This window comes from Pagrus pagrus (genome assembly GCF_965226575.1).
Source record: "Pagrus pagrus genome assembly, chromosome: 22".
Lineage (NCBI taxonomy): Eukaryota > Metazoa > Chordata > Actinopteri > Spariformes > Sparidae > Pagrus > Pagrus pagrus.
In genome coordinates, this window is record NC_140204.1 from 21620078 (window position 1) to 22040814 (window position 420737).

General features: G+C 41.6%; 10 protein-coding genes and 1 long non-coding RNA gene across 21 annotated transcripts; 4 read left to right on the plus strand and 7 right to left on the minus strand.

The window, feature by feature from the left end:
• The first annotated feature begins 3183 nt into the window (after nucleotides 1–3183).
• paqr9 (progestin and adipoQ receptor family member 9) lies at nucleotides 3184–8468 on the plus strand. The gene has a single exon (XM_084344897.1). The coding sequence runs from the start codon at nucleotides 4080–4082 to the stop codon at nucleotides 5238–5240; it is 1161 nt and encodes a 386-aa protein (XP_084201023.1). The 5' UTR covers nucleotides 3184–4079; the 3' UTR covers nucleotides 5241–8468.
• A 2349-nt stretch (nucleotides 8469–10817) lies between these two features.
• On the minus strand, nucleotides 10818–27160 carry aco1 (aconitase 1, soluble). The gene is made up of 21 exons (XM_084344574.1): nucleotides 27065–27160; nucleotides 25211–25343; nucleotides 24957–25125; nucleotides 23877–24014; nucleotides 23653–23722; nucleotides 23378–23561; nucleotides 20850–20989; nucleotides 20544–20715; nucleotides 20080–20180; nucleotides 19787–19903; nucleotides 19257–19416; nucleotides 19040–19175; nucleotides 16941–17025; nucleotides 16416–16572; nucleotides 15098–15222; nucleotides 14902–15006; nucleotides 13926–14068; nucleotides 13617–13764; nucleotides 13363–13485; nucleotides 12463–12648; nucleotides 10818–12376 (listed from the first exon to the last, which is right to left on the minus strand). The coding sequence occupies exons 2-21, from the start codon at nucleotides 25317–25319 to the stop codon at nucleotides 12260–12262; spliced, it is 2685 nt and encodes an 894-aa protein (XP_084200700.1). The 5' UTR covers nucleotides 25320–25343; nucleotides 27065–27160; the 3' UTR covers nucleotides 10818–12259.
• A 120072-nt stretch (nucleotides 27161–147232) lies between these two features.
• LOC311252105 (ankyrin-2-like) lies at nucleotides 147233–236325 on the plus strand. 4 transcript variants are annotated; one of them, XM_084344944.1, is made up of 51 exons: nucleotides 147233–147446; nucleotides 157724–157825; nucleotides 165647–165745; nucleotides 167101–167199; nucleotides 167365–167463; nucleotides 168445–168630; nucleotides 171548–171571; nucleotides 174810–174908; nucleotides 176098–176196; nucleotides 176730–176828; nucleotides 177526–177723; nucleotides 177922–178020; nucleotides 178664–178762; nucleotides 178925–179023; nucleotides 179123–179320; nucleotides 182179–182277; nucleotides 182729–182827; nucleotides 183923–184120; nucleotides 184553–184651; nucleotides 184767–184865; nucleotides 185171–185269; nucleotides 185385–185483; nucleotides 185878–185950; nucleotides 186148–186201; nucleotides 188619–188760; nucleotides 189792–189876; nucleotides 190377–190480; nucleotides 190919–190957; nucleotides 192589–192813; nucleotides 195269–195367; nucleotides 197445–197599; nucleotides 197698–197909; nucleotides 198648–198852; nucleotides 198959–199055; nucleotides 199179–199407; nucleotides 199548–199673; nucleotides 199786–199908; nucleotides 200499–200531; nucleotides 200848–200869; nucleotides 204317–205900; nucleotides 206897–208918; nucleotides 209457–209534; nucleotides 209670–209801; nucleotides 209887–210057; nucleotides 210213–210447; nucleotides 213261–213321; nucleotides 229578–229661; nucleotides 229757–229921; nucleotides 230456–230644; nucleotides 230936–231027; nucleotides 232963–236325. In XM_084344944.1, the coding sequence occupies exons 1-51, from the start codon at nucleotides 147306–147308 to the stop codon at nucleotides 233195–233197; spliced, it is 9603 nt and encodes a 3200-aa protein (XP_084201070.1). In that variant the 5' UTR covers nucleotides 147233–147305; the 3' UTR covers nucleotides 233198–236325. The 4 variants fall into 4 exon arrangements, with proteins under 4 accessions (XP_084201070.1, XP_084201067.1, XP_084201068.1 ...); XM_084344941.1 differs by lacking the exons at nucleotides 147233–147446; nucleotides 157724–157825; nucleotides 165647–165745; ... (41 more) ...; nucleotides 210213–210447; nucleotides 213261–213321 and adding exons at nucleotides 213360–225798; nucleotides 226154–227128; nucleotides 228852–228944; XM_084344942.1 differs by lacking the exons at nucleotides 147233–147446; nucleotides 157724–157825; nucleotides 165647–165745; ... (42 more) ...; nucleotides 213261–213321; nucleotides 230936–231027 and adding exons at nucleotides 213360–225798; nucleotides 226154–227128; nucleotides 228852–228944 and having other exon boundaries at nucleotides 232963–233107.
• Nucleotides 236326–237466: 1141 nt separating this feature from the next.
• Nucleotides 237467–237849, minus strand: LOC311251472. The gene is made up of 2 exons (XR_014621412.1): nucleotides 237785–237849; nucleotides 237467–237558 (listed from the first exon to the last, which is right to left on the minus strand). It is a non-coding gene; the product is annotated as an uncharacterized lncRNA (long non-coding RNA).
• A 1036-nt stretch (nucleotides 237850–238885) lies between these two features.
• LOC311251692 (uncharacterized protein) lies at nucleotides 238886–267238 on the minus strand. 6 transcript variants are annotated; one of them, XR_014621448.1, is made up of 5 exons: nucleotides 266384–267230; nucleotides 265757–265903; nucleotides 265064–265402; nucleotides 239853–241812; nucleotides 238886–239062 (listed from the first exon to the last, which is right to left on the minus strand). XR_014621448.1 is itself a non-coding variant. In XM_084344285.1 (4 exons), the coding sequence occupies exons 2-4, from the start codon at nucleotides 265777–265779 to the stop codon at nucleotides 241649–241651; spliced, it is 408 nt and encodes a 135-aa protein (XP_084200411.1). In that variant the 5' UTR covers nucleotides 265780–265903; nucleotides 266384–267238; the 3' UTR covers nucleotides 239720–241648. The 6 variants fall into 6 exon arrangements, 2 of the variants coding, with proteins under 2 accessions (XP_084200411.1, XP_084200410.1); XR_014621450.1 differs by lacking the exon at nucleotides 238886–239062 and having other exon boundaries at nucleotides 239720–239962; nucleotides 240065–241812; nucleotides 266384–267229; XR_014621449.1 differs by lacking the exon at nucleotides 238886–239062 and having other exon boundaries at nucleotides 239720–241812; nucleotides 266384–267231.
• LOC311251743 (E3 ubiquitin-protein ligase TRIM39-like) lies at nucleotides 252834–256567 on the minus strand. Its single transcript, XM_084344377.1, has one exon. It carries the CDS (start codon nucleotides 254468–254470, stop codon nucleotides 253067–253069), a length of 1404 nt encoding a protein of 467 aa, XP_084200503.1. The 5' UTR covers nucleotides 254471–256567; the 3' UTR covers nucleotides 252834–253066.
• A 2857-nt stretch (nucleotides 267239–270095) lies between the features above and the next one.
• Nucleotides 270096–286654, minus strand: cUnh4orf54 (chromosome Un C4orf54 homolog). The gene is made up of 2 exons (XM_084344286.1): nucleotides 281999–286654; nucleotides 270096–274022 (listed from the first exon to the last, which is right to left on the minus strand). The coding sequence occupies exon 1, from the start codon at nucleotides 286576–286578 to the stop codon at nucleotides 282019–282021; it is 4560 nt and encodes a 1519-aa protein (XP_084200412.1). The 5' UTR covers nucleotides 286579–286654; the 3' UTR covers nucleotides 270096–274022; nucleotides 281999–282018.
• LOC311251571 (E3 ubiquitin-protein ligase TRIM39-like) lies at nucleotides 274698–277716 on the minus strand. The gene has a single exon (XM_084344058.1). The coding sequence runs from the start codon at nucleotides 277063–277065 to the stop codon at nucleotides 275662–275664; it is 1404 nt and encodes a 467-aa protein (XP_084200184.1). The 5' UTR covers nucleotides 277066–277716; the 3' UTR covers nucleotides 274698–275661.
• A 10231-nt stretch (nucleotides 286655–296885) lies between the features above and the next one.
• Nucleotides 296886–304048, plus strand: hacd4 (3-hydroxyacyl-CoA dehydratase 4). 2 transcript variants are annotated; one of them, XM_084343738.1, is made up of 7 exons: nucleotides 296886–297118; nucleotides 298100–298206; nucleotides 298702–298829; nucleotides 298958–299067; nucleotides 301052–301158; nucleotides 301785–301916; nucleotides 303909–304048. In XM_084343738.1, exons 1-7 carry the CDS (start codon nucleotides 297057–297059, stop codon nucleotides 303986–303988), a joined length of 726 nt encoding a protein of 241 aa, XP_084199864.1. In that variant the 5' UTR covers nucleotides 296886–297056; the 3' UTR covers nucleotides 303989–304048. The 2 variants fall into 2 exon arrangements, with proteins under 2 accessions (XP_084199864.1, XP_084199865.1); XM_084343739.1 differs by having other exon boundaries at nucleotides 296886–297114.
• On the minus strand, nucleotides 303671–356024 carry focad (focadhesin). The gene is made up of 44 exons (XM_084343737.1): nucleotides 355902–356024; nucleotides 349514–349585; nucleotides 346365–346439; nucleotides 345871–346025; nucleotides 344380–344478; nucleotides 337985–338086; nucleotides 337408–337633; nucleotides 336869–337078; nucleotides 336639–336726; nucleotides 334188–334381; nucleotides 332832–333092; nucleotides 329299–329403; nucleotides 328918–329019; nucleotides 328666–328793; nucleotides 328079–328205; nucleotides 327859–327993; nucleotides 326463–326513; nucleotides 325848–325931; nucleotides 324644–324782; nucleotides 324161–324349; nucleotides 323315–323436; nucleotides 323138–323230; nucleotides 321764–321852; nucleotides 320052–320093; nucleotides 319787–319895; nucleotides 319540–319656; nucleotides 317597–317835; nucleotides 317416–317505; nucleotides 316181–316328; nucleotides 315949–316068; nucleotides 315538–315660; nucleotides 315125–315202; nucleotides 314022–314093; nucleotides 313406–313508; nucleotides 313207–313287; nucleotides 312938–313066; nucleotides 312737–312852; nucleotides 311951–312211; nucleotides 311721–311810; nucleotides 310559–310736; nucleotides 309346–309443; nucleotides 307596–307847; nucleotides 307414–307489; nucleotides 303671–304913 (listed from the first exon to the last, which is right to left on the minus strand). The coding sequence occupies exons 2-44, from the start codon at nucleotides 349565–349567 to the stop codon at nucleotides 304840–304842; spliced, it is 5424 nt and encodes a 1807-aa protein (XP_084199863.1). The 5' UTR covers nucleotides 349568–349585; nucleotides 355902–356024; the 3' UTR covers nucleotides 303671–304839.
• A 1925-nt stretch (nucleotides 356025–357949) lies between these two features.
• On the plus strand, nucleotides 357950–414357 carry mllt3 (MLLT3 super elongation complex subunit). 2 transcript variants are annotated; one of them, XM_084345005.1, is made up of 14 exons: nucleotides 357950–358040; nucleotides 358837–359017; nucleotides 380571–380653; nucleotides 380772–380915; nucleotides 383432–383470; nucleotides 384482–384610; nucleotides 388098–388676; nucleotides 398026–398095; nucleotides 401852–401905; nucleotides 404276–404414; nucleotides 405358–405454; nucleotides 405596–405673; nucleotides 406768–406839; nucleotides 411651–414357. In XM_084345005.1, the coding sequence occupies exons 1-14, from the start codon at nucleotides 358029–358031 to the stop codon at nucleotides 411780–411782; spliced, it is 1809 nt and encodes a 602-aa protein (XP_084201131.1). In that variant the 5' UTR covers nucleotides 357950–358028; the 3' UTR covers nucleotides 411783–414357. The 2 variants fall into 2 exon arrangements, with proteins under 2 accessions (XP_084201131.1, XP_084201132.1); XM_084345006.1 differs by lacking the exon at nucleotides 401852–401905.
• The last annotated feature ends 6380 nt before the right edge of the window (nucleotides 414358–420737 follow it).

The following is a 420737-nucleotide window of genomic DNA, read 5'->3' on the forward strand; positions in this document are numbered from 1 at the left end:
TCGCCCAGAGACACTGCTGCAAGCTTGCTCATCCAGCCAAAGAGGACAGTATGTTTTCTGGGGAAAGTACAACCTGCAGTCCGCTGCATCACCACCTCCGCTGGCTGTTTGTGATACAAACCAGCCGTCACAAAAACACCGACACAACCAGAGAATATTTGATTAGCATGAGTGCATATCTGATATCTCCAAAACTCTCAACTCACACCAAAATGGATTAGTAGCACTCCAGGTAAGAGGGAAAATGTGTTTTTTTGGGTGTGTATTGTCCCTTCAAGGTGGAACCAAAGAAGCGCCTGAGAGGTTTTCGTGGTTCGAATAGAAAGACATTAATGGATCCTTCAGAGAACCAAATGGTGAACCAGAACGTTCATAAAGTCAGTAGCTAGATTTAAAATGAATGTCCTTCAGATAGTTCTGCTGAACATAATATTTCTGTTCATCATGTCAGTCTTTCTGAAGGCTCCGTGGTGTAAATCTACCCAGCATCGTATGACCATTAAGTCATGATATCCAGCCACAGGCGTGGCTCCACACCCATTAAATCCTGAGTGCCTGTCAATCACCAATTAAAGAGCCATGTTGTAGCTCTCTCCCAGTCTGCTCACACTCCAGTGTGGCCTGTTTCTCATTCCTCAAGGGAATTTGGAAAGTAGCGACTCCACCCCCGCCACCTCCACCCCATCCTGCCAAAATTGCTGGTTCAAAGACTTCCTGACATCTGGCAACAACAGTCTCTGCTGGAGGGTGAATGGGAGGATGGATGGGCTTGACTGATTTGCAGGACATGATAGAGGGAGTGACTCTTTGTTTCCTCGGTGTGTGATGTTGTAAAGAGCAGCCATACAGAGACTTCAGAATAAGTCTTGTTTGTACACCCAACATACGGAAAGCTACATGGCTACATGTGACTATAAATGGCTTGAAATTATAACTACAATAACACTTCTGATCACCTGATTTTTTCCTGGATGTGATGTAATGTACACAAGTCAACAAAATATATAACAAAGGTCTAGTCATTTTTAGACATTTTAATGCAGAAATCACAGTATATATCTGTAAAAGACCTACACATGACCCTTACCCGTCCCCTATGGGAAAACCATGTAAAGTTTGGCTAGCAGGCCTGTCTGCTGTCAAGAAGATTCTTGCTGGAAGCCTCCTCATGTTATTTCCAGTACATCCAGTATATAGTTTTTTGGACATTTCTTACCTGGAGCTATCATCAGCAAAAATAAATGATGCACGAACAGATTTACTGTCAAAAACAGGTATTCCCTGTCTGTGTATGTACGGTGATGTTGCTGGTGGAGGGGGTGGGGAAGGTTTCGGGGGATGGGCTGGGTTAAACTCTAAAATGTGCTTAGCAAACTGTTATTTTTAATGTAATGTGCTGATTGTGCAATAAAAAAAATAATGATGAAAAAACAAACCTAAACATTAAAAGCCTAATTCAACTTCTCAGAACTTGGCTATGCTAAGACTGGAGATTCTCTTTAAAGTTTTGGAGAAAAAAATCAGAAGTCAAAGTCAGAATTTTAATATTAACATTATTAATGAAGTAGTAATACTAACTCAGAAATAGGTATTTTCCATATCTGAATAAACAAGCAGTTATCAGAGTAGACCACTTCTTTACAGTACAGAGAACTAACACAGGAAACTCTTTAACATGCAGTGAGATCACACTGTATAATAATAGCGCCTGTCAACAGCCTGCAGGGCTGTGAGGTAACACAACAGGACAGTGACTGTCATATACTTCTGCTTGTATGTTGCTGCTGTCGCATCATGAACACTGTGTGTGATGAGGCAGTTTACACTGGAAACAGACGAGGAGAGGAGGGAGGGGGGCGCAGAGAGGTGCTCTGGCAGGATTACTCAACAGGACGGAGCGTGCATTTTAAACAGATAAGAGAAAGACCGTTAGCACGGCACGGCACGGCACGGCACGGCTTTACTCCTGACGTTCTGCAACATTCACTTGGTTTCTTCATTGAGCGTCACTAACACAGACCTGCAAAGACGGAAAGGAGACAGAAGAGTGTCAGATCTGAGTGATCTGCATCTGCGTCAAACTGCCGCGAGGCACGCTAGAACGGGACCGGAAATTAAGTGAATTCGCCTTCAAAATAAAAGTGTCCGGTTTTCTTTCTTTCTTTCTTTCTTTCTTTCTTTCTTTCTTTCTTTCTTTCTTTCTTTCTTCTCAAAGTCCAGTTTCCAGCACAGTAATTTTCCAAGCCTTTCAGTGCAACAATTCAGAATGCAAGAAAAACAACACATGTTTGGCCATTACTCTAATGTTAGCTGCTACCTATATATATTACACATTGCTGCTTTTTTGCATTTGTGTTTACAAAAGATTGACCAAACGTGGTTAGATTACCCCTTTAGTTTGACTGTATATTCTAAAAAGCTAATAACACACAAATGGCTACACAAAGGTCATTTGTGGCATGTTAAAAATGTATCAGACAAATTTACCATATGTTAGAAATGTCCTCAAATATGTTTGCATATGTGACTTTATGTGTCGTCCTAGTTGCTCCTACATCTGACTCCATTTCTCTGTTTTGTCTTTCACAATTAACATTTTTACAATCATCTTGTTGTGTATATTTTTATCAAAATTTTTCAACATTGTGTTTTCCCTTTTTATTATAGTAAATAGTAGGCCTAATCATATTGTATTTTTTTCTTGCATTTGATGATTACATAAATTAATACTCATAATGGCTTCAAGGTACATCCTACTTTGACAAAACTGTAGAGAATTATATTGCCATGCCAGTAGATAGTACTATATACAATATACAAAAAACAATAAAATACTATATTCAATAAAATGCTTGAGTATTTATAAAATAAGATAAAATAAAATACTGAGGTAAATAAAATAAAATGCTGATGTATCGAGGAGTAAAGGTAAGTGGAACATAAGCTGCAGGAAGATAAGGTCCAGTTTTATTTTTTCATTTTATTTTTTTATTAAAGCAACTTTATTTGATTGGTAAGGGTTTGGTGAAAATGACAAACATCAATCACATCCATTTGGCTACTAGCAAACGTTGAAGCAGCAGTTTAGTTTGAAACTCTCAACCGGAAATCCAGCTATAAAGGCGCGTGTAACTTGACGCTACCTGTCACGGCGCAGTCCTCTGAGCGCAGTGTGTCGTTGAAATGCCGGCTGGCCCAGCAGCACAGGACACAAGACTGACGGCTCGGCAGCAGCGGACACTATGTGCTGTAGTACCCGGTCAGAAAATGGCGTTTTTCATCGTGACCTTGTGTTAAAGGACTAAAGGACAACGTTTTTCTTCAGAAGCCCGGGGATTTATTCTCCTCCGCAGAGCCCCGCATTGTAACGGAATGGGAAGCGGATGAATTGAAAGTGGGACGTGGACACGGGCTGATGGACCGGGGACAACAGGAGCAGCAGCCTGATATAGTGCTCAACGCCAGGATGACCTAAATAGCTGAGAGCTTAATGGACGCTGTGCTGTATGGATACAGGAGACATGACGTCCTGTTAGACCTTGTTACATTGTAATAAGTGACCTTCGTGTTGATGTGCTGCTGCAGTACTGTGTGTAACAAGACACGTGAATGTGCATATGACTGAACAAAGAGGAACATCCCTGCAGCCGGTGTCTAATGCAGAATAAGGGAACAGGAGACACTGTATGGAAGGCATTGTGTTCTGGATGTGTTGCTGACCGCTTGGGTCAGGAGGAAACCAAAAGGAAAATCGAACCCTGCAGGGGGCCCGAGGCTTCAGGGTCCTGCACTCTGTCAGTGCACTGACCGGCCAGCAGCTCTGCTCTGTGGATTAGTACACAGCTCACGAGGCGGAGTGGAGCCCGGGTTCAAAGGTCCACGGAAGAGCAGGGCTGAAAGGTCTTTTCAAAGTGAACCAGCCCGCAGATGCCTTATCTACTCATAAGCATAAGATTGTCTGATTATAATCACCAATTTTACTCTGACCAGCAATAAAGTCAACAGCCAAGCAATAAAAACTGAAGAGTCGGATCTAAAAAGACTTCCTGGGCTGTCCAGCAACATAAACTGCGGCCGTCATGCTTCTGGACTGTGGCCAGCCGTTACCTCTTCTGAGGCACACAGACGTGCCGCCTCGGGTCATAGAGAACTTCATCCTGACTGGCTACCGCTTCCCGAATTACAGCCTGAGGGAGTGCTTACTGTCGGCGTTCAGGCCCACTAATGAAACAGGAAACTTCTGGACACACTTCCTCCCAGTTTTCATCTTTTCCTACTATTTTGTGGAGGTGTTTGGTTGGGAAGGTGCTCCACATGGTGACGCCCCGTTCTTCTATCCGCTGTGGAACTACTATATCGGCGTGTTCTGTCTGCTGATGGCGAGCAGCATGGCCCACCTGCTCAACTCCATGTCTCTGGTGGTAAGAGAAGTCTGCTTCTTTGTGGATTACGGCACTATCAGCTCCTACACTGTGGGCTCATCGTTAGCTTACTACTACTACATCCATCCTCGGGCAGGGATTGTGGAGACTGGAGGGCACAACGGCTCCCATATGGACCCGAATAATGAACCCTCAGGGGCTCCTACATCGTCCTATGCAATTCCAGAGTTCAGTGTGTTCTTTGAGACCTTCTACATCCCGTCCGCATGTTTTGTGGCAATCATTTGCGTCTTGTCTTGCTGTAATACTCGCCAGAGGTGGAGGAAGCATCGATACGTAATCCGAACCTTTGTTTTCCTCCTCCCGTTCCTCGTCTCTTCCACGCCAGTCTTCTACCGCCTCCTCACCAGATCGCCTTACTCCACCACCTCCCCCTCCTTCGTTGCTTCCACTTCCACCTCCATCTTCTTCTATCGCCACTGCCTCTGGCTTCTGGTGTCTGCCGTCTTCAACATCAGCAAGTTCCCTGAGCGGCTAGCCCCGGGTCGCTTCGACATCTGGGGGCACAGTCACCAGTGGTTCCATTGCTGCACCTTTTTGTCCATCCTCGACGAACTCCACATGATCAAGGCTGAGGTGAGGGCGATCCTGCTCAGCCCGACTCTGCTGCTGCCCCCCGCCACCATGGCCCGCCTACCTGGACCTACCATAGCTTCCACCTATGGGGTGATGCTCCTCCTCCAGACCACCATCATCTCCATCATCGTGTGGTTCTCCTGGTGTGCCAACTGTATCTACGGACCCCAGAGAGACCAGCTAGTGAAGGAACACCCCAAGAAACACCTGAAATGCCACTGATCACAAAAATACTTTCTTAATCGTCCTGACTGTGAAGGAAGATTTGCACATGCACACAGAGCCAAGTCACTAAGAGAAGCGCACAATTCGAACAATATTTCCCTTCCGATTTCAAGTCCGTCGTATGTTCCAGCCCCGTTGGGAGCATTTTACAAGCTTTCAGAGGGGAAAATTGGGGACAAGGAGAGATGAGAGGATTATATTCTGAGCTCACCACAGGGTGGCTGTCTGGTTGAGTGGATATTGAAAGACCTTGCCAGTTCTCTCCCCAGAGCTGCTCCAGCATGTTCCAACAGGATGTCTGATGATAATAACTACCTCGAGGGACTGTACACTTCAGGACAGAGGAAAGATGTTGGTAACCAGGAGAACACACGTTCCATATAACATTTGGGTAATGTGGTTTAAATGTCAGCGTGACCATATGTGTCATCTGTTGTCGAGTACTTCCTCCTGTTGCACTTCCCCTTCCTCCGACTGGATCTTTTGAAATGTCTGTGCTGCGGCCGCAGTCGAGCCCATTGTTTCACATTGAACAAATCCTATTTTCTGACCTTTGTTAAACATACCTTCACTCACTCGCGCCTCATTTCCTCTCTCTTTCCAAGTGACCCTTGCAGCAGGAAGTGCGGTGGCCTTGGCGACGCAACAGAAATAACTGAGAGCTCATATCAGTGTTTCCGCAGAGCACTTTCAGGGGGCTGCTCAAACTCGCCCTGTCATTAAGAAGCCATGCTCGCTTTTTAACTGCAAAGGACTAAAACATCTCCGAAGCACATAACCATGTCCTGCTGAACTGTTCTGTTGGGTTAATGTATTCATAGTGCGTGAATACATCTGCTGTGTATGATTTTCATTACACTGATGACTAGTTCCTCATAGATTATGTTCACACTGCTTAGAGTGCTTAAGTTCAGATTAAATGTGGTGTAAATCGTTTTTTTAATAAGTATGAAAAGTGTTCTGGATTTGTGTGGAGCGCACAGAAGTGGTACACACTGATGGCTCATGTTAGTAATATTTTATCATTCAAAAAATAATATGGCAGCCACAGCTCCAGTTTGAAGGCTGGCGCTGTGAACATGGATGAGATGAGGACGATGAAACCAGAGGCTGATGTACACGTCATGTGATGTACAGATGCACGTCATGTGATGTACAGCAGCCCCTCCAAGCAAAAGCCATAGTTTGTAAAAGTGGTAGATGGAATAACGGCAATATTGTAGTTGTACTACACATCAGGAACTCCCTGGACAGATTTGCACTTGACAGATAGATCAACTTAGTAGTTTTCTTAGCCGGTTGTATTTTCAGTATAACTTCAATGATTCCAGTTAGGAGGCCCCGAAGTGCCCAAAAAAAGATTTTTATTTTAATCTTCAGCACATAAGATATGTAAGGACAAAAAATATATAACATGTCATTTTTCAGGACTTTCTTTCAAACGGCATTAAACGTTTGTAAGGAGCTTCTGTGTTTTCACAGATCATAGGATATTTATCATTTCAACAGATGCCAACGTCTGTGATTGGAAATAATAATATATGAGAGGCACAAACTGGGATTAGAGTTAACCATGTGGATTAGATGCAAACATTTCTGGAGAAACTACCATGTCTATATTCAACTTCTAATTGCATGAAGCCTTATTGTTGGCAGTTATCTCTGCACAAATGTTAGCTGTGTCAAAACGCCCGTGTAGACATCTGCTGTCCTGTCTGTCTTGGTGTTTTTTTATTTATAGAACTCTACTCAATGACCCAAAGCCGACAGGCCCCATTTTGTTGCGTAAAGCTGTGGACCTGGGCCGGGTTTGGTTTTGGTTATTTTTAATTCAATTTTATGAAATTCTCTTTTTCTCTCTATGACGGTGCCAATTGTTTACGTCCATGTTCGTCGTGCTTTTCGTATAGATAAACAAATCCCAGAGAGAAGAGGCAAAGAAAGAGTATAGTGGCATCATATATATTTTTTTGAAAAAAAAATCATAAAATAAGTCTGGCCGACATCTACATCTGGCCGACCGAACTGAACCTTATGGTGCGCTGAATCTGGACGCAGGCCCCTCTTTGTAGCCAATGAGTCGCATTAGTCTGGTCAGTGACGTATAAAAAATAATGCAAAAGTTTTGCCCTTAAGGGTTGTGCAAAACATTCTAATATTCCGACTGAAAAATGACAAATACTCAAGTGAATGTAAGGTATTATGTGGTCCACAACATTTATAGATTTGTTTAATTTGACAAAAACAGCGCTCATTTTGAGTTCTCTTTAATAAACTAAAAAACAATGTCTGAGAGGAACTGGGTCTGACACTGACTGAACTCCAGACGAGGGAAGAGGAAATAAGAATATATCATTTTTAAAGAATTCCTCTGCTCAGTGTTAATTTGCACACTGAAGATGGACCATGACGTGTGTGTGTGTGTGTGTGTGTGTTTTCTCCGTGTTTTCATGTTATCTGTCATGCTGTTGGTTGGTTCGTCCTGTGGAGCGGTCCATCACATCTCCAACTGTGAGCTGCTTCTCATACAGCACATTTAACTGTTGGTAATATGTTGGTTAATGTTTATGATCACCACTGTATTCTATTCATATCTGCACATTTACTTATATTTCGAGGCATTCACTTGCACAAGACAAGATTGATCCGAGCTGTATGTTATGTTAGATAGATATGTGACGGAGTACATGTAGAGAGGTTGTGATAATCATGCTGTTATGGTGCACTTTAAAGCTTTTTCTAAAGCTCCTCAAAATGTTCCTTTAAGGCTCAGCCCTGCAGTACTGTATTATTTCAGGTTCAGGTAGCGCTTTCTAATCAAACATCAGAGTCCTTAGATAACGATGTTGAAGCGATGTTTCTACCTCACTGGAGCATTTGTGTCACTCGTCACTGAGAAGAACCATCGTTGAGACCGACCTCGTCCTTTCCCCCTCGTAGAAGGTGGATGCCACACTTGAATCAATGTAAAAGCAGTGTTCAGTATGTGAATGTTAGACTTACAGACTACTGTATCTTACCTAGTGATGCACTCAGGGGTGACTGAAGAAGGATGCTAATATATTATTTACACATTAAATTATGAATTACTGGAGGTGGAGGGTGATCATAGAATCTGCCTGTTAATGTTGAAATAGTGAAAACCCTCCATTATGTTGATTAATGTATCAAATACTAATATGGGTGATTTGAGTTTTATTGAATAAATTATGCAAAGAATTGTGATCACTGTGGCGAGTCATTTATTCTGTGGTGTAGAGGTTCATCATCAGTGTCAGCTGGGTGTGGCTGGATGAGACACCTGGTGTGTTGTCAGTGATGCTGGCAGCATTGGTTACTGTCCACTTGACTCCGCTGTGAGCTGACACACATATATTCACGATATCCCGAGGAGGAATCTGAAAGACTTTCATGATCTCAATTTTCATCTAGCACCACCAGAGGGTCCAAACTTGGACAGACAACAACAACATTTCACAATAAAAATAGAAATAAAAACATGCTAGATAATCATTATTAATCAAACATTACGCCATTACATGCTAAATTTTACATTCTAAGAATTAACATGACGCCCAATCAGGGACATAGATACCATTGAGAACTGAGGTTCCAGATCTTTGGATAATTTGTTGGCATTTTTGCTCAAACAATCACTGGTTAATGTTACTGTGGCTATGTCTAACATTCCCTTAGTTTGAATTATTTACTGGAGATCAGCCGCCAACAACAGACTAGATTTCACATGAGCTGTAGGCTGACCTGCATCATGTGTCACTGCTGAGGGCTACAGCGGCACAAGTTATTAATATTATTGGAATAGCATAGTTAGGGTTGTTTCCCCCCAGCGACTTAACTCTGCATTGGTTTTTCTTAAGCAACCCTGTCTGCTAACAAACACTCAATATGCTGGCTGGATGAATAATCTGTTATTAGTCAGGAAATGCTTCCAGCTCTAAATTCTGCCTAAAATCACAACAAATGTTAATGTCTCTTTGTAAACAGACTAATAGAAATCAGATGTGTCAAATAGAAGTGTTAGTAGGTGTGTTTCTGAACTTTGGACAGAGTCAGGCTAGTGGTTCCCCTCTACTTCTAGTCTTTATGCGAAGCTAGGCTAACCACATCCTGACCTCTGACTTAATGTTCAAACATGAGACTGATATTCATCTCGTCATTGTTGAAAGGACAGAAAATAAGATTTTGTTTCAGAAGTTTAACCAAGTGAAGCATCAGATTTCCTGAAGCAGCTGCTGGTTTGTTGTCTGTAGTGTAGCGAGCAGCAGCTGCTCACAGCTGCTAGCGCTGCTAGAGACTTTCAGACTTTAAAGGTTAGGGGAACTTTTAGTCTGTGGCTGTCTAAGGTTTGAATAATTCAAATGTTTTCAAATGAGTTCTGTCCATTTGCAGAGTTCAGGCCTTTGTGCACTTGTGTGTGAGTACGTGCACATGCTGTAGGTGTGCTGGACCTTGTGGGGAACACGTGCAGCTGGCTTTTATGTAAAAACTGCACTCCTTCCCCACACCAGCTTTTTTCATCCCTGTGTCGCTTCCCACTGTGACGGCTGGTGCAACATAAAATTGAAAAATCCTCCTCAAGTACAGTACTGTTACTGACCCGTCATGTCTCAAAGAGCGGAGGCTGCTGGGTTATTAGTAATGAATGAGGAGGGCAGGAGGAGGACGAAGATGAAACGCATGATGCATTTGAGTTGGACATGGTGTTTAGTGTGTCTGACATAAAACAATGATGACATTTCATATGTTCCCTCTCATTAAACCTCCTGAGTGCATCGTCCAGTTGGTAAAATGAAGACGAGACAGAAACTGTTCCCACTCAGTGTGCAGATACATCACAGACAACATCAGGCTCTCACTTCTCCTCCCCACGTCGACTGTTTCAAACACTGCAGCCTGCTGCAGACAGAGCAGCTTAAAAACAACCATATCCTCCAAACTTTCGACAGTTCTTTTCAAGTCATCCAGTGACAGCCTGCAGACTATTTATGGACTGTAAAAGCTTGTGGGGACTGTTTCAAGGTGCATATTCTCCAGTGTATTAAAACAAAGCTTTCCAATATAGTCCTGTGACTGTGTTGGTGTTTGAAGTTTAGAGCTCTGCAGAGACACGGCAGATGAAGACGAGCTTCAAGCTTTGTTAAAGGTGCAGTCTGTAATAGGTTTAGTTGAAAAAGGGGTTAGAAAAATGAACTAAAATGAACAGAATGTAAAAAAAGAACGTTGATGTCATGCTCACCAGCTAGCCCTGGCCTCTGCTTTCATGTAATACCACCCCCAGCTTCCAGTCCAGACCGCTAGCTGCGTGGCTAACTGAGCTAACTACACACTTGTGGTTACTATGGTGATATCTTGTCCCTATTCATTTGGGGTATGAAGTCAGGAGGTGGCCAGTTCTTACATAATGCATCTTTAAGGTGCAGCTGATGTTTCATAATGGTTCATAAAACACTTCATTGTAACTATGAACTAAAGTTTAATTATCTATTATTTTACCATTCATTTATGATGGTTACTACAAAGTGTTACAGAACAATGAATTAATGACAAGAAAACTATTCCAAAAGGAAAAATCACATTTTATTCTACTTTTCAGTAGTTTGTGGCGTAATGTAATGTATTCAGGCATGTAATGAGTAAGGAACATGGAACAATTCAACACAAACTGGATTTTGTCAGTCTCAGAATCAAAATGACGAGTGTTGCAGGGTAAAAGAGCAAAAACATTAAGACATTAAGACATAAGATATCACATGTTCAGTCATTAAGGCAGTCAATGACATTAACCTGACACACTGACAAAAGCAGATTTAGGATAAAGGTTGGAATGTCTGAAGAACCAGCAGGAGGGAGGGAGGGAGGGGAGAAACACTGCAGAGAGGATTTCAATGAACCAAAGTGACACCTGAGGGGGGAAGTCTGATGAAATCAGTGCTGCCATGTTAGAGAAACATTACTGTAATACAGTCTTTTAATCACAGTAATATTCTACTCTCTCAGTCAGGTCACACTACATTTCTTTCTTCATGATGAAGAGGTTCATCACATCCAATTATCATGATCACCAACACCTCACCTTTGGGTCTTTTTCTGGAGCTTTCAGTCATACCCTCACCACTTACATGTTCAAAGATTCATTTTCATTCTGAGCATTTCAAGGACTCCTTGTCCATGTTGTGATTAAGAGTTTAATTCTGGTTTATTACACCGTGGGTCATTTCTAGCAAGGGATGTGCATTGTTAGTATATTACTGACACCTCCACTCTTAATGCTTTGTTATGTTTCACATGGAGGGCAGGTATTAGCTCTGTGTGGCTATGTTAAACTGTGTTAAGCTGTGGATGAAGATGGAACCTGTGGTTTTCTTGTGAACAAAGTTTCTGTTCTGCATTACTGCATTACAGCGAGACACACTGACCGCATCCTTCAGCTCTAACAAACATAATGCATTTACTTCCTCATAAAACAAGTGTCAAACCTGCATCGTTCACAAGTTACTCCTTCCCTGATTGTTGGCACACTGCTGCATATCTTGGCACATTACTGCCACCTGTTGTTCAGTGGAATAGTGTAAAAAAACTGCCTGTTGCCATGACTCTGCCATAGCTGTTGTACCAAAGCATATCAAAGACACACAGTTTTAAACCCAGCTGTAGATACAGTAACACATTAAAACTGGACCCAAGATGTAATAAACTGGAGGAATCATTTGCCTTGGTTCAGAAGTAAAGTGCTGCTGATGAATGAAGTAATCCTGTGACCATAAATCATCTCAATATTAATATCTCATATATATCATCTGCTATGGAATTAAAAGAAGTAGCAGCATTGTCAGAAATGACAGTATTGTGATATATGTTGTGGCTCTTGGCATCAAACTTAGACACTGACTGGGTTCTTATTGGACGGTATTCTTTGTTAGCTCACTACGGTGACACCATGTGGGACTGCAGCTGACACTCAGAAACACCACTCTCTCTCCTCCTGTGCTGCGCTGTTAGTTTTCGGACATCTTGCGGATCATGTAGTTGAGGATGCCTCCGTGGTGGAAATATGCCAGCTCCACGTCAGTGTCGAATCTCATCCGCACCTGGAATGTTTTCCCTGTGTCGAGCTGTGAGGGCAGACAGAGACAACATCAGGGTTTAGATTACCTCAGCAGCGGAGCGATGGCTCATGTTCTACAAGAACGTAACAGACCTTCACGTCCACCGTCATCCTGGGCGTGAGCTGCTCGGGGACGATGATGGTGTAGCGCTCTTGGCCGGTCAGTCCCAGGCTGTCAGCGGTGTCTCCGGGGAGATACTCCAGAGGGATCACTCCCATCCCGACCAGGTTACTGCGGTGGATCCGCTCGTAGCTCTCTGCTATCACTGCCTTAATGCCCTGAAGACACACAACAATTCTTCAACTTCAACACTCGGCTCTTTCCAGCAAGACAACTTGTCACATGACCAAAGTTTCACACAGTGACAACTCAGCTATCCTCAGTACAACTGTATTTACTCTCATTTACAAAAGGTGCTTTGACTTCTTGATGGTTGAGGAAACTAAATTCACTGTCAGCAGAAAGTCTTGCTTGTTATTCTGGTCTCAGTGTTCATGTTACTCCCTTGGTAATGACTTGTCTTGTGAATAAGCACATACAGTCTCAGTATGTGAACAAACAGGCCTTCTATTTTATATCATGCCAAACAGAACATTTTATATCAACCCATTTGTTAAATGTCACTCATCTCTTTAACCATGAAGTACAGAAGATGCCTTGTATTTCAATTTTTCGTATTTTAAAACAAAAATCAAATGCACTTTTGCTCTGATTACAGCGTTCTTCTGTGGAGTACTTGTAGCTCTGTGCTGTATCGTATTGTGACTGTCTCCTCCTCCCTGTACGGGGTAGTATCATGTGTCTGTGACTTGTTTTTGTTCTTTTTATGTCCCATTTTGCACCCACTGTCAATCTACTTCCCTCTGGAATCATACATTTATTCAATCAGTTGAGCAAACTGTATCTGCTGACGAGGAAAATGTGATGTGTGATGGAAGTGCAGCTTGACATCCTTCACACAATAGAGAAACGTTTTCTTTAGTGATGCTCACCAGCAGGAAGGGGCCCTTTGCTGCCCAGTCTCTGGAGCTGCCTGAGCCGTACTCCTTCCCTGCTAGAACCACCAGAGGGACTCCAGACTGCTGGTATCGGTCTGCTGCGTCGAACACATCCAGCTGGACAAAAAGGGAAAAATTACGGGGTGAGACAAAGACGAGTGAGGCAAAAGCATTTAGTTGAGATCAGAGTGACTTCAGTCAGACAGCACAGCTTCTGCAGAGTTAGCAAGTGACAGAGAGGTGCTGACCGTGTCTCCTGTTGGCAGGTGGATGGTTTGTGGAGCCTGCTTGTTGAGGAACTTGTTAAACAGACGGATGTTGGCAAACGTCCCTCTGGCCATGACAGCATCGTTACCTCGGCGTGAGCCATATGAATTGTAGTCACGAGGAGTCAGACTGTCAAAACACAGTTAGTTTCAAGAGTGACTGCTTGTTGCCTGTCAGCTCGGCTCTATTTACACTTCACATGCTTCATTGAAAATGAACCAAGAGACAAAACACACATCAAAGTCTGCTGCTAATACCCCTCTACAGTTCAACTGGTTGGGGCAACTCACCCTCTGCTGGTCAGGTAGCGTGCTGCAGAGCTGGTCCTGGCGATGTTCCCTGCAGGTGAAATGTGGTCTGTGGTGACCGAGTCTCCCAAGTTCAGCAGCACGTAGGCGTCCATTATGGACTTGGGTGGGTGCAGCTGCATGGTCTGAATAAAGAAAAAATATTCAAGATACAGTACAGCATTACACAAAATAATACATAACACAATAACAATAACCAGAATAATATTACGTTATTGTATGAATAATCTTCAGTAGTAGAGGAGATACTAGTAATGAATAACAGTAATAAACAGCAGCAGCCCTCCTATTAAAAACATAAAAACAGTAATAACAGCAGCAGTAAGAGAAACAAGTTCAGGGCAGTAAACATTCAAATTAAATGATTTACCAATAACTGAATTCTCAGATTTACATTTGTTTATTTATGAGAAGAAATCAGCTAAAAAAAACATCATAAAAGATAAAAATTTTGACTCCAAAGTCCACTTATTATAATATATAATTATTAATTGTCAAGTAGTGTGCACATGGTGGCCTATTTAAACATCAGATTAACATCAGATAATCATAGTTAATGGCTTAGATTTAAAGAAGACACTTACCATTAACTGTTTTAGCAGCACTTACTTAATTTCTTCATGAAAATAATAAAAAATAAAATGACACTTCAATGTTTTTCGTTTAACAGTGAACCTACTAAAATACAAATGATAAAACTCTTTAAGTTTGCTGCTTTCACACTTCTGGTCCGCTCTCAGAGGCTCCATTTTCATTGCGATTAATGTTTGTCAGTTTCATTAGCACTTTGATGGCAGTTCAACATTTCCAAACATGGACATTTAAACTGGATTTTAAAAGTTGATCATTGATCATTGAAAAATACAACTTCTATTAGTTTGCACTTCCATCTGCTAGCAGTGGTAGTAGTTGTAGTAGTTGCACAAGTTTGGGAAGATGTATTGATTTGTGTATTTACCAAACCATCAAAGAACGGTGGTGACTTGATGTAGGTGGATTTGGGGTCCCAGGTGTACAGCTTGTCAGAGGGAGCAACCAGAGAGTTCCAGCGTTCATTCACGTTCTGCAACACAAAGAATTGATGTCATTCACACATCTGTATCACACTGCTGGGACTTGCTAATTTTCCTGCCAACAGATAAAGGATATATTACCTCAATCTTCTCATAGACTTCTTTGAACATTGACGGGATGACGAAGGTTCTCTCCACAGCCTGGATCTCCTCCCGTGTGGGCCAGATGTCCCTCAGGAAGATCTCTTTACCGTCACAGTTAATGGCTACAGAGGAGACAGAAAACCAGAGGGCTAAATTATCGACTGCCTCTGTTTTAAACCTCAAGCTCAACCTTGATGTACAGGCCCATATAAAGATAAAGACAAGCAACTCTAGCAGCATTTCTACAGACGAAGGGAGGCTTGTAGAACAGAAGTCAGCGTAGATTAATATTTGATTCCTACTGTATTAGAAGTAAGAGCTTGGGGTGTTGGTACAATGCAAATCTCAGGGATGTAAACCAAGTCAAGAGAAGAGAAGATGGGCATTAAGACCATCGACAAAAACTCAAACTCTGGTGTCTGTATACTGTATAAGGTGCCCATCAATCAAGTTAAAAAACTTGAGAGGACAGTCCGGTCCTTCATGAAGAAGTGGCTGTGACTGCCAACATCTCTAGGCAGCATCTACTTGTATAACAAAGGAGCCTGGAACTGCCTCTCTGAGGGCCGGCTGGAGAATTAAGTGTGAGAGAACTGAGCTGAATTAGAATCCTGGGATAAAGTTATCCAGGCAACTAGAGCAGCAGGAAGGAAATGGTGTCCAGCTGACGTAGTCCAGCAGGCAAAAGCTGCACTCAAGCATGCCGACATTGTTGGGAAGGTGCAACAAGGACGAGGGGGTCTTGGCACAGGGTGAAACAGGCCCCTTCTGCCACAAAGCGACAACTCTGAAAGCCAATGCGAGTATTAGGGGTGGAGCTGGACTTCAAGATAAGCAACTGCCATTTACCATAACACCCCCACCCCCCACCCCCCCCACCCCCCCCACTGAAGGGACTGAGATATCCAGTCATGTGCTGGAACTGACATTCAGACTGCACTGCAACCACATGAGTCAGTCTCAGACTCATAGGCTAACCCTGTAGGCTATCTTTTTGAATGTCAACTTTGTCCAATCAGATTGTAACAGATTTGTCTGTGCAAATGTCATTTTTAAATCCAGAGACACACTGGAGCCAGTCCACCCACTGTGGACACACAGCAACCTTTAGATTCTACATTTAGCTGCAGCGTGCACTTATAATTCTATCTGTTTACAGACACACACTGGGTTAAACCCTGATGTACTGAACTCTGTTACCACGGTGATAAAATGTCCCAGACTGGTTCCATGTCAAGATGATGATCACTGGCCACGTCTTCACCAATCAACTGCACTCAGATGTGCTGGTTGCTCTCAAAATATACCTACTCACCAATGGGCTCTCTCTCAAAGTCTATCCTCACAGTGCCGGCTATCGCGTAGGCGATGACGAGCGGTGGAGAAGCCAGGTAGTTTGCTCTGGTGTTGGGGTGGACTCTCCCTTCAAAGTTTCTGTTTCCTGAGAGCACACCAGCAGCAACCAGGTCCCCCTGAAACACACATCAATGCAAAAAACTCTAATTATAAAAGTAAGAAAGAAAATATAGATACAATATTTTGAAATGTATCACTGTTTATCTACATAACTTGAAAAATGAGAGTGAAGAAAGACTTAAACTCAAGTAAAAGCGCATGCAAACAGAAATAAATAGAATAGAATATGCCTTTATTGTCACTATACACATGTACAATGAAATAAAGAAAGCAAAGGTGGGTTTAGTGCCTACAATATTCCTGTTACTACAGGACAAGCGTGCATGAAGAATGCTGGGAAGAGAAGAAAACATTTGAATGAAGCGAAAGGGCCTGAAGAGAAATGAAATGAAGCGGCAGGGATGTGGAGACAGCCTCTTGGTACCTGAGTTATGGCCTCCACCACCGGCTCTGGGAGCGGCCCACTGTTGCCTATACAGGTCATGCAACCATAGCCAACAACCTCAAAGCTAACAGGAAAGATAAAATGATTGTTTACAACGGTTGGACATGATCTTCAAAGAGCTTCATATAACTTCAGTTGACTGCACAGATACATGAGTGTAGTGCTAAGGTCAAACACATCTTTGCTGCAATGTCTTGGTATTGTGCGTCACGTAGTACTAATGCAACAGTGCGACTGTGAATACTTCAAGGTAGAGTGACAAAATAAACTTATTTGTGTACATGACTTGGACAATATGACGATATATACAGTGAGCAGACATTTTTACTTGAATGTGGTGAAACTGATGCGGAGCAAACTATCTAACACTGTGTTCACCAACCAGCCAAACATCCCGCAAGAGCCAGGAGCGAGGCTTGGTCGTGTCACACTTGTATCAAAGAGGTGATGTACTGTTTTACTATGGGACATGCTTGACAATCTGCCAGAGTGTAAAAGCAGAGCTGTGAACTCTGCTCCACTTTATAATAAGAACTTTACTGATGACTGCAGTGAGCCCACTTCAACTCTGCCTCAGTCTCATCATGGTCTTTGATACTCACTTTGATGAAGCATTTTAGCCTTATTTCTTTTTAGTGATTCAGTGGCTCCAGAAAGGCTTTGAATTCACTGTCTTAGACAACACAGACACTACCGTCTGTCTCTTTTCATCTGTAAATACTGTTTCAATTACTGTCCAAGAATATTTTATATACCATGATATTAGTGTGGGGTAGGTTTCCAGATTTGCCGGTCCAGTGTCGAGCTTAAACCTGTTTGACATTATGCGAACTGACAAGAACCAGCATTTGTCACATGTAGGTTGAGAGCCCGAGCAGCATGAAGCTAGTTAGCAGGAGCCCTGGACAGCTGATTAGCTTAGCACCACAGGGTGGCGCCGCTCTATGATTTGGTGATGTACTAGAGTTGCGAGTTGTGCACACTATACTACAGAGCCTTGGTTTGATGTGCTCCCCTCTGCACTGTAACAGTAAATGCATTGCACTTTTAATACATAGTCAACATTTCCTGTATCTGTTTCAAATTAAAAGCCCCCAACATTTCAGTGGGAATTTCCTACCAGGGCTTTTAATGTGAAACACTTGCAGGAAAGAATAAAAAAAAAACACGATGTGTCACAGTCGTCCTGGTGGATTGTGTTGCCACTACCCTCCCATTCATGGCAGCTCATTATGTTCCACTCAGGAGGGGCTGCTGACTCAAGTGTGACATCTATTGGTGAAATTTGATATACTGTCCTGTCCAGTGTTTCACTTAATATCAAACCGATATGTAAGATTTAACACCAGCCCAACCCTATATGATATACTGTATATATACACACTGATCAGCCACAACATTAAAGCCACCTGCTTAATATTGTGCAGGTTTAGTCATCAGTTTCACTGTCCTGCTGGCTGGTGCCAGGACCTAAGGTTTCCCAGCAGGACATTGCATTGTAACGAGATGATCAATGTTCACATCACCTGTCAGAGGTTTTAATGTTGTGTCTGATCAGTGTATACATTGCTGTTTAATTAAAGCCCGATCAATGCGTGATTCAAGACTCTATATAATGATATCATATTATATATTAGATATTGAGATCTATAAGTTTAAAACAAGATATCAGTTAAAAATTGTTTTCTAACATAATACCAGAGTCTAGGGTTCACATCCAGTCTGTGGTTGTGTTTAGGCAACAAAAGCACTTTGGTTCAGGTAAAGAAAAGGTATTTTCAGGCAAAAGTTTACATCCAGGTAAGACAGAATAATTAGAGTCGGCAAGACTGCCATGATGTACATGTTCTTTACAAGTGTATGTAAACTTTTGACTACAACTGTAAGAAGACTTAAGTTCAAGGGTGAGGGAAAAAGCTAGCAAGTGGTCCTCACCAACTGCATTTGTGTGTCAACCTCCAGTTTTCCACGGTTAAGAATAAACTTTTGCCCTCAACACATACTGTGTCTTTTCTTCCATGTTTGGGATGATCCACACATAAAGACATCTGACTGAAGGAGTAATCTGAGCAGCTCACCCCAGCTGAGACAGGTACTTCATGACACCACTCTCCTTTAGGTAGTAGGTGACCACACCGCTGCCAGGTGACAGGCTGGTCTTTATGTACGGCTTCACGCTCAGGCCACACTCTATCGCCTTTTTAGCGAGGAGTCCTGGAAGAATAGCATTCAGTCCAATCAGTCTCCACCCTGACTGGGATACACTCACAGTTCATAGATGTACTGTCCACCCACCTGCTCCGAGCATGACTGATGGGTTGCTGGTGTTGGTGCAGCTGGTGATAGCAGCGATGACCACTGAGCCGTGGCTTAACGTGTACTCTTTTTCATTAAACTGGAAGGGGACCGCAGTGCTGTGACGCTCAGGAGCCACTTGGAAACCCTTGAAACTTTGCTGAAATGTCACAGAACAAAATGACATGAGTGGAGTCAACCAACGCCCCGAGGAGTCATGGAGACAAGCTAGAGCTCTCACTAAAGAACAGGGCAGGGTACAGTTTGAATCGTCTTTGCTGAGCTCAGCCAATACTGAAGTTTTTGTAAGGATACCAAAACAAGATTATGTATCTGAACAGACATTTGATTGTTGACTTTGTGGCTTTCTACTTACCATAGTCTCATGTTTCCCGTCATGACTGTTTATCTTATATGCAGTATCCTTATTTCTCACACTAGTCTTTTAACGCAGCCTGAGGAGCATGCTGCATTTCGTGGGACAAATAATCCTTTCTTAACTTGATGCATGAGAATATGCTGATACATACCTTTGCTCCCAAGCAGGTTTCAAAGTCATTTTTCATGTCGGACACCGGGATTCTGTCCTGGGGTCTTTTGGGACCGCTGCAGCATGGAACCACTGTGTCCAGATCGAGCTCCACAACCTGAGGGAGAGAGAGGTGGTTCATTTTACATGTCTTTGCTTCACTGTGATCTGCCTGTGCACACACATACCTTGGTAAGTCATTCTTTTCTGCATATACATTTATGGCTGAGTGTTATGATTAAATGAATCATGTTTTGCTTTTATATGCTGGACAATCTGTAATAGAAACCTGACCTGAGTGAAATCTGGATCCTGTGAGACATTGTTGTAGTCTCTGAACATGCCCACTGCCTTCAGGTACTTTGTGATGTAAGCCAGCTTTTCTGCTTCTCGCCCTGCAAAACAAACAAACGGAGACAAACTCTGAAAATAATATCTGGTGATAAATCAGAGAGGTGACGTATCCATTTAAGTGAAAATCTCCAGTCAGTTATTGAACAATGCAAATGAACTCTGTAGCAGTACTGTATTGTCTGTTAAGTTTTCTGCATTTGTGGAATGTTGGAAAGATGTTGGGTTGCTGTAGGAGGTACAAGCTGGTTTTACAAAAATACAAATCGTGGAAAATCTAATCTTGTGCACATAGATGGTGCTAAATGAAACATTTAGAAGTGAATATTTTCATCCGCATTCATGTGAGGTCACACACACAGTTCGGGACATTACAGTTAAACCAAACTCTGCAGCTCGGCACCCACCTGTCTGCTCCAGGTACTGAATGCTGACGTCATCCACAGGGAAGAAAGCTGCTGTGGCTCCGTACTCTGGACACATGTTGGCAATGGTGGCTCTGTCTGCGATGGACAGCTGAGCGACACCGGGGCCAAAAAACTCCACAAACTTGCCCACCACACCCACCTGACGGAGGTGCTGAGAGCATAAGGGGAAGCCATTAACACTGAATACAATCAAATATTCTCTGCATAGCTCTTGTTTTTGAAAACTGCACTGTGAATGGTGTCTTGGTAAATCGTTTGTAAGTGTGTAAAAGTGATTCTAGTTACCTTAGTAACAGTGAGGACGATGTCAGTGGAGGTAATGAGCTTGTCTGGGGTCCCACTCAGCTTGTATCCCACCACCTCAGGCAGTACCATGCTGATTGGCTGTCCCAGCATTACAGCCTCCGCTTCAATTCCACCCACACCTGAAGGTCACACCACCAATCTCTATTAGAGCTCCAAGATCAATTCAAATAAAGTTCAATCAATTTAATCACATGTTTTCATGTTATGAGTGGCTGATAGGGATAAACTAAAATTACACAATCTGAATATCAACTGTAGAGCAGAGCATGAGAAGGACAAGTACAAAGAGCAGAGGAGAGAGAAGGAAGACAGTCAGAAAAAGTAGCCAGCAGGGACCCAGCCAGCCACAAATTGTGTGGCCTTTTACATTACAATTACATTGTAATACCACTATTCCATTATACACTCTGCTCTTTATTATTGCGCATTTTAAATAGTTGGCCAATTGCAAACAAGAAGTAGGCTTGTGTGCTGTAGCCATGGAGAAAATGTATGATGTGGAAAAACATCTATATAGTAACTTGATCTACTGCAGAGAGTTCAATTACACCAATTGAATAATTGGTCAATGACAGAAAATACAAAAGTGCTCTGGGACATTTTAAACTGTAAAACGACAGAGAGGCTGAGACACAGCCTACATTGTCCTCATGACGCAGGTGTGTTACTGTGACAACATTTACTCTTCCAGTGTGTGTTTACAATGTGTCAAGATCACCTAATGATACAGCAGAGCTATAACTCATTCAGTTGTTTATTCATTAAGACCCAGTGATGTCTGTGTGGAGTATATGGAAAATGCAGTGGACTTTTTTGTGCTTAAAGGGGAACTACCGTTTTTTACAACCTGGACCTTATTTCTAGGATAAAATACGATGATTTACTCACCCAGATCACTTTGGTGTCATTTGGAGTCGTTCGGACGAAATTAGATCCAGTGGAGCGCCACGTATATCCATATAATGCGAGTGATCGGGGCACTGAAGTGCAGCCTCTATGAGCATTATCTGCCGCAAAACTAGTTCATTTCACCAATATTTTGTTATGATACGCTAGTGCTATTCCCCTCTGAGTCCGGGGTTGGCTGTTATCAACATCCAGGGTCTGTAGGTTGACCTACTAACCTCTGACCTGGATGATGTCATCTCTGAAAGCCGCGCGCACCCGTGACAGCCGGCTTGTTTACTCGTAGTTGGCTACTGCTAGTTTTTTGCAACATGGCTGAATATTTTTCTGATTCTGAGGTGGTGGACGATGACTTTGTTTATGATGGACGTCCTTACCGTTTTGAGCCAGAGTACACGGATGAGGAGCTCGTTGAAAGGAGGATGCGGAGGCAGAGAGAGGAACAGCTGGCCAAAGAACAACAGACGGCTGCAGCTAGGCTAAACTGCTAGGTCAACCTACAGACCTCAGATGTTGATACCAGGCAACTCAGGAATAGCACTAGCGTATCATGACAAAATATTGGTGAAATGAACTAGTTTCGTGGCAGATAATGCGTTATATAGAGGCTGCGCTTCGGTGCCCGGATCACTCGCATTATATGGATATAGCGGCGCTCCACTGGATCTAATTTCGTCCGAACGACTCCAAATGACACCAAAGTTATCTGGGTGAGTAAATGATCGTATTTTATGCTAGAAATAAGGTCCAGGTTGTAAAAAACGGTAGTTCCCCTTAAATGTTCAATCGTCAAGTTGCAGCCACCAGTGTTTTCCAAAGCAGCCCTGTCTGTGCCATCAATGCAATTCATTATGTGTTTTTACATTAATTATTTTGTGAACATGTGGGGGCTCGTCTGGGAAGTTTAATCCAAGCTTTCCTTAAGATGTTCTCACTGGTCAGCTGTGGACAGTTGGAGACTGATTCTCAGAGCCCAACCTCTCCCTACAGCTGCATTCAGACCAAATGCAGCGTTGCAGCAAAACACTGCAGGGTGGTTCAGCGGTGTTGAAGTGTAGGAGTCACTCCATGGTCTGTGTGTGTGACGTGTATGTAACCCCTCGCCCATCAGTTTGCAGTTTGTTGTAATGCTACTAGCGTGCTGGTCCTAGCCACAGTAAACAATCAGGATGCGAGGCAGATCATGACTGTTTGTTTTAAAGTGGGGCACAAGGCCAAACAGAGTGATCACAAGGGAAACATCATGCTCAGAGAAATATTTCTTGTGTTCCCTGTGTAGCATTTAGCCATCCTAACTAACATGCCCAGCTGCTGACCAGGTAACCCTGCCTCCGATCTCTGGTCATGCCTCTGACACAGTAGGTTAAGCATGCCAGTTCTACAGTGACTGTTGACAGCGTATAAAGTTGGGAGCATAGTGTCAGTGTGAAAGTTAACTCACTAAAGGACTGATCGGCTTACATGCTTGGCTCTGAGCACAACTTTTTCTTGACTGGAACCCTCACTGATGACTATGAACAGTCTCCACAGACACATGTAACTCAGAGCTGAATGTCCAATGCTGAGCAGCAGATATACAGTAGATGAGACATTGTTCTTACCCCAGCCCAGGACTCCCAGTCCATCGATCATTGTGGTGTGTGAGTCGGTGCCCACCAGGCTATCGGGGTAGAAATACCCATCGTACTTAAACACCACTCTAGCCAAGTACTCCAGGTTGACCTGGTGAACGATCCCTGAACCAGGAGGAATGATTCGCATGTTTCTGAAGGCTTTAGAGCCCCACTGGGAAGGACAGACAATATATTTAAGGGTTAAAAAAATCCATATCAGACATGAAGACACCACATAAACTGGGCTTGTTCAAATTAAATACCTTTAAGAACTGAAATCTCTCTCTGTTGCGGTCAAACTCCAAGTCCTGGTTTAACTGAAGGCTATCAGACCTGAAGGGAAAAGAGCCAGTGAATAAAACGGCATTACAGTGTTAGAGCCTCAGCAAACAGAGGTGATGATCACACTCAATCGATGTGGAGAATAACACAGAAACTATGGACTGATGGTGCCATGGTGGAAAGAGCATGATGAACCTGGTCTTACTTCCTGTTAAAGTCCACTTGGATGGAGTGATCGATGACGAGGTCAGCAGGGCAGACAGGATTAATCTTCTCTGGGTCACCGCCTAGTTTCATCACCGCATCACGCATGGCAGCAAAGTCCACCACAGCTGGGACACCACTGCGACAAGTCAGAGGGTGTTAGCTCACCACCACCACCATCACCATCACCACCATCATCATCATCATCATCAGGACTTCATTGAATCAAAACTGAAATCAATACCATCACTAAAGGCATCATTTGTCATATAAGGCCAGAACGAAGGTACCTCCATGACCTATAACGGGCATCATTACCGCTAACTACTCACTGTATGATTCCCTGTAGCTAGCTGCCGTTAGCTGATTAGCTCAAATAGCCCTGGAGCTCAGTAGCTCTATTAGCTGACTGGAGTTTGCCTGGACAGTATGGAGGTGATTTACAGCGGCTCTGGCCGGGACTATGACTCCGGGGATGAGAATATACAGCAGGCGAGGACAGGAGAGGCATGAAGCAGCAGAGGAGAGAAAGAGCTGGACATCAGCAGCAGGTGAAAACGGCGAGTAGAGCCAGTATATTTTCACATCTTACTCGGTAAACTGAGGATTTATTTGGACCACACCACAGGTGATTGTGGAAAGACAAACCAAAACTGTTTTGGTGAGTTTGATTTAGTTTGTGTCCAGTTTGAATGAAGTGTGTATAACGATGAGTCAACGAGGGGACTAAGCTCGTCTTAGTTCAGTAAAAGAGAGACAATTGAATTCAGTCGGTGTACAGTTGTATTTTTCTGTTTGATAAGGAGAATAGGTGTGAAATGTTTCCTGTCTTTACATTTAGTCAGTTGATTTTGTTGACTTGTCAGGCTGAGTAATGAACAAGACATCTGAGGTTGTCATCTTGGGTGATCGACATTTTTCTCCATTTTCTGACATTTTTAGAAAACAAAAAAAGACTAATTAATCAAGAGACAAATGGGTAGATTAAGAAAAAAAAGCTGTATCACACAACAGTGATTCATCCAATATTGACAACCTATGAAGTAATGGTTGATATGACTGATAAATAGTGTCCACATACGTGAAGTCCTGGAGGATGACTCGGGCTGGTCTGAACGGCACCTCCACAGTTTGAGTCTGTGTCTGCTTCCAGTTGAGGATGCTCTCCACATCTGAGCGCTTCACCAGAAACTCATCACAGTTCCTGACAGCAGACTCCAGGAGGACCCGGATGGAGAAAGGCAGACGGTCTGAGGAACAGACGGACAGTGAACCTCTCTGGAGTATACACTATACAACTCATGCTATGAAAAGAGGTTTCATATCTGTTGTTACCATATCTGGGATCTCCAAGTTTAGACAGATTGTAAAACTGCTGCTTTGGGTCCTTGGGGTCCAGAGGCTCCACTATATGCTGAAAGGGATTGTTCACAGTCGCAGACATCCTCCTCTATGTGTCAGTCCAAATCTAAAAGCAGAAATGTAATCAATATAAGCCTGATTTTAACACCATATAATAAATGGCAGAGAAGTAATGATGAAATGGAACAAATATTCTCTTTATAGAGAAAAGGGATGTTGTGTCACACAACTCAGCGAAAACAGGGTTAATTCTAGATCTGGACTACAACCTGAGGTCTTTCCATATTCAGTGTGGAAATGGATTAGCCTCTGAGGTTGCAGTCCACGTGCGTCGGTACAGCTAGAGGTTACTGAACTCTTGGCTCATGTTTTACAAACCTTACATAACGCTAAATCTCACCAGCAATCTGGTAAAACTTTAAACTGTGAAATGTGCCTGTGAAACATGTAGCTACATGTTTCAGAAGCTGTACTTGCAGAAAATGAACACATACTGAATAAGAATTCAGACAAATCCTGGTCTACTACAATGACGATCCTTCCTTGATGTTATCTGTGTTAAAGGTGAACTGATAAAAAGAGCACCTGAAGGGGCCGTCACATCCTGAATGTCCACATATTTGTCAGGTAAGTTAAAGTGCAAGTCAATTTATGAGGACACTGTGACGTAACACGCCTCCTACAACCAGCAGTGCTTTCCTTTTAAGACATGTGTCAAATGCCACACTATGAAACAGTCATAATGCATGCATTTGTATATGAATTAATAAAGACTAGTGCTGGGTGTTGAGCAGATATATTTTTTGTTTCCAGCTTCCAGCTGTGTCCATAGCAAAAAATATCAAGTACCAAAACCAGGAAGTGTAAATCTGGTGAGATTTGTGGCATTGTTTACGATGTCTTTCACCAGAAAGTCTCTTTTAATGAAGGTACAGCATGTGACAACTGACCACCTGTCAAATTCAAAACAAATAGGAGGACATACCGCTTGTAATCGCTAACTGTTGCTGCTGTTAGCTAGTTAGCTCAGTTAGCCGTGCAGCTAGCAGTCCGGACTCAGAGTTTGGAGAGTGTTGATGCTGATTAGCATGCTGGCTGGTTATAGCATGCTAACTTTAGTACACCTTTTTACAACACAACACACACACATCCGAACTGTCACTCAGATTCTGTTGACCATTTAAATTGTTGAATGTTTTCAAATTAAATTTCAATCCACACTTTAATGTTCCTGTCCGGCTGGACAAGTTAAAAGGGGTGAGTGGGAATGTTCCTGTTTTTCTTCTAATGAAAAACATGTTTACATTCCTCAGATTATTATTATCATTATTAAAAATACAATTTTAACAAATCAGCCCAAACATTTCCATTAAGAATTAAACCTTTTCTAAAAAATTCAAAAATATAATACTATTACTGACGTTGTTTTAACCTCTGTTAAGAAACTTAATCCTGTCCTGCTTGCTTCATTCATATTTCCCTAATGCTCCATTACCCTTACATGGCCCTCTGACGTAAGTTAGCATTAGCTGTGTGGTCAAACTTCAACATTTGCAAATGCATACGTTTTGGATGAACACACAAAGAGAAGGGAACAGTCTAAGAAAAATCACTAGTAGCTTTTCCCATTTTATATAAGCATGACTTGGCATAAAAGCGAAGCAGTTTTGAATTTGACAGCCAAAGTTACCGCAGCTAGCTTACGGCTCAACTATTTTGCATGACAGCAGCAGAGAGAGGTTCTCCTACGTTAGCTAACTATGCCACGTTACTGACGCACAGTTAATAAGACAGTTGAGTCAATCTCGGAGCATTTTAATAACTTACTTGTGTGTGCAGCAGAGGAGACACCGCAGAGCACGGTCGACAAGTAACTGACTGACTACACTCTGTCAGTGACCTGACTCACACAGACACACTGACTTCCGCCGCCAGCAGCAACAACAATCACACTTCCGCCCACAATTTCCTTCGCAATAAAAGCATCTCCTCTGGATTGAAACAATACAGAACAACTCTGACTACAAAACATTTAACTTAATTTTCTCTGTAACTTAACAATATTTCATCTATTCTGTATATCTGTACCTACCACCTTTGAAGATAAAGAATTGACAGTGTGTAGAAAGTTATATTGCAGTAATATAGTAACAACTATGTATTTCAAAATAAAGGTGTTTAATGTTTCAAGGCCAGAGCCCTTATCAGAAACGTCATTTGAGACCACACCTTCCTCACTTCTCTTCTCTTTATGGGGTGATCAACCTACTTAGATTCACCTAATGTCGAGTTTAGTAGTACAATTGTTTATCTTATTGTGTGGTCAAGCTATATTTGGTGTATTATTTCATTTATCAATCTAAAAGGTTCATGAACAGCCTCCAATTCAATTTGAGAGAGCTTTTTATAGAAGACTTAAACTTTAGATTTCTATTTTTTTCACATTATAAATTGTTGGTTATTTACTGCTCCTTATGTTATTTAAATATAAAGTATAACTGACGATCCTCTTAAGCACAGTAATGTATGTAGTGCAACATAACCAAAGTACCTATTAAGTGTGTGACATATTGACAAATAAGATTTAGCATAACACCATAGACATTAGAATTCAACTCTTTATCAGAGCTGATTTTTTTTTATGCGTTGTTCTGGTGTAAATTTAACTGGAAGATCTAGCTCAAGGCCATAATAAATCTCAGGGTTAGGGTTAGCAGCTGTAATGACCGCAGCAGCACCACCTACTGGACATTTTTATGAGCTGCACCAGGACCTTCAGCATCAATCTGCAATTTCTCGTCTTTTTTTGATGACATGGACTCAGAGTAAAAAATATTCCTTTGGTTCAAAAAGGAACATGTACTGAACATTTAAAACAGACTGTTAGATTCATGACAGCACACAAGGCTCATCTGCCTATTATCAGTCCCTGGATGGATAAGATTCATGCACAGGCTGCAGCTCAGGGGCCCCATCAATTTAAGGGCCCTGGCTAAGACTAAAAATATATACTTAAATTCTGTGGATGGATTTGTGCACTGTGGGATCGGAATGGTTGGGAGATGACGCATGTGTGCTGTCATGAATAGTTTGTTTTACACTTTAGGGTATATTGAGGTGGATTTACATGAACATTTACCCTCTTTTAGATTTAAGTTCAGTATCTTTTAAGCACCAAATTAATATTTGTGAGTCAGTTTGATAAACTACGGTTAAATAATCTCAGTCACAGAGGAACTGAACTGTGGATGGTTGCTGAAAGTCCTTCTGCAGTTTATTAAAATGTCCAGTAGATGGTGGTGCAGCTGCAGCGATGAGATAAGATGTAAACACAGCTTCCATAGGTTTCCTGCTGAACGCATCATAAGAGGGATGTTTCACAGGCCACACCAGACTTCCACATGAGATTTGATTTAATGTTGAGCAGATCTTCCAGTGCAAAGACACACTGGAACAGCACATTTGCAATGAAATGTGGTCCGGTTAAACATGTGTTAACAACTTGACTCTTGTGATGCATTTGTTTTCAGTAGCCTATTGCCTATTGCAACGTGTGAGTTGAACTTCTTTTAAACTCTGTCACCTGAATGGGGCTTTGACACCTGAAACAGTCTAAATCACAGCAACACAGTCAAACATGCTGTTGGCTCCATTTTGGTTCACTTCTTATCACTTATAAATAACAAAATAACACATATCTGAGTATAATGTGAGGTCAAAGAGTGTATTGATCCCCTGTTCCACACACAAGGAAGAAGAATGTGTGGAATACAAAGGTGATATCTCTATTCTGCTGTATCATTTTAGATCATTTGTTTTTAAATTGTCCATAATGAGAGGAGTGTTAATGGTTGACCAGTGGACTGCTTTTCAGTGCAGGTTCCTACATTACCCACAATGCAACATCACTTGAGGTAATATCAGATTACATGCAGAATGAAAGGCTTTATCCTACTTTTTCACATACAGTATGCAGTAGTACTCCCCAAGACCTGTAAACACACTTTGATGTGATATTGACCCCCAGTGTTTAACCCAGTGATTATTAGCACTGTTTATTGTTAGAGTAAATTTGGTGAACATCAGCCTCACAATTGTGTTTATTTTCCTTTTACAACAAATATGTGTGAATATATTTTTTGTCGGGTCATAATGTTCTTTAATTATTCTTTACAACTCAACCGCCGAACCACCCTCTGGTGTGCACGTCTCTGGTTGGGAGTCGCTGTTGTAGAGTGATCAGGGTTTTGGAATGTAATCTTTTTTTAAAGAAATCTTAATATGATGGCTAAATGGCTGGGCAGAAAACTGTCAAAAAGATCTGAATATTTAAAGGTCCCATATTGTGCTTATTTTCAGGTTCATACTATTATTTTATGTGTCTACTAGAAAATGTTTTCATGCTTTAATGTTCAGAGAACATTTTATTTTTCTCATACTGCCCATTGCTGCAGCACCTCTATTCACCCTCCACCTGACCGCTCCATTTAAGTGCCTGTCTCTTTGAGGGCCCCCTCCAGAAAGGCTCAGTCTGCTCTGATTGGTCAGTCCTCACAGGCCTGAGCAGGCACAGCCCACAGCATCAGCTCTACTGGTGTTTATGCAATTATGGCCATGACAGGGGGGTGTGGCTGAGGGTGGTGACTGTATAGTCATGACATCACAACGTTACAGACGTCCTGATGGCTCGTTTAAAGGCACAGTTTATGAGTACAGACTGTGTGCATTTCTCTGTGGATTGAGTGTTTTCATACTCTCACAGTATTTACATAGCACCTAGACCTGCTTTATAAGGCCGCACAGCTTTTTTTTCTGAGTGCCAGCGTCTTTTTTCAATTGTTCCCAATGAGGAACATGCATCTGTGGCAGCAGGCAGCCATCCAGGGAAAAGGCGCAGCACCCAGCGTCTTTTTTCCAAGCTCCTGTCTTTTTTGTGCTTTTCCTTTTTCCTGGCCTAGGTGATAATATTCACCATATTTTTGTCTCCTGTGGATCATGTCACCCAAATTCTCTTTGCTCTGATGTCAAATAAAAAACAAACGGATAGTAAAGTGCAATGGGGCAGTGTCAATCATATTATTGTGAATATATTATTAATTAAATTATTAATAAAGTACTTCATCCTGTTCTTCACCACATCATACTGTGAATAACATCAGTGTCAACATGCTGGTTGATGGTCAGCTGAGCATTTTCACAGTTTGATCATCAGTGAGTTTGACCTCATGGCTAACGATACGATGTCAGATTGAACTGAATTTGTTTCCAGTGTTTGTCTTTAAACAGTCCTGCAACTTTTCTAAGCTTAACTGATGTTTTTAACGGACTAATAGTGTGACAAGTGTGTCGAACCAGCTTGTAGTCCATCTGACTGTTCGTAACATTCGTGGGACAATCAATACAAATATGTACATCATAAAAAAACACTTAATATAAAGGCTTAATGTATGTATGTCTGTATATATATGTGTGTGTGTATGTATATGTGTGTGGTGGGCCACACTTTAAACCCATTGTCCTTTGTGTCAATGTCAGAGCTGCTGCAGGCACCAAGGTGACAGGAGTGATTGACAGCTCAGTCTGTTCCTGTGACTCAGAGACATCTTTCCATTCAGCCTCCAGAGCCAACACACTGTGTGGCCTTAGCAGTTACAGTAGACACACACACACACATGCGCGCACATACACTGGCCATGACTTCATAGGGGCTGGGTTCTGATAGCAAGTTGTGATTGGCTGGCTGAAGATTGTAGGCGTGGTTTAAGGCATATCAATGAATCCTGACAGGTCTGCTAGGACAGCAGAGACATCATGGTGAATGAACAATATGTCCGATCATGTCCACACTCATGTAGCTTCTTCTACTGATTCTGGCTCATGCGGTGACGGCTTGGATCTTTTCTTCAGGGTTTATAGATTCTGAATATTTGTACTGAGATTAAAAATCCATCAAATCCCTACAATACATTAGCAGATGAGAGGGAGATAGCAAAGCGAGCTGGGATATCTCAGCCCTCAGTCTATTAGACGCTGTGACTCAGATAGAGGATGGCGTCACAGCAGCGCCACAATTATTCACTTTCCCTGCAGACATGCACAGAAGAGCCACATGAATAAGATTTCCAAGTGAAACGATGTGAGACCCCACACTGCATGTTTATATAATGCTCCTGCTGTCTTAAGTTGTCGTTGGTAGCCGATAGAGATCGCAGCCGACGTCCTCAGAGGTTGCAGGTGACTGCTTTGCCACAGGGGACATCATGTTGGGTCATGCAGAGATAAACATGTCACTGATTCACACCTGTTTAAACCCCAGGTACTGCTGGAGCCTCCAAACACGTCTGTCTTCCTTTATCTGTGGCGTATGTATACATGTTGACCCATACACCACAGTCTATAACGTGGCAACAGCAGATTTTAATGCTCAGTTTAGATGGCAGGGTTTTGCTTCTGTTTGGATTATACACTGCACCTTTCATGGCTGGATTAAAGGGGCACTATGTAGTTTTGGAGAAGAAATTTAAACTCAGAATTTTAATATGTATATAAATATGAAACTGTGTTGTCTTTTTAAGTCAGTTTCTTTATTCATTCATGCCAACAAAGAGAGTTTGTTAATTTAGTTTGTTAAGGCGGAAAAAATCAGCTGATGAAGATCTTTCTCTTCTGATTCGAACATTTCCTCCCCAAAACTACTTGGTGCACTGTTAAACTGCTTGGAGTGCCCTGGGGCAAAAATTATCAGCAGGGCCGTCTTTAACCCCTGTGGTCATGTATATGTTGGAATGTTTAACTGTAAGTGTAGTAAGGTAATTAAACAAGTGTAGGTGGCCTGATAATCAGGCTGTGCTGCCATTTTGTTTTGTTTCATTCATCCAGACTGTCATTCATTTTTGAAAGGGGATTATTTTGTAAGCTTTGTCCTAACCAATCAGTAGCTGGTGACATCTGTCAGCGCAGGCTTGTGTAGGGCTGGTCAGGATCCTTTTTTTCACTACGATCACAGAAATATGGAGCCTGTCCTCATCAGAAAAACAACCACAAAGAAAAAAAAATTGAAAGCAGGTTATTACGACCCATATTAACATTTGTTGTTAGGCGGCAACCTCTAGCAGCTGTAGAAATTATTACAGCTAAAAGGAGGAAGTGAGGAGGAGGAGCATGAAGAGTGAGAGTCTGTACAGGGAGGATGCCGGTGATAGACGGTCAGGTTAAACAAGCACAGAACTTTCATTCAGGAGAGTGCTGTTCATGTCCAGTGTCAAACCAGAAGTCAAGTTCTTTTAACTTACTAACCTAATTATGTGATGTCACGTACATAACGTAACATATGTTACTTAGTAGCATAGTGATTTAAATGCAAACCAAGATGTTTCCCTCTACCTAATCAAGTAGTTTTCTTGCATAAACCCACCCAAACTGCAACTGTACAACAAAGGTCTGGTATGTGTATCATGACGTTTTGGGAAATGCCGACAATCACTGGACTGGATTCGCTGTGTTTTGACAATGCTAGACAAAACGTGACAAAGTGCCCTCTAGGGTGCTCTTCCAGTGGACAAAAGATGGTGAAGTGACCTCTCTTCAATATAAATGTATCACAACTTTATACTAGCTGGTGCCCCAACGCAGACAGTCCGCCACTGCTGACAATCAACCTATTGGGTTGTAGGTATAATTTGAGGATGTGTTGAAGTATGTCAAGAGTTGATATTTCTGTAAGTTCACCTGCAGCCCCATGTACATCTCCCACACACTTTTTTCCATCACTATTTTCATGGATGAAGCTAAGTAGCTGGCTTTGTAGGAAGAAGTCCCCATTCATAACCCCGCCAAGAAAGCTCTGATTGGTCAGCTGTTTCTCCGACCCATTCAAAGTGCGTCTGTGGGCACAGCCCCAGACTTACCATAAGGTAGCCCGGTTAGCAAAACTTAGTGTGCAAAGAAGAACATTTTGTTGAATCTGCCAAATATTATAGGGCTTTTTCTAAGTGTGTAAAGTCAAAGTGATTAAGCGGCCCATCCGTAAAACAATGAACACACATGAACACTACAATGGACTCTTGTTCCTCCCTTGGGGCCACTGCAGTCCTCGTTTCACTAATGCTGAGGGTTTTCATCCAGCCGCGATGTTCTCTGACAGGTGAACTGAGTCATTCGTGCTCAACGCTAAAATAACCTCTCTGCCTGCTCTCAGGCTCATGCATACACACTAACCCTGCACAGACACATGGAAGAACCAGCGATGAACAAACTCTGTTCTGTCAGGATGATTCTGTAGCTGTCCAGGAGAAGTCTTGATCCTGTCCATCTCTGATTAACAAGGTTTACAACCTCTGAGACCCACTTCCTCCTCCACTCAGAGATATCAAATCATCTATCTTCCCCTCGATTACCACCGGAGCTTTCTTTTGTCTGCTGCAGCTTGAGTCACTAACTGAATCAGAAACCCCACCCACCACCCATGGGTGTTTGTGCATGTTGGAGAGCAGTAGCAAAAGGTGCTCAACCGCGCTACAAGGTCACATGTGTTTGTTTCTGAGCTCTAATAGTTTTAAGGTCAACTCAGGATGTTTCACTGCAACATCCTTCAGCTTTTCCTCATAGGCAGAGGACTGAGGGTGTTGTGTTAGCAGTCATTCATATCTATCTGTCATATGTCATCCAAACCAGGTACCATGTAAACCATGCACAGTGGCCCAAGTAGCTACCATTATGGGACAGTAGTAAACAGTGTTGGGGGTAACGCGTTACAGTCATATATTTATTTTAACGGTAACGCAGTAATGAAACGCGCTGCGGATAAAATTTCAGTAATACATTACTACAGTTATGTCCCCTAACCCATTACAATCTGTGTTACTGACAGAAGTGAAGCATTTACGGTTTATTACATGACCATATTAATATAGGCTCTGTGTGTTTAATATAGATGAGCCTATAAGTTCTCTGTTCAGTCTGTGTGACTGAAATGAGCCATATTTAGAAGGCCTAATGATGAAGCATAATCCTCCTAGTGCTCTTTAATTTACATTCTTGAGTCACATACTGTATGTCCATGCATTCCTTGTTCTGTGGACTAAAATAAAAAGGCACGGAAAAAGATATTTCTGTCTCGTCATGTCATTATAGGCTACATTATAGAAGGTATCTGTCTATTGTGTTTCATATGACTGAGCCTACAGTTAAAAATATCTATTCCTGTCTGATAATATATCAGACTGTGATCCTTTGTCTGCCTGCTCATCCCTGAGTCCAATGCTGTTAGTTTATTTTAAACAATCTTGGCTATTAAATTGTTCTATATAGGTTATTTGGGCATTTTGTTGAAAGTAACTAAAAATAGTGTGATAAGTAATATATTACTCTACACAGACAGTAACATTGTGACGTAATATATTACTTTAAAATGAATATGTAATACTGTACATTGCATTTTGAGAGTAACTTGCCCTTCACTGGTAGTAAATACTAAAACTGCGATATAACTGTCCGTCAACAATAGATCAATATGTATCTTAAAGCTGCACTAATCAATATATTCATATTATCAATGGATCAGTGTGCATGTGATCAAAGGGGTGGAAAACCTAAACAGCTTTCTGCAGCTTTATGATTTTAGTTCATTCTCACTGCTTTCATCCAACCTTCTTCCAGCAGCAGGCAGCTGTTTTTAATAAAAAAAGGCTCTGATAAACCCACCGTACACCACCTACCCAGCTCCAACACATGGACAAAATAAGCTGTCCGGTGAACATGGTGGAGCATTTAGCAGCTAAAGAGCCAGATCATTTTCTCAAGAGATGATTAAAGGAGAATGAATACTGGGCATCCATTTGTCAGGAGTACAGAAACATGACTCTGAATGAATGACAATGCTGAAATATGTCTGAATGTGTAAATATGCTGGTTGCTAACCTATTAACAACAAGAAGAACAAGAAGAAGAATGAGTACAAGAAGATACAGCACTACAGCAGCACAACATCATATCAGAGGATGTGACAGACGACAGTGAGACTCTCTAGGGTTAGAGTATGTTGGATGAGCTTGTGTGAGCTTTTATGTTTAATTATTGTTGGTTTTTTGAATAGCTAATGTTTGAATTTTCATTTTGGGTGACCTCATCCTTTAATTTCCAGCTGACAGTTTAAGTTTTCTTCACTAATTCATGGTGAGGGTTAGGGATTGGAAAACTAATAAGCAATCAGTTTTCAGTCAGAGCCAGTATGGCACGTTTTATACAAATCCTCTCACATCTCCTTTCCTAGATTGGGGCTGTAAGGAAGGAAGCCCCTCTTCCTCTGTTGTGTCTCTGCTCTGGGGGTCACCCAGAGGGGCAGTCAATGTCCCTGCCTTTAACCAGTTCAACCAATCATCTAGAAACAGCTGCCTCCCACTCTCCGTCTTCATCCCAGGACCCCCTCCACCCCCCAGCATCCCTTGTGACAAATCGTATGGCTGAGGCTCCCCTCTCCCTCTTGGTACCCCAACCCCCCTAAGACAAACCACCATCCCCCCATAGCCTGCTGCATAAATAGAAGGCAGGTGTATGATGAGATGGGGAACACCTTGCTTTTTTTTTTTTTTTGCCTAAACCAGAGTGCAGGCAAAGTGCAGGAGGTCATGTTGTCAGAACATCACAGTGCAAAGTAGAAGGTGATGATGCTGCAATGAATGTGTGTGTGTGTGTGTGTGTGTGTGTGTGTGTGTGTGTGTGTGTGTGTGTGTTTGGGAGACAGGAGTGTTGCTGCTGGCATCCGACACATCATCACCCTTAAAGCACAGAATTGGGTCCATTTAACTTAACAGTGAATTAGATATGTGCAAACCGCAGCCATGCATTATTATGCAGCTTATGGGCAGCATATTGTGTTGACAACACGGAATTAAGTCCTGTCATGCCAATGAAATGTTCCAAATGAAATGCATGAGCTAAAATGAAAAACACTGGCTGCTGGAGAGTGTGCTGGAGGAAGTGGAGCAACCCAGATTCACACAAAAACACACGCACAAAAGAGAGGAGAGAGATGTCGTCCGAAATAAGAGTCTCGTCTCGTTACTTAGGCTGTGATCCAGAGCACAGAGAGCTGGGCTGAAGTCACAGACAGGCAGAGGAGCAGAGAGAGAGAGAGGGAGAGAGAGAGAGTGTGTGTGTGTGAAGAAGAAGTGTGTGAGGGACCCGGGGAAAAAACGTCATCTGCCTGGACTGGAATAACGGACTGCAAGCATACGAGCACCGGCCGGAGGAGGGACAGTGACTCCACTGTGTAGCCGGACAGAGAGTCACTGTGCTCGGACAGGAAACCATTGGCGTTACCGGTCCTCTCGCAGCAGCAGCAGCAGCAGCAGCAGCAGCGGGGCTGAATGCTGGAGGACAGCAGAAAGTGACACCCGGAGCTTAGTGAGTGACTGAGGGGGGAACATGGCTTCTTCTCCGGTCACCCCAGCATCGCTGGAAGGAGAGACACCTTCACCCACTGGGAATGAGGAGCCCGCCACAACACGACAGGTACACGTCTGTGCGCGCCCCGCATGCCCGATAATGTTCCATTCACACGGATGTGTGAAAAATGAAACAACGTGACGAACTTCATTTGAATACATGTGAGTTTAACACTTACCCGGGCATCTGCAAAAACACATGCACGCAAGAGCGTGATTGCAGATACAGTCTGAGTCAGCAGAAACTACCCTGTCATTCGGCGTGAGTTTAACACATTAACCAGCTCTTATTTTTAATAAAATCCTCTTTTAAAATCGCTTTGTCAAGTCCCTTAAAATGATGGGTTTATCAAGCTGTATGACTTGCTAAAGTTCAGATTTTACTGAAATGAATGCCACTTGGTGACTCCAACCGGACACCGAATCTAACATAAGACCTAAAAACATATGCGAGCCTCTACGTCATTCGATGTCACGCATGTATATTTGCTGATGTCCGAGGAAACGTAAACGTGAGAGATTTTTGAATGGAGTTTGGCGTGACGTGTCGTCGCCACTGACACGCTGTTCGCACGTCGCTGACACTGATACTGAAGTGTCGGGGCAGAGTTTGTCTCACAGAGAGACAGCAGGCTTCAGCTGGGTAGGCGTTTCCCTGATTATGACATCTGCGTGGCCGTGGAGATGACTGCTGGAAAGTCATGAAGTTGTCCTGACTAATCCTGTTACTGCTGCTCATCCGGAGCCTGTGATGCTGTGTGTGTACATAAAGATGATTTCTTGCTGTGCACTGTTAATAAGGCAGTATTTACAGTATGCTGCCCGCCTGGAGTATACTGAAATATAAATGATTCTATTTCCTTTTCATCAGCCTGCCAAACTGCTGGCACAGTGTTCCTGTGAATGAGTCATGCACAGGAGAGCCAACATGTGCTGCTCTCAGATAGTATTAGACAGAGCGCCCTGTTCAAACACTGCAGTGTGTTGTCTGTGCAGAGGTGATCTGTTTACAGCCTGCTCCAAACTGAGGCACTCACAACAGGTGTATGGCAGTATCAGTGTCACCAGTCTGGCAGCTCTGATGTTCTGATGTGTACACACGGCTGGAGTGACGGGAATGCACAGTGAAGGCCAGATGTAAAGCTTGTACCGCTTTTCCACCAACATTAGCCGGTCTGGGAGGCAACCGCCATTACAACATAATGCCATTCCGACATTAGGCCCTAATTGTCTGAATGGCAACACTTAAACCTTTAATGAAACATCCCATCATTCTGACATTTTTTGCCTCCTGAGGTCGGAATGGTGGTATTTATTTCTTTTTTAAATGTTTTGCCATTCCGACACATCTTTTAAAAGGGTTAGGGTTAGGGTTATGGGTTGCGGATTATGATTAAACTTTGTCGGAATACCGGAACGTACGCATGTTGGAATAGCGGTATGTCGGAATGGTGACATGTCGGAATGGTGGTATGTCGGACTTTTGGGATATCGGAATTTTGGGATGTTGGAATGCCATCATGTAACCACGTTGTACGTCACTGACGCTACGTTTAACGTCACGAATGCGCCGGAAACATTTGTAACAGAAGAGAAAATTCTGCTGTATTGTAGGCAACTCCCCTCCAGTTAGTTAGAACTGAAGAAGCCTCTTGGATTAGAGGTGAAACATCTTCAAGAAACAAGTCCAGTTGCCTACGATACAGCACTTAGCCAGGAATTCCACTGGTGGAACGGTGCCGCTACGGTTTTGCTCTGTCATCCGGCGTCCATCAACCCCCACCGGCTCCGTTTTGAGTGCAGTATGATGCAGCACTGCCGGACAGCTTGAGTTGCGAGATCGAGGAGTTCCTGTGATAATTACAAAATTATGCGCGATCGCAGTAATAGGTATGTGTTATAAGCACAACAGCAAGAAGTGTTCCCAACCAAAGGATTAGAAAAAGTGCTTGAATTTGTCTCTGTTATGAGATTTTTGTGCTGGTGTCAATGAAATTTAACGGGACTGCCTGCCGGAGCTGCAACCGAGAAGATGCGCAGCGGAGCCAGTGGAAGTAAACACATAGATTTGAGTGAAACCTATCAGCTCAGCTGCTGTGGCAGAGCGGAGATGGACCGAACACGGATCTGGTGGAATTTGGGGGTTAGAATTACCATGACCTTGATGACTGAGAGCCTTCATCAACAACAGAAGAGAAAACAACAATAGACCAAGCTCACAGGAAGTGGGTCAGGGTTTGAAGCCAATTCTCGTAGTGGCCGAACCGTGTAACTACATCGTCACGTGATGCACTGTGGCCCAAAAAGACTTTTTCCCATAAGCTGATACTGTGAAAGAAGCGTGTGTAAAACGGTGGATACACTCTTCTGAGCCTCACAACCCTCGTGAAATGACTTGTTTTGCTGTCATAATTTGAGCCATTCGATCCAATAACAGTTAGAAAGTCTAGAAGAGCTGCGTGATTAAATCATTTTATCCTAAGCGGGTTTAGGAGGGATTTTTGACCATGGAAAAGGGGTATTAGACTGCTCGATCTCAAACCAGGGTACAGGTGCATCAGAAGGTCTGTGAGGAATGAAGTCCTGTAGAGTGGTGACACCACACTGCACACATGTGTATGTTTATAGTATGTGCCCTGTTACGTATTAAATATGCTATAATACAATATTGTCTATGTTTGGGAAATATAGAATTATGGCTTGACACAGTGTTTGTGCCTTGTTTAAAGGAGCCTGTTATCTGTTCTGGTATGAAACATGAGGCCTATAATCCCATGCTCATTGTAGTGACCCAGCTTCAAGGTCACTATATACACTATGAACCTATGCACTTTTGGGAATTTGGTCACTATTTTTCAGTCTAAATTTAAATATTTTGCAGAAAAATCAAGTCATTAGCATGAAGGAATCTACTCAAGGGAGTGAAGTAGATCTATGCAAATCTTTTCAACAATGAATTTGCAGAGTCGACCAAAAGCAAACTTCTTCACACTGCTGACATATTTGAGGGATGGAGAGTTCATGAGACTAAACTAACTGTCATGTCAATTCAAGTCGTAGCCTAAGAGCTGGGTTGCATCATTCACTTTTATGTAAACTTGCTCCTCTGCTCAGCAATATGTCAACATTATATTGTTATCAGCCCTGCCTGATCCCCTGGAGTATAAACTGCACCGCATAGGTATGGTTTGCTGTCAGTTGTGAAACATGAGTCAAATAAATAGTCTTAATTTATTGTAATTTATTGATAGCAACCAAGCTAGCTCACTTGCTAACCGGCAGTCAACAAGCTTGCCAGTTCGAAGAGTTGTTGTGGCAGGTCGGCAGTGGCATGTTCCAGGTTGCTATCATCTTAGCTTGCCAACCAGTGTGTTATAGACCAGGGAACAATGGCGCTGCTCAGCCTTGCTTCCAGTTTTGCCCAGTGGCCACTCGCAGTATTGCAGTGAAACAATTTTGAAAATACTTTTTGATGCATTGAGGTTTCATAATTGCACAACTTTCCTTGAGCCGAGAAAAGTGATTTGAAAATCTGTGACGCCATCAGTCTATGGGCAAAGTCACGGGGGGCCAGCTGGAGAAACTACTGAGCACATTCATTGGGCCGCAGGAGGAAGCTGTAAAACCAAGTGAGCCGTTCTCAATGGACTGAATGGGCACCATCTTTGGGTCCACTATATAGTTCTGTTTCAGATCTATGGTTTGGGGTTTTTCACAATAATTTAGTCCTTCTAATGATGAACCCAGCAATTTTGACATACCGTAATTACATTTTTTGTAATATGTAGCTGACGTAGAACCAGAAGTGTTATTTATCATATTTGTTCATTAGGCATTTATTAGGCTATTAGTGGAAGCTGACCCTTTATCCGTCATAAACAATCAGATCACATCTCTGCTGAGAACTCGTGTGACAGCCATTCTCCACACACGGCCTGTTATTAACTCCTTCACTGCCTCTCACAGCTTGTGTTTAAGTGTGAAATGACGTTGCTGGTTATGATCCTCTCACACTGTTTGTTTTATGTGCTTGTGAAATGCTTGTAACCTGTAACCTGTTTGCTGGCTGTGAGACATAAATGCATTGCGGTTACCTTGCTGAAGCCATGGATATATTGTGTGGCATCCATCCTTAGTGCTCACCTACTCGCCTGTGAACAGTCACCCCATGAGAGAAGGCTGAGAGGCAGAGCTGTCAGACTCTACAGCTACAACACTCGGTCATGTTGTGCCTGTTGTCTATTAGCCAGAGTTTTCCATTCAACCACAGTTGCAGTATTTCCTGTAAGCACTCAAAAATAACCACTAAAGCATTGCACTGTATGAACACGTGAGCGTAGACGTTGCATTCTGTCATTTACACACACATTTTTTTTTTTACTATGCTACGGAAGAGGCTACCATACATTATGTCATGGACTAGGCATCAAGTTGATACAGGATATGCAGAAATAGTTGGAAAATTGGCAGTTTTTGCATTATGATTAGTTCATCAACACCATAAATATCTTGCAAAATGCCTTTATTGTCTTTGAATGCTGGCCAGTGAAAAAATGTGGCATTAGAATGTGACTGCAGAGTCTGTTAATAGAGCTTGTAGATAACTGAGACCAGGCCCTTGTAGTGCATGAGCCTCATAATCAAATATTTAAGGTGTGTGACCATGCAAAGCCTGCCGGATGCAGTTTTTATTTTTGTATCGTTCAGAGATTTTACCACAACTAAACCTGAAATAAGTGCTTTCGGATAACAGTGGTGCCATTGTCACCATTCAGTCTGAAAGGGTGTTAAGCACACATGCCATATAATCATGTAAAATCTGTAGAGATAGGGGCTTTAAACCTTCACACACACACACACACACACACACACACACACACACACACACACACACACACAAACATTATTATTATGATCTCAGGAGCCACTGAGGAAGCCTATGATTTCCTCGAGGCGACGCTGCCATGAAGAACAAATGAGCTTCTTCCCTTCATTTCACCTCAAAAGCTCCGGCCTAAAACCAGTCGAGTTCCTGTTTGTAGCCGTCGCAGCCTTCAGGACATTCATCTCCGGGCGTGTGAAAGTAGAGTGATTAACATTGCAAAGAGTGTGAGGCTGTGATGACGGACAGTGCTGTTAGAGGGGGGTGGAGGTTAGTTTGCCACCTCGTCTGCTCCTCCTGTAGAGGAGGACATCTGCCACTCGGTTTTTCCTGTCTCAGCCAAGGTCAGCCTGTGAGATGAAATCTGTCTGTGGCAGTGTGACTCTGAGACAGAGACATGGACGTAAACAGAAAGAGATGCAGAGGGTTGGAAGAGATCAATGAAAGGATGTTAATGTGGTTCTCACTTGGCCTCAGTGAAAGGTGTGGATCGACATTTGCCGGTTCAAATCCCAGAACAGCTCCGATTTATATCTGATGGTGGGAGAAAATGGTCCCAGAACTGTGAATTTAAAGGATAATTCTGGTTCATTATAATAAGGGTTTTATTATTATTGTTTTTTCTATGGCTCCTAATTATAACATTGTACTCATCAAAGTAATTGTTGAGATCTGGAAACGCAGGGATTGTGCTGAACCTCATCCATCCTTGTTCGACCTCAGATAATGTCCTGCAGAGTTTTCCGGCGCAATAACAGTTTGTGTTGTGTGTGTAGGCTACACACAGTTTTACTGCTGTAAAGGCTTATTAGCAACATGTTGGGTGAACTTACCTTAACCAACTTCCAATTTGTGTGTCGGCTACATTTTTTAAAACCATTCTCAAAGAACACTTAACATTTCTTTGTGGTTTGTGGTGAAACTGGCATATCGCAGTAACAAACAGAAGTCGCTAATGTGGCGTCTACATGTACATATATATGTAGATGTTTCCGATTGGGAGCTAGCATGTAAGGCTAACTTATTTGTGTAGCTTGCCAACATTAGCACTCATGCCGCAGAATCAGACTTTAATTGTGGCAGTGGCAGTCCAGCTGGGGTGCCGTAGGGCGTGAGCCGGCTAACGTCCGGTTTAGCGCCCAGCTAGCTTGAATGGGGATAAAATGTGATCGGGCGGCTTTTCTAGACTATCCAAATTGTACACATGACGATGTAATTTCACAGCTTGGCCACAACAAAAACTGGCTTCATGGCCTGGCGCTCTTTGTGGGAGCTTGATATTGACGATGAGTCCAGCCGTCTTCTTTGCAGAGGAAGTTACAGTCAAGCCAACTGCGTTAAATAGTCCTCCTCCTCTTCTTCGTTGGCTTTACCGGCGGACTAAAAACCACACCGCCACACCGCCATAAGGAAGAAAGTTACATCATTGGAGTTAAATCGGAAAAGATAATTTAGCCCCAAGCCTCAGCTGAGCCAGCCAAGACTTCATAGGCTATAAAGAATAACAAGCTAGTGCGTCCATGTTTGTAGAAAATAAGACACCTGCTACAAAGCTCATCTGAGCTAAGTCCACGGCTTCTATTATGCTGTGTTACAAATGCTGCCTAGCGGCTAACTGTAGCTCACATGATGACGAAATATTTAGATGCAGTGATCTAAACCATGTTGCATCTAGACCGGTAAGTTTTTAAACGGTTGAGTGTGTGACGGCTATGACGACTAATTATCCGCCTCGCCTGCAAACTGACCTTGGTAAGGCAATTTTCTCCTGGTGGATGATGTGTCCATGTTTGTCCAAGTCAATAAGCCTTGTTCACAGCAGGCATTCTGACCAGTCACAGTAGGAAAAGCACGGGTGTCACTAATAGCATTAATAGAAATACATACATACATACATACATACCCAGTCGAAACAAAAGGCAAACTACACAGAATCAGGCAACCAGGCACAGATAACACTAAGTAGACTCAAAGTTTCAGCCTGTGGGAGAAGACATTCAAGTTTTGAATCATCTGTAATTTAGTCAGTTTATAGGCAGTCTGTCCAGATTCAGTATTTCTCCGAGGAGTAACAACGAGATCTGCTGGTGAGCAGTGCTTTTAAATTAGACAAGTGAATATAAAGTGATCGTTAACAAGGAGCCAACTATTTCTTCTTTTATATATATTTATACATGAAACCCACTTTTCTCTTTAGTCTAGGATTACAAGATATGATATACAGCACACACAAATAACAGTCTTCTGTCAAACAACAGACCTGTGATTCCAGCTGTGATGTACGGGATGTGAATCAACATCTGCACTGTCAACAAAAATGTAAGAATCGGGCCTTTTAATGACGATTCATCGTTATATCTTTTTAATTTTTTACAACAAGCACATCCAACATGAACATGAACATTCAGACCCAGTTATTCAGCCAGTCCAGTATGGAGGGGTTGGTGGATTATTGGCAGGTGTCATACCAAACAGATGTGTCGCTCAGCTGGCAGCAGACAGATTTACTGAGCTCAGTTTGCTGTGTCATGCAGCTGTTCAGTAAATGTCCGCACTCACTGATCGGACTCAATCGCCTCTAATTTATCTCATGATTGTAGCTGAAATTATAGTTTAGATCATCCTCCCTTCCTTCTAGTTAATCAAGTCCTTTCATTAGCCAACATTATGTCTCTTTCTCTTATTCCATCGCTGTATCCCACAAATCATGCCTGTCCTACAGACGCATCAGCTGATGACAAACTAACCATGAGCTGTGATGGAGGGCTGAGGACAGTTGAAGCATCAGAAGGACAAAAAACAACTTATTCTTTTATTCACTTTAGGCTGTCTCACGTCTTCTTTCCAACATGGAGATGAGATCAGGCAGTCATGTGTAACACTGCTGCATTTCTATAATACACCTATCTGCAACTCTACTGACGAGGAGTCTCATCAGCACTTCTATTGTAAGATTCAGTTTGAGCTCAGAGCCACGACTGGAGGAAACAAAGATCATGTGATTTCGGAAACAGTTCAGTGACTGAGCTATTTTTGCCTCATTAGTGGCACGGCTGGAGGATGCTAAGGTTGATTAGCCTGTCTGTCCATCCAACACAGCTACAGCTACAGCTACAGCTACTCCACAGATTGTCATGAAACTTGGTTTAGATGTTCATGGTCACCAGAGGATAAATCCTACCATCCTTTGTCATTATTTGCTTGATGACAGAGGTTGATTGCCAGGATATGGCAAATTTTGGTAACATTAGGAAAGATAGTGCTCTTAATCTTCTGGTAAGGGCAGTAAAATATTATGGATGGAAATATGACAAACATTTCCTTGTTCTGAACTGTTAATACTTACTGACAGGAGCTGGGAGTGAAATCATACCTGAGTTGACTGTGTTCCAGTACAACAAGTGGGAAGACCTCTTTTTTTTTTTCTGTATTGCTGTTTATCTACCTTTGTTTGAGTCCCTGTATGTGTATGTATGTATTGTCTGTTTGTTTTGTATTTTTTTTGTAAAGCGTCTTTGGGTACCCAGAAAAGCGCTATATAAAACCTATGTATTATTATTATTATTATTATTATTATTATTGAGACCTGTTCTAGTCACATTAGCCATTATTAGCCATTATTAGCAATACCAGTTGATAACAACCCATCACGCATTATTTTGCAAATACAAACGACAAAGCAACATGTCCGACAGAAGTGCTAATAAACATGATAAACATGATAAACATAAATATTCTGCTGCCTAAACAGGGGTTGATGTGCCGAGCAGCCATCTTGGATTTTGAGGTCAGGGTTGGAGAGGTGCATCTGACTGTCCGAGTCAGAAATCTGACTTCATGGGGAGTTTAAGACAGGGTTGGGTCCGATTACTTTGAAATGTAGTAGTTGTTGATTACACCTTACAAGACATTTTTTAAAATTAGTTCCCTAATTATCTAATCTGGATATTATTGGATTGCTTTTGGACAACTTCAAAATCAAACATTGAGAGGGGTATACCTTATACTTAAAACATTTTTTTATACAAACATTTGAATTCTCAAACATTTGGGATGCTGTTTCTTTTGTGTAAGGGTGTCCTTATGTTTGAATTTGAGGTCTCTATGGATTACAGCGACTTTACTTTGGCTTGGACAAAGTGCACTGGACATTTCCTTTTTTGCACATTGAACTTGAAGTGGAAGTGATGGTGATACTGCCAAGAATAGAAGGCTGTTTTGGACGGACTGCTGCTGCTTGAATCTTCTGTCTTTACTCAGCAGAGTTCTTTTTCGTCCAGCCAGGTCTGCCATACAGAAGGGCTGAATCACGATTTGAAACAACGCCATTAGCAAACTGCAGAGGCTGCAATGAATTTTGCTGCTCATTATTATTACTTTATTTAATTTGATTGCAGAATGTGATATAAGTAGGTGCTGCTCCTGAGCTGCCTGACACATTCCAGCGTCAGAAATAGTTTACATGTCCTATCATTCTCCTATTGGAATTTCTTTGTTATTTGTATTATTATTACTTTATTCATATAACTTAAGTCACAACCTATGTGATAATTGTGTGTTTGAATATTATATGCTACCGTCAGAAAAACAGCAATTAGATTTTTTCCCCAAATCGTACGGCCCTACCATACAGTGGAGCACTTAGTTTTCATGAATAAAGGATTCATGATTTTAAAAAAATTTTAAGATGTAATCAAAAATGTAATCAAGTATCCTTGTCAATGTATCAATATTCTGAAATGACACATTCTTTTTAATGTAATTTGGGCTGATTATCGCTACTTACTGTATATTTTGTGATCTGATTACATAATCCTGATTATATGTAATCCGTTGCTTCCCAGCTGTGCTTCTAGAGATGTGCTTTGGGACTACAGAGGACCTCTTTAAACGGATGGTACACAGTGAAGAGTGTCAAGAAAGTGGCAATATTACCCAGTAGGTCTAAACTGGCCTTGAACTCACAGTGTGCACGTCCCTAGAGTTATACACCGCCCCCCCAGTTCACTAGATTATACTCTATCCTGGTTAACAACATGGATCCAGAGTGATAAGCCTCTGTGTATCCACATTTCCAACAGTGGTGAATTTTGAGGTTGCAGCTGAGAATGTGGATCAATCCGTTTCCTTTGAGGCTCGTTCGCTTCCTCCTGTGCTCCTCACACACACTCAGTGACTCACTCCCTGATCTGAATCTGAAGGCGCTGACAGCATATTTGTGCTGGTGTGGGCTCATAGAGACTATTTAGACAGCCCTCCAGGCACTAGGCTGTGGGCATGTGTCACATTGGTGGCATGCCTTCGCTGGGCCTCCTGGGGTGGTATATAAAGTCACTGTGTGTGTGTGTGTGTGTCTGTGTGTTGTTTGCATGAGGACAAGCAGGACATTTGAAGAGCAGAGCTGTACACCTCATTGATGGAATCAAGTGCGACCTGGAGGCGCTTCTTGTGTGTTTGTGTGTGTGTGTGTGTGTGTGTGTGTGTGTGTGTGTGTGTGTGTGTGTGTGTGTTAGCAGTCTGAATAGTAGTCTGTGTGTCCAGGGACGGTCGGCAACCTCCAGAGGACAAAGCCAGCACTTGTGTTAGTCACAGAAATAGGCTGTTAATTTCCCTAAAAAACACAATTGGCCATTTGATCAGATGGATCCTTTTGTCTTTTACTTCTTTCAAGGCACTTTTGTGTCTCTGGTCTGTGTCTCTGGGCCACAAGACTTCTGAGAAATTGTCTGCTTCAGGTTTATCACAAAAAAAAAGATGAATTGGAGTTAGGGTTGTGTGATATGACATACGCACTGCTTGAGGGTAGAAATATGTCACCCAGTAGAGATGTGGCAGTTCTGAATCCACTGCAGGAGTTGGCTGGATTCTCACGTGATCTCTCAATTCTCGCGTGAGGTTAGGTTTAGGACAACACTGTTGGTTAAAATAAGCACATTACTTTTGTTACTTAAGTTATGTGCATATGTATCTTAGGTATGTTACGTACATAACTCTGCACTCTTGAATGATTCTGAATGCATTGGACTAAAACAAAGATCAGTGCTAGCTCTGTGCATGGCATTGTTAATGTGACTCTTTTTTGTTTTGTGTCACCAGAAATGGCGTTATAGATTGAAAGAATCCAGATTATTCAACGGTTATTTCCTGTTTAATCTTAACCTGAATCAAATCGAATCGAATTGGACTTCTGGTCTCCAACCCTGTTCATGATATTCATGGACAGGATCTCAAGGCACAGCTGTGGGGAGGGGTGTCTGGTCTGGCAACCTCAGAATTGCTTCTATTCTTTTTGCAGATGACGTGGTTGAGGAGATGAGGAGTTTTTTTTAACCGTAAACACAAGGGAAAATAATCACACCACTTGTCCTGAGGAAATGCCACTTAAACTAGCCTTTTAAGCCAGGTATAATAAATGACTTTTCAGGATGTTCTGTGGTGTTCGGAGTGAAGCAGTGAGTTCCTCAGTCTCTCTCTGTTCTTCTGAAGCGTAACCCCTGTTGGTCTTACATGAGCTGGAAGCTTAATGTGAACGTGTAATCCTCTTGGGTTTTCATTTGCCTTTAGGATTTCTCTTATCTCTCATCTCAGATATCATGCCTGCACATTATAGCTGCAGCCTCAGATGAGTGCTACAAGCTCTTAATGATAACAGTGAACTAACTGTTTTTAGTTTTTAAACAGCACATTTCATCAGTTTACTCCAGATTCATGATTCTGTTGTTTGTTGTTTGTGTGTTAAAGAATGGAGTTAGGTCTTGAGATGCATGCATGACTCATCCAACATAGTCGGCGTACTCTCCCTCTCCTGATAAACAGGTCTATTTAAAAGCAGTGTCTAAATTTAGGCTGTTTTATCATCTGACCTACAGCGATCTGAGAGGTCGGTGGAAATGGCCGTCCATCTCTGCTTCCTTTATCAGACACATGAGCTCAGGAAACAGCAGATACGACAAACGTGATACGTGTACAACAGTAGCTATATTTGAACACACGTGTAGTTTTTCTAACAAGCATCAGAGCAGAGTTTGGACATGTTGTTTATTCCTACTTCTTGCGTGCACTCTTCTGTGTTGCTGCAGAAGAAAAGGAGTGTCACCATGGTCTTGTGCGGTTCTTTTAGTTCTGAATGCAGTTGAGTGGCTGTATTGGAGAGGCTGGACTATTGACGGTATCCTCAGAGATGATCTAAAGCTGTCAAGCTAGTGATCCTCAGAACATGACACCTGTTCTTTATTTATAGTCTGAGCTTCTGGATACCTGCAGTAACAGACGCTCCTTGCTGAAGGAGTATTCTCTGTGACCATCCTATTTCAGGCCATGAGTTTTGGCTGATAGTGGTGTTGTTGGCTCAGAGAGGGGGAATTTCATTCATTGTTCATACCTTCAGAGAGGTGTTGAAGATTTCAGTGTCACCAGATCCCCATACTACGATTCCTCTTAGAGAGGTAACATAGTTCAGACAGATAGCGAATTTTCATCTCGTGCTATTCTCGTAAATTTGACCCCTGCTCAATTTGTGCAGTGTGTGTTGATGCAGACATCAGTTGTAACTGGAGCCCAACTGATAAATCGTTTTTCTTTTGGTTTCATGCTGGTCACGGACACCGGTCACCTAGGTGAAATTCTTGTGATGTTTGACCCATCATCCCTCCCGACCTCCTCGTTATGCCGACTGGGCGCTCATTATACTGCTTCACCTGACTTCCTCCTTTGTTGCTGTAATAATTACTATGGCCACCATAGGTCACTACCCAACAAGACACATAAATGGGTTGTAATAAGCTGCTTTCACAGTTATAGAAAACAATTCTCAAGATAAAAGATTCTTATATGTTTCCACTGAAGCTACGGACAGCACCATTGTAAAAACAATAACACATTTTTAAAAATATCCTATCAGGATCACCTCAGGATGATGATCTGTGGCCTCACATGGCAGCTTCTTTTATAAACTGTGCCGTGAAGGAATCCTGCAGATTTGTGATGCAAAAATGCTCCTTTTCTTCTGTCCTCTCTGTAATTGTAGTATTTCTTCATGTCATTTTTAATTATGTCTCAAATTCATAGTGACTTACTACTGCTATAATGCTACACTTACTCACCTGGCCTTTGGTGAACTAGTACCATTTAGGTCTGGACGAGTGTGTCTGCACATACACACAGCTTTCCTGCCCACCGTCCCCTCTCATTCGTCCCTGTCCCATCCATCACATCTCCCTCCCCTCCCACTCAGCGCTGTCAGTGAGGGGCAGTGGACGTTCAGCAGACCTTGAGGTGAAGGTTGTTATGGCCCAGCAGTCAGTGGGCTTTAACCCCCATCACTGCAGGAGGACACAGTGGATCGATAGCACTGATGAGGGGCCTGTCTGCAGGATGCTGCACCAGCACAGTTATGACACACAGGTGCTTCTCTCTGGTCTTATTAACTGGTTAACACTCTTCTGCATCACACACATGCTGCTTGTTATTGACATGGACAGAGTTGTGGAAAATGTTGAGAGTGAATGCATGAAAGAATTTCTTAGAGGATTTCATGCTTTTCTCCACAATATTGTTTCACTTGCAAAAGGTATGTGAGGAACGTGAATGTCATCACTCACTCAACAGCTGAATATAGTAAATCATTCTGAAGATGTAATGGACTGTATGAAAATGATTTGGGGGAGGTGCTCAGAAAAGGGATTGTATTGTTTCTGCAGAGGAGAGGATTGTCTGAGTGTGAGCAAGTCAGGGAGAGAGTGAGAAAAACAGGTCCGCCTCTGTTTTAGAACTTGATTTTTCCCATCACAGTCAACCTGCAGCTCATATGATCGATATATTGGTTGTGAGAAACACAAATACATCTCTGGAGGAGAGAGTCGCTGCAGATCCAGACCTTCTGGAGGAATAAACACCCGCAGTCACATCAGATTCTGCTCTGATCCAGATCCGTTTACCAACTGGTGGAAAGCTCAGAGATTACTTTTTACCTTTTAGGATTAAAAAGTAGATTTATCTTCACTCCTGTTTATCAACCTGACTGCAGCAGTGATCAGTGGAGGTGACTGATGTGCAAATGAAACACACTGTTACTTTGAGTAAAGTTGTGGATTTCTCTGGTTTGAACATTGTGGAACCATTTGGGATCATGTTAATGCACAACACAATAAAATATCTTGAATTGTTATACTCTTATCTCAAATCACATTATTGATGGTAATAGCAATTGTTGGCAGTATTGTTACAAACAGTGTTTCAAATGATGCAAAGTAAAACCACAGTTCAGTTTAGAACAGAACAATGTGATATAATGCATTTTTCAGTGATGTCAGCTTATGTATAAATTATGACACATCTCACCCCAGAGAGAGGGGGTGTGTCTGGGTGAGGCTGGCTGAGCCTTTCCCCGAGGTGAACCTGACCTGGACTGTTCATTCAATCCAGTTTCATTCTTTCATCGCCCTGTATTACATGTTACATGTCAAATTGTCCTTACAATGTGGTTATTCTTGGATATATTACATAGTATAGTATAGTACACACACAACAAAACAATAAGAGATCATCCAAGGGTGGGGGGCTTCTCACGCTATCGCAGCTTCTTTTAAAAAATGGCCCAGGCTTGGCGCTCCCCCAGCCTGACTGTGTGCTCTAATCCCATGATGGAATATTCTGAGCAGAAATTAGATTAGTATTTTAGTAGCGCTAAGCCAGGCTGTGTTTTAGCTCAAGGCTTAGGTTGGGTGCTGCTGCTCTGCCAGATGTATGGTATAGTTCTGATGCAGATGACTCACACTCAATCACTAAGACTTGGGTAGAAGCCATATGCTTAACGTGCTAACAAGATGAATCAGATAGTCTTTTGGGAAACGGTATCAGGACGCTGCTGGCTGTTTTTCTCCATTCTTGCTTTTAATGTGTCCACCCCAGTGTGCACTGTGTAACAATCTGTTACATCATTTGGAACATCAGCCCAGAGGAGTGGTGTGATTGTGTGCTTTCATACCAATCGTTGGATGTCATATCCATAGTGGCCGTAAAATTCTGTGGTTTTTTTTCAAATTGTATTGGTTTTATCGTGAGTGTGTTTGTTGTGTTTCAGGAGCCTCTGTCTAGGCCTGCAACTAATTATTTTCATTATCGATGCTTCTACCAATTAAATTAATCGTTTAGTCTATAAAATGTCTAAAAAAAAATTAAAAACAGCTTATGACAATTTCCCAGAGCTCACAGTGATGTCTTCACACAGCTTTTTTGTCCAACCAACAGTCCAAAACCCAAAGACCCTTCATTTACTGTCATAACTGAGAAAAATCCTCACATTTAAGAAGCTGGAACCAGACAATGTTTGATGTTCTTGATGGAAAAATGACCAATAACTAAAAGATGGATTATCAAACTAGTTGTCAACTATTATCTGTTGATCGACTGATCGTTGCTTCTGACTAAGTTAATCAGACTATTATACACAGGGCTGGGTATAAAACCTCAATATTTTTTCAGAACTGACTAAAATGTGACTGCAGCACAGTTGTAGTACTGAAGGCTGGCATCTAAACTCTTGTTCTTGAATTCTCTGATTTCAGCTTCTCAGATGTGAATATTTTCTTGTGTCTTTCCTCCTCTGTGAAAATCTTTGAGTTGTGGACAACTCAAGACATATGAGGACGTCATCTCTGGCTTTACGAAACAACACAAACCCAGACAACCCAAACACGAGCCGCATGGTTCGTTCCACAGAACCTTTCAGGAAGTCGTCCTTGGAAACAGTTTGGAAAAGGACAGGCACCGTCAAAAAAATACTTGGCAGGTTATTGGACAAACTATCGGTCTATCACTGTCTATCATGGGCACAACTGATCAGATCATTGAACTGTATGATATAGTCATAGGGTGCTACCACCAATGGTAATCAAACTCTTACTGAAGTCAGTCAAAAGTAGAGCAAAAACATCTTTTCCATGGAGAAAATCCTTCAGTATGGTTCTTTGCTCTCCTCAATGAAAGAAACCCTCCAGTTCTGTCAGAACTGATGCTAAAGCAGCTACGCTAACCTCTGGAGCAGCCGATCAGTAGTCGTCGCAACGAAACCTTGCCAGTAGTTCCTCACAGGATGCTGATTGGTTCAAACCACTGTGGTTTGGATACAAGAGCATAGCCTGAAGCCTGGAGAGATGGATCTGTCAGACCACGTGAATACAGCCCCCTCATAAGGCAACATTACTGTCAAACAGATAACAGTTGTAATTGACTTCGCTGATTACTGGCGTACATTGCTGACCGACACAGGATCTGAAACCCTCAATGTCCGCGGGTCATGTCAGTCCTAATCGATCAGTGCTGTGTTCCTCAGTGTTTACATGCTGACGGAGTGCTGACTTCACACACATCTTTACATCAGGACACGTGTTTGTTTTCAACCTGTCCTGAGCTGACGGAGCTTTAGTTCAGTAACATTTTCTCGGTCCTATCATCTCTTTGTACCCAGCCCGCCTCCTCTCTCGTCTTTCCCCTTTCACAGACTTGCGTGCGGATCTGAAGCTGTTGGTGTTCCTGCAGGCCTTGTTGTGTGTGTTGACACTCTTCACAGCCTGTTAAATCAGCTCAGGCGACCTCCTCATACTTGTGTAGCTCTGGTCCTTGTCTGTGGTTGTGTAGTTGCAGCTGTTGTGTCAATATGGTCAAACTGATGTAATGGTCTGGATGCCTCGCTAAAAGCTAATTACCTCCTGATACACTTGACTACAATTCACTGTGTATGTGTGAGAGAGGTTTCCAAGTCTCTTTAATCCCTGTTACAAAAGATCTGTTTCTTAGCCTGGTTAAAGTGATTATATGATTTGTTTTGTCAATGTCTTGTCATGTCTGGATTTCCATGGAAGTCAAAATTGCATAAATACACAAGAATGATGAGTGAAACATGTTCAAACAAACCAATTTGCCAACCATAATGACTGAATTTAACTTTATGGTTGAACTGTTCCTTTATCAAGATATTTCGAGCTGATGAAAAGTAAACGTTAAACAGCAGGGCTTAGCACTGACATCCACCCCGACATCTGTCCACACTACTGAGAGTGAAGTGACATACTTGTGCCCGTTTGTGTCCTTTCACTGACCATGATACGATCACATCACGACTGATTCCTCATTTCATTTTGACACAGTCAGACTTCCATACGTTGGCAGTAGTAAAGTGAAGGTGTGCTGACAGCCTGACATTTCTTTAGCAGGGGGCTCTAATCCAGTTATCTGTCTCACTTAGCACAGATTGCATGTGTGTGTGTTTCTCATGACCATGTGAACATGGGTGTATGCATGTGTGTGCAGAAGCCCATGCCTTCTTACCTGTGTGACTCCTGACTGACTCATGCTCATCATTATGTGTATGTGGCCTCAGTGGGGTTCTGGGTTTGTCATGACTGACCTCACAGGTTCTGGTCTTGAGTTTGGAGCTCCGCCCAGAGGGACAGATTGTTGGGTGAAATGGCCAAATGTTCGTCATCGCGGTCCCCCGTCAGTCTCTTTCTCTGCTTTCTCCATCCCTCTCTTGATTTTTGGTATTTTCATATTAAGGTGGAGACACTTTTTAATGATACGACAAACAAGCACATTGATCATGAAAATCGGCCTTCTCTGTATCAGGTTTCTCTTCTCAGAAAGTGGGAAATTAGAAACATATGCCTTTTTTTCCAGCTCTCTTTCTCTCATGCCTGACATTTCTTTGGTCTTACTCTGTGTTGCCATTCTCAGTCGGACTGCTTGAAGGGAAAGAGGCTCAGTATGCTGAGAGAAAACATCCTTTACTGGTTCTGACAGGCTGCCTCTCAGCTGGGACATGGCTCCAGTCTCAGAGAGTGAGATGAGATGAAAGGTAGAGCAGGTGACTGTCAGTGATACGATTCATTTGATAGCTTCTTTTGTTCAATTAAAAAGAAAGAGAAAAATCTATGCATTTTTGCCAAAATAAGATATCTGGAAAGAGTGTTGGTGTCAGTATTCAACCTCGATTATGGTTTCTTTACTTGGACCATTCATTTTTCAAACATCCTGTCTTGTCTTGATGTAGACAGTTTGCAAAAATGAAATGAAACAGAACAAAATCCAGAAGAAGGATCCAAGTCCAGGCCCTAGAAACCAAAAATCACAAACAATTTATTTCCCCATAATAATAATAATAATAATAATAATAATAATAATTGAGGATGATGGTGGTGGTTGGGACAGGAGCTAAGTTTTAACTTGACCATAAAAAATCCTCAAACTTACGGCCTATCAGTTTTCCTTCAAAGATAATTCTAAAAAGACTTGCAACTCTAGTTTGACTTGTGGCTTGACTTGGCTTTAACCTTTCATCTTTGAATGACTCGATATCCTCCCTTTAACCACTTATTTACATCTACATTCTTTGTCTTACTCACGAAGGAGGGAAATTTGGTTCTGATAGTGCAGATGAGCAGACACACAGATAATAACTTATGTAGGAAATGAAAGACAACACATGCTGCAAGATTTGGACATGACATGGGACTTGTTGTTTTGAGTTGGACCTGTCTTGACCTGAGAGCAAAGGACCAGGACACACCAAAAACTAGCGGCGACAGAGGCCGATTGTTACGTTGCCTCACATCGCTTGTGTCTCAGCTGTAAACACTGGGCTTGATTGCACAGCAAAGGTGACAATGGCCAACTAACTTGTACTCTCTGAGCCTGCATGCGAGGCAATAACTTTTCCATACCAGCAGGTGGTGGTAGTCTGTATTTGTCATTCAAAAAAGGAAACAGAAAGACTCAGGCCTGCATTTATAGAAATACTTTGTCCTAACTACAATATTATCGCAATATCTACACAACTTGCAGGTAGACCATGTCCTCTAGCATGATGTCGTGCAGGAGGAGCAGCTACAGACTGTGGGAGTAGCTAGTTACTGTCTTCTTCTTCTTTTTTTGTGCGGGCAGTAACCAGCTTTAAGGTGCACTCCAGTACCTAATGTGACAGCCAGAATGGCCGTATGGAGCTCATTCTGCAGCTGTCAGTATTAGCCTCGAGAAGACAATGTCAGACAACTCAGTCTCCAAGGTCAGGGGGGTGTCGGAGTAGAAACGTCCAGTCCCGGTCCCAGTCGTCTGCCCTCTGTTCTCTGTCCCACTGTTCACTTCACCTGTAACATCCCTGCTGTGCCCTGACAGCAATATATTGTTTAGTATGGTCGGCACGACTCAGGTCTTAAAGTGTGACTGTGTCCTCTGCTGCAGAGGGAGAAATCAAGTGTGGATTTGTCCCTGAGTCTAACTGAGATATGAGGAGGGAGATAATACAATGAGAAAAACAAGAATGCACTCGCACAGTCAGTCATATCCAGCCGTTTTAAACTGTATTTGTATTCTGAGGTAGTTTACATTAGCAAAGATGAACATGGGCCCAGCCACTCAGAGGCTCAGAAGCTAAAGGAGCATTTCTGGTATATTTATGAACACAGTTGTTCTTACTATTTACATATTAACACAATTTCTTATGCCAAAAGCAAATCTGAACAAAACTGATGGAGGTGTTTCCTGATTGCTGAGCTGATCATTAAAGATGTTTATCTCAGCAGAAATATCAACAACTCTCTGATGTATTAACATGACACTTGGAAAACTGCCTCAGCTGTGATTTGTGTGTCGTGTGAATGAACAAAACACAGCTAAACTAAGACAGTGAACGGTGTAAACATTATGGCCGCTAGACACCAGCGTGTTGGCTTTGCCATTGTGAGAATGTAAGCAGGCTGATGTTAGCATAAAGCTTCACAGAGTGTTCTACACTGACTTCCTGTTCGATCGTGAAGCCCCTAAACTTCCCCTTGTATTCTGTCTGAACAGTCAGTCAGTCTGTTCTGACTGTGGTGCCACCCTTTAGCAAGTTTTTTACTGCTTTGAATCAAAAACACATGTTGGACCTTAACTTTAATTCCCCGTATGATTTCTTCACACTGAGCATTAAAGCCTCACAGAGCTGTGTGTAGACTCGTGTCCTGTAGCTGCTCCTCTGAATAAAAGACTAATAAAGGTTGAGGTTTGTTGAGGTATTGAAGCAGAGAGAGATGTGATTCTCCCTCAGAGCATTGCCCTGCATTAGCCTGCTGTAGTAACACCTTATACCTTCATCCTTTAGGACTTAATGAATACAGCTGCAGTGATCCTGAAGCATCTAAAGCAGTAGAGCTCCGTCTGCCAGGAATGTGTCTCTGCTCTGGCCTGACAGCGGTGGAAGCTGCCTGTCACATACAGCAGCAGAGGAGGTTTAGGAAACTGGATGTGGATCCAGACTGGATTCCTTCTGTTGGATTTATTATTAGCATGCAGTAACAAAGATCTCGGATTGGTTGGAAAACAAATCTAAAGATTCCAAAAATGTGTGTTTATGTCACGGTACGCCTGGGTTCAAAATCCTGGATGTCAATGAGCCAACACACCGGCGGGTTTTTATGACTGACATAGATCTGCCAGCAGTTGTGTCGGAGCTGATCCCAGCAGAGCAACACTGAAACTGAACTGAGATGTGTGTGCTATAATCTGTGTAAGTTACAGTTGTGATATCTGTGACAGCGCTGTGGTGTGTGGGTGAACTCTGCTGTCAACCCTCTTTAACATGCAGCTTACAGAGGACAGAGGCTGGAGGACTGGGGGTGTCTCACTCACCACTGTCTGTTTTAGCAGTGATGCTGCACATCTGAAGGCGGCTAATAGTGATACATAGTAAAATACATCAATGATGATGTATACGCTCTGAGTTGGGGAGAAGGCCTTTGGGAAGTTGTGAACTTCCATGTTCATAATCTGAATGTCGCACTCATCATTTGAGCAGTATGAATATATACTTTGGCCACTTGGGGGCAGCAGAACAAGCTGTAAAGACAACATTTGACATATAATCGCGTTATATAGCTGTATGGCTAATGTGCTAGCAAAACCTTTGCCTATTTACACATCCAGCAGACTCAGAGAACTCATTTAGAGTTGTGTTTGTGTCCACCTGATGGACATTAGTCCAATAACAACTCTTTTGAGCTCTGTTATCTTCACATCACTAGCTCCCATCTCTTACCTGACTCTGAGTAGAGTGTGACAAAGTAACACATTACAGTAATCACATTACATTTGTCTGTAGCGCAGTAATGTACTGCTGTAATGTGCTGTTCCTAAATGAAGTAAGTTACTAATCAACTACAGCACGTTCTCTAATTATCTGCATAATGTAAAGACAGAAAACAATCCTCCAGCTTCACCTGACCTCTCCTGAAAGTCAACACAGCCGCAGTGTGTACTGACTCTGAGGAGGAACACACTCATGAGGGATAACCACTGCTTTAGTGATAAACACGTCAAATAAGCTGGACTAATCTTCTATAAAGCCATGGTACGATGAGCCAGCATCTTCAGTAACTTTGTTTGAGTGTGTTAAATGCAGCTCATATGCCATTTAAACATGTTTTATCCTTTTAAGTCTGTTAACACCATCTAACAGTGTGAGGAGGGCCAGTCTCATACTCTATATTTATTGATAAGCTGTATTATTTTGTTATTATTATTTTATTATAATTCGGTTTTTCCTCCAGGTGTTGTAGTAAGCCAACCTCTGCAGTGACTCTTCAGTGTTCGTTCATGTGAGAGTACATGGATTTGTATTCAGTGTGTGTGGATGTGAGGACAGTGTCTGTGCCCTTGATGTATTTAGACTGCAGGTGTGTTTCAGTCTGACCTCTGGTGACCTCAGTGAGATGAGGATAAACTGCGTGGCAGCTCTGTTTGGGTGTGATTTTGGATGAGGAGACAGAGCTTCAGGTGTCTCTTCTAATCCACCACCACGCCCCACACTGTGCTGCTGGCTGCCCGTAGTGTCTGTTAATCATCTGCTCTAAAATACTCTATAAGGGAGAAAATTCGACAAATCCGACAAAGGCCTCTAAACACTCGGTCATCTTGCGATATATTCAAGGCAACAACTGTGACTTGAATAAGTGATGTCCCTTAAAACATAATTCGTTCATAGTTCTTAGTTCTTCATATTTTTGGCCATCATTTCCATCAATTATAACCTTACATGAAACATTAACGTTGTTGGCTATAATGACAAAGTCAACACGCTCTCCTATCTCGTCAAACAGGCAGCTGGACAGGGGCATTATGCTTAAAACTATGACGCTTTACCTACCCAGTAGAGGGGCACTTCAAGAAGTGATGCTAGAGGGGTAACTACGTGGACAATCGTAGAGGCGTAGGGCCGCTGACATGTTGGGAGTGATAACTGGCTGCCTAAACAATGAGCTAAAAGAGGCTAAAAAGCTTCCGATTATTCTTTGTGTGAATGTTACTAGTGTGCAGCTCTGATAACAGATTCAAATCATTATTATTGATATTGCTCAAATCTCTCTCTGCCCCAAAATCAGCCCTAATGTCCTGAGAGCGGTTCTGTTCTGGTATTTTCCATGTGGAAGGGGAGAATGTCTAAGTATCACTGGGCTGTGAAGCTGGAAATAATGATGGTGGAGTTACTGGTGAAGTGTTGCCACTGTGGTACAGTTTGAGGGAAGTCATTAAAGTGCCAGAGCTGGCAGACAGGGCAGCGAGTCAAGGAATGTTGAAGGCAGGGGAGTTTTACCACTTTTACCATCGACTTGTTGAAGAGAGACCGACAGAGGAAAGGTCAGTCAATGGGAAACACTTTCCGCTTTCCTTTCTTTCCCCAATCATTTTTCCTGAAGAGATGGAGACCTTTCATATACCAGAACCATAGCAATGTGTGGGTATGGAGGAGTTCTATGTTAAAGGTAGCTATGGACTCCTACCAGTTTTCCAAGTCATCGAGCAGCAGTCTCGCAAAAACAAGAAACGCTGAAGGACACATATCCCATCATGCCACTGTTGCGCTTTAAATGGTACTCAATGTGACCTGAGTCCGACACCGAAATCCTACTTGAAACAAGTAAGAACTCCCTGTCCCGGAGCGTAAGACCCAGATATGAGCTGTTACGGTCTTTTCTCCTCATTTTTAAATAAAGCCTCATTATAATGACTCAGCTATTTTCCCCCCCTCCTCTCTTCTCTTCTTCTCCATTATTTAAAAAAAATTACAGTCAACCCTGAATTAACATAGCAACACAATGACATTGAACCAAAGGAGGGACAATCTCATTGCTGCTGAGACCAAATCGAAATGAATCACCTATCTGCATCCAATCTCCCATCCAATCTAAGTAACAGCAATAGTACTTTGAATGTACATATATTTTGTATTAGCAGTGTTATGAATTTCTTGACAGGGAACAGAACAAGCTGTCCTATCCTCCTTCTGATTATCCAAAGTGGGACGGCCCTGTCACCAGGAAGTAGGACAGGGATATTTATCTGCACATCTCTGGGAAGTGTGTGATTCTAGAGGCTTGGTGATACAGTGAATACACTCAGGGTTAGCTGGAGAGTTACTGTAGCTGGTGAGCCAGCTGGGAATATGCTAACCAGGGTCACAAACTTTTTTTTTCTCCACCTTCCTGAAACCATCCAGAAAAACAATTTAAACCATCCCTAAGTTACTTAACGGTATTATTATTAACTGTAGTTGTTAGTTGAACGTTTTAGCATTCAAACTTCTTTAACCTCCAAACTGCTGCTACTCTTTATTCACTGTAAATTTGTAGTGTTGTCACATTAAACTGTAGTTCACTGTTTAAGTGAACAGAAATGATCATTCTGCTGTGTTTAGCTGTTAGCTCTATAAGCTCAGTTAGCTGTAAGCTATTAGCACCATTAGCTGTTGGCTCTGTTAGTTCCATTAGTTCTAAGCTATTAGCTCAGTTATAGTTGGCTCTATTAGCTCCATTAGCTGTAAGCTATTAGTGCCGTTAGCTGTTGGCTTTGTTAGTTCCATTAGCTGTAAGCTATTAGGACTTTTAGCTTTATTAGCTCTTTTAGCTGTAAGCTAATAGCTCAGCTGTTGGCTCTGTTAGCTCTATTAACTGTAAGCTATTAGTGCTGTTAGCTGTTAGCTTTATTAGCTCCATTAGCTGTAAGCTATTAGCTCAGTTGGCTGTTTACTCCCCAAGCCAAAAACACTGTAGGACTCTGCTGCCCAACAGCTAACAGCTAACTAGCTCTCCTGCTTATTTGAACACAGGTTTGCTGTTAATGTAGCATTATCAGGGAAAAAAAGCTTGTCAATACTGACTTTAGGCTCAAACGTCCTCACATATTTTAAGGCACAGTATTTATCATAGTTCTCAAGCTGAGTAGCCAGCCAGTGATAGTAGATACATTAACAGCATGAGATGGTCTAGTCAGCACTGCGAGGTGAATTATTCATGTGTCTAGACTTTATACAAAGTCAATGAAAGACACAAATAGGCGTGTTGATAAAGGTTCTCAGTCATCCAGGTCATGGTAAATCGAAGTGCTGTATCGTAGGCAGCTGGACGTGTTTCAGTTTGTTGAAGACGTTTCTCCTCTCATCCAAGAGGCTTCTTCAGTTCTAACTAACTGGAGGGGAGTTGCAGGCTTTTAAACTCTGTGTGGGAGTGTCCTTACAGAGTCGTTAGGACTCGTGTGAGCTCTGAGTTTCAGAGTTTCTTGTGTGTCGTTGACCCAACTGGCCTTCATGTGGGTTGCTAGGGCTAGGTGAGCCCAGGTGTGAATGGTTGTTAAGCTGTCTGGGGAGGGAACTCAAAATTTCTTTATTTGTTCCAGGTGACGTGCATGACGCGGCACAAATGACGCAAATGATGTGGTGCGAATTCTCTTGAGTTAAAAATATTGAACTCAAGGAGGATTTCTTGTGACGCGATGGCACATCGGCATTGACATTCAGACTGACGTCACAACTTTAACGTCGCTGATGTCCGGACAGCAATGGACGAGACGAGAATCACTAATCGTGGTCGTTTGCAGACACCCAGATCTGTTCAATAACACATCTACTGTTGAGGCAGCAGCCTCAACAGTAGCCGGGGTCATCACAGTACTGAGACAGGACAAAAAGGGAGCTGGCGTGGAGGAAAGTTAGCGAGTAAGTTGGACTACCTTGTAAGTAGGGCTGCACAATTAATCGCAAAATAATCGAAATTGCAACATGACTAAGTGCAATATCCAAATCACAAGATCTCCATTTATTTATAAAGGTGTTTTAATGAAATTTTGTAGTGCTGCAGAGATGCTCTGCCCTACAAAGCTTGTAATAAAACATGTTTGTTTGGCAGAGTCGGGATGATTTTGCTGGTTTTTCAATGAATGAAAATCAATGAAAATTGTGATGTAAAATGTTATCGTCCATAATAATCATAAATTATATCGCAATATCTGTCAAAATAATCACAATATTACTTTTTGACCATATCGTGCAGCCCTGCTGGTAAGTCATGGAAATATGTCTCAGCACTGCATAACCCTGACCGATCCGAACTCCATTCAGGAAACAAGCATTTTAAAAGTTGTTTGCTTGTCATCTAGCTGACAGACCTGACGAAGCATGAAAAAGCAGCATTATGATGTTGTTATTTCAGCATCCTTTTGATCCATTTGTTGCAGTCACAGTAAAATCGCTTTGTTTTGGGACAGGCGCGCCACAGCTGAGAACTGGGCAGCGGTCAGCCTCAGGTAGTGCAGGAAGCTGCAGTCATCCAGACCAGACACAGCTCCTGAAGAAAAGACAGTGACAGTGTGTCGTGTTGGTTATTGTCACCATGAGTGAAGTGGATGGTACATTTCTTCAAGTCAGCTAGAGTAAGTGGTAGAGTCATAATACTAACTTGCTAACTGAATAAAAACAGTTTATTCCACAGACATACAGTTTGTGTTACTTAATCGTGTGACAGGCCCTTAGACATTACTTAACACAGCAGTCCTCGAAGGTTATTACTGTATACTTGTCCTTGTGGAGTGTGATGGACACATCATACAGTGGTGTTCACTCAGAAGCTCAGATAGCTTCTCTTCAAAGCTTCCTCTGTTGTTGTCTCTGTTCAGATTCTGCTGCTGTCTCACTTCTTCACTTCCTGTTAAACTGCCCCAACTGTGCTTAACTGCATCTTGCAGAAGCAGAGTGTTTGAATATGTGACGATGTGGGAAACTTCCGTACTGAGGGAATATAGGGTACGGGAGGTCTCATAATGTAACAGTTGTTCCATTATATCCGATGCATCACTACACCACTAGGTATAAATCATTTCTATTCAGTCCTAAATACTGGATTGCTTTATGTTAGCCGGTCTTGTTACGCACTTACTGTAGCTTCTCTTTTTCTTTCTTCCTCTCTGATCCTCTCCTGCCAAAGAAATTGTGCATTCTGTTTGCTCCTCCACAGCTTTATTTTTAGTCTTGTAACGCTCCCGTCGCTTCTGTGATGACTAAAGGAATGATAATGCTGTCGTCTGTCTACAGTATCTGTGTAGACCCAAACTTCATCACATCAGATGTGAGCTGACACAAAGTTTACTATTTCCCTTTTCTATTGCTCTCTCGTTTTAATACACAGTGACAACAGCAGCATTTTTACATCTACAACATAGAATAAGAAAAACAATGAGAAACAGTGACAATCATTCTGTTCCATGTATTGCCTGTAGATTACAATGTTCAGTGGCAAAGACGCTGAGTGTTGTGAATGTCTGAGCATTAGCCTTGTGAGCTGCTATCTATTATGAATGAAAGAAGCAAAAATACCGTTCTGTCTCAGATTTGACAGGACCAGGCAGGTTCAGACTGGTCAGGCTGGGCTAGGTCTAGTTTTAGGCTGCTTAGGGTGTGTTGAACATAAATGAAAGACATTTCATCAATTTTAGACTGATGGAGCTCTAGCTGACGTCAAGTAAGAGGTTATCAGTTTGTAGTTGGGTGTCAGATTAACTTGTTGATATTCTCTTTAGACACAAAGTACATGATCCGGCTGTGTTGTGTTTTAATCTGATTCTCACTGTAGGGAGAGATGGGAGGCAGGGTTCTGTGTGAGGTGACAGGAAGTCAGTTATTGTAGTTTGATGATTCCTACTCACCAACACAGACAGCAGCTTCGGCTGTATCAGTTAAGGTACTTTTAATATTGTATTATGGTTTTGTTTTGTGTTTGTATTTTATGCCACAATGTAGTGGTCAAGAGTAAAAAAAGAAAAAAATCTGAATCTAAAAGCTTTGTGCATTCCTTGTTCTCTGAGTCACGACTCAGTCAAATCTGAACACACAATACACATATTCTAAGATTCAGCATGAATAATCCATAAATCCGCTTAGAAATCGTGGAACAAAGATGCTCATTATAACTCCAGATCTAGTGAATCATCTTCATAATCAAGGAATCCAGTAATAGCTGTGTGTAAATATATGGGTGCATTGCAGACAGGAAATGCTAAAAGCTAATTTGGCATTCTTTTAATGGTGCCAGTTTTAGCTCACAGCCCACCTCACTGAATTCATACTACCAACATACTTCCTGTTAAACTCCCCCTGGGAACGGTAGTTCTTAAGGATGAACTTCATCAGAGAAGTCAGACAAAAAATAATGATATTAGTTACAAAATCCATTAAAAGTAGCATGTTTTTTATATTAATGTTCACAGGAAGTGAAACAAATTTTCACCTTGTGTTACTTTATGCGTTGACCGTGAGATCAGTTGTATTTATTTATGTTACGGGCACAAGTGTGCATTCTGCACAGAACTCTTGACACACAACATTACACAATCACTATCAGCAGCTCTAAGTGTAAGAGCACTGGTCTTACCGTGGAGCTTTTAAAGTCCATATGGGTCCCATGTTGTGGCTCCAGTTGCCACTACACTCAGATCAGTATGAAGGATTATTAACCTTGTGCCCCTCTTAACACAGACCCTTCCATCAGTGTCCTCTTTTGCGCCCCGAATCATTAAGTGTCAACATATATATGAAGCTCCTGATTGGTTGGTACAGTCTATAGCCAAGCAGTTTCACACTGCTGTTGTAACATTTAAAAGATCATTAAGAAGATACAAGTAATGACCCAGTGATGAACCAGTTGCTGCTGAAAACCCTGTATCTCCTGAATATATGTGTGTAACCCACAGAGGAGTCATGTCTTCAGTTACAGCAGTGATGTGGTCGTTATGCTCAGTCCTGAGCATCACTGTTGGAAGGTCACACATTGTTTTGCCTCATGCTGGATCAATTTCCACATTTGTTGTATGGAGGAACATTTTTCCAGAAGCCTTTGCTTTTTATATCAGCAGTAGACGTCTTCTCCCTGGAGGAAGGTGTCCTTGTTTTTGTCTTGTCAAAGAGAAAAAAAGCCTAAACTCTAAAAATACAGCCTGTGTGGCGGGGGGCTCTTGTTTCTCCTCCCCTCATGGTTTGCAGTAGCTGAGGTGAGGCTCTGCTCTGGTAACAACCTGACAGTTCTCTTTATAAAGAATCACAGCAGAATGTCTGGATGTACCAGCCAGTTTAGGAGAAACAGTGTTGGGTGTAAAAAGTAAAACTCACCGCTCAGTGTGTAAAAGAAATCCTCCCTGTATGATCCCTCAGTTCAATGGCAGCATTATTTCTGTAGTTTGGCCAAGCAGTATCAGTATTTTGTCAGTGTCTGGTGCCACTATTATGATGTCAGGTAAAGTGTTGATATTCTCAAAGTGCACCAGACTGATGCATTTTACTTTCAAATGGGCACAATTTTCTTCACGGGAAGCATGCAGTCAGATGACAAGACAGCAAAACAAGTCACCAACCCTGGACATCAGAAGCCTGGCATTTAAAAAGAAATCTGATCCTCCTTGCTCTCTTCTTCCAGCAGATGAAATATATGATCTGCCAAGGCCAGTGAGTAAATATAAGACAGCTACAGCTTCAGCTCAGTTTGTACACCGAAAGAACAAGAAAGGTTGTGAGGGAACCAAGAGAGAACGCTCCATCTATTGATGTTCTCTGTTTCTTTCACAGAAAACTTTCAAAGGAACCCTCTCTCTCCCCTCAGCTTGACTAAATCACTTTTTGTTTTCACCTCTTTTCCAAACAGTCTTTCTCAATAGTTTTTGAGCTCTCTGTAGCAGGAGTCCATCTATCATGTCAGGGAAACAAAGCTGAGGGAGACAAAGGCAGCACACAGTCAGTGAAGAAACAGTGTGACCTTTGACCTGTGTGTTGATGCCGCTGCTGTCCTCCTTCAGTGCAGTGGTGTTGATCTGAGCACACCAAGCAACTGGAAGTGACTCAGAGAGAGAACAGTGTGTGAACAAGGGGATCCAATCGGAGCCTCCCTTTGTCTGCATGTTGTTAGTGTGTGTCTGTGTGTGTGTATGTGGTTTCTATTGTGACAACATACATCACCTGCTCACTCAGTAGCCGTGGTTACATACCGTATATCTATTGATTCCAAGTGAGCAACTTTCTGGACATCGTGGGATTTCAAAAACTGATTATGTCCTGGAGCTGCTGTGTTTCATTCACAACGCTTGTGTAAGTGAAGGGGACATGCACAGAAAGATTAAATACTACCATATTTTCTAACCACAAACAGATGTCTAATTAAACTAATCTCATGGCTATTACTTGTTAATTTTCTCCTAAAGGTTCAGACCACCGCTCTCATAATGGACAACATTACCCACAGACATGCTTGTTTATTCTCATTGATGTGGCTACGTGAGCAGTTTTGTTGTCTGATTGGTCCATTATGTATAACCCTTCCCTCTGTGATCTTTTACTGTTGGCAAAGGTTTCATGTGGAAACAGCTCATAGAGGGAAAAATGACTTTAAGGAGAAAAAGTAGAAACAATGCTCACATAAAAAGTGTAAAAACAAGGGCATAATGAAGCCTGACGTAAACAAAAAAGTCCAATGCATGAAATGTCATTCTTGGTATTGGAAATAGTTGTTTTGGATCAAATATAGAGCAAATTCCATCCACTGATGTAGACCATGAGACGCAGGTGAAGCTTTAGAAAAAAGCTAGTGAAGGAACTTATTAATATGTACTGTTTGGGAAAATTATTATATAATTTTGTTGAGTTGTGTGTTTACATTAGCCCTAATGTTTCCAACAAGGTTCAAACCAGAGAAATCCAAGTAAGTTTCCTTGAGGTAATGGTGCATTTCATTTGGTCGCCTATAACTTCCAGGAGAGAGTCGAGAGTCAGAGAGGGAGGAATCACTTAATTACATCAGATCGATTTTCATCAACAGTGGTGGTTGCCTCGCATTACTAAAGCAAGTGTTTATTCGCCCGATCACTGTACATTAGCCAGAAGCTAGCGACCAGCGGCATACACAGAGGGTGTGTGTGTCTGTGTGTTTGAATCCAGGTCAACCTCTGACTAAACTCAGTACTAAGTAGTAGTAAAGTACATTTCCCCTCCAGCTCCAGTCAGCAGTCAACATTACAGAACATAAACACACGACAATGGAGGTCACCTCAACTGATCACTGCTGCAGTCAGGCTGATAAACAGGAGTGAAGATAAATCCACTTTGTATTTAAAAGTTAAAAAGTAATCTCTAAGATCTCCTCCTGTCAGAAAATGCTTTGTGTCTTAAGAAAAAAAAAAAAAGTCTCCAAATTGACTCTATTTGATTGCTAATTCTGCATTTATTTGATAGAATAACTGTTCTGCCATCTTAAACACAGACGAGAAAGAAGATCTGAAATCAGAGCCACATCCACGTGTGTTTCATGTGTTTTCTTGGCAGTTCCCATACCCAACACCAGAATTGAATTCTGTGAAATAAGGGTTGGACACTTTCTAAAGTAACAAGGCCAAGTGAGATTCCAGCAAACAGGATGTGGAGATTTTCTGATAGAATCTGTGCCTGTCGTAGCCTCGTACTGTCTCGGTGTATGGCTGACAGACAGCTGATATTTACTGACATTTCCATCTGGCCTCTGTGGCAGCAGTGGGAATGTTCTGAACTGATTACAACTGGCAGTACATCCAATAATGATGCAAGAGGTCATTTTCCTTTATGAACCAAAGAGCATCATAAAATCTAATATGACACAATATTAATATTGTTGATGAGAGAGGTCAATCATTCTTCTAATTGTTCTTCAGATAAGTTAAAAGATCAGGTTCAGTCTGCTGAAGTTCAGTTGTGTGTGCTTAAAATGTTCTGGTACGCCGAGACCCTGTAATCACGTAAGTGATGTGATGGGATGCACTTTCTTGCTCTGTGCAGTTCTCATGTTTCCTAGCTGAATTTTCTGAAAGCAGATCATTGCATTTACAATTGTTATTGAAGCCTCTCCAGTGATGTACAGTTCTGTCATTATCTTGTATTGCATTATCATTTTATAGCAGACTGCCATGTTGAGGCGCTACACCTCAGGGAACAATAGTGCTCATATGCCACATTCAGCTCATCTCCATGCTGTTGTTGACTCAGGCCTTTGCTGGCGTGCGTTGTGTAAAACATGCTGTGGATATAGTAAATCCAATATATGCTATAAATGATGGCTCAACTGAAACAAGCTGTCAAGAGAGATGTGCGAATGGTGGATTGTAAGTACATTTACTCAAGTGCTGTGCTAATCTGGTGGTGCTTCCTGAGCTGTGCTGCTACATACTTCTCTACTACTTCACTACATTTCAGATGGAATAGGTTTCTTTTTCGCTTCAATGCATTTATTTGACAGCTATAGTAACTAGTTACTCTGCAGGAGTAAGAAGAACTCCAGCAGTTTTCCACATCAGCGTGTGGTGTTGGGGTGTACTGCTAACCTGACACAGCTGAAAGTTTCTTCTTCTGGAAAATGGAATTCAAAAAAGTACTTGGCGGATGATTCGATGAACCATCTGTCTATCAACATCTATCAACCGCAACCAATCAGATCAACAGTAGGGGAGCGCTATCACCAGCGGAGCCAGCTGGTAAACCACACTCTCACCAAAACCAATCTGGAAAAGAGCAAAAAGATCTCTTGGATTTAGAACTGCATATGTGAAAAAGGTTGTATAAAGCCTTTAGTGTCTCCAGAGGGCACTGTGTCAAGTCTGATAGATGTCCTCAAGTGATGTCACTTGAGTCAGCCTCTGCTGAGACTAAAAGTGTGAAAATGATAAAAATCTGTCAGTGTGTGGAGTTAGACAGAAGTGAGCTGCTGCTCATCTCTGCAGGCGACCCACCATATGTCCACTGTTGGTATAAAACCTGTCATTGGGCACATTTTTCAGTCATCCTATGTCGTTAAATCACCAACGACCAACAACAACAACCGCCATGCTAGCAACCTACACACTGAAACTGACAAGTGACCCTAACACTAATGTGGTCGCTAACAGTGCCAACCTAACCAAGCTAGCAGCTGTTCCTTTTTTCTTCTGTGGCATCTCTGAGTGCAAAACAAGTTCAAGTACAAGACGTTATTTTGCAGGCAGGAGCACTGGAGCTCCAATCCTGGGTTTAACTCAGCCGATTCTCTTAACTCAAGACGATTTGTTTTGTTTTCCCCTATACCTGAGTAATTGTAGACTGTCAGTGGTAGAATTGCATTGTGGGTAATGTAGGTGCCAAGGAAGATGAACTGCATAAAAAAGAAGATCATTTAAATGAATTGAAATGTTGTCTAAGTTGTAGCAGAGTATTTTTGGAGTATCTAGATGTTCAACATAAACTTACAGCTGATGTGTGTTTGGCACATCATGTTGTGTCTCCTCTTGGCAGACTGTAGCATGACTCAGCAGTTAGAGGAGAGTGATGAATCAGCAGATAGTGGAACGTGCCTGTGTTGTTCCCCTCAGAGTCACGATCAGATGTATCACGCAGAACAGACACACACACACACACACACACACACACACACACACACACGTAAAACATGGAGGGCGTGCTGCTGTATGTGTTCATAGATGGATAACATTTAGCAGCTAGGTAGATCCTCAGAGGCACTGCAGACTCAATAACACTGTCTGCGTCTGCAGTGACTTGACTTATTAACACATAAAGCATTCCTATTAGTCTGGTTCAGTCTTCACCAACTCCTAAAGAATATCTGTCTCTTTAGCTGCTGATTGCTCCACTCCACATGTTCACCAGCTACGCTCTAACTGTGTCTCTGTGCTGGTTGTGTAGGCTGGTTGATGAGAATAAATATTTTGAGTCAAAAAACAGAAGAATGAGCTAAAAGAGGCTAAAAAACTAAACCCTGAGTTGGTGATAATGCCTTTGGGTTCATCCTTAGAGATACGATTAATGCCACCCTCGTGTTTTTTTTTAAGTTGTGTGGTTTTAGGGATGTATGTTGGTTGGTCTGTATTCATTTATATATATATGGAAATATCTGTGTATGTGTCATTACATGCATATGTTACCATGCCAACATTAACATTACCTGCTAAACGTCAACATGCTAGCTTTATTGTTGGAGCATGTTAGCATTCTGACATTAACATTTGGCTAACAGGACAGCTTGCAGCATCACGGAGTAGCTAGCAAAGCTTTAGACGGTTTCAGCAGCGATTTTGTGTTTTACGCATTTATCATGAGTTAACTGTCAGCTGGTACAAACCTGAGTAGAGAGCTGGGTTCATTAGAATAGATGTGTGTCTGTTTCGTCAGGCACATTTGAAACAAACGCCTGAAAACTCTCTCAAACATGGCTCTCTCAAAGGCTCAAACATGATATGAACCTGGTTGAATTTTGCCACTTAGTCATGTCCTTATTCTCCAGTTGACTTTCATCTAATTATTCCACGTCTCCTTTCTCTCCTAGGTAAGTTGACATGGATGTGCACAGACCAGAGGCTCACTGTAGGTAACTTCACCTCACATCTCACCGTGTCGCTGGTCTTTTTTCCATTTTGTTCAGTGGCTGACAGAGGAATAAGATGCATCTCACTTTGCATACACAGGCAATGTTGTTAGTAGGTTGAATTCATTGTTGGTTCGGGTCTTCACATGGAAGTTGTTGACTACTAGCCGCCAGTCTCATTGACTGCTGTTGGACTTCTGAACAAGCCCTCATGAAGCACACCAGGCTTTGGAGCCAGTTTTTATAGTGGCCAAAATGTGTAATTACGTCATTACATCATTTCACTGTCAGAATGAGTTATTATTATTATTATTATTATTATTATTATTTTATCTCTATTCAAGTTAGCCGGGCACTAAACCTGACGTTAGCCTGCTCAGTCAATAGAAGTCTCTAGTGCGCACGCTCTATGTGACCCACAACACAGACCATCCAGGTATTTTCATAGCCAGGAAGGCTCCATCTCCAACGCTGTGTCCAGGTTTATAGTGACGTCCTTGCCTCTGAGTGGATGGAGATGTTACAGCGTCATGTTGTGTGGAGACAGAAGCAGACCACTGTCCTGTCTCATCAGATGATGTGGTGCTGCGTTATACAGTGGAGACAGTGGATACTTGCTTAACTATCTGCTTACTGCCTGTACCTACTCATATCCTAATATTATATGTTTTTTGACAGTTCCTATATATTCAGTTATAAACCTTCCATTCATTATCTATGATAAATCTGAGTCGGTGGTGTATTTCTCCTCTCTGTGCAGTTTCTCTGCTCATGGTCGGAAACTGAGTTTTTGTGTGTGCTGTGTTGAATGTGTGTGTGTGCTGTATTGAATGTGTGTGTGTGCTGTATTGAGTGTGTGTGTGTGCTGTATTGAGTGTGTGTGTGTGCTGTATTGAGTGTGTGTGTGTGCTGTATTGAGTTAGTGTGGAGCAGTCTGGAGAGGCTCAGTGGCAGCAGGCCGGCCTGTCAGATGCACAGTGTTACTCTCTACGAAAACAGACTTTATAATGTTAGACTCAGACTGTCAGACGACTGCTACTGTTCTTAACTCTCTAACACAGTAGTAGTAGTCCAGCAGGAGGGGCTGAAGTACACTAACAAGAGGAGGTGGGGAGCAACAGAGAGCGCTCTGAGCCTACGACAGCCGGTCTTTGGATATCAGTGGTGTGTTGATTAAACTTATCAATAATTAGTCCAAAGTCAACCTGCTCAACTGTTTGTGGAGGTAGTGGTGGAGGAAGTCTTGAGATACACAGATAAACATAGCAGTACTATCATATGAAATACTCCATTCTTAGTAAAAATCCTGCATTGAGAATCTCAGGTATAAGTATTACAACCAAACTGGCTGAAAGTATGGCATTACTGTTAGCAGTGTTAGCAACATGGCTACAGCTAGCAGCCCGGCTACTGTCCAAACAACAAACAACTGTAACTCCCAGTTTGACCTTCAGACCTTGATCTGATACATTGCAACATGAAACTCTCCACAGTTATTAGTTCTGCATTATAATTTAAAGAATTATAGGTAATGTCATTTTCAGCTGTTGAAGCCAACTGACAGCTGATCCAGCTGCGATCAGCTGTGATCAGTGAGGATGCAAGTGAGGGAAACGTGGAAGCAATCTAGGTGAAATGGGATGTACCCACTGGCACAACACTGGAGCGCTCTCCATCATGTGATTGCCCGTCAGTTTACTCTTGTTTTACCTCTTCTTTGCCTCCTCCATCAGCAGGTTCCTTTTCTTTTACAGTGAAGAGTTTCCACAGTTATTCCAGTTGTGTTACCGTTACCTGGGGACAGTGACCGGGGAAAACAGTGCCTCAAACTGTTTCGGTTGAGCAATGGCAGACACACTTCCTTTGTGCAGTAACTCAGCCTCCAGCCTGGTGTCAGACTGAATAGCATGGGGAAAGTGAGGCTTATACTGAACCAATCTATACGTGGATGGTGTCATTTTTCTACTCTTATTGTGTACTGTTGGTGTGTATTGGTAGCTGGATTACTCAATTAATGTATTATTATATCAACCTAACATCTATTAGATAACTGATAAATTATTGAAGTTAATGTGCGTTGTGTGTGCTCTGTTCCCTTTGAGTAAAGCTGTTAAGCAGATGCATTGATTTTGTATGAAGATGCCCTCAGAGAGCCGTCATATGTGTGAGTGTGTGTGAGTGTGTGTGTGCCATCCTGACTCTCTATAAGTGATGTGATGGTAAATACCCTGCTGGGGGCAGTACTGACACAGTCAGTCATAATACTGATAATCCTACATGATGAATTTGCCTAGTGATTTATTAATATATATTTAACATAGTAGCCACTGTACTGAGATCCTCTCAATCATGTCGTTCATTTCCCTTATTGAAGAATGTGTGGAATTAAAAGCTTTCATTAACCTGGAGCCTACATTACCCACATTGCAATTCAGCCACAGAGTGACATCACTCAGATTACATGCAGCTTCCTCTGGAGCCACAAAAGGCTTTATACTAGTTTCATCACATATTCAGTCGTACTCCCCAACACCTGTTAACACACTTTATGTGGAAAATGGGTGGAGTTACCCTTTATCATCGAGTGGGTCGACTGATATGAGATCAGATCGACCCCTTTAACCTGCAGCTTTGTACAGATCAAATAGCCTCAGTGTTCTGAGTTGACTGTAGTTGTGAGACTACTGAGAGAAAATATAGAAGAAGAAGTTCATTATTGATGCTGGATATGAATTTATAACACAGTGTTTGTATCTGTAGAAAGTCTGTGAGTGGCCCTTTACTAGGAACTACAGCTGATAGCAGCTCTTATGTTTCTGCTTGGCTTTCTGTACAACTCTAAGTCTAAGGTGATCTTACAGTGAATCTATCTGTCTGAACAGTCTGACTGTGCTGCAGTAAGCTGACTCCAGGTCAGAGCCAGCTGACACCAGTCACATGCCGCCGCTCCAAACACAGGTCTGACTCCTGCTGCACACTTTTATTTATGGCAGACTGTCAGCTGTGTTGTTTGTGACAGGGACAGTGAATGTCTCTCCTGCTCTCTGTGGGAACACTTTGACACATGAGTGTGTCATGTGAGCTGCTGCCAGGAATAATACAGTCACAGTAACAATAGGTGTGAAGGCTCACAGCACACTGAGAACTATATGAACTATAGCCTCCTGGTGGATCAACCTCAGACTGGGAGTCATGTTTACTGGTCACAGATCAGCCGTATTATATCTAACAGAGAACTCCTTTCAAACGCTGCTAACTGTACTCAATGTTTAAAGCTGTTTGAACGTCTTCAGTTACACACAAAGTAATTGTGATCATGTAACGTTAGTGTACGTGCTCAAGAGGGCGCCATTCACCCACTGGAATTAGATCAGAAGCAGAGACGACTTGGAGCAGTTGATATATATATATATACATTCATTTTTTCAATGTAAAAATGTAATTTATTTTTTAACAAGAATATCCAACATCAAAAAGAAGGTAGAAAGAAAAATAATAACAATAATAACACCAAACAACAAACAAGCAGCCATCTAATCTGACAAACATCGACAGACGATGTAAGAAAGGCAGTTATTAGGTTCCATGCCTACCTAGCTGTCCCACTGTTCATTAGCCATGTCATCTCTACATCTTTTCACATGCTATTCCATCATATGAACCCTCCACACGTTCAGTGTAGGAGTCTGAGGCTCCTTCCAACACCTGAGAACCATCCAGGCACGTTTATGAAGCCAGTTTTTAACATTCTTAATGTAGATTTATTTAATTGTGGTACCATAGTTTTGTGCCAGAGGAGACGCAATCTCTGTAATCTGGGTGTTTCATGTTTTAAACACTTACCTATAGTCCAGAACATTTTCCCACAGGGGAGAAACTCTGGGACATTCCCATAATACGTGACTGATTTTATATTTTAAATACTACTCATAATTATACTTTCATCACTTTTGCTTTCTGGTGGTGCTCTTTTAAATTGGTCACAACTTGGTTCATACAATATATAAACACCATAAAACACCAACGTTAAAAATATACACATGAAAACCTGGATTAAATTCCATTATGCTTTCAGACCTCACATGCCTAGTATGAATATGTATCTGTGCCTCTAGATCCTCTACTACCTACACAATAATCAAGATTATAAAACATCTTCAGCAGGTCTTCAGCGTGGACGCTCCCAAAAATCTGTCAAATGAAACCAAACATTTTCATCGGTTGTGCCGGTGTGCCTGATATTCAGCAGGTCGGATTTACAAAAATCAACAAATACCACCACATACTACAAATTTAGCCGGTATACCAGTAAGACAGGGGAGAACAGTCTCGTCTAAACCCGGAGTTTCAACTGTAACATCACTTCATGGCTTTTAAAATTTTCATCTGTTTGGTTATCATATGAAGAGCCAATATACTAAATATCAATGAGCTTATATTACCAGGAGCTAACAGAGACAGGAGCTAAACAGTGTTTCAGACAGGGGGATTGTATTTAAGGACTGTAACTTAAAAGCACCATGTATAGGATGAGGCAGCAATGCTATACATCACTATACATGCATACATAATGTACTGTAGTTTTACAAATTAAAATATCATTTTAAGGTTATTTATTGGCAGTAAAGAAACAAAGTGGGCTTGGTGTGACTGGTGGGAGCTCATCAAGAACACGTTTTATTTTTCAGATTCTCTCCTGATAGTACTTCACAGAATAAATGAACACAGAAAAATAATCTCTTCTCCTGCTCTTCAGTCTTTGGCCCTTCAGCTCTGTAAAACTAGGCCAGCGTAGGCTCATTTTCTTCCAATTGCTGCTCCTGAAGTTGTTTTACACATGACTGGGGACGGAGGTGGTGGGATGGGGGGTAACGAGGGACAAGATAAACGAGCACAGCACAATAAAAATCTATGAAATGTATTTCAGGGGAATGATACATTTTTACAAGAACTGGGTCTCCAGTGAATGATGCCATTTAATTGAAACAAGAATGCAGTATTAGCATCGAAACCCTTTTTCGGAACCAGACTCATATTCATACATGTGTACGTAGCTGCTCCTTTAGTCTGACATGTACACTTTTAACAGCGGTGACATCATCATCAGGTCTGAGCTGACACAGCGTCTGCGGCCCCGCCTGTCTTTGTCGTCTCCACATCAGCCCCGCTCCGGCCCCCTCGTCTCCATCACTATTTTCCTCTCCGGCGTTCCCCTTTGCCCTGTTGCCCTGACAACAGACAGACACCGATGCGAGGGTTTCCTTGGAGACGGGACAGATGAGGGTTCTTCACCACTAAGGTCTGGAAGCGCAGCTGCAGCACCACCTGTCAATGTAAAATCTGATTTAGATGATGAATACTTACAGTAAATATGAGATGAATTATTTTTATCTGTTCAGCATGAAGACACACAGTGTGTCCACGCTGAGAGCTCTGCCGTGGCTCAAGGTCCAAGATCTTTTTGCCTGTCTGGTTATGGATCATGTTCATGAGTAGGGCAGATTGTGGATTTGGATTTGAGGACATGGAGGGTGGAGGGGGCAGCGAGGATTAAGAAAATCATTTTCTGTCTCATTCTTTGTCCTCGAGTTTCCAAGTAAATCACATTAAGGGCCACAAGCTGTTGGAAGAATATTTGAATCTTGGAACAGTTTTCAGTTTTTCAGAGGAATAACAGAGATCTAAGAAGGAAACCACTGGGTCTGTTCACATATAAAGCCACCAAAGGTTTCACTTTGGAGCCGTCCAGTGTTACTATCAAGGCCTACCCTGTAGAAAACGAGCCATCTGATATGGCTGTATTATTACGGGAGCATCATAATGAATGGTGCTGTACGGAAGGTCCATCATTGAAAAAGACCAATCATGTTTTTGTATGTCATAACTAAGCTTGTCTGATATCCGAAATGTTATCTCACAATATTGTCCCTCCCAGAAATTGACAGTATTATCGTAGCTTTTGTAGCCTGGTGATGGACTCGGAGGTGAGACTGCTAATTTGTGGTGTTTCCCTGTTTAGTTAAAACCTGCTTATGGCAAAGACGACATGCAGCCTTATCCAAATCCTTTGGCTCGCCATTGTCTCCCGCTTTAAACCTGAAATATCGCCAAATAAGCGACCCGGCGTTCTATTTTGAGACGCACTGCGTGCATGGCGCTACATCACGCCAGTTAACCTGTAGTAACCTCCAAAGCTGCCACGACAGCTCCATGTGTATTTTCTTTTCAAAATAAAATACATGTCATCTATGTCATTACTAAAAAGAAACGAAAAATAATAAGTGAACAGCACAATGATATGTTCTGAACAGCATATGAACCTAGTCTGCTGATTGAGTCTTGTACACACCCCACTCAGCCATAATGGTCCAGGAGTAGTTTTAGGTGCTGTTCAATAAGTTAAATGATGTTCCTAACTTAAAGCGTCCGCTACCGTCTTTCAGCATCATCCAAACATTAGCTTGCTTGCTAGCTTTTAGCTAATGAAGCTCCCTGAGAAGCATTATTTTGGATCCCACTGCTTTTCTTGGCAAGACCCGCCCTACTCTGCCTCTGATTGGCTTACCCTGATATAACTACCCAAACCCCTTTCACTGCTCATGCCTAAACCTGACCAGGGACAGTTAAGACATGAGATGAGAGTCATTTCCTGTCCTGTATCACATGGGTTTGCCACTGACCTGCCCGGTAAGGAGACTAGTGGCAGGTCCTGAGTCAGTTCATACTAACGGGAGAAGTTAACATGTTCGCAGATTATAACCAATTATTTCACCCCATTGTCACCAAACTAAATGTTGGACCCATTTTTCACAATCCGTAATCTTTCGAACATTCTGGCACTAAAATTGTATTTTTTCCCAACTGTTTGACAACCTGTATCGTCTCAGCAAATGAGAGTACTCATGAGAGTATGAGATCCTGAGATCTGGAGCAAGCATGTAAACTGACTGACTCTAAACTCACTAATGTGACAACAAAGAGCAATATTCAGCCATTTTCAGTGGTGTAACTGGAATCTGGGCATGCTCGTCACAGTGGAAACTGATCATGGGATTGTGGTGTTTCTGGAACAGGAGCTTTTCCCCTATCTCTGGCACAAAGCCTTCACTCGTGTGAAGTGTAACCAACCAGATTGTGTTGTGGGCGGGACATTAAGTGAGACCACAGAAGTGAATACAGCCGGAGAGCAGCAGGGTGAAAGTAGTGCACTTTTAAATTAATTAACTCTTATTGGCAACCGGAAAAATAAAACACTGATGACAGATAATGGGCAAGAGCTGATAATCTGCCAGGGCGATAATCTGTTGACCTCTACAATGTACACCAGCTAAAGTTCTACAGTAACTTTGTCAGTCTGCTGTTTGGTGCTCAGAAGGTATACTGTGCACTACATTTTTTCCAAAGGAATACATCAGCTGTTCAAGTTGTGGGCTGAAAAACCAAAACAATGAGCTCAAGGTATCTAAAATGTGACATAGAGTTGAGGGGACATGCAGAGTTGAGTTAAAATATTTCTAAATATGTCACCTTTCATTAGACATTACTTAATTGTAACCAATTTCCCCTCGGAGATCAATAAAGTATTTCTGATTCTGATTCTGACAGTATTTCTCTCCACTGATTAAATAAAAATAATATTCTGAGATAAAAATGGGTGAATAATTCAAAGACCTCATGGATTACAAGCTAAAACTGGTGTAATCCCTGTCTGGCTGTTGACCTCAGAAACAGCAGTAAGGTATGAAAGAAGCACATGTGGTCTCCATGAGGTTTATTGGGAAGTTGAACCAGTGATCATGTTGACCCAGCTGAAGGAACAGCTCCAGCTCTCACAGTTACTTGAGACAGAACTGCCTCCTTTGGAAGCCATTGGTTCTAATTAGGCTGTGTATTAAAGTGAACACAGCATGAGTGAAACAGCTACTTATCACCACCTCGTCTGATTCCAAGCCAGGAAACAGGTGCTGCTCTACTTGCAGGGTATACCCCTGACGGGTAATTACTAGGCAAGAGGGATTTGGAGAGGGTGGCAGTGCTTTCACAGACTACCTTCTTCTGTCTCTTCTTCCTTCTTCACTACTTACGTCCCACACCTCCTCTACCCTTCTTTGTCTTCTCCTTTGTCTCCCTGTTCTCCCTCTCCACTCCCTGCTCTCCTCTTTCCCCTCTCCTCCTCTGACAACATCAGGCCTGTTTGATCTCCAGCACTGAAAACCAGCAGCCACCACTGTGCCATCAAAAGCATCTCTTTGGTTGCTATGGTTATTCACTTAGATACAATTACTATAGCAACGCTGTTTCCGAAAGGCATGGGAGGAAGTGGCTCAGCAGGAGTCCAGGTGGAGACGCACAGAACACACACACTACATGTACTCACACAGTGCTGTTTCATGCTGGTGTATCAGGGAGGACTCTGCAATGAATGCACTTGTTGTATATCACCAGCCAATACACTGTGACATTAAACGGTTGTCTGTCAAGTGCAGGAACCAGACTGAAAGAATATACTGTTCTCCAGAATGTGTATGACATCATAGCAAAGACAGTTATCTAGTTGTGAGGATTAGATCTAGATCATCTTCTTATTTCAGCAGACACACTGATTTATAATGATTGATATAGATCTTGATTTTGATTAAATGAAGAAATAAAATAAAATTAAGACATAGACTTAAACATTTTACGGATATGTTCAGTATCTTGTGACTTGCCAGGTACCTAAATGAACCCTTCCTAGACCCCGCCCAGTTTCACACTGTGGTCCAAGACAGGTGTTACTGTCATCACCGTCTCCTCTGTGTTCTCTGAGACGGATCAATAGAAGGCCGAGCTGACCTGCGTCATCAGTCACAACTGCCTGGTCGGCAGAATCAGAGGCTGGATCAGATGTTACATCGTCACGCTATGGATCAGCCTGTTGGCCCAATCAATCCCTCATCACTGCTTTTTTTAGCACCGTCCTGTTCAGGTCATCAGCAGCTGCCGATAGCCTCATTAGACCCTGCAGCCAATAGTGTTATTCTCTGTCTCATTTACTTACAGTGTGAGTGGGTGTGTTGGTGCTTTACAGTGCAATGTATACAACTTCAGTGTTTATGGTGCATACAGTGAAAGTCAAATGAATTTTGAGTGTTTTTTCATCATACATATACACATACACACATTTAAAGCTGCACTGATCACTGTGTTTTTATATTGACCATGGCTTTAGAGACAATGTGAAATGAGAAAGGAGTTTCTCATGATGAGCAGCCGCATCGTATCATCGACTCTGCAGTTCTCCTCAGCGTTTTAGCCTCTTTTAGCTCATTGTTTTGTTTTTCAAACTCGCAACTCTAATCACCTCAGTGACAGCATTAGACAGTGATTTCCAGCATAAATCTCTGATGACCCACTGTGCGCTACATGCTCTGCACCAAACAGCAGGCAGACACAGTCAGAGGCTAGCAGGCTAATATAGTCGAGCATTTAGCCGCTGAAGAGGCAGACATTTTTCTCAGGAGCTAATAACAATCGAGCAGAGATAAGATAAAAGAGAGTGAATATTGAACCTACACTCATGACTCAGTGGTCACTTCATTTTAAAGTGGTCGTAACATGAGCTTGTGGATAAGGACTAACAAGAGGCATGAGGAGGGTTTCCTTGTTGAGCACATTTCTCTGAAGTGCTCACCTCAGGACCTGTAAAGATGAGTTATTCAATGGGCTCTACAACCTGTGGAGGATTAGACCGTCTCCTAATCCAGGATGTGGTGGGAGGGAAGAGCACCAAAGACAGATATCCTCAGCGAAAACATATTCAATCATTATCACGTCCCAGTGGAGCCGACAGGCTTCTCTTCAGCTGGTCAGACTCAAGGTTATCTCCTCTTCTTCACTATACCATCACTACCCAATAACCTCCCTCCATTTCATTTTCCCCCTCATCTACCCCTCCCTTGATATCCTCTACCCCCCCTCCTCCCCCTCATAAAATATTCAGAGGGCCTGGCGCTTGGCCACATGCCCCCTGCCTCTCTACCTGGCAGGCAGCCAGCTGACAGGGCACGTGGCTCACTGAGGGGGTACAATGGGCGGGGGTACAAAGGAAAGATTGGGCATTAAAATGCAGAACAGGGAGATTTTCATGATGTTCGCTTGTTTATAGTGAACTCAGTTATTATTTTAATGTCTTAAAGGCCTAAGGAGGTTTCCTCATTAGAGCCTTCACCAACTGTAAAGCTGAGGGTTTGGAACGGATCATGTTAAATTGCAATTGTGTTTAATGTTTAGTGCCAAACTGATTATTGACTCAATGTTTCCACATGGTAACTGAATCCTGGTTAATGATTCAGTGACCATGGCTAATTCTTTAATAATTTGTTTTAGAGTTATTAGACTTTTTGCCATTTGAGGTGGGTAAAGACCTCAGCAACAAGCTGACAGCCACACAGAACTGACATATTATCATCACCTACTGTATAGCCTATTTATGTTGCCATGCTAGATTTAGCTTTCTTCACTAGATGTTGCTAACTTTATCTTTCTGCATACCAAAAGAGGCATTTTCATCACCTAGTGCGACTGGAGATGAGACTGATGACAGTAGTGAGACTGAACTATGCAGCAAACAAGGCTGCAAAGTTGATTGATAATCGGTCGTTTTTACATTATGTTTAGTCATTTTTTCACTGTTAACTATTAATGAGGCTGTATGGTTAGAGAAAGTTTTCATTCATTTCCTTTTCAGGATCAAACTTTTGTTTTGGACGTCTACCAGAAAATGTTTACACGCTTCAGTGTTCAACAAACAGATTTTTTCTCATGCTGTCCATTCCTGCAGCACCTCTATTCACCCTCTGTCAGAACACTACGTTTTACTGCCTGTCTCTTTAAGGCCATGCTCCCAAGAACCTCTCTGTGCTCTGATTGGTCAGCAGGCACCGCCCACCATGTGTCTGCATCAGTTGTGATTAAAAAGACATGGAAATCAGTCCCTCTCTGATACAGGACCTTTGAATATGAATATCAGCTCAGGTTAAAGTGTTGTTATTATGTGAAAGCATCAAACTTCAGTTTAACTGAATGAGATGTACACACTTCAATGTAGTATCATTAAAAAAGACAATTACATTGTATTTCACCTGGAAGTTACTGTAAACACACATAAAAAACTATATAAAACACATTACCTCCACACCTTGGTGTTTACCACGCTACACACACACACACACACACGTACACCACGCTTCTTCCTGTATTGGCACCAGGTGTGGTATTAGACTCAACCTGTGTCCTACAGAACTGTCCAGTGTGAGTGTAAGTCCTGGTGAGGCCGGGCCGTGTGAAACAGTGGATTATCAGGGGTCTTTATGGTTTGAGGCCCCGGGGCATTTGCTCCACTTGCCCTTCTAGTAATCCACACTTGTGTAATGATGGTCTCTCCTAACAGCTAATCCCCCTGTTCTTCAAGAACACTCAAGAGTGTTACTGAAGGAGAGGAACAGAGGCTTTGACACAGTGAGAACAAATTGGTCTCATGTAAAAATCTAAAGAAAGTGAGTCCAGATTCACTGATGATAAACCTAGGAAAAAAGGATTTTTGCAGTTTTCCTTCATTTGTCTGTGTTTGCATCAGTTTCGTTTGACTCTGATATTTGTCTGTCTCTGCTCCTCGCTCTTGTCCGGGCATGTCGGAGCAGATTTGTCTTCAAGTCTTGTTAAAGTGTGACAGACGGCGTCCACAATAACATCCCTCAAAGTCACTTGTTAGGACTCGGAGCCATTTGCTGCTAAATCACTTTGATTGCACTGGGAAGCCTTTATATATGACTGTGTGTGTGTGTGTGTGTGTGTGTGAAAGAGAGAGAGATGGGAGGCGTTCAGTGGCTCTGTGGAATGTGGGAGTTCCTTTTGTCTTGGTGTGTATGTGTGTGTAAGATGGCCTTTTCCTCTTTATGGAAGTAATGTCAGGCCAGGTCAGTGTCAGTGTGTGTGTGTGTGTGTGTGTATTAGTGTGTGTGTGTGGGTGTTCAGAGTTGGTCTGGGAAACAGTTTGAAAAGACTTTTTCTTCTTCGGGTCATAAAGTGAAGAATCTTGGTTTCCTCTTTGTGTTTTAATTTAATAGCAGCACAACAGAGAATCCCCTTGTTTTGGCTTTAGTGCACAGTTCTCTCTTTCTCTCTCTTTCTCTCTCTCTCTCACACACACACACACACACTAAACACACACACTCTCCGGCCGAGGTGCGCCTACTTGGTTAAGCATCCACATAGAAATATACTTTGTTGTACAGTGCATGTGGTCGATCCATAGTCAACCTGTTTGGAGATGCAGGTGTGTGACCAGTGTGAATCCATATGGCTCTGCAGATTCTACATCTACCAGTTAATATTAGTGCCTGTTAATATATTATAGAATATACATAATATATTTTGGACCCAGGAAGGCACTCAACATCCACCTCTTGTTTGTATTATTAATCCCCTTCTAAAGGACGGGTCCACATATTTTCAGGTCTACACTAATACAGTATGATATGGGTTAGTTGTTGGTCACTCAAGTCATTCTTCCTCTGCACTTATTGCATTGTATGCATGTCTCAGTGTGTAATGGGACATTTTGATCACAGAATAAATCTTTTTGCACTCACATATGTGAGAGTTTTCAGAGAATTTATCACCAAGCAAAATTATTGTTATGGCTTGTTGCTATTATGATGAGTAATAACCTCTTTGACAGTTTTCCTTATGTGCCCTGTGTTAAGTGTCCTGCTCTATGCACACTCATATTTGCCCACATACTCACAGAGTTGCAGTGCAGTGATTGGCCAGTTGTGAGGGCGTGATCAAGTAGGCTGGGTTTAAACTTCTCTGAAGTTTTCGTTTTCTCTTCCTCATATGATGTCTTTACAATGTCTTCTTGAGAAGAGACTTTAAAAACATTGTCAAACATTGATCTTTCTGTATTTCAGCTTAAGTCGTAGATTGAAAAGTAGTCTCTTAAACGTTTTTGAGCCACTTTTGTGACTGATTACCCACAGTGAAGGAAAGGCTGTAGCCACTGTGAAGGACAAAAAAAACAATCAGCAAATTGCATTAGACAGTGTCAGCTCCTTATTCTACTGTATCCACTCTTTGTCTCTCAAAATGAAAGGTGGGCAAGCTGTTTATGAAAATAACGATAGGAACGCTGAAAGAAGGGGAAGTAATACAACACCAGAATGGCTTTAAAGACATAGAGATTTGAGGCTGACACTGCTGTTTTAATGATAGAAAAGGTTGTCGACTGGGTGTAAGTTGTTGGTGTGCTACTTGGAATGTCTTGTTCTGTTCTTGGACAAACATACTGCTGTTTTAATGACCGCTCCTGAGCTGTGTTTGCAATAAAAACCTATTAAAGCTTTCTGCTGTGCTGCTGTGTAGGAATTGCACATGAATGTCCAGGTCGGGAGTGTTTTCTGTAATGTCTCACAGTGTCATGAGCTTTTGTTGACATGAGTGTTGAGCTCTGAAGGAGCTCTTAATCTTCAGAGACCACATTATGCTGAGGTCTTTCGCCTTCTTGCAAGTGTGTGGTGACATCATCAGCTGATGAAGTGCTCTCACAGATAAAGAGTACACTGTGATTTCCATTGAGTCTGTGTGAGGTGTCCAGTTTAGGGCTGTCACAATATCAGATTTTCATTGCACTGTGCCATAACAATATTATCGTGATTTCAAAGGAACTTTGAAAAAAAAAAATGCTATCAGTGAATGAAAAGTGTATCTTTAACGGTGTTTTGTCTCTTTTTGGCTCAAAAATTACACTCAGAATAAGATCGTAGGGAGGTGGACAGAGAATTTGTAACCATAACTGTACAAAAGTGAACGATTACACTGAATGAACAGTGAAAAGGCAACTAGAAGAACAGATGAAGAAAAGATTGGACAGGCCGAACACCTGAGCTGGATTATCAACAGGATATTATCATATCCACACAATATTGATATTTTTGCAAAACCGGTATGTTGCAACACCTCTAGTTCAACACCTCAATCAGTTATGGGAAAGCACTGTGATCTGGCAGCATTGTTGAGAAATCTGTGATGACTTCATCAGTTGAACTTTTGGTCCCCCCCTCTAATGTAGCTTCTGGTCACCACTGATGATGCACTGTTGTCCAGGAAGAAGCAGTTTTTGTTCTACAGTGTGATGGACACTGTCTCACAGTGTACAGCTACAGAGGAGTGACATGTTCCACACTGACTGAATGTTTCCTATCTGTTGGACCTCAGGAAGATGTAAATGTGAAGTCTGCTGCTGCAGATGGTGCAGGACTAATAAGGTGTACAATTAACATATCTGCCTGTGATGGATGATTGGGACAGTGTTCCAGGCAGGTTAGGTCTGGTCTAGTCCGGTTTAGTCTGGTCAGGAGATTTGATTTGATCCAAGTCAACACATGAACACTGGCTGTCCTTCTTGTCCTCCTTTCTTCTCGTTCCCTCCTCCATCTGCTCCTGTCTCCATCCTTCCCTCCTCACCAGCAGCAGGTGTGCCCCCTGACATCGGCAAGACTGATGCCAGTAACAGGTTGATACACATAGATACACATATATGGTGGTATTACATTTGCAAGTTTGAAAGGTTGGTGGTGGAGATGCAACTAACAATTATTTTCTTATTATATTAATCAAATGTAAGGGTTGATCCTCTGGGGATCATGAGTATCATCAGCAAATTTCATTGATTAGTGTTCAATGCCTAGTGCACAGTGTTGACACCTTGACGGTGTAACTATATTATCCGGAACAAAAACAAAACAGGGTTCATCTTCTGAGGAGCATGAATAAGCTCCATATATATTGTGGAGACCGGCACATTAGATTTAGATTTTTCTTATGAAGTAGAGGAAACTTTGTCTGAAAGCTGGAGCTAGATGAACGGTCACTAAAATCATGACAAATCATCCACTTAGGACCATGAATATCCGCATAAACTCTGTTAGCAACCAGTTAAAATAAAAACAAGCGGGCACTAAAGACTGACTCATTGACTCTCCATCTTCTGGGGAGAATGAATATGAGTAAATTTCATGACAGTCCACAGTTTAGATTGTACTTTTTGTGGTCCAGTGTCAAATTTGGCCCCAGGTTGCATCAGAGGAGAAGTTGGGGCCATCACACAAAACACAATGTAACATCCTCTTAAGACTGTGAATGTTCACGGCAAATTTAATTCCAATTTTCGATTTGTTTCAAAATGTCTTGACCAAGGTTTTAATTTACAATGTACACCACATGACAGTAAAGCCATCTAGCCATTTATCTCAAGATATCTTATATTGGACCAATGGTTTGCATAAAGTAAAACCATTTTCTGACGACCTCTAACTAATGTTGACCAGTCTGGCTGTCATCCAAGAGGAGACCATGTCAGTCCGTCCCTTATAGTCACCTTAACTCACCTCACACACTCACACACACACCAGGGAGCTGTCAGAGCAGCTGACTGGAGCAGGTGTTAACATGTGCGCGAGTGTGTGTGTGTGCGTGTGTGTGTTAAGCAAAGAGAGAGAGAAACTGATGCAAGTCACAGAGACATGGAGTGTGGAGGTCATCGGGGCTGACACAAAGCACATGAAGAATCTGGACAAAGAGGAGAAAGTTCCATAAATAACAGACAGAAATTCATTTCATATACACTTTTTTTTAGTGCAGATGTGAGCACAGGGTGAGATGAAGGTCGAGAATGAACAGCTAATTCTTTCATTATTCATCACCATTAGAGTGATGCTGCTTCAATCTGCTGCGACTGGGAGCTCATAGCCAGGAGCCATCATTAAGATACAGACAATCAATGCTTTTTCAAAGGAACTCATAAAGCTGCCTGTGTGTGTGTGTGTGTGTGTGTGTGAGGGAGGGAGGGGTGTGTGTGTGTGGATACTCATGGAGTTAAGACCTGGCTGCCTTCAGACAACAAAGACTGACAGGACGGTGTGGATTTGCTGTGTGTGTCTGGGTATGTAATCCTCACTGGGTGGAAGTTTATTGACTGGATCTATGGAGGAGGAATCCAAACACACTGGGTTCTGTTTCACATCAGAGCAGGGACACATGGAGCACCAGGCTCTGCTTCTGAAGCTTTGTCACCTCACATGTCTGTAGGCTTAAAATCCAGTCATCACATACAACCACACTGACAGGGTTAGCTTACATTAACAAATATCGTTTCTGTTTTTGGGCAACAGTAATAGTAACTGATCAGTCTCTTTTTGTACAGACATTCTGTGTCTTGTTAGTCGGACAAAAAAAGACATTTAAAGGTGTCGGCTTGGTCTCTGGGAACCTGTGATGGAATTTTCCCCAATTTTTTTGACATTTCATAGACTGAAGTGTGAAATCAGTGAGTTAATTGAAACAAGATATCAGCAAGATCAAGTGGTTTTAAAAGTAAGCTTTATTTGCAGCCAGTAATATGTTTGTATAAATGACACTTTGCACATTGTCACATTTTGTTAGTTGTTAGTTTTGAGGTGAACAGCTGGTAGTGTAATGATGATCAAACTTTTATTAATCTCAAGTCCTGCCAGTCGAGAAGCGTTGATCCCCGATAGCCTACTGTCTTCCAGCAACAACTATCCACGCGAGATCTCACGTGACTTTTCTGGCTTTTGATTTTAGTATTGTTTCTTATATGAGGCTCCTTTTTCAACTTCTCGGTCAATATTGTTTTTCGCTAACGACAAAACAACGAATTATCCGTGCATTTATATGGAACTAAGCTTTAGGAGCTTTCCACCTTTACTCTCCTCCATGTTACGTCACACTCGGGGATCGACGCTTCTCGACTGGCAGGACGGCTACTGCTACTGCTAACGTGAGTTGTTCAAAAACCTTCTTTTTAGTAAACTCTGTGTAGACAAACAATGTTCTCAATGCTCGTGTTCATGTGTAGAGACCCTGGTGATACTACGAGCAAAGTTTCATGTTGTGTCGAGTCTTCTTAGTGTTTTAAAAATAGCGACTTTGATGCTACCGTAATGTTGCCAGGAGCACGCCATTGAAAATGATTTTGACCCGAAGACGAAAATACGGGATATCTTAAAAGTGGCTTTTTCATCGTAATTATGCTTTTACACGTAGGTTTGACTGGGGTACATTCACAAAAAAAGCCTAGGTTGCATTTTGGCGAGAGTTACACTTTAAGTCCAAGAGGTGCCAGAAATAAGTGAAAAGTACAGAGTGAGAAATGTAAGAAAAGACAAAACAAATCATGGAATCATCTTTGACACTCACGTTATATTCTTAAAAAACACTGAAATTAAACAATAAAATCAGGAAACATAATCACATCAATTGTGTCAGACAGCAAATGCTCACCATCATTTGTTTTGATTAATTTATCAATTAGTCAAATCACGTCAGCGCTACTTAATTGAACTCATATGTCATATCTGTATGTAGCATCTGATTGTGGGTTGTATTTACCAATCAACACATAAAAAGTTTGACACGGTTCTGCTTTTATTTGTATTTTTTTCAATTTAATTGTGCCTTGGTTTCATTGACTTTACTGTTTTTGAACACCCCACAACAGTGACATCAATATTTGATCCTGTTTTTGATTCATCTGTCACTCAGTGTTCAATATTTGAATTCAAATCAGTGCTTCCCTTTGTCTTGTTGCTCTGGGTTAATGGCTCTTATAAAAGGAATAACAATTAAACAATGTGCAGGAACACCAGAGGCTGCTCACAGACACACATGTGGCTGTTGAGTGTGTGCATGTGTGTGTGTGTGTGTGCGTGTTTTCATGCGCGTGCGGCGACTATTTTGGTTTCGCCATGCAAGGTTTCCAGATAAACACTGGTGGCAGCTGCTGCCATAGCAACACCATTGTGCGCCCTCCTCCCTCCCTCCCCTCCCTCTTCTCTCCTCCCCCTCCCCGACCACTCCCCCCCCCTCCGCCCTGCTCGGCGCTCCACACAGCCAGAGAGTGAGGACCAGAGAGGAGAGAGGTCGACTTGCTTCGTTTCACTGAGGAGGGAGAAAGAGACGAGTGGATAGAGCGCAGAAACAACAACAGGAGGAATAACCTGGAGTGAAAAGTGGAAGTTGTAGGGAGAGAATGAGTGAGGACAACCACTCCCACTACAGGCTGGACCCCAGCGATCGCCTCAATGGGCTGGGAGGGAGGAGAAAGAGACCCAAGAAGGTAAATGAATAGATTGAGAGCCACATGGTTCAGAGTGTGTGAGAGGTGTGAGGGAGCAGGGTGTGGGGAGGGGGGGGCGCTGCCTGATTCCTCCCAGCAAGAGAGCAGCAGCTGGGGGTAGTGGAGGTGGAGCAGGTGGAGAAAAGAGGAGTGTGTATTTGTGATTTATTTGGTTTGGCCAGAGGTGTTATTTGTTGTGTAGGGTTGTTTTAAAGCTTCACTCCTACTAGTGCTGACTTGATTCTTTATCTCCATCTTTATCTTCACCCGTGGAGTAAAGCCACCTCCCAGTGGGGGCTCTCCATCTCTGCTGATTCCACCCTTTTTTTCCCTTGATGGATTACTCCTGCGCTGCTCCCTCATCTCCATTCGCTCCTCTTCTTCTCAGCCTCTCAGTGTGTTGTTGTTGTTATGAACACCTCTGTGTAGTGAGTAGTAGGAGGAGGCTCCTCACATGCCGACAGGGTGGGTCCCCGCTCCACTCCTCTCCGCTCTGCTCGCTCTTTGTGTGCCTGTTGTTATGAATGCGTTACACAGATTATTTCAGCTCTCAGGAGGTTCTTGTTATCCTATCAGCCTCATTATAGCTGGTCTTTCAAACAGCCATGACAGATTATTGTTGGTTATTGTTGCATTTCTGAGAGCACCATCATGATGTGCACACACCCATCACCCACTGTGTCAGCTTTGACTGGAAGCACAGATTTCTGTCTTCATAAAGACATGGACATCTTGGAATATTATGAGCTGTCATTATCAGTACAAATGTATCTAAAACAATATTTAAATTATTATTTGTATTGTTATTTCAATGTATTGATTTCCATTATGTTATTTTGGGTGGCAGTCATATGTTGGAAATGTTGGAAAACAGTGAAAAATGACCATCACTACATCCTTAAAACCCTTAATGACATCTTTAAGATAACTTTAAAACCCAAAGATTTTCACTGTTATTTTTGCTTGAAGAATCGTTAATCATGATCAATTATCTGTTGATTAGTTGATTAATTTTCCAATCATTTCAGCTGTGATAATATTATATATTACAAAACCCAACAAAAGATGGTTTGAGTCTATATTTCAGCCAATATTAGCCGTTTTAAATTGTGTATACGGTCCACTGTATCGCTGTCGCTTTTGGCTTTGCCTACCCATGAAAACAACATGTTAGTTAGTTGCCATGTCCAGTTACACTTTTATAATAAAAAAGGACCAAAACTACTTGATGAGGTAAAGGAAAAATCATGATTTTGCTTAAAATATCTTCTTGCCACAGACTGTTGGCTTCACACTTGATCCCTGGTCACCAGGGGGAAAGTCATTTGCATGAAGCACCCAACCAGTCCTAACATCCTGCTGACGTGGACTTTCTGGCTGTTTGTACTATGTTTTTCCTTTGCTCCCCTGCTGGTACCACAACTTAATACAAGTTTGTCCTTTTCGCACCTGTTGACGAGCTGTCACCCTCACACGCTGTAGTGGATCAGCAGGTCTATTGCTCGCTTTTGCGCGAGATGCGTCTGGTGAATGGAAATTTTGTCCATCAGAGGGCGTTCAGTACATATTTTAGTCAATACAAACAAATTTAAGAGATCATTATATTAGATGTTGATGTAAAAAAATGAAATATTTGCCAATATTTCGTTACCAGAATTTTTTAAACTCCTAAATATCAACATAAATACCTACCTCAAAAGTCCAGTATCAACCACATGACAATCACATTAGTTGAGTCAATTCAACAAATGTTCGCCAAAGGTGCTTTACATGGATGTATTATTAGATAAATTAGAGAAAGATACTATAAAAGCAGGATTTAATTGATTTATTTGTCCTTTCATGGTCGTAATCAGGACTGTGTTGTGTGTCAAATGTGATTTTGTACACTAGTTTTCAGTTCCACAGATCACTGTCCACACTAAAATGCCAAAACAGACAGAAACCGACTCTATTGATAAACACAGAATCTGTTGTTTCTCATGTCGTCCAGAACAGTCGATATGAGCATTTTAAAAAGTCAGGTTGTTTTGTTTAAAGAAACACAGATAGAAAGGTTTGCTTCTTGACGTTGCTGCTCCACTCCAGTATTTGATCACGTCTGTGAATGTTGACCAGCAGACGTCAGCTTTTTCTAGAGCTTTGCTTTAAAATACACCCAAATTGCCACAGACATGGCCTCAGTCTGCGTCTATATTTCTGCCTGTGCTTTTTTTTTTTGTCCAGCTGTCTGACTGTGTTTCCCTCTATTCTTCTCTCTTACATATGACAGACCAGTCTTTCTCCCTCAGGCTAGAAGGACACAGAAAGACAGAATCCAACCTTATTGCATTTTGGTGTACTTTGTGCGTGGTGGTTTGAGGGAACTGAGGCTCACAAAATGACACCGGCTCAGCTGGGCCTTTTCTATAACCAGAAATACTGAGGGACTTTTGGGGCTGATCACCAATCAGAAGGACGTTTCTTCAATTTTTTCACATCTGTATTTGTTAGTTATTAAAGCTAGGTGTTAACACACAAGAGATGAGTAGTTTAGTGTACTAACCAGAGCGAACTTCTCACGCCGACACGATAGTGATCTCTTTCTCCACAGCACTGCGTCAGCGCTTGTACAAATACTGGCTGGCTTCTCTGTGTGAGACCTTAAGTTAGGGGAACTGTTCTGTGGTACCGGTCCATCTATCCCCTCAGTCACAAACTGCTGGCTGGCAGGACATCACAAATATATTGCACTGGTTAAACCAAGAGGGCACTGAAAATCTGTATTGATATTGGCAGGAGGAGAGCTAGTGAGCTACTAGCAGCAGGCTAGCAGCAGAGTCTCCACAGATCAAACTTCTTTCAATGCATATCGGCCGATAAAGATCGGTTCACAATCAATCGGTGCCGCTTAAAAAATAGTGATGTGGGGATGTTATTTCATGGCTGACTCTTGGATTCAGTGCTGTGCTGCTCATTTGGCTTCATCAGCTATTACTTCCTTGAACTCGGTAAAAGAGTGTGTGTGAATCTTAAGTGTTTAGCAACATGGCTAATTCTATCTATTCTCTATTTTACCACCATCAAGTGTCCATTCATGGACAAACACGGGAGTAATGAACACTTACCTCCCAAAGACTAAGACAAAATAGTCTTTCAAATAAAAGAAAACAAAACGCCATAGCAATTAACATGTAGCCACGCCTCCATTCATAGAGCAGAATGCCTGCTGCTTCAGGGCGTGTCTGCCTCTTTAATGGGCTGAGAAAGCGCTGAGAAGTGCAGGAAACGCATTGAGAAACCCTGAGGATATGTACATGTTAACACATCATTAAAACATGGTAATATTTAAAAAAAAAACATCCATATACCAGAGAGATTTAAGATCCACTCAGTGTGCTCCCTTGAAGCACAATTTGATTTTCCCTCCTTTTCTGCCATGGTGGTCAATAGACAAACTGTGGCTAATGTAAGAGTCTATCCAAACGTTTCCTGCTCTGAGAGAGACATTAAAGCCCCAGGTAAATCCTCCAAACGAAAAATCTTAGAGTTGAATTACAAAGTTAATTTAAAGGGGGGTCAAGTGATTGTGGGGAAAGATAATTGATTGTTGAGTCTCATTTCCAGGTCGTCAAATACTCAACACATTTTGGTGTTAGACTCCGGTTTTGTCCTTGAAAGTAAACTTTTATATCTTATTTGAGTGTTAAAGTTCTTCTTTACCACCCAAACTAAACTGGTATCATCATGGAGTAAATGTTGATTGCACAGTGTAAAGGCTTAAAGGTCCCATTGGTAAGAAAGTTGATTCTTGAGTCTCATTCCAAACTACTGATGCTGTGGGATTGTAGGTCGCGTCGGCCACCAGCCCAAAGTGTCAGTATTTGACGTGTTGGGAATTCTTACAACACGTCAGCTGGACCCTTAAGAGTTATGACAACATTAGATTGATTCCTTATAAACCTCTGTTTAACCATGTCAGAAATTGAGAAATCTGGAAAATCAAAGCTGATTGACAATCAAGTCAGACTGGCAGCGTTTCTCTCTGCTGTGTTACTGTCTCCATTATAGTCTAAATGAATGGATACACTCACTGCATTGTTGGTAGTTCAACTCTGAGGAAAACAGAAAATGATCCAGTTGTCTTTGAGATGGGGAAACACTGGGTATTTACATGTGATTTCAGTTTGACCCGGATCAGGTTTAAAACTGCCTCTGACGCAGCACCTGAAGCAGATGGGACCAGAATGAGCAGCAATGAAAATGCTACAGGACAAAAGAGATGTTGCTGATGTTATATTATACCCGTCCTTCCTTATTTTATTGAGCAGAACAATGGAGTGGAAGGGAAAGAGGGCCCAGAGGTGGCAGGTGTGCAAGTCAGTGATGCTGAATGTACAGAAATAAATTGTTGGCGGAAGCAGAGGCGAAGCATTTGGCAGTGGGGGGCGGGCATTTAGAATCAATGGATGAATTATTGATAAGCTCCTGACCCCATGCTTATATAGGCACACAGAAACCCACGTACACGAACACACAAATAGAAATACACACCCTCCGGTGACCTGTGGGTGTTGATCTTTGCTCCATGCAGGGCAGTAGAGTCAAAGCGATGTGTTCTGCTTATGTCTGCTGATGCAATCCTTCATAATTGGACACCAACACACACTTGAGTTAATGTCTTCAGCTGGTAGAAAGCCACAGTTTAATACAGTGCGTTCTTGGCTCTTTCATGAAAGCACTAAGCACTTTAATCTTCCACTGCCTGAATTAAAACTCTCCCCTCACACTGATCAAAGGAGGTTTGAAACACAGCCCTAATGTACCCGTACAGCCTTCGCTTGGTCATTGTGTAGTTTTTTTTTGTTTAGGTGAGGAAGACTGTGGCGATGATAAAGATGCAGGTTTCATTTTCTGATGAGCACAGGAAGGTTTCAAGTTTGAGGCTTTCTGTTCCTGCTGAGCCAGGACAGTTTGGAAAAGTCAGGTGTTTTGTTTCATCAGACGGAGAGTTCAGGGACTTTCAGCCCCTGTTTCTGTGACTCAGCGGTTTCATATATTCAGCCAAACAACAGCCAATCATCAGGATTTATTGCCCTGCTGGTCTCTTCTATTGGCTTTTAAACTGAGCCACAGAATGAAAAGTCTACATGAAATATGCTTTTAATGTTTATGTTTGCCTTTCATTAATGATTTATCTAGTCCAATCAATACCACAAAGGACTTACATAGTATATTTTGTGCTGCATATGAGAAGCCTTTAACCTGAATGAATCTAAATCATTTTAATAAGGGAATAAGCTGCGATTACTATTTCTACATGGCACTTTTAAATAAAGAGTTCTGAAAAAACAAAACGTTAAATGTCGTCTACATTACACAACTTAAACATTTGACTGTTAAAAAACATTTCTATTTAATGTCAAAAACATTGATACTGAATGCAATTTAATAAAAAAAATGTCATTTGGATGCAAAAACAATATTGACATTGGACATTGTCACTTTCACTGAATATTAACAAAAAAAACAAACATTTGCATTAAATAACGTTCTTGGCTACGTTCTCTGGAATTACATTTCATAATATGTTGGCATGAAATGCGAAAATGCCGGCACAGGACATTGATGTGAGCAGTGAATGTTAAAACAACATTGGCATTGTACGAAAAATCTCAATTTTTAAATAACGTTGGCATTGGACGTTATCAAACCTTTCCACTGAACATAATTATTTTGATTGTTTTATATTTTACCTTCAGAAATTAATTTTTTTTTAATCATTTGCTGTATGAAGAGAAGATAAAGTTCTCAAATGTTCGATGTTGTCTAAACACAATTAGCCGTACAATAACTTACTTTAAAATGATCAGACAGTGAGTAATAAACAAGATTACCAATGTGTTAACTAGGCTCAATACCCACCCCGAAGAGAAATCTTTTGTACCCACTCTGAAATACAGAGCTATAAATGGCTCATGACTCATAGCTGATCAGTTAGTTGATTAAAGCTAATTTCCTCTGCCATCTACCCAGTAGACTGTCCACCCACCACAATGGGCACATTCTCAAATCTCCAATCCTTTCACAAGCACAGTATGACTGTGAACCACCTCATGAGAGATGCAAAAAAAAAAAAAAAAAACTGTTGTCACACATCCCATGGGCAACACAGAAATACTTCTGGTAGTCTACATGTTTCACACTCTCACCACTGAGGTTTCCTTTCTATTCTAAACAATGCAGGAGCATAAATAGCACAAGAAAAGACCTAGAGTTAATTTTAACTGATCGTGTATTGTACTTACTAAAATATTGATCTGAAAAGTAGTAGTGGAGTGGAAAATGTAGGGAAATACCATTGAAATACTTAAGTAACGTACTTGTAATGTACAAGTACCTGTATATTACTAATACTTGAGTAAATGTACTGAGTTACATTGCACCACTGCTCTCTACTAAACCACTCATTCTCTATCAAGCTGTGAGATTCATGCTGCAGCTCTGTTCCAATTCTGAACCATTATTTCAATGATTTTAACTCAGAACGTTTTCATGTCGCTGTGTATCGGCACACAAACACAGTGATACTGAAATGTCTGTAATAGGTCTATTTAAGATGAAATCAGCCGACCGATTAATTGGCTTGGACCTTAAGTTTGAATTTTAGTTTTAGTCAAACTAGTGTTTCTGAGCCCTTAAATGAACTCAGGGTCTCCCTCTGGGTTAAGGCTTGAGAAAGACAGTGTTCATGGGTAAATGAAACCGATGTTGACTTCTGGTAGGTGATGCAGAAGCTATGTATGGTAAACCTTCTACCCTGAAATCCCCCGTAAGAGGTCACAAAAGTTCATTTCTCACAAAAGTGTAAACAAGGTCATTTTCACTATTTACAGAAATAAGGAATGGTATCAGTTTTCTCGTGTGTGCTTTCTACAGGATAGATCCTTTTGAAATTCATGCTTTTGCTCCAACACCATCTTCAGATCAGATTTTACATACTGTTTTACCAACTTCTGGAGAAGCTGTACGAATAACAAAATCATAAACTTAGGCGTTGTCATCAGCATTCAAAGGTCTTGGGGCTGGTTTGGACTTGTCGTCTTGTTTAAAGATAGATGTTTATAAATGAGGAGATCCCGGTCAGTGGAGGTGGATTAGAGAAAGTCAATTCTGATACGAGGACTGCTATCGACCGCCGTGACAATTACTGGGTTACTTCTCTGCTGTCTGGTCTGATCTGTCTAGAAATAACTCTTAAGGATAAAGAGGAAGTACACAGTGTGCCTCGCTGATCTAGTGACTGTTCACACTGTGACTCAGCTCAACAGGAGACACAGGAGTTAAGCTTAAAATCTGCATTTACTCTCCAGTTAACGTGTTCATACTGTAGACTTTGTCCAAATCTTGAGTCTCTGTGATTTTAATGCTGAGGTGAGAGAGAATTAGGATTAGGTTTTGGTTATGGTCAGGATTGAGATTAAGAATACACGGGTAGGTTTGTGTGTGTGTGTGTGTGTGTGTGTGTGTGTGTGTGTGTGTGTTATAAATAGCCGACAGACCAATATCCCACATCATCAGCTGTTTTGAACCACTGAAGCGTGCTCTCAGTTTCTGTGTGTATTCATGAGTAAGATTTGATGTCAGTGTGTGTGTGCCAGTAAACATTCATGTTTTTATGTAATGAATCTCAGTGTAGAAAAGAGTGTGTATGTGAGCATTTTGTGGTATTTCTTGTTCTTATAATGTGTATCTCTCAAGGTTTGAGCCTGTTTCGATTAGTGTTAGTGTGTGTGTGTGTGTGTGTGTGTGTGTCTGACCCTTCCATGCTGCCTCTTTCTTTGGACAGCGAACAGCAACACAGATGGTCTGTGAGGATGACACCCAGACGTCGCCATGGCGACCCAGAGCCTTGCCGCCAAAAAAGAAAACCTTTAGCTGAAAACATCTGAGGCGACATCTGAGGCTCTGGCAGCATCTTCTCACATGTCCAAATCTGTTTCTGTCTCCGTAAAGTAAGAATTTAGTTCACTTTGACAACAAGGAGCGGCACAACGGTCCCTATGTGATCATTTCTGTTTCAATCAATCCCCGACACGGGCAGAGCGGCACTTCCTTGATACGAGGTCAGGGTGTGGCTATTCCCTGGACACCCATGATTCTGTTATTGTCTTGCTGTGTGAGTGTGTGTGTGTGTGTGTGTGATCCAGGTCGTTTGAAAGATTAGGTTTAAATGAGGAGAAGCATCTTGTTGCTCTCCTCTTTTACTCCATGAAAACCAGTATAATATGACGCAGAAATGAAGGGATACAGATGGAGATAAGGATGCTGAGCAAAGAAGTTGGGGAAGTGGACAGAAAAATGGGTTTAATGGTCAGTTAATCTCAATATGGTGCGTTAACTGATGCGTTAGATGTGCACTCATATCAGGAAATAACTTCAATCAGTCTCCCTCTGCTCAGACTCCTGCTGCTGTAACAGATGACAGCTGAACACAGTGGAGGCACGGCATTTTTACAGGGGTACCTCATTAAGTGCTTCACTAGCCCAGCTTTCAGCCTCATGCACACCTCTTTTCCATGTTGAGAGATCCAAATCTGCCATGCTATGATGGACGATCACTGTTTGGTGTAGGGAACACTTGATTGCAGACATGTGAGACTGTACTGGCTTGTATTCAGTGTGTATCAGATGGTCTGTGTAGAAATTTAAGTTGACAAAGTAGGATTATAAAAATATTCTGGCTGTTGAGGTTTTATTTTTCTTGATAGTGTTTATGTAAACAAACGCCACCGGACATTTCCAGCATCCGTCCTCAGCTGTGGTGATTTCTCTTGCATCACTGTCACAATTCTGGTATTATCACAATGTTATTTGCCATTTATGGTGGAACTGATGGCAAACTGATGGACACACAATTCATTTCACAACTTAATGCTATCTATAAAGTCCTCAAATAAAAAAAAACCCTACTTCGTTACCTGGCAGCTAGCAGTGCTTTACAGGCTACCATGCCTATAAATTATGCTCCTACCCTGCCAGGCTGCACTGCTATTAGAGGAGTGGTACCAAGTGCAGCACTTCACTGCTGAAATCTTGGGCGTCATATGCCATCAAAGGGGGGAATACAACATTGAAATGGGTCAAAATGTGGCACTGTCATGCACAAATCAGCAATAACTAGTTTTATGCTTGTTATAAAGAAAAGGACCATAATACATTTAAACAACAGTGACCTCTCATAACCCTCAGTTTGAAGAGTACCTGTGAAAACCATGCAGCTCTAACACTGGGTGGTAGGGACAAGAGGTGTCTTTTGATTGGGCCAAGGTTTTTCATTTTCATTTTGGAATTTTAAAATTGAGGTAAGTATAACATTTCTATTGGCCAGTCCTCCTTTACATATTCTCAGAGCTGGATCTTTTCCAGTGATTCCAATGCTGGACCAGTTATCATTCAAGACAGTTCTATTTAAGCTCAATAGCCCAAAGTGACCATTTCACTGAAGAAGTGACAGACCCAGTCATTCACTGTGCCAGGCCGGCATTAGCATTAGCACTATATTGATGCTTAGTGACAGTTTTGAACAGCAGCTCTGTGGTGAAGTGGGAGTGCTCAGTCTGACGCTAAGCAGGCGTCTCCCATCTCACATATGGATGGCCAGGGATTATTTATTGATGAGAGCAGCTATCCATTAGTTATGTCTGGGGACTCTGGGGTGGCACATGGATCAATAGAGGTTCTCTGGTTCAGACGACGCAAGGTGTTTGGGCAAGTCAGAGGGTTTTGGCCTCGGCGGGAGGTCACACTGCTGCAGACCACGAGGGCACAGAGGCAGATTTGTCTGGTTTCACTTTCCAGACAGTTCCCAGGAGGAGTTCTCATTCCACTGCAGTGCTAAACATGAACTGGATCGTTTAGTAAGGTCCAGTTCTGAGACGTTGAGCATCCCAGCTGGCTGAATGGTTGTACGCTAAATGTCTTTTTAAAACCTTTTCACGAAGGTTGTGCAAAAATATCCACAAGAATGAAGCAGCACTCAAATGTCATGAATGTATGGACAACAGTATAATGTAATGCCTGCCCAATGGGGAATACCACCAAATGTCAAATGTAGAGACGTGGAGGCGTGTTGGCGAACTATATTGGATCAGATGTACATAATTTTTCACCTTTGCTCATCGTACATTTCTGTCCTGTCGGTTTCACTTGCTGTGCTCCATCACATATCCACATCTCACTCCTTCTCCCTCTACTCGTCTCCTCCAGCCTGTTTCAGTTTCTTTTCCCTCTGGCTGGTTTCCATGGCACCTGTGGCCTAAATTCTGTTGTCAGACACATACAGATATTTCATAAAAATGTTGGTGTTATGAGTGGAAGTGCCAGATTGGACTGACTCCATCTGCAGTTGATTTTGAAGTAATGCAGTATGTGGTTATGAAGTAGTTGCGGCCTGTACATGCTTCATATTATTGGCTCTTTTTATCTGCTTTAATTTCACCGATGCTGCTAAATAGCTGATAATATACATTTCTGAATATCGATCCAATAAATTATTATGCATGTTGTGCATTCCTGGGTCGCATCACAATCAGTGCATTTACAGGAAGGATGTAAACCAGAGAAAATCTCTCTCTGTGTTTCTCTGCTGCCCATGTGTGAGTGTCAGTTGATGGGAGATGAAGCACCAGGGCAGATTGTCCATTACTTAATCAGTTTCTCAGACAATTCTTAATTGGGTCACCACATACAGTATACTTGGGTGGCCGTTAATATACCTGGGCGACCCACTGAATTAAACTATATGTGTAGGAAACGCTGCCCCTCTCTTTTTATACTTTCATACTGACAGGAAGTTGGATCAAACAGCATCTCAGATGTTGTCGACAGTCAAAAGGCGTGTGCAGTGGCTCCTCTGCCAGCCTAAACGACCTATACAGTATTCATGTGCAAGCTGTCCAGTCTTTGTACGATTTAGTGATCTTAAGCTCTGCTTCAGGCTTTACAATACAACAAATTGACAACAAATTTAGAAAACAAATTGCAAGGTTACAGTGTTTTTTCTTTTAACTATGTTCTTTATACTGTCATTGGAAACTAAAACACTCCATTGCAGTCAATATGGAGGACAATCACAGTTTACTGACTGGCTGAAATCTGATATTTAATGAAACGTTCTGCCTTAGCTGCAGTGATGGAACAACACATTCAGCAGGCCCCACAACCAGCCACAGAAAACAAACGTCTCAGGACTGTGATATTGCTCCCTTGAGCTTTGTTCTTCTCCATCCCCCTTAAACAGGAGTGAAACTGAACCTAGTGAGGTTGGAGACAACGATTAGCTGTGATCACTGTGCATTCAAGCACATAAACTGACACTGTAACCCTACACACAGGTTTGTTTTCTTTGCTTCTCTTGTGTCACAGATTCAAGATTAGGGAAGCTATAGGTATGTATTGAGTTGAATCTAACAGTGCCTGGGTGTAACTCCAGTCCGATGGGAAAGTGCATAAGTCATTACTGTATTATATTCTTTTGTTAACATTATCTAACCTCAGCTATCATTATCTGCTGGTCATACCAGACTGAGAAAGGTTGTACCTACAAAGCCTCTGAGTTCATTGACTTGAGTATTTTATTGCTTACTTTTCATTTCTAAGAAAAGATTGTGTTGTTCCTTCAAAGGTTACATAATCTTACTTTGAGATGAAGTTGTAGCCTTTAATCTTGAGGGAATAGATGAAGCTGATGTGAGTAGTGGTTCTAATTCAGCTTCCTCTGGCTCATATGAATTGTGTGCTTGTGTGCTCTTATTGCTCTACCTTTGATTTTCTGACTGTGCACTTTCTTTATGGACAGAGTTGATGCTGAATGTGGTATTTTAATGCAGAGAAGCTTTAGATTTAGCTTCCTCTCCAGCCAAGATGGAACTGAAGAGCTCTTGACCCACGGCTAATCCCTGTTACTGGTGCAGGTACAGACATCACAAAATTGTTAACTTTTTTTTAATGAAGGTACTTAATGTTTTGTTCTCCAGGCCTTATCACCTGAGGTGCCACACGGGCCTCTGGGTGACACTGTCAGGAGGTTTACAGTAGGGCCGGTGTGGCACGCTGACGTTATCGATGTAATCGATTGCGTAAATAAGTGTGTTGACACGGAGGATGTAAGCAGTACTACAGCCATGCTCGAGCACTTGAAGCAGAAGCATCCTGGGGTGGCTGGATTCACGTTGGATCCGGCAGTGCGCCGAAACACTGCAGGCTGGTGCAGCGCTGTGGGAGTGTCACTTCATGGTCCATGTGTGTGAAGTGTTGGGAACCCAGTTGATTAGTTTACCGAAAGACGAAGCTTACACAGATTACCAGTTAAGACTGGGCTATTTCTTGTTGTATGCAGTGCATACTTTGTCATATTTGTTTGTTGATGGTTGAAGATGATTGAATTAAATATTGAAATATAAATGACAAGTTTTAAATGTTATTTTGGATGAATACACTGTTATGTTAATCGAGTAATAAAAAATAATCGATAGAATAATCGATTAAAAAATGATCATTAGGTGCAGCCCTAGTATACAGAGAGACACACAAGGAAGGGTTACCAGGTTACAACAGAGAGAGTGTGTGTGCGTATCGGGCTGGGTCACAGCCCAAAGGAAAGATTTCAAAGAGCACCGTGCATGAGGTGGCCTTGATCCAGCTTGATTAAAAAGCATATTGTGTAACCTTTGCCTTTCAAAGTGAAGACAGGTGTGTGTATGTGTGTGTGTCTGTGTAGTAGGTGTTTATTAATCTCCCAGGGCATACCCACATGCCATCTAAATATACACCTCATACTGTAGAAATACAGCAGATCTTATTAGATTTACGGTATTAACTCGTCTCCATGCAATGAAATGTCAAGGCCATGACTCAATGTGACACCTGGTTGAGTTGAATTTCTCTATCTGCCTTTCTAAATGCTTTTATCTAACACATGTATTCTAATGTAACCCTAACCCTAACCCAAAGGAAATATTTGATTATCAAAATATTCAACACTATTTGACTTGAATGCATCAAGATAAAGAAAATAAAGTCACAAAATCCTTTTCTGGTTTTCTCTTTAACACCCATTCTCTACCTCACTCTCAATCTTCCCTCTAATCTCTTATTTACTACAGGACGGAAAGAATTACTGGATAAGCTCCAACATTCCTGTAAAAGATTGAATTCCCTGTGTGGATTTGGTAGATGCAGTTATTGAACTGACACCAGGTTTTTGGGTTGTTGCAGTATTGTGTCCTCCGGCAAATGATCCCTTCACCTGTTAATCTTTTTAATGTTTTCGCTCACCTGTGTCACCTGAAGAAAACTTCAGAAGGAAATGGAATGCAAGCTGAATTGCATGAATTCTTCGCCAAAGTCTTGTTTTGATGCTGGGAGAGTCGGGCCGCTGCGTAAAGTCTTCTCCAGCACATCCCAAAGATTCTCAATGGGGTTAAGGTCTGGGCTCAATCCATGTGTGAAAATGATGTCTCATGCTCTCTGAACCACTCTTTCACAGTTTGAGCCTGATGAATCGTGGCATTGTCATCTTGGAAAATGCCCGTGCCATCAGGGAAGAAAACAATCCATTGATGGAAAAACCTGGTCATTCAGTATATTCAGGTAGTCAGCTGACCTAATTTTTTGGGCACATAACATTGCTGAACCTAGACCTGACCGACTGAATCAACCCCAGATCATAACACTATTTCAATTCAATTCAAAAAACTTTATTTGTCCCCGGGGGGCAATTCAAGGCAAGGCACTACCCGGACAGCCTTTTACAGTAGGCACTAGGCATCATGGGTTCATCACTTCATCAGCCTCTCTTCTTACCCTTCACAAAAAAGCCTAGGTTGCATTTTGGCGAGAGTTTCACTTTAAGAACACAACGTTTCCTGGATTGGCAAAACATTGAACATAGACAATAACAATTATGTTTCTTCCTAAACTTATCTGGAAAAGCAAATTATAACTATATCATCATGCTTTTAGGAGATAGTAGATACACTTTTGTTAACATCATTGACAACCTACAACAGTACTAAGTAACTCTCACAAGGTAGCTGTTACAGGATGCCAACTTAACAAAGCTACTTTACCTAGTTGAGGTAAAGACAGTACACAAGATGTTGGGTTGTTATTCTGACCCAGAAGCATTGTGTCTTTGTTGAAGCTGTCACAGTTATGGGATTCTTTTGAAACTCGCCCCACTCAGTAATAGAAGGGATGCATTCAGACACACTATAGTTGCTGTATCCAATTGGCATTAAACTGTAAACACTCCTCTACATCTGCGTTCCGTTGTGTTGGCATTAACTTACATTTGCATTATTTTGCCTTGGCTTTGTTTAGTGGCAATTTGCTGATTTGCTGCTTTAGTGCATTGTGTTAGATAGAAGCTAAAACACTGCCAACATTCAATTCCTGCTGGTTTGTGCATTTTCTTTATATACAGCCTGACACAAAGTTTGAATAAAACATTGATGACAAGAACAGTATACATGTGATACATCATTTATTATTTATTTATTTATTTGTTTGTTTATTAATTGAGCAGCTATGTCATATAGAGATATATAGAGAAGCTTTTGAATGGAGTTTGTCTGCCATGTTTTAGAATTAAACTGATCCAAATGAATGCAAAAGAAACTGATTGCAAAGCCTTATTTGAACCATATATAGACTAATAAATATGGGTGCGTTTCACACGACTGGCAGTAGTGGGATTGATTTAGGTGTGATATAGCTGCTGGAACAATAGAAAGAAGGGGGTTGGGGTGTGGATAGACAGGGATTGGATGGTCAGGGTAAGGGGGGAGGCTTTCAGTTCAGTCGAGTGTGAAGGAGCATGAAGAGGAAAGAGAGGGAGGAGGAGACAGATAGACTTGATGTTGCTAGTCTGTGTCATCCCCCTGATGAGTTCGTATGTGCTCATGCATGCTGTCTAGATGAGGAAAAACAGCAACAAGCAATCTTTATCTTGAGGTAGACTAAACACAGAGCATTTTCATATTAAATGGCAGAGCACTCTTTGCAGCTGTTTGGTTACACCTTCAGTAGATTAATGGACAGAGATTTCGACCTGAAAAAATATATATGGACACGAGACATGTTGCATCTTTCTAGCGGTTTTTGAACTGAGTTGAAGTTCAAATGTTCTCAAATCTTCAGAGCAAGTCGCGGAGCTGCACTGCTCGGCATTGCGCTGGTCAGCTCTGCTCCTCCTCTGTCTGGTCAGACAGCTGGTCTTTACATTGACCTCATGAATTTATAATCTATAGCTGTTATGTGTTCCTGGATAAACAGGACAGTGCTTCTTCTGCAACAATGACGTTAAAATGAGGGGTAGACCTGTGTGATGATCTTGGGGGAGGGGTTTCTCTGCTGTATGTGTGTGTGTGCTCAGCTCTGAGGAATAAATATGTAAAAACTCAATTATCTATTGTGTTAGCTCGATTATTTAATTATCAATCTATTATCAATTCCAATAGATTACCAGTGTTTATTCTTGCCAGATTCGCTCGTGGCGAAGTAAATAGAACATATGCCAAAAAAATCACTTCAGATAGTGAGCTAGCCACGGCGCCCTGCATCGGGGTTAAATGAACACTATATATGGCGCTTTAAAACACAAGACCGGCATTTTTTTATGGCTGAAATTCTGAAACATTAAGGGCAAAATTGGCCTTTAAAAAAAAGTCGTTAACTCAGGACTTAAGTTTGACTTGCACTGTCAGATGTGAGACTTAAATTAGGCTTGAATTGAATTGCTCCCGCAGCCTTTCTAACAGCTCTGGTCGAGGGATCACTCAGTTAATCTTTTTTGTCACTTCTGGCAAGACTGCTATCATTTCAGTCCCATATCAGCACATATTTTTAGAACTTATTATTTATGAAACCATTTATGTGATGTGTTGTTTTGTGTGTAGCATAAATGGACCACGACTTGACAACCCTGTGTTGTCTAACTGTGAATAAATCAACCTTGTATATTGTGTCAGAAGCGTCATCATTTTGTCACTTCCTCTCTTGTTTACGTGAAGATGGATTACTGACCAGATCAATGGGGCCAGTGGAGAGAAGTGTTGGACCAGATGCTCTTTTTTTTTAAATTGCAGTTCATGCTGAAGGAGGTGGTCTAGCCTGACATGTCTGTCGTCTCTACAGTCCTTTTATTGTTCTGACATCTCACCAGTGTGGTCAGATTTAGCAGAAACAAAAAGAGTCTCTCAGTTTACCTCGACACATAGATGATCTTGATGATAGCGAATGTCACTGCTGCTGTTCAGCAGTTTTGCACAGTGTCACATAACACATCTGACACATACTCCTCAGTGCTGCTGAGAGAGAGAGCCATTCACCTCCCACTCTGTGGATACACCGGACCACCTGCAGCAGAGAAGGAAGCAAAGTGCAGAAAACTTTCAGTACTTTCTCGACCCAGTGGGCCTAGAGGGGTTGACAGTAATAAGGCCTGTCAGTTTCAATGCAGCCAATCAGAATAATATCCCAGAATGCCTCAGTCTATACATATGGCAGGCTGCTGACGTACCATCTGTCCTCTCTTTACAGACGGGAACAGGCTCAAATCTTCCATTACTCCCCTGACTTCAATGAGGTTTAGGTTACTGCAGACAGTTTCACATGAATGTTGCATCTAGGACAGGCTCATTATTCCTCAGTTTGCTGAAAGGTTGACTCTAACTGTCTAGTTAGGTCTGATAGGTCCGGTATTGAAACAATAGTAGTTTACTGTATTTTCCCTGCACATACATTAGTTTTAGGATGAAAACACAGGGATCAAATGCGTCATGGTTTTCAAACATTGTTAGAAACATTTTGGATGATGTAAAGACACAGGTCGAGTAGATTTGAGACATTTAAATGCAGACATCTTACATACTAAATATTTAAGGGGTTAAAACACTGGTATTATGGTGTTAGTCCGGTGTATTAAGATTCTTAGAGATGTGCTCTAGGCTACGAATAATACAACTCCATGAATAAAGACAGTCAGGAACAGAATCAAAGAGAGTAAAGAGGCTGTTACACAGCAGCCCTACATAATGTAACCACTCACCAAATCAGCCTCTGAGCGGATAGTGTTTGACCCCAGCCTCCCTACAGACTGCAGGTATTGAGACCACATTGCCCCCCACTCTGCATCAAAAACCTTTTTTTTTTGTGGCTCTGACCTCTGCAGCAGCTCGCCTCCCTCTGACTTCCTGATTGAAGATTGACCTTCTTTGGAGGCTGAGGGCTTCACAGGGGATTTGTTGAGATCTGCTGTGGTGTGAGATTCTGTTCTTTATTGGACTGGAGGCTTTATGAGGGACATTCTTTTCTTTTCTGTTCTGATAGTTCCCTGACCCCAGTTGTGTGGCTTTTCATTTTGTGCTGTTATTTGCAGTGTTTTGAACTGAATCAGAAACCTCAGGCTATGGTCTGCAACTCTTCTGCTTTAGTTAATTTTTAGCTGTGTGTGTGCCTCGTCTTGGTGGCCCGGGGCTGAGAGCTCAGCTGCAGAGATAAACAACTGAGGTGGGCAAAGAGTGTGTGTATGTGTGTTTTTCCTCCCTAATTTCACCCATGAGTTTTGACAACAGTGGAAGATACAGTGTATTCCTGTCAAGTCTTGACCTTTGACTATATCAGGATATTGAAGCTGTCTTTTGAATCTGAGGGTCTTGATTGATTGATTGGCTCTCATTGATTCGGTAGACTTGAAAGGAGTAAGTCAAAATCCTCATCATTATCTGGTGTCCAACTGTATTTGTATTGAACATAAACATTTAAAAGGAACCCTGATGTCATTTTGTGTGTTGACATTCAAGAACTCTGCAGTCAAATTGGGAGGAAGACATTTATTGGGTTTGGCCTCAATCAGAAAGGCCAAACCCAATTTGCCTTTTGGGCATACAGCTTCATTCTCAGGGGGCTGAAACTTGAACAAGTTTCATTCCTTAATGAAAACAAAATGATAAGATCCTTTTTTTGAACCAATTTATCCCTGACAGATCCCAGGCTGTAGTTTGGGACCTGGCCAGGGTGGCTCAGAGACCCAAGAGGTACTGACTGTATATAAAAAAAGTCAGTACGCTTCAAACAAAGTGCTTGTCAGATCATCTAAAAATCTAAAACATCAGAGAAATATCAGTGTTCACCCTAACCCTACCCCCACAACCCTATCCCTACCCTCAGCCCTTCTCTCTAACCTTTAAGTTTCCTAGACATAACCATGAAAAGGTCAATCATGCTTTTAAATACAGGAGCAGATATTTTAGGAGAAATAAATAAAATACGCTGCAGTTGGGTTGGATTCAGATTCCTAGATTAATTTAGGATCAGGCTCCCTATCATTAACATACCTGGATTCACTTAGCTCCAACGTTAACAAATCTCTAATTTCTCTTAAACCAGTATAATGAAGAAGCAATGGTAAACATTTAGGCTTCGGCTTCTCACTTGTTGCCGATCAGCATTGGTTGAAATGGCAGACATCAGCAGTTGTGAATTAGATCACCTGTAGCTAATACATGTTTGAGCGTGTGTCTGCGCTCAGCCAAAAAAGTCAAAAGAGTAATCTAACTGTAAATGAGTTGGATGGCAGTGAACAATTTGGTAACTAACATAAGTTATTCTCAAATGGAATCTGGCTGCAGGTTGTTTTTACAGAATGGTTTTGCTGTTGGACTCTGGTTTGATATCCATGTAAATTCAGGGTAAATGTGTTATTATAATTTATAAAATATTCACTTTCCTTGCTTTAAGTGCTGTGCTTTGTACCTGCTGTTGAACTAAGATTCCATAAACCTGATGAATCTGGTGAAGAAAAATGACATTGACAGGCTTAAGTAGGCCATGACAACATGTTGAAACCCGATGACGTGTTTGTGACTGATTGGTCCAGAAGTGGTTGCAGTTGTGACGGCAACATGTTTGTTTTCTTTCTTTTGGCCTCGTCTTTTTTCCCTTAATCTTTTGATTAATCCGTTAGCCTCGTATCACCGGCCTCTTCGTCTCGGTCTTACTGTTTTTTAACATCCCTCTCTACACTTTCCCTTTCCTGCCTCCCTCCTCCCCATGCAGTCCATCTGTGTGTTTGGAGGCATGAAGCCATGAAGCCTTAATGACAGTCTAGCCCACAGTGGTTGGGCTAATCCAGTTAGCTCTGCTCTGTAGCGGGGCCCATTCACTGTGCCTCACCACCAACATAACCTTTTGTTTCTGCTAATCCCTTTGGCACGGCTTCGCCACACGCTACACACACGGGCGTCTATACAGATGCACCTCAATATTATTCTCACCCTTCACATTCAGATGAAGACTCACACACAGAGAGAGACAGGACATCCTGCTAAATCTGAAGCTAAATCTGCTGCTCCCCCCCACACATTACGAATGCTTGAGTGACACCTCTTGCTGTGTAACATGATAAAGCAGTGGTGTGACAGGGGATGAGTTATTTAAAATAAAAAATCTTTTGTTTGGTTTTCTTATCATTTTTAAACACACCCTGTCAGTCAGCCATCAGTGGATGTTGGTGGTGTGTTATTCAGTGTTTTCTATGCCAGATTTACTCTTGTCTTGTCAATCGTCACGCTGGATTTGAGACAAGGTTTCTTTGGTCAGAACTGAAAATTGGACTGCGTTTTGTATGCACTCCAAATTCAAACTAGATCCAAAATGGAATTTACCACTGGGATGATTTCCTTGCCACAAATTAAGCTTGTCATTAGTGCTTACTGCCAGGCAATACTGAATTGTTAATGCCAGAATCAGCTCAATAATGGCCCAACCCAACAGTGTCAGTGGGTGTCGGTAACAAAAAATGAGCACCCAGTGTGACAAGTGCTCATTTTATTCCAGGTTGTTTGTCACAGCCAACCAACACAACTTCAACTTCAGGCTCCTGACAACAGGACTATTATGTCAGATTTGGGCCTTTTTCTCTCCCAGAAACATCTCCAACTTATTTGTTGACAGCAACCAATAGGAGCACAGACTGTGCTTCTGTGCTCAACTTTGAAAAGTAGAGTAATGCTACTGTTGGTGTTGTCATGTGTTATGGTCAACATCTACATCCATTGCTCCTCTTTACTGATCACCTGCATTTCTTGAAAGATGGGATTCTGTGATCGGTCAGGGTATAACTTCTGGTCTCCCAAAGCTCTCATGGTGGAAATTTATTAGTGGAGTCATCAAAAATTAGTAGACTTATCTGGTAACATGGCGTAAGAAATGATTTAAAGTATTTAGAGTATGATTTTAAGTATTTAGTTAACTGTAAGTTCCCAGTGTGTACTGAGGGAGAGGCAGTGGCTGAAGATATAACTCTTTCATGCTGAACACATCTTGCTTTTGTCTTCATTGGGAAAGGGTACAAACAGCATTTGTTCCTAAGTCAAATGACTCTGCAATAGTCATGGGTATTTATTGTCTTTAGCACCCGGGGGAAACTATTTTCTGTCCCTTTCCCCAATGCGATATATCGCCTTTATGGGGAACTTCTGCCACTCTTCGTCATCTCAGCCACAAATTCCATCCATCTCTGTTCAATGAGCTGCTTAATTTTAGCAGGTTTAAAACAACCCTGTATATAGGTGCTAATTTTGGTGTTAAAACCGTAACAGAGACACAGGGTTAAAAAGGACGAGCAATGGACACTGGCAAAATGGGTTTCATTTAGATAAGTCAGGCCATTTGCTCAGTTGTTGATGATAAAACTGTGCTCACCATAGTAATTATTGAGATTGGCAACGTTACCATCATAAGTCCAACAGAACAAGAAAGATTTGCAGTCAGTAAATCATACAGGTTGGAAACAAGCTCACAGTTGCCTGTTGCCAAATATATTTAGTAAGTAATTTAAGTGCAAGCGTAATGTTGCTAATTGTCCTTGTTGCACAGGAAGACTATAACGTACAGAACATAATATTGAACCAGGGAAATTTCTTGGGGACTGACCTTTATCCTGAATGATCATCTGCTGGGTTTGTTTCTTTCCATGTTTGATCTACTTTTAGAATTACAGAATTATGAGATCTCTGCAATTACTTCAGTTAGGTACAGTGTGATCCTAACTCATGAAACTGATGGCTGATAGTTATGAAAATTAAACCCAAACCAAACCCAACCCAAAAATCTAAGTCAAAAACATCTAATGGCTATCTGGCTCTAAACCTGCTGCTTTGACTCTGGTTCACTCAGACGATCAGACAGAACTACTAGACAATCCTGCTACCCCATAGCCCTGGCAATAGTGGCGTGTATGTGTTTCCAGTCCGGTTGTTGGGTGTTCGGTTCACATTCCAGGGTTTGTGCGTGTCACAGGGTGAAATTCATAGGAAGCGCCTGGTCTAGGATGAATTAAAGGCCATTTTCAAATGACAAGGCCAGTCATGTATGTGAGAGCAGCATGACAGCTCACTGTTCTGCAAGAGTGAAAGGCAGAAAGGCCAGTCTATTCATCTGAACAGAAAGATCGCCTTGTTATGCAAGACCTTCCACTGCACCTCGTGTTCTTCCAGCCCTCGCTTCTCAGAAGTGACACAGAGGAAAGAAAGACAAGGCAATGCTGTCATCTGTGTCTTGGAGATCTCTGTTGATGTTTTGGTCAGGGCCAGTGTAAAAGTGAAGGAATCAGATCTGAATTGAATCAAATACAATGAAGGGGTCAGAGGATAAGAGCTCTGGTGTGGAGTCTTCTCCACAGCCGGAGGTCACAGACAGTGTAATTGCTCGGACTGACACAGTCAATTAGAGGCACAGCTTATTTTCCACATCAACTACCTGATTTATGTTCCAACATAGCCTCTTCAATGCTGGTTCATTAGTGTGTGTATACTATATGAGTGGGAGTTATAACTTCCTTCCAACTGACTTTTTCAATTCAGACCTTATTTACTGTGAACATCAGAGTTTCTTAGTCAAACAGATATGAATGCAGTTATATTTGTGTCTGAGGTCTAAGGGTGCTATGGGATATTAACATATTTTGTTAACATAAATCATATTCTGTATTATATTATTATTATTGTCATTGTTATTGTTATCACTATCAATAAAACAGCTTTAAAGACAATATTTGATACAATGCTTTTGGCACACTGTAACTCTCTGGTGAGAGAGCTAGCGAGTAAAAACTATACACAGGTATGCAGGTCATATTATGCAAATTTTCAGGTTCATACTTTTATTTGGGGGTCCTAGTAGAACAGGTTTACATACTTCAATTTCCAGAAGACACATTATTTTTCTCACACAGTTGCAGCATCCCTTTTCACACTGTGTCTTGAACGCTCCATTTTAGCTACGGAGTGAGACATCTCGCTTCTTTTCAATCTTTGGTGCGAGCTGCATATGTGCATTACTTAGCGGTCAAGATGAGGCCGAGCAAGGTAGTGCGATCTAAAATAACGCCGCTACAGCAGTAGCAACTGTATGTCTGCTGACTGTCTGGAGTGTATGTATTTTATAATAAATATATAAATATATATATTTATATAACGCCTGTTACACAGTGACACACATAAATTACAGAAGTAAAGGCTCAACTCCATGACAGGCTTTTCAGGCAGTGCAGGCGCAGAGTTTTCTGTGGGATAAAATAACTCCCCTTTGCCGTGGACTTTGGGCTTTTTCACTCTGCAGACCTTTAAATGCACAAAAATGCTACATAACACAATAAAGGAAAGGCAAAAACCAAAAAAGCAGAATATGACCTCTTTAAAACAAAGCTTTTCTTCTGCATTTTGCCCTTTAATGCACACATAAACTGTGTTTTAGGTTACTGTAAACTGAGCTTTTGGAAAACTCCTTCTAGGGTGAAGATATTCAGAGAGATATCAGATTTTTTTTTAAAAAATGATCCTAATTAGACCTTATCAATGTCAATGTAACATGATTGGCTCTCTGTTATGTTTAAATTTCAACAGAATGGATGTTATATTGTTTATGTTGAGAAAGACAGACATTGATACCACAAGGATGGAAAAGAGAGACAAACATTTTATTTGTTTAAGTATTATTTGCATATGTGTGTGCAATTCCTTTTTACTGTACTCAAAATGTCCGATGGCTCGCTTATAATTTCGACACAGCTCCATAATTTGCATTTTACTGATAAGGAACTGCTATAAATCAGATCCAGCTTGTTTCTTATTTACATTTTATTACTGTTTGCAATATCAAGTTTACACTGAAAGACAACTGATTACTACATTCATACATAAATCAACCATCATCTGAATAACATCCAGCACAGGATCGGTCGCAGCGGTAACTTTTTAATCAAAGCTCGTCCTGCACCGGTGTAATAATTCACAAATGGTTGGCAGGTAATGGCCAGTGGAAATTGGATTCAGAAGTAATCTCATTGGTTGTTATTCTGTGGTTCTTTTCCTCCCCCCTGAATCCCCATCAGGTCACCTTCGACCCCTCGACCTATCAAATTGTATTATATTTACCTTGGTCTGACACACACACACACTCACACACACACAGACACACACGCACGCGCCCTGTCTCTTTCATGCATCCTTCACCTGCCATCAGTGTCACTGATTGACAGACAGAAGCAGGTGGTTTTAACCCTCACAGTGCTGCCCCAGCTCACACAGCACTTAAAAAGAAAGAAAAAGGTGTGTGTGTTTCATAAAATATGCTAATCCAAACCCTCGATGAAGCACATGGAAATGCGTTTTCATGATGTGTAGTGAGCCTGTTTCAAGGCTCCGCAGCCCCCACATCTAGTGTCCTGAGGCTGTGGTGAATAATCACTAGCCCACCCCCCTTAGCCCCTTCTCCACCTCCCCCTTAGCCCCCATCCATTATTCAATACCCCACGGAGGGGAGGGTGTGTATGTGCGCGCATAAATGTACCTGAGCATCACCTATCTGTGCTATATGTGTTGCCTTTTTCCTGTCGACGTGTTAGATATGTGTGCTGTGGCATTCATATGTGGGAAAGTGTGTTGGTGTGTGTGACTACAATATCTTCTGTGTGTTTCTGAGCTGGTGGGGCCAAATATCAGCCTCCCTCTGAGGGCCTTATAGGTGAGCTAATACTACTGGAGATTGCTATCATTACAATAAAGAGCAGCATGTTTTGTACACAGTAGAAGGTGTTGGATATTTATTCTGGGACTTTGACAGTTTATTTTGGGAGACATGACGCCCAAAAAGATCCTCCAGCACAATAGCATGAGTTCCTTGTTAATAGTCATACCACTGCTGCTTCAGCTCTGGCGCCACCTGCTGACAGAGACTCCACACTACGTTTATCATACAGCACAGACACCAGGGGAATGGAGATTATGAATGGGATTTACAAAAGACCGAAATAATCCACCAGTTTGATGTCAAAATGTCTTCATGTCTTATATATAATAACATAAACATAGAACAACAGTATGTATAGTTTACTTTATGTAAAATTCAACTTGTTCACATGTTGCTAACTTTTTGCCAGTGGGTGAAGTGTAATAATAAATAAAAACATAGTAACCTTGGCTGCTAGCATACGTATCAGCTCATTAACGCATGAATGTCTTCTGCAGTCTATTGTGATCCAGGCTCACACCATCATCGGTCTCCCACAGTTAGCCAAACAGTAACAATGACAATTTCCTCTGCTCTGAAAGGAACAGCTCACCCAAAATGTAAAATCCAATCATCTCCTCAGGTGAAGTTTCGCAGCCCACAAAACATTATTGGAGCTTCACAGCAAAACAGTGTTGCAGCATTCTGCTAAACAACTGAAGTAGCTGGTAACTTGTGTTAAAACTGAAAAAACAACCAAAGAAACATAAAATTGCTCCATACAGCTCGTCTGATGGAATCAAAGTCACCAGAAGCCCCTGCATCAAATTATCAAATTTGGGTCAGATGTTTTAATACTACTGGGGAGGGTCCTGCGCTCAAAATAAAATGAACCTTCTCCTCACCCCAATAACTTAGTTCTTCTCAGATTTGTGGGAGACTGTGCGTGTTTGTTGTAGTGAATGTTCTTCCTTGTTCGAGCGCCTGATTGCCTTGCATGAGGGGACTTCTCTTCATTGTGTGTGACCCAGTTCTGTAATAATTGATCTACATATTAAAGATAGCATGTTAAACAGATGAATGTGTTTAAAATCTGCATGTAAGCATTACAAGAAAAATTTAGGGCTTCAAGATACAGGACCTTTGAAGACATGAGCTCAAATAGAATGATTTGTTGAAGGAGCATGTCTGGTGATCGCTTGCTGTTTTATTCAAATCAAACAAGAAGGTCGATATCTGTTTCATCTGGGCCTATCTAGATACAGCGGATGTAGTTGATTTATGGAACACTCTAATGCATTAACACAATTATGTTCATTGCAGGAGAATAAAAGGGACCCACAGTGAATCTATTAGAGCTAATAGAACTACATGTCTCTTGTCTATTACATCTGCAGTGATACTCCTACTAAAGCGATCCCACTCAACATAATCAAGGATATATGTTAAATTTGTACTTCCAAATCTATGATAATAATTATAGATTAATTAATATGATATAATATCATATATTAATATGATAATTAATAATAAAATGGTAATTATCCTCTTTGTTTGCTTTGTTTTTGAATATCACAATTGTAAATAGAAATCCAGGTCATGGAGATACTCGGTTATATGAGCCATTTCATCCACTGAAGGTTTTTTTTTTCACATAAAAAAAATAAAAGAAATACAGTAAAAGCAGAGAAGCCGTGTACAAAAGAAACGTACACGCTAAACAGTTCCACAAAGCATTTGCCCATCCCACCCAGCATCCATAACACAGAATGAAATAAAGATAAACAGCAAGTTAACATTTTAAAAGATTGTTTAAAAGGTTTGTTCATTTGAAATAATGTCTTTTTCATTTTGCTTGAATTTGTCAAATGTTAATCACTTCACTGAGTGATCAGAATTTCCCATTACATTCGGAATGTTCTGTATTAAAGTTTAGATTAAAGTTAACAATTGTTTTTTTGCATTTCTGGTGGATAGCAACTTCTTGGCATTGTTACCTAATGTGATGCTGTAAACTTTATCTACATATACTAATACATACTTCAATTTCATTGTAATGCATCTGATTTAACAACCATGTGATGATGACATCCTCACTCCAACAGTGAACCTTGAAAATAAACAGCAGCTGCAGGCTTAGCGTGTGGTGTGCACACACAGACACACACACTGACCTCTGTATGTATGAATCCATATGCACATATGGTATCAGAGATGATGAATGAGTGTTGAATTAGCCAGATGTTCCTGCTTCAGTCGGGATTTACAGTCCAGAAGGTACTCATCCTTTTCATTCATTCACAGGTGGATATTACTGCACATCACTGCACACCGAAATCTGTCCTGAGCTATATCTATATTCCTTTCCGTGTTTTTAGGTGATTAGTTAAAACATAGAAATGTAATCAATCAAGTGGCACAATATCCTTCACGGTAAATGGTATCTACATGAAAAAGTCATCATTTCTGGCCTCGGTGTAACCCCAGATGCAGCCATAAGCAGATGATGCAACTGGCTTTATAAACCCTGTAAATCCTCTGGTGCAGGATAGTGGTTTTTGATTAACAGGTTGGCTGAACACTAAGCTGTTCCTGAGATATGGAAGATACTCTACACTCAGCTCGTACCATACTCATATAATAGCATTGTGGTTCCCTACAGATGAGGGTCTCAAAGCAGACAGATCTAAAAAAGAATGGTACGAATCCTGAGTTTTAGCTCCCAGCACAAATCAAACTGAATAAAAATGGATCATATTCCATTTTACCCTTCCTGCTTGGTAAACAGTCTTTCAACAAATTTCACATTGATCAAGGAAATGTAAAAATTTGAGGTATAGTATGCAAGAGGTTTTTTTTTATAAAAATAACAATTTAAAAATATTTATGACCCTCTAGAAGTGTTTGGGGGTGCCCTCTGCCTGTCTTTACAGATGTTCTTAGTATTTCGCTTTTTTTGGACGTTTCTGGTTGTCAACCTTTGAGCAGTGGTGTGTAGCCCACAGCCAATAACAGGGTGTGAGGTCAAGACTCTATGAAAATGTAGCAACCAGGTTACATATCTATCTCTATGTCATAAAGAGCTGCATGTCTGTGTGTGTTTGACTGAGGGTGGAGCTGAGCTACACACACACACACACACACACACGTACACACAGAGGCAGAGCAGAGAGGCTAACAGCTGACAGGATAAAATGTGTTGGGCTGCATTCACACAAAATCTAGAGTGTTATGCATAGGTGTGGGCGGGTGTATTTGTGCTTTAGAATGTAACTCTTTGTAAAACAATCAGAAAACAATTTTTTCTCTCTCTTAATTTCTCACTGATTTGTTCTTGCTAATGCTTCCCTCTCTCTCTATGTTCACACCTCCAGAGAGATTTTTAGATTATATTTTTTTAACCCATCATGACATGTGTAGCATAACACAGATGCATGTGTGTAAGTGACAAAGCAGCAGGTCATGTTTCCACATTACCTGTGTGTTTGTGAGATAGAGAGAGAGAGAGAGAGAGAGAGAGTGTGTGTGTGTGTGTGTGTGTGTGTGTGTGTGTACACTCTGGCTTGTCCGCCCTCCATTGTTTCTTTATTACACCAATCTGATTCTAGGTCAGTAGAAAAGACTCCTCTATTTTTGACCACATAATCCCCTCTAAGGTTGCACACACCCTCTGTGTGCACGCATCTGTTAGTGTATGTGTGTGTTTGTATGTGCGCGTGTGTGTCGTACGCAGTGTGTTAATACCTCCTGCACGTTACACACTAATCCACTCACAGTCGGCAAGACTGTCCTGCACTTGCGCCTCTTCCCCCCTTTCCCCATCTCGTACACACACATTACGCAGAGCACGCACGCTTCCATCTTGGTTTAGACACTCCAAGTCAGTCACACATTGGATCTGTTTCACCCCGGGGTGTTGTGGCCTCTTTGGGAGCACCCATGAGCGCAGGCATGGTGGTTGGAGCAACAGGCCAGGTAAGCTTTGATTGGCAGGTCAGCCTCGAGTTCTCACCATCAACAACTCCATTAATGGATCGATTCTGAGCTCCGTGTGCGTGTTGTTGTCATGTCATGGAACTGTACTGACAGTGAATTGTTCAGAGTTTTAAAACAAGTTCAGTGTTTAACTTGTACATTTAATGGCCTGGATGCCAGTTTTAAGCACGAATCTCATTCAAAAGATCCCTAAGTTGACTAAATTGTTCACTTGTTGCTCTGTCTGAGTAATCAGCCTGCTGTGTGCAGTACTGTGCAGCAACCCTCTCAACCACTGTTTGAATTATCAAGTGCAAATCTAGTGTAAAACTAGTTTAAAATGTATTTGAAGTTGGAGTGAAGTAAATGTGAAATCGATGTGAATACGGTGCAAAATGTGGCGTGATATTGACTTGTAGACTTTGGTGTAAAACAGTGGTGCAGTTGATGCAGCTGCATTATAAAAGTTGGTGTAAAAAACGTTGAAATCAGTGCAAATTTCATGTAAAATGTGGCGTAAAAAGATTTGTGTAAAACATTTGTAGACAGGAAAAAATTAGAGACCAAATTCAGCATAATGGTGCATTTGAAAATGGTGTTTCTATGCACAACGCTAACCATAACTTGACAGTATTTTCCGCAGTCTTTCTGTCAGCAGAAGCTCACCGCTCCTCTCCATGTGGCTTCTTAATAAACCTGTCAGTTGGGCTTGAGTTGACGACTTGCTGTGGTTTCTCCCCTCTCTCTCTGTGCTCGTCAGGTTTTTAACCCCTAATCCCCCCAATAACCAGGATCCCCTGCTCCATCTTTTCACACCGGATTAAAATCTGAGAGACTCATTAGCCAGACAAAAGCTATCAGGCTAGTTAAGCAGGTCTTTGCATCAGTGTGCAACACTTGACTTAAAGTGGTGCTCATAAGACACCATAAGCCTGACGTGACTGCACAGTGAATATTATAATTTGTGGGATATTTAAGAGGGGCTGGTCTGGAGTTAATCACATGATGGTGAATAGCTTCTGAAGTTTCTGATGATGTGGTTGTTTGTAGTCACATGAAGGCCAGGAATACTGCATTCATCATTTTCCAGCCCTGTTCCTTCTCGCTAGATATTAGTTGAGTACTGACCCACATGTAATCCTCATAAACAGCCAGCGTCAGGATCAACATTTTAACATTATTATTTGAATTGCGGGGGCTGAGCTGCAGCTTGCCCTGTCTGTGAGACTATTACATTCGCTAACATAACATTAGCTTTGCAGCCAAAGTGAGACTGATGACTACATACTACATAAGTGCTCTGCCACTACTAAATGTAAATTAAAAGTATTTTTTAGAGTATTCATTAAATTCAAGTATCACAGTAATGTCACCATTTAGCAGTTTTTATTGACAGGTGCCTGTAGTTCACTTTCTTCAGGACCACAATGTCCATCATATGATTTTATTATTAACTAAAAATTCTCATTTAACAACATAAAAAATGTATATTAAATTGCAAAATAACAGTTCTATATTCTAATATGACTGTACGTATATTTGTTAATGTACCTATGTGCAGTTTGACAGTATTATTTCCTCCAAGGAGCAGTGACCGCACACAAAAGTAGTAATGAACAAACTCTCTGCACTTCCAGACAATCCTGTCTCCAACAAAACATTTACAAGGCAGGAAGTGACAAACAAAACAAAGAGATGTAGGACGCAGAGTTTTTGGAGCTTGAGCATCAAGAGGTTTATCAAGATACCATATCTTGATAATCCTGTGAAGTGTAGCTCTGGTTTCTTTTGCTTTTTGTTGCTTTCCACTGGCATGTAACTAGTCTGCGTCGGTTATTTTTGTTGTTAGACATGATTTGTTTGTAGTACGGATGACACAGAAACACAGAAACACTCAACCTATTGGCAGGTTTAAGTAGCTGCAAACAGCCAGGTGTGTCTGTTGGTGTGTGTGTTCGTACAGGGATGTTCTCCACTTAAGTAATATTATTTTGCATGCAGCCCTCTAATGTCAAATTAGAGCACAAACTGGGACATGCTAAAGATGTGTGTGTGTGTGTGTGTGTGTGTGTGTGTGTGTGGAGTTAAATAATGCGTGAAGCAGCAAGGGGAGCAGAGATGGATGATGTCATCAAGGCCTCAGGGGAATTCTGGGACAGCTCATTTGGCTCATTCGGGCGGGTGCTGTTGAATCGACTCCCACCCCCCTCTCTCTCTCTCTCTCCCTCTCTGTACTGCTCCCTCGCCCTTTTGTGTCCACTATCAGTACAAGCAGTAGAGATGGGGACACTTGATAGTTCATTTCATGACATCTGACATTCAGAAGTGCCTTTCTCTGTAACACACACTCTCTCTCTCTCCCTCTCTCTCTCTCTCTCTCTCTCTCTCTCACACACACACGAATATGAGCCCTCATGTCTCAGTGTGTGTGTCAGCGTGTGAGCTCGTTAGGTGAGGAAGGATCGTACTAATGAAACCCAAGGGACTGGGTTATCTGACACACACACACACACACACACACACACACCCTGCCCATTGAGAGTCTTTTCTCTATTTTCCTTCGCTTCACTGTCTCTCCGTTGACTACGCCCTACACCCTTGTTGCTAGGCAATGGGCGATGGAAAGCAGCCGCTGTGTTGGGAGTGTTACTATGATGAAGCTTTCCATGATAGTGCAAGTCTAACAAAAGAATTAAACATAAAATGTAAATTGCCGTATTTTCAACGCACTTTAAATCACATTTATTTCTCCAAATGAATGCTAGTGTTACTGTGTTATTAGTGTTACTGTGTGTCTGCTGGATGTATGACAAGATCTTTGTTGTCTGCAGCCGTTGGAGATGTTCCTGCGGCCCTGCCCTGCATGTTTTAGCGTTTCCCTGCTCCAACACACCTGATTCAAATGATCAGCCCCTCATCAAGCTCTGCGGAAGCCTCATAATGACCCATTCATTTGAATCAGGTGTGTGGGTGCAGGGAAACATCAGGTCAAGGGCAACCAGGCCCAGGATTATTGTGTTTACAGCTTGTTGCCCATAAGTGGCCAAAATGTTCTGCAGCATAACACTTTGTATCTGGAGCTCAGGTGTATTCTGCGGGGTATCTCTCCCTTTATAACAACACTTTGACTAACGTTTGGCTTAAACCTAACCCAAAAGTAGGAGTTAGTCTGAGATGTTGCTGTTGGGTAGATACGGAAGACGCTAGCAAACCAACACAGAACATAAACGAAGTGGTGAATGTCACAGTGACGGATGAAAATGACAACTGAAACTAACAAGTTTGCTGATTTTACATATCTCTGTAGTGCAAATCAACTGTCTCCCGGAAAGTGACTGTTGTTGTCAGTGCGATGTCACCGTGATTCAGTCTGTAGACAATCCTTCAGTCCTTTTATGCTCCAACTAAGTGACGGTTAGGGAGGCTCATCTGAAAGGCAGAAGTCAGGGGCCTTAAAATCCCCTCCTGCTCAAAAACCTCATTTTACTGTTAGAGTATGGTACTAAGTGAAGGCCCATTATTGATTTGAACAAGTCAGGAACGTCACTTGGAGCTATTTCGAAGAAGTTACAGGTCCAAAGATCAACCGCACAAACAACTGTTTGTAAGTATAAAGTGCATGGCACAGTTGTGTCACTGCCACCATCAGGAAGAAAACACAAACTATCACCTGCTGCTGACAGGAAACTCATCAGGCAGAAGATTGGCTCCTGGGTGCAGTCATTTGGTCATACGATCACTGACACATTAATGGTATTGCAGCTATTGCAGTTAGAGCTGTAACATGATGCCTGGTCACACCGACTCTATTTGCCCCTCGGGATCCATCAGACAACTGGGAGAGACTGAAGCTGGTAAACAGCTAAATTGCTCCATTGTTGAATGTTGACACTATCTGGTTGGCACATTACACACACATTACAGCTCAATCTGAGCAGCAGAGCATCGTTTGGCTTTGGTTTTGGCAGGGGCAATAAATTAAAGACCCTCCCCCCAGGCCTCTGAATGACACACACACACAAGCACACACACACACTATCCCCAACCCTTAATGGTTTGATTCACCCATGCTCACACATCAGAGGTGAGGGATTGTGTTTAAATGGTTTTGAGGAGCAGTTCATCACAAACAGACACAATGGGAGCAGATAACACTCCACATGTGACATATGTTTCTAATCACTTCAAAATGAGGATTGTGACAGATACAGAAGCTCCGCTCTGTTATAATAAATGTGTTAATAATAGTGTATGCTAGTGTTGGAGAGGGTAAGGCGTGGCCCAGGTTAGCGGTGCCTCTTTGTCTGCTCTGCACCCATGGGATACCCCTCAGGTCGGACAACCCATGTCTTGGGAAGGAAGCCCCTCTGGGTGGTTGGAGGGATGTTTGTGAATTGTAAGGCGTCTTTCTGTCTGAGGTCATCTGTAAACATGTTCTGTGTGTCTATAATACCAGCTTTGCAACACTATAATAAGGGCACGGGGTGAATTGTTCCTTAAAGAAACTTGTGAGCTGTTTTTAGTGTTTACCAAGAGCTCTGGTGTCTGTGTCACACATTATTGTGCAACCCTAAAGTGTTCATGGTGTGAAATTGCATGCTTTATCATCAGTATCTCATCATCATCAAGATTGTCACAGATCATTCTGCTGACAATAACCAAATCTTTCTGTCTTTGTTTTTTTCTAGGTAAGTTCAAGTGGACACGGGGACACGTTGACATCGGGGCCTGGTTCTAGGTATTGTTGACTGATACCTAGATTACACTGATTGTAACACTTGGACAAAGCACATCTTCAGCTGAGTAGTGAAACCTGTGTGTGCTGCTCCAGATGGCCCAGATCCATTACCATTCTCATCGTATGAACTCAAATCTTTAATATTCTCTGTTTTGAAGTCCATAATTTCTACTCCAAATAACCAACAAAACAAAATATAGCACAGTATATTATTATATTATATTTATGTGGTTTAGAAGTTGTTGCAGTGATCTTTTGAAGACTGCAACACAACTGACCTGCTAACATGGTGACATGTTTTCTCCTAATCGCCTTTCTTGGCTCGCCCTCACTCCAGCCGGTTCTGAACTAATTACCTGAGCTAACTACCCCTGAGGCCACGAGGCTCTGAGGTCACGGCTCTGTCAGGGCCGTAAACATGCATTTTGTGGAGGTTGTAAGCTCCAGTATTGAGGAATACTAGGAAGGTAGAAGCAGCTGGAAGTCCTCTAATCCCTGAGACCCTCAGCCGATTACTGATATAATACACACCAGCTCTGTTAGTGAAGATCTGGACCAGATTAGCAGACTTAGCACAGGCATCTGCTTTACTTCTTTCTTGCTTTGAAATGGTTTTCAGGGTGATGGGGGTTATTTTGGATCTTATGATTGTAGGTGGAGCATTTTCTGTACGCCACGTTTTGTTTGTTTTTTGCTTTTTTCCCCCCAGACGAAGCAGACCCTGAAGGTCACAATATTGATTCATCATGTTGTTTTGGAGCTTCTTATATTCAGTTTATGGACTGCATGTCCTGTCCCTCTGTTTTGTCCTTCACCTCCACTCAGCAGGGGTTGAATGGTCTCGTATTCCACCTGTTTTTAGCTGTAATGTTGGGTCCGGCCATGGGGTGGCGCCATGGTAATAAAAACGAAAAGGGGTGAGGCCTTGGAAAAGATAAACAATGCAGTCGATGTCTTCATAGAGAGTAAAGCAAAGACTTGGATATTATAGATGTAAGAGCATCACTTGGTGATGGATACTGGTGCAGTTTATTTCTGTGAATATGTTTGTGTGAATATTTATGTGAATAGATTGTTTTCTTGGTGTGATGCATGATGCTGCCTGAACTGAGACTGTTGCTGATAATGCCAGTGAATACATTACCACTGCATTCCTCCATAGTGCCTCTGACCCAGACTGTTTCACACTGGAGATACTGGGTGGTAACACTGGTTAGGTGCCCTTCAGTGAGCAGCCTTGTGATTTCAGCACCATGGACAGGGATTGTGTGGCATGAGGACTGCTGAACTGAATCCTTGCTCATATTGCTTCAGTCTCTGCATCATAGTACAGAAATATTAGGGCTGCAACTCACGATTATTTTCATTGTCTATTAATCTGACAGTTATTGTCATGATTTATCGATTTAGTCTATAGAATGTCAAATTATTGTGAAAAATGCTCGTGATAATTTCCCAGAGTACAAAGTGACGACTTTAAATAGCTTCTTCAGTCTGAAACCCAAAGACTCTTCATGTACTATCATACACCCCCATCCAGCCACAGTCTGTTCACCCTGCTGCCATCTGACAACAGATACAGAAGTATCTGCTGCTGTACCAGCAGACTACAGAGCAGCTTCACTCCTCAGACTGAGACACTCAACTCATTCTCAAAAATATGTTTTCTTGTGTAGCATAAGGGGACTACAACTTGCATTTTGTCGTACATCACTGTGTACTTTGAACCTTGAAATCCTTAAACCTCATATTCAAGGAGCTGGGACCACCAAATGGCAACATTTCTAACTTGAAAAATGAGTGAAATTAACACTCCAAATAGTCTGCAAATTGACGAATCAACTAATTGTTGCAGCTCTATATTATGCAGAAGTGTTGGAGCTCGTGATACATTTGATTTCAGCTCATACCATGGCTTCTATGCCCTTTATGTGTCATGAAATCTAGACAGAAGATGTGATGCTGATGTGCATGCAAATATGCACAAAAAGCTGCAGTCAGGTATTTTTTACCTTTTTCATGACTACAAGCAAAACCAACTGTAAACATGTGCTTGAGAAGAAGGACTTATGTGTTTTTCTGTGTGTATTTATGCTTGTGTGTTTGCTCTGGAGCTGTGAAATCTCACAGTCACTGAGGCAGGCTGTACCATTACACACTTCTTATCAAGGGGGAGGTTGAAGACCCCCCCTCTGACTCCAGGAGAAGTGGTACCTTCCCTTACTCTTTTTCCAAAGGACACTCACTGATGCTTCCGTGTCCTGTTTCCCCTCCCACACATCGTTTCCTCCTCCCTCCTCCCTCACCCCGCTTTCTGTAATCCCCCACACACCCCCTAGCCCTACCTCCCCCGTCTGGTACATGATGAGCAGGGAAGTCGTGTGTTTGGAGAGTCCAGATCAGAGGCTTCCCAGGTTCCCAGTGCATCTGCTGCTACCTCTGCAGCTGAGCGGTAATGGGAAGGGAGGAGCTCTCTCTGTCTCTTTCTAGCTCCTCTGCCTTTCTATTGGTCTCCCGGTTTACCTCTTGGTGGCGTGCTCCGGCCCACCCCTCCTCTCTCTCCATCCCTGCCTCAGATGCAGTTGTCCAGGCAGCAGGGAGGGAGGCTTTACAGACACTCACACTTTCTGCATGGGTGAGGAGAGCTGGTGGGTTAGAGGACTAGAGGATATCAGCGTCACCTCTATCCTCTCCCCGCTTACATTCGCTTGCATCGATTTGTCCTTTCAAAGAAAGTCACCTGGTGAGGTGCGGGCTTGTTTCCTTTGATGACAGGCTTGCCAATAAGGCAAGAGGACTTCTGAAAGTGATCTAAAAGCTTTAGTTTTTCTTCGTGTGGAGACAGAGACAGTGCAGCCATGGCTCACGCTGCGGCTCACATTAAGAAGGCCAGGTCCGAAATGGATCAACCTCCGGACCTGAAGGCTCTGGAGAAAGCCAGAGAGAGGAGGAGGCGTTCCCGGGAACGGGCTGAACGCAAGCGCAAGGTACTGGGCAGACTCACTGGAATCACCCACCTATTCATTCCTGCTTTGTGTGACCAATCGCTGTTTCACTGGTTCCTTCATCCCACCTCCAGTCATCCCTCCACCTCATCATCATCACTCCACCTTCACTGAATGAAGAAGACTTTGTCAGACTCCATTATCACGGATGGCAGAAGAGTTTGCAGAACAGAAATCATCATCAAAGTCTGTCCATGTCAGAATGTTCTGCAGCTGAATGACTCCCAATCAGATACAATTATAATCACCATTAACAATCCTTCTCTAGTCTGGTGCTTTATCTAATACTGTTGGAGAAGAGGCTCAAAGCCCAGGTGTTATTTTTGATTCAGGATTGTCTTTTGATGCTCAGGTGACTAAAGTGCTGCAGTCCTGATTTGCTCAACTGAGACAATGAACCAAGATCAGGTTGTTCATTTCCACTGCGGGCTATGAAAAGGTCACCTATTACTGCCCTTCACTGATTCCCTGTCAGTTTTAGAAGTGATTGTACAACTTTACTGCTTTACTGTTTGTAAAGCCTTGAATGGACTAGCTCTTGCCTATATCTGCAATCCGCTGACTCTCCATGAGCCTGATTGCCGCTTGAGATACTCTGGTAAAAACAACACTGCCTGTAGAGCTTCTTTAAAGGTGCAATATGGAAGAATCTTTGTTTAAAACACACAACAAAAATTGTCCTCCTTTCTGCTATCTGCATGTTTAGGTTTTCAAAATCCCTGTCGCCAGTGGAAGCAACAACCTCCAAATGGCAGGGAACCCTAACCTTACCTGTCCAATAACGGACCAAACCTAAACAAGCTAGAAGCTGTTACCCTTTATTTTGAGGAGATTTCCCAGTTCCCTCCAACACTATTTTGCAGGGCCTCCGTTGCTGCATCCTGGAAACAACTGTGATTGGTTTAAAGAAATACAAACAAGGCATAACTGTACCACAGTAATGGTATGCTAACACAACAATTCAAGAAATAACCATGTTGACGTACCTTAAAGGCATCCATGTGCTATGTTGCAGAGATGTCTGCTGAAGTTAGCCTGCTAACCCGCTAGCCTCGGTCAGTCCTGCCTCGTAATACCACTTGGAAACTTGAGATCAGTAGTCTAGTTTTGCTCAGGTCCCCGGTGGTCGGTACTGTCTGATGCCTGACCTCCTTCTAGCTTCTCCCCCACTTCACACCCCTCCTGTGGTCAAACTGGCCTCAGGTAAAGGTTTTTCACTGAGAGGCTACTGAGCCTGGTTCTGTTCCAGCTCGCCTGGTTCTGGTGCAGTTCCAGCACTGTTCCCTGCCAGAATTCTCCTCTATGCCCCCCTCGTCCTGGCCCTGAAAACCTTCGCCACCTGACAATCAAACACTACTGAGCTAATAGTGTAAAGAGCAGCAACACACACCTGGTGTTCTGAACTCCCTGCTCAGACCACTAGCTGCATGGCTAACTGAGCTAACTAGCTAACTGTAGCTGCAGTTAACAGGAGTTGGTGGTCATTCTGGTGACACGCTCCCCCTCATATTTAGTGAGTATGAACTTGACAGGTTGCCAATTCTTACATATTGCACCAAATCACTTCTACCTTATTTTTTTCCACCTCCACCTTCAAATTTATAGAAACACTTGTGTGGTCAGAATGAAAATCTTGCACAAGATTGAAGCTCTAAAGCACCAAACACTGTTCTGTGATCAGTGTTATCAGTCCATTGTCACCCACAAGAAGCACAAATAACAGTAAGCTGTGATTCTGACAGAACAACATGCACTCTGCATGATCCCTGCTGCTATCGGTGCTTGTCCTCATCTCATCTGCTGAAGGATCGTCCTCACTCCATCCTTCATTGCACTCATCATTCTGTCGTTATGTGCCTGCCATAATATTATAAATGACCTCGTCATCAATGACAAGTCGTCAATCACTCAATCAGTGCTGTGTCTCCCTGCTCAAGCCGTCCCTGGATGGGCACCATTATAATAGTCTTTGTACAGTAACATTCCTTCATACAGCTCTGCTCGTCTCCATAGATGTACCTACGCAGATCAGCCTCTGGTGCATCGCTAGGCTGCGTAGTGTATGTTCCCTCTATTTGCTCATGAGCAGACACATCCTCTCATGCCAACACAAAATCCTACTGTGGGGTTTTATTGGCAAGTTGTATCGCAGCGATATGCTGTGTTTTATGGTGAGTGGTTTTATAGTGAGGTGTTTACTCTAACAAGCCATTTTAGGGAGCATATTTGTGGACATGATTCTGTGCAGGATTACTGTAGTGCATGCTTTTTTGGCAGCAAAGCGCATGATGTGCGTGCATACAGGCTTTGGATACACACAGATTAGATCATTGCACTGTTAGAAAAGTCAAGTGTCACTTAGCAGAATTTATACTGATGCCAGTAAATGTTGTATGAAAGGAATGGCCCCCCCATTTTATTCTCAATTGTGATATTTAATGAAAACAACCTGGTTATTAACTATTGGAGGTGTTAGCTTGGACCACTGCAAGCTACTCTTTTATTCAATGGAAACGGAGGATGACAAGGAACGTAAAGTCGAATTCAAAATATTTTGTCAGGTTTCAGAAAAGATCAAACTTTGGGTTAAGACAACTATGTTAAGTCTCGTAATGTAACTTATGTCACATAATGTAAGTGTCATTTATTTGCGATAACTTACTGACGTAACATTAACTTAATTACGTAAAATAACATTAAAACAAATCACTGTTGACTCCAGGTCACTAACGGGACGTTAACTCTTGTCTCTGGAGGGACAGTCCGGTGTTTCACCCATCCAACGCACCGACTGTCCCCTGACTCAGACTGTTCCTGCTCTTTACGTTACTGCAGTAGAGGGGGACTTCAAGAAGTGATGTGAGGGATAACTACAGTGTCTGTCCAGGCTGCTGTGTTTGACGTGTTGGAGTGAGAAAGGGCTAGGACAGGTAGAGGCAATCAGGAAATGGGAAGAGAGGCACTGGACCAATGACAGTTGCGACCATCAGCTAATTAATTCAGCTACTGTACCAAAGTGGTCCAATGGGCAGATATGTAAAAACTAACTGTGAAGGAGTGTAAATCCAAATGTCCACCCTCTGGACTTACAAACTCCAGAAGTCCTTGTGCACTTCAGTTGTGCGTACTGTGATGTGAATGTCATGAGCCTGCAGTGTAACTGCTGATAGACAGGCCTAAACACTACATAACAAAATCCATCCTCTACAGCCATACATTTTTCTGTATTGTGATATAGTTGAACATTATTTCACGCTAGTATTGTTCAAAAGAGACATGGAGATTGTCATAAGCAAGTAGCATTTGGAAAGATTATTTTATGTGTAATCAGTGTCTAACTGAAACATCCAACCAATGTTAGAATACTTTCCTCCTGTGATGGCTGATGGTTATGATACAGACTAACAAAGGTGAAGCCCATGTCAGACCTTTGGAGCTGTTCAGATGAAGAGCTGTCATGTTGTTTACAGCGTTTTCTCCGTCTCTGCCCCCTTCGCTGCTATTACTACTGACTGAACGGCAAGGGAGATTATCACATGGGATTATTGGTGTGCCCTGTCTCTCTGCCTGTCTCTCACTCTTTCTCTCTCTCACACACACACACACACACCTAAAAGTAATTAATAGCTTCAATTTGGTGGATTGTCCAGCAAGTGCTTGAGGGCTGACATTCACATCACAGCGACACGCACACTGCTGTCAGATCACAGTTTGTCACCGGCGCTCAAGTCCTGCTGAAAACAATTAAGCCACATAAATGGTATCAGAGGGCTCGGCCCGGACAGGGCACGACTGGAGCGTCTCGTTATGAAATGATGAACTCATAGTGGACACTATATTGGATTTCCCCTCAAATAACGTCATCATGAACGTACATTTGCACACGCATCACCATTATTATTACATAACGGAGCAGGGAAGATGCATCCCGAACATGTTGCAAATGCAGCGAATATCCATTACATGCTCAGGGACCATCTGGTGACCCGAGCCCAGTCTTAAACAGGATTTTTAACTTAGCAGTGCGCAGTTATGTAGATTAGTAATCTGGAAGCTCTTTTTATATGCACTGAAATGACAGCAAGGAAACAGGCTTGTATTAGAGACAGTTATAATTTGAGTAAAATGAATAATTTCCACGGTTTTCGTAAATATTTTTTTCATCATATGTGAGCGAGAAACCCTGTTTATGGTGTCCATCTGTTTTAGTTCATTGCTGATGTTGTGTATTGTTAATAATAACTCACTGTCATCATCTGAACACGTCCTCGATGGCTGTTGCACATTAAAGGCCTTTCAGCAATTCAAAATGCTTCCTGTTCCTGGTATTTATTTTGCTAATGTCACAGAGGTGTCCATTACTATTAAAGTATTTCATTTGATAATGTCCAAAAACAACAAAGAAGCATAATAGAAGTGACTGGACCAGGGAAAAACTAGTGTAGTGAGTATGACATGAAACAATTCCATGTTCCACTGACTATTCGTTGGTGCTGTGTTCTTGTGTTCTTGCCTCCACTTTGTCCATTAGTTCCTGATCATAGACACCTAGAAGGGCATCAACCCCTCAATATCTTTGCGTACGTTTGTCAGACAGTAAATATGGTATGTTTAACAACAAGACCAGCTGGCTAGCCAGACACGTCACTATCCCCGGATCAATATCAAGATTTTCATGAGCAAATGATAGGCCGTGTGTCCTGCTGGCTTCGTAGCCTGAAGCAGCTAATGCTTGATACCAGTAGGTTCAGAGGGACAGTGTACTTCCACTTTGCCAGCTGATGCCAGTGCCACTAATTTTAGAATGGTGAGCAGATAGTTTCACTGGAACTACCCGAGTAGGTGTATAGCAGCAGGAGTTAATTGACACCCTGCGTCCAATCAGAATGAAGTAATGGTACAACACACGCACTCGACACACAAAAACGGCATGTGTGTACCTTGTGTTTGAACCAAACTGTAACATTTCGCATCTTCGCAAAAAACAGGAAAAACAAACAGACAGTTGATCTTTGTGACCTTTGACCTTTGACTGTAGGTATATAAATGGCATTGGACCCACACTTCTTACTGGTTCCAGAGGATACACAGTAACAACTGAAAGTGGGTAAAGGTGTAGGGCAACATTTTCAGGTTTCTGGGTCAGGTCCTCTGCACTGAAACAGGTGGTGCTCTGGATTTACACACAGAATAGTATTTGTTCGACATAATCCAGCCTTTTACCAGCCGGGAAGCTACTCTCACACAGAAAACAAATAGGCAGCACACGTAAAAGCGCTTTAGAAAAACACATTGTGGAAATAAACCTACAAAATAAATCAAAGTTGTCAGGTGAGATGTATTAGTGAGCCACCTACTTCCATAGAGGAGTCACGACAGCATTAGACAGAACACGTTCACTTGTTCAGTGTGTACACATCTCAGCATGTTAATCACTACACTACTATTTGGTAACATGAATCACTGCACCATCGAACATTAGTGATTTAATCACCCACAGTGAGTCAGGAACTTGAAATCACAGCGTTGTATGGCGTGCACGAATCCAGATTTCTCTCAATGTAAAATCCCAAGAGAAGATGAATGTGGCACACCCTGCCAGCCCCGCGTCACAATATATCTTTAATGAAACTCTCTTGTTGTTTTATGTGCCGTGGCACTCGGCGAGATGTAGCAGATGTTGCAGAGTTTTCATTAGTCTCCGGGCACATTAAAGAGTAATTCAGCGCTGAATTACAGAGAAACTGCCGCACCTTAATCTGTGATGTCACAGCAGGTGTCTTCCAGTGGCTGTCCATGAACTGTTGGAATAGCTTTTTAGAGAATAAAGCAGTAAAAGTACAATTCAGGTCCGAGTGTCTGTAAAAGCCAATGTACGTCAACGTGTAATGTAGTCATCCTCTCAACCTCTGGGATCTTAATGAAGTGACTCCCACACCACATATATCACAGTCCCAGAACAACCCTTTACATCACCTATCGCTAACTTAAACTTGTCATTTCACTGATTTGTGCTCGAGCTAACCAGTGGACATTTACCAGCTTTTGCAGAGCTTCAGCTGTGTTTAACATCGGTGTCCTCTTTCTTCAAAAGTTACACTGTGCTGCTTTTGTCCTGCTGATGATTCATTATTCAAAACAAAATGAATCATTGCAGTTGGTAGGTTGTTTATTTTTTGCAGCTGTCGTCACTATTGAGACTTTAATCAGCGAAACGGACGAGCCAACATTTACTAGTACGCCCAACCTCACACAGGCGCGGAGAAAGACACATGTATGCTGGGATACATTTGCTTTAGTCGACTTCAGGACACATGAAAGGTGAATGCGCATTTTTAGCACTGAGCAGCACCCTGCTCTGCTGCAGCACAGAGCCGAGACAGAACAAGGGGAAGGAGGGAAAGGACAGCCAAATGTGACAAGGAACGTGTTGGAGAGGAAGAGATAGCAAACCGGTGGAATCAAAGCAGGTGAAATGTTGCAGCTTTTCTCAGTGTATTATACCTGCAGAGGAGATAGGTACACTTGTCAGGATCGCACTGCAGTGCTGGAGTAAAGGCAAGGGAAGACAGACAGAGAGAGAGAGACACAGCATTAACCATCTCACATAGGGAGAGTCTTAAGACTCAATTAAAATGCATGAAGCAGAATCTCACTGTCAGATAATGAGAGGCAGTGCGAGGCGAATAACAATAAAGGATAGGCGGACAGGAATTTGGACAACAGGTGAAATAAAATGGTTACATCATCTCAATCTGCAACGACAGCAATGTGAAAGTTACACACCAGGTAAACTGACTCCTCTTGTAAAAATCAGGGTAAACTGGTTGGTGTATGCCGCACCACATGTGAGGATACTGTGGTAGTAGTGGAGTATCAGCTGTTTCAAGCTGTCCTGTGTCTGTATCAGCTGCCAAAACACACAGATGGAGAGGAGAAGGGATTTTTTTCTCTACCATCGATTTCCCGCATGTTGAGTCATGTGGCCGAGCTTTAGCTGATTCTCCGGGAACAAAAATAACTGTAGGAATCTTTACAGGAAAGACATTAGTCACTAGGTATACATCAGTGGTTACAGACTGTGGGATCACATGTGACAGAGGAGCACATGCTGTAAGAGTTCTGTCACTTCAGCATAAATTGGACTGCTATGGCCGATAGCGTATGGTGGCTAATATTGTATGAGAGTCAGTTTGTTGGCCTTTTACTGTTTTACTTTTCTGCTGTGTTACTCTTAGATATATTAGAAAGGGATATCTGCATCCATCTAGATTGCTGATGTTGTTGATATGATGGAAATAACTTCTATATATACTTTTTAAAAAAGCTCAACAGCAGTGTCTCCTTCCAAATCATGAACCGAGTACTAGATAATCCACAGACCGTGCTGTGAGTAGTTTCTTATTGGAACTATTTTCTTTCTACTAAGCTACACCTGCCAGCTATATCACCGTGCAGAAGGTGAAGGAAGTTGCATGTAGTCATGGACGAGAAGATGGCTAACTAAGCTAGAAAACATTACATCTCAGCTGAAGAGGATGACATTGATATTAACCTACGCTTCCGTCTGCGTGGTGGTACAGTAGAAAGACAGTAGTTTTTATATGAAACTGTTCTCAACAAAGTCTGTGGGTTATATCGAGTGTTGAGGTTTTTTAAGTATTGCCGAGTGATATATCTCCAAAGTTTGGCAACTCACACCAAACATTGCCTACTGCTGTTAGGGGATTACGTAGTTCCACTTAAAAAGTAATGTATCCTGATGATTTACTCACCCAGCCTACCCACCATCTGCCCTGAGGAGTTTTATTGGTTCTAGCTTAAGTAGAGAGTTAGTATCCTGTGATGGTTTGAATGGTGTTTTTGGCGTGTTTACACTGCCTGTGGAAGAAAACTGTTCACTAACTTGTGAATATACATCAATGCAGAAGGATTGCTTCAGGTTGGACTCTAATACAGTACTGTTTTTACCTTTACCAACCAGCATATTGTCTTGCCAATGCACCTGGTCATGCACTAGGATACTGTGATGTTTATCTAGTGCAGCATAAAGTGAGAGTGTGGGGGGATGGGAAGGAAGGTTGCATTAAACACTGGAGACAAGTCAGTGCTGATATCTTTATCACATCACTCTGACCGTCATTCCTTCACAGCCACTGTCTTATTCTTTTGTAGTTGGGATACATGGATACTGAAGGGACATCAGTCTAAAATGCTGGTGCTGGCTTATAGTGGTTGGGATGTCAACGCCCCATGTAGCGCCCTTTAATCAAATAAAGGCACAAGAAATTCTGGCATTATAGTGGCATTAAATTTTAACCAAAACAGCATGTGCATATAATTCATGTGTTGGTGCCATCGCAGCTAACAGGGAAAAGAACCTTTGACGAGTTGAATTTGCAAGACAGTGCCACATTTGTTCCACCATCTCCAGTTCTGCTGCTAACTGTTGTGTTACTACATCAGTACGACTGCAGAGAAATCTGACTTCTCACCCAGAGGCAGTTGCCTTGACGACAGTGCCAGCTGTCAAGCAGAAAACTTATCTTACAAACTTGTTTGGCTCTAACATTTCATACTTAATTACTTGATCGACTCACCCAGAGGAGTTGTTATGAAGCTCCCGCCAGACTCTGATTGAAATAAATTGAACGATTACATAATTCCCCTCCCTTAATCTTCCCCACCCTAGTCTTTCTGTTTTCTGCTGTTTCTGTCTCTATCTCTAAAATATAACGGGAGATTGATGGCGTACGACTAATCTGCTGTAGGGCCCGAGCGCTGTGGTAATCCATTTGCCGTTTTCGTCATGGTTGTTTTTATGGCCATTTGTGTTAGACACAGTGCATTTTAGTCTTAACCTTTTTAAAGTATTAGATGGTCGGAGTAAATGGACTTCAGCTGGAACATTATTTAGAGCTTCTGTGGACTTGCAAATTGAAATAAGAGTGACGTATAATGGATTTGTACACAATATTTTTTCAGATGCATTTAAAAGCTGTAGGGAAAATACGCAGAGACAGAAATGGACAAATAGTTCTTTTGAAACGGCTTGCCAGTGGCAGCATCACACTGTGTGTGTGTGACTGCCTCTGTGTGTGTGACTCATTAGAACACCTGTGGTTGTCCAAGTGGGTACTCTGTCTCTACACACCTTTTGTTGCTCTTTTTAGTATGTGGGCAGCACTGACTGAGAGGAACATACGCATTAAACATTGACTGGAGTGTTTTACACACAAAATATTAACTTTTATATTACTCTAATTAATCATTTCTCATAGCCTAGAATGCTTGATGAAAATGTGTAGCCACATACCGTATGTCTCAACGAATACGTACATTCAAAAATAGTGGATATCAAAATATTTTTGTCAGCCAAGTCAATCGATTCATGTCCTACTCGGGTTGTTAGTCTTTTAACCAGCAATAGCAGTCTGCAGCATACGGGTAAAATGTGCAGTCTTCAGGCGAAAGCCGAGGCTGATTATTTTAGAAACTTATTTTAGAAACCTTTGAATCACCACCTACAACTTTAATTTGATCACTGATTAAAACAGGTCTGGTGTTGTGCTTACTGACAAAACAGGAACACCATCATCCTACACAGCTACCGTAGCTGCCCAGCTAGCTCCATGAAAAATACAGATAGAAAAATAGACACAAAAAAGGGGAAAAGCCATTTTGAGCAGAGATAGCTGAAGCTGCACAGGGTGTTGTAAGTCGACTTATAAAAATAACAGCTTTGAAATCAAGTGTCTTTGACTGGCATGGAAAACATTAAGGCTAGTTGCCTCCACCCCTACTGAAGCTTAGAGTAGATTCTCCATTTGTCACTGATTCATTCAAGCAGTCAGGTTTGTCTTATACAAAGGCTTATACTAATTGTTATGAGTTGACCATGTCAATATTTTAGGGCTGGTGCTCTGGCACTGGGTATAACTCTCAGCCCCCTAGCCCCCACTTAGTGAACTTCTTTGACCAAATTCTTCACAGAGACAAACCTGCCCTATAGTTTGCTTGCTAAGCCATCTAGCAAAGACTGCCATTCAGCTTGGCTTATCTCCAGAATGGAAGGTGGGAGAGAATCACAGAGAAGTTCCATCAGTATGTTTTGTGTATTCTGAACTAGAAGTGTGAATCTTCACTGGCCTCACGATTTCGATTACGGTTCAGCTGTCAACGATTCGAAGGTGCACGCGGATGCATCTCAGTGTATGGCATCCTCACTGATCAATATTACTGCACATGGCTACTTTTTCATCATTTAAATTGCCCTTTTATTCAGAACGTCCTTCCAACAATCAGACTACAGCAGACTACAAAATAAAAGCTGCATATATAATATTGTTAATAATATTGTTTTCACATAGCAGCTTTAAGATAACTTCTTAAGATCACTCTGCTGCACACACCTCTCTCAGAGTTGGATGCAAAGTTGACAGCACCTCCTCAGATCTTGACTGATTAGCTAGGCTCACTGTAACAGTTATTATTTATGGCTGCCGACGTTAGCTTCAGGTGAAAATGGCTAACATGATTAGTAATTGTTGTGAGGCAGAAGTCACGCTCAGCGTGGGTCGCATCCAATTTGTGCTTCCCAGAAAGTCATAAAATCCAACATGTGCCCGACAGATATCGAAGCATTCTGAGGTCTTAAAGTTACTCAACTCTCGGAACTCACAAGCACGTTAAAAGGTGAACATGTTTGGTTTCAAAGCTCAAATAAGTTTGACTATGGCCACCAAGATGAGCCAAAAATCATGTCATGGTACCAATACAGCTAATGCAGTCTCACTGTCCATTGCATGTGCTCTTAATGGAACATGATCATAGAATCTGAAAAGCCACATTAGTATGAGTTTGGGGTAATGACTTCCAATGGACATACAGTGTGTATGGAAATGTTGGCAAAATGTGTTGGTTCTGTTTCTACCAAGTGCATTCCATCTGGGTTGGTTTGGATACTCTGAGCCTCCCACCCCCTCCAAAGCATTAACGTACATTATTTAGCTGCCCTGCTGGCAAAGCCACTCTCCTGTCTGTTTTTACATCTAATCTCAGGCCACAGCTGGGTGCTCAGCTGATGCAATTTAGGAGAAAATGTTTGTGGCGGAGATGTTAATCACTGGCTGCACCAACCCCCTCTCACCTCCTTTCCATCTATATATGGATGTATTTTGTTATCCGCTTTAGATTTGGGCAGAATGTTTGCACACTCTGTTTATGTTAATGGTGCGTTACTGTACTTCAATCAGTGAAATCTGTTCTGGTAACTGTGTTACATTCTTTAAGACCTGGTAACGGTTCCATTTATTACCACGGCCTTTCGCCTGTTGGGTAATCATTAGACTGGAAACTTTCACAGAGTTTATTCTGGATTTTATGGTGGAAAAATAAGCACATGCAAAATATTCACTTTAGCCGCTCACACACACACACACACACACACACACACACACACACACACACACACACACACACCACTGATGTTGAACATGCACCACTGTGTGATGCTGAACTGGGATTGGCAAAATCCAGGATTAGAGCATTTATAATCTGGTTGCTGTGGCACTATGGGACACTGCGGCTCAGGAGAGATACCAATCCTATCCCCATAGCAACCAAGAGAAGGAGAATCCACCTTAGAGTGTAACAGCAGGGTCTACCCTGTAAGTGAGAGATTCACTATTACTGGGTTATGGCTCTGTGGTGAGACAGGAGTGCAAGCAGGAGGTAGCTTTTGCGAATTCTATTGTAGTTTGATGTTTATCAATGGAGACCATCGTTGTGTCTTCCAGGTCTCCATGAGATCTCAACAGATTCAGTCTACCAGTCTGTGAATCTGATGATTTGTTGATGTGAAACTGAAGCACATTAGACCAGCGGGAGTGTCAGACACCATCATCAGAGTGACGTGGCCCAAAATTGGACGAGCAGCGCAGTATAGCAGATGATTGTGGGGCTTAGTTATGGGAGGGGAGAGATCACCCAAAGGAGCTTAGCCCGAGACCAGACTTCTCCTGGAAAAAAGCTATCTGCCTCAACGTCTTTTCCCAGAAGTCAAGATTTAGCTACTTTAGGTCTTAATGGACTACACTCACTTTTAGGGAATTTGGCCCATGAGGCTTGGCATTGAAACCACCTCTGGCGTGAGTACAGCGCTCTAGATAGCTCCGCCTTGTTTGCAAAAACATAATTTCTCACCTACCAGTAGTGGTGTCTGGTCCAATAGTAAATAGATGGAAGATGAATTTAATTTTTTCAGGTTTTGAGGTAACTTTTCCTAGGTTGTTGTCCTGACTCTAACACAACAGAGGTGAGTTGCATGGATGGGTAGGGGGGCCCTAAAGGGACATTACAATACACGGTTTTGCCTAAAGTTTGTGGTGTAACCATATAGTTGCAGAAAAAAGTTCATTTTGTATTCTGCTAGCTCCTGAAGTGAAGGATGGTTTCACATGTGCACCAGAAGCTTGATAAAAAACGTTTGGCTCATGTCCCTTTTAGGGGCTTAGTAAATTAGTAAAAAAATAGATCTAACTCCTTAAGTTTATATGGTGAGCATGTTAGCGGACATTAGCCTATTTACAGAGCAGCAGTAAAATTAGCATCCATTTGGAGTTTGTGTCCACCTGATTGATATAGTCTGGTTGTCTGGTTGTTGAGATGGAACCAAACCATAAAGTAGTGGTCCGTAAAACCAAAATGTTGAACTTAAAGAGGCAAAAAACGCTTCTTAGTTGATGGGAACTGCAGAGTTGATAACTGGTGATGATTCTCTGTGGTTGGTTCAGCTTTAGTTATGGAGGAGTCTACAGTTTGGACCCTGATGTCAATAATGCAGATTGTACATGAGCAATGCATCCGAGAATTGATGGAAAACAACAAGGAAGGAGCAGACAGCTCAGTGAAGAAAAGGGGGTAGAAACAACAGTGGGTGGTGGAGCAAGAGGCAATTATTTAAATTCAATGTCAACACAGACACACACAGCGTCTGAACTCCAGGCAGAACGATGTGGTGCCGAGAGGTGTGATATTAGGGTTGCTACCTGGAGACTGTGTGTGTGTGTGTGTGATTTAGTTTTCAAATCCTCATCTCTCTCCTCTCTTTGTCTTTTCTCTTTTCCTTCTCCAGTCAGAGCTGTTCTTCTCATCGCTCATACAGCTCTGTGGGTGTTTGGTCTGCTATTTTTGGCAGGTTCAACGTACCTCCACACACCAGTTTCTTCTCTGGGTGATGGTGTTTTTGAGATGCTATGCTAAGGTTGCAAGGCTTGGAACAATGTTAATGTCACACCAATTCAATTAAACAGAGCAGGGGTAGAGAGGCTCACTGAGATTAATTTGCTTTGCTGGATCCAGGCCAGGCACCAACATCAGTACCTACAACTGTGTGTGTGAGTGTGTGTGTGTGTGTGTGTGTGATTACTCACTGTTTGTCCTTCAGGGTGTCAGACACCCTTTTACAGACAGACTAAAATGACAAGAAGAGACAATTTGAAGCTTATCACTTTTTCAAAAACAACAAAATCAAAATCCATCTAATATCTGGATCAGTGTAAAAACATCTATTTTTTTTCTTGATTAAGTCTGCATTTTTCTTTATAAAAAGTGGAAAACATTTCCAATTTCTTTATTTTCAGCAAAATTAGATTTAACGGTGCAGTACAGCAATTAAGCACTAGCATTAACTTAGCCTGCTTTTACATGCAACGGTTTAAAATAATGGTCAATAATGGTTAGGCTATAGTATGCTCCAAAAATCCCTTCCTACATTGCAACTTGGCAGCATTTTATTAGACCTACCCAGCATGTTAAATGTCTTTCATACTCATGTAGAATGACTGGATTGTCCCTTAATAGGAGTGTAAAATGTAAGTCAAAGAGTTATAAAGTTGTGGCCTATCCAGCACGTTCTCACTACCAAATTGTCAGATACCGAAGCTTGGTCAGTGGTCAAATGTACTGTACAGCATCAAATTTAGAAGCATATGGCCACTGACCAGGTGTTGGAAGTGACAATGGACTGGGTTTATCTGAACATATACACAGTTTTTAAGTTCATATTTTGTAGATGATTGTGTATTAAACTTAATATCATCAACTTTATTTAAAAAAAACAACAAACTTTAGTTGCACGTTCCCCCTCTCCATTTCCTGTCATGTTTCTACTGTTGGCTATAAAGGCATAAATGGGTCCCATTTTGATCAATTCAACAGTATACAAAATTGTTTTCGTAAGTTAAGTTTGAGATAATGTTGTACTTCATCAGGTTATCTTATCAAAGGTAAGGTCTAAGTACCAAAACGTTGTTGTCATTAAACTTAATTGCAAGTGAAGTGGACGGTGCGTGGGAGTCTTTTTCCTGATTTTGTCATCCTTCAGTCTTCTCCTACTCACCTGTCGTAAGGTGTGCAAAAGCTGTGCTCAGTTTAAAGATATTTGGAATGAGATTTTCAATATTTAAAATGGCTTGTTTTTCTTTTGTTTTTCTTTTTTTTTTAAAGGAAAACATCTAACCATCTTGGTGTCTCTGGCTAACTGTAGGTTGAAGATAAGACATGATGCAACTTTAATGATCCACTTGGAGAAACTGGGACACCATCAGGAGAAAAATGTACAGTAGGATCCAGCTAAAAGGAACATAAATAAGAACAAAACACAGAGGACAGTGTAAACAGAGCTTACTTAGGCAAAGAAAATTATGGATAAAAAATGTATAATTTCAGACTTTTATGAAGAATATAGATATAGTAATAAAAAGCTTTCATATTTCCTTACTACCTGGATGTCAGACTGAACTGTAGAACCATGACTCCTCTGTGACACATGACCTGGGTCGGGTGGGAGGTGTATGATCTGGATTACCCTGCTAATCTGTACAACATACGTATATACACTGAATACATGGTGTATGTTGGATTGGTGAAGCTGGAAATTCAGTCAGTGTTTGAGTCAAGCGGCTGGTTGGTCCTCAGCAGGGAGTCCCAAGCACTAATTTCTGATTAGGACATGCAGGCTTTGCAGTTGCTGCAGGACTACAACATCTGGCCCATCATAATATCCAGTACCAGCCGGATAGTGTAGCACCAGTCTAGTGTGGTTTGACTCTCGCAATCAAGCACCAAGTCATTGGTATTTTCTCCACAAGTATCTCAACTGTAACTCAAAGATGGTTTTTCGACTTGACTTGGACAGTGAGACTTGACTTTAAATCTCAACATTTTTTGACTTTGACCTTGATTGCAGAGTAAGAGATTCAAGAGTAAAACCCGGCTGTTGCTGCACTATCTTTCTGGTACTGGATGGTATGATGGGCCAGATGGGCAAGTAGAATTAAGCACTAGTTGCAGCCTCTGTAAAGCCTGTATGTCCATTCAGCAATGAGTGCTGGGGACTCCCTGCTGACGAACAACCAGCTGCTTGACTCAAACACTTAGTATGTTTACATGATGTTAGGAAAAAGTCGGACTATTGTGTTAGACCAACTTAAACCAAACTTTTAGTCCATGTAAACGTGTCAGACCTTAGTCAGACCTGAACTGGCCTCCGTGTTCCGCGCATGCACCACAGTCCATGGCATAAATCCATAGCAGGAAGCCAGGAAAAACAAAAGAAGGTGATGACAAAGGTATTAATACAATATATATTATGTAATGTACAGCACCGAAAAGTCATCCATGTTTTCACCGTTCACTGCGTGTTCACTGTTTTGGTATGTGACATAATGTGAGGTTAACCTGATGAAGGTCCAATAGCAACTTGCTGAAACAGGGGGTCTGGCACCGGGACTTTTGTAGTGGATCCTTTGGGTCCTGTATGTTGGGGGGTTGGGCCTCCATGACATGCCTCTGGACTTGATGTCCCACAGATGCTCGATCAGAATGTGATCTGGGGAATTTGGATTGTTGTTGCCATAAGGTAGTAATTGGTCTGCAACAGTGTTTGGTTGGTTGGTGCATATCAAGTGGCATCAACATAGATACCAAGGTTTCCTAGCAGAACATTGCATTGTAACGAGAAGATCAATATTACTCACCTGTCAGTGGTTTTAATGCTGTGGCTGAACAGTGTATATCACTCAGCAAGGTTAAGGCAGCAAAACTAGGACTTGTTTAGCTTTAGTCGCTAAAACTACTCGCTAAAGTTCAGGAAAACATTGCGGTTTAGGTTAAAATGACCATGGTACGCCTGTAACTTTAGTTACAAACATAGCTACGTTACTTACATAACTTAATTTATGTTATGTAGATGACATCACCCTACTATGTTAGTGAGTTAAAATAACTTACTGTTACTGCATTCACACTGGACACAAACCCTGTCCTCCTGTGTGAAGTTCCTGTTTTTGTTCGACCTGACCATCCATCCCCAACCTCATCCCTATGCAGACTTTGTCACTCTTTATGAATTCCTCCTTTGCTGTCATTATAATTATTACAGCCACTAGAGGTTGCTGTCTAACAACAAATGTAAATCTGGGTTGTAATGAGCTGTTTTCATAGTCAGTCAGTCATCCAGTTGTTTTTTGATGCCTTGGTTAATGCAGGTGTAAAAGCACACACGTGTATTACAATCTGAACGCAATCTGATTGGCCAGATCACTTGTACATTCTGTAGTTTGCATTGTGATTGGATCTTTTCCTGGTGTAAATCCAGTCCATACAGCCAGACCACAACCTAAAGAGACAACCTAAAGCAACATCTTTTCATTGGACTCTCTGATATGATGTGCAAACCAATGGTCATATGCTAGAAAGCTTTTCTAATGGCTTCTTATCAATAAAAGGTGTAAATGTGAAGGCCCATGATCAGATGTCCAGATGCAGATGTTATTTTAATAGCAGGAGGATATGGTGTCTTAGCCTCAGCTCTGTAGCCTGTTGAAGGTGGAAACCTGTCAGTCCTGTCTTTGGGAGGACAGAGACTTCCAACATGTAAGTCTCCTGTCACTTTCAGGTCTATACAGTAGTATAGTCAGATATGTCTTACTGAGGTCTGACACAGAAGAAGCCATTTTCTGCAGGTCTCTTATTGTGTAGCAAAAGAAAATCCATGTATAAACCTTTTCCAAATCTGTGTTTCCATAGCAACCTGGCCTCCAACTTCTATAATTCATCTTTTTTTCATAGCAGTTGTGTTAAACTGTAGCCTGTTCCTTATGTATAGACCCTGCAGCATGAATCAAAATAAAACTGGGTTTACTTTGTGTTTAACACTGATTAATGCGTATATGTACATGTGGCAGCAATGTGCTTGATATAGTGTGATGAATATTAAATCCCAGACTTGTGTTTGCATGGATAACTGACTGCACCCCCTGCTGCATTACACATCTCTGTTACATGGGATGCACTTCTTGTTAGTTTTTATATCTGACTTGTGCACTAGTTCAGCTTCAAGCTAGTGTTAGCTTTAGCTGGTAGTCTTATGTTAGCATTAAAAACAGGTTTATTGAATGACCCATTGACTGTCGCACATTCATGCTATGAAACTTATAAAATGAAGGATACTTCAGTGATTTCTTTTGTAATTCCTAAGTGTTAAACCCTATGTTAGCATTTAGCTGCTAATGTACAACGCCCTATATTATCAAACACTTCTGTTTCCTTTCCACCGCCATTAATCCCGTCCATGCAGCTATTGTACACACACACACATCATCACATTTTCCCCCACAGCGGGAGAACATAATGCAGTACAAGTGGCTTTACCCAACGCCCCTCCTCCCTCCGCAGCCAGTGAGCCATATGGTCGATCACAGATTAAAAGCATTTGTTGTCTATGCCTGCCCCGCCCAGTGGATTACCAAACCACAGAGGGAGGGGAAGAGGAGGAGGAGGAGGAGGGGTTGTGTGGGATGGGAGGGGATAGGAGGAGTAATTCAGTTAACATTGTGGAGAAATGAAAGTTGTGACTTTCCTGTTTAAACTTCTGATGAGTTGAAGACATGATATAACCTTCCTGTACCATGTCTTGTTTGACCTTTGTCTCTTAAAACCACACACACACACACACACACACACACACACACACACACACACGTCTTCATCAGCTGGCTAACCTAATTGAATGACTTATTTTGGCAGATGATGGCTGTTTAGAGAGGAGATTGGAGGAGACGTTAAGTGAATTACATCCAGGAGAAGGTTAATGAAACTAAAAAGGCCCATTAGGTGACAAAGCAGTGGAAGGCCATGTCTAATTGTGTGTATTTAACTAGTGATGGCGCTGCACTGAACTGAGGTGATACGGTATGTGTGTATATCTGCAAATTTGTTACTACTCTAGCATTTAGCATGAATGTGTGAGCGTTAACCGCACGTCATTTAGTCAAGAATGGCTCCTTAAGATTTCTTGAGGCAAGACTAATCATGACTTCAAAGAAGAAATAGCACATTCTTTCTCTTCCAAATGAAAAGTCCAATTCATAACCTTTAAAACACACCCTTGCACAGTTGAATACAATCAGGAGTTTTGCTGCTACAGCCTTAGGTGGTCTGTTATGACCTGAAGCTTATGGTAGCTAATGTTAGCAACCCTTACATAGATATTGGTGTCCAGTTGACATTACTGAGTCAGCTGACTTTCAGACTCCACTACTTTTCCTTCTGTTAAACTTTTAGCATCTGACAGATGAACATATCAAAGGTTTAATTTTTTTTCCCTTAATGCTTACACAGGAGACTCTTAAAGGACCATTACGACCCTCAAGGCGGGGGTCACATGATTTGATTTCAGTGAAAAGATACCAAACATCATTTTCAATGACCAGTTCAAACTGAAATCTGCTCAACTTCACATGTTTCAAAGAAAAAACCCATGATACTGACAACCTCACTTGGTATTCATTTGTTACCTTGCGTCTCCATTTACTGACATGTACACTTAACATTAGTTCAGAGCTGTCAGACGCTGTTTATAGAGCGATATATAACCTTGTATAACCCAACAGCAACTCAATGACATGCGTGTGCTTATGTGCATGCGCAGCACATGATACTACTATGAAACATGACCACCTACTTACACCTCACCATAAGAGAAGCAGGTCATTTTTCTCACCTTACATCTGCAGTAGAGAACCAGACTCCACCGGTTTACAGCTGAAGATCCTATACAGCCTCACCTGACAGGCGTTGGTCATGTGTTTGTCACTTGTAACCAGCAGATGTGCTAGAAATAATCATATTTGCCTTTGATTTGTTGCTCAGGTCATAATCACATTCAGTGAAACCGGCTTAGATCTTGTGAGGATGTACAGGATACTCTCTTCATACAGTGGATGTTTTTGTATAACCATTTTCCCATTTTGTCACATCTTAGATCATTTTGTCACAAGTTACATAACCAGTTTTTAACCATGTTACTAAGACAATATGATATTTGGAATGATCTATTAAAGCCATTAAATTGTATTCAGTGACAAAAAATTCCAAATGACAAGGCCTTTAATTGGGTAATAGATGGATATTAGGTTAGATTAGATATCAGTGTATATCAGTGGTGTCAGCCTGTCAAGTCTCACTCTGTAATGGTATTCTTAGTAAGACCACATATCTCATGATATTTTAAATGTTTGTTGAGAAGACTTCCAACCATCTAATGATAGAAAACTGAAAACTAGTTAGGTTTAGGCATATTTTAAGATTATCCAACCCTGCTCTCAGTTTAAATCCAAAAACAAAGTCAGTATTGGCTTTCTAACAGGGAGACAGTTTTAAAGGTTTTTGAGAGTGTGTTTTATATAACTGTCACTTTCCATATGGTGTTCCACAGGGTATACTTGGTCCACACATTTTTCATTAAACATACTTCTGCTTAGAGATTGGGTTCAATAGTATTTTATTTACCTACCCTTTTCGGATACTTAACATATTTGCTGTTTAGCTGAATGGCTCCCTGAATGTTTCATTTTCTAAACTTACTGAAAAAGGGAAGAGAAAACTTGGAACTGGAGTCAAGTTGACACAGCTCTCATAACTCAACCCAACTTCCACTCAGCCACTTTAGATGACAACACAGTGTAAGATGTAATAGCTATGCAGATGACATAGAAGTGTTCATTTGCAAGCACCTGATGACCGCATGAAATTAATGCTTTGGTTTGCTCTTTTCTTGACTATGGAAATTATTTTTTTAACTCAGCTACACACAAGCTCAGAAATGAGATGTCACTTGTTTCAACAGATTCATGTACTGTAGATGGATGAAATTCTGATAATCTCCAAAACCAAATCTGATCTGAGTTTTCATTTTTAATTGGCCAGACATGTTTTGATTAATAATTCATTACAGAGAGACACTCTGTTTTTGATCGTAATGTTTTTCAGTTTCAGAGCTTCTTGTCTCAACTAAAAAGCTTAGTGTGATTTTTTCAGATAGGGGAAATGTGAAGATCATGTGCTTGTTTACTCAGTTTATATTCATTCATTCATTCATTAAAAACTCTGAAGCTGCTTTCTCATGTGGTTTCTGTGACTCTCAACAATGAGGAGTCTTTCTCCCTACGCTAACATATTCAGTGAATGAGAATTGTTTGGCTGATATTTTCTACAGTGGGAGTATTGTATGAGTCATGACCTAGAAGAATGGGGACATTTACCTCCCTGATGTGATCAGACAAGGACATATGTGCACAAGAGGTGAATACAACATACATCTGACCGTGGATAAGACATAAACCGACGTGTAGAGACAGCAGGGACAGAGGCTTCTATTAAACAGCATTCCATTTATTCTGTGAACCAATCAATTGCCTTGAAAAGGTCTGTGTTACTTTAATTTGCATTCAGTCCAGCTGGATCGATACAGCTCTGCTGTGGGCTATAGTCTGACACCAATCTGTGTTAGCAAAACACCACGTCTGCTTCCATTAAACAGCCCATGACGTGAGGTGTAGTGATAACAATGCAGAGGAAAAGTCACTTTGGGGGCTTGACTATGTTAAAAGCCAGGCATGCTGCTTGTGTTGTACACCAGACACCAGGGGGGCTCAACTCATGCGATGACCACCAGTGCTCATACTTTTAATTAGTCTATAGTCTCACTGTGCCAATATTAAAGACAGTAACGGAAGATAGTGACATGGATCTAGTGTTCTCCCCCGTAATTTTCTTGCATAAGGAAAAAAGCCAGTCTTACTTTTTTCCAAACAGTTCATCTTGGAGATAGAGAAGCACTTTAGCAGGTGTTCACCAAGCATGCAGTAAAAAACACGGCTTAGTTTTCAGTCTAGGTGAAGGCATTTAAGAAAAGGTCGCATGGGGACGGGTTACAGCTTAAACGGAGCCACTCCACACACTTACATGGCAACCAGCAGGAGAATACACATTAACAGTGTTATTTACCAGTATCATTTACTGCTATGTGCATGTACTGGCTTACACCAATATTTCTTTTCTGATGTTATTTTCAGCTATTTCACCATAGTGAGGAAAACTTTTCATGCATACAGAGAGTTAGAATCAGGTTAGTAAGACTGCATCTGTTTGGTAGATAGTGCTAATACTGTCCCACTTTGTCACTGCAGTAATAGACTGACCCATTCAGTCAAACATTGTCATCGTAGGCCAAAAACAATGTAGTGAAACATCTGCACAAACACAAGACCTGACACCAATCTTTTCTTGCTGTAATCTGAACCTGTGGAAATCTACAGATTGCGACTTTGGCCCCATTTACATGTGTAGTATCTCGATATAATTCACATATTATTTAAAAAACATTTGTTTATGCCTAGCAGTACAGATATATCTCCGTTAGCCAGGCCACAAATCTGATTGTGTTCATCTTGCTTTTCCCGGGCTAGATTCAAACTGGATATGCCTTCTCCAGTGCATCTGAGGCTGCTTATTAACTGCCAAAGACACTAACAGAACAGTATCTTGTGGAAAAAAAACTGCAAATAATAGTTTACTAGCTAACAACTATCCACCAACTAGCACAATGGCCAGTTCTTAGCAGGTCATCTGTGCAAGCAGCTTAGTACAACCACTGTTATCAAGTGCCAGGTGGCAACAAGCACAAGACTTTCCCCAAGATAATATGACAAGAGTAGTATTAGTAAGTAAGGATAAAATAATTGAAATACTAAAAAAATAAAGTACTGAAATATAAAAGTACTACAATATATATAAATAACTATGATATTTTCCTAACCCTAAGTAAGTAGTTCTGGTGCCTCAACTGTTTCACAATATTAAATGACATATCAGTGAAGGTCCGGTACACCTGTCGTTTATACTCTAGTAGTAGGTAATGGACCCATTCACTTGTTTAGGTATCAGGACATGTAACCAAAAGAATGACTCACATGGAATAACACAATGTGGCAACGAAGGCTGTAATTTGAGTCGACGGACCATTATCACAGGGACCTTGGAAATGTCCATTTCACTGTAAATCAAATACTGTATCAGTCCATAGGAGTCATTTATTATGGTATTTATTGGTTATCCAACAGCGCCTGTCTTTGAGCAGGGGTAGCACTGATGGATGATGGATATAATATTAGGTTTCACTGGATTTTCAGTGTCTAATTGGAATATAAAGTGCTTGATGTGACAAACACAGCATATTATCACAATTTATAAGCACATATAGGCCTTATGTCAGTCCCTGCTCTGTGTATCTACTGTGTGTCCTCCCCCTTCCTGTTTTGGCATGCCACCCTATGCCGACCACCCTCTCCCTGCTCTCTCTCTCTCTACATGCATAGCTCGGCTGGTGGGTGTAAAAATAGCCTGTTTGGTGGAGTGGGGAGGGGGTGTTGGTCAATGGTCAGAGAGTTGGAATTAGCATTGAGGAAGAGCTAGCACTGTGCTGGCAGCAGTCACAGGACACAAGTCCAGTTAAGTGCTGTAACAGGGACAAGAGCGCTGAGGCTGAGGCCAAAGGGAAGTGAGGTGTAGCTGGACTGAGGGGGTCGCCCCCCTGGATGGTAGCCTGTGAGGTTTTTAGGGGGAGGGTAGAGGAAGCAGGGACAGAGAGTGGATTATCAGAGTGATTAGATGCGCTCACTTAGATTCCTTCTTTTACGTTCCGATGGGATAGACTTGTAAACCTTGCAGCATGGGCAACGCGGCCATGTGTAAGGTGTGTGGCTCGGACAAGGGCCTGAGGACCACCGGGAGCCTGTCTAACCTGGACCTGAATGCTTTGCCAGACTACTACTGTGTGGAGCATTTTCCTGTACAGCCCCCACTGATGCTGGTAAGAGCCCTCACTGGCAGGTGCAGCCGGCACTTCCAGGCAACAGGGACGCTCCTGAAGTGCTCTTTTTGGGGCATTTTAGGAGATTTTTTATAGATGAGAAGGTTTCAAGTAACTTTTTTAAAGCAGAAACTTTGAAGCACTTCAGCTCTTGACTTTAGAGTTATTTTTATGTTGATACAATCATGGATGGCAGAACTGTTGTTTGTATCTGTTACTGACAAACTGTACAACTTGCATGTAACACCTTGAATTGACCTGGTACATTTTCCAGTTTCTAATGAGAGCATGTGTGATGTACTTTGAACGTCTGACTTCAGAATCAATCCTCGTCTGTATCTTAGAATAGGTATTAATAGACAAATGGTTCAGGTGTTTAGGTTTGGAGCTTGTGTGTATTAGTGGTGTAGGTGTGTGTGGGATGGGGTGGGGTGTTGTTATCTCTCCTCTCCCTTTAAAGGTCAGTGTGACATTTTTGTTCCTAAAGTATCCCTGCACAGCAGCATGTGGACTCTTATGGCTAATTTGAAAAGAGATGTAATGACTTTAGCAGCATGCTGCTACTGCAACTACTGGAAGTACAAGGCAAAAAATATCACTCATTGAGTCTGCTGCTGAGTCTTAATGTGTGGCTCTTCTGCATTTTATTTGTTTCTAAATGATATTTCCCGAATTAAGTGACATTTTTGACCTGCCTTAATGTCTAGTTTTAAGATACTGGAACTTGTTTCTCCGTGCAGCCAAATACAATGCTATGAATGTAGTATCTCAAACTATTTCTGATCATCAAAAATACGTGTTTTAAACTTTTACATAAATAGGGGCTGCTATTGTTTGGCCATATGATAAGCCAACAATAGACTCAAGGTGACCTAGATGTCACACTTCGGAGGGTTAGGACCCAAAAGCATAACACAACTGGACGAGCTTTATTAACAAAAAGCTGAAATTATCCGAAAATCAAGAATCCAACAAAAACCAAGAAGAGCAAACACCAATAAACAAAGTAGAAAGACAAAAGACTAAACAAAGTACCAACTAAGACGAACAAAGTACAACTAATTGAAAACAAGAGGAACAAAAAAACAGAAACGTACCACAGGGTAAAACAGGGATACGCTGGAGAACACTGGAAGGCACTTGACTGGACTGGAGATATACACAGGGAACCACACAGGCGGATTACATAAGGGGAACACAAGGGGAACGCAGGAACGAACTGACAAAGACAGAATGAAGCACACTTCAATGCAAACAAAACAAATAAGGGGATGAGGTGCAGGTGGAGTGAAGCGGGGAAAGGACAGGTGAGGGAAAGGAACAGAAAAACACTGGAAGGAGGGAAAATCACACAATAGGAGGAAAAGAAAAGCAACACACGACACAAGAGGGCAAAACTTCAAAACAAAACAGGAAATCACAGAAACACAACCAGGATCATGACACTAAAATTGTTTACAGGGCTTCATAAGCATCATGATAGTGGATTTGCATGTTTTTACCCTGAAATGATCAAATTTTTTTGTCTTTTTATATTAATGTACTACCTGTCAGCCAAGTTTTTAAACGTTAGCATAAAAATCAACCTGCAGATACTTAAAACACAACATAATTGTCTTTTAGTGATGCAGTTACAAGCAGGGACTATTTTGCAAAGATGTCATTGTTGGTGCATTCAAGTGCTTAAGGAAAACTCTGGTGCCCAAAGCTTACCTACTGAACAGTAGTCTTTAAAGGTAAAGAACTAGTTCACATGATCCGGTATGTAGTACAAACTAATGATTATAACACCATGAACATACTTTAGTATACACACTTTTAGGTTTTATTATACCCTTTTTTTGTCACTTTTGTGAACACACTTAAAGCCTGCTTACAATCAGTATGTAGTTTAGGACATGGCAAGGGTTTACTGCATTACCATTTAAAATAATATCATCTTAACAAAACAAGCTGCAAGCTGCACTAATGGGTCAAAGTTTTGCCCATATAATGATGAACCACCAGATAATAACCACTTGACTTTGCGGTTCCCTTGAGCGCTACAGAGCTTTTTAGATCCTTTCAGTTCATTGTTTTGGTTGTATTAGGGGCTAAATTACAGATTCGGGCTCTTATGAACATTGTTTCCAGCTGCAGCAGGCTGCATGAGTAGCTGGTAAACATTATGGAGAATTTAGCAGCTAAAAAGCCATATATCCTTTTTTTAGATGTAGGTGGAGAACAAACCAGAGCTTAAAGACAGTAAATATTACACTTCTATTCAACAGGTGGACCTGGCCTGTGTGTGTGTTTCATTACCTGTTCAAGCTAATTTCAGCCTGAGAGGTAGAAAATCGTTCGTAAAACTTCTGAAATAGACAGCAGTAGTGGGAATTAACAGGAATAAGAATTAGCTAAAACATTCACAGCGACCCATATGGTCCTTAAAAGTTACATTCAGACTAAATAAAGCGCAGTTCAAACTCTCATATCTCATACCACAGATTTGTAGACCTGAAAAACACCTGAATGGTTGTAGTGTAACTCAGTGACGGGTGCTGTAATTGGCCAGTGTAGGAGGAGGAGGCGGTGACCTGACAGCCTGCAGTGACCCCTGGCAGCACAGGTTCCAGCTGAGCTTCTGTTATCTGATGAGATGAAAGAGAGAGGATGAGAGAAGAGTAAGCAGCAAAGCAGTACAACAAATAGAGCTGGACCGTCGAGTAAATGTGTGCCTGTGTGTGGTGGAGTCAAACATGTTGACCCTCAGCAGTCAGTTTTCTCCCTCGACACACTAAAACGGTCCGTTACACCAGCTGATTAACACGTGAATGGATAATTACAGGAATAAACTGCTGTTTATGGATGTGAGTCCCTGGTGAAAGAATGATAGAGGAACAAGGTCAGCATGCTTTATATGTGACTATCACAAAAAATGACAAAATGTGACTTTAAACAGATAAAACGTGGTGTCAAAGTTCTAACAAGGGATCATGCTTGGATTCTAATTAACTTCAACATCATCGCAACAAGCATCTATAACTGTGAAGTTATTTTAAAAGTTAAGTATCAGTTTGGTGATGTTAGCATGTCTAATTAAGACTTAGGTCAGGAGATCAAAGTCATCAGTCTTCCTCTGGGGACCATGAATGTCTGTACCAAATTTCTCCTAAAATCAAATGTTAGTTTAGACCAGAGGGGTGGACCAACAGACCGACTGACAGATGGTGCCATCCATGGAGCTACTTCACTGGCTCAAAAGAAACCACAAGGTCCATTTGAAAAACCATGATATGCGGTCTTAAATGTTGGCTTATCCACTTAGCCATTATATCCACATTACTGATGGTTATTGATCAGAAATCTTATTGTGTTCATGTTTTGTCCATTAGTTGAGGTATTTGGTCAAAAATAGTGTGATATATGATTTTGTCGCCTCAGTTCAAAATATGGAGGTACAAGGTAAATTTATGTATTTGAATATAGCATATTGTGTGGTAATATAGACTAAAAATATTGCATTATTATTTTAAGGCTATATCACCGAGCCCTAGCACAGATCGCTCTCTGTCCTGCTGGTGGGGGGCTTCAGTGCTATGACAGATAACGTACTGTATTTTTGTAAGTATGAAGTGATGGCATACAGTTTGTTGTCTTCCGTGTTTGTACACCTCTTCTTCTAACGTATTAATGTATAGAAGCAGAAGGTCATTGAAACTACTCTTATTCACTACTGATACTGTAGTAGCAAGGGTGCTCGCTGGTTTTCATGGCACATTCTGTGGCTGGTTTAGAGAGCTAAACTTCCAGAGCACTGAAAGGGTGTTGACTATTGGAACATCAGAGAAAACATATGACTTCCTGGCCTGTTCACAAGCTGCTAAACCGAGGATCACGTTGAGTATAGCCATTCCATTTTTCTCAGCCCCATATCTATGTGCTGGTAACTCTGGTAACACAACCAGCTTGTGAAATCAGCTGGCGTTTTATTTTGTGTAGGTTGCTGGTGTGACATTAAAACTCCTACATCTTCTCGAAAAGGCACATCCCACCCACCTCCTGATTTGGACACGATCTATTCTGGAGAGCTATACGTCTTGACCCATGACCCCTGACCCACTGCACACTGATATACTGTAGCCATGGGCAGCTTTAAATGGCCTGCCATTTTCTCCTTCTTATGAGCTGTAAGTGTAACATTTACAGGGACATAATAAGAAAAATAGTGCTGCACCACAAATGAAGATAGCCAATACTTGATAAATACATATATGCATTGGAAAGGTAATTCTTTAAAAGTCTTCTTTTTAATATATTTTCTGTCAGAATAGTGTGAAAAGAGACATTGTATTGAATAAGAATGGAGAATGGTCCTTCTTACATTATGTACTGTATTTGGAAGTTCAAAGTATATACTGTATACACCTATATTGCTTCAGTTGTAGAAAACCTCGATAAGGACAATTCCCCAGCCCTATGTCATTATATCTAAATTTATCTGAAACAAATAATCCTCCAGGTCCTGCACTGTATGCTAAGAGGTCCACAGGGACAGCTCTGATTGGCTGGAAACAGCCTGGGGACATTTCTGAGTTGTCTTCCAAGGCTGGTCATAATGGTATCGAAGGTAATGGAAACTCAATGAAGGTGAAGGTGGGGTATATAGTTGGACCTACTATAGTTCCAGTTATGTCAGCTTGATGATAATGAATTAGAGCAGGCTATTTATAGCACTCTGCAGGAATACTCTGTAGTATGTGATTATTAATATGAAAGGCTCACGCCTCCGACTGTAAAATAAAAGCAGCCTTTTAATTGGCTAATTGTGGGGGTTTGGCGGTTGTTATGATATCGGCTGCATTGATTGAAGTGATGTTGTAATTGCCAAACAGTGGGTGTGTTCATGGTCTAATGTGTGCAAGGCAGCCCAATGGAGCTTTGAATATCAGAAACACACACACACACACACACACACACACACACACACACACACACACACACATACACACACACAGTGCAGTTGCTAGTAAACACAGATACTGTTATTCCGTCCTGATAGCTCGGAATAGAATGTGCTCCTTCAATCAAATAAACAAGGACACAGCTGCAACTTATGTGTGTGAATGTGTCACTCTGGTTCTGATGTGGGTCACATGTCCTCTTTGAAGTCATTCAAGTTAAAGAAAGCCTTCAAGTTAGAAGTAGGTTTTGGTTTAATTTACGGTGTTGATTAATGGTATAGCAAATGGCAGTTAATGGTAATGCGTTCTGTTCTTGGTATACGTGATGAGAGCATACTCCTATTAGCTTACTTGGCTTTGGCTTAAAGGGACAGTTCCTCTCCAAAATAAAAGACAAAACAAACATATTTTCCCTCTTACCTGTAGTGTTATGTATTGGATTGGATTGGTTTTGGAGATATCAGCTGTAGAGATGTCTGTCTTCTCTCCAATAGAGAAGAACTCAATGTCTTATTCCAGAAATCATGACCCCATTACTCAAGATAATCCGCAGACCTTGTTGTGGGGAAGTTTTACGTAGGAAATTATTTGTTTCTGCCAACTGTATCACTGCGCAGAGGGAAGTGTGCATCTACTTACTGTATGGAAGAGAGGCTAGCTAACTTAGCTAGCTAACTTAGCTAGCTAATGTTACAGCCCGTCTGAGGAGGATACATGTTAACGTCCTGCACCGTCATGACCACGAGCCTTGACTGTGTTTAGATGCCCCTTTCTTGTGCACAGTGATACAGTCCATTACTGTATGTTTGAAAGAAGGCAGACAGCTCTATGGACCATATTTCCAAATTTTGGCAACTCACACCAAAACAATCGAGATGGATAAATAGCACTACAGGTAAGAGGGAAAATATGTATTTTTGATTTTGTGCTAAACTGTCCCTTTAGAGCTGCAGTAATCACTTTTTAGGCACTGGACGGCCAAAGAACTCTAAAACAAGCTGACAGACACAGGGGTGAAATATCTCTACCTCTATAAACTTTATCTCGCTCGTATTTATTTGGAGTTGTGTTTCTGGCCCTTTTACAAATGTCCAATGTTCACTCTCTCTTATTTATATTTGGTTTGCCCATCACCAGTCTGACTCTTTAGCTACTGGACCCTCCTCTATGTCCTCATGTACCTTCTTTTGAAAAAAGCTGCCTGCTGTTGCTGGAAATGAGACTGAACTATTTAGCTGTGAAACTGAAATGTACATTAAGTTACTTATTTTACATAATGTACTTAACTTCATCACATACGTAACATCACATACTTAACCTAACGTAATGTTTCGTATTTAATTTAAGAAAACCATCTTTTCCTAAACCTAACTAAGGTTCTTGTTGCCTAAAACTAACCAAACTGCAAATGTTTCACAACATTCACGTCATAACGTCATATAGCATACGTTATGTCAATGACCTATTGTCATTTAGGTATGAGGATGTGTTGTTCTTATAACACTCTCTCTCTCTCTCTCTCTCTCTCTCTCTCACACACACACACACTCACACACACACACACACACACACCTATAAACCCAGTAGTCAGTTCTATACCCTTCATGTTTCCGTGCTTACTTTACTAACTCTGCTGACAGATAGAAAGCCTTGTTGTCATGGTTACCTCCAGAGAGGGCAGTGCTCATCTCCGTGGTAACTGGGAGGGGTAAGGATGCTCCCAGCCTGGGCACTGGTGTCTAACAGTATGTGTGTGTGTGTGTGTGTGTGTGTGCGCGCGTGTGTGTGTGTGTGTGTGTGTGTGTGTGTGTGTGTGTGTGTGTGTGTGTGAGGGGGGGGGGGATCGGTTTGCATTATTGATAAATCTCCTTACACTCCACAGATAAACTGACTGACTTTGTAAATGAATGTTTGATGCGGTGTGTTGCTGGAGGAGCTTTAGGACTGTGCTTTATCACGCTTGGCAGGTTTGATTGAGTCATGAAGTGATGTGTCTAGACATAAACTGAAACAGACTTATTACAGAATGGACACATGGCACGATTATATGTGATTTTTTTTTTCTTCACTTTATTAAACTACCTATCCCCATTATAAAATCTGCTCTTTAAAACTGGTGAAAGAGCAAAGACCTTCTTGTTTGACTAAGATTTTATTTTTTTATTCCAGTTTATTGCCAACTCACCCCAAACAAGACCTTGATGTGACTGCAGGCTGTTTACAGCAGTTTTTCTGATCTGCACAGCACATTCATAACACTTTCCCATCAAAGAGAGTGACAAACTGACTAAGCTCCTTATGACGAGGATTTATGAAACTATTTCTGTAGGAAGCTGGCTGCCACAATTCTCCCTCTCTCTGTAATGTTAAGTGTTTTCCATAAAAAAGCCACATTTGTCTGAGTCCTGTTGGTCGAAGTGTAACTATAGCAACCCGCCAGTCACAGAACCATGATTAGGGCAAGGTCTTGCATAATGTGACTCTGCAGCCCTGGAGGGAATGTGAGGATATTATCAGCTCCATTGTGGTAATGGCTGCTTTGTGCAGTGCTGCGAGAAAACAATGCTAACCCTGTACGCACATGTACGACATACTGTATATGAACAAGTCTTTCCAGAACTTTTCTATTTCATTGTGAGTGAGCGCGCCTGGGTTCTCCATGCTTTCCATTAGGGACATGCACATTTTACAGCAGCACAGACACAGGTTTTGATTTGGAAAATGCAACGTTTGCAGCGTTATTCATTTATTGTGAGCTCTTCTGAGATCACAAAACCTCACATTCCCAACATACAGTACATTCGAGGTTCAACTGAAATGGCCATATACTGACTAATCTGAGCTGCTGCAGTTAAGAACATCACGCTCTTGACTCCTTAGTGTAGGGTGTAGAACTCAGCGTGTGACCAGATGTGATAAAACGGCTGCTTTTCTGACCTTTTGACTTGGCTGGTGGTGTGTCGGTTCAGTGTGATCACTTTATTAAAGCACTCACCAGGATGAAAGTGCTAGCCTAGCCCCATTAAATCTGCAAGTAATGCCATGTGCGGGAGTATGAATAGATGCTAGTATGATAGTACCTTTTCTAATGTTGAAGCTGTCCAGGGGGAAGGTTCGACCACCAAATTTCTCTAATATTTTATAATGGAGTCATTTCCTGACATTGTTCCTGTCATATGGCTTCCTCAAAGCTTGGCACACTGAGAAGAAAGTTTGATGAGCCATAGAAGCACTGGCAGTGTTTCCCATAATGCACTGGCTCACGTTTATGTCACGAAAGACTTGCATTGCTCCTTTAATGAATTGGGCAGTGTGGTAGAGGGAGAGAGAGAGAGAGACGGACAGATGTTGTTGATCAGAGCAGAGAGGAAAGTTGAGCAGAGAAGTTGTCCAGTGGCAGTAAATGTACAGTACAGCTTACACCATTACACCATGAATAAACTCTGCAGCTCCTCAATACACAAGAGGAACTTATGTAAGAGTGACAGCTATCTCTGTCCTTGCTAATATCCATGCTATCGCTATCCATGCTAATGATGTTTATCTTGCTAGAACGTCAGTCTGGTTGCGATGTGAATGAATTACTTACGACTATTGACCACATCCCCATTCTCTGTTTGAGACAGAGCTTTACAGTAAGTGGGGGAATTTCCCTGTTTACCCTAACCATCATGGGCCCCTGAAGCCCCGTTTTTTGTTGTGAAACAATAGTAAAGCACAATCAGCTGTTATTATAAGGGGTGTACCCTGCATTATTACATGTGGTCTGCCTAAAAATGTACAGGGTTTATATTCCCCAACATGTGTTGATGGTCAGTAGGTGCCCCTTATATCATCTATGCCCCTGGGCCCCCTCCAGATGGATCCGCCCATGTTAATGAGGTATTAGTGTTCAAATATGTAGTTTTTGAATATACGACAGAACTCATGAATCTTAAATTCAGCTGCACCATCTATCTCTAAGTCTCTGCAACTTGACTATAGTGTTTGTGGCTTTGGTGTTAAACTGCTGGTAATGTAAACTTCAAGGTGATTGTGGCGATGTTGCAGAAAGCTCCTGTAGCTGTGAGTCTGAGTGATGCAGTGCAGTTCTCTGCAGCTGACTGCAGGTCAGCCAGAAACATTAGTTGGGACGTGTGTGAAGCAGACATCAGTGCTGCAGTGTCACTGCTCATTTCATACATCATCAGTGCTGCATTCTTCTGTGTGAGGACATGTCAGCAGGGTCATGCTGTAGGTGACTGAGCCTGGGGCAGACTGTGATAAAGGAAAGGACACTGAAAAAGCTTACTAATAGAAAAATGACCTCGCCAATGAGAGACCATTCCTCAGCTAGAAAACAAATACTGATTAGCAAGTAAGTGAGTCTCCACCATCCTCCGTGTGGTGCTACAGTATCTTTGTATCTGAACTCTGACCTCCCTGTGGAAGGAGTAACGCAGTTTGAATGCAGTAAAAATAAGCATCAGACGGTGTTTTTCCACCACAGGAGCAGAGAGCTGGGAGCTTTGAACAAGCTGTGAGTGCGAGCCAGGATTTAGCTTTAGTGAAGGCACTGAGAGGAAACTGCTGAATCATTCTGCCTCCTTACAGTCTTGGTCTGTATCCAACTGCTGCACAGTCAGTATCCAAAAACAAACAGGGGACATGTCCTTCCCGAATCACGGGCATGCACATTATTTTGCACCAGGGAAAATAATCTGTCTAATTATTGCACAAAATGATTTATTGTGTGATTCTGCTCACTTCCAATTTTAACCTTGAAGAAACCAGTTTTTCCTCTATAGATGACTTAATGCATCCATGTTACCAATTTATTTTAGTTTATTTTTTCTTTTATTGCAATGTACAGGACAATGCACAATACATTTGCTATATTGAAATAGTGATATATTACTTTCAGTTCATTTTTCACTCTGGTTTATACAGATTATGTAATGGTTGCATTGATGTCGTATTTGTCTGAGACCAGGTTGTGACACAGTACGAGAAGTGTGACAGTTTAGTGAATGGAATTGTTTTATGGGATATCAGTGTAGTATTCATATTGTTGCGTACCTTGTTCATGTTCCAGTGGTTGTAGCTTTTGCATGTTTCAAGTATTGTAAGAATCTGGCTGTTTGATTCCATGTCAGGTTAATGGTTCTTCATCATGGCTTTACAGGAAAAATACTCATCTATCATTTAATAGCCATTAAACGGGGATTGCTTTGAGACTCATTCAGCTGGAACGACTTGGTTACAATTCTGTTTGACAGCCAGTGACAAAATATGAATGTCGTTTGGACATAATGTGAATTTTTTTTAAAAAAATGTTTCTTCTGTCTCCTCCAGTCGGACAGTAACACCAGTTTCCTGCGAGCGGCGAGAGCAGGGAACATCGACAAAGTTTTGGAATATCTGAAAGGGGGAGTGGACATCAGCACCTGCAATCAGGTAGGAGACAGATAACACCGTTCACTCACACACTCCCTATCAAGCACAATACAGACAAAAAACTATGTCTTTGATTCGTGGGGGAAGTGTGCAGAGACATTGTAAAAGACCATGTAAAACACAGTGACAATAGCCAACTTCATTTAATCCCAATAAGAAACAACACAACACAAACTCCTATGAAACAGGTCACAGGAAACACATATCATCAGGGGAACAGACTTTGACACAACACTGGAGACGCCCTCCATCAAGTGAATGTCCGTCTGTCCCTCAGTTTCTCTCTCTCTCTCTCTTCACCTTCTTTGCGTACTCCATCAGCGGGCATCTTTTTCTTTTGCAGTGTAGAGTTTCCACAGTTATTCCAGTTGTTCCACTGTTACCTGGGCATTGTGACCGGGGGAAACAATGTATCTTCCTGTTTTAGTTGTGCGATTGCACACGTGCTTCCTTAGTATGGTGAAAAATTCCACTGATGGCAGACCTCCAAATAGCATTGTGAAAGCGAGACTTAAAGGACACCATCTATACGTGGATAGTGTCATTTTCTCTACAGACATTATACAGTGAGTGTTTACTTCAGAATACAAAGTACAAAAGTTGTCTCTTGCAGTTTAAAAGGAATGGAGCCATTGCTGATGATATTAGTAACCCCTGTTATTGTCCTTCTATACCAAGTCAAAGTGCAGGCCTTGTAAAAGGTCTCTACATAGCATTAGACTGTTGGAATTTATAATATAACATAGACAAACAACTGGTTTGGTCTCCATCACTTCCTGAGGAACTGGTTATTTAGCTGCTAAATACTCCTCTATGTTCATCAGCTGGTTGCTATCAGTGTCTGTCTGTTGTTTATTGCTAAACTTATAGGTTTATCAGAGCCTTTCAGCTACTGCTGTTAATGGAAACGATGCTAACGAGAGTTAGCAGGGCATATACTGAAACACAAAGCTAAAAAATGCTAAAACGCTGTAAAGAACTGAGGAAAACTGCAAAGTTGGTAACGCCCCTACATGGGACTGTTGCTATATGCAACATCTTTGACATTTCACATAGTCATTTTGATCCATTTTTGATATTAAAAAATATTGATAGTGCAACTTTAACTCAGCTGTTATGTGAGTCCAATGGTTCTTGCTACCTAATTAGCCTACAATCCACAGAATGTATTATTCTAAGTGCTAATGTGCTCACTTTGTCCACCTCTGATCTACATATACACATTATGTATTATTATCGTCAAAAATGGCTCTGCATTCTTGTAGTGGAGAGGACTGTGTTTGACCAGGGAGAGTTTATTTACACCTGCTCATTATCTAGTCTCCTCTAAGTCCATTAGCATTCCAGGAATGGGGGGGGGGGGGTGAAACCTGATAGGATGTAAACAGTCCTGTCCTGGCAACAGTCATGAGGACCAGTCCAGTAAACAAAAGTCACACTGAGTACACACGATTTACTGGTGACTCTGTGGTGTGCAGAGACTTTGATTGAGCTGATGTGGTAGGAATGATGTTGGCACAGACTGCTTTTGCCCTTATGTTTCTGTCCCACTGTCTAGTAAACGTGGAGCAAAGGGTCAGGGTAGCCTTAAAGCAAAGGAGGTGTAGAACTGATCAGATAGGTTTAAATAGCAATCATAGTAAATATCATATGTCAAACTAGCACGTGAAAAGAAAATACACATCTTGTAGGACGTTCTTGGGAAAGTGGTTTTAAAATATTTGACTACTTTAATGTTTTATAGTGGATTGATACATTATCCTGTCACACATCATAATGGCCTGTTCTGACATTTGCATCAAGACAACAAAGCACAAGAATGGGACATTCAAATGTTTTTGTGTCATAGCGCACATCCTCTCTTTCCATTTTGGATAAGCTGACCAAACTTCTCAAAAGTTTTCCGCCTTGCGTCCGTCTGTAAAATCAAACTCAGTGTAAAGCAAGCTTCACTTAACTAACAATTAGCAGCAGTTAGTGACTTCAGTGTTCCAAGAGAAGAGATGTGTGTTACAACCCTCCCCTGGTACTTTTGTATCAAGGTGCCACTCCGACATTGAACGTGAGGGGTTTCTTTTCTTGCGACTAATGCACTGCTGCTAATGCAACAAAAACTTGGTCAACTAAGATCAAGGGGGCAGCCCTAGTAGGGTCAAGTTAATCTATGACTTTCACTTTTCAATAAGAACTAACAGGATTTATTTGAACTGCTACACTCATTTAAGTCCTGTGGTATATCTCAAGTGGTACCTTGTGGGTGCATTAAAGGTGGTTTATATCAGCTATCAATATAAATAATTCAGGTTTTCTAAAACTAAACTGCCAGAGAGGTTAGACAGAGAGTTAAAGACATCATTGATGTTTGACCATGAGAACACCTTGAGGTTTTTGTCGTGCACACACACACACTCACACTTCATGTGCAAACACATTTCACTCAATCAGGCAAAGAACCATTATCATCGGTCAAAACTTACACCAACGCAGGTTCGACACCCATGGGACCTTAATGATTCCATTACTGAGATGGAGTGTTAGTGTTGGTCCGTAGTTACTGTAGTAAATGCTTTTTGATAGGACAGGGGACTTTCATGTCTCACTGCTAATAATAATAATATCAGTGTCTAGGGATAGAGGGTGTCCTACTATACACACTGTAAAGCAATTTGTGACGTTGGGCTACATAAATAAAAACTGATTCAAGGGTGACAACTGTTAACCAGGTATTACAGAGCCTATTCAATCCCTATCCAAGCCTGGAATTCCAGAGAAACCATCTCCATTCACTGTCCATGTGATGTGGATGAAAGCTTTGGAAAAATCGAGTAAATGGACCTTGATATAAGCTTGATTTGTACTATTAGCATGATCAAGAATGAACTTAAACTTTCAAATATCATTCTTATCAACAATCATGTTTGTGTAATAAGGTGTTGCTTGACCACTTTAGCATCTATAAGCTCATAGTTTGATTTTCTTGCTCGCAAATTCCATTCTTAACAATCATGTTGCACCTTTCTTCAAGCATTAAACAGCAGACAGTCACTATTATAGTAGTGTCTAGACTAGGAAGCGCTTTGTGGAAGCTGATGGGGGTCCAAATAAAGAATAGAGGCGGACACAAACACTCCAAACTAAAAGAGTGCGGTCAGTATAGTGACGATCTCATCCAGGCTTAAAGCCAAGATGGCAGGGAGAAGATAATGAAAATGGGGGATTTATTCATCTCATATAATGTGACGCATGATCATAACATACAGAAGTAATCTGCAGATGCACTGGTTCAAGATTAGATTTAACTTTTCTATGAATGTGGGTTTTTGAGCCTCAACAACGGCCAAAATATGGCCTGCGACTGAAGTGCTTTTTGCCAAGTCCATTGCCAGAAATGCATTATTTGAATCCACAACACAGCCCACTCTCAAGGTACCAACATTATACAACAGTTGATCTTACGTCAATAGGTACTCGGTAGTGGACCAAACTGAAGAAGTTGTTGATCACTCGCAACCCCATGCCAGCTAGTTAAGAGGAATACAGTGTCGGCAGTCATGGCTGTAAAAAAATCAAAAAAAGACAAAGCAGTCAATAAAATAGGTTTTTAAAAAAACTGTAAATAACCACAACCACAAGGTCCTCGGCACACAGTCATAAATGTGCAGTAAAATATTGGGCTGATGGGTCCAGTTGTATGCAATATTAACTGCAGACACATGCACACATACAGTACACACACACACACTACAAAACTGTGCTTTGATGCTCATTATAGCTTAATAACATACTGCACTGATGAGATGGTATTTACTCTGATTATAACAGCTTCGCTCCCCTGAGACGACTCTAGCACTACGAAATTAGTTTTTCAGCACAACCCACTTGCATTGCTTTAAAATTGATAGCTAACAGATCTAGCAGATGATTGGGAATTGTCTCTTAAGTTATTGTGTTCATGTGGGCTGACAGAATGAGGTAACAGATAATGTGGATAGAGGCGTGGGAGGACATGCCATGGTACATGATGAAGGGGTTGGTGGGTTCTTGGAGGTGGATGGAGGGCATGGTGGAGGGGGTGTACAAAGATCTATAGGGTCCCTCAGGGTTATGGTAGAACTGGAGGTTGTTCTTTTATGAGTGGCAGCTGCTTATGTTTCATATTAAAGGAAAACAGAAAGTATATCATGATTTTGCATACAGAGTATTCATTTATTAGAACGTTGTGAATCACCAACATGCAGTACATTTGAGATTTGAATATATATTTTGTGACAGCGAACAAAAAGTCCCTCCCCGACCACATGGGAATATGGTGTTGAAATAGCATCTTTTATCATCGGACTTCCTCTGTCTGTGGACGTCCTGTGGGTCAAAAGACACAGGAACTCATTCATCTCCGCAGCCTCAGAGACGCAGCTGAAAAATAGCTGTCTGGTCTTTTATGGGGGAACAGTTGACAGGTGCTACTTCAAACACTGCTGGATGCTTGTTCTGAGATGAAAACGGTGTATACAGAAACCAGGAGTTAGCAGTTATGATCCGTCCTGCTGTTCCACTGATGTCCTACATTTTCTTTACATGCTTTGATGATGATTATTAACCATCATTACGATCCAAGGTAGACAAACCAAGAACTATGAGATTCTTAAACAGTTATATAAAGCCACAAGTCCATATGATATCAAGTTTTAAGAAAAGCATGTCTGTGGAGAAGCACTACACTACCCATAATCCTAAAGTGTAACAATGATCTGAGGCTCTGTTCTCTTTTCTATCTAAGCTTTTCAGCTCCTCCTTTACTTTTTGACATTTTCATCTGATCTTGCTGTTGTTGATTTTGTTGATGTTGTTTTTTATTTATAATAAAACCGTTTTCAGACATTACCGTGGCCTAAGGCAAAATATAGATAGATAAAAAATCTCAGAACCAACCGTAATAGTGAAGTACAACCAGGGGAAGTGGTATATATATCTGTTGCTTAATCATTGTATTAGAAGGTGATACATGTGAAACTTTTAACCTGGTTAGATGACAACAATGAGCGATAGAAAGGTAGGGCTGGTGAAGAGGTCTGTCCGGCTCAACAATGCGGCGACCCGCCGGGATTTGTCCCGGCGTGCCAGATGGCCAGTCGACTGCTGCTTGGTATCGGATCAAATCCAATTTTTGTGGTATCGCCCACAAAAGTACTCCCCAAGACCTGTAAACACACTTTAATGTGTAAATTGGAGAAACCCATCAATAATTTAGCCAAAACACACTGTAACAGATGACTTCCCCATACAAATAGACATGTAAGCCTTTCCATTTAAAATCAAGAAACAGCAGACAGAGCTGGAATTTATAATCTGCTTTGTTACTGACCTCAGGGTAGTGAAAACTGAAACATAGTCAGATGATTCTGGGACAAACATTGGCTCTCTCTTTGGGATCCCACAGGGAGCCTCTGTAGGGACCCTAGGAGTCTAGTGGGACCATCGGCCTCAGGGGGCTGTGTGATGACGGTTAGTTTGGCTGTGATGGAGGAAAATTACTTATCGACTCAGCAGCTCTTTTTATACTGCAGCCTAATGCTCATGCTAGGGTTATTAAATCAGCACTGGGTCATTCTGGAGAGGGGCAAACTGGCCCCAAATGCTATCTATTGTTTTCCTTAAAGAGATAAAAGAAAGAAAGGGAGGCTGTTAAAGAGGCAACGTTCAGTTTAGTTGTTCAGCTGTTTTCAAATGTCTTCACTGTCATGTTACTCTTACAGCTGCACTAATCAGTATTATTGATATTAACAATGAATGACGTGACTGTGGGTAATGTAAAAGGTGTTACTCATAGTTTACAACCCCACAGAGGATCATCACTAAGAAGCTCTAAGAAGGCTTTAAGCCTCTTTTAGCTCATTGTTTTGGTTTTACAGCCTTCAAACACCGCTCACTTAAACCTTGTTTTTAGCACCTTCAAAAACAAAACACTCTATTAAGTCCATTATGTATACCTACCTGGAACACCAGACAGTAAAAGATAGCACTAGGAAAGAAACTGGTGCAATTAGTAGCTAAAGACAGACACAGTCATCTCTGGAGTTGGTGGAAACCAACACAGAGCTAAAAGGAATACGTTACTTAAAGGATTTTGTTCCATGTCTGCTGAATGTGTAAATAGGCAACTGTTTGCTTGCTTCTTTGACCCCAAGTGGCCAAAGATATCAAATAATGCAGTTTTGCAACTGTGAGTATTCACCACAATGCTTCAATATGTTTATATGCTATTAGCTACTGTTTGCTAATGGCTCAAGTACTAAAGGTAGCAAGCAAGGCTAGGATGTCATATACAGTCTGGTCAGTGGCTCGAGACTGTAGTTGCTTCTCTAGTGTCATTTCTTGAACTGCCCTTTGAGTTCAATAGTATAAAGAGCAATAAAAGTCTGTGTTGGGCTGGGTCGGGTTGGGTCGGAGTAGCTGGATGTGTCATGCATAGAACTGACTGGTGGTCAAGTCCCACCAGTGATCGAGTCTCAAGATTGACACAGATTTAATGTTACTTAAGTAAGGTAACTCACATACATTACATAATTAAAGTCACATACTGTAAGTGACATAATATTTAACCTGAAGCATGAGCTTTTCCTAAACCTTACCAAGTAGTATTAGCGCCTAAACCGACCAAACTGCGAGTGTTTCACAACATTAACAGCAGTTCAAAAGTCATTGTATTTCATATTATGTGAAATGTTTGTTAGCAAACTTTATTTTGAAAGTCTGGCTGGACATTTTGTATTATTGGTAACTTGACCACAGAGCCCTTTACATACAAAACTAGAGCATCCAGGCTGCTGACCAAGCTGCTGTATTTGACCAGTTGGGTTTTCCATAACAAACTAATGGTTGATAATGTGTCAAATGTTTGTTTTCAGATTTGTCCACTGCTCCCAAGTGGAAAAATAATAATAATGTAGCTTTAAACTATATTTAATATGTACTTCCTTGATTAAAGCAAACTTATTTAGAGTGTAAAGTAAGTCTAGATATCTCTCTACGTCCTGACACTTAGGTTTGTGTGGTACTCTCTCACTTTGTGTATTGAGTCACATCTCGGCCAAGCAAGCCCCTCCCATCTCCACCCTGCCAACCGAGCAACACATGACACTCGAGAGCCCAATACAGATATTAATAGAGGTCATGAGTGATTTAAAACTTGGAACTTCAAACAGCACTTCTCTGAACTACCCTGGATGTCTAGTCATGGAAAAGTCAGTTGTCATTATTATTGCCAGTAGAAATATATCAAGTCTTTAATAGAAAGACAAGCTTCTGTACGCTTGTTTAAAATGTGTTTCTGTTCCATGTGGTATTTTAGAATGAATCCCCCATAAATGTATTGTCTCAGCCATCACCAATCAATACCAAAGACATTGATATGTGACTGAAGGGATCGATTGAGAATAAAAATAAGAGGATGTTTGCCTGACCTACACACACACACACACACACACACACACACACACACACACACACACAAACACACACACATGCACACTCGCACACAAAACTATTTTTATCTTCATACCCAGAACTGGCTCCTCTCCACCACAGCATAACATGGCACAACATCTAACCCAACTTTGATTGCCAGCTTTGATATTTCAGTCCCTCTCTGCACTTGTGAGAGTAAAGAACAGCCACTCACAGAGAAAGAGAGGCAGGCTGGTTTAGTTATGGACCAGGAGGAGGTAATCCCTTCTCTTTCCATTTGGATCTGTCTTTGTTTTTTGTTGATATTGGGTTTTCGGACGTTAGGACTGACCTGTCCCCCCTTGTCTTTTTTTCCAGAATGGTCTTAATGCACTCCACCTGGCAGCCAAGGAGGGACATGTGGATCTGGTCCAGGAGCTGCTGGATAGAGGTGCAGCGGTGGATTCAGCAACGAAGGTGGGTTATCTGAGCTTCCCACTGAGAGAACTCCTGTCTGGGAAAAGTCAGGGAAACTCCTTGTGGGGAAGCTGAACACACAGTTCACACTCAATTCATAAACAGTATTTACAGTAATGTTTGGAGACATCAGTGTTTACTGGAGGGTATGACAATGTACAGTGAAGTTCTTCTTTTTATTATTATCATCACCTTTATATTATCTATGGCGTTACTTTACAAACTTAATCTAATAAAAAAAAAACAATGATTCATTTAATAAACCAAACATTATTATGTTGATACTTTTCAAGTATTTAACGTCTGATGGGGATATTTTCAATTTCATACTTTCAGTGTGAAACTTTTTCTGCCATATTTCCCACAAGTGTTCCACCAATAGAATCAAACAGGGAGTCATTTTGTACACAGCCAATAGCCGTTTAAACTATCTGCCTCGCTAACTGTCATTAAAATGTAAATACAATGACTAAATACAAACACCTACACTGAGTGGTCTCAGAGCCATCATGGCTGTGCCTGTCAGGTAACAAATACACTTGTTTCACTCTGGTTCAAATCTCATATTGGACAAATTTGACATTAATAACCATATCAAAACCAGACTGCAGGATGCTGTTCAGTGTCCGACTACAAACTGACTTTTTGGAACTGTTAAATTTAGACAAATCTTACTTTTCCTTATTTATTACATACCTTTCTTTCAGAGCATTTGATTAACAATAATTAGGAAAATCTGTGATAGTCTCTAACCAATAAAGGCCTGGTCACATTAGCATATAAAACAGCAATAGTAAAGAGTAAATCAATCCATTTCAGTGGATCTGCTTTGCAGAGCCAAAAGAAATCTGTAAATTTGGGCACCAATAGTAAATACACTGACAGTGCTGACATATAAGGGAATTGAGAGCTAGAGAGTCCAAACGCAATAAGCTATGATAGCTCATTAGCTGCGTTGCACAATCCACTTTATTTAAACCTCTGCTCAGCTGGAATATAAACAACAAAATAAGAAACTTGACTTGAATGAAGTGTGTTAACTTATTGTCCCGTTAGCAGAAAGCCAACAACATACCTAGCTCCCCTGGCATCAGACTATGTAGAAGTTCATCATGAGGCAGACTGATCTTAGATTCTACTCTCAACCACAGCTGCGTGTTAGTAATAGATTCATTAGCCTTCGCTAAAATAAAGAGTTAAGACTGTGACTCATCAATACTGTGAGCTGCACACTTCACTCACTCCACAGCTGAACCGTTTAAATTCACAAATAGTGTCCTTCATTAAGGTTGGGTCATTATTTTTGTAAGTAAATGCTTGTTCTCATTTTCCTTTTATGTATTTCATTTGTCCAGAAAGGAAACACAGCACTTCACATATCCTCCCTAGCGGGTCAGGCTGAAGTGGTGAAGCTCCTGGTCAAACGAGGAGCCGACATCAACGCACAGTCTCAGGTGAGCCTCTCCACTCTGCTCTGCCTTTGACGGTTGTACCGCCCGTATTACTCATCACAAATATCATGTTGGAGAGCAGTGAATTTATTTCAAGCAGTGTTTGGTTGAATAGCTCCATGACCTGTTGTTGATTGGTAACCTGCTATATTTGCCTGTGTGCTGTAGAATGGCTTCACTCCTCTGTACATGGCCGCCCAGGAGAATCACCTGGATGTGGTGCGATACCTGCTTGAGAATGGAGGCAACCAGAGCACTGCGACAGAGGTGAGAGGACCCTGCTATGGAATCACACATACAGCAAACTGTCACTGATTAATAAGCACTGAACACAAAGAAGATTTGAGGCTGATTTGGCAGTATTTTGCAGGTCATAAAGTATTTGACATATTAAGATTTTGACTTGTTGATGGTGCTTTATCAGAATTCAGGGGCCAAAGATTGATGCCAATCTATCCAGTATTTGTTGAGACACAAAGTGGTGGACTGACCAACAATTCCATCACCAGAGTCCTGCTGCTAGCATGGCTAAAGAAAACTCATTTTGTGTTATTCTCCCCTTGTTGATAATTGAGACTTTGAATTGATGATGGTGCTAAATAAAAAGTGATTTCCAAACGTATTAGGACTCTGGGAACAATTAATGTCCGTACAAAATTCTATGGTAATCTATCCAGTATTTGTCACGACATTTAAGCATTTGTCGATCAAAGTTAAAGGTCCCATATTGTAGACAGTGACATTTCCTGTCTTGTTTTCTCATAAAGCAGGTCTAGGTGCTGTATAAATACTCCACAGAGAAATTCTGCCTGCGAAGGTCCATGCAAGCTGACCAATCAGAGCAGACTACCACTAAACAGGCACTAAAACGGAGCATTGAGACAGAGCATGACTAGAATGCTGCAGCAATGGACAGTGTGAAAGAAGTAATGTGTTTTTTGAATACAAAAGCATTTATTTTCTACATTTTTTAGTAAAAATTTAAAATAAAAGTATGAACCTTAAAATAAGTATCATATGGGGCCTTTAACCAACAATTAGTAAAACTTATCATATTTAGAAACTTCCATGGCTGAAACATTTCCAGAAAGCGTTATAATGTATATAATTATATATAAATTAGAGTATATATTAGGTGTTAAATATTACAATAAGACTTCCTCAACATTCCCAGATGAAGGATTTCTTGATACCAGATGTAACTAATTCTCTTAACCTCTCTTCTCCTCCCTGTCTTCCCTCATCCAGGATGGTTTCACCCCTCTGGCCATTGCACTCCAACAGGGCCACAACCAGGTGGTCTCTATCTTACTGGAGAATGATACTAAAGGAAAGGTCCGCCTGCCGGCCTTGCACATTGCTGCCCGCAAGGACGACACCAAGTCAGCCGCCCTGCTCCTCCAGAACGACCACAACGCTGATGTCCAGTCGAAGGTATGCCCACAGCGCCGTCTGTATCTGATGCGTTGGCATGTGTGGAAGTCAAGCTACTGTGGTGCTACGAGTCTGTGCCAGTATGTCTAATCTGTGTCTTTTATGAAGTGTTTGGATTGTATGAGGTTGTAGTGGATTTGACTATGTAGGATCTGGTGATATTTTAGGAACAGGATGCAGAAGGTAAAATGTTGAACACCGGTCTACCTCTCTTTTAAACGTCAATGGTTTTAGAATACTAACACTGGGGATCACCCAGGGGTGCTGTGTAGACTCTTTGGATGGACAGACCTCGTTTACATCTGCTATTAAAATGTGATCTCTCTCTGGATACGTGATCCTGATAATCATCAGTCTGATCACGCTCTCTGCAAAGTGGGCGAGTAAAGCTGATAACAAACAACTACTTAGAAGGTGATGTCACAGTCCAGTTGTGTAGCATTCTTCTGTGTGGGCTGAGCTGTAGTTGTGGTAATGACATTACGGCCCGTGGTGATGACGTCAGTACTCTCATAGATGAGGTTTCTACCCACAGTTATGATTTCTAAGCCTGTAGCAATGACATTCCTACCTACCCAAGGTCTTCACAATTTCTAAACATAAATGTAATGTGTGGGCACACAGTTCTACCTATGGTTATGATCATTCTAATTCTCAGCTTTGAAATAAACTAAACAAAATGATTTGAATCAGTAAAATGATATATAAACCTCTTCAAGAGGCAACTGTGGTTTAATTTAACGTCCCCATGAAGACAGTGTTGGATTACTGTTCACAAACACAACTTTATATTTTTCTACAAAAAAACAAAAACAACTTGTGATCAGGCAAACGTGATCTGTAGCGGTAACTTTGTTACTAAAGTAACCGCCAGCGACTGCTACATGTAGCTGCTGTTAGCTCAGTTCAGCTCAGTCACGCAGCAGTCTTCTCCAGGGCTGAACGGTTCCATCCCAGTCCAGCTGTGTTCACTGGAAGCTGCCGTCAGCTGTCAGTCAGCTGATCGCTAGCTCTATGGCGGGTGACATAGCATACATTTAGAACTATTGGCTACTATAAACTACATTTAAATATACAAATCCCTCCCTAGCTGTCTGTTTTTTACAGGAAACACGTTACTATGTCGGAGGAAATGTCACTCGACTGGCCATTTAATGGGAACTTTTGTACGACCACAAGCTTTCCTCAACCTCGATCGAGGTGATTTTAGTTGCTCAAACTCAGAAGCTCAAAGAAATGTTTCTTTACAAAATCTGTAGGTACACCAGATCAGAAGATAGTTCCTTACCCAGGTCACAGCAGGTGTGAAAGGGTCCTGTAAAATATTCATGTATGATTTTGTGTGTCAGAAGACCACATATATGCCGTGATATACTTTCCCATGTAACAGTGTTCCTGTGTATTGTGTGTTGGAGTCTCCATCAGTCTGTCTGTGCATCTCTCTATGTCTCTCTTCCTCTCTCTCATTCAGTGTCTCTGTGCCTGCCACGTCACCCCTGGTCCTGCCACTAACTGGGTCTCTCCCTCTTTTTCCTTCCTTACTTTCAATGCTACCTCTCTCACACTACCTCCCCCATCACCCCCTCCTACCTCGCTGCGCCGGTGTCTAAGTGTAGCACTGTCCACTGCATGGAGTGTGCCACTGTCTGCAGGTTGTATGGTGGTGATATTTAAGGCTGCATGCGACCGATCGGGGGGGTGGAGGTTGAATTTACGATTGCTTTTCGACCATCTGCAAGGGATTGGAGGGGTTAACATGTCATTTCGGTATTGGTGGGAATTCACAGTTACCTGAACGCTGATCTTTACTTGTGACTGTTCCTCCGATAACGAATAGTGGCTTTAAGTGACGCGGCTAGAGTGAAGATGATTTACTGCACGACAGGTTTGTTTATCAATCTGCACCTGAATGTTAAATATTGCTTCTGCAGGAGCTACAGTATATTTCAACAAAGGCACCAATTATGTTGTTATGTAACAAAACACAGCTGCAGTAGCTCAGGGTATATTGCTTTAGTGTAATGCTATAAGTGCATTTAACTGTTGCAGTCCTGCGCTCCACTGTATGAGTCATATAAAAGGCCCAGAGGAGAATGGTTATAAACGGCACCATGTACAGTCACATCACACACATATTGCTGTCACACACAGGGCACAGTTCTAATGTAATACCTCGGGAAAGCAGCAGTGACAGCTGCCTGAAATGGTCTGCTTACATCTCTGTTCTCTGAACAAAGATTGTTATGAACGGTGTAGCTGTCATGGAGCGCAGCGAGCCTACATTGTTAAAAAGAAGTCCAACACAGTCAGAGAAGTTGTAGACAGACCCAGGTCAGCCAAACTTTTTTTGGAAGAGAAAATCAATTACAATTAAATCATTACCTTTCAACTAGGGCTGTCACAACATCACAGTTTCTCTAGAATTCACAATAATGAGATCAGTGCGATATCTACCTGCACTAAGGGGAAAGTGCAAGACACTTCTCACCTGTAATCTCCTCTGGCATAGCTTTGCATGGCAGTAGCAGCCACACTGATAACACAATATCAGTATTTCATTTAGTATGACTGAAGGAAGTTAGTGAAAAGGACGACAACGTTTACAGCAGCTTTAAAGTTTTAGAGCCAACAATTAAACCCACAAACAAAAGACTGATTGATCGATAATGCATCATTAGTTCCTTCTCCAGAAGATCTTAGGCTCTGATGTCCGTCTACTTACCTGTGTGTGAACCTGACATCATGCACTGACAGAGCACATTATAGGGAAGTTGCCCACTCCAGCCACGTCACTTGCCAGTTTTGTAACTGACTGCACAGCTGCCCCGGAGCTGCTGTGCATCCGCCTACAGTGCACTGATGTGTTGAACAAGCCTAACTGAACTGATCTTTCCCTCCCTCATTCCTCCTGCTTCAGATGATGGTCAATAGGACTACTGAGGTATACACATGCTCCTTTAACTCTCCACAGATTCACTGTACAGTCCCATCCCTTTGTTACTTATCTTTTCTTTCCTACCACCATTTATGTTTCCACTTCCACAGCACTGCATGGTGTAAAGAGATCCTAAAGAACCCTTTTGGTTCATTTTCACACCGTTTTCTTTGACTTTGTTATATGGAGAGGTCGACATGCACGGCTGACACGAATGGCCAAGCTGCTGCCGTGTGTCCTGCGCTCAGGGACTGCACACAGTCTGCTTCTGTTTAGTTTCTGCCTTAACATTTAGTTTATTCATTCTGTCTGTATGCATTTCATTCTTTTTTTTAAGTTTATATTCATTTTGTCCCTGGCTCAGACAGCCTCCTTTGTTTTTGTCAGAAAGAAACTAACCAACATCCTCACTGAGATGTGTGGTTTAGTGATTTATGTTAAATGATTACATTTTCCTCCTGCAAGGTTTTGATTGGATGAATACTGTGCTGATGCATTTTAGGAACAGCTGTGAATGTATATTGTCCACTAGTCTGTCTTGTAATTGTCTGTATGTGTTGTTGTGCATGATTTCTAGAGATGCACTATGAACTACTTAGTTTAAAACAGTATTGGATAAATAATATACTGCATACAATACATAACTCCTTATGTATGGAAGGCTGGTGCTGCCAAATTTAAAATGATTTAATTTACTCAAATTGAAATGTAGCTTTCCATCTGTGTGCCGGTGATGTATGGTGAAATGATAAAAATGATAAAAATTAGACTTTTGTTTTAATGTTTGAAAATACATAAACACAGCCAGAACTAAATTGTTTAAATTTAGATTAAATAAATTGTGAGCAATTCTGAAACATGTTAAAATGAATAGTCCATTTGATGCTAACTGTATCTGACAGTGTTTTTAAATGGACATTTTTTGCCAATACAATTTTCATTTTCACGCATTTTTAAAAGTGAAAACACTTTTTTTTGTCTCGACGCCTCATTTGCACTTTTGTCAGATCTAGTGCTGTTTGTTCAAACCACAGAATCTTCTGCATGTTTTGTATGCCCGTCTCTATGGACACTAATTTTCTTTCCTTAAGATGGCGACAGAATTATCCAATCATCTTGAAACCTTAAGCGCCCCACCCAGCCCTTTACCCAAACACTGACACTCTTAGGTTTTGTCGTCAAAGTTTGTTTGCTATGATTCAAATGAGACTTTCTGTCAGAATTCTCGGCATACAGGTGGGATCCAGATAGCCGCCGCTCATGAAATTCAGATCACATTCTCAAATTAGGCAGTGCTGAATAAACGACTCAAGGTGCTGTGATACAAGAAAGTTTGAGACCAGCTTGAAATCAGACAAGTCAAAACCAAGAACCAGAACCAAGCACTGCCCAGCTCGCAGTGTGTCACCCACAAGCTAAGGCGTTTAATGGCCTTGGTGGTTGTAGGGTTTCTGCCTTTTTCAGGAAGAAGGGAATACCACCGCCCAGATTTCTCAGGCTGTTTAGCACATTTTTTTTGAAATATTTGCATCTTTCTAGAGCATAGACAGTCCAGTTTTATGAAAAGACTATATTTACAGCAGTGAAATACTGAAATCGATGATTTTACTGTAATATTGGCAGTCCTGGTCTTCCATACTTACCAGCTACCTGAACAAATATTTCAAATGCATGCTCGTCTACACAAGACCTTCAAATCACTGGTATATAACTTTGACTCTTTTACTACTGCAAACAATGCACATCAGTAACAGCATGGGAAGCTTAGAAAAAAAGCCTCACATACATGACCTGCTTGGCCAAAGACCTGGCACTGATTAGCATGTTGCATCCACGCTACCTTCATTTGCACCATTCTAAGCTTTTGACTGTGTAAAGTTTTTAGACCATCACGTTAGTCACTGTATTCTTCACACTTTGTAAACAACTTTTCCACATTAAATCGGACCACACTTACAGAATGGCAAGGTAAGGCAAGAATTTCACAACTCCTCAAACCTGCTCTGCAATCTCTAACTTTTCTCATATATCTCTCATTGCTAACTCTAATTCTTCTACGATGTACAGTTTACATAGTGCACTTTGGTGTTGATCAGAAATCTACCCCACGTTATGATTTTATTATGATTTGGTGTTGTTTGGGTACTTAAAGGATAAGTACCGTTTTTTACAACCTGGACCTTATTTCTGGCAAAAGATATGGTCATTTACTCACCCAGATAACTTTGGTGTCATTCGGCGTCGTTCGGACGAAATTAGATCCAGTGTAGCGGCGATATATCCATATAATGGGAGAGACGGGGCAGCGACACACAGCCTCTATATAACGCATTATCTGCCACGAAACTAGTTAATTTCATCAATATTTTGTTATGAAATGCTAGCGCTATTAGCCTCTGAGTCCGGGCTCGTCCGTTATCAACATCCGGGGTCAAACTAGCAGCAGCAGCTACAGGTAAACAAGGCGCGCTGTCGCGGGTGCGCGCGCAGCTCAGAGACGACATCTTCCAGGTCAGAGGTAGTAGATCAGCCTACAGACCCCGGATGTTGACAATAGAAGAGCCCGGACTCAGAGGCTAATAGCGCTAGCATATCGTAACAAAATATTGATGAAATGAACTAGTTTCGTGGCAGATAATGTGTTATATAGAGGCTGTGTGTCGATGCCCCGTTACTCCCATTATATGGATATATCGGCGCTACACTGGATCTAATTTCGTCCGAACGACGCCGAATGACACCAAAGTTATCTGGGTGAGTAAATGACCATATCTTTTGCCAGAAATAAGGTCCAGGTTGTAAAAAACGGTACTTATCCTTTAATATTGTTTGTCCATCTTCATGTCAGTCTTGATGACGATCTGTGTGTACTGTACATCTGTCTGTTCTGCTTTTCTTTCTCACTTCAAATTGTTTTCTGAGGCAGAGGAAAGCTCTGCCTCTACATGTGTTCTGTGGTTGATAATCTGCATGGAGGTGTGTTTTGGGGTTGTGTGTGTGGGTGCTTCATATTCTGACTTGAATACTTTCAAATTTACATTTTTCTTTCTTTCCTGTGACTTTTCTGTTCACTTTTCTTTGCTTTGGTTCAATTTTTGTTCACCTGTGATGCTTGATGCGACTGCTGCATGCTGGGAAGACTAAAGATCAAGAGACATAAGTGAGTTCAGGGACATGAAGTGAATATGTCTGACCTCTCTGCCCTCCTTCCTGTGTGTCTGTCTCTTTCCTGTCTGTCTTCTAGAGTGGATTCACCCCCCTGCATATCGCTGCCCACTATGGCAACGTCAACGTGGCCACGCTCCTGCTGAACCGAGGGGCGGCAGTCGACTTCACGGCAAGGGTAGGATTCCTGCCTGATACGCACAGTGATTTGTTATTTGATCAGTACATTAAAAGACCCTCATTTACTGGTTTATTTTATGTCCTAGAACAAAATGTTTAAATCTGTTTCACAGACCTTATTTCAAAACCCATCGACTTTGAGAAGAGGGAACCGGTAGTACAAAAATGGTTACTTGTTCTGGGCTTTAAGACTCATTCCTGCGGCGTTCTATTTATGTACAGAGCTGCAGAGATGTCTACTGAACTTTGTTGGTCATAGTCCAATAGCCACTGTAGTTTCAGCTTGCTAGCCCAGGCATATGTGAGCTGATCAATCAGAGCAGACTGGGTGTTCAGTAGAGAGACAGGAGCTAAAACAGAGCGTTTCAAATGTACCTCCAGCCGTCTCAGAGGATGTGTTCAGTCCCAGCCTGGCGTCCAGCTGCGATCACTCTCAGGCTGCCAAATCGTGTTGCGCTGAGCCGACCCTCCCTGTGAACTGAGGTCTCAGGCCACTGGCTCCACGGCTAACTGAGCCATGAGCTAGTCATGTAGCCAGCTAAAGCCAAGGATGGCGAGCAAGTTGTCGGTTTCTCTGGTGATGTGCTGCCCCCTGTGATTCTGAAGATACCATCAATGTCTGGCCATATTTTACAAATTAGTCACAGTCACAGTGGGGGGGATTTTTTTCTTTTTTTAAATGTGTTGTTGTCTCTCAGCTGCCATAATGAAGGTATTACACAATTAGAAAATCTAGATCTCAGTCCCAGTATCCTCTCTGTCATCCCTCTTCAAGCGGGTCCTTGTCTTTTAACTGAGGTTTTGAAAAGGCCTTTTGCCTCCCCACCCGCTAACTCAGCAGTACACACTGCTAACTCTCATTCCTGGCCTGTCAGATGTGTATTTTGCCCCTTCAATCAGAATAATCCTGAAAACAAATTCAGCAGCTCTATTTTTATCCATGCGAGTGTGGATCAAAATAGCTCTTTTCTCACCTCTGCGGGAACAGAAGAGAAATATACAATCTGCACTGTGCATAATATGTGAAGTTATGTGAAGCGTTTCTTCCTGAGCCTCATGGGATTGGCTGTGTTGTTTTAAATCGTGTGTGGTTAAAATGTTTGAGAGCTGAAATGGATACTAAATAACAGGTTAATATGTTTATATGTTTTCTACATCACTAAAAGTAATTTCTCTCCCTGCTGTAGAATGGGATAACTCCTCTACATGTGGCGTCGAAGCGTGGCAACACCAACATGGTCGGTCTGTTGCTGGACCGAGGCTCTCAGATTGATGCTAAAACACGGGTGAGTATCATGAAAAGCAACTATGGTGATATCATTTTAGCTGTGACTGAACATCCTGATTAAATGGGAATTAATCTCAAAACAACAGCACAGTATGCATCGTCTCCTTCCTCCTCCTTCTCTCCACAGGGGTCAAATGTTTCCGCTATTAAATCCACAGGAGCATAAAATGACCAGCTCGTTATCATCATCTCCATTAGTGACAGCAGATGTGAATTTGAGCTTAATGCGGTTGTTGTCAGTTCAGCTGGACCTCAGTGGGTCAGCGGATTAAATTTAGTATCCAACTGGATGGACAACCTGACCTTTGTGGTGTGATGTTGGTGTGTGGCAGCTAACAGGACAGTCGTGTTATTAGCTATATTTCATTCTAACCAGCACAAACAACATCCAGCCCGTGTTAGTCACTGGCTCCCCCTGCATTTAGACAGAAACATGGCTGTATTTATATTATAGCAGCTGATGAGTTTTTTTTATGGACTTCTGCATGTAAACGATGAGCTAAGTGTTTGTGTGTGTTTGTTGTCCTGCAGGACGGTCTGACCCCGCTTCACTGTGCAGCTCGCAGTGGACATGACACATCTGTGGAGCTGCTGCTGGAGAGAGGAGCACCTCTACTGGCCAGGACCAAGGTGTGTCACATGACCTTTCACCTTTTACAGTTAAAGAGACTTTTTCAAACTGTGTCATGTTAGCTAGTTGACATTTTTAAAGTAGTGTGTGTACATATACAACAACAACCTCAGGGTTATAATTTCCTAACTGAGTGTTCTGTACGTATAATAGTCCAATACATATTTTATATAGACTGAATAAGAATATAGTTCTTTAGGCTTTAACCCTCTTTGTGGTGCAGGCAAGAACTTCTGAAACTTCTTAAAGGAACAGTCTAACTTTTGGGAAATACACTATATATGTGTGTTGAACAGTGTACTTACATTACATTACGATACATTACAATACAATATATTAACATGTCAAACAAAGTTCAAAACCTGAAAAATCTGTGATACTAAAAGTAACGGTGCATTGCTATACCTAAATGCCAGATGTTGGCAAATGTGACTAAACATAACATTTTAATACATCACCTCATCAGTGAATATCTCTGACCGAGCCATGTAGATAGATTTTCATCAGCACTTGTGGTTGTTTGACAAAGAACTCCCAGGATCCCACTCTACCTCACGACATCATCAAACTACTTCTTCCCCTGGCTGCAGAAAATGCATCCTGTTCTTTTAAAAAATGTATTGATATATTGATCAGTAGCATCCTAAAAAATCCTCTACTGTTTGTCTCCATCATTATCTGTCTTCTATATTTCAGAACGGGCTGTCTCCTCTTCACATGGCGGCACAAGGCGACCACGTCGATTGTGTCAAACACCTTCTGCAGCACAAGGCTCCTGTGGACGATGTCACGTTGGACTACCTGACGGCGTTACATGTGGCAGCGCACTGCGGTCACTACAGAGTCACCAAACTGCTGCTGGACAAGAGGGCCAACCCCAACGCCAGGGCGCTGGTACGACTCTGAGATAACGTGAAACTTTTTTAATCCTCTCGGGGAAATTCAATCAGTTCTAAGATACAATTCCAAAAGATAATTTAGTCAAGCGATTTATACAGACTCAGTGGGTTGAGATGAATAATGTGGATATTTAGTAAAGTTAAATATGGTTTGGTTTCACCCTTCACTGTGTGTGCCACGTTTAACCCACAGAATGGCTTCACTCCGCTGCACATAGCCTGTAAGAAGAACCGAGTGAAAGTAATGGAGCTGCTGGTCAAATATGGAGCCTCTATCCAGGCCATCACAGAGGTAAGTCCCACACCTGAGTGCAACCTAACTCAACAAAAACTGTTTCTGTTTCTTTGAATCTAGTGGGGGGACACGATGGGTCAAGGTCTGGCTGTGTTGGGCATGGGCTAGCTGCTTAGCATGCAACCTTTAGTAGACACCTCTGCATCACAATACATTGGCATCTTTGACATGAAGTTCACTGGTATCTGGACCTTTAAAGCTGTGATACAGATAAATATTTTATGTTTGCTAATTGTAAATTGTCTAGTCTGATCAGCATCAATTATATTTTCTTCTCGGCTCCTTTCATGATAATTAGATAGCTAAGAAGGTTACATTGGACACTAGAGCAGATACAGAAATTGCATGATAGAGGTACAAACATGGAAAGTAGTAGATGTAACAGACTGTTAAGTAAGACTGTTATAATGCAAAATTATATATAACAATTGAAGAAAGAAGAAACTACACAGTCTAAACGCAAAAGTCAGACCGTTCCTGTATTTTTGGCTGCAAAGACATTGCTAGCAGTTGCCAGATTACATCATCACATTTTGCATATTAATACCTCTGCTGAGTTCTCCTTGAGTCAAAAATTGATGTTTGTCATGACTGACATTTTATCCTATTTTTCCTCTTTTACTTTCCTTCCTCTGTCCAGTCTGGTTTGACTCCGATCCACGTTGCAGCCTTCATGGGTCACCTGAACATAGTCCTGCTGCTGCTGCAGAACGGGGCCTCGCCTGACGTCAGCAATATTGTAAGTAATGGGAAACGAGTGAATCAGAGACAGGGAAAGTGACTAAAAAGGATTTAGCAGTTTTAAAGTGAGTCATCAGAGAGGTTAAATCAGTGCATTTTTCAGTTGAAGTTGTGTTTGTTGACTGTTCTGATCCACCACTGCTGTATGTTGTGTCTACAGCGTGGAGAAACAGCCTTACATATGGCAGCCAGGGCAGGCCAGGTGGAGGTGGTCAGATGTCTGCTGAGGAATGGAGCACTGGTGGATGCCAGGGCACGGGTGAGACTGCTGTTATCTAAAGTGGCACCCCAGGAAGCGCTGTAGGTTTTTGTCACCATCCAATAAGGTATCATTCTTCTTCTACTGTGTCATCTTTAGGAGGACCAGACTCCCCTCCACATTGCGTCCCGTCTGGGAAAAACAGAGATTGTGCAGCTGCTGCTGCAACACATGGCCCATCCAGATGCTGCCACAACCAACGGCTACACCCCCCTCCACATCTCGGCCCGGGAGGGGCAGGTGGAGACTGCCTCTGTCCTGCTAGAGGCTGGAGCTTCACACTCACTGGCCACCAAGGTGGGTCGAGGAAACATGTTCTGTCCTTTAATTTGAGTGCTTTCACAACAACTTACTCAAAGAAGCATTCAGGGAGCATTAATGATCTCATTTAATGAGGATCAGATGTAGCCACGAGAAGCCAAGATGTGGTTAGCCTAGCTTAGCATAAAGAATGGAAGCACACAGCTAGCCTCTGTCCAAAAATCCAAATACATCCACCAACATGTCTAAAGCTCACTGATTAATGTTGGATATCATTTGGTTTATCTGGACACAAACAACCATTTGTGGTTTTAGGGGAAGTTGCATGCTGCTACTGTTTCTGACAAACTGTTTCTTCACCTTAGCCGGAGCAGTGGTAGGTGTTTCTTCCGGTCTCCTGTCTTTAAGCTAGGCTAACCAAGCCCTGACTCCAACTTTTTTAGCTATGCTGTTTTTTCTTCAAGCACAGGGACAAACTACGGACTAAAACAGAGGACTTTTAAGAATAAATGAGGAAGTAGCTGAGTATGACCACCTCTCCCCAATGCAGTTAGCATGTTAGCCTGCTGCACACTTTCCACAATGTCTCGATTTTGATTGAAAATTTACTGAAATGATTTATATCAGAAAGAAGAAAGAAAGAGAAAAAACACTTAACTGCTAGCTTACTGTTAGCCTGCAGCTGCAGTTCCAGACACATATCCTATTTGCACAGAACAAAGAACAACTGTATGCTAGGAAGGTAACTCTGGCAGCATCTGAGGTGTTTCAGAGATCCTTTATTGATTTGTTTGGGGAGAGGGTTTACTCTGGACAGATAAGAGAAACCAAACTTTGTAACAAACTGAATTTCTATCTGCTGTTGTTTATTGTTGAATCACTGAAGGCTGGTATTTTTTGTTGAAGTCTGGACTCTTTATTTTTGGTGAATATTACTGAACTTGTCTAACACAAACCTGCAAGAGGACACCAGGATAAAGTCAAGCGGCTGTTGTAAATTCCAGATGTGAGACCAACAATAGCATTACCGTCAGTAATAAAAACAAAATGGAATTGTGGGTTTGGAGAACCGTGACCTCATCTTACCAAGCATAGGGAACTACGAGCCATCTGACGTCTACATCTGCTGAAAATGTGCAATTCGGGGTTGAATTTGTAAGTGCTGCTTGGAAAAATGATGAGCTGTGTGTATTTATAAAAACAAATCTGTTGAAACACAAATGCACTGCGGGATCTTAACAGATTAACTGAATGTAACGAATGTGCAACAACAACAACAACTTATTGTCACGCACAGATGAAAGAATAGAGTGCAAGTACACAGCAAGCAGTGGTCCCATGGTGGCCTCTCCTGAAGCCTCAGTGTTACTGCATGTGCAGGTCTCTGTCTGTTTGACCCACTTGTGATGAATGATTGATGACACTGTGAAGCTGCTGCCTTCCTCTGAATCATGCGTGTAGCCTGAACGCAGTCAAGTGATTTATCATGGTCACTGTGTTTACCAGAGGAGGCTGCACAGTCCGGATCATTACTGTACATCCATTGTAGGACAGATAAGTCCTTCACCTGGTTGATACACAGTGTGTTCGTCAGGGTTCAGTGTTTCTCCTCTCGTCGCTTTCTCTCTGGGCTCTCTCTCAAGAGGAAGGGTGTGGCCGTCGCTATGGCAACCAGATTACGGAAAGTTGTTGTCATGCAAGTGTAAGACTCTCCATCCCTCCAAGCATCTTCATAATGGTCCTTATCCTTGATTTGCATAGAACAATGTGTGTTTTCCAGGCTTCAGTCTCCTCCACCCCTCTCCTCTCCATCCTTTCCGTTCGTTTTCCTTCGATCACCTCTTACATCACATATAATTCGGGGGTTTGACAAACAAAGGATCGCTCCCTCCGTGGGCAGGGCTCGGTCATAAACACACTGATCATGTGGTTTCTGTAAGCTCCAGTCTAGTTCTGTATTTCAAAATAGCTAAAGTGCCCCCTCTGCTGGTTGTATTGTGGAAGTTAAAAGACTGTTTTGGTTTAGGGTTACACAGAATTGCATCAGCATCAGCAGACTTCTTTATTGTTTTGTATTGTTTAGTGTTTAGTTGTCAGTAACAAGGTGGTGGTGAAGAAAGCTTATCAGAAGCCATCGTAGCACATTTTTATGATGTATGTATACAATGATGATGTCAGAAATAGATGTCAATAGTAGAATGTGTCTGTGAAGGAGACATATTTCTACTTCCTAAGGTGTTGGTCTGAAAACTTGTAATACAATAAACATTTATAAATTGTTTATTTGTGAGGGGAAATAATTGATCTGCATTCATTTAGTTATTGAAACGATACAAATATTTCTGTATGTAAGGAGAGATCAGAGGAACCAATAACACAAAACAATGGCCATTGCCAATGATGTTTGACTTTGATGCAAGTTGACCAAAGTTGATTATATGTAAGGTTTCTGTATTAGAATGTCTAAAAACGACATCAACAACTCAGCACTCAGCAGAGACTCTGGTTCTCTCTCTTCTTTCCCCCTCTCCTCTCTGTAACGTTACGTTCACAAAGTAAAGTACATTTGCCCTCCAGCTCCAGTCAGCAGTCAACATTACAGAACATAAACACCCGACAATGGAGGTCACCTCCACTGATCACTGCTGCAGTCAGGTTGATAAACAGGAGTGAAGATAATTTAATCCAAAAGGTTAAAAAGTAATCTCTGAGCTCTCCTTCTGTTGGTAAACAGCTCCAGATCACAACAGAATCTGATGTGACTCCGGGTGTTTATTCCTCCAGAAGGTCTGGCTCTGCACTCTGGAGGCTCTGAGCAGCTGAGCAGACATATCCTGTATTCACTGTCTTCAAACACGTCTCTTAATCTCCTCTCTGTTTGCTTCGTTCCACAGAAAGGTTTTACTCCCCTGCATGTGGCCTCCAAGTACGGGAGCCTAGATGTAGCCAAACTTCTGCTGCAGCGTCGTGCTCCACCTGATTCAGCTGGGAAGGTATTTATCCAACATAAAAGCTATACGCTATAGTTGTTCCTGTAAATGTTTTGGTGAACCTTTTTCCTGCATGTTAAGATTTTAAATTGAAGTGGTTTGCTATTTTTCTGTATTGAGGTTAAGTTGACTGAAGGAGGACCGGTAAGACTAGTTTCATAAAATCAGCTGTGACTTCGTTTGGATTAACTTTGTTTTATTCCAGAAAGCATAAAACAGATAACAGAAGCATTTTCACATCAACATTCCTTTTTTTCCTTTGATTATGTTCGTCTTTGCATCATAATAAGGAGCCGCTCAGTGATCCTCTCAGCTGTTGCTGTCTAATATAACCTGCAGTCTCCTCCACTATAACCCTTATTGTTAACTGTGTGTGTGTGTGTGTAGTGTTAATGGCTTGGTGCTGCACTAACCGCTGTTTAATCCATGTGCGCTCACCATCCATCCCTTACAGAATGGCCTCACCCCGCTCCATGTCGCAGCACATTACGATAACCAGAAGGTGGCGCTCCTGCTTTTGGATAAAGGAGCGTCCCCCCACACCATGGCCAAGGTGAGAGTCCACGGCAAAGAGCTGGAGACACTGTGCTGGAAATACAGAGAGAGCTGAGGGGAAGGTTCAGTGACAATAAGATGGTACAAGGAGGAAAAGGAAGTTAAGCCAGAAGTAGAAATATTTGTTTTCTTTCCTATCCTTCATTTCCTATTTTCCTATGTAAGTCTAACATTAGCCTCAAAACTCATTAGCCCTGTATTTTCTCATAACTGAGTCTAATCTGACTACACAGCCTCAGAAACATGCAGCTCTACAAGCAGGACTTTCCAGTGCTGCAGCAGAGAGAATGACATTCACCTAGAAGCTTGACTGATGTTTCACGGGTCTCTCACCTCATGATGTGATGTTCAGGCTTGGTACGACTTGACAGTAGATTTTATTTCCATTATGCGATTCCTCCTGGACCAATAACAGTTAAACACATCTTTTTCACACTCAGTTGCCTTTTTTTGTTTAAATGTCTTTAGTATTTAATGATATAGGCATTTTATTCAAACATTACATTAGCTTGTATATTCTAACACATATATAGGTCTACAGAATATGGCAGAGGAAGGTGATTTAACATCTAAAATGAGGCAGTATTGTTTTGTTTTTTTGTCAAACTACTTTAAAAGAGGACTACTTTCAGCTTCGGATCATTGTGTGTGCCATTGAGTATTTGGGGCAGCAGGACAGTGTATGTAGGATTGTGTGTTCGTGGTAACAGAGGACCAGTGCAACAGTATGACTCTTTGATGTATTTTTTCAGAGAACAATAGAGGAAGATACATCAGGCTTTGATACACACGCTTTACTTTTTAATAGGATCAGTTCATTGTTGGTTTAACTCCACACATGGGAGTCGTTGACAGTGAAAATAACGAGCATTATTCTCTAATACTAGTCAAACTGATGTGTACTTCAGTAATGCGTGTGTGTGTGTGTGTTGACACTACATGCTACTACCATGCCAAAACACTGCACTCATATTGTGTTAAATACATTTGGTGCTAATAAGATTATACAACAACACTACTGGATAAACTACAAGTTCATACTAACATTCAGCGGTGACACCAGTTCATCTCCCTCTCTGTCTCCACGCATCAGAACGGCTACACTCCTCTACACATCGCCGCCAAGAAGAACCAGATGGAAATCGCCACAGTGCTGCTGCAGTACGGAGCCGAGACCAACATTCTGACCAAGCAGGGTGTCACTCCGCTCCATCTGGCCTCCCAGGAGGGCCACGCAGACATGGCCGCGCTGCTTATAAGCAAGGAAGCCCAGATCAATGTGCAGACTAAGGTACTGAACAAACCTGGGTTGGATTTGTGTGATACATCAATAAATCCTCAAAACTACAGCATCGCATTAGCATACCAAGGGTGGTCGGCGTATATGACACAGTATAAGACACTTAAAATCATTTCAGCTAGTGGTTGTGTGGTTTCACCTATTGTTTACTGTTATGACAGCTACAGTATTTATGAATTATATTGAACTGACATTACATATGGTACTTGCGACCATCAAAGTCCAATCAAGTGATGAAATCTTACCAAAAGTGCTGATTTTAGGACAAAATTGATCTTCTTTACAGAGTCAGATTAGCTGTGTTAGCCTACAGAACAGAATGTGGTGTGAATATGGCTGCTGTGTATCTAATAACTGTGTGTGTGTGTGTGTGTGTGTGTGTGTGTGTGTGTGTGTGTGTGTGTGTGTGTGTTCATCATGCAGAGTGGCCTGACTGCCCTCCATCTGGCAGCACAGGAGGATAAAGTGGCTGTTGCTGAGATATTAGCAAGAAATGGAGCCAACCTTGACCAACAGACCAAAGTATGAACAATCCCATTGACAGATTTTCTTTTACAATTATTCCACACAAATGTAAGTTGTTATTCAGTCTTATTCATGGTTGGAGGATTATAACAGACTTGTTGTTGTATTGCAGTTGGGATACACACCACTAATTGTAGCGTGTCACTATGGTAACGCCAAGATGGTCAACTTCCTCCTTCAGAATGGAGCCAGTGTCAATGCCAAGACCAAGGTACTGAAACTGAGTGGAAGTAAACGTTTGCAGGGCTCAGATAACCGTTCTCATCTGAGCTCTTCATGTCTTTTTACAGTCAGTATTTAATAATTATGTTAATATCATAATATTCAGCTTAAATAAGTATAATAAGTAAGTATATATACATATATATGCTATTTTTTTCTTAATTATAACTTTGTAATTATACATATGTATTTTTGATAATTATTCTAATAAGAAGTCTGTGCATACCATAGAGAAAATGTTCATTCATGTAATGATGGATTTAACCTTTTCACTTTAATGTTGTTTCCCTCCAGAATGGATACACTCCCCTTCACCAGGCAGCCCAGCAAGGAAACACACACATCATCAACGTACTGCTGCAGAATGGTGCCAAGCCCAATGCTATCACTGTGGTGTGTACAGAGACCACACACACACACACACACACACACACACACACACACACATACATATATATAAATACATATTTTCAGATATACATCTCATTCACTGTGCATTCTTGTCCAGAATGGGAACACTGCTCTGGGTATTGCTCGGAGGCTGGGCTACATCTCTGTGGTGGACACGCTGAGGGTCGTCACTGAGGAGATCATTACCACCACAACGGTACGTCACACACCTACAACATTTAACAAACTACATTTTTAAAATAATACACCTATGCTCAGTTAAATCCACTCTGTTTCTGTTGTTACAGCTTTCCATTTCCATTCAAATACTAAGAACTCATGTTAACGTACAATTACCTTTCAATTGCAAGTGTAAGATAGTGCACCCTATTTATGTTAATGACAGTAAATGTTAGATAGACATTTCAGTATAATGCAAACTGCCAACTATTTGAACGCAAACTGAACATTCCAACCTTCATGAAGGTAGTATGTGTTGCACTGCTGTTGTATTACACTACCTTGGTTTCAGCCAGGTCTACTGGACAGACAGGCAGCTGAGTGTGGTGTGAAGTGAGTTTAATGGGAACTTTTTCCTCCCATGCTGCCAGACTGTGACAGAAAAACACAAGCTGAACGTGCCAGAGACCATGACTGAAGTGCTGGATGTCTCTGATGAAGAGGGTGAGTAATGTTGTACACTTAAGCCTGTCAACCATCAACCAACAACACAGCCCTCGTATGGAAAGAGATATCTTAGTGGTATTTTAAGTCCAAATTGTGTTACATGCTGCTGTCGTCCTTTTAAGGACAGTTTGAGGTGTTTGTCTGGCATTAGTAGATTTGAGGAGGTAGTGAGTGACTGTGCTATCAACCCACAGCACTGAGATGCATTGATGATGATGTCATGTCAGACGACCTGATGGACGAGGAAGGTATTCAGCACGGTGCTTTGTGTGACGACTTGCTGTTCTGATTTTTCCAGGAGTGGGGTGGTGTGTGAAGCATGGTGAATGAGCCCAGAGCCACTGCTGTTTGGTTGAACGCTACAGTACTAACTGTAATATGATATTATGGATGGCTGTGGCTCAGGGCTAGAGCCAGTGTCTTGTTATCGGAAGGTTGCTGGTTCAGTTCCCCTGGTCTGCATGTCAAAGTGTCCTTGGGCATGATACTGGAATACGTTAAATTAAGGAAAAGTTTTGGGAAGTGCACTTTTCATTCATTTACTTTCTTTCTGAATTTGAATTGAAGATCAGCAACAGTCCCATGTTATAGTTCTAAGTTGCATAGGCAGCTGGTGTCAGGACATGTTTATTCTAGCTAGCATGCAGTAATGGGGGAAACAGCTTACCTGACTCCGTCCAAAACTCAAAAATATGCCTTCCAACACCTGTAAAGCTAACTAATGAACATGATGTAGCTTGTCACAGAGAATACAAAGTTAGAGGTTTTAAGGGGAGTAACAGGGACAGTTTCTGCTGAACTGAAAGTTGCTTTGTTAGCGGGTATTTTCTTGAAGTGTTGACTGAAGAGTAAATGTTTGCAAAAAGGTAGGAGAATTCAGAGCAAATACAACAAAAAATAATTTCTTACCTAACAATGATACATTGGGAAATGCTAACTCCCTTGGAAGCTGCTAAGCTAAACTTTACCTCAACTTCGGCTCTGTGGGTGTTAGCATTACAAAAATAATTTGAAGTGATAGCCCAGAGATGTTTTTGTGAAGGCTAATTGAGGGCAACTTGAGCATCGTAGTGTTTTAGAGGCGTAATCAGTGGATTTTGTGATGACACAGTGACCTACTTTGAGGACACAGTTAGGGAAACTGAGTCAGCTGTAATTTAATTTATCTCCGTACACTCTTCCTCCTCCAGGTAGCCTGTATGCTAATGGCACCAGACCATTTTTGTCTAACTGCAGTATGTTCTTCACTTGTTATGCTGGCCTACCACAATGCTATCTGCCAGACCTGGGCGAAAGGCAACGACAGCTGCTTAAATTTAAATTTTAACAAATCCTTCTAACTTTAAATCATCAAATGGAGACTTTATCATCTGAGTGTCTGTTGCAAGATGTCATTTCAGTTTGAAATTCTCCTCTTTTGACCCACATATGCCTGAGAGTGTAAGTGTTAATGTCCCACAAAAGCTCCACCAACCTTCTGACTATTACCGTTTTTCCACCAGCACCTTAGGCCGCTCCGAGTCAAACTCTGGCAGCGTTGATTTGTTTTTCCCATCACTGGTTTTACTGCGGCGAGTTGAGCCGAGCCACACTTGCGATGGACCTGCTCCTGGGTAGGGCCAAGCTGCGGCCGCCCCGCTTCCAGGCAGGCTGTGGTGACGTCTCGCAACTACAGCCAACCCATAATAAAACACATGTCTCTCACTCAAAGCGATACTCAACTCATGTCTGTGCAGAAAACCTGAGAGAAAGACGTTTTTAAAAGTCAGTGTGTTCAGCTCTCAGTACTTATGTAGCTTCTAACTGAATCTCTTTAGTTCATCTCGTCCTGTTTGTATTTTCAAACATCTGCTGTGTTTCGTCGTGTTCACTTTCAGAGTTATGTTTAGTAACTGATGCCACTTCATAATAAAAGCTTTTAAATGACTAAATAACGGGGGGCTTTTATTGTGAAGATGTTATAGTAAATTAAATGTGTTTGTAACTGAATTAGCAGAGCCACTTTGTTAGCAGTGATTCTTCAGTAGTTGTGCAGGGATCGACACAAGCGCATCAAGCTCGTAGACCAGTTGTGGTGTAAATGTAAATTCCAAGTCAAACGGAGCAGAGCCAGGCTGGCAGATGTAATGGAAAAACGGCACATGCTGATACAGAACATTTTGGCCCAGGTTAACCTGCACACCTGCTGTACAGTAGTGGAACAGCAGTAGAGCTCTGCTATGATACAGATGACACATGATACTGAGAATGCTACTAAAACATGCTTCTGTGTGGTGTCAGACAACGAATGAACCAAAAGAAAGAAAACTGCTTGCCTGGACGTACTATAGATCATAGTGATCCTCTGGCATTATCTTAACAGTGAGAAGCTAAATGCTATGTATGCTTATGTATCATAAGATAACCTAATACAGGTGTTGAATGAATGTTTCATTTTTCAGAAGTCTAAATCTTTAAGTAACAAATTAAACACATTTTTTCCTCTAACTCTATTTTCTTTGATACTAATTACTAATTATTTGATACTTTTCGCTTCTCTATGCGATATGTTTAGCCCCGGAGCTTCATTTAGATCATTCGCTGTGAAGGTTCATTTCCATCAATAGTGATCTGACCGTTTCCAGAATTTTCATTCCTAAGTTCACCCACTGTCTGCTCTCCCAAGGCGATGACACGATGACGGGTGACGGAGGGGAGTATCTGCGGGCCGAGGACCTCAGGGAGCTGGGAGACGACTCCCTGCCAGGACAGTACCTGGATGGGATGAACTACCTGCGCTTCAGCCTGGAGGGGGGGCGCGTTGACAGGTACGTCACACTCTGTCACATGTAACTAACAAGCAAGCAGAACAACAATTGTGTGATTTTGGTAAACTAATGAACTAAACCTCTCCCTGAAAGTGAAATTTTTGTTCTATAGTAAGACAGAAACAAGTTATGGCTGTGTTGTTCTAACTTTATCATGAATCATGTGTGTCTGTATGTGTTTGTACCTTTCCTGCCGAGGACAACAAACTCACCAACTAACCACCTGTGTTTGTATATGTACGTGTGTGTCTTGCAACCTCTCCTGCTCATACTTCATCGTTGGTCTTCCTTGTCATGCCTCCACATAGTCGAATGCAAAGGTATGTGCTGACGCTAGCCAAGTATCTGTCCTTTTAAATCTTCAGCACTGCTGAAATAACCTGTCTAACAGTCTACATGGGACTGGTCATTGAACTCTTTTAGACACAGGTCACAGTGTTGTCTACATTATTAAACTAGATATTAAAGTATGATTTAAATCATGGTTTGAGTTTTTTGGCAACACTAAACATCTGCTCGAGGGATGGCATTGTTGGTTTGGTACTCTGTCCACCCCTTTGGCCCAGATGTGACACTATATACAGACATTCAGTATCTACAGAGAATGAATCCTGATGACCCTGGTGACCACTTTTTCATATACGTTGCTCCATCATCAGGTCAAAACTTTAATTCGTCTAATACTAAAGCGCAGTCTGTCTTAAACTGATGGCATTCCTCTTATTGTCACTCCACTGTGTCTACTGCTATTTAACACATGTTAAATGTCATGATTTATCCCACCTGGATAATCTGGAATCTGCCTTGGTGACAGAAAAACTCTTATAGCCAAGTACATTGTTACAGCAGTACACGGCTGCTTGTGAGGCCAAGACTCTTAATCTTGTATGTTAACTTTTGTTCTATTACATAAAATCTATGAAGTAAGATATGTGTGAGATAATGCTAGCCTCAGTGCTGTTAATCTTTTATTTTGGCGGTGTCCCTGTGAGGTTTTGTGCAAAGAACAACTGTTTTCTTCTCTGTTCCAGTTCTGACAGGTCCTTCACACCAACCCACCACAGCTACTACTCCCCGAAACATGAAGGCATGATGGACGAGATGCTCAACTGTCAGGTACAGCGCATAGTCACAGCCTCCAGCTTTAATAGTCACTGTGGTGAATCTCTGATGTGAGTTCAGGGTGAAATTTTGCTTCTGTTTTTTTACTTCACTACATTTAAACATTTGTTCGACAGCTATAGTTACTGATTATTCTGAAGTTGAAGGTTTTAAACTCAAAACACAAGATACAAAGATCTGGGAGTGGGTGGAGCTCAATCCAGAGGTGGGCAGGACTAACCAGCAGTTTTTAATTTAAGCCTGAATTGATATGGGTTGGTCAGTAGTTAGATATTAGAAAATTATTTACAGGCCGGCCTGAGAATTGAGCTTCAGATGAATGTTTTTAGTCACAAGACTGAATTTCTTCATCAAGTGAACGGATGATACGTTACATCTTTGGTTTTTGCAGTAGTCTTTTCCCTGTTTTACCTGATATAATTTTTATCTACATTGTATTACATAGAGCGACCTGTCATCTCTTTTCTTTTCATTTCTTTCTTCTTTGATTCCAGGTTTCGTCACTTGCTAGAGAGAATGAGAGGGACTCGTACCGTCTGAGTTGGGGCACAGAGAACCTGGACAACGTGGCTTTATCCTCCAGCCCCATTCACTCTGGGTACGTGTTGTCAGACTGGAGAGAATCCTTATTATTAAGTACACAGAACAATAAAGATGTTACACTCTACACATGTTGAACACACACAGTATGTGGGCACAGGATGAAATGCACAAACACTTTGTATACATATACACACACATTCTGAAACATCTTCTAAATGAATGAATATTCATGAACAGTTAACCCAATCTTATCAAGGTCCTGATAGCTGAGCTGCTTTTCAAATACTTAATTACGTTCAATTATAGCATTTCTTAATTAGTTAATTTGCTTTCATTTATCCATTATGTCCCGAGAGCTCGCAACAAATTGCCTCTTCCCCTCAGTCTGACGCTGTCATGTCTGCTCTGTTCTCCTTCTCTTGGTTCCTCTTTTACTCGATTGTTTCTGCTTGACTTTTGATTCCTTTCTGTCTGATGTGGTATTTGTTTTTAGCCATTCCTCTCCGTGCCCTGATCATGGAGACCACAGCAGGTGACCTTCTGCACCTTGGTTAAATCACTGTCCTCCTCATCCTCATCATTCTCTTCCTCCCTTCACAGTGTGCTCTCCTGCTGGAGAGGTGTATGTGTCACTATCCTCAACAGACATTGCCTCTTATATTTTGTCTTACAATGTGTCAGATCATTTAAATCTGACTTCAATTGTCAGAGTATTACATCGAGAGTCCCAGAGTTTATGTCTCCACATGGGCAAGTTAAGGAACACAAACCTTAACCTGTGGATATCTGGGCCAAAAGAGGTGGTGAAAGTTGAGGATATGTTTGTTGATTTCATACAATGTCTTGTGAATTGTGCATTTCCACTAACATACCCGCCACAGCATAAAACAACTATTATATAAAATATGATCATATGGTAACAATTATTGGAAACCATATACAGGAAAATTAGGATCTCCTCAACCAGGAAGTTTTTGTGTCTTTGGGCTCTATCATATGCTCGGCGCAAGGCGACTTCATATGCAGTCAAACAGAGCTGTTGATGGGACAGATGATGTTGAAACGGCGGGGCAGAGGGTCCAGCAGCAGAGGACCACATCCCTGTCCCTCAGCGAAGACGAGTGCCACTGTTTAATATGTACCAGGCCCTGGCACATCTGGCTCTTGAATGGGAACACTGGGATTGGTTCAATTTATGTTCCGCCCAAAATACACCCATGACTAATTCAGAGTCTACACCATACGCCTCACTTAGCGGCCAGATTATCCGCCAGTTAACCTGCAAAAAGGACGTGGACGCCCTAAACGCACTTGAGACCCCATAGATGGTCTAAATAGGGCCCTTTGTCTTCTAACAGTTGATTGTTCATTTGTGTTGCTGAACTCAATAACACGTGTTTCTACGTCTCTGTGTGTTTTAAAAACTGTGTAGTGGCTTTACTGAAGCCAGGGCAAGATCACATTAGACCTGGGTATGGTGTCAAATTGTAAAGTCACCTCATCACACTTACACACACCCCCCCTCATTGAGATGTCAGATCCATGTGCATTCAGTATTTGCCACTTGACAGGATTCATGGAGAGAGAACTGTTCATCTTTTACCATTCAGTGCTGAGAAAATAGATGCCAAATCAACAAAATGGCCACTGTAGATCACTGTCTGCATGGCTGATAAAATATAATGAGTAACTGCAGTAGTAGTAAAGACTGACTTTTTAAATATATATATACGGTATATTACAAGTTAAGTCCAGTCTTACTTTGACCAGTAGCATATGGTGGCTAATGTTAGCTAATTTTCAGTTGCTTAACCTAGATAATGCTTTTAAGCTGACAGTAATGAGTTGTTCACTGAGTTTATTATTACTGGTCTGTATGCGTATACCCATAACTTTGCATTTTAGCCTTCATCATTATGTTACGACCACAACTGGTCACAGGTGGCAATGTTTAGCAAAGGTTTCATGTTACCGATACTTCTGATACTACTGATCATAGCCGCAGTGAAACTGTCCCCCCTGTCTTATAAATATACAAAAAAATAAATATGAATTTAGTCACAAACACTCTACCAGGTAGCTTTGGTGTCTATGTTCTCTTCACTAAATGGAATCAATAATGAAAGTGTTTAATTTGTGGCAATATCTCCTCTTCCACATCAGCTTTCTGGTCAGCTTCATGGTGGATGCCAGGGGAGGAGCCATGCGTGGTTGCCGGCACAACGGCCTGCGCATCATCATCCCACCCAGGAAGTGCAGCGCACCCACACGGGTGACGTGCCGGCTGGTGAAAAGACACCGTCTGGCCACCATGCCCCCAATGGTTGAGGGCGAGGGCCTGGCCAGCAGGATCATCGAGGTGGGGCCGTCTGGAGCCCAGTTCCTCGGGTAAGGCTTCAGGGATGGATGATAGAATGAATGAATGTCTTCAGTGTCGCAGACATTCAGGATTCATAGGAAAGGAAAATGGAGAGGTAGCTAAAAGTACAGACAGCACGTAAATGTATTGATACTACATGATAAAGTATTCATTGCTAGTTAAAGGTATAGTCATTGATTCTGGGGAAAGACCGTTGATACACGTCCATCCCACCAGTGCTCATTCAGAAACTCCGCTCCCAAAATTCATGGACGGATCTGTGAAACGTAGCAGTGCTAAAACTGCCCACCAGAAACACAGCAACCTCTGCACCCGCCTTCAGCCCTTTAACCTGTCAGAGGTCTCTCCACCTTTGAGAAGCCCCGGCAGTGTTGACATGGGTCTTCACCCTGGCCTTATCTCTCAGTTTTTGTTTTTCTGACCTTCTCTTCTTTGGCTGTGTTCGGCCATCTCTCAGTGCACGTGGCAGAATTACCTCGCGACCTGTCCGATTGCTCACTTTATAGCATTCCCACAGCTCCCCCTGTCTTGTGCACAAGCACGAACCCCCCCCTTGCTGATTGGCTGGAATGACTGTGTGGCCCGCTCCGAGCCACTTTGTTTTGTTTTCCATTTACAGAGCCAGGGTGAGTATGAAGAGCTGTTTTGTTTGTTTCAGCGCGCACACAGAACCAACAGCTAGCAGCCCAAAAGAAAGAAAGTGTGTTGGATTAGCATCAATGACTATACATTTAATGGTAGCTCTGAGAAAAGTTGTGCTCTGGTACCTGCAGAGTATTTCTACTCAGGTTTGAATATTCTGTGCCAATAACCTTTTAAATAAAATGGGAAAATAGAGTTTGGTAAGTGTATTTGTTAAAGATCTCTAGTGTAACAGGGAACAGAGAGGAATCATGTGTCAAACAGGAACAAGAGGTTCTGCAGTGGATGATACAGTATCTGTAGCTACCTCTACATTCAGGCTATTGACACTGATTTTGATAAGATGCTTTCAACTTGCTGCCCCTTTTCTTTCAGATTAATTTATCCTCTGCCTCTGCCTTACTAAAACTGTTTGTGTATCTGCTCTCGCTTTCTCCCAGCGCCAGGGATCTGTAAATCTTTGCTCTTCAGCATGCCCTGTTTTCTTTCATAACAGCTGCAGTCTAACTCTTTTAAACCTTACCCCTAACCCCTAATGACAGAAACCTTTCTTATTAACTCCACCTGCAAAATATTGCACCATGATTGGTTTGATATGTGCCCTCAAATTCTGATGTCTGCTGGAATGTTTGACATAGTAAAGTATAAAAACATCTGCATTACGGTTAAGTTCGCAGTATGTGATTCAAGTTTTCTGTCCAGTTATCCATCACTCTCACCGCTGACATGATGTAGGTTCTCCCTGAACAAAGCTACGGAATATGTTGTTTTTATTACTATGTGTACATGAAATGTTTGAGTATTTAACTCTGCAGAACCTGATGATGATCAGTCTCATTATCAATGTAAATGATCACTTTTTGTTTTTCGTTTTCAAACATTTCTACAGCATATTTGAAAGTGCAAAAATGTCGGCCTATAAAACTTGGACACATGCGTAGTGTAGAGAGACCAAACCTTATCAAAATGATTGAAATACAATAATTATTATTGAATTAAATATGAAATAAATGTATTTAGTAATATATCTGTTTAAGTAACTGTATGGATAAATACAGAATAATGTATACGACCATGGAATTGTGAAATAATACAGCACATTTTTATATTTCAGTTCATTATTATGGTAAATGGACTTCTCTGGTCTAGTGACCAGTGAAAGCTCTTTACAGTGATAGCCCCATTCAAACACATTCATACACTGATGGCACAAGCTACCATGCAAGGTGCCGACATGCCCATCAGGAGCAATAGAAGGCTTTTTATCCAAAGCACTTTGCAATCAGATGTGGTGTATTGAAATAAGTCTTCTAATTCTCCAGCTTTTTTTAAACTATTATTACATTCAGTCGGTCATTACTACAGTACATACATGTACTCACACATACACATAAATACAGGTATATCAGGTGTATCACCTACATATACTTTTTACATATAGTACATATATATCTGTATATACTCCCACCTAAAGCTTTTTGTTTTTTGGTTTATGCAGTCAAAAAGAAAACTAAATTAAAAAAAGTAAAAAATTAAAAATGAAGACTACCGGAACTGAATAAAACTGAGAGTAATTAAGAAAAATAAGTAGGAGGAAGGAAACATTTCATGATAATAGGCTTTGTTTATATTTTATGTTTTGTATATATTTATTCTTAGTCTTATCTAATTGTTAATTTCCTATTTTCTTGTTTATTCCTTTTTTTTAAATTTTGAGCACTTTTGGCCTCCATAGACATGCAGCTAAAAATCACCCCACTCCACCCGACCAAAACATTGTGTGTGCTCTTTCTTCCTCACTGCTGCGTATGGACCACACAGTAAACTCCACCTCCCCAGTGCCCCTCCACCTCTTAATGAGGGCGAGAGTTTGGTTAGCAGAATCCTCCAGCTCGGCCCGCCGGGGACAAAATTCCTTGGGTAGGGTGGAAAATAATCAACGGTTTTGCATATGAAACAATCCATGGATGCCAGTCTCAGTGTTTTCCTCCATAAACCCCTCCTTCTGATATTATTTTGTCCAGACATTATCATCCTGTCATGCTTGCACCACTGTCTTGTACCCCACTTCTTCTGATACTCATGACCATCTAGACATCACATTGCTGGGACATTACTTGCTGTTGCTTCCTTTCTTTAAATCCCCCTTTACTGCTCAGCCTTCTCTGTTTCTGTGCTTCTGTTTTCTATGCTTCCCACATTGTAAATAAATGTCTTAGACATTTTTTTTTTTTAAATCATTATTTTTGTGTAAGATTTAAATGGTTTTGTGGCCTGTGAGTTGCGAGGGAATCAGATAACATTCGACTGTAAGTCCCCGGTGTAACCACGTGTATTTTTTCACCATTTTGAGCCAAAACTAAAAAAAAAAGAAATATATATATAAGTAAGTGATGGACACAGTCACACTGTATGAATTCTAGATAAGTTTTACCTGCCACCATTTGGGGTGACATTAACATATTTGAAAGTGTAGTGTAAATTATTATGATGTACTTTCAGGCCACAGAACCCAGTAAATATCACACGAAAATATCAACAGTTCTGCTTTGATAGCTGAGTTTGTCCCATGTTGGATTGTACTTGTAGCATGCTTCTCATAGATACAGTATGTGTTGTAGCTATGTGTTGTGATTATTACACATCAGGTAAGTATTGAAATGATGGTTTAATACTTGAATATTTATTACAGTCAATTTAATATTAAAAAAATGCTTTAGGGGGAAATGCATCTCCTGTGGACATTGATACATCTTGATATAGGGTCATTCACACCAACTCACCCAGGACCTCCATGAACTGGGAGGATGTGGAGGTTTGAGGAAATTAGAAAATTAAAATAACCGTAAAAAAAATAGACAAAAAGTTAAATATATATGTTAATATATGTCAGCTAAAGAACTAAGGATCTAAGATTAATATTTTCTCCAATGACAACAAGATAACATCATCCAGTATGCAACTAACCAAGCCATTATAAACTGTAACTTTGCTGAACCCAATGAACAACAGGCTCAATAGGTATCACACATAGATAAAAATACCTTGAAGTCAACATGGTACAAATGTCTACCTATGAAATAAAATACAATTTAGTTGCAAGATTGTGATAAATAGTAGAGAAATGAATTTTTGAAAACCAAAGATGCTGTGACAACTATTTAAATGAATAGGTGATGTAAATTATCCTTAGGGTCACTTTGATGTTCAGGACAAATTTCAACCTAGACCAGTGAAAGTACAGCTATAGGATTTTGCAAGGTCCCAAAAATGTAATGGGATTTTTCACATGATTTATTTATTTATTTATTTATTTATTTATTTATTTATTTATTTATTAATTTATTCTGAGAAAATCCATGACATGAACTGGAAAAAGTTTTGAATTCTGGGTGAGTTGGGATGGAAGGACCTTATAGTATAATATAGTTAGATATAAAAGTAACCAGTGACTGTAGTAATAGTTACTCTAGTGTCCAAAGTCGAGCTTCAGCCACCCTCTCAAACCGCTCCTGCAGCATCATCCACTTCTCTGCTGTGCTAGCTATGTTGCCTGTAAATGTGTTGCCCATAACTAGCCTTTTAAATTGTGTTGAGCAACCAACAGCTCACAATCATCAGAAATCTGGAACGTTGTCTTGATGCTCAACAGGTAAACTGTAGAATCAACACAGTTCTACGAGGTTAACAACACAAAGTGATCAGCCTGGATTGTGCCAGTGCAGCGAGAGCAACTTGATCAATGTTTAAGTCACACAAAAATGGTCAATAATACATACTTTACATGTCTCTACTTGTTCAAAAATGATTTATTAACCATCAACTTGATATAATGCATAAGCAGTAAGACGCTAATGCTAGCTGTGTCATAACGTGCATGTAAAGGCAAGAAGTTGAAAAAGAGACACATGCGAAGAGCCAGTTAAACACACTTTATGTTATCATCCATGACATTCTGTATTTACTTACTCACACTACCTGGCCTCTACCCCTCCAGTCCTGTAATTGTGGAGATCCCCCACTTTGCTGCCCTGCGGGGAAAAGAAAGGGAGCTGGTGATCCTGAGGAGCGAGACTGGAGAGAGCTGGAAGGAGCATCACTGTGAACACACGCAGGAGGAACTCAACCAGATACTCAACGGCATGGATGAGGGTCAGTTCCTCTGAGAGGAAAGCAGACTAAGAACTATCACTCTGTTCCGACATTATTGTCCCTGACACATGTCACTTTCTGCTGCCCTCCTCTTCTAGAGCTGGACACGCCAGAGGAGCTGGAGAGGAAGCGCATTTGCCGTATCATCACCAGAGATTTCCCTCAATACTTTGCGGTGGTGTCTCGCATCAAGCAAGACAGTAATCTTATTGGTCCCGAAGGAGGCATCCTGAGCAGCACTGTTGTGCCCCAAGTGCAGGCAGTTTTTCCTGAGGGGGCCCTCACCAAGAGGATAAGGGTCGGACTACAGGTAAGTGACAAGAACATCAGTACATCTACAGTCACAGTCAAAAGTTTACATACACTTGTGAAGAACATGTACAGGTGCGTGTCAAGGAAAAGTAATTTTTTTCTGTAATTTAATTAAAACTTTCATATATTCTAGATAGCCTGTGGCACTGCTGAGGTGTTATGGACGCTCAGGTTGCTTTGATAGCGTCTTCAGCTCGTCTGTATTGTTGAGTCTGGTGTCTCTCATCTTCCTCTTGACAATACCTCATAGATTCTCTATGAGGTTCAGGTCAGGCAAGTTGGCTGGCCAATCAAGCACAGTAATACCATGGTCAGCAAACCAGTTACTAGTAGTTTAACTGGGCTGGAAAAGGAAACCAGCATCTCCATACTGTATGGAGATGCTGATTTCATTCTCCAGCAGTACTAGTCACTGATTTGCAGACCATGGTATTACTATGACCCAAAAAACGTACTTGTAATTTCAAGAGATCAATAAGGTCATTACGCCTCTAGGTTATAAAGGTCTCTACCTAGTTTTGTCCCTCTGTGTCATTCCATCTCGCAGATGCTCCAGCAAAAGATTTGACTTGCTAATGATGTTTGAAGGATCGGCATAGTGGTTAGGATTCAAACTCTGAGGATATCTGTGCAAAATGTACACTCAGGAGACCATCCTCAGTGCATGATCTAACGCTATGTAGGATTTATTGACAGTAAGAATTGAGGTTGTTGTTTTCTCTGTTCACTCTCTCAGGCCCAGCCAGTGAATGTGGATGTAGTGAGGAAGATCCTGGGCAACAAGGCCACCTTCAGTCCCATCGTCACTTTGGAACCACGCAGGAGGAAGTTCCATAAGCCCATCACCATGACCATCAAAGTCCCAAAGACCAACTCCGACCCGGTCCTTAATGGCTTCGGAGGGGACACCCCCACATTACGACTGCTTTGTAGTATCACTGGTCAGAGAGCGCACACACATACATACACACACAAACCAGCAAATAGACCAGCCAGACATATGCTCACATTCTGATATGTTAATCGTATCTTTGCGTCCATGTGCAGGTGGAACAACGCCTGCTCAATGGGAGGACATAACCGGAACCACTCCATTAACATTCATCAATGACTGTGTCTCCTTCACCACCAATGTATCTGCCAGGTATTACAAAAAAGAGTTTGTTATTGCCCAAGTAAATCTATTACTGGTTTTATCTGACTCATATGCGGCAGCCAACAAATACCCAATCTCACTGCTTCTTTCCAAACCCCCTGTGCTTTCTAGATTTTGGCTGATAGACTGTCGGCAGGTCCAGGAATCTGTCAACTTCTCCACTCAGGTGTACCGAGAGATCATCTGTGTCCCTTACATGGCCAAGTTCGTCATCTTTGCAAAGACACACGATCCCATCGAGGCCCGACTGCGCTGCTTCTGCATGACAGATGACAAGATTGACAAAACCCTAGAACAGCAGGAGAACTTCACTGAGGTGGCCCGCAGCCGAGACGTAGAGGTGAGGAAGGAGAGCATAGGATATGCTTTCTGAAATGCTATATTCAACAGTTAGGCTCGGTTGGAAATGGATACAATTACCACTTATCATTATTATGTGTTATTTCGCCCTTGTACTCACCTGTCTGTTATATATCTCAGGTACTAGAAGGCAAACCTATCTATGCAGACTGCTTTGGAAACCTTGTCCCCCTTACCAAAAGTGGCCAGCACCATCTCTTCAGCTTCTTTGCCTTTAAAGAGAACAGACTAGCACTCTTCATCAAAGTAAGAACTATTTCAATATTCAACCATAAGTCATCATATTCATTTTCTTGCATATTGTGTGCATATAACATTGCTTTTTCCTGACTATTGCTGAACTGCTTGGCTGTTGCAGATCAGAGACAACACTCAGGAGCCATGTGGTCGTCTGTCCTTTATGAAAGAACCCAGGAACTACAGGTCACTCACCCAAAATGCCATATGCAACCTTAACATCACCCTCCCATCATACTGCAAGGTAAGGGCACCATACTGTTATCTGACTCAACAGAGGATGCTTTCTGTTGCATATCTTGATAGTTCTTGTAAGTAAAACATGCAGTTTGCAGCTATAATTTAATATGAAAAGCACAACAATAAGCTGGACCATACTGCAATCCTGAGCCTATTCCTCCTGTAATGGTGTAATACATACTAATCTTCGACTAATCCGTTACAATACCTTTGCAAAACATAACCCTAATTAATTTTAAGCTATATTTCTAGTAGTAAATTGTTATTTCTTATATTAAAGCTTGACATCCCAAATAGTACACTGTCGTAATGCCATGAGCAGCCAGCATTATTGACAGTAATCCCTGCTACTCAACAGTGAAAATTGAAATTGAAAGATATTCTGTAGGATTCAGGAAAACAAGATGAATCTTATTTCTTTGCCTATAATGCTTTTTTAACGACCACTGTGGCTTTCCCACAAATCACACTGACTGGTTGTCTTTGTTGCTGTGGTAACCATACATTGTCCACTGTCTCTTTTTCCCTCTTTAATGTTGCTATCATTTCTATTTGTACATCTTTCTGCTTCTTGCTGCTTCTTGCTCCCAAAAGGATTCCGATTCAGACCAGGAGCAAGAGGAAGAGGTAAACGCAGCCACCGCTTCTCTCTCCCTTCTACTAACTAGCTCTGCTCAGCTATCCTGTCCACTGCCTTGTCATCGAGACTAAATGAAAGACGTGTTCACAAGTAGTCAAATGTTATATTTTAGATACATTTTGTTTATTGTAGTAGACTAGAGTGTGATTTGTCAGTTGCATAGCTCATTTTTGCTGTTTTTTGCTGTTTGTCCTTTGTGTTCTTTTTCTCAGCTAGCGATTGTTGTAGTCGTAGTTAGAATATTAAACATATACAGTGGATGAAAGAAGACTAACTATGATCTATTTCCCATGTTCTTTCCAGACCAGCAGAATGCTAGAGAAATGTAAGACATTGTTTTCCTATTTAATGTTCTTTATTCCACTATCTAATATACTAAAGCAGTTGCTATTCTTTAATAATATTGCATGTCTGCTTATCTTAACTAATATGACAAAAAGACTGATATTGTGTGGGTGATTAGTCTAATGAAGTGAAACAGAGCAATAACCAGACTGACACACTGACACTGCCACTGAAGCCCTTAGATCATAGCTGTAGATCACATCCATCGAATCAAAGCCCTTTAAGCTTCATGTTTTTTCGTCTTGTCAAACAAAGATTTCTTTCCTGCACCTCCTCCTTTCAATGTTCTGTTTCTCCTGAGGCTTAACTTCACTCTTTACTTTCTTTTTCTGATTTCACAACTGCCACAATGTCTTCAATTTAACTCTATCCCCGTCACAATTTGAGATCGGACATGTGGAGAAAGAGTCAGACGCTGCCATCTACGTATGTACACGAAAATTAGACTCATTCATACTGTGGTGATGTTTATTTGACAAAGGCCTCTAATTTTGCGCCTGCCAAAAGCTGCCAGTTGCAGTGCCATTTTCGTCATTTATTATGTTTCTGCCTGTTGGGTCATTTAGTGACTCCACATTAGCTTGAGGTAGATGGAGTGATGCAACTGGGGTTGTGTTCATACAGCCAGGCAGCGCATTTTAGCTACATATTTTGGAATTAAACTGCCTGCATTTTTAAGCTGCGTTGACCACAACAACAAACAAATGTTGTGGTTTCGTTCACAATCTCCAAAATCAAACTTTTAATGACATTAAGGCTGACCTTGTAGAGGTTAGGTCGATGACAGACTGTTAATATTGATATATTATTAACATTAATATTAATGAGAGATCATTATTATTATTCACAACTGCTTGTGGGATGTAAAATGTCCTATCCTTTGCAGTTGGTTAAAGGGAAATTCCAGTATTTTTTAACCTGGGCCCTATTTTTATCCTGTTTTAATGTGTAAGTGATTCATACTTAGTGTAGATAACCTCTGCCAGCAGCTGCAACATGGCTACGATGACTGCTACATAATTCCTTTGGTGCAACTCAAAAGACCCAAAGTTACATCCAGTGCTTTTTTTTGCCACTGACAGGCTGGGGTTGTTATTCAGTGTCCAACAACATTCCTCTGGAGATAGACCTTTTTATTAAAAATAAGATCCTTTTGCACCAGCAGGACGACGACGGGAACGTGAGTTTACCTGAATAAACTTGGCTGAATACTTGACTGATTTTGACAATCTAGATGAGGCAACAACCAATCACCTCGGGAGGTTTCAGTGCCTCCTAGAATGAGATGTGTTTCTGATAACAAAATGGAACTTATTTTTTAACATAAAGGTCTATTTCCCGAGGAATCTTTTCTGTAATGTTGTCAAACACTAAAGGTGTTTAGTCTCCCATTCATTGTCTATGTAGAAAGCCTTGCAATGCATTCTGGTAGCGGATCATCTCGTTCGAGAGATAGAGCGTCATTAAAATCTTGCTACTTTATGCAAATCAGGGGCGTTGCCTCTAACAACTCTAAAGCCTAAAAAACTAAGCATTGCTGAGTTAAAATACAGACAGATTCTGCATGGCTTATTTCTCGCTTAACATGTCTTCAGAAAGACATTTTACTGAGTTACTTTAGCTAATATAAGAGAAAGTTTACATACGAGCCGCTGTGTTAGCCTGGCTTGAAAAATTGGGGCACATGGCCCACGAGTGGCGTTTGTCCAGTTAGGTGCAGCCTGTACATTTTTGCGTGGTTGTCAAAGACTGTAGCCTGTTTTGGTAACGCTTCAGACGCACTGCATAAACTCACATCAAACAGTTAGAAATACTGGAATTACCCTTTAAATAACTGCAGACATGATAGGATTAGGGAATAACATCAGCCTTTAAAGTAGATGAGAGGAGGAAGCTATATTGAGGTGATATGAGTAGTCATCCCTGAAGCACACGACCCCCTGAAGGTTGCTCAATTTGTGCATGTGCTCAGTGTGTGCCATGCAGAACCAGGGTTGTGCAAGTACCCGCTGGCCACCCAAATCTCTGAACCTTGGTTGCTCACACCCATGTGCGCTTGTGCTTAGAGTTCCTGAAACTGGGTGCTAGTAATTGCAAAAGAACACAGTTCCAAGAGAGTAGAGTTCAGAATATTAGCATTCCCTCTTGTAGTCCTCTTGTGTAATGGCAAAGCGACCCTTCTAACCTTGTTCATGTAGTAACATGAAAATGGCTAAAATGGAAACTGGCAAGTAAGATTTACTTGGGCAGTTTAATTAACCTGTACATATATGGGTGATGTGTTATTCTCTAAAATCCCATGTATGTGTTTTTAAGAAGAATGTATAATATGTACAGTATATTTAATGTAGATATAACGGACAGTGTATATTGTGGCAGTATTTGTGGACCAAAAACTCACCACATTACTGAATGAAGACATATTAGCAAGCAGCTCTTGATCATGAACATCTCTTTTGCACTAAGTATAAATTTAATCAGTACACTGAACTTTCCACTCACTCTTTACCACAACCTTTCCATCAGCACTTCCCTTCGCTATGCATGGAAATAACTTGCCTTACATTAATGTGTATGTGTGTGCTTGTATGTCTGAATAGTTACATGTAATGTCTTGTTAATAAGAGCCAAGTTGTTTTTGTTTTTTTCTTGGTGTGGTTATGTTGGAATGTTCCCTCACAATACCATCTGCTTATGGTTTTGTACACAGTTATTTGTTTTCATTTGAGTTACATTTCAAATGTGTAGTTAAGCATAAGGCTGAATGGCGGGCAAAAGGAGTTACAGTTTTGTCCCTCCATGCAAGATGTTTTTTTCTAATATTTTAGAGATCCTCCTTAGATTCTGTGAAAGTGATTGATCTGCTTTGTCTAGAATGAAAAGCATGACAACTCATCATAGACTATCACTGGCTTTCTTTGACAGAAGCAACTAGTATTCTAAGTTGTTTTCAAGTCATTTTTATCACATTGACATTTTTGTCATACTGAGCAATCTTGAGATGTTTTGATGTTCTTTCTTTGTTTCCTTTGTTTTCCCATTTTCCATTGTATTTGTTGGTTTCTTGGTTATCGAGTCACTCATAGTCCCTTCATAGTTGGTATACTTTTTCAAATGTCTTTCAGTCTTGTTCAATAGATTTGTCTTGTGAGTGTGGGTGTGCTGAGTGTATAAGCAAGTTATTTCCTGCTCATATCATTTGCCATTGGTATTATTTAGCCTTTGCTCCCCCACAGTTCCCCAGAGACATGAAAGTATAAGCCCAATTCCTTCAATACCCTGATGTAGAACCCACTGTGAATTTGTTGTCCTATGATCCCTGCAGTGTGTTCCAATCTTGTCCTGACCACATTCTCCAATGTCTGTCTCCTTTCATTTGAATTTTTGATTTTCTTTACTCCTTACTTGTTCTTCTTCCATATGGAAGATGAAGAGACGGAGACATCAGTCCTGAAATCAGAGCTGATCCGAGAACCAGACCTTCTATCCGACGTGTCAGAGATGAAACAAGATTTGATCAAAATGACTGCCATCTTGACTGCAGACTCCACAGAGAAATCCCCTTCCTTAGGAGGGTGTGGTCTAGAGAAAGGGACTGAGGATGTTTCTGGAGAGCCATTAGAAATAATGGAGAAGGACTTAGAGAAAGTCAAAGAGGACCTAGAGAAAGTCAGTGAAATACTGAGGAGTGGAACATACGAGGGAGAGGCAGCAGAGGAGATAACAAAAGCAGCTAGAATGGCCGAGGAGTGGGTTCTCCTCTCAGACAGTGAGGTAGAGGAGGCCAAAAGGATGGCAACTTTAGAAATGCAAGAGCCTGTCTTACGTGAAAGTAGAGCTAACAGAGGGGCTCCCAGACCTAAAGCCATAAAGGACAGTGGTGACCTGAAAGAATACCTCCTGGACGCACCTGTGAGCTCCAAAACAAAAGCTAAAAAAGAACCAGCCGTCCAAGAAAAATTCACTGATGTTGTGCTACGCAAAAGTGCAAAACCAACCACTCCAACCAAAGTGCATGACAAAACAGCTGCTGGAGATGTTAAAAAGCCAGTCAGGAGGAAGGGGAAAGACCAGGGGCATGCAGAGGAATCAACAGACACAGGTGCTCTTCTAAGTGTGCCCACAGCTCCTGCCCCAGCATCACCTGTATCCCCAGTGGTTGAAGAAACCCCCATTGGGTCAATAAAGGACAAAGTCAAAGCCTTACAACAGAAAGTAGAGGCAGAGCAAAAGAGCAAAAAGGTCACTGGAAGCAAGCCTTCACAATTGCCTGTTATGGGCAAAGCCTCTCCAAAACCCAAAGAAAGCCCTAAATCAAAACAGGGCCTTCCAAAGTCCCCCAAAGCTGAATCTGAAAAACTTGAAGAGACTATGTCAGTTAAAGAGCTGATGCAAGCATTTCAAACTGGGCAGGACCCCTCAAAGAGAAAGTCTGGGCTATTTGAGTTAAAAACATCCACCACACCAAGATCAGAGAAAACCACAAAATCAGAAGTCATCCAGTCAAAATCCACGACCAAAGCAATGACCTCACGTGTCTCCCAAGAACGAGAAGTATCTTTGGATTCCAAACCTCGCAAGAAAGAGACTACTCAGCAAGACAGAGAGAAAGAAACCAAGTCAGTTGCTGCTGCCCATTCAGAGCTAACTGAAACTGTAGACTTTGGAAATGGTGGCCTTGATGATAGCTCTGACAGCTTAAAACATGAGGGTGTAGCAGACTCACTAAGTGCCAGTTCTGGAGATGGAACCCCTCATATGAGCTCTGAGGACAGTGAAAAACATGAGGGTCTAGCCACTCCAGGCACAAGCCCGGAGAGTGTGTGTCTTTCTCCCAAAACTGGACAGCAGACCTTGACAACTTTGGCATCAACTGCCACTACAGTCAAAAAAGAAAGTAAAGACACAGAGAAGTCTGGAGACTCTGGTATAGGGACCACTGGTGACCAACTGTCTACAGAATTGACCCTCCCTGTCTCATCCAGCGAGGCTGCAGATGACCACGCTACAAGTGAGTCCATATCTGTTGTGAGGAGTGAGTCTAAGCCATCTAAACCTCAAAAGCTTACAAAGCAAATTTCAGAGACTGTAGAAACTTTTCTTAGCGATGACGAGAGCCCTGATCGTCAGCTAGTATTGTCTTTAGTTGGTTCTCCAGCCTCTAGATCATCTTCTCAGCGTCATGAAAGCTTAGAACTGCCTTTAAAACAAGACTCAGATGCTCTCAGTCCATTAGCTGATGACTCTTTGACAATAAGCCACAGAGACTCTCTAGAGGGTAGTCCTCTCATGGAAGAAAACTCCTCCCATAAATCCCCAGACTCAATTGACCCTAGCCCAACCAAGGAATCACCCCCTCATGACTCCTTAGAGAGCAGCCCTGTAGAGCAAAAAAGCCACCCGTCCTTCCCATCAGTTCTAGATCCACCTAGTAAACCATCTAGCCATCCAGAGCCCTGCAAAGCTACAGAATTCCCCCAAGATGCTTTGCGTGGTAGGCTGCTTCGAGACCATGAGGCTAGTGCTGATGATGACAGTTGTGAGCAGACATCTCAGATGACAAGTTCCGGTAAGAGTCCCCTCTCCCCTGATACTCCTAGTTCTGAAGAGGTAAGTTATGAGGTAAACCCCAAACCCCCTGACCATACATTCCTCTCTGTTCCATCCAAACCGGCTGTCATCCCTGAAGATCCAGAAGAAGAGGATACATCAGACAGCTATGAAGCTAAGAGAAAAATCACTCCAGAGGAGGAGATGTTTAAGATGGCAGCCAAAATTAAAACATTTGATGAAATGGAACAAGACGCAAGGAGCAAAAAAAACTCTAGAAAAGATTTATTTCCTTCAGCAGATGCCAAAATAGGGGATGACAGCTATGAAACATTAGAGCCCACAAGAGAGAAGCTTTCGCAGAGTGAATGTGGGCTCAATAGACCCGCTGAAGATTCAGAGTTAGCTCTTTTTGTTGATCCCCATATTAAAGTACAACCTCCCTCTCCTTTTTCAGCAGGTTTGCATGATGGATCCCACAGCAAAGAGTTCAAGAACACAACAGCCAGTGTCACTTCAGAGGGACCTCACTCTGTCTCAGGCCAGCATCAGTCAAAAACCAAACTCGAAACTGCACAGGCACAAACAGCCCTTCCACCTGCTGATAAAGACAGTACAGCCAAAAAGTCTGCTGGAACATCAAGCGCTGAAAACAGGACAGATGAGCAAAAGGAGGAGAGTTTAAGGAAGTCAAGAGAAAACAAAAGCGATGACAAGAGTGGTCAAAAGTTAGGCACGACCGATGAAAAGATTGGTACACAAAAACAAGGTAGCAATGTAACTGATGAAGTGAAAGGAGATCATAAGGTGCATACAGGAGCACCAGAAGCTGGAGCAACTGCTTCCATAGGTCAGTCAAAGGAAATGTTCAAACCGGAGGTCTGTATCTATGATGATACAGAAGAGGATGATGATGCACTGGGACCTCCCAGAACTGAGTCAAAAGGTGTCACTGCAAGGGTAGACACTGACTCGTGGTCTACCATGCGGGAGGATGATGCTGCTTTTGCAGCTCGTGTCAAAGAGGAGGAACAAAAGATACTGAATCTGGCAGTAGATCGTCAATCTCTCCAAGCAACTCCAGACACAACACCTGGTAGAACACCAACAGAAGAGAGCACTCCTGCCAGTGAGCCCAACCCCTTCCTATTCCAAGAAGGAAAACTCTTTGAAATGACCCGAAGTGGTGCTATTGATATGACTAAGAGGAGCTATGAGGAAGAGGCGGGTGGCTTTGCCTTTTTCCAGATAGGAGAACAGCCTTTAGAGGAGCCTCTCTTAGAAGAGCCCAGTCAGGAAGTTGTGAGATCAGCAGAAGAACCTGAAGTTGGCCTCAATCTAACACTAGAGGTAAAGACTGAGGAGACTGAGGAATCAAAAGAAACAACTGACTTTGAGCTTCAGTCCCCACCTGAATGTGACCAGCCAGCCTTGAAAGCTGATGCCTCCAAATTTAAAATCCCTAAAATGGGCATTTCAGCTTCATCCAAATCTACAAAGAAAGATCAGACATCCCCTGAAGGTCCAGAGACTAAAACAGAAAAACATGTAAATGAAGGTTGCTTAGATTTAGACACAACTTGCCCTGACCAAATGATAACCAATGTACAGACAGCAGAAACTACAGTCACTAGATCAGTTTACTCCGAGCAGGGCCAAGAGTCCTCTGATTCTTCTCCAGAGGAACCACAGTCAGTGATAGAAGCCCCCAAACCAACAGGCAAGTCCAAACAAAGTGCTTCCAGTAGTGTTAAAAAGACTCCAGTCAAAACACAAGCTAAGTCTGCTTCTCAAGGTCGGGGTAAATCCTCAATTCCCTCTCCATCTCATGCAACCTCCTCTTCAACAACTCTTAAAAAAGAGGCCTCCTTCACTTCTGAATCAAAATCTAGAATTCCCATCAAGGCTAGCACTTTAAAGCCTGATTCTAGTGTCAAACGTGCTGAGTCAACCCAAGACAGAAAGCTTAAGGTTCCTGTAAAAAAGGATTCAAGGAGAAAATCTGAGACAGATGCAGGTCCTTCTGTGGATGCCAAAACCAAGACATCTTCCAAAGCCAAGAGCTTCTGTGAAGGGGAGACCACCAAGCCATCTGCTAAAAAGAGTGCTGAGTCAGCAAAATCTAAAAGCTTCCAGTCCAGATTGCCAGTCCGAGGAAAAGGTGGTCAGTCAACAACGCCCACTAAAGAGAAAAGTGAGCCATGCAAACAGTCCATTGAGTTCTTTGAGGAGATAAGTGATGAAGCAGCAAAACTTGTGGCAAGATTGGCACAGGCAGAGACAGAGAATGAACATGAGGCTGCAGCTGCCATCTCAGATGATGAGAGCAGTCTCATTGACCCATCAATAATAGAAAGAGAAACTTTCCCTGAGATGCAGTTCCCTCCCTCAGGAGACGTCTTTCCCATTAGACCACTGTGGGACGACCCTGTTGAGACACAGATGCAGCGAATCCCAGATGATAAAGCCCAAAGTCAAGGTATCCCCCAAGTTTAAGGGGCTATTCTCTATCTGTTGTGCCTCATTAGTACACTGCAGCTGTAAAGGTGCTGCCTCTCTGTCTCTTGTAGTTGAGTCCCAATTGTAGTTAAAGAATCCATGTGACTGTGTCACTTGTGCTGTGTTTGTGTCTGTAATGACGTCTATCTTTCCTTCTATGTGTGCTGAAAATCTCAAGATTGACTTAAAGGCTTTATGGAACTTGGGAAATAACTTAGTGTCTAAAGTGTTTTAAAGATTATTTAAACCATTGCATGTAATGCCAATACTCTCCTAGTTATTAAAATGTGCATTTCTTAATTATAATGCCACCACAAGGTTTAACATGACCATTCTATACAGGCATTTTATGTACTTGTTTTAGGGAACAATTTCTGAATTCAATGTAATGAATTACCCCCCCCAAAAAACTGTCAAGGAAGCCAGTGAAGTTTTTTGTCGATTCCTTTTGTAAATGTGGTTTGATTTGGTATACCTTGCGGCTCTGACCGCTCATGGCTGTCTGGTGGTATTTACAGTAGATCCACAGGATGAAGCAGAGAGAAAAGAGCAACGGTTGGCCATTATAGCTGACCATCTGGGCTTCAGCTGGACAGGTGAGTCACATCTTAGTTGCAGTGATCAAGGTATCAAACTTAAAATATACATTATTGCTTCATTTTTGCTGCCAAACATTTAAAATGCATAATTGTACCATCAAAATCATTACTGTAATTTATTTTCCTCCATAGAGCTGGCGCGAGAACTGGACTTCAGTGAGGAGAGGATCAACCTTATAAGGATTGAAAACCCCAACTCACTTCAAGATCAAAGCCATGCCCTTTTGAAGCTCTGGACAGAGAGGGAGGGAAAGAGTAACACAGGTTAGTGATGAGTAGGGCACAAATGTCTCAGAATGAAATATTTTTAAACAAGTACAAAAAATAAGTAAATAATGTAAAATTTTAGGTCTGTTTTCTGTGTCACCAGAAACCACACTGATCAAAAGACTGACTAAGATCAACAGAATGGACATTGTTCACCTCATTGAAACCAAGATAATCAAGTCCACTCAAGACGAGACATCATCACATACCTATGCAGAAATCGAGCGGACAATAGCATTGGATCATAGTGAAGGTATGCAAGCCAATGTTAACTTGATGCAGATGTTCAGGTTGTTGTTATACCTTTATAGAAAGTTCTAATTTATTCCTTCCCTTTAAGATTCAGACTTATTTTTACCAACCAAAGTATGCACCTTTTCTGTATGCTTGCGCTGTATCCTCTATCAGGTTTCTCTGCCCTTCATGAAGACATTGACAGCCCCAGGCCAGGCAGGCGCACAGAGGCCACACGTAGGAGTCCAGGCTCTGGACAAGAGGTACCCATGGTATCAGCAGAGGACCTGTCCTCCAGTTTGTCATCACTTCACGAGACAATGGGAAGATCAGAGACGGATTCCACAGCAACAGGTCTTCTTAGAAATGCCCAGAAAGAGAAACTACAAAAAGAGATGGAGACAACATAGTAAGTTATGCAGGAGGTTTATACATGCGCTCAAAAACTTACCTGCAGATGTCAACATAGGTCGTTTTAGATGCTTACTGGTGTTGTGTACAACTCAAAAGATATTTGAAATGCATTCAAATATTTCCTTAAATACCTTTATTCTTCCTTCAATGATTACAATTTTGAAAATCTTTTTGACAGATTTCTGCCCTTAAAAGGGGTGGGATTTTAATAAGACTTAAAGGAGCAGCTTGTAAGATATGGCTAGACATTTAGTTTATAAACATCATTACCAGAATGTGAAACAACAGTGTAACTGTTCTGTCAAAGGCATCTTTATAATGTGTTGCAGAGATGTCTGCTGAAGTTAGCATGCTTACCAGCTAGCCCCAGCCCATCCTATCTCATAACCACTTTATTACATTGGAGAAGAGGTGATGTCCGATAGTGAGATAGTCTGATAGTGAGAAAGGGCGATAGCTCCTCTGAGGTTTAGTCAGGAGATGTATGTGAGCAGCGAGTCCACTACTTAGTCTAATAAATAAACAAACTAAACTCATAGAATGTCAAGAAAGGATGTATTTTACACATCATTTCTATACTTAAAGCTCTGGTCTACGATCTGAGAGAGGTTTGAAAAAAGCATCCCCCCCACACACACACCCCTCCCCTCTGTGCTCCTTAACCCCTCCCCTCCGAGCTTGTATCGCTCTCCCCTCGGAGTCCCGCGACACACCCATGGATGTATTATATTATAGATCCATGGACACACCCCCTCCGGCTACAAGCTTTTTTTTTTTCTCTCTTGAACGAACTTTATACGTCCCGCAACAAGCACCAAGAGCAACAAGCCGGCAGAAACCAAATACAGCCCAGCTTTGAATGCGGAGTAACGATGTCGGATTCACAGATAAAGTTATTACAATGCACGTTGAAACTAACGTAAATCTTGTAAGTCATTACAATGTCCACAGCTAAGCTCCACAGCCAAGCTAGCGTAACGTCATTAGCATGCTACAGCTACGTTACCTTACAGCTACGTAATCAGCTACAACAGCTAAGTTAGCCACTTCTAAAAGTTACTGAGGGCCAAGAGACTAACAGATGCTGCCGTCAGCTTTAATCACAACGATCGCTTCCACATTGTGGCTGAAAAACAAACCTGTGTGAGTTTCGGAGTAGCTGTGTGTGTCCCAGCTGTTGTCTGAGTAGCACCAGACAGCAGCTAGGACACACACTCACACAGACCGCGACACAAACGTGTCCGTAAACCGTAATCTCTTGTTTATGACCGATAAGACACACAAATACACACATCGTAACGCCTATATGATAATCCATCATATTGATTTAGCAAAGGCTTCGTTGAAAACAAACGGACAAGACCGGGAGGAGGGTTAGCATAACAGTTGAGTAGTGACCGGGCGAGAGGTTGTTATGGAGAAATAAATCCGGACAAATAAGATAAAAATCCGGAAATAAATCCGAAACCCCTCCGCTTCGCGTTGGGATTTCATCCATCCCTTCATTCATCTTACTTGCTGCTTCATTTAGCTGCCACGCACAAATAAATAGGCTGATTTGGTGTAAACATGTTAGCAATGTTAGCTTGTTGTTAGCTTACAATGCTAGCATAGAGGCTAACGTCTCCGTCGAACAAGTAAACAAGTGTTGACAACACTGCGGAGACAGACACCGTCTAAGAACACAGAAACAAACTAACGGCAGCTTTCACAGTCATAAGCAGCATCAGCATGAAAGTTATCTGTGTCACAACATCCACAATAAAGACGAAGGTTACCTGCTCAATAGAAACGCCGCTGTATCAGCACCGGGTCCATATCTTCACGGACCTTTCGCCACCGTTCAAACGATGACCCGATGTTTATTCGGTTTGAGCCCTCTTTGTTTCACATCTCGCTTTGTGTCTTTTCAGTGAGACTCTCTTTCTTTGACTCTTTGTCGGTGGGGCGAGCAGAGGCAGCTGAACTGCTCAGGGCAAAACAAACCTCTTGTCCGCTTGTAGTTTCAAATGCGGAAGTGGGTCGGGACCAGACGTGAGCAGGAGCAGGAGAGTGAGCGAGGATTGGATCGGAAAATTGATCCAATTGGAGCCATCAGGGCCGGATGGTTCCTATTGGTCAATTTCTTTTCAGTTTTACAGACACTAGAGAGAATGGATTTTTTTGGTTCCTTTTACTCTCCACATTGTGTGGGTGGTACTATTGGGTCATAACCACCATCTAAATGATGTTAATAATAACAACAAATCTTTCAAATCGTAGACCATAGCTTTAACAGAAAAATACAACCATACACCTTCTGAATTCAAGATGAGTGAACACACTTCATTCAAACTTCAACTTCAAAAAACGCAAATAAATCCTCAATTCACTGATGTAAGATGTGAAAATATTCCGGCTCTACACACCGTTTTTACATGTCGCTGATGTCTAAGCTGGCATCCGTCAGTCTCAGATGGAGCCTGTTTTCAGTCCCAGTCTGTCCAGCTGTGTTATGATTCCATTGCCTGTGATCTGAGGTTGTGGTCCAGGCTTACTCTGCTCCCCACTGAGCTACTTGCTAACAGCAGTTCGTCACTACATCCACAGATAGCTACAGCAAATAAGATAGTAAGCAACAGTCAGTGGTCATGCTGCTACCTATAGTTTTAGATATCTTTTTGGCCATTTCTTACAAATTACACTTTTAATACATACTGTGTGATCATCACTGGTTTAATGGAACATGTTAAGTTTAGACATTATGATAAAATGAAGGGATACTCTTCATACTTCATACTGAATATTGAAAACCTCTTTTTTTCACAGCTCATCACAAAGAATTTATGAGGAATTGACAGACACGGTACACACAGGCAGTTTTAAACAAGTAAGTCCTTTCTTCACATTGTACTGCACCACTCCCATCAACCTCAGATCCCATGTGACAAGCCCTGTGTACAGAGGTGCACCCATGTTAGGCACCCAGGTTACCCCACCTCCTTATCCCACTGTTGAACCATGTGATGATGAAGGTCCTGTTGATTATGAGGGAGCAGAGGGCGGAGAGGAGTGGAGCTTGGAGTGCCTACAAACCACCCATTCTGAAGACAATGCTCATTATTTGTCTCCATTGCCTTGGCGAGAATCCAATAGCTCTCGAACAGGTGTATGCGAGAGTCGTCCGTTGTCTATGACTGACTTTGGGGATAGTTTGATTGAGTGTGATCAGGCTGAGCAAGACTTCAAGAAACTGTCTATGGAGCTTTTGGAATCTAATGAAGTCTCTGAAAAGATTTCCTTTATACAACAACCAACAACAAGTGAACAACGGCTTCAGCCTGCTGAGCTTACTTCAGATGCAATGACAGAATCCACGCAGACCAAACAAATGGACAGAAAACACCTGGATGAAGTTTCACATCGACTTTATAAAGTCCTGTATGGATATGATGTTGAACTGATAGACTTAGATGGTGACAATGTGTCTGTGGTGCCCGAAGACATAGTTCCAGCTGAAGTCAAGAAAGATGAAGTTGAGGGAGCTGCTACACAAACAAACATTAATGAAAATGTGTCACACTCTATCCCTGACATTGAAGTTTACCATGCCTCAATTTCAGATGACCTTGATCTCAAATCCATTCATGCCATTAATCAAACCCAGGATATTACCACTCAGACATTAGCAGGTCAGGAACTCATGAGCTCGGGCAGCTTTATTCAGGTGTCACATGACTCAATTTGTGAACAGACAGATGCAAATTCAGTAAATAATGCTCTGTCAGTTATACCAGGAGCCGAGTATAGCTTTGAGAAACCACTGTCTTTCATACTAAATGAACCTGAAAATGAAGTTGTGGATTCTGTAAATTTTACACAAGACAGTGAGGCATCCAGATATAGATCCCATTTACCAGAGTCCACTTCTAAAGCTCTTTGTGAACGTCATAGCTTAGTTCATGATAGATCCTCTTCACCTGAATGTGTGACCAATGCAGCAATATTACTGACAGAAAGTAGGGCCTCATCTCCTGAATCAGTGTCATCATTAAATGAGCTAAACTTTCTTGCACCCGATTCTCCAATACCTCAGTTTAGGCCGTTGTCTCCCCTACCACCTCCTGTTTTTCCATGGGAAAATGTTGATGTGGAGGCTTCAGCCAGGGGGCAACCAGGAGGGACTTATATGCTGTTAACAGTAGAAGCAGAGGAAAGACCATTAACACCAATGGTTTCAAATAAAAGACCATTTGGAAAGCCAGTATCGTTAGGCAGCGATTATAGCAATGAGGGATCCATCTCACCTCAATCATTAACTTTTGATTTAGAAGACAGAACATCATCACCTGAGTCCATCATTTTAGAAGCAATGCAGTGGTTTTTTACATCCTCTGAGCGTGTGACTCCATCTCCTGATTTCCATGAGACAAGACCATCATCTCCTGAATCCTTTGGGTCTATCACTGCACATTGTCAGCTTCCACCAGACTCCCCTGTCCCAGAATTTAGACCAGTCTCTGAGATTTGTACAACCTGGCAAAGTAGGTCGTCATCACCTGAGTCCGTGTCATCACATTTGGAATTTGAAACACCACTATTGTTATCAACACTTTCTGAAGACAGGCCAACATCCCCAGAATCTGTAGCATCTGTGAACAAATATAAAGCATTGTCAATTGATTCACCTATACCTGATTTCAGTCACAACAGACCTGACTCAGCTATTGTAATGATAGGGGAGAGATCCACTTCACCTGAATCTGTAAGCTCAATTGAAGAATATGCATCATCACTCAACCATGAAGACAGAGCTTCATCACCTCCTTCTGTTGCATCTGGAGATGAGTCTGAATCTGTTTTACCTGTGGTTGGACATACATCACCCTCCCCTGAATCAGTTGAACCTGCAGAGGTAGAGTGGGATTCCATACCTGATGATCATAGAACAAATTCACCTGAACCATTGGTATCTGATACACAGAGCAAACCATCAAAACCAGTGGAATCAGTGTCTGAGAGTGATGATGATTGGGTTGTTATATCGTTGTCTGATATTGAGGAAAGGCCACTTTCACCAGAGCCAGTTCCTGACTACAGTCCAATGTCTCCACAGTCAGAAGAGTTAGACATTAGAGCACCCTCTCCTGAATCAGAAACACTCAATGAGTGTTTATCCCCAGATTCTCCCCTACCACAATATACGCCATCTGTCCACGATGCTGTTACTATAAATTATCATTCATCATCACCAGAATCTGAGTTGTCAGATACAGAATATGAGGCAATGCCATTGCTCTCAAATTTTGAGAATAGGCCTTTATCCCCAGATTCTAATGGTTCTAAATGTGACAGGGGACCATTGCCTAACCTTGTGATTGACCTACCTCTTGAACCAACAGGAGCTGCAGTTTTTGTAGGCGCATGTGCTGAAAAGCAGTTTGAAACAAAAACTAACATTTATCTAGAAGAGTCAAAAACTGAAGAAAAAAATCTTCTGAAATTTAATGAACCTGAAGATCTCAAGAAACAATCAGTAGTACCTGATGAGATTCAGTCTGACAAAACCATTGTCACACCACCCTCAGGAGCTGAGGTCTTATCAACTAATTCAAGTATAGAAGTATTATCTCATGATGAAGGAAACTTTAAGGAGGGTCTGCACAATCCCGTGTCTAAGAAGAAAAAATCGGTGAGAAAGAAAAAATCTAAGAAATCAATCACAACTGATCATGAACCTGTGCAGGATGTTACACAACATAAAAGAAAATCACCTGAGCCTATCACTAAAACATATGAAGAGATACTAGAATCTGATCAAGCTCTTTCACCTATTTCGCCTCCAGAAACTGCTTCTGATCTGCCATCATTGGCATTCACTGCAAATGTCCCTGAAGATCAGCAATTATCTAGAGAGTCCTCAATGTGTGTACCTCAGCATCATCAGCCTTTATCCCAAACAAATGAAATGTCAGCCGACAATTTAGTGTATGATGTCGAACATTGGAGGCTCATCTCACAAATCTGTGACCCTCAGTATTTAGGAGAAACCTTCATGGGTAAAAAAGGAGGGTTTCAGTTTGCTGTAACAGACATGGAGTCTTATCAAACAGAGGCAGATGTGACATTTGAAAATGTGTCTGTTGTAGAGAAAGCTTCTTTTCAGTCAGGACGTTACCAAAGATCACTTTCACCAGATTCTGAGGCTGAATATAGACCCATGTCACCACATTCGCTGTTGGTGCTGGACTCACTTAGACGAGAATCCTTCCACTCAGGGGACTCTGTGGATAGTCAGCGAGCTTTATCACCAGATTCCCCTATTCCTCAGTACCTTGCCTCTCTCTCTGGACCCTCACACATTTACTGTAGATCAGTGTCAACAGAGTCAGTACTGTCAGATCTGGAGGCTGATTCGAACATTTCATTTGTTTTTGAGGACAGACCAGCTTCTTGTGATTCAGTAGCCTCTGTCAACTGTGCGTCACCTGAATCACCTATTCCTGATTTTAGACAGTTTTTACCAGATTCAGTTGTAATTACTAGATTGAATCGGTCTTCATCACTGGAATCAATCACCTCTGATCTTGAATGTGATTATTTCTCTTTGCCATTATTGTTTGCTGAGAACAGACCATCATCACCTGATTCTGTCAATGAAAATGGGCCACTTTCTACTGAGTCTCCCATTCCTGTATTTAAACAGACTTGCCCAGAATTAAATGTTTGGACCACACTGGAAAGATCCACATCACCTGTTTCAGTTTGTTCAGATAATGAATATGGTGCTATATATCTATCACAACTATCCTCTGACAGAAGACCATCCTCACCTAATTCAGTAGTTTCTGGGGATGACTACAGAGGTGACTCACCGATACCAGATTTCAAAACAGGGCTGACAGAATCAGTTTCAGTTGTTGCTCATAGATCATCTTCTCCTGAGTCAGTGATTTCTGATTCTGAATTTACACACTCAAGTATAGACATAAGTATTTGCAAGCATAGACCTGACTCACCAGAGTCACAAGTATCGGAGACCACAGAGAGACAATTAGGGGGTATTGGGGAAACCTCATCTCTAAAGGCAGTACATGTGCCAGTATATAGACTTGTTTATGATGCTGAACTTTGGAAGCTCATTTCTCAAATACGTGATCCTCACTATGTTGGAGAAACGTTTTTCAGTAAAACCGGTGTTTTTGAGTATGCTGGAACAAGAATTGAGTACTTTCTAGAGGATTCAGATGTAAAAGAGGAAGAATTAGAGGATGGTGTGAAGATTGACACTGAAGATTCATCTGATGCAGACGTTCTTCAACCAATGCAAACAAAGACCAAGGGGGAACAGAGACCAGTGTCTCCTGATTTTGGATCAGAACACAGGCCTCTGTCACCATCAGAGTCTTTAAAAGACTCCTCTTCAGATCCCCAAGTTATGAATTCTGAATCAGTAGTTACTATGTTTCAAGAAAGGCAATCAGCTGCTAACGCAACATTTACAGTAAACCAGCTGATGAGTAAACTTTATGATCCCTTTTATGTAGGAGAAGCCTTTATAAGCACAACTGAAGAGTTTGATTATGTGGAGACTAGTAAGGAGTACAATCCCCTTGATTCAGGTGATTCAGTTCTGAGATCTGATTCTCAGGATACAGGGAACTCTGAGGATGAGTCTAGACCTTTGTGTCCAGATTCACCCATTCCCCAATTTTCTGTCTTGCTTCCTGAAGTGGAACATCACAGAGCATCATCTTCTGAACCCGTGTCAGATACAGAACTTGAGCAATGTGATGTTGATGCTTTATCTACTGAGTCAAGGTTATCATCTCCTGAATCAGATGGCTCACTAAGCAAACACAGGCCTCTCTCTCCTGACTCACCAGTGCCTGACTTTAAGACAGAGTTACAGAACTCTCTTGCTTTAGTTGGCAGATATAGATCATCCTCACCTGAATCAGACACCTCAGATCTTGAGGATTCATCAAGATGTTTGCCTTCAGAATTTGACTTTCAAGACAGACCGGATTCTCCCGATTCAGTGACATCAGAAATTAATATGAGGCCATTTTCACCAGAATCGATTCCAGAATATAGGCCTATGTCCTCTCAGTCACTGATGATAGCAGCAGGATTAAGAACATCATCTCCTGATTCAACAACATCAGATAATGAGCTCAGGACTTTAGCGGCAGATTCTCCTGTACCACAGTTTAGGCAATATATAGAATCAGCTGTGTTAATTTCAGGGAGCAGGTCATCATCACCCCTATCTGTAATGTCAGACACTGACATGTATGTTCTGGACATGCCATTAATTGATGTACAAGGGACATCCTTCACACCCGATTCTGAAAATGAGTTGAGGGCATTAGATTCACCCATACCTGAATTCAGACAGGCTGTACTGTACCCAGCCATTTCAAATGCTGAATACAGGTCTATGTCACCAGAGTCAGTCTTTTATTCAGATATAGATTATGATGATGAGCCATTTGCATTAGTATTTGATGATCGTAGACCTTCATCTCCTGATTCAGTGGCATCCAAACGCCAGTCCCTGTCACCTGATTCACCTATACCTCAATTCATTACAAGAGTATCCGAACGTTTTCCGTCATTTGTTGGGTTTAGGCCAGTATCCCCTGAATCAGCCACATCAAATGTTGAGTGTGCACCTTTGATGAATTTCCCTCCTGATACTGAAGATAGACCAAACTCTCCAGAGTCATTAGAACTAGAAGTTGTAGAGAGAAGATTGTCACCTGATTCGGAAACAGAGTATAGGTCTTTCTCACCTACATCACTGCTGTCAATGTCCAATTTCAGATCATCCTCTCCTGAATCAACTGGCTCTCTGAATAAATTTAGGGCTCTTTCACCAGACTCCCCTATTCCAGAGTTTAGACAGGCCCTACAAGAGGCTTTACACACACTCATGGAATGTAGATCCTCTTCACCAGAGTCAGTGTTGTCAGATTTGGAAGTGGAAATGGAATTACCGTTCTCTATTTTACTTGAGAACCGACCTTCATCAACTGAGTCTTTAGCATCAGTCAGTAAATACAGAAAACTCTCACCTGATTCTCCCATACTTGAGTTTAGGCCAGCTATGCCAATTCAACTTGCTGACATTAAGTCTTACAGGTCATTATCGCCAGAATCACTGACATCTGATGAAGAACTTGCTCCCCTATTGTCTCAGCTTTTTGAAGTCGAAGGAAGCACAAATTCTCCAGAATCGTTATATGAATACCAGTGTTTGTCTCCAGACTCTCCAATACCTCAATACACTTATACTGAACATCCCATGTTGACAGTAATATATAGATCTGCATCACCTGGGTCAGTACATTCAGATGAGGATTTGGAGACAGATTTGTGTATCCCTTGGCTTTTTGAGGAGAGAGCAGAATCTCCTGCTTCAGCTGCATCCAAAGATGAACATAGGCCTCTTTCACCAGAGTCACCCATACCTGAATTCACACAGGCACTACATGAGCCCCCCATTTCACATGTTGACTTAAGGTTTACTTCACCGGAATCAGTCTTGTCTGATTTGGACATGGAAATTGAGCTGTCTTTTCCAATTATCATAGAAGACCGACCTTCATCTCCTGAGTCCTTAGCATCTCTGAGTAAATACAGAAGACTCTCTCCTGATTCCCCTGTTTCTGACTTCAGACAATCTTTTCCAGAGACGTATCCTGAGTTTAGTGCTTACAGGGCTTCATCACCTGAATCCGAGGCTTCAGAAATAGAATATGCTCCTTTAATTTCACAGATGTCTGATTTTGAGGACAGAGCAGAATCCCATCAATCAGGCTGGTCTGACTCTGATGTTCGAGGGTTGTCTCCTGACTCTCCACTGCCCCAGTACACCATGATTACAAACACTATGTTAGAAGTAAGATACAGATCCACATCACCTGAATCAGTATTTTCAGATGAGGATTTAGACACAGATTTATGTATCCCTTGGCTTTTTGAGGAGAGAGCAGCATCTCCTGGTTCAGCTGCATCCACAGATGAATTTAGACCTCTTTCACCAGATTCACCCATTCCTGAATTTACACGGGCACTTCATGAGTCCCCTGTTTCACATATGGACTTAAAGTCCACTTCCCCGGAATCAGTCTTGTCTGATTTGGACATGGAAATTGAGTCATCTTTCCCAGTGATCATAGAAGACCGACCTTCATCTCCTGAGTCCTTAGCATCTCTCAATAAATACAGAAGACTCTCTCCTGATTCCCCTGTTTCTGACTTCAGACAGTCTTTTCCAGAGATGTATCCTAAGATTAATGATCACAGGGCTTCATCACCTGAATCCGAGACTTCAGAAATAGAATATGCTCCTTTCATTTCACAGATGTCTGATTTTGAGGACAGAGCAGAATCCCATCAATCAGGCTGGTCTGACTCTGATGTTCGAGGGTTGTCTCCTGACTCTCCACTGCCCCAGTACACCATGATTGCAAGCACTATATTAGGAGTAAGATACAGATCCACATCACCTGAATCAGTATTTTCAGATGAGGATTTAGACACAGATTTATGTATCCCTTGGCTTTTTGAGGAGAGAGCAGCATCTCCTGGTTCAGCTGCATCCACAGATGAATTTAGACCTCTTTCACCAGATTCACCCATTCCTGAATTTACACTGGCACTTTGTGAATCCACCATATCTCACATGGACTTGAGGTCCACTTCACCTGAATCAGGGATGTCCGATTTGGACATGGAATTTGAGTCATCTTTCCCAGTGATCATAGAAGACCGACCTTCATCTCCTGAGTCCTTAGCATCTCTCAATAAATATAGAAGACTTTCTCCTGATTCCCCTGTTGCTGATTTCAGACAGGCTTCTCTAGAGACATATCTTGAGTTTAATGCTTACAGGTCTTCATCACCTGAATCCGAGTCGACATGTTCAGATATAGAATACATTGTTACGAGCCTAGGAGCACTAGTTTATGAAAAAAGAAACCATTCTCCTGGCTCAGGAGAATCTGGAGATGAATACCAGGCTCTGTCACCAGACTCACCCATACCTGAATTCACACGGGCACTTCATGAGTCCCCTGTTTCACATATGGACTTAAAGTCCACTTCCCCGGAATCAGTCGTGTCTGATTTGGACATGGAAATTGAGTCATCTTTCCCAGTGATCATAGAAGACCGACCTTCATCTCCTGAGTCCTTAGCATCTCTCAATAAATACAGAAGACTCTCTCCTGATTCCCCTGTTTCTGACTTCAGACAGTCTTTTCCAGAGATGTATCCTAAGATTAATGATCACAGGGCTTCATCACCTGAATCCGAGACTTCAGAAATAGAATATGCTCCTTTCATTTCACAGATGTCTGATTTTGAGGACAGAGCAGAATCCTATCAATCAGGCTGGTCTGACTCTGATGTTCGAGGGTTGTCTCCTGACTCTCCACTGCCCCAGTACACCATGATTGCAAGCACTATATTAGGAGTAAGATACAGATCCACATCACCTGAATCAGTATTTTCAGATGAGGATTTAGACACAGATTTATGTATCCCTTGGCTTTTTGAGGAGAGAGCAGCATCTCCTGGTTCAGCTGCATCCACAGATGAATTTAGACCTCTTTCACCAGATTCACCCATTCCTGAATTTACACTGGCACTTTGTGAATCCACCATATCTCACATGGACTTGAGGTCCACTTCACCTGAATCAGGGATGTCCGATTTGGACATGGAATTTGAGTCATCTTTCCCAGTGATCATAGAAGACCGACCTTCATCTCCTGAGTCCTTAGCATCTCTCAATAAATATAGAAGACTTTCTCCTGATTCCCCTGTTGCTGATTTCAGACAGGCTTCTCTAGAGACATATCTTGAGTTTAATGCTTACAGGTCTTCATCACCTGAATCCGAGTCGACATGTTCAGATATAGAATACATTGTTACGAGCCTAGGAGCACTAGTTTATGAAAAAAGAAACCATTCTCCTGGCTCAGGAGAATCTGGAGATGAATACCAGGCTCTGTCACCAGACTCACCCATACCTGAATTCACACGGGCACTTCATGAGTCCCCTGTTTCACATATGGACTTAAAGTCCACTTCCCCGGAATCAGTCGTGTCTGATTTGGACATGGAAATTGAGTCATCTTTCCCAGTGATCATAGAAGACCGACCTTCATCTCCTGAGTCCTTAGCATCTCTCAATAAATACAGAAGACTCTCTCCTGATTCCCCTGTTTCTGACTTCAGACAGTCTTTTCCAGAGATGTATCCTAAGATTAATGATCACAGGGCTTCATCACCTGAATCCGAGACTTCAGAAATAGAATATGCTCCTTTCATTTCACAGATGTCTGATTTTGAGGACAGAGCAGAATCCTATCAATCAGGCTGGTCTGACTCTGATGTTCGAGGGTTGTCTCCTGACTCTCCACTGCCCCAGTACACCATGATTGCAAGCACTATATTAGGAGTAAGATACAGATCCACATCACCTGAATCAGTATTTTCAGATGAGGATTTAGACACAGATTTATGTATCCCTTGGCTTTTTGAGGAGAGAGCAGCATCTCCTGGTTCAGCTGCATCCACAGATGAATTTAGACCTCTTTCACCAGATTCACCCATTCCTGAATTTACACTGGCACTTTGTGAATCCACCATATCTCACATGGACTTGAGGTCCACTTCACCTCAATCAGGGCTGTCCGATTTGGACATGGAATTTGAGTCATCTTTCCCAGTGATCATAGAAGACCGACCTTCATCTCCTGAGTCCTTAGCATCTCTCAATAAATATAGAAGACTCTCTCCTGATTCCCCTGTTTCTGACTTCAGACAGGCTTCTCTAGAGACATATCTTGAGTTCAATGCTTACAGGTCTTCATCACCTGAATCCGAGTCGACATGTTCAGATATAGAATACAATGTTACGAGCCTAGGAGCACTAGTTTATGAAAAAAGAAACCATTCTCCTGGCTCAGGAGAATCTGGAGATGAATACCAGGCTCTGTCACCAGACTCACCCGTACCTGAATTTACACCAGCAGTGCCTGAATGTGTTATTGTGAATATTGGTTTTAGATCATCCTCCTCTGAATCCATTGAATCAGATATTGAGTATGCTTTGAGTGAGTTGCTGATGTCCATGAATTCTGGTGTTGACGTTAGACCAGTTTCTCCTGAATCGGCAGGATCAGAGGTACAAGAGAGGCCACTATCAGTTGAATCCATACCAGAATACAAACCCTTGTCTCCGAAGGCATTGATGTTACTTGGAAACATTCGATCTGTATCTCCAGAATCTACTCAATCACTTGATGAACACAAGAGGTTGTCTCCAGACTCCCCTCTTCCTTGGTTTACACAAAATGTTGATGAGACTATGACTGCAGAAACACACTATGGGTGTTCATCCCCAGAATCAATATTGTCATATACTGAATGTGGTTTGGCTTTATATGATGGAAACATCATTGATAGGCCACTATCACCTCAGTCAGAGAGGTCAGATGATGAATGTAAACCCTTGTCGCATGAATCACCTATACAAACTTTAGGGCAGTTATGCTTAGAAGAGACTGCAGTATCACCAGAGTCTGTTGAATCATGTAAGGAAGAATTTCTCTTGGCATCCAAATCTTTAGTATCTGAATTAAAAGTCCAAATTTCCAATGAAGCAACCATTGATAGTACTGCTTCATCAACAGTGATGGCACCTACCTCACTTGGAGAATCAGTCATTATGGTAGCTGAGTATAATCTTGTTGAGGATGCGGAGTTGTGGAAGCTGATTTCTCAAGTGCGGGATCCTCAGTATGTTGGAGAAACTTTCAGCCGTAAAACGGGATTTATGCAATTTATTGGCAGTACGATAGAAACGAGCGTTCCAGATGATGAGCAGGATACTATAGTAGAATATGAAAATGGGCAAGATTCATTTGCCACAGTACCACCTTCAGACTTTACACATCCGTTAAGTACAAAAGACACAGCTTCAACAGATGATGGCATTTTTTGCACTTCAACTGCACAAGTCATATCTAACTTACCTGTTTTAGAGTCACCTCCACCAATGATTGAACATGTTTTGTCCTCAGGAGAAGCTCCATACAGACAAGCTCAGTACACATTTGAAGTACCTGCCACTGAGGCACAGGCAACAGATTCTGATGATGATTGGGTGGTTGTATCAGTATCTGACAGAGAGGATAATGATGAACGGTATTCACCAGAATCTTGGACAGACTCAGGACCCATGTCCCCTAATTTAGTCATGGTGTTAGAAGCAAGAGCATCATCACCAGAATCTGTAACATCAGTCAATGAGCTCAGACCGCTCTCACCAGATTCCCCCTTACCTGAATTTACAATGGCGTTGCCAGAATGCATAAAGTTCCTGAGATCAGTATCATCCTCACCTGAACCTGTAGCATCAGAAGATCGGAATGTGATTGATAGGTCATTGTCATCAGAGTCACATCCTGAATATAGACCTATGTCACTTGAATCAGCCATGCATATGGCTGACAAAAGAGCATCATCCCCAGAATCATTGCCTGAGTTCAATGAGAACAGGTCTCTGTCTCCGGACTCTCCCATCCCTGAGTTTAAAGTATCATTGAAGGAGAACACTTATATGCATAGGTCATCATCACTTGAGTCATTGGGATTCTCTGATTCAGAGTGCGAGCTTGAAGTCACTTCATCAAGAGTTGCTGAGTATGACAGACCATCCTCACCTGAATCTGTCAATGAGTTCAGACAACTATTACCTGACTCACCAGTACCTGAGTTCATGAGAATATTGTCCTCTTATTTTATTGATGCTACCAACATGGATAGATCATCCTCACCAGTGTCTTTGTCATCAGATTCTGAATTTGTTGCTTTACCCATTGATTGTTGGATTGATGATAGCCCAAGGCCACTGAGCCCTGAATCTGCTGAGTCAGAAGAGGAATTAGGCTTTTGTTATGAGAGGACTGACAGATTTGTCTGTAAATCCAAACTTATGAGTCATGTGACATCTCCTTTATTGCTTGATCTGTCTTCATCATTACCTAACAAAAGGCCTTTGGCTGCCTCACCATTGCTAGTTCAAACTGCTAAGACAAAGTCTGAGGAAGGACATGTCAGTCCTGGCTGGCAAAATACAACAGGATTGAAATCAGAAGTCTTGTCATATGATGAATGGATGCAGCATGAATCAGAAGCTGAAGGTATCTCAACTACACAAACAACTGTTTGTGAGGAAGACGTCCAAAAAGGCTTTCCTGTGAAGCCATCACTTGTTCAAGACCCAAGAATGAAGCCCTTACACATCAGTCCTGGAGAACCTAAGAGCAAGACAGCCTCAGAACGGGTAAGACTGAGAGCATGACGACCAAGCAGCGACACTTATTTTGGATGAATTTGTTAACATGTCATTTGGATGGACTAAATAACTGTGTGGTTTGACAAACTAACAACAAAATGTAGTGCAGTTAAGTCGTTGAATTTGTCCGGACATTGCGAGGATGCTTAAAAGTTGCATGTCATGGCTTCACATCTATTGCTCTCAACCTAATGAGATGTTGGCTGGATGGAAAATAATCTGTCACTGCGGAGTGATGTGATGCTAATCTGATGAAATGTTAAGGTCAATTTGATGGTGCATACCAACCTGTGGGTAGATTTTTTTGTGAACTTATTTAGATCATGTTGATATTCACTTACAGGCTCTTCCTCAGACACCAGAGGAAACACATTTTCATACAGACGATGAGATGCAAAGAAAGCTGTTGACTGCCACAACAATGAAACAAGACAACACTGAAATGGGTTTTCTGTTCACTACTGAGAAACCGACAAAATCAGTTCCACTACAACTTCCTGACCAGAGCCTATACACAACCCACAGAACTGTTACTCCAGTCCTACCTGAGAAGACATCCTGTCCAAAGTCTGAAAGATCTTATGGATACTCAGATTTGGAGTTGTCCCCTGAGAAAGCACAGATCAGTGAGCTTTTTTCACCCATGTCAACACAGTTTCTGGCACCACCAGATTATGAAGCAGTATTTTCAGGACATCAAACCCTAAGGGTTTCCGAATGTAGCCAAGCCTCCTTGAATGATTTGAGTCCAGTGTCTCCAGTGTTCAGTGACTCCATTTCAGCTCAGGTTGTGAAGGAAGCAAACACCAAAAGACAGTCTGAAAATCCTGAAGACTTTGAGTTTTCCCCAGACTTTGACAGAGTCCTCTCAGAATTTGAGAAAACAGTCTCTGAATTTGAATCAGAGGATCCAAAGGTCCTACCAAAGGACCTCAGTAAGAGATCGGAATCTCCAGAGCACTCTGACTCTGATCTAGAATTCTTTGACTGCAGACAAGCCGTCTCGGACTTCTCTGAACCAGAGGAACTGAAATTGGAACATGAGATTACCTATCATATCTCCGAACCCCCATCCCCAATGCCTGGGAGCAGCCCAGATGTTGGCTTCCTGAAAGAGAGCCCTCTGTACCCTGCTCAGCATTACCTCCGAGTGCAAGATTCCAAGCGCTTCTCCTCTGGCAGTGAAAGTCTTGGTGAATTTGCTTATGATTCAGAGGGTTCACGGGAGTGTCAAACAGAGGGTGACGCCCCTGTGTGTGAGGAGCTTCCTTCCAGAGATCAGGCAGGGTATTACGATGATGATGACTTCCTGGGAAGGGTAAGAGGTTGAGCATGAGCACGGTGCTACACTGGCTGGTGTTTTGCCTGGCCAGGCTGGTTGCTGTTGTGCGTCATTTGAGACTTAGAAGATAAATCACACAAGTTTGCACTTTATGGACTAAATGCAGCTCATGAGTGCTTTTGTGTGCATGTGTGCCTAAACTTTTGAGAAAATAACAAAAATTTAACAACTGTGATGAGTTGCTGTAATAAATATTGCATCATGAGTGACTGCAAAAGCGATTTTGATGTTGGTGTTGAGATTTATTTGCAGTTCCTTATTATGAAGTCAGTGGTGACATTTAAAAAAAACGGCTGTAAAGAACTGATCCCATAACTTTTAACTCTTTGTTCACATCAGCACCTGTTTGCATTCTTTGATTTCTGCTTGTTGTTGTTCCCATCGGTGTGCGAAATATCATTTGGTGGGCCCCAGACAGACCGCACCGCAACCACCACATTTTCCATGAATTTGGACATCATGACTCTATCTGTCCATTATAGGCACTTGGGAAATGAAGTGACTCAAATGTGTCCATTTGTTGGTTGGATTTTCAACAGGATTACACAACAACTATGTACCTGATTTTTACAAAACTTAGATGGAGGATGGGTCATGGCCCAAAATAGACTCCATTAACTTTTGGTGCAGATTCGGAGTAAGGGACAGATCTAGGAATTTTTTCTCACTTTCTTTAACATTGCTAGTAAGGACGTTTTCATTAACGTCTCAGGGAATAATGCATGAATTTTGTTGAAAAAATCAGGCATATTTAGGTGGCTGATATCTATGAGTCAGTACAAAAGGGGACTGTTAGGGACCCTGGAATAGCCATGTTGGTTAACTGCATTCGGGTCTCCGGTCCGGATATGTTTTCTGTCTCCTGTTCAGAGATGTTAAAACCTTCCCTATACCTGCAAAGCCGAGCTCTGGAATCAACCCATTACACTCAATTGTCTCTAAATCAATCCTGACTCGCGACCTGACCCGTAATTATATGTGCTTCAAGCAGTCTGAAGGGCGAATGGCAAATGTCCAAATCTCATTTTGATTATTAGTTTGTTTTGAGATGTAAGGACTGTGCTCGAGATTATTCTGTTGACTAAATGAGGAATGATGTTTTGCAGGTGGACTTGATAATGTGACTTTAAAGTAATAAGGAAAGCTTCTCCAACGTGGGGAAGCAGAACTGCAAAGGCTAAATGTATATTTCCAGCTCTATTAAATGCATACTTTGCAGAACTATAATTTCACTGGTACCCTTTTTAGCAGTGTAGCAGTTACCAGTGTACATCAGCTGTCTCGTCATTGTCAGTGATATTTTCTTTGCCTCCTCACTTCTCAATACTTCAAAATCCAATCTTCACAGTGATGATCCACAGAAATAATTGTCTTATTGTTGTGACCCCAGTTTCAAGTTAATTCTAGGTGTTAATAAGGGGGTCTGAGATTCTTTGTATTTCGCACACTGCTTCCCATCCTTGCATGTTTACTTCATTTGAAAGTTTTTGCATTCTTCTCTTCATCTCACTTCACTATTGTGTACAATTTAATTTTATACCCTCATTCCCATTTGTCTGTACATATACCTTTTTGGTAACTGAACATAAAAGTGAGGTAAAGAGAAAAGAAGGAACAGCCGCAGTCTGCAGGAGTGTGCTAGACTAACACTGTGCAGACCTGATACATTGACCCATGCTGGTTGTGTGCTGTCTCCCAGGAGATAGCAGAGGAGCTAGGGGTACTGTCCTCTGATAGCTCAGAGGAGGAGGTGCTGACCACCAGGGTGGTCCGACGCAGAGTTATCATTCAGGTAAACATGCATGATGAAGCTGTGCAGCCCCAGTGCTCTTTGGAGTGATGCAGGCTTAGTGGGTGGCAGAGTTTATGTGCTCTTCGGTATTTTTCTTTTCATGCTGGACTTGACTTACTGAGTTAATTGTATACCTCAGAGCATCCAACAGTTACATTTGCTTGGCACAAATGTTACTTTTTGCGATGTAGCAGTAGAATTGGAGGCTGGAAGAGGAGCTCTAAACTACATTGTATTTTGTCATTTAGTTGTTTCTTTCCCACTCAGTTTTATTTTTTTCATGTCATGTCATGTTTTTGTTTGATGAAGATTCAGAAGTGAGAAATTAAAGGCACAATGTGTACAATTTCTTTAATTTTTCGATATAGGCGACCCCAAGTGGAAGTGTAAATAAAGACAATGGTTGGCAGTAATGCAAGACACCAATTTTCAGAAGAACAACAAAAAACAACAACATAGGCCATCTGAATGATTTAAAAGAAAAAGTCTACTCAAAATATGTAAAAAAGTTTGCAGATTTAATGCTGTTGGTCATTCTTAAAATACTTTCTGTAATAAAAATAACTTGTTGTTGATTGTTCCCTTCTGTGAAGTACCACATGAATTGACAGTATGTGTTTTGTCTTCTTACAGGCAGATAACCTACCAGATATCCCACTACAGGCGGTCACGGAGGAGAAGTACACAGATGAGCATGGCAACATTGTAGTTAAGAAAGTAAGAGAACACTCAAAGATATGAACAACATCAAAATATCCTAAATTTGCACAGTCATTACAGGAGAGTTATTTTCTTTCTGTGTTTTCCACCAGATCACACGGAAGGTGATTCGTAAATATGTGTCACCTGATGGCATGGAGACACAGGAAGTGACCATTGAGGGCTCTCACGAGGAGACAGTGCAGATCGAGGAGGGAGACACTGTCTCTAGAGTGGTAAAGAGAACTGTGCTGCACAGTGACGGAGATCAGAAAGAGGTTAGTGTAGTCTACCAACTACTTTTATTTCTTTTAATAGCAGCAACATTTTATAATGAAAAACATTCATTGCTTTTAATAGTTACAATCCTGCCATTGTTCATTTTGACACTGCACCTGGTGTTTGGTCATGAAGAAAGTTCTCTGCAGCATTCATGAATCAATAAATAATTGTATTCCTAATTTCTGTTATTATTCTGAATCTGTCCATATCAGTATTTTAACATTTTTTGGGTCCTTAAGTCTCAAGTCCTCTGTTAAGTTTAATTTAATCAGGCTAGCACTGTCAACACACACTTTGCTCACAGGGAACTACAGATGCGAATTAGCTTGAACCTATAATATAACCTATCCAGCACACTGGAGGCTGATAGGAATGTTATTAGCTTTGCAGGCCATGAAAGTATAGGATAAACTGAAATTTTGACTAAATGATATATAAGATAAAACTTACTTACAAAGTACATTATACATCATTCATACCAAGGTGCATATAACATTTAGTCCCTTGACATCTTGTCATCATCTCTGCAGTTGACCTTCTCGGAGCCCTTGGCCCTGGGCGCCGCCACATCATCAGAATTTGAGGTAGAGCCAGTTCAAGGTCGAAAGGTCAGCAAGGTTGTCAAGACGACGGTGGTGAGAGGAGAGAGGATGGAGAAGCAGATGGGAGACCCCTCGCTGGCTGCAGATCTCCCTTCAGCCAGAGAGGACTTTGAGAAGGTCAGTGTGTCCAAACTAGAAGGAAATCTTAAAAATGATAACATCTGATTTCACACATTAACTAGGTATTTTATATAAGTGATGAGAAGATAGATGTAAATAAATGGAGGTGTTGCTGTTTTTTATACAAAAAGCAGAGTATGCTTTTATAAATGCTTTCACAACATGCTAATGCATATTTTTATAACTCGTCAGTAATTACTGTTGAGCAGATCTTTACATTGTGTTTCCAGTGTTCATCTATCCTCCTCCCTCTGATCCCTCTGTCCTCCCTCGTTCTTTCTCCTCCAGGCATTGAGTTATGCTGGAGGCTTTGGGAAAATGCTCCTGCCTCATGTAGTAGAGAAAGAGTTTGTGCAGGATGACGGCTCTGTGGTTAAAAGGTTGGACAGCAGCATGGGAGTGTGTAGAAATGACCACAAAGACACTGGTGTTTGCTAAGAGAGCATTGATCAGAGCTTACCATGGAAGCACGGTGTGATTGCACGTTATCCTCTAACCTTTAATGTTACAGTCCACACTTTGATGCTTGAAGGAAATTTTTTTATCTGTGTGTAGAATTTTTTGTGTTTGTCAAGTGCTTTTTGAGGAAAATGAGAGAATCCCAGTTAAAATAGTGCAATCATTTTATTGCTTTTATCCCATTCTTCAGTGTCCAATAGTGTAGATACTACCACTGACCACTGGGGGGCACCAACATTGGTGAATTTCAAGTTGTACACATGCTGCAGATCTACCTTGTTTAACACTGAACTGTGTTTCAAGACTGAAGCAGTTGATTGTTCTTTAAATGTTTAAGTTAAGATGAAGTGTACATCCTACATGCAGGCTTAGGGAGTAATGAAATACATGAAACAGGATTAAGTAATTAGGATACAAAAAAAGGTAACTATTCCAGTGAAGTTACAGAACTAACAGGATTACAGTTTTAATAAAGGAATGATATACTTATACATACACTTGTATACTTATACACTATATACAATTGAAATGATGGCCAGATGAAAACAAAGCCCAGATTAAAAACATTTTAAGCAGTGTTTTAGTATGAAATGTGGACAAAGTTGCATGGCTTGTGTTCAGTTTTTTGACATACCATATTTAGAAATGCTTGTTTAACACAACTTGTAAGTTGCTGTAGCACAGGACTCTGAAAAACCACACAAATCATTCAACTACATATTTTGTGCATTACATCCATAAGAGGAAAAAACAGTCCTAACTACTTGTTTAGATATTTCTATTTTAACACAAACATGATCTTTCAAAATATCTACACACCTACACATTACAAAAAAGACAAAATAATTCATATATTTAACATATGTTAAAACTTTAATGACCATGGACTTCTCTCTATTCGCATTTAGATTACATAAATGATTCATAATTTTAATGTTATTTGATTGTGCCCTAGTTGGCACTCAAGGTGCCACTTTAATCGTCTGCTAATCAAAATCAGAACAAACAGGGCTTTTAGGATTGCTTGGAATGCAAATCACTCTGTCCGTGGCCGAGTTGGGTTGTGAACTCAGCAATTCGATTACACAATTAAATGTCAAATATTCATTGACAGCCCTTCTTTAGCATGGAAATGTCACCAATATTATGCCAATGTTACAATGAGTTGAGTCCAAGTGATGTTTGACAAAATCAAAATTAGAATTTAGAAAATCCACATTTTAGTTGGTCACCTGCCCAATTCATACACCTAATAAATAGGGAGCAGAGTTTCACCAGAGTATCCGCTAACTGCTGATAACTGTAGCTGCCATGAGCTAGCTAGCTCAGTTAGCAGTGCAGCTAGCAGTAGTCTATTAGCTCACTTGACTCTGCTCAGACTGACATTTTGGGCATGTTGGTGTCTACACTACTAGCACAGGAGCCTTGGACCACCAGAAGGAGGAGGTTTTCAGCCGAGGGATGGGGGACCCATGCTAGGGGCTAGCTGGTTAGCATGCTACATAGATTCTGTGACTGCATATTCTGTAAAATTCCCACATATTGCACCTTTAACTACATAATTTCACAAATGATAAAGGGATCTTTCTATTTTATTTTGTATTACATCTTGTGCAGATGAATGGAACATACATTTTCAAAGTGATTTAATGACTTAGTTGTAATATAAGCAGTCCTGGATTTCCACAGTCAGAAATAGTGACAGCTAAGATGTGGCTCATTCAACCCCTAAGAGAGTGAACTTGGAGGTGATCAGTGTTTGGTCAGTCCACACCTGTACACATGGCCAGTGATGACAGTACATTGTAGTTAGTTTGGAGGTGGTGTAAAGTTTTTTTTTTTTGTTGCTCCTACAGAAGCCACATGCGTAAGTCACGAACCCAGAAGAGGACTGTGATGAGGGATGCCCAGGGGAAGCACGTGCACCTGGAGCGTCTGGACGACACCCCAGACGCCCTGCAGCCCGACGCACTGCAGCAGCACCTGCACCGACTGCTCCAACGCTACTGTGAGGACGACAGGGAGGAGGAGGAGGAGGACAGAGACGAAGAGGAGGGAGGAGACGAGGATGAAGAGGAGAGTTCTGACTGAGCAGCTGCTTCCACTGATCCTCTCCATACATCATCCACTGAAGCCTTTGGTTACGTACGCTTCCTCAGACCAGGATGTTCCAGATCCCCTTCCTGTTATCCTCGCTGATCACTGGATTAAAGTTTTTCTATCTTCCTCTTTTTGTTGAATGATGGAACAGTAAATTGTGCTTTAACACTCTTCCTACCCTCACATTGTGTTTCATTTGCTCTTTTTGTGACCAAAGATAGCACCCTTCATTTTTTGTCGGATGATGGTTTTTGTTTTTACCTTTTGGCTGCTGTGGTGTGATAACGGTATGACGCACCAAAGGTCAATCAAAGTCTAAGGGGGCATCTCGGACGTTTCGCCTCATGCACGGCCTCTTCTTGAAGAACTCTTGTAAACATTTGTACATAGAGGAAATGAAAAATTCATGCTTGGACTGGGGGAAGAATTCCAAAAATTCAAAGCATTTAATACATTAGCCCACCTTAACCTGCTGTACATGCACCGATTCAGCTGGAGAATGGCCACCGTACAGATGAGATTAATGTTACATAGAAAATCAATTGAGAGGAGTGAATGTGTGTACTATCATGGACTCTTTCTACAGCCAAACATCACCCTGCTGATCTGTTTACAAAGGCTGTGTGATCACACCTTTTGTCATCCCATGATGCATCTGCCCTTTTTTTTTTGTTTATGTGTCTGTCCTTCTAAGGTGTGTTGTGCATTGTTACCTGTCACATAGCTGCCACCTCTGTGTGTATATACAATGTGTTTATTGAGAAAGAAAGTAGTGTTGAGGGATGTTCCGATGCAGATCAAGCACTTGCCGCACTGTTCTTGTAGCTTTTGTCCTACACCTTCACATGTGCTGCTTGCTCATATAACTGTCCTACATCAAGCCTCTTAAGGGATAAGGCTGGCTGCATTTTTTGTCTTGTCAACGAATCCCATGTGGAGAGCCAAACCAACAATTAATGGATCCTACTAACTTGTATTGTGTATCTTCTTCCTCTGTGCCATAGAGCTCCATTGTTGTCCCAAAAACTATTGAAAACACATTATGGGTTTAAATTTAAGGCGTCTTCTGTGGCTCTGGAGGAGCTTTGACAAGTCCGACAAAGTAACCGTGACAATGTCATAGTGATGTGATCAGGGTTATCTCAGCCTGGGTTTGCAGAAAATAATTTAACAGAGAGCCGGTGTTCCAAAATGGAGGTGAAGGAGGCGGGTACGTATCAGGTAGGGAAGTTCTAATGAAAAAATGTTGAGTTGCATTGTGGGAAATGCATTGGAGGGTTGAGGAGCTGGAGTGTGTTTGATATAGCCGTGTTGGTGTTGTTCCTAGAACACCATAATTAATGATGTTCTAGGACCAGCATTAAAACTGACCAATCACGTTACTGTGATGTCATACTTTTGCGAGTAGTGTTGGTGTCGTTCAGGAACATCATGTCAATTTACAAAAGAGTGTTGATGAATGAACTTGTGGCAAAGTGGGCTGTGTACAGGACCTGGGTTCATATCCTATTTGGAGCATAGTATAATACTGTTCACTTATTATATTTACACCAAGTTGACTTATTATTTCCAGTATTCTGTCGCTGTTTGGTTAGTTTTAGGAAAAGATGGTTTTATTTTTTCACAATGTTAAATATGTGTTAGAAACAAGCATAACTTCTCCAATGTGTATATTTTTCCAGCTAAGCTATGACATTCCCCAAATGTGATTTGTCACTTTCAACGATGGCTCTCTTGCAACATTAATTATGACGTCGATGGGACACCAACACGGAGATATCAGATTGTGTGAGGTCATAAAACATCCTCTTCTTGTGTCTCATCATTAATATGTTTTATAATTTACTCTTTTATACCAGATCATGGCTCATATCAGGGAGAATACAATCTTTATTTCAATGATTTTTTTTTTTTATTGCTGCATGTTGTCTTTAACCAATTAACGTGTTTTACTTAATTTCTATTTAATCATGTGTGATGCTGCGAATCAGTCGCTCTGTGTCAGGCAGGAACTATATTTTGATGTGAGCTTTATTTATATAATTTCCATTTTCCCTAAAACATTGAGGATACTTAATTATTTCTTCAAATGGCGAGGCTTTGACCACTGATATTTATTATTAGTTGACCCACATACACTGTCCTGCTGTCCCAAATACTCGCTAGAGCAGAAAATGTGAACAATGCGCTTCTGAAAATAGTCCCCAACAAATGCACTTTCTTCTGTTTGCGTAACATTTCTTTTAAGAAATGACTTCGCTTTTTTAATGAAACTATATTTGTTAGTTGTTTGTAAAGTTTTATAACTTCAGGAGGAGCCAGTGGCTCTGGGGCTGAGTGGTCAGGAGGTCAGAAAATATTGGAAGATGGATTATCACTTTGTTGGTTTTTGTCTTTTCATGGGGTTTGTTGACAATAAGAAAATATAGAATAACAGCAGACTTATCCTTTAAGTTTAGAGACACCACACATAACATGCAGACATTTCTCTTTTCTTAATGTTGTTGATTTGACTTTTTCTTGTTATCACTTCTATCCAAGGATTGAAACATCAGCTTAAAAGTCCAAGCGAAGGCAGAGTTCCACCGACTTTACTTATCACATACATACCTATTTATTTATTGCTGTCCATTTGTGACCCCTGTACACTCCAGCTGATATAAGCTGAGAGTGGTTTAGTGTGTGGTGTGTGTGTTTGGGTGTGTGTTTGAATGTGTTCTCAAGCTTAAAGTAAAAACAAGTGAAGACTTTTTTGTTTTTGCCACCATAGACAAACAGGATTTGATTGGAAATCTGGTTGAATTGTGTACAGACGATGTTTTTGTGTTCATCTACAGTTGAGACTTTATCTATGTAATAACACAATCCTCACGTTGCCATTTACTTTGAGTGTGATCCAATGGAAGAATAAAAGAAATGTCAAAAAGAGACCATTGATTTGATAAATGAGCATCTTGTTTCCATGGTGATAACAATATATTAACAGTGCAAATATCTATGCGGGCATGTATGACTTTATCAAATTATTACTAAAAAAGTAAACCTGAAACGCTAACAAGGCATAGCAGCTGCAGTGTGTACATGGCAGAACAATAAACTGTAAATGTGTCAAATGTGAAGTGACGTCATTCTTTCTTTCTAACAGCAGCTGAGTGGTGTTAAAGGTTAAATATACGACATTCACTGCCACGAGATATCACAGCAGAGCACAAGACTCAGACCAAAACAGATGTGACTTTGGAAAAAAGAGAAAGCAGCATTTGGACGGACCTTCATGATCAGATCAAACTTTCAAACTAGGCAGTGCTGATCGAATATGAATCAAGATTTTGTTAGTGCATGGCCTTTTTCTTGCTCAGCACACACAGCTCCGTGTGTTTGTTGATGCCACCTTCCTTCGACAGGGTTTAAAAAGTGCCATTATCACAGCCAACAATGCTCTACATGTTATTCACTTTGTCTTAACACTGCACCAAAGAGGAGCTTCATGAAAATGACACGTGAAATTTGTCTTTCCACATGTGAAAATCAGTCAAATCAATTTCACATTTGAACTGAATATTTTTGCATGTGATTAGCTACTTTCATATGTGAACTAAAGTTTTAACATTTTAAAAGAAAATAATGTCACATGTGATCAGAACATTGTTTTGTGAAGTTCATGAAGGTTCTCAGTCATCCAGGTCATGGAAATAAAGTGCTGTATCATAGGCGATTCCAACGAGTCTTATTTTCCTCTTACTTCAGTGAGGGATTTTTGGAGAGTTTTGGAGATACCAGCCATTGAGATGTCTCTTGAATATAATGGAACTGGGTGGCACTTCTCCTGTGGTGCTCAAAGTGCCAATAATAATAATAATAATAATAATAATAACAATAATAATTTGAACAGAATTGTCTCTTTCCAGGAATCATGACCCAGTTACTCAACATAATCCACAGACATGGTTGAGAAGAGTTTCATGTAGGACTATTTTCCTTCTGCCAGACCAAACCCAGCAACCACATCAACACACAGAGACAAGTGTGCATCTACTCATGGACCAAAAGCTTTTCCTTTCTTTTCTTTTTTTAATCTTTTCTTTTTTCATCTTTTCTTTTCTTTCTTTCTTTTTTTCTTTTTCTCTTTTTTTAATGTGGCAGAATGTCCAAACTTTATTATAACACAATAGAAACAGACCCTTTTGACTCTCCAACATACAAAAGCAATGAAAAACATGAGGTTTGACCTGAACCTTAGAAACCAAACTGAAAAGTTCCTCTGGTTTTGACTTTTTATTTGAAACACATGTTTACTGTTTGATTGTGTCAGAAGTCTTTGTAGTGAGATGAGTTTCTGAAGTTTGGTTCAGCTGTAAAGAAACAAGAAGAAACACTTTAGAAGAGATTTCTCTGAAGTTATTACACATAGATGATTGTTCAGGTCCTGACTGATTGAATTCTTCTTCCTGCAGTCTGGTTCAGTCATTGTATGTGGCAGGTAGACTTTGATGATGTCACTGAGTAAATGTGGTGACTCAGTTGGATGATGCACACTTAATAAGTTCTGACAATATTATTAAACCAGTTGGTATTTACCTTTAAAATGAGAGAGTTCGCAATGCCCTCCCTCCTCCTCTCCTCTCCTCTCCTCTCCTCTCCTCCTCCTCTCCTCTCCTCTCCTCTCCTCTCCTCCTCCTCTCCTCTCCTCTCCTCTCCTCTCCTCTCCTCTCCTCCTCTCCTCCTCTCCTCTCCTCTCCTCTCCTCTCCTCTCCTCTCCTCCTCTCCTCCCCTCTCCTCTCCTCTCCTCCTCTCCTCCCCTCTCCTCTCCTCTCCTCCTCTCCTCTCCTCTCCTCTCCTCTCCTCTCCTCTCCTCTCCTCCTCCTCTTCTCCTCTCCTCTCCTCTCCTCCTCTCCTCCCCTCTCCTCTCCTCTCCTCCTCTCCTCCTCTCCTCTCCTCTCCTCTCCTCTCCTCCTCCTCTTCTCCTCTCCTCTCCTCTCCTCTCCTCTCTCCTCCTCTGAAACACAAATAAAAGAAAGGGGGAATCAAGTTAGGAACATCAGAAGACACGTGAAGAGTAACGCCACAAATTATGATGATAAGATTACAGAAAGTGATATTTACCTTTTTAATGAAGAGTTCACACTTGTTGTTGCCCTCCCACCTCCTCTCCTCTCCTCTCCTCTCCTCTCCTCTCCTCTCCTCCCCTCCCCAGTGAACAAAGAGTGGTCTAGATCACGTCTTTTAGACATCATTTAAGGACATAAAAGACGTCTAAAAGACGTCCTCTGGGGAGCCAGAATGAAAGTTTTGTCGTATGTCTTTTCTGGACGTTGTATAGACGTTTATATATCGTTTATCGACTAATTCTGGCTGTCAGTGGACGTCCAGATCATAGCCAGTATGAACGTCTATTCTCAACTCATTCTGGATGTCAGTGGATGTCTAGATTATGGCCTGACTATTGACATGGCCAGGCAATGATCTGGACGTCCACTGACAGCGAGAATTAGTCGATAAACGATATATAAATGTCTATACAACCTCCAGATAAGTCGTATGAAAAACTTTCATTCTGGCTCCCCAGAGGACGTCTTTTAGACGTCTTGGATGTCCATAAATGATGTCTAAAAGACGTGATCTAGACCACTCTTTGCTCACTGGGTCCTCTCCTCTCCTCTCCTCTCCTCTCCTCTCCTCTAGAAGACAAAAGGAAGATAAAGGGAGTTACAGTTAGAAACATCAGAAACCAGGTCCACCAGCACATCATTTATTTATGAAATTAACTGTGAGAATATCGTTGAGGAAGTTGATGTTTACCATTTGCATGACAGAGACACTTCCTGTTGCCCTCCCACCTCCTCTCCTCTCCTCTGTCTTAAAGACAATTAAAGGATAACTACCGTTTTTTACAACCTGGACCTTATTTCTAGCAAAATATATGATCATTTACTCACCCAGATAACTTTGGTGTCATTTGGCGTCGTTCGGACGAAATTAGATCCAGTGGAGCGCCGCGTATATCCATATAATGGGAGAGACGGGGCACCGAAGCGCAGCCTCTATGAGCATTATCTGCCACGGAACTAGTTCATCATTTCATCAATATTTTGTTATGAAATGCTAGCGCTATTCCCCTCTGAGTCCGGGCTCGTCTGTTGTCAACATCCGGGGTCTGTAGGTTGATCTACTACCTCTGACCTGGAAGATGTCGTCTCTGAGCTGCGCGCGCACCCACGACAGCCGGCTTGTTTACCTGTAGCTGCTACTGCTAGTTTGACCCCGGATGTTGATAACAGACAAACCCGGACTCAGAGGGGAATAGCACTAGTGTATCATGACAAAACATTAGTGAAATGAACTAGTTTCGTGGCAGATAATGAGTTATATAGAGGCTGTGTGTCGGTGCCCCGTCACTCGCATTATATGGATATACCGGCGCCACACTGGATCTAATTTAGTCGGAACAACTTCAAATGACACCAAAGTTATCTGGGTGAGTAAATGACCATATATTTTGCTAGAAATAAGGTCCAGGTTGTAAAAAACGGTAGTTATCCTTTAACAGACAAGGGGATTCATTAGTCATTAATATCAGCAACCAGATGAGCAGATCATGTATTTATGACACAATTGATAATATGATGAATGATCAAAGCTGATTTACCTTTAGCATGAGAGAGTTCACAGTTGATAGCCTTTCCTTTCCTTTCCTTTCCTTTCCCTCCCTTTCCTTTCCTTTCCTTTCCTTTCCTTTCCTTTCCTTTCCGATCCTTCCTAACACAGATGAAAGACAGAGATGGTTGTTAACAGTACATAAGAGGTACAGAGGTATAATTAAATACTGCATGAAGTCTGTTGTTAATATGTAATACATACCTTTTACATGAGAAGATTCACGCTCTCTGCTGACTTCTCTTCTTTTTGTGTTTCTTCTATCTTCACCTTTCTTCTCTTGGTGACCGAGTCTGATCTTTCCTCACACGTTCTCTTTTCTTTTCCATTTCTTCTAATCCTTCATTTTCCATCTGTTCCTGAGCATCTCTTCTTGTGTTTCTTCTGGTCTTTTCTCTTTTTCTCTGTGATCTTTACTTCCTGTCTCGTCTCTTCTCTACTTCTCTCGTTTCTTTCATTTCTTTGTCTTCATTTTTTCTTCAAGGACGCGATTCTCACAAGAGCGTGGTCCTTAAATCCAGTTGACGCAATGCCATCCAAATAAATTCAAAAACATTTGGTTCAATTGATTCAAATAAATTAGATTGAAAGATGGTGAAAACAAGGCAACCCAAATAAATGCAAAGAAAGTGCTTTCCTTGTTTGTTCACCCCCCTGAACCCCTGCACCCCTGCACCGAGGTCCTGGTCACTGCAGACTCTTCTTGGCTAAGGGTGGACAACGACATACATATGAACCCCCCGACATGGTGTGGTCATCCTATTAATTCTCTGCACAGATGAGCTTCACCAGATCCCCCCCCATGTGCAGACGCCCTGCCTGAGTCATGGTGCAGCGACAAGGACACGATTCTCATCAGAGCGTGCTCCTGAAATCCAGTCGGCGCTACGCAACACGACGCCACGCAACAACAACACAACATTGATTCAAATAAATTCAATTCAAAGAAGGTGAAGACAAGGCAACCCAAATAAATGCAAAGAAAGTGCTTTCCTTGTCTCTTCACACCCTGTAATGGGCTGTGAGGAATTAAATACAAGGCAACTCAAATACATTGAAAGAAAATGCTTTCCTTGTTTCTCCTTCCCTTTGTTCCTTAACAAATACACTTAAAAAGTTGGTTCAGCCAATCAAAGAAATTCAATTCAAACAAATAAAATTCTCATTGTTTTTAGTTGGATTCAATGAGAAAAAGAACTCAATTGAATTTAGTCCCATGGACCGAAGCGCTTACCTGGAGGCTCACCAACAGGCTCACCTTCAGGTTCTGAACTTCTTTTGAACCACTTGTTTATTGTGGGTGCCTGAGCCAACGTGCAGGGGAAAGAAGCCAAGGAAGTGCCTGGAGGCTTAACTTCAGGCTCTGATGCTTTCTTTGAGGTCATCAGAAGCCTCAGGCTCTTCACCCATGTTGGCTCAGGGCCGCTGCGTGGCTGCTGAGGCTTACACGGTGCCTGGGGTAAAATAGAGGAGCTCGCCGGGATTTTGGTCGGGTGATTTGACACCACACTGGTCCCCAGCAAAGAGGCTAAGGAAGTGCCAGGCAGGGAGGAAGAAGAGCGAGAGGAGGAGCTAGAAGAAGAGCTAGAGGAAGAGCTAGAGGAAGATTGAGAGGAAGAACTAGAGGAAGAGCTAGAGGAGGAGCTAGAAGAAGAGTTAGTTGAAGAACTAGAGGAAGTGCGAGAGGAGGAGCGAGAGGAAGAGCGAGAGGAGAAGCGAGAGGAGGAGCGAGAGGAAGAGCGAGAGGAAGAGCTAGAGGAGGAGCTAGCGACAGAGCTAGAAGCAGAGCTAGTGGAGGAACGACCTGACCTCGTTGGGGAGCCGGTGCTGGAACCAGGTGTGGAGCCACTGGGGGAGGCTGGCGGCGGGACCCTGTGGAGGACGAGCCGTGGGATGCCGGGCCGGTTGGGGTCCCGGATGAGGACAGATGTCCACACGTAACAGTGACCCATCTGAAAACACAACATCAAGCCAATGAACACACCCATGAGTCAGCACATATAAAGCTGAAGTGTACAGAATACAACTGTGATGTTATTGTCAAACTCTGTAAATTCAGTCAGAATCAGCTCGTTAAAACTAATTAGTGAATAAATATTTGCAATCAGCTCAGTGTTATTAATGACCTGACTTATCCCTTATTAAATAAATCATTTTAGAGTAATAATATATGAACCTATGAAGGATTAGAGTGTATAAGGTCGTAATATAATATTGTCAGTGAGATTAAATGTCTTAACCTCACACATGAGTTGCTGTGTGAAGTTGAAATGATGAAAATATAACATGAATTATGTTCAGCAGCCTGAGCATCAAAATATACTTTAAATATCAAAAGTAAAGTACTCTTTATGCAGAATGGCATATTTCAGAACAAATCTACATTGATGCATTGATGTGTGATCACTTGGAATAACAACTTTATCTAATGAATCTGCAGGGTAACCTGTGAATTTCTCCTCAGGGATAAATACATTTTGATCTTAATCTACAATATTACAGCATCATTGATTTGTTGATCACAAGCTGTCAAATAAAGGTAGTTCAGTAAAAAGTCAGTGATCTGCCTCTGAACTGTGGAGGAGTAGAAGTATAAAGTAGCAGTAAATACACATATTCAAATACCTCAAATGTGTACTTCACTACTGTACTTGAGTAAATGTACTTACTGTAGCTACTTTCACTGAACCACTGATATCTAATCCCAGTTTGTCCTGCTGAGAGTCTGAAAGCTGAATCTTCCACTCCTACAGAGACCTTTAGAAAGGGTACTTATATCTCAGAAAGGACATGAAATTCAAAGCAGTGTTTTTGTAAAGCCTGGAGTGGAAGTATAACATGTAAGAGTGAAAGTAACAAAGGCTTCCATGTTGTATTCAGGAGAATTTTATTTACAGTAAGCTCCATGTTCCTGTGCTTCATCTGTAGGTCATGTCACACCAACAAGTAGAAAACATTTAGAGAACATTTCACATTTATTACATTTTCAAAATGCACAAACACATTTAAAATCAGCATGTGAGGAAACATCCCATGTGGAGCAAACGCTGTACACTTCACTTGCAAAGACACCAAAGTTAAAAACCTAAACTAGGGCGGCGTCTGAGCATTAGTTTGTGTTTGGACAAAATGTTCAATGTTTCATTTCTCTCTCTCATCTGTACCCAACTGTCCCTGCTGTGCATTCACCGTTTCATTCCATATAAAAGTCCCTTTATTACAAAAGTCACAAACTTTCTCACTTTTTCTCTTCATGACAAATCTACCTTCTTCTACCTTCATACAATTTACTGCTTGTCCTGGAAGTTCATAGCAGGTGAGGGTCTGGCTTCAAACCCTCACCCTGTTCACGTGTCCTTTGGCTCTGAATCACAGAAGTCCCACATTCACTCACTGATGCATAAGAACATCAGGCCTTCCTTCAGACCTGTGGAAAATATATTTACACTTATACAGGATTATTTATTCAAACAACAACTTTTTATAAAAAGACAGTTATTCTCCATGCACGTTGACAAACTGCTGCAATGTGACTGGCAAAGTGTCACAATCTGAGATAATGGAGGAGCTGTCTGAGTTAATGATTGTTCAAAGAACTTCACTTCTTCAGTCACACCTACTATTAAAATGTGATTAAAGGACCATTAGATCAGATTAAACAGTAGATTATTTCAGGACCATTCAGAATTATACAGTACATGGTTCTGGCAGACTACCATCTCACATTGAATCGGTAAAGATATTCTTAAAGTGCCAGCAAATATGTGGATGTTATTTTTGCCTGTATTGCACATCCCAGTTATACACAAAAGACAGACAATTTGGGATTTGAAAGTATGTTTAAAGGGTCCATTCACCCAAATCAGAAAAAACATGTTTCCTCTTAATTAGTCTTCTCTAGTCATACAGCTAGTTTTGGTTTTGTGTTTCTGGGTGTTGAGATATCTATCTCGGAGGTTTATGCCTCCTGTCAAAATACCATGAAGGTTGAATTTGATTTGCTCTGCTCGCAGGATGAAAATTGACGTTTAAAAAACTACAGAGCCTGTCAGGGGTCACGTGGTAGGAGAACGTATGGTTACATTGTAACCTTGGTTCTCTGAGTGAAGAGACTATCTCTCCACTCTGTTACATATTCCATATGTACGGGGATATGACCCCCGCTGCTTGTCAGGGTACGTGGAAATTTCTTTAAGACACACCGGCTTGCCCGGCCACGCCCTATTGTGTAGCTATAAAGCACCTGCGTTGGCGTGTAATCACTGATAGTTTGATCGAAACGGTCTCCGAGCGGCCTAAGGACTGGAGAGATAGTCTCTTCACTCAGAGAACCAAGGTTACAATGTAACCATACGTTCTCTATCGTCTCGAGACTATCTCTCCACTCTGTTACATATTCCATATGTACGGGGAAGATCTTTAAGACACCCCTTGAGGAGACGGTGCAGCCACAATCCCACACCACAACGTGCAACACACGAACTATGTACAAATATACAATATATACAACTCACATGGGCAGGCCCCGCAAGGCGCTAGGGCCAACCCTGAGAGGGAAGGGCTGCCAGGGAAGCCCGCAAGACGCAAGACTAGCCCAAGGAGACCGGCCAGGGCCCCGCAAGACGCAGGGGACAGCCTGGCCACAGAGCAGCCGCTCATTCAGCCCGCAAGACGCAAGGCTGAGGGGAGACAAATATGTTCATCGTCAGGCCACGCCCAGCACACGCTCCCCAAAGGAGGGGCTGGCGGCCACATTCAGACGGTAAAATTTGGTAAAGGTAGACTGAGACGACCATGTGGCAGCAGAGCATATGGAGGCGAGTGAGGGCCCCCGTCACAAGGCCCAAGAGGCAGCCACACCCCGAGTGGAGTGTGCCCGGACCCCTGACGGAGCAGGCACACCCGACTGCACATAGGCCTGCCGAATGGCGTCCACAACCCAGTGTGACAGCCTGGACTTTGACAGTGGCCTGCCTAGACGCCCTTGGTCATAACAGACAAAGAGCTGGTCAGACCTCTGGACAGCCTGTGTCCGCCGAATGTACTCTGTTAAGGCCCTGACCGGGCACAGAGCCGACTGGCCTTGTTCGACCTCGTCGCCAGAAGTTGGAGAGGAGAGAGACCGAAGCTCAACCAACTGAGACAGGTGGAACTCAGTAAGGACCTTAGGCAGGAAGGCCGGGTTGGGGCGGAGAACCACGCTCGAACCGTCCTGGGAAAACCGGCAGCAGTCACTGTGGACTGACAAGGCCTGGAGTTCACCCACCCTCCTGGCCGAGATGACGGCGAGCAGAAAGGCGGTCTTGACAGAAAGCCACTTCAAGTCAGCACCCCCCAGGGGTTCAAAGGGGGGACGCTGAAGGGCCCTAAGGACAATATCCAAGTCCCAAGGAGGAGCCGCAGGACCAGTGGATCGCACAGTAAGTCTCTGGGCCCCCCGGAGAAACCGGGAAATGAGGACGCAGTCCTCCGCACTCAGGGCGAATTCATGAATACGCACTGCTTTGATTGCTGCCACCAATCCTCGCAGTGTTACTGCAGCCTTCTGCGCCTCCAGCTGGGACTGCAAGAACTGCAGGATCTCCTGAGCTGAGGCCAAGTAGGGGTCCACCTGGTGAGACCCGCACCACTTGGTAAACATCTGCCAACGGTATGAATAGGCAGCTCTCGTGGACGGAGCCCGGGCATGCTGAATTGTCGTCTCCACAGGCTCCGGCAACCCTAAGGCCAGGAGCCTGTCCCTCTCAGGGGCCAAGCCACCAGTCTGAGCCCTGCTGGGAAGGGGTGGAACGGGGCTCCGTTCGCCTGGGAGAGCAGGTCCCTCCGGTGCGGGAGCTCCCACGGCAACCCGTCCAGCAAAGGTGGAATCGCCGAGAACCATGCCATGTGGGGCCACAGGGGGGCCACAAGTATGACCCGCACATGCTCCACCAGAACTCTTCGGAGAAGAGGCTGGAGAAGAGTGAAGGGAGGGAAAGCGTAGAGCAGAACCTGGGGCCACGGATGAGCCAGAGCATCCCAACCCATTGGGGGATCGTCGTTCCTCAGGGAGAAAAAGAGTGGGCAATGTGCCGTCTCCCTGGATGCAAACAGGTCAACCTCTGCCCTGCCGAGGCGGCGCCATAGCTCGGAGACCACCTCTGGATGGAGTCTCCACTCTCCCGGTTGTGGACCCCCCCTCGACATGATGTCTGCCGCGGAGTTCAGTACTCCCGGCACATGCACGGCCCTGAGCGAGAGGAAGAGCGGGTGAGCCCACTGCCACAAACCGGTTGCCAGCTTGCACAGGACAGGGGAGCCCAGTCCCCCCTGCCTGTTGATATACGCAGCCGTCACCGTGCTGTCGGTTCGGACAATGACATGGTGATCTCTCAGTCTCGGCAAGAAATGACACAGAGCGAGGAGAACCGCCTTTAGCTCCAGGAGATTTATGTGTTGGCCCAGCCACCGGCCGGTCCAAACACCGTTGACGCCACAGCCTTCGTGAACGGTGCCCCACCCTGAGGTGGATGCGTCTGTGTACACCAGCTGTCGATAGATCACTGGACCCAGGGCCACTGGAGGGCGCCGTGAAGCCTCCAAGAGACCACCACTTTGGTCTTGTTGGACCTCTGGGGGCACAACCCCAAGCCTAGCAGACACCTCTGCACAGGCCGCATGTGTAAGAGGGCGAGAGGGACCACCTGCACCATGGCTGCCATCAGGCCCATGAGGCGAAGGCAGAGGCCCCAGTTGACCTGAGCACGCAGCTGGAACAGGGCAAGGCAAGTCCCGAAAGCCTGCTGCCTCTCCGGGGTCAGAGCAACTGTCCCGCTCCTTGAGTCCAGGACCATACCCAAGAAGGTGGTCACCTGGGACGGCTCGAGCCTGCTCTTTTCGTAATTCAGGCGCAGACCTAAGCCCTGAACATGGTTCAGCAGCAGGGACACGTGGTGGCGGCACTGCTCCTCCGAGACTGCGCAAACCAGCCAGTCGTCGAGGTAGTTCAGGATCCTGATGCCTCTCCGCCTCAGGGGGGAGAGAACAGCATCCATGCAGCGAGTAAAGGTTCGCGGTGCCAGCGAAATACCGAATGGAAGCACCTGAAACTCGTACACCGTGCCTGCGAAGCCGAACCGCAGGAACCGCCAGTGACCCCTCCAGATGGGTATCTGGAAATACGCATCTTTGAGGTCTATGGTGGCAAACCAGTCTCCTGCAGTGATTGCCTGCCTCACCCTGGGGACTGTCAGAATCCGACATCGCAGGGGACGGAGATACCGGTTGAGCCCTCTGAGGTCCAGAATTGGACGGAGCCCCCCATCTCTTTTTGGGGTCAGGAAGTAGCGAGAAAAGAATCCGGCCTTGTGATCTCCAGGGGCCACCTCCCTTATCGCTCCCTTCTCCAGCAAAGTGGACAGCCCCGCCTGCAGCACTGTTCTCTGGTGAGGATCGGCCACTGTTGTAAAGGTGGGTGTCCGTGTTACTGGTGGGCGGCGCAAAAACTGAATACGATATCCCTGGGTCATGGTAGAGACCACCCACGGGTCGGCCTCTAGAGCCAACCAGGCCGTCCTGCGAGAGGCAGACGGAGAAGACTGGTTGGCCAGGGCCTGATAATTGTCAGGAGGGCTGGGGGTGCTTAGAGGACCCCTCGGCCTTGGCAGGTGGTCCTCTCCCCCTGTTCTGATGGCGGCGCCTATGCTGCCGGGAGGCATCCAACTGGAGTCTGAGGTCCCTACGACCCCATGTCGAGGCCTCAGGATTTGGTGCCGGCTGAGACCGAGGCGGTCCAGACCTTCTAGATGCTGTAGCACGCCTGGCAAGGCCCACTGAAACCTCCTTAGCACAGCGTCGGCTCTCCTGTGCCTGCTGCAACAAAGCAGTAGCATGGGGCCCAAACATAGTGGTAGGTTCCACCGGCACCTTGAGCAGACAGTCTCTATCCCCTTGCTGCAGCTGGGATTGAGACAGCCACAGGTGGCCTAACTACCCAGAATGAAGCTAAGGCACTGCCTGCTGCCTCAGCCTGCTCCTTCATTACGGAGGAGAGGCATGAGGAGGCCATCTGTAGCTCCTCCCCCATGCTGGTGTCGTCTTGAACCTGCCGGGACAAGTCACGGAGGTAGAGAGACAGAATAGCCCCAGTATTGGCCAACCGGGTCTGCACCGCCATAGCTTTATATAGCTTAGCGAGCAGACTATCCATTACCCTGCAGTTCTTACTGGAGCAGGTGGCGTTGCCAAGGATGGAGCTGGAGGGAGAAACCAGTGGAATGAGGGTTCGGTCCACTGGGGGAAGTGTCCCACAGGCAACCTGGTCACTGTCATGCATGTTAGAAAGCCGGCGACATGTTGCGGACCACTTGTGGGTAGAAGCTGGGGAGTGGAACTGTTGACACAGCAGTTCCTTAAAATCAGGTAGGAGGGGCACCTGGGTTAGTGCAGGGCGCACCTCTGCATCCTCCTCAAACCTAGAGGACGTGGCCCTAGGATTCACAGGGAGGGAAACACCCAGAGCTCTGGAGGCTCTGTTCATCACTGCCTCAAAGCGGTGGGCTAACTCCCCCCTCATGGCTTCGCCCACTGTTTGCTGCGCACAGGAGAGGTTGTTGTCATCGGAGGAGGCGACCGTTTCTATATCCACATCCTCCTCTTCAGCCTCTTCCTCCCCGTCCAACCCTGAGGACGGGGGCAGGAAAGAGCTGAGTGGAGGCCGGATCACCAGACTCCCCCCTTCCCTCCGAAGCGCGTTAGCTCACGAGTCGCGAGCAATACGCCGGGAGGACCCTACACAACCACCGCCGCTGGGAGCCAGAGGACCTCCGGCTCGACCAGACAGGATGGTGTTTTGGCAAAAGACAGACAGAAAGAGCAGGATGCAGCAATCCAGGGAGGCTGCCAATGACAGACGCCCCGACTTACACAGGTAAGCGGATTCAACTACTATATCTCTTTTCTTTCTTGCAACAATTTGGATTGTGAGACGCAGCACCCTGACGTACAAGTGGAGATCAAACAATCAGTGATTACACGCCAGCGCAGGTGCTTTATAGCTACGCAATAGGGCGTGGCCGGGCAAGCCGGTGTGTCTTAAAGAAATTTCCACGTACCCTGACAAGCAGCGGGGGTCATATCCCCGTACATATGGAATATGTAACAGAGTGGAGAGATAGTCTCGAGACGATAGAGAACACACTTGCATGGAATCTGTGCTCACAGAGCACCAGGGAAACTAACTGATGAACTGTGCAAACAGACAGAATTTGTCTGGCAGAACATGCTCTCTCTACGGCCAGTCTTTGGTTTGTCTGTTCTGGGCTACTGTAGAAACATGGCAGGGCAACATGGAGGAGTTAGTAGAGACGGACCGTCTCCCTCTGAAGATGTAAAAGACTCATTCTGAGTTAGAGAAAACACTACCATTCTTAGTTTCAGGTGATTATGTACCAATGAAAACAAATGTATGATTACATTCCATTTCTGCTGATAGATCTCCATAAAAGTACAATTTGTGATTTCATCTGCTGGAGGGCCCCGACCAAAGATAGTACAGAGAAGTGAGGGGAGAAGAAAAGAGTGAACCAGAGTCTCTGTTGATTCAAACTGACCCTTAAACTGAGAGTTTGCCGATCATAATAAGCTGATAAAGTGCAGTCAGAGCAGTGACGGAGCAGCACTTCAACCTAAAACAGCAACCACAGCTCAGCATTTTCTATATTACAACATGTCAACCGCTCAGAAGGCAGAAATTGATTTTTATCATTGAAAACTAAAACAACAACACAACCTGCATGATATTTAGATATAATACAGGACAATACCTGAATACAAGAACACACGTTAATAACACTTCAATTCACTATAGTTTTGTTTTTTTGTTTGTTTTTTACAAATGTGGGATTCCATTTTAAGATTCTATGATAATGATAATGAACGATAACATTCTAGTCTCCTTGCATAAAGAAAAGTAAAAACACATTTCCAAAAGTTGATTCAAAATGAAAGAAGGATGGACTGGCCAGCAGATCCACAGTCTGTGAACTGTTTTAAGTACAAAACAATAAGTCAATGTCAGAATAATTACTCTGAAACAGTGATATACAGAAATACATGTCAGTGGCATCAGGCTGCAGGTCACACAGCTGAGTTATCCCAGAGGTCCCTCTTTGTCCTTCCTGCTACAGCAGATAGCATGTGATGCTTTGAGAGCTGCCTGGAAGCTAAAATCACATTCTTTATATTCCAGGGAGAAGGGAGAAGGACACTTTACATTTTTGTGAGAATATGAATAAACTGGATCTCAACACAAACTGCTTTCACGTGGTTATTACAGGAAAATGCAAAAGATTTGTAGGCAACAGGTCATGTTGAAAAATGAAGTGAATATTCTGTCATATATGCAGGACAAGTGCCTGAAGAGAGACCTCCAGGATGTCTACCATTGTATGCATTCAACACACTACATTCAAAATTGTTATCAAAGTGACTTGAGGCAAATAGTGATTTGTGATTCTGGGCTGTATAAATAAAACTGACTTGACTTGACCATTATGTTAATGAATACATACAATGATATTTCCAGGCACATTAAAGATGGTGGTAAATGCTTTTACAGAAGCCCTGAGAGGCAAGTAGGAACAAATATGGTGATCCATTTTCAAAGTGATCTCATGTTGTTCTTCTGACTCAGGGACAGGTGGATAAAAGGTTTGATCAGGATAATCTTTCCATGTTCCTTAATTATTTTTATTTCATCTGTGAAAATGTTGTTTTTCATCAGATGGGGATTTTTGTGGGATTTTGTTGTAATATTCAAATCAGCCACAATAGGCTGAAGTGCAGCACCAACCTATGTTCTGAACAGGTTGTTTACTGTATATAGTTCACATGTTGTCACATAGATAGGAGAGAAGCAGATGCAGTAAGTCTCTGCTACATGTGCCTGTGCATACGTCATACTGGTTTCTATATCTGAGTAAATGTGGAAACTATACCTGTCCACGTATGTCTCACATCTACTTTTCTTATGTACAGTCACCAGAGCTAGCACCAATTAAAATACATTTCAGTATTGTTTTATAACTCACTAACACACAATATATGTACCTTGTGTTTGGGGTGCACTGAGGCTCAGAACATTAATGCTTTCAGCTCTGTTTATAGCATGCGGTGCTGAAATGAGTATTGCAAAAACAAACACTTACAAAAATGATCCTGACAAAAAAATACAAATATTTCACATGCTAAAACTCATTTTTTCCCTGATTTTTAACAGATGAAAAAAAAATTAAGGAATGTAGAAAGATTAAGAGTTTTGAGACTTTAACCCTCACCAGTTTAGGGGGAGATCAATTACTGCGATAGTAAAGTCAATGTCAATATACATTAATTAACAAATAAAGTTACTCTTTCACATTTTTACAATGTGATGTTATAAAACAAGGCAAGAACTACACACTTCACTATAAACATCTTTTACAAGTTAAAAAAAGGTGAAACAGGAAATGGATGAGCCCTCTGATACAAGAGCCCTGATCCATCACCTCCAGCCAATAACATAACACGATGAAGAGACCAAAACCCAGAGCAGTCCAACATCCACACAGGGTTCAGTCCTGTTGGGAACCAAGAAGAAACATACACTAAATTATTATGAACACACCATAAACAACTAAAACCCAAATCATGATTCACCAGATTTAACTTTATTAATGCTGAAGGACACTGTGTCAGAGATCGCTAACATTTTTATTACAGATTGCACATCTTTAAAATGCTAAAAGCCAAAAGGTGTTTACTACCTAGTATCTGTATTTGTACATATTTAATTAACAAAGTGTGGTGCTGGATAACTTTGGATTGCATTGCAGCAATATGAGAGCACTTTATTTGCCTAACTACCACACATACTTGATTTACAGAGCGTACTCCAGCAGGAAGCTTGTGTGTTTCACTCCAGTGTTATTGTGTGTTAGTCATGACTGCTGTTGACAGATGTCAGGTATTTAGCTGTGGCTAAAGCTTGATCTGTAATTACACAGTGACATAAATCAAAATCAAAAGCCCGAGTCCAGATAACACTTTATTATAACATCATTAATAAGTTAGTTAATTAAACTTTAGTCAATAGTTATTTCACTGTCGTAAAGGTTTATAAACATTAGTGTTAACTTCATAATGACCATCTAAATAATAATGATGGTCATGGTAAGTATGATGAACATCAGTTGCAACTTTACAATAAACAGTTGTTTAATAAATGGTTTATAAAACAGTTCATTGTTTGTTAACATTAAAAGTTATAGTTATTATAAATAGTTACCCAAGTCCAATTTAAATGTTCATTTTCAATGTTAGGCAGCACTTTGTCTGCCAGTTTAAAAATGAATGGTCGACTTGATATTCACTTGTATGTTTTTGTAAGTTACATTTTATTCTAATTGATTTGGCTGTATAAACACAACAATCCTCTAGTAATCAAAGTGTATAAAACAATTCAAAACATTTATAGGCCATAGACCATTATATATACAATTTCATCTAATTATACATTTCACAGGATTGCACTTGAGTACATTGGAAATTATCTATCAGTTGATTTTTATTAATTATTTATTGTTTTACACATGTGATAAATTTTTAAATCTGTAAAATAAATTCAAATTTGGATGTTGAATTTTAGTCTAGATGTGTTCATGTGAGGCTTCCTACAAAAAGCAAACTCAAATAAAAAACAGAAAATGAATTTTCTTTACTCATTTCAATATAATCTTCAGCATGACAGAATGCCAACACTTTAGTAATAGTATGTAAATAAAACTGCAGGTTGATTTGACAGAGACAAATGATCTTTTCTATCACTTACTTACATTTTCACCCTGCAGACTGATCACTGCCCACATATATATGTACTCCATACATTCAGGTTGTTTCAAAGGAAAAGTTGCACAGCACCTCAGGGTGCAGGGTCTGCACTCTTTATATGATGCCACAAAACCTGTCATGCATTCTGTATTGACTAGCAAAGCTCCAGTTTATAACAACATAGACAAATATTGTTCCCATCACACATATAGAAACACACATATCTGTTAATGTGTAGCACAGTAGACATATTGTGAATATAGTGATTCAATCAAATAAGTAGCAAAGAAAGCAGAAATAGGCATCTCACCATCATAATCATCGTCATCATCCAGATAACCATGGCCTTCATTAACATAATCATCTACATCTTGCAGTGACTTTCACAGGTAATATGCTCAGTGGCTTGGTATCTACTGTGTTAATGTATGGAAACAGCCTCTCAAAAAAAGTCTGTGAGAAGGTGTGTATGTGTGTGTTAGTATCCAGGTCAGAGAAGGACAGCTTTCCTCTGTTCCAGTCCAGATGCACTCTGATCCTCCTGATCGGGTTCTTCACTGAGAGAACTTCGTCTGTATGTGGTGGAGAGCACGCTCTGTATTTACCATTGTCGAACCAGATTCCCCAGTATCCAGTCAGAATCTCTCCCTTCCTCTCTATAGACTCCGCTGCCACACCCACTGCCCAGTTTGCATCATTTGTAACTTCAACATCCCAGCTGTGAGTCCCTGAGTTAAAGCCCTCAGATCCCAGGACTGAGGGGTAGCGTTCAAATCTTTCTGGGTTTTGCGGAAGCTCTCTCGCACTCTCTCTGTAGGTCGCACTTTTCAGATCATCAGAAACATCGAGGTAAGGACAGGCTGTGTTTGGATCCAGAATCATGGGAGAATACGTAACCATCTCCTTCATCTTGTTCCAGATGTTGAAGGTTAGGTTGCCCAGGTGTTTTGCCACATCTATGAGTGCTCCTGGGCCCAGCTGTGGATCAGCCAGCAGGGGGTGCTGCTGGACTCTTTTCACTACAGCCTTGTAATTCTGCAGGAATGAGACACTTGCACCATTCAGCTCCTTCTCTGTGGCTCTGATTGTGTCTGTGAGAGCTGCGATCTCTCTGCTCAGATCCTGAATCTTCTGCCCCATCACCCTGATCTTCGGCCCCTCTTCCTCCTTCAGTGCAGTGATCCTAGCCTCCTCTTCTTTTTCTAAAAAATCCTTAAGCTTCTTAAATTCTTTCCTAATCTGCATCTCTGTGTCCATGGCCTGAACCACGATGATTGCCTCTGTTAGTTCCCAGTTAACCTTAGCTTGATTTAGGTTGTCCACTCTCTCTTGTAACGGCTTCAGGGATTTCCTGAGCTCCTCCTTGTAATCCTGTGCAGCTTCATCGATGGGTCTGAATCTGTGCTTGGTGTGTGTTTTTGAATCTCGACAGACAACACACACTGGCTGCTGATGGTCCAGACAGAAGAGCTTTAGTTTCTCGGAGTGCAGACTGCAGAGAGCCTCACATCTTGCAGAAGCCAGAGAAAGATCTTGTACAAAGGCTTCACACAGGTCCTTTAAGGCCAAGTTTCGGGGTGGGTCACTTTTTGAAGATCGTCTTTTACAAACTGGACACTCGCAAATCAGTTTCTCTGCCCACCAGTTCCCCAGACAGACTTTACAGAAGCTGTGGCTACATGACAGCAAAACAGGATCTTTGAAGATGTCTTGACAGATTGGACAAGAATAATTCAACTCTGACCCGGACTGCCGAGCAGCCATTTCTGAGTGAGGCTGAGAAGACAGTACGACGACACTTCAAACAGGAAATCGCTTTTGGCTTTTGGCCTTGGTTTGGAGTCGTCTCTCTTCTAAAAGATTTTTGCAACCAGTGGAAGTAACAGTATTCCAGTATTCCCAGTATCCCCTTCTTCTTCTGTCCTCTCTGTCAGTGGAAGCTGTGTGTTTTGTATCCTGTAATCTGTCTCTGTGTGTGTGTCTCCGTCCTTAGAGAGAAACAACAGCAACTAACTGTGCTTCCTGGTTTATATCTTGATAGTCAGGAATCCAGTTTGTCAGGCTATTTCTAGTAGTTACAGTTCATGGTACTTTCTAGTACCATGAACACAACTTTTAAAATGCTTGTTCCCTGATGGAGTTTGGATCGATCAGAGTTATGCTGTGCCAATATCATGTTATCATTGACTTTTTATGTAATCTAGCTGTGCAAAATTTGATCTGAACACAGCATGGAGCATTCATCTCACATTGCTCACTTGATACAGTATTGCAGACTGCTGTTGTTATGGTAGATTATATGTATTTAATATTCTGCAGAACATATTTCAGATTTTCTTTACGTAATTATGTGTCTTGTATGTGAATCCAGAGCTGGATACATTACAAATAAATCTTTAATGAAATCAAAAGTGAATTTTCAAATTGTGTGGGACAAAATAAAATGTAAAGTCAGTCAGTCACCTTTTCACTATAAATTAGTGTTGGAAAATACATTAATACCATTAAAGCACAAAGTCATTTAAATTTATCTGCCAAAGTCACCTGTGACTATGCCAGTAGCACTAGAGCAAAGCAAAATATTGTGCTGGTATGAAGGTGTGGCGACATGTAGCACATTACATATGAGCCAGCAAATCCAGTTTAATGGCTCATCAAACAACAAACTGTACGGTGGTTGGCACACCTGGATTTAACAATGTTTATCATATGAGTCATACTGTTCCCGTCTCACTTTAACAGATTTCAGAAACAAACCTCAAGTAAACATCAAATTTCATCTAGAACACAGACGATCAAATAATTGGCCATGTTAGTCCATGCTGATGGACAGGTGACCACCTTGTGATGAAAATTGGTATCATAGAATAAAACTGTCACTGGTAAAAATGTTGTTACATCTATCAATCCGACATCTGGAAAAAATACGTCCTGACATTAAAACTAGTAACTAAAGTTTACCAGTCCACAGCCATGCTAGCAGCTCTGTGAGGCATGTTAGCATTTGGTAACTGGATCTAAAAACACAGTACAGCTGAAGCATGTGGTCATGAACCAAAGTAATGGACAGATTACAATGTTGGCCTGGATAGAAAGTCATTAGGATTCATCCTTTGGGGACCATTGATATATCTACCAAATTTTAAAATTTGAAGGGTCCATTCACCCAAATCAGAAAAATCATATTTTTGTCATGATCGGTCAGATTCTGTCATATTGTATGGCATATTTTGTGCTTGGGTTTTGTTTCTTTTTCTGTTGTGCTTGCAGAGGTGCAATGAGAGACTGGGTGGCGCTCTCACCGGAGCTGCTGACACACACTCACCTGCAGCTGGATGGCAATCAGCGCCTTCTGATAAAGCCCTGCTCTTCACGCTACCTGCTGCCAGATGATTTTATCAGTTTGATGTGGAACATGGCTCCTGTTTGATCGTCGATTTGGATGACTTCTATTTTTTTTGTGTTTCTCTCTTGGAGATCAAACATTTTTTCGTGTTCTCTCTACACCTAGTGTTCACCACCACACCGATTACCAGTGTTTCCAGCTTCAGCCGTCCAGCTCTCCGCACCTCTGCAGCCAGCAGCCTTACTCTGTGCTCACCGGAGTCTCAATGTCATGACTCACGTCATGGCAGCCCCTCCTTCTCCTCTGTTGTCTCTTTTCCTGTGTCTGTCTGATCCTCCTGTTTCTCCCCTCTGTCTGTGTTCTCTGTGTGTGGGTGTGGCCAACCCTCTCTTGCAGGTAGCACCAGGTGAAACTCATTTCCGCAATCTGTCCACTCTATAAAGCCTCTGGATTTCCAGCCACTCATCGCCAGATCGTACCATCAGCAAGAGCGTTCACTTCTGCCTGCCTGCCTGCCTGCCTGCCTTGCTTTGCCTTGTCTTGCCTGCCTGCCTGATTGACTGCCGTCAATCCCAGCCGTGAGTTCCTCTCCCTCTGAGCTTATCTCCCCGTTGGACGCAGACCGCATGGTGACACGGGTCCACCATTACATGTGGGGACGCCTAACAAAGAGACTGAGATTCACCTGCCACCTTCACCTAACCACGTGGGATTTCTGGATTCTCCAAACGCCTCCCCCCCTGCACATTGATTCACTGTGTCACAAATAAATATTGAACTTAAACTGCTTTTCTGAGTACTGTGTCTTGCATTTGGGTCCGGTCCCTGTTATCTATGACAGAACGATCTGGCCAAAAGCATGGACCCAGCAGACACAGACCCAGCTCAGCAGCTCACGAGCCTTAGCCACGCTGTGGCCACTCAGGGGGCTCTGCTTGGTCAGCATGACCAGTCTCTTCGGAAAATCATGGAATCCTTGTCGGACCTGGCTTCCGGACTCACTCGGATGGAGAGACAGCTGCAGACACCACCCCCACCTGCCCCGGTTCTCAACCCACCTCCAGCAGTACCAGTGGGCGCTTTTCATCCCCGTGAACCTTTTGTTCCTGCACCCGAGCGCTACGAGGGTAATTCAGGTGACTGTAGGTCATTCTTATTTCAATGCTCTCTGGTATTTGAATTGCAACCCTTGACCTACTGTAATGACAGAGCCAAAATAGCCTATGTGTTGGGTTTGTTAACTGGGAGGGCTAGGTCTTGGGGTACTGCTTTCTGGCACAGCCCACATACAGTTAATACTACCTTTGACGAATTCTCAGCAGATATGTCCACTGTGTTTGACCACCCTGTAGCTAGTAGTGACGCTAGCAATCGGCTGCTTAGCCTTCGGCAGGGTTCCCTTAGCGCCGCCAACTACTCTATTGAATTCCGTACGTTGGCGGCTGAACTGGGGTGGGATGATAGGGCTCTGCAGAGTATTTTCATGAAGGGGTTAAATGAGGCCGTTAAAGACAGCATAGTGGGGAGAGCTGAGATTAAAGATTTGCAGGAGCTAGTAGCATTAGCCATCAAGGTCGACAACAGGTTGAGAGAGAGACGTAGGGAGAGATTGCAGGGCTCCCAAACTGGTTCCCCTGGTACTGCTGCTGCTACTGGATGGTCCTACCGGTTTCCTGAGACCAAGACCTCCAACACCAGCTCCTCCATTCCACCTCCACGAGCCGAAGAACCCATGCAGCTGGGCCGAAATCGACTCACACCCACCGAGTGGAACAGAAGATTTAAAGAAGGCCTGTGTATCTATTGTGGAGAACCTGGACATCGACTAGCAGCATGTCCTCTACGGTTAAGACCCGCAGCCTCACCAGTCACAGACGGGGTTCTGGTGAGTAGCACAGTATTACCCTGTTTCCCCCGAAGACGCATAAACATTGATGCTAGTATTCTCCTTAATGGTAATACCTATAGACTTGAGGCTCTAGTCGATTCAGGTTCTGACTCCAACCTACTTGACTCTAACTTTGTTAGACACAATCAGATAGCCACTGAACTAATTGACCCTCCCCTCAAAGTAAACGCCCTCAATGGAGATTTGTTAGCTCACATTTCCGAGCAAACCCTGCAGTTACCTCTCCTGTTGGCTGGCAACCACAGAGAGAATATATCTTTTCACATAATGCCTTCCTCTCATGCTCCCCTAGTGCTCGGCCTTCCATGGCTGCAGATTCATAACCCTGTGAACGACTGGGCCGCTGGCAAGATTGTTAGTTGGAGCTCATTCTGCCATTCCTCCTGTCTCAAATCAGCTCAGCCCTCATGTTCCTTAAAGAAAGGTGTTGCTCCACCAGAGCCCCCTGACATCTCCTCTGTGCCTCCTGTTTATCATGACCTGGCTGAGGTCTTCTGCAAGCACAGGGCCCTGTCTTTACCTCCTCACAGGCCATACGACTTCGCCATCGACCTACTGCCTGGAGCCCCCCTTCCTACCAGCCGGCTCTACAACCTCTCAGCCCCGGAACGCGAAGCCATGGAAAGGTACATCACGGATTCTCTGGACTCAGGTATCATCCGACCCTCTTCCTCTCCACTAGGAGCTGGATTTTTCTTTGTGGAGAAAAAAGACAAGACTCTGAGACCTTGTATTGACTTTCGTGGCTTGAACAATATTACAGTTAAAAACAAGTATCCTTTGCCTCTGATCAACTCTGCCTTTGTGCCTCTCCATGGTGCTACCATTTTTACTAAGCTGGACTTGCGTAATGCCTACCACTTGGTCCGCGTCAGAGAAGGGGACGAGTGGAAAACGGCTTTTAACACCCCGTTAGGTCACTTTGAGTACCTTGTTATGCCGTTTTGCCTAACTAACGCCCCAGCAGTTTTTCAAGCTCTTGTTAATGACTTGCTGAGAGATTTTTTGAACCACTCTGTTTTCGTCTACATAGATGATATCCTGATTTTCTCCCGCAACCTCGAGGAGCACATTGTGCATGTGCGGCAGGTCCTCCAGAGGTTGTTGGAGAATAAGTTGTTTGTCAAGCATGAAAAGTGTGAGTTTCATGCTTCCTCAGTGACCTTTCTAGGTTACATTCTGGAGTGTGGATAAGTGCGGGCCGACCCGGCCAAGATCCAGGCAGTCATGGAGTGGCCACAGCCTAACTCACGGAAGCAGCTCCAGAGATTCTTGGGCTTTGCTAATTTCTACAGACGGTTCGTGAGGAACTACAGCCAGGTAGTAGCCCCACTCACAAAACTAACCTCTCTGTCTGTCCCATTTGTTTGGTCTCCTGCGGCTGAGAAGGCGTTCTGTGAGTTGAAGAGACGCTTTTCCTCAGCTCCCATACTGGTGCAGCCTGATCCATCTCGCCAATTCGTCGTTGAAGTAGACGCCTCGGATCTTGGCGTGGGAGCTGTCCTGTCGCAAAGAGCCGAAGGAGACGACAAGTTTCACCCCTGTGCCTTCTTTTCCAAGAAGCTTTCACCTGCGGAGCAGAACTACGATGTCGGCAACAGAGAGTTGCTAGCGGTTAAGCTAGCCCTGGAAGAGTGGCGCCATTGGCTGGAGGGAGCAGAGTCACCATTTACGGCATGGACAGATCACAAAAACCTGGCATACATTCAGACAGCTAAACGGTTAAACTCCCGCCAAGCACGTTGGGCCCTCTTTTTTGGTCGCTTTAACTTCAACCTCTCCTATAGACCTGGTAGCAAGAACATTAAACCTGACGCTCTCTCCAGACAGTTTAACCCAGACACTGACAGACCCGTAGCTCCCGATACTATCCTCCCCTTGTCATGCCAGGTGGGCTCTCTAACATGGGAGATTGAGTCCTTGGTAAGGACGGCTCTTCAAAGTAACCCAGATCCTGGTGGTGGTCCCCAGGGTCGTCTGTTTGTACCTGTCCCTGTCCGTCCTCAGGTTCTGCAGTGGGGACACACTTCACGTTTCGCCTGTCACCCTGGAGTCTCCCGCACCCTGCTCCTGATCCAACGCCATTTCTGGTGGCCATCCATCGCTGCTGACACACGGGAGTATGTGAGGTCTTGTACCATCTGCGCTCGAGGCAAAACTACTCATCGCCCTCCTGCTGGTCTCCTGCATCCGCTCCCAGTGCCCAGCCGCCCATGGTCCCACATAGCTCTGGATTTTGTGACTGGATTACCCCTATCTGAAGGTAATGACACCATATTGACTATTGTGGACCGTTTTTCCAAGGCTGTACATTTCGTTGCCCTTGCCAAACTACCCTCAGCTGCAGAGACTGCTGAGCTGCTGGTCAACCATGTGTTCCGGATTCATGGGATACCCTTGGACATTGTATCTGATAGAGGCCCTCAATTCACCTCTCGAGTATGGAAAGAGTTTTGCCGGGCGCTGGGAGCCACCGTCAGCCTTTCCTCCGGTCATCATCCCCAGTCCAACGGCCAGACCGAAAGGGCAAATCAAGACCTGGAAACTGTCCTGAGATGCATCTGCGCTCACAACCCAGCTTCGTGGAGTTCCCATCTCACCTGGGTTGAATACTCACACAACTCCCTGACTTCATCTGCCACAGGTATGACACCTTTCGAAGCTTCGCTTGGCTACTTACCACCTCTCTTCCCCTCTCAGGAGATCGAAATCGCTGTGCCATCAGTCAAGCACCACCTGCGCAGGATCCGCAGGATCTGGAAGGACTCCAGGGCGGCTCTCCTGCGCACTCGTGAGCAGAATCAGAGGTTGGCTGACAGACGGCGGACTCCCGCTCCAGTGTACAGGTCTGGTCAAAAGGTTTGGCTTAACACTAAGGACATCCCACTAAATGTGGAATCCAAAAAACTGTCTCCCCGTTTTATTGGGCCATTCGAAGTGGAAAGTGTCATTAATCCTGCTGCCATTCGCCTGAAACTTCCTCAGTCTCTCAGGATACATCCTACATTCCACGTCTCCCAGCTGAAGCCGGTCTCTACCAGCGACCTATGCCCTCCTACCGTCGCCCCTCCACCCCCCCGGCTCATTGATGGTCACCCTGCCTTCTCTGTCCGGCGGATTATGGACGTCCGTCGCAGGGGTAGGGGCTACCAATATATGGCGGATTGGGAGGGGTATGGCCCTGAAGAGCGGAGCTGGATCGCTCGGGGCCTCATTCTGGACCCCTCACTCCTCCGGGAGTTTTATGAGAAGCACCCAGACAAGCCTGAGAGACCTCCTGGAGGCGGTCATTGAGGGGGGGGTACTGTCATGACTCACGTCATGGCAGCCCCTCCTTCTCCTCTGTTGTCTCTTTTCCTGTGACTGTCTGATCCTCCTGTTTCTCCCCTCTGTCTGTGTTCTCTGTGTGTGGGTGTGGCCAACCCTCTCTTGCAGGTAGCACCAGGTGAAACTCATTTCCGCAATCTGTCCACTCTATAAAGCCTCTGGATTTCCAGCCACTCATCGCCAGATCGTACCATCAGCAAGAGCGTTCACTTCTGCCTGCCTGCCTGCCTGCCTGCCTTGCTTTGCCTTGTCTTGCCTGCCTGCCTGATTGACTGCCGTCAATCCCAGCCGTGAGTTCCTCTCCCTCTGAGCTTATCTCCCCGTTGGACGCAGACCACATGGTGACACGGGTCCACCATTACATGTGGGGACGCCTAACAAAGAGACTGAGATTCACCTGCCACCTTCACCTAACCACGTGGGATTTCTGGATTCTCCAAACCCCTCCCCCCCTGCACATTGATTCACTGTGTCACAAATAAATATTGAACTTAAACTGCTTTTCTGAGTACTGTGTCTTGCATTTGGGTCCGGTCCCTGTTATCTATGACACTCAACTCGCCATGCTACCACCAGCGCCACCATGAGCTATCGCACCTCCACCTTCACAGGCCCAGACTCTGCCTGGGACTCTCTTCGCCTTTACCTGCAAAACCCTTGTGAAGTCAATAAATTACCTTATATCCTACTTCCTGCGTCATTGTCCGCTTTTGGGTCTACACTCCACCAACAGGATCATCTGGCCAAAATATGGACCCAGCGGATCCAGCATCCGCTGGGTCCATAACGCACAGGGTGTCCTCGTGGGAAGACACAAGCAGATGCTTCAGGGGATCATGGAATCAATCCAGACCTTAACCTCCCACATCTCCCAGATTGGTCACCAAGTCAACCTGCTTGCCTCCCAACCACCTGCTTCTCCCTCAGCAACTGTGAGTAACCCTCCTGCTACAAGCTCTGTCCGACCTTCTCCCCCGGCCAAAGAGCCTTTTGTTCCCCCACCTGAACATTCCTCTAGCGACCTAGGCTTATGTGGTAGTTTTTTGTTTCAGTGCTACCCATGTATTTAATTAACAACCCACCAGTTATTCCTCAGATAAGGCTAAGATAGCTTACACAATGAACCTGTTGAGAGGAAAGGCAGCACAGTGGGGAACAGCATTGTGGGAGGCGGGTTCAGCGGCCATCGAGTTTCACGTCACATTTGTGACTGAGATGAGGAGGGTTTCTGATCACCCAGTGCAGGGTTCGGAGGCAGCCAGTAGGCTATTCTCTTTACACCAGCGTTCACAGTCAGCAGCGGATTATTCCACTGATTTCCGCATATTGGCAGCTGAGACTGGTTGGAACGAGCATGCGCTCGTAAGTTTGTTTAAAAGAAGACTTTCAGAGAATTTACAGGATGAGCTAGCATCTAGAGAAGAATCAGCATCCCTAGAGCAGCTCATCTCTCTAGTTATTCGTTTAGATAATCGGCTGAGGGAGAGACAGCAGGAGAGAGTGTCCACCAGCTGCAGACCAGCTAGCGCCGCCCCCAGTCAGCTCTCTCACTCTCTGCCAATACGTCAGAGCTCCCCACGTAACACGGTCTTCCACTATCCTCCCCACCTGTCCGTTTGACCCCCGAGGAATGATAACGCTGGGTCAACAAGCAACTCTGCATCTAATGTGGACAATCTGGTCACTACCTCGCCTCCTGCTCGGCGCTGCCAGAAAGGTCTGGCTGGTTCCACACAGCGGTGGATTTTGTCACTGGTCTTCCTCTCTCTGATGGACACACCGCCATTCTCACGATTGTGGACCTCTTCTCCAAGATGGTCCACTACATCCCCTTGGCCATGCTCCCATCCGCCACTGAAACTGACGACCTACTCATCCTCCACGTCTTCCGGCTCCATGGACTCCTTGCTGACATTGTCTCGAATTGCAGACCCCAGATCACATCTCAGGTCTGGCAGGCTTTTTGTAAGGCTTTTGGCACTACCTCCAGCCTAACCTCCACCATCCACAGTCAAATGGACAAGTCAAGAAAGCCAATTAGGATCTGGAGACCGCCATTCACTGAGTCACCGCCCAAAATCCCACTTCATGGTCCTCCTTCATCCCGTGGGTTGAGTATGTGCACAATTCCCTGACCGGCTCAGCTACCGGAATGACACTATTCATGGAGAGAGTGTTGGATCAGCAGCCTTCTAGTTACCCTACAGATAAATCCCATTGTGCTTAAATTATAAATCTGTTGAGGGGTAAGGCAGCTCAGTGGGGCACAGCGTTATGAGAGGGAAAATCTGTAAATCTTGACTCATATTCTACCTATGTCAGTGAGATGCGTAAGGTCTTTGATCACCCCCCAGCAAACACGGACGGACCCGGATGTGTCCGAGAGAGCCCGATTGGGTCGTGATCACGTCAAATCACAACTAGTCCGATCAGGCTCAGAATATGACCATATCACAACCGCACTATTGCGCACAGACGGACTTACAAGTCCGAGAGAGCCCAATAGGGTCGTGATCGAGTGATCAGTCCCACCAGAGTGAGTCTTTCACACTAAGCTATTGATTTTGGTGAAGGCGTATAAAAACTTTTTAGGTTGCGACCGAGGGTTTTTTTTTTTTTTTTTAACGTTCAAGCCTTGGATGCACCCCCACCTCCCTCCCTCCCTCCTTTATTGAAGTAGGAAATTAGAAACAATTAAGGCCAGTTTGTGATACAAAGATTGAAAATGTTGAACCAGCTTACAAGACAAAGGAAAAGATAACAAAAAGAAACTAACAAGGTGAGGGTCTTATTCAAGTGTCTGTGCGACCGACGTTTGAGTCTTCTTGGTGATTGGTGAAGAAAGTGGGCGTGATCTGACCTCCAACACGCACACGCGGTGTTGTACGTCCCACGTTCAACAGGACTCAGCAACTGAGCGAGTACACCAACAGAGCTGTAAGTAAACTTTTCATGATTTCAGAGTTTAATTGAAGTAAAATAATACTGTCGAAAGTGGTAGCAGAAGAGTATCTCGTCAAATAAGCCACAAAGAAAGAAAGAAAATGGTCACAAAGGCCTGCTGCTAGCCACATTTTGACCGCATTCAGTCCAGCACAGGGAGGCAGAGAAAATAATGATTAAAGTTCCTAAATTTCACTATTTTCTTGTAGCGCCCTCTAGACGTCAGATCGATTTTAACGAGGTGCGCTCCCCAAGTTCGTTATGTTACCTTAAACCTCTTTATTAGTTAGCTAATTTATGCAATAGGGAAAGTACACTGTAACACCTGGTTTATCATCAACTGTTATTTATAAGGTTTTCACTGATCAAAATACTTTTTACCACTGGTTACAGTATGTTTCACTTCTATGAATGTTTTTTAATATATATAATTCCTAAATGAAATTAACCAACTTAACTTTCTTCCTCAGGTACCCTTTAACATACTTCTCCTTCTGAACACTCTTAAGTCAAATAAGCAACAATATGGACACTATGCAAGGTGAAAGAAATAATCACATGTAAGTGTGAACAATTTACTAAGGTTAATATTCAACAACACACAATATTTGAATCATGGAAAAATAACAAACAATAATTCAGTTTCAAGTCCTCCTGTTTCAGGCAAGTTTCAGTCAATAACCCAAAATAAAAAATATCTCTTGACAGTTCAAGTAAACACAAATGTCTTTTCAGTGTTCAAAAATAACAATTCAATATCAAAACACCAACACCAGAAATATTACAACTAAAGCTGGCACTCTTACTAATTAAATGGAAATAAAATGGGTACCCTTTAAACCAGAGGATCGATGCAGGCCTGAGACGTCGCTTGAGTTCAGGAAAGGCTCACTCCAACATGGCTGCTCCGCGCCTTGCGCAGAAAGAAGACAAAACGATAAATCCAATGTTGGCAATGACCTCACTGAAATGGACTCGTCCTGGTCCGTATGGTCCAACAGCGGGTTGCAGGGACGTGGGCCGTAGACGAATTCCTCCAGCTCCAAATGATGTCTGTGGTCGACAGTCACACACGGTCTCTCCAGCAGATGTGTTCACACAACAGGTAAATGTCGGCTTCACTCAGGGGCGGTCCTGGCTAGATTTACACCCTGGGCGAACCATCCCTTGACTGCCCCCCCAAACACAACAATATATTATATTATTTGTATTATTTTATTATATAAAATCTTAAATACAAAAAGGTAACAAGAAAAGAGAAAAAAACAAGATAAATAAATGAAATACAGTATATTAACACCAATGTAAATTGCACAAATCCTTCATCTCAGGATCTAATAACCATGCTTGAAAAATCCCTGAAGAAAGCTAAAAAAAAAAAAAGGCTACTCTATGGAGCATAAAAAAAAGATTCCTACAGTAAACTATTTTGTATTTTACATACAAGTTTTGTTTTGCATCATCCTATTAATACCATCTGAACGGTTCCAGTTATGATCACACACACACACACACACACACACACCTGAGGAGTCCTGCAAGGAACATGTGGCTGCAGAGGTAGATGGCTCCTCATCAGACTCCAGGACCATGTCTGTGGCTGCTGTGGAAGTATCTGACTCCTCATTTTGGCCAGTGGGTGCTCCAGCTCCAAAATATTTCAGAAGTGCCTCTGAATTTACAATAAAGATACAATATGTAAGTTACGTCACACTTACATCACACATGCATCAGTTACACAATTAAAATGACCATAATGCACATTTGATTAACATTTGTTAACATCCTATTAACTAAGCATAACACACTACAAATTATTCAAAAAGCTATATCACATGTAGCTTACACAATGCCATGTCAATGTATATTAGAAGTTATTTAAGTTAGCATATAGCGTGTAGCATTAAACATTCCACAGTCAGGACTCTGTGTGAATTTGCAATTGTTGTGTTGCAAACACAAAGTAGCCCAGGTTGCCAATGGGTGAGATTAGTTGCATGACATGATGCCTCAATTCTAATAGTTGCTAGTTCAGCAAAACTACAAACCAAATACAGTCGTCTTCTGTGGCTAAGTAGCAACATATTAGCAAGAGGCTAATAAATAGCCTATAGGCTACTGTCACTCACGTCATTCATAGAAATCTGCATACCTTTATCTTTTGCCCGTTTCTCCTCTTCTTCTCCTCTTCTTCTTCTGAACTCGGCACCTGATGGCTTCTTTGGACTTTTACTTTGATCCATGATGAAGATGAAGACTCGACATCATTACCTTTTGCCAACACCGTCCGTTCGCCCGTCAAACAACCGGAGTCACGTGACGTAAACAAATTCACGTAGATGCCCGTTGGAGGCAGTTTGTGTTATGTGGCCTGGGATCATCAGTCTATCCCCCGCCCCCCTCCCCCCGCCTCTTCTGACACACACAACCTGTGTGATTCTCAGCAGCAAGTTGACGTGACAATGAGGCCGCCCAGCGCCACTCCACTGACCTGACATGGAAATGAGCGGTAGTCTAGAAAACTGGCAAGTTTTGGGGTTTTTTTTTTGAGGGCGCACATAGATTGCGCCCTGGGCGGTCGCCCACATTGCCCATAGCAAAAACCGGCCCTGGAAATACATGAGAAACAACAGGGTTTGACAGATTTATAAATCTCCCTGTTTTCTGGACTAAAGTCCTCTGGTCAGCGACAGAACGTGTGAAGAAGGTTCAGGTGTAATAAGTCTCCAGTAAATCCTTTTTTCGTGGAAAAAGTGAACTTGTCTGAAAATGTCGGACCGTAAGAAGGCTCGGTTCTGTCCCAATGTTGATCTGGACCGAATGATGCACCTGGAGACAAACCATGGCAACCGTGGAACGTTCAGGTTCCCCTGCCCAGCAGCCCACATCTCACCTGGAGAACATAGATCCAACCAGAATGGTGAAGTCCCGACAAAGGAGTCCAGAGATCAGGCTGATATGAACCTCTGGAGAACTTCACATAAAGAAACATGTCAGGTGTCCTATAAGAGGCCCTTATAAGGTGATGAAGCATCCCCAGGCCTACAGATGTTAGAACATGAGCTGGCCTCTGTGAGCCTCTACATGTTGGACTTTCTGAGCTTTCATTTACAATATTTATGCATACAAACAATACTCATATATTTAATAAGTCATATTATCATTTCTGGGCGGCTCCTCTCCTGCTGAACTTTTTCTGTGTTCATTCTTGCACATTATATCGCTACTATAGCGCCATCAGGTGGGCTCAACAGAGAACTGCATGTAAAGGAACAGTTGGGCTGCAGTTCAGTTTAAGTGGAACAAGCCAGAGAGCAAACATTACTGCAGCCTGTACCATACACATCATTTATTATTGTTCTGTATCTGCTACGGGTCTGTTATACTGAAGTTCATGTGAGGCTTTGGGCCCCTGGCTGACCTTATTGTTGGCCCCCCACCCACTCAGCGCACCCCAACAAGCAGCTGATTGTTGCTGATGAAGCAGATCCTGAGGACACTCAGGTGAAGGATGAGGGACAGAGGTAGGAAGAGGTTCTGGAAAAATTCACATAAATGAACCTTTAGTCTGTGTCAATACTATGATTGGATACTATGAAATGAAAAGGATACTATAAGAATTTCCCCTTGTAGGATTACAATAGTAAATTCAATTAAATTAAAAAATGATGAAACAAACATGCTGAATATTTGTTATGGTTTCATATAGTGGGGATGTGTTTATTTATGCTCAGAAAATTGGATGGACACTAACTTATTGATCCAGATGCATTGGTATGATGAATATGTGAGGCTTTTAACTGCTGCAACAGGAAACGTGCCACCTGACAATCAATGGAGCTTCAAAACAGTTGAATATTTCACCCAGCCTCCAGCACCTCTGGGACCTGCCTGCACTCTGCTGTGGATCCCCTGTGTTATATCCTCCTGAGCCTCCACTTCTACCTCAGCCCACACCACTGTGAGTCTCCACCTTCTCTCACCTACAGAGCCACCAGCACTTCCACCTGCCGGAGCCCGAGTCTCTCCACGCCAGCCGAGCCACCTGCTGTGCCACCTGTCTGAGCCCGAGCCAGAGCATCTTCCACTACCTGCCTACTCAGCTTCAACAATAAAGTCATTTAACTATCTCCCTGCTTGGTGTCACTGGAATGTGTGCTAGCTGGCAGCTTTTGCTCCAGATAAAGGAACTCAGCCAGCCTTCAAGCACCTTGATCACCTTATTTGATATCCAGGACAGAGGCAAGGGGGGCCAGCAATCGAAGTCGGTCCTCATGCCATCCAGAAGATTGGTCTTAAACATCTGATCAAATGTGGGTGTTACATACACTCCCCAGTAAAACAAACCAGAGGGTGAGCAGAAGAAAGGAAAGGACTCTGACAGGTTTGGAAGTGATGTTAACAATCCCAGCAGCAGAGCCTCAGACTTTGCTAAATGAATGTTATACCAGGAACAAGTGCAGAGAGACGAAATAGTTTTGGTTAAAGTTCCTTAAAGGCTTGAGGTAGCTGAATTAAATCAAGGAGCCTCATGTTATCACTGGAGACCGGCCCGCAACAACTGTGTGAATGTGATCAGGGTGTTCCTGTAACAGAGCAATACACACAGGTAGGCCTATATATCATTTTAAAGTGAACAACAATAAATTGTTCACCAACAGGTTGACATGCGTTGTAGACTGTTTGTTCTGTTACTGATCATTACATGTTTCTTATGTTACCTGTGTTATATGTTAATACTACATAACGACATGATGAATGATGACAATGCAGGAGAGCCAGAGACGTGTACTGTATGTGTGAGTGCATGGCAGACACACTGTGGGATTAAATGCCTCTGTGTGTATACAGTGAGGGCTCTGCAACATGATCCTGCAACCATCCACCTACAACCCCCAACCCAGTTTCTATATGGGCCCACAGCCAGCAGAGATGCCTTTAACACTGACCTCTTATTTAGCACACATTCTAGCATCAACAGTGCTAAGCCTGTTTTCAGCCCTGCAAACAGGCCGGCAAGTTGTCAGTGCTGAATGATTTTTCAGAAGATGGAAGCCACAAATGAAAGTTGGTCTCAGGTGTTTCTTGGTCAACTGAGGCTGAAAACTACAGATTCTAAGACAACGTGGACCAGGAGAGTCGCTTTGTTTCCAACAGTGATGTGAAGATCAGTGTTGTTTCTGTGTTTTGCCTCTAGATGAAACTGGCCTGATGGCAAGCTGTCATCACTGCAGCAGCAGCTTACTTGTAAATCCATGTCCAGTAGGCGTTGTCTCACCTGTGAACAGAGGTTCCCATAGAACCAGATATGTGTTGAAAATATATAAAGCTAGTTTACGGCTAATGCACAGTCAGGTAATGTGGCTGTTTGGGGTGAATTAACATAAACGGGCATGAATTTGCTCCACAGGCTCAGGCCCAAACCTTCATGGATGACGTAATGTTTGAAATATTTGTTCAGGTTACGTTGAGTCTCACTGGCCATCAGTTTTCCTCTCTATCTCTATCTCACTAAAAGTTACAGCGACCAAATGAAACACACCATCCCCTTCAGCAGACTTGTGGATTTCTCTGGTTTGATGGAAACATTTGGGATAATACACAAGTACACAACTCAACAAAATATATAACAAGAGATGTCTTCAGTTAGCTACTCCACAAAGCTGTATGCTAAGCTAAGCTAACCTAAACACTGACCACTGTATGTAATAGACATGAGACTGATATGAACCTCCTCATCTTACTCTCAGGAAGAAGGTAACAGACGTATTCAATATTTTTATGAAAGTATTCTTGACAACATTTGTTTCCTGTACATCACAGGTTACAGACCCGACCAAAACTGGATCCCATACCTGGAAGAACTCACCTGAAGCTGTGTGTGGCTGCTTGTCTTCAACTGGGCCTCACACTGAAGAGGTTCAAGGACTGAGGGACTAAACAGTACATGTAAAGAGAACCAGACAATTCAAACCTCCATCCTCTATGTACTGTGGTTTTACTTTAAAAACGGTACTTATATCTCAGAAAGGACATGAAATTCAAAGCAGTGTTTTTGTAAAGCCTGGAGTGGAAGTATAACATGTAAGAGTGAAAGTAACAAAGGCTTCCATGTTGTATTCAGGAGAATTTTATTTACAGTAAGCTCCATGTTCCTGTGCTTCATCTGTAGGTCATGTCACACCAACAAGTAGAAAACATGTAGAGAACATTTCACATTTATTACATTTTCAAAATGCACAAACACATTCAAAATCAGCATGTGACGAAACATCTCATGTGGAGCCAACGCTGTACACTTCACTTGCAAAGACACCAGAGTTAAAAACCTAAACTAGGGCGGCGTCTGAGCATTAGTTTGTGTTTGGACAAAATGTTCAATGTTTCATTTCTCTCTCTCATCTGTACCCAACTGTCCCTGCTGTGCATTCACCGTTTCATTCCATATAAAAGTCCCTTTATTACAAAAGTCACAAACTTTCTCACTTTTTCTCTTCATGACAAATCTACCTTCTTCTACCTTCATACAATTTACTGCTTGTCCTGGAAGTTCATAGCAGGTGAGGGTCTGGCTTCAAACCCTCACCCTGTTCCAAGTCCTTTGGCTCTGAATCACAGAAGTCCCACATTCACTCACTGATGCATAAGAACATCAGGCCTTCCTTCAGACCTGTGGAAAAGATATTTACACTTATACAGGATTATTTATTTAAACAACAAGCTGTACTTTAAAAAAAAGACAGTTATTCTCCATGCACGTTCACAAACTGCTGCAATGTGACTGGCAAAGTGTCACAATCTGAGATAATGGAGGAGCTGTCTGAGTTAATGATTGTTCAAAGAACTTCACTTCTTCAGTCACACCTACTATTAAAATGTGATTAAAGGACCATTAGATCAGATTTAAGTGCCAGCAAATATGTGGATGTTATTTTTGTCTGTATTGCACATCCCAGTTATACATTGTGGTAATTTTCATGTTTTATTTTGGTGGTTAGTATAGAGGAAGTGAATTTTACTTGTTCTGCTCGCAGGATGAAAACTGAGGCTTAAAAAACTACAGACTGTCAGGGGTCACGTGGTAGGAGAACATATTGGCATGGAATCTGTGCTCACAGAGCACCAGGGAAACTAACTGATGAACTGTGCAGACAGAATTTGTCTGGCAGAACATGCTCTCTCTACGGCCAGTCTTTGGTTTGTCTGTTCTGGGCTACTGTAGAAACATGGCAGGACAACATGCAGGACTTTGTAGAGACGGACCGTCTCCCTCTGAAGATGTAAAAGACGCATTCTGAGTTGGAGAAAACACTACCATTCTTAGTTTCAGGTGATTATGTACCAATAAAAACAAATGTATGATTACATTCCATTTCTGCTGATAGATCTCCATAAAAGTACAATTTGTGATTTCATCTGTTGGAGGGCCCCGACCAAAGATAGTACAGAGAAGTGAGGGGAGAAGAAAAGAGTGAACCAGAGTCTCTGTTGATTCAAACTGTCCCTTAAACTGAGAGTTTGCCGATCATAATAAGCTGATAAAGTGCAGTCAGAGCAGTGACGGAGCAGCACTTCAACCTAAAACAGCAACCACAACTTAGCATTTTCTATATTACATCATGTCAGTCGCTGAGAAGGCAGAAATTGATTTTTACCATTGAAAACTAAAACAACAACACAACCTGCATGATATTTAGATATAATACAGTACAATACCTGAATACAAGAACACACGTTAATAACACTTTAATTCACTATCGTTTTGTTTTTTTGTTTGTTTTTTACAAATGTGGGATTCTTTTATAAGATTCTATGATAATGATAATGAACGATAACATTCTAGTCTCCTCGCATAAAGAAAAGTAAAAACACATTTCCAAAAGTTGATTCAAAATGAAAGAAGGATGGACTGGCCAGCAGATCCACAGTCTGTGAACTGTTTTAAGTACAAAACAATAAGTCAATGTCAGAATAATTACTCTGAAACAGTGATATACAGAAATACATGTCAGTGGCATCAGGCTGCAGGTCACACAGCTGAGTTACCCCAGAGGTCCCTCTTTGTCCTTCCTGCTACAGCAGATAGCATGTGATGCTTTGAGAGCTGCCTGGAAGCTAAAATCACATTCTTTATATTCCAGGGAGAAGGGAGAAGGACACTTTACATTTTTGTGAGAATATGAATAAACTGGATCTCAACACAAACTGCCTTCACGTGGTTATTACAGGAAAATGCAAAAGATTTGTAGGCAACAGGTCATGTTGAAAAATGAAGTGAATATTCTGTCATATATGCAGGACAAGTGCCTGAAGAGAGACCTCCAGGATGTCTACCATTGTGTACATTCAACACACTACATTCAAAATTGTTATCAAAGTGACTTGAGGCAAATAGTGATTTGTGATTCTGGGCTGTATAAATAAAAATTGACTTGACTTGACCATTATGTTAATGAATACATACAATGATATTTCCAGGCACATTAAAGATGGTGGTAAATGATTTTACAGAAGCCCTGAGAGGCAAGTAGGAACAAATATGGTGATCCATTTTCAAATTGATCTCATGTTGTTCTTGTGACTCAGAGACAGGTGAATAAAAGGTTTGATCAGAATAATCTTTCCATGTTCCTTAATTATTTTAATTTCATCTGTGAAAATTGTTTTTTATCAGATGGGGATTTAGTTGTATTACTCAAATCAACCACAAGAGGCTGAAGCGCAGCACCAACCTATGTTCTAAACAGGTTGTTTACTGTATATAGTTCACATGTTGTCACATAGATAGGAGAGAAGCAGATGCAGTAAGTCTCTGCTACATGTGTCTGTGCATACGTCATACTGGTTTCTATATCTGAGTAAATGTGGAAACTGTACATGTCCATGCATGTCTCACATCTACTTTTCTTATGTATGGTCACCAGAGCTACTGTAGCACCAATTAAAATACATTTCAGCAATGTTTTATAACTCACTAACACACAATATATGTACCTTGTGTTTGGAGTGCACTGAGGCTCAGAACATTAATGCTTTCAGCTCTGTTTATAGCATGCGGTGCTGAAACGAGTATTGCAAAAACAAACACTTTCAAAAATGATCCTGACAAAAAAATAAAAATATTTCACCTGCTAAAACTCATTTTGTCCCTGATTTTTAACAGATGAAAAAAAAATTAAGGAATGTAGAAAGATTATCCTGGAAAAACCTTTTTTCACCTGTTCACCACAGTACAGATTAGATTTTTTTTTTTTTTCTCACTTGCCTCTCAGAGCTTCCATTTGACTTTTGAACATTTTAAAGCAAAAGTTGTGACACTGCATAAAATCCACCAGAACCGATGGTGAGGAAATGTTAAGCTGTGTAGATATTTGCCTAAATATAGTCATCAAAAATATCATTCAATAATGTGTTGTAAAATGAAATAAAAGTACAAAATCAAAAGTCATGTGATCTGATGTAAAGTTAAAAAATAAAGAGTTTTGAGAGTTTAACCCTCATCAGTTTAGGGGGAGATCAATTACTGCAATAATAAAGTCAATGCAATATACGGTAGATCTAAAGGTTAACAAACTAAGTGACTCTTTCACACTTTTACAATGTGATGTTATAAAACAAGGCAAGAACTACACACTTCACTATAAACATCTTTTACAAGTTAAAAAAAGGTGAAACAGGAAGTGGATGAGCCCTCTGATACAAGAGCCCTGATCCATCACCTCCAGCCAATAACATAACACGATGAAGAGACCAAAACCCAGAGCAGTCCAACATCCACACAGGGTTCAGTCCTGTTGGGAACCAAGAAGAAACAGACACTAAATTATTATGAACACACCATAAACAACTAAAACTCAACTTATAATTCACCAGATTTAACTTCATTAATTCTGAAGGACACTGTGTCAGAGATCGCTACAACATTTTTATTACAGATCGTACATCTTTAAAATGCTAAAAGCCACAAGGTGTTTACTACCTAGTATCTGTATCTGTACATATTTAATTAACAAAGTGTGGTGCTGGATAACTTTGGATTGCACTGCAGCAATATGAGAGCACTTTATTTGCCTAACTACCACACATACTTGATTTACAGAGCGTGCTCCAGCAGGAAGCTTGTGTGTTTCACTCCAGTGTTATTGTTTGTTAGTCATGACTGCTGTTGACAGATGTCAGGTATTAAGCTGTGGCTAAAGCTGCCATGACTTATATAAAAAATGCAACCAGCAATGAATTCTGTCTTCATCTGATCTGTAATTACACAGTGACATGAATCAAAATCAAAAGCCCGAGTCCAGTTAACACTTTATTATAACATCATTAATAAGTTAGTTAATTAAACTTTAGTCAATAGTTATTTCACTGTCGTAAAGGTTTGTAAACATCAGTGTTAACTTCATAATGACCATCTAAATAATAATGATGGTGATGGTAAGTATGATGAACATCAGTTGCAACTTTACAATAAACAATTGTTTAATAAATGGTTTATAAAACAGTTCATTGTTTGTTAACATCAAAAGTTACAGTTATTATAAATAGTTACCCAAGTCCAATTTAAATGTTCTTTTTCAATGTTAGGCAGCACTTTGTCTGCCAGTTTAAAAATGAATGGTCGATTTGATATTCACTTATATGTTTTTGTAAGTTACATTTTATTCTAATTGATTTGGCTGTACAAACACAACAATCCTCTAGTAATCAAAGTGTATTAAACAATTCGAAAAATTTATAGGCCATAGACCATTATATATACATTTTGCAGGATTACACTTGAGTACATTGGAAATGATCTATCAGTTGATTTTTATTAATTATTTATTGTTTTACACATGTGATACATTTTTAAATCTGTAAAATAAATTTAAATTTGGATGTTGAATTTTAGTCTAAATGTGTTCATGTGAGGCTTCCTACAAAAACAGACTCAAATAAAAAACAGAAAATGAATTTTCTTTACTCATTTCAATATAATCTTCAGCATGACAGAATGCCAACACTTTAGTATTAGTATGTAAATAAAACTGCAGGTTGATTTAACAGAGACAAATGATCTTTTCTATCACTTACTTACATTTTCACCCTGCAGACTGATCACTGCCCACATATATATGTACTCCATACATTCATGTTATTTCAAAGGAAAAGTTGCACAGCACCTCAGGGTGTTAGTCTGCACTCTTCATATGCTGCCACAAAACCTGTCATGCATTCTGTATTGACTAGCAAAGCTCCAGTTTATAACAACATAGACAAATATTGTCTCCATCACACATATAGAAACACACATATCTGTTAATGTGTAGCACAGTAGACATATTGTGAATATAGTGATTCAATGAAATAAGTAGCAAAGAAAGCAGAAATAGGCATCTCACCATCATAATCATTGTCATCATCCAGATAACCATGGCCTCATTAACATAATCATCTACATCTTGCAGTGACTTTCACAGGTAATATCCTCAGTGGCTCGATACTTAGTGTGTTAATGTATGGAAACAGCCTCTCAGAAAAGGTCTGTGAGAAGGTGTGTATGTGTGTGTTAGTATCCAGGTCAGAGAAGGACAGCTTTCCTCTGTTCCAGTCCAGATGCACTCTGATCCTCCTGATCGGGTTCTTCACTGAGAGAACTTCGTCTGTATGTGGTGGAGAGCACGCTCTGTATTTACCATTGTCAAACCAGATTCCCCAGTATCCAGTCAGAATATCTCCCTTCCTCTCTATAGACTCCGCTGCCACACCCACTGCCCAGTTTGCATCAGTTCTAACTTCAACATCCCAGCTGTGAGTCCCTGAGTTAAAGCCCTCAGATCCCAGGACCATGGGGTAGTCTTCAAATCTTTCTGGGTTTTGCGGAAGCTCTCTCGCACTCTTTCTGTAGGTCGCACTTTTCAGATCATCAGAAACATCGAGGTAAGGACCTGCTGTGTTTGGATCCAGAATCACAGGAGAATACGTAACCATCTCCTTCATCTTGTTCCAGATGTTGTAGGTTAGGTTGCCCAGGTGTTTTGGCAAATCTATGAGTGCTCCTGGGCCCAGCTGTGGATCAGCCAGCAGGGGGCGCTGCTGGACTCTTTTCACTACAGCCTTGTAATTCTGCAGGAATGAGACACTTGCACCATTCAGCTCCTTCTCTGTGGCTCTGATTGTGTCTGTGAGAGCTGCGATCTCTCTGCTCAGATCCTGAATCTTCTGCCCCATCACCCTGATCTTCGGCCCCTCTTCCTCCTTCAGTGCAGTGATCCTAGCCTCCTCTTCTTTTTCTAAAAAATCCTTAAGCTTCTTAAATTCTTTCTTAATCTGCATCTCTGTGTCCATGGCCTGAACCACGATGATTGCCTCTGTTAGTTCCCAGTTAACCTTAACTTGATTTAGGTTCTCCACTTTCTCTTGTAACGGCTTCAGGGATTTCCTGAGCTCCTCCTTGTAATCCTGTGCAGCTTCATCGATAGGTCTGAATCTGTGCTTGGTGTGTGTTTTTGAATCTCGACAGACAACACACACTGGCTGCTGATGGTCCAGACAGAAGAGCTTTAGTTTCTCGGAGTGTAGACTGCAGAGAGCCTCACATCTTGCAGAAGCCAGAGAAAGATCTTGTACAAAGGCTTCGCACAGGTCCTTTAAGGCCAAGTTTCGGGGTGGGTCACTTTTTGAAGATCGTCTATTACAAACTGGACACTCGCAAATCAGTTTCTTTGCCCACCAGTTCCCCAGACAGACTTTACAGAAGCTGTGGCTACATGACAGCAAAACAGGATCTTTGAAGATGTCTTGACAAATTGGACAAGAATAATTCAACTCTGACCTGGACAGCCGAGCAGCCATTTCTGAGTGAGGCTGAGAAGACAGTACGATGACACTTGCTTTTAGCCTTGGTTTGGAGTCGTCTCTCTTCTAAAAGACTTTTATAACCAGTGGAAGTAGCAGTATTCCAGTATTCTCAGTATTCCCAGTATCCCCTTTCTTCTGTCCTCTCTGTTAGTGGAAGCTATGTGTTTTGTATCCTGTAATCTGTCTCTCTGTGTGTCTCTGTCCTTAGAGAGAAACAACAGCAACCAACTGTGCTTCCTGGTATAAACCAGGAAGCACAGTTAGTTGCTTACCAGGAAGCACAGTTAGTTGCTGTGCTTCCTGGTATAAATCAGGAAGCACAGTTAGTTGCTGTTGCAACAGTAAGCATTTATTGTGCTATTATGGGGGTGTGACGACAGGTTCAATGTAGCAGATGAGATATGAGTCAGCAAATCCAGTTTAATGGCTAATCAAACAACAAACTGAACGGTGGCTTGCACGCCCGGATTTAACAATGTTTATCATAGGAGTCATAATGTTCCCATCTCACTTTAACAGATTTCAGAAGCATACCTCAAGTAAACATCAAGTTTCATCTAGGACACAGTCGATTAAATAATTGGCCATGTTAGTCCATGCTGATGGACAGGTGACCACCTTGTGATGAAAAGTGGTATCATAGAATAAAACTGTCACTGGTAAAAATGTTGTTACATCTATCAATCCGACATCTGGAAAAAATACATCCTGACATTAAAACTAGTAACTACAGTTTACCAGTCCACAGCCATGCCAGCAGCTCTGTGAGGCATGCTAACATGCTCGTAATGCTAACATGCTGATGTTTAACATAAAAATGTAACCATTGTCACTATCATAGTTTAGCATGTTAGCATGCTGACATTTGGTAACTGGATTTCAAAACAAAGTACAGCTGAAGATGGTGGGAATATCATTAGTCATGCAGACATGTGGTCATAAACCACAGTAATGGACAGATTACAATGTTGGCCTGGACTGAAAGTCCTTAGGAGTCATATATTGATATATCTACCAAATATCATAGCTATCAGTCCAATTTTTGTTTGGATATGTCACAAAAATACAAAATTGTCAACTTCATAATGAAGAAGTCAGGGGATCATCAAAATCAATAGGATTCACTCTCTGTGGAAGCCATCAATGTCTTACATTCATTCATCAGATCTATTACCGACATATTCCGGTCTGATCCAAAATGGTGGACCATCCAACAGACCACTAGAGCCTGCACACGACCAGCATGGCTAGAAATGTATTGTTATATGTTATGTGTTCATGTATTTTGAGCTCTTTTGGGTCTCATACGACTGCAGTTTGATTTGACTGTGTCAGATATAGTCACATAATTTCTATTGGAGGATCAAAATATTGTCACAATCACAATCTGCTTATGTAATACCATGCTCTGTGCTCATGAATCTGTTCATCTACACTCTCAGATCTTGCCCCCGCAGACTAATCACTGCCCGCTTAGTTTTCACATTAATGAACTGATTATTATTTAGGAGACAAACCTGAACAGTAATGAAGACGCCTGATGTGTTTTTGTAGGCTACCCAGAAGGTAGCATCGCCCTTGACAAAAATATTGGTTATTGTGGAATGTGACCCCCCACAAGTTTATGATACTGACACATTTTGTTCAGCAAGGTAATCTTTTCAAATTAACACCACCTCAAACACTTTTGAAGCATAAATAAAATCACCAGAGGTTAAAAGCTAATGTAAAGCTAATGTAATGTGTGCATCACGGTTGCATGACTTCAATGCCACTAAGCTTCTTACTACACTATACTATACACACTTTAATGTAAACTGTTAGAGAGTACCGTTGGAAAGGTTTGAGTTAAAAGAGTTTGCAGCTAAAACCTGCATGTAAAGACGGACTAGTGAGTAGATGAGTCTCCATGTTCGCTGTGATGACGTTTAACGACCCCGACAACCTCTATAGTCTCATTTAGACACTCGTTAGCAACTGCAGTTCTGAAGTTACATAAATGCTTTCAAATTCACAAGTGGGATATTTATTGATGTATTTTATGACATAGAACAAAAGGTGCAAATGTCTTCAGATTCTCACATCGGTCCCTTGACTGGTTGACTGACTGATTCTACACTCAAAGGCACCATGACGGTAGCTGTTGAGGTACATGATCATTGACTTTCCTCACTCACAGTTTTGCATGTATGATTTAAACTACCTTCCAGTCCAGAGCCCGTTCCTCCAGCCTCTAGACGATCAGACTCCAGCCTATCTGTTTACTTCATAAAACATCGCTGAGCCCTCCAGTATGTTGCTCTCAGTCTCAGATGAGAAGGGGAACTCCAAATGTTGACCCACAGTGCAGCTGAGGCTATCTGCTGCTATGTTGCATGTTGTGTTTATGTAATTGCCGATCAGAAGCCATGTGAACCTGGCTTCTCACTCTCTCTGTCTTTAAATGACTGGTCCTATAAAAAGACGGCTGACCCCGCTGCGACTCTAACCTGCCAGGCAGCCTCTTGATGTCCAGCAGCAGCTGAGGCAGGCAGTGTGTACACATAACAAACACCTGCCATCGCCTGACCTTTTACTCTGCCCACACTATGCCCACCACACCATACACACACATTCAGACACCTAGCCCGGGAAGAATCTTATATCAATATAATCCTCCATATCTCTGCTGTGATATCAGGATTCACAGACGAGCTTGTGAGTGCTAGCGCCTGCTGAGGTGCTCAGTTGCAAACTTTACAATCACATTGTATCTCCTCCTTTTTCAATCCTAGCACACGATTGGTTGAATGCCTAATGCCTTTATCCAAATGACATGATACCAGAGGAAATAGACTGCGACTAGGTTGCCTTTAGGGTAGTTAAATTACCACATGTAGTGTGTGTGTGCCGCCAATCCACTATGTACTTATAAGCATTTTTGAGTGTCCAAAATGAACTAGACATTGAGAAATAAATAATGATATGAATTGTAAAATAATACAATGTTCAATACTCAGCTCCCTACTGAAATGTTATTTCATCCTGTTACTTCTCTTAATAACAGAGTTCACTGCAAGTCATTTTTTTATTTTAACGCACAGTATGTCATTTCTGCCACTAGGGGTCTGTCTATCAAAACACAACAAACGATTTGCTGAGTGTTGTGTGAGGAGAGCCAGGCACAGCCGGGAGCACAGCTGCTGCAGGAGAGAGGCTTTATTCATGTAATTATATATTTCAAATTCCATATGTATCTATTAATTTTTTAAACATGTTGGGCCTTTATCGTTTCACATTGAAAAGTTGATCTAAACTTAGTACGACAATTAGAAATGTTAATTAATCTTGTAAATGAGCAGATGGGAGCTGACTTCCTAAGAGGCAGAAATGGAAAGAGACACCTCTTCAGCCACAAGGTTCAGGTTCATTCCAGTTCTAAGGTCACACCAGAGTGACACTTGATGCTAACGAGAGCATTCCGGCTAACGTGGGAGGTTTGACAGACTGGAGTGGTACCTGGCCAGCCGGAAAGGTAATTGGGCTGCTCAAGTCTCACTCATCAAAGCTAAAAGGAAACATGGAGGAGTCCCATTAGGGGAGAAATATATCACAATAAAATAAAATAAAATAAAATAAAATAAAATAAAATAAAAGGTGTCCCCTACACTGACACATATTTTACTTTCACGCTTTATCAAGCAGTATTAATAAATGTATTTTTTAGTTTTTCTCTGTTACTTCTTTTCTGTTAAGTAGAGTTTTGAATGCAATACTTTTCCTTGTAGTATATATATTTTTTTAATATAATGTGGTACTGCTATTTTTAAAAGTGTAAAGGATCAGTAACTCCTTTTTTCCACCAGCGTTTACTAGACGTAGCAGGTGGCAAAAATGTTTTCGTCAACTGCTGAATGTCAGGTCAAGAATGAAATTTAAATCTCAAGTAACTGTACTTACAATTAGAAATAGTAGTAGTAGTAGTAGTAGTAGTAGAAGAAGAAGAAGAAGAACGTTCAACCAACTTGGTTGAACGAGGATAACAGAACAAGACAAGAAAGGAAACATGCAGAGATTAGTTCACTTGTGCATCATATTTAGATTTGGTTTTTGGTTTTATTATATTGTAAGAAAGGGTCTCTATCTCTCATTTCAATGGACTTAAAAGTCCAAAGTTATCATGAGCTAAACTCAACTAAACAGGTCAACAATACCATATGATGGAGTAGTAGAGGGCCACCAGCGGAGATGGTTGATAAATCAAACTCTTACCAAAGCCAGTTGAGAGAAGAGCGAAACATCTTTTCCATGGAGAAAACCTTTCGGTGCTGTGTTTTGCTCTTCTTTCAATGAAATATACTCTCCAGTTCTGACATTTTGTCTTCAAACAAACATTAGCCTGTTTCACTGAATGCCTGTAGCTGCCAGTAGTTCGTTAAAGGTGCAATATGTAAGAGTTTTGGTTGAAAACATTTTTAAAAACTAACTGAAATTATCAACAGAACATGAAGAAATAACAGTTTTGACATGTCAAAGACGTCTAGGTACTGTGTTGCAAAGATGTCTATGAAGTTTGTATGCTAACCAGCTAGCAGAGATGGTTAGCCTGTCCTTGTCCAAAGCTCCTGTGCTAGCGGTGTAAAAACCAGCACTCCCATGGTGCGCCGTGCTCCCAGTCTGGACCGCTAGATGCACGGCGGAGCTACAGTTAGCAGCAGTAAGCAGTTACCCTGGCTGCCCTCTTTTTGTTTTGAGTATGACAGGTGGCCTATTCTCACACATTTCACTTTTAAAGGACGCTGGCTGGTCAAACCAACAGGTGCATTGCTCGAGGCCTGGCAAGGTAAAACATAAAGTGACACAATACATAATCCTGGTTCACTCAGACCCACTCATTCCTGATACTGTACATAAACAGGTGAACTGATAAACAGTCAGAACTTCTCACCTGTCCAGGTAAGTTGCCGTTCATCTGTGCTCCACCACAAAGCTCATGGTGGTCCCGTCAAACGAGGGTGGGGCGATGATCCGGGGCCCTTGCTGGGAGGTGATGCTGACGACCGGCTGCTTGATGCTGGAGAAGCCTTGCGGCGGCCTGCTGGCGGCAGCCAGCTGTTGAGCCCCAGAGGTCGCCTGGGGAGACTTCCCAGTGGCCATGTAGAAGGGACTCTCCATGTACATCCCCTCATTCTGCTGCGCTGAGGCTTTCTCCACACTCTCCATTTCTGACTGCATCGACATCTGCGACTGCACCAGCGTCCGGGCTGGGATCATAGATGGTGTTGGCATGAAGCCTGGGTAGATCATGTAGGTGTGTCCATAAGCTCCTGGACTGAGCGCCAAAGGTGAGATTGGCATGGGCACTGGGGTCATAGGAGGTTGCTGCATGGGCACGTCCACATACTGGCCTGTCTCAGGGTCAAAGAGGCGCTTGGTGGTCGGCTGCACAGGAGTGTCCACCAGGTAGTAGTTTCCGGTGGTGGGATCCAGGAGCATCTTCCTCTGGGTGGTCTGGAAGGGGTCCATTGTGGGTGTGGGGGTGATTGCTGGAGAGAAACAGTACATCTGAGGCTGATTGGTGGCCATGCTGAATGGCATGGAGTGGTAGATGGTAGCAGGAGGGATCTCTGGGGAGTGTGTCTCCATCACAATGCTGGAGCGTTTAGGGGACTGGTTGTAGTCATCCTGTCCCCTGGAGCTGGATCCCAAGTGTCCTGAAGGTGTGGTTGGATGTGTCTGGGTTGTAAATGTGGACACTGATGATTTATCAGCAGATGAGGCTTGCTTGTTGCTGCTGGCGTGAGACTTGACCGGGATGGTCAGGTAGTTCTCGTTGTCAGCCAAGGTGCTCAAGAGCTCCTGAATGGACCTCTCTGACTCCTTTGATTCATCTCCTTCATGTCCACTTGCCCTCGGCTGGCTGACTTTTAAGGATGCAGGCAGTTTTGGAGACTTTGGGACAAAGCATTTGTTGCTGAAAGGTGTTGGTGTGACAGCGCTTGGCTGGGGTGTCTTTGGGGTTGTGGAGGCCTTGAAGCTAGAACTGAGGCTGAACAGGTTTTTACTCCCTGTGGCGCTGGTGGTTTGCAGCGGCTTAGTAACTAGTCTTTCATCACGGCTGCCAGGACTCTGAAAGAGTTTGTCCTCTCGCCTCAGCAGGCTGTCAGTGGCGGGGGATGCTGCAACCGCTGGTGGCGTCTTGGCCACGTTGGACCCTCTCGCTGCTTCCTCCTCAGGTCCTCCATGCTCCGCACTGGATATCAATGAAAGCACATGGCTGTCTGTCAGGCGCCGGGGCTCATTCTTCCTTTTCCATTCATTTCTCTCAAAGACATAGAGCTGTTCCATGGTTTTCACAGCAGCCTGGAGTTTTTCCAAAGCCCCCTGGTTCGCCATCTTGGATTCAGGTTTCTTCTCTATGATGTCTGTTATTTTTTCCTGCCTCTTTGGAGCTATTCTGCTTTCAGTTTTCAATCCAGTGTCTCCCTCTGAAGAATTATCTGAGTTACCTATGGGTGCTCTCCCTGCTGCCTTTTGCAGTGGAGCACTTTTAGCGCCCTCTGGAGACGACCTGTCTATATCAAGCAGCTCCCGATCAGACAACTCATTAAGTTTTCCATTACTATTAGTATTGACAGACTGACATTTGATCACTATAGGGGACACAGAATTAGGGTTGCGATGGGTCATTTGCTTCCTCTGCTCTGCCTGGCTGTCAGCAGAGGCAAAGCTGGATTTATTTTCGTTGTTATCCAAAGAAACAAAGTGATAGGAACTTTTCACCAATTTACGCACGTCTCTCACTTGGTGTATGGGCGTCTGCAGCTTTCCTTTGTTATCTCTAATGTCTCTGACCATGAAGTGCGGAACTTTATCTGAAGACTCACCCTTGAAAGCTGCAGCCAGCGCCTGGCGTTTGAAGTCATCTGCTCTGATGAGGCTGGCTGTGTTACAGCCTATATTAGGCGCGCGCAGTTTGGAGACGCCAAAAGGCTCCGTTTTATTGTTTCTGACGCTCCTTAAGTTAATTTTAATTTCCGGAGATTTCGATGTAGCCACACTCCTGGTGTCTTGGATGTATAAAGTGTTGTCAGAGCGCAGTTTAATCCCTCCTCCGTCTCCACATGGAGAATAATTCCTGCTCTGCAGCTGCTGTCCGACTTCTCCGTCACTGGGCAGCAGTTGGATACTTGGCACAAACAAATGTGACATTTTAGTCAGTTTGCCGCTGCACGATGAGTACTGATCCCTCTCGCCCTCTTTGACGTTAACTGAAGGCGGCTTCTCCTGCGGAGTTTGATCGTTTTTATGATCCTTTTGAAACTCTAGCTCCTCGTCCTTCCAGCATCTGAACGCGCTATTTTGGCTGCGAAGCAGCGTGCTTTTGGACGCTTCCAATGCGCCTTTTTTAGCATCGATTCCAGCTTCATTCGCCTGCTCCAAATTAGTTTCTGGTGCGGGAGCGGCCGTGTCTTGTCTCCGAGAGTCGCTCTTGGTATCACATGAGCCACTGTCCACGATGTCCCCCAATTCATCCACGCACATTATGGCGTAGTCAGAGCTGCTCTCAGAAAACCTGGAGCCCTGTCTGTGCAGCTCCCTGCTCCCCTTCCCCCTGTGGCTGTCGCTCTCCTGGTGCACAAAGCACGGGGAAGGCGTCTGATGCGGCTCACTGATCTCCCCTCTTTCCATCTTGCGCTCCTGCTCGAACTGCATCTTCTTAGAAATCACATTTTTGAGCAGACTCGAGGCGAATATGGCTTTCTTGTGTGTGTCTTCCATGGTTTTAGTGGGCGGCTGGCTGGCCCCTCTCCTCTGGCTGCTTGGCAAAGTGTTGGTAACTTCATCCGTGGAACGTGATCCTGCTGCGTTTTGTGCAAAGTTAGTGCGTCTTTCTGCCTCAGACATTCCCGATTTGACATTGCAACGAAAATTCAAAGTCTCTGTCAGTCTGATGACCCCACTGTGGCCCTGACTGAATTTCCCCATCAGCTCTATTTTCTTTGTAGATGACGATGCGCCGTGGGGATTCCCACTCAGAGTGAAGATCTTGCTGGTGGGCGGTTGGATGCTTGCTGGTCTAATGCCCTTATAACCTCTGTTCTCTACATTCTTTGCTATTTCAAATGAGGCCGCAGAGTTTTGATGGGAAACAACACTTTTGTCCAGTCCCTGCGACATATTCATGTTGCCATATTTCAGGTCGACAAACGTGGACCACCTGTTTATCCCTATGCCATGCTCTGAAGCAGATGACTCACTGGAGGTGCTGAAATTAATGGCATCAAAGTAAGGGTAAGCCAGGCTCTTGAAGGCTCTGGCTGTCAGGTTGCGCACCTCCTTGTCAGCGTCGTCCAGCTCGCTGACAGCGCTGGACGCGCCGCTGGAATACCCGGTGACCTCTTTTCCCCTCAATTTGCGGCCAAAGTGTAAGCGTCCAGGCGCGGCTATGAAACACTTCGCCCTGTCACACAACGTCTCTGCCTTCCCATCAACTCCCCTAAACACATAGCGGCTCATGTCTCCGGAGCGCCTGGCATGATAAAGGATATTTCCCTGTTCTTGGATGTTGCCAGGGTCATTTATAGCTCGAGAAGTGGTTCTGATTGACAGGTGGATCTGTCCAGCACTGTTGCCACTGCACTGCTGCTGCTGTGGCTTTGACACACTCTCATCTGAGCTGGTGAACTTGGCCGCGTCGCACAGATCACTTTCAAGCAGAGTGCTGACTGCTGCTGCGCCCTGAGAGCGAGGCTGGCGGTCGTCCCCCCTCTCCCCCGCCGCTCCATCGCCGTCAAAAGGAGCGTAATCGACAAAAGAGTACACCTGGTTGGCATCCTCAATGTCCCAGCTGGCGGAGGAGCCCTCCCCGAGGTCGTAGTCCCCTTCATGATCAGAAAGCTCCGAGAGCTGGATCTCGTGCGTGGTAATGTAATGGGACTCATCCTCCGTTACGCAAGGGACGCAGTCGGCGGAAAGCACCAAAGTAACATCATCATCATCCTCATAATCATCCGACTCACTTCTCCCGCTCCAATAATTATCACCACAGTGTAAATCCTCATCTCCTGGTGTGCTTTCTTCTATTTTGGGCGAGTCGCGCTCGCCCCTGTCTCCTGATTTGAGACAATCCTCTGACATGACTTTAAGACCAGGACGGTGTGATGATGAGACTGGATCGGTGGGACCATCCTCTGCATCTTCTGCACATTTCCCGACTCCAGAATCCTCTTTCCTCTGAGTACCATTCTTGGTTTTAATCGGTAGCTCGTGGTTTGGTTCCGTTACGCACAAAGCACCGGAGTCGCTGCTTTTAATAGGGGCAGGCATTTGGTTTCTTTCACCCAAAAGACAGTCTTTCTCCCGCTTTGCCCCGCTTGTGTGCACGTCCACTGACTTCAAATCGACGTATTTGCGTTCGTCTTGCTTCTCCGGCTCATCCTCCTCTCCGTGCGCTAGTTTTTGGAGCAGACTTTTGATCCCCCGGAGAGTCGCCGGTGTCTCCACAGAGCTTTGCTCAGTCTTCATAGCTGCACCGGCGGGTTTAGGTTTACATTGGGTGTCTGACAGAAAAGAAGCGGCAGAGATGGAGCCCCCCCCAGGGTTCCTCAGTCTTCAGGCAGAGGTGGTGCTGCGCGCAAAGCTCCGGTCAGACAGACACTCGGATGACACTGAAACGCTCCAAGCATTCCAGCTCACCGCGAGATGAAGCCCAAAGCCGAGTATCTAAAAAGGACCAGAGACATTACTAACTTCTGTCTGGGCCACATGGTTCTCAAGCTGGGGTCGAGGGACCAATGGGGGTCGTTGAGAGTAAAAATTAGATCATTAATAAAACATCAACTTTTTACTAGTCCTACATCATTACTAATGAGTTGCATAAATCCACATACTGTACCATATTATAGGTGATATCTTTTCAGAACATTTATTAAATAATTACACCCATTTTTTTTATTTCTCAGTATAACTTAAGTTGGCCTCAACATTATTAGTGAACCCTGCTGGTCTAAAGTAATAAGCTACATTTACAGTACTTCAGTACAATATTGAGGTTCTTGTACTTGATAATTTTCATTTTATGTTACTCTATACTTTGACTCAGCTCCACTGCAGATTGAGTTTTCAATGATTTAATAATTTAAATGAAAAGCAGATTTTTAAATGTTTATTTTCTACTTATCTTAGACAAGAACAGTTTTGGGACTTGATCATAAACAGAGACGGCTTTATAAGACTGAAGTTTCTGCAGTTACAGATCATGTAAAGTGGTTCATATATGATGACAAACACCAGTATTAAAGTAACGGTTCATCAACATTGCCTAAATATAACTTTAATGCATAATGCATGTGACTCAAGCTCATTCTGCATAATGACTACATTTACTTTTACTGTGACTACTGTGCATGTACTGAAACTTTTTACTTACTGTTTTCACTGAAGTGAATGATCTGAATACTTCTCTCTCCACGGCTGGTAATAATGTAGAACATTTAACACTGTTACATTCACATTTAATGTACATGTAACTGTGTACCTATGAAAGCTTATGAGATTGGCTTCCTTGTCACTAAAACACATGATATCTGGTCTAATGAAGGGGTGCACAAGAGTCCACAAGAAGCCCAGTGACAGCCTTATTTCTGCCCGCCCAACAGATAACATGCTCTCACAGACAGATGGCTCACTGGCTGTTTTTAAAAATACCAGTCAAGCTCAAATATAGGCACCGTGATAAAATGTGAAAACTGCAGCTGCGTTAGACAGGAGGGAATGTATGCAGGCTGTTGTGACACCTAGGATGAAGGCTGTGTGACAGATAAACACCCAAGTGACAACAACTCAGCAACAACACACCCCACGAGGAGTCAGCCGCTGTGCACGCCTGACTGCTGAAGCTCTCAGGGGGGTTGGTCTGTGTCAGTGGGGCCAGTCTTGGGTTCAGGGACCACAAGGGGCCTCGAAAGATGCCAAATAAAGGAAGTAGGACACACTTTATTTTCCATCATCTTCCTCCTGGAATAATTGATTGGTCAGATCACAATGAACATGGGGGGAGCTACTGTACATACTTCCAGGCCAACTCCTGTGACCTCACAGTATCCTACAGCTGTATTCCTCTACTGTAAAGGCAGGATTCCAAATCTGTGCAGCAGAAGTTAAGATATAATCTCTTTTCTAGTTGCTACGGGTCTTCCAAACCCCACACTACCAGTTTGTCAGCTTTCTAATAAAATAACTGTTGTCCTCAAGCCCAAGGGAACTGATGTCTCCTTCAACAAATGGAAGAAAAAGGATGGGGATGGAGGAGGAGGTGACTTGCTCGAGGACTGTTCTGTATCCTTTTCTCCTCTTTGTTCAACCACTTTATTGAAGCTTACCTCAGCCTAACGTGGTTACTTTTGGAGTGGAACTTTAAACATCTGTGGCTTTGGCCAAGCAAGCCCACAGTCCATGTGAAACTGATGGGGTTAAAAAGCACATGACATCCAGGTGACTCTTCAGCACCATGGACAGCTCAACTTTATCAGTTCTATCACTGCAAGATAAAACACAGTACACAATCCAACAGCCCTGCACACCCACACACTGTTTCCAGTTGGTTTGGCAGAGGAGATCTCTGGTGGAGATTGGCGATTATAAACCAGCTTCTCTGGTTAATGAGAATGAAAAAGCTTCAAGTTGTCCCCAGTTGAAGTAAAACAGTGAGATGTTAATAAAGACAGCCTGTACACACCCATAGCTGACAGTCACAAGGAAACATGGCTTTAAAGGTCCCATATTGTAGAAATATGTTGTGGTTTCAAACACATCAGCAGAGCTGACGCAGGAACACTGTGGGCAGACCTGCTCAGCTCTGTGACAGCTGACCTATCAGAGCACTGAGTTCCGACAGAGGGTGAATAGAGGTGCTGCAGGAATGGACAGTATGAGAAAAATAATGTGTATATTGAACATTAAAGCATGTAAACATTTTCTGGTAGACGCACAAAATAAAAGTGTGAACCTGAAAATTTTACTCGATTACGTGTTTTTGTGTATTTTTAAAAAAATTTTATTTGATTAATAATTTCCATAATATAACAAACAGAGGAGCAACAGACAAGACAAGCAAATACAAAGCAAAAAGCATCAGACCCTCAGCAACAAAACAGTCCAACAACATCCTGTTAATCACAGCTGCATGTGGATTCACATCACAATATCACTTCCTGTACATCGATGTGCATTCTGCAAAGGACCTACTCATGGTCAGTATAAACAGGAGGAATGATTACAGCAAATAAAAACATGTGTCAGTGTTCATGTAGGCTCCTAACTATTGTTTTCAGATAGACTTCTAAAAATGTTAACCCATCCTTTAACTGCAGACTGACATGAGAACCATCATTACAGAGACACAGACAAAGATAAGGATAAGAGACAGCTGAGATAAAGTCTGTGAACATGACGTCACTTTCTATGACAGTCACAGTTACATTGATGACAGATGTTTCTGGTTGTAATTTCATCTGGAACCTTTAGCAGGGTGTAGTGCATGCTCTGTGGATGACTTTAGAATATTTATGTACGAAAAAGAGTTTGAGTGTTATACAGAGATTTGACCATAAATTATTCCAATCAGGTTCTTCATTCAAATGTTGTAGCTTCTTGTTTCTTAATGATATAACTGTATGAGGCTTTTTAACGTTTTCAATACAAGATGTGCTGTCTCTTCTGAGAAAATGGAAACTAAAAGAAACCTTTAACTGATTATGACACAGTCTTAATTCAGTACTGATGCCTCTTTATGACCTACATAAGCAAACAAGACCATCAGTGAGAAGACTATGCCTGTCACTGGGTTGGATTCTGTCTTATCCAGGGTGGAGTCCGAAAATTAAAACAATTTTTTTTATGGTGGAGTTCTGAGGATGACCTGAGGAGTCTCAGTGTCTGAGGAGCTGCTCTGTAGTCTGGTGGTACGACGATTCACCATCATCGTATTACAGTAATTGATATTTAATAGCAACAAAAAGATACATTATCTCATCACCATGCATCCTACAAACAGCTGTGTTTCAAAAAGAAAAACAGTATTACTTATACGTTCTGATAATATCCAAGCATCTTAGCACCAGTGTTAATGGGATGAGACATGGATATTTAAATGACTAGAACCACCACTGTAGCTGAGCGTCGGGGAGTCCAGTCTAATTGGAATGAATAACTTGGCATGCAGATGGTTGGCTGGCAGAGACCCTGAACTCACCACCAGGCTATGAAGGGGGTTGTGATGTCTGCTGTTGGTAGGCAACAAAACCTCCCCATCCCCCCACCCCCACCCAGCAGTGTAATACAGTAGATGCTGGGTGGGAAACCAGAGATGACCCTGAGACTAACTGGGAGAAACTTGGCTCTACAAGTAATACAAGTATCCAAGTATCCAACCTATATACTACACTCATATGAGCTGATGTTGGAGAGAATATATCATCTGTGGTCATATAATGCAGGTATTGTGTGCTTTAGCTTGTTCTGAACACATTCTAGTTTCAAGCGAGAGTTGAGCTCAGAGGACTTGTTGTTACAATCCCTTAGAATAATCAGCAGTACCTGGTGTCTGGAGTGGGGGAGGGGTAGTCACGTCATCGGGTCCATGATACCTCCAGCGGGGTCAACGGCGTCACCTGGCAACCCGGGTTTGCCCCCCTCCACTTTTACCCCTCTTGCTGGACCTCCTGCAGCCCAGTTGGAGTCCTTTCTCTTCCCCCAAAGTTGGTGCTTCGCTCAGCAGCCTCTGATAGCGACTTGATGGCTTATCGGAAGGCTTGTCCTCAAACCCCCATATTCTTCAGGAGCCTGGTTATTGACGTGGCTACAAACCTTCTACAGCCATACTCTACAGGGAACACCGTGTTGTTCTCCCTCGACTGCTATGCCTGCGTTCTTCAGGCTTTTACAATCGTACGCTTCACCAACTGCAGCCTCCCACAGTACCGTGAGCTCCACGATGTACAGAGACTTCTGAGATCTGCTGGAGACTCTGACATACCCTCCGCCTCAGCAACCATCTGAGAAATTACAGAGGGTGAGGCTAACACTCCTAACATTAGGCATGCCAACTGCTGCTGAGTCGTCCTTCACATTATTGTAGGCCCAGTTTAATGTAGTGGTCCCTCCTCCATCTCTCTTTCAACTAAGGTGTCCTCTACGTTGAAGACCCCTGGTCTAGACTTTTCAAGAAGAGGCCCCTGGCCAAAAGGGATGCTCAGTTTATTTGGCCCTACATATGTACTGTATATGTGAGAAAATATTCACTCTTACGACACTGAACAAGAGCAGGCTGAGGCCAAGATGGCTGACAGTCACCTTCCTGATGTGCTTCCAAACTCTTCAACTCCAAGACTTATACCTGACCTGACAGCCATTCGTCCAGTGGCTCCCAATGGGTGACACGCCATCTTTTTGAAGGATACTCTGAAGCATACTGCACACATTATATGAGGTCTTATCTATTCAAACTGCCACGCAGCATACCTGGCGCCAGGAATGATATAATGAACGGTGAGGGGGGTACATAGGGGGGTTTAATAGGGGTCTGGAGCTGCTCATTTTGCCCTTAGGCTTCCAAGCAGGTAAATCCAGGCCTGCCACACAATATACATGATATTACGCAATAATAATGTATGTACAAAAAAATCAACATAAACGTACAGTTTCCAGTGTAGTCCACATGACATTGATTAGAAATGAGATGATCAGAAAACAAAAATGAAATCATAAATGGGACACTCAGCTGCCCTGTTCGTGCAGCTCAATCCCATTTAAATGTCAGAGTCTTTCAAAGTGATTCATTTCTGAGACGAAGAAGTTTTTAGGTCTGGTGAAATTACAACTGTCTGCTGTCCCCAAAAAAACTTCAGTTGTTGCTCCTAACGTGGACTGGAGCTGAAATACTGTAAACCCAGTCACACAAACAGGATATATTTAGAGTACTATTTTGGAGAGACAGCCTGGTGACTGCAGGTCTTGAGGAGATACAGTTACTTCTGGAGTCCACATTAAAACAGCAGGCAGTCAATCATGTTGGGCCTTTAGTCGAAAAGGATTGCGACGAAAACTTAATTAATGAGGAGAGTGCACTGATAAATACAGTCCACTGTATGTCTCCATGACAGCAAACATAAACATATATGCGTTTATGTATATATATGTATACATATATGTAAAATAGAGTTTTGGTTTCTGCGAAGTCATAAAAGAACTTGTAAAAGCTATCTGTGTCTCACAGCACAGCCGGATGTCTTCTTTAGCAGCTAATAGAGTCAGCATGAGTCCTGCATGAGTCAGGATTAAAGGGCCGCTCCGCTGATTTTACACATGAGGCTCAGTTTACTAATCACAAGGAATACTACTCACTCCTGTAGAAATAGTTGAGTCATGTCCAGTGCTGGGGAGTAGTTAGTGACATTTAACAACATAATGTAATTAATTTGTAAAATGAATGAGAGGGCAATCAGCTAAAGTTACTGAGAAAAAATATGTAATATTGTACATAGATTATTTTCAGTATAAAGCTTACATGAAGAAAATTATTTCATCTGTAAACTCAGTTTGAGTTTAAAATGATCCCAGTCAGGATCCAGTTTGCCTTCTGCAGGAAAGGAAATCCACATGTTGATGTCCGGACAGAAAAGGCATGATTATGATGATTATGTTAAGTCATTTGTTTATAAACTGAGAACAAGTGGACCAAGAAGAGAGCCCTTTAGTCTTTAATATAGAAGATTTCTCCATATTTATAATAACACATTGCTCACAGTCGGAGAGATAATATTTAAACCACTGCAAAGTTTTATCAGAGAAATTAAATTTCAAAAGAATATCATGATTTCATGAGCAATAAAATAAATAAATAACTAATAAAACAGACAATATGTAAGTTCTGCTGTTAGAGGGCTCTCCACAAAACAAAACAAGTAATGTTTGTGGAGTATCGTGTGGAGCAGCGGGCAAGAGCTGCTGCTCAGCTGCTTAGAGCCGGCTATAGAGTCTGGATCAGAGCCAGACCTTCTGGAGGAATAAACACATCAGTTTCTGCTGTGATCTGGAGCCATTTACCAACGGGAGGAGAGCTCAGAGATTACTTTTTAACTTTTGGGATTAAAAAGTGGATTTATCTTCACAGGAGAGAGACTACTGAATTCACAGAGAGTTTACCTGAATTTAACCACACAGACACACACACCTTCAGTGTGTGCTGTTACTCGCTAACGTTAGCTCGGGGCTAGTGTACAGTAAAGTAAACTGGCTGTTTGGGGCAGGTTAACACAATAAACAGCAATGTTCCTGCTGCCAAACTGGCTTCACTGTTGATGTATAAGGGAGGACGGGGTAAGACTCAGACTATGGAACTTTAGAATCCAACAGGCGACATCATTAGCAACTTTTAAATCTTCTCTTAAAACCTTTTTTTTATAGGAAGGCATACGACTTCTTAATAAGTTTTGGATATTATCATTTTACTCTAACTAGTCCTTGGTTTACCCCATGATCTTTCATAATTCTCTGTTGTTCTTTCTCGATTTGTGTTGTTTTTTACCTGCTCTAACTTTGTTTAGAAAAGTGTTGCATAAATGAAGTTGTTATTATAAGATTCAGCCACTTTTTACATTTGATTATTTTGCTGCAAAATAAAAGTATATTTGTTTCAAATAATAGTTACTATATATACCTCTGGTTGTTGTGCACCAATGGAATAAAAAAAACAAGACAACTTATGAAACTCTGATGGTTTCAGAACAATGACCAATAAAAAAAAGTAGTCCTACGGCACAACTTGCCCCAAGGTGATGCTAAAATGAGCCTGGGGTCGAGATAAATTGAGGCCTCCAAGGTTCGACAGCCATCCTTAAATACTGAATACATAAATGACACAAAGTCAAACAATTTTGAGGCAATTTTGAACTTTATTAATGCCATCAATTTAACAAAGGCAAAAACTCAAACCATATGTTTAAACATGCTAAATGAACATAGCAGCAGTAAGTAACCTGCTGAGCTTCTGTGTTCATAAATGAATTGAGTTGTTTCATCATCTCATTGTGTCATAAACAAACTGTGGATCTTGGCCTTGTTTTACCTTCACCAATTAGATTCTTTCTGCCTTAAACACTCCAACTTGCTATCACAGACCAAAAAATGGACTCCACAGCAGTGGCAGAAAGGTCACGACTAACAGCATGAACTCTGTCGCGGGGTTCTTGAGTGCAGCGCAGCACCTGATACAGAAAATGAGCTGTAATTTCAGAGAGGATATGATAGTGTGAACAACGATCTGAGTTCAGAGACCTTAGAACCACACTAATCAGTTTTCCATCTGTCACTGGCCTTTCATCAGCACAGCGAGGGGGCAGCAGAGATATTAAAAGATTAGACATGTTCATATCCATCATGTGCTCTTGAATCTAAACTTCACTCTAAACTGCCAAGAAGTCTAATTATGTGTCCACCTGTGGTGGACTAGAAGCCTGTGCATGTGTTACTCCCTGCCTCTCTGAATACAGGCTGGAATTACCTGCAGTCCCCCGCTGACCTGAGAAGAAATACAAGATTTCATTGTCTGGCTGCCCCGCTAAATATAATGAGGGGATCCAAATCATAGAGCTCATGTCAGTTTTTACATGTAATATTATTTTTTACTAGCCCCTGAAACAATAACAAGGAGCTCTGTGTTGTGCTGGAAGTCAGTTCATGTTAGCGGACTCCATTTCTAAACTAACGTTAGCTGCTGTTGCTCTCTGTTAGCGGAGCAGAGAGAGGCAGTGATAACGTGCATAATGTCACATCCTTTAGACTGTTGCAGGACATCTGACCTGAGTCTGTCGTTACATAGAGCCCCTTTAAAGGACCTATGGCCAACACACAAACAGGAATGTAAAAATGACAGTTTGAGGTTTCAGGGGGGAGGTAAATGCTGGAATACTTGTTGGTGAACCACAGTCAGGTGCAGCTTCCTGGAGTTATCACAGTGAGGTTGTCAGGTTTGGGACCATCTGGCTGAACAGACACCAGGAATTTAACTGTTATTCAGTAGTTCAAGTAAATAATCCTCCCTAAAACCACAGCTCATCTTTTTTACTCATTTTTTTTGCTTTTAAAGAAATGTAAGAAAAGCACAATGTTTCAGAATTGAGAGAAACAGACACTTTTATTTTATTATCTAATATAATCCAAAGTGAAGTGGTGTCAGATAAGAGATAAGTTGTCATTGCAGAAATGTTATATCTCTCCTCTCTGACCTTTGACCCCGGTAGCTTTTTCTAACCCTCACACGGAGGGACAACGTAGTTGTGTGTTAGTTGTGTTCTGCATGTTTGTGAAGCAGGCTGAGTTCGACTGATGTATGAAGCTTTCTTTGTATTTTCTGCTGAAGTGACACATTCAGACAAGAAAAAGAAGAACGTTGGAAGAAAGGCTGGAGCAACACTTTGCAAACTCCTCACTGAGTTTTATATGAGCTTCACTAAAATCATGCTGTTTTCAAACTAAACTGCTACTGTGCTGTTTGTGTCTTGTTCAGTCTGAATCTTTATGTTGAATGTGAAATCTGTGGGAGGAGTTCATTATTTCCACCACTAGAGAGCAGTGCATACTTTTTTATTGAGAGCAGCATCTGCAGTGGTGGAATGTAACCAGTGTGTTTTTTTCTTTTCTAACATCTGTTTATTGGTGTTCTTGGAAACAACAGGACAACCATACATACATACATACATACATACATACATACATACATACATACATGCTTACATACATATTTACATACATATACAGTACATACATACATACATACATACATATACATACATACAAATGAAATATATTTTGATATTGACGGTGACACACAAAACAATGAAGATGTTACCATGAAACGATCTCACAAGTGATAGGCTACCAACACATGTCATTAAAACATGGTTAGCCTGTTAAGCCATAAACTGTTCATATTAACTTTTCTATCAGATTAATGACAGGTTGCCAGATTTTCTGAAACAGTCCCTCCCTGTTTGACAGAGTGAATCTAATTTTCTCTGGATAACAGATAATGTGTAGTACATTCCCTAATTCCCTCAGCCACATGTCAAATGTTAGGGGCTTCTCAGATTTCCACATTTGTGGTAGTAATTTTCTGGCTAGTGGTGTGGATAGAGAGATGATCTGTGCTTCATGCCTGTTCATGAAGCACAGAGAACTCCTGGTAAAACAGGTTTCCCACAGTTTATCTGAGATTTCTATACACAATTCATTCTGCCAGGCTTCCCTTATAGAAACTGACAATGGGCTATTTAAATGTTGTTAAATGTTCTGTTTAGGGAATGTTTGATAACAACTACAGGTTTTGAGCCTGAGCCTTTTCTAAGAAAATAAGATTTACATTTCTGAAGTGTTTTTGAAGATTTAAAACTTTTGGCGCCGCCAGTGGGTTTGGAGATGAGTGACGTTGTTGCTTTGATATTTTCCTCATCATAAAAACATATTAAATAGTCTTTTTTCTAGATTTAACAAGTTAATTGTTGTTATGACTTTAATGGTAAGAAGCTTTAAAGCTGTTTTGTGTGGAAAATATCAGTATGTCAGGAATTTACATTTTACCTTTACTTGCAGTGCGTTATGAGACAGTGGTGTTCGTGAAGGTCTCAGCTCAGGGCCCCAAACGTGTTATAGTCTGTAGATAAACGTCTATAGCATAGACGGCAGATAGTTTTCTTCCAGGGGGCTGGGACTGTCTGACGTCACACTCACACATGGAATGTCCACTTCCTACTCGCTGCACAGTGAGAAGTGTAAGAACCAGCTTGAGGAAGCAGAAGAAAACACTGATATTGCTGCATTTTCTCTGCCTCCGCTCGTGAAGGACGATGAAGTAAGAGGCGGGTCTCTGTTTACTGGGAGAAAACTGCTGCAAGGAGCCAAAGAACTGCACCTGGAAAAATGAGTCTCCTCAAAGTCAGACAGGGATTATGAGCAGCTCCTTTTACCTGCAACACAAGGACCAGAAGGAGACTTCAGAAGGAGAATGTGAGTGAGTGTTGTTGGACAGAGTTCTCGCTGTGGGAGGAATGTTCTGTATCTGCAGGGTGTGTTGAGGAATGCCAGGCTGATCACAAACAAAGCTTCTTTTGCTGTCAACTTTCTAAGCTTAAGTCCTGTAAAAAAGGATTAGTATCCAGCATGATCTCACAAAACATATGCAAAGAGTTTAAAACTACCTAGGGAGATTTGTTTGTCTGCAGTCAGCCGTTCAAATGTTCCATCTGTGCTGATGTCATGTGCAATGAAGGCATATTTTCCTCTGTTTCAGGGAAGATTCAGGAAAACTTTATCATAACCATCATTAATACATTGCAAATTTCTTTAAACTTTAACGACACCTTGTCAGCAGTCTCACCTTTAATTTTGTGACGTCACTCTATGTCACCATGTCACACATTTGTATAATTTATGCCTAGCGGATAGTCTGGCATGTAAGACTTGATTTAGCACAGCTGCTCTGGTGTTGTTGGCGGTGCTGGCTCAGGCATGTGCGAGCTGACCAATCAGAGGTCTTCAAGAGACAGGAGCTAAAACAGAACGTTTCAGATAGGGGGTGAATACAGAGCCGCAGGATGGGACAGGATGAGAAAACACATGTGGTTTAGCAGTAACCCAAAGTAAAATGATGAACCTGAAAATGAGCAGAATATGTTTCCTTCAATATGGAGAGGGAGGGAGAGTTTATATCTAATGTTCAACATCTGTCAGTGTGTTGTTACACCTTTGATGTAAAAGCTTTTATATGTGGACTAAGAGTCAGTCAGTCAGTCAGTCAGATGACTCATGAGGATATCATAATAAATCAGCAGATGTACAGCAAACAGATCCTCCTGACATTGGAACTTGTCATAACACGAAAAGCTCAGGTGTAACTAATAAAACTGTGTCTGGAAGCCAGCCCATAATGAATCAACGCAAACAGGATGCTAATTTTGATTAGCTTGTCGGTGCACTTTTTTCTCTCTTACAGGCTCAGCTTTAGGCTCGCCTACATTTTTTCTTACAACCTGTTCCAGTTCTGTGGACACACGTGGATACTGGCCAATAGCATCGCCAGGTTTCTCACATTTGGTCAAGGTAAGATTTATCAACACAGAATGTTCGGCTTCAGGCTCCAGCAACTCAGAGTGAACAGCCCAGTGGATTCATATGTACAATATTAGAGGCTTTTTGAGCTCAGTAAGAAAGAGCAGCTCATTTAAAGGAACAGTTCACCCATAAAAGAAAATTCAGTCATTGTCCTGGTCTGTCAGGGAGACTTGGATCACAGCAGACGAGCTGTATGGAGCCATTTTAAACCATTTTCTCTTTCTTCTTTTTTTTTTTTTACATTTGTTTTTTCCATTTTAAAGTCCCCAGCTACTTCAGTTGTTTAGGAGAATGCTGCAACACTGTTTTTACAACTTCACCTGACTTTCCATCTGCATGAGGAGAGGAGATGATGATGGAATTTTCATTTTAGGTTCAACTGCTCCTTTAAATCATGATTGATTTGATCTCAGTAGGACAGGACTTCGATAAGTCTCAATTGGCACAAGTTAGAATGATAAAATATGATTTTTCACTTTGCAGATGCTTTAGCAGACACATTTTACTCTGTTGGCTTCGTGATGAGTCTGTGCCAGCTGCTCTCCATCTTGGAGCTCTTCCACATCGCAGACAGGATTGAGAAAGCCAGACTCCTTCCTCGCTTCATCCAAGTGTGTATCACAGCTCCACCTCTTTCTGGAATTTGATTATTAATCATGTGGATCTTATAAATATGTAATCAAGAGCTCTTTATCCGTTTGATGGGCTTGGTGGATAGTTCATGTTCTCTCTTCTTCAGGTTATGGAGAAGAACCTGCTGCTGATCATGATCATCATGCTGGAGGAGATCCAGAGTAAACCAGTCGTGTGTGTCCAGTTCTTCTTGTGGAACATTCTGGACCTCCTACGGTATTTCACAAATATGAAATTAATACTGTATGGTTTGTTTTTGCCCCACTGGCAGTGGGGCCGAGGGTTAATAGCATAGGTCAGTTGGGGTGTCTGTTATCTGTTAGTTTGGTCTCATTCGCCGATATTGGCCTATCACAGATGTGCCCACATCGGTACACCTGTTGCCGGTATGGGCTGATATGAACAACTCTGTTTGTTATGCAAAAATGCAAAAAAAAAAAAAAAAAAAAAAAGGCAACTGTCCTGCCTCCCTCACATATCTTTGTCACAAGTGTTTGATAATCACATGTGAGGGATCATTGCTATAAATGTGTGTATATCAGTCGATATCAGAACGTCCCTAATATCAGTCATTGGCCCCAAAATTACAGTGCTGGTCCGGCTTTACTCTTACTTATATTGTTGAGTTGTGTACTTACATTATCCCAAATGTTTCCAACAATGTTCATTCAAGGTAACCGGTCACTATAACCTCCAGAAGGGAGTCGGAGTGAGGGAGGAAGTCGGAGATGAGACTAAACATAACTTAACACGGAGTGAATAAAACTCAGAACATGACGAGTCGAGTAGATATACTTTCATCAGCAATAGTGGTGGGTTAACATTGACAACAACTCCCATGATTGATGATGCTACTGTACACTGCACGCCATTGTACTCGGGCGGGATCCAGCAGGCCTGACTTCACCAACATATTTATCTTTTCATCACTTCTTAATTAATGTAGCTTTATTAACTTTGTAGTAGCTCTTTCCAGTCAGCTGATTTGTGTTTGATAGAAGTGTTTGTGAGCATGTGGTGTGAGTCTCCTCTCACTCCTCCTGTCTCTTGTAAAACGTGCTTATCTGTTAATCATCTGATGTAGTTTCTTGTGAGGTTCATGTTGCCATACAAACAGTCTATTGCTGCGGGCGTCCATGTTCCTCAAACAGAAGCAGTGGGACGCATTCAGATTTAATGCATTTTGTTGGAATATCGACTTGGATCTATCGACTTCTGACTTTCACTGGACTGCAGGGTGCCTCTTCTGTTTTGCTTGACAGACCCCCAGTGTTATTTTTGGATTTGGTATTTTATTGTGTTACCCTCAGTTCCATTGCATCATCCTCCATAGCGTAGCCTCTAGGTATGTCTGGACTAAGCTAATCTGTTAGTGGTACCCAGATCAAAAACTTGCTGTAGAGCCTCTATCATCCCACATAAATTTCAAACATTTTCTGGAAAATCCCCCAAATGAACTCAATATACAGTAAAATACAGTAGTTGAGGAGTTAAAGCTAGATTTTTTTTAGCAATGGGCTGAAACCAAAACTGCATACTTTAAGGACGATAACATATAATTATGGTATACTAAGAATTATGTCGTTAATAATTGATCTAAAGAGCAGAAGTCCTTATGTGCCCAGCTGAGATCTTACTGTCGTACTTACTGTTGAAACTGGACTGAGTGTCAGTCTGTTTGACTAATGACTTCCAATTTGTTTTCCATTAGTCTTTTTACTGTAAACTGAGCAAACGAGCAACAAGCATATTTTGAAAGAATATATAATATTCTATAATGTGGTAATTTAATTCATTTTCTGCTTCAATATGTATTACAGTAAGATATATGTTTTGTAATAGGATGTCTTGTAATCCCATGTGAGAGGAGCATGTAATGAAGTAGTGCAACTCGCTAACAGCTTTACAGTTTATCAAATTGCCTGCTGTTCTTCACTTAGTGGATGTTCAGCTCATGTTGACTATTAATAAACTGGCAGGTGTACAGAGAGCTGCAGCAGTATCATAGATCATGGTGAACAACATGAGTGTAGAGGAATAGTCTTTCCTCCAAGATCCAGAGAGGTCTGCTCAGTGTGACAGTGATCACACGATGTCTCTCTATAGAACGGTTCTGACCAAATCACCTGTCAGACTCACTGAGTCATTCTGTGTCATTTTGCCCTCATGAAACATTTCGATGTGTACTGTTTGATGGCAGGTACCCACACGAGCTGTTGTGTCTTTTGGATAAACCATCCATCGCCATGCTGTGGACTCGCTACACACTCTGGATCCCCGTATACATCCTGTCAGTGGCCACTGAAGGTGACTGAGCCGCTTCATCAACTTCATTTCATTTACAAAAACAGGCCGAATGGCTACACAGGCCTCAGACTGTATCCCACTACATTTAGGATAATAAACTATAAGTTATAAGTTATACAAGTTATACTGTAGCTGATCTGACACTGCTGAGCCGTATGAACTACTTTAATGTGACAAAGAAATGAAGGAAGTTGTGTTGGCAATACAGGAAATGAGTTGGCAAAGCAGAGGAGATGATAAAATGTCAGGAAGTGTGTGAGGAAAGTACATCCGGCCTCTGCTGAGTGTGTGACAGTGAGCACAAGTTCACTGCAAACAGTCACACAACACATATAGTGTGTCTTTAGTCAGAGATGTTCTTTATTTGACTGCTTCTTAACAGGGCTGTAAAGAACATACTGTGTTCAGTGTGAACACAGGGAGAAAAAAAATGTCCCCTCTCTTGAAGTGCTATGAGTTGCGAGTTTTGGAGATATCCGCTGTAGAGAGGTCTGTCTACATGATAAATATTGTTACAAGTAAGAGGGAAAATGTGTATTTTTGATTTTGTAGTGACCCTTCCCTTTAAAGGAATAGTTCGGCATCTTCTGTGTTCCTCCGTGAGTGTTTGTTTTCTTCCTCCTCAGGCGTCACTATATACCAGGCCGTGCCTTATGTTGAGCCAACAGCACCAAACTGCAACCCGTTGAATTCAACAGTGTCATCACAGATTCACCTACCCTTCCTCCTGATGCTCTACCTGCCTGTTCTTGCTCTGGGTAAGTTGAGTTAGTCAGCGTTCAGCCTGAAACACCTTCACTTCTGTGTCGGAACAATGAAAGGGACTGTGCTGTATACAGGCCACAAAACACCATACTCATGGTGAAGAGGTTACTGGTGAGTGAGGCTCTAGTCAACTGGAAACAGCTGTTTGTTTAATCTAGTAGCGGCTCAACGCGCCTCGACAAGTAGCAACTCCAACCAGAGAGACTCCAGAAAGTTTACGAGCGAACAAATCATTTGGGAGAAACTCCACCTGATTACACCGGGCTCATTCAACGCCAACTCACCCAGAATTGATGGATGATGTATTTTCTTGGAAACATTCATGCAAAAACTTTAATTAAATTAATGGGACCTTGTAAAATCCTGAAGCTGTAGTCAAAACACATTTTTGAAGTTTGGCCCTCGGAGCTAAATTTCAGCATTTTTGTGATATTTGTTGTCTAAACCTCAGCACCTGCTTGTTTTTCACTAGATTAGCTGTGGCGTGTGTTTTGAGCTGAGGAACTAAGACTAATATTTGTCCAAAGAGAACAAGAGAAATTCTATATGCAACAAACCAAACTATTATAAGCTGTAACTTGCAAATTTCCTAACCCCCATGAAAAGGCTCAACAGGTATCAGACAGATAGAAAACTTTAAAGCTGCTTAATGTTGAATTGACATTTGACTGGTGGTCACAGTTCAGCCCTCTCCACCTCCGCCGTTCAGCAGCACAGAGGAAGGAACTGAGTTTACCTTTAGAGACCATGCATGTGTAGTGATGATGTAACATGTACATTACGCAAACAAGAGGATGAACGTCTCGGCTATTATTTGTTTCAGCAACTAATAGAGTTGGGAATGAGAGTGTGTGTGTATGTTCTGACTTATGCCACTTTTGTGGGAAAACGCCAGAGTCAAGACAACATTTGCATGAAAATACAACTTGCTTTGGGCTCCTGATGAAGTGTTGAGGGTTATGTAGACCTGTTTTCATGCAAATGCAGTCTTGACTCTGGTGTTAGTCAGAACACACACACACACACACAACCCTGCTCGCTGTGTCTATTAACAGGGCGGTCCAAAGGTTCAGAAGGGAGGGGACTCACATGCACTAACATGCACGAGCAGCCAGACTGGCTCCAAAAAAAAAAAAAAGAGAAGCTCAAAAGTAAAAAAATAAAAACACACAGTGAGAGAAAGTGACATCACTCTCTGCTCAGAACGTCTTTACTCCTCTACATCTTAACATAGTAAACAGTTGTTTCCTGACATCTACAGTGGCTGAATGTTGTATACTGGACCTTTAAAGTCAACATAGTACTAATATGTATCTATTAAATAAACCCACTGAATGTGAAAAGTTTTTAAAAATATAGCTGTTTCCCAAAAATTGTTTTTCAGAGTACAGCTTTTGCTGTCTACAGGTGCGTAGCAGAAGGCCGAAGGCTGACAAAATCAGGGAAAAGACCCCCGCACACTGTCCACTTCACTGGCAATTAAGTTTATTGACAACAACGTTTCGGCACTAAGACCTTCATCAGGTTATCACTTTAGATAACTGTTTGCATAACCTGATGAAGGTCTAAGTACAGTAAAGTAAAATTGCTAAAAAAAAACAAGGAAATTTAAATAATTCTTGAACAAACTGACAGTCAAAGTATTTTAAAAATGATTCTTTTTCAGCTCTCAAGCTTTATTAAGCTGTATTTCAGTGGAGATGTGATTTTTTGATAATGAAGTATTCTTCTTTGGGCTAACAAAAGATTGTTTTTAAATGTCTTTTATTAGATTTCTGCAAACATTTAAACAACTCTTTAAATGAATACATGTTGTAAATGATCCTCAGGGTTTCTATGATGCCCTGGTTAAATTTCAACCCAATCCAGTGAAAAATAAGACGGTGTTGAGGTTTAGAACACATATACCTCATAATGAACTGACAAATAAATAGTGATTCATCTTTATTAATTAATACTGAAAAACACTGGTGTTGTCTTTTCAGGGGCCTCTCTAACAGTGTGGCAACTGCTGAAGGAGAGACAACACCACCTGGAGAAGTGGAAGAAGATGAAAAGGAAATAATACCTCAGGTCGTGTTTGGCTGGTTTAAAGGGACAGTTCACCTTAAAAATAAAAAACCCAACATATTTTCCCTCTTACTTGGAGTGCTACTAATTCACCTAGATTGTTTTGGTGTGAGTTGAGAGTTTTGGAGATATTGGCTGTAGAGAGGTCCGTCTTCTCTCCAATATAGTGGAACTAGACCTGGTTCCTCAAGACAGACCTTGTTGTGAACAGTTTCATGTGGGAACTATTTTCCCATTTTTTGTATCACCACACAGAGGGAAGCTTGCATCTACTCATGGACAAGAGGCTAGCTAACTAAGCAAGTTGGTAGACACCATTTATGTTTACATCTTGTGCTGTCAGGAGTCGGCCATGAGTAGATGCACACTTCCGCCACGGTGATACGGTGTAGTTCAGGAGAGATAAAATAGTTCCTACGAAGCTGCTGAGTTTTTCAAATGCAATTTTGGATCCAAGAGAGAATGAAGATATTTATGTCTGATATCTCATAAAGCTCACACCAAAACAATCTAGATGGATGAATGGCATTAAAGGTGAAAGGAAAAATATGCATGTTTGATTTTGAGGTGAGTTTGAGGTCATCAAGACATGTCATCATTAATCTATATTAGAAGATCTTGAGCTCAAAATCCACAAAATGAAATTCAAACTGATTCAAATGTCCTGTATTTGATGAACTTTTAATAGGCATACATTGTTTTGAGCACATTCCTCTGGACATTGTCATATGTGAGTGAAGCAGAGCTACAATGGCAGTGCAGTTTGTCTTCAAGTCCTTGATGCTGCAGTGAGCCTCAGCTGTGTCCACACATGCTGTGGTAACAGTGTGTTGTAGCTCCTCTGGGCTACCATCCGTACGCTCTGGTCCACACGGCTTTCTTCTTGAACTCAGCGGACGACTTCAGGGCCAACAGGGCAGCTGAAACGAAGACACACGAGGACGATCAGATAATCCACTCCGAACATTTCCACTTTATGATCAGACAGGGAGTGTTCATTTTGGCCAAACATGTTGTTTGTTCTTGTATATGTGTGTTGTCAATGTAAGAGGAAAGACAGGATGTGTGTTTCCAGTTGAACCTCTATGAGTCTCTGCTAGCTACAGCCACGGCTGATGTTTCTGTGCGTCTTACAATACCAACAGTGTTTCCTGCTCAATGAACTGGCTGGACCTCTGTCAGTCACTTTAAAGGGGGTGAATATGTATACAATCACTTATTTTACATTATATAGTTTTAATTGATTGACGTCACTTTGTAGAAATCTGTTTTCACTTCAAAGAGTTTCTTTTTTTGTAATTTTTAAAAATATATATTTTTTGTATATTGACCATGATTCCATTTATAAAAGCAAATAAAGAGGAAAACATCTGAGGGGGTGAATACTTTTTGTAGGCACTGTATTATGACAACTGGATAGGACTGGACTGGACTTTTTGTTGTTCGGCCAGAGCCAAATCCTTTTAAGTTACCCAGTAAATCCAATAGAAACGAGGTAACATTTTGTCACCAACCAGCTAACCTAGAGACCCAAACGGATCTCCTGTCCCGTCTGTCTTACGCCTACGATCACTGAGCTGCTTCCAGTGAAAAGTCTGCTGGCAGACTTCCAGCAGCAAACCACCGTAGAGAAGAGACCCGGCAGAGCAATTCGACCGAACCACACATCGGTCATCCGGGACAACGGCCAGAGTTTGCCGTGAGGGGATTCTGTCCACCCCATCCAGTTCTTTGGTTCTGACTGGGTTCTCAACTCTGGACCTGACTTCACATCTAAAAGTAGGCTGAACCATCCTCTCAAACTGCTCATGACTGGTTTGTTTCCAAAATAATGTAATAATAATAATAATAATAATAATAATAATAATCTTATTGTCAGTAATTCAACCTCCAAATTTTGCATCTTCCTTTTGTAATAGTTACTAGAATCTGTATTGAACAGATTATTTTCTCATTCAATTCACTATTGTCATTTTGATCAATTTAATCTAGAAGTCACACTTTCTAGATATTTGACTGATAAGCGAGTGCATAATCATTGAGATTTCACCTCAACAGGAAATTCATTATTGTAGTTTAGGTGCTGATTTGGCCGCCCACCAACACAGTCAGCAGATGCAGCAGCAGGTTGTGACAGACACAGTGGTGATTCAAGTACTTTCAAAACATTAGTGCCAGATTGCTGCAAAATCGTTCTTCTGTGAGTCATAAATCAGTCTAAACTGCACACACAGGCATGACACACACCTTCTCAGGGATTACCATAATCTCTTAACTCCATTGCAAATAATCCATAAATCTTCTTAGAAATCAGAGAAAGACACTCCTTATAACTCCAGAATTTTCCAGAGAATCATCAGGTTTTTTAGTTTTCAGTAACCCTGTGATAGTTGTATGAACATCGATGCACGGGAACACTGTATACAGGAACTGCTAATAGCTTATTCAGCACAAATTTAGCAGTGTAATTAGTAAGAAGTGGCCATAATTCAAAGGTAGCTCCAAAACTATAGGGGGCAGTATAACCGCTAACTAGTGCTCACTATACTCTTTGTCTAGCTATCTCTGGCTGTAGCAATGAGCTGCCGTTAGCAAATAGCTCAGCTATCTGCGGAGCTAAGTGGCCATATCAGCTGATGGGCGTCTGTCTGGGCTGCGACCTCAGGTGACCGAGGGAGTCAGTGCAGGCAACAGGGCCCAGCTTGACAGTCCCAGCCATCTCCCAGTGAACAAGGTTGGACAAAGACTGAGACTGAGGCAGGACACAGACTGAGGCTGGACACAGACTGAGGCATGAGCGACATCTCACTCTGTGAACTGAGGATTTTTTATTTTCAACCAAACCAGAGCTGACTGTGGAAAGACAAACCAAGACTGTTTTGGTGAGTTTTATTTAGTTTATGTCCAGTTTGACTCGAGTGTGTATTACAATGAGTAAATGAAACAATTGAGCTCGTCTTAGTTCAGTAAAAGAGAGAGGTTGTATTTTTCTGTTTAGTAAGAAAAAAAGGTGAAAAAACGTTTCCTTTTTGTCTCCTGGGTTTATTTTGTTGACCTTTTAGACTAAGTCGCTGGCATACATCTCCCAGCTGAAACTATGGGGGCTGTCAGACTATCACTTCTTGTGGTACAACATGGTATTAGGAGACAGCACGGACCTTTATGTCTTTCCCGTAACATTCTGGTCATATATTACACATTTCCTGTTAATTGATGTAAATTAGCCAAACGTACAAAAATATATAAGCTACAAAAACAGGGTCACATGGAAGCCCCCATCACAACCTACTGCGCTGAATCCACAGCAACATGATACTTCCTGTCCAAATCCCTCAAAGCATTATGGGAAATGTTGATTAACCACTACAGAGAGAGATAAAGAACTGAGTAGTGTGTGTTAGATTTCTGTTGTGTTCTGACCTTTGGCTGTGCTGATGGTCGCGGCTGACAGACACTGTTCAGGACCTTCTGTGATGCTGAGAAGCCAGTCTATGAACTGAGACAGACAGACGGACAGATACAGGTTGTCATCATCTTGCTCAGCTCTAAAAACCTAAACCATTGCTTTTCAAATTAAAAGACTTTACATCCAACACACTCACCTTGTGTGTCTGGCTGCTCCAGGGCTCTTTGTTCAAAAGCAGTGCCAGGCTGTGGGACATTCCCAGCAGGCACTGCGGCAGGGCGTGGTCAGTGAGTGACTCCTCACCGTACAGACTGTGTTGTAGTGCATCGGGCTTTGAGCCGGGTTGCCATGGGGACCACTGGGCCCTAATGCCAAGAAGGAGGGGCATGAAGTGGTCACCCCAGGCAACTACAGCGGCACCAAAAACCTGAAACAGGAAGTCTGTGGCCTGCAGAAAAATAAAAGAAATCTACGTTCAGCTAGTCAGAATATAAAATACTATCTGTAGTGAGTGAGTCTGACCAGGTTTCAAGAGCATTTGTCTTTGGCCTGCTGAACACCCATACATCTGGTATAAGGCAATATCTCATCAAACAATACCTCTGGTTCGGCTGCATGTTTTCAATCCTTTTTTTCAGACTGTCCACTATGAGTCCAATAACACTGACATCATCATCAGACAATGTGACTAACAAAGAGTGTAACAGGATCCCGAGCAGGAAACAGCTAACTTTTCCTGATGTTGTAGGATGTGTTTTGTTTAAGTAAACTTGTGGATTTCTATGATTTGAACATTGTTGGAAACATTTGGGCTTAGTACACAACTCAACAAAATATATAACAACGACCTAGCCGTTTTTTAGACATTTCAATTCAGAACTCCTACATATTGTATCTATAAGGGCTGGCCACCATTCATGGATAACAACCTTTGTGATATTCTAGGTGCTGTATTGTAGGCAACTGGACGTGTTTCAGTTCCTTGAAGATGTTTCACCTCTCATCCAAGAGGCTTCTTCAGTTCTAACTAACTGGAGGAGCAGCAGGCTTTTAAACTCTGTGTGGGAGTGTCCTTACAGAGTCGTCAAGGACACGTGTGAGCCCTGAGTTTCAGAGTCGTTAGGGTCACTTGTGGGTCATTGACTCAACCGGCCTTCATGTGCCTTGCTTGGGCTAGGTGAGCCCAGGTGTGAATGGTTGTTAAGCTGTCTGGGGAGGGAACTCAGTACTGCATTGTAGGTGGGTGATAAGTAATGTCTTAGGCCACCTCCTCTGTTCAAAGACAGTTGTTCCAGTTTGACAAAGATGGATTCCTTTACTCCTCTTTCAAACCAGCTGTCTTCTCTGGACAGAATGTTTACATTGTTGTCCTCAAAGGGATGATTTTTCTCCTTCAGATGTAAGTGGACAGCAGAGTCTTCAAGAGGCCCTAATGACTCTGTAAGGACACTCCCACACAGAGTTTAAAAGCCCACAACTCCTCTCCAGTTAGCTAGAACTGAAAAAGCCTCCTAGATGAGAGGTGAAATGTCTTCAAGAAACTGAAACAAGTCCAGTTGCCTACGATACAGCACTTAGATTTACCATGACCTGGATGACTGAGAACCTTCATCAACAACCTTTGTGATAGTTTATATTTCTTGCTTACTTATTATTTGAGTTATCTTAAGTGAAATAAGACCTTGTGATGTTCATTTTATCTTTAAATAAGATCAACTAAAATGTGAAGCCTCTTTGCTCATTTAACTTATATTAGCAGACACACCCAACAAGACTGGAGCTACATTCCAATCTGCCTCAGGAATGACAGTCATTTCTGAGGAGCCCTTAACTCTCACCTACATGCTGAAACACAGGGCTTTAAACACAGGGTCAGTCATCTGTGGTATGACAGTTCTGTTTAAAAAAAACACACTGCAGTTTTCCAGAATGGCTCAGAAATTTACCAGTTTGGTGTCTCCACATTCGACAGTAGTTGCACCATAGGCAACATTTCGAATGTGTCCCATCAGCTCCAGGAGCCACTCCATCCGTTTGGAGACGCCTGTAACAAGAACAAACATCATGAGCACGGGAGGACAATGACACACATGTATTGTACCATGAAGAAGAGCATACTATGTATTGTGTAGCCATTAAATCTTTCCTATTTATCAAGTGCATCTGGATTTCAACCAGTGAAATCCCAATATATACAGATATACAACAAAATGCATTATTTTTGTTTTGTTCAAGTTTAATGATAGTTTATTTTCTTTAAACAATAATTTTAGTTTATCCAATTCTGTGGTGACATTAAGCATTAATTGCTGCAAATAATTTCCAGAGCAAAACATATTTGTATCATCCGCAAATAGTACAGGTTTTAATATTTTAGACACATTGCATAAATCATTAATGTAAAGTATAAATAATTTTGGTCCCAACACTGACCCCTGGGGGACACCACAAGTAATTTGTAAGGATCTGGAACAAAAATCACCCAGTTTTACAAATTGCTTTCTGTCATCCAAATAGCTTTTCATCCACTGTAAACTTAAACCCCTGATTCCATACCGTTCTAATTTATTGAATAATATTTTATGGTTAATTGTATCAAATGCTTTCTTTAAGTCGACAAATATTCCTGGTACATGCTGTTTTTGATCTATAGAATTTGATATTTCCTCTATTGAATCCATTAGTGCCAATGCCGTTGATCTGTTTGCCCTGAATCCATACTGACTGTCAGTGAGAAGTTTGTGTTTGTCTATGAAGTTGTCCAGCCGTTTTGTGAAAAGTTTTTCAAGAATTTTGGAGAATTGTGGAAGCAAAGAGACAGGTCTGTAATTTGTAAAGTGGTGTTTGTTCCCAGATTTGTATAAAGGTATGACTTTTGCGATTTTCATTTTATTAGGAAATATACCAGTTTTAAATGATAAGTTGCAAATGTATGTTAATGGTTTTGAAATGCCCTCAATTACACTTTTTTACTACGGTCATATTGATGTCATCACAGTCTGTTGATTTTTTGTTTTTACATCCATTGACAGTATCTACTACTTCTTTTTCTTTTACTGCTGTAATAAACATTGAGTTTAGATTCCTATCCATAAAATTGTCCTTCCATCTATATGATGTGAATGCAGAAAGAGAAGTTTGAGTCATTTCTGGGATAACCTGTGTTGGAGCTGGTGGCCAGGCGACACTGGTAAAAGGTCTGCAGGAGGATCCAGCCAACTCTCTGGCTTGGCCAACCACGAAGCACACCAGCAATGATATCATTGAGACCCAGGAGAGGAACTCTGCCCTGGGAGGTCAAGTAAGCCAGGATGAAGCAGGTCTTCTCCATCCCATCCTGAACAGGACAGAGTACAGATCTTGATTCACCACCATGCAGTATTTTTTTTATACCTCTAGCTTTTCTAAACCACTAATGATGCTAACCACTAGCCGGCAACTGTTTTCACCTAAATTGCAAACAAAACAAACATGAGGCCATCAGATTGATTTGAAAGATGCTATAGTAAAGTCAAAAAAATAATGGCTCCCCCTGTGGATAAAAATTGAATGAGCACCACCGCCTCATGTCATAAAGATCTTCATCATTTGTTTTGGAAGCAGGTGAGAGAAAAATGCAACTAATTTTCTTTTTTGAACACAGCTTCTTGCGATGTGGTAAATGTATCTATTTGTTGCTATTTGAGATTAAGAACTCTAATATGATGACGATGAAGCAAAGAAAGATTTGTTTTAAAGCTATCAACATTCACATGTAAGCCTAACCCTGCAACAGGCACTAAGAATAGCTACATAGAAAACCCTCATTGTCTTGCTGATGGTCATATAGTAGCATCAGTATTAAATTGAGACCGTTTCATAACCAATTAAAAGTTCCTTGTAGTACATTTAAGTTAAGTAAAAACCACAAGCAGTCATTTCTATATTTAGATCTGTATGGATTACAGACAAAATGTTAATCAGTTAACTTTACAGATGTTGGCAGGTGTATTTTTGAACAGAAATAACAGGTTAGCTGCTTCCCCTTGATTCCAGTCTCTATGTTAAGCTAGGCTAACCACATTTGACTCAAGCTCTGTAGTTGTACAATATACTCTGTACAATATATTATTTGGTAGACATCTGATTTCTAGCACTGCAGGTGGAAACTGTAGCATGTAACAGGCCACAAAAAATGCTCTTGAAGAACCACCTGAAAATAAAATTACATTTACATTGGCAAGACTATACCATTTACGTTAGGAAATGTTAGCACATGACACAAATGCTTTTCTTTCTTGTCTATACAACAGTTTGAACTTATTGTCACATCATGCTGTACCTCTGTGACTCGGGCGATTCGGTCAATCTCTGAATCAGACATCTCAGACAGACATTTGGCGATTCCCACATAGAAATCCACTTCATTATCCTAAAACAAAAGAATTTGTCATCAGCAGAAGACTATGATTGGGAATAGGAGGATAGGAGTGATTGACAATGTACAATTACAGTGTCAGGTATAAAGTAGTTTCTGAATGCATAAACACTTAAGTCCTTTCCACCCTGTACCTGGATTTGGTTGGGCAGGAGGGTGAAGATCTTCTCGGTGGTGGAGCAGAGGATGGTCCAGCAGTTGTTGGGGGGATTTGGGAGGGCCATGGCCTGATTGAGGCCCCGAAGTAGGGAGTGGCATATAGACAGACGCTGGGGACGAAGGTCATCCTGGAACTGCTGCAGGCCCAGACTCTCCACATGGACCTGGAGCTTGTCCTCAGCAACATGCTTCATCCACAGGCCCAAGTTCTCATATAGGTGAGCCCGAGTCTGGTACTGGCGGAGAAAGAATATTATTCTAATATCCATTTTGACTGTAGTCAAGTCTACCGACCACTCAAAGTTCTTCACGTGCAACATTCAGTGACAGTAGAGCTACTGTGCAAGGAGCTGATGTGCTCATCAGGAGTGATAGAGGGCGGAAAGCCACTAAGCCGAAACGTTAGCATGTTGGTCATCATGGCCAGAATAAGTTGTTGAAATTGAGAATTGCCCACTGTGTCCTGAAGATAAACACTTTGAATATGGCTTTGGTTTAACACCACAAAATAAAACACTGAGAAGGTGCATCCTCTTAAAGATTAACTATATATTTGGCATATCTTATATCTTCCTGGACCGAAATGCTTTGCTGCTAATCGTCCAGCATACATGCAGAAACTGATATATCTGGGATGAGCTAACATCAACTAATAATATCAACCATGTAGATGTATCAGTCAGGCTGTTCTGTGTAGGATTCACCTGAGTATTAAAAGTCATTACTGGGACCTGATACAGAAACACTCTAGGGGAACTTACACTGAGACTGTGCACAAGGGGCGGTGACAGCCAGGAGCCCAGAAAGAGAGAGGCACTCTGTGATGATTGAGCTTGACACGCTGCCAGCACCACACACTGATGCTGTACATCCTCTCCTGTCAAAGGAAAAAGTTGCTGAGCTCAGTGCTTTGGCTCTGCAAGCCCTTAGGTACAACGACACAAATATGTGAGAACTCTTACCGAAGCTGAGCCTCATCAGAGGTGACAGGACGGCACTCCAGTTGATGGGTGGGTACTGGAAACTGGCTCCTACTGATGCCAGGGGGGTCAGAGCAGTCTTAACCACAGCTGGGTGGGAAAACTCTGGACCTGCACCACAGGAAGAGAGGTTATTCACAAAAATAAGCTAATGAAATTATATCATATGCAGGCAATGTCAATAATTATTTCTATATATATTATCTTCAAAGTGGTGATGTTTAAAGGTAGTTATAAACGTCTCAACAAACCTTTTTTTCCTGCCTCTGTGAGGAAGTCAATGATGGATCTGATGACACTTCTCTCTGAGAGGTAACTGAAATCCTGAGGAACTGAGAGGAAGACAGGACAAGAGAAAACATATCACACACATTCTGTGGACAGAGAGGAACTTAAGTCAACTCCATTCCACTCAACTGTGGTAACAAGGAGGTTCACACTTGCACCTACCTGCTGTGTGACTGTGACTGGTGGACATATGGGCCAAATGCAAATGACCCACCAAACAAGCACTGTTGGACTGCAAACCAATGGCTCCTGAGAATGCTATGATCTACAAGAGAGGCAAAACAAGCCAATAAGCCAATGACATAATGAGCAAAGGCCAGCTCAATGTAATCAGAACTAACTAAACAAGTTAGGCTTAAATGTGCTTCACAAGTGTTATGGTAATTAGCCTTTAGTGCAAGTGGAACATTTTCTGTGAAGGTGGCACAAGAAGAAAGGCAGAATCATCTAAATTACAAATGTAAAGCCAATCTGACCATTAGATATCTTTAATCAAACAGTGACACACATGGAGCATTTATGATTGCCACTTTCAGCTGCGATGAGTCAGGCACGCACTGATTGCATTTCATTACCAGGGTTACCGGGCTTTGTTAGCAGCTATTCTTCGATGATACTGCAGGGAGGAAGAGTATTTACACACTTCCAAGTGCATAGCCATGTAGTAATGGACGTTTTGGGAAAGAGGAGAAGTGTCTGACATACTTGAGACATCTGAGAGGAGGTCACATTTTCACCAATGAAAAAACAGCATTAAGCATGAAATGTGTCTTCATACCTGTGTGATGGCTCGAATAACCTCGTTCAGCCTGCTCTGCTGCTGGGAGGAGAGCTCCAGCTCGCTCTTTAGCTGTGAAACAGGACAACAAGCTTGATGGAACGTACAGGGACAGAAACATTCATGGCCTCATTCCAGCAAAAAGGAATCACTAAGAAATACTTCACCCCAAGACTGAAACATTTGTATTAATGTACTGCCCACATAGACCTGATTGTCAGACAAAAAAGTACTTACAGTAAGTGCTAAATCACATTGTTGGTTTAATGTTAAGGCTTCTCAAAAACATGGTGATTTAGAATAAAAAATAAATCAATAAATAACTTCTAGTGTGCTTCCTTCACCCTCTCCAGTCTCTCTCCGCCTCACATTTCCTGTTTATCTCTACACTTTCAACTATCAAATAATGGCTCAGTGACAGAAAATAATCATTGGTTTGCCGAGTACTGTTTTGAAGCCTCAAGTTTGGCGATATGGCCGTCTCTATATTGTATTTTTCTGAACCAGAAATTACCATATTTGGATGAGAGCGTGGAGCTGGGTCGCATCTCCTGATTGGATCTGACTGAGGATACACCAACTCGCAATGTAGCCACGCCTTAAAGCATACCCTGCTTATCGTCTAATATTTTCTAAATGGAACCATGATTTACTAAATGAACATCGTGCTGGATTGAAGATTTGAAACTAGCGATTGAGGTCATAAACTCATTAGGAGACTGTTTACTGAGGTTATAAAAAAAGAGAGAAGTAGGGTCATTTTCTCATAAGCTTATATACCTCTGAACTTTGTTTTTTAAACCAGTGGGGTTGCCCCCTGCTGGCTATTACAAAAACTGCAGGTTTAAGGCACTTTAGCATTGACTTCACTTTTTAGACCTGAAAGCATCATCCACGTTTTCTACCGTCAATGGTCCTGATGAGTCAAAATTCACTGTTTCAGGGTAACCAGATAATCAGTGAGCAGCCCTCGAACAGCAGTGTCACATTGACCAGACGGCTGGTGTCTGTTTACATTTTGCACTGCTTGCTGTGAAACAAACAAATAAAAAAATATGCAAGGTTTGTAAAAACTGATCGCAGAAGAAAAGAGGATTTCCCACCTGGATGAGGTAACTCTCTGATCCAACTAAAGCCACCAGGCCGTTGATGGCAGCCAGTCGCTGCATGGTGGGACAACCCTGAAACAAAGAAATAATCCTCTACTGAGCAGAAATCAGAGTAAAGGCTTGAATATATTATATAACAGGTTGTCTCTGTGTGGAGTTTGCATGCTCTCCATGCATTTGTGTGGGTTTCCTCTAACAGTCAAGAGACAACGTGACAAGAGTGTGAAAAAGAAAAGCTCTTATTTCAATTTTCTCCTCAGTATTCATCAGAAGTATGAACTCTGATATGTATGCTGCACCAGGCGCTTTTACATTCTGATAGTTTTAGATTGACAAGAGATGTAGATTTATGATAAATTCGGTATCTAATGGATCTGTAAATGGCAAAGAAAAGGTAGATGTATTACCTCAGCCAGTAAGATCTTGATCCAAGCAGCCAGCAGGCGAGGATGGATGTCCTCTGCTTTACCGTGGCCAGACATTGAAAGGCCGTGGACCACCAACCCTAGAGCCAGGGAGAAGCCTGGAGTCTGAACAGTATGGAAAACTGGGGTTAGACTATAGAAAGGCCTCAAAATTGTACTGAGTGCATTACTTCAGTAAATTTACATCAAAATACTAAAATTGTCTTGGACAACTCGTGAGCACTGTAGCCAAGATGAGAAAAAAAAAATATAGAAGATCTCAATTCCCATCCCTGTTGTTCATCCAGGTCCATCAAGAGATTGTTGTGGTGTGGTAACATCAGAATTACTGCAAATGAAGCAGCTGCTAACCCTCCTGAAACAATCTCACTGACAAGAGCCTCTGCTGCTGACCTGTTGGCTCTCCTCGGTCAGGGTGCGCAGAGTGTTCATTACTTCCTCAGCCTTGGCAGCATCTATAAGACCTCCACTAAAGGCAGAGACGCCCACACATGCCACAGAGTACGCCAAGACCTGCACATGTGGAGGAAGAGAAGGAGGAAGAGGAAGAACTGGAAATCAAATATGTCAATGACCTCTCAAACTGCACCATAGTAAAACTAGTGTTGTGCAGGGTGGTTTGTACCTCTTGCAGCATGCGTCCCTGCCCACTGCTGTCCTGCAGGTTGGACAGTAGTTTGTCCAGTGTTTGGGTGACGTGGACATGTTGGTCCGTCTGTCCACTACTGCAGAGAGCTGCGAGCACCAGAGCCAGACCCAACACACAGCCAGTTCTGAGGGGGAGGAGAGAGGAGGAAGGGTTCAGGAAAAAGGACACTACGTATGATATATTAATGTGCAGGGTAAGGGCAGCGATGGAATGTAACTAAGTACATTTACTCATGTACTGTACTTAAGTACAATTTTGAGGTACTTGTAGTTTAGTATTTCCATTTTCTGTACTTTCACTCTGCTACATTTTGCAGGCAAATATTGTACTTTTGACTGCTGCACATTCATTTTTATAACTTTTATCTGCATCTGGATAAAAAAAAACAAAGAAAAACACAGATTGCAATAATCAGTAGACCCACAGTATACAGTACATACATTTATGTTAATTATGTAGAATTTACTTGTACTTGTACATATACTTGTGCACATACTTATGCATATTAAAAATCAGGCTTTACTTTCAGACTTTTACTGAAGTACCATTTGTATGGGTTATTTTTTACTTTTACAGAAGTAATACTTTAACAGGATATCCTTATGATGGAGCACATGTAGCTCTGTAGGAAATACATGTTAATGAGAAGAGACAGATGTTCATTGGCTAGTTTTATTCTGCCTAAACAAACTCTCTTTGTTTTCATGACTGAAGAAACTGAATACACAAACTGACCTTAAAGGACAACACAATGTATACCGTTTTACTTTGTTTATAAGTGGCGGACCCTGCCACCTTTCTAGCTTCAAACAGTGTTCTGGGACCTTATTTTCCTCTGAGAACAGCTTGTTTATTCACTTATGGAAAAAATACATATTTCTATGTTTGTATTATTACCTCATTAATATTGTAAATATTAAAAGTGAGTTTGAATTTCTTCTCCAAAAACTACATAGTGCCTCTGGTCAAAGTGTGACTTTAATAGCATCACATGACCGGATAATTGTATTGTAAAACTGCACACTAGCTTTGTTTGTCATTCTGCAGGCAGAAATTATATTTCAAAAATAAAAGCACAATGCCAGGAATTCACTACACGTCACTCATATCATCACAAACAACCAGTTGGAAAGCACTGGTATAAAGACTACAGCATATTGTCAGACTCCTGCTGGTTAGGACTTCACATCAGGTCATGACCAGGCACTGACTTGTATTCCAGGTTGGGGTTGAAGGAGCAGCTTTCCAGGGCTTCCAAAGAGCTGAAGAGAAGATCGGTGTCCTTTTGAACCAGGACATCACTGTACAACAGAGAGAGGCAGACAGGTGACGGGAGGTAAATGATATTTACAGCCTGTGTTTGAGTCGTTACTACAGACACACAGACCCTACCTGAGGCGCTGATGCTGCAGACTGGAAAGCACCATGCCGAGTGCAAGACCAGAGTGGAACTGGACAGCCTGGGAGTCATCAGCGGTGGGGGAGCCCGGCAGGCCAGCCTGCAGCACTGACAGGACCTGGACCAGATCATCCTTCTGCCACACCACCAGCACCGGGACCAGCAGGGACAAGGCCAAGCTGGCACAGGAGCGAGCTATGGCACTTGCAGTGTTCTCACCGGAGTAGGAGCGCTGAGAGGGAAGGAGGGTGTCAGGTGTGATTGAAACAGCACAACAGCCGATTTTATTACTCCATATAATTAGTCAGTGAGGAGAAGGCACTGCTGTGTGGTGTTTACAGGGTCAGATTACATACTCAGTGTAGCAGTTAGAAAGCAGCAAAGAAACAAGGACACCTGCAGGAGCTTAAGGCTCATTACATGTCATGTTCTCAGCAGCCACACACAAAGAACACAAGCCCATTCATGCTGTCAGAAAGTCTCTTAAACTTAACTGATATACAGTACATGAAGTTTTTGTTCACTATAATTATTTCCCCTCTCCATGCCAACTATGAAGTGAGTTTCCACAGTCTTCACTCTGTGCAAAAATGCAGTCATCTTAAGCCATTATAAGGTTTGTGTAACTATCCCTCCGTTGCAGCTCAGCAGGTACCCAGTGTCCATGGGAACACAACCAGTGAGTTAGTAGTAAAAACACTTTGGAAGGCAGCTTGTGTCAAAGGCTGACGGTGCTGTAATGATGTTTTCTTGTCACAAAGCACTCCTCATCTCAACAAGACAGATAGCAACTACACTACCTGTGGTTTCCAAACCTCCACCCACACTGCCACCAGTGGGATAGAAAACAAGGTTTCGTGTTTTCTATCAAGGCACAGTGTCTCGGTGTGTAAACTGGTGTTGTTCAGTATCAATAACAAAACCGTTATTTAAGTACTGTATGTGCTAACATTTCTGGAAATCAAGACGCTTCCACTTCCCTTTTGGACACTTACAGTGTACTACACAGCATTGATATGCAAGACAAGAAGTGCATTCCAGAAACCTGAGACACTGTTTTCCTTTCTTTTGGTTCCTGGAACAGTTTCAAGCACTGGATTGCATTTTTACAAATAGAAAGTTCAAATTCCAGTCTTTGTCTACAATGAAGTGTAATCAGTGAAATGAGCAGCAGTTGTAATGAAAAACATTCTGATTTTAGAGCTGCAATGAATTATTATTATTATTACTGTTGCTTGTGTGTTAGACTGTGTTTATGTAATGCTTGTCTCATATGCTTGAATGTAAGTAGTGGATATGTTGAATGTACTGTTGAATTTTAGCTTTTGATATTTCCAAGCCCTTTCCCTCAAGAGGCTTTTGCCAGGCAACCACTGTGAATAAGAATTTGTTCTTATTGACATGCCCGGTTAAATAAATACATACATACATACATGCATAAATACTTGGCCTGTTATTTTTAGTCAATAGTCAATTTATCAAAAAAAAAAAAAAAAAAAAAAATAATAAATGAAATGAATAAAATGGAAAAAAATCGTCTCACCAGTTTTTTCATTTTTGTTTGCCAGATCGAATTGAATACTTGAATGAACGGATGACACATGGACAGCAATTGTAAGACTGAAAACTGCTGCAACCTCCTGTAAATCGAGCCCTGAATCCATTTTTATTCAAACTGGCAAACTTTGTCTCGCCTCACGCCGTCTAGTGTTTAGAATTTTGTGTCTTTTTTATGATCTGTCGTTGTTTTTGTTTAATTGTTTATCCTTTTTTTCTGTTTTTATGCTCTGATGTTTTTATTAAATCTACTTGTAAGCACTTTGAGGCCTCGCACTGTAAAATGTTCTATATTAATTTCATTTTACACACTTATATTTATAGTAGTTTTCAGGTCAGATGACACAAAAACATCAAGCAAAACTCTGATGAAACTTACATGGAGGAACCATGGGAAGACTTGTCCTCGGGCCTTGTAGCTGCTGCTGCTGATGCTGAGCAGGGTGTTGAGAACCATGGCCAACCAGCTGGCTGTGGGCACAAATTCTGGTCCAGCCTACAGTGACAAGTCGGTAAAGATGGTTTACAGAGAATTCTGCATAAGCTGTGCCTTCATACACAGCTTTGTTTGTGGGATCTGAGAACTAAACCACACAGTGATTGGGTTCAGATATTGAGTGTGTTACCCCGAGGCTGCCGTCACTATCAGCAGGCAGGTTGCTCTCATATTTAGCGAGGACAGCAGCCAGGCCGCTCAGAGCCAGGATGGAGTTTCCCTGAACAACAGGACTGTCCCTGAACAATACAAAGAACATCCTATTGTTAGCATTGTTAGTATTGACTCTCAGAGGGCCAGATCACATGTGTGATTGAATGCAACATATTAAGTTGTAACCAACTATTTTGTTTTCTGTCAGTCTACAATGTAGTGATCACAAGCAGGGGACTCACTTTGTCGCAGCTTTGATGACGTCTGCCAGCTGATCTCTGGCCCTGAGGGAGGAGGAGAAAAAGATGGAGAGAAAACAAAGATGAGGAAGAAAGGATGAAAGAAACAGAAAGAAACAGAGAGAAACAGTGATTGCGGGTGAGTGCGGTGGGCGAGGGTGGCAGGCGGGAGCAGGGACCCTGGGCGTCCTGACCCCTGGCTTTGCAGACTGGCTTTTGGTACGTGCAATGTCACCTCTCTGGCAGGGAAGGAGCTGGAGCTGGTGCAGCAGGTAGAGAGGTACCAACTAGATATAGTTGGGCTCACTTCCACACACAGTGCCAGTTCTGGAACTAAACTCCTGGAGAGGGGCTGGACTCTCTCCTTTTCTGGAGTTGCCCAGGGTAAGAGGTCCTGGGCGGATGTGGGGATACTCTGCTTTGTTGGAGTTCCTCCTGAGGAACATGAGGGTCACCTCTATGGCATTGCAGGTCGCTGGGGGGAAGGCTCTGACTGTTGTTTGATTCGCCCTGAGATGCTGAAGGCTCTGGACATTGGGCTGTCTTGGTTGACACACCTTTTCAGTGTCACTTAGGTCGGGGACTGTAGAGTATGCTCCCTTGCTCCAATCCTGTTCATGATATACATGGACAGGATCTCAAGGCTCAGCCATGGTGAGGAGAGTGTCTGGTTTGGGAACCTCAAAATTGCATTTCTGTGTGTGAAGTGGTTGGGATGAGGGTCAGCAATTTTAAGTCTGGAGCTATGGTGCCTCAGCCAGAAAATGGTGGATTGCCCCCTCTGGTTGGGGCTGAGATCCTGTCCCAGGTGAAGGAGTTTAAGTATCTTGGGGTCTTGTTCAGTGATGGGAAAGTGGAGTGTGAGATGGACTGGCGGTTTGGTGAACTGCAGGCATTGTATTGGACCGTCATGGTCAAGAAGGAGCTGAGCCAGAAGGCAAAGCTTTTTGACTGACCAGCACGTCTGCATACAAGTGGCCAATATGAGTCTCCTCCAAAGGGTTGCTGGGCTCAGCCAGGCTTTAGCATCTAAAGAGGAGCCAGTTGAGGTGGTCCGGGCATCTGGTTGGAATGCCTCCTGGGCACCTCTCTGGAGGTTTTCCAGGCACAACCAACTGGGAGGAGACCCCAGGGCAGACCCTGAACTCTCTGGAGAGATTGTATATCTCATCTGGCTTGGGAACGCTTCAGGTTCCCCCTGGAGCTGGAAACCATTTTTGGGGACAGGAATGTCTGGGGCAGGGCTGAGCCTTGATGATTGTTTGTGTCAAAGTCATGAGTCACTATGACATGTGGCAAATATGGACAAGAAGAAATGCCTATCTTGTCTGAGTACTTGGAAGTGTCAGGGGCAGCAGGCTTTTCACTGGTCAGCAGACTGTACTGTCTATGAGACCGGGAGCAGCTACACTATGCAACAACTACACCTTAAAACTGCAGATGTTTCTGGACATGTATATCTTAGGTACAATGTGTGCGTGAACAAGACACATTCATGAGGTTTCCTCAATTTGAGCCATAATGTCCACACATTCAGTTTAGAGAAAGCTATCAATAATAAGATAATAATACAGTACATGTCATTGCATCATTATTGTCTGCAAAAATGGTACACTTTACTACATGCTACCACTGAATCCCCTTTAGTAGTTACCTTGTTTTGAATGTGTGTGTAAGCATAAAGCTAGCAGTATATTCATGTAAGTGATTCTCACCACAGCCAGGCACAGTGTTGTTTGTACTGCAGCTCCTGTGGGTTCCCTTTGCCCTGTTTCTGCTGCATCTCCAAATCAGCACGTCGACCCTGAGCACACACACATGAATTAAACCATTGAAAACCAGTTAACTTGACCATGAAAGACATCCGATTCATTCTGTCAAACTCAGAGAAACTTTGTCAGGATGGGTTTTTGAAGGCCAATACAAAGGAAGAAGAAATAATGGAATAAATAACAGCGAAACAGTTTTGTTGTTGCATTAGAACTGATATAATTACTGAGTCATTTATAGTCAACTCTCTCTCTCTTTTTTTTTTTACCAGTAATTGTGACAAATGACTTGTTTTAAGGTTAGAAGGTATTCTTCATGTTGACCTGCTGCCAACTTGTTTCACTATTACAGTTTTTACAGACATAATAACTTTCAGAACGAGACATAGACATAACTACAGACTTCCATAGCTGCCAATATGAAAATCAAATAATTTAATCAAATTGATTTAATTCAATTAAATTTAAATTTAATTTTCAATATCTGTTTGCATAATGTTTTTTACCCTTTTATTTTTTAATAAGAAATTAATAATTCATACATATAATGCCAAAATGAAAATTAAAACTCCATTGATAAATATTTTTTAGTGCACAAAACAACAAAATGTAATGTGGAAAGACCTTTTTCATTTTCAATTAAACATAAGATTGAAACAGAAAATGACACAGCAAACTGGACTTATAAAAATGCAATAAAATTGTCCCTGGCTGTAACCTGAGATTTGATGATTTATGTGGTCTTAGACCCTGAATGTGACGTTTGACACTCACTGGCTTTATCCACAGTTATGATCTCTCCACTATACAGTAGGAACGTCGGTTATCACATGAAGACCGTTCATAAGTAGGTCATGTGATAACAAAAGATCCATCTTTGTGACAACTGAACAAACCTTCTCTCTGAGACCAAGGGGTGTGGTTGAAGTGGACACTGAAAAACTACTCATTTAACATTTTAAAAAGTTAATTTTCATACCCATTGTCCTTTGGGCCTAACATTGTTTTATCTTTTGTCAAACATCACGCACACATATTGAAAACAAAATTCTAATTTGATTCAATAATTTCATTTCATGTCATTCTAATATTGGCAGCCACAAACTTCCATACATATCCTTGTAATTCCTGCTGCGTCAGCAGTTTATGGACTGTCAAGTGCAGTCTGTCAAGACATGATGTCACGTTTACTGGTGAAATATCAATTATGGAAACGGGTGTTTTTCATTAAATCTGCCCTGCTGAAAATCCTTAGAGGTTGAACCCAGTCTCTTTTCTAATAAACATGTAATACATCCATCAACGGTCAGAAGCACAAACCTGTAGGATAGCGTGGAAAGCTCGGCTCATGAAACCTCGCCAGGCCTGGGGCAGGAAGAGGGCACGGTGCCATTCAGATGGCTGAATGTTCACCTACACATCAAAAACAACAAGCAGAGGTTTGGTTAAAACCACAGAGGAGTGTGAGAGGCAGAGGAGGAGAAGGGTTAGACCTACTTCATGAATGAGGGCCGTCAAGGTCTGCTGGTAGCTGCGGCTGCGGCTTATGAGGAAACGATCAATTGGTCTGCCATCACGATCCGTCTGCAGAGGCAGCTCGTAACAGAGCAGCAGCCCAGCTACACACACACACACACACACACACACACACACACACACACACACACACACACACACACACACACACACACACACACACACACACACACACACACAGTTTGGTCAATGCTGAGGCATTAAGTTAGGTTTAGGAAAACATCATGGTTTCAGTTTAAAATACTAACTTGCGTAAGTATTTAAAAATGTTATTGATAACATGCAGCCACTAAGTGTTGCCTTTCTTCTCCTCCTTCCATTACATTCACATCACAACAACACAGTTCTTCCAATCATTTAACCCCTCCAGTGGTTCAGTTTGCTGTAGCTAACATTGCAAAAGTGATCAATTCACAATGACAAAGTTTATAAGGAAAAGATTTTTTGTATCGGATCGTTCCATAATAAAAAGTATCGTATCATATCGTAGCCCATGTATCTTATAAGAGAGATGCACACACCTACTAATTGGGTACATTTAACATTTTGGAGCGCTGGATACAGTCAACAAGTTGTCAGTTTGCAAGTGTGGTAAGTTCATACAGTTTATTAGGCAATGTTATTTGTACCAGACTCCTGTCCAATAACAACTGCAATAATTATTATATTATTGACTGACGCAGATTCCTTGTTCAATATGTAAGTGGACACAATAACAACAATAACCATAAACACCTCTGCAGTGTAATGTAACTGAACACAAATATTTCCACAAAGCAATAAAATAAAAATATAACATGTTGTCACCTGCTAGTCCGGTCTTCAGGCCAGGCTGCTTGTTTTTCTCGTAGGTTTTCAGCATGAACGATGGAATTCCTGCCACGGTTTTACCCTGGTCCGAACGCAGGTTTCCTCCTCTCAGGGCTGAGAAGTAAACCCCCCGAGGCATCTGGCTCATCTCCTGCTTCACCAGCGAGGTGAGGAAGAGTTCAAAGGCTGAAATATCAAGTAGATATCAAGATGAAATTCTGTGAGGAGGAATTCTCAAAATATGTAAGACTGAAGCAAAACTACAACTGAACGTCCCAGGAGTGTAAGGTATGACAATGACAGATGGGCACGAGGTTCACGGCATCACCCAAAATCCAAACCTGCCTCCAATATGATGCTTCACTGCCCTCCTACTATTAACACTGCCGATTGTGTTTGATGAAGCGCCGGGCCCAGCTGGAAGCACCATAGCACCAGTATGAAGCCTCATCTCTGACTGACTATAATTTTACAATTTACCTGGTAGGACAGATGCGGGGGTGAGAGCCATCAGCTTCACATAAGATGAACCTGGGATGCTGAGATCCTTTTCTTCCTCTTCTTTCTCCTCCTCCTGTAGATCCTCCTCATTTTCAGGGAGCTTTGCAGGTGGTCTGGCCTACAGAGTGCACAGAGCAGAGGCAATACATACACCTGAATGCTAAGGAACGGACAATATGAACTGAACATAAAGCTACAGCCGATCTAATCAGAACCTATAAACTGAGCTAAATGACCATACAGATGTAAGAACAGTTGAAGTGCAACGCATGTGTTCTAAAGCCAAACAAACGCATACGTACAAACATTTATCTTATTTAATTTATCTTACAGTTGGTAAGTTAGAGTAAATCCTACATTTTGAAGGAAGCACCTGCTAGCTACTGTTTGCACGGTGCTGTGGAAGTTACAGGAGCTAAATATTATTGTTGGCCTTTTGATGCAGTCTAAAGTGAGTTGCAGTGGACTGCACAGGCTGTTAATACTATCTTGATTTTTTTTGTAATTAGGAGCTAACAGGTTGACCGCCATGCTGCTGGCTCTGTGAGATGGCACTTAGCCACAGTGGTGCTTTGAGCTCTGTGCCAACATCAGCATGCTAACATGCTCAGAATAACAACGCTATCATGCTACTTTTTATCAGCTATAATGTTTTCCCATGTTCGCCATCTGATATTAGCATGTTAGCATGCCTAACAACACACAACAGCAATAATAACAGAACACAACACACAACAGCAATAAGAACAAAGTACAGCTAGGGTTGATGGGCAAATCATCTGATAGTTTAGTGAATATTTCAGAGTGGATCGAAGTAGTGCAGGAGACCACCATTACCATCCCCAGAACTATGCCGCTAGCATGGCTAAAAACTAAGACGCAAACACAACTCAAACAAATCTGCACCAGCTTACTCACTGTATTAAATGGATATAGCAGCTTTACACATGGCAGTGAATAGAAAAAGATACATCACTGATTTTAGAATATTCTGATACCTCTAAAGACCTGACCTTTGGTTTATTGTAACATGTCTTTTTCTGTAGATACCCTGTGAAAACCTTCACCTTATATTGAATATATAGGCTAATGGTTAATTCAAATATAACCTTTCCATGTCATAATTTGCATGACTTTCTCAGATAGACTTGAGACTGTTAGGAGAGTGGAGCAGGAGTCTTACTGCCTCAGGAAGGAGATTTATTGTGTGGGCCGCTTCAGGAAAATCTGCCAAAGCCCTGTAGCCACAGCTGGCCATCTCTGGATCCTGTTAGAGCACACACACACACACACACACATTTTTTTCAGAGTTTTGTATAGATGACTCAACATTTGACATACACACTGCATGAGATGTTTGGTGGTGTAGCAGTAAAACACTGACTCAAAAAATGCTTTCATCTTCATAAACCTGAAGGGAGCAGCTGAGTTTCTGATAATTCTTTATGAGTTCATAACTACAACTGACCTATTTCAGATGACACAGTCATTTTATCCACTGCCAATATAAAACAAACTATGAGCACAACTTTGTCCATGTACTGGATGTTCAGTTTAAGATTGTAGATACTAGATTTCTACTTTTGTAAGTTATATGTAAGAAATGTTTTGCAGCACAAACAATGTGTTAGCAATTATGAGTATTCTGAATTATTTGCCAAAACCTTTGATAAATTCTGTAAAATGGCAAAAACACTCAGTCAAGGCAGCTGCAGACTTCGGGCTGCGCGAGCGCGCACACACACACACACACACACACACACACACACACACACACACACACACACAGTCCACAGACCTTGCTCACGGCATAATTCCAGAGGAAGCTGACCACCTCCTCTTTCAGTTTCTGGAAAAACACAGATAAAAAGACTTTTTAAAGCGACGGCAACTTCCAATGTTTTTACAACCCAGCAGCAAATTGTGGCTGCCAAGAACATCTAATATCATCTTAATAAGAGACAACATAAGTCTCACCAAAGATTTAGCCAGTGCAAATTGTGTGTTACAAAATTAGCTTATCATCACCAGCTGAAGGATTTCAAACTCATTTTCTTATTACTAGAATTATCAAAAGACCCTTTATATCTAAAAATCCCCTTCAATCCTTAGCATCAGAAGCTAACGAGCATTCATTTTTGTTTCTCATGTATTATTTCTGTTCAGATTTTTCAGTTGACCTTGGCGCACACCGAACAAGAGGGCTAACTGACTGCACTGAACAGGCACAATGGCAACTTCACTGTGACAACAAACACCAGGAAGCTGCACACTGTCACTACATCCAGAGGTTGTTCACCACATTTTTGACTACATACAAACCAAACTATTTCACATGTTCATATTATCTAAAAGAATAGATTTATAGGAGGTGCTGGTTGGCTTTTTTTTTTTTTTTTTTAAACTTTGGACAGAGCCAGGCTATCTTATTTCCCCTGCCTCCAGTCTTTATGCTAAGCTAGGCTAACCTCATCCCGACTCTAGTTTTGAACAGAGGTTTATTTGGCATTAAAGGTTCTCTGTGGAACTTCTGTGTTGGTGTGGAAGCTGGTCGTTGTTTTATGTTAGCAGACTCCATTTCTATCCAACATCATTTTTCACATCACGTTACAATCCGCTCACATATGACCGATGAAAAAGTGATTAATATATGCAAATTGTTACAAATTGCTGTATAGAGTCCCATTAAATCCTACATTTACAAATAAGACACTTGTATAGAAACGCAAATGTACTGCAATCAGTGAAACGTAGGCCAGTGGGAACCTAAAGCTGGTTGGCTGTGTTTGTATGTCCATGTAAACATGTTGTTTATATATCCTTATTTATTGTTAGTCCATGTAAACATAGCTGGCTAACAAGCTAACTTATGTATGTTGAGGTGTGTCACAACATACCCTACAGCTGCATGGGTCCCTGTGTGAGAAGCTCATCTACCTCGATTCTCAGGGGCTGACACCAAAACTTTAGATGTGTTCAGATGAGTTACAATACATAAATACATTATATATATAGATTATTCATCTTTAACATTGTTTTATCAGCATAAGGTTTTATTTGTTGAAGAATTAGTCGGTGTCTTTTTTGATATTACCACTGGGAGGAGCCAAAGTTAGGAACAGACAGGAAGACACAAAACCCCCAAAATAAAGCTCCAGGATTAAACAGAAGCTTTCCTGAGGCCGAGCAGATACCTCGTACTCCTCTGACTTGACAGTGAGCTGGGGAACCAGAGCCAGAAGTTCAGCTATGGCTTTAACAATCAGTGGACGGGAGTCACAGCTCAGCTCTGGTCCAAGACTTCTCCATGTTGAGATGATATCCACTACCTGCAAAACAAGCCTCATAAAAACTCTGTTGCTATGTTTACATTGGCTGTGTGTGTGCTTGTGTGTGTGTGTGTATATGTGTGACCTCTGTCCGGCACAGCTCCTGTAGTCCTTGCAGGGCGAGAGCAGCAGGGGTTGCCATGTCTGGTCTGGTGCACTGCTTCAGAGTGAGTGTAATGGCAGCCAACATGTCACCACCATGCTGGTAAGGCCTGAGACAGAAAGGCAAGTGTGTGATACATAATACACGACGATCCTCTTAATCACAACACATGGACAGCTGAGGTGGAAAACAACCTTAAAATCAGGTATAGTCGGTTGTTTCGATGTATTCATTACAAAACGAGCTATTTTCACTTTTGTTGAATTTGAAATTTAAAGGAATATGAACACATATGCAGTATTTCTATCAGATCACCCTACATCTGTACAGAGGCATTACCCTACCATTAAAGGGATGTTAGTTACAACCTAAGCTAATGCTGTATTGTCTACAATGCATTTGTCACGTGCAGTAGAAAAACCCTTGAACCAAACATAAATGTAATATAAATGACCACAGAAAAAACATCAGACTGCTGATTATTACTGTTCTTTGTCAGTCTCCATCATATTTAAACAATCAGAGCAGACAATCAAGCACCACTTGAGTCCAGTGTGTGGTGGTCTGACCTCTCTCTGCAGATGTCCCTGAGACAGGCGGCCCTGGCCAGGATCTGCTCCCACTGGGCGTCCCTCCCCAGCACCACCCTACTGTCCTGCTGGCCCAGCAGACGCTGCAGCTCCGGGTAGATTCGATCCTTACAGGAATGAACAAAGTCATTTATGAGTGAGCAAGAGGACAACATAGGAATTATTTTGAAATATAAAGAAGGTCTGCATACATTTCTATGAGGATAATAATAATTATTTATTATCACAGACCTGTTTCTTCCAAAGGGCAGTCATGAGACGCATTGCCACTGCTCTCAGCTTGGGCGCACTGGCCAGCATGTGGAGAGTCTGAAGCACCATGGGCACACAGAGCTGGAACATTAAAGCACATGGTGTGTGTTAATGGTTAAAATTATCTGTAAAGAGCTTCATGCATATTCTCACAGATGTGAAAAAGAGTCCTCTGCATATACACACAGTTTTGCATATTCAGAATATGAATTCTGGTTTGATAAGAACAATCTTTAGAGATGATAATTTGAAAAAATAAAAGGTATACACAACAGCAAGGTGAGGCGCAGTGGTTTATATTTCATGTCATAAGATCTTCATTTGTAAAGTAGGACAGTGGAGGCCAGAGGTGCTCAGTACCTTGTGAGTCCCGAGGTTTGGCAGGCAGTTCAACACAGCATGAGCCTGGCCTGGATTCTTTTCTCTCCCCAGTTTGAACAACAGAACAGGAATCAGGGAGGGGACCTGCAGACACACATGTGAGTTTCGATAAAGGAAACACCCAAGTAAAGCGAGGGGCCACATTTATCAAGTGGCTCAGAGGAGGAAATGAGTCGGAATTGGCCCAAAATTCTTAGAGTGAGGCATTTTCCAGTAAAACTGTTTCTTAGGAAATCATTCCTATCTGTGCTAACATTTAGGAGAGCTCCTGAGTTGTCCTCAGCTGTTGGGTGTCACCAGGAGATGGTGTTCTGGCAGAGATATTCCACAAGAGGGGAGATCAATGACGACAAGTTTATTCAAAAATCTCACAACAATTATGCACGGAAAATGCAGCTGTGCAGCAGTGATGACTGTCGGAACAGTTTCATCAGTCCTACATTTAACTTTACTGCTGCTCTTCTAGAGCTTCATAAAGACAATGTGGATGCCTCAAAGGTCCTCAGTGAGCTTTTATTTTGAACACGATATCCCCTGTTGTGTCATGAAGGATATCTCAACCTAATTACAACATCAGCAGCTTTAATATTTGAGAGATGTGTTGATACATTTTCCCACCTGTGGGAGACCAATAGAGGTTTCAGCATTATTGTTACATGCAGCGGAATCGTATATACAATTTCTTCATTTTAAACGCAATCATGGTGAGTGAACTCAACTACAAAAAATGGTAAATAAATTTTTTCAGTCTACTAACCGCCCAAAGCGCTTTACAACACCTCACATTCACTCATCCACACACACATTCATACACTGATGGCAGAGGCTGCCACGCAAGTGCCGACCTGCTCATCAGACGCAGTTTGGGGTTCAGAATCTTGCTTAAGGATACTTTGATGTGCAGCCGGGGGAGCTGGGGAATCGAGTCTGGGGTCTATTCTGGGCTGAGACCTATCCTCCATCAAACATGCAAGTCTGTTTGCTAGTTTTTGTGTAATCGTGCTGAGAAATCCAACAACCAACAAAGAAACGTACACAGGCAAAGGTAATAAGTCCAAGATAAGCTTGACTTCCAGTAACACTCTTGTTTGTTTTTACTACTAAAGCAGTGCAGTGTAATTTTAGCCATTGTGCTATTATAATGTTCATGCTAATCATTGACAGATGCTTGTTTTGGTTCGTAGTTTTGGTTTTACAGCCTGAAAACTTCACTTTTTTGTTTCAGTCTCATCAGAGTCATCATCATTTCCAGCAGCAGCTGTTTTCAGTCAAAAACCTCTAAAAACCCACTTTACACTAACTACTCAGCACCAAACAGCAAACAGACACAGTTAGAGACTAGCGGGATAACATAGTGGAACATTTAGCAGCTACAGAGACCGATATTTCCCTCAGGAGCTAAAAGGATAGTCAATATTGGATTGTCTTCATCAGGGGATACAAACACGACTCTAAATGAATATCAATGTGTCTCTGTGTCTGATGGATGTGTAATTAGACACAGTTTGTATTTTCTACCATAAGGGGTGTCTCAATCAAAACAATGACAACAAAAGATGTATTTAAGTTTTATGTTACGTTGAGTCAAGTTCACTGACTACCTTCCTCACTCTCAGTGATTAACCCCGGAGGTTACAGCGACAGGGGACCAAATGAAACGCACCGTTACCTTGAATAAAACGATTTGATGAATGATTTCTCTGGTTTGAACATTGTTGGAAACATTTGGTACAATGTAAGAACACAACATCACAAAATATACAATCAAAGGTCTGATCAATTTTTAGACATTTCATCGCATTAATGTTAAGTATAATATCTTTAAGCATCTGTTTTCTTACAGGTTTGCAGTACCAACTTATTAAGGTGCTAATGTATCACATTTGTGTTAGCTTGCCTCTGCTTTTCCCATATGGACAAAAAAGTTATCGTACATTTAGATTATTTGACTACTGCGTCATTATAAAAATATTAGTTTGGCATTCTTCAAGCCTCAGGGACCAGTTTCTTCTGCTGAACGCATCCATATTTACTGATGCATAGCCAAACCTGTGCATATGCACAAACCCCAGCAGGGAGAGCTGTGGTGACTGTATCACAACACACAGATTAACCTCTCCAGGCGGACTGTCCCGTCTCCCAGTCCCCTTGTGGTCTGACCCATGGTCATGGACATCTGAGCCCCGGCGCTGATCAATTATACCTTCATGGATACAAGTTAGAGAGCGGACAATGCAGGGTTAACCGTTTATCATTCCCTTTAGTGCCGAGGTCAAAAATAGGATCTAGTCAGGGTCCTTGGACACACGTAGTCAACAGCTCTGCAGTGTAGCAGCCTTTAATTAACATAAAGCACTTACGGCTGCCCTGCACCATGGCCGTTGCATAGCAACCATTTTACCTGAGAGGAAGAGAAGGGACAAGGAAATGGAGGTTTTTCTTCAAGTCAAATCCCTGAAAGGTCTGTTGCTGGTCCTTAACAACACATTGGAAATCACAGGAATATTACTTATTAATATTAATATTATTATATTATTAATATTACTATTAATATTAAATATGGATAAATTATGTTCCTCCCTACTACATTGCATCTACACACAATGCTTAGTTTTGGTATTACTTTCATATCTTGTGAGAAAGAGACACTGCAAACCTACAAGGTGTTTCCAGTGACTGTTCATGTAAGCAGGCAGATGTGAGATGATGTGATATGATACTGCGGGGACGGAAATCCAATGGATTCAAATATGCCAATAACCTTCTACCAACGCATCAAACGGCCGGCCCAAGTGGCACTCTGGGAGCAATTAGGCCAGCAGGGGAATACTCTGAGGCATCTAACGAGCCCGAGTAATGAGGAGCATATAGCACCATGTGATATTTCACATCATCTTCTGCAGCTAGTGACTCTATTTACAGTCCCAGAGGGTCAGAGGTAAGTCTGTCACATTCAATCGCTCTCTTTATACAGCTGCAGCAAACCCAGCTGCTAAAAGCAGGTTGGGTTTTTGAGAATGTGTTTTTTAAAAGTGAATTTCAAAGCCAATGTCAACGACACATAATGCCCAGAAGATGTCAAATATCAACACATTGACGAATAATACATTCAATGAGAAAACACATACAGATTGCCAGAGATTTGCCATATTCAGCCTGACAAGTCATTGTTATTTCACCACTGTTAAAGCCAGTTCCAAACTTTAGGCAGATTCTGAAAATCACAACATTCGGTCTGACGTTGTGCTCATTGACATCCGTTTCCCCTGGTTGAACAAACAGTTGACCAATGACAGAAATGTAGGCGGGTCTTTAACTTCTTGCGCAGATATTTTACATACTTCCAGAAAAAAGACAGGACTAGCATCACTTTTTTGCCTTGAGGTGAAATGTGCATATTTTAGTTTTTAACAAGCACCTCACTGAAATATTCAAGTTATTTATTCAAAGCTTCAGAGAAAGTGCTTTAACTGAGAGTCTGTCTGTGTTGTTAAGCCTTGTGGATTATCTACCTGGCAGGGGTCAGCAGCAGCGATGGCCTGGCTCGCGTCCAGAGCCAGCTGGCAGACATCCTCCTGACCCGTGATGATGAGATAGGTCACGATGAGGGTGAGGGAGCAGAGCTGGCGCTGGCTTGATGACAGGGCCGAGCTGACAGACAGAAGCCAATCAGCTGCTGCTGCTGGATCATTTGCCAATTTACGCAGTATGGATAGAGCCACGCTGATCTCATTGTACCAGGTACTGAGAGGAAGTGCCAGTGGTGGACCAGACTGATGAGAAGGAGAGACATAAAGAAATACAATCGGCAAATGTGTATCTGTTCCATAGTAAAATCGATGGTTAACACACAAATAGTTAAAGTAATCGTAAGCTCTAGACTGTTCAGACCTGGTAACAACATGCCTACCAACATACACCCTGAGTGACCACTTGCCATCCGATCTTACTTCCCACTCTAGAAAGAAATGTCTTCATGTAGAACATTTGCCAAATTTGCAAAAAAACCCAAACATTAATTCGTCAAAGACAGTGTTTTACAATGTTGATAAAGTTTCTCCCAACTCTGCAACTCACAAAATTGAGCGATTTTTATCGGGAGTCAGGGGATTTTTTCCAAGGGTGACCAAGACGTAGACTATTTTGGTTATTTGTAAAATGTGACATGTTTAGCATCAATAAAATGTTTCTTCCTTCATAAATTGAGTGTAAATGGTGAAATCAGTGTAATCAGTGTGTTCAAACAGCTGCTAAATGTTGGCAGGTAAGACTTCAGCACTTTAGACACAGAAGCAGACAGGCTGGTACAGCCACGCTGCCACAAACTGACACTTTTTACAAGGAAATAAACAACTTACTGTTTTCATTTAATGCTGAATTTACAAGAAGGAGACAATGTTTCAGAATTTGTCGTAGCTGTTTCACAGAGTTTGTTAAGTTTCTCATCATGAAGCAAAATCAGACCATTTCCCTAAGGAAGTCTGGTGATGCTGTAGTTAGTAATTCAACAGTTGGATCAGTTGAAACAGACAGTGTGGTCACAAACATCTGCTGCTTTCCTTGGCAGGTTCAGAGAGCCCACACATGTCATGTCCGTGAACCACACGAATCAGACAGTGTGTAATCCATTCTGCCTGTTGTTGTGACTTGGTCTCACAGAGGACATCAGTTGAGGCAGCCTTTTAAACCTTCTTCCACACTAACTTACTGTATGTTGGACCGTAAATAAATTGCATATGTGATTATAACCAGTGCTGGTTTGTGAAGGCCAACAAGGATATCTCCAAAATCTTTTCATTCGAACATATCCATTAAAAAAATATGTCTGTTTTTGACAGGAAAGGTTTGAGTAGCAGCCTCAGTGTTACCTGTCTGGGTTTATCTGTCTCTCTGCTGATGCTGCGGAGCAGTCTGTGGGCCAGCTCTTGGATGAGGCTGTGAGTCCGCCGCTCAGCCAGCGGCTCTGTGAGGCTGGAGCAGGACAGGAGCTGCAGCACGGGAAGAACCAGGACCGGACTCAACCAGGGCGACACCTCAGCCTGCTCACGGACTAAATTCAGTGCTGTAAGAGACAGAGAGAGGGAGACCCCAAGAAGGTTAAAGGATCCATGTGGACAAATTAGGTTGCAAAGGAGGACAAAGGAGGAGAGAAAAAGAATAAAATTAACAACAGAGCAACTGTGGGAGACTTAATGCTGCCACCATGGGAAATTATGTAGCAAGGAAGGATTATAGTAGCCTTAATTATAATTTATCATGTATCAATGAATCACATTTAATGCAGTGTTCATTAAAAACTTTAGTTGATGATTTTCCACAATATAAAATAAACTACGTGTTCTGGCAATGAGATTTTAAGAAGGATCCAGGAATTAATTACGTAGGGCTGGGCAATACATCGATATTACATCATTATCATGATATGAGACTATATATATTGGATATGGTTATAGTCATATGTCATAGCTGTTGTCTCGTCCTGGTTTTAAGGGCTGCATTACAGTAAAGTGATGTCATTTTCAGAACTTACTAGACTGTTACTACTTGCTCTCCTACGTGTCTTTAGCCCTTATGATGATGATTATTGATCAAAAATCTCATTGTTCTGATATTTGTCAAGTACCAAGAGCCATTACTTTAACACTTCACGATATGGATATTGAGGTATTTGGTAAAAAAAAATAGTGATATTTGATTTTGCTGCCCAGTCCGAGCATTTATGAAGTGATTTCAAGGAGATTCAAGTTATCAAGATATAAATTGTGTACAGTAATAGAGCGGAAAAATGTGACAGAAAAGCATCACAGATCAGTTAAGACGTGTTACTCCACCAGCTAGCCTCCGACTGAGTCTGTCCTGTTGGCCAGGTAGTGTACTGTGGGTTTATCAGAGCTCCTTCACTGAAAACAGCTGCTGGAAACAAAGTTGATGGGAGCAGAGTTTGTGGACCAGAAAATCTAAACGAGTCTGAACACTCAATAGACAGACTGAAGGTTTTGTGAAAATTCTCTGATTGTCACTATGAGCAATATCTTTCACATTACATATAGTAATTTGAGACATATTCAATATAACAAATTTGATTAGTGCAACTTTAAGTAACTGATATTTAATTTCCAAGGTAGACAGGTTGGACTGAAGTATGAGACTATTTACTTTGCAAAACTGATCAATCTCGACCAAATCAACAAAAACTGCATGTTATAAAGTATTCATGGTGTGTGTTTATTATACTGTATATCAGGTCTATTCACCTTTTTGGAAAGAAATACTGTATAAATCAAAAGACCAACACCTGGCAGCTTGCTAATGGTGTGTTAAATTAAAATGTTTCATGATGATCTGCTGTATTAAAAAATGCATGTGGTGCAGCCATAACAACAGTGATATAATAACCTATAATGAGTTTCATCTCATGTCTGGTTATGCACGAGTACGATAGTCTATCATCAAGCAATTACAAATAAAATACTATAAATGAGAAGATCTGTAGGTGGATTTCTTTGTTTCCTGGAATCGTTTCATTTGGGTGTCAGGATTTACCAACTTGTAATTTGGTATTTGTAAAGCTGGGCTCTATTTTTACATATTTTGATGTCTGAAGGACGAATAGGTACTAAACGTTTTGGATTTGTTCCAGTAGATTGCCTCAGCCCTCAGACGCAAAACAGCTGAAATGTAATCCTTTAAAGGCAACTGCGGCGATCAAAGTACCGGGGCGTCCACTAAAAGGACTTATTTTTGCCGCTGACAGGCTCAGATTGATATTCTAAGTGTCTGACAACATTATGGAAAGGATCCCTACAATGATAGACCTTTCTGTAAAAGAGTTTAACCAGAAACAGACACTATATAGCTCTCCTCAGAACCACCACACTCCATTAACAAAAACAGTATTTTCACCCCACAGATCATCATAAAATACACTCTATTTAAACTCTCCAGAAACTATATAAAACTCACCAAAATCATCTTGATTATTCTTTCCACTGTTCCAACAATCACCAATATGGTCAAAACAAACTCTTAATTCAGCAAATTAGATGTGAAATTATTCTGGCTCTACAGTCTGTTTTCCCCCGCTGCTCCCGCTCACTACTACCTGATATTTCAACCTCAACAGACAATAAAAACAAACATCTGAAAATATTATTTCATTTTGAATTTAGCCTTATAAATCTAGCGCTTAAAATACATTCAGTATATGTGTTGAAATCTCATGAAGTACAGATAAGTAGTCCTGATACATGTTTGTACTGTAGTGAAAAAGGCACCAGCGATGACTAGTTAACTCATTAGACTTTGGTCACGGTATTTACCCAGAGAGAGCAGGCCACTCTGCTGAGCTGCAGGGGCCTCTAGCAGGAGCAGGGCCACGCCCATCAACAGCTCGTCCAATGGCAGCTCCTACAAAAGAACAATCAAGGTCAGACACAGCACAGATAACGATGATACACACAATTTCCTGTAGTGTGTGTTGGTGTGGTATGACAAAAATAAAATAATAATGATCAAAAATGTTACTGGATCATAAATGTTGCTGTGTCACCTGTTGGCAGACAGGCAGGAGCTTCTGTAATAAGTTGAGAAGAGGTCGACAGTCTCCGTTTAAGCTCAGGCAGCGCTGACAGGCACAGAGCAGCTGCAGAAGCAGCCCGACTCTCTCAGTCCTCCAGTGCTCCTCAGAGGCCGAGACGAGACCCTGAAGAAGAGCGCTGATGAATCCACACAGCTCCAGCACCGCCTCCACGCTGTCCACCTGTCATCACACAGGACAACACCACAGTGCCTGAATGCTTTGGGTTTTTTCCTCCACTGAGAAGTAGGTCACTCGTTCCCTCACAACATATTGTTCAATAATAAATTCAACCCAATGCTGCTACTCCAGTGCTCCAAAAATATTTGAATTCAAGCATCACTCCCTTTAGGCAGAGAAGTCCCATTGCAACACACGATGCGAAGATATGGTGGACATTATTTTGTTAAAATTTCTTTATAATGACCTCAAATCTAAGAATTTGAGTCAGTTATTGATGTTCGCCTCTCATGGATTATTGCCTTAATGAACACCAGACATCAATATGTCACCTGCATGTGTGGCACCAGCTGACAGAGGCAGTGCAGCAGGCTGTCAGACACTGGGGAAGTCTTATCCTGGTCCTTGTTCTGGAGTACTGATCCAGCTCCTGGATGTACAGGCAGCAGCACCCCGAGGAGACTATGTCGCAGGAGGGTGTGCTGAGGTTGTCTCTGAGGTTCACAGTAAAGGTATCGCAGGAAGGGGACCAGCATGGTGATGTAGGCTGGTTCATTTCTGCAGAACATATACATACAAGTGTGTTAATAGGCAGCCCCAGCTCATCAAAAATACAATCCAGTGTCATCACATAATGTCAGCTAATATCAAGCTGCCTTCAAAGGTCAATACCACTTGACACGTGTGAACCTGAAACCTTCTCAGGCCTCAGCCTTGTAGGGCACCTCATCCATACTGTATTTGCAAAGGAGTGTATATGTTTTTGTCCGTACTGCATAATAACAGCTGACATTGGTGTGATGAGTTATTTGGCATGGGGTGCTCTTCACAGATGGCTTTGAAATTCATGTGGTGAAGGAGCGACTGATTGTATGGAGGGTGCAAGGCCTCTGTTGCAGCCATGCTAACCTGTCAGCAGCCTGCTGAATGAAGTCATCAATCTCCAGCAGCAGAGCCGACCAGCAGTCCACTCGGTTTTCCAGGGCTGTGATGTATGGGTGAGGACTGCTCCTGCAAAAACAACGGGACGGAGCAAAGGCCATGTTCACATCACAGTCTCCCAATTCTGACTTTAATCTCATGCATGTGACGCAGATGTTACTGGATTTGCTAGATGAAAACAAATCACAAATCATCTCGGTAATGATGATAATGAAAAATATATGCAGACATGTCACTAAAGTCCAAAAATTCACATGGTGGAACTGGAGGGATGGCAGCCAGATTAATTGGGACACATTGTATGGAGACCTTTATTCACTCCACAAACCACATGACCGCAGTTGAGTCTTGACCAAAGTCACCACAATTCATCCTCTGGTGACAATGAACATCTACTGTATATAAAATATCATGGCAATCCATGCAAATGTTGTTGAGATATTTCAGTCTTGATCAAAATAGTGGACCAACTGATCAAGTTCGCTAGCATGGCCAAAAGATTTTGATGCCGTGTGTACCCTTTTTTTTTTAATTGCAAAATTTGAAATGACCTTCTTTGAAAGAGAGAAGTTCAAACTACTTAGAGTCAGATAGATGGTAGTTAAAGTAAACTATTTCAATGCTATAAGGTCAGGGGTATCAGTAGACTTACTAGGCCTGTCTTTGCGTCCATAGTTACAAATGTCTTGGTCACACTACAAGATTTTGAAGTCAGATTGCTGTGCTGTTCACACTACAACAATGTTCTGTCTTGTAATCAGGAGTCTTACAGTCGTTGTGGTTTGCACACTACATGACTGACAAGTGACAGCTGATCACACTGTAGAAGATCACACATGCTAGAAGTGAAACAGGAATGACGTCATCCAATCACACCAAGTTGTTTGTACTGATTTACTGGTTGACCTCTGAGCTCTTTGTCATGATCCTCTGGCCATTCCTGAGCACTTTTTGTGGTATAGCAGGTTGCGTTGTCCTGCTGGGGGGTGGGGGCACTGCCATCTGGGAGAGCTGGTGCCATGAGGGCAGGGTACTTGGTCTGCAATGGTGTTTGGCTCGGTGGTGCATGTGGGGTATCCACATGAATGCCAGGAACTAAGGTTTCTCCTGAAGAACATTAAATTGTTACAAGTTGATCACTGTTCTTTACTTCACCTGTCAGTGGTTGTAATGCTGTGTCTGACTGGTGTAGATACCACAGGTCTAGTTGTTTTGAGATGTTTCAAAGCAGAAATGTTCCATATCATATCTTTAAAGTATTAATATTTTAATTAATTTAAGAATGAAAGATTAACTGCAGAATGTGAATTCATGACATTAACTTAACACTTACAGCGGGAGAGAAGAGGTCTTACTGTGTTTAAGATGTTCAAACTCTATTTTCACATTATATCTTAATGTTTGCTTATTATTTTGAAATAAATATAGGCATTTAAAACTTAGGGTCTCCATAACACCATTGCCAAGTTTTCCCCTCCTCCACCTGTCCTGTCCTGTGTGTGTAAACAAGCCTCCATTACTCTTGGATTTATTAAAACCCATTAAGTCCAGACAAAACACTGAGGTCAAATCCAAGGTGAAGTCTCTGTGTACTGTCAAGATTCCAGCCCACAGACAGGCCAGAGGTTAACACAACAAGGTGAGGGCGAACACCTCCATCAGGTCCACTTAACCAATGCGTTCCATCAATCAGCACATATCTAATGTAGGAAGGAAGTTCAGAGGCTGGATGTCTGTGCCTGTGACAGCCTGCCGTGTGGCCCAGACATGGACTACTCAGCGGCTGAACACCCCCCCCTCCTCCAAACCTTTCTTCCCGCTCTTCACATGGTGTAATCTGTCTGCCCATCTCCGTCCCCCCTCCTCAGGTTCCCTGCAGCCGTCTACAAACCCTCAGCTTCAATACAGCGCCCATCCATCAGCCTCTAACAACGTCCCCTTCTTTTCAGCTGCCACACAAAGGAGGAGGCAGGAAGTCAAGGCTGGATCCTTCCTCCTTTGAGTTCAACTCCAAGTTCACAGCTAAATCAGAGTGCTGGCAGACAAATGGGCCAGGTAAGAGCAGTCTGCTGTAACGCCCAGCTTCCCACTCAGGTGAAGCAAGTTCACTGTCATCTGGGAGTACCGTTGCCATGAGGGGGTGTATTTGGTCTACAACGGAGTTTGGATGGACGGTGAGTGTCAAATGGTGTCAACATAAGTGTCAGTACCTAAGGTTTCCCAGCTGAACATTGCATTGTAACTACATGATCAATCAGTGGAAATCAGCAGATTAATCGATGATGAAATTAATCATTAGTTGCAGTTTTAAATATCTCACAAACAAGCACAGACTTGTAGAAAGTTTAGCCCCGTATTTCATGTCAATAATGAGCAGAACTGAAGCCGAGGAGCTTGGTTCTTGACGTAAATATGTTACTTTTCCATAAGATTTAGATTTATTCATGCATGACAAGAACCATGCATGTATATGAAAGGCTAGCTCAGTGACTAGGGCTGGTTATAGTTTCAACTAGTACATCGTTCATAGACTACCACAGAGCACTGACAAGTTGTTTTTTGCTATTACCACTGCAAAAAAGGTTATGTTATCACCCATGTCCACTGGTTTGTTGGTTTGACAGCAGGTTTACACAAAAACTACTAAATGGATTTCAACAAAACTTAGATGGAGGATGGGTCTCGGCCCACTACAGACCCCATTAACTTCTGGTGGGGATCCAGGTAAAGGGAGGGATGCAGGAATTTTTTATCACTTTCTTTAACATTGGGAGATTTGATGGATTTGAGGACAATTTGATGCAGATAAAGGGGAGGGGAGTATACACTCTACTGAGTGCCATTCAAGTTGTAAAATGTCTCAGTCAGAGCATGACTTGGCTTGAAATCTTTAATAAGCAAATTTAAGGGGTACTTAAACGAGAGTAAACTCTGGTGCGTCCTAAGTTTAGTGAGAGGTTGACCTGAATTGAAATACACACACATACACCCTCGGTGCATGCCATTGCTCACTAGCTTACGGCTAATGTACAGTAAGGTAATCTATCTGTGATGAAATGAAACGCACCGTTACCTTCAGTAAACTTGTGGATTTCTCTGGTTTGAACATTGTTGGATACATTTGTGATAATGTCAACAACATAACAATATAATTCAACAACATATATAATAAAGGCCTCGTCATTTTAAGACATTTTGATGCAGATATCTTACACATTTAATATTTTGTCCTTATTCGAACCCAAACCATGATCTGTGCCTACACCTCACAAGGTATTTTTCTTACGTAAGCCTAATTAAACTGTGACTGCACTGTCATGTTGTTATGGGAACGCTGATATAGGTCGTTTTGTGAATTGCTGCCAAACGGCCTATTCAGTTGTTTATGTATAAGGATGTGTTGCAAACACATGTGGTTGGACATGGGTTCAATAAAATGGTTATCGATTGAATATCTATTTATTCAGCATTATCAATCCACATCATTGTAACATTGACACATATTTCAATATAAATGTGTGGATAACATTTTCTTGTACCTGAGCAGGCAGGCCATATACTTTGAGTATGTGGGAAAGCCTGCAGGGGACAGTCAGGGCAGACCACACTACTCCAGCCAGACTAACAGCACATGAGTAATGAGCTGGTGTGGCGGACTGAACCTTCCCTGATCCTGCTGGGGGCTGAAGTGGCTCGGAGTCTCGGTGGCAGCTTGCACGGGGCAGCGGCGAGCAGACGGTCAACAATGGGCACCAGTATGCATCCTCCATTAATCCCGCAGCATTTACAGTTACCCAGCAGTGCCAGGCCCAACGACCAATGAAGGGCCAGACTTCCAGGCCAACGGCGCCACCCTGCTGCCATCAACACATTCATCTTCCCACCAGGGAGGTTCAGGCCGCCAGACAGAAGCAGACAGCAGAGACAGCGATGAAGACAGAATGAGAAAGAAAAGGACAATGGCAAGAAGGGGAAGACTGTAGGAGAGAGAGAATGAAGGGTTAGAGATGTGGGGAAAGAGAGGTCAAGAGGGAGCGAGGGAAAAAAAGGTGGAAAGGGTGTCAGAGGTGGAGGGAGAAACATGGAGAGCAGGAGGGAGGAAGGGAAACATGAAGGAAAAAGGAAAAGAAAAAAGACAAAGCAGCACAGTCTTTTTATCACCCGCTGTAACTGATTAAGGAGGCCCCAGGATCTTGGCAGAGGTGCAGATCTAAGACTGGAGGGGGGAGGAGGAAGAGGGGGCTCCATCCAGGCTCCAGCAGGAGCACAGCACTATACTAGACACTATCTGCCTGGGGATATTCAACCAGTTACACTGACCTGTACCACAAAGAAACAAGCTCTTATACTGTAGTAACAGTATCATCTACATTATCAAATCAAGACTGTTCTCTTAACAAAAGCATCTAATCAATGTCTGTCTTGAATGAAAAAGATATGTTCTGATGGTGCACAATATGACTGTTGAGGCTCATTCCCCTTGTCAGTCAAATACTGACGCCTGGGACGGGTGGTCGGTCCGAACTCCCAACCCAAAGCGTCGGTATTTGACTACCTGTGAATGAGACTCATCCATCTTTCGACAGAGCCACTTTGTGCACCTTTAAGTTAAAGCATCATTCTGTTGCATTACATTTAGGTAAGTTTGACTTAATTTCCAATACTTCAAATATTTCTCAAAGTAACTGCTTTAACTGTTTTAATAACAAGATGTGCAGGAATCGTATTTTTCCCAGGAAGGGAGGTTTGTGTATCCCCTGGGATTTATGCCTATGGTAGTAATTAAAGGCTCCTTTCTATTCAAATGCCCCAGTAAGTCCTGGCAGTGTGGCAGTGAGCAATAAGCTAAATGGAGTTCAACCATTGTTCATTTAATTATCTACACCTGTGTATTTCCTAATGTAACGTGTCAAAATGTCACCAGCTAGACTGGTTCCGTCCAAAGTTCAAACATACATCCACCACCACTCACTGATTTACATGATGCATTGTTTTTTTTTTACCTACATGGATAAGGTAAAGTTGGAGTTGGAATGGAGTTAAATCTTTTTAGACAACTCTGCTGCAAACTAAATAAGCAGTATGAGACCACTTGTGTGAGCTACAGAGACACCAAGATGACACCAAGAGAGAGACAGAAACTTGATTATTATATTATTTATGGAAGATTAAGGACTATTTGACCGCTAAATGCAGAGGTCCTGTTACTGAACAACACTAATTGATTATTTGATGTAATTCGCTGCTTGTTTAAAGTCTGTTGCTTGTTTCTTTTCAGTGAAAATGTTATGTTGGTTGTTTTAAGTTTGAGGTTTGTTGAATAGTCTACAGGTATTATGTGAAGCGGGTCTGTTTTTGATGAAGTCCGTTTGGTCTGGGTGAATTAAATGTGAGTGGCTGTTTTGGTGATCATTTTTAGATCTGTACTGATAAACAGATTTGGCGGTGCCTAATAGGGAGGGTTGGGTCTTTGTTAGGTTTAAGTATAAGTGACATATTGGTTGGAGTCATGTATGTAGGGATTGTGGATATAGTTTTTATTTCTACAGTCGCTCTGTGAAATAGTAGTGAGAGTATGTGCCAGAAATGTTTACAGAGTAAGTTGTTTACGTCCTTTATGTGGAAGCTTTGATCCTGCCGTCTTGGCCTGGACTCTCTTGACATTTTGAATCTCAATGGGAATCTTCCTGGTAAAATAAACTACTGTTAAAATCATCTGGGATATTGCCTCTTTGGCGCTGACGATCAATCTGTATATTCGATGAATAGCCTACATGTGGTAGCCATGGTGATTTCTTTGATACATCAGAGAGTGAAAAGAAGTTCAAGCACAGGTATGATATTTTGCAGTCGCCAGTAAAAAGCAAGTAGAACAAGCGACATGTAATGACCACACAGTAACTATCCTTCTGAAGTACTGTCCTTTTTTGCTCGCGTTCCTTGCTCTTGATGAAACCAGAGACCATAAATCTGAACACAGGAAGCTGTAATGTGCTGCATTACTTGTTGTTAGTCTCTGGAAATTCATCTCGCCACTTGAGTCCCAACTCGTGATGGTATACTTAGTCTTACAAATCCTATAAATTGCACTGATATAAGATGTGCAAAAGAGGAGGTGGAGTTCACACATTAAGGGCCTCCGCCCACCAATTTTTCACTGATGGTACATATTAAGTTACCAGTTATGGTTAGTAGCACTCAGCCTGTGAAAACAGTGCTCTGCAGAGCTCTGAAGAAGTCTGAGAAAATGATGTCTTCTAATGATGGATTAAACAACACAACAGTCAAAGATAAAGGAAATAGATATGCATTATACCAGACACTACACAAGCTAACATACTGAGTATATGACAAAGACTGACCTGATAGAGTATGGACAGGTGAAGTGTGTTTCTCTGTCTCTCTGGTCTGCCTGCATCTGTAGCAGCCGTCCAATGACCTTTATCAGCCCCTGGACATTTCTGTTCACAGTTCAGGTCAAAAACAGAACACAGAGAATGTTAGGAAACAAAACAACACAATGGAAGAGGAAAGGTTATTTTCTTTGGGAAATTAGCTTTTTTGCTCAGTCGCTCAGAGAATATCAGTTGGTCTGTGCCGAGTACAAAGTTGGAGTCAGGATGTAGTTAGCCTAGCTTAACATTAACACCAGAAGCAGGGGCAAACTGCTAGCCTGTCTACCAGTCTGTCTACCTACCTACATCTTTAAAGCTCACTGATTAACATGATCAACATCTGTGGGTTTCTTTAACTAAACAAATGTGAATGTAAAAATGACCATTGCTGAAGTTTTAACTATAACTATGAAAAATAACTGATCAGGTTGACTGATGTGTATAACCACTGATTAAAAACTGAATGCTGTCCAGTCAGTGTCATCCATCTCATTGATTGATGATTTTTAACCACTTGGGAGCAGTGCAACAACCTGGTTTATTATCATAAAAAGTTGTTATTGTGAACTTGATAGCTGACTTTAATTTATTTACAGTTACAGGGCAACATTAACATTCACTTGGAGTCGCTGTACTTCTTGTCCTCTTTTAGCTTTGGTGTAGTCTCCATCTGAGTGATATATGTGGCTCTTTAGCTGCTGAATGTTCCATTATGTTCACCAGCTAGTCTCTAACTATGTCTGCTGAGCAGGTAGTCTACAAAGGGTTTACGAGCCTTTCACTGAAAACAGCTGCCTTGCTGATGGAAACCAGGTAGATGAGAGAGAGGTGAATCAAAATCACTACAGAGCTGAGGGGAAGTTTGTGATATGTCAATATAAAAACATTGGCAAGTATTTTTTTGTCCCAACAGCCATAGGAAATCATGCAAGATGCCGATTCAACATTTTCTATATAAGATCAGTCTATGTAAGTTATATATGTTGTATAGAAAAGGTCACTTTGCAGTTGGACTTGATCCTCCTGCTCTGATGGTCAGGATATACAGTAAGAGGAATTAATGGATGCAAGTCAGCAGAGGTGGCAAGGACAATGTGGCAGTGTCCTATTACTAAAAGCTTAGTTATGCGTCTGCATAGAGGTGCTTTGTTACCTGCAGTACATGCTCCATGTGAGTGGAGTACACTAGTAACTGTAACTGTGTGCTGCTTTGCCTGCCTTTGTTTTTGTGTGTTTGTTTAATTTAGTCTTAGTCCTCAACTCAAGTCCATGGGAAATTTTGTCATATTTAGTCAACTTTGTCCCTATTATTTTTAATCAAAAAAAACTTAAATAATAGAAGTGAAAGATTTTACTTCCAAATTCCAAATAGAGCTCTATTGAAGAACCCATTACACTGCGTTTACAGGGACGATGCCGTCACTCAGACAAGATGTGACTTGACTGTGTTTTATGTACCTGGCAGAGGGAAGGAGGTTGAGCACACTGTTGAGGACGTAGTTCAGGTCTGCATGGCCTTGATCCACCAGCAGCACCAGGGCATCGCAGCAGGCTGATCGCACCAGAGCATAGTCACTGCAGCACTGCTGCCACAGAGCTTCCAACGCTGGACCCTGATACACAATAACAACACACACACACACACACACACACACACACACACACACACACACACACACACACACACACACACACACACACACACACACACAATTCAAGGTTTAAATCCAGATCTAGCTCAAAGGTACCATTAAAAATGATTTTGACTAATCTATGAGGAGTTATTCAGTTGTTGATGAAGATGGTAGCACTTTAGAATGGACCCTTACTGTTTAGGGTTATGCCCAAACATCAGGTGGAAATAGGAATGACTTTACACTTCAGAGTAAAGAAGCCATGTCATGGAGCCTTTATGCCACAAAAAAAAAACATTATTTTGATACGCAACTCACCTGGATGGAGGACTGTGTAATTTGCCCATTTGGTCCTTTCTCCTTTAGCACAGCAGCAACAAGATTTCTTACCGTCTGGAAAACAAAAAGCATGCCATCATGTACAGTACATTCTTGATTAAATCAGGCACTGGTTTTTGAGACTGTTTTTTTTTTTTTTTTTTTTTTATTGCTTTATTAGCCATTTAAACACACAATATATCATTTCTGCAACTGGGAGCCTCTCAATCAAAACAAAACAGAAGAAATAACTTAAGTAGTGTCATCATGCAAGTTGTTTTTGCTCTCACTGAGAACTCTCTCACGGAAGTCATACCTACAGGCAACCAAATGAAAAACACCTTAAGTTTGAGTAAATTTGTGGATTTTTCTGGGTTTGAACATTGTTAGAAACATTTGTGACAATGTTTGTGACAAGTGCACAACGCAACAAAATATACAACAAAGGTCGAGTGGATTTTACACATTTTTATGCTGAAATGTTACATATTGTATCTTTACGTGACGCACCACTATGTCTTTTTCCTATCAAACATTCACCTTCTGTAGGTTTGAAAGGTAAACACCATTTTTAGAAGTGCTATCCCAGCTCACTCATTGGCTAACATGACAAAACTGTTTCTGGCTCCTTCTACACACAAATAACCAGACAGGCACTTTTCCTGAACTGATGTTTGATATGTTTTTTGTCATGAAAACTGGTCACTCTTAATCCATGCTGACCGCAAACTACAGCCTAACCCTGACTACAGACAACTTCACGTCACAGAGACATCTGACACACAAAATGATGGTGGGTGGAAGAAGCTCAAGTGATAAGAGCATAGGTACTGAGGTGGGGTTTAGTTTCATCACAGTACAACCAGAAACTGTTGTGTTACATTTCTGTTTGTGTATAGAAAGCAAGATATACAGTAAGATGTTCATTAGTGAGCTTTACAGACTGTGTTGGAAGGTGTGTTTTTGATCTTTGGACAGAGATAGGCCCTGATTTCAGTCTTAATGCTAAGGTAGGCTTAAAACCCCCCAACTCCTTAAACAAACTCTAAACAAATGAATGAATGAACGAATGAATGAATGAATTTAAAGCAACACTACGTAGTTTTTCGACCTTAAAATAATGTTTCTAAACTCAGTTAAGTGGTAGAATAACGGTTAATAGGATGAACGGTGATGCCTCTGCAGCCTGAGGGGGGTCTCGCCGGCAGAAACCGCACTGCGTAACTTCCCAGAGCGGGTCACTACATACCTGACGTAAAGAAGTCTAGTGCGACCTGCTTTACAACACGTTTATTCGTCAGTGGATTTAGCCAGCAGCTACTTGGATTTTTTGTAAACCAACGCCATGGCCAAGCCAGCTAAAAAAGCCGAGAAGGTATTGTCTGAGGAGGCGAAGAAAAGAAAAAGAGGAAGTGATATAACATGAGCCGGACAGGGATAAATATTGGACCAGCTTACGCTCGGTGGTGCAAGCTGCAGAACTGATGGCGACCTAGCCTTGATGCTACTGGATTTGTAAGTCGTATATTACATATATACATATTTATTATCTTACCGACTTTTACTTTGACATAGCGGACAAGAGAATGAGATGAGATGAGACTTTTACTTTGAGTTGATTTGTTGTTATGTGGTGTTCATTGGGGCTCTATTTGTCCAGTTTATAACCGTAATAAAGCCGGGAGATAAGCTAATGCTGTCCGTTTCGATAGCTTGCACGTTTTCATGTAGTGACTGAAAACGATGACTTACTTACTAAAACACTATGAACGTCCTGTCTTGTAAAGTTGCAGATTCCTTAGTTCATGCAGATAATCAACATAATTGTTGAACAGTGTGGTGGGGAGGTTACGTCAGGCTATTGTTGTTATCGGTAACATTAGCATGCTACTTAGCTACTGTTGTCGTACCTAGTTGGTTGTAGTTATTGCACCAAACACAACGTCAGCTTGCACGTTTTCATGTAGTGACTGTAAACGATGACTAACTTACTAAAACACTATGAACGTCTTGTCTTGAAAAGTTGCAGATTCCTTAGTTCATGCAGATAATCAATATAATTGTCGAACAGTGTGATCGGGAGGTAACGTTAGCATGCTACTTACTGTTGTGATACCGAGTTGGTTGTAGTTATTACGCCGAACAAAATGTCAACTTGCGATTGTATTCAGTAACTCCCGAAAACGTGGTTATATTTTCAGACGTTACTAAACACATTCACGCCCTAGCGTCGTGTTTTGGAAGTAACTTAGTCGATGCAGTCACTACAACCAACTCTGTATGAGAATAATTCTAGCATGCTAATGTGCTGTGCAGCCTATATGCTAACAAACTACCAACTGCTATCTCTGAATCTAGCTTGTTGTTGGCACTCCATTAAGGTTTTTTCAGATGATTTCGTGATTCACCGGCTCTGTCAACAAATTCACGTGTATTCATTTTCCCCAGGGATGCTCATACAGCGACAGTATTTACGACTCTAGTAACAGATAATTGCGCTTCTCAACCAGCCGGGGGTAGTAATGAGTCCAAACTACCTAGTGTTGCTTTAAAGCGGCTATAAGGAACTTTCATTTCATGTTGACTCTGGCGACCCCTGTGTACAAAAGCAGTATGAGCACCATCACCTCCTGTCATAAAGATGTTGATCTGCAAGCAAGTTCATTTCTGAAGAAAGATGCAACACATTTCTAATACTTTCTTCAAAAACAACACAGCTGTTTGCAGGCTGCATGAATATGAAGTAATGTATCTATTTATGGCTATGTATGATTACTAACTGACATATGACGATGGTGATTGGTGAATAAAAAAAACAAGGATTATTAATAGGGATTAAGAATAACTACTGTAATAAAAACTATACAAAAACAACCAATTTTCTCTCTGATGTTCTGGTTTGCTTATGGTGGTCATAGAGGCATCAGTATTAAATTGAGTTTCAAAACCAATTTAAAACTCCTAGTTGTGCATTTATATTATTTTTAACAGAAAATGATACTAAGACTAACAAAAAAAAACAATTTTGCCAGATTGTAAATTTGCTATTTGTTAAAGGGGGAAATTGGGGGAGAGGAAAGACTTAGTGTGATCACAGAAGACGGGGTGAAAACTTCACACCCACATCTTACCATGAGTCAGTAGCTTACCTGGGCTTGTATGACGGGGCTGGGAAAATCAAAACATATCTTCAAACCCTCCATCGTATCTGCCGGTCATGCCTGAGAGCACAAGGAAACTGCATTAGGAGTTAACAAAACTTCATGACAGTAACGAGTGCTGGGGTTACCATTTCTGTTCTTTCACTTCCAAGAATTTGACCATTTGTCAGACAACACTATTAAAGGAAACCTTTTGAGGACAAAGTGGTTCTACCTTCCTTTTAAACTCAAGAATATCACATGTCAGTGGTGTGGAAGTCAGCCTTTGAAACAAAAGCTAAGTGACGTTGCCACCTGTTGCTTCACAGCATTAAGGGAGCAAACATTCGAAGGAGAAGCACTGCTTGGAGGTGTTCAGAGGGTGACCCTTTGAAAGCTGATCCCTGCCTTGTGTTATCAAATTATTGGCCTGCAGCCATGATATAATTTTGCATTAAATTATTCACAAGTCATCAGTATACCACCCCACTCACTAACTCACAGGTTGCTAAGCAGACAAGTTTCCCATCTCAGGTTGTCTCATTAGGAATGACAATATGCTGTACAGGTGCTGACCACCAGCTGTCTGAGGCCTGTACACCACAGCTGCTGCTTAAAATGGGAACATCTGACAGGTTTTCAACAGGACTGGGTATAGAATTCATACAATTGTTTTGTTACTTAAATATGTGAGTATCAAAAGACAGCCAAAAAGACAACAGCCACCCAGCCACAGTCTGTCACCCTGCTGCCATCTGACAACAGATACAGAAGTATCTGCTGCTGTACCACCAGACTAGAGAGCAGCTTCACTCCTCAGACTGTGACACTCCAATGAATAAATAAATGAACCTTGAAATGTTACCTGATATTTGCATTGAATATAATTTATCAGGTTTACTTATTTAATCAGATTTAAATTCAAATCAAAATTCAGTTATTCAGACAACTAATAAACCTTTGAGGATGTTGTCTTATTTGTTAACTGAAAAAGACAGTCTTATAGAACATAAGGTATAAAAAAGAATTAATCATTTTTGAAGGTCAATAATTATTGTTCTTTTTGTGCTCTGAAATTTTTTGAAACCCACGTATTCACTTTCTTAGCCGAGCTTAGCATTGTATGGGTCACTGAAGGACAACCTAAAACCCCAAACAATAGTTTGAACATTTCTGTACAATAACGGTTATCATTTCTCCTGGATTGCCAAGATAATCGCCTACTAAATACACAAACATGAGATTGATATTTTTCTTCTCATCTCATGTGAGAAAGAAAGGAAAATTTCCCAAAATGTGGAACAATTTCCTAAATGTTTCTCCGGTGGTTGTATTCATTTCGGGGTGAGGATGCCTCTGAAACTGGCATTTGGACCATCACGGACAGGACACGCTTTAAGTTAAAGCTGCAACTACAACTTCTTTTCATTTCTTATTTATCTGCCAATTTCTGGGTTGACTTTGGTTTGGTTGGGTTAGAAAATAAGTCAAAAAAGTTACTAGAAACATGAAAGACAGCCATTACAATTTCCCTGAGCCCAAGTTAACATGATGAATTAGCTTGTTTTGTTGAACCAACAGCCCTCAATACAAAAAATGTATTACTAATATCGTAGGAGACAAAAAACAAACACTGAATCTTGGGGGATTTGCTTAACACAAAATGCCTTTAAACCCACAAATAAAAACATTGCTCCATATCACCACTAGTAGTCACAAGTCCAGCATATTTAAATCGACAACTACTTTGATAATCAATGAGTCATTTAAAACACACATTATGTAACTTCTGCTGCCAGGGGTCTGTTAATCACAACAACAAAACAGACATTTGTGGAGTGTTGTGGGGGCTGGGCCAGGCCGAGCAGGAGGGGAAGGCTGCTGCTCAGCTGCTCAGAGCAGGGCAGCTCTGGACGAGAGAGTGGGTCCGGACCTTCTGGAGAAATAAACACACTCAGTCACATCAGATTCTGCTCTGATCCAGAGCCGTTTATTGATGGAAGGAGAGCTCAGAGATTCATTTTTAACTTTTGGGATTAAAAAGTGGATTTATCTTCACTCCTGTTTATCAACCTGACAGCAGCAGTGATCAGTGGAGGTGACCTCCATCGTCGGGTGTTTATGTTCTGTAATGTTGACTGCTGACTGGAGCTGGAGGGGAAATGTACTTTACTTCATGAACGTAACGTTACAGAGAGGAGAGGGGGAAAGGAGAGAGAGAACCAGAGTCTCTGCTGAGTGCTGAGGTCAGTCAGAGGTTGACCTGGATTCAGACACACAGACTGCTGGCTTTAGAGTAATGCAAAGCAAATTGACCATTAAACAACTACCATTGCTGATGAAAACATATCTGATGTGACATTTTCTAGTTTCTAGTTTAATCACATTATATTTAGTCTCTTTCACTGACTTCCTTCCTCCCTCTCTGCCTCTTTCCCAGAAGTTATTGCAACAGGTGAGCAAATAAAACACACCGTTAGCTTGAATAAACTTGTGGATTTCTCTTCATTTGAACATTGTTGGAAAGAGTTGGGAAAATGTTACTACACAACTCAACAAAATACATAACAAAAGTCTATTCATTTTTAGACATTTTCATGTAGCAATCCTACATATTATCTCTTTAAGTAATTTCACAAAGAATTGCCCTACAATTACTGCCCACAGCTTTACAATGTGAGGATATTGTCTCTGTTTGATATCATAAACTGTATATGTTTGGATCCTAGTCTGCTGGTTTAATAATTTTATATGGACACTGGATACATTTTGAAAAAACCTAGGGACATCATCTTGGGCCTTAGGAAATTGTGAGTGTTATTTACTATCTTCAGACATTTTACAGACAGAAAGATGGCACTGACAAATCAATAATGACCTGTTAATAACTAACGAAAAGAAAAAAAATACATTTAGTTGCTTAAATGCAGCAAAAGAATCAAAAATGGATTGACATTATTGGCCATTATCTAAAAAGACAAACCAATAGAGTCAGCAAATAAAAAAGCAGACTGAAAAGTTTTTAGTCCTCACTGATAACTCTTTAGTCCCTTTTAATCCAACATTTTTCGTTGAACATCTGTAAATCGATATATTGGTTTAACATTACTATAAACACAGGGAATACGAGCCTCATGTAGCCTAAACCAAGCCACCCCCTCCCCAAACACAGACACCCAACCCAGCCCCCCTGCTGTTATCTAACTGATAAGCCAGGCTGCTTTGCTGTACTCTCCAGCACTGAGCTCCTACACACTCTACACTGGCTCCCACTGCTATTCAGCTCCATGGCCACATGAACAGGTAAGTCAGCAGCACCTGCTACTCTACAACTACACTCCAAACTGACACTCAACTTTGCCAAGAGCTTATTTATTGATGTTTGTAGACACTGAAATATCTCCATGTCACTACTTGTTTATCTTCGCTTCATACTCTTTAAAATTAGTTATCAGTTTGAAGAGTGTGATGGGTGGAAGAAGCTTATTTTTCAGTGAAACTAATAAGAACAACTCAGTCATGTGTGAGAGTGATACCTATCATTAAGAGTTAACTGGCCTCTTGTCTATTTTAAAAACTGTTGGTAAGCCAGAGCTAAATAGAAAGTTTGTACAGCAAACTGTTCCAGTGGTTTCTACAGCATATTACCTTACAGCAAAACAATATAGGCTGGCCTGTACTGCTAGGTCTGCATTAGCAATAGAAGAGAGGACAATGCACCAACAGTGTTGAGCCAACAGTGCTTTAGAAATGACACCGCTGAGGCTTTACTGTGTGACACTCAATGCTGCAAACTGCACACGCCGGCCAGGCACATGGGATTTTTGATGGCCTTTCAGGTGGCCCAACACACACGCACACCCTGTCACGGCCATGTTGGAAGGTCTGATAAAACTGGATGCTGGTTTTGGCTAATAAATGGTCATTTCTTATTACGTTTTAGTCATTAGACAATAAGTCAATTAATCAATCAGAAGAAGATCAATCAACAGCAATCATGGTTATCTATTTATTGTAGTAGTCGTTTCAGTTGAGCAAAGATGCCTCTTAGATGTGATGATTTGCTGATTTTCTCCATTTTATTTCAAAATAAATGGATTATTTAAAACAACCGATTTAAGGTCACAACAGTGGACATGCTTGACTATTTTTGACCATTTAGATAAGTTATTTGTAAGTTTTATTTTACTACTTGGCAACACATCCTGATTTACTGATATAGAGGAATATAGATACAGCAACCGATAAATACATAATAAGATGCCTAAATCTTTGTCAATTATTCAATTACAACAAGAAACATACCAGATGACCCACCTAAAGGATGAGGGGATTAAAAGATGCTGCCGTTCCAACACAGAGATCAAAATAACATCACACAAACAATGGTAGATAAACAGCAAAAATAGACATATGCCATTACAACACAAAGACAAAAACTTTATCGCCAGCTGTTTTGATTGTCTATTAATTGTTTCAGTCATTTGTCAAGCATAAATGACAAACACTGCCTGAGTTCTAGCTTCTTAAATGTGAGGATTTGTTGCTTTTCAGCCAAATAATCGATAATAAAGATACTCATTAGCTGCAGCCATATTTCAGGTCCAGTAACCCTTGTTTCATTTCCTGACAAACAATTCATATCAGTCAGTTTACAGGTCACAGTCAGCACTGCAGACACTGTTTCAGCAAAGTGACTTGCTGGTCATCTTTTTAAAACAGAATTTATTTAATCCCATCAGAACAAACAAAACTGAGAGGGACTTCAACAGTTCAAATGAAAATATTTTTAAACGTGACGAATTAAAGGTACCCTGTATAGCTTTTGACCACTAGTAGTGCTGTGGGGCAATGCTTTTATGAACAGGCCTGTTTTTTGTAAATCCCACACAAGAACGTGGATGCACAGGCTTGAGCACACAGGTGACCTGTTACCATATACCATTTTCACGCCAAAATTAGCATGTATATGGGGGTTTATTAAATATTGGTAATCATTGACTGATTGAATGATTGACTACTTTCTTAATATCAATGGACAAGTCACCTTTCTGTTTTTATTTTTCCCCTCATGTGTTCATCATCGCAGATTCGCTGGAAAAACATGGAACAATAGAAAGCTGCAGATCACATACCTCATTAGAATACATCCAGAAAGCTTTAGCTTGTCTTACATTTTGCATTAGATTAATCTTTTTTTAACCATTTTTTCATCACATCTGCCACTATGTCAACATGTCGACATTCCTACCCGTGACTACTCAGCAGTCATTACTACATTACTACATGAGTACTGAGCCGTGTTTTCCCCACATAGACTTCACTAGCAGCAGGTGTATCAACGGCCACCCAATTATCTGGTGATCCATTTTAGCATGGTTTATTCTTTTTCTTAATCTGTCCAAGAGAACAACACACTCTCCACGATCCATCAACTAGTGACCAGTCTGCCCTCACTCTGTTTATGGTCGAAAGTTTTTTTATGAAGGGTTTTGTTTCACCACTCCACAAACTATCTGATGCTGTACTGCATATGGACGAATCAAAGAAAGATTGACTGACACTGATCCAGGACCTCTGACATGGCCCCATGAGCATGTAAGGTACAGTGCTACCACAACAGACAGCCTTGGCAGCTAAACATAAACTATGCAAAACCTTAAAGGAAATTTGGACATGTCGTGGAAGAGCACCACTCCAGTCACTATCATCACTGTTATATGCTACTTAAACAACATACAACATGAAGCATTACTCAGTATACAGCTAGTTAACCTACGTCATTTCATCCAGCAGGTGTTATATTAACAGAATGATGCTGCTGTCGCCCACCGTGCTGCATCTTGGCAGCAAATTGTTGTCATTCTTGTTTTTAAACCATCTTTATAATCTTTATCTTTTGGTACATTATATTTATGCCGTATTCAAGAATACTTTCTGCTCCATTAAACAATACTTTCCGTAGCGTCCTGTGCATTACATATTCTTACTAATAAGAAAGCGAATATTAAGTTGATAGATTTTTCAATGGGGTTCGCTTGTGGCGCGTTCTCCTAGCTTGGCGTGGTCCTGATGCTGTCTACGTGTCGCACATACCAAACCAGTGCCTTAAAATCTTTAGCCCAAACCTTTGGTGGACAAAGAGCTACTACACTCGGAACCACTTAGTAATTATAATAAAATTAAATATAACAAACAAGCTAGCAAGTGAAGTTAGCTGAACCGGCTAGTAAAAGCTACACAGGAGTTATCAACACAAAAGCTAACGCTGTTCAACAAGAGGTGCACACGTAGTAAAAAGAAAAGACTGGACTGCCCACCGCAGTAAGATGAAAAATGTAACAGACTCTCAGTTAAAAGTTCATAAAAGTTAAAAATGTTGTTGCCCAAACTTTACCTCATTCACCCAGCCTCCTGCAAACCAGCATGTAACTACGGCGAGTATCGAGGTTCAAGAGTGATAGAGACCGACTTGTCTCAAACACCATACATTCTGACCGCAGATAATGCTGAAACGGTCTTAGTGTGAGAATCAAGACGTTAATTACAACTCAGTAATGAAGCTTTAAATATCACGTTTGCATACATACATATATACTCTAGAGTCTTTGACTATACGTGAAGAGCTGGGTTAATAATTCACTCGTATGGACTGTTACACGAGTGAAACATGGGGATCTATGGCAGTCTATCAGTGGCCTCATTAAAATGAACAACAGTGAGACTGAAATCATATTCTCAAGAGAGACTCACTCAAAACTGAGGAGCAATAATGCACATTAATACACAAAGTGTTCATCCAGCATGTGATAACTACGACTTGGAAAATATTAGTCAATTGAGTTTTATTTTTGGTGAAAATGATAACTTTTCATACATGAAAAAAAACTTCGGATTTTAAGTTTTAATCTTCTTTTTTTGATGTATATTTGTGTGTGCAACTGAAAACTGAAGCTTCAATTTGATTAAATAAATTCATTTAAATATGTATAATAACATATGGACTTCCATACAATGGTAACATGCAGATTTCAGATTATGTTTTTCTCAACTGGTATTATTTCATCATTCATGTTGCTGTATACCCAACCTGTGGAGGTCCATTTACTGTTACTATAAGCCGACATGCAAGCAAAACATATAAAGTATCCAGACCAGAAACCAATGGGAAAACTGAAGGGCGGACTTTACTTGAAAATAGCTCCTAAAACGTTGTCTTTCAGATTGTTCTATTGAAAGTCAGAGGTGAATTATCTATGTAAAAGCAATTTCAATCAATTTAGTCGCACATGCAAGTTGGCTTTTCATGCAAACTGTTACAACATGCTTCATTCGCCGGTTTCCCCTGGGACCTGAAGGCAACATAATTACAGGACGGTTGCGGCCACCTGATTGGAGGTCCGTATGTCTGCTCTTCTCACATTGGCTCTTTCAGTCTCGTGCTGTGTCTGCAGCCCCAGCGGGTACACCAAGCTGCGCGTGCGCTTCACCTCTCAGCGTCGTTAACGTAGCAGAATTGAGCGGGAGAAGTAGCGGAAATAGGAGATTTTTACGTTAAAAATAAAAGAAAGGACAATGATAGATTAGAAAAGAATACTGTGATCATTGAGGGGTTTGTCTGATAATGAAGCTTTACTTCATTTTCTCACTAATTTGGCAATAGTTTAACCAAACTTAGAGTCAGTGCCAGTCAAGAATTTACACATTTCATTATTTTTAGCAGCTGTCATATGTGACAATTTTATTGGCAAAGAGATATAACCAACTGCTGCAGGTACACACGGCGAACCAGCAGTACAAGCACCTCATATACAATTGTATTCAATGACTGGTAGTTAAATAACAACTGTGTAAAAATAAATATGAATGATATTGCTTGCACTACAAAGAGCAGCTGTTACAGTTGCTTTACACAGGAACAGGGTCAGTTTGGTAAAATAAAAATAATATAATAAAAATGTAAAGAAACACACACCTGGACTCCAGCTTGCAACAATGTGATATGGTGGATTTTTAAATGATATTTAAAGTATTTTTAGACGAAATTTATTTCCATTTGACCACTTTTTGGCAAGTATGGAATAAATAAATATAATCACTAGAATATGATCCCTGGCAGAGCATTTAGAGGTTGGGAAATACAATTCTTAGGCAACTGAATAGTTCACTGAATAAATAAACAGTTCAAGAGTTAATTTGTAATGCCTGGTCAAATCTTTCTTGGAAGAAAGACTTGGACTCTTGGACTATTTCTATAATACTGCCTATGGGGGCCAGACCATGCCAGTAAAGTCCAGTAAAGTGCACTGTGAAGGGTCTCACAGCAGCGGTTTTATTTTGAAAGTCCGCAGCGGAATTACTCTACGTTAATACGCGTCATTGACAGCCGGCGAGCCTTTGAAAGTCTTGAGTCTGACTTCAGTCCGGGAGAGACCATGTCCGCCGTCATAGGCAAACAGTACTCACCTCTACTCTCATTCAAAACTAATTCTCCATGAAATAACAGTAACGCGGGGCCTCAAGGATGGCCAACTCGGTGAGTATCCAGTTGGAGGATCTGCTGCCAGTCCGGTCTTATCAAGTCTCTGTTTGGACATTTAGCTGTTTTGTGACACCGGAGGAGTCGCTGGTTTTTTACTCCGTAACGAGGATTTTCAAGCGACACAGCTAGCTAAAGCCGATACGTGCCGCTATCTCCTGAATGAACAGTGTGCTGCAAAATTCAACCCAAAAACCGGACAGTTTTATTTTTTTTCCTGCTCACCTACAGTGAACACATTTGCGAATGCGTAAATTAAAGCTATTTCAGAATGGTTACAGTCCATCGTGCAATTCGGCATAATGTTACACGCAGTGTATAAAGTAGCACTTAAATCAGGTGAAAATCAAACTTTCACAAGGCGTTTCCTTCTTATTATCTTTACATTGTCTTTTCACAGCCATGTGATGTTAACCACTGGTAGAAAGCAAAGTGGGAGCACATTCAATTAGTGCAAAGTTAGTGGAAATGTTGGCTGTTTCATGAGTGATATTTATTCTAAATTTACCTGTAGACTTCAGTTAATAGTCAAAGTCGTAAATCAGGTTCTGCAGGTGTGTAAAATTGCCCAAAATCAGTGTTTCATAAAATGAGCAGATTTTTAAATGGAGTTTTACATGATGTTCTTCGTGCAGCAGACAAGGGAATATAGCTCAGGTTTTTAATTGTTCAGTAGAGAAATGTTGGGTTAGAGATTATTTGTATACAGTCTAACAATATATTGGTCTTAATTTAAATTCTTTTTCAAAAGCTTTTTCTTTGGGCAGTAACCCAACATCATTTCATTTTACAGGGTGCTGTTCAGGTGAAACTGGAACTTGGTCATCGTGCCCAGGTCAGAAAGAAACCCACTGTGGAAGGCTTCACCCATGACTGGATGGTGTTTGTCCGAGGACCGGAGCACAGCAACATTCAGCACTTTGTGGAGAAAGTAGTCTTTCACCTGCACGAAAGCTTCCCTAAACCAAAAAGAGGTAAGAGACCTGTTATTTCTGCTCTATGTTGTCTCTTTGTTTCATGTGTTCTTTGGCACTCTTCCTTCAAAGTGGCTGGGTTTCCCATGTGGTGAGAGGGAGAGTAGGGTTTAAACCCTCATATCAGCCAGCATCGACAACGATCATGTGTGCTTTGGTCCCTGTAGCTGACTCTGACCTCTGACATATAAAGAGGGTGGCAGAAAAAGTCCATTTCCTTGTATTTAATGCGTGTTGAGGAGAAAATGTATGGTTTTTGGTTCTGTGAGCAGAAGCAGTTTCCCCTCTCTGTAATTCTCAGAAGACAGAATGGAAAGGTTGGAAATAATGATGCAAAGTGCCAATTTATGGTGTGTTCATGCCTGTTTGGAGCATTTTAGTGTTTCTTTTAAATGTCACTCTGTATAAATGTGTTGTCTTGAAACCCTGCCGAGCAGAATTATACCTGATGTTGCTTTTGGATATTAATCAGACAAATCTTTTATGATAGAGCTGCTTGGTTTTGGGGCTCTAAGTGTTAAGGTAAAGCAGTGACAGGTAGGACCTGTGTTGTTTGCAGCTCTGCAGGCGCTGGGCTGAAACACAAGTACTGCACAATAGGAAGTCTTTAAAATCGTGGCTAGACTGATAATTGTTATTCATCATGAACTTGGCTGTGCAGACTCCCAACCACAATCGGTCGTAGACACATAGACTGCACATGCACACATGTGCTCTGTGCAATAACAGCAATCTTGTAGGTTCATTACATGTCAAACTGTGCAAGACTATAAACTCAGTTATAGTTTAGAGTGAAAAATGACCATTATAAGGATAGAGGCTAGGATGATGTTTTGTTTGACCAACAGTCTGAAACCTTGCAATGTCCAATTTATAAACATTTATGACAAAGAAACACATCAAATCCTGACGTTTGTGAAGCTGGAATCAGCAAATGATTTATTTGGCTTGAAAAATGATGACAACACTTGATAAATTAAATCAAAATGCTTGCAGATTAATTTTCTTTCGATCAAGTAGTTTAATAATCAACCAGTCATTGAAGCTCTAGATGGGTCTGCTTAAATCTTGGTTGCGCTCTGGGTCATATTATACAATAAATCCATGATGAATCACACCACTGTGGTGTAAATACATTTTTAAAAAAAAATGTATATGTGTGTGTGTGTGTGTGTGTGTGTGTGTTTTATATGCAAGGAGAGACGCAGCATCTTTGTGAATATGTCTATGGATCAGTTAGTGTATTCTATGTAATCTCATGCTGTATTCTGTTTGGTTGGTTAGCAGATATGTGTCCTAGCAGTAGTCACATTGTGTGAATTTGGTCTCACATTTCAAACATGGTCCGAATTTTGACTCAGGCGGTTTCTGCTCACCAAACTCTAAATTGGCCATCGTTAGTCGTACCTCATGGTGTGATCTAGGACCAGACTTGCCAACCTTGAGACCTCAAAAGAGGATTTCAATTCAGAAGCAGGGTTTCATCCCCCAGAAAAAATTGAGTTTGTGGAAATAACCGGAAGAACACTGTAACAGCAATTTTATGTTTTAGTACCTTTTGATTTTATAGGAAGGAATGCAGAATACTTTGCCCGTGTTTGCATGAATCTCTGGTATAAACTAATATTCATCAGTTTTCCTTCATTTTACGCCCCTTCCCCTTAGAGACTCTGTGCATGCCACTGCCCTATGTTTGTCAGCCTGTCGAGGGAAACTGATGTCCGTGCAACCCTCGTGCTCGACAGAAAAATCAACTCGGCGGATTTTACAAAATGCACGCCCCTTTCCCTTAAACCTTCTCCTAAGAAACAGGATTTTTTTTTCAAGACATCCTTAATTTGCTTAAATACTTCCTTCTCTTCTCTGTTTCTCTTACTGCTTCACTCATCGAGTAGTACGAGGTGCTATACTACAGTAGACTACACGCTGTATAGTGGCAGACACAGGTTGTGATAACTAAAAGGGGGGAAAGTGTGAACATTAGTCATAAATTGGGAGACATCCAGGAGAATTATGAGCCTCCCAGAAAAACAGTGAGGGTTGGTATGTATGTCTAGGTCCACTGTTTTGAGCTGATGAACAAAGGTTTGTCACCACGTTTCTCTCATTATTGTCAGCTTTCTTCTTGGACAGCCCAAAGACAAACAGTGTATTGAGGCCTTAGTCTTTGTAGTCTAACATGCTTGGATGTGTGAGGTAAAAGTAAAGGAGCATCTGGCAAGGAAGGGATCAATTTAAATGCCTCCTAGGTCTGAGATTTTTTGACTCCACATCAGCCTTTTGTGAGTTTAGGCCTGTCTTCAGTTCAGTGTTCCTCTTGTTGCTCCTCATGTAATTACATCAGACTCGGGCGACACAGCAGCTTTGATTTATCTACTCGCCTTCCTGTACAGGTATTCATTTTATGGCAATGTTTTTTTCTTGTTGAATTACATTAATAATGAATATGTTAGTTTGTCTATCCAAGTGACTGCTGACTGCCCACAGTGAGTTTGATGGTTCTAAACTGGTCACAACTGCATGCAGGCTGTCTGTAGTACCTGCAATCAAATCAGACCTTTAACGTGAATGTATCTAGGGCTGCAACTAACTTTACTTTATACTCTAATTATTAATCTGCCAGACGTTTTTGCTATTAATATTTTTGGTCAAGAAAATGTCCAAAAATGGTGAAAAATGTCCATCGCATTTTCTGTCAGTTAGCTTACTGATTAATCAACCAGTTGTTTTCAGCTCTAAATTTATCCCTGACTTTCTTCCATCATTTTATCTCCTGGTTTTAATGCCGTTTCATAGGCTTTTTCCCCCAAACATTAACATAATACTTTTGATTGATAATGTATGGTCTGACATCAGACAGAAAAAAATGTTTTTAACATCCCTAAAAAAATACAGCTCAGCATCAGCTTTTTATTATCAGCTTGTCATTTTGATCCTCACACCATCCCCTGTAAGTATTTTTTAGTTATGAAGCTGTTCAGGATGGTGTCAGTACTGATTCTTTGACAGTAAACCTCTTTTAATATGCCTCCAATAGCTATTGTCAATCAATAGTTTGATTTAAGTATGGAGCTACAATGATTAGTTGATAAATTAATTAGTCACTCGACAGATAAATTGAATGGCAACTACTTAGAACAGCATTTTGTGAGTAATTTTTCATAGAAAAAATATGAAAAATTCTCTGCTTGTTGCGAAAATTAAAATCACCTTGGACTCACTAATACCAATTTTATTAACTGTAACCTTGTTCCCCCTTATAGAAGCAAAAGCGAGCCTTTGTGGGTCTTTAAGATCTTCAGGGCACTAAAATTAAACCAGGTCTTTGTTACCCATCAAATTTCATTTTATTGGAAAATATTGAAGCTCTGCTCTTAAGTACAAGGACAACAGAGCAACACCTTTTGCTAGAACTAATCACTGGAGTCCTCTCTTTTCCTTTGCCTGAACTGTTTTTTTTTTATTTTATTATTTTATACTTTATAAAATGGAAATTTGTAGTTGTAGAATTGCCTGTACCTTTGGAAGTACTCTCCATGGTGCTTGTTCAGCTGGAGCACCACATTCCCCTACACTTTATGAAATACATTTCAAATTGTCTTCCTGTGTACGGTACTATGAAATCAGATTGGACTAAATTGGATAAATGTCCACTTTACATGCCAAGGAAATGAAGCTCAGCCATGTCTTGGCTAGATGCATGAATGAGTTTGTAAAACTGTGCTTTCTCATGTGGGTCAAGAGATGCATTTTAATCAGTATTGTGAACAAAAAGTTCGACCACTAGAGCTTTTTCTGGGTTCCAGGATCCTTGTAAAAGAACACCAGATCTTTTACCGAGATCGGGGACCTTTTTGAAACTGGGGAACCTTTTTAAGAAGTTAGGAATGTATTTAGGGGCTAGGAAACCTATTTGGGAACGCAGGAACATATTTTATGGCTCAGGAATCTTGAGGGAGCAAATTAACATATTCATCGGCTTCTGAACCTTTTAGGGTACTAGGGAACGTATTTAAGGGGCCTGGGAACCTATTTCGGGGCTAAGGAACTTTTTTTTTTAAGCTCTGGACTGTGGTGAACTCTTTAGGTGCACCTGCGTTTTGAACAGATGGTCTAAATGTTGTTCCTGTTGTATCATTCCTGCCTTTAAACAGGTTCAGACACAGTAGAAACTCAGAATGAAATTTGCTCAAGGAACTTTTTAGGTGCACTAGTTCCTGGCCTTAATTTCCAGGGACAACTTGTTGGAAAAATGGCCTTTACTGTAAGCTGTGGCCTCCAAGTCTGTGTTTGGCTGAAACATTCAAAGTCATTTTCTTCAACATGTGAAGATGATCATTCTTAGGAACTAGGAACACCTGAATGCTCTGAAAGACTAATGTGGCAGGTGCATATATATCACTGTGATACAACCATCCTTGAAACTGATGGACTTCAAACCTGTCATATGTTCTGACAAAAGATGTGTTTTGAGACAGGCCCAGTCCACACAGCATGTTGGAAATCCTATACTGGATCGTTTCCTCCAGTGCCTCCAAGCTGTCTATAAATCAAATTCCTATCTGCTGATATGGAACCCTTTAAAGCTTAAGTTTCTCCTAAAAGGCCTTTGATTACAAGTTACCAAATGAGATTTCGCTTCTGCACACCAAATCCTTCACCCTGTTCTATTCGTGCTCCAGTCCAATCTTGATAAATGTGATATGTGGCTGGAAGAACGAGTGGGAGAGCCTTCAGTAAATCTCACGCGATGACACATGCCATGGGGTCTTTCCAGTGTCTGTGAAGTCTTTGGGGCCTGTGTGTTTTTACATGGTGACAAATTGTGAGCCAGAGTGCTTCCTGGTCTGTTGGGTCTTCAGATGCTCTTGAGTGTTTCTCATTGAAACACAGTCCAAGAGTAATAAATCAGAGAGAGCTCTAGTGCTCTAGTGTTTCAGGCCTGCTCAGGTGAATGTAGCAGTTTGTTACAATTAGACTAACATTTTTTAAATGTTGTGTTAACCAACTAGTAACATGATACAAGTGCTGATTTGGATGTTGGATGGATCATCTCTTTGTTGCACATAAATTATCTTGAAGGGAAAATTTAGCTTATACTCTGACATTGTGAGATATAAAAATACTATACATTGGACCCCGTTTTTTGGGGACAAATACCGATTTCAGAGGGGAAACATCCATGTAGCAGCAAATATACTGAATGTTTGAGCTAAAGTGAAAATTGACCTACTGTAGTGGATTGTACAATCAATTTTAAAAAATGTAGAGTTCATTTTAACTGATCATGAATTAAGTATAAAATATTGATCTGAAAAGTAGCTAGCAACTATAGCTGTAAAATAATAAATGAAGCGGAGCAGAGTGGAAAAAGTATTGTTGCTTTGTCAGCAGGATTTCACAAAAACTACTGAATGTATTTCCACTAAACTTGGATGGAGGATGGGTCTCCGCCAAGAATATACCACATTAACTTTTGATGCAGTAAAGGGACGGATCCAGGAATTCTTTCTCACTTTAGTTTAGATTGAGAGATAGGGCGTTTTTCCACATTTTTAATGAAATTCTCAGGGAATAATGCATGGATCTTGATGAAAATCATCAGTTCCATTTAGGTGGCTGGTATCTGGTACCAACCAACTTTGTTTTTCAAATACACATGGCAGATTGACTTTAGGTGGCAAGTTAAAATCAGCATAATTCATGATATCTCATAAATCTGAAAATCATTTTCAGTTAAATAGTGTGTCTATAATTTGTCAGAGGATGGTGAATGGTGAATTCTCATTACATTTTCAGAGAACCCAAGGTGACCTCTTCTGATTGATTGTTTTGTTAACCAGCAAAACCCAAAAATATTGATTTTACAAATGCATAAATCAAACTTGAGAAGCTGCAACCAGAGACTTTTTGGCATTTTTGCTTGATAAATGACTCAAATGATTACTCATTTATCTTGCTGTTGTGTATTAATATTAATTTTGGTTTGATTGATCAACTTATTGTTTCTGCACTGATGGAGTTGTTGATCAGCCTTCAGGAGATGGTGCTGGATACATGGCTGTTTCCAGCCATCCCTGTTTAAGGATGGTGGTCTGGAGTAGTCAGAACAGTTTGAGTGGTCTAGTAGGGCGACAGCTGGCTACACACATGCAGGAAGTTTGGGTCAGCGCCAGTGATTCCCACTCTTTCCTTTCTTTTTTCTCTTTCTTGCCAAAGTGTTTGATTTAGTGCAGTTTGCAGCTGTTGGAGATGAATCTTTTTACTCACCTGCATGCCTCACATGGTGCTCGCCCTCCACTAAAATAAAATGGGAGGCATTTAAACAAGTCGTAAGCACGAAGTAAACCTGTCGACAAGAATTGACTGCCACCGTTTTGCTTACAAAAACCTACAATCTAGTCTGTGTGCTGTGTTTGGAGTTTATGGATAACGCTTTATGTTTTGTTTTTTTTGTTTGTTTACTTTTATGGACAGCAGGAATATGTGTGCAGTGTTAGGAGGGCAGCTTTCATTGGTTACATAGTGTGTAGCCTTGGAAACTTGATATTTAGTGTGAGGAATGGGATGGTACTGGGAGGAAAGAGCCCATCTCATACTAAATGGAGTGGAACATCATTTTAACTTCTCCCTGTTTCACCAGGTTGTCGAATGCTGTTTTGTCAGCACAATGCCTGAATGTATTTTTTCATGACTGATTGATTGTTTTTAAGTTAAGAAACGAAAAACGAAAAATTGAATTCCTAAAATATTTGACCAGATGCACTTTGAATGCAAGCCCTGTGTGCTGAGATACCTCCACCTGGATCTTCCTTACATAACTGACAGCAGTGTTTGATAAATGGAGTTTACGAGTGTGAACTCTGTGAGAAGGATGGCAGCAGGAAAGCGTTTGTTATGTGGACCAGGGATTCCCAGCGGCCTGTCAGGATTTCAAAGACTCCTGCACAGATGAAATCTATCATTGCCACTTGGCTCACTAGCAGCTTTCATTTAAGAGGTGTGTATTATTTAGATTTGTGTCAGCCTTGCTTCATTTGCTCTTGTAAAGATGCTGATGACAGGTAGGCTCATATGACACGCAGATAGGATTTCAAACAGCTTTTCCACATCAGTTGTTTCTTTATTGCTTGTCTTATCAACATGTCATCACTTTGAATTTCCACACACACACAAGGTATAGCAGTCAAAACATAGAAAGCAGTTAGAGAGAGAAAGTGATAAGAGACGGTGAGCGTAACTTCCTACCGCTCGTCCTCCCACACTCTCAGTGATTTGTTGTGCAGCTCAGAGAAGCTGCCAGACACACATTTAGATTAATGATGAATCAGTCAGTAAAGCTGCCACTGCGCTTCATTATTGCCATGCGGTTAACGGGCCAGCGTTGAGGTGTTGCCATGGAGACGGCCTAATGGCAATGCCATCTGAACAAATGGAGGTAAAGAAGCTCTTTGGAACCAGTGAAGGGGGTGCTATTTTGGCAATAGGCAGCAGCGGCTCATGCTGCTTAAGCACCTCATTTGGAGCCTCGGCTGCCATTTAATCTACTCTGGAGATGGCATCTCTTCAAAGGTGTTTGTGATATTTCAGAGGATTGTCACTTTTATGGAAAGATGTAAGACGGTGTAATGGGAAAGAAATGGGCGAGCTCGGTGAAAAGAGTTTGAGATTTGTGGTCTGTGCAGTGCGGGGAAGATGCACAAGAGCTGAGGTTCTTTTTGTGGAGACCGAGGAGCTTTTTGTTACGTGAAAAAACACTTGAAACCAAGATTTTTCCTGGGTGAGAGACAAAGTATGGTGGTGCCTAAGCTCGGCTGTACTGGCTCTGTAATCAATTAACCAAACCAAACCTCTGTTGTTTGGATGGTATACTTTACACAGCACCAGCCTCGACATACTTTATTGTAGGGCTGGGTAAAAAAATCAATTGTATAAGAATCTCAATTCCTATCTCTACAATCCAGAATCAGTTCATTAATGTAAAAAAAATGTTTTTCAAGTGTTAATTAATGGCATGATGTTGACGGAAAGAAAAAAGCAGAACTGAATGACGAGGGAAGTGCAGCACCCAAGATTACCTATCTTCAAAAAAGGCAGCGGCTTGCAAGCATGTCTTGTATTTAATGAGAGGATAATCACCTTTGCAACAGGAACTTTAAGTAGGCCACATGTTTTCATGCCATTGCAAGACATTATGACAGAAATTGAACGGAGCGGAGCAGCCGTCAGCAGTAACAAACAAGACCAGCTGAAAACGGCTAACAAACACACGCCACAGCATTCAACGCGTTTCTGTTATCCACGTACAAACATGCATGCTTACAGATAAATGAATGAATGAATGAATTAATGCCATTAACTTTTTAAAATTAAAAGGCTGCAGATCATTTATCTTAATTTTCAGTTGTGTCTCATATTGTATTTCAGCAGATTAAGGACCCCAATGAATGGTTTATTGCACAGTATGCTGAAATTAGTGGACCCTTTTGTATTTATGAAAGCGATAATCAATTTCGAATCAGGAATCAATTCTGAATCGAGTCAAGACACCCAAGAATCGGAATAGAATTGAATTGTGAGATTGCAAAAGCTTCACACTCCTTATTTATAGCATTATACATTTGAGGTGTTATGGTACACAAAATCCACAGTTTGGTATGAACCTCAGCTCTGGGATTTACTGTATATGTTTTAAGTACAGCAAAAAGAGCAACCAAAGGCAAAAAATAACATCTTTGTAATTTATTTTGAGATATGATAACATGAATCCACCAGTGTGAGAGCTGCTGCTGGGGCAATGGATAAATCCTGGATGACTGCACATTTTGCACATTCATACAGGGCAGTGGATAATTTCTGGATGAACTCAGCTCATTATAATGCGTACAAGGCAACGTATGATTCCTGGACGACTGCAGAAATTTCTACTATGCAGACAAAGAATATGAGAGCGAGGTTCAAACACTGCAGTACATGCATTTGAGTGATGCTGTCTCAAATGGTTTTGACACCAGTCACACAGAGACTACTTCCACTTCAAAAATGTCTTAGAAAAGCATATTTTGGGCAAAACAGTGTGGTGCGCCTGTTGAGAGGGGCTGCCTGCACAATACCATCATATGTAATTAACAGCAAAAGCATTGCGGCTGCACCTCGCGCCAAAACGCTGAAAATATTAACATTTCTAAAAACTGCTGGAAAATAACGATGCCCAGTACAAGCGGATCACAGCCAGGCACACCATACCATTGTTTAGTGTCACTCAAACCGACTGGAAAACTATAACATCCCCCAAATGATAGATGCTCTTCCAGCTTGTGTTTTAGACCTGGTTATATGAGCTGTAAATCCAGGGGCTAACCCAACATGGTTTGGCCCCAGTGGAGCCCCAGTGGAGCTCTTGAGGATGTATGATCCACCAGTGCCAGGATACCTAATTAGAGTTTATGAGGCTAATTCTACATTAAATATTTGATTTACAGGGCATACGAATCTGGAGATAATTGCAAACCGAACTGAACCGTGTACCAAACGGTTCAGGACGAACACACATGCCGTTACCCACACATTAGAAATTCAGTTACTCATTCCTACCTTGTTCTACTCCCCTGTTTTGAGGATGAGCACTACCACATCTTTTTAACAGCAGTATGCATTACCTCATCTGTTCCCATTATGAAAGATTGTGTGGCTGTGGTATATTTATGTGAACCCATGAAAATTACTGTATGTTTTCCCTTATTTTATGACATTTCATGACAACCGATCCTGTATGCTTTCTATCGAACAAACTAGATCAAAACCTTTGATTCAAGTAAAGAAAAACTCCCCCCAAAACCTTTTTATAGCATGAAAAACATTGGAAGAGACCCCACAAAGAGCACAAAGGGTGTCCCCCTCTCCCAGGACAGATACACAGTCAATAAACAGAAACCTTTTTGCTTAAAAAAGTGAAACCTGTTTTCTGAAAATAATGTATGAGATGAAATAATATTCTGAGTGTGAAGCTTGTCCAACTGTGTAACTAAGTGTGTCGTTTTATTTGCCACAAAACTGTAATGGGCTCATTACTGCTCCTGTAACTTGAATCGTCTGTAACTGAGATTCATCAACGTTTACACTTGAAGCTAACTGAGGCTTCAGTTTTACACTTCCTGTATTGAACTTTCCAAAAGACGTAGGACATCGCCTACTGAAGTCAAACTACACGACAAAAGTTGAGTGTGGAAGAGTATCTCCTTTCCTGAAAGAACGTTTTGTTTTGTTCTGTTGGCCAAATTGGCGACAGTACAAGCCCCTTACAGTGTATACACACACTCAAGCACACACACACACACACACACACACACACACAGATTGATGCATTAATGATTGGGCCAATATGTTAGCCTCTGGCCATCTCCTGGGCTCTGTGGAACACTCGCATGAAACCTTTTAACTCCCCTCATCCTCCGCTCAGGCTTAATTTGTGGCTTGTGTGCACATACCACATAAGTCAAGTCACTGCAGTGACCTACACATAAGATACAGATCCTCAGGCTGAAAAATGGCTCAGAAGCGGCGGTACATTCCTTTCCTCTTTGCTGTGGCTTTACTAATGTGATCTCTGAGCTGTGATGATACCAGTATTAATATCCTCACAGGAGATGAAGGATGCTTTCCTGTACATGTGTGCATGTGTGGTTTCTTTTGTCTTCTGTCTGTCTGAATAAAGTTTCACAAAGCAAACAGTAGTGACATCATTATACAGTGACTTTTTTCCAGCAAAGGATACAGCGTTTCATGCAGGTTAAAGCTGCACTCCTCTTGTGTTGTTCAGTCCACTGTTCATTTTTTGTGATACTTTATTTTTTCAAAAGAACATACAGAAATACAGTTGAAAAAACTGCAAAACCTACAAACAGTTGGTCACCTTTTGTATTTATACAAGCAATTGCATTGATGGATATACAAGTCAGTTCATATGGAAAATATTCGGTGATCATCTTGTGAGGTCACATGCACAATCCATTTTTCCCAGTACCGCAGTAATTTATCAGTCCGTAAATTTAATAAAAAAAAGTTATTCTTTCCATCCCTTGAATAGTAGTAACAATATCTATCCAGTTAGTCTTTGTTGGAGGTTCAGCCTGTAACCATTTTCCTGTTATAGCTTTCTTGCTGGCAGCTAATAATATCTTTTAGTAGGTATTTATCTTGGGCCATAAGATGAGCTGCAATGTTGCCCAAATAAATTGTAGTAAAAGAGCAGTCAATGCCATCACCAAATATGTTTTGTATTACTTATGTTACCTCCTGCCAATATGACCGAATGGCTGTGCAGCCCCAGAATATTTGGGGAATTTTAGGACTTATATTTCAAGAGTTCATCCATTTTCTTGAATGTTGGGGGAGAAAAAATTGGTTTCCCTCAAAGGCAAATCTTCCTTGTACGTCGCTATGAACAAATGGGTTGTTTCTCTACCTCTGCGTCATTAATTCACTCTTATCACTTGATGATTGTCTCAATTGTAGGGCGAGAGGACAGTAACAGTCTGGAACAGGGAGTATTTGACGTGCTGATAAAGGATCTGCAGAAATTCTGCAACATCTACTTTAGGATGTCAGGAGTCCAGTTTGACAAATAAATGCTAAAAAAGAGTCCGCAGAACCCACATCATAGAGAACCAGACCAATTACTGTGATCCAGCAGCTCGAAATTTGTCTACAGCTGACACAAGCTGGAAGCAGCAGTTTCTGAGTCGGTGTATACATCGGGGACTTAACGTGAGGTTGTCTGTGCAGCATTTAGGATGGAAATACCCAACCTTGTGTGTAAAGGGTCCTGAGACCCCCTCCTCGCCCCCCTCTCCCAGTGTCTGGCAGAAATCAAAGAGCTGCAGGAATTTGCCAGTAATTGTTTTACGATTCCTCAGAAATCATACCTACTTGTATAGGTGAACACAAAGAAAGCAAGAGCCATGAAAGCTGCAGGCTGGCTGCTGCTGCTGCTGGTATGAAAGGATGAGGAAGGGGAGGAGGTGCAGAAAGACGGGCAGCCACCACCAAATAACAGGAACTGAGCTGTAAATGCCGGCTCTCCCTGGGTTCAGTCAATGAAAGGAGGTTGCAGGAAGTGGTTTATTGAAGCATGGTTTATATGGGCTGTCTGTTGGCAGCTCTTTCACTGCTTTCTCACTCGCCCCTGCCATAAAACATTTGTCTTTTATTTACAGCACCTCCACACACCAAAGCTGGAAGATCTGACTTAGGAATCGCTAAAGGAGCCATGGTCTCCCTTTTCATCAATGAAATAAATGAAGCTGAAAGGGTAAATTATTTACCACAACTATAACATGAGCTATTACTGTACCATTTTGTTACAGTGGTTTAAATTAGGCTATTAGTCCAATCGACAGAAAATAAATAAAAAATAAGTCATTCTGGGAATAATTTATCACCAAACATACTCTGCTCCCAGCGTCTCTCTGCTAAACGTCATAGCTAATTGAATCTTTGGGTTGATACTGTTGGTTAGGAATTTTAAGAGACATCACTTTTTGTCCCTACAGTATTTTGTGTGGTATTTTTCAGTAATTTATTGATTCACAAAAGAAAATGATTGACAAATCAATAATTCTTTCTTTAATTCCTTGTTTGGGAAACCCTGGGAGCAGTTTAGCCAAATGTCACTGACTAACAAGTCTTAAAGAAACCATATTGACTGTACTTCATCACAAAAACAACATAACACTGATTTAAGGTGGCCAAAAAAGTAAAACATTGTTTCGCACTTTATTTTAAAATGCAAGCTTTAAGGTTTTAAATTAGAATGCATTGCCAAAAATATGTTTAAGGTAGTTTAGAAACTGGTTGCCCTGACATGACATAACCAAAATTCGACTTTTCTTTTTCAGCTTGTCAGTGTTAAACTTGTCCATACATATCTCCGTTGCAGTACTGTAAAGTACAATACAAAAATGCAATACAAAATAAAATGCAAACAAAAGGAATCTTATTTATGTTAAACATATTTCAACACCTAGTTAAACACATTTTCCCCTTTTGTGTCACTTGAGTGCTGTTACATTCACCATCTGACAGTATCATATTCTATAGATCAGTATCTATATTCTATATCGGCTTGTTCAGCTTCTCATTGAATTACATTTTCACTGAATTAAATCTTAAAACAAAGCATGTTGGTGGCACTATTTAATGAACCTGAAATATAAACATTTGTGCATCATCCAGTCTGATGTGTTTGGGATCAATTGCAACATTTAGATGTCTGGTAGAATTTTAAGTTCTGTGGCTTTGAACAATATTTTACTGCACAGCATGAGTGAGACTGGCTCATACAGCATGCAGCCGCATATTTTAGCCTTTCAAAGCAGTATCAGCCAGGCTGTAGTATTTAATTTGCTGGATGAGGCAAAAACTGATATTCCTGTTTGTTAATTTTGTAGATTGACAATTTTCTAGAAATGTATTTTGTCTCTGCATACAGTGTATAAATATTGCTAATACCATGACTAAGGGATTTAACCATATCACCCACCCATATTTTCCAAGCAGCATCAGCATGTTAGTTTCTGTCTGCGTCTATAGAACGAGCAAGAAGGCTGAGGTCATGAGATGTTGAGGCAGAGTAAAGTAGCTGGAAGCCAGCGGTAGGTGGATGCTGGCTGGTCAGCTGAATGGTGCTATAGATGAGATATGAAATTTCTAATTGCAGTAGTGATATACAACAGTGGTGCACAGTTGCATCTTGTAAGCGGGGTGAGCCCTTGAGAAGATGTAGCATCAAATGTCAGAACACCGCACATAATGGTTCTCAAGGGAGGTTTGGGAGTCTGTTGGCAGCACCTCGTCCCCACTGTGAGTCTTGTTTGTCTGGGATCTGCTATCAGGAGCATCCCATTGATTTTGACCCCAACCCCCACCCCTCACTTCAATCCTCCAGTTCTCCTTTCAGTCTGTGTTTGGTCCCTTGAGGTGGGTGGGGCTTCACACCTTTGTGGTTTTAGTCGAGCATGTGCATATGGTGTTGTTTATGTTTAATTTCTTGTCATCCAGCCTCTTTAAACAAGCATGCTTCTGTCTGTCTTTTGCCATGCTTTACATACTGCTGGTTTGGGTGCTGCGTGGGTGGAAAGAGGATCCTGTCCATAACCTGGTTTACCATTTTAAATCAGCTCTAGTTTAACCAAATGAAGATGCTGTGCATGATGAGAAGTGAGTGGTGTATGCAATGGTCAACCCCTGTTCAGTCTTTAACTGCCCCACCTGTTGGGTCACTTATCCAGTGAGTTGGCTTATAACACACACTCGGATGTTTCTTGCATTCTGGTTTTAAGTCTTGGCAGACTAATCTTGAACCCGTTTGTGTTCTAGGTTTTTGTTGATTAGTGTGAGGTCATTTGGGTCAGCAGAGAAAACTATAGTGTGAGGTTGTTTTTAAGGGAATGTGCCTAGCCGACCAGAGACGCCATTCCGTACTGAGCTGCTAATCCCCACCCACCATTGTTAGAGCAGCTCATATCACGGCTACTAATTGTTTTTTTGATTGCTATACTGTCATATGATTGTGGATTGTTTTCCAAAATGTGTAGGACTGTGTGTTTATTCCTATTTCGAGGATTGTTTCATCAGATTTGAAGTTGGCTTGGTCTGTCAGGACCAGGATTGGGTTTAGAACCCTTAGGCCTTTATGGGACCAACCAAATTATGTCAATAGCATTGTCCTGAGTAGTAAAGGCCAGCATTGGCATTGAATGTCTGGTTAGCTTCATAAACTTGTTAATCAGCTATTTACTCAGTTAAATCACAAATATCTGGGGCTTTTTTTTATAGAGGTCTTGTTTGTGTGTTGTTTTGTTCTGTCAAATGAAAAAAGTATATTTAAAATAATTTTGTCATTCTAAATTGGGTATATTAAAAAGTTTTTTTCTATGTAAAAGATGTTTTTGCGCTTTCCTGACTGGCTTTGAGTTATTAAAATCATGATGAATTTTCTGTTCATGGACTAATAAGTTAGTTAGTCTTTGCAAATCTGACATAAAAATGCAAATGAATTCAGCACTAATCAGTTTTTTAGCCGCTTGGGGGCTGAACTCTACAGCACGAGGAACCTTAGACACAACATCTGATATTTTATCTTATAAAGTCTCTCTGGAGGACTTGTTAAATAGTTGCCTATTTACACATCCAGCAAACAGTTGTCTGTACTGGAGTATAAACTTGTCTGTGTTCTCTCCTTGATCTAAATAACCAATGCTTATCTCTCTCTACGCTGCACATGTGGACACCTGCCGCTCAAATGCCTGGCATTTATTGCACACTTGATGCTGAGATGAATGGCTCCATTAGGAAGAAGAGGGATTAACAGTAAATTAGCAAGCGGAAGGAGCTCATATTTGAAGCCACAAGCCTCACTAAAGAATTTCTTATTTCCAGTCTTGTCTTTTGTTTTACGCTCAGGTCTGTCGTCTAGCTCGGCCTCATTACAAACCAGTCTGTGTAGAAAGGGCAAATACATAGTGACTGGCATTGTTCTGTGATTGGCATCTGGGTTTAAATCAGGGCCATGTTAATAAACGGCACAGCCCTGTCCCTCTGTGAAAGCTTCTGTGACCACTGGCAAGTTTTCTGTTACAGGTCAGTGGTTGCATTGTGCATCTTTGCCTCTCAGACGCTCCTTCAGATAATATTAACCTTTTTAACCTGAACTACTGAACCCCAGCCAAGATGCTCCACTGACTTCACCTTCACATTTCTTGGGTTTATCTTGAATCCTCAGGGTTTTACTCTCATTTTAACCATAACTTGACCTGTTAGTTGAATCCTGTTGAGAGGGGAAGATTACGTTTTTATTTACAATACCACTAATATTTTCTCGACAAAGAATGCGGACAGGACTCACAGACGGTGTTCATTGATATATAATAGTTTTTGCTGAAATGTGTTTATTTTTTAGAATAAGTAATGAAAGGCAGGGCAGGGAGGTGCTACCATTAAAAACATGATAAACATGCAGGGTTTCTCCCAGGACCTTGTCTATTGATGGTGCTGAGCAGCATCTCCACAAGATCAATTTATTTTGATATCTAGTAATGCGTAAAAAATAACCAAACTCATTAAATATGTTGCTTATACTGTGTGAAATTGCATCATTTAACTAGAAAGTTGTATTGTTTAATAATCATCATTTGGTCCATGAAATACCAGAAAATAGTGAAAAATGTGTCCCAGGTCTCATCTTCAAATCTGTTTTGCTCGACCAACAGTTCAAAACCCAAACTTATTCAGTTTAAATTGATCTGTGGCCATGTGGCATGTGCTGTAACCATTCAGCTGCCAAGGTGCTCAAAGTGTTAGTTTTTTAATCATATTAGCGGAGGGGATTTGCATTTCATGTGAGATGGCTTGCCTCTGCCTCAGGCAGTGTTATATGAGGATATATATTGTGTAACAATAGAAAAACGTCTCCCGTTATATATTCCCGCTACTGTTAATTTTGTTCATTCACAAATCACACTCTTTATGACAATATTTGTCATTTGGATGGATGCATTCTTCCATGTGGCCAGGATACATTCTCTATGAAATGTCAGAAAATAGTGATAATGTAGTAACAGCCATAACAGAGGCAAATCTACGTCTGTGTGAAAGTGCAAGCCAGCAGGGCAGGACATGGGTGTGATGTTCTGATGCCGTTCACAGTCTGACAACTAAACGAATCCTTCACTCATCAAATTAAAAGAGAAATGTCCCACACTTCAACCCACAAAGCAAAGTTACAAGACCAAACAACAGTGTCTTTGGCATCTTAGATGAGGAAGAAAAATGCTGAGTTTATACGTGGAAAAGATACTGTCATACTTTCTGTCCTACTGACTATTAGTCACACTTTCGCCTGCCTGTCCCCGCCAGACAGAGCCAGGCAGCTCCCGCTACTGGCGGTGATTATGTGACGTGATTTTGAGCAAAAAATAAGGGCGCTCCAGTCAGGATTTTTGAGGCCAATCACTGGAAGCAGTATTGGCTGATACCGATCACCGATCAGAAATTCAGAACATTTTATTAGAAAATGTCTCAGTCTCATGTATCTCAGTCTTTGTACTGATGTCTTTGTGTCCTGAAGCCCCGACTCCACCACCTGGTTACTGCTGGTTACTTCAGATTGATCAAATCTACACTAATGTGAAGTGTCTGTAACTCAAAACCCAAACTACTTTTACCTACGAACTGTACTTAGCTGAAGTACTTGAAAGCATGTACCGTAATTTCCGGACTATTGAGCGCACCTGAATATAAGCCGCACCAACTAAATTTAAAAAGAAAAAAAAAACGTGTACATATATGGGCTGCACTTGTCTATAAGCCGCAGGTGTCCACGTTGTATCATGAGATATTTACACAGAAAGATTTTTAAAAAATTTTATTAAATAAATGCATTTTTCCGAACAGTGCCTGTAACACGGCAGTAACACGGCAGTAAAACGGCAGTAACACGGCTGGTTTAAAAAAATAACCAGCCTACCAGAAAAGTCATTGATCGCTATCTTCATCTTCCTCCTGCGCACCAAAACCACTGAAGTCGTCTTCTTCAGTGTCGGAGTTGAACAGCCTCAGAATGACTTCATATGCATTTCTTCATGTGTTTTCCATGATGAGAGTGTGTGCATAATGCGCAAAATAACTGTTTAAAACACAATCAAACTAGCGTCTTCCTCGGCGCATTATTTCTTCCACCTGTCTGTCTCGCTCTTGCGCTTCCTGCTAGAGCTCCCCCTGGAGGCCGTTAGCCCGTAAAAATCTAGAGATTAGCCGCATCATTGTTTAGGCTGCAGGGTTCAAAGCGTGTGAAAAAAGTAGCAGCTTATAATCTGGAAATTACGGTATTTAGTGTAAAAATGTTGTATTGTCACATTAAACTGCATTTCACAGTTTCACACTTCATGTTCCTCTGAACAGTTCTGCTGTGTTATGTCATTTTGAGCACAATAAAACATCCATATGATTATAAACAGTTTGCTGAGACATTTGTAGATTTACAGGTGGAAACTGAAAAAAACACACAGATCTCAATGTTATGATGTGTACTGTCAAGCCACTTTTGGCTCCGCAACACCAGCATGCTGTATGAAATGACACACTGAGGTGGCATTATGCCAGTGAACAAAGGCAGTGTATATACAAGCCTTCGTTGCAGTGCTGTTGCAGAATCTTTGTCTGAAAAAGTCTCCTTTACAGTTCGTGTCATCAGCTGTATAAATAGTGGACAGAGCTCACATGACTGAAAAGTGAAGCCATTGTGGAAATACCTTAAAGCTGCAGCATTTTAAATAGACAAAAGGGGGTGACTCCACTGGTTGCAAAATGATGTCAGATTGTATTTAAGCTTATGAGAAAATTACTCTACTTCCCACTTGATTTCTTCCCTCAGTAAACTGTTTCCTCATGATTTTATGGTCTCAATTGCTAGATTCACGTCTTCTTCAATACAGCATGATGTTCATTTAGCAAATTATGGTCCCATTTAGAGTAAAATGGACAATAAGAAGGGTATGTATTGTAAAAAAAACAAGATGGCGATGACTAATGCCAAATTGAGGTTTCAAAACAGTCATCAGCAACCACTGATGTGATGTGAGGTGATGTCAAAGTGGGTTCACACTTGATTTGTCGATCAGGGAGTGATTACAAGATGATTTAACTCAGTACATATCTTGGTTACCATCATGAGTCTAAAAAATATATTGATGTGGGGTTTTTGTTTGTTTGTTTTTTTACTTTTAATTACTGATATCAGTATCAGCCTCAAAACTCTGGTATTGGTCTGGCTCTAATTGCACGTTCACTGTAGCTGAACTGAAAATATCTCAGCATGACATCACGTCTACCCAGCTATCCATGCAAATAAAAATATACCAACACATGTACAGAGCATATGTGCTTGAGTGTGAACTTTTCTTTCCATTTTGGGGCAGTTCATCTCATCTCCTTCTCCACCTCGGGTTGTGTAAAGGTGTGGTGGTGAATAGGCTCTTTTAGCAGGGTGTAATTGAACCTGACCCACATGCACAATTAACCCTAACCCATAATATTTGCTCAGTGGTATTGGGTTTTGGATGGCTCGGCCCCAGCAGTGAGGTCGACCTCGGCGTAGTCAGCCGAGCCATCAATCACTGCTGCTCCCTGAAGGGGCGGGGCTCCTAAAAGAAACAAGAGAGCACAGTGATGATGTGATTGGTGCCAAAGCCGAGTCAGTACTGACGATGACTCAAAGTATTTCCAAGGTCTACTGCATCACTAAAAAGCAAAGCTGTCATTTGTATGCTCAGAAAAGCCGTAACGTTTTTCCAGCAGTCTGCGGTGTCCACTTTGGGGACAGATGAGGGACCAAATACTTTTTGAGCAGCTGTCAGGAACTGATGTTCGACACCAAAAGTCAGTTCGTTAGTCTGTTGTTAGTCTCATGATCAACTATATCCGGAATTTTAGATAACATATGTAATACTTTTTAGTTATGAACTTCTTCTGCAGCTGTTAATGTACACTGTAATAACACTGATTCTTTTGATAAAAATGACATGTTGTAACCCAAGACACAGGGCTCTACTTAAGCTGACATATGAAACATTTATTCACACTGTTTGTGGGACATTTCATTGACGTGTACAAACTGATAATAACATTACAGTAGTGTGAGTCATTATTATAATATTATGGCCCAATATTATGTTTTATGCAATATTATTTGTCAGATAATATATTGTTGATATTGTCATAGTATCACAGCACTATAATATCACAACAATAGCAATAATTGCAATGAATGATAATTTTCCGTCATATGTAGTTGTGATAATATACCAAAACAAAACGTCAATCAAGGTTCATTTACTAGCGTCAGAGCAAATTGAGTGATTTCAATTTAATGAGGAAACTAACTGCAGAGGACGACACTCAGATATAGATGAAAGCTCCAGACAAAGCTAGTCAGTGGAACATGAATAAAGTTTATTTGTCAAGAATGAATTGTCAACATCAGTAGTTGTGTATTGCCACTAGAGCTGACATGGTTAGTAGGGATGCACCAATATGACAGCAGAAAATCACGAACAGCCCAAATTCACCTTGTTGACTGCTATCAGCGTATCAGCAAATAACATGACATTCACCCAGCAGTGGCAGATGTATATCTGTTGACTCACATGAGTTTTCATTCATGAGCTACTGTCTAATCCTGTTATCCCTGACATGGGTTGTAAGGCTATGTAAGTACTGAAACATTCTAATCATTCAGTTGATTGCTGGATATCGGCGAAAATGCTTTAAAGCAGTTGCTTTTTAAAAAAAGAATCTTTCTCATGTGAAAGAAGGTTATAGTCAAGGTTGTTTCAGAAGCCTGTATGATGGAATTTGTACTCTTTGAAAGAAAATGTAACAAAGGGCTTCATTTCTTTTAAAACGGTTGAGTTATTTTTTTATAATGAAGGTTTCTTTGTTTAATTTCAATTAATCAGCTAAACAATTGACTAGATTATCCATCACACAATTAAGAGATAAATTGCTAATAAAATCATCTGAATATAAAATTGCATATGAAATTATTGTGTTTAGCCCAGGGATCAAGTAATGAAGATCCTACAGAGTAACTTGATTGTGTCAGATTACAGGCGTCTCCAGGATACAATAGTACAGTAATGATGGACTGATGGTGCCAGAGTATATTTTCAGTGTCATTGTTCCATTCATAAAGAAAACCTTGACTCTTAATATAAAAAGTCCAAAGAATGTCAAAGCTTTTTCTATTTTTTTGTAAGCTGGAAATGATTTCAGCTCGGCATGAATCATTTTCACATTTCACTCTGGTTGTTATACACTTGTGTCATCTTAAATATCCTCCATTCATGCCTTTGTACCAGAGTGACATTCTCTGAACCAAAGATAAGACCTGCTTTTAAGTGTACCTTCAGTAAACACACTCAGGTCACACACAGATGGACTTAATTGGTAGTTTTTCTCTGGGAGTCCATTGGGAGAGAGGCTGACAAACACACACCTCCAGGGAAGAACACCTGAGCTCTAGTGCTGTGTGTTTGTTTTGAAAGGCCCATGGGATGAGTCTTCACCTTGTAGTGAACTGGGTGGATTCACAAGCTTTAAAGGCCCTGGTTCTAATTTAAACCACAGTTTTTGTGTCAGTGCAGGCAATGGAAGTGGGAGTTAATGAGATCTCATGAGAATGGAGCTGCAGGTTTAGTGGCTCAGTACATGCAGTGACACACCGAAAGACTTTCAGAGCAAAGGCAATACTTGCATATGTTTTCATACTCGTCTTCCCCTGATCTTTGTGCCAAAATGGTGAGAGAATGTGAAATATATAATAATGGTTTAGACTGTCGGTGTTCAGCAGAGTACCCTTCAACAGGGATTAGATGAGGGTAGTTGTGTTGCATTTTATAGAGCTAAATGAATTTGAACCAGTCTTTCAGATTTGTTAGTCACCTTGTGTTGAAGGTCAGTGGTCTCTCTTAAATTGCAAATGTATTCTTCATTTCAGTGTGCAAGGATCCCCCATACAAAGTGGAGGAGTCTGGATACGCAGGCTTCATCTTGCCTATTGAAGTTTACTTCAAAAACAAGGTACATTTAATACCGTTACTCCACAGCAAACTGAACGTAATATTGGTCAAGTCCTGATAGACTGATCATGACTGTTCTCCTCTTTTCCCTCTCTGGGTGGATCACCACTTTCCCTCAGGAAGAACCGAAGAAGGTTCGCTTTGATTACGACCTGTTCCTCCACTTGGAGGGCCACCCGCCTGTCAATCATCTCCGCTGTGAGAAGCTCACCTTCAACAACCCAACAGAAGAGTTCCGTAGGAAGCTATTGAAAGCCGGAGGGGTAGGAGTCCAAGAAAGTATAGTTTCTTAACTGCCTAGCAGGAAAAACTTTGTATTTTTCAGTGCAGTTTTTCCCAGAAGCACTCGCACAGACAGTCATACAGTGTCACACATACTTACACATACTTACACAATCATTCACCACAGGAAACTGGCCAGTAGATCTGCAGAGGGTCAAGTGCCCTGCTAAGGATACCTTAAAATTAAGTGTTCGAGACAAGCCACTCATACAGCAGATTCCTGTATCGTATATGAGAAATTCTGTATATTGTTAAAGAATGACGCTGATGATACTTCTTATTGTCAACACGTCCCTTGTAAAAACAAAGAACAATGTAGGACTGCCCACCTAACAGTGGGTGATTCGAGTTATAGACCCTTGATCATCTCCGATGTCATCAGTCTAAACACTGCACATTTAGTTATCATTATAAACAGAGAAATGCAGGAACAAAAGAATGGCAGGTAAACTTTACCAAAAACCAGCTGTGATGGAAGTAGAGTAGGGCAATGGAAACGGAGGTAATTGCGTTTTTGAGCTCTCAGCTCTGGTGCTGAATTTTAGTGAAGTCGACTACTTTCGATCCAGACAGTGGTACAACCTGCTCTACTGTTCTTCCGTCTGTGTGTGTGTTCATGGTGATGAAGGAATATGTCACCCAGTGTGAAAGTGTGTTTTTAAAAGATGTTGACAACAGTAGAGCTCTATGGCACAGGGGAAGAGCATACATCAGGCTGTGATACACACAATACTAGTTAGCCAGATCAGTTCGTTGTTGGTTTGGCTCTGCACATGAGATTTATGTGAGACTTATCCTTTAATTAATCTGTTTCTGTCAGTGAACTCCAGTTTCCAGCCTTATGGCTCTAGTGTTGGTGGAGTGAAAGCTGACAATTGATGCCAGGGCCTTCCAGCATGACATTTGTCAGTGAAGATGGTCAGGTGACAGTCTAACAAATTACACATGACCTTTGCTGTGTGAAATAGCACCTCTGCCCTTTCTTCTTCATTTCATGTAACAGTATGTTAATTTTAATCTCGTATTTTTTCTTTAAGGAGAAAAAATGTTTCCAGACCTGTGGAATTGCTCTTTTTTTCACTTGTAGGCCCCGCAGCTGTCATTCACAAGAGAAATGTGACTGCGGACGCCAAATGTCCTTCTATTCTGTACGAGTTGTAACCTAACCTCCCCTGTATGGTTGTGCAGCTCTCCATAATAAAATGATCCGATACGTATCTAGATACATGGGCTACGATACAATTCAGGGACAATACTCTTTATTATGGAAAGATTGGGTACGATTTGATTCGATCCAGTTTCGGTATATAATTATTTGTTTCATGTGGACATTTATTTTCTAATATAAATTAGAATAAGCCAATTCTATAAAAGTGGCATTGCTTAACTTCAAATAGATATTTCATAAAAGACCAGGGAATCCTATGTATCTTTCTTACTATTATGTATATCTTCATCTCTAAAAAAACAACTATTCTGTTGTCTGGATCTCCATACACAGCGTCTCTCCGAGCTGGATCTGTCTGCATTGTCTCTCCAATCATTTGCCAATGCTTACTCGCAATAGTATATTAATATTTACCTAAATGTGGATTAAATATGTATCCAACACGTTGAAAAAAACAGTTGTAGCTTCTAAATTTCACAAGCTATTGATTCAAATGCTGGAGGTCCTGGTTCAAATCCATAAAGTTGATAAGTTCACATTGTTTATGATATGGATAAAAGTTCAAATGGGTCAGTCTGCACTGGCTAAAAATGAAAAGCTGCTAGCTGAGGGTTGTGTCAATTGCTCCTTGCTAATAATAGAGGAGAGATAGCAGCTTAGTTACTGTCTGAGCTTAGAAAGTCTGCTTTTGCCAACTCAGATATCAGAAAAGAGTCAATAAGCAGTGCAACCAAATAATATTTTACATTCACACACTTATTTTCACAAATGGAGCAAAATGCTTGCAGTGTAAAGGCCAGCTGTCATTAAGGAGAGCAGTGCTCCAACATTAGCAGGCTGATGTGGACAAAACACAGCAGAGTTCAGTGAACGCAGCATCAGGCTTGGATCGGCTTTATTTTAGCCGATACAGAGCCATGAAAACATGCCGGGATCAGCTCAGGACATCCCTAGTTGCTTCCTCAGTGTCAGGTGCAGTCAGTCTGTTGGCCCCAGGCCAGAGGACCCCTGTAGTCTGGAGGTTTTATGACTGGAGCTAAGTGCTCTGTATTTACTTTGCCCTGCACCCCCTTCCTAGCCTCAGAAAGGGCTCAAGTGCTGACATAGACCATGTCCAAACTCACATTCTCTATTGTCAGGAAATTCTTATTACTAAAGGGTCTTCAGTGTTATTACAGTTTCACTCAGTTCAAAGTTACTTTACCATACTCTGTTCCACAGATTTAGACAATAACAATAATAATGTTTCAGCTTAAATTGTTTGTATTTTATAGGATTAAGCTGTAGATGATAATTATCTGTCTCTTTCATTGTCCCTCTCTTTAACAGCAACGGGATCCTAACAAACGAAGTACAGAAGACTCAAAAGTAAGATTTCCAACATGTCATTGATGATACAGATGTGTTTAATGGTGATTTGCATACCTCTCTAAAGTGGTTTCAAATTGTTTTTGTTGTAATGATACAAGTAGTCCTGGCTGGGTGATTTATCATTGTGTAGCTCTCTAGTATAGCACACTGAAGCTATGTTGTCTTTACTTGCATATTCTGGCCATCTTTCTAGCCCTGTAATGACTACGAGATATTCCAGCAAAAACAGACATATTTGGATGTCTGAATGTGTGGTCTGTAGACATTTGAGGCACTGAAGATTCATTACTATAAAGTCTCCCTAAAAGCCTTCTCTTAGTTCATACTGGAACACTTAACCAAACCAAAACCAAAGTTACCTGGAAAGGGCCAGGCTAGCAGTTTCTCCTTGCTTTCCAGTCTTAAGCTAAGCTAGGCTGTCCAGCTCCAGCTCTGAGCATGCAGACATGAGTTTGATATGAAACATCTCAGCCACTCCCGGAAATGAGGCATATTACCCCAATTTTAAATTATTCATTTAATATTGAATTGTAATGCCAAATAACAGAAATGTCATGGGTGTGTTCTCTTTTGAGATAAAGCTGGGTATTCTTTTACATTTTAAGTGCCAAAAAAACACCTAAAAAATGACTTTATATGCAGATGATAATGTTGCGTTTTATAAATAAGGTACTCACAACACTTTCAGCTATTCTTAACATGAAAGGTTTAGTCAATATCAGCTGGTGTAAGGAATCCCAATAATGCATATTTGTGGACTTCTTGGAATAAATATATCCCCTTAATATAATTTAAATTGGGAAGATCTGATAAATAGAATAAATGCATAAGACTAAGAATCTGGTCAGTGCTAGCTCCCAGATCTTTTGATACTGCATGTATGTAGTACCGTGAAGGACTTAACGTCCAGGCCCAGCCCTACCTTTCAACTTTATAACTGTGGCCCAAAGCAACATCTTTCAAAGCAAAGCCTCTAAACATTTTGGTTTGTTGCTGTTACTCTGGCAGGTGATGGTAATGCAGGAGGGCTCCACCTCCCTGTTCGGCCAGCACCTGAAGCTGCCTACACTTACCAACAGCTCGCTGACATCCACCTTCTCCGAGCCAAAGAAGGGCAAAAGCTTCCATGGGTCAAAGGTCAGTGTTGTATCCAGCCACAGCCTGGAGCTAAAAAACCTTCTCCTCTGCCTCCACTCTCAGCCCCACCCAGCTTCAAGACATCTTACGTCTTCAGTCTCCAGACCCTAATCCCCACATATTTGGCAGCTTCAAGATGTCAAATATATTTAAACTCTGGGATTTCAAAGACATCCACCTTTGGCTTAAGCAAACTATATCTTGGCTGCTGCTCAGCCATAGAAATTACTTCACTGACCCGGAGACATGCTGTGAATCTTTGTGGGTTTGAAGATGCACACATTTTGCACTTATGTACTTTTATAACTTCCTATGCATAGAATTTTCAGATAATAATGTACAATATCAGTGAGAAGAACTGGAGAGGGAGATGGAGGAATGACAAAATGATGGCCCCAGAAGCATGTGAGATTTGAGACATTATCGTGCAGCAGTAAATCATGAATGTCAATAAGCTGGCATGTTGTTTCCATTACGTGTTATTTTTAGTCCCTTTAACTAGTGTCATTTAAGAGCCAGGTTAGGAGAGGCCCGTTTCACATGGAAACAGTTTCCAGTCTAAACACAGAGTGTGTGATGAATTACTGGTGGAGCAGGAGCACGCGCTCTCTCTCTCTCTCTCTCTCTCTCGCTCTCTCCCCCCCCCGCCCCTCCCCTCCCCCTCTCTGACCCACCTCTCCGACCTAAATACGTAAATTTGCCAAAATTATTTATTTAAGCTCTTCTACAGCCCCTGATATATTTAATACAAGAACAAACTATTTAAGACTTTGTTGAGTAAAATTTACATGTTCCAGCAGCATAAACGATGGGCTAAGACAAGGCTAAAAGACAAACCAATAAACAAGTATATGAATGAAACACAATTTTAAAAAATCAAATGAGAAATTACAATCAAAATTATATACATTACAATACTATTTGTGCAATTATTTGCGTGAATTTAGACATAGAAAAATAGTTCAGGAGAGCAATTCCAAAACCAAAAGCGTTAATAATAAGTAAAATATATATTAAAAAAAAGTCTATGTAGTTAGTTGTAGAATATGATTAATGTAATATCCAAACTATCCAATATTTATATACTATTATACATGGCAAAGAATGCTATGTTAAGGTATCAAGGTATAAAATATAACATACAAAAAAAAGTGATAAATTATATAATGCAGGTTTTTAGAAGCACTGCATTTAGTTTTCTTTACAAAAAAAGGCAATAGATGGTATTAAAAATTCCTACATTTAATTTACATTTAATTCAATTTAATTTTTAAGACATTTTGGTCTTGAAAATTTTCTCTTGCTTGCTGTAGACAGTAATGTTTGTTTGAAAATGATTTTGGATGTGGTTGCAGATGGGCATCGGACCAGCAAACACTGTCACTAATGCTAGCTACAGTAGCTAGGAAGCTTATCAACTCGTAATTGATTAATTGTATTAATTTTGTCATCAGGAATTAAGTACTGCTGGGAGGTACTGACAAAAATGTGAAGTAATAAGAAATACTTCTACGTCCCCTAGCTTTTCATCATACTTTCATTCTTTTGCTGGTATGATCATGAAAAGAGGTATTAAACTGTATTCTGTGGCACAGTAAAAGAGTCCCAAAATTTCTTCGAAATTAAAAAAAATTAAATTCCTTGAAAGTTAAAATGTATTCCATATCGATTTGTTATTATGATGTGCTATTAGTCCCTCTCTGACAATATGATTGCTATAGGACCTTCAGTGATTTACACCAACTTGGGTCACCTGCTAACCTGCCAATGTCACGGTGCTGAAAGGTTTGTTAAAAAGTGCCACTTTAGTGATCTCTTCAATGTTGATGGCAGTGGAGGCATTGTGTGTCCCCTCCAGAGCACTAAACCAGTTTTTATGTCGTGCCGCCCTGGGAGGGAAATGGGTTCACTGCATGCTGGAGTTTAGAATGAGCCGGCAGCTTTACATCCTGAGGTCCCGAGGTCACCAGCAGATCGACAAAATGAAAGGTTTTAGAGGTGATTGGGCAGAGTTGTAACACACCCCGTCGTCTAGACTGCTTTAATGGGTTTACTGCATTGATGAAATATTGACAAGGGGGCTGGAGGTGAGACCCAGGGACAAATGGCCCCCGTCGTTAGAAGGAATGCATTTCCTCCTTTCTCCACATTGCTCTTCACTCCACTTTTAAAGTTGCACATGTGTGGCTGTTGAAAAGGCCCCTTCACCCTGCTAAACAGCACTGTTCAAAAGAAGCCCTGAGTTTGCTCTTTAAGCCTATAGATGGGGACTAAGAAGACCCTTTTGAGTTTCTTTTTTGGAATAGACCTCTTTTCACTGATGGCAATGCCAAACTGCAGGGTGGCATGCATGTTTTCTCTTGTGTAAAAGGCAGAGGATTAATCTTCATTTGACCTAGCTGCCTGGTTTTTGCTCACTTTGTTGTTCAGAGCTATGCATTGTAGAAGTTCTACATGTAGTCTAAAGCACAGTCCAAAGTTGACACAATACAAACAGCAAGAAGACAACATAATCACAGGAGGCATTTTTTTCTGCTGCAAAGAATGGATCATTGCTCGGACAAGATGGGACTTTAAATAAAGGCCCCAGTTTTTCATATTCAGGGTTATTGAATTATTTTCAGTTGCAGTTATTTTAGTTATTTTCACAGAAATACAGCCCAATACCAGACAACAGTATTTATTAGTCACTAAATATGCCCTTGCTCTATTACGTTTGCCCACTGACCTAAAGTGGGATTTCTCTTTGCCCTACTCCATAGTCCTTTTGAGCTGAAGTTTTTTCTATGGTAGCTTAGATGATTCTGTGTAATACTGCTCTAATACTGCTGGATAGAATTTCTTGGTGTTTTTTCTTACATGACTTAAAGAAGTATTTAGCACCTGGAAAGATGGCCCTTGCATAAAATTGGGTTGTCTGTGCAGTAGAAAGACACCAACAACAACCAGAATGCATTGCGCAGCACCAGTCAGTAAACAATCTGCTGACCGGTGAGGTAATGCGAGTACAACAGTACAGTAAACAGTAAGGTGGTCAGAAAGCTAAACAGTACATTAGAATATGTTTCTGAAAACTTTTTAGGCCAGAAACAGGCAATGTAGAAACATAATCTTGGTTTATAGTTTATAAGCACTGTCTAGTTTAGACAGGTTGATCAGAGTTCGGTGACACCTCTTACTTGATCCAATAGAAAGAAAGGAGCAGCTCGCTGTCTTGATCCGCTTGTACTGTGTCCGTGGGTGCGTGTGTACGAAAATGCAGAAGTACAACATTGAGAAGTTTACCATTGTTAATTTTTCTTTTTTTATACTACCAAGATTGTATTGATACAAAGCTGGTCAAAAATGGCCAAAGTTTCCCTTTCACTTGCAATCATGCAGTTGGTACATCATGATTAAGACCAGCAACCAATAAATCTAAACCTATTGTGTAATCATTGTGTTTATACAATGTAGGATGTTTCTCATTTGTTGGCTTATTCCACAGGATGGCTCCAAAGGAAGCGGTACAACCCTTCTCACAACCGCCACAACCACCAGCACTAACAGCAGCAGCTTCTCCAAACTTCACAAACCCTCCAAGGACCACAAAGACAAGCTTCCAAAAGACTTGAAAGAGCCCAAAAGTGCCTTCAGAGACTCTGGCTGGGAATCCAGCAAAGCCCCCAAAGAACCTTCCAGGAAACCCAAAGAGAACCAGCCCCTTCGAGATATCAATCCTAAAATGGGCTTCAAGGAACCCAAGTCTTTGTCTAAGGAGCATCGGACTGAGTTAGTGAACCACGGATCAGGGCTAAACAAGCGTCTCTCCACCCCCGAAGGTGACGATCACCTTACCAAAAAGCGTAAAAAGGGATTTGTGGATTCATTAGGGAAGCAGACGTCCGGATTAGACGTTCAACATTCGGATAAGAAACTCTTGAAGGATAGATCGCAGATGCGATCAAGTAAATTGCGACCAGAAGGTGACGAGGCAGAGCGCAGGAAGGTGTCCACACTTCCACCATTCCAGGAACTGGTGGACCCAAATGACTCTGATATGGAGGACCAGTCAACCAAATCAGATGTAAGTAGAACAACCTTTTGGAATCTTTTTTGACTTTTAAATGTTATCCAAACCAAGATATAGTTTCTTGATCAGTCCTAAGAGTGAAGGATCAGATTTAATAGATGTGTACACCTACAGCAAGGAGACATGTCTACACTTTATCATCATGGAGATGCAGCTGTCTGGCCCTTGTACTAGTCCAGCACATTATACTTACTGATTTGAGCTTTCAGGCCACTTTATTGGATAAAGTGAGTGAGGGGTCGTGAATGGTATCCAATTCTAAGGGGGAGGAATTGTTGGTGGTCAGTCCTTCCTCTGCATGGAAGGGCTGTAAAATCAAATGACCAACAGCGAGAGAATCTTCTTTAATGGTGGTCTGTTGGACTTCAGGGGGTTGGGCAGAGGAATTGGAAGAAGGGGTGGGCACCAATAAACCTAGTGGGAGTTCAGTTGCATTCGTCTGGGTGGCCCAACAGGAAGTGGACAAAACTGAAGATAGTCACAAGATGCAGTTTTGATGTTTAATGGATTGCAGTTGCCTGATTTTGTACACTGTAAATATGTTTGTATTGGAAAAAATTTAAAATGAATGTAGAATGGGCACACTTACAAACCTAAAGTATTCCTCTGTACCTCCACCTCAAGAGCAGGATTAGAAAAACTTAATGTCTACAGTGGCTCCTTTCATGAATAGGCATTTGACTGGGTTGCCTGGTCCACGCACATTTGTTGGAGAACCTCCCCATAAAGAAGGGCTGTTTTAAAGCCAAATAGTAGACAAGAAAGATTTATGGTTTTACAACACCTGAGGAGAAAGGGGAGACGCGACAGTGAATAGCATAGAGTTCCCCTTTAATCCTTTTAGCTTTTGAAAGAAGAAAAGGGGTGAGCGTTTGTGGAAGAAAGGTCTAAATCCCCGTGCTTTGAGCAGTTTTCTTTTATGTGACAGTGTTTTCATTTCTATTCTCAAATGCTTGTACAAAGCGTGGGTCTTTATGAATCTTTCTCTGTAGAGCAGCTTGTTTAGCCAGGGGAGTTATTACTTAGCACTAGCAGAACCTGTGTTTTTGTCTGTGCTGTATGTAAATGCCTTTTTAAGTTCTTCTACAGGGATTGGGGGTCGGGTCGGTTGTAAAGGGGATGTGGGGTGACAAATGCCAGGTGTTTGATTCTCCCCAGGCTAGCAACCCCGGTGGCCGAGTGCCGGGCGGACACAGAACGCCGCTCTCATTTCTCATGTGACCACTTGTTTGATCTCAGTCTTTTCCACTGAGCACTGGGCCAGAAACAGCAGAGAGGAGGAAATGTGGAGTAGGTGATGACATGAAGGGAAAGCAGGCTGGTGTGTTAGCATGAGAACCTTGTTTTTAGCACGCTGGATGTGGGCACAGGCTGAGTGATTTGTCACCTGCACAACTCTGTGTAAAGCTCACATCATCACAGACATTTACTGTAACAGCCTTCTGTTAAAATGTTCTCATGTGCCTTATGTTTTGAGATATTACAAGGATGATTGGTTAATATTGTGCCAACATTATAGCAAAACTTTGGTTGAAGAAAAATCAGACTAGTTTAATATCTGGCACTTTGTCTGAGAACACTACTTAACCCTTAATGCTCTAACCAAGCTTGTTTTTTGTTCCTTTCGTTGCACCTTTGGACAGTACCAACAAATACTTTTTTAATGATTACAGTTTTTCACAGTTAAAATGACCATTAATTCTCCAAGTAAATCTGTACATATAACAATGTGCATATATTATTTTCTCCTTTTAAAGTGAAAAAGTATAGTATGTGGCATTACAAGAATGCCATTTTATCCATCTGCCTAATGGCTAGTGATGTTCAGATTTGATTTGCAGCTCGATAGATTACCATTGTTTTTTCCAGGTTTTATCAAAAGGATCGATATTTCGAGACTTTTTTGATACTCAGTGTTTTACATGATATGATATCTGCATTCAGTAGTGTCAAAACTACTGCAAGACATAAAAATCCCAACTCAGATTTTCAGTCAATTCAGTGACTTTTCCTGCAGCAACATTGTGCACATTGTAAATTCTTTGTGCTTTAATCGAGCATAATTTTTTGAATCCTAGTATTGAATCAAAATTCTAAATTCTGGTGTTGTGACAACCTTAGTGGCCGTTGCTCATTTTTGAGCCCTGCAAGGATCATTAATGTTGTAGGCAACGAAGCAAAAAGTTTGGTTATTAACAGAGTTCAGATGACGACAACTTATACTTCATACTCCCACATAAACCCACTAAGATTGAGCTTTTGTGTGCAATGGGAATGTGTAAACTTGCTCTAATCAAAACGTAAGACCCTGGTGAACACGCTAAATTCCACCATGTGAAGTGATGATGCGTTATCAACAGCCGGTGGTGGCGCGTAAATAAGGAAGGAATTTGGGATGTGCTCTATTACGGACGTTTTATTACTGGACACAGTGTTGCAGACAGAGCCCCGTTCATTCCTTAAGATCTGCCAAGTGATGTTTTGAAGCCTAAAACGCCTCAAATTATGACAGTGAATTTCATGGGGGTTGTGACTCTCAAAATGATTTATCCACCGTTTTACAGACACTTCTTTCACAATGGGTCTATTGTTGTTTTCTCTTCTGTTACAACTGTTCCCGGTGCATTCGTGACATGAAACATGATGTCAGTGACATACAACGTAATGCTTCAGATAAAAATCACAGATGGGCTGCCTTGCCTGCAGGAAGTGGGGAATGGGGTCAATAGGTGATTTTTAGTGGGTTGACCCGCGTTTTAAAAAGAAAAACGTGTAGACCCGCTAATTTTGGTGGAAAAGCGGTATTAAAGATCAGGGATTTTATACTAAAGTATCTTTTCTCCACCAAACAGTTGAGCAAATGTGCATAAAACATTTGAACTTTAACATGGACATAAAACGATATTAAAGATAGATATGATTTTAAAAAGTTGAGTTTAGGTTAGACGACCTTGACTTACTAAGGAACTCCAGGTTTGACACATCAGAGCATGTTTATAGGTCTTGTAGGTCTGAACAAATCCTTTGCACCAAGGTTGCACTGTCCCCATTAGCAGTAGTACTCTGAATTGAATTAATTTTATTAAAAGCCCAAGAAAACCCACAATATATAACAATTTCAACAAATATTTATCATCAGCAGTTTAAAGAAAACTATATCTGTCGAAATATTTAATTTTAGTTAAAGTAGTAGATCCTTTACCATATTTTAGACATTTCAACTGATATCTGTTCTGTTCTTCTGACACCAAATCTTTGAACACTTCCTCCTAAACATGCCACATATGAACAGTGGATTTTGCCACAGACAGACACAGACCACCTGTCTGGATTGATACACCCAGGGGTTTAGGGGCACTACTTCAGGTTGCTCAGTAGATGTTAAGGAAATCATAACATTTTTACAGCCACCAAATAGTTAAGAAAACCATGAACAGGTTAACTGCAGCATGAGTGGAAAAAAAAGCTAATAAGTTTTGTGTTGCAAACCAAAACATTTTAGCATAAATGATTTGGCTCTGAATGAATCCACAGTGTCATACTAAAAGGCTTCTTAATTCACATTGAAATAGTTTTGTTTGGACAGCCCCTGCTGAATTGGACAAGCAAACCAAATAGTCTTGGTCAGTTTTGTCTTGTTTGCTGGCATTTCTTTACGGCTGTCCTAACTGTGCCAAGAGTTAAGAGAAAACGCCAGATTGATGCCAGCAAACTCCAACTAAAGACTATTTATTTTCATTGAAGAGGGCAGCTTTGGTGGCTTTGAGTAAAGCAGGACAAAGGCTTTAAAAAAGGAGTGGTGGTAAGATTTATGGCACTGTGAAGAAGCTGTCCCATAAACCAACAGACCAGCTGTGTGCTGTTTGTAGGAGGTGACAACCATTGAAGTTGCTCTGCCTTTTGTCCTCACGTCTCTCTTTTTCTCTCATGTTTCTCCTGAAGGTTACTTCTCACCACTTTGTTTTCTTGGGCAGCGTTGGTTTGCAGTAGCAGCTTCCACTTTTTAATTTGGGTTTGTATACTGACATCCAAATGCATTTTAAGCTCCCTTAAGACTGACACATTTTAAACCCACATCACCAATTAACACCAAGGAAAAAATGTGTCTGATAAACAGTCCAAAACCCAAAGATATTGAGCTTTCCATCATAGAAGAAGAGTGGAACCTGAGAAGCTGAAACCACAGAATAAACCAAAGAATTGGGTCTTCAATCAATTATCAAAATTGTTAAATGTTAAGTTCATAGTAAATTAAAATCCTGTCATTATCCCCCAGTCATGGCAAGTGTTGGTTGTCTTGGTCAACACAGATGCAGTAGAAAAATTTTGGTTATTGTTGTTGTGTTTGTTAAAGTCTTCCTTGTTTCGATGTGACATCACATGCTTGACTAATCACATTGGACAGCCTCTGAAAGTACCTTGAACTTGCTTTAAGCACCAGTGCAGCAGCAGGGCCCAGATTTCCTCCCCACAGTTGGCAGAGAGCAGTGGAAATAAAAGCACGACCTAACCCATGACAGTGTTTATGTTTCATTAAGTTCCTGCAGTGATTTGATGGCAAATTAATGAGCATGACTGTATAGTGGCAACACTGTTTGTATTTGATTTTTGCATCAGTGGGATGAAGATCCTTGATTTATTCTTATTTCATTCAATGCATTGAAGTCTCAGAAAGCTCACCATACTGCAGCTTTAGAAAACTTGCCTTTGAATGAAAAAACATACGTGTAGCATTTTAATAAAGGCTGCAGTTAAATAAAACACAGCCAACTTGAGAAACACATTTTAAATTTTTTCACATACGCAGCAAAAAGAAACACAGTGCTAGCACAGAAAACACAAGCAGACACAGAAAAACTGCACTTGATTAGTTGATTGACCTCCCAGTGATTCCAGGCTTTTTTGCTTGCTGTTATCCCAAACGTCAAAACGTAAAGCAGGGAATAACATTCAGTTTGATTCAACCAATCACATCTGACTGTGGATGTGCTTATTTCATCTGCAGCCAAGTCTGTTAGTGTGTCACTCTTGCCCTGAGCACTCACACTGCATCCTTGTTCAAATTTATGAGCTGTCCACACCTCTAAAAGCACTGTTTGAAGAGGTTGGAGAGCAACAAATGACTGTATCACAGTGATTAGAGCTGGCCAGTCTCGACCAGGCTACACAAGCACTCACTTTAAAGCTAACTTCATCTCCTGAGCTCTAACAGGTTCTGTTTTTATCATAAATATTTTTTCTAGATAAAAGACATAGACATCATTTTGTGCAATAAAGCTCTCAGTGGAACTGATCAAACAAACTGACAGCTGTCTTGTGTGCACAAAGTCATAGTGTTATTTTAAAAAATAACTTCCACTCGCATGAAGAAGGACATGCAGAGGTTTTATTCTGAGCTGAGGGTAGCTTGATGCTGTGTATCATTATGACTTTGAAAGACACATTCAGTTTCATTCTATATTGTATTTAAAAGTATTACGTTTAATTTGGCAAAGCCTGCAGAAATCCTGACTCTATTTGATGGCATTTGTTATCCAATAGTCTTGAATTTGTTTTTTACAAGACAGACTTGGCCTCTTCAGTGAGAGAACATTTCTCACTGGCCTCATAAACATCACTGCTTTGACCCAGCCTAACTCTTCTGGGAGTCCTTTTCAATAGGTCACATTTGAATTCCTTAAAAAGGAACCTAAGCTTATTATTATTAACTGAAATTGCTACTTTAAATCTCCAAATGGAATAAACTAAATGTCTGGGAAGCCGAAATTAAACACTGAAGGCTGAAGTCGAACTGGATCCAGTGGGCACAAATGAAACGTTAGATCACTTGTTACAGTCATCAGAGGAAATATTTTATCATGAGCCATGATTGTCCTCTAATGTCAGCTAAAGAGTCCATGTGGTTTGCTGGAATGATGACAAAAGGAAGACTGCCCACAGAAATCTCAAGATTTTTGATAACTATGAACCATATTGGCAAAGATATTTTCTTGGCTGTTGTTCAGAACGTGCTCCCTGTTTCATTAGCATTCTCCCATCTCATCTCCCATCACAGCCAGCAGGCAGTTCCTGCAACTCAGCAATGAAGTCTAACAGAAGAAGAAATGTCAGTAATGTAGGAAAAAGAATCCTTGCTCTTAGTTCTTGGAGCTCCGCCCATTCTCTCACCTGTGCATACCTGGGATCACTGCAGAGAGCAGCTGTGGCTGATTGATTGGCTTTAAATGTTTAAATGTTCAAAAAACTGGTAGCATTGACTCCCCTGTTGCAACACCTGAAAGCAGCTTTTCACTGCCTTCTGAAGGAGCATATTAGCTTTCAGACAACTAATTTAAACTGTCAGCTCATTCTGAGTGATCCGAGTTCTACTTTATGCTGATTCGGTTTACTCTAATTTCTTGGTCCTTTTTAGCAGTAAAATGTATACCTTGTTACCAGTTTGTTTAGTCTGAGACAATTACACAGCCCTGAAATACCTCAGTCTTGCCAAGCGTATAACAATATGGACAATATGACAATATATTATAAAAATAATCCACATCACAAGGTATTTTTCATTTATTATTGTGGCAATGTCCAAAAGAGGAGTGATATACGGTCATTAATCTTTGTTAAATATGAAAACCAAACAATTCCTGAGAGATAAAATGTGTAACATTGCTGCATTAAAATGTCTGAAAACAACTAAACTTTTGTTATAGATTTTTGTTGAGCTGTTTTTACATATTATCACAACTGTTTTCAACAAAGTTCAAACCAGAGAAATCCACAAGGTTACTCAAGGTAACGGTGCATTCATTTGGTCACCTGTTGCTATAACTTCCAGATAGTCAGAGAGTGAGGAAGTGTGTGTTTGAATTCAGGTCAGCCTCCCACTAAACTCAGCACTCAGCGCTCAGAGACTCTAGTTCTCTCTCTTCTTTTCCCCCCTCTCCTCTCTGTAACGTTATGTTCGTGAAGTAAAGTACATTTCCCCTCCAGCTCCAGTCAGCAGTCAACATTACAGAACATAAACACCCGACAATGGAGGTCACCTCCACTGATCACTGCTGCAGTCAGGTTATAAACAGGAGTGAAGATAAATCCACTTTTTAATCCCAAAAGCTACAAAGCAATGAGCTCTCCTCCAGTCTGTAAACAGCTCCTGAACAAAGCAGAATCTGATGTGACTCTGGGTGTTTATTCCTCCAGAAGGTCTGGATCTATAACTGTCTCTCCTCCAGAGCTGGCCGGCTCCGAGCACCTGAGCAGCAGCTCTGTCCCTGCTCCACCAAGCCATCTCCACACCACACTCCGCCAACTTCTTTTTGTTTTATTTTGATTGAGGAAGAAATTGCATATTTTGCTTTTCAATGGAACCAGAAAAGATCAAGATGCAACAAGCAAGTTTTGTGTTTGAACATTAAACCAGGCCACAGGAAGACACTTAAGGTCTCTACGTTTGTGGACACCCTGGCACACACTCATAATTGACTTGTGGTTGACTGATGCGGTGATTGTTTTACAGCAGTCCTATACATGATGATTTGGGATTCCAAACTAATGTAGTTAGCAGTCTTATGTTTCACTACTGTATGTTGCTGCAGTTATGTGGCACATCATTAAACTCAGTGATTTATGAAGCTAAATGTAGACCTGAGGCCTGAGCAGTAAAGACAGCCTGGCTCTTGTCAGGTGAAGCCTGCAGTAGAGCCACTCTGTGTGGATTTGTTGGATGGACGTTGGCTTAGGGCCCTGACACACCATGATGACTTCAAAGAATTAGTGCTGACAGAGACGCACTAATGTGCCACCTCACAGCTTGTTAAAAGCAGCACTTAACCTCACCTCAAAGACTCGAGTCAATGGCCAGCTGGCTGCTGACATGCAGTATTCTTCATTTTGTCCCAGTAATATGATCAGGGTTGGCATTCACAAAACCATATTGTCTCCAGCAAGTTGAGTCCTCTGAGAAAATGTTTTCTCTGAGCTGGAGGAGTTACAAATCGCATTCTTGCAGCAGAATTGTCTCCACAGGTGGCTGTTTGACAATGGATTTTGCATACAGTCTCCTATACTATCTCTGACGATGTTGAAATACATGTTCCCGTTTTCTTTCACATATGTTGTGGGGATTGTTTCCTGCTTCAGAAAAATACTTTCATGAGGCCTTTATTTTGTGTTTCTTCTGTCTGTTCACTTTTAATGACTTGATAGAAATTATTATTATTATTGTTATTATTATTTCAGATTATATGAATTTCTGATTTGTATGGATGAAAAAATATTAAATGAAAGAATTTGAAGCGAGTTTTTGTTATATTCCATTTATACCCAGTGTAGTGTCCATATGTTTCCAGTAAGTCCATTAGGTTTGGGACACATAAATCTGGTTGTTTAAGATAAATAATACGTCAACTGCAAAAAGCTAAATAATATTTCCCTTTCAACATATATGGACCCACTGCAGGCCTTCATTAATTTCCTGCTCTAAGGGTTCAACATATAAAGCCAAGAGAAGAGGAGACAGACAACAATCCTTTCTTGAACCTCTCTTCAAGTGAATCCTGTTAAACAGGTTTACATTTACCTTAATCCTTGCTCATGATAAATACTTTTAATTTACCAAATTGCATTTTTATTGAGTCCAAATTTCTTTAGTAACTTGTATAAAATACCCAACTAACACTTTAAAACACTTATCCAGTATCCAAACTAACCAGGGCCATACTTGTACCCTTTTTGAGTATTGTCTATAATATGGAGGGTCCTTCTAATACTATCCAGTGTTTGGCGACTTCTGATAAATTAAGTTTGATATTCATTGATGTTGTCTGGTAAGAAAGTCTCATACCTTTTGCAACTGATTGAGGTAAATAGCATGTAGTCTACATTCAAAAGTGAGATTGATAAAAATTGTTTGGGTAAAATGATGATAATGTTTCCTTGTAGATGAGGGAGCCCTGCCCTCTCAAAGGTTCCAGTTAAGACGGAACAAAAGCAGAGGTGTTGGCTATCTTTTAAGGCCTTATTCCAGAACCCATCACCGCCTGGTCATTTACTGGCCGTTTTATTTTATATTAATCAATCCCACACTAAATCATGCAATGCAGATGTACCGTTACTTACTGTACTGTACTATCCTGTACTGTTAATTTCATTTAATGTGATTGTGGCCAGAACAAAATAGAAGAGGGAATGCTAAATATATTATGGCATGAATGTGGCTAGATGTCAACATAGCAAGTATCTGCCCTTATTGGATGGTGTTGTTTTTTTAAATAACTGACTTGTATTGATCAAACCTGAGTCTGTGTCATGTGTGTTTTATTCATCACTGTTTGTTTTGTCTTCTCCTTCCCAGTCCGAACAGCCCAGTCCAGCCAGTTCCAGCTCCAGTTCAGGATTCGCTCCCACACACCACAAACGACAAGGTAATTATCTGCATCACGAACATAAGTCACAGCTGATCTCATGTTAATTGACTTTTTCTGTCGGTCACATGGAGCATGTAGTTGTTTGGTAGTTTGGTCAGTGTTAGCGACAGAATTTTCATTTTGTTATCTAACCTGTTGGCTCTGAGATCAACCATAACATAGAGCAGGGGTCTCAAGCTGCCGCCCCCTCCCCCTCCCCCTCCCCCTCCCCCTCCCCCTCCAACGGGCCTGCGACCTGATGTCAAAATCTAGACTAGTCACAGGAAATGTAATATGTTCAGTTACCACCGCTGACGTTCACCAAAAATGTGTCTACAGAGCAAAACAGCGGTCTCTTTCGGCATTTGTAGACAGCGGATTCATTTTAAATATGTCTGGGGGCAGTTTTATTCAGTCTGTGGGAGTAATGAACAAGAAGGAATTGTTTGATGGAGAGCTGCAGGTAACGGGCTGCACACCACCAACAGCTGTCTTTCCCTCATTAACATTATCAGGTTGGCTGATATGAGTTTAAATCTGACATATTGCCAGACAGGTGCATTTGCTGTTCGCTATGACAACAAATCCTCTGCGAACGTCTGGTCAGCCAGCTCTTTCCATGCTAAAAGTTAAAGGATAAGTACCGTTTTTTACAACCTGGACCTTATTTCTGGCAAAAGATATGGTCATTTACTCACCCAGATAACTTTGGTGTCATTCGGCGTCGTTCGGACGAAATTAGATCCAGTGTAGCGGCGATATATCCATATAATGGGAGAGACGGGGCAGCGACACACAGCCTCTATATAACGTATTATCTGCCACGAAACTAGTTAATTTCATCAATATTTTGTTACGATATGCTAGCGCTATTAGCCTCTGAGTCCGGGCTCGTCCGTTATCAACATCCGGGGTCAAACTCGCAGCAGCAACTACAGGTAATCAAGGCGCGCTGTCGCGGGTGCGCGCGCAGCTCAGAGACGACATCTTCCAGGTCAGAGGTAGTAGATCAGCCTACAGACCCCGGATGTTGACAATAGACGAGCCCGGACTCAGAGGCTAATAGCGCTAGCATTTCATAACAAAATATTGATGAAATGAACTAGTTTCGTGGCAGATAATGCGTTATATAGAGGCTGTGTGTCGATGCCCCGTTACTCCCATTATATGGATATATCGCCGCTACACTGGATCTAATTTCGTCCGAACGACGCCGAATGACACCAAAGTTATCTGGGTGAGTAAATGACCATATCTTTTGCCAGAAATAAGGTCCAGGTTGTAAAAAACGGTACTTATCCTTTAAATGTGACTCCTGTTGTGCTGCAGTTCTGTTGCTGGCCCCGCTGCTGCGCGGAGTAGACACCTCCAGTCTTAGCGTCTGTCGTCAAACTATTGATTTATTAAAAAGCAAAATGACTGTGGGGCGGTGGTCAATTAAAATAATAAGGGTGGGAAATTAACACCGGCCACTGGCCAAATGCAATAGAATTATGAAGTGGCTGAATGGTGTGGTGAATTTGATGAAGCCACAGTGGTGGGTTAGCAATTTGGAGATTGTAAGACAGAGAGCATTCAATTCAGTTATACAACTGACCTGTCAGGGCAGCAATACGTCTGTGTTGCTGCTAGTCTGTCCAGGGCTTAAAGTACACCGGCGTGGTGCCGGATTTTCGGCATATGACTATTTTAGGAAAAATAAAAGAAATCCGCATGGGATTTGTTTTTGACGCGGTTTAACCAACCATCTTCAGCGCAGCAAAGGGATAGTTCCACCTACCAATGGTATGAGGCCGACCGACAAGCGCTAGCCAATCAGAGGCAGAGTAGGGTGGGTCTTGCCAAGAAATGTGATTGCGGTGTGGTATCCCTGTAAAAATAAAAGCATAGTTCATTAAACCTGGTGAAGATACAGCCTTACTTGAGAGAGGAGTTAAGATGGTGCTGGGCATGGATAGAGGAAAATGGTGTAGATGGGAAGCCATTCAGCACTTGGTGCCACAAATTGGGAGAGCTGGGTGCTTGCTTCTGCAGCGTGTGTTCAAAGAAGCTACTGTACGACAGCAGCCTTGGGAAAGTGTTTGATTGTCATGAATTAGGTGCCAGTCACGAAGCTTCAGTCCATGCACTGTGTTTGCAACCAAGAAATACATGCACACTCATAGCAGCATGATTTGTCATTCACAACTGCTCAGCCACTGGTCAATCTTTGTAAAAAGCTTTCTGAAGACAAAACTGCCTTGACAAAGGGTTAACCCTAACCCTCACTTTGAAGTTACTGCGGTACAGTTGACATTCACATGCATACTGCAGTGCACATACAGAGACATTATACTGTGCAATTCTTCATACAGAGAGTTAAAAATGGATAACCATGAGTAGGAATTAAATGAGTTAATTAAATAAACATTGTTATGTGATTGTATCATTGATTTTTTTTTTTTTTTTTTCAAACCAAGACAAATGTTACACAAAAGTACAATTTTAGAATCCACCAGCCTCTGTAGCTGATGGAAGAAAAATGTAATTTCCAATACTGAATTTAATCTGTGTGAGCCCAACCACAGTGTGACACGGGGATAACTGGCTACCACAGCAAGCCTAATGCAAGGTTTAAATAAGTTATTTATTAGGAAAAAAGATTTGCACTGTCAAAAGCTAATGTGCATACAGATGTTTGCTTCTGTTTGCATTTCTTTTTTAAATATTAAGAAGATTTGCGCTAACTGTTAAAAACTAATCGTATAAAAATGTATACAAACCGCTGTTTGGCATTTTTGTATTATTATGTTAATAATGGAATGAAAATTTTCTGAAATATTGCGCATTCTTGTAGCACTTCACCGCTGTAGTGGCCCTCCTACGAGATGACAAAATCAGCAGTGGCCCCAAGCTAATTTGAGTTTGAGACCCTTGAGTATTATTGCCACTTTAAGGGAAAAGAAAATCAAGAAGGAAGAGAAAGACAATATTATGACTTATCAATTCAGTCAATAGAAGTGACAACTTCCATTTCGCAAAGAAATACACATAACAGTCTACAGTCTAGTCTACATGTATTGTATGAGTCATATAAACTGCAACTTGACTGGTTGGCAAAGTCATACAACAATTGGTGGTAATTCTAGTATTACTACTATACTTAAAGATTTTCGGCTAATATTTAATAGTGACAGGTGAAGAGACGGGCAGGAAATGGGGAGAGAGGATTATTACATTCTCAAAATTCTGACTGGATTTTTAAGATATTTGGATTTCATTCTGATAATGTTTTGTCTCAAACCATTGCTAAAATATTTTTTCAGTGTAACCCACTTACCTAAATCACTTATTTGAAAATGAAAACAAAGGCACTGGCAGTCAGTGGTACTAACCCTAACTACATATTGCAGAGCACCATCCTCATTCAACTTTGACATTTTTTTACTTCTAACACCAGTGAAGGGGTAGAATAATAACTTCATCCTACTGTATGTTAGAAACCTGTTAGACTGTTTATGTTGGTTCCCTTTTGGAATCTGTTGCCACTACAACTCTCAGACTCGAGCAGTGAAAATATAGACTGAATGTTATGATAACTGCTAAAAATGATGTCCCAAACTACAAAAACAGTGAAAGAAAAAGTTGTTTTAAAAGCTGTAGAAGTCTTGAAGTACTGAAAATAGTGCAGAATGTATTGTTTGGTCCAAAGCTTGGGACAGTTTTTGCTTTTTTGTGGCATCTTGTCTTGAGGGTGACCTCTGCTTGTGTGTTTGTAATTTTCTCTGGATGCAGTGGTGGACTTCATCATCAGGAAAAGGGTGGCTATTCCTGCCACCACCCACACAGGTAACAGTTCCTCTGAGACCTGTGAGGCCCCCACACCCTTTTCACATATGCATGGAGAATATCTTTTAAACTTGTCTATATGCATGAAAACTCATGCATCTCTTTGCAATTATGTGGCATCAATGATATGATGCCACTCTCCAGAGCACCCATCACTGCTGATCCAGCAACATGTGTGTATATATGTCTTCTTGCACCCTATGATGTCTTGGTAAAGGAACGCACAATTATATCTTTATTATACCCCCATTGTTGTCCAAAAACTATTAAAAACACATCAGTGAGTCACACTGTTGCACTGGGTGACATATTCCTACCGTGTGTGTGTTTGTGTGTGTGTGTGTGTGTGTGTGTGTGTGTGTGTGTGTGTGTGTGTGTGTGTGTGTGTGTGTGTGTGTGTGTGTGTGTGTGTGTGTGTGTGTGTGTGTGTGTGTGTGTGTGTGTGTTCATGGTAATGAACACACACACACAGTAGTTTATTTTGTCTCAACCCCACAGGACAGTGTATGTGGGAGTGTGCAAGGAATGTGGAATAATCCACCACTGAAAATAGTCCCCAACAAACGCAGTTTCCTCAAAACTGCAGTGAGCAGTTGTTTTATGAAACTATATATTTTTGTCTGATACATGTATTTATTTTGTTAAGACTTACCTCATCAGTAGGAACATGTTGGTTCAGAGCTGAGAGCTGCAGGCCAGTTAGGAAGGTGAGAGACGGACTAACACATTGTTGGCTTCGGTCTTTCTGTGGAATTTGTGGACAAAAAGAAAAATATAGAATAACTGCGTCCTTGTCCTTTAAAACCAAACCAGCAGCGGTTCTGCAGCCACAAGCTCCACTGGACCATCCCATCATCCCTCCACCTCACATCATGATTTGCTGCCTTGTTGTTGTTGATTTTTTGTATTCAACAACGAAAGTATTCAAATCCCTAATTTTGTTATGTTGCAGCCTTATACTAAAATTATTATATACTTAAATTATTTTTTCCCCTCATCAGTCTAAAAACTTTAATATCACATTGACATAAGTATTCAGACCCCTCACTCAGTACTTAGTTGAAGCACATTTGGCAGCAATTACAGTAGCAAGTCTTCTTGGGTATGACGCCACAAGCTTTGCACACCTGGATTTGGGGATTTTCTGCCATTCTTCTCTGCAGGTCCTCTCAAGCTCTGTCAGATTGGATGGGGATCGTCGGTGGACAGCCATTTTCAGGTCTTTCTAGAGATGTTTGATTGTGTTCAAGTCAGGGCTCTGGCTGGGCCACTCAAGGACATTCACAGAGTTGTCCCTAAGTCACTCCTGCGTTGTCTTGGCTGTGTGCTGAGGGTCATTGTCTTGTTGGAAGGTGAACCTTTGGCCAAGACTGAGGTACTGAGTGCTCGGGACCAGGTTTTCTTCAAGGATATCGCTGTACTTTGCTCCATTCAGCTTTCCCTCAACCCTGACCAGTCGCCCAGTCCCTGCAGATAAACACCCCCAAAGCATGATGCTGCCATGACCCTTAGAATTGAGGCCAAACAGTTCAATCTTGGTTTCATCAGACCTGAGTATCTTGTTTCTCAGTGTGAGTGTCCTTTAGGGGCTTTTTTGCAAACATTCACTGAGGAGAGGCTTCCATCTGGCCATTCTGCCATAAAGCCAGATCGGTGGAGTGTTGTAATGATGGTTCTCCTTCTGGAAGTTTCTCCAATCTCCACACAGGATCTCTGGAGCCCAGCCAGAGTGACCATTTGGTTCTTGGTCACCTCTCTTACCAAGGCCCTTCTCCCCCAATTGCTCAGTTTTGCCGAGTGGCCAGCTCTTGGAAGAGTCCTGGTTGTTCCAGACTTCTTCCATTTAAGAAATATGGTGGCCACTGTGCTTTTGGGGACCTCGACACAATCCTGTCTCTGGGCTCTGCAGGCAGTTCCTTCGACCTCATGGCTTGGTTTTTGCTCTGATATGCATTGTCAGCTGTGAGACCTTATAAAGGCAGGTGTGTGCCTTTCCAAATTATGTCCAATCACTTAAACTTACCACAGGTGGACCCCAGTCAAGGTGGAGAAACATCTCAAAGATGATCAAGAGAAAGGGGAGCCACCTGAGCTAAATTTCAAGTGCCAAAGCAAAGGGTCTGAATACTTATGTCAATGTGATATGTCAGTTTTTCTTTTTTAATACATTTGCAAAAATTTCTAAAATTCTGTTTCCGCGTTTTCATTACGGTGTACTGAGTGTAGATTGATGAGGGGGAAAAAATAATTTAAATGATTTTAGCATAAGGCTGCAACATAAAATGTGAAAAAAGTGAAGGGGTCTGAATACTTTCTGAATGAACCTCAATTCTACTCTGGTCTCATGTGTTCTGTCACACTGACTCACAGTGCTGGGCCCGTTGCAGTCAGTCATGCAGGACTTGCACTCAGACGACAATGATGAAGATTCAGAGGACGACGATGACAATGACATGGATTCCGACATGGAGCGACCAGCACACACACATCTCACACACCATCAACGCAGGTAAGTAATTTGTCACAACAGGCCAGGTTGTTGATTGACCTGTTTGAAACTGTACTCACAGACACAGATAGACTTTTGTCAAGGTTGTTGGTGATTTTCTGTATAACCTCTCAGTTAAGTGGATCTTGGCTTGTTCTCACAAGCAGGATGGTGAGCTTGCAGTCAAAAGCAAGTCTGGGTCTGGCGCAGGGCTCTGATTAGCCCATTGTGTGCAAGACTCCAGTTAGATCTTGTCTGAATTTCCACTTTACCCTCAGTTTACTTCACTGTACCCCGGCTGAGTGCCTGTAAATATGCTTTCAGGTTGGCTATACCCCTGCAGTAAAGGCAGCATTATTAATTATAGTATAGACGTGTCAATCAGTTGGCATTGTGTAGACTGACATGATGGTTTAAACCACTGTGCTGCTTACACCAAGGCACTGTAATCTGGCACTTTCAAAGCTGCACAAGTTTATATTGCTATACTCACAATGGATGAACTGACTATGTAATGTGAAAGATGTCGTTTTCAGTGATGAACCTACAGAGAATTATCACCAAATGTCCCACAATTAATGGAGCTTTTCTGCCTCGTGTAGCCAATTTTATGGTTACAAACTGACATTTGAAACATTAAGCAGCTAAAGAGGCAGATATTTTTTCTCAGGAGGGGTGTGGAGACCAAAACGGAACTAAAAGAAGAGTGAATATTTGATTTACATTCATTGGGTGAACACGACTCCAAATAAATGCCAATGGCACTCTGTGTCTGCAGGGTGCGTTTGCTAACTGATATTAGCCATATCAGCATTACAACGATAAAATATGTCAGATGTTGTGTTTACAGCTTGTTCTTCTGCCCTCACGTGGTAAAACAAGAATGAATTCAACTTTAATTACTGGGATAACCAAAAACTAACCTTAACTGAAGAGTTTGTTCTTTTCTCCTGTTTCTACTCAGGGTCAGTTTAAGTGATGGCAGTGAAAGTGACAGCTCCTCACCCTCACCCCCATCCCGCAACGAAGCCCCACCCTTATTAAAGACTACTAATAACCAGGTAAGATTATTATATTATATCAGATATCAGGTATTTTGTCTGTGCAATTTAATGTACAACAAGAACCGAGGTGTGAATGTATTTAGCTCCAAGTCATTCAGAGTGACCGTGACTCCATGTGTTTCCCCTGCCCTCTGTCAGATACTGGAAGTGAAGAGTCCAACCAAGCAGAGCAAGCAGAGCAAGCAGGACAAGAACAAAAGCCTAGACTGTGACAAGGTACAGGCTGCTTTTTTGTTTTAAAAAAAAGTATAATAGAACATGTCTCTGATGCTGTTTGGCTTTTGAAATACCAAAATACTTATTTACATGTTTGTTTTAGTTCACATTTCTGTTCTGGAAATGTATGCAAATTAGTGCATTTTTAACTAGATAATGCCTCATATGTATATGTAAGCATATGATTTCAGAAAACTTGTAATACAAAAAATACTTGTCTAAATTTAAGTAATCGACTGGAGAAGTATCAAGGTGATATCTATCAGTTAAACTGTTTACCCTGTTTACCAGTAGTGTTTCCCTTTCAGGAGAAATGTGAGGGAAACTGGCACATAATAGTTTAAAATTTTACTTAATTGACAAAATCCATCACTTGGAAGGTGTAGTGGAATGTCAGTGTAATTATTGGAGCCGTTGGCTGCTCTGTTCACCAAATGCAACTCTACAAGATGTAGACTAATCAAAGCTATCATAACTAAAGTGTACTACTCTTATTGACTTCTTTTCTGATCATATAAATCCTGATTTAGATAAAAAATATTCTAGGTTTAGACGGTAGTGTTTGGGCAAAGTTGTTGTACAGCTGCTCGTGTTTAGATAAAAGCTGAGATTTAAGAACTTTGGCTTCTTATGCTACATAGAATTGCATGCAAATGTCCCTGTTGTGGGACTAATAAAGGATTATCTTATCTTATAGAAAAAGGGTTTTTGTAGATAAATGATCATTTAATAATGTAAGGTGTCTAAAAACGTTGTGGTACCAAAACTGAGGCATCCCTCAGCATCAGTACTGAAGAATTCCAAACGTGTGTGTGTGTGTGTGTGTGTGTGTGTGTGTGTGTGTGTGTGTGTGTGTGTGTGTGTGTGTGTGTGTGTGTGTGTGTGTGTGTGTGTGTGTGTGTGTGTGCGCGCACGTGTGTATGTGAGACTGCAGTTGCAAATATGGCTCTTGTGTCAAATGCTGCAGCCTTGGACAAGTCTGGTATGAATGGGTTTTAAGTGGAATTGAGCGTGTGTTCATTATCCTTCACATTACTGTATGAAAGTGGCCTGTGAAAGCAATAAAGCTAACAACATGTTGCTGTGTTTCCCAGGCTTACCTGGACGAGCTGGTGGAACTACACAAAAGACTGATGACACTAAGAGAAGGTCATATACTGCAGCAGGTATGTCTGATACACTGTGATGCATCATCACTGTGATCTGAAGGTATTATGTGGTGATTACTGTCACGTCCTTTCTGATGTAGCTTTCTTACTGAACCTGCCTTCTCTAATTCAGCATTAACATCTCCCACAATTCATCTCACATGGCACACACTTCAGATGAAAGTGAGCTTATGGATGCTTAAATACTCACATGCCACCAAGCTATAAGTGAACACTGTAGATTCAGATTCAGTGTGCTGCACTGCAGTCATCTGGTGGTTGAAGCTGCTCCCTCAGCCTCCGCTATACTTGATGTCTCCCTGTATTACTGTTAAAATTCTCTATGTCTATGGTCTCTCTAGTAAATGATGAGGTCCATAGGGAGAAACTTGGTCTGAATGCTGAGGACATCATTTTTGAGATGAGCTGAAAATATTTCTCCTATCATCTGTCTACATAATGCATTTGAAGTGAATAACTGAGGCTGTGTGGGTGGAGGGTTTTTTTTCCAAGGATTGTGCCACTGCTATGATTTTTTTTTTTACTTTTTTACACTTGAACATCTTAATAAAAAACCTGACCAATATCTTTTCTTTCTATTTCTATCACACAGTGCTACAGAATGCCACATGGTAAAATAATAAAGATGCCTTCAACTTCCCAGCTACTTTATAGACAGATAATGTCCTATGACACAAGAGCCTTGCCCCAAGTGTCTGTATGCTCGGCCATCACTCGCTATGCTAAAATTTTGCAAGCAGTTTGTGTGTTTTTCCCATTTAAAAAATAGTCGCAGCAATGAGTGTGTTGGTCGGTAAAAGGTCTAGTGTGGGCTTAAAATGATCTGCGCAGTCAGCTAACGAAAGTCAAAAACATTCAGTTAGTATTTATTTTCATCACCTTAAGCAGGATCTCTGGAGCATCCTATATCAGAAACTCTATCATTGGCTAATGTAACATAGGGGTGTAAAGATCCATCGATCCAGATTGATAGATCGATTCAGTGATCGATTCAAAGGTAACTGTCACATTGCAGTGCGCAAGACCTCATCTGAACAGTCAGTCTTCTCTGCTAATAGAGGAACTGTTTACCCACTGAGCTGAAAATGTACTAATTTTTCCAGTCGAGTTGTTGTGGCTGAAAGACAAACAGCAGGTTTCTCACGGTCAGTCCCCCTGTATAGACACACCTGCAGCTGCTTTTGTTTTAAGCCTCCCATGGACACATGTTGCTAATTAGTGTTTCGCTACAAACACTAAATACAATGCATGTGGTGGTTGCGCGTAATTTTATGTTACAGCTCCAATGCTACGCCTGTGTCAAATAAATAAAGCTAACTTGATTAGGAGAGCAAAGCATACTGGTGTGATTTAGAGGACTGAAATCATTTGGTCACAAGCTTCACATATATTACTTTGTACTGGAACACATTTCTAATCAGCCTCTGCAGTACATACAGTCTGACTTCTTATAACCTCAAGGATAAATCCAGAAACTAAAATTAAAATTAAAAACAGATGAAATTCACATCTAATTCAGGAGACCAACTAGGGAGTCTACCATTTGAATATAACTACAACAAAACAAAAAAACATAACTAGATAAAGATTTGATGGATTGTTTGATTGATTGTTGATAAGCAGGCTAACATGTAATAAATGACCAAATCATCCCAGATGCAGTATGATGCAGTAAGTAAAACTTGTGATTATGTAGACACAGATCAGGCAGTGATCTTTCTATTTAGATCTTTTAAAATAAATACATTTATTGGAAATGTGTTGACACAAGATCATTTAGTTTATGTTTGGCCACCATTGGAGACTTATTGGGAATAAATTAAAACCAATAAAATGACTATATTTCAAGACACTGTTTTAGGGTTATTATGTATTAATAGTTTATTTGATACAATATACAGAGAGGAACTAAAACACTTGTGTGATGCGGGTATCACAGTGTTTATAGCAGAAGCTAAAATACTGTCCCGAGACAGCTTCATGAGAACAGGTTTGTTGCCTAATTAACCAGGATTTGGTAGCTTCTTAAATTTGATTTGGAAGTTTGCAGGAAGTTTAAAATGATCATGTAGAGAGCTCCAGGACTTTGTTCCTCTCACAGAAATGGACATTTTGCAGACTGGAACTTGAAGCTGCTCCGGTGGATCTACTGCATGCCTGTAATCTCTTGTTGTATTTGCAGCGCGGCTTAGGAGCAAGTCCATTTAAACACAAGCTTTACATAATAAAACATCAATAAAGTGTGCTAAACTTAAAATCTTGTTTTTACATAAAGTTATGGTACTTTAGTTGCTTTTTGTCCAAGATTTTCAAGACCTGATGGAAAAGACAGATTCATAGGAACAGTTCACCCAACAATGAAAATTCAGTCATTAATTACTATCTGCTGAACTGTTCCTTTAATTACAGACTGGTGGCCCAGAGACCAGGTAGTTAAATCATAGGACAGATGTGAAAGTATGGTTGAATTTACAAACAGTAATGCACAGTCCAATGTCAAGCAATTCCTCATCATCTTAAAACAGTTAAGATGAGCCTGAACTTTTAGTAGTGTTGATGTTTCCTTTAGTGAATGTCATGCTTAGACTGTGTTAGTTGTTCAAATTCCACTGCCAATCAGAAATATTGAATGTAGTTGCGGTTATGGCTTTGATATTATCTCTTACATTCCTACATTATTATCTTCTATGCAGAAGATTGCCTGAACTGCCAAGCTCCAGATAAAAAAATGAAAAATGCTTTGGCTTGGTTCCCCCAGTTTTCCCCTGATCTCAGCATAATATCACTACATGCCAGTGCTATTGGTCAGCTTTATTGTTGCATTGGATTAGAAGAGGAGCTGTGATCTGTTACAGATCCTCTGCAATCTGCAACTTCATCTGGAAGCAATGAACTATTTGGTTAACCTCTCTCCTCTCTCCTAAGAGATTGCATGTTTCTTGCTTATATTCTCGAGGCCTCTCATATGACCGTATTAGTGGATCTTCCCAGCTGCGGCTGCCAAGTTCTGCCTCGCTCTCCTAACAAGACGTCTGGCTCTAAGAAAGAAAGAAATCCCATCCAAAACAGCATCACCCGCGCACAGCTTTAACTTGCACAGTAATCAGGCTAATCTAGCCAAGTTCACCAACTGGCTCCACTTCCTGTTACAAGAGATGGGAATGATTAACTCACAGCCTCTCCTGCACGCTGGTGGGGACTACAGAGAGCGCTGTGATGCACATGGTCTTGACAATGGACCCTAACATGAGTTTGGTAGCTGTTTCCAGTTGAAGTGGATCTTAAACAGCACTGAAAATGAGACCTGACTATCAAAAGGTGGAATGAAAGAGGTAACGCCTGAGCATCTGACTTAAATCTGCCCCGTCATGAAAACGGGCTGTAATTTTCCCCACATTTTTGTGAACTCTACCTACACCAAGCTATATTGGATGGTGTTCCTTATACTCCCCCAGGACTCCCAACCTCAAGCCTCATTTTCACTTCTGGTCTGAAGTCTGAAACCAATAATACACAGGAAAAGGTACAAGAGGGAGGAGGCCTCGCTCATTTTCATTAACATTTCTACCCTACGTCTGACCACATCACACGTGTCCACACACATTCTTTTCCTCTTTTTGCTTGTAAACCAAACTTCTCCGCTGAACTACATAGCTGTGGGCTTTTCTGACATGCTAGCCTTTGACATGTTAAGTCAAAGATGTTTTACTGATCCAATTAAACCGCTGAATGTTTCGAACAGTCCTCGCAACAGGAAGCTCTGAAAAATGTCATTTCTGTTATGTCTTTTTAGAAGAGCTCATTTTCACCCTCAAGTTTTGTTTACTAGAAAGTGTTTAAATTATTTAATGTTCAAAAACCTGCATTATTTTTCATTACCCATTGCATCATTGCATTACCCACTTTTTGGGTTTTTCTGACTGTAGGTTTTCCTAAGAATGAATTTTCCCACTGTGTAACACCAGGAACACCAGCTACAGCAGCAGCCTACACAGCTGTGGCAACCACGTATTTTCACACTATTTTTCTGCTTCATAATCAATAAAAGATGTGGAATCTCACTTTCTACAATATGGGACCTTTTAAGATAAATGTATCTAACAGTACTCGCGTGGTTAAAGCTTCACATGGTAGTTGTTCATAAAAGCCCACAACCACATGCATGTGTCAGTATAATCTTGGGGTAGACCGATTATCGAGGCCAATATTCAGCATTTTTCCGAATGTCTGCGTCTGTGTTTTTTCTGTCTGATTGCCGATAAAATAAATGCATTTAAAAATGCAGTAACTTCAGCTCTGACGCAGCATCCGTTCTCTGTTAGTGGTCACCACTCTGGTCTCAGTGTCAAAAATACAATCTGATGTCACAAGTCATATGAATTGACTGAATACTTAATATGCAAAGTAACTTTTAGCTAGATTTATCAAATAAACGGAGTGGAGGGAAAATTGAAAATGTACCTCAAAATTGTTCATAAGTAGGATACTTGAGTAAATTGTAGTTGGTTACATTCTATCAATGGCAAATAAGATTTTTATTTTTCCTGTGTATGTAATGTATGTCTGTTCCAATTATGGTTTATCTGTCTCCTGGATTACTAGTAATCAGTATATGTCAGCCGTTAAAAAACTATACCAGTTGACCCCAAATGGCAGCAGCTTGATGAGCAGTTACACCCACATGTAGTACAAAATATTTGATGTTCCTTTTCTATATGCAGTATAGCTACAATGCTGCTGAAATGAAGACTGACACTGTGATGTGCATTTTTTTTGGTGCTTACCCATCATCCTCTCTGTTTTTCCAGATCGTGAACCTCATTGAAGAGACTGGACACTTCCACATCACAAACACTACTTTTGACTTCGACCTTTGCTCCTTGGACAGAAGTACAGTGAGGAAACTTCAGAGTTACCTGGAAACCTCTGGACTGTCCTGAGGCTCTGAGCAGCTGGCTGCTGGATCTCTGTCTCCACATAGACCTTTGATTTTTCTTGGAATAAAACTCCAACTTTGGATGCAATGCGAAAGCCCCACTGTGGCTGGGTCCAGTTGCTGCGTGTCCGGCCTGCTGGTTGGACTGGGCTCTCTGAATGAAGAGGTGGTCCTGCTACAGAAACCAGAGCCAGGTGTGGTGGGGATGAGCCCTGTCGATCAGGAGATCACCCTGAAAGCCTTGAAAACTTGATTTATTGGAAAAAGAAAAGAAAAAAAAGTGGGGATTGGCGACCTTGTTGCTCTTAATGAATGTGCATATTGTTACCATGTATGTTTCTTGATTTGTTGTTCATTGTGACAAATGCATGGTCAACATTGCCTTACAACATTGTAAGTCTTATTTATTGAATTTAATTTGCGTGTGTGTGTGTGTGTGTGTGTGTGTGTGTGTGTGTGTGTGTGTGTGTGTGTGTGTGTGTGTGTGTGTGTGTGTGTGTGTGTGTGTGTGAGAAATGGCAAAAAAAAAGTAAAACGGCAGAATGAGACTTTGTTGAAGCACTTCACAACAGGCATATCTTTGAATCTGTGTGACAGTTGATCATTACTACAACACTCAATATGTCACTGACTTGAACTGAAGATGAATGTCATACTGAATCATTTCAATGGGAACAAAACGCTGCCACAGCACGTATGAAGGGGAAACTGACAGATTCAGATTACAGTCCATAACAAACACATAACGTGTGCGACACTGCTGGAAATAATTGTTTTTGTTTTATGAATCATATCTAAGTGTGCAACTTGCATTGTGCAAAAAACTACTTTCAGCAGCCTTGCAGAAACTCTTAAATCGTGCAAGGTCAGGTTTTTTTTTTTTTTTCTTAGAATCCAGTGGAGGCCTTGCCAGTCAATGAACCGATCCAATGGTTTGATTCAGCCCAAACGACGGCTTTTGAATAGAAAAATGATGCTTTTTTGATTCTGATAAGTTGAACAGTAGGGTGCTTCAATCAGGATTGTGGGGGCTGATCACAGATTGCTGGAAGCAGTATTGTCTGATGCTGATCACCGATCAAAGTGTTGTTTCTTAACTTTATTATTACAATTAAAAATACCATTGAAGGTAATAAAGGAAAGGAAATGCATGACCAGACACGGTGCATGCCATCAGTCTTGATGGCTTGAGGCATTTTTAGCAGCACGATGGCTGATCAATCGGAGCACCCTTACTTTCCAATCACTTACAAACAAGTTTTAGTGCACTGACAGCGTATACTCGCATAATAACGCGTTCTCACACAGCAAATACAGCAGCTTGGTCAGTGGCCTTAAGCTTCAAACTATGACGATCTACCTACACCTCTAGTGCTTCTCTCTGACTGTTCTGGCTCTTTATGCTACTGTAGTAGAGGGGCACTTCAAGAAGTGACACTACGCTAGAGGGGTAACCACAACGTCAGACTTGGAAGTGTAGGGCTACTGACCAGGCTGCTGTATTTGACGCGGTGGAGTGAGACCAGGATGCAAATAACCGGCGTAGTGCTGTTGGGGAAGCTGCGCCTACAAACCACAAATGAATTGTAAGAGCCAAAATCCAGTTGGAATCTCAAAGCATTACAACTCAAACTGGTAAATGAGCCTGGCCTGGGGATAATGGTACACATTTCAAACATCTCCTCAACAAACTCAGTTGTATACCTGCTATTCATTTTCACACCTCTGCACACCGGGCCAAAGACTGCATCTGATTTTGTGCTAAAAAAATATTGCCGTTTGTCCAGCTTTCAGAATTTTTCGGATCATAACACTACATCATTTCATACAAGTGCAACATCATTTGGCAGTTTTTTATTCCCATGTTTTGACACTGTACAAAGTAAGACACGAGTGGCACTGATCACTAAGGTGAACGTTCTCATGATGGAACCGAAGATACATTTTTTTACCAAATCCAGGAATAATGTGCTGCAACTCAAAGAAAGCTTTGTTGTGTCTGCTCATTTTCTGCCACAGGGCCAATGGATCATGCCAAAAGCATAGTTAATAGATTCAGCTGGTTTAGGACACTACTAATGTTTGTCTACAGAATATGATTTAGAGGAAGTACGATCTCTTTGCCGTCAATGGAAAAGGATTTGTAGAACAGACCAAGCCCTGTAAGAGGAAAAGGAGAACAAACTCCCTTCATGAAGTCAGAGGCGAGAGATTACACAGCTCCTGTGTTCTGCATTTCTGAAACGTGTGAAATGTTTCTGGGTAAATTTAACACAAAAAACAAAGCCAATGGGAGTTTTGGCTGACAGGTACTGTTACGGGTGTAAGAAAAAAAGATTTTATTTATTTTGTGGGAATTTGAGTTTTTAAATCAAAGCTCGGCATTCGTTTTCTAAGGAGAGGACCTGTGTTGGATCTTTTTGCCAGTCTGACAAACTGAAGCTCAGCCTGGTGTTCATGGTGTTCCTTTCCAAATGACCTTAAAGGGTTTTTCTCGCCCTCTGTTCTGTCTTATGGTTTCTTGTGTATTTTGAGGACATACAATAAATATTCTGTATGATGTACAGATGAGTTGTTAACTGACCTTGTGAATGACCATTATTTTCAGTTGTTTCCTTAGTTGTCGACTGGCTGTATATACAGTATGTCATCCTGGTAATCAAACTTAGTTTTTCAAACTCCAAAATATTTTGTACCTGCAGCATATACTTTTAAATCATCTTATACACGGCACCTTCTAGACTTAAAAATACCAAAATGCTATGTATCTGTGGTGTTTATGAAACTTTAAACAGCTGTAAATGGGTAAAGGGTCAGTAATCTCTCAGTTGTTGGTTCTGGGATCAACATGTTGATCTCCCTCCTCTGGTTCAAGACAAAAAACTGTGCCGTGCATGTTCTTTTTATGTCGGTCTAAGTGGGTGGTCTGATAGAAGAAAAGTTGGAAGTCATCCAGTTTCCCCATTTATTGTGGGCGAGGAAGACTCTCGCATGCTTTCATCAGTCTCCATGTCACACATCTTAGCAGGCCTGCGCTGGAACAACCTGTTCCTGCTGACTGCAGGCTGAATGTTAAAAATGCCTCTGTGGAGGAGTTGGTAGGTGTTCTCCTATATTTAGTTGTAGAGTAAATCTGTGCTCCTCCAGTCCATTTACATTCTGTGGATTTGATGCATGAGTTGTGTTTGTACCACCAGCAACTGAGTCTAACTGTACACAGCAGATATCAATAAGGACATTTCCTGAGAAGGTTCATGTTCCTACCTCATGGCCTTTGTTCCAGAATCACTCTCCGGACAAGTGTCACATTTTAAGCTCCTCTGTGTGAAGGCTGCAGCGTGCTTGTCGACTCCTCGACCTCATCTGGCACTGGAAGCTGGGATGAGAGGTCAGCCGTAACCCCTCTGCCTCCCTCATCCCTCTCCAGGAACTACAGCTCTGGATTTGTCGTTTCCTTGTCATCTCAAAGAGAGTAATTTTACAAATTGTTATAAATATTCACATTTTTTTTCTCCTTAAAAGCATTCATGGTGTTGCACTCCCTCACCTTCACAATTGACCAGTCTCTGCATGAAGTGGGCATAAATGTTTGACTGTCTGTTTGTCATTTTGATAATTGTGCAAATGACCCAAAAAGGTCTACAGGTTTACAATGATTTACACTGGGCGCACAAAACAACGCTTTGACTGATGGGTTTTCAGACATTATATCCTGATGATCTAGTTGTTGGGAGATCAGCCCTTTAAATGAATTTACAGAAAGACTGTGCTGTAGTGTTTCAGCAGGCCTTCATCAGAAGTCCTCTGACCTCTGACTCATCTGGTGCCACCATCAGGTCAGGGTTGGTCCACTACTTTGTCTGGTGTCTTTACTTACTCCACCCACAAAAAATCACTCAAGAAAAACTCAAATATATATCTACATATATATATACACGAGCTACACGAGCTCCCTGTAGGGGTCCGCAGAGGAATCCCAGATATGTTTTTTGAAAATGAAAGAAGTTGATTTAAAATCGTACAGTTAACTCTCAGAAAAGTGCAGAAATGTGAATGGAAATGCTTCAACTGAGATGTACTTTAAAACAAGTTCTGTTTTTCCTGTTATCTAACATCTTACTCATCAAATAATCATGAGCTAATCACAAACCGGATGGTAGCTGAGGAACTGTCAAGGAGCAGGAGGAGAATATTTGTACTGAGCATGAGTGCTGGTGGCGACTTTACGCACAGTGCTGAGACGTCCACAGCACCTGCTCATATCAGCAGCGAGACAATAAGCTGAACAGAGTAGGAATATGCTGCTGTATTTTGACATTGCCGGATATTTTGTGAGATGGTACATGATGTCAAAGGTTTAAGAAACACTGTGTCAGGTCGACTGCCTTCTAAAACACTGATCGTAAACCCCAACAGACCACCAGCTGCAAGATAAGTCACTGTCATCACCGTCAAAGATAAACGCTACACATGAAAACGCAACATAGCTGATGTTGGCTAGTTACTGCAGTTGCATGTGCAACTTATGTCAGTGTGCTGGGAGAGTTTTTCAGGGTGGAGGTCTCAGTGTGTTTCAGGAGGCACAGGAAGTCTTGTCATGTAACTGCTGTCATTTTTAGATACTGGTATAAAAAGTGTGGCAGGTCTGGTCAGATGTTGTAAAAGTAAAAATTACATTACCAGCTAAAGAATATACTGCAGTAAAGAGTAGAAAGGAACAGGAGAAGTAGTTGTTCTTTAAAAAAAAAAAAACTAGCATCCTTTTTTTTTTACTCTTGTGTGACTTGCAACGCATTGCTGCCCACCGCTGACACTGACAGTGGATGTGCATGCAGTAGTACAGACAGAGATGTTAGCGTAGCTCAGAGGTCAGCAACCTTTACTATCAAAAGAGCCATTTTCTCCCCGTCCCTCACCAAAATCTGTCTGGAGCGGTGAAACATATTTGTGCCTTATGATGAAGGTAACGCAGCCTAGAAAGTCTAAGTTAGCCTATCAAGATTATTAATAGGCCTAAATGAGCATTCATTTGTATTTTCACATCATGTGGCAACTCTGCAGTGGGCTACCTATGTTTGCAGTATGAGGTACTTGAACTCTGCATTTCCATTTCAATGATGCCATGTTTTGGTGCATTTATGAAACAAAAGAACTAGCCTACAATAAAGAGAAATAGAGGAGCAATACAGAACTATATATGCAGACCTACTTAAGTCCTCCCTGTGTTTGTGAAAATGTACAAAGTAAAAAGTAGCCTTATTTGATAATAAATAAAACACATAGCAGCAGGCTAGATTTAAAACTGAAAGTGAAAAACAAAGCAAAAAAAACACACAGGACAGTTTAAATTTTATTTTAGTCCATTTCAGTGAGTTAATCCTTCTTTTTTTTTATCCTCAGCCACATACAGCGACCAACCCTCGGGCTTGATCATAAAACACAATGATATTTACTCAGGATCATTCAATTAACCACAGCTTGATAGAACGGATACAATTCTGTGTGTAGGCTGCACATTTTTACTGTCGGAGAATGTAAGACACACTGTAGGCCTAAAACAGTGATGATGATAAAAAAATATATTATTATTCATTTTCATGTAAAATGTCAAAGCCACAGGGAGCCACTGCAGAGGGGCCAAAGAGCCGCCTGCATGCAGCTCCAGAGCTGCAGGTTGCAGACCCCTGGCATAGCTCTACACTCAGATCAGGTTTGTTGTTCTCTAGACGTCCATTCCGTCAAAGCTGGAGCATTGACCGACATGCAGATGTTTGTGAGTCAGACAGGTGAAACATAATTTATCATGCTCTTAAGGCACAAAGTCATTTCTGCCTCTATACTTCTCTCAATGAAAACAAGACATGGGCAGCATGGGATCATGGGAGTCTTAATTGTTAAACAACCACCACTGCTGATGAAAATATATCTACGTTACTCAGACAGAAGCGTCCACCGACTTCCCTCCTCTCTCTCTGACCGGTCATCCGGTTACTTCCTGGAAGTCGGTGACAGGCGACTGAATGAAACATGTTACCTTGAATAACATCACAGGTTACTCTGGTTTGAATGCTGATAATGTAAGTACACAACAAAATGTACGATCTTGTCAGACATTTTGATGCAGAAATTTTACATGTGATATCATACTTCCACCTCCTCATGACTTTATGAACCGTCCTCCTTTCAAACAGCACCAGCACATGAAGCCTGAGCTATTAAAGTCCTGCAGCTCCGCTCCAGCTGGCTTTTGTCCACATGCCACAGCTCTGGGTTCAGACCTTTTTGATTGTTTTCATATCTTTTTTTTTTTTTCTCTCTGCAGTGTTTGGATGATCCACAGCACAATCCTAACACACTCCCACTCCTCTGATGTTTTACTGAGCCAAAGTAGCCTCGTTAAAGGTCATAAGGTCAGTGCTAATAGCAAAGGAGGCCGAGCATGAACCCCACACATGCCACGAACTGCTAATAATTGTGCTGCGACTCAAAAACTCTTAAGAGGGATCAAATATTTATATTGGACCAAAGGTCAGAATTGTGTTCTGTTATCAAAAGGCCAGGGCTTGTGTTTTAAGCTCCTGACATTAGCCAGAGCGGGAGCGTTTCAGAGTTCGTCCACACAGAGCAGAAGATTATAGACGAGATCCTGATGAAGGCTTCACCCATTGTTCCTTTTCAGTGAGGTGAGCAAGACAAACGCAAAAACAATGAAAATGTCTTTCCGACAACAGCACACAATGTAACTGCCTCTGTACCTGCATGACAGGTCCAAACCTGGGGGTTTTGGTATATTTTTGTTTTTATTGCATTAATTAGACGTCTTATCACTTTATAGTTGTCTTATTAAGGCAAAACCATTAGCAAACAATCGTCTATTTCCAACATTAACATTTATTCTGTTGTGTTTATGACCGGCTGATGAATGTTCAGTCCAACATTCACTCTCCTTTCAGCTGTTTTTGGTTCTTCCAACTCTTGGAATATCTGGTTGTTTAGCTGTTAAGAGCTCTACTATGTTCACCAGCCAGCCGTTAAGGCACGTTCATCTGGTCCACATGCTACATACTGATTGAAATGAATGGGAATGGTAAGGAAATCGGGATTAAACGGCCCTGGGGCTTAGTTATGTGATACCGTAGTATTGATAAACTGGCAGAGCATTTTAGCTGGAAACAGCTGCCTGCTGCTGCTGCTGCTGCTGGAGACGAGGTTAATGAGAGTGGAGTTTGCATGCTACAGAACCAAAACTATAACTAGAAGAGGTTATAAACACAATATGTCATTCCTGCTGCTATGTGTCTCTATCAAAATAAAACAAAAGATGTTGTAAAGGGAGGGCCAGGCAGAGCCGAGTGCCTGCCAGCTCTGCCTGGCAGAGAGAGTCGGTGCAGAGCAAAGCCTTCTGGAGGAAAAAACACCCGGAGTCGTATCGGATTCTGACTTTCAACTTCCTTCCTCACTCTCTGACTCTCTCCTGGAAGTTATGGCGACAGGCGACCAAATGAAATGCACTGTTACCTTGAAATCCCTGTGGATTCTCTGGTTTGAACATTGTTGGAAACATTTGAGTCTTGTTTTTTAGACATTTTAATGCAGAAATGTCACACATTATATCTTAAAAATGTAATAACCTCAGAGTGAGTGATCATTTTCTGTGGGTTCACAACACAACATGTGAAACCTTTCATATTACACATTCGATTAACTATCAATATATAAAATAGTGATTAGTGCAGCTTTAAAGGTCCAGTGTGTGGGATTTGATATATCAGCAAAAATAGAACACAATATTCATAATTGTGCATAATCACCTGAATCTATGAATCATTGTGTTTTTGTCACCTTATAATGAGCCTTTATATCTCCAGAGGGGGCGGGTCCTCTTCCAGGGACACTGCGGCTCTAGCGAGTGAGGTGAGGGGTGTTCAGTTGGTTTCAATCTGCAGCCTCACAATATGGACCTTTAAAACAAGACTGCGCAATTGTTGAGAGAAGAAGTAAAAATCACTTCACAATAATTGTTCAGCAAAGGTTGTACCTCCCTCAGTGTTCTGGCCATGCAAGCATTTCTGGCTCGCTTTCTAAGCAATAATTATGAACAATCCAACACCAGAACATTTGTAAATTCTTCAATGTCATTTTCTTTCTCCGTTTTCAGAAATATATATGTTTTTTGCTAACACGAACAAATCTGGACAGTGTCCTGGAAATGTGTGGTATGGGACAGTGAAACTCAATCTGCACCTCTAAATGGAACCATACTGAATGAATTTGTTAACATAGCATCATCTCCAGCGGGCAGCAGACCCACCAAAGGCTTCAGTGCAAGCAGGAAAGTTTCATTTGTGAATGATTTCGCTGCCTTCCCGAATGGAGACAAGAAAAAGAGAAGTGGCTGCTTAGACTCCTGGATTAATTTAAGCTATTTTCCTCTGAGAGAATGGAGCTGAGGGAGGGGGTGTGTGGAGGAAGAATGGAGCCCGGGGGGGTGAGGGAATGGTTCAGAGTCCAGGCCAGTCAGCAGGACATCCTGTTTGAGCCTCCAAATACCATTTCCTCCAATAAAAAGGGGGAGACCTTCGAAATAATCTCCCACAGAAGAGACACAGAGACATTGATTGTCACCCTGGCACGAGGCCAAGGCTGAGGAGGAAGGCTCCCCTCCCACCGAGCCTCTGGACAGCAGTCAAAAAGCACCTCGAGGAAGTCATTAAAGCTCAAGGTTGATGAAAAGTCTCTCCTTCCTCCCTCATCTCACCTCCCCGTGCCGTCTGAAGGCGTGTTGCTCCAAGAAAAAGTGCTTTTTACACTTAAGAATTATTTGCACAGAGGCAGGTGTAGCTTCCAGGGCCGCATGATGGAGATATAATCTGACAAATTACAGTCTGATGAAATGCCTTCTACAATAACTCACTCTCAGAGTGCTTTGTTCTGTCGTTGTCAAATGTGAGGTGACAAA

Bases quoted from the DNA above. Each gene is read 5' to 3' on its own strand.
- focad (XM_084343737.1), bottom strand. From the start codon at position 349,567: ATGGAGGGTTTGAAGATATGTTTTGATTTTCCCAGCCCCGTCATACAA. The intron at 315,661-315,948 runs GTCAGCAGCAGA...CATACTGTTCAG, and splicing joins TGACCGAGGAGAGCCAACAG to ACTCCAGGCTTCTCCCTGGC. The intron at 314,094-315,124 runs GTGGGAAATCCT...CCTGTTTCACAG, and splicing joins CAGAGAGTTACCTCATCCAG to CTAAAGAGCGAGCTGGAGCT.
- cUnh4orf54 (XM_084344286.1), bottom strand. From the start codon at position 286,578: ATGAAGACTGAGCAAAGCTCTGTGGAGACACCGGCGACTCTCCGGGGG.
- aco1 (XM_084344574.1), bottom strand. From the start codon at position 25,319: ATGTCTGCGACTGTGAACAATCCCTTTCAGCATATAGTGGAGCCTCTG. The intron at 16,573-16,940 runs GTACCAAGAGGC...TGTGTGTTTCAG, and splicing joins TGGTGGAGGCCATAACTCAG to GGGGACCTGGTTGCTGCTGG. The intron at 15,223-16,415 runs GTGAGTAGGTAT...TCTCCTCTGTAG, and splicing joins CTTTGAGAGAGAGCCCATTG to CCATTAACTGTGACGGTAAA.
- LOC311251743 (XM_084344377.1), bottom strand. From the start codon at position 254,470: ATGGCTGCTCGGCAGTCCGGGTCAGAGTTGAATTATTCTTGTCCAATC.
- LOC311252105 (XM_084344941.1), top strand. From the start codon at position 213,406: ATGTTAGGCACCCAGGTTACCCCACCTCCTTATCCCACTGTTGAACCA. The intron at 225,799-226,153 runs GTAAGACTGAGA...ATTCACTTACAG, and splicing joins GCAAGACAGCCTCAGAACGG to GCTCTTCCTCAGACACCAGA. The intron at 229,662-229,756 runs GTAAGAGAACAC...GTTTTCCACCAG, and splicing joins GCAACATTGTAGTTAAGAAA to ATCACACGGAAGGTGATTCG.
- mllt3 (XM_084345005.1), top strand. The intron at 405,455-405,595 runs GTAAGATTATTA...GCCCTCTGTCAG, and splicing joins TAAAGACTACTAATAACCAG to ATACTGGAAGTGAAGAGTCC. The intron at 405,674-406,767 runs GTACAGGCTGCT...TGTGTTTCCCAG, and splicing joins AAAGCCTAGACTGTGACAAG to GCTTACCTGGACGAGCTGGT.
- paqr9 (XM_084344897.1), top strand. From the start codon at position 4,080: ATGCTTCTGGACTGTGGCCAGCCGTTACCTCTTCTGAGGCACACAGAC.
- LOC311251692 (XM_084344284.1), bottom strand. From the start codon at position 266,474: ATGGATCAAAGTAAAAGTCCAAAGAAGCCATCAGGTGCCGAGTTCAGA. The intron at 265,904-266,383 runs GTATGCAGATTT...TTGTAAATTCAG, and splicing joins GAAACGGGCAAAAGATAAAG to AGGCACTTCTGAAATATTTT. The intron at 241,813-265,063 runs GTACCCATTTTA...TTGTGTTTTCAG, and splicing joins TCGATCCTCTGGTTTAAAGG to ATGGGTCACTGTTACGTGTG.
- LOC311251571 (XM_084344058.1), bottom strand. From the start codon at position 277,065: ATGGCTGCTCGGCTGTCCAGGTCAGAGTTGAATTATTCTTGTCCAATT.
- hacd4 (XM_084343738.1), top strand. From the start codon at position 297,057: ATGAGCAGCTCCTTTTACCTGCAACACAAGGACCAGAAGGAGACTTCA. The intron at 298,207-298,701 runs GTAAGATTTATC...TTCACTTTGCAG, and splicing joins GTTTCTCACATTTGGTCAAG to ATGCTTTAGCAGACACATTT. The intron at 299,068-301,051 runs GTATTTCACAAA...GTTTGATGGCAG, and splicing joins AACATTCTGGACCTCCTACG to GTACCCACACGAGCTGTTGT.